General features: G+C 42.5%; 16 protein-coding genes, 3 long non-coding RNA genes and 10 other non-coding genes across 37 annotated transcripts; 19 read left to right on the top strand and 10 right to left on the bottom strand.

Annotated features, from left to right (window-relative positions):
* Positions 1–45,873: 45,873 nt before the first annotated feature.
* Positions 45,874–50,481, bottom strand: LOC115192541 (uncharacterized). Its single transcript, XR_003877956.1, has 2 exons — positions 50,090–50,481; positions 45,874–46,695 (listed from the first exon to the last, which is right to left on the bottom strand). It is a non-coding gene; the product is annotated as an uncharacterized LOC115192541 (long non-coding RNA).
* Positions 50,482–52,709: 2,228 nt separating this feature from the next.
* Positions 52,710–58,348, bottom strand: LOC115192538 (deoxyhypusine hydroxylase). Of its 2 annotated transcripts, none has more exons than XM_029751156.1 (5): positions 58,244–58,348; positions 54,250–54,551; positions 54,055–54,131; positions 53,678–53,930; positions 52,710–53,443 (listed from the first exon to the last, which is right to left on the bottom strand). In XM_029751156.1, the coding sequence occupies exons 2-5, from the start codon at positions 54,521–54,523 to the stop codon at positions 53,127–53,129; spliced, it is 921 nt and encodes a 306-aa protein (XP_029607016.1). In that variant the 5' UTR covers positions 54,524–54,551; positions 58,244–58,348; the 3' UTR covers positions 52,710–53,126. The 2 variants fall into 2 exon arrangements, with proteins under 2 accessions (XP_029607016.1, XP_029607017.1); XM_029751157.1 differs by lacking the exon at positions 58,244–58,348 and adding an exon at positions 55,149–55,286.
* LOC115192539 (uncharacterized) lies at positions 58,325–72,673 on the top strand. Of its 2 annotated transcripts, XM_029751159.1 has the most exons (4): positions 58,325–58,357; positions 58,465–58,543; positions 59,806–60,107; positions 71,855–72,673. In XM_029751159.1, the coding sequence occupies exons 2-4, from the start codon at positions 58,528–58,530 to the stop codon at positions 72,161–72,163; spliced, it is 627 nt and encodes a 208-aa protein (XP_029607019.1). In that variant the 5' UTR covers positions 58,325–58,357; positions 58,465–58,527; the 3' UTR covers positions 72,164–72,673. The 2 variants fall into 2 exon arrangements, with proteins under 2 accessions (XP_029607019.1, XP_029607020.1); XM_029751160.1 differs by lacking the exons at positions 58,325–58,357; positions 58,465–58,543; positions 59,806–60,107 and adding an exon at positions 71,198–71,702.
* LOC115192540 (uncharacterized) lies at positions 70,350–71,183 on the top strand. The gene is made up of 3 exons (XR_003877955.1): positions 70,350–70,546; positions 70,627–70,680; positions 70,872–71,183. It is a non-coding gene; the product is annotated as an uncharacterized LOC115192540 (long non-coding RNA).
* A 1,213-nt stretch (positions 72,674–73,886) lies between the features above and the next one.
* LOC115192537 (oxysterol-binding protein-related protein 1-like) lies at positions 73,887–82,422 on the bottom strand. Its single transcript, XM_029751155.1, has 13 exons — positions 82,202–82,422; positions 80,279–80,354; positions 77,549–77,683; positions 77,256–77,353; positions 76,987–77,169; positions 76,751–76,858; positions 76,549–76,638; positions 76,290–76,413; positions 75,431–75,544; positions 75,136–75,259; positions 74,966–75,056; positions 74,703–74,723; positions 73,887–74,381 (listed from the first exon to the last, which is right to left on the bottom strand). The coding sequence occupies exons 1-13, from the start codon at positions 82,408–82,410 to the stop codon at positions 74,279–74,281; spliced, it is 1,476 nt and encodes a 491-aa protein (XP_029607015.1). The 5' UTR covers positions 82,411–82,422; the 3' UTR covers positions 73,887–74,278.
* Positions 82,423–106,539: 24,117 nt separating this feature from the next.
* LOC115193042 (uncharacterized) lies at positions 106,540–109,765 on the bottom strand. Its single transcript, XM_029752029.1, has 5 exons — positions 109,521–109,765; positions 109,367–109,420; positions 107,580–109,193; positions 106,766–107,392; positions 106,540–106,644 (listed from the first exon to the last, which is right to left on the bottom strand). The coding sequence occupies exons 1-5, from the start codon at positions 109,669–109,671 to the stop codon at positions 106,640–106,642; spliced, it is 2,451 nt and encodes an 816-aa protein (XP_029607889.1). The 5' UTR covers positions 109,672–109,765; the 3' UTR covers positions 106,540–106,639.
* Positions 109,766–110,507: 742 nt separating this feature from the next.
* On the bottom strand, positions 110,508–127,277 carry LOC115192536 (tetratricopeptide repeat protein 39C). The gene is made up of 14 exons (XM_029751154.1): positions 126,544–127,277; positions 121,759–121,807; positions 120,581–120,709; positions 119,989–120,103; positions 119,403–119,763; positions 116,082–116,250; positions 115,213–115,306; positions 114,976–115,083; positions 114,747–114,856; positions 114,506–114,629; positions 114,056–114,153; positions 113,816–113,920; positions 113,081–113,119; positions 110,508–112,958 (listed from the first exon to the last, which is right to left on the bottom strand). The coding sequence occupies exons 1-14, from the start codon at positions 126,684–126,686 to the stop codon at positions 112,869–112,871; spliced, it is 1,734 nt and encodes a 577-aa protein (XP_029607014.1). The 5' UTR covers positions 126,687–127,277; the 3' UTR covers positions 110,508–112,868.
* A 719-nt stretch (positions 127,278–127,996) lies between these two features.
* On the bottom strand, positions 127,997–147,839 carry lama3 (laminin, alpha 3). 2 transcript variants are annotated; one of them, XM_029751152.1, is made up of 38 exons: positions 147,496–147,839; positions 139,908–140,021; positions 139,204–139,316; positions 138,982–139,065; positions 138,769–138,866; positions 138,530–138,574; positions 138,242–138,390; positions 138,023–138,133; positions 137,812–137,923; positions 137,563–137,736; positions 137,189–137,385; positions 136,900–137,016; positions 136,652–136,806; positions 136,367–136,508; positions 136,133–136,232; positions 135,697–135,813; positions 135,391–135,555; positions 135,028–135,179; positions 134,611–134,817; positions 134,306–134,454; positions 134,030–134,189; positions 133,737–133,861; positions 133,386–133,548; positions 132,988–133,092; positions 132,763–132,905; positions 132,537–132,654; positions 132,299–132,439; positions 131,970–132,100; positions 131,699–131,830; positions 131,174–131,318; positions 130,612–130,733; positions 130,281–130,461; positions 129,943–130,098; positions 129,590–129,752; positions 129,334–129,464; positions 129,123–129,216; positions 128,883–129,002; positions 127,997–128,722 (listed from the first exon to the last, which is right to left on the bottom strand). In XM_029751152.1, the coding sequence occupies exons 1-38, from the start codon at positions 147,739–147,741 to the stop codon at positions 128,577–128,579; spliced, it is 5,223 nt and encodes a 1,740-aa protein (XP_029607012.1). In that variant the 5' UTR covers positions 147,742–147,839; the 3' UTR covers positions 127,997–128,576. The 2 variants fall into 2 exon arrangements, with proteins under 2 accessions (XP_029607012.1, XP_029607013.1); XM_029751153.1 differs by having other exon boundaries at positions 147,624–147,839.
* Positions 147,840–148,402: 563 nt separating this feature from the next.
* Positions 148,403–152,429, bottom strand: cts12 (cathepsin 12). Its single transcript, XM_029749343.1, has 8 exons — positions 152,375–152,429; positions 152,017–152,168; positions 151,689–151,811; positions 151,254–151,418; positions 150,937–151,158; positions 150,652–150,820; positions 150,402–150,507; positions 148,403–148,701 (listed from the first exon to the last, which is right to left on the bottom strand). The coding sequence occupies exons 1-8, from the start codon at positions 152,403–152,405 to the stop codon at positions 148,602–148,604; spliced, it is 1,068 nt and encodes a 355-aa protein (XP_029605203.1). The 5' UTR covers positions 152,406–152,429; the 3' UTR covers positions 148,403–148,601.
* A 1,789-nt stretch (positions 152,430–154,218) lies between these two features.
* Positions 154,219–159,332, top strand: LOC115192533 (ankyrin repeat domain-containing protein 29). Of its 3 annotated transcripts, none has more exons than XM_029751150.1 (10): positions 154,219–154,445; positions 155,999–156,109; positions 156,626–156,724; positions 156,984–157,082; positions 157,247–157,345; positions 157,819–157,917; positions 158,062–158,160; positions 158,343–158,438; positions 158,616–158,714; positions 158,829–159,332. In XM_029751150.1, exons 1-10 carry the CDS (start codon positions 154,434–154,436, stop codon positions 158,910–158,912), a joined length of 897 nt encoding a protein of 298 aa, XP_029607010.1. In that variant the 5' UTR covers positions 154,219–154,433; the 3' UTR covers positions 158,913–159,332. The 3 variants fall into 3 exon arrangements, with proteins under 3 accessions (XP_029607010.1, XP_029607011.1, XP_029607009.1); XM_029751151.1 differs by having other exon boundaries at positions 154,220–154,445; positions 155,999–156,168; XM_029751149.1 differs by lacking the exon at positions 154,219–154,445 and adding an exon at positions 154,578–154,679.
* A 577-nt stretch (positions 159,333–159,909) lies between these two features.
* LOC115192532 (vacuolar protein sorting-associated protein 4B-like) lies at positions 159,910–167,088 on the top strand. Its single transcript, XM_029751148.1, has 11 exons — positions 159,910–160,258; positions 160,649–160,760; positions 161,115–161,265; positions 161,428–161,489; positions 162,774–162,893; positions 163,018–163,174; positions 163,343–163,491; positions 163,731–163,812; positions 164,012–164,231; positions 164,421–164,561; positions 166,280–167,088. Exons 1-11 carry the CDS (start codon positions 160,238–160,240, stop codon positions 166,379–166,381), a joined length of 1,317 nt encoding a protein of 438 aa, XP_029607008.1. The 5' UTR covers positions 159,910–160,237; the 3' UTR covers positions 166,382–167,088.
* Positions 167,089–171,959: 4,871 nt separating this feature from the next.
* plekhb2 (pleckstrin homology domain containing, family B (evectins) member 2) lies at positions 171,960–178,650 on the bottom strand. The gene is made up of 8 exons (XM_029751147.1): positions 178,547–178,650; positions 178,204–178,252; positions 177,718–177,870; positions 177,421–177,523; positions 177,282–177,321; positions 175,518–175,604; positions 173,668–173,785; positions 171,960–173,475 (listed from the first exon to the last, which is right to left on the bottom strand). Exons 2-8 carry the CDS (start codon positions 178,238–178,240, stop codon positions 173,330–173,332), a joined length of 684 nt encoding a protein of 227 aa, XP_029607007.1. The 5' UTR covers positions 178,241–178,252; positions 178,547–178,650; the 3' UTR covers positions 171,960–173,329.
* Positions 178,651–190,713: 12,063 nt separating this feature from the next.
* LOC115192530 (inhibitor of growth protein 5) lies at positions 190,714–195,722 on the top strand. The gene is made up of 8 exons (XM_029751146.1): positions 190,714–190,941; positions 192,289–192,360; positions 192,499–192,665; positions 192,770–192,881; positions 192,977–193,076; positions 193,172–193,307; positions 194,301–194,362; positions 194,487–195,722. Exons 1-8 carry the CDS (start codon positions 190,905–190,907, stop codon positions 194,524–194,526), a joined length of 726 nt encoding a protein of 241 aa, XP_029607006.1. The 5' UTR covers positions 190,714–190,904; the 3' UTR covers positions 194,527–195,722.
* Positions 195,723–202,417: 6,695 nt separating this feature from the next.
* On the top strand, positions 202,418–215,978 carry LOC115192529 (serine/threonine-protein kinase PAK 2). Of its 2 annotated transcripts, none has more exons than XM_029751143.1 (15): positions 202,418–202,658; positions 209,593–209,922; positions 211,434–211,540; positions 211,694–211,844; positions 211,941–211,972; positions 212,304–212,417; positions 212,533–212,665; positions 212,783–212,846; positions 212,930–212,978; positions 213,240–213,352; positions 213,524–213,641; positions 213,825–213,924; positions 214,253–214,449; positions 214,607–214,744; positions 214,927–215,978. In XM_029751143.1, exons 2-15 carry the CDS (start codon positions 209,733–209,735, stop codon positions 215,011–215,013), a joined length of 1,593 nt encoding a protein of 530 aa, XP_029607003.1. In that variant the 5' UTR covers positions 202,418–202,658; positions 209,593–209,732; the 3' UTR covers positions 215,014–215,978. The 2 variants fall into 2 exon arrangements, with proteins under 2 accessions (XP_029607003.1, XP_029607004.1); XM_029751144.1 differs by having other exon boundaries at positions 202,452–202,701.
* Positions 215,979–218,011: 2,033 nt separating this feature from the next.
* On the top strand, positions 218,012–218,082 carry trnag-gcc (transfer RNA glycine (anticodon GCC)). Its single transcript has one exon. It is a non-coding gene; the product is annotated as a tRNA-Gly (tRNA).
* A 9,076-nt stretch (positions 218,083–227,158) lies between these two features.
* trnad-guc (transfer RNA aspartic acid (anticodon GUC)) lies at positions 227,159–227,230 on the top strand. The gene has a single exon. It is a non-coding gene; the product is annotated as a tRNA-Asp (tRNA).
* A 1,671-nt stretch (positions 227,231–228,901) lies between these two features.
* Positions 228,902–228,972, top strand: trnag-gcc (transfer RNA glycine (anticodon GCC)). The gene has a single exon. It is a non-coding gene; the product is annotated as a tRNA-Gly (tRNA).
* A 666-nt stretch (positions 228,973–229,638) lies between these two features.
* On the top strand, positions 229,639–229,710 carry trnad-guc (transfer RNA aspartic acid (anticodon GUC)). The gene has a single exon. It is a non-coding gene; the product is annotated as a tRNA-Asp (tRNA).
* Positions 229,711–235,644: 5,934 nt separating this feature from the next.
* Positions 235,645–235,715, top strand: trnag-gcc (transfer RNA glycine (anticodon GCC)). Its single transcript has one exon. It is a non-coding gene; the product is annotated as a tRNA-Gly (tRNA).
* Positions 235,716–236,143: 428 nt separating this feature from the next.
* Positions 236,144–236,215, top strand: trnad-guc (transfer RNA aspartic acid (anticodon GUC)). Its single transcript has one exon. It is a non-coding gene; the product is annotated as a tRNA-Asp (tRNA).
* Positions 236,216–240,861: 4,646 nt separating this feature from the next.
* On the top strand, positions 240,862–240,934 carry trnav-aac (transfer RNA valine (anticodon AAC)). Its single transcript has one exon. It is a non-coding gene; the product is annotated as a tRNA-Val (tRNA).
* A 1,231-nt stretch (positions 240,935–242,165) lies between these two features.
* On the top strand, positions 242,166–242,238 carry trnav-cac (transfer RNA valine (anticodon CAC)). Its single transcript has one exon. It is a non-coding gene; the product is annotated as a tRNA-Val (tRNA).
* A 1,333-nt stretch (positions 242,239–243,571) lies between these two features.
* On the top strand, positions 243,572–243,644 carry trnav-cac (transfer RNA valine (anticodon CAC)). Its single transcript has one exon. It is a non-coding gene; the product is annotated as a tRNA-Val (tRNA).
* Positions 243,645–245,045: 1,401 nt separating this feature from the next.
* On the bottom strand, positions 245,046–251,035 carry LOC115192528 (uncharacterized). Its single transcript, XR_003877954.1, has 3 exons — positions 250,948–251,035; positions 245,861–246,032; positions 245,046–245,717 (listed from the first exon to the last, which is right to left on the bottom strand). It is a non-coding gene; the product is annotated as an uncharacterized LOC115192528 (long non-coding RNA).
* On the top strand, positions 250,983–254,420 carry LOC115192527 (ribonuclease P protein subunit p21). Its single transcript, XM_029751142.1, has 5 exons — positions 250,983–251,313; positions 251,407–251,507; positions 251,701–251,783; positions 253,028–253,162; positions 254,154–254,420. Exons 1-5 carry the CDS (start codon positions 251,257–251,259, stop codon positions 254,288–254,290), a joined length of 513 nt encoding a protein of 170 aa, XP_029607002.1. The 5' UTR covers positions 250,983–251,256; the 3' UTR covers positions 254,291–254,420.
* A 143-nt stretch (positions 254,421–254,563) lies between these two features.
* LOC115192526 (aquaporin-12-like) lies at positions 254,564–256,638 on the bottom strand. Its single transcript, XM_029751141.1, has 3 exons — positions 255,382–256,638; positions 255,093–255,209; positions 254,564–254,932 (listed from the first exon to the last, which is right to left on the bottom strand). The coding sequence occupies exons 1-3, from the start codon at positions 255,974–255,976 to the stop codon at positions 254,808–254,810; spliced, it is 837 nt and encodes a 278-aa protein (XP_029607001.1). The 5' UTR covers positions 255,977–256,638; the 3' UTR covers positions 254,564–254,807.
* Positions 256,639–258,526: 1,888 nt separating this feature from the next.
* trnam-cau (transfer RNA methionine (anticodon CAU)) lies at positions 258,527–258,599 on the top strand. The gene has a single exon. It is a non-coding gene; the product is annotated as a tRNA-Met (tRNA).
* A 435-nt stretch (positions 258,600–259,034) lies between these two features.
* Positions 259,035–395,472, top strand: LOC115192524 (glypican-5). Of its 3 annotated transcripts, XM_029751136.1 has the most exons (9): positions 259,036–259,496; positions 261,273–261,434; positions 304,199–304,902; positions 308,745–308,902; positions 309,227–309,286; positions 314,892–315,014; positions 348,383–348,503; positions 359,436–359,571; positions 395,212–395,472. In XM_029751136.1, the coding sequence occupies exons 1-9, from the start codon at positions 259,331–259,333 to the stop codon at positions 395,412–395,414; spliced, it is 1,833 nt and encodes a 610-aa protein (XP_029606996.1). In that variant the 5' UTR covers positions 259,036–259,330; the 3' UTR covers positions 395,415–395,472. The 3 variants fall into 3 exon arrangements, with proteins under 3 accessions (XP_029606997.1, XP_029606998.1, XP_029606996.1); XM_029751137.1 differs by lacking the exon at positions 309,227–309,286 and having other exon boundaries at positions 259,035–259,496; XM_029751138.1 differs by lacking the exon at positions 359,436–359,571 and having other exon boundaries at positions 259,035–259,496; positions 395,212–395,442.
* Positions 395,473–412,164: 16,692 nt separating this feature from the next.
* On the top strand, positions 412,165–482,811 carry LOC115192525 (glypican-1-like). The gene is made up of 9 exons (XM_029751139.1): positions 412,165–412,798; positions 465,411–465,569; positions 470,701–471,095; positions 474,447–474,612; positions 474,759–474,889; positions 475,015–475,155; positions 475,319–475,452; positions 479,513–479,688; positions 479,912–482,811. The coding sequence occupies exons 1-9, from the start codon at positions 412,642–412,644 to the stop codon at positions 480,115–480,117; spliced, it is 1,665 nt and encodes a 554-aa protein (XP_029606999.1). The 5' UTR covers positions 412,165–412,641; the 3' UTR covers positions 480,118–482,811.
* Positions 482,812–488,966: the final 6,155 nt, after the last annotated feature.

Below are 488,966 nucleotides of genomic sequence, written 5' to 3'. Positions count from 1 at the left end.
TACTTTTCATCAAATTTGATAGACAATCATGTAGTTACTTTGTTTAAAGGGGGGGGAGGATTTTCAAGATTTCCTTTAACACAGTCCATTTTTGGTCATTTTTTTTAATAAACACTGAGCTACAGTGGCTTGCGAAAGTATTCACCCCCTTGGCATTTTTCCTATTTTGTTGCCTTCAAACCTGGAATTAAAATGGATTTTGGGGGGGTTTGTATCATCTGATTTACACATCATGCCTACCACTTTGAAGATGGTAAATATTTTTTATTGTGAAACAAACAAGAAATAAGAAAAAAAAATTAACTTAAGTGTGCATAACTATTTACCCGCCCCCCCCCCCCAAAAAGGTCAATACTTTGTAGAGCCACCGTTTGCAGCAATTACAGCTGCAAGTCTCTTGGGGTATGTCTATAAGTTTGGCACATCTAGCCTCTGGGATTTTTGCCCATTCTTCAAGGCAAAACTGCTCCAACTCCTTCAAGTTGGATGGGTTCCACTGGTATACAGCAATCTTTAAGTCATACCACAGATTTTCAACTGGATTGAGGTCTGGGCTTTGACTAGGCCATTCCAAGACATTTAAATGTTTCCCCTTAAACCACTCAAGTGTTGCTTTAGCAGTATGATTAGGGTCATTGTCCTGCTGGAAGGTGAACCTCCGTCCCAGTCCATAATCTCTGGAAGACTGAAACAGGTTTCTCTCAAGATTATCCCTGTATTTAGCGTCATCCATCATTCCTTCCATTCTGACCAGTTTCCCAGTCCCTGCTGATGAAAAACATCCCCACTGCATGATGATGCCACCACCATGCTTCACTGTGGGGATGGTATTCTCGGGGTGATGAGAGGTGTTGGGTTTGCACCAGACATAGTGTTTTTGTTGATGGCCAAAAAGCTCAATTTTAGTCTTATCTGGCCAGAGTACCTTCTTCCATATGTTTGGGGAGTCTCCCACATGCCTTTTGGCGAACACCAAACGTGTTTGCTTATTTTTTTCTTTAAGCAATGGCTTTTTTTCTGGCCACTCTTCCGTAAAGCCCAGCTCTGTGGAGTGTATGGCTTAAAGTGGTCCTATGGACAGATACTCTAATCTCCGCTGTGGAACTTTGCAGCTCCTTCAGGGTCATCTTTGGTCTCTTTGTTGCCTCTCTGACTAATGACCTCCTTGCCTGGTCTGTAAATTTTGGTGGGCGGCCCTCTCTTGGCAGGTTTGTTGTGGTGCCATATTCTTTCCATTTTTTAATAATGAATTTAATGGTGCTCCGTGGGATGATCAAAGTTTCTGATATGTTTTTATAACCCAACCCTGATCTGTACTTCTCCACAACTTTGTCCCTGACCTGTTTGGAGAGCTACTTGGTCTTCATGGTGCCGCTTGCTTGGTGGTGCCCCTTGCTTCATAGCAAAGGGGGTGAATACACATGCACGCACCTCTTTTCTGTTTTTTATTTTTAGAATTTTTCGAAACAAGTTATTTTTTTCATTTCACTTCACCAATTTGGACTATTTTGTGTATGTCCATTACATGAAATAAAAATCCATATAAATTACAGGTTGTAATGCAACAAAATAAGAAAAACGACAAGGGGGATGAATACTTTTGCAAGGCACTGTAAGTGTCTTTTCTGAGGCACGGATCAGAAGGATCAGGTTTTAGAGCAGTACTGAGCATTGCGAAAGGACAGGTACTGTAACAGGTGTTTGTAAGTCTTCACAATAACTGAGACGCCCTTTTGTGCCTGTCAACTGTTGTGTATTTGTGTTGACATTTGTTTGTGTGTGCATACAATTCAAACATAATGAAACCCCCTCTCCCTATCCTTGCCCCACTCTTGAGATAATATTGCATCAAGTTTTGATTAATGTAGATAACGGGGGTTTATTCTGCATAGTGACAAAGGAGAACAAAAATTGTTTTGTCACTATTGAGAAAGTATTGGGTGTTTTTTGTGTATTCCGTTTAAATTGCATTGGACATTACAGGCATTGCACTACTATAATTAATTAATTTTTCCTTTTTAGCAGCTATCTTTTGGCCTATTCATATTAAAATGCTGCAAGTCAAAGGTAGTTTTAGGATTATGTTGTAGAAACTCCTATGTTGTGTTGTTTAGGTAGCAGGGTACATGAGCTATGAGTGTTTTCTGTCTTGAGCTATCGATTAGAACAATCCAACCCTACTGTGTTTCAGATATTCTGTGCTCTAGTGGAAGTTTCCTTGTGTATGTTGAGGTACAGGGAATCCTGACAGGTTTATGTCATCACGCCGTTCTGGATCTCTCTTTACATTCTGTGTATCTACGTCACATCTTTATTCTTTTACTCATGCTGTTTTTATATAATTGAAAAACAAAAGGAATTTATGATTGTCTTTTGTACAGCAGATCACAGACTTTAGATGAGTCAATGAGATCATTAGAAGCAAGGCTGTAAAGGTAACCATTGATAGTGCCACCATTGGCCCCAGACCTAATGGTTTCTATGCCAACGGCACTGCATGTTTCCATGTGTGCACATGGCAGAATTCTGGCTCAGTGTCCATTACCAGTCTATTTAGTAAGACCTATCTTTAGAGGTTTTGTCCCTGGGTCTCATTTGCTGATGCAATGCAAAGTTTGTGACAACAGACTTTGTTGCAGCATGTTTTGGGATGAATGCAGAATTCATCTTTATAAATAGAAAACAACATCAGGGCTTGAGACTCCTCAATCAAACCCAAACCGTATATACAGCCATGAAAAGTGCCTAAGACATAGCACGAGTTCTTTTCTCCTTTCTTTGTATTTTAGGTTTTGCTTGTTTGAAGTACTGCAAGCCTCAATGACTTCTAGGCAGGCAACAGAAGTGGTGGGAGAGAGAGGTGTGATGCACAGAGGGGGAGAAGGTATGGAGAGCTCACAGCCCTAACCCGTCTCCAGCCAAATGCACCTTCCACGTGTTTTTCTGAGCACAGGCTTCTCATTGGTGGTTAGCTGGGGACAAGCCAAGAAAATACACAACATAAAACCCTGCAATCAGCAATGACATCATGAAACCAACATATCAAAGCGCTATATATATATATATATATATAGAGAGAGAGAGAGAGAGAGAGAGAGAGAGAGAGAGAGAGAGAGAGAGAGAGAGAGAAACTGTATGTATAGTTCAGATATGGCTCATTAAAACAGAAACACTTCTAGGGAATAATGTCATACATGCTGGTTACAAAAAGCTAACCTTTAAATACGGCTTTGCAATGGTGTTCCAATTCACATCTGTTATCTATATACAGAATACCTACAATGACTTGTTTTAAAGGTGCTGATATGAAATGATGCTGATATATATTCATGCATGGTGCTTTCAAAAGAAAATCATGAGATTCTAGCTCTATTGACCACCATAATGCTGACATGGGTGCATGGCAGAAACTCTTACTACCCTTCTGAAGCTTACCCTCCCCCCTAGCCCCTCCTCCCTAGCCCCTCCTCCCTAGCCCCTCCCCCCTAGCCCCTCCTCCCTCTAATCTATGGAACAGAGAGTAAATAATACTGATGGGTTCTTACCTTTTTACCTATTCGTTTGGATTTTTTATTCCCTATTGTTAACTTCTATTTTGCACGATATTTTATATAACACATTATGTGCCTTGCCTTTAGTTAAGAACAATAATACATGATAAAAATTATGTAAATTCATTTCTCTTTTTAGTATAACCGGTAACGCTGCAAAAAAGACAAAAAACATTGCTGCATGTTTGATAGCTTGTCATTATCCAGTTTAGATGAATACAGTAGTAGATTAAAGTAGTGACAGATTGGATTGTCTTTTCACCCTTTTCCCTTTTGTGGGTATTATAGACTAGTATTATAGACTAGTATTATAGACTAGTATTATAGACTAGTATTATAGACTAGTATTATAGACTAGTATTTGTCTTTCCATCACATGGAACCCTTGCTGCATTTGAATCTTGTTCATTTCTTTGTTTTATTGACTCTCGTGGCTTTCCCCTCTCATTATGTCTTCCAGCTTGGTGTAATACAGTATGTGAAATATGCAATTCTCGTTTCCTCTGCTCAGCATTTGCTGAAGTTGTATCTTGCCCCCTTTTTAAAGCTCTTCTTCAATGATAAAGAATGTGTGGCAAGAATGAGTGAAAATGTGCAATTACTCCAATTCAAGGATGGGCAACTTTTCTCCATGCTAGCAAACACAGCTGATTAAACAAATTGCATTTTAATCTGAAGATCATGATTAATTGATTATTGGAGTCAGAGGACTGGAGTTGCTCATCCCAGCTCCAATTCAACATGTTGATTTTTGCCTATTTGATTTTGTTGATTGACTCTGCAGCTGGAGGTCAGGGCTAGAGAGGGTAGAGAGCTGTGAAGGTTGTGTTGTAGGTGACCAGTGATCAGGCTCCTAGCATGGAACAGAGATTTAAAGCACTGAGCTGGGCTCACATTTCCTCCAGCACCATGGCTACTTCTGCCCCTGCAGACATTATTTTTGCCACCAAATGGCCAGAGCTGAATATGGGGTACATTTGGTCCCCCTATGTTCTTACATTACATCCTACTAATCCCCTATACGCAGAAAGGCAAATCCAAGCACTTTAATAACTGTTCAAACGGGAACATCACAAAATAATTAATCTCTATATTAAGACAAGGGAAATTACTCATTTGGAATTGTTTAAGGATAAAGCTGAAGTTTCAGAGACAAATTCTTTACATGGAATGCTAACTGTGTGCTTACATGGAATGCTAACATAATGTGTCAGTGGTGAGCAGTGCACAGTGCTTCACATCTCTCTTTTTGTGTTTGTGTTTTATGTATGAGAGAAAGAGTTTGTGTTTGTGTTTTATGTATGAGAGAAAGAGTTTGTGTTTGTGTTTTATGTATGAGAGAAAGAGTTTGTGTTTGTGTTTTATGTATGAGAGAAAGAGTTTGTGTTTGTGTTTTATGTATGAGAGAAAGTGTGTGTGTGTGTGTGTGTGTGTGTGTGTGTGTGTGTGTGTGTGTGTGTGTGTGTGTGTGTGTGTGTGTGTGTGTGTGTGTGTGTGTGTGTGTGTGTGTGTGTGTGTGTGTGTGTGTGTAAATGTTTATGTGTGTCTAGGTAGCCTCACCTACCATAGTACTTTGTCGGTTCTCAGATTGCACATACATAAATCACCCAATAGCAAAGAGAGAGAGAGATTATTTGGTGTGTTCAAAAACGCTAATTTAGGAAGACTGAAAATCAAAGGAGAGCGAAAAAAATATGTCTTATTTTAGCACCTCTAGATAGAATTGTCTGAGGGGAGTAGAAATGTGTGACAATAAACTAGTGCTGTGAGATGCAATAATGAAAAAATTCCCCTCCCCAATTGTATACCTTGATCAGTAATCTGATGAATGTTTTTGCATCTCACTGCATTTCCATGGGGTTAGGGGGTCAAATTATTTCACTGCGAATATGCACACTACCTGGATTGGTTTGAAATTAAATAATCAAAATCAGTAAAATAAAGTTTCATAACACTGGCTACAATCGAATGTTAAGCTTTATGTACCACGTGTAGATTATTATTTAGATGGTGAGTAAGTCCGTAGTTTAATTTTGAGGTCTTCCACATTTAGGTCCATTGTGTGGAATCTACAAATCCACTTTATGTTGTTTTGAATATTAGCCCTGTACTTCAGAAGTATCGACTGACCAAGTCAGAATCACGGTATAGAGAATGAAAACAACACAAAATCTCTTCATAGCTGACTTGCTGATTTTTTAAAAATATATGTTTTACTGAAAGATGCCAAGATGCTTCATTAGTTTGTTTCTTTTTTTAATTAGAGGGTAGATGATAATGTATCATTTCTTACTACATAGTGTAATGGGAGTATATTGAACAAGAGAGAATATTGTGTATTTTTTCAGCAGGGTCAGAAAAGGCCATGTAAAAGTTTGTTATGCAGTGTACAGTATTGTTTCTGTAATGGATATTGCAATGCTGGTAGCTATTAAAATTTTGCTGCAAGCAATTGAGAATTTAAGAAAAATTCAGAACAAGAGGTATTGTTTACATGCCCGTCTTAAGATCTTGGTGATGACGGTTTATGTGTCCCGGTTCACAGTCCCAGGTTGAAGTGGAGTGCTGTAGCAAAGGCATTCCATCAAATCCATAAGATCCTCAAGCTAAACAAAATGCTGCGATCATTCAGCAAGCAATTTGATATTTGTTAAACAGGTCATGTGTTGAGGCAAGAGTCTGCTCCTGATCAAAGAACGCCCACGTTATGGGTTGTGTGTGTCCCTGGGGTCTTTCATTCATCCAAAAAGGAAAATACCAACTGATGTGTTAACCATACACAACACCGTACAGTCAGTGGTCTATATGGAGCACAAGGCCCACAATCAAGTCACAATATTCTCCTTCTAGTTTTCAGCACAGAGTCCAGTTACTGCTGAAGTATCTGAGGGCTCCAAAGTGCTAATGTTTGGTAGCGCTGAAGAATTCTGAAGCTTACTGTATGTCGACTTATTAGGCATTTCAAAATACTACATTTGTATGCTTTCAATACAATTAGTGGAAATCGAGGAATAATCCTCTGTAAAGTTCCCCTCTGGTTCTAACTGTACAGTAGCAGCAGACGCTGGAGCCTCATGACATGTCCTGTGAAGATTTGCACTGCTCCACACTCACCTCTCCAGTTCAGTTTACCCTCCAGCCTGGGTCTGACTGGGACACATAGGGACAGGGGTCTGACGCCACCGTAGTCTAGCCAGCACACTGGTCCTACAATAGGTGTTCAGCACACAGTCTTCTTATTTCATTTGCTTTTTGTAACTAAATACAGCTATACAGTATATTGTTATGACACCGACAGAGACTTTGGTTTTTAGAGCAGGGTGCCGCCCCCCCAACACTTTTTAAAGTGGACACAGGTGATGGTTGAACTCTGAAAGACGTTAATATGATTTCAATACTGACACATTTAAAATATCATCTTATTTTATTTCAAAACCCTTGCTAATGTTTTTGTAGTAATTATTGTTATCATTGTGATTATTGTAGGATTGTTACATTTTGGACTCATTATCCTATGTATAAATGCTTACAGTATATCAATGAGAATGAAAAAGACAAAATGTATATAAAAAACTTTTTTTCTGTATTGTATAAGAAAGTACATGTTTATGTTGTGTTTTTAAATTTAGTTGTCTTAAGTTGTGGCCAAGCCACAAAATATAATAATTACTTCTTAAGGCTCTGCTATGGTTGGTGTGAGCTCACCACCGATTGCTGCATGCCTTTTTAAAGAAGGTACCTGTATATGATTTTATCAACCCTGAAACCTGGACAGTAATTTCAGCATCACTTGTTGTCATTTTAAACAGAGACAAAACCTTCAGTAAGCCTCAAGGGGATATGCAAATTCCATTGCCATTTCTTTTTGCTTTTTTTCCACAATTCATCTAACAGTTCTGCATTTCTTTTTTTGAACTGTTGTCGTGCAAGCTTCAAAGAACTCACACACTTTCCTTCTATCTGGACGATTGCACTAGATAAACTGGTATTGACTATTTTGTTTAAGGAAACTTTTAAAGATGTACTTCTCTGGAAATCTTTCTGAAGCTCAACCTTTGATGTATAGGAATGCTGATTGTGTGAGAGAGACGGAGCGAGAAAGTGAGAAAACAGCTGCTTGTAACAAGCTAAGAATATTATTCTCCGTGTATTGCCCCTTTTGTCGTTTATAGTTAGAGAACTCACTGAGTGCACCACTTGAAAGTCCACCCAGGTGGTACATTTTTGGTTTGTGGGATTCAGGCTTGAAAAGTTATTGGTTCAGTCCTAGACAATCAACGTCAGGGCCGACAGTCGTAATAGTTTTGCCGTAGTCCATACAAGGTGTGGTCAGTGTGTTTGTGTGTGTTTTTGGTCAGGAACGGTGTGCAGATGAAGCACAGTCCTCTGGGGGTGCAGGTGTGAGGCCCAACACTGCTCCGAGTGCCTTTCTTCTAGCAGGGAGGCGTTGTTGTGAATGTTACTCTAGTTTTACTCAAGGATGCACTGCTCTGCTCCACCCAGAGACTTGCTACTGATTGATGTGAGGCTGAGGGAGGTGTGTATGCTAGCTCATGCTGCAGCTGCAACAGGTATGGGTCCAGAATGGCAAGAGAAGTCTTTACACATGGTGCACCACAACCTTGAAGAATAGAATATGGAAAAATTTGATTTACTATATTGGCCTTTGATTTTCCTTCATGGTTTTTTAACTGATGTAATTTATCGTTATGCAATTGGTACAGTATATAGATTAGAATTATGTAGTTTATAGTGTTCCGTGCCAGAACTCTGAATTTCCCCTATGCAATTAAGGGCTGGTATACCCTGTCAGGGTAAACACCTGGGAATCTGATACCTATTAATATGAATTCATAAGTTCGTAGTTACTCTTAGCAACAATCACTATCCAGACAGACTCTTAAAATGATTTATTTACCTAAAATTAGAATTGGCACTGGATTAAAATGGTCCCGTTCGAGTTTCAAGATTATTTCTTCAGAGAGATGAAATACTTAGCAGCACACCAGTCAAAAGTGTAGAATGACCAGACTTGTATGTTTGTGAGAGTTTTGGGGGATCAGTAGATGGTGAGCCAAGCCATGTTCAGTTAGATAAAGGTAGTGGTTTTACTTTTATTGTATTTTGTTTTTCCTATTCCCCTGAATGATCAGTTAGTGGTGTTTATTTATGCAAACTGAGGTAAAATCTCAAACGAGAAGGTGAGCGGTAAACAGTCTCCATAATCCTCTTGTTACTGTATGAAGAGACATCAAGCACAGAATGGAGGCCACAACTCTCAGAGAGGTGTCACAATATAGTTTTTGTGGTGAAATGTGCTTCTGTTCACACAGTGTATAAAGCTAACTGTTATGTTTGGTCTCTATATTTTACTTTCAACAAACCAGCAGGTAAAGCAACACTTACATGTGAATACTGAATACCAAAAATGATTTCAACAAGCAGTGCCTGTCATTTTACTGCTAATTATTTTTCATTTATTTTCTGCCATTGCCCTTCTCAAGTTGTGATGTACATAGTGTTTGTACTCTAAGCTGCTGGAGGTCATTCTGACTTTGTGTGGGACTGTGTTTAGTGCCTGAGCCCCACTCTCACATTGGCTTCTGCTCATAGCTTTCCACACAAACTGTCCCAATGAGGTCCTACTGTACTCTACTACAAGGTGAAGGGCACCCACTGGCCAATGGCAATGGCCTTTTGCTATGGAGGTGAAAAGCCATAAAAACCAAGTGCAGTTATGGAGATCTGTTAATGTTATTGATAATCCATATCACAGACTGACATGTCAACACCAAGAAGCCCCACCCACAATAGAGAAAAGAACAAGGCGACATTTTAATGAGGGCTCTTTTTACACAAATCAAATATCTCACTCGATCTTCAACTGCTTAATGCCGCGTTCATGTGCTAGTCAGAACTAGAAAAACTCTGAAATGTCTAACTTGATAACTTGGTTGAATGCGGCACGTGTATAACTACAACCAGTTAGCAAATTGGACATTTCAGAGTTTCCTAGTTCCGACTAGCACGTGAATGCTGCATAAGTCCACTTGGTGCCCCAACCTTTTCTTGACAATTGGTTTATTTTCATATTTTTCTGGGCCTGTACTGTATGTTGATTCATTCTTTAAGCATGCTGTTTTTCTCAGTGTGATGAAGTTGGTTGAAGTTGGAGGAGGGAAGAGATCAAGATGTTTCTCAGAGAGCATTCTAATGCAGTGTTAAATTTTAAGATTTTTTTTCTTCTCATTATTCTTTACAAATATTACCATAGTAGTTATTCATTAATCACTTGCTTGCTGCACAGACATACACACTTCACACCAGGAAAGAGCATGTGGACATTTAGTTCTGACACATCCTGTGGAATAGAGCAGAGAACAGATTCATAGCGCACACGGGTCACTTTGAACTGCTTGTGATTTTATTTTCCTTTTTGAAAACTTTATTACAAAAGTATCAGCAAAGGTCGGGAATAACTTGTCTGTTAATTATTTGAAATGACTCATATAGGAAAACTAAATTTGCCATGTGTTTTTGAACTGGTGTGGGGGAAATGTACAGCTTTACCAATATTTCATTATAACATTGTATTCAGCCATCGCTGTTAGCAAATGCTCATAAATACATTACTGGAAGTGAGTGTGTTTCCCTATGCAAAAAAAGTATACAAAATAATAAACAAGCTATGCTACAACTCAGTGATGTGTCCTTGTTATTTTTATATTTCCATTGTTCATTCAATATAAATTACATTTACAGTACTGTATATGCCTTGTAATTCTGTTTTTCTTTTAAATTCAATTGTGATCTTGACAATTATATCGTCATTAAGGGTAATTGCAATGTTACTCATTTTGACAATGAGGAATGACTAATAAGTTATTAACTTGAAGCAGCAGTCAGTGTTTTCCTTCTCAACTCAGAGATGTCTGTTGAATGTGAAATCTCATTCGTTTAGATTTCTCAATTGAAATCAATATCTATTCTGCTGTAAAACTTGTCCCTGGACCAACAAAAGCATTTGCCTTGGAAGGAATGCACTTTGGAAGCAGTCTTTCCCTGGCTGAAGGTCGGGAGTGGAAGAGGAGCTGTGGGGGGCGTCTGGCTGTGTGGAACTGGAAGATACTGTGATAAGAGTTCTAATAGAAGCCAGTGAACTCCAGGGAGTCAGTGATGTGTCTGTGATCTGTGGCCTTGAGGTTTGGAAGCCCAGATAAGGCCAGGGCCGGTTGGCTGACAGAGCAGACACAACCAAGACCTAAAGAGGAGCTAATTATAGCACCTCTGGCTCCTCATAACCCTCCACCCCCCTGGTCTGCCTCACCCATGCCTCCTGGAACACCTGAACACGGGACATAGAGAGAAAATATTGGCATTTCTTGGATGGTAAATCATGTTGCATTTGAAAATGTAATGATGCATAAAATGGTTACTGCCAAATGCACGTTAGCGTAAGCATACACAGTCTGTACACACAACCAGTCCAAGGAACAATATACTTTTGCATTTGAGGGAAAAGTTTATTAGCCGACCTTTCAGTGTTTTTCTCAGTCAACCACAGACCCTCTGTTAATTTGTCCGAAATAGTTCAAATCTGACTTCTACTTATAATCAATTACTTCTATTAGTCAGTTACCTTTATTTACCTTGCAATTTCCCCTAGTTATTATGACCAATTGCATGAGAAATGTGTGACCATTTATCACCACTACTAAATGTTTAATCTATCTCAAAGTTGTGGCTGTTTGGCAGTTTGATGGTATTACCTTGGCCATAAAATGGTACACTGGCTGCTTTGAAATGGTTCCATGTAAAGTTGTTAGCAGGCGTACAGTTTAGTGAGGGTGGCTAGGTGAAACCCCAGACCATTGCTGTATAATAGACACATTAGCAGTCCTGCAGTCTCGTTGTGTTGTTGTTTTATCTACATAAACTGAAGAGTACAAAGCATTGCCCCATCTCTATCCATGCCATCCCCCCTGTCCTTAGAAAAAGGTACTAACAATAGCATGTAAATCACTGGCAACTTATATAGCACTTATCTCAGGAGTCCAGCAGAGCAGACAAAGTACTTTAATTGCAGGAGAATAAAAAGAAAAGCTGAACAGTTGCGGTTAAGGGTATGTCTTCTGTTAGGCTTGGCTGCAGGATTTGACATACCTGACTCTAATCATTCCTCAAGCCATTACCCTCAATATAGGTTTGTTGGAACCGAGCTTGGAAAAATACAATCTCAGCTTTGGAAAGGAAGTGAAGTTTTATTTCATTTTAATGATTCACAATAAAAAAGACCAGCAACACTTTTGTCTAAGGGTGAGTGCAGAAATTCTTTCATTAAAAGGGGTATCGCATACGTTGCATACACACCACAATCAAATAAACAAGGGAATGTTTGTACAGCACTAACTCACTTTAACGTACACTGAGTCCGATTACTTGAAAGATACTTTGTGAATGTAGAGTGCAATTTAGAACAGGGCCCTTAAGAAATATACGTACAACTTCCCTATGGAAACATAGTGAGTAATGGCTCGAGCAATCCTTCCTCTGCTCTAGCTATCAAGAGCTGGAGACAATAAAATAAAAGAGAACCAGAGGAGAACAGCTCGCACAGAGACAGAAAAGAAGTGTGCCAAGTGTGAGTAGTGTTTTGAAACTAAGCCATTGAATGAATGACTAATGGGGTGACTCCCATAGCGACTGAGCCACGAGCTGTAGCTGTTTCATACTGAAACGGCACCATCCACAGATCCAAAGAAAACAAATGCCTCAAAGACCAAGTCAGTTGTTTTTGCAAAGGCCCAACTGCATATAGATGAGGAGAGAAATAATTAAAGCCTGATTCATGAAAACTATAAAAACGTACAAAGGAACGTTTTAATTACACACTGTGCTGCGTAGGACCTGCTACTAAGACAGTTGCCCCAGCCTGTTCACCAAGAATTTACACATCAGCCTGGTGCTTCAGTCCTGCAATTATTCTTGGCCTCTTAACTGTTATGACTTCAATTATCAATATACTGCAGATTTTACAGAGAAATCCCTGGGTGAACTCACTGCTTCTTTGCTGTTGATCCAATGATTTCTAGCAATGATACAAATTATTTTTCTTGTTAGGGTGAAATATAATTTATTGGTGTCTGTTACTGTACTTGCATCAATGTGATGGGGAATTCGTGCTTTAGAGCAGAGATACATACAGAAAGGGTCCAAATTGAAAACTACAGAGGTTTAGATAGGAGTACATATAGAGATTTTTCCATTCTACATTTTTCCTTTTGTCAAAGGATTTCTTTCTGCTTTTATTAAAAAAGAGATATAATCTTATAGTCTGTTTCTCGGATTGAATCGATCTAACAGAGATGACCCCATATTAAAATGGCAAAACTGCTCCTCTGATTCTGAATGTGAGGGGATGAGTGTGTGGCTCTTCTGGCTCCAGAATAAACAAAGCCAACAAAAGCACCAACTACTGCCAGGAAATATGAAGATGACGCCGCAGTTGAGCGATTTAACTTCAGATGCAGCATAAAATGTGAAATTTCCACACGTTGTAAAAACAGCCACGTTGAATTTCAAAAAGGGGTCTTTTATGCACTTTAAGGAAAATGTGTACGAGCCAACAACCAAATCAATCAAACATACATCAGAAAAACTAAACTAGCCAAAAGTTGGCAACATAGAAGTCCCATTTTGATAGTAACTGGTTGGAGTAAGTGGATGATGGTAGTGTGTAGCCGAGTCACAGTTCTGACTTAAGCTAAATATGCCTAAAAACAGGCAACAAAATGGGACTCTGCAAAGGGGGTAGATACTTCCTACATCCAATATGCATCATGTACAGAAGGTATAGAAGATGGTCCCGCTTTAAATGAAGTGCAGCTTATAAGGGCTTCATAAAGCCTTCATAAACACTACATGTGTTACAAATCATCTATAACCGTATGTTGTTTTTTTATCCAAATTTTTTTATTTCACCTTTATTTAACCAGGTAGGCCAGTTGAGAACAAGTTCTCATTTACAATGACGACCTGGCCAAGATAAAGCAAAGCAGTGCAGCACAAATAACAACACAGGGTTACACATGGAATAAACAAACATACAGTCAATAATACAGTAGAAAAAAAGTCTATATACAGTGTGTGAAAATGAGGTAGGATACCGGAGGTATGGCAATAAATAGGCCATAGTGGCGAAATAATTACAATATAGCAATTAAAGACTGGAGTGATAGATGTGAAGAAGATGAGTGTACAAGTAGAGATACTGGGGTGCAAAGGAGCAAAAATAAATAAAATAGATAACAGTATGGGGATGAGGTAGATTGGATGGGCTAATTACAGATGGGCTATGTACAGGTGCAGTGATCTGTGAGCTGCTCTGACAGCTGGTGCTTAAAACTAGTGAGGGAGATATGCTTTATAAAGGGTTCATAAATGTGGCATAACAGTGTGACATAACCACCAATGTCAAATGTGACATAACCCACTATGTCAAATATAACACAAACCTGTGCTTTACAAAGGGTGGAATAAGCACCGCTTGCTTATACATCATATTAAATTGAGGCTTCAAAAAGCATTTATAACCCTGTCATGTATCTTGATATTTAACCTTTATTTAACTAGGCAAGTCAGTTAAAAACAAATTCTTATTATTGAGGTGGCAGGGTAGCCTAGTGGTATGAGCTTTGGGCTGGGAACCATAAGGTTGCAAGTTCAAATCCCTGAGCTGACAAGGTACAAATCTGTTGTTCTGCCCCTGAACAAGGCAGTTAACCCACTGTTCCTAGGCCGTCATTGAAAATAAGAATTTGTTCTTAACCTTTTAAGGTATAGGGGTCAGTATTTTCGATTTCGGATGAAAAGCGTGCCCAGAGTAAACTGCCTAATACTCGGGCCCAGAGTCAAATATTTGCATATTATTAGTAACTGTTTGAATGATGTCTGTGAGTATAACACAACTCATATGGCAGGCAAAAACCTGAGAAAAATCCAACCAGGAAGTGGGAAATCTGATGCTTGTAGTCTTTTCAAGTCATTGCCTATCTAACACACAGTGACTTAGGGTTCATTTTGCACTTCCTAAGGCTTCCACTGGATGTCAACAGTCTTTAGAACCTTGTTTCATGCTTTTGCAGTGAACAGAGAGCGAACAAGAAGGCCGGGAAGTTGGTGACTCAGAAAATGACATGAGTTCATTGGCGCGCATTCACGTGATGAGGTAGCTGTGTTCCATAACGTTTTTCAAGACATTGGAATCGTCCGGTTGGAATATTATTGAAGTTTTATGTTAAAAAGGCCCTAAAGATTGATGCTATACAACGTTTGACATGTTTCTACGAATGTAAATATAACTTTTTTTGACTTTTCGTCGTGAAATTTTCGGTGCACTTCCTACATTTGGAGTAGCTTACTGAACGTGCAAACAACAAGGAGGTATTTGGACATAAATTATGGACTTTATTGAACAAAACAACATTTATTGTGGACCTGGGATACCTGGAAGTGCCTTCTGAGGAAGATCATCAAAGGTAAGTGAATATTTATAATGCTATTTATGATTTTAGATGACTCCAAAATGGCGGGTATCTGTATTGCCTGATGTATTTTTCTGAGCGCCGTACTCAGATTATTGCAAAGTGTGCTTTCCCCGTGAAGCTTTTTTGAAATCTGTCACAGCGGTTGCATTAAAAAGATGTTTATCTATAATTCTTTGAATAACAGTTTAATATTTTATCAACGTTTATGATGATTATTTTTGTAAATTGTTGTGCTGATTCACCGGCAGTTGTGGAGGCAAAATATTTTCTGAACATCACGCGCCAATGTAAAATAGGGTTTTTGGATATAAATATGAACTTTATCGAACAAAACATACATGTATTGTGCAACATTGAGTCCTAGGAGTGTCATCTGATGAAGATCGTCAAAGGTTAGTGCTTAACCTCTCTGGGGTATGTGGGACGAACTCGTCCCACCTACGTAACAGCTACTGAAATTCCAGTGGCGCGATTTTTGAATCGTTAGAAATACTATTACTTCAATTTCTCAAACATATGACTATTTTACAGCTATTTAAAGACAAGAATCTTGTTAATCTAACCCCACTGTCCGATTTCAAAAAGGCTTTACAACGAAAGCAAAACATTAGATTATGTCAGCAGAGTGCCCAGCCAGAAAAAATCAGACACCCATTTTTCAAGCTAGCATATCATGTCACATAAACCCAAACCACAGCTAAATGCAGCACTAACCTTTGATGATCTTCATCAGATGACACACCTAGGACATTGTGTTATACAATACATGCATGTCTGTTCAATCAAGTTCATATTTATATCAAAAAACAGCTTTTTGCATTAGCATGTGACGTTCAGAAAAAGCATAACCCCCGCAAACTTCCGGGGAATTTACTAACAGTTTGCTAAATTACTCACGATAAACGTTCACAAAAAGCATAACAATTATTTTAAGAATTATAGATACATTACTCCTCTATGCACTCGATATGTCCGATTTTAAAATAGCTTTTCGGATGAAGCACATTTTGCAATAATCTAAGTACATAGCCCGGCATTACAGGGCTAGCTATTTAGATACCCACCCAGGTCAGCCTCCACCAAAATCACATTTCCTGTAAGAAAAATGTTCTTACCTTGCTTGTTCTTCATCAGAATACACTGCCAGGACTTCTACTTCAATAACAAATGTTGGTTTGGTCCCAAATAATCCATCGTTATATCCAAACAGCGACGTTTTGTTCGTGAGTTCTAGACACTATCAGAATGCTTCTTCACGGTCCTGCGCATGGCGCATTGGCGTGTCAAAAATGTCTAAATATTCCATTACCGTACTTCGAAGCATGTCAACTGCTGTTTAAAACCAATTTTTATGCCAGTTATCTCGTAGATAAGTGATAATATTCCGACCGGGAGTATGCATTGAGCCTAAACAGCCGAATAAAATTTCTCCCCTGGAGCGACTCGTGCACGCGCCTCATTCAAAGGTCCTCTGAGTCGACACTTACAAAAGGTGATAATGTGTTTCAGCCTGAGACTCCCTCGTAAACCTTCAGTTATTTCCCGGGCTCTGAGAGCCTATCGGAGCCCTGGGAATTGTCACGTTACAGCTAAGATCCTTACTTTTCAATAAAAAGATGTAAGACGCACGACTCCTTGTCAGACAGGGTACTTCCTGCTTGAAACCTTGTCAGGTTTTTGCCTGCCATAGGAGTTCTGTTATACTCACAGACACCATTCAAACAGTTTTAGAAAATTCAGAGTGTTTTCTATCCAAACCTGAACAATAATATGCATATTCTAGCTTCTGAGTTGGTGTAGGAGGCAGTTAAAAATGGGAACATATTTTTTCCAAAATTCTCAATACTGCCCCCTAGCCCAGACAGGTTAATTTGAGCTGTATTTCTGGTTTATGTAACCCCTCTCCTGCTTAGAAAATGGCTGTGTGGTTTTTCTTGTGTTGGCACTGTCCTAACATGATCTAACTTTATGCTTTCGCCGTAAAGCCTTTTTGAAATTGGACAACGTGGTTGGATTAAGGACAAGTGTATCTTTAAAATGGTGTATAATAGTTGTATGTTTGAGAAATTTGAATTATGAGATTTTGTTGTTTTGAATTTGCCGCCCTGATACTTCACTGGCTGTGTCCCGCAGGTGGGACGCTAGCGTCCCACGTAGCCCATAGAAGTTAACTGACTTGCCTAGTTAAATAATGGTAGAATATATATTTTTTACAATGACGGCCTACCCCAGACAACGCTGGGCCAATTGTGCGCCATCCTATGGGACTCCCAATCACGGCCGGTTGTGATACAGCTTGGAATCAAACCAGGGTCTGTAGTGATGCCTCTAGCATTGAGATGCAGTACCTTAGACCGTTGCGCCACTTGGGAGCCCATTGCAACTCCAGAATAGTGGGTTCGATTCCCAGGACCACCCATACGTAAACATTTATTCACGCATGACTGTAAGTCACTTTGGATAAAAGCGTCTTTAAATGTTATGTATTATATTATATTACTCCAAAACATTTCTAGGATGGCCAAACCTCTTTTTCTCTTGGGTGCATAGTCAATATTGGACCTGACCACAACCTTCCCCAAAATGCTGTGCAGCAGGATGACACACACTCTAAAGTGCAGTAATACACAATAAAAAACATTGGTAGGGACTTTTAAAATCCGTTTACATATTTTGCCTACTTATGTTGTTTTTTTCCCCAAAATTCCATTTTCTCGCTTTAACTTTAGTTTTTGAGTGTAGTTACCCTTTAATTCAGTGAGAATGCCCTGAACTGTTGTTTGGTTAGCAGGTTTGCAGTAAGTGCACATATGATGATTATGTATTCCATATAAAGTATTATTCAGAGCCCCATGAAATGGCACCATACAGTATATACATTCTACTGACCCTACGGAGTATTCCCTACAATACTTTTACTGAGGCACCCAGAATAATTATTACTCTAAGCCAATGGTTCCCAAACTTTTCATAGTCCGGTACCCCTTCAAATATTCAACCTCCAGCTGCGAACCCCCTCTAGCATCAGGATCAGCGCACTCTCAAATGTTGTTTTTTTGCCATCATTGTAAGCCTGCCACACACACACTATACGATATGTTTAATAAATGTAAGTATGAGTGTGAGTTTATGTCACAACCCGGCACGTGGGAAGTGACAAAGAGCTCTTATAGGACCAGGGCACAAATAATAATAAACTCAGCAAAAAAAGAAACGTCCCTCTTTCAGGACCCTGACTTTCAAAGATAATTCATAAAAATCCAAATAACTTCACAGCTCTTCATTGTTAAGGGTTTAACACTGTTTCCCATGCTTGTTCAATGAACCATAAACAATTAATGAACATGCATCTGTGGAACGGTTGTTAAGACACTAACAGCTTACAGATTGTTGGCAATTAAGGTCACAGTTATGAAAACTTAGGACACTAAAGAGGCCTTTCTACTGACTCTGAAAAACACCAAAAGAAAGATGCCCAGGGTCCCTGCTCATCTGTGTTAAAGTGCCTTAGGCATGCTACAAGGAGGCATGAGGACTGCAGATGTGGCCAGGGCAATAAATTGCAATGTCAGTACTGTGAAACGCCTAAGACAGCGCTACAAGGAGACAGGATTGACAGCTGATTGTCCTCGCAGTGGCAGACCACGTGTAACAACACCTGCACAGGATCGGCACATCCGAACATCACACCTACGGGACAGGTACAGGATGGCAACAACAACTGCCCGAGTTACACCAGGAACGCACAATCCCTCCATCAGTGCTCAGACTGTCCGCAATAGGCTGAGAGAGGCTGGACTGAGGGCTTGTAGGCCTGTTGTAAGGCAGGTCCTCACCAGACATCACCGGCAACAACGTCGCCTATGGACACAAACCCACCGTCGCTGGACCAGACAGGACTGGCAAAAAGTGCTCTTCACTGACGAGTCGCGGTTTTGTCTCACCAGGGGTGACGGTCGGATTCACGTTTATCGTCGAAGGAATGAGCGTTACACCGAGGCCTGTACTCTGGAGAGGGATCAATTTGGAGGTGGAGGGTCCATCAAGGTCTGGGGCGGTGTGTCACAGCATCATCGGACTGAGCTTGTTGTCATTGCAGGCAATCTCAACGCTGTGCGTTACAGGGAAGACATCCTCCTCCCTCATGTGGTACCCTTCCTTGCAGGCTCATCCTAACATGACCCTCCAGCATGACAATGCCACCAGCAATACTGCTCGTTCTGTGCGTGATTTCCTGCAAGACAGGAATGTCAGTGTTCTGCCATGGCCAGCGAAGAGCCCGGATCTCAATCCCATTGAGCACGTCTGGGACCTGTTGGATCGGAGGGTGAGGGCTAGGGCCATTCCCCCCAGAAATGTCCGAGAACTTGCAGGTGCCTTGGTGGAAGAGTGGGGTAACATCTCACAGCAAGAACTGGAAAATCTGATACAGTCCATGAGGAGGAGATGCACTGCAGTACTTAATGCAGCTGGTGGCCACACCAGATACTGACTGTTACTTTTGATTTTGACCCCTCGTTTGTTCAGGGACACATTATTCAATTTCTGTTAGTCACATGTCTGTGTAACTTGTTCAGTTTATGTCTCAGTTGTTGAATCTTATGTTCATACAAATATTTACACGTTAAGTTTGCTGAAAATAAACGCAGTTGACAGTGAGAGGGCGTTTCTTTTTTTGCTGAGTTTATAATAATAATCAGTAATGTTGCTCTTTATTTAACCGTCTTACATATAAAACCTTATTTGTTTCGAAAATTGTGAATAACTCACCACAGGTTAATGAGAAGGGTGTGCTTAAAAGGATGCACATAACTTTGCAATGTTGGTTTGTATTGGAGAGTCTCAGATCATTTTCCACACACAGTCTGTGCCTGTACGCTAGTGAGGGCTGAGAATCCACTCTCACATAGGTACATGGTTGCAAAGGGCATCATTGTCTTAACAGCCCAATTTGCCAAGGCAGGATACTCTGATACTCCAATTTAGAAATTGGAGGCAGGCCATTAAAGGTATTATTATTTTTACCTTTATTTAACTAGGCAAGTCAGTTAAGAAAAAATTCTTATTTACAATGACGGCCTACTGGGGAACAGTGGGTTAACTGCGTCACGGTTGTCGTAAGAACGGGACCAATGCGCAGCGTGTGTAGAGTTCCACAGTCTGGAAACCTCCTGCGACGAACCACAGTCCGGAACCTCCTGCGACGGTCCACAGTCCTTCCCACAGGGGAAGGCTCCGGCCATGGAGCTGGAGGTTCCAGACCGTTGACCGTCGCTGGAGGTTCCAGACCGTAGACCATCGCAGGAGGTTCCGGACTGTGGACCATCGCAGGAGGTCCCGGACTATGGACCGTCGCAGGAGGTCCCAGACTGTGGACCGTCGCAGGAGGTCCCAGACTGTGGACCGTCGCAGGAGGTCCCAGACTGTGGACCGTCGCAGGAGGTTCCGGACTCTGGACCGTCACAGGAGGTCCCGGACTGTGGACCGTCGCAGGAGGTTCCGGACCGTTGACCGTTGCTGGAGGTTCCAGACCGTAGACCGTCGCAGGAGGTTCCGCACTGAGGACCGTTGCAGGGGGTTCCGGACTGTGGACCGTCGCAGGAGGTCCCGGACTATGGACCGTCGCAGGAGGTTCCGCACTGAGGACCGTTGCAGGGGGTTCCAGACTGTGGACCATCGCAGGAGGTCCCGGACTATGGACCGTCGCAGGAGGTCCCGGACTGTGGACCGTCGCAGGAGGTTCCGGACTGTGGACCGTCGCAGGAGGTCCCGGACTGTGGACCGTCGCAGGAGGTTCCGGACTGTGGACCGTCGCAGGAGGTTCCGGACTGTGGACCGTCGCAGGAGGTTCCGGACTGTGGACCATCGCAGGAGGTTCTGGACTGGGGACTGTCGCCGGAAGCTCTGGACTGGGGACCGTCGCCGGAATTTCTGGACTGGGGACCGTCGCCGGAAGCTCTGGACTGTGAATGCGCACTGGAGGCCGAGGGTGTGGAGCCGGTACAGGTGGCACCGGACTGGTGACACGCACCTCAGGGCGAGTGCGAGGAACAGGCACAGGACGTACCGGACTGGGGAGGCACACTGGAGGCCTGATGCGTGGAGCCGGCACAGGTGGTACTGGACTGGTGACACACACTTCAGGGCAAGTGCGAGGAGCAGGCACAGGACGTACCGGACTGGGGAGGCGCACTGGAGGTCTAGTGTGTGGAGCCAGCACAGGTGGTACCGGACTGGTGACACATACTTCAGGGCGAGTGCGAGGAGCAGGCACAGGATTCACCGGACTGGGGACACGCACCTCAGGGCAAGTGCGAGGAGCAGGCACAGGAAGTACCGGACTTAGAAGGCGCACTGGAGGTCTAGTGCGTGGAGCCAGCACAGGTGGTACCGTACTGGTGACACACACTTCAGGGTGAATGCGAGGAGCAAGCACAGGACGTACCGGACTGGGGACACGCACTTCAGGGCGAGTGCGAGGAGCAGGCAAAGGACGTACTGGACTGGGGAGGCGCACTGAAGGCCTGATGCGTGGGGCTGGCACAGGTTGCACCGGACTGGTGACACGCTCTTCAGGGCGAGTGTTGAGCAGAACACACTTGCACACATCTCTCCCCATGTGGTCTCTGGCTCTTCCCTCTGTTCAGCCGCCAGCTCCATGTGCCCCCCCAAAAAAAATATTATTGGGGTTTCTGTGGCCGTGGTCTGACGACACGCTCCTCCAGAGTTTGCCATTCGGGCTCTGGCACTCTCCTCGGCTCGACCGGCCACCCCAACATTTTCTTGGGGTTGTCCTTGGGCTTTCTGTGGCCGCGAACTCCGGCGACGTCGCCTTCCTCCATCATTACCTTCCGTCTGCCGCCAAGGAAGGGTCTCGCATCCACCCATCACTTCTCCCCTAGTCTAAAACTCCTTCACCTGGTGAACACGCTGCTTGGTCCTGGTTTGGTGGGATATTCTGTCACGGTTGTTGTAAGAATGGGACCAAGGCGCATCGTGTGTAGAGTTCCACATCTTTTTTCCAAAGTGAAACTTCATGCAAAAACAAATAAATCAAATAAACAAACAACTAAACGTGACTACGTGGTGCACAAACACAAAACAATATCCCACAAACACAGGTGGGAAAAATAGCTACTTAAATATGATCCCCAATTAGAGACAATGATTAAAAGCTGCCTCTAATTGGGAATCATACAAAACACCAACCTAGAAAATATAAACTAGAACACAACATAGAAATATAAACTATACTACCCCCTAGTCACGCCCTGACCTACTACACCATAGAGAAACAAGGGCTATCTATGGTCAGGGCGTGACAAACTGCCTCGTTCAGGGGCATAACAACAGATTTTTACCTTGTCAGCTTGCGGATTGGACCCAGCAACCTTACGGTTATTGGCCCAACGCGCTAACCACTAGACTACCTGCTGCCTGGATAACAAACCTGCGTAATTGTGCACCCAACTCACTCAGGTGCTTCGCTATATCACATTTGACATTATCCGTACACTTGAGTTCATTTGCACACAAAAAAATCATACAATGATGGAAAGACCTGTGTGTTGTCCTTGTTAATGCAGACAGAGAAGAGCTCCAACTTCTTAATCATAGCCTTAATTTTGCGGAGAGTCCCTGTAATCCTAGATTCAGATCATTCAGGTGATAAAAAAACATCACACACATTCGTGTGAGAAACTCATCATCATGCAAGCGGTCAGACAAGTGAATATTATAGTCAGTAAAGAAAACTTTAAGCTCGTCTCTCAATTCAAGAAAACGTGTCAATACTTTGCCACTTGATAAAGTGTGCACTTCTTTCTGTATGTTGCAAAAGCGTTACATGGTCGCTGCCCATATCATTGCATAGCTCAAAAAATACATAAGAGTTCAGGGGCCTTGCTTTAACAAAGTTACCCATTTTCACTGTAGTGTCCAAAACATATTCAAGCTGTCAGGCATTCCCTTGGCAACAAGAGCCTCTCGGTGGATGCTGCAGTGTACCCAAGTGGTGTCGGGAGCAACTGCTTGCACGCGACGTTACCACTTCACTATGTCTCCTTGTCATGGCTTTTGCGCCATCAGCACAGATACCAACATGAGCAGCAGCTACGTATTGCTACATACGGACCGTTAGTGGAATTCCCGTGTGTAATGAACACGAGGGGAGACAGAGAGCTGGTTTCAAGCGCAGGGCGCAGCAGGTGTTTATTGCAAAGGACCACAGGAGGAGGCAGGTAGCTGGGTCCAGGGGCAGGCAGAAGGTCATACATAGGGTGTCCAAAAGGGCAACAGTACAGGCAGGGAAAAGGCTAGTGACATAGTCCGGGAGATCAGGCAATAGTTAGATAACAGGAAATCCGATAGGCTAAAGTACAGGCAGGGAATAGGCGTCGTTAGTGAGGCAGGCAAAAACTATCATACACGGGAGGGGTAAATCACAGGGAAAACCAGAGCTCCAAAGACGTGTGTCACAAAACAAACAGTACTTCACAGTGATGGGATGCAAAGAACTGAACTAAATAGTGTGTGATAATGACGTACAGGTGTGTGAACAGGTGATTAGAATTCTGGTGATTGGGATCTGGAGAATGAGCTGCATTCAGGGGATCTACGTGTTTGAGGGTGTGAGTTGGAAGCAGACGTTACACCGCGAGTAACGGTTAATGTGATTGGATATACATTTTTTGACTAGGCTACGTGCATTTGATATTGTGTTGTTATTTCGTTTAAAAGAAGCTGAAAATGTCCCAGTACTTCCATGGCCTGCATACTCACCAGACATGTCACCCATTGAGCATGTTTAGGATGCTCTGGATCAACGTGTACGACAGCATGTTCCAGTTTCCGCCAATATCCAGCAACTTCACACAGCTGTTGAAGAGGAGTGGGACAACATTCCGCAGGCCACAATCAACAGCCTGATCAAGTCTATGCGAAGGAGATGTCGCGCTGCATGAGGCAAATGGTGGCCACATCAGATATTGACTGGTTTTCTGATCCCCACCCATACCTCCTTTGTATCTGTGACCAACAGATGCATATCTGTTTTCCCAGTCATGTGAAATCCATAGATTAGGGCCTAATTTATTTATTTCAATTGACTGATTTCCTTATATGAACTGGAAGTCAGTCAAATCTTTCAAATTGCTGAATGTTGTGTTTATATTTTTGTTCAGTATAATTGCATTGCTGGATTTTTTGAAAATTAATGTATTTGTATTGTTAAAAAAATTTACAAATAAAAGGAAATGTATGGTTTAAACATGTCTTTAACGTTTCTTTGTTTTAGCTGTTAGTGATAATTCACTAAGGACAACAACCTCTCCCTCAACGTGATCAAAACAAAGGAGATGATTGTGGACTACAGGAAAAAGAGGACCGAGCACGCCCCCATTCTCATCGACGGGGCTGCATTGGAGCAGGTTGAGAACTTCAAGTTCCTTGGTGTCCACATCACCAACAAACTAACATGGTCAAAGCCCACCATGACAGTCATGAAGCAGGCACGACAAAACCTATTCCCCCTCAGGAGACTGAAAAGATTTGGCATGGGTCCTCACATCTTCAAAAGGTTCTACAGCTGAACCATCGAGAGCATCCTGACTGGTTGCATCACTGCCTGGTATGACAAGGCACTACAGAGGGTAGTGCGAACGGCCCAGTATATCACTGGGGCCAAGCTTCCTGCCATCCAGGACCTCTATACCAGGCGGTGTCAGAGGATGGCCCTAAAACTTGTCAGACTCCAGCCACCCTAGTCATAGACTGTTCTCTCTGCTACCACACGGCAAGCGGTACCAGAGCGCCAAGTCTAGGTCCAATAGGGCTTCTAAACAGCTTCTACCCCCAAGCCATAAGACTCCTGAACATCTAGTCAAATGGCTACCTAGACTATTTGCAATCCCCCCCCCCTCCACACCACTGCCACCCTCTGTTGTCATCTATGCATAGTCACTTTAATTAACTCTACCTACATGTACATACTACCTCAACTAACCGGTGCCCACGAACATTGACACTGTACCGGCACCCCCCTGTATATATTGTTACTTTTTACTGCTGCTCTTTAATTACTTGTTATATTTATCTCTTATTCTTATCCGTATCTTTTGAAACTGGGGTTAGGGGCTCGTAAGTAAGCATTTCACTGTAAGGCTGTTCTCTCCCCTCTGCACAGGCCATACAAACGCTTCAGCCATAAGAGGTTAACCTGTTATGGATAGGGGGCAGTATTTTCACGGCTGGATAAAAAACGTACCTGATTTAATCTGATTATTACCCCTGCCCAGAAACTACAATATGCATATATAATTATTAGCTTTGGATAGAAAACACTCCAAAGTGTCTAAAACTGTTTGAATGGTGTCTGTGAGTATAACAGAACTCATTTGGCAGGCCAAAACATGAGAAGATTCTGTTCAGGTAGTACCCTGTCTGACCATTTCTTCCCCTTGTTGATTCTCTCTATCCATTACAAAGGATCTTTGCTGTTACGTGACACTTCCTACGGCTTCCATGGGCCCTCAGAGCCCGGGAAAAAGCTGAATGACGTAATTCAAAGCCCTGGCTGAAACACACGAGCGCTTTTGCTAAGTGGTCTATCAGCAGACAAAAGGCTTAGGCACGTGCCCGAGTCGACCCCGTGATGTATTTTCTTTCGGCTGTTTACCTAATTGCAGATTCGGAATATTATCGCTTTTTTACGAGAAAAATGGCATAAAAATTGATTTTAAACAGCGGTTGACATGCTTCGAAGTACGGTAATGAAATATTTAGAAATCTTTTGTCACGAAATGCGCCATGCGCGCGACCCTTATTTACCATTGGGATAGTGTCTAGAACGCACGAACAAAACGTCGCTGATGGAACATAACTATGTATTATTTTGGACCAAACCTACATTTGTTATTGAAGTAGAAGTCCTGGGAGTGCATTCTGACGAAGAACATCAAAGGTAATCAAACTTTTCTAATAGTAAATCTGATTTTGGTGAGTGCTAAACTGGGTGGGTGTCTAAATAGCTAGCCCTGTGATGCCGGGCTATCTACTGAGAATATTGTAAAATGTGCTTTCACCAAAAAGCTATTTTAAAATCGGACATATCGAGTGCATAGAGGAGTTCTGTATCTATAATTCTTAAAATAATTGTTATGTTTTTTGTGAACGTTTATCGTGAGTAATTTAGTAAATTCACCGGAGGTTTGCGGGGGGTATGCTAGTTCTGAACGTCACATGCTAATGTAAAAAAGCTGGTTTTTGATATAAATATGAACTTGATTGAACAAAACATGCATGCATTGTATAACATAATGTCCTAGGGTTGTCATCTGATGAAGATCATCAAAGGTTAGTGCTGCATTTAGCTGTCTTCTGGGTTTTTGTGACATTATATGCTAGCTTGAAAAATGGGTGTCTGATTATTTCTGGCTGGGTACTCTGCTGACATAATCTAATGTTTTGCTTTCGCTGTAAAGCCTTTTTGAAATCGGACAGTGTGGTTAGATTAACGAGAGTCTTGTCTTTAAAATGCTGTAAAATAGTCATATGTTTGAAAAATTGAAGTTTTCGGATTTTAGAGGAATTTGTATTTCGCGCCACGCCCATCATTGGATATTGGAGCAGGTGTTCCGCTAGCGGAACATCTAGATGTAAGAGGTTTTAACCTCCCCACGTCTACCTTTGACTCATTCCTCTCTGCCTCCTTCTTTCCACTCCTCTCCTCTTTTGACCTCACCCTCTCACCTTCCCCCCTACTCACAAGGCAGGCAATACGCTTGACCTCATCTTTACTAGATGCTGTTCTTCCACTAATCTCATTGCAACTCCCCTCCAGGTCTCCGACCACTACCTTGTATCCTTTTCCCTCTCGCTCTCATCCAACACTTCTCACTCTGCCCCTACTCGGATGGTATTGCGCCGTCCCAACCTTCACTCTCTCTCTCCCGCTACTCTCTCCTCTTCCATCCTATCATCTCTTCCCTCTGCTCAAACCTTCTCCAACCTATCCCCTGATTCTGCCTCCTCAACCCTCCTCTTCTCCCTTTCTGCATCCTTTGATTCTCTATGTCCCCTATCCTCCAGGCCGGCTCGGTCCTCCCCTCCTGCTCCGTGGCTCAACGACTCATTGCGAGCTCACAGAACAGGGCTCCGGGCAGCCGAGCGGAAATGGAGGAAAACTCGCCTCCCTGCGGACCTGGCATCCTTTCACTCCCTTCTCTCTACATTTTCCTCTTCTGTCTCTGCTGCTAAAGCCACTTTCTACCACTCTAAATTCCAAGCATCTGCCTCTAACCCTAGGAAGCTCTTTGCCACCTTCTCCTCCCTCCTGAATCCTCCCCCCCTCCTCCCTCTCTGCGGATGACTTCGTCAACCATTTTGAAAAGAAGGTCGACGACATCCGATCCTCGTTTGCTAAGTCAAACGACACCGCTGGTCCTGCTCACACTGCCCTACCCTGTACTTTGACCTCTTTCTCCCCTCTCTCTCCAGATGAAATCTCGCGTCTTGTGACGGCCGGCTGCCCAACAACCTGCCCGCTTGACCCTATCCCCTCCTCTCTTCTCCAGACCATTTCCGGAGACCTTCTCCCTTACCTCACCTCGCTCATCAACTCATCATTGACCGCTGGCTATGTCCCTTCCGTCTTCAAGAGAGCGAGAGTTGCACCCCTTCTGAAAAAACCTACACTCGATCCCTCCGATGTCAACAATTACAGACCAGTATCCCTTCTTTCTTTTCTCTCCAAAACTCTTGAACGTGCCGTCCTTGGCCAGCTCTCCTGCTATCTCGCTCAGAATGACCTTCTTGATCCAAATCAGTCAGGTTTCAAGACTGGTCATTCAACTGAGACTGCTCTTCTCTGTGTCACGGAGGCTCTCCGCACTGCTAAAGCTAACTCTCTCTCCTCTGCTCTCATCCTCCTAGACCTATCTGCTGCCTTTGATACTGTGAACCATCAGATCCTCCTCTCCACCCTCTCCGAGTTGGGCATCTCCGGCGCGGCCCACGCTTGGATTGCGTCCTACCTGACAGGTCGCTCCTACCAGGTGGCGTGGCGAGAATCTGTCTCCGCACCACGTGCTCTCACCACTGGTGTCCCCCAGGGCTCTGTTCTAGGCCCTCTCCTATTCTCGCTATACACCAAGTCACTTGGCTCTGTCATATCCTCACATGGTCTCTCCTATCATTGCTATGCAGACGACACACAATTAATCTTCTCCTTTCCCCCTTCTGATAACCAGGTGGCGAATCGCATCTCTGCATGTCTGGCAGACATATCAGTGTGGATGACGGATCACCACCTCAAGCTGAACCTCGGCAAGACGGAGCTGCTCTTCCTCCCGGGGAAGGACTGCCCGTTCCATGATCTCGCCATCACGGTTGACAACTCCCTTGTGTCCTCCTCCCAGAGTGCTAAGAACCTTGGCGTGACCCTGGACAACACCCTGTCTTTCTCCACTAACATCAAGGCGGTGACCCGATCCTGTAGGTTCGTGCTCTACAACATTCACAGAGTACGACCCTGCCTCACACAGGAAGCGGCGCAGGTCCTAATCCAGGCACTTGTCATCTCCCGTCTGGATTACTGCAACTCGCTGTTGGCTGGGCTCCCTGCCTGTGCCATTAAACCCCTACAACTCATCCAGAACGCCGCAGCCCGTCTGGTGTTCAACCTTCCCAAGTTCTCTCACGTCACCCCGCTCCTCCGCTCTCTCCACTGGCTTCCAGTTGAAGCTCGCATCCGCTACAAGACCATGGTGCTTGCCTACGGAGCTGTGAGGGGAACGGCACCTCCGTACCTTCAGGCTCTGATCAGGCCCTACACCCAAACAAGGGCACTGCGTTCATCCACCTCTGGCCTGCTCGCCTCCCTACCTCTGAGGAAGCACAGTTCCCGCTCAGCCCAGTCAAAACTGTTCGCTGCTCTGGCACCCCAATGGTGGAACAAGCTCCCTCACGACGCCAGGACAGCGGAGTCAATCACCACCTTCCAGAGACACCTGAAACCCCACCTCTTTAAGGAATACCTAGGTTAGGATAAAGTAATCCTTCTAACCCCCCCCCCCCTTAAAAGATTTAGATGCACTATTGTAAAGTGGTTGTTCCACTGGATATCATAAGGTGAATGCACCAATTTGTAAGTCGCTCTGGATAAGAGCGTCTGCTAAATGACTTAAATGTAAATGTAAGGTCTACACCTGTTGTATTCGGCGCATGTGACTAATACAATTTGATTTGATGTACTGTATGCGTTATGAATGACCAAAGGTGTCTTACTTTACAGTAAGCACAGCGTCATACGATACAATGCAGTTATGTATGTGTCAGAAATGACCAAAGGGATCTGACTTTAAATTAAGTACAGTGGTATGCGATATAGAGTCTTTATTGATGTGTTATGAATGACCGAAAGTGTCTCACTTCAAACTAAGTATTACAGGATACTACATAAAGTGTCAATAAATAGGTTTAACGTTCTGCTGATTTATGAAGGTTCTCTCATGATCCACAATTACTGTAGGGTGTGAGAGGTATTTAAATAGGTTGATGGACCTGCAAAGCTTGCGTTTGTGTGTATGTGTCAGAACCAAGATGATTTGGAGTAGTCCAGCCTGAGACTACCGCACCAAGTATTCCTCTTTCGTTCCCATGCTGGAGAACAGGGCTTGATTACAACCTGTTACAGTGGTGCCAACATGTTGTGGCTGATCTTTCAGCAGGGGAGTGGGTGAATGTGTCAAAGACCTGACTGGGCCCAGCACCGCACGGTATGGCTGGTTTTTGTTGTGTGCTTGTTTGTGTACTGAGGAACATGTAACTTGGTTCCAGAAGAAAGCCACTTTCAATGTCTTTAGGTTGCGGGCTTTCATGAAGGTAAGTGTTTCTTGGTGTAACGTCGTCTCCAGGCTATTGCACATATAAGCCTGGGATATCAACCATTCAAAGTTTGCCTTAGTGGGAGTGACCATATAATTCTATATGAGTGACCTTACTAAAGTATTTGTCATCATCACTAGCTAAGACAGTCAACAAGTCATAATTATGGTTAAACCCTGCCCATTTCCACAATTTATCTTCTTAAAATTGTATTTTAAACCTAACCTTAACTAATGAAGGCCAAGTTGGGCAGAAGTGTCTGGGAACGAGATTAGGTGTAATGTGACTAACATGACTTCACTTTAGAGCGTATGCCGTCCTTCAGCATAACAGTTCACCCTTTATAAAGCACATGTTTATATCATATTCAACATGGTGGGTTATGTCACATTTGACATAGGTGATTATGTCACACACTTATGCCACATTTATGAACCCTTTATAAAGCATGACATATGGTTATAGATGCTTTCTAACACATTTATGTAGTCCTTATGAAAGTATTATGAAGGCTTTATGAAGCCTTTATAAGCTGAACGTAATTTAAAGCGACACCAAGATATATGCATACTGTACAGAAAAAACACATTTGAGAATGTCTATAGGAGCTGGACCAGGTTATTCAGTGGCTCCTTTAATTATGGTGGTTTGCGTTTTGTGTGGCTGTCAACTAAAATGTAAAAGGTAATTTTATTTTCCCTTGCTCTAATCTGCTTGTCTATGCTTATGTATTTAATAAGTCCATTTACAGTATGTGATGTGAACGCCTTGTACAAACACTGCACCAACTGCTTCCAGATGTCCAAACAAAGGCCAGTATTCCCCTGGGACTCTACTCTCTGCAATATGATAGCAATTAGGTCACTCAATTATATGGAGGCTTCTGGAGGAATAGCATGTTGTTGCATTAAAAAGCAAACCTCGCTTGTTAACAAGACTCTGGTAGAACGTGCAAAAGGGTGGTGGGGACTCCTTTGAGGTTTGTCCCCTTGACCAGAGTCCTTTCTGGTGCCTGACAGTATTGTAATGAGAGCTATAAAAGTACCAGAGGTTATTAGAAGGTTGATAGTCAGTGTATACAGGGTGGCAAGTAATGTAGCGGTTAAGAGCTTTGGGGCTGTAACCAAAAGGTTGCTGGTTCAATTCCCTGAGCTGACTAGGTGCAGAAACTGTTCATCTGTCCTTGAGCAAGGCATTTAACCCTAATTTCTCCTGTAAATTGCTCTGGATAAGAGTGTCTGCTAAATTACTAAACTGTAAAATATGTATGTCTAGTGTAAAGCAATAGATTGAGCTTTTCAGGACTTTAAAATGCTTCATGGTTGTCATTATCTCATTGCTTCAGAGGTCAAAGCAGAGTGTTTACTATGTTGAAATTCACCCATTCGTACATTGGCACTGTTGAGCCTGACATACGTACATTGGCACTGTTGAGCCTGAATAAAAGGGAAACTTTGCCATGGCCAAATGCAGAAACCTGTCATGCTGCCACTCTGTTTAGTGTCCCAAGGAGGCCCAGCCAAGATTCACAACTCAAACCAGTCAAGGCTGGAAAACATTTAGCAAGGATTCTGTTAGCCTGAGCCATAAAAAGCAGCACTAAAGTTGAAGGCAGAAGAAATGTTCAACTAAAAGTTGATCCTCTTGGACCATTTTTGTAATCGTTTGATTTAGGCCCTGTTTCTTTCCGTTGGACGTACTGGTCTAAATGAGAGCAGACGAGTAACCCCTCTGCTTTACTGATGTTGATAATGCATCCCATCCCAGCCACAAGTTCTGGATCTCAAGGCCTTCCCTTACTGTATCCTCATGCTCTGTGGTTGAGGGCTAGCCCAACGCGTGACAAGTCAAAGTTTGACATGGACTCCTGGCTCAGATGTTGCTCTAAATGGGTCTATTCGTGAACGCTTCTATTTCAAGCTGTCTCCTGTCTTCTCTCTGGCCACTGGAGTGCTGCTAGCTGTCTGGAAAAGGAGGCAAAGCTAGGATTTCTCTTTTTCCTCCTCAGTGGGATCAATTTAATACTGAAGTCAACCAGGAATTAAAAACAAGAATGAAAGAAACTGGAAAATTCCAAGGTTTGGCTAAGACTAAAATAAGACTTAGATGACTTTAGTATGAACTTTAAGAGAGTATCAAGTCTTACCGCCAATCACATGCTTAAAAAAAAAGGTGTGTTCTGAGAAATGTTTTTAATTCTTTACTTTAAATGTTGTGCTGAGCATCCTATAGCTGTTGTGTCTACTGTAGTGGCCTTGTGAATGAAGTATAATTTTCTATCTATCGTCTAACTTTTAAGTTGATCTTTACAGACTGCTGCCATTACACATTTGGAGCAGTGTGATTGACTCACACCTAATGATGAGAAATTGTAACCACTATAACGTCGTTATCTCACCATGCAATCAAGTTTTAAAGTTACTTTTGGTCAGAAGGTTACATAAATACAATTTGCACAAATATACATGAAAAAGTATGTGTGACTGCAATCAAGCTATCTGCAATCACCAACAATATACAAGCCATCATGAAATGAGTTTGTGGCGCGCATTTTCACTGTAGGGTGTAGATGGTCTTGTTACGATGATTATCATGCAATTATAAAATGGATTTAACCCTTAATGTTTCCTAAAATGTCTTATATTTGAAGGGAAAGGCATCATCAAACTATACTCATACCATATACATGCATCTAGGGGGTTTTCACATGCAGTTAACCCCAGGATGAGTAATCAGAGACTGGGAATTGATTGTGTGCCTCAAAGTCAACAGGCTCAATAAACAGAGAATCAGCCTATGGATTGGTTTCCAGGACAAACATCTACTTTCAAAGGTCTTTTTGATCTTACAAAATTACCAAGTTGCAGATTTATGTCGATATCAAGTGAATCAGTTTTATTGTGCCAAAGATCTGTGCATTCCCAGACCGGGTATTTGGATGGTTGGAAACCTGATAACGAATATAAAATGAGAAAAAATCACTCAAAAATAATGTATTACATCACTGTGCTGGAACCATTTAAGCTGTCAGTGCTGCCATTCAAGATGAGTAATCTACCTCTTACTGTAGGGCAGTTTTGCATTTATACATATACATGCAGATTTCAAAGTTGTAATATAATGCAAAGCCCAGTTAATCAATCCATTCTGGCATGGTTCAGACTTGGACGCAAGCCCAGCAAATGTACCAACTAATTTAAACAAGCCATTTCCTACAATACACAGGATCCAGGGGAAAGACTGCCAGTGACCCACTATAAATACCCTCTGCACTGTGGAGGTTCTTTGGGACAAAAAGAGACACTCTGGAACAGAAAGCCTAAATATGCTGAATACCATTTAAGCTACCAGGCAAGAAACTATTTTTTCCCCTGTTCAGCAATTTGAGGGGATGGCTGATTTGACCTCATTTCATTTCCTCCCATGATTTGCCTTCAAAGACACCAATATTGCCATCCTATACTCGGGTACTGCCTTAGCAGTGAGGGAAAGATGGGTATTCTTTCCCTCATTGAGGTCAGGGTTATGCGAATATTAACATTAGGATTATGCCATATTCGGGGTAGGGTTATGTCAAGATTAGGGTTAAGGTTATGCCAAATCAGGGTTAGGGTTAGTGTTATGGTTAGGGTTATGGCTAGCGTGTCTGCTGTAAGTGTAATGTACAACCAATCTAGGGTTAGGGATAGCGGACCGCTCTTCGCCACCATTCAAAATCTGACGGTTGAATGTACACTACCTATTCTTCAAGGCGTTTTGGAATGTAATTGTAACAACTGACAGAGAAAGTATACATGCAAATTACCCATCAATAACATAACGTTAGTTGTAATACATTTATTTATATTCATCCATTCAGGTTTAGCTCCACGATTTACACTTTCTGTATTGTCGATTACAAACACCGCACAAGTGTTTGTAGTGAGCTCTAAATAGAAAAAAAGAATCCAGTTCCATCTAGTGGCAGAGTAAGAAAAGCACTCATTTCTTTTACAGTAACACTAAAAACATTGGTTACTAAATTAAACAAAATCACTATTGTTACCTTTATCAACATGTAATTCATTACAGTTGGGATGTCAGAGGGATGTCTGAGTGTGTCCCCTCCTCGGATGTTGTGGTTGGTGGTCTCTCTATAGGTTGGTCTGTATAACCTCTCCAGTCTTTCCGTCTTCCATTTCTACAGCTTTATTCCCACACCAACCCCCATCTTCCTCTCTGCAAGACAAGGACATGGGCTGTATAATGAGCGTGTGTAGTTGAATAGCCTACGGTCGAGGACTCGGACTGCAGCAGTTGAACTTTTGAATAGGAAACAACACTAGTTGGTGATATCCTGGTGAGTCAGTTGAGGACAAGAGGAACTCACAATATTAAAAGTACAGTGTTTTCAGAAAGTATTCACACCCCTTGTCTTTTCCACTTTTTTTTGTTGTTACAGCCTGAATTTTAAATTGATTACATTAGATTATTTTTTGTCAATGGCTTACACACAATATCTCAATGTCAAAGTAAAATTATGTTTTTGGACATTTTGACAAATTAAATAAAAATGAAAACCTAAAATGTCTTGAGTCAATAAGTATTAATTACACTTTGAATGGTGTATCAATACACCCAGTCACTACAAAGATAAAGGCGTCCTTCCTAACTCAGTTGCAAGAGAGGAAGGAAATCACTCAGGGATTTCACCATGAGGCCAATGGTGATTTTAAAACAGTTACAGAGTTTAATGGCTGTGATAGGAGAAAACTGAGGATGGATCAACAACATTGTAGTTACTCCACAATACTAACATAATTGAAAGAGTAACAAAAAAGAAGGAAGCCTGTACAAAATAAAAAATAGTAAAAAACATTCATCCTGTTTGCAACAAGGCACTAAAGTAATACTGCAAAAAAATGTGACAAAGCAATTCACTTTTTGTCCTCAATACAAAGTGTTATGTTCGGGGCAAACCCAATACATCACATTACTGAGTACCACTCTCCATATCTTCAAGCATAATATTGCTTGCATCATGTTATGGGTATGTTTGTAATCACTAAGGACTGGGTAGTTTTTCAGGACAAACAAAGAAACTGCAAAATCCTAGAAGAAAACCTGGTTCAGTCTGCTTTCCACTATACACTGGGAGATGAATTCACCTTTCAGCAGGACAATAGCCTAAAACACAAGGCCAAATCTACACTGGAGTTACAAGACCATGGTGCTTGCCTACGGAGCTGTGAGGGGAACGACACCTCCATACCTTCAGGCTCTGATCAGGCCCTACACCCAAACAAGGGCACTGCGTTCTTCCACCTCTGGCCTGCTGGCCCCCCTACCTCTGAGGAAGCACGGTTCCCGCTCAGCCCAGTCCAAACTGTTCGCTGCTCTGGCACCCCAATGGTGGAACAAGCTCCCTCACGACGCCAGGACAGCGGAGTCAATCACCACCTTCCGGAGACACCTGAAACCCCACCTCTTTAAGGAATACCTGGGATAGGATAAAGTAATCCTTCTACCCCCCCCCCCCCCTAAAAGATTTAGATGCACTATTGTAAAGTGGTTGTTCCACTGGATATCATAAGGTGAATGCACCAATTTGTAAGTCGCTCTGGATAAGAGCGTCTGCTAAATGACTTAAATGTAAATGTAAGACAATGAGTTTTGACTTAAATCTGCTTGAAAATCTATGGCAAGACCAGAAAATGGTTATCTAGCAATGATCAACAACCAACTTGACAGAGCTTGAAGAATTTTGAAAAGAATAATGCGCAACTGTTGCACAATCTAGGTGTGGAAAGCTCTTAGAGACTTACATAGAAAGACACACAGCTGTAATCGCTGCCAATGGTACTTCTACGAAGTATTGACTCAGGGGTGTGAGATTTCAGTATTTAATTTTCAATACATTCAAAGATTTTAAAACATGTTTTCACTTTGTCATTATGGGGTTTTGTGTGTAGATGGGCGATAAAAAAAATATAGTTCATCCATTGGGAATTCAGGCTGTAACACAACAAAATGTGAAATAAGTCAAAGAGTATGAATACTTTCTGAAGACCCTGTATACAAATATTATGTCAGTGAAGAGTCACGTTGCTGCTGTCTGTTACACAATGCACTTCTGGTCCTCTCTGTAGACTTGTCCCTGTACTCAATGACTGAACATTACATTGGCAGATTAGCAGCCTAGCAGCCTGCACTGATAAGACAATATATCTCTACAACCATAAAATGTATGATGCACATCAACAATTAGCTAGATAATGACTCATGTTTTGGCCATTTTGCGGTTTATGTATTGAATGTATAATTTTTGCTTCGATATTTACCCTTTTTGTCTCACTTTACAACAAATGTAACCAATACCATGTGAGTACATAGTAGTTACAGAATATATGCAGGTGCAGTGCATTTGGGTTACCATATTTTGGGTACTTAACTTTCCTTCTTGAAGAAAAGCCTTCGTATAATGAGGGCAACAAAGATGATGAAGAGAAATCCCACTACAGCAGTTAGACCAACAAGCCAAGGCTGCAGAGCCCCACCCTGTGCAGTAGTGATCCGTAAGCCTCCTATACAGGGAATACAGATTGAGGTATTAAAACCTGTTGGGGCTAGGGGGCAGTATTTGCACGGCCGGATAAAAAACGTACCCGATTTAATCTGGTTACTACTCCTGCCCAGTAACTACAATATGCATATAATTAGTATATTTGGATAGAAAACACTCTAAAGTTTCTAAAACTGTTTGAATGGTGTCTGTGAGTATAACAGAACTCATATGGCAGGCCAAAACCTGAGAAGATTCCATGCAGGAAGTGGAAATTGGATTTGTGGAATCACCTTCAACACTTTGCCTATGAAACACACCGTGAGTTAGGATTCATTTGGCACTTCCTAAGGCTTCCACTAGATGTCAACAGTTTTTACAAAGTGGTTTGAGTCTTCTCCGGTAAAAACTGACTGAACGAGAGGCCTGGAAAGTTGGTCATAGGGGGAGGGCCATTACTACTATGACGTTCCGAAACGTTTAGTAATACAATGCAATCGTCCGCCTTGAATATTATTGAAGCTCTGATTGAAAAAGGCCCTAAAGATTTATGTTATACAACATTTGACATGTTTGAACGAACGTAAATATATATTTTTTGCACATTCATGACGACAAGTCCCGTGCGCCTCGTACATTATGAGTAGCCTTCGGAACGCGCTAACAAGAAGGAGCTATTGGGACATACATTATTAACTTTTTCGAACAAAACTACATTTGTTGTGGACCTGGGATTCCTGGAAGTGCCTTCTGATGGAGATAATCAAAGGTAAGGGAATATTTACAATAGTATATTTGATTTTAGATGGTTCCAAGATGGTGCTAACCTGTATCGCCTAGCCTATTTTTCTGAGCATAGCACCTAGTTTATTGCAAAGTGTGATTTCCCAGTAAAGTTATTTTTAAATCTGGCAATGCGGTTGCATTCACGAGATGTTAATCTATAATTCTTTGAATGACAATATTACATTTTAACAATGTTTTCGAATAGTAATTTTGTAAATTGTAGCGTTGATTCACCGGAAGCATTTGAGGGAAAATATTTTCTGAACGTCACGCGCCGATGTAAAATGCTGTTTTTATATATAAATATGAACTTTATCGAACAAAAAATGCAAGTATTGTGTAACATGATGTCATCTGATGAAGATTGTCAAAGGTTAGTGCTGCATTTAGCTGTGTTTTGGGTATTTGTGATGCATGCTAGTTGCTTTGAAAATGGCAGTGTGATTATTTTTGGCAGAGTACTCTCCTAACATAATCTAATGTTTTGCTTTCGCTGTAAAGCCTTTTTGAAATCGGACAACGTGGTTCGATTCAGGAGAGGTGTATCTATAAAATGGTGTAAAATAGTCTTATGTTTGAGAAATTGAAGTTATAGCATTTATGAGGTATTTGTATTTCGCGCTGCGCGATTCCACTGGCTGTTGACTAGGGTGGGACGCAAACGTCCCAGGTTCCCAGACAGGTTAACCAGAAAACTCTGATTTGATCATTAGTACGACAACATTGACAGCTTTGTTTTATGTGGATTCTTTACTATCATGATAGATAAATAAAGAGAATAAAGAGTTACACATCACTGACTAGTTCTGACTAACAGTGTTTACAACTATAGCATAATGCCACCTCAGAAGGAAGGTGCAAGGTGTGGTTATTATTACACAATTGTTGTTAAATGTCCAATGCAGCCATTTTTTTCTCAATATCAAATAATTTCTGGGTAACAATTAAGTACCTTGCTGTGATTGTTTTCAATTCAAATAGTCAAAATAAACAAAAACAGCTTCTTAACAAAGAGTAATTTCTCAAGCAAGTATTTTGCTAGTAGTCTGAGCCTAAGTGAAGAGGGAAGGGGAGGTGAGGGAATGGGAGGAGAGGGGAAAATCGAAAACTAGCTGTTATTGGCAAGAAAGGTTTGGACAGTGACACATTTTTTAATAAAATTATATATTTTTTTAAACACTTCTACATTCATGTGGATGCTACCATGATTACGAATAGTCCTGAATGAATTGTAAGTAATGATGAGTGAAAAAGTAACAGAAGCTCAAATATCATACCCCCAAGACATGCTAAACTCTCATCATTGCAATAACAGGGGAGGTTAGCATTTTTGGGGGGGGCGAGGTATGATATTTATGCCTCTGTAACTTTCTCACTCATCATTATTCACGATTCATTCAGGACTATCCGTAATCATGGTAGCATCCACATTAATGTACAAGTGTTTAGAAACATATTATATTCTAATTTACAATAAAAGTTACTCCAAAATTACACAATACATTATTTACCATTAATTTCTATTGGGCACTAAATAATCGGAAACACAACCAAAGCAAACAGCAAATGCACAAGCTAAACTTGTGCATTTGTCATTGTGTGCTATGTCATTGTGTGCTAGTCATTGTGTGCTATTAATATGGGAAGAAATACAAAACTTTTTTCTACTTTAATACATATAAGTGAATCTGTCCAAATATGTTTGGTCCCCTAAAATGGGGGGACTATATACAAAAACTGCTATCATGTTGTAACGGTTGTCGTCGGGAATGGAGGACCAAAACGCAGCAGGAATGTGGATGCTCATCTTGTATTTATTTTAAATCAAGATAACACCAAAATAACTAAACGAAGAACTCACGAACAACAAAACAGTCTTGTCAGGCTCACACACGCAAAACAAGAAACAATCTCCCACCATACAAAACAAACATCCCTCTGCCACGTCCTGACCAAAATACTAAACAACTACTCCCTCTGCTGGTCAGGACGTGACAGTACCCCCCCCCCCCCCAAAGGTGCAGACCCCGGATGCACCTCACAAATAAAATAAAAATAAAAAAAAACAACAACAAAAAAAATCCCCCTAAACTAAAGGGAGGGAAGGGAGGGTGGCTGCCGTCACCGACGACACTTGTGCTACACCCCCCCTCCCCAACCCACCTATACAGGAGGTGGTTCTGGCTCCGGCCTACTGTCCTCCAGAATGCAGACAGACTTGCTCAGTTTCGGGCCATAGGCAGACTCCCCTCGTTCCGGATCGTAGGCAGACCTCTTCCGTTCCACACTGTAGGCAGACTCATTTAATACACAGTTAATCCTATTTAGTTCCGGATCGTCAACAGACTTACTTAGTTCCGGGTTGCTGATAGACTCCCTTGGTTCCGGGTCATAGGCAGACTCACCCGGTTCTGGGTCACAGGCAGAGCCCTTCGGTTCCGGGTCGCAGGCAGACCCCCTCGGTTCCGGGTCGCAGGCAGACCCCCTCGGTTCCGGGTCGCAGGCAGACTCCCTCGGTTCCGGGTCGCAGGCAGACTCCCTCGGTTCCGGGTCGCAGGCAGACTCCCTCGGTTCCGGATCACAGGCAGTCTCCCTCGGTTCCGGACTGCACACTGGTGCCGGATACTCTGGACTGCACACTGGTGCCGGATACTCTGGACTGCACACTGGTGCCGGATACTCTGGACTGCACACTGTTGCCGGATACTCTGGACTGCACACTGTTGCCGGATACTCTGGACTGCACACTATTGCCGAACTCACGAGGCTGGGCTGACGCACTGGAAGCCTGATGCGTGGTACTGGTACTGGATGTGCCAGTCTGGGGACACGCACCTCAGGGCTAGTGCGGGGAGCGGGAACAGGACGAGTCAGACTGGGCTGATGCACTGGAAGCCTGATGCGTGGTGCTGGTACTGGAGGTATCAGCCTGGAAACACGCACCTCAGGGCTAGTGCGGGGAGCGGGAACAGGTCGAGTCGGACTGGGTTGACGCACTGGAAGCCTGATGCGTGGTGCTGGTACTGGAGGTATCAGCCTGGGAACACGCACCTCAGGGCTAGTGCGGGGAGCAGGAACAGGACATACCGGACTGGGCTGACGCGCTGGAAGCCAGGTGCGTGGTGCTGGTACTGGACATGCCAGACTAGGGGTTCGCACTTCAGGGCTAGTGCGGGGAGCGGGAACAGGACGAGTTGGACTGGGCTGACGAACTGGAGGCCTGGTGCGTGGTGCTGGTACTATCCTCACCAGACAGCTAGCACGCACCTCAGGACTAGTAATAAACGCTAACTCAGGTGATATCATTAGGACACGCTCTGTAGGGCGAATGTCGTGCCTAATACACCAACACAGTAGCTCTCTCATCCCTTTCTCCTCCAATTTTACCATCAACTCCTTTATAGTCTCTGTTTCTCTCACCTCCAATTTTACCCCGACTAGCTCTGGTTCCATCCTCGGCTCCGCCGATCTGTCCGTGTGCCCCCCCAAAAACAATTCTTGGGGCTGCCTCTCCGGTTTCCTCGCCAGTCGTGTACCCCGGTAGCGTTCCCGGTCCTCACCGAATTCCCCTTGCTCCTTACTCCGCTGCTTGGTCCATTTGTGGTGGGAGATTCTGTAACGGTTGTCGTCGGGAATGGAGGACCAAAACGCAGCAGGAATGTGGATGCTCATCTTGTATTTATTTTAAATAAAGAGAACACCAAAACAACAAAACGAAGAACTCACGAACAACAAAACAGTCTTGTCAGGCTCACACACGCAAAACAAGAAACAATCTCCCACCATACAAAACAAACATCCCTCTGCCACGTCCTGACCAAAATACTAAACAACTACTCCCTCTGCTGGTCAGGACGTGACACATGTCTAAGGGGTTTACCCGATATGGATGGAAATACCCTCAAACTAAAGATGACAGTCTGCTCTTTAACCTCATAGTCATTGTATCAAATCCAAAGGGGTGGAGCACAAAGCCAAAACAATAAAACATTTGTCAATGTCCCAATACTTTTGGAGCTCACTGTATATAAAGTGCCTTCGGAAAGTATTCAGATCCCTTGACTTTTTCCACATTTTGTTACGCTATTGTAAAAGGGAATAAATAAAACATTTTCCTCAGCAATCTACACACAATACCCCATAATGACAAAACGAAAACAGGTTTTCAGACATTGAAGGTTTTAACTCCCGAGTGGCGCAGCGGTCTAAGGCACTGCGTGCAAGAGGCATCACTACAGTCCCTGGAAACTTCCAGAAGGACAACCATCTCTGCAGCACTCCACCAATCAGGCCTTTATGGTAGAGTGGCCAGATGGAAGCCACTCCCCAGTAAAAGCCTCATGACTGCCCACTTGGAGTTTGCCAAAAGGCTTCTAAAGGACTCTCAGACCATGAGAAACAAGATTCTCTGATCTGATGAAACCAAGATTGAATAAATGTAAAATAAATGTACAATAAATAGAACACAGTTAAAAAATCTGAAACCATGATATTTTATTTTATGTATACATGTGTTCAACTACATAGCTCACAGTTGAACGTTTTGAAAGTATTTCCTCTTCATATGGTCAAGAAAAGGTCAAAAGGCCTAGTCTAAATAGTAACAATACAACAAGGACTGGTCACTTATGAAGCTTTTGTCATTCTGACATCATGTGGAGATTATTGTGTAATGCAGTAATGAGTACATGAATACAACACAGTACAGTGAGGGAAAAAAGTATTTGATCCCCTGCTGATTTTGTACGTTTGCCCACTGACAAAGAAATGATCAGTCTATAATTTTAATGGTAGGTCTATTTGAACAGTGAGAGATGGAATAACAACAAAAAAATCCAGAAAAACGCATGTCAAAAATGTAATAAAATGATTTGCATTTTAATGAGGGAAATAAGTATTTGACCCCTCTGCAAAACATGACTTAGTACTTGGTTGCAAAACTCTTGTTGGCAATCACAGAGGTCAGACGTTTCTTGTAGTTGGCCACCAGGTTTGCACACATCTCAGGAGGGATTTTGTCCCACTCCTCTTTGCAGATCTTCTCCAAGTCATTAAGGTTTCGAGGCTGACGTTTGGCAACTCGAACCCTCAGCTCACTCCACAGATTTTCTATGGGATTAAGGTCTGGAGACTGGCTAGGCCACTCCAGGACCTTAATGTGCTTCTTCTTGAGCCACTCCTTTGTTGCCTTGGCCGTGTGTTTTGGGTCATTGTCAGGCTGGAATACCCATCCACGACCCATTTTCAATGCCCTGGCTGAGGAAAGGAGGTTCTCACCCAAGATTTGACGGTACATGGCCCCGTCCATCGTCCCTTTGATGCGGTGAAGTTGTCCTGTCCCCTTAGCAGAAAAACACCCCCAAAGCATAATGTTTCCTCCTCCATCTTTGACGGTGGGGATGATGTTCTTGGGGTCATAGGCAGCATTCCTCCTCCTCCAAACACGGCGAGTTGAGTTGATGCCAAAGAGCTCCATTTTGGTCTCATCTGACCACAACACTTTCACCCAGTTGTCCTCTGAATCATTCAGATGTTCATTGGCAAACTTCAGATGGGCATGTATATGTGCTTTCTTGAGTAGGGGGACCTTGCGGGCGCTGGATTTCAGTCCTTCACGGCGTAGTGTGTTACCAATTGTTTTCTTGGTGACTATGGTCCCAGCTGCCTTGACATCATTGACAAGATCCTCCAGTGTAGTTCTGGGCTGATTCCTCACCGTTCTCATGATCATTGCAACTCCACGAGGTGAGATCTTGCATGGAGCCCCAGGCCGAGCGAGATTGACAGTTCTTTTGTGTTTCTTCCATTTGCGAATAATCGCACCAACTGTTGTCACCTTCTCACCAAGCTGCTTGGCGATGGTCTTGTAGCCCATTCCAGCCTTGTGTAGGTCTACAATGTTGTACCTGACATCCTTGGAGAGCTCTTTGGTCTTGGCCATGGTGGAGAGTTTGGAATCTGATTGATTGCTTCTGTGGACAGGTGTCTTTTATACAGGTAACAAGCTGAGATTAGGAGCACTCCCTTTAAGAGTGTGCTCCTAATCTCAGCTCGTTACCTGTATAAAAGACACCTGGGAGCCAGAAATCTTTGTGATTGAGAGGGGGTCAAATACTTATTTCCCTCATTAAAATGCAAATCAATTTATAACACTATTGACATGCGTTTTTCTGCATTTTTTGTTGTTGTTATTCTGTCTCTCACTGTTCAAATAAACCTACCATTAAAATTATAGACTGATCATTTCTTTGTCAGTGGGCAAACGTACAAAATCAGCACGGGATCAAATACTTTTTTCCCTCACTGTATATCTCATTTGGCATACTGTTTACAGTGCATCTGCCACATGTTACTGTGTACCCTGCCTTGTCCCAAGCAATATGAGTCTGTGTCTGCTCCTTTGTAACTAGCTCATCCAGCCGAAGGCGACCTTGGGGATGGTGCGTGGGGGCCATGGCTCACGTGGATCTCCTCCACCTTGACCATGGCCTCCAGCTCAGAGTTGGTCTCTGGACACCAGTCCACCTGGAACTTGTCCCTACACTCCCAGGGGTTAACCACCTCCTTGTCAGGCTGCAGCCCAAACAGGTAGTCTATACTGTAACGGGGTGAGTGACTGGTTGCTGGGAAGTCAGGCGCAGGAAAGCAGAGATGGGTGATAACAAGAGAACTTGAATATACACCCTGGCCCAAAGGCACAGGCGAGGCAGCACAAAGCATAACCACGATAACATGAACCAGATTAAAGAAAACAAACAAACCTGGGTTTGAAACAAACCTAGCGCAAGCCAGCCTGTAGCGTAACACCCTACAGAAAGAACAATTCCACACACAGACATGGGGGAAACAGAGGGTAATATACATTTAGTCTGATGAGGTAATGTGAACCAGGTGTGCGAGAAAACAAGACAAAGCAAATGGAAAATGAAAGGTGGAGCGGCGATGGCTAGAAGACCGGTGACGTCGACCGCCGAGCACCGCCCGAACAAGGAGAGGGACCGACCTCGGCGGAAGTCGTTACATATACAGGGAGGGTCGGGGACACAATATGGAAAAAATTATGATACTATAAGGCGTTACAATATAAAGGGTTTTGGAAATTTTGTTTTGGAAATTTAGATATTCACTTTAGCGAAGTCCAAATCCAGACTACCAGTACCAGTGTTTTCTTTCTCCGCTTCCTAATTTGACAGGCTGTAGTAATTACCAACAGTAATCTCCAATCTTGAGGAATTTCGGGAACAACTATGCATCAATCAATCGCATTCATCAATCTTCTCTCCACCACTGAGAATCTGTTGTTTTAGATGTACTACATGACAAGCCACTGCAGCCCTTGTGCTGTGTCCCACCCCACAGCAGTGTAAGGTTGCCATGGTTGCAGGAGTGCTCTAGTCCTAGATTGCATTGACTGCAAAGAGAAAAAGAGACTCACGCAAGCTAATGTACTTAGTGACATAAGGGCCAGGTCAAGATCAGTTCTCTGTGCCTGGATTGTATTTAGGATTGTATTGGAAAACAAAGAGAAGTACATTATGCTTGAAGATTCCACACACATCTCCAAAAGAGAGATACGGGATAGTGTCACTGGATATGTTTTTTATCCATATCTCCAAAAGAGAGATAGGGGATAGAGTCACTGGATATGTTTTTTTTTATCCATATCTCCAAAAGAGAGAGTGGAGATAGTGTCACTGGATATATTTTTTATTCATATCTCCAAAAGAGAGATAGGGGATAGTGTCACTGGATATGTTTTTTTTTATCCATATCTCCAAAAGAGAGATAGGGATAGTGTCACTGGATATGTTTTTTTTATCCATATCTCCAAAAGAGAGATAGGGATAGTGTCACTGGATATGTTTTTTAAAATCCATATCTCCAAAAGAGAGATAGGAGATAGTGTCACTGGATATATTTTTTTATCTATATCTCCAAAAGAAAGATAGGGGATAGTGTCACTTGATATGTTTTTCTATCCATATCTCCAAAAGAGAGATAGGGGTAGCATCTTGCTTTACGGTACCTTTATTTGTTCCATTTGTGTATGTTTTGTCAGTAAATATTCATGTTTGAGTGTTAAGGGTTAAGCATGTTCGACAATAATCTCTTTACCAAGTCCCCTCTGTCAACCCACTGTTAAATCTGGGAGCTTTAATCGGCATGTCTTTCATTGGGCAATGGAAGAATTACAATCAAAAAAACTTTCCTAAAGCCAAACAATATCGCTTTGTATCAGATGCCTGTAGAGATTAGAGACCTTATAGCGAGTGACCTTACCATATGCTCAGGTCTTGTGTGACCTTGTGTGTCATTGCTAAATCCCTGAGCCGCCACTGCTGAGGCCTTAGTCCCCCCTGCCCTGTCTCTTAGTAAGACTGGTTTAGCTTAACCCCACATGATAATGAAGGATCGGGATAAGGAGATAAAGAAACAGATATACACATTCAGACAGACAGACAGACAGACAGACAGACAGACAGACAGACAGACAGACAGACAGACAGACAGACAGACAGACAGACAGACAGACAGACAGACAGACAGACAGACAGACAGACAGACAGACAGGTCCAGTCTTTCCTTTATTGGAACAAGGGTCATCCTCTTTGGCCACCTTAGCCACAAGCAAACAGATGTATTTACGTCTACAGCGTTACAGCAGCACATATAGCTCAACACTAGCAAAAGTGATGAGTGTTGTGTGTGTGTTGTCCAGGTACTGCTCAGTCCCATGATATTAATGTGAGCTGACATCTTATAGTAAAGATCCAACTGTTATTTCTACGGGGGTCAAAAGGAAATGGAACCTTTCAGGGAGCACTGCCACAAATGAATGTTTCTGCACCATTTAATTGTTCAAACTGTCTACATTTGTTATCTTATACAGTACAGAAAATGATAAAACAGTAACATTGTTTGTATATACAGTAACTTAGTTTATACTATGCCTCTGATGCTAAAATTACATTGTGTAAATAGATTGGGTTGCAGTTTCACTTAATTTGTATCAAAACAGGATTGGTTTAGAAGTAACAGAAATGGGATTTGGTTGCTTGGGAGCCAACCTGGGAGGAATTGAGGACAGAGCGGAGAGCAGAATAGACTGGACGGTGTATTGCTATCAAGGGAACTTAGTCAATTGGGGTCAGAATAATATTTAGCCTAATAGAGATGTGAGTCTGTTTTCTGGAGAGGAAAGTTGAGTCTTTGTTTTTTTACATGCTGGGAGACTTGACTAATGGAAGGACCCCCTTCCTCTCCTCTTCTATTTTGATGGTCATCCACCTCTTCGCCTCGACGGCAGTCTTCCACCTCTCCTCCTTCTCCACTCCTGTAGGCTCACACGCACCTTCCTCTTCATCTGGGTCTGGGCCTAGGATCCAGTCTATGTGCACAAAATGACAGCTTTAGTGTTTGGCATGTACACATTCCTCATACTGTATAGAAATATAAGGTCAAGCTCATTTCGACACCTCTACGAAAAGTATTCAGACCCCTTGACTTTTTCCACATTTTGTTACATTACAGCCTTATTCTAAAATGGATTCAATACATTTTTTCCCTCATCAATCTCCCTATAATGACAAAGCAAAAACTGAAATACCATATTTACATAAGTATTCAGAACCTTTGCTATGAGACTTGAAATTTAGCTCAGGTGCACCCTGTTTCCATTGATCCTCCTTGATTGAAGTCCACCTGTGGTAAATTCAATTGACTGGACATGATTTGGAAAGGCACACACTTATCTATATAAGGTCCCACAGTTGACAGCGCATTTCAGAGCAAAAACCAAGACATGAGGTCGAAGTAATTATCCGTAGAGCTCTGAGACAGGATTGTGTCGAGGCACAGATCTGGGGAAGAGTACCAAAACATTTCTGCAGCATTGAAGGTCCCCAATAGAAGAAGAATGGAAACACCAAGACTCTTCCTAATAGCTGACCGCCCGGTCAAACTGAGCATTCTGGGGAGAAGAACCAATGGTCACTTTGACAGAGCTCCAGAGGACCTCTGTGAAGATGGGAGGACCTTCCAGAAGGACAACCATCTCTGCAGCACTCCACCAATCAGGCCTTTATGGCCAGACAAAAGCCACTCCTCAGTAAAAGGTACATGACAGCCCGCTTGGAGTCTGCCAAAAGGCACCTAAAGGACTCTCAGACCATGAGAAACAAGATTGAACTCTTTGGCCTGAATGCCAAGCATCCCATCTGGAGGAAACCTGGCACCATACCTACAGTGTAGCTTGGTGGAGGCAGTATCAACCTGTGGGGATGTTTTTCAGCGGCAGGGACTGGGAGACTAGTCGGGATCGAGGGAAAGATGAACCAAGCAAAGTACAGAGCGCTCAGGACCTCAGACTGGGGTGAAGGTTCACCTTCCAACAGGACAATGACCCTAAGCACACAGCCAAGACAATGCAGGAGTGGCTTCTGGACAAATCTCTGAATGTCCTTGAGTGGCCCAGCCAGAGCCCGGACTTGAACCCAATCGAACATCTCTGGAGAGACCTGAAAATAGCTGTGTAGCGACGCTCCCCATCCAACCTGACAGAGCTTGAGAGGATCTGCAGAGAAGAATGGGAGAAACTCCCCAAAAACAGGTGTGCCAAGCTTGCAGCGTCATACCAAAGAAGACTCAAGGCTGTAATCGCTGCCAAAGGTGCTTCAACAAAGTACTGGGTAAAAGGACGGAATACTTATGTAAATGTGGTATTGTGTGTAGATTGATGAGGGGAAAAAACAATTTAATCCATTTTAGAATAAGGCAGTAACGTAACAAAATGTGGAAAAGTCAATGGGTCTGAATACTTTCCAAATGTACTGTATGTGTTTGTTTTGACTGTGAAGTAGCCTTAACTAGCCCTCTTAATCCACAGATCCAGCTGACATGCATGTTCCATGGCTTCTAATTGAGGCTACGAGGTGTGAAGGTCAAAGCTGATCAGTATCAATGGGTGCCACAGTGAAAGGACACTAATCTGATTAGTCTTACCAAAGATGTCTGTCTGTCTACTATCTGGGTCAGCGAACAGATGTTTGTGATTGGGGGGCACGTGGCAGTGTCATGTAATAAAGGGGATTCGAAAAACATTTGGTTCTAACAATGACTATCAAGCTCTACAACCTAAGGCTCATACTCATAGATGGCAACCCTCACGTACTCTCATGATTAACAGCATGCAGAATACCACAGAGGTCAGACATCCGTCAAGATCATTTGAACATGATTAGCAAGAACACACAAAATGATGGAAATCACCACAATAAAAATAAATATGTTTTATTGTCACGTACACCAGATAGGTGCAGTGAAATGTGCTGTTTCACAGGGTCAGCCATAGTAGTACATCACCCCTGGAGCAAATTAGTGTTAAGTGCCTTGCTCAAGAGCACATCGACAGATTTTTCACCTTACCGGCTCAGGCAATTAAAACAGCGACCTTTGCGTTACGGGCCCAACGCTCTAACCGCTAGGCTACCTGCCACCCTAAGATCTATGGTGACATTCTCGATGACCAGGGATGCGTCTTTTGACATGTGATCACCCCACTTTACCTGCCAGGTCATGGTACAGATCATTGATCAGGTGTCCTAGGATGCCGTAGCAGGCCACTACTACCACTATCACTCCCATTATGACATAGAGCACATGAGGAGGCATGTGGAAGGCATCACGGGAGGAGGGGACATAGTCAACAAAGTAGAGATCATCCTCCTTCTCCATGGCCTGTAGAAGCTGCCTTGGGTTATATGTCCTGGGGCGGTTCCACACCTCTCCCCACTCAGCAGTAGGCTGGATCTGGGCCCCTGGAGGCTCCATGGTACAGTTAGCCATAGCGTTCCGGTCTGTGGGGAATCCATCCACAAATTGAATTAGTAGAAAGGGAAAGTTGATTAAGGGTATATGAGAATGAATTGACCTTGTTGGTTAAAAACACCATCATGGAATGATTCTGGAGGAAAGACTCTTTTACAAAGAAAAGAACAGTGAACCAAACCGTCTGTGCGGCTCATGCCCGGTATATTCTTCATATTAAGCGAGCCTTATGGCTGATAAGACAAGATAGAATAAGGGAGTTAGCAGTATCCTTTTGAAGGCAAAAACTCCCAAAATACAGTACATCTGTTGTGAAGGACAACTTCATTCCCCTAATAAACTTCCCTGAAGTCTGTTGTTAAGGGGTAAGGAACAGACATGGGGGTGATCTGACAATTTTCAGAGAATATGTTGCTATTTGTGATGTTGAACTTCAATCAGACTGGATTTTCAGTTTGAAGGAAAGGATTTATTCTGACTTCAGTTATGGACAAAGAGGCTTAAAGTGCTATTAATCAGCTCAACATTTTCATTCACGCTCCAGCCCATCCCACCATTCAGTTGTGCATTCCTCCTTTGTCCAGAAATATCATTGTGTGACACTGTCCTGTCTTTCCAGAGACCAACTCCCCTCCAGATGTGTCTCAATGAGGTGGGAGAGATGGAATGAAGGAATGAAGAAACAGACACAGGAATGAGACAGTTACTGTAAGATGAAATGTGGAGGTGTCTAAGTACATGTAAAAACCCCTTTGAAGTTTGCTCATGCAACCAAAGTGCAGAAAGAATGATCTCAGACAGATGAGACGGAGCAGCTGTATCAGCACTGCCTAGAGTACTACATGAGCCACTCTCCCAGTGGAAAAGCAGAACACTCACAACAAAAGCACTAGCAAAGCGTAGAAATTAACCTAAAGCCTTATTTCTCTAGTCTAGTCATGGAAGAGATTGCTCACTCAGACTGGGACGACCTCCTCAGGGTTGGGTGCATCCTTGATCTTCCTGCAGAAAACTTGAGACAACAGGAAGTTCCAGAGGATGATAGCTAGGGAGGTGTTGGCAGTGACAATGCCAACCATGAAGGGGTGAACCATGCTGTCTGTCTCTGCTGTATGAGGCTGGCCTGACAGGGAGGACTGGAGCCCCTCTAGTCAGCAGCAGGTAAGTAGCTCTACTGCTCCTGAGCTTTGAGTGAAACTGGACTGAAGGTTCAAGAGTCCCTCCTCTGTGTCTAACTCTATATAAGTCTCTGTGTCCATCATAACCTTCAACACCTAGATCTAATTAATCCTCAAGGGTGTTCCCTGTCAGACTAGGATGATGGTTGTGGATGACGCAGGACAGCACGAGTGAATGAGTATGACCATGAGTACACAGGAGGTTGTTGGCAACTTAATTGAGGAAGACAGGCTTGTGGTATTGGCTGGAGCGGGATAGGTGGAATGGTATCGAATTAATCTAACACATGGTTTCCATATGTTTGATGCTATTCCATTCACTCTGAACCGGCCATTATTATCAGTTGTCCTCCCCTCAGCAGCCTCCTGTGCATGAGTAGTCGATGACATCCTTTCTCTCTGACAGATCATTTATGGTGACAACTCTTCTTTGTCCATAGAAGTATGATAGATAATAATCCTGGTTTCTGCCAAATCATGATTAAATTGGAAAGTCTTTTAGATGTGTCAAAAAAGATAGATATCAATTTTGTAGGACCTCCTGCATATATATATAGGCCACACATTCAGTTACTGATTACCAGATCATATAATTGCCAGAGTATAAAGGGTACAATTAGAAATCATTTAAAACATATTGAATGATGTGTAATGAACACAAAAGTACTTTCCTGCATCAAACATATAATCAACAGGCTATGTTGAGTACACAAATGTAGCAACCAGTAAACAAATCACAAATGTTGACACTAGAATGAGGAAAAGAGATCGCAAAATACCTTGCTGGGTTGAGCTGCAAACAAAGAATCCTTTGGTTGAGTTTGCCCTTCAGTCCATTCATTTCCCTGATCTAAGGCTGCATTTGATGTATTTTCCTCTTGTTGTAAGGAATCGGCTGGTGTCCATAAGATGACACATCAAGCAGAACAAAGGGAGGGTTCAGGAGAGAGTTCAATCTGCTAAAACCTGGAATCTGCACACAAGATATCTGATTTTTTTTAACTCAGCAATGTGTGTATGATTTAATCTCTTCCCAATCTGGAGATAAGCTTCAATACTGTAATGCCACAGAGTCAAGACAAGGTCATAGCATTTCCTGTATGAACGTGAGTCAGAAAACCCTTTGTAAAATAACTTATGTTATAAATACAGCTAATCATATACAGAAATATATTTATTGATCAGTTTCAAAGAGATGCACTACCCGTGTGTAAAACTGTGCTCCAATGGCAGGAGCACTGTGCTGAAGCTGTGGACTGAGCAGTTCCACCAGACAAAACAGGACACACAGAAGCACTAAAAGCTATCTACTCTGAGTAGGACAACTCTGTAAGGTTAGTCATTTAGGCAGGGTTATCCTTAGGTTTGTCCTCTTCCTCTATCTTCCTATGGAAGGCCTCTGTGAGGATGAAGATCCAGTAGATGACGGTGATGGAGGTGTTGACGACAACGATGCCGATCATGATGGGGTGCATCATTGTGACGGAGTTGTTGGCAGGTTGAGGGAAGGCTATGTACTGTCTCCACGGCTCTGTGTTAAGATAAGTTTAGTGGGTCCTTCAACCCCATTTACTATAGCTGTCGCCCTCCCTCTCAGCATGCTGCTAATTCTCTATCCCTCCACAGAGCTGACAGGTGCCTTTCTGTCCCCACTCTCTGCAGAGCTCACAACTGAAAATGTAAACACATCACACCACACTTACAAAGTGTTCCCCTGATCAGGGTTACAAAAGGGGTCTGTTTGTACTGTTATGTGGTCCTGTTTAGCTCAGTCGGTAGACTCTTGCAGGAATGTATCCCAGGACCCTTGGCGTTGCAAGCACCATACATTACCGGGTAGAGCAGGGCTAGGCAACCCTGCCCTAGACTTCATGTTTTTGATTTAACAAAACTAGAAGACCAGGTGTGTTGAATTTATCACTGAACTGCTCAATTAGCTCAGTTGGTCAGGTATGGTGCCTAGTTGGATCAAACTCCTGCAGTATCTGTGGAACTTGAGGAAAGGTGTTGCCTACCTCTGCGGTAGAGTATGGTGCTTGCAACGCCTAGGGCCGTGAGTTCAATTCCCGCTGGGGCCACCCATACATAAAAATGTATGCACGCATGACTAAGTTGCCTTGAATAAAAGCATCTGCTGAATGGCATATGTGAAAATGATTTTGTAATTTGTTAAGACAGAGGTTAGCAATGTGTTTCAGTGGGGATGAGAAAGCTGAAAAGACCTTGTAGAGTATTTAGAATTTGATATAACCCTATTACTAATTTCTCTGATGGCAGAGACTGCGTGGATTAGCCATCATGAGCCCACATCTGAGTGGAATAGAATACAGGCAAGCTTACAGAAAGCCTACGTACTACTACCATGATAACGCTAAGTGAGCATTGAGACAATACAGAATCTGTGTTATCTAAGCCTTTATTTTCAACAAGATAAAAATCTATGCGAATATGACACAGCAGAAAAGTGGATTAACAATCTTTGACAATCAGGATTCCTGTTTTCAGACGCTTATGATCAGATCACTCGGAATACAAAATACATGTGAATGGTTCATTGAGCTTGGGGGGGGGGGAGTATTGAACCCTTGACCATTTAATCATATAGATTCCATGAAAACAATAAATAAATTAACCACAACATGGCTTCAGATGTACTGTAATACAATTATTACACTGCCTTGTCTCATAAAGGCTAATAACGACAGGTGAGAGTCAGATACCCATTTTCACTTATTAAAACTATCAGTGATCATGATTTATGACCTCTGTGGAAAGCTCTTCTAGTACTGTATAGCAGTTCTCCTGGTGTCCATGCTTACTGCTCCCCCTGCAGTCGTAGTAGTCCGTCAGCGTACTGGAACTGTGTGCCGTTCTCATACTCCAGCATGTCCAGGGCGACCTCACAGCTCTCCTTCACCACGCGCTCTGTGTCTTTCCTGTAGCGCTCCAGGATCTTCATACACTCCTCCTTGCCGATGGATCCGAGGGCCTCGGCACACTCGTGTCTCACCATGGCGTTCTCCCCGTCCAGCTCCAGGGCTGCCTGCAGCTGGGGGATGCTGGCTGGGTGCTGGATCTGACCCAGGACGTAGCCAATCTCATGGCGGAACAAGGCACTGCTACACTGAAGACCTGGGTGGCAGGACAACAAAGGGTTGAGTGAGTGTTGGTGTTCGGAGGACGCTGATAGTGGAGGGTTATGCAATGATGATGATTCAGGACAAGAAAATTTGCTTATGCGAATAACAATTACATGGCTGGTTGCACGTTTGGCTGAAAATAAGCCCCTCTGCATGTTACTAATTTGATCCTTTATTGCCAACTGCCATATACCGCATAGTTTAAGAATGACTGCCAGTCTCTCACCATCTCCTAGAGCCAGGACAGCCTCCTCGGTGCCCAGGTTGCGGAGGGCGAACATGGCCCTGTAGCGCTCAAACAACGGCAGGCTCTCATCCAGGAGCTGTGTCCTCAGCTCAGGGACAGTCTTCCTCTGGGCTGGGGGAGCAGGGTCCACAGAACAGTAGGGGTTTCCATCGGTGACCTCCTCTCCTTTCTGGTCCCCACCAGATATCAGCCACTCCAGCCGCCTAACAGCCAACTGGCACGTCTCTGCCACCTGGTGGAGGACAGTCATGGCATAACCACTATACAGGCACTGTACAGGCACTGTGTAATGTTTCATTTCCACATATTCTCTACGCTACTTCTATTTCCCTCCAATATGTCTCGTTTTACCATACCTCAATGACTGGGTCCTCTGAGTACTCTTTCAGTAAGTCAAGGACCTTGAGGTTCCCAATAGCTCCTAATGCTTCCCCTAAATAAAAAAATAGTTAACTGTTTAGATAAGCACTATTATCATCATTATCTGTGAACATGTTTATCAATAAGGTATGCATGAACGAGAGTGGACTCTAATGAGCTGGCATACTGACCTGCTTCATGCCTGACCATAGGCTCCTGTGTTGTGTCTTTTAGAACAGTCTCTAGCGTGGGTATGGCCCTCTCATCCTGCATTTGGCCCAGGCAGTATGCCAGCTCATGTTTCAACAGAGCAGAGTCATCAACAAAAGCCTGACTGATCCATTCGATGGCCTCTGGTCCGCCCAGGTTACGCAGGGTGAAGAGAGCTCTGAACCGTGTTGCCAGGTCCTGCTTTGGGTTGACCAGAATCCTGCCGACTGCTGCTACCTCCTGCTCACTTGCCATGCTTAGTATAATGGTGTAGCTACTAGATCTGAAAAGGGAGAGAAGATCAGATACAGTGAGGATGTGAATGAACTGAATATGTAGCTAGCTAGCTAATGGACATATTTGGTAATAAACACTGAATCCAATTCATAAAATATTTTCCTTACAAGGCTAGACAGCTGCGTTGTTGGTTCACATCAGCTAGGAGTCTCAGGCTTACCATTATCATGACTCCAATTCCATACCATTGGGTTCTCGAGAGCTAGTCTCAGGCTAGCAGCCTTGTTAGCATCACAGTTACAAAACTAGCAGAGAAAGGGGTAGCTGCAATCCAATATGGCGACTGGAGTGTGGGCGTGTGGAAAGGAGTGGGTGTGTCGAAGGGAAAGTAGTGGGCATGTGGAAAGGTTGAGCGTTTTTCTTCTGTTTCTTACCAGGCACTGCCGTACATTGAGCTACAATACCACAAGAGTTTGGACTTCTGTTTTTCAGCTAGAGGATGAGTCTGAGTAATTTTTCACTGTTAGTTTTACACAAATAACTGTACATTTTCAGTTATAAAAAACTGATGATTGTTGGTTTTTGATTCAAAGTATTGATGATGGGTATACTGTTGCTTCATGTGATGTATGCATGTGCTTACTGTGACTGTCACCCTGATATTGGCTACTCGGTAGCTATTTCCCACGCCGTTGCCGGACAGTCTTGTCAAGTGGGAGCGAAGGGCACTGTGTCCCAGTGTTGTTGCCTATCATGCCCTCGCCATTGAGTAGTAGACTGTATGTATCAAGGTGACATCTATACTGAATAAAAATATAAAAATGCCACATGCAACAATTTCAAAGACTTTACTGAGTTCAGAGATTTCAATTCACTTTTTTCTTTCTATGGATTTCACAAAACTGGGCAGGGGCACAGCCATGGGTAGGCCTGGGGGGGACATGGGCACACCCACTTGGGAGCCAGGTCTACACACTGGGGAGCCAGGCACAGCCAATCAGAATGAGTTTTTACCCACAAAAGGTTTTTTATTACAGACAGAAATGCCCTCCCAGGCCAACCCATGTCTGCACCCCTGACCAGTCATGTGAAATCCATAGATTAGGGCCTAATGGATTTATTTAAATTGACTGATTCCCTTCTATGAACTGTAACTCTAAAATCTTCAACATTTTGGCATTCATATTTTTTTTTCAGTACATTAATATTATTATAATATTCAACCCAAGGGCACAATGGCCACTGGCCGCAAAAGGCATGGATTTTCTTAGGGGGCATTACGGCTACAAAAGGGGGATGCCACCGGGAAATTTGATGCATTATCAAGTGCTTGTCAAATTGTGAACGAGAGACTGATGAAGTGTGTAGCCTGCACACAAAAAACAAAGCAGAGCTCATGCCTTTCAATGGTACTTTTTTCAAATCATCATTAGAGTTGCATTATGCAGCCTTAGAATGTATTAAAAATCAAAACATATAACCCAACGTTTGTATCACAACTAAAGTTGCATAAATAAATCTAAATTAAGCATATGGGAGGACCTGTTTCTTTAACCGCACCAACACAGAATAGACGCATGTGCGCACTCCCTCAGAAATCGTTTTGGAGAAAATATCCTTTCTATTTTATTTATCTATGTTCAATTGTATCTAAAGATGCAGGAATGACCACATGCAGGAACACGCCAAATTGCAGCGTTCATACAGTAACCAATGGGGTGCTCGAGGGGGGACGTTCATGAAAGAACCAATTTTTTTGCAGAGAGAATGTGCTGGGTGGTATTTTGTCAACATGTACTTAGGCATATTAAAACACTTCCGTTTTTTCCAATCACGAGTATCACCTGTCAATTTACGGATACGATGACGACGACTATGGCCATATCGGTACACCCTTAGGCTTCGGTCCAAACACTTAACCTGTTGGGGCTAGGGGGCAGTATTTGCACGGCCGGATAATTTTTTTTCTTTCAGCCTTTGACTGAATACAACGTCGCCCGGTTGGAATATTATCGCTATTTTACGAGAAAAATAGCATAAAAATTGATTTTAAACAGCGTTTGACATGCTTCGAAGTACGGTAATGGAATATTGTCACGAAATGCGCTCGCACGTCACCCTTCGGATAGTGACTTGAACGCACGAACAAAACGGAGCTATTTGGATATAACTATGGATTATTTGGAACCAAAACAACATTTGTTGTTGAAGTAGAAGTCCTGGGAGTGCATTCTGACGAAGAACAGCAAATCCAATTTTTCTTATAGTAAATCTGAGTTTAGTGAACGCCAAACTTGGTGGGTGTCAAATTAGCTAGCCGTGATGGCCGGGCTATGTACTCAGAATATTGCAAAATGTGCTTTCGCCGAAAAGCTATTTTAAAATCTGACACCGCAATTGCATAAAGGAGTTCTGTATCTATAATTCTTAAAATAATTGTAATGTATTTTGTGAACGTTAATCATGAGTCATTTAGTAAATTCACCGGAAGTATGCTAGTTCTGAACATCACATGCTAATGTAAAAAGCTGTTTTTTGATATAAATATGAACTTGATTGAACAAAACATGCATGTATTGTATAACATAATGTCCTAGGAGTGTCATCTGATGAAGATCATCAAAGGTTAGTGCTGCATTTAGCTGTGGTTTTGGTTTTTGTGACATATATGCTTGCTTTGAAAATGGCTGTGTGATTATTTTTGGCAGGGTACTCTCCTGACATAATCTAATGTTTTGCTTTCGCTGTAAAGCCTTTTTGAAATCGGACAATGTGGTTAGATTAACGAGAGCCTTGTCTTTAAAATGGTGTAAAATAGTCATATGTTTGAGAAATTGAAGTTAGAGCATTCCACTGGCTGTTGACTAGGTAAGCGTCCCACCTAGCCCAGGGAAGTTTTAAGACACAACCTCGCCCAGTCCCTTAGCCCTCGTTTTTAGTCGGCTTTGCAAGTGTACAATTACGTTCACTCAGGGGTCTGAAACTCCCCATATTTCAATTCGCATGATTGTACATCCGCTATGAAAAAAACTTAAAAACAACATCAATAGAGAAGTCAACATACAAGTGTAAGTAAAAACAAATGCAAATAAGTTAGAAATTGTGCTACTAATGCACATGACAGCACAAACGTCTCGTAAAAAGTAAATATGTTTTGGAAATGTTAGAAATTAAACATTGTTCCTTCTTCAGAAGTTCCAGCTAGGCAGGCTAACGTTAGTTAGCTAATTAATTTGCTAGCTATCATACAGTAAGCGTATATTAATAATTATATATTTAAAATAAGTAGACATGCACTCCTATTTGACTGTAGCGCATATAAAGCACCCACAAGCTACCTGTGGCTAAAACACAATCATCGCGGGATGAACGCGTGACGAATTTCCGGCCAAGGGTGGTCTATTTAAAAATCATTCCTTCCTCGCCCTGCAAGTGTATACTCGTCAGACGTCATCAGAAGTGTCCACTTAATTTGAGAGCTGAGGGGATAGGGTGTGTCTTTTAAGTGTTTGGTCCGCTAACCAGTTTTTGGCCTAGACATGGCAACCCTGGCTGCTACCCATACTTGAACTAGCAACCTAACGTTCGCTAACTAGTAAAGATGTGTGATAACATAGCTGGCTAGCTAGCTTGCTAATATAATACCTATCATATCCAAGCTGAACCTTGCCTAGTAAAATACTTAGAATTCATAAACAGCTCAAAGATGGACTGACAATTACAGTAAATCATACTCACTTCGCCTACTTTTCTGTAACAGTTCGCTACGATCATCACTTCATCTTTTCCACATGGACAAGTTCCTCAGTCGCTGTGCGTGACCGAGAAACACTACAACGTTATACTTCCGGGGTACAGTTTAGTTTACCATCTGGGTACTGGAAGAATTTATATAATGTAAAGTAAAAAAGTATAATAATCACTCACATCGGTAATTGTTTTTATTTTCATTTTATTAGAAAATATTGAAGAGTTAATTATCTACTAGGTCTATGTCAGAAGAATAATGCATTGTATCAAGTATGGGTAACTGCATAGGTGAGTGTGTCTGAAAGTCCTTGGTATATTCTTTATATATACATTTGTGTTCCCCCAGGTACTTTTTGTATTGATTTGTTGTTTATTAAAAAATGTAAGTAAAGTGTGTGTCTGAAAGTGGACGTGTCAACAGAAGTGGGAGGATCAACCGTGAAATGCGTTACACTAGCACTGTAATTGGTTAGACATTTTTGATTGAAGCGAGTTGTTTTTCCATTTCTTAACACGTTTTTATTGGTCAGTTCAAGACGGTGTGAAACAACACTGGGAGAGCTAAAAGCCACTCTATTCTTGATAGAGAATCATACTGTGCCATTTGAATGTTAACAAAACACACAACACATATGGAGCCGACAGAGATGATTGCCTCGCTTCGAGTCCTTAGGAATCTATGCAGTACTTTTTTTTAATGTATTATTGAGCAGAGGAGAAAACATTTAAGGAAATAACTGAATAAAGGGTTATTTTATCAAATTGCTGGAGCACAACCATTCCATTGAACCCTGACACACTGACATACAGACGTATCATAGGCCACTAATCAGCAGTGGAAGAAAAGGTATCTCATTTTCATGCTTGAGTGAAAGTAAAGATACCTTAAAAGAAAATGACTCCAGTAAAAGTGAAAGTCATCCAGTAAAATCCCACTTGAGAAAAAGTCTAAAAGTATTTGGTTTAAAATGTACTTAAGTATCAAAAGTAAAAGTATAAATCATTTAAAATGTCTTATATTAAGCAAACCAGACAACACGATTTTCTTGTTTTTTTTATTTATGGATAGCCAGGGGCACAGTTCAACACTCAGACAAAATTCACAAACAAAGCATTTGTGTTTAGTGAGTCTGCCAGATCAGAGGCAGTAGGGATGTCCAGGGATGTTCTCTTGATAAGTGCGTGAATTAGACAATTTTCCTGTCCTGCTAACCATTCAAAATGTAACGAGTACTTTTGGGTGTCAGGGAAAATGTAAGGAGTAATGTAGTGGAGTAAGAGTTAGAGTTGTCAAAAATATAAATAGTAAAGTGCAGATACCCCCAAAAAACAACTTAAGTACTTTACACCACTGCTAATCAGATCTATCTCAGGAAAACCTTTACACAGCCGTCGTGGTGTCTGAAAATTTAATGATGGTATTAGAGTTGTGAGCGGACACGCAGTCATGGGTGAACATGGAGTACAGGAAGGGACTAAGCACGGCTGCTCGAGGTTCGACTGTCTGGAGCCTTGAACCACAAAGTCTCCATCTGCCTCTCCCGCTCCAGGTCCGGAGCCCAATCCAGCGGTGGATTCTTCATCTGCTCCTAGGATGGAGCCACAGCCTGCAGCTACTACAGATGCCAAGTGCAGCCAGGACTTTGGGGCCTCTCCAGCCACGCCTGCCAGCACCGTACTAGTTCCAGCCCAGAAGGTCCTTCTACCTTCAGACCTTTCAGACCTCTACTCAGGGGACCCACCAGACATCACCCTGGGTGACCCACCAGAAGGCACCCCTGATGCCCCCTGTGACCTAGATGTCCATTTCCCTGCCACCACATTAGGGTCAGTTCCCTGCCCCCACCATAGGGTAAGTGTCCCCTTCCTCCCGGATATGAGCAGAGTCAGAGTTTCCTTCCCCCACGGTAGGGTCAGAGTCAGAGTTCCCTTCCTTCCCAGTAAGGTCAGATTTCCTTTCCCTCCTGGTAGGGTCAGAGTTCCCTTTCCCCCTGGTAGGGTCAGAGTTTCAGTTTCCTGTGTACCTGGCATGTGTAAAGTGTCTTGTCCCTCAAGTTGGTCCAGTGTATCCTGCCCAATGGTAGGTCTAGAGTTCCCCGTCTTCTTGGTAGGTCCAGTCTACCATGGCCACCCGGTAGGCTCGCAGTTTCCATTCATACCCAACCCTCAGTCTCTGGCAATAGTTGCAAGTTAAAACTTTTCTGACTTACAGTTGAAGTCGGATGTTTACATACACCTTAGCCAAATACATTTAAACTCAGTTTTTCACAATTCCTGACATTTAATCCTAGTAAAAACTCCCTGTCTTAGTTCAGTTAGGATCACCACTTTATTTTAAGAATGTGAAATGTCACAATAATAGTAGAGAGAATTATTTATTTCAGCTTGTATTTCTTTCATCACATTCCCAGTGGGTCAGAAGTTTACATACACTCAATTAGTATTTGGTAGCATTGCCTTTACATTGTTTAACTTGGGTCAAAAGTTTTGGGTAGCCTTCCACAAGCTTCCCACAACAAGTTGGGTGAATTTTGGCCCATTCCTCCTGACAGAGCTGGTGTAACTGAGTCAGGTTTGTAGGCCTCCTTGATCGCACACGCTTTTTCAGTTCTGCCCACACATTTTCTATAGGATTGAGGTCAGGGCATTGTGATGGCCACTCCAATACCTTGACTTTGTTGTCCTTACGCCATTTTGCCACAATTTTGTAAGTATGCTTGGGGTCATTGTCCATTTGGAAGACCCATTTGCGACCAAGCTTTAAATTCCTGACTGATGTCTTGAGACGTTGCTTCAATATATCCACATAATTTTCCTGCTTTATGATGCCATCTATTTTGTGAAGTGCACCAGTCCCTCCTGCAGCAAAGCACCCGCACAACATGATGCTGCCACCCCCGTGCTTCACGGTTGGGATGGTGTTCTTCGGCTTGCAAGCCTCCCCCTTTTTTCCTCCAAGCATAACGATGGTCATTATGGCCAAACAGTTCTATTTTTGTTTCATCAGACCAGAGGACATTTCTCCAAAAAGTACAATCTTTTTTATGGCGGTTTTGGAGCAGTGGCTTCTTCCTTGCTGAGCGGCCTTTCAGGTTATGTCGATATGGGACTCGTTTTACTGTGGATATAGATACTTTTGTACCTGTTTCCTCCAGCATCTTCACAAGGTCCTTTGCTGTTGTTCTGGGATTGATTTGCACTTTTCGCACCAAAGTGCGTTCATCTCTAGGAGACAGAACGCGTCTCCTTCCTGAGCGGTATGACGGCTGCGTGGTCCCATGGTGTTTATACTTGCGTACAATTGTTTGTACAGATGAACGTGGTACCTTCAGGCGTTTGGAAATTGCTCCCAAGCATGAACCAGACTTTTTTTCTGAGGTCTTGGCTGATTTCTTTTGATTTTTCCATGATGTCAAGCAAAGAGGCACTCAGTTTGAAGGTAGGCCTTGAAATACATCCATAGCTACACCTCCAATTGACTCCAATTATGTCAATTAGCCTATCAGAACCTTCTAAAGCCATGACATAATTTTCTGGAATTTTCCAAGCTGTTTAAAGGCACAGTCAACTTAGTGTATGTAAACTTCTGACCCACTGGAATTTTGATACAGTGAATTATAAGTGAAATAATCTGTCTGTAAACAATTGTTGGAAAAATTACTTGTGTCATGCACACAGCAGATGTCCTAACCGACTTGCCAAAACTATACTTTGTTAACATGAAATTTGTGGAGTGGTTGAAAAATTTGTTTTAATGACTCCAACCTAAGTGTATGTAAACTTCCGACTTCCTCTGCTGTTCTCGGTCCACAGTCTCCTGCACTAGTAGCCACTAAGTTTGTTTTGGGAATGTTATTCTGCCAATAGGGGGTGCAATAGTAGTGAGTTATGGTTACATTATTGTGCAGTGTAACTGTGTAGATAACTTTGCAATTAAGAAGTTGCAATGTTTGCTAGCTCTCGGGTAATGCTAGCTCTACTGTTTGTTTGTACCCCATGAATGCTACTTTGTCTAGTATCATTATTCATTATTCTTCATTATTCAGGTATGTTTATTGAGTATCACTATTCATTATTTTTCATTATTCACATGTGTTTATTGAGTGTGACTAATCTAGCAATGTTTATATTATATGCATGCTACTGCTGCAATATGTTTATATCTGCAATATGTATAGCCTGTTGTGTTACTTGTGTAGTAGCTGGTGCCCTTCTACAGATTCTAAAAGTTTAGAGAATGTTCCAGCACATGCGCGGTAGCCCTAAATTAAGATATCAGCCAGGCCAGAGAGATAGCCATAAAACATCCATGGCCTTAGGCCTTCTATTTCTCTCTCTCTAGCCATGTGTATTCTTTAATTATGTCTAGATGCTGTACTATTGCATTCATACATATTATGCCACAGTTTGCTCATCTACTTATTTTTATATTGCACGTGTATATTTATCTTAGTATCTTCAAATGGATAATGATTGTATTGTTTCAGACCCACACACAAGTGCATATAAACATCTTTAAATGGAAGCAGCTGTGTACACATGTGTGTGTGCTGGTGACTATCAAGAGTATAGCTATGGGCCTCAACATCATATTCTAACCAGATAGCACTGTAGTGGGCAGATCTTAGTGAATCAGTTGAAGTTTACTAGCGGATGAGGGCATTCACAACTGACCTCTCAGGTGAGCTCCAGCTAGTCCTTTTTTCATGGTCCTAGTTTTTGCTGGATATAGTGACCAACAGTTTTTTCAATGAGGCTATTAATGAGTAAGCCAATGACAAAGCTATTTTACATTGTGCCAGTGAATTGAAGTTGAACATCGTCAAATCCGTCCTTTTAATTAGGCTTAATTGCGCCAAATATAGCTTATTTAATTGATGTCCTAGCCAGGCAATAGATCGCAAAGCAGGGCACCCACGATTCCCCACTGAACTAAACGTTTTGGAAATGGCAAATTCCCTTTCTCCTCCATGAACGCTTCTCAAGTGCAAGTACTGTCCAGCAGTTCAAATCAACAGGCATTTTTGTTAATAGGAGGGGTCTACCATAATTATGATCACACTTTCTCAATTTAAATATTATGGGGACACCTATACATTTGGCAGCCAACCACAAGTTATCTGTAGTCTATTTGTATTTTTTAATTTTTTATTATGGATCCTCATTAGCTAAGACAGCAGCTACTCTTCCTGGGGTCCAGAAAAATTAAGGCAATTATACAATTTTAAAAACATTACAATACATTCACAACAGATTTTACAACAAATTAAGTGTGTGCCCTCAGGCCCCTACTCCACTACCTCATATCTACCACACAAAATCCCTGTGTACGTGTGTGTATCTGGGTATGTTATCATTTGTATGTATGCATGTGTCTGTGCCTATGTTTGTGTTGCTTCACAGTCCCCGCTGTTCGATAAGGTGTATTTTTATATGTGTTTTAAATCTGATTCTACTGCTTGCATCAGTTAACTGATGTGGAGTAAAGTTCCATTTAGTCATTGCTCTATGTAGTACTGTGCGCCTCCCATAGTCTGTTCTGGACTTGGGGACTGTGAAGAGACCTCTGGTGGCATGTCTTGTCGGGTATGCATGGGTGTCTGAGCTGTGTGCTAGTCTTGAAACAGACAGCTCTGTGCTTTCAACATGTCAATACCTCTCACGAATACAAGTAGTGATGAAGTCAATCTCATCTCCACTTTGAGCCAGAAGAGATTGACATGCATATTATTAATGTTTGCTCTCTGTGTACATCCAAGGGCCAGCCGTGCTGACTTGTTCTGAGCCAATTGCAATTTTCCTAAGTCCCTCTTTGTTGCACCTGACCACACGACTGAACAGTAGTCCAGGTGTGACAAAAAACTGGAGCCTGTATGATCTGCCCTGTTGATCGTGCTGTTAAGAAGGTAGAGCAGCGCTTTATTATGGATAGACTTCTCCCCATGTTGTATCAATATCAACTGTTGTATCAATACGTTTTGACCATGACAGTTTACAATCCAGGGTTACTCCATGCAGTTTAGTCACCTTGCTCAATTTCCACATTATTTATTACAAGATTTAATTGAGTTTTAGGGTTTAGTGAGTGATTTGTCCCAAATACATTGCTTTTAGTTTTTGAAATATTTAGGATGAACTTATTCCTTGTCACCCATTCTGAAACTACCTGCAGCTCTGTTAAGTGTTGCAGTCATTTCAGTTGCTGTAGTAGCTGACGTGTATAGTGTTGAGTGATCCTCGTACATAGACACACTGGCTGTACTTAAAGCCTGTGGCATGTCATTAGTAAAGATTGAAAAAGTAAGGGGCCTAGACGGCTGCCCTGGGGAATTTCTGATTCTACCTGGATTATGTTTGAGAGGCTACCATTAAAGAACACCCTCTGAGTTATGTTAGACAGGCAACTCTTAATCCACAATGTAGCGGGGGATGTAAAACCATAACACATACGTTTTTACAGCAGCAGACTATGATTGATAATGTCAAAAGCCTCACTGAAGTCTAACAAAACAGCTCCTACAATAATTTTATCATCAATTTATCTCAGGCAATCATCAGTCATTTGTGTAAGTGCTGTGCTTATTGAATGTCCCTCCATATAAGTGTGCTAAAAGTTTGTTGTCAATTTGTTTACGATAAAATAGCATTGTATCTGGTCAAACACAATTTTAAGTTTACTAAGGGTTGGTAACAGGCTGATTGTTTGGCTATTTGAGCCAGTAGAGGGGGCTTTACTATTCTTAGGTAGTGGAATTACTCTTGCTTCCCTCCAGGCCTGAAGGCACACACTTTCTAGTAGGCTTAAGTTGAAGATATGGCAAATAGGAGTGGCAATATTGTCAGCTATTATCCTCAGTAATTTTCCATCCAAGTTGTCAGACCCCCAAGTTGTCAGACCCCTAAGTGCTAATCTTGCCAATAAAAAAAATCATTATAGTTGGCAATATCAGTCGGTTTTGTGATGAATGAGCCATCTGATTCAATGAATGATGGAGCTGAGTTTGCCTTTTTACCCAAATTTTCATTGAAGGTGCTCCAAAGCTTTTTACTATCATTCTTTATGTCATTTATCTTTGTTTCACAGTGTAGTTTCTCCTTCTTTTTATTCAGTTTAGTCACATGATTTCTCAATTTGCAGTACGTTTGCCAATCGGTTGAGCAGCCATTCCTTTTGCCTCAACCCTCTCAACCATACCATTTTTAAGTTCCTCATCAATCCACAGGGATTTAACAGTTTTAACAGTCATTTTCTTAATGGGTGGATGCTTATTAGTAACTGAGATAAGCAATTTTGTCAGTGTGTCAATGTAGCGTCTGGTTGCTCCTCATTACACACCACGGACCATCAAATATTCTTTACATCAACAACATAGGAATCACTACAAAACGTATTGTATGACCTCTTATACACTATATTAGGCGCAGCCTTTGGAATTTTGGTTTTCCTAGCTATGGCTACTATATTGTGGTCACTACATCCGATGGACTTGGATACTGCTTTAAAGCACATTTATGCAGCATTAGTAAAGATGTGATCAATACATGTTGATGATTTCATTCCTGTGCTGTTTGTAACTACCCTGGTAGGTTGACTGATAACCTGAACCAGGTTGCAGGCACTAGTTACAGTTTTAAGCTTTCTCTTGAGTGGACAGCCTGATGAAAGCCTGTAAATATTTAAATCCCCCAGAAAATAAACCTCTCTGTTGATATCACATACATTATCAAGCATTTCACACATGTTATCCAGATGCAGACTGTTAGCGCTTGATGGTCTATAGTAGCTACCCACCTGAATGGGCTTTAGGTGAGGCAGATGAACCTGTAGCCATATTACTACAACAGTATTTAACATGAGATCCTCTCTAAGCTTTACAGGCATGTGGTTCTGAATATAAACGGCAACACCTCCAACTTTGGCATTTCTGTATATTCTATAGATGTTATAACCATGTATTGCTACCACTGTATCATCTAAGTGAGTTTCAGAGATTGTCAGAATGTGAATGTAATCTGTTACTAACAAATTGTTGATTTCATGAACCTTGTTTCTTAAGTTACATGTTTTTTCATTGCTTTACTGGGAAGCTTAGCAGAGGTAGACATGCTCATGTTATTTATGTTAGTACAGGGTGAACTGCACACATTGGACTTCCTACTAGGGCACACTGTCTCAGTGCTAACAATATAACTCTGGTTCATAGGCACATGATTACTGCATACAATAACTGTGGGATCAGCAGAGGCATTCAGGGCAGTAAGAGGGACATAAATTAGGTCTTCCAACGCCCCTGGGATAATGTACATTTGCTGAAGCATTATGACAACTCAGAGATACAATGGTAGGGATTAACTGAGCGACGCGTGGGTCAATGATAAGTCATTGACTCAACGCAGACTTATAATGCTGTGAAAGGATCCAGGAACCCAAATGATTGGGTGGATCCCATCCTCCTTATAAAATGAGCTTTGTTTCCAGAATGTATCGAAATTGTCAAAAAACTTTACACCCACAGAACTGCAGTTGTCTTGTAGACAGTTATGGAGGGCTAAAAGTCTGCTGAACCGTTCAATGCCACGATTTTGGGAGGGCAGAGGGCCAGATATTACGGGCCGTTTGTTGGTGTCAAGGTGTGACCCAATAAGTTATTTAAAATCCATCTTCAGCTGTTCTGAACTGCCCTTCATAATGTCATTGAATCCCACATGAACTATGACAGACTCCATTTTCTGATCCTGGTTTAAAATGTTTGGGAGCAGCTTATTTATGTCCTGTACTCGTGCTCCTTGATAGCACAACGTTTTTGCTCCAGGGACTGAGACATTTCTCACAATTGAACTGCCCAATACAATGGCCTGAGAAGGGAATGGAGAAATTCGCCCATTCCTACCCCTCACACAATTTGTTGAAGCCTTTACGGGCCCACGAGAAGCAGGATAGCGTACTTTCGTTGCTCCCAGTGATAGATCTAGACCTCACACAGTACCCCGTCAGATCCAGAGAGAGGGAAAGGAGCCGGAACTTAATGACAAAGCCGCTGCTGGAGTCAGCGTCGCAGACACAGGCAATCCCAACAAAGGCGCAGACATGACTAGACATGACGTTGACTTGAAATATCTTCAAGTCCAGAATAAAAACCAGGCTTCTATCATAAGTCAATTTAAGGAAAAAAATATAAAGAGTTACATGGGGCAGTTTGGAAAAGCGAATCCCGTATGAATCATCCTCTGGAATAAGGCACATGCTAAGATAGTAATTACATAACAAACATCTATGAATAGGGAAATATAACTCGGCAAAGAATACACTGAGTGTAAAAAACAGTAAGAACACCTTCCTAATATTGAGTTGCACCACCCCCCTCAGAACAGCCTCATTTAGTCGGGGCATGGACTCTACAAGGTGTCGATCGCGTTCCACAGGGATGCTGGCCCATGTTGACGCCAATGCTTCCCACAGTTGTGTCAAGTTGGCTGGATGTCCTTTGGGTGGTGGACCATTCTTGATACACAAGGGAAACTGTTGAGCATGAAAAACCCAGCAGCGTTGCAGTTATTGACACAAACCAGTGCGCCTGATACCTACTACCACACCCTGTTCAAAGGCACTTAAATATTTTGTCTTGCCCATTCACCCTCTGAATGGCACACATACACAATTAACATGTCTCCTCCCCTTCAGCTACACTGACATGGAGTGGATTTAAGAAGTGACATCAATAAGGGGTCATAGTTTTCACCTGGATTCACCTGGTCAGTCTATGCCATGGAAAGAGCAGGTGTTCTTAATGTTTTGTACACTCAGTGTAGGCTTATATGGTTAGAGAGTACATCACATCATCCCATGGGATCTGTCAAGGCTACGCACAGCAGAAATATGACTGAAATATTCTAGTTCCTACACCACCTTCTATATACAAACAATAGGCCTTTTATAACTTGATTAACAAATATGCAACACTTTGCTCATGCCAGTCCTCTCTTGAAGGCAAAATTAGTCTTCCTATTCGGACTCTGCAATAATGTGGTGGTGTGTATGTGTGTGCGCAGCTGTTTCTGCGTGTTGTGGAAGTCGAGCAAGGGTAGACTCCAAAAATCCTGGAGTCGTTCATCCCTATAGCCAGCTAGCTTGCTAGTAATTCTAGCTTTATGTTAGCTATTATTATTTTGTTTGTCTCTGGAACTTGTATGGGAACATCTGAACAGTACGACACACCTGGTTAGTTTGCTAACCTTAAACATGAGCCAGCAACCCATCTAGAACATAGATGGCTAGCTAGCTCACTACCAGAGCTGGCAATTTAATTAACGTTAGTAAAATAGCTAAGTTACGCTGTCCATGGGGCTGAAGCTACTGTGATATAGAACTGGCATCTCTGATGCTGTCCATGGTACTGGAAGTTGACTGGCTGACTTCAATTGCTAGCTATCTAGCTAACCAGCTGACAGCTGTACAGCAACGTGACTGACGGGCCAGTGTGAGAAAAATAACTTGTTTAAACTGATGGAAATGTTAGTTAGAGCAAATTATTAACATAAATACTTCAACAAAATGAATCTCAGTATTCTTATTTACATAAAAAGAGCACCAGTTTTTCTTTCATTTCAAAGAGGTGGACCCGCTTAATGATGGACCAGTAAAGCTAAATCTGTTTCATTCCATAGTAGCCCCAGTCTTTCATCAAGGGGGCAACAGTTCATTGACATCTGTGTCTAAAGGGGAAGTCTGAGATTTAGGCCACACGACCACCAATCACCAAACAGAAAGTAAAAACTAAGGAGGATAAAAATGACATCTCAACTGACACAAAATCTGACAATGAAACCCAGAAGATTGAGATACAGACTACAGGTGACCTTGCCATTTTCAAAGGCATTGAAAAGGCCAAACTGCTTCTGAAATGTAACACTGCTGAAAATCTAGAGTTGGCAGGACTACCTATCAACATGGATAGCGTCCTTAGGGCACCCCAGGAAGCCACAGGAAACCCCTCTGCAATGTAAACCCAGCAATACCCACCCTACCAGGGTACTGTGTTCCAGAACAGCTCATAGATGAGTCATAGCAGGCTCTACAGGCCCCAGAGCACATACCCAGTACAGGCAAATGCCAGCTCCAGACATGGCCACGGGCCGATGTTTACCCCGTTGCCTCAGTGCAAAGAGCCACAATGTTTCCCCAGACCATGTCCCAACAGGCAACAGATGATGTCCAATGGCCATTGACCGGTATGGGGCAGGCTCATGGGGCAGGCTACCCAACTATGTCTTTGTTCCAGGTAAGATTGATTTAGAAATAGTTTATCTTATCATTAACATTTCAACCCAACTAAGCATGGTGCAGTCCTTACATATTTTATTAGAATGGAATATTGTTGTTTTAATCTGTAACATGTAGCAATGGGTAGCACCCATGGAAGATCTAACACCAGTTTAAATTGAGTATGTCACTCATTCAGGAGAAGAGGTTCTTCCACCATGAGGGAACGCTTTACCCATCCTCAAGACGCCTTTTTCTAGACTTTAATCAACTTTTCCTTGACAAATAATGTAGTTTTGACTGGTGTCCATTATAAACTATAAAGAGTAGCTAGGTTACGTCCACAGAACCACAGCGCTGTCGATTTCACAATTATGCTGTCCTTGGTGTTGAAGTTAAATGTGTCCGCCTGTGAGGCGGGTCTTGTTTTCTATTTTTAATTCAAAACTTTAACTATGAAAGATCATTATTTCACCACAATCTAGCCATATGTTGTTTGTAGTAGCGTTGACGACATTGAACTGTGACATGCCCTCAAAATTATATTTCAGAATGGTAGCGTATTATGAAGTTATTATGACATAACTGCAGATCGAACTGTAGAAGTCTGGCGAACTATAGATATGTAGTCTGGCGGTCTCAAAAGTAACGTGTGTTTGATGTCTGCAGAACATAGCAAAATAACATTGAATGCGTCATCTAGCTGGTATTTGCATGTAATTCTTGACTAATCTGTGGCTGGACTATTTTCAGGTGAGCTCAAATTTGGTACTTTAGTTCAGTGATTTTGGCTGTGGAAAATAGGCTATGTCTTCGTGTGTATCTAATAGCAACCCCTAACAATATTTATTCTGAATCTTTGAGGCTTTGGCGACCCGTAAGCATGTCAAGGGGGGAATATGATGGCATCCTTCCTTATGGTCTGACTACCATGCTGGAGGGTTTGTCCCGGGCTGTACTGAAAAAGAGACCCGACAACCTTAAACTCTTCGCCCTTTACTATCTGACAGAGCTGAAGAAATTCAAAAATGGTAGGAACAAATGGACTCCACCATTATGCATTGCATGGATTATGCATTGACAATGATTGAGATTGTTTTCTTGCATCTAGAGAACCCGTCCTTTGGGATAAAGAAGCTTGTGGTAGATTTCCACAAAGATAGGGGTAAGGAACAAGGCAGGAATCACATTTCATTATACCAAGAATGCCTTTGTCACATGATTACATTGACGTGTAGTACAATCACTAGCCTATAACATCAAATACAAAAGTACTTCCATACAATTACATATAGATTTATTGGATCTCTGTGAGTAGACTTCTCTAACGTGTATAGGTTCTTTCTTTCTATTTAGCCGAGAGTTTACACAACGATGGTTTTGAGGAAGAATTGAAAATGATTGGTTTCGAAGGCATACGGCCAGGGCTCTCGAGAAGGGAGGAAACGACATCACCATCACGTTCAATTCCAGATAGGGTCAATAGTATTCCGTCCACAGCGAAGGGGGACGCAGTCCTATCTACACATATAACGGAAAGCAATTTACAGATCAACAGTCGCCAAGATAATTACGCACGACCCAAATCTGCCCTCGTGGTAAGTCAACCGGGTATTTCGCCTGTTACAATTGACTGGAGACTTAAATCAAGCAGTGTAAAACATCAGTCGGTGAACGCAAGAGGCCAAGAAGTTGAAGTCAAACAAGGTGGAGCCCCCAACAAGGCCGCCAATACACGATCAAGCGGAGGTTCGGAAAACGGGACGGTCGGAGACGCACCTGTCCAGGCGGCCAGTAATCCATGCACTGAGAACAAGGTAACTCTAATCACACCAAATTACAAAGAGATAAGAGAGTTAGTCCACGACCTCAGCAAAGCCCCAGAACAACTTGAAACAATACTAGTGACCGAAGGGCTTCCATCTCCAAGAGGAGATGCTTCCACAATTCCACATTCACGCTCTCCCGTTGGACAACGAGCTGCAGCAACGACGACTGGACCTAAGAGGGAAAGCCACGGTGTCAAAACACATGTCATTGCGACCACTAACCGACGAAGAGTTCGGATCGATGCATGGGCGCAAGTGCCAGGGAAATCCTTCATCCGGAGCTCAGCAGCTAGACCTTCAGGGTGCACGGATGAGAGACGCTCACTCAACGCTGCAGCAGTTGTGCATTCTGAACAAGGTTTTTCGAAAAATTTACCTAATTGTCTTCTTGCCATGAATGATCAATTAAACATGTTATTGTTTTTTAAATACATAAATCAGAGCAGCAGTATAAAAAGATGGCATAATAAAATGGGTTGGTGATGTTTCATCTTTGTTTTTGTCTGTCAGGCTATCAAGATACGGAGCACCCAAGAGATTATGAAGTGTCACCAGAAACAAACCATGACTACAGCCATGACGACGAAGCATGGAGAGGTCAACATATCAGTAAGGGCGAGAGTCATGGAAAAGTATTCGTTCCAATACAATATCATGCGCCATGCTGTTGCGCTCAGCGAAGGTATCCTCAAGAGTGCGCCTGCCACTATTCTACATCACAAGACTACGGTTATTGCCCCGGATTACCGACCCACCACCCAGGTCTACTGCACAATCAGTGTGCATACAACTACTCGCCTGTTTGTCAACCTCAAATAAACCTGTGCCACTGCGCTGCAGAGAGCACCGTGCCTCTTGCCATACATGTGCCACGGTGCGTAATGGTTAGGCCTCACACTACTGGTCGTTTGAAGCAGCAGACGCAAATCAAATCCTGTCAGACTTCGACAACAACTAATTGCTGGAATGAGGGCCCTGCAGTGGCCAGGCGACGATGTGCCTACCCTACCCTGATGTCAAGCAGCTACTATCCAACAGACAGTGATTCCTATTGTCTGCCTTTGCAGCCGAGGTCAACGATGAAATACGTTCCTGTCTATGTACCGATGGATGACCACTCCATGCCAAAAGCCCTGAGACCTGCCCACCCCGCCGCCTACGTGCCATTCAGCTACGTGATGGAAGCTGAGGAAGGAAGGAGGGCGCGTCCTAGTGTCCCCTTCAAAAGGGTCGCTTTAAGTAAACCTTGTGGTGGCTTGCACTAACGTGGATCAGCCAACTTGTGATGGCTACATGGATTTTTGTCATCAATAAAACATGTGAACAAAACACTCTTCTTAATGTTCTGTATGGAACATAGATTCATTTAAAAACTGGTGACCACCAGGCCAGAGCCATGCCAAAAGTAAAATGCATTTCATATTGTAGAGACAATTTTTATTTAAAAGTTACATAGTTATAGGGGTATTTTTTTAATTTACTAAATTAAAGCGTCAGATTAATAATTTTATTGTACTACCTTGCCATACATTTTGTCATATTCCATATATTATACACATTCTTGGAGACGTTTTGACCTCAAACTACCAGAAACCCTGTTACCAAGTTTTTTTTCTTCTGTGACCATGACACAATATATCTCTACCATACGCTAGCCCTATTGTTAAACAGTCCATACCTTTGATTACTCTGTATTATGACCCATGGTATAGGTATAGGAACTCTTCAGAGTTGAATAGAGGAATGTAAAAGGAAAGCTGTTGGAGGATAGACAGGGATAAACTTCTGTTTAGCTTGTCCATACAGCGTCCCTTCAGATAGTTGCATAGCTGAGTTCATAGCTTACTGCTCTACAAAATGTAAGGGATTTGTGCAAAATGTAACTACCATAACCAGTGGAGAAGTGGGACCTTGAGTTCATTTTCTCCCGCAATGATTGACATGAGAAGATTTTCAAGTAGTGTAGATCAAATCATCTAAGCAGCATTGTAACATTCAATAGTATGCATTGTACAGGTATTTTTTGATCCTACAATCAATGGCGCAATAGACCCTGATGTTCATACAAATATTAACAATCTTCCATGTTAATGCGCATGGATGGACCAAACAACGAAATAAAATACAAGTAGTCAGAATGATAGATCAGTAACAGTAGGACTGTGGGATAACACATTCAAATATCAGAAATTAAGTGTTATAAACTAACTGATAAATCCCAACCACATGTATATGTGAGTGCAGTTATTTTTTTGTAACAGAAAATGTTTATAAAGTTGTGGGCACAAAACAGCTGTACATTACATTAAGAGCAACAGATTGAATGTGTGGATACTGTGTGTTCCTATAGTATCAAGGGAGCAAGGCTGTGCAAATGGCACACAGTAATGATGGATTACAGCATACACAATTAGAAACTGGGTGGTTCGAGCCCTGAATGCTGATTGGCTGACAGCCATCGTATATCAGACCGTATACCATGGGTATGACAAAAATGTATTTTTACTGCTCTAATTACATTGGTAACCAGTTTATAATAGCAATAAGGCACCTCAGGGATTTGTGACATATGGCCAATATACCATGGCTAAGGACTGTGTCCTTGCACTCCGCGTTGTGTCGTGCAGAGAACAGCCCTTAGCCATATACCACACCCCCTCGTGCCCTATTGCTTAATTAGAACACACAGATCCATTTATGCTAAAAAGTAATAATAAAATGATGGCTGCATGGAACATGTGACCTAATATAAATGCTACATTCATATCAAGCATATTTAACAGCTGAACATTTTGTATCACAAATACATCTATTATTGCTATTTTCATACACAGTGTATTCATTGTAATAAATTAAGGCTTTAATGTATTCATGATAGGTAAGGAAGTTGACGTTGATTCTTATCCATTTTACTATTCAAGGAATGAATGTCCATCAGTAAATATCAGGTAACAGTGGATAGTTGCGGTTCCAGTACCCAGTGGAGAACAACCAGTCCTGGGAGCCGTTGTGGGGATTCTGACCCTGTTGAAACCACCTGGAAACACAGGAGGGATAACGTGAGCATGGGCGGGGTTCAGGCTTTCATCCTGTCATTCTATGGATGAGAGTTAGTATCTACATAACATAAAGTACTGCATGCATGAATAAACATTAAGTCTAAAAAGAAAATCATGTGCAATAAATGGACAGTGGGTATGTATGCAATTATTTTTATTTGGGGCACTAACTGAATTTCAGAGATCAGAACCGATGCATGCACAGTTTGTATTAGCACCAGTAGATAGAGCTACCACACAACAGTGTGACAGTGGAGAGCACATGTAAGGCACACAATAGAAGAGCAAGCAACTAATACCTGGGGCCGAGGGCAGGGTTTCTTCACATCAAAGCGAAGGTGCAACACAGAGAACAAGACAATGGAAGAGAAAAGTAGGACTTTGCATTATTATAAAGCAGTAAACCAAATACAAATAGAGACATGGATTAAATGAAGGGAAACCTTTTTTTTAATGCACTTGCTTTATTTCAAAATATATGGGTGTATTGATATACAATACATAGAGAGTATAACATAACTGAAATTGTCAAAACATAACCGTATTTTTCTCATTGTCTTACTTTGTTTTCCACTCGTCATCAGATTTGGAATAGGTTTTACATGCAGCTCTCTGTTTCTCTTCTAGTCTCTTCTTCTCCTCACTAGCAAGATCTACAGCAAGGAGAAAACATACAGAGTTTTCACTGATCTATCTTAGATCTATCTTAGATAAATTCATTGTGATTCGTACCAATATCTCCGTTCTCCATGGCTCGTATGTCTGGCCTAAGCCTGCAGTCTGTCTTTGGGATGAGCCCATCCATATCTTTATCCAGCTCATTCAGTTGCATGGCAAATGACGTGAAGCTGTACATCTACAAATACACACACAAAAAAAACGTTTCCAGGACTGAATATTTCAATACAAATCTGTGAAGAAGATTATCCATATTATGCTTTATGATCTTGATGTTTCTGAGCCTCTGCATTTCTATGTGCTTGAGTAAACCATACATCTAAATAGGATGGTTTCCTCCGTGACTAACCTCAGTAGAGTTGACTGGTCTGGGGGCTATCCTCCAAAGGAGATAGCTGCCTGGGATCACCTCGACTGTGTCAGCCTCTGGTAGGGGGATCTCCTCCACTTCCTCACGAGAGCCCTGGACAACAGGACACCCAACAAGATCACTTGAGAAGTTTCCACTAGTTACCACAGCCACAAATTCAAAATTGGCTACATGGTAAAAATGTAAGGTTAGGGTTCGAAATGAAGTTAGCAATGTGGTTAATGTTAGGGATAGGTTTAAAATCACATTTTATTAAGAGAAATTGTAGAAATAGGCAGGGTTTATGATTTTGTGGCTGTGGCGACCCACATTTGTGGCTGTGGCGACCCACTGCACTGTAAGCTCTTCTATCTACAACCGTAAGAGCTGTCATCACAGCGACTGGAACACGCGCAGCCAAAATCAACTGACAATCCCAAAGTCGAGAACTGAACAGTATAGAAAAGGTCACACATCCCATACCTCTGCTAATCAATGAATGAGTCACTATAAGATTGCTGGACCTTTTTTGATGTATTATATATATATATATATATATATATATATATATATATATATATATATATATATATATATATATATATATATATATATATAAATGTTGTCGTCCTCTTAACCATCCATATATTGTATGCTCGTGGATTTCAGTTTGTATTGACTGCTATATGAGTGTAATAAAAAACTTGAAATTCAAAATACCACTGTGAAAGTGGTTGGAATTTACACTTCTTGTCACCAGCACATGACATTCTTTGCAGTATAAAACAAGCCTCAGGGATGGAGAACTCAAAGCATGTGTTCACCATGTAACGGACTACATGATTTATGGGGTACATACCGGTTTGCTGCTTTTCTTTTCCGCTGTCCCCTTCCCACTTCTCTTATGTGCCTCCAATGCAGCATAATCCACAATGTACATACACTCTGTCCACTTTCCGTAGAGAGAACAGACCTTCTTTTTGCTGTGCCAAACACACACATACTGTCAGTTAAAGCACTGCAGACATCACTGACTTCCGTCAATATGGCAACATGCTAGATAAATACATTACAAACGTGAGATACATTGATAGGCTGGCTAAATCAAAGCTGCCTACCTTTTGTCCAGAATGTAGCCTTCAACTTTGTGCAATTCCTTTCCAAACAGGCCACAGGGTTTGAAATTCAAACAGCATCTTTCTCCAGTTCTATGAAAAAAACAGAAATACCATCAAATCATTTTTCATTTCTTTTAGTCATGCCCTTTCACACATTGCACTTCCTTCTTAGTCAGAGCATGTGACAGTATTTTTCCCTTACTTGTGGTTGAGCACCTCCACGTTGCCATACTGCTCAATCCACAGCTGCCCCACGATGATGTTGTGGACACAACATGTAGGGTTTGTCCATGTGTAGGCCTCATTGTACCTGGAAGTACAAATAATAACTCTATAACAACATGTCGTGGAAAAATACATTTTGGTTTCACACAGGCAACATAAGAAAACATCACACATGTGGTGTGAAAGTTACAGTGCATGAATGAGTATTCTTACCTGGGAAGCTCCAGTGTGATGATGCCTTTGGGTTCAGCCTCCACGCTCTTGCCCCAGAACTTGAGTTTGGGGTAGATGGAGCCGTGGAACACAAAGTCTTTCTTCAGGCCTTCAGCGTGGAACGCACTGACTGGTGGATGGTGGCTCACCTGCTCTGAGATCAACCTGAACCCCAGGTCCTCTCTGTCAGAGAAAAGGGGTGAGCTCAACACTTGTCTTTTACCAAATCCATCACCAGTGTTAGAGATGTACTCCTCCCTCCCTCTTACCTGACCAGTTCGTAGGTTTCTCCCAGTAGCGGGTTGAAGGGTTTCCCAGTTCTCTCCCACTGGGAAGCCACAGCAGACACAGCAAACGCTGCCACACACTGCCCATGCAAAACAGATAATGACTTGATGTGGAGATGTAATGTACAATTTCTTAGCTCTTTTTTTTCTACATACAGTATTTGTTATACGTTTCTATGCTTGTCTCTCTCAATTCAAGTGGACAAAAAAAAAGACAAAAAAAAAAATCTATAATCAAACCCATTTTCCAGATTATTTCTCAATTGCGTGTGTACCTTCATCCTCTCTATGGAGTCAGAGGAGGCGTTGGCCTGGTGGATGAGATATGTGTGCTCCATGTACTCTGTCAGACGCTGAAGGAAGCTCAGGGGCTCATTAAAAATCACTGGCATGGTAATTTTAGACAGCTCCTAAAAGAGAGAGAACAAGAGAAGTAATGAATGAGAGAAAAAGGAGAGAGCGCAAGTCAGCTCACAAGTAGTTGTACCACGTGATTCCCATCTATTAACCATTAAATAATCAAGTCTCTAGATTTTACAGGAATGAGCAGTTATCGCATGAGAAGTTCTCATAGGCCCATCATGACACGCTGTAGATTGCTTTTTAATGTACATACTATGTGTGTGTGTGTGTTAGAATTCACACACAAATCCATCAAGCATCAATTAGTCCATACAGAACCCCCAAAAAGCTACAGCACTGACATTTAATCGCTTTACTGTACTGGACCATGGCTAAACATGGACCAGGATTAGTTTGCATACTAGGGCCTTTAGAAAGTATTCACACCCCTTGACTTTTTCCATATTTTGTCGTGTTAGAGTCTGAATTTAAAATTGATCAAATGTAGATTTTTTTGGTCACTGGCCTATACACAATACCCCATAATGTCTAAGTAGAATTATGTTTTTAGACATTTTAACAAATTTATTAAAAAAAGAAAAGTCAATAGGTATTCAACCCCTTTGTTGTGGCAAGCCTAAATTCAGGATTTCAGGAGTAAAAATGTGCTAAACGGGCCTCCCGAGTGGCGCAGCGGTCTAGGGCACTGCATCACAGTGCTTGAGGCGTCACTACAGACCCGGTTTCCATCCCAGGCTGTGTCACAGCCGCCTGTGACTGGGAGAACCATGAGGCGGCGCACAATTGGCCCAGCATTGTCCGGGTTAGAGGAGAGTTTGGCCCGGCCGGGATGTCCTTCCTTGTGGCGGGTCGGGCGCATGCACGCTGACTTCGGTAGTTGTACGGTGTTTCCTCCGACACGTTGGTGCGCTGGCGTCCGGGTTAAGCAAACAGTGTGTCAAGAAGCAGTGCGGCTTGGCAGGGTCGTGTTTCGGAGGACGCATGGCTCTCGACCTTCGCCTCTCCTGAGTCCATACGGGAGTTGTGGTGATGGGACAAGACTGTAACTACCAATTGGATATCACATGAAATTGGTAAAAAGTTTTTAAAAAAAGTAAAAACAAGTCACATAATAAGTTGCATAGACTCACTCTGTGTGCAATAATAGTATTTAACATGCTTATTGAATGACTACCCCATCTCTGTACCCCACACATATTATCTGTAAAGTACCCAGATTCAACCACAAAGTCCAGGGAGGTTTTCCAATGCCTCGCAAAGAAGGGCACCTATTGGCAGATTAGTAAAAATAAAATAAAAAGCAAACATTGAATATCCCTTTGAGCATGGTGAAGTTATTAACTGCACTCTGGGTGGTGTCTCAATACACCCAGTCACTACAAAGATACAGGCGTCCTTCCTAGTTCAGTTGCCAGAGAGGAAGGAAACTGCTCAGGGATTTCACCATGAGGCCAATGGTAACTTTAAAATAGTTACAGAGTTTAATGGCTGTGATAGGAGAAAACTGAGGATGGATCAACAACATTGTTGTTACTACACAATACTAACCTAGTTGATAGAGTCAAAATAAGGAAGCCCTTACAGAATAAAAATATTCCAAAACATGCATCCTGTTTGCAACAAGGCACTAAAATAATACTGCAAAAAATGTGGCAAAGCAGGTAACTTTTTGCCCTGAATACAAAGTGTTATGTTTGGGTAAAATCCAATACAACACATTCCTGAGTACCACTCTCCATATCTTCAAGCATAGTAGCGGCTGCATCGTGTTATGGGTATGCTTGAAATCTTTAAGGACTGGGGAGTTTTTCAGGACAGAAAAAAAACTGAATGGCACTAAGCACAGGCAAAATCTACCAAATACTGGGAGATGAATTCACCTTTCACCAGGACAATAACCTAAAAGACAAGGCCAAATCTACACTGGAGTTGCTTACCAAGAAGACAGTGAATGTTCCTGAGAGGCTGAGTTACAGTTTTGACTATGGCAAGACCTGAACATTTTTGTCTAGCAATGATTAACAACCATTTTTTGTCTAGCAATGATTAACAACCAAAAGCAAATTATGCACAATACAGGTGTGGAAACCTCTTAAGAGACATACCCAGAAAGAGAAACAGCTGTAATCGCTACCAAAGTTGATGCTAACATGCATTGACAGAGGGATGAATACTTATCTAATCAAGCTATATTAAAAAAATACATATATATTGTTTTTACAAATGTTAGAATTTTTCTTCTACTTTGATATTACAAAGTATTTTGTGTAGATCATTGACCCAAAAATTCTATGAAATCCATTTTAATCCCACTTTGTAACACCACAAAATGTGGATTAAGTCAAGGGATGTGAATACTTTGTATAGGCATTGTATATTACCACTCCCCGGCTACTGAACCACATTCCACATCAGGATTATGACATGCTAGACCCTTTATATACATGCTTTAAGCTGTAGCTAAAGAAAAGTTCCACACAGAATTGTATAGATGTAGGTTACTTACTGCACAGTACATCAGTATTGGATTGACTGATCTATAATACAGGCACTATTATGGCCAGGAAGGTTCCCATTACTCATCATGTTACGGGGGTTTGGAGAGGAACAATAAAGCTGAGTGCTTCTGGTTGATAGCTCACCATGCCAATGCATTTCCTCAGGATACTCCAGATGCTGAAGTCATTTCTGGAGAACATGGATGCTGGTAAACTTGTTCTGGAGTGAGGGATAAACAGACGCACAAACATAGAATCTGGTAAATGTACAAATGACACAAGTGTCACGCTGTGCTCTGTGGGCTTTGACACTACCCTTATCGTACAGTGATCTGCATTTATTTCGATGAGATGTGCCAGGCATGTAACATATACTTTATATCTAATGCAGGAGTCATATCTTATTCAGGCGAATATAGTCTGCTGATTGCAACAAAAGCCTTCAGTTTAGTTTCAGGCATGTGTAGAGCTGACATATTGGACCAAAGCCCAGGTCTACAATCAACACCTCTACACCACTACTGTCCAGGAGCCATCCATGGAAATATCTGCTCCTTGAGGCCTTCACTTCTTTAAAGCAAGAGTAATCTTACCAACAAATTTACGTTGGCCCCATGAATACCTACGTATATTTAACACAAAATGCTTGCTCACACAAAGATATGTGAAGAAGATAAAAACCTGTGGATACACTAGTTCGCACATCCCATTAATCAAATATGCCATTTGATTCCCTTCCTAACTATGCCATTTGATTCCGTTCCTAACTACCACTGTCAGTCAGTCAGGTTGGGCTTGACCATTTGGACCACCACAGGTTTTTATATTTTTAATGGTTTTTCTTTAAGACAGTGAATGAGACAGATTGGAAAAAGCACAAAAATGTATGGCCATCCCAAAAGCCTGGCCTCCACTTCTACGCCCTGATCAGCGTTCAGCATTCAGATCAGTCAACATAGGGTCCTACTGAGTTCCAGTTATTGCATGAGACTGTGACGTTATCAATGTTTAACTGGTTCTACACAGCGCTCAGCCTTCTCAATGAGAGCCTTTTTCCTGCCTGGACCAGCCTAGCTGCCTCGCTAAATTATTCACACACTGACTCTGAAAACAAACGAAAGATACACCATATGTAGTCTTGGAACACAACAAGAAAACAAACAGTAGGGTAAACAACACGATTCTGATAGTTAGGAGCTGGAAGAAACTCCACCTCTGTATTTAGTTGGTCCTAAGAACCACTCATTTCCAACACTGGTCTAAAGTAGCAGAGTGCATAAAACACAGGATGCTTCTTTGCATTTGCCACTGCTCTGCTATAGGCTTTTTTTACAGAAAGGGTTCTCAAACAGAAAGGGAGAGACAAAAGTTTATTTGACAAACAACAACAAAAATATTACTTTTAAAGGTACAGGTTACTGCCAAAATAAAGAAAAAGTGACATAAAGTGTCTTAACAGGGTGTTGTGCCACCACGAGCCGCCAGAACAGCTTCAATGCGCCTTGGCATAGATTCTACAAGTGTCTGTAACTCTATTGGAGGGATGCAACACCATTCTTCCACGAGAAATTCAATAATTTGGTGCCTTAATTTAAGTGTTCAATTAGGTTGAGATCTGGTGACTGATACACACACCCTTTAAACCCCATATGCTCCTTTGAGACCCCTCTTTCAAAGTCACTGAGATTTCTTCTTCTAGCCATGCTAGCCAAAATAATAGGCAACTGCGCATTCTTATAGATGACACTAAGCATGATGGGATATTTTAATTGCTTAATTAACTCAGGAACCACACATGTGTGGAAGTACCTGCTTTCAATGTACTTTGTATACCTCCTTTACTCGTGTTCCCTTTATTTTTGCAGTTACCTGTAACTTATTGTGCAAAGAGGCAAAGTGGCTTTTCTTTCCAGGTTTAATCCAAATCTGAAGCTTCTACCTTCTAAAACAGCTGTGTACTGTAAACAGGAACGTTCCCTGTGTGTGCTTGGATGTAGGGCGGATGGGAAAGACACTGGGTGGGTAGGAGGGGGGGTGTCGGGGGGGGGGGCACTTTGCTCAGCTCACCTGTGCCTCACAATCCCATTGGGTCGGGACTCCTCCTCATTGCCATGGTGATCCTCCCGAGACATGCTGGTTGGGCTGCTGCGCTTGCTGCTGAACAGGACAGAGCCTTTCTCCTCGTCCTTGTCAAACGAATGACTGGCCACCGCCTCAAAGACGCTCAGAGAGTGCTCCGAGTCCGAATCTTGAGGTGAAAGGGCGTAAACAGTCATGTTGTAAAGCAGGGAATGGATATATGAGTGACAGTGCTATGAATGACTGTGTTGCTATCAACAACTGACACCTTTCCCTGAGCCTCACTAAAGCCCTGACGGGAGAAACCAGATCTGTGGACAGGGTTGCATTCAAAGAGCCCTGAACCGACCTCTGAAGGCTGAAGGCATCAGTCAATCGATCATTACAAAAATCATCATAACCATTATCATAGGCCATCTTGTGACAAAAAAAGCATTTTCAAAGTGAAATAGTACTTTGTAGGTATTGCTCAATTGTGACTAAATTGGTGCACACAATACATTCAAGCAAGCAAGTCATCTTAGCACAACATGTAAACACCTAGACCAGGGGTATTCAACTCTTACCCTATGTGGTTCAGAGCCTGCTGGTTGTCTGTTCTACCTGATAATTAATTGCACCCACCTGGGGGGCCAGGTATAAATCAGTCCCTGATTAGAGGGGAACAATTAAAACAAGCTGTGGAACAGGCTTAGAGGTCCAGAGTTGAGTTTATAAAATGCATGAACAGCTATAGGCATCAAGAAAATAATCATACTGTCAAACAAGACACCAGATTTTTTATCTCAAGCTCTCTCACTTCAATTCCAATCCGATCGTAAATAAAAACAAGCCATACTCACCAGACACAGCATCGTAGAACTCATCATCACTGAGCGCGCTTCGTGGAGAGGAGCCCTTGACAACGGACTGCTCTAGTTCGTGCTGCTCTGTAGCCAGAGTATGAAGTGCTTCAGACAGGATATTATTCTTCTCAACCTCCTGCTCCAATTTCAGACTGCGCACCTGAGCCCCAAACACACACACACACACACACACACACACACACACACACACACACACACACACACACACACACACACACACACACGCAACAAAACAACCACACATGCACAGACACACACAAACACAATTGCGCACACACATGCACGCACGCAGTATAATTAATAATCATACAGTATACGTTTGATGGCACTTCATGGCCTACATAGATTATCTATTTATGCTAAATATCAACACTGAAAAAAGCAAGTTACAGTATACAGTGAATAGAGTATAGATATCAGCAGAGATCTCTGTACGGCTGTGAGGACCTGTGTTGTGTAGGTCTGTGGACTACAAGAGCAGCATACTGACTGATCCCTTCTCGTTACTGTGCTCAGATCAACAGACAGACATCACAGGGCCAGAGTGAAGCTGTGCTGAGAGGAACAATACACGTTTAGCTGTAGTGGAGGACAGATGCCTTAAACCTGCCGTCTCAAATGGCCATCCAGAGAACGATCCTCATGGCGCAGAGGAGATCAGATAACTACAATGGGCAAGGAAATTTCCAATTAGACTACTTGATCTTCTGTAGAAATATATAAAGATATACAGTACCAGTCAAAAGTTTGGACACAACTACTCAAGGGTTTTTCTTTATTTTTACTATTTTCTACATTGTAGAATAATAGTGAAGACATCAACACTATGAAATAACACATATGGAATCATCTAGTGACCAAAAAAGTGTTAAACAAATATTTTATATTTTATATTTGAGATTCTTCAAATTAGCCACCCTTTGAATTGATGACAGCTTTGCACACTCTTGGCATTTTCTCAACCACCTGGAATGCTTTTCCAACCGTCTTGTAGGATTCCCCAAATGCTGAGCACATGTTGGCTGCTTTCCCTTCACTCTGCGGCCCAAACCATCCCAAACCATCTCAACTGGGTTGAGGTCGGGTGATTATGGGGACCAGGTCATCAAATGTAGCACTCCACCAGGCACTCACTCTCCTTCTTGGTCAAATAGCCCTTACACAGCCTGGAGGTGTGTTGGGTCATTGTCTTGTTGAAAGGCTGGAGGCTCCGGGCCATTGATCATCCCTACAGGCGCCGGGCCATGGATCATCCCTACAGGCTTCTTGCCATGGATTATCACTGGAGGCGCCGGGCCATGGATTATCACTGGAGGCTTCGTGCCATGGATCATCACTACAGTCTCCGGGCCATGGTTCATCACTGGAGGCTTCGTGCCATGGATCATCACTGGAGGCTTCATGCCATGGATCATCACTGGAGGCTTCTTGCCATGGATCATCACTGGAGGCTTCGGACCATGGATCATCACTGGAGGCTTCTTACGTGGAGCTGGAACAGGTCTCACCGGACTGGGGAGACGCACTGGAGGCCGGGTGCGCAGAGCAGGCACAGGATATACTGGGCCATGGAGGGGCACTGGAGATCTGGAGCATATGGCTGGCACAACCCGTCCGGGCTGGATGTTCAGTTTAGCCCGGCAATAGCGGGGCGCAGGCACAGGACGAACTGGGCTGTGAAGGCGTACTGGCGACACAGTGAGTAGAGCTGGCGCAGGATATCCTGGACCGAGGAGGCACACTGGAGACCAGGAGCGCTGAGCCGGCACTATCTGTTCTGGCTGAACACCCACTCTAGCACGGCAAATGCGGGGCGCAGGCACAGCGCGCACCGGGCTATGAATGCGCACTGGAGATATAGTGCGCATCACAGCAAAACACGGTGCCTGGCTGTTCACCTGATCCCCACGGTAAGCATGGGGAGATGGCTCAGGTCTCCACCCTGACTCTGCCAATCTACCCCTGTGCCCCCCCACATTTTTGGGCTACCTCTCGTGCTTCCGTCGTTGCTGTGCTAGTTCCTCGTCTCGTCGCCGCTCTGCTCTCGCAGGACAGATTTCCACCGGTCTAATGTCCATTGCTCATGTTTCTTGGCCCAAGCAAGTCTCTTATTATTATTGGTGTCCTTTAGTAGTGGTTTCTTTGCAGCAATTTGACCATGAAGGCCTGATTCAGTCTCCTCTGAACAGTTGATGATGATATGTGTCTGTTACTTGAACTCTGTGAAGCATTTATTTGGGCTGAAATTTCTGAGGCTGGTTACTCTAATGAACTTATCCTCTGCAGCAGAGGTAACTCTGGGTCTTCCTTTCCTGTGGTGGTTCTCATGAGAGCCAGTTTCATCATAGCGCTTGATGGTTTTTGAGACTGCACTTGAAGAAGCTTTCAACGTTAGAACTTTTCCAGATTGACTGACCTTCATGTCTAAAGTAACGATGGACTGTCATTTCTCTTTGCTTATTTGAGCTGTTCTTGCCATAATATGGACTTGATATTTTACCAAATAGGGATATATTCTATATACCACCCCTACCTTGTCACAACACAACTGATTGGCTCGAATGCATTTAGAAGGAAAGAAATTCCACAAATTAACTTTTATCAAGGCACACCTGTTAAGTGGAATTAATTCCAGGTGACTACCTTATGAAGCTGGTTGAGAGAATGCCAAGAGTGTGCAAAGCTGTTATCAAGGCAAAGGGTGGCTACTTTGAAAAATCTCAAATATAAAATGCATTTTGATTTGTTTAACACTTTTTGGTTACTACATGATTCCATACGTGTTGTTTCATAGTTTTGATATCTTCACTATTATTCTGCAATGTATAAAATAGTAAAAATAAAGAAAAATTCTGGAATGAGTAGGTGTGTCCAAACGTTTGACTGGTAATGTACCTCATAACCACACGCCTTCTCCTTTCCAAAAGCTGCATTTCTTTCATCCATTGAAACACTGTGGCTTAGCCAGTACTTCTCTGCATAAAGCCAGATATTTGTGCCCAAAAAGTGCATTCATTTTCAACAGACAGGGTTTCTGGTGAGGGCACTGAAGATACAGTATGCACAGTACAGCTTAACTGTAAGGCTGGGAATAGAGGGAGGGAGCGGAAGAAGACCTGTATTGTGATTCGTTCACCTTTCTTACAGATGACGTAAGGTATCATATAGTATCATATGGTCCATTCACTACGACGTCCGTGACAATGTCAGATCAGTTGGTGTATGGGACATTATATCTGATGATAAGACGACATAAACTGTATCTGGGAAAGTCTGCACATTCTAGTTAGCAGATTCACATGGAATTGTTGTGCAATTTAAATGTTTAAATATGAAACTATTTGTGAAAAGATTAAATGTAATTTTAGCTTCTAAATGAGAGAATTGTTTTCATAAAGTAAATTATGCTCACTCAGTGGCCAAGTGGCCAAGTGAACAGACATTGGTTGAGAACTATGAAACACGACTTTCTCTCCCCCACTACAAAAGCCCGTTGAAAAGTCAACTTTCGATGACATGAGGACTGGTGTCCATACATTGAAAAGGGCTAATATCAACTACAACCAAACAAAATTAACTTTAATTCCCAACAACATGAGGACTGGTGTCCATATGTTTAAAAAGGCTAATTTCAACATGGAGGTGACGAATTTCTACTAGACCAGCCAGAATTCAGTGCGAGCTGATTATGGCAAAATGGTATGAACTTTGAACTCTTATTCACTAAAGAAGAAGTGATACATCCTAGAAGTCGAGTTATCAGCTGCAGCTGTAAACGTACGTGGCCTAGGAAAGGACAGACAATCTCCTAATCAGAACGACAGGGTACAACGTATCCACGCTACAACACTATGACCAGACAGATTCTGCAAAGGACAAGGGCGATCCCTGATGGGCAAACCAGTCTTCCATCTTCGACCCATCTATCGAAGCGCAGCTCAGTGTAAATATATATCTTGTGTTTTCCTTTTCCAAATGGGCAGTTATTAGAATGCATAAGATTCTGTATTCACATTAGCATATCTTTTCAAGGTCCGATAGAGACCCAATCCCCTTTGTACCTCAGTCTTCCCGCTCTTTCATTCAAACCCAACCCCCTTTCTTTGTGTAACCAGCCGTGATATCGGTTTCGCCCGCTAGGGACTTTTTCTTTTATGACATGATTAGTAATCGATGTATGGTCCATCCTGTGTATATGTAATTCTGTGTGATTATTTAGGCATTTTGTAAATAAATAATTAAGCCAATTTTTGTATTGTTGATTCAACTTGTTAGCCAGGGTTCGTGAAGATAACCAAGAATTTTACAATGTTCAGCTGAGACTGATATTAGGTTAAGAAGAATTAATGATTGACTGCTATTGATATAAAAGATCTTCAGATCTTTAAGAGTGGATTCGGGAGACTGCAGCTCTAAATAAACTAATACTTTTGTGGTGCACCGTATTCCTAATGAGTAGTTATTGCCAGATTAATTTAATCCAATAACTAACGTTAGGTAATTGATTTGAAAATAGCATGTCATCTCATTTAACCATACTAGAGACACAACACTAGCTAGCTTTGTTAGCAAAGATACTGGTAACTAACCCAAGAGATCTCTTCGACGTAATGTCCTTTGGGAGAAAATTAAGCATAGTGGGTAGAACAAGCAAGGAGGTGGGCAGAGCCAAGCACGAGTTAGTGAAATCCTATTAGCACATTTAAAAAAAAATTATATATATATTTCCATGTAGAATAACTTAATTTGCCCTTGCACTCCTTCTAAACAGCAGCATTTTTTGAAAGGGTCAAATCTACAAAACTTAGTGCACTCTTTTCTTAACCAATTCTAGTTTTGGGAGCAGAAAACTGTATTGAGACTGAATGTTTCATCGGTGAGAAAATTTGCAGAATGTCGGACAACTTTAATCTAGCTCCATCTTCTCTCACTTCCCACCACTGGACATCCTCATATCATCATATTTCTCCCTGTCACCCATGACTGCGTGACCCACGACTTCATTTGGTATGTTATTAGGATCACCATTAGCTGTTGCAAAAGCAGCAGCTACGCTTCCTGGGGTCCACACAAAACATGAAACCTGACATAATACAGAACAAAAATAGACAAGAACATCTCAAGGACAGAACTATATACTTTTTTAAATAAGACACACAGAGCATATATATCAATACATACACACAAACTATCTAGGTCAAATAGGGGAGAGGCGTTGTGCTGTGAGGTGCTGCTTTATCTGTTTTTTGAAACCAGGTTTGCTGTTAATTTGAGCAATATGAGATGGAACAGAGTTCCATACAATAATGGCTCTATATAATACTGTACGCTTTCTTGAATTTGTTCTGGATTTGGGGACAATTAAACGACCCCTGGTGGCATGTCTGGTGGGGTAAGTGTGTTTTTCAGAGCTGTGTGTAAGTTGACTACGCCAATGATTTGGGATGTTCAACATAGTAATGTTTCTTATAAAAAGAAGAAGTGATGCAGTCAGTCTCTCCTCTGCAGCAGATATTTGGTGAGCAATATGTTTGGAACATCAAATCACAATACATATTGAATCGTGAGAATCGCAATACAGTGCACACGGAAAGTATTCAGACCGCTTCACTTTTAACACGTTTTGTTCGGTTACAGCCTTATTCTTAAATGTATTAAATAAAACATTTTCCTCATCAATCTACACACAATACCCTATAATGACAAAGCGAAAACAGGTTTTTTGATTTTTGTGCAAATGTATTAAAAATAAAAACAGAAACACCATATTTACATAAGTATTCAGACCCTTTGCTATGAGACTCAAAATTGAGCTCAGGTGCATCCTGTTTCCTTTGATCATCCTTGAGATATTTTTACAACTTGATTAGAGTCCACCTGTGGTAAATTCAATTGATTGGACATGATTTGGAAAGGCACACACCTATCTATATAAGGTCTCACAGTTGACAGTGCAAGTCAAAGCAAAAACCAAGCTATGAGGTCAAAGAAATTATCTGTAGAGCTCTGAAACAGGATTGTGTTGAGGCACAGATCTGAGGAAGAGTAACAAAAAATGTCTGCAGCATTGAAGGTCCACAAGAACACAGTGGCCTCCATCATTCTTAAATGGAAGAAGTTTGGAACCACAAAGACTCTTCCTAGAGCTGGCCGCCCGGCAAAACTAAGCAATCGGGGGAGAAGGGCCTTAGTCAGGGAGGTGACCAAGAACCTGATGGTCACTCTGACAGAACTCCAGAGTTCCACTGTGGAGATGGGAGAACCTTCCAGAAGGACAACCCTCTCTGCAGCACTCCACCAATCAGGCCTTTATGGAAAAGTGTCTGAACAGAAGCCCCTCCTCAGTAAAAGGCACGACAACCTGCTTGGAGTTTGCCAAAAGGCACCTAAAGGACTCTCAGACCATGAGAAAAATATTCTCTGGTCTGATGAAACCAAGATTTTTGGCCTGAATGTCAAGCATCACGTCTGGAGGAAACTTGGCACCATCCCTACGATGAAGCATGGTGGTGGCAGCATCATGCTGTGGGGATGTTTTTCAACGGCAGGGACTGGGAGACTAGTCAGAATCCAGGGAAAGATGAATGGAGCAAAGTACAGAGAGATGAAAACCTGCTCCAGAGTGCTCAGAACCTCAGACTGGGGTGAAGGTTCACCTTCCAACATGACAACGAGAGAAATGGGAGAAACTCCACAAATACAAGCTTGTAGAGTCATACCCAATGAGACTCGAGGCTGTAATCGCTGCCAAAGGTGTTTCAACAAAGTACTGAGTAAAGGGTCTGAATATTTATATAAATGTAATATTTCCGTTTCTTATTTTTAATACATTTGCAAAAATATCCCCAAAACTGTTTTTGCTTCGTCATTATGGGATATTGTGTGTCGACTGAGGGAAAAAATGTTTAATCCATTTTAGAATAAGGCTGTAACGTAACAAAATGTGGAAAAGGTCAAGGGGTCCGAATACTTTCTGAATGCACTGTACTTGAGTCTTTCTCTTCAGTGTATCCTCTTTAATCAGGAGACTTTGTATGAGTTACTGTTCGTCTTTACGTGCTTGTGTGTTGGAGAGATTTCCCAGCTGATTGTAAACATCACCATAAAAAACACTTCTCATAGCTCCATCCCTTTTCCGTCCCCTTTGTCTCCCATAAACCCTCTGCATTAATAAACTACCTGCCAACAGCACAGCCTTGCTCAGTATGTGTGTTTGTGTGTATCGGTAGTAAAGACTAAGTCTATGGCGAATTTCCACTGAGGATTTTCCCTGGATTTTTACAAAAAGCCTCAGGCTTCTGTGTTTCCACCGCCAACTCGGTGGACCTGCTCTGATTTGGGGCCAAGGCAAAGCCGCTGGGACTTTCAGGGCAGCATTTGCATAACAATGGCTAACTGTGAACATGGGTTAACACCTTCTGTGGTTAACACTTTCTCACAAAGCAACTCTTTTGATAATGCAGAGGTTGCTGGTTCTGCTCTTCACAAGTCATCAGTGTCAGCCATAGCAATGAAAACACACTTCCCAAAAACTAACGCTAGAGCAACATTAACATAATCACTGGAGACAGAAGTGTTGCTGTGGAAAAAAGGCATCAGTAGACACAGAAGAGAAGTGACAAACCCCATCCTGTCTGGAGAAGAGGCTGAGGCAGTGGTTGAGATTCGAGCAAGTTTCACTGGACAGCTCACACACCTCCCTCATCTTCTGCAGCATCAAGGGCGGTATCTCTGAGGGGACAAACAAGGCCACGGGACATTTTAGCTTTGTTCTGAGAGAACAGTTAAATAGTGTTTGTAACAGTAACATCAAATTTACCACTAAAGCCTTGTGGTCTGAATTTACACTAAATTCAAGGCACTATCAGACCATCCTAGTCTTCCCCTGGAGATACACTGAGTGTACAAAACATTAGGAACACCTACCTATTATTGAGTTGCACCCCCCTTTGCCCTCAGAACAGCCTCAATTTGTCAGGGCATGGACTCTACAAGGTGTCCAAAGCGTTCCACAGGGATGCTGGCCCATGTTGACTCCAATGCTTCCCCCGTTCAAAGGCACTTAAATCTTTTGTTTTGCCCATTCACCCTCTGAATGGCACACAATCCATGTCTCAATTGTCTCAATGCTTAAACATCTTTCTTTAACCTGTCTCCTCCCCTTCTTCTACACTGATTGAAGTGGATTTAACAAGTGACATCAATAAGGGATCATAGCTTTCACCTGTATTAACCTGGTCAGTCTATGTCATGGAAAGAGCAGGTATTCCTAATGTTTTGTACACTCAGTGTAGGTCAAAAGGGTTTAGGCACGAGCTTCTGTTGTAAGTGCAATATATTAAAAAGCACAATTACATTTAACATTTATGTTATGAATGAGAGTATTGTACTACACATCTGTGGAAATGGAGTTCCTATGAAAGAAAAGGCTTTACTCTCTGCAAGTCCATCTTCCTTCATCAAGGAGAGGAATGCTCTAACCTCCTTCTCCAGCTTCTGGTGACAAGCTTCAGCTGACTGCCAGGGAGGAGGGAGAGAGAGAAAACATGACCTCCATACATACACTACAGTTCAAAAGTTTGAGGTCGCTTAGAAATGTCCTTGTTTTTTAAAGAAAAGTAAATTTTTTGTCCATTAAAATAATATCAAATTGATCATAAATACAGGGCAGACATTGTTAATGTTGTAAATGACTATTGTAGCTGGAAACGGCAGATTTTTTATGGAATACATAGGCGTACAGATGTCACATTCTGACCAGTAAAGGGGTTATTTGTTATTGTAGTTTGGTCAGGACGTGGCAGGGAGTGTTTGTTTTATGTGGTTCGGGGTTTGTTGGGTTATGTTATTATGTAAGAGGGGTGTTTGTTTAGAGTGTTCCGGGTTTTTTGGGCTATGTTCTTGTTAGTTTATTTCTATGTTAGTTCTAGTCTTTCTATTTCTATGTTTAGTTAATGGGGTTGACCTTCAATTGGAAGCAGCTGCTCCTTGTTGCTTCTAATTAAAGGTCTTATTTAAGAGGGGCGTTTTTTTTCTATAGGATTTGTGGGTAGTTGTCTCCTGTTTAGTGTCTGAGCACCTGATAGGACTGTTAGTGTCTTTGTTTTGTATTAGTTTTTAACTTCTTTTGAGTAATAAAGAAGATGAGTATACACGTTCCCGCTGCGTTTTGGTCTGATCATTACGACACCCGTTACAACAGAGGCCCATTATCAGCAATCATCACTCCTGTGTTCCAATGGCACGTTGTGTTAGCTAATCCAAGTTTATAATTTTAAAAGGCTAATTGATCCTTAGAAAACCCTTTTGCAATTATGTTAGCACAGCTGACAACTGTTGTCCTGATTAAAGAAGCAATAAACTGGCCTTCTTTAGACTAGTTGAGTATCTGTAGCATCAGTCCCACTCCTCTTTCTATTCTGGTTAGAGCCAGTTTGCGATGTTCTGTGAAGGGCTTAGTACACAGCGTTGTACGAGATCTTCAGTTTCTTGGCAATTTCTCACATGGAATAGCCTTCATTTCTCAGAACAAGAATAGACTGACGAGTTTCAGAAGAAAGTACTTTGTCTCTGGCCATTTTGAGCCTGTAATCGAACCCACAAATGCTGATGCTCCAGATACTCAACTAGTCTATAGAAGGCCAGTTTATTGCTTCTTTAATCAGTACAACAGTTTTCAGCTGTGCTAACATAATTGAAAAATGGTTTTCTAATGATCAATTAACCTTTTAAAATTATAAACTTGGATTAGCTAACACAACGTGCCATTGGAACACAGAGTGATGGTTGCTGATAATGGGCCTCTGTACGCCTATGTAGATATTCCATAAGAAATCAGCCGTTTCCAGCTACAATAGTCATTTACAACATTAACGATGTCTACAATGTATTTCTGATCAATGTTATGTTATTTTAATGGACAAAAAATGTGCTTTTCTTTCAAAAACAAGGATATTTCTAAGTGACCCCAAACTTTTGAATGGTAGTGTAAGTTAACCATGAATTTTAACGATCTTAAAATTCCCTGTTACATGTGAAAGAACAAGAGAGAATACACAGATCTATTGCAGAAGGAGAACATTCAGGGGGATGGGGAAGGTTGAGTAGAACATTCAGGGGGATGGGGAAGGTTGATGAGAACATTCAGGGGGATGGGGAAGGTTGAGGAGAACATTCAGGGGGATGGGGAAGGTTGAGGAGAACATTCAGGGGGATGGGGAAGGTTGAGGAGAACATTCAGGGGGATGGGGAAGGTTGAGGAGAACATTCAGGGGGATGGGGAAGGTTGAGGAGAACATTCAGGGGGATGGGGAAGGTTGAGGAGAACATTCAGGGGGATGGGGAAGGTTGAGGAGAACATTCAGGGGGATGGGGAAGGTTGAGTAGAACATTCAGGGGGATGGGGAAGGTTGATGAGAACATTCAGGGGGATGGGGAAGGTTGATGAGAACATTCAGGGGGATGGGGAAGGTTGAGGAGAACATTCAGGGGGATGGGGAAGGTTGAGTAGAACATTCAGGGGGATGGGGAAGGTTGATGAGAACATTCAGGGGGATGGGGAAGGTTGATGAGAACATTCAGGGGGATGGGGAAGGTTGAGGAGAACATTCAGGGGGATGGGGAAGGTTGATGAGAACATTCAGGGGGATGGGGAAGGTTGATGAGAACATTCAGGGGGATGGGGAAGGTTGAGGAGAACATTCAGGGGGATGGGGAAGGTTGAGATACCAGATGAAGGTAAAGAGGGTTGCAGACTGGTATGTCACCTGTAGTGATTCTGTCAGCTCTCCCACACTCATGACTTCTTCCTCGTCCTCCTTGCTGCCCTGCACCTGAGAGCAGTAGTGTGTGCTGTAGGCAGAGTATTCCTCCATAGCGTCCAGCCACACTCATCTGAGCTGCATGATGTACTGCACTATACTGTGCTGCTTCATATTCTGCTCTTAGGCAAATAACTGGGCTCTCACATGACTCATGACAGTAAGCAAATGAGAAGTTATGAGAATAGCGTTGTTTGTTGTGTGTGTGTGTGTGTGTGTGTGTGTGTGTTAGGAAGAGAGTGTTTGTAGGTTTGTTCAAATGTAGGCTATGTTCATCAACTGGTTGGTGTTTTTTTAACAGAAAACATGTTTTTGTTCTAACAAAAAAGGATGCTCATTAGCTATTGTAAGTATGACCGCTATAGAAAAAACAGAAGCAATGACAAACAGTATTGTTGATATACAACAATACTTCAGAAAAACAAACCACATCTCACTTTTCTTGTAATTCACAGGGGACACTTTGAAATTATGCACTTGAGGGTGAAAAAGCAGCTGTCTCTGACTTTGATCTGAAAAATAAATAGTAAAACACAATTTATCCAGTAGAGGCTGCTGAGGGGAGGATGGCTCATAATAATGGCTGGAATGGAGTCAATGGAGTGGTATCAACCACACGGAAACGACATCTTTGATATGTATGATGCCATTCCATTGACTCCACTCATTATTATGAGTCGTCCTCCCCTCAGCAGCCTCTACTGAATTTGTCGTATTCTACACTAATATTCCAGTAAATACTGCCCCAATGTTAAATCTGATGAGAGAAAAATCATGACCTACCAAACAGTGGGCTTGGGTTAGAGGCTTACAGCCTTGTCTTTGGACATTGGCAGCTGCATCCAACCTTAGTGTGTCTCTCTCTCTCTGCCTCCTAGGTATAATAATCTAGTGTGGGTCTAGGGCAGGGCTTCTCAAATTCTGTTTGTCAATAGGGTTTTTGAGAAGGTCCGGTCATACACGTTGTCACGGCTGTCGAAAGGTGAAGAGGACCAAGGTGCAGCGTGTGTGTCGTTCCACATTTTTATTTACACTGCGAAACTATGCAATACATAAATAAACTGAAAGACAAAACAACAAACTGTGACGCAGAGGTGAAACATACACAACTCAAAAATAACCTCCCACAAACCCAGGTGGAAAAATTCCCTACTTAAGTATGATCTCCAATTAGAGACAACGAGGACCAGCTGCCTCTAATTGGAGAGCATCCCAAACAAAACCAACATAGAAATACAAAACTAGAACATGAACATAGAAATACAAAACATGGAAAAACACCCCTGACCTACTCTACCATAGAAAATAACATCTTACTATGGTCAGGACGTTACACACGTTTCCAAGGTGGCAAAGGTCTGGATGGATATTGTCATTTATCGGCGTAGTAAAGAATCCCCACCTCGCAAACCATGTGACCCCAAACTATTCACACCCCTTTTGTTGGCAGAGAGAACATTCAGCAGCTTTACTTTTTTTTCTGCAATTCTACACGTGTTGCCATGTCTTATGTGTGTTTATAGGATACCAGGGTTCTAGGCCCGACTGAGCCCCACCACCCCAAAAAATATAAGGCAACATTTATTAGATTTTTTGTTGTGACAGTATTGACCGCATTCTGGGTCTGGATCTGGCCTGCAGTCTGCCTATTGAGTATGGGGGATCTAGGGTGTCCTTCATTTTTATTTTGTATTTATTTAACCTTTATTTAACTAGGCAAGTCAGTTAAGAACAAATTCTTATTTACAATGACGGCCTTCCAAAAGGCAAAAGACTTCCTGCGGGGACGGGGGCTGGGATTAAAAATAAAGAATAACATATAAATATAGGACAAAACACACATCACGACAAGAGAGACAACACAACACTACATAAAGAGAGACCTAAGACAACAACATAGCAAGGCAGCAACACATGACAACACAGCATGGTAGCAACACAACATGACAACAACATGGTAGCAACACAACATGGTAGCAGGACAAAACATGGCACAAACATTATTGGACACAGACAACAGCACAAAGGGCAAGAAGGTAGAGACAACAATATATCACGGAAAGCAGCCACAACTGTCAGTAAGAGTGTCCATGATTGAGTCTTTGAATGAAGAGATTGAGATAAAACTGTCCAGTTTGAGTATTTGTTGCAGCTCGTTCCAGTCGCTAGCTGCAGCGAACTGAAAAGACGAGTGACCCAGGGATGTGTGTGCTTTGGGGACCTTTAACAGAATGTGACTGGTAGAATGGGTGTTGTATGTGGAGGTTGAGGGCTGCAGTAGATATCTCAGATAGAGGGGGAGTGAGGCCTAAGAGGGTTTATTAAATAAGCATCAACCAGTGGGTTTTGCGACAGGTATACTGAGATGACCAGTTTACAGAGGAGTATAGAGTGCAGTGATGTGTCCTATAAGAAGCATCGGTGGCAAATCTGAAGGCCGAATGGTAAAGAACATCTAGCCGAGCACCCTTACCTGCTGATCTATAAATGATGTCTCCGTAATCTAGCATGGGTATGATGGTCATCTGAATCAGGGTTAGTTTAGCAGCTGGGGTGGAAGAGGAGCAATTACGATAGAGGAAACAGAGTCTAGATTTAACTTTAGCCTGCAGCTTTGATATGTGCTGAGAGAAGGGTCAGTGTACTGTCTAGCCATACTCCCAAGTACTTGTATGAGGTGACCACCTCAAGCTCTAAACCCTCAGAGGTAGTAATCACACCTGTGGGGAGAGGGGCATTCTTCTTACCAAACCACATGACCTTTGTTTTGGAGGTGTTCAGAACAAGGTTAAGGGTAGAGAAAGCTTGTTGGACACTAAGAAAGCTTTGTTGTAGAGCATTTAACACAAAATCCGGGGAGGGGCCAGCTGAGTATAAGACTGTTGTTTATGTAAATTGAGAAGAGCGTGGGGCCTAGGATTGAGCCTTGGGGTACTCCCTTGGTGACAGGTAGTGGCTGAGACAGCAGATGTTCTGACTTTATACACTGCACTCTTTGAGAGAGGTAGTTAGCAAACCAGGCCAAAGACCCCTCAGAGACACCAATATTCCTTAGCCGGCCCACAAAGATGGAATGGTCTACAGTATCAAAAGCTTAGGCCAAGTCAATAAAAATAGCAGCACAACATTGCTTAGAATCAAGGACAATGGTGACATCATTGAGGACCTTTAAGGTTGCAGTGACACATCCATAACCGGAGCGGAAACCAGATTGCATACTCGAGAGAATACTATAGACATCAAGAAAGCCAGTCAGTTGATTATTGACAAGTTTTTCCAACACTTTTGATAAACAGGGCAAAATAAAAATAGGCCTATAACAGTTAGGATCAGCTTGATCTCCCCCTTTAAATAAAGGACAAACCATAGCTGCCTTCCAAGCAATGGGAACCTCCCCAGAAAGGAGAGACAGGTTAAAAAGGTCGGCGATAGGCTTGGCGATGTTAGGAGCAGCAACCTTAAAGAAGAAAGGGTCTAAACCATCTGACCCAGATGTTTTTTTGGGGTCAAGTTTCAGGAGCTCCTCTAGCACCTCGGACTCAGTGACTGTCTGGAGGGAGAAACTTTGTAGCGGGGCAGAGGAAAAAGAGGGAGAAGCATCAGGGATAGTCACCTTAAAAGGGGTGGGAGATGAGGAAATGTTGGACGGGCATGGAGGCATAGCTGAGTGAAATAGGAATCCTGACTTAATGAAGTGGTGATTAAAGAGCTCAGCCATGTGCTTCTTGTCAGTAACAACCACATCATCAACTTTAAGGGACATGGGCAGCTGTGAGGAGGAGGGTTTATTCTCCAGGTCTTTAACCGTTTTCCAGAACTTCTTGTGGTTAGACCCACAGAGAGAGAACTGCTCCTTTAAGTAACTAACTTGGGCCTTCCAGATAGCCTGAGTGCACTTATTTCTCATTTGCCTGAACAAGAGCTGGTCAGCCTGAGTATGCGTGTGCCAAGCCCTTCGCCAAATGCAATTCTTGAGGTGGAGTAACTCTGCAAGATCACAACCAGGGGCTGAACCTGTTTTTAATTCTCATTTTCTTTATGAAGGAGTGTTTGTTAGCAATACCACTGAAAATATCAAAAAAGAAGGTTCAAGCGTCTTCGACAGAGGGGATCAAGCTGATTCTATACCATTTTACAGAAATGGTACGTTAGAACTTAAGCAGTTGAATCTAACTTAAGATTCACATCTGCTGTTCAAATGATTGTGCAAATCATATAACTTCAGGAAGAGGTGAAAATGGCCATGTTTGTGTCTAAGGACTGGGAGAGAGAGCACATACTGTTTAGAGTACCAGGACAGAACTCCATCTTGAAGGACCACCCAGTAGGAATGCCAGTCTAAAAAGCGGGAACTCTGAAAGAAGGGATAGGTGGGGTTTGTGTTTCATGTACATTCAAGTGTTATCAAGTGAAAGTAAGCTTTTCACTGATTACAATTTGACCTTAGTCAAAATGGTGGAATCATCTGCAAATGACTGTACCTTCCAAAGGGCTCCTTCAAACATCTGGACATACCCTTACAGACCGTTTGGAGACAGCAACCATTACAAATGTTTTCACCAATAACATAATGTTCCAATGCACAGTACAATGCTTCAGGGTTTATCCTTGCAGTGCAGTCAAGTCTTCAATATCTTTCATACGTAACAAATCAATTTAGCACCCACTTTATGAAAATTGCCTTCCAGGATCTGCTTAATCGCTGTGTTGTTGGTGCACAAGTCAGAGAAAAGGAGTCATCATACAGAACACTACACCAGAACATTGATGTTAAAACAAACAGCATGTACTGTAGCTTCTAAGCAACCCATCTCATACACACCCTGTCATTCACTGATTCTGAGCCCATCTTTACCATTCTTGTTCTTGATGTTGGGTCAAGAACCATTATTTAGCAGTTTCAGGGCACATAGCTTTTGACCCCGATAGGCAGAACAGTGCAGTAGGGTGTTACCCAAGAGGTCACAGCAGTCAATGTCTGGAGGCTTTTTCCTGTTAAGCTAAAACGAGAGTGACAAATAGAGCATACTGGGTAAAAATACAAAACCATGAAGGATAAATGTTTTTAATCATACACTGAGAGAAAAGTTATTCTTTCCAAGTGGGTAAAGGAACATATATTGTGTGAAATTAAACTTTGCTCACCAGCTGTGACAGGGTAGAAAGGTCTCCTTCTCTCGCTGTCTCCAAAAGCTCTTCTTCTAGTTCTTCTCCGTCCTCTTCATCGCTGAATGGATTTATTGTGAAACCTTTCATCTCCACCTTTCAATGTCTAATTAGCTTTGAATTGTAATTGTTTATACATATTCAGATGGAGTTATATTTCTAAAATGTGTATAGTATGCCATGGTCCCGTGTGGCTCAGTTGGTAGAGCATGGTGTTTGCAATACCAGGGTTGTGGGTTCAATTCCCACGGGGGACCAGTACGGAGAAAAAAAATGTGTGAAATGTATGCATTCACTACTGTAAGTTGCTCTGGATAAGAGTGTCTGCTAAATGATGTAAATGTAAGTTTTTTAGCTACAGGTATTTCCCACCATAGCATGGAGAAAGTCAAGAGGAAGCAGTGTGAGTTGGACATGTGTGAAGGAGATTAGAGGCTACAAAGGCATTATGATGACCAACCAATGTTTAAAGGTACATCAAGCACGATCCAAAACAAACTTTTGGATTGTATGTATGAAGTGTACAGAGAAGCTACAGCTAAGGAGGTTTCTGAGACTCCTTTTGTGTCTGTACAGGCAGACGAGACAACTGAAGTCTCCTGTAAATCACAGATGGTAATAGTGCTGTGCTACATGTTTCCAGACAACAGTGTGTGTAAGAGGTTTTTGGAGTTTGTAGAGTTGAAGGACCAAACTGGTGTTGGCCTCTCCAACACTATCAAACAAGTCCTAGCGCCACTGAATGTAGAGGAGATCTGGTTGCACAAACCTATGACGGGGCAGCGGTGATGAGTGGTAATGTACGTGGTGTCCAAACGCTACTGAAGGAGACTTACCCAAACGCGCAATTTGTGCACTGTTATGCACACCAACTGAATCTAACACTTCAGCAACTTTGTGCAGGGAGAGTGGGCGTGCTTAAAGTTTTTTTTTGCAGACCTATCCTCCTTTTCCACCTTTTCACGGGCTCACCCAAAAAACTCTCCGCTCTCAATCAACGAACAGACAGGTTCCCAGACCACCGGGTACACGATGGAACTTCAAAAGCAGAGCCAACAATGCTGTGTGGGAGGACCATAAGGCACTGGCCCAGTGCATGGAGGACATCCGCACGCAGCCTGGATGGGATGCCAGAGGTGGATGTTTTGTACAACATAATGTAGAAACAAACCATTGATGCAGCTGGAATCTCCAGAGCAATCAACAACTTCAAGGTGAACATTCACGAGCAAACTAAACCACTGGCCAAAGGACAGTGACACCACTGAACCAAGGCGGAGAAAACTTAGCGCTGCACCCGTAATGAAGGAGGCATGCGACACAATCGCTGCTCATGTGCAAGAAAGGTTTTCTGAAAGTAACCACTTAATTGCAGCAAAGTTGGTGGATAGCTCATTTCCCCCCCAGTATGTACATTCCTTTCCGACCGCAGAACTCCAGTGTGCTACCAAGCTATGGCCTGTGGGCAACCAGGAGAAGCTGAAAACGGAGTTGTCCACTTTCTACCGGCATCCTGAGCTGCACACTGGAAAGACAGCACTTTCTTTATTGAAATCACTCTACAAGAACAACCTGCAGGATGCCTTGTCTGAGACTGTCTCTCTTCTCAAAATCATCATCACCACTCCGATGACAACCGCTGAGTCAGAGAGAAACTTTTCCACCCTTAAAAGGATAAAAACCTTCACACGCAACTCCATGGGACAGAAAAGGCTAAATGCGGCGAGGAGACTGAACCCTCGCCAGGCAAGATGGGCCATGTTTTTCTCCCGTTTTGTGTTTACCCTTTCCTACAGACCAGGCTCCCAGAACGTGAAGGCAGACGCATTGTCTCAGCTGTATGACAAAGAGGAGCGGCCCATGGACGCCACTCCCATACTCCCCACCTCCTGCCTGGTGGCGCCGGTAGTGTGGGAGCTGGACACGGACATTGAGCAGGCGTTAAGTGCAGAGCCTGCTCCCGTCCAGTGTCCCCCTGGGCGTCTGTACGTCCCGTCTGCTGTTTGTGACCGGTTGATCTATTGGGCCCACACGTCACCCTCCTCTGGTCATCCTGGGATCGGTCAGACAGTGTGCTGTTTGAGCGGGAGGTACTGGTGGCCTACCTTGGCTAAGGACATGAGGGTTTATGTTTCCTTCTGCTCGGTGTGCCCAGAGGTAAGCTATGCTCCTTACCCGTTCCACAACGGCCTTGGTCGCACCTGTCGGTAGACTTTCTGACCGACCTTCCACTATCACAGGGTAACACCACGATCCTGGTCGTTTTGGATAGTTTTTCTAAGTCGTGTCGTCTCCTCCCTCTGCCCGGTCTCCCTACGGCCCTACAGACTGCAGAGGCCTTGTTTACGCACGTCTTCCGGCACTACGGGGTGCCTGAGGATATAGTGTCTGATCGAGGTCCCCAGTTCACGTCTAGGGTCTGGAAGGCGTTCATGGAACGTCTGGGGGTCTCGATCAGTCTTACTTCAGGGTTTCACCCCGAGAGTAATGGGCAGGTGGAGAGAGTAAACCAGGATGTGGGCAGGTTTCTGCGGTCCTATTGCCAAGACCGGCCGGGGCAGTGGGCGGTTTTCGTGCCCTGGGCTGAAATGGTACAGAACTCGCTTCGCCACTCCTCCACTAACCTCTCTCCCTTCCAGTGCGTACTGGGGTACCAGCCGGTTCTGGCGCCTTGGCATCAGAGTCAGACCAAGGTTCCTGTGGTGGACGACTGGTTCAGGCGCGCGGAGGAGACATGGGAAGCTGTCCGTGTTCACCTTCAGCAGGCCGTGATGCGCCAAAAGGAGAACGCAGATCGCCACCGCAGTGAGGCCCCGGTGTTTGCACCGGGGAACCGGGTCTGGCTCTCAACCCGAAACCTGCCCCTCCGCCTGCCCTGCCGGAAGCTGGGTCCGTGGTTTGTGGGGCCATTTAAAGTCCTGAGGAGAGTGAACGAGGTTTGTTATAGGTTACAACTTCCACTTCCACGATTAACATATTAACCCCTCGTTCCATGTGTCTCTCCTCAGGCCGGTGGTGGCTGGTCCGCTCCAGGAGTCTGAGGTGCGGGAGGTTCCTCTGCCCCCTCTGGACATTGGGGGGGACCCCGGCGTACTCCGTTCGCTCCGTACTTGATTCGAGGTGCCGGGCGAGGGGCCTTCAGTACCTTGTGGAGTGGGAGGGGTACGGTCCGGAGGAGAGGTGCTGGGTTCCGGTCGAGGACGTGTTGGACCTTTCAATGCTGCAGGAGTTCCGGATCGTTCTGCGCCTCGCCCTCCGGGTCATCCCCGAGGCCAGTGTCGGCGCGCTGCTGGAGCAGCTCGTCAAGGGTGGGGGGGGTACTGTCACAACTTCCGCCGAAGTCGGTCCCTCTCCTAGTTCGGGCGGCGTTCGGCGGTCGACGTCACCAGCCTTCTAGCCATCGCCGATCCACCTTTCATTTTCCATTGGTTTTGTCTTGTCTTCCCTCACACCTGGTTTCAATTCCATCAATTACATGTTGAGTATTTAACCCTCTGTTGCTTTTTGCCCACGCTGGCGCTGCGGACATCTATATCGGTCAGCTAATACAGGACTATTAAAGGCCCAGTACACTACTTTTGTGCATTTTTTTAAGTGTATGCGGATTTTTCAGGGGGTGCTGTAGCACCCTCAGCACCCCGACTTCCCATGTCTATGGGTAGATCTGTTCTATGTGTGCTATTTCTATGCTTCCCGTAAATTTTTTCCTTTACTTTCAGTTTTGTACATCAGCTTCAAACAGCTAAAAATGCCATTATTTTTGGTTATGAAATAGATATTTCACAGATCATACAATGATTCTCTACACTATACTTTCTTGTTTTATCACATAAACTGTGTCACATATACAGTGAGGGAAAAAAGTATTTGATCCCCTGCTGATTTCGTATGTTTGCCCACTGACAAAGAAATGATCAGTCTATAATTTTAATGGTTGGTTTATTTGAACAGTGAGAGACAGAATAACAACAAAAAAATCCAGAAAAAAACGCATGTCAAAAATGTTATAAATTGATTTGCATTTTAATGAGGGAAATAAGTATTTGACCCCCTGTCAATCAGAAAGATTTCTGGCTGCCAGGTGCCTTTTATACAGGTAACGAGCTGAGATTAGGAGCACACTCTTAAAGGGAGTGCTCCTAATCTCAGTTTGTTACCTGTATAAAAGACACCTGTCCACAGAAACAATCAATCAATCAGATTCCAAACTCTCCACCATGGCCAAGACCAAAGAGCTCTCCAAGGATGTCAGGGACAAGATTGTAGACCTACACAAGGCTGGAATGGGCTACAAGACCATCGCCAAGCAGTTTGGTGAGAAGGTGACAACAGTTGGTGCGATTATTCACAAATGGAAGAAACACAAAAGAACTGTCAATCTCCCTCGGCCTGGGGCTCCATGCAAGATCTCACCTCGTGGAGTTGCAATGATCATGAGAACGGTGAGGAATCAGCCCAGAACTACACGGGAGGATCTTGTCAATGATCTCAAGGCAGCTGGGACCATAGTCACCAAGAAAACAATTGGTAACACACTACGCCGTGAAGGACTGAAATCCTGCAGCGCCCGCAAGGTCCCACTGCTCAAGAAAGCACATATACATGCCCGTCTGAAGTTTGCCAATGAACATCTGAATGATTCAGAGGACAACTGGGTGAAAGTGTTGTGGTCAGATGAGACCAAAATGGAGCTCTTTGGCATCAACTCAACTCGCTGTGTTTGGAGGAGGAGGAATGCTGCCTATGACCCCAAGAACATCATCCCCACCGTCAAACATGGAGGTGGAAACATGCTTTGGGGGTGTTTTTCAGCTAAGGGGACAGGACAACTTCACCGCATCAAAGGGACGATGGACGGGGCCATGTACCGTCAAATCTTGGGTGAGAACCTCCTTCCCTCAGCCAGGGCATTGAAAATGGGTCGTGGATGGGTATTCCAGCCTGACAATGACCCAAAACACACGGCCAAGGCAACAATGGAGTGGCTCAAGAAGAAGCACATTAAGGTCCTGGAGTGGCCTAGCCAGTCTCCAGACCTTAATCCCATAGAAAATCTGTGGAGGGAGCTGAAGGTTCGAGTTGCCAAACGTCAGCCTCGAAACCTTAATGACTTGGAGAAGATCTGCAAAGAGGAGTGGGACAAAATCCCTCCCGAGATGTGTGCAAACCTGGTGGCCAACTACAAGAAACGTCTGACCTCTGTGATTTCCAACAAGGGTTTTGCCACCAAGAACTAAGTCATGTTTTGCAGAGGGGTTTATTTTTGACATGCGTTTTTTGTTGTTGTTATTCTGTCTCTCATTGTTCAAATTAACCTACCGTTAAAATTATAGACGGATCATTTCTTTGTCAGTGGGCAAACATACAAAATCAGCAGGGGATCAAATACTTTTTTCCCTCACTGTACTCCCTCTCCGGCCTCTAGGTCACCAGGCTACTGATTATTACGCACACCTGTCACCATCATCACGCGCACCAACGCTTCATGACACACACCTGGACTCCATCACCTCCTTGACTACCTTCCCTATACCTGTCACTCCCCTTGGGTCTTTCCTCAGGTGTTATTGACTCTGTTCCATGTCAGTGCGTTGTTCTTGTTCTGTTTATTTATTAAACACTCACTCCCTGTAATTGCTTCCCGACTGTCAGCGCATTCGTTACAGAATAACACCTCACCAAATGGAAGCATCAGGGAGTGTTTTTTGTTTTTGTATTGGTGATGTCTGGTCTGGGTTCTGCTGCCGGAGCAATCGAAGATGCCTCAGCCGGCTCATCAGGCTTTCCTGCCTCAGCCGGTACCTCGGTGTCAAGACTCGGTTGGCGGGTCAAGCGTCTGTTGCCGAGTCTGCCGAGGATACCTCAGCTTGTTCGTCAGGCTTTCATGCCTTAGCTAGCTCGTCAGGTTCTCAAGACTTGGTGGGCTCGGGAGGCTCCCATGCCACTGCTGGCTTGCCAGGCAGCTCGTCAGGTTCCTGCGCTTCAGCAGAGGTGACCGGTCCGTTCCTGATCTCAGGGATCGTCCCTTTTGTCGGCATCCTGCGGCTGGAGCAGCGCATCAGGGAGAGGTTACTGTGTCATGTATACTCCCTCTCCGGCCTCTAGGTCACCAGGCTGCTGATTATTATGCACACCTGTCACATGCACCAGCGCTTCATGACACTCACCTGGACTCAATCACCTCCTTGACTACCTTCCCTATACCTGTCACTCCACTTGGTTCTTTCCTCAAGTGTTATTGACTCTGTTCCATGTCAGTGCATTGTTCGGGTTTATGTTCTGTTTATTTACTAAACACTCACTCCCTGTACTTGCTTCCCGACTGTCAGCGCATTCGTTACAAACTGAAATTAAGCTAACTATCGGAACTTTAGCAAGCAGGAAATGGCAGAGCAATTTCTGCATAGTGCATCTTTAAGCAGATGTAAACCAATGCATAATGCCAAAGATTATGAATATACTGACAAGATACATCTCTCCGCCCTAACAATGGGAATCATTGTCCACAAAGCAGCACAGCGGGCTGTCTTGCTCCTGCCTATCCATTCTTTGAATTGGTGGATACATCTAATTATTGTAATCTTCTTTTGAATATTCAATGAGGGTTGTTGACGTCAACCGCCTGTATTCAATGGAGAGACGCTATGCTACTAGCCTCACATCATGAATATGCGTAGCGATCTCGACATCTCAGATATAGTTGTCCAGTGTCACGTGTCCTACTTATATCAGTACACCCGTAAGAACTTAAGCATTACAAAACTTCTATTAGATCAAATAAACCTCACGTAGCAATTAAGCCATCCAATTTTTTGGGTTACCAAATTCAACACTCATTGACCTCCATGCAAAAACTCCTTGCTTGCTGGGCAAAACAAAACAAAAAACGCCACCTGCTGGAGGGAGACAGGTTTTCCGCCAAGTTGGGTCTCCCTTTTTCTTCCTCTCTGATAATGCTCACCCCCATGCAGCGTTGCAGTCACACTTGCAGCTCATTTTGGGTTTCAGTTACGAGGTGAAAATACCTGCTGGCACTAAAATCCAGAGTCCTATTCCCGAAGGGGAGATGAATAATGGCCTTCACCCAGTGATATTTAATTTCTACTGCTTGTGTTTCATCATAGATTTACTGAACAAAATCAAACTACCTAGCTAAATTATCTAGCTAGGCTTTCATTACCCTTGTTTTAGTAAAACAAATCCAAAGGGGTTGCCAAGGGAATCCTTTTCAGTTGGCGACAATAATTCATAACACTGTAGCTTGGTAAAGGTAGCTAATATTTTAACAGTTATTTTACCAGGAACATTGATGTTTATTTCAAAATGTTTAGACTATCCTCATGAAATTGCATTTATATGAATAGGCCTACAGAAAATATATTTGAATTCTAGTTCTGGTGATTCAATTCTAGTTCTTCTCATTCTACTAGTTCAATGGGTGCAACTGTAGATCGTGACATCACAACTCAAAATATTTCATAAGATAGCTATGTTTATTGCGGAATGTTGAAGGTGTTCAGTATGTTTTCAGGAACAAATTAAATACGTTGTTCATTCCTGGCGATGTGCTGTCATTAACCTGCAATTAAGACAAGAATGAGCTGAATAAATTAGAGATAAAATGAAAATCTGAACAAAATGTCACACTTATTCCAAGACACATTCTAACAAATGACAGAGAAATAAAAGTTTTTATATACCAGAATAATTCTGCTCATTTGGATTTTCACCCATTGGCATATTACTGGGCTCTCTGCAGTGATTTGTTGTCCCTTGCCGGTCGCCTGCATGGGCCCTCACATTGAAGGTGGATGACATTGCATTTACAGTTCCACTGTGGGGACCACACCTGTGGACAGAATCATAGGCAAAACCCTGGGGCTGCATGGATGATGGGGTAGGGCAAAGATAAGAGGCAACACCGTGAGTTGGGCTGTTGATCAGTGCATAGTGTGGAAGGATCACATCAGGGGCAGCCTGGTAGCAGGGATGGTCTGAGGATTTGACTGGCATGTAGGCACCACTCATGGGGCAGAGGGTTTGAAACAAGTTGGCACCACACATAAGTATGTGATGGGAGCTGAACCGGGGCCCAAAGTCCTGGTGCATTGGCAAGTTGGCCTGGTCAGGGAGGTAGCCTTGCTCTTGCCCACGGCCAATCACAGTCCTAGATCCTCCTGGGCAAGCCACAGCTGTTGGCATCCCGGCCATAAACTCAGGGCGTGCCAGGTGGCAGAGTCTCCAGCTGGTACCACATGCTTCAGGTCTAACATACTGGCACTCTGGCATGGCCGCAGTAGGCGCTGTGTCACATGGCCTTTGTGAATCTACAGGGATGATAATAAGAGGAGATTTGTTAGGGGGGTTAATGTCACACAATATTCATTTTAACTTAAAGAAAAGAAATAACAACATGAAGAGTGATGAACTACAATTGATACATTAGGGTCAGTATGATATAAAAAAAAGAGCATTCTATATTATCCTTTCACAACTATCTGCTATTCAACTTACCTGCTTCTCTGGACCAGCTGTGAATGAACTGGGGTTGTTGTGGTTGGACATACATCTGTGTCACTCCCATAATGCTTTGGGAGACCAATGGAATCATATATGGTGTTCTTCTGCTCTCCTCATTCACATGGAATGCTAGTGCATTCTGACCAGTGCACTGATGCATGTGGGCAACTGGGGCCTGGGGGATTGGCAATGAAGGGGGTCTTGTTTCCTCCTGGGCCAAAAATGGGGGATGAAGCAGAGTGGCTGTTGTTTCCTGTGGAGCTGGTACAGATGGATTTGGTAAACTGGGTGGCACAATAGGAGGGTAAATTGATCGGAGGGCCTCTATTTCCTCTGCCTTGGAGGTCTTTTTTTGCACTGGTTGTGAGATGGATGGGCACATCACACTGGGGACTGTAATGGCTTGTGGCATTGAGATAGATGGTGGGCTAAGCAATGGGAGTGCTCCACTTTCTTGAGCAATGGAAATTGTTGGGAGCCCCAAACAGAGTGTATTAGCCTCCTGTCCAGCTGAAATAGGAGGATACACTAAACTAGAAGCACTTATTTCTTCTGCTGCTGAAACACGTGGTGGCATGAAGGTGGGTGGGCCCATAACATTGAAACCTGTCATCTCATCTGACACCTTGGGTAAAATACCAAAGTTCACCCCATTCATTTGATCCACTATCAATTCATTCATGTAGGGGTTGTAGGCATTTGCATCAGGTAATGCTGTACTTATGTCCATGTGCTTGTAGAAAAAATTGTCTCCAGGTGAAAGTGGATTCCAACCAAGTTTGGTTAAGACAGCCCTATTTCCACCACCAAAAAGCTGAGGGTCCTCAGTCACCACTAAGGGCGTGACCAATTTGGTGGCTGGCTGATCTTTGACCATTTGCGATGGGGCTGTAGGCGGGGTCAAACAGGGTGTGCAGTCAGACTGGGGGTTGCCCGGTGCACCAGTGACAGCACCACCAGCTGCTGCTCGAGCATTCCTCATTTTCTTACCGACTGATGAGTCTCTCTGAAACACTATAGTCTCCGGGACGTTGTCTGACTGCACCACAATCATGTACTCACAGGGCACAGAAGGTGTCCTGATCAGAACAGCATTGGATATGAGATCGATCTCACTCAGTGGGACCCTCTCGAAGAGAGCTGACTCGGTTCGCCGGGTCCGGTCTGAAGCAGCAGAGTTGATGTCACCGTCAGCCGTCATGCAGTCGGTGCTGGATTTCCTGCGGAAGACGACTACATCATCGGTCTGCTCTGCTGAGATGGGGTGAGGGGACACGTTAGAGATAACTGTCTGCAGAAGGCTCTGAAGGCCATTGTCATTGAGGTATTGGCTTGCTAGGGAGGTTACTTCTGAAGCTTCATCGGAGTCTGATAGACCAGGCAATGTTGAGACGGTGTACAGAATGTCCTGGATGTGAATCCAGGGCTGCTCAGCACCCTGCTCCTCCACTCCTGAAATACTGGGAAGGGTTGGGAAAATCCCAACCGGAGGGTAAACTCCACATGGTTGGACATATGGACCACCAGAAGAGACTGCTGTGGCACTTTCATTCTGAACTGCCAGTGGAGCAATCACAGTTCCAATGCCATGACTTGGTAACTTAGGCACTATAAAATTAAACAAAATATGATTGACTTGTCAGGTGTTAAATTGTAATTTCTTAAAAAGCCTGATTTGTAAGTCACATTTATTAATGTCTTTATTACAGTACTCTTCAGGTAAATGTTTTGGTACCTGGTCATGGCCTTATCATTATGGACTATTATCTAGTTAGGCCTACCTTTAGTTGCATTGAATTCTCTCACGAGGGCTTTGATAGCAAGAGTTGGATTTTCTGTCCACAACATAGCAAGAAAATATGTTACTTCAGTTTTCGAAACAGATTTCATCCTATGTTGAAAAAAACGAATGCTATTCTCCACAAACATGTGTACCTGTCCTGAAGCGCAAGAGCTCAGCAAAGTACAATTGAGCAAACTGTGAGATGTAATCTGGCCGCCTTTTCACTACGGCCCGACTGAGGCCTTCCAAAAGCGTCCTCAAGCCCGGAGGCACGTTGACTTTGGCGGGATAGCTGTAGGACATCTCGGCTTTAATGGAGCATCACCTCATAGAGAGAATTCTCCTGATGGGAAATACTATATCAATTAAATCAATCAAATACATCTGCCTATATTAACGTATATAAAGAACCCGTCAGCTTCAGATACTTTTTTATGTAGGTTGACTGTGTTTCAACTTTTGTCTGAAAAGGAAATGAACTTACTCTGCTAAGAAACTGTCCACTTTTCAATTCCCGTATTACAAACGCAAAACAATATGATGTCAAATTAACAATGCAATAAAACGGTTAAACGAATTTCGAAATAAGCAGTTCGTCATAATAACGGGCGTGGTCCACATGGGAAAGGCATTATGCGTCAGCTTTAGATCACAACGCATGGCATCTGAACTTGCCTCCCGCCTCCTCCATATGGTGCCAACTAATCAAAGAAAGTATTATTTTCTTCATATGGGCATAAATTAAACTACAAGACCGATGTTATCGGTATTACAATATACTGAACAAAAATATAAACGCAACATGCAACAATTTCAAACATTTTACTGAGTTACAGTTCATATAAGGAAATCAGTCAATTGAAATAAATTCATTAGGCCCTAATCTATGGATTCCACATGACTGGACAGGCAGGGGTGCAGCCATTGGTGGGTCTGGGAGGGCATAGGCCCACCCACTAGAGAGCCAGGCCCAGGAAATCAGAATTAGTTTTTACCCACAAAAAGGCTTTATTACAGAAATACTCCTCAGAAAATATCAGGGATTTTTTTATTTCAGCTCATGAAACCTGGGACCAACACTTCGCATCTTGTGTTCATATTTTTGTTCAGTGTAGAAACAGCTCATTTGAAATGCTGGATTAATTGACACTCCTTTATTGAACAGTTTGTAGATCTCTTTAGACACCACACAGGACCACCCTGTTACAATTGAACAATCTCCACATCATCCTCTACAACCTCACAACGAAGTGGATAGAGCACATTTCTAAGACAGAAATGTCCCGTTTTTATTTGTTGGTATACATAAAATGACATTTAACTCATATCATTACATGTCATTATAAGATACTTTGCTCTTACAGCTGTGGACTTACTTTATACCAGCACTTTATGGTCACACTCAGTAGCCAACACCTTTACATCACACCAAATCTTACATCCCTTTACACAATCACAGGAGAAGATGGGAGGTCACTGACTGACTTCAGTGTAGATTAAAAAAAAAGTGTTCACACCCATCCTTGAACATGAAAAAGAGCCCCACTTTAAATGAAACACAGCATATTGAAGCTTTCACAAGACATTTACTCTAAGGCCTATCTATATAGATTCTTCAGAAATCATTCATAAGAATATGCCCTTTTTTATGAAGGGTGGAAAAGAGTTATTCTCAATTTAGCACGCACAAGATGTAAAGACTGTTTATATCACCCTTCACATGATTGGGGAGTCCCATTGGGCGGCGCACAATGGCCGTCATTGTAAATAAGAATTTGTTCTTAACTTACTTACTTAACTACTTGAATGTAGTATGAATTAAAGCCCATTTATATCACCCTTCATGTAGTATGAATTAAAGACCGTTTATATCACCCTTCATGTAGTATGAATTAAAGACCGTTTATATCACCCTTCATGTAGTATGAATTAAATACCGTTTAAATCACCCTTCATGTAGTATGAATTTGCTAATGAAAGATTTGTGCTATGTAGTGCTTGTACAAGTAGTTAAGCATTTGTTATTCATTTGAAGTGGGACAAAAAAAAATGTAAAAAAAGTTTGTGACAGCTAATCAAACTTCCAGTGTAAAATGAGCACTCTTCTTGCTTGCTTGTTATTGCTTGGAGACCATACCTCAGAGTGATTATAAAAACAGTGATACAATACCCTGCACTTTCAATTTAGTTTGTGACTGTCTTGAATGTTTCACTCATCATCAGTGTGGCCTGATAAAAAAGCCTGATCAAACTAAAATGACAGAATATCAAGCTTTAATGTCCAGTTTGTACAGTAACCTAAAACCTACCATGATTATTACAATGCCTGTAGTTAATAAGGACCTTGTTGGATTTTGTTAAAAACCAGAGTAAATATTAATATAAATGTCTTCTGTTGTCATCCAAAGTATCTCAGGAAAAAAATGTTCCGATTCATAGTACACAGCTGTAGAAAAGGATCTTTCAGGTCCTTGGGTCACTAATAATACCCCTGCCATTGCATGCATAGTGTGCAGATCAATGCCCACTGCTTGTAAACTAAAATAAATACTCTATAACATTGTTTGGATATTGCATTGTGCAAAAATGTCACAAAACATTTTAGAAGTGCATGTTATTTGTAAGCTAATATGTGAATGTCAGAATGTAAAAGCAATTTCATACTATTCAGAATTCAAGGTACCGACACTAATATTACAAGTTTTCACTGCATGGTATAGTACACTCTGTATGGCACACTGCGTAATACAATACTACAAGGTAGCAGGCCACTAAGTTCTTGTTCCATCATTTAGGGGGTTTTTGTCACCATAAAACTTCACTAATACTTTCTCATTGCAGAAAAATGATCTATGTTTGTTGGCATCAAGACAAGCAAAGTAGGGCCATTTAATCTAGGACACATTTCTGAAAAACCAGAGGCGATAATTGTATGGATATTGGTCAATAAAAGGGTACTACAGCAGCAACAACTAATACAATCAAGAACCTTTGTCTTGCCTTGTCACATGAGGCAAACACAAAGACAAACAATTGGCAAATAACCATTTGACCACTTGATTATGGGTTGTAATCGAACATCTCTTGTACATGTCTTCCCAAGAACATGACAAGAACACAAAAGACAAGGTTACTTACGGTTTAACTGTACTGTTACTACATGTGGTCAAGAAAACCTGACAATGAGAATAAGGTGTGCCTCTTCAAGAAGTTACCTGTATCCTATGTACCATTATGTATGGTCTAAAGAATGGAAGGAAGGTTTGCAGGGCTAAAACCCTCCACTAGATTAAGAAGAAAATGGTACTCACTATGAAATTGTTGGTTTATTGTATTTGGATGTGTAAAACATCAATCAAAAAAAGGGTGAAAAAACAATTTTGTCTGATGAGTGTCATACTGTGGTTTTGAATAGTAAAAGCCATGCTTCCCATATCATCAAATTCACAGCTGGAGACGGAGTCGTTGCCTCATCATTAGTCCTCCAGTGGTGGGCGGGGTCATTGGGGTACCACTTCCTTCAGCGAGGCCATGGCTGAATGGATGCGCACGTGAAGCCTGTTCTCAAAGTCATAGCCTGCATAATCCTCCTGAGAGGCAGAGCACAGAACACATGATGACTTCACAATCAGAATGGACTGTGTTACGTAGTCATTTCAAAGCCAAGCGGAAAACCCTAACCATTTATATACATGTCATCTGATAACTGTACCTTTGCCTGAAGCAGAAATGCTCTCCCTTTTCCCACCGTCTGGATAGAAACACAATGCAAAAAAACAGCTCATTAGTCCATCGAGATTAATACTTTAATACAATTTTGGACACAGACATTTACATTTTTACATTTAAGTCATTTAGCAGACACTCTTATCCAGAGCGACTTACAAATTGACACCCACATACACATACACGCACACCCTGCATCCAACTGCTGGCAGCATACCACCCTGCATCCAACTGCTGGCTTGCTTCTGATGCTAAGCAGGGTTGGTCCTGGTCAGTCCCTGGATGGGGGACCAGATGCTGCTGGAAGTGGTATTGGAGGGCCAGTAGGAGGCACTCTTTCCTCTGGTCTAAAAAATATCCCAATGCCCCAGGGCAGTGATTGGGGACACTGCCCTGTGTAGGGTGCCGTCTTTTGGATGGGACGTTAAACGGGTGTCCTGACTCTCTGAGGTCATTAAAGATCCCATTGCACTTATTGTAAGAGTAGGGGTGTTAACCCCGGTGTCCTGGCTAAATTCCCAATCTGGCACTCATACCATCACGGCTGTCTAATCATCCCCAGCTTACAATTGGCTCATTCATCCCCCTCCTCTCCCCTGAAACTATTCCCCAGGTCGTTGCTGTAAATGAGAATGTGTTCTCAGTCAACTTACCTGGTAAAATAACGGTAAAATAAAAATAAATAAATAAATAAAGATTGTCTGAGTTGAGATATTCTCACCTCTGGCTGGGCAAGCAGGACACATCCAAGCTCATAGCAGGAGTATGGCTGCACATAAGAGTTGGTTTGTCGACCAAACTCATCTCTGGCAGCCAGCTGGAACGACTAGATGGGAGGAGAAAGACCAAAGGAAAATCGAATGACATAATTGAACACAAATACATAGTGAGTTACATAATTGATTGTACTGGCATAAGATAATGTAATCACAGTACAATAATGTGCTCGGGAACAAATGACCTGGATGGCATCTTTATTATTTCCATGACATTTGTGGATGGAACCGAGAAGGAGGTTTTTCAGACCTCTGCACGATGCGTCATCCACACTCTGTAACACTGAAAAGAGAGGAGACAACGGACTCTATTTAATCCGTATTGTGGAAGTTCAGCGCTAAAGCCCAATTGAAATATAAAGGCAGTGTTCCCACGTTGGCCGAGACTGCATTCAGGATGTCAGCGCAATCGGAAATCCCCTTTACATTTCTATCGCTCAATCTGAAAGCGATATTCAGCGATACAGACTGAACAAAGCCCAATGTCTCAAAGACAGAAATGGTCAAATACTTCACAACATTGGTCAGAAATGTTCAAATACTACACAACATTTAGTACAGTGGTTTGCACCCCATTGTGTCAAAGGAAACTCCTTGACTTGGAGATCCCCCTCTGATAAAGCTCCAGCCCTTACACTGATTCATGAGCTGCAGTTTGGAGGAGGAGCAGTTGGGCAGAGCCTTCCACAGGTACAGCACCTCTATGACCCCCAGAATGCACAGCTCTCTGGTGGGAGGCATCTTCCTCAGTCTCTCTGCCTGCAGTAGTGTGGGGGCAGAGAGGCCATGGTAGAGAAAGGGAGAGGGTTCATGGTTATTCGTTTCACAAAGAGTGGATAAAGATATGGTAAACACATCTGGATGAAAATGACCCACCCGCTTGAGGGCAAACTGCTCAATCTGGTTGTTCTTCCTCTTGAACAGTTTCTGGACATCTTTGAAGACATCCTTAGCACCATCTAAATCCCCTGCAGCTCCCTGACATACTTTACAGGGGGGGGGGGGTAGAGTGTGAGATCATGAGAAGATGATGATGACGATGACAAGATGATGAAGACGATGACAATCAATGGTCCACACGTTTCTGGGGCAGTGGCTCTCTCACCTCCAGTCAGGTAGGCATAGTAACACTGTGACCACCGGGACTCATTCTTCAGCCTCTCAAACGACCTAAACGCATCCTCAAAGTTCATCTCGATCATACTGCACCAGCCTGAAGTCAAGACAAATGGGTACAACAGAAGGATTTGGCTCTCAGCAACTGTAAACTGAATGTACATGATGAGTGTCTGCATGTGTGGGTGCTCATTTGAAAGTTGGCATGAATGTCAGGGAAACATACCGATTTCATAGAGACACACGTGCTGGATCTCTCTTTGGTCTGATGCCAGCTCTAGTGCATCATGGAAGGACACCAGAGCACTGTTAATTTGGCACTGGAGATAGATGGGATAGAGATAGAATCACTTTACACAATTACGAGCTAGGGTTCTATAAAATCCGCAACAAGGAGAATGTGGATGGAATCACGGAATCCAGACAATCCAGACATGCATTGAACTTAGTAGGGAATCAACTAAATGTATTGAACGTTGTTTATCATAACACAAACAGAATGCAACTTTCTAAATAGGCAAAGAGAATTCCCCGTCTGTGTATGTGTGGTGCGCGCCACTTTGTGCAGCCGTTAGCGAGTGTTTTGGTAGATGGAAAGGCTTTCCTGAAATCTACAAAGTACCTGTCAGAATTACCTGTCAGAATTATATCATGATTATCTGTGTAAATCCAGTGGGTACTTGTTTTGCAAACTCTACCATCACTCTACCAAACAACAGCCTCTTGCAAGGTGAGTGCTGGAATTAAAGGGGCAACTATCTAAAAATTAAAATAAATTAAAAATACATTTCAAGACCTCAAAAGTAGTCTCCTGATGTGGTTTAAGCATTGTTGTGGACTTAGAAAAACAGCTACATTTGATATTCTATTAAAAAAAGTGTGATTTTGAGAGTGAAAACCAGGGGGAAATGGAAACCCGGAAAAACAAAACGGAGAGAACGAAATTTTGGAAAAAACAAAATGTAATTAGGCAAAAAAATCGAATGGATTTTATAAAACCCTAAGCTACTAAGAGCTACAACAACTTACTGTATTGTACAACGCTAAGCGGCAACAGACTGTTATTTCACAGTCAGATGACCCCATCATGCTCACCTCTAACCTCTGAACCCGTCCTTTAAAGAACATGAAGAGGGAGGAATTGGGGTAGACCACAGCCTTCCTCTGGAGAATGGCCTTGGCCTCCTCCAGGCCTGCCTGAGTGTCAGAACCATCCAGAGCAAAGAAAGGCAGCACTACTGTGTGGTACCACAGGAGGGCCAATCTGGGCAGAGAGAGGAAGCAATCGGGTTTATTTGTGAGACAATTCAAGATGTTTTTATTATATATCAATTACTGTACATTCAAGTTTGCTAGATAGTTAATATGAAACATTGACTTTCTTGACAAAGAAAAGCTTTGTAAAGATGGCATATAGAACAAAATTGTAGCCCACTGCAGTAATTTGGTAAAACACCATCTCACTTTCATAAATAGCAAATGGTAGTTTCTGTCTCAGGGCCTTTTTTCACCACTAGCCATTCTAATAAGCATGAACCTGATTATCGCTATTCTTAGGTATACCTACTTCTTACGTCATGAGTATTCCCCATTCAACTGCCACTGACAGCACGCAATTGTACTCAATGTGTCCTCAATTCTCTATGACTTCAAATATTCCCATTTGACATATTTTACAACAAACACCTGTCCCTGGTTTCATGTATTATACAATGAATAAATACCCTATGATTATAATATGCCATTATGGTACTTAGGAAATATTACAGAACAGATGGCCATGTATGAGACAACAGGAACAAGCACTGTGCCAAGAGCTGAGAAAGAGATGAGCTGGAACACGTCAGCAGAAGCTGATCATGCAGAATAACACAACACCTCACCACCAATCAAATCAACATCAAGACCTGTGCTCTGCTTTTCTATCAAACTATGACATCATATCTACGTATAGCAGCTCATTCAAGCAGTAAAAAGAACTGACAGTGACTTGAACATTATGAACTGTTGGGAACTGACTTTTAAACGTGAAAATATGAAATATCATTATTCATGGCACCGATGCAGAGGGGAATGTATGACGTTTACATTCTACCAGGATATGTTATTGTCAGACATGAGGGATCCTATGGGAGGAGAAGAGACGCAGTCTGGTACGAGTCAACATGACAGCTGTGAGTTGGGGAGGAGTGAGCACTTTGGGGCCGAAGTCAGGTCAGATAAAGTGAGGAAGAACATATATCACTAATCTTCTGGTTAGCAACAGAGGTGTATTGGCTGTTCAGATGTGTAGGAGGAGACTCAGTATAGGAGAAAGGTTAAATATCAGTGCTTGTGTGAATATGTCTTTTGTCTTATGCAGCTGGGTGATTAAACTTGGTTTAAACTTCACTAATCGTCTGTGAGCTTTACTAGGTTCATTTAAAACCTAACAGAACATAATCCCTTTCCTTTCCTCATTAGTTGAAAGTCCTTCCCTTCAGTTATGAGTACGGGCTCGATTCAATCTGTAGCACTTCAGTTCAGCGTTATAACGCGATTGAAATGTAAAGGTCATTTCCAATTGAGCTGAAGCATAAATGAGAGTACCAGCTGTTCTGGATGACTGTGTGATAACGCTTTCGGTAGCCGATGTGAGCAAGACCTTTAAACAGGTCAACATTCACAAAGCCGCAGGGCCAGACGGATTACCAGGATGTGTACTCAAAGCATGGGCGGACCAACTGGCAGGTGTCTTCACTGACATTCTCAACCTCTTCCTGACGAGTCTGTAATACCTACATGTTTCAAGCAAACCACTATAGTCCCTTTGCCCAAGGAAGCGAATGTAATCTGCATAAATGATTACCGCCCCGTAGCAGTCACGTCGGTAGCCATGAAGTGCTTTGATAGGCTGGTCATGGCTCACATCAACAGTATCATCCTGGATACCCTAGACCCACTCCAATTTGTTTACCGCCCCAACAGATCCACAGATGACGCAATCTCAAATCGCACTCCACACTGCCCTTTCCCACCTGGACAAAAGAAGCTCATCACTAAGCTAAGGACCCTGGGACTAAACACCTCCCTCTGCAACTGGATCCTTGTCTTCCTGACTGGCCGTCCCCAGGTGGTAAGGGTAGGCAACAACATGTCTGGAATGCTGATACATTTACATTACATTTTAGTCATTAAGCAGACACTCTTATGCAGAGCGACTTACAGTAGTGAATACATACATTTCTTCCCCCATACTGGTCCCCCGTGGGAATCGAACCCACAACCCTGGCGTTGCAAACACCAGGCTCTACCAACTGAGCCACACGGGATAACAACACAGGGGCCCCCCAGGGGTGTGTGCTCAGGCCCCTCCTGTACTCCCTGTTCACCCATGACTGTGTGGCCAAATATGACTCCAACACCATCATTAAGTTTGCTGACGACACTGATTACCGACAACAATGAGACAACCTATAGGGAGGAGGTCAGAAACCTGGCTGTGTGGTGCCAGAACAACAACCTCTCCTTCAATGTGAGCAAGACAAAGGAGCTGATCGTGGACTACAGGAAAAGTTGGGCCGAACAGGCCACCATCAACATCAACGGGGCTGTAGTGGAGCGGGTCGAGAGTTTCAAGTTCCTTGGTGTCCACATCACCAACAAACTATCATGGTACAAACACACCAAAACAGTCGTGAAGAGGGCACGACAAAACTTTTTCCCCCTCAGGAGACTGAAAAGATTTGGCATGGATCCCCAGATCCTCAAAAACCTATATAATAGGCGGTGTCAGAGGAAAGCCCAAAAAATTGTCAGAGACTCCATTCACCCAAGTCATAGACGCACGGCAAGCGGTACCGGAGCGCCAACTCTAGGACCAAAAGGCTCCTTAACAACTTCTACCCCCAAGCCATAAGGCTGCTGAACAATTAATCAACTGGCCAGCGGACTATTTACATTGACCCCCCCCTCCATGTTTTGTACAATGCTGCTACTCGCTGTTTATTATCTATGCATAGTCACTTCACCCCTACCTACCCCCACCCCTATGTGCAAATTACCTCAACTAACCTGTAGCCCTGCACACTGACTCGGTAACGATACCCCCTGTATATAGCCTCATTATTGTTATGTTACTTTTTATTATTTATTACTTTAGTTTATTTGGTCAATATTTTCTTAACGCTTCTTGAACTGCACTGTTGGTTAAGGGCTTGTAAGTAAGCATTTCACAGTAAGGTCTACACTCGTTGTATTCGGCGCATGTGACAAATAAAGTTTGATTTGATTTGGGAATATTGCCTTTAAATGTCAATCGCACGACAACGCAGATCTTCAGCGCTACGGATTGAATCAAACCCTAAGTCTATCTCTCTCTCTCTTTCTTTCCTTGCACTTCAGCCCTCTAAGAAGTGATTTAATACTCCTACTCACGTAGCTAGCGGCGCCTTCATGTCCTTACTCTCACTGGCATACATGAGGGAGGACAGACCCTGGAGACGATCGCCAGGGAAACCCAGCAGGTTGATGATCTTGAGCAGGTGTGGTGGTACCATGGAGATGCAGAGATGGAAGAGGCCGTAGCCGAAGCTGACGGAGCCCTTGAGTCGGTCCAGGGCCTCTGCAGTCACAGCGCCCTCCACTGGGGTGTTGTGGTTGGCCTGGTCTGAGGACAGGTCCTCCTCATGGGAGGAACAGCGCCTCACACAGGTCTCCTGCAGCTGACTGATGTCACTGTGGCACTTATTGTACATCTTCCAGGCTTTACGGAGGATCCAGCCTCCTTTTATGTACGCTGTTGAGGAGAAGATACTGTAAGAGTCAGTCCAGTCAAATCCACTTAACTCTCATGATTCCTATTTTACTTGCAGATGTTTCCCAAAATTAGTAGACTGGAAATAATCATATTACATATAATTGAATAGAAAATGTATGAAAAAAATACATACTGCATTGCCATCAAGCCAGCTACAGTACATCAGTAATTGAATGATTGTGGATTCAACAAATGATACATTACATGAGAGCTCCTGTTTGATGAAGGAGAGCACAGCGAGGTAGACCTGGCAGTCGGCCACAATGATCTGCCGCTGCAGGCGGTCCACAACCACGACCCCTGACCTCTGGGACTCCAACTGACAGACAGAAACACACAGCAGTCTGGTCATTCTCTGATCAACACTCAGCTAAACCATCATCCAGTCCAGCTATGTAATGAAGAAGCCCCCTGTGTTGATCATAAACAGGTCTCCATTCTATTCCTTCATTCTATTTCAGAGATTTACATGATCTCATAGTTGCCAATATCATTAAGCTCAATATAGAAGATCTTGACTTTGATTGTTGATACTGATACAGCTGGAAACAATGTGATGGTGTATAACCAGCAGAAATCAAGACAGAATGATGCGCGTTACATGACCAATCCCACTGGGCACGTCCCAATGTCTATTCCATATCGGTTCAATGTAATTTCCTTGAAATAACGTGGAAACAGCGTTGATTCAACCAGTGTGTGCCCAGTGGAATGTTGAGATATCCTAAACATAAATGCTCCATGTAAACAAAACCTCTCTGCCTGTCTGTCTGTCTGTAATCAGTCACCCACTCACACTCTTCTTGATCTTGTTCCTGATTGTCTCTATGACCCCAACGTTGTCACTCTCACACAGCTTCTCCGTGGTCCTCAGGTCGTCACACGCCGTCTGCATCTTCTCCTCCTCAAAGGTCATCATGGCATTCTGCAACGTCACACACACACAACAACAACAAACACATTGGAGCTTTTCAGCTAATGCTGGCACAGAGAAAACACTCATGCAAGTAATTAAAGAAATAAGTACCCAATTTTAATTTCATTGGGGTGTATTGTGAACAAATGTACGGTAATCGGATTGAAGGAGGGTTATAACACAGGGGTTACGCAATGGTATCACAAAGCAGGCTCAGGACAAAGAGCTCTTTCTAGGCCATAGCACACGGAGAAACACAGTGACAACCAGAACCTATTGTGTGTATCTGTGTGTTACGTGTCAGAGCCACACTCTGGCTTGGTCAAGAATCTCTTTGTTCAGTTGCCTTTTATCAAACTGTCAGTCAAAGACTTGCAATGTACGCCCTCATCCTTATATAAATATGTGGTTTTAATTTCAGATGAATTGAATGCTTTTTCACTGTGGCCTGTTTGTGTTGTCATTGACCCATCCCCACACACTATCCTTCCAAGCATTTTTTATTGCATGAGAGGGCAGAGGAGGATGACATTATCTCTCGCTTCATGGTGCTCCAACTCTGACATGAGGGGCAGTGACGGGGTCTGTTTCGTGACCATGCTGCAGAAAATCTCTGTCCCCCCCCCCCCCCCCCCGGGAGACAAACACATCACTGCAGCAGAGAGATAGCGAGAATATCCACAGCAAAATGCTTTTGATGAGCTGAAGATGCATCCATTATGGTAATGTATAAATGAGGGGAAATGGACAATAGTGGTCACGATGATGTAATCCATTAGACAAATTGGGTCACGTCAAGTCCTGACACCTCACCTAACTTACGCAGTGCATTGTATGGTTTATGATGGTGTAACGCTGCACACTAACATTGTTAGGAGGAGTGATTACATTTGCCCTGTCTCTCGTAGCTTGCATGCTTGTAGTGATGTCATGAGAGAGAATGTCAGTAGAGGTAGGACGTGAACCACCACCAGGGAAGTAAACTAGAGGTTATGGCAACCAATCGGTCATGACAAAACACCTGTCCTGCAGTCAAGATGCAGTGTGAGGAAACTCACCAGGAAGCTGACAAAACTGGCCCCAAAGCTCATCAGTGGACTGTGAGTCCTGAAGACAAAGGACAACATAGAGTTAATTTTTATTTTTTTGTTTCTTTTATTTCACCTTTATTTAACCAGGTAGGCCAGTTGAGAACAAGTTCTCATTTACAACTGCGACCTGGCCAAGATAAAGCAAAGCAGTGCAACACAAACAACAACACAGAGTTACACATGGAATAAACAAACATACAGTCAATAATACAGTAGAAAAAGTCTATATACAGTGTGTGCAAATGAGGCAATAAATAGGCCATAGTGGCGAAATAATTACAATATAGCAATTAAACACTGGAGTGATAAATGTGCAGAAGATGAGTGTACAAGTAGAGATACTCGGGTGCAAAGGAGCAAAATAAATAAAATAGATAACAGTATGGGGATGAGGTAGTTGGATGGGCTAATTACAGATGGGCTATGTACAGGTGCAGTGATCTGTGAGCTGCTCTGACAGCTGGTGCTTAAAGCTAGTGAGGGAGATATGAGTCTCCAGCTTCAGTGATTTTTGCAGTTTGTTCCAGTCATTGGCAGCAGAGAACTGGAAGTAAAGGCGGTCGAAGAAGGAATTGGCTGTCAAGGTTGTGCGCTACTGGTACGAAGTCAGGTGCAGGAGAGCAGTGAGTTGTGATCAGGAGCACTTTATTTGGCAGAGGCATAAAAAACAGACGCAACTGCGTCCAAAAACCTCCAGCCACAGGTAAAAGTAAACAAGCGCGAAAACACTCACAAATATACAAATGTATGACAAATACATACAACGGGTCAAAATACGATACCCGGGGGAAACCCAGTCTAGCGCATCACACTAAACACGTAACACAATTCCACACAAAGACATGGGGGGGGGGGGGGGGGGGGGACAGAGGAATAAATACATGCAGTGTGATTAGGGAATGTAAACCAGGTGAGCAGGGAACAAGACAAAACAAATGGAACAATGAAAAGGTGGAGCGGCGATGGCTAGAAAGCCGGTGACGTTGACCGCCGAACGCCGCCCGAACAAGGAGAGGAGCCAACTTCGGCGGAAGTCGTGACATTGGCTTTGGGGTTACCAGTGAAATATACATGCTGGAGTGCGTGCTATGGGTGGATGCTGCTATGGAAGGGAGCGATAGACACAGAAGCTGCATTTAGACAGGCAGCCCAATTCTGAAAATGATCTGATGTGAAAAGATCTGTTGACCAATTAGTGGGGGAAAGAAATCTGAATTTGGCTGCCTGTGTAAACGCAGCCAGAGAGACACTTACTTCTGCCTCATACCGAACATAATTCAAGAAAGCAGAGAAAACATAACCAGTGACACTTGAGTATCGACTAGGTAAAGGTTATGTTACTAATGATTAGAGGTCGACCGATTATGCTTTTTCAACGCCGATACCGATACCGGTTATTGGATGACCAAAAGAAGTCGATACCGATTAATCGGCCGATTTTTTTATTTGTAATAATGACAATTACAACAATACTGAATGAACACTTATTTTAACTTAATATAATACATCAATAAAATCAATTTAGCCTCGAATAAATAATGAAACATGTTCAATTTGGTTTAAATATTGCAAAAAAAAGTATTGGAGAAGAAAGTAAAAGTGCAATATGTGCCATGTAAGAAAGCTAACGTTTAAGTTCCTTGCTCAGAACATGAGAACATATGAAAGCTGGTGGTTCCTTTTAACATGAGTCTTCAATATTCCCAGGTAAGAAGTTTTAGGTTGTAGTTATTATAGGAATTATAGGACTATTTCTCTCTATACGATTTGTATTTCATATACCTTTGACTATTGGATGTTCTTATAGGCACTTTAGTATTGCCAGTGTAACAGTATAGCTTCCGTCCCTCTCCTCGCTCCTACCTGGGCTCGAACCAGGATCACATCGACAACAGCCACCCTCGAAGCAGCGTTAACCATGCAGAGCAAGGGGAACAACTACTCCAAGTCTCAGAGCGAGTGACGTTTGAAACGCTATTAGCGCGTACCCCGCTAACTAGCTAGCCATTTCACATCGGTTACACCAGCCTAATCTCGGGAGTTGATAGGCTTGAAGTCATAAACAGCGCAATGCTTAAAGCATTGCGAAGAGCTGCTGGCAAAACGCACGAAAGTGCAGTTTGAATGAATGCTTACGAGCCTGCTGGTGCCTACCACCGTTCAGTCAGACTGCTCTATCAAATATCAAATCATAGACTTAATTATAATATAATAAATACACAGAAATACGAGCCTTAGGTCATTAATATGGTCGAATCCGGAAACTATCATCTCGAAAAAAAAACATTTATTCTTTCAGTGAAATACGGAACCGTTCCGTATTTTATCTAACGGGTGGCATCCCTAAGTCTAAATATTCCTGTTACATTGCACAACCTTCAATGTTATGTCATAATTACGTAAAATTCTGGCAAATTAGTTCGCAACGAGCCAGGTGGCCCAAACTGTTGCATATACCCTGACTCTGCGTGCAACGAACGCAAGAGAAGTGACACAATTTAACCTGGTTAATATTGCCTGCTAACCTGGATTTCTTTTAGCTAAATATGCAGGTTTAAAAATATATACTTCTGTGTATTGATTTTAAGAAAGGCATTGATGTTTATGGTTAGGTTCAGTCGTGTAACGATAGTGCTTTTTTTCGCAAATGTGCTTTTGTTAAATCATCCCCCATTTGGCGAAGTTGGCTGACTTTGTTAGGAAGAAATAGTCTTCACACAGTTGGCAACGAGCCAGGTGGCCCAAACTGCTGCATATACCCTGACTCTGTTGCAAGAGAAGTGACACATTTTCCCTAGTTAAAAGAAATTAATGTTAGCAGGCAATATTAACTATTTTAAGAAAGGTATTGATGTTTATGGTTAGGTACAAGTCGGAGCAAAGACAGTCCTTTTTCGCGAATGCGCACCACATCGATTATGTGCAACGCAGGACATGCTAGATAAACTAGTAATATCATCAACCATGTGTAGTTAACTAGTGATTATGATTGATTGATTGTTTTTTATAAGATAAGTTTAATGCTAGCTAGCAACTTACCTTGGCTTCTTACTGCATTCGCGTAACAGGCAGGCTCCTCGTGGAGTGCAATGTAAAGCAGGTGGTTAGAGCGTTGGACTAGTTAACCGTAAGATTGCAAGATTGAATCCCCGAGCTGACAAGGTAAAAATCTGTCGTTCTGCCCCTGAACAAGGCAGTTAACCCACCATTCCTAGGCCGTCATTAAAAATAAGAATGTGTTCTTAACTGACTTGCCTAGTTAAATAAAGGTGTTAAAAAATAAAAACGGCCAAATCGGTGTCCAAAAATACCAATTTCCGATTGTTATGAAAACTTGAAATCGGCCTTAATTAATCGGCCATTCCGATTAATCGGTCGACCTCTACTAATGATAACTAACTGAAGGTAACAATATCATAATTGATTATCAATAATCATTACTGAAATTGTTATAACAATAACCATGCACATCTTCGCCACTACTAAGAACCAGATCTGTTTCACACATAGTGCTTTACAGAGGGACATTCAGTCCGTTCCTGTGTCTCAGCATCATCAGCGACTCGTGGCGGGAGAAAGGCTTGATTAACCAGAAAGCTAAAACTAGCACAGTAAGTGGCAGTTTCTCCCATTGACACAAACAGAGCTGGATTGCAGTGAGTGCAGTGTACTACCCTTCCATTTCTCTGTCACCATTACCCATTCAACTGTTGTATGGAATGTCAGGGCCAGGCTGGAATGCAGAGACTACTATTTAATTTCCTGTTTTGGGGTTAGGCTATGAATGGGTATAGTTTCAAGAGACAAGGATAGATTTACATTTAGACTCAAATGTAGATTTTCATTATGTTAAACCAACTCAGTAGCATTCATCTGCAGATTTAAGAGGAAATAGCGGGTTAAGCAAATAATACATAATCATAGCCACAGGTGCAAACATAATTTAAAGGACAATTATGCTTAACCATGGTCATACCCTGTTTGGCACCAGTGAGTTCTGCCAAAGAGAACAATAATGGCCTTTGTGTTGGACTTGGACAGTGTGTTTGGAGAATTACTGATGGCCACTGAGACTATAATGCTGTAATGGTACCAAAGCCTTGTATAGGCCTAGAATACAAATCGCCTGTAAGGCTCTGATGGATACCGTCTCTAAGGAAATATGCTGAGCGCTGATGTTTTATCAATATTTCTGTCCAACCTTCAATTTGCCGGGGGTTACATTTGTAGAAACTACCATGTAAATCCTTAATAATGCCTCAAGGTGATCATGCAGAGCTATCTGTCATGATTGCATAGGTAAAGAAATATGATGCACCTATACCTACGTACTGTAGGATCAGTGATCACCTCAAGTTGGGAGGGTTATTACAAGTACTTGAACAGGGCCTTGAAAACAGGTTGGTACAGTTCATCTGATGTTTGAGCACACAAAGGCACACCCTTTAAATGAATCACCTGTGCAATTCAAATAATTATTTAGCCTAATACAGGGTTTCCCAAACTCGGTCCTGGGTGCAAGTTTAGTTTTTTCCCGTAGGACTACTCAGCTGATTCAAATAACCAAAGCTTGATGATGAGTGGTTATTTGAATGAGCGTTGTAGCGCTAGGGCAAAAACCAAAACCAAAAGGGGGGGCGAGTTTGGGAAAGTCCGGCCTAATAGGCCTGCTGTGGGCAATGAGATCTGATGATCGAATGTTACTATAGGCTACATTTTATGAAATTGTGAAGAGCAGGAAAAGTATCTCACCTGTATTTTTTGAAAAGCTCGTCGCTCTCCCTGAATCCGTTGTTGAGAAGCATGTTGATACCTTGAAGAGCGAGTTCAGCGTCGTCTATGTGCTCAGCTTTCTCCTCTACCTGCTGCTGCTTGGACTGCTCTGGGCCCGCCATTGTTTATGCCTATCGTCTGCTGAATATAATGAATCAATTCAACATAGGCCAAAATGTGGTTTCAAATTTATTCTTCCCCGTAGACTATCCCACATTGGTTATTGATGATGGGACTGAGCCGACATATCCTTGCAAATGAGGTAAGAGACGCGTCTTTCCGGGCAAAATTCTGAAGCTGTAACACCGGTAAATTACTAATCGGCGCGCATCCAAGGTTCGTCCAAATGCACCAAAGGCACTATTTACATGCCATTTCTATGATTAAACTAGGTGTACATTCATCCAGACGTTTTGCTGTCTTGTCTGCCGCACGCAATGGTCGTCGTCAGTCGAAAAAATGGTTGTCGTCATAACGTAGGCTATAGCTTTGGGCTAGGTATGTATAGGCTCTGGGAGGTTCCAAAGATGAAACCTGCTGTGGCAAATCAGCATCCTGCCATTGCACCGTCTGCTAGCCCTGCCTGCGACTGCTGCCCATTTCCTCTCATCAGTACCTTTTCCAAATATGTCCTGCTCTGCCTCCAGAGTCCAGTCCTCAGAGAGGATTTGACGACAGCAACAACCTTTCACCTCACAGCCAGCCAATAAGCGCGCACTTGACTGCGAGCTTCAGAACAACAGCAGTGCACTGTCACATTAGAGCAGACGCCCACAAACCTCATCGCTGAAAGGAAAAAATGCCATATTTAGCAAGAAGGCATGCAGCTTGCAAACCTAGGAAAGATATCCTCAGCATAATGTGCAAACGTGCATAACTTCAGTTTATTTCAACTCCCAGGCTTGAGTTTAGAATAAGATATCTAAGAAAAAAATAAATATATATACCATATTCTCCCAGAATTGCAAGCACAGACTGGTGCTGGTGTGATGTGCAGTGAGGTATGTGACAAGGGTGTATCCCCAACTAGGAGAATAATAAACAGACTGAAAGGGATCGAGTATATTGAAGCATTTCATTATGTTTTATATGATGTGCAAGATGTAGATAAAGACAGAGTGGAGAGAGAGAGAGAGTGCGTAAGAGAGAGAGAGAGGATGTTGTCTGGACTCTGCAGTCCATGGTCACAGTATGAGCTAAGCCCAGACGTGCATTAGACACACACTTTTGCACCCTGCATGAATAAAGGATGTGTGCCGTGCCAGGGGGTCCTAGCTTTGTGCAGAACTAACCTCAGTAGACTGTAGCAGTCAGCCTGGGAGGAGAGCCTAGAACCCCATAATAACATCTTCTCACTCCTAATCATGTCTTAATGATGACTACATGGCATGCCAATGGGAGTTTAGTCCAATCATAATATTGGGAACATTGGTCAGGTGTTAAGTTTGGTATTCCTTTTATTGGATTTGACAAGCATTTGGTTAAACCTTAACTTTTAGTATATTGAAACGGATTGTGCAATTGCAATTTCATTTTTACAGCAGCAACCCACTGGACACAAAAATCAATTCACGTCTATTCCACATTGGTAATTTCATTGAAATGAAACTGTAGACTGATCAAGGTGAGACATGGTTTTTGAAATAATATCAATTATATTTTAGCCTCACTAGGGATAACATTTGTGTTCCAGCTCATCTTGAGAGGTATTTCTTCCTGTTAATTCATAGAATACATCAAAATCACTGTCACTGTAATTTTAAAGGTGTGAATGTTCAATTCATGAAACACTGAAAACATTGCCTTAAACCCCAACAGTGTGAATTACCTTGCAAAGCCAACACAGTAATAAGAGCACTGCAGTGCCCTCTAGTGGTATAATTTGCACATGAAGAGGTGAGTGTCTATCTATTACACATATTTGCAGCTGTTAACCGCTGAGTCATAGACAGATAAACTCAGTGGTTCAGCGAATTAGGTAATCTGGGGCAACACTCATTGATTTCATCCCCTTAGTCTGCTGGGCATTCATTGATGTTCACAGGGCCGACCACACTGGAGGCTGTCTTAAAAACAACAGGCTTTTTATTGACCTTTATGTGCCGCAAGCAGCCAACAAACGAAGAAGAGATTGGCACTCCTTTATGCTTTGATGTGCCTGTATAGGGGGGAAAGCATAAAAGTCATATTGATGTGTTTATAGAACTGTCAGAAGCTGTTTATCAAGGTTTGACATGCTCTACCAATTTTTGGAAAGTGTTTCGATTCAGAGGATTTTTTTATGAGATGCAATGGGTAGTGTTGCTGAATGAATTTACCGGACATGCCACCAATGTAGAGGGAATCCTTAGTCATTGTGTAGGAGGAGTGGGAAGGCCCGACCGTTCGCTGAGACTCTGAGTCCACGTTCAGTTGGACTACATTGTTCTGTTTGGACACTGAGGAATACAGTAGATGGACTGGCTATTAGAAGATCCTTCCGAGTCCTTGTAAAAAAATATGCTGGTGTCTGTACTGTATGAGGATAAATCAATGGTTGATGTGAGAGGGATATGTACCTGCAATAACATGGAATGTGCCATCACACAGGTTTTGTTGAGGTGTCACAGATGCACTGTAGTCACCTAACCCATCATTCACGTGGACCTCCACCTGAGATTCAGAGCAAAAATGATATTCCAAAGTTTTCCACACATTTCAATATACTTCAGGCTTACACTGTATCCAACTCCACAGTCCCATATACAAGTTGATGAGGTTTAAAAGAACCTTGTTTTTCCTCATGAAGACACTTAGGCTGCTCCTATGACGACCCCTGGCATGGAAGAGGAGGCCTGTAGTGTTCCGTGGGCGAGCCTCAAAGGTCAGCTCAAAACGGGAGCCCACAGTAAAGAACTTATCTAAAACACAAAGTATCTTTATCAGAGTTATTGGATGAATGAAATGATTAATTAAAGCAATAATGCTCACAACTAAGACACCACAATTGTAGTATTTTTTGTTAATGAATATATAAAGTCCACACCTAAGACCACATGCCCTGTGCCAGCAAAGTATGCCCCCGCCTCTGTTGCCCCATCAAAGCAGGGCGGGGCCCCGTGATTGGCGGCTGGTTCACCAACCAGAACATTGTACACTTTGAAAAGGCGTATACAGCCAATCACACTCTTCTTGGGAAGAGAGTCACCCTGAGAGAGATACAGATGGACATCATTTTAAAACCAAGCACACATTTTCCAGGATGTAAATATAGATGTCATAGTAAATATGGTAATTATGCACCAGATACAAACCTACAGGAGAATCACAATCACACCCTCACATTGTGTTGTGTCTGATTTGTTTAGACGCCGTTACAGTCCGTGTCTGCTTGCTTACCTGAGCCCAAGAGGTTTTGGAGGCAGGGTCACTGCCCAGATAGACCGGGTTCTGCAGGGCTAAGGAGGAACCCTCCTCTGCAGGTAGAATACCATCAGGCACACGGAAACCATCCACGACCAGGTGGAAAGTGTTCTTCTCCACACTGACCATTACCTGCACACAGACAGGCCACTTATCAACTGCTTTACACTTATAAATCTCTCAGCTGTGGCTGTGAGGTACAGTGTACATTTTGCACTATTTAGAATGACCTGAAACTAAAAATGATTATTATGACTTCATTTAATTATCCTAATATTGAGACCTGATATCTCAACAGTTATTAAACAGCTTACTGTATGCCATCTTCCATCGTTGCTCTTATTCTTGTTGTGGATGACTCTGTCCTTCCCCAGTGAGAGTTTGATCTTGCCGTTGGTCATGTACAGAGAGACTTGGGAGATGTCCCCGTTCCCTGAGACATGGAGCAACAGCCCCTCAGATGACCTGGTTCTGATCTCCAGGGAGAAGTGAGGCCTAGCAAGAGAAACAAGCAAGCCACAGATGTACAATCGGATTGTCTGTTTCATAGGTCTTATAACGGTTAAATAATAGAAAAATAAATCTGCAGAGAATGTTTTTTTTAATGGAATGTGGATACGAGGACCAGCATTTGACCTGCTGTACCTGAAATTAAGTTCTTCAGGTGCGATGATGTAACTGAGCCAGCTAGCAGCCCCAGTTAGCTGGTAGGCCTGGGGGTCAGACACTTTGGGCAGTCTGCACTCAGTATGCACAGCACCAGATCTCTTCAGCCAGATAGAGGAGGGTGGGGGAGAGGATACACATTACTAATGTACCAATACAGTAATATTGTACATGAAGTTGCTCTATTCTTGTGTAGTTACTTTGTAATTACTGTATTATACAATTGTATTACATAGTAATACGATGACAAAACTATCAGTACTGACATGAATAATAAAGGACCAGTTCACTGCAGCATTACAAGCCTGTAAAATATTTCGGAGAAAATTTGATTTTGATCATTTGAAGTTATCTCTTGGCTATTTTAGAAGTTGTGCTTCAAGACCAAACCAAAGTTACACCGCTGTCGCTTGAGTGAGAGCCTAAAACTTTACAGGAAAATGAAAAGAGCCAACATATTCCTTACTGCACACTTTTACCATGAATAGCCTGATGGTTAACATATGCTTGAATCAACTTTGGGAAATATTCCCATACTCACTGGTTTGGGTTTCTTGGGCCTGTCTTGAAGGCCTGCTGGCTCCCATATGGCCTGAGGAGGGGGCTGTAGTCTGCACATCCCCAGGATCACATCTCCCTTCTGGGTGAATGAGCTGAAGTCAGCGAGAATAAAGCCTTCTTCAGGCCTGTGTCAGAGCACAAACAGATAGAATGACAAAAAACACATCATCAGTTATTTTTACTTTCCACAACTGACTTAATTAATTAGAGAAAACACTGTAGCTGATAATAATTTAAACACATTTAAATTTCTTTTTTTTAAAGGTTTTAGTCATTTAGCAGACGCTCTTATCCAGAGTGACTTACAGTCTGTGCATTGATCTTAACCTAGCTAGATGAGGCAACCACATATCTCAGTCGTAGTAAGATCAGTTTTCCTCAAATTGTCACAAATTGGAATGACCACAATGTTGAATCATAATATCACCTCATAGAAGTTGAGTTTTTCACATTTTTTACCGTTATAACTATAGTGTGACTATAGTGTTGTATTTTTGAATCAGACCTCCTGATATGAAGGTTAGCCAGGCAGCCCCTGAAGGTCTCTCCTCCCAACACAACCTGCTGTTCATTGGGCTTGTCTTGGGGGGTGGTTTGATGCTGGCCCAAATCACCGTTATCAACCCTCAACTCCAATCTAAGGAAATCACAGAGCTTTTGTTATGTCTGTGTGTGGGTGTGTGGAACAAACCAACAATAACATTGTAGAGTTTATTTCAATTTCAGATGAGAAACATCTCTGCACGGCTTGACCAATGAAAATAAAAATGCCTTACTGTGTGCCATTCCTTAATGCAGTCAAGTAGTGCCATCTTCCATCATTGTATGTCTTGGTAGACTTCAAGGCATTTTCATCAAAGTAAAACATCACATAGCCATCAACCAATGAGAGCTGGTATCCATGACGCTGATCGATAAAGAAATGGTGTGATGATATTGTTTACAAAAAGTGTATAATTCTAAAACAAAACTGTTAAATTCATTTTGATAACTAATTTTGATCCTTTTACTACTGTTTGAGGTTAAAATATGACACACAGAGAGCAGCCTTTGAATGAGGCTCTCTGTGAGAGACTCTTCAACCATTATTGAATAGTGGACTGACCTCTTCGCTGGTCCTGAGGAGGACACCTTTATTCTCCATGGTCCTGAACCCCAAAGAAACCATGGCCACAGGGTTGGTCCAGAAATCCTGTGGGTCCACTGAGAGGGAGCCACCAGGGTGGAAAGTAGCCTCACGAACACCCTGAAAAGAAAACACATTGTACATGAAAATTCTAGAACTAGAACATCCTCCACATTGTGCAGTCTGAAACATATTTACAAAATGAGAGATGGTTTACCAAAAGCGAGGTTGGGCATCCAACACTGACACCAATTGTCGTGTTAAACTCAATCTCCTTAGATTGTAAAATCACATTATCTATACATCCTCTGAATGGTGGGGTTGTGACATTGTCTCTGAAAGAAAAGACATGACATGGATAATTGTATAATTGACATTCCAGGAAAATGCATGTATCTCTTGCAAGAGATTATGACAGAAAGCCTATTCACAGAGTGTTGTACCTTTTTCTTAATGATGCTGGTAGACCCCCAATGTAGAAATGTTTTAAACTTTCCATGATGTTGTCTATTTTGATCATCTCAGTTTGTACTCCAGTCACATGTACTTTAAATGTTGTATCCATGACTATTACAAATTGTTCATTCTAAGAGAGAAAGCAGAACTTTAAAAAACAGGTTTATGCAGATAAAACGAAACCGTACAGTAAGTCCCTGACACTATCTTACATTGAGTGAAACTTTTCTAGTACTCTTGGCATTGAGGACTTGGGTGCCTTGTCTTCCCTGCACCACAACATAACCTCTCTCCACAGTAACACTAGTGTACGAATCCTGTGAAATACAACAAACAAGTGAATGAAGCAACATATTTATGAAGACATTGCTCTACACACACCAACCATAAAATCTCAATAAGGACTACATTTATTAATGTCCAACTGCAATACATTGATGTTCCTGTATCTACTTGATGAAATTGTAAGCTTGATTGATTACACGACTTACATTGCAAACCAGATTTTTAATTAATTTACATGTACTAATTATTCAATCGTTTCTGTGTGTGATTCTGAATGAATATTTTTAACTGACATCAGATATATGAATGGACAAAATATACATACCTCATTTCCTTTATAAAACAGTAATGCATTCTCCACCTGGCTGTTTGTGTGGAACTTGAGCACTCCTCTTTTCGGGGTTTTAATTTCTTTAATGGCCGTAACCAAACCGTAACCAGTGCCGTCAAAATAATAAGGCACTGTTGACTGTAGACTAACACTAACCCTGAAAGAAGGAAGGAATTGCATGATACATTCTGACACTGAAGCAGAAAGATGTTTTTTCATGTATGGTCATGGTACAGAGCATAACAGGCTAAATTAGAAAATGTGGACAGCATTCCCCATTCCGTACAGTATGGCATCTTTTATAGATTTATAATCAAGGTGATGGTCCCTTTTGTTGGTTCTTACTTTATATATGACTGTTTGTCTACGTTGATGGCATTCTTGAAGTTGTACAGACTAAAGAATTGACCATTGATAGTAGACAGTTTAATGGCGCCACGGTATTTGGGGTAGCGCAGCTCCACTGGAGGCTAATGAGAGAAGGGCATAATGAAATAAAACAATACTTGAATAGGGAGAATAAGACTGGTCTGGTCCTGATGATGTCTACAGTGTACTTCTGATTTCAACAATCAACAATGAGCATGATGCAGAAGCACAGAACACCTAGAGGAATGTAATTAGAGGAATGTAATTACAGTGAAGGCATCAGGATAACCGCCTACGTAGAAGACCACACTGTTGGTGTCCAGGTTGAGGAGGCCAACTGTCGTGTTGGGCCGGTTACTCTCCTTAGACACATCGACAGGCTGTGATGGGAACCTGTGTGTGAGACTGAGCTCAGCATCTTGGTAAACTCTAGAGAAATAGGAGACAAACACAGTGGGGATTACAAGGGAGCTGTTTCCATCATGGGCAAACTGTCCCATATCATCAAGTTAGTATCAATCCAGAAGAATTCCTCAGAGGTGTACCTGTTAAAGACGACCTTGTCAAAAACAGTGGAGTTCACTTTGGTTCTGGTTATGTGGTCGGTGTTCAACTCATGTATGACTCCACCCAGCTTGTATACACAGCGGAGAGTGTTATTCTTTACAGCCATTCCAATGAAGTCTTTGGATGACTGGAACGGGGGAAACAAGCCATAAATGAATAGTTTAAAAAATACTGAGCATCTCCAATACAAAATGTATCAAAATAGTTAGGGAATCAATTGAAATTCCAAGATTAACGCTCTAGGATATTATGACTACACTATTTACTCAGATGGCCCACTTACGTCCTTGTTGCCGAGATAGAGCACAAAGAGGTTTCTGTCATCCTGTGTGTTCTGTCTGCGCCTACGGCTGCGGTCCCCCCTAGTGGGCTTGGTCTCCTGGAGGTTGAGAAGAAGTTCAGCAGCTGTAAACGCCTTCAAATCCTCAACATTGGTGGGGGGGCGGAGCTCAATGTGACTCTTCCCATTGAAGGTCATGCCGATAGAGAGCTGGGGAGACACACCAAGAGAGGAATAATGGACATTCAATATGACAGACAGCCAGATACAGCCAGTCTAAAAGACCTAAGAAAAATTGTGTAATGGTTGGAGTGATCATGTTTGGTCAAGAAAGGACAAAATATAAGGACAAAGGTTCACAGGAAAACGATCAAAATAGAATGAAGAATCTATAGTGTTTTAGGTTAGATGTGGTGTCACCCTTTTGACAATGTCTCTGGCCTCCTCTATCACGTCCTTGATTCTCCTGATGCTGTCTGTCATACTGACACTAGGGGAAGCCTGGGAGCACAGGTTTTGCACCCTGCTGAGGGTGTCTTCCAAAGTAGGCCATGTCTCGTTCAATTTCTTCACTGTACCAGTCAGGAGAGAAAGAAAAACAGCTCCAACCAACTACTTTCTTTTAACTTTCCCTTTGTATCATTAATTCAAATTCAATTCAAGAATCTGAAGTGGATTTAAATTTAAAGAGTAAAGAGTTAGAATTTAGATTAGAATTAGAGGAAGGTTAATTTCAATACCATGACAGGATAGATGTACTGTGTGTCTGACATGAGTACTTACATTCATTGCCAACCTCATCGAGCACACTGCCAATGTTTGAACTGACATTAGGAAGCATTATATGTGCCAAGCTGATATCATTTAGTCTGTCTGTTACGTCATTGACTGTGTTATTGGCAGCGTTGACAGTTGCTTTGGCAGAGTCTATGAGCTTCCCAATGTCATCTGAAACACAAACAAATAGTGTACATGAATAACATAAGTATGGTCATGTTGTGGCACAGAATGTGTAAACTGTCATTCTCATCGATTCCATGGCGTTGTTATTAAAACACAAGCATAATCTTTCATCTTGTATACACAAACCTCTTTGAATCTCTTTAAGATTCTCTGTAACTGCGAGAGCATCTTTTCTCAGCATCTTTCTTTTGTTCTTGGTCTGACCAACACGTTGCTTGTGGTTGTCAACTTTGGCTGAGGTCTCTGTGTGTACATTTTTTGGGGGGGATAAGTGGTAATATATGATAAGATAATATCAGAAGGAGATATCAGAAGGAGATATCAGAAGGAGACAACGGAATGTGTTTTATCGAGGGCATACAGTATCCTGCAGTGTGTTTTGGCCTCCAACAAAACTGTTAACAAGTTCAAAGTGCATAGCTTTCTTCAACATCAAATAACAAAGCCTTTGCCTCATATAATGTCCTGGAAGGATTGAGAAGGGTAAATAACATGATACTTTCTTGTTTCTATTGTAGCTTTAGTGTCATTAGAAAAGCAAATATTGGGATGATTACTACACCTCTGAGGTCCTTCTCAGCATTCAGGGCCTCTGTCAGTAAGCTACTTGCATTATGCTTTAGTTCCTCAGACCTGTTGGTCAGACCTTGCTCCTCCACATCCTGAAACATATACAAGTTACTGGAGATATGTGAAATACTTATTGATTGTATGTTAACTGTATTTTCAATGTTGTTGTGAATTTGAAGTTAATGGTTAATGGTGGCTGCAGCATCCAGACCAGTATAATAATCACCTTCAGAGCTTTGTTGGATGCCTCTTTGGATTGGTTGGCCGCCATCTCTGCCTCTTCAATGGCTTTTATGATGCTGCTGTAGGCTCCCGTGCTTTCTGAAGCATGCTGCAGGTCAGAGCTGTTGGTGGCATTATGCACTGCCCTGCAATAACAAGGAATACAGTGCTCACAGTGGCCCATACTAGCCCATACAAACACGAACACACAAAGGTCTCAACATAGGACATGTCTGTGGGGTATAAAGAAGTAGGCCCCCAACCTAATGACCTTACTCTGTCAACCTACATTTGTAATTCCATTGCCAGTCTGTTTAGTTCCTCTGCATGCTCCTCTGCCATGACGACAATGCCCTCCTTCTGTTTGGCTTTAGCGATATCATTCAGCCTCTTGGTTAGATTGGGCTTGGCTCCATCTATCTCGGCTGCAAGGTGCTCGTATTCCTGAAATATTTAAATGATATTTTGAATGCCTCCTTCACAATAAGAGAGATAGGAATTTCCACTGGAAACGATTTGAATTCATCTGCTTCATACCTTTTTCATCTCCTTCATCATTTCCAAAAGGCCTGTGATATTCTTCAGTTTATCTTTGGTCATATTCATTTCAGGAAGGACTGAATCACGTTTCCTCTCCAGCTCACCACTTAGTTGCTAGAAAATGTACATATAGAGAGAAAACAATGATTACCCCTTGTCAAACACAGAAACTTGAGACATGATTTAGTATTTGTCATGTTCAGAAAAAGGCAGAGAACATTTTTTGTATTGTATCTGAGATCTACAACATATTTCACAGATTTTACACTTCAGTGTTTGACATTACCATCAGGATTCTTAGGAAGTCAGTACTGTTGAAGTTGAGGCTCCGTGTCCTGTTAACCGTATTGTCTGCTTCTGCCACAGCCACGGCCAGATCACTCAACACAGAGACCGACGTCATCAGGGACTCTGCCGTCTCATTGGCTACAGCCTGGTTGTCGTCTAATGGAGCTGACATATTGTTCTTGATGAAGTCCAAGACTGAGAGAGACACATGCATTACACTTTGCATTGTGAATCATATCTATCATACACAGTGAGTCAAGAATTTGTGTCACATTGATAATGTATAACCTTTATTATTCAATAGTGTGATAATTTAAGTGCTGCCCTGTACTATAAGTGACTATAGACTAAGCCAAAAGGCCCCTGTCTCACGTTTGTGAGCGCCCTCTTGCTCCCTGGCAGCCTTCTCTGTCTGGTTACTGCAGCCAAGCTGTCTCATCTCCTTCACCATGCGCTGCACCACCTTCATCATCCTGGCTACCTCCTCCACTCCCACAGTGATGTTGTTTACACTAGAATTAGCCTCACTCAGCTGTCGAAGGAGATCTGAGAGGGAAAAAAGAGAGGTGTGGATTATCATGCCAATATTATCATATTGAAACACTTTCAATAACAGTTTACCTTCTATATTCATTAGAAGATCTTGAGCTTCAGGGATAAAATCCTCGGCTCTCTGTTTGGTTTGGATCACTTTCACCAAGACATTCTCAGCATCTGAGAGAGAGTAACTTGCCTAGAGAGAGTAAGATCACACAAGTAAAAAGGATATAGTTTTTCTGGAAAATAACGGATTACATCTGACATCTGATTATGGATAGCAGGCCTCAGGCACCTTGTCTTCCAGTAGGCTTATGTCCTGATCCAGACTCATAACTTCTGCTTCCAGCAGATTGACCTTTGGACCCTGAGCATCCACAATAGTGCTGTACCTTCCAACCAGAGCCTGCAAGAGTATACCAAAGGGGAGTGATCATCTTGTTAAATTGTGTACATTATACACAATTTGGTGTTCAAATATATAGAGCGCCTCAGTAAGACCGTGTTAAATGACCTTTGTTTCATTAATGGCACCTTCCAGCTGGTTAAGGTTGGCTGGTGAGCTGTTGTAAGCAATGCCCTGAAGCTGCTGCCTTAGCAATTCCAGCCCATCATCCATATTTTCCAAATCATTCAGTAAGGCCTGAGTACAGCTGTCACACTCTGACCACAAAGAGAGGAAGAGCAGATCATTTAGTTAGGTCTAATAGGACGAGAGGAAATGCAATATGAATCATGCTGGCAACAACAGACAATAGCTCACTATACATTGAGAATGTGTATTACTGTGTGCTTCACAAACCTATGCATTGGTCATTTGAGCCGGAATCATCAGGCTTCTTACACTCTAGAGACAGAAGACACAGTGAGCAACACTTATACCAAATCTACAATAAGACAAACTATTATCAGCATGACATTTCATGCAGGCATTTCTTCAATATATAGCCTATAGCTTTATCGTTATATAGGAGGCATCCTGTTTTAATTCATAGATCATTTTCTCTATTCTTGTACGGCTGAAGTGGGTCCTGAGCTTACTTCCAGTCAGATGGTCACAGGTACTGGTAACATCACAGTGGCATCGCTGGCACCTGCCTCCATATATCATTGGGTTACCATAGTAATCAGGGGCACACCTGCCAGATTGGAGGAGGAAGAGGAGAGGAAAGTTATAGACTTTTGTTATAAATATATTTACGGTAAGATGACATTGACATTTTTATATGTACTGTAAAAAGCACATAAACACACCTCTCACATCTGGTTCCAGTGTAGCCAGGTTTGCACAAACATTCGATTTCATTTGCACCAATATCCAGACATGCTACTGCAAAACTACACAAAGAGAAAAAAAATGCTTTTGAGTACCAAATGGTAATTATATGTTTTCATCCAATATTTTATCCGGGGAACATAAAACCAAGTGTGCTCACGTAGCTAATTGTACATTAACAGAGTGTAACAGAAACTGACTTGTTGGCTCTGAAGGGACATGGACACCCACGACAGGTCTTTTGGGCAGCATTGCCGTAGTAACCTTCCTTGCAGCGCTCACATCGATCCCCATCAGTATTGTACTGACAGTTCTGGAAAATAAAGTGTCCTCTCTGTTTATGACTGAAGCAGGCTTGTGGAATGTTGGGGGTATGGTTCATGATGTCGTAGCACAGTACTGAGAATTAGTCAAGTCTGGCATAAAAACTCATCTGTGGATATGACTTATATCCATCTGGATCAGCATGGGTTAGAAAAAGTGCATATGTTTACCTAACTGGTGAGTCAGGAGAAACATATCCTGCTATGTGTGTGTGCGTATGTACCCCACTGGGTATAGACATCATTTCAAGGTCTAGTTTTGATTTACATTTAGTTGAGTTGTCAACTAACATGAATTCAATGTGATATCAACAAAAAAATTCACCATGTCATTGGATTTAGGTTAAAAGGTGGGTGAAAAAAAAGACGAAATTTCTTTACGTTGATTGCTTTTTGAAAATCCAATCAGTTTTCGACGTTGATTCAACATCATGACAATGAATTTTGTTGTTGAAATGGCGGGGGAAAAAGGTTGATTTAACCAGTTTTTGCCCAGTGGGACCAATTAAGGCTGCTGAGGGTGCTGCAGCACCCCTGAAAAATCACTTTTTTTATAGACACAGAGAGAGAGAGAAACCCACCAGACATCTCCCTGTTTGCTCGTCACATTCATTAGACAGGCTGTTACAGTTGCAGGGTACACACTGGCCCCTATGAGGCCCTGTCCTCTCTCTGTAGTATCCAGGGCCACACCTCTGTATGGAGGGGAAAAGTCAGATTAGGTAAGGCAGCCTTTTGAATGCAAAAGTGTCTTATCAAAAAAGTTAAAATAGAAAATATAGATCAGTTTTGGTCAATAATAACAGTACTATAGCGCTACGTGTTTTGGCCCATCCTGGACTTTTTATTTAGCGCATTCTTCAAGTGAAGAAGGCTTGGACTGGCAGAATTTTTATTTTTTTAAAGAAAGGTGAAACAAGACCTTAGTCAGGAGGACATACACTTTTTATCTGCTATCTTGCAGTCCATAATAATTAATTAAATGTAAATATGGACCTGCCAAGCAACCCATTTTGTATAAGTCGCTCAGACACATTTGAGTTGTGAAATTCCAGAGATTTCAATACAAAACCATTGCTTGTTTGAGTTGTAAATCAAGGTGTGGTATATTCTACCACTAAATCAACACATGAGCAAAGAACAATGGGGAACATTTGAGGACACAAGACCTGGGTTCAAGTACTATTTCATATACTTCAATTACTTTTCAATTCATTTGAAAACAAGTTTTTGGATAACCTGTATTTGAAAAAACAAGTAGTTGAATATTGGAATGCATTTGGAAATATACTTGGAATGTATTTGGAAATACTCAAATACACTGACTCAAATACACTCCCATACATTTAACTCAGGTATTTTAAAATAATATTTGAAATAAGTATTTGAAAATACTTTCGAATGCAATTTGGTCTATTATTTGTTTTGCTTTCAAATAACCATTCAAATACTAAAATAAAAGTATTATTTTGGGATGTGTATTTGAACATAGTCAAATACACAGAAAAAAGTGTTTACAGTGCCTTGAGAAAGTATTCACACTCCTTGACTTTTTTCCACATTTTGCTGAGTTTAAAATGTATTAAACTGAGATTTTTTGTCATTGGCTTACACTCTGTTGGAAACTCACTAATTGACTTAAACACATTTTAGTATGTTTATAACTATATAAGTGGCCTAGTGATCAATGTGTTCTCGGTTTGATGGAATGATCTATGTGCAATGGTATTTGGCCAGAGGGAAAGTAAACAGGGAGCCTGTCCATAAGGGTTGGATAGGAGACACATGCTAGAGCTGATAGATCATAAATTACTGTCCTATAACACTGTCTTATATCTTAATATGTTTTCTATCATTATATTTTATCAATATTTTTTATATCATTATATTATCTTAGTATGAATAGATGGCTAATTTCATAGAATAGAAAGAAGTGTTGGCTCTGTGTATGAGAACAGCAATTATGTTGTGGACTGACTCCCTAACCTCAAGGCCTCTCCTGACTGATAAGAAGAACGGTGAGCTCCGTGGTGGAGTACCAGGGTTCTGGAGTGATAACACCACCTGCCCAGCAACATCGTAGACACAGAAGGGGGGTCTGTTTGGGAAGGAGGTTATAAATATATGTGCTTGTGACTTCATATGTTGTCTTTGCAGCTGTATGCTTTCTTCTGAGTCTTAGAACGTAACAACACAATACCCCTTAATGTCAAAGTCGAATTATGTTTGTTTTATTTTTTACAAATTAATAAGAAATGTAATGCTGAAATGTCTTGAGTCAATAAGTATTCAAATGAGCTTAACAAGTCGCATAATAAGTTGCATGGACTCACTCTGTTTGCAATAATAGTTTTTAACATGATTTTTAAAATACTAGCTCATCTTTGTACCCCACACATACAATTATCTGTAAGGTCCCTCAGTTGAGCAGTGAATTTCAAACACAGATTCAAGAACAAAGACCAGGGAGGTTTTCCAATGCCTCGCAAAGAAGGGCACCTATTGGTAGATATGTAAAAAAACAAAAAAGCAGACATTAAATATCCATTTGAGCATGGTGAAGTTATTAATTACACTTTGGATGGTGTACCAATACACCCAGTCACTACAAAGATACAGGCGTCCTTCATAACTCAGTTGCCGGAAGGAAACCGCTCAGGGATTTCATTAAAACAGTTACAGAATTGAATGGATCGGAGAAAACTGGGGATGTATCAACAACATTGTAGGTACTCCACAAAACTAACCTAATTGACAGAGTGAAAATATGGAAGCCTGTACAAAATACAAGTATTCCAAAACTTGCAACAAGGCACTAAAGTAATACTGCAAAAAAATGTGGTAAAGCAATTCACTTTTTGACCTGAATAAAAAGTGTTATTGTAACGTCTGCTTCCAACTCACACTCTCAAACACGTAGATCCCTGAACGCAGCACCACTTTCCAGTCCACTTTCCAGCTCACACTCTCAAACACATAGATCCCCTGAACGCAGCTCACTGTCCAGATCCCAATGACCTGAATTCTGATCACCTGTTCACACACCTCTATGTCATTATCACACACTATTTAGTACAGTTCTTTGCACCCCATCATTGTGAGGTGTTGTTTGTTTTGTAACACACTTCTATTCGGAGCGCTGGTTTTCCCGTAATTTACTCCTCCCGCGTATGATAATTTTTGCCTGCCTCACTAACGAAGCTTTTTGCCTATTCCCTGCCTGTACTTTAGCCTTTTTGGTTCCCCTGTGTATGACCTTCTGGACCCAGGACCCAGCTACCTGCCTCCTCCTGTGGTCCTTTACAATAAACACCTGCTGTGCCCTGAGCTTGAAACCAGCTCTCTGTGTCCCATTGTGTTCATTACAGTTATGTTTGGGGCAAATCAAATCCAACACATTACTGAGTACCACTCCCAATATTTTCAAGCATAGTGGTGGCTGCATCATGTTATGGGTATGATTGTAATTGGTTAAGGACTGGAGAGTTTCTCAGGATAAAAAAAGAAATAGAGCTTAGCACAAAACCTGGTTCAGTCTGCCTTCTACCAGACACTGGAAGATTAATTCACCTTTCAGCAGGACAATAACCTAAAACACAAGGTCAAATCTACACTGGAGACATTGAATGTTCCTGGGTAACCGAATTACAGTTGTATACTTAAATCTGCTTGAAAATCTATGGCAAGACCTGAAAATGGTTGTCTAGCAATGATCAACAACCGATTTCACAGAGCTTGAACAACTTTGAAAAGAATAATGAGCAAATGTTGCACAATCCAGGTTTGGAAATCTCTTAGAGACATACCCCGAAAGACTGACAGCTGTAATGTCTGCCAAAGATGTCACGCCCTGACCATAGAGAGCCCACCAGAGCCCGCCTGGGAGTCGATGGAGCAGTGTGAGGAGGGATATCGGAGAATGACTTTGGCGAGGAGTATGCTGCAGCTCAGGCGTGCTGAAGAGCGTGACACCAGTCCTGTGCCATCTGTGCCAGCTCCCCGCACTCGCCCTGAAGAGCCAGAGACCGTCAGGGAGGTGATGGAGAAGTTGGGAAAGAGAGGAGAGAAATGTTATGTAGGTGTGTTCTGCACGGCATTCGACCTGAAGAGCCTGTCAGCAGTCTGATGAGTCCTGTGCCAGCTCCCCGCACCCTTCCTGAAGTGCGTGTCAACAGTCCGGTGCCACCTGTGCCAGCTCCAACCACCAGGCATCCAGTGCGCCTCTGCAGTCCGGTACGTCCTGTGCCAGCTCCCCGCACTCGCCCTGAAGTGTGTGTCACCAGTCCGGTGCCACCTGTGCCGGCTTCATGCACCAGGCCTCCAGTGCGCCTCCCCAGTCCGGTACGTCCTGTCACCAGTCCGGTGCCACCTGTGCCGGCTCCACGCACTAGGCCTCCAGTGCGCGTCTCCAGCCCGGAGCGTCCTGTGCCAGCTCCCCGCACTCGCCCTGAAGTGCGTGTCACCAGTCCGGTGCCACCTGTGCCGGCTCCACGCATCAGTCCTCCAGTGCGCCTCCCCAGTCCAGTACGTCCTGTGCCAGCTCCCCGCACTCGCCCTGAAGTGCGTGTCAACAGTCCGGTGCCACCTGTACCGGCTCCACACACTAGGCCTCCAGTGCGCGTCTCCAGCCCGGAGTGTCCTGTGCCGGCTCCACGCACTCGACCTGAGGAGTGTGTCATCAGTCTGGTGCAACCTGCGCCGATGCCCAGTCCAGGCACGGTGTCCAGTCCCGCTCCCTGGCAGGAGCCTCCCTCTGCGCCGGTGCCCAGTCCAGGCACGGCGTCCAGTCCCGCTTCAAAGCCGGAGCCTTCCTCTGCGCCGGTGCCCAGTCCAGGCACGGTGTCCAGTCCCGCTCCAAGGCAGGAGCCTTCCTCTGCGCCTGTGCCCAGTCCAGGCACGGCGTCCAGTCCCGCTCCAAGGCCGGAGCCTTCCTCTGCGCCGGTGCCCAGTCCAGGCACAGCGTCCAACCCAGCTCCATGGCCGGAGCCCTCCTCTGCGCCGGTGCCCAGTCCAGGCACGGCATCCAGTACCCCTCCAAGGCTGGAGCCTTCCTCTGCGCCAATGCCCAGTCCAGGCACGGCGTTCAGCCCGGCGCCATGGCCGGATCCGGGGTCTGGGCGGGGGCGGCGATGGTGAGGAATCAGTGAGGAATCAGCCCAGACCTACACGGGAGGATTTTGTCAATGATCTCAAGGCAGCTGGGACCATAGTCACCAAGAAAACAATTAGTAACACACTACGCCGTGAAGGACTGAAATCCTGCAGCCCCCGCAACGTCCCCTGCTCAAAAAAGCACATATACATGCCCGTCTGAAGTTTGCCAATGAACATCTGCATGATTCAGAGGACAACTGGGTGAAAGTGTTGTGGTCAGATGAGACCAAAATGGAGCTCTTTGGCATCAACTCGCCATGTTTGGAGGAGGAGGAATGCTGCCTATGACCCCAAGAACACCATCCCCACCGTCAAACATGGAGGTGGAAACATTATGCTTTGGGGGTGTTTTTCTGCTAAGGGGACAGGACAACTTCACCGTATCAAAGGGACGATGGATGGGGCCATGTACCATCAAATCTTGGGTAAGAACCTCCTTCCCTCAGTCAGGGCATTGAAAATGGGTCGTGGATGGGTATTCCAGCATGACAATGACCCAAAGCACACGGCCAAGGCAACAAAGGAGTGGCTCAAGAAGAAGCACATTAAGGTCCTGGAGTGGCCTAGCCAGTCTCTAGACCTTAATCCCATAAAAAATCTGTGGAGGGAGCCGAAGGTTCGAGTTGCCAAACGTCAGCCTTGAAACCATAATGACTTGGAGAAGATCTGCAAAGAGGAGTGTGACAAAATCCCTCCTGAGATGTGAAGGACCTGGTGGCCAACTTCAAGAAACATCGGACCTCTGTGATTGCCAACAAGGGTTTTGCCACCAAGTACTAAGTCATGTTTTGCAGAGGGGTCAAATACTTATTTCCCTCATTAAAATGCAAATCATTTTATAACATTTTTGACATGCGTTTTTCAGGATTTTTTTGTTGTTATTCTGTCTCTCACTGTTCAAATTAACCTACCATTAAAATTATAGACTGATCATTTCTTTGTCGGTGGGCAAACGTACAAAATCAGCAGGGGATCAAATACTTTTTTCCCTCACTGTAGGTCAGGGTGTGACTAAGGGGTGTTCTAGCCTTTTCATTTCTATGTTGGTGCTCTTGGTATGGTTCCCAATTAGAGGCAGCTGATGTTTGTTGTCTCTAATTGGGGATCATACTTAAGGTGTCATTGTTCCCTCCTGCTTTGTGGGATATTGTTTTGTGTATGTGCATGTAGCACCACCACTTTCACGTTTCGTTGTTGGTTTATTGTTTTGTAGAAGTTTCACTGTTTATTAAAAGATGTGGAACTCTAATCACGCTGCGCCTTGGTCCGTTTCTCATCACGTTCGTGACAAAAAGTGATTCTAACATGTATTGGATGAATACTTATCTAATCAAGATATATTAGTGTTTTATTTTTCATATAATTTCTTTCTAATGTTAAAATGTTTCTTCCACTTTGACATTACAGAGTATTTTGTGTACATTGTTGACAAAAAATGACAATTAAATCCATTTCAATCCCACTTTGGGATCAAGGGGGTGAATACTTCCTAAAGGCACTGTAAATAACAAATACTCAAATACAGCTTCCGTGTCTAGACCAGCCTATTATCACCAGACAGAATGTGTTTGATATTATATTGTATGATAATGTAATATTGTGTACAGTATGGATATTTTAAATGCATTATAGTATTGTACTGTGGTGTGATTGAGTGAATGTACACTACCGTTGAAAAGTTTGGGGTCACTTAGAAATGTTCTTGTTTTTGAAAGAAAAGCTAATTTTTTGTCCCTTAAAATAACATCAAATTGATCAGTAATACAATGTAGACGTTGTTAATGTTGTAAATGACTATTGTAGCTGGAAACGGCAGATTTTTTTATGGAATATCTACATAGGCGTACAGAGGCCCATTATCAGCAACCATCACTCCTGTGTTCCAATTGCACATTGTGTTAGCTAATCCAAGTTTATAATTGGCAAATGTATCATTGGAAAACCCTTTTGCAATTATGTTAGCATAGCTGAAAACTGTTGTTCTGATTAAAGAAGCAATAAAACTGTCCTTTAGACTAGTTGAGTATCTGGAGCATCAGCATTTGTGGGTTCAATTACAAGCTCAAAATGGCCAGAAACAAAGACCTTTCTTCTGAAACTTGTCAGTATATTCTTGTTCTGAGAAATGAAGCCTATTCTATGCGAGAAATTGCCAAGAAACTGAAGATCTCATACAATGCTGTGTACTCCTCCCTTCACAGAAGAGCGCAAACTGGCTCTAACCAGAATGGAAAGAGGAGTGGGAGACCCCGGTGCACAACTGAGCAAGAGGACAAATAAATTAGAGTGTCTAGGTTGAGAAACAGACGCCTCACAAGTCCTCAACTGGCAGCTTCATTAAATAGTACCCGCAAAACACCAGTCTCAACGTCAACAGTGAAGAGGCGACTCTGGGATGCTGGCCTTCTACGCAGAGTTCCTCTGTCCAGTGTCTTTTGCCCATCTTAATCTTTTCTTTTTATTGGCCAGTCTGAGATATGGCTTTTTCTTTGCAACCTTTTCTTTGCAACTCTGCCTAGAAGGCCAGCATCCCGGAGTCGCCTGTTGACATTGAGACTAGTGTTTTGACCCCAAACCTTTGAAGGGTAGTGTATGTTTCGATATTTCATGTGTCATAATGATTATATTCCAAAGTACAGTACTGCTGTAACCCTGTGATAAGAACCTATGACATTCTTGTGAGACAACCCAATAAAGTACATATAACTGCATTTTTTTAAATACTCAAATAGACATGTATTTGAACCCAGATCTGGAGGACGCACAACCTTGAAGACTGAAGTATAAAAGTGCTGTCGTCTGGACCTTTTGCTCCCTTTTGAGAGGAATCAATAAATATTTTTTGATTTTTTGAATTCACTCTCCCTTTGTCTATGTACCCTGTGATCTCTGTGTGCATCACATTAATACATTTTTCGATTTTTGTTCGACACAAACTTAAAGCTCCATTAGTAGTTGAAAATAGCAGGCAAATTGGTTTCTTTTGCAAAGCTCTATTATTTAGCCCTGCATTACCTGGGTGATGGCTCCAGCTGACTGGTTGTTGAATGAGGTATCACAGTACTTCCTAGGGATCCTGGGGTGCCCTTTGTGCCAAGGATCCTTACCACTCTGGTGGTTCTGAGACAGATAGTCATACCTACCGTTTGGATGTCTCTGTGGTGCTCTCTGGCCATCTGTGCAGGGGCCAAATAAAGCACACCACAACAATAATCCCCATACTCCTCCAAACCAGCAAACAGTCCCTTGTGTCATTTTCATACGTCTGCAGGACAGCAAAACTATCTCCCTCACTGTTGAGGAGCTTGGCTGTGGGAATTATGAGAGCTAAATACCTAGGAGCTCCTCCCTCTGTAAGCCCAGGGCCAGATCGAATGCCCCTATAAAGATAGACTGGTATACATAAAGGAAGACTGAGCATATCAGTGTGTTTAGTTTGGTGTGAACATGTTGAGGTTCAAAGATCACCTGGGTACCACTCCCTTTTATTCAAATGTGTTTGTGGAGCAGTAAGTTAGCATTTTATAGATAGTATTTGTACTGTGTACCACAGGTCACGTTAAACAATTGTAAAACTATGGAAGGTGTAAACCTATGAACCGGGTGAACTGGATAACAGTATAATACAAGGAACTCAAAGACAATCTACAGTCTAGCCTTGCTTACACACTGATTATGTTCCCACGCCTACGTCGACTCCTGCAGACTGTTTGACATTCTGGCAGATTGAAAGGGCTTTCTCAAGATGCCTCACTGTGCAAGGAAATACCTTCAAATTCAACACAAGCCGTCAGACACCTTGATGCACAATTTCTAGTGCTATATCCAGTCTTGTATTCAATCCAAAACGTTCAAAGGAACATCAAATTCTAGACCAGTCTGACACAGTCGGTCGAAATCTAAAAACAATCGCAGTCAAATGTCAATTCAATTGAACTTTATTCTCTATCACAGTGCAATACAGGCATAGCATTGCTCAGAGTAATACAGTATAGAAGACAGAATACTTGGTACCATCACCCCCACAAATAAACCAAATCAATACTTTTTATTAACCTCTGACAACCTATCCAACACCAAGACGATATGTTCTGTCTCTGACACTTTATCACTTATGTGGTTCATAAAATAGGATACAGAGCGTAGCTTGCGATGCCACAAGTGTTACTGCCATTCCGGATCATTCGCATGTAGCCACCCTCTCCCCATGCAGTACCCCAGCTGGGAAGAAAAGGAAAACATGCATACATTTATGTACCACAAATGTCTTACATATATGTATATGAAAAAGTAACCAAATTATTATACACTGCTCAAAAAAATAACAAACAACACAATGTAACTCCAAGTCAATCACACTTCTGTCCAAACTGTCCACTTAGGAAGCAACACTGATTGACAATACATTTCACATGCTGTTGTGCAAATGGAATAGACAACAGGTGGAAATTATAGGCAATTAGCAAGACACCCCCAATAAAGGAGTGGTTCTGCAGGTGGGGACCACAGACCACTTCTCAGTTCCTATGCTTCCTGGCGGATGTTTTGGTCACTTTTGAATGCTGGCAGTGCTTTCACTCTAGTGGTAGCATGAGACGGAGTCTACAATACACACAAGTGGCTCAGGTAGTGCAGCTCATCCAGGATGGCACATCAATGCGAGCTGTGGCAAGAAGGTTTGCTGTGTCTGTCAGCGTAGTGTCCAGAGCATGGAGGCGCTACCAGGAGACAGGCCAGTACATCAGGAGACGTGGAGGAGGCCGTAGGAGGGCAATAACCCAGCAGCAGGACCGCTACCTCCGCCTTTGTGCAAGGAGGTGCAGGAGGAGCACTGCCAGAGCCCTGCAAAATGACCTCCAGTAGGCCACAAATGTGCATGTGTCTGCTCAAACGGTCAGAAACAGACTCCATGAGGGTGGTATGAGGGCCCGACGTCCACAGGTGGGGGTTGTGCTTACAGCCCAACACCATGCAGGACGTTTCGCATTTGCCAGAGAACACCAAGATTGGCAAATTCACCACTGGCGCCCTGTGCTCTTCACAGATGAAAGCAGGTTCACACTGAGCACGTGACAGACGTGACAGAGTCTGGAGACGCCGTGGAGAACGTTCTGCTGCCTGCAACATCCTCCAGCATGACCGGTTTGGCGGTGGGTCAGTCATGGTGTGGGGTGGCATTTCTTTGGGGGGCCGCACAGCCCTCCATGTGCTCGCCAGAGGTAGCCTGACGGCCATTAGGTACCGAGATGAGATCCTCAGACCCCTTGTGAGACCATATGCTGGTGCGGTTGGCCCTGGGTTCCTCCTAATGCAAGACAATGCTAGACCTCATGTGGCTGGAGTGTGTCAGCAGTTCCTGCAAGAGGAAGGCATTGATGCTATGGACTGGCCCACCCGTTCCCCAGACCTGAATCCAATTGAGCACATCTGGGACATCATGTCTCGCTCCATCCACCAACGCCACGTTGCACCACAGACTGTCCAGGAGTTGGCGGATGCTTTAGTCCAGGTCTGGGAGGAGATCCCTCAGGAGACCATCTGCCACCTCATCAGGAGCATGCCCAGGCATTGTAGGGAGGTCATACAGGCACGTGGAGGCCACACACACTACTGAGCCTCATTTTGACTTGTTTTAAGGACATTACATCAAAGTTGGATCAGCCTGTAGTGTGGTTTTCCACTTTAATTTTGAGTGTGACTCCAAATCCAGACCTCCATGGGTTGATAAATTGGATTTCCATTGATTATTTTTGTGTGATTTTGTTGTCAGCACATTCAACTATGTAAAGAAAAAAGTATTTAATAAGATTATTTATTTCATTCAGATCTATGATGTGTTGTTTAAGTGTTCCCTTTATTTTTTTGAGCAGTATATTTTGTTAGAATGTAAACCATGTTACTCCCACCAGTGATTCACCCACCTGTTTTTGATTATCCAATAGTCTTGCCCCCCTTCAGAGCCATAGCCAACCAGCAGCACCGCATGACTGAGGTTGTTGGGGTTACAGCTTGGCTCCTCATATATTCCTGTTAGATCAATAATAGCACTGGTTACAATGAGGCAAATGCATTTTTAAAAATTGAATAAAAAACCTTTATCAAAGTTAATATGGGAAACAAAAGACTACATTTAGCTGTCCACCACCGTCAAAGAATTCAGTGAAGACCAACCTGAACTGTAGAACATGAAGCTTGGATGATCTGCATCCACAGCGATGGTGATGGGGCCAATGGTTGCCACAGCGTCAGCCAGGGCCTGCTCATCTCCAGAGGGTATGAACCTGTAATCAGTGATGCTGGCAACCGACTGACTGCTGTCGTAGAAACAGGGTTGGGTGTCCTAGAAATACAGAAATGTGTTTTATCCTCAGCCATTGTACTTCTTAAATCATGTTGCTATTAACATTATGTAACATTGGTGTACATGGTCAGGGATGTCCCCAGTCAGATTCTTACCACTGATGTGTAGGGGTAGGTGTCTGTGGACTGAAGCCCATTCTGAACCACATAATTATAGGCATTAGCCATCCAGGCCCCACTGCAGCCATATGTGCCGTAGGGCTTGGAGCAGTCCACAAGGTTCTGCTCACTCAAGGACACCAGTTGACCTGTCCTCTTGAACATTTGTCCCTCGATGGCCCCCGTAGTGCTAAAGGCCCAGCAGGAGCCACAATAGCCCTGTGAGGAGAAATCAATAGACAGCATGGATTTAAAATCACTTCCTAGTTTGCACTGAAATTCTACTTACAGAATTTTCTAAAGCAAAGCCTCACCTGGTCTTTGACCTCGGTGACATAGCCCATGGCTCTGTAGTCAACGGTAACAGACCCTAACTTCTGAGCACTGGCACGGAGCTTTCGAGCTGATGCATTCTTCCCTCTTTTCTTTATTTTGCTATTTATCATGGCACCTTGTAAACGCTTGTATTCGTGCCTTGTCTACGCATTGAAGAGAGAGAAATTCCAAAGTGATTTAGAATGAAATGTATGAAGGAATCAATGAATAATGGGAAAATACTGTTTCAATACACTGCAATAACAACAATCTCTCATAATGTATACAAATGAACAGAAATTAGAACTTAAATGGGAATGTTGCAGCTCTCAGTGAAAATTGCTCAAAGTGGACCATTATAAGTAACTCATAGAAGTACCTTGGACTATAACATCCTGTACTAAAGAGAAGTGAAGATGATGATGGTCACTTACCAGGTCCCCATATTGATTCATGGCCATGGTGAACATCTTTGTCCCTCTGAGAAAACTGTTATTATTCTCATCAATCACTCTCTTGTTGTCCTCCCATATGACCTTCCTCTCAATGTCATCCCGCTTCAGGAAAGAACAGAATGAACAAACAAATAAAATAGTTGATTATTGTTAAGGTGTGTGTCTGGGAGGGAGGGAATGACTTCCTAAATATTTACAATGCGTCTTCATGTAGGCCAATATGCAGATTACTAGCCTACAGTAACTATTGGGATGTGTTTTTTATACAGTCTGTGTGTATGAGTATGTGTATAAAATAACATCTAACCTTCTCGTCGTAGGATACACCGTTGCTCCTCTTCCATGTTTGCCACTCTGATGGCTCTTGCACCTCCTCATCTGAGTCTGACGCCACGTGGAGAGGATCAGACAGGAGGAGAGAGAGCAGCACAGCTCTCCCCATGAGGCTGGCCCATTGGACTGGAAGGATAGATGATCAGAGTAAAGTGTTTCACCAAATGTATTGTGTTCTGTTGTAAATTACTTTGCTGCAATTTATACCATATTAGATAGAGAATTATATGGAAACACTATAAATGCTCTGCGATTCTGAATGTTATGTTATTAAAACAATGCAATCATGATAAGAAATTAGGCTTAATGAATGTCAATAACCTGGCACTCACCTGATGGAAAGTTGGGCTGTCTTGTCTTCATGTTCTGAGACTAACTCTACACTCTGACCATGACTGGTCATCACCCCCTCTTTTATTGCCTGTGATGGAGGGTGTGCTCCCCTTGGGCCTGTCTGAAACCCCATCACCTACACAAAAGAGGGAGGTGGCAACAGGGGGCAGAAACCCTCTTATTAGACAATGTCAGGCCACAGAGTGTAAACACAGCATGTCCCTATTCAAAGTAGCCCATATCAGTTTTTTGGCACTCATCACAAAAACAGCTTAGCAGTGCCAAGAAAATATGATAGCCTACTCTATATACAGCTCATCTCTAAAAACCTGCCAATTACAAGCTTACAGCTAAATAGTAATCAAAACAACTTCTCCTTACACAGGCTACCTGCAATTATGCACCCTGATATTTAAGTGTTACACTCTTAGAAAAAAGGGTTCCAAAAGGGTTCCTTGGCTGTTCCCATAGGAGAACCCTTTTCGATTCCAGGTATAACCATTTTTGGTTCTATGTGCTACCTACAGGTTATGGAAAATGTGCTCTTTTAGTATTTCTCCAGTAGGTATCCTGGAGGAAAACACCTCCACTTCTATGTCAAAGATAATAAAACAAAAACACTATAGTAAATAATAAAGTAATGTCTGCAAAAACATTACAGTAAATACTACAGTATACTATAGACGCAAAAACTCTACAGTAAATTCTACAGTATACAAAAATCTGCAAAAACACTACATTAATTACTATAGCATATACTATAGTTTTGTTTTACTACAGTATTTATACTATAGTTAACTGTGAATACAACAGCATACTATAGTAAATACTGCAGGGAATACTATAGTAAAGTCAGCAAAAACACTACATTGAATACTATAGTATTTATACCAGTCATGTTTCTTCTCCAGTCCCAAATTTTGGCACAAACTAATAATACCTTTGAAACAGCTGCTCAACATCCAAGAATACAGGGTAGCCTGTGTCACAGCACAGACACTACTGTAATATCTACTGTAAGATCCGAGTAGGGAGAGCCAAAGGGGTAAATTGAGCCACCATTGTTTCTAAGAAACCATACACACAATTAACAATTTGACCACATACTTCGGAAGAAGTCTTCATTTGTGAAGGAAGAAACCACATGGACAAAGTGTTAAGCAAGTTAGGTCCAAAAAAACAGATTTTCACCAAGTCAAATGAATTTGTTAGAGGTATCATTATGCTTGCATCTAAACCAAAATAGAAAGATCATTTTAAGATTGTTCTATACATCAGTTGGGGTCTCTATACGCTTCAAAATGAGGTCCTAAACCTAAAGAAATATAACCACAGCTGTGTGGGCTAATACAGTGGTATAGTGGTGCCTGGAGAAATGGGTATACCATCCAAACAGCTCCACAACAATGTCTCCACATCAGGAGACATTTTTTTTGGTCTGGGAAAAATCCCCCCAAAATGTGGAGGGTGTAGTTGCCCTTTTATTCAGAATGTTACCTGGGGTAAATTGTTCTCCCCATACCCAGGGTAAGTTGTGACAAAAATATATGTCGATATCTTTGTTAGAAAAAAATACTATATTTCCCTCGACAGAGTGATGCTGAATGTCTAAAATGCCTCAATTTACCTCACTATCCCCTAATACAGTTGTATGGCTGACTTTCTGGAGTTTAGGGGCATTAGAAGCAAGGACTGGATTATGTGTAACAAAAAAAAAAAGATATAAAATAACAGCCCATTTTTCCTCAGGATAAATAAACTACCAGCTCCAAAATGAAACTGTAACAGAATCGAACTCGTTTCATTTGGTTGAACAAACGACTCCAAGAAATCGAATCAAACATAGCTGCAGCGGTCGTGACTCGTGCGCCTGTCTGTGTGGCTGGAGCGGCACTGCAGAGGATTTGCTGCGTGTTGTTTTTCCAACAGCGCGCCGACACCCTTGGAGCAGTCAGTGTGGCAAAACGAATTACAGCCGTTATTACAGTTAAACCCATCGGGACGTTAGCAACAACAACCCATACGCAAGAAATATGAGTCACGAATGAGGTCCACAGCATGTCGTTCAAGGTAATCTTAACGTTCTCCTGCTTTTCTGCATATGCAGCTGAGTTGACTCAACTCCACTATATATAGATATCCATATTACAGGGATCTAAACTAGAGCTACAGCTACTACTGCATAGGCTACTCTAACCATGCTTGGAATGAAGAGAGAGTAGCCTAATATAATCTACTCACTACGACTGCTTACTTTCTTTGCGTACATGGCTTCTAATCTGTGTTGTCATGAATAGGCCTATGGTGAGTTATGCGCACGTAATAAATGAATACATCGCAGGGGGTTTGCGGGAAATAATAACATCGTAATGGGAATTAGATATGCTGCTTAACCTTCGTGGTCATGGTCTTCCCGGACATATGCCGCGTTCAAAACAACTGGTAACTCGGAAATGAACAAACTCCGACTGGGAAAAATCGATTTGAATGGTCATCCAACTCGAAATTCCAAATCGAGAACTCGGGCCACTTTCTAGAGCTCAGACTTTCAGACCTGAAGATCACTGACATCATGATTTGACCTGCATTTTTCCAAGTTTCCAGTTGTTCTGACTAACATTAGCCACCTAGCCAACGTTAGCAACAACAAATTGGAATTCGTAACATATCATACGTTTTGGTAATTCATAACATATTGTACGTTTTTACGAATTCATAACAAATACGAATTGTAATTTATCATAAGAAATGGATGATGGGCATCCACAAATGAATACATACCATACGAAACTTGGCATGTCTCTGATTAAAAAAAATGGAACCTTCATTTAACTAGGTTAGTCAGTTAAGAACAAATTCTTATTTACAACGAAGGCCGAGAGTGGGTTAACTGCCTTGTTCAGGTGGAGAATGACAGATGTATACCTTGTCAGTTCGGGGATTCGATCCAGCAACCTTTCGGTGAACTGGCCCAACGTTCTAACCACTAGGCTACCTGCCGCATGCAGAATAATACGAAATGCCATGAGACCAGGTGGCAGCGACATGACAGTTTAATCTTAGCTATGCTAGGGGTTAAGGTTAAAGGGTTAATTAAGGTTAGGGGAAGGGTTAGCTAACATGCTAAGTAGTTGCAAAGAAGCTAAAAAAAGTAGTATGTAGTTGAACATTTGCTAAAATGGTACAGTGATGAAAATCTAACACAACTTTTGGGTTGCTAGATGTTTGCGTTTTTTCTTGTCTGTGTTAAATATACCCAGATTCATTTGGACCTACATAAGTGGGTGGGAGCTGGACTCTTAGAGACCACACACAACCAGACCAGAGACCATATAACCACACCATACCCAATGCAAGAGCATAATCAACGTGTGTGCGTGTGCAAAGAACCTCTGTCCATATTGATTCTCATGTTGATTGTGAACAGGAAGAGCCTGACTGCAACTCATTTTAAATGGTTTTCTCTATAACCTCCATTGTCTGACCAATACCAGCAAAGAAATTGGTTGCCAAATTTTGACTTCTGAGATGATACTGTAGATAGTGTCTTTTAGTCTGGTTGCAGGTCTGTTATCTGACACTTGTGTCTATTCGATGTTGTATCGTGTGTGTTTGTCCTACAGAAGGAGACGCCCCTGGCTAACGCTGTGTTTTGGGCAGCTCGGAAGGGGAACTTGGCCCTGCTTCAGTTACTGCTCAACAGTGGCCGTGTGGATGCCGACTGCAGAGACAGTGTACGGACGCTGCATGCCCTGGCGGCTCAGCTGCACGCTTTACCCATAAACCACCTGTGGTAGGAGAGAAAGAGAGAGCTACAACTCTTCTGTGTGTGTGTGGTTGTGTGTGTGGATGTGTGCAGGTGTATGTATGTCTCAATAATGTGTTGTAGGTCCGCTCATGTTCAGGTGCTTGCAGTTTCCATGTGTGTCACATCTAATTGTTTATTGTTGTGTGGTATTTGAAATGTAATGCTATGTCAAGTCTCTGCTGACAAGTTCAAGTATGTTTCAGAAACATTCTCTAGAGATTAGGGAATGTGAATGATTGGGTGGAGCATCAGACAAGGGGTGGTACTTTGGAGGGTTGTGTGTGCAATTATGCTGTCTGGAGGAGAATCAAAACACTTCCAAAACAAAAACAAAAAAATCTAGACCTCCAGGTTTCTTTCATGTGCAGTTTGAATGACATGTAGACAATGATCTGACTGAACTGAGGTGTTGATTGATTGTGATCCCTCGATCTCTTTTCAGTTTCGCACCACAGCCCTGATGGTGGCGTCCTACAATGGCCACAGTGACTGTGCCAGGGAGCTGATCATGCAGGGAGCTGACATTAACCTGCAGAGAGAGGTAAAGTATACTCCCACTTTAGTACACCTTGGTGTCATTAGAAGAAATACCTTGGTTTTAGTGCTGCTCCTTGATAAACTGCAACCATCTGCTTTTCCATAGTACGGCGCCTGAAATTAGCGTTGCATTATTGATGTTGCTTTGAGACTAATGTGGTCAAAGCAGAAACAATAAGCAGTAAAGATGTTTGAAGCATTGAGAAAATGTGTATGTCCTTTTTAAGGTCTTTCTGACATTGAATGCATGTTTCCACCCTCAGACAGGCTCCACTGCCCTCTTCTTCGCTTCCCAGCAGGGACACAATGAAGTAGTAAAGCTCCTCTTTGAATTTGGTGCCTCAACTGAATTCCAGACAAAGGTATGCCGTGTTACCTACTTAGAGAGAGAGAGAACATCACAGGGAGGCAGAAAAAATATGCTGACAGCAGTGATCCAGTGTTGGATGCCTGCTGTGTATAGTCATATTCCATGTGCCAGTCACTGCAGGATATGTTGCTAATCTGTGTTCTCATGGTTTGGCAGGACGGTGGCACAGCCCTCTCTGCAGCCTGTCAGTATGGCCACTCTAAGGTTGTAGACACTCTTTTGAAGAATGGAGCCAATGTTCATGACCAGCTGCATGTGAGCATCCCTAACACCTATCTCATCTCACTATGTCTGTCCTTTTCCCACACTCCTGCAGAGCCCCACAGTGTCCAATGCTGTAGTCCACAACACACCAAAATCCCACTGGAAGACCCTCTCAGGTTACCGCTGAGTCAGACATGAGATGCATTTTGTTTTATGCAACACATAGAAGGGATTGGATTACTCAGTGTAACTATGTTACATGTTTGTATGAAAGCAATACAGTAAGGCTTACATTCATTTCGACACAGTGATTCTCTGCTCACTACTAGTTCTGATATTGGGGATTGACAATAGTGTTTTTTGCATCATCAAAACATCAGCCTCTTTCTCTCCTTTCTATAAGATCCATTGTACCCACAACAGTGCCATTCTATGTTTTACTATTCATGAACAAGCCATACATTGCATAACTTTGTCATGCAGTTGCTTTGCTGATGTGACATGTTTCTAATATCATGTTTCAGGATGGTGCCACCCCACTCTTCCTTGCTTCCCAGGAGGGTCATGTGACTGTCATACGTCAACTGCTGTCATCTGGAGCCAAAGTTAACCACCCCAGGGAGGTGAGGCCACTCCCCCATACAATAATAGAGGACCTCAATAGAGGGACTGACTTCTTCATCTCTCTTCTCACCCTCTTCCTCTTTGTATTTTGTCTCCATTTTCTTTCTCTCACCCCCCTCCCTCACTACCCCCCCCCTCTCCAGGATGGCACAGCCCCCCTGTGGATGGCAGCCCAGATGGGACACAGTGAAGTAGTGAAGGTTTTACTTCTGCGTGGTGCAGATCGGGATGCTGACAGAAAAGTATGTTGTCCTTTAGCAACCCAGTGGGTACACAGTGGGTTGACAAAGACATGATGATTGTCTTCCATCAATATATTCAATCAAGTAATTTATTGAAATGCATTTCTTTGTGTAAGGCATATTATATATTGAATGGGGAATTAAAATGTCAATGTCTCATGTTTCTTTTGATCTTATTGAAGGACGGGTCAACTGCATTATTCAAGGCAGCTTTCAAAGGACACAACAGTGTCATTGAGGAGCTCCTCAAGTTTTCCCCTTCAATGGGCCTTCTCAAGGTAAGATATCTAGGCAGTGATGCTTGCTCTTTGCCGTCTCCTGCCTCTGGCCATGACCCAGAGGAGTAGTTTTTATTCAGAAGTATATTGTGGAACGTTGTATTGTAAAACATTAGCAGTGTTTTAGTGATAAGAACCAGCCTTTAGTTAAGTGGCTTCACCATTCCATTTCTCCAGAATGGTTCCACAGTCCTCCACGCTGCTGTCATGGGTGGCAATCATAAAAGTGTAAACCTTCTGCTCGGGGCCAATGCAGACCCAACACTACCCAACAAGGTAAATCACTGCAGTGTGTACAGGGGAGAAGAAGCAAAGCAGAGGAGAAGGATGCATTTTAGGACGTCGCCATGGTTGATTATTTTTTCATGACTGGTTTTGTTTTCTTTGCAGAACAATGAACTGCCAGCAGATCTTACAAAGAGTGATCGCATCCTGAGTGCTCTGCGACCACAAATCTTAAATGGAAGTAGTTGATGACAATCCTAGTTCCCACCTTAGACCATGGTTGTTTTATGGAGAGAAATGCACTGAGGGCTCCGAACAACAGAGAACAAACAAACAGGATTCAGTCAGGATTCAGTCATACAATACTTATATGGTGCTTGCTTTCAATTGCAGCTTCAGAAAATACAATGCTATTTGGAGTAACCGTAACTGGACATATGTAGCCTACTACCAAAATGCATCTGTTTGTGGCTAGAGTTATTTTGCCATGTACATCCTTTCCTTTGAGGTGTTGTTCTAACTTTGCTGTATAGTTTTAGTTTCTAAAATATTGTATCCCTGGTGCTGTGATATTTCTAAATATTTTGCATTTTTTTATTTCTGCAATTTTAATAAATGCAATACTGTACATTGGGTTAAATAAAAGATGAATGTGGAAGAAAAAAAAAACATTTCTCCTGTGACCAAGTCAATAACATGTGGTATAATAACAAGTCACTAGAGGTCAGTGTACTTACCGTTGGTATCTACGATCTATATAAACTCTGGATACTTAGATGCTCAGTTTGGCCATTGAGAGACTTTGAAGCCACCGGTCGGCCATATTGGCACTCTCCAGTTGGAGCAGTCCTCCATAGCAATGAATGGAATTCTACGGTATTTCAATTAAATGTTTCAAGGACAAAATTACATGTATTTAAGCATTTTTTTTGCTGGAGTGGGGACAGTAACATTAGTCATCTCAAAAAATTATACAACCAATGTTTTTAGATATTTTAAATGTTTATGTTTAGCTCACATAATATAATTTAAAAGTATGCGTTAAGGTGTCTGTAATAGAGTAAATGTGGCAAAAACGAATGTAGACGTTAATTAATGAATGTGTTTATATAGCTTCCCCCAAAAAATTACCACAGTGAGGAGTGCCAAGATGGAGGCACGGCGGCTTCATCACAGCGCCCTTTAATAGTCATCTAGTGTATATATAAATCACCAAGAAACTGAATCCATGCAAATGTGTCTGATACTCTTTGTCTGACCTTATTCATCGCATATGCAATGCACATAGATTTTAAGAATAGGCTATGAAATTGACCGCAGTAAATTGACAACGATAGTTCAGAAAAAGCTCTCGTCTCTTTTTGTGCTGATGTCACATGTAAACCATAGGCGGAAGTGACACTCGACATCTTGATGCGGAAGAGATTCCGAAGAATTAAAGAACTGTCACCAAAATGACAACAAAACACTAACCAGAGCTAATAACGTCGTATTATAGCTATTTCACGTTGATTTACTGAGACGAGTGAAATTCTACGGTGGGTTATTTTGACCATCGTACGTAACCAGCACCCATGGCTAATAACAATTTACAGGTGAGTGAATCTCCAGCTAGAGACAAAATAAATAAGTTAGCTAACTACTGTAGCTAACACAGGATTGTATCGTTAGTCTACTGTGGGTTCAGATTGCGTTATTATATATTTGTCTAGTTAATGTCTCTCTTGACCCAAAGTATTTAATGAATTCGCATCAACTAAGTGTGTATGATTACTGATTTTCCATTTACTAATGCCATTTTGACATACCTTTGTGACATCTTGCGGAACAAGATCTTAACGTCATGCTAATCTTAACGTCATCCTACCTACCCTCTCTTGTTATGGTTCTTTAACATAGCCTCCGCAAGATCGTGACGTCATGCTAATGCTCTACCCTCTCTTGTTATGGTTCTTCTTTAACATAGCCCATGCATTGTGTTACAGAAAGCAATAGATCTTGCAAGCAAGGCTGCAGAGGAGGATAAGGCTAAAAACTACGAGGAAGCTCTCCGGTTGTACCAGCATTCCATTCAATACTTCCTTCATGTTGTTAAATGTGAGTTGTCTCTTATCTCAGTTCAACTTCCTGTTACTTATTTTTTCAAGTTCTTAATTTGCATTTATACTGCAAACACAGAACATCTACATAGGCTACTTTGTTTTTCTGTTCCCTTTCATTTACTGATATATGTGTGACTGAAATGGTTATGAACTGTGCACCTTTGACCTCAGAGTTTGGAATTAACTTTGAATGACCCCATTAGGAGCTATGGATCAACATAAGCAATTTCTTCAGGAAACAGCTTTAACAGTTTTGCTTCACTTTCACATTGAATGACCCACGTGTGAAGATTACCCAGCCTGGGACATAATGTGATGCCAACCTGTGTTACATTTCCTCTTCCTGCAGATGAGGCCCAGGGAGACAAGGCCAAGCAGAGCATCAGGGCAAAGTGTGCAGAGTACCTGGACCGAGCAGAGAAGCTGAAGGAATACTTGAAGAAGAAGGATAAGGCCCCTCCAGCCAAGCCTGTCAAGGAGTCCGGCTCTGATGACAAAGGGTGAGTGAGCATAAGAAATCCTGAGGATGTTATAATCCTCACCAATCCTTCATTCTGATCTAATTCTTGGTTCTTTTGAACTGTTTATACTTTTTGTGTGGCCTGAGGTGGGCCTCCTTATCAGTACAGTGATCTCAAACTACTTTTCTTTTTCTTTTGCAGGAATGACAGTGATGAAGGTGAAGGTGACCCAGAGAAAAAGAAGTTTAAAAATCAACTCTCAGGTGAGTTATATCATCAACTACTTAACTTTTCAGCATTGTTTGTGTGGCTCATACAAAGCTTTGATGCAGTCTTGTGACACTGAATCTGTATTTTATTTGAATGATAAAAAGAGATATTTGTCGTTAGGGGTGTGAACGTTTAAACTAAATTGGGATCGTTAACGTTTACAAAAATCCTAAACCGAAAAAACGATGTTCACAGTGCAGTTATCACAAAACTACCACTAACAGGTCCCGATCATCATCATTAAGGGAAAAATACAAATTAAACGAATACTTAACCCAACAATGCTGTAAAGTTAGGAGGAGGAGAAATGCTTCTTTCAAATTATTTCCCACAGATATAAAGGGCTCCACACATCATCATTGTTAACAGTTGGAAAAAATGTCAGAGAGTGAGACAGGGAAGCGACAGCAGCGAAGTCCTTTATGGCAATACTTTAAGAAGTTAATTGAGAAGGTGGTGAATTAAGCTAGTGCATAGCCAGAACAGGTGCAATGCTAAAACATCTGAAAGGGAGACACCATGACCGTAAGCCCCAACCCATTGCTGGCAACAGCGCAGGCCCCCAACAACAGACATTAAACAGGCTCTTCACACGAAAGAAGTGCAATAAGGGATGGAGTGAGAAACCCACAGCACTGATTACACAAATCATTGCAGCTGATATGCAGCCATTGTTAAGGGTAGAGAATGTCGGCTTCAATGTCCTAATGGCATATCTAGAACCAGACTACAAGATTGTACAAATTGTACAGTGAAATTGTAAAAACAAAAGAATTGTACAGAAATTGTAAAAAAAAAAAAAAAAAAGAATTGTACAATGATTGCTCTGGAAGTACAATGGTCGAGATCTCAAACACCATACGTGGCGTTAACAACAGATTGTTGGATTTCTATGAACACGCTGTCATACATTACCGCAACGAGCCATCACATTGATGAGAAGTGGGACATGAAGTCCCATGTACTAACCACTGAGGACATGGAGGAGAGGCACACCCCAGAGAACCTAAAGATGGCTTTAACTACCTTCGTTGCTGAGTGGGTGGGGGACAGCAGTAAAGTGAGCGCCATCTGGTAGCCATGACTGCGGTAGATTGAACTGCATTGCCCCCTAGCGGTCAGACGCAGGACCATGTGAATTCACGTCTTTTTTTTGTGTATTTTTCTCTCTCAGTTGAAGCAGAAAAAAATGGCACTTTAAACGTTAAGAACATTTTAACATTTGTTACATCCCTATTTGCCATACTACATTTCACCGACTTCTATCTATGTTACAGGGGCCATCGTCATGGAAAAGCCAAACATCAAGTGGAATGATGTAGCTGGGCTTGAGGGTGCAAAGGAGGCCCTTAAAGAAGCTGTCATCTTGCCCATCAAATTCCCTCACCTCTTCACCGGTATGGATTATGGAATTCAAGAAACACAACATTCTAGATATTAACAGATGTATTGTGACTTGCATCTGAAGAGTAAATCGTTTTCAATAAAGAATACCTAAGTATATTTGTCTTTGGTGTCCAGGAAAGCGAACTCCATGGAGAGGGATCCTGCTGTTTGGCCCTCCTGGTACAGGGAAGTCTTATCTGGCCAAGGCTGTGGCCACAGAAGCCAACAACTCTACCTTCTTCTCTATCTCCTCCTCTGACCTGGTGTCCAAGTGGCTGGGGGAGAGTGAAAAGTGAGTGATGGGGCAAGGAGGGTTGGCAGGTTGCTATGCAATCAAATCAATATAATATTTAAAAGGATATTGCTCATACATACCTATCTCTCTCCTTCTCCTCTGTATTCTTCTCCCACACTGTCCTTTGGTCTCATATTCACTCTCCACAACTCTTTCTCTCTTCAGGTTGGTGAAGAACCTGTTCAGCCTGGCCAGGGAGAACAGGCCCTCCATCATCTTCATCGACGAGATAGACTCTCTGTGTGGCTCCAGGAGTGAGAACGAGAGTGAAGCAGCCCGCCGCATCAAGACTGAGTTTCTCGTCCAGATGCAGGGTGAGAGAGCCAGCCACTGGGCTGACTGACTGTACAGTTTACACAAAGCCTGGCCTCAGATCCTGATTACCTTGATTGAGTATTGACACAACTGCTTTGGCCACTATGTTGTTTGGCACTGAACCTTTTTGTTGGTACGGTGTCACCAGAACAACTAAACAACATTTTTTTTGCTAGATTTTGGCTTTCCTTTTAACCGAATCAGCTGTATATTTAAATAATTATCTCTCTTCTCTGAGGTGTTGGAAATGACAATGAGGGAGTCCTGGTTCTAGGAGCCACAAACATCCCCTGGACACTGGACTCTGCTATTAGGAGAAGGTCAGTGTTTATTTATCTTCTGATGATCTCAAGTCCTTTATCTTATTGTGAAGATGTAATATTCACCATTTTTGGACCAAGTGACTCTTATTAAACAGATTGTTAAACATTAGAGATAAATAATGGGATGACCCTTGCTGCATCTCCATATAAACATTCCCATATCAGATATCACAACTGTCGTGTTTCTGTGCCTCAGGTTTGAGAAGCGGATCTACATCCCTCTGCCAGAGGGGCCCGCCCGCTCCTTCATGTTCAAGCTGCATCTGGGCTCCACCCCCAATGAGCTCACTGAATCAGACTATGTGACCCTGGGTAAGAAGACGGAAGGCTACTCTGGAGCAGACATCAGCGTCATCGTAAGGGACGCCCTCATGCAGCCAGTCAGGAAGGTGCAGTCGGCCACTCACTTCAAACGGGTATGTGACAGTCTGACATTCAACAGGGACAGGGCTCATCTAGGTGCAGTGAATCTTAATTCATTGAATTTTCCTCATCTGATAGTTGTGAAGGAAGCATTGAGTCATATGAATACTCTGTCAATGAAACATCAGCTTTCACAAATCCATGTCCCATTTCTGCCCATGCGTTCTTCTTCATACACCCAGGTCCAAGGGTCATCATGGAACCATCCCAACCTTGTGGTAGACGATCTCTTGACCCCATGCTCACCAGGAGATCCAGACGCCATAGAGATGACCTGGATGGATGTTAATGGGGAGAAACTCATGGAGCCCATTGTTTGCATGGTGAGAAGAACCCCAAAAACATATACAGTGATGGAAAAAAGTATTTGATCCCCTGCTGATTTTGTACATTTGCCCACTGACAAAGAAATGATCAGTCTATAATTTTAATGGTAGGTTTATTTGAACAGTGAGAGACAGAATACATTTAAAAAATCCAGAAAAACCCATGTAAAAAATTTTATAAATTGATTTGCATTTTAATGAGGGAAATAAGTATTTGACCCCCTCTCAATCAGAAAGATTTCTGGCTCCCAGGTGTCTTTCGTATACAGGTAATGAGCTGAGATTAGGAGCACACTCTTAAAGGGAGTGCTCCTAATCTCAGTGTTTTACCTGTATAAAAGACACCTGTCCACAGAAGCAATCAATCAATCAGATTCCAAACTCTCCACCATGGCCAAGACCAAAGAGCTCTCCAAGGATGTCAGGGACAAGATTGTAGACCTACACAAGGCTGGAATGGGCTACAAGACCATCGCCAAGCAGCTTGGTGAGAAGGTGACAACAGTTGGTGTGATTATTCGCAAATGGAAGAAACACAAAAGAGCTGTCAATCTCCCTCGGCCTGGGGCTCCATGCAAGATCTCACCTCGTGGAGTTGCAATGATCATGAGAACGGTGAGGAATCAGCCCAGAACTACACAGGAGGATCTTGTCAATGATCTCAAGGCAGCTGGGACCATAGTCACCAAGAAAACAATTGGTAACACACTACGCCGTGAAGGACTGAAATCCTGCAGCGCCCGTAAGGTCCCCCTGCTCAAGAAAGCACATATACATGCCCGTCTGAAGTTTGCCAATGAACATTTGAATGATTCAGAGGACAACTGGGTGAAAATGTTGTGGTCAGATGAGACCAAAATGGAGCTCTTTGGCATCAACTCAACTCGCTGTGTTTTGAGGAGGAGGAATGATGCCTATGACCCCAAGAATACCATCCCCACCGTCAAACATGGAGGTGGAAACATTATGCTTTGGGGGTGTTTTTCTGCTAAGGGGACAGGACAACTTCACCACATCAAAGGGATGATGTACAGGGCCATGTATCGTCAAATCTCGGGTGAGAACCTCCTTCCCTCAGCCAGGGCATTGAAAATGGGTCGTGGATGGGTATTCCAGCATGACAATGACCCAAAACACACGGCCAAGGCAACAAAGGAGTGGCTCAAGAAGAAGCACATTAAGGTCCTGGAGTGGCCTAGCCAGTCTCCAGACCTTAATCCCATAGAAAATCTGTGGAGGGAGCTGAAGGTTCGAGTTGCCAAACATCAGCCTCGAAACCTTAATGTGCTTCTTCTTGTGCGACTTGGAGAAGATCTGCAAAGAGGAGTGGGACAAAATCCCTCCTGAGATGTGTGCAAACCTGGTGGCCAACTACGAGAAACGTCTGACCTCTGATTGCCAACAAGGGTTTTGCCACCAAGTACTAAGTCATGTTTTGCAGAGGGGTCAAATACTTATTTCCCTCATTAAGATGCAAATCAATTTATAATATTTTTGACATGTGTTTTTCTGGATTTTTTTGTTGTTATTCTGTCTCTCACTGTTCAAATAAACCCACCATTAAAATTATAAACTGATCATTTCTTTGTCAGTGGGCAAATGTACAAAATCAGCAGGGGATCAAATACTTTTTTCCCTCACTGTATATTTTTGATTTTGAACATGAGGGAGCAAGTATGTGATGCTAACTGACCCTTGTGATGTGCTGTTCACAGGCTGATATGCTGAGGTCACTGCACAACACCAAGCCAACTGTGAACGAGCAGGACTTGGACAAACTCAAGAAGTTCACAGAGGACTTTGGTCAGGAAGGCTAATACTCAACCAAATAATGCAAACACAACTTTCCTTTCTCATATCCTTTTTCTTCACTGGTTCTCAGGCCTGCATTTGCTACTCTCTCTCCACAAGTAGAAAAGGGGCTTCATGTTTCATGTATGTTAATTTGTTGATTTACTTTGTTAGTTGCCAATACATACCCATAATAGTGTACCCATAGTATACAACTTTTCTTTTTACAAAGATAGATTGGTTGAAGATGGTGATGGTCTCAAATAATATGGATTCATGAAAAGTATTTATAATTTATGCTTTAAAACACTAAAGTGTCTGTTTTGGCCTTGATGGCATCAAACAAGCAATGCATGCAATTGTGCATTACAATAACTCCTCCAAAAGTCCTTTACTCCTTGAAGTGCATCTATGGTTTGACAAGATAGATGAGGATTGCCTGTTTTGTTGTACTGTAATGTGTTTGGACATTGTTTACCAATGTTTTTTTCTTTGTATTCATTTTTCTTACCAAGAAGGGCAACGTCTGTAATTTTGACTCTGCGTTGATGGAGCAGCACTCATTAAAGAGGATCATATCATGATTAACTACCAGCAACTTTAATGATTACAATTTTCTTTCAGCAGTTTTTATGTAGAGTATTTTCATATTATTTTTCTGTACGCTGTTTTTGAAAGAACATGTTAGTCTGAGTGCCTTGCTGGTCAAAATAAAGTAAAAGTACTTTGGAATGGGTTGGTGGGGGTATGTTATAATGTAATATAACCCAATGATTATTCATCTTCAAGGGAAATCAGTAATTGAGTGAGCAATAATCCTTGGTAAAGTGTTTTTGACCTCTTAAATTGTAGTTCCCACATCTTTTCAGACTTCAAATGTTTTGTACAAGTTGTGCCTTGAAGAAGAATCAATGTGCAGTGCATTCAGAAAGTATTCAGACCCCTTGATTTTGTTAGCCTTATTTTAAAATTGATAAAATATTTTTTGCTCTCATCAATCTACACACAATACTCCATAATGACAAAGTGAAAACTGGTTTTTAGAAATGTTTGCAAATTTATTACAAATAAAAAACAGATACCTTATTTACATAAAGACCCTTTGCTATGAGACTCGAAATTGAGCTCGGGTGCATCCTGTTTCCATTAATCATCCTTGAGATGTTTTTACAACTTGATTGGAGTCCACCTGTGGTAAAGTCAATTGATTGGACATGATTTTGAAAGGCACATTTTGAAAAGGCACCTGTCTATATAAGGTCCCACAGTTGACAGTGTATGTCAGAACAAAAACCAAGCCATGAGGTCAAAGGAATAGTCCGTAGAGCTACGAGACAGGATTGTGTTGAGGCACAGATCTGGGCAAGGGTACCAAAAAATGTCTGCAGCATTGAAGGTCCCCAAAAACACAGCGGCCTGCATCATTCTTAAATAGAAGAAGTTTGGAACCACCAAGACTCTTCCTAGAGCTGGCCGCCCGGCCAAACTGAGCAATCGAGAGAGAAGGGTCTTGGTCAGGGAGGTGACCAACTACACGAAAGTCACTCTGACAGAGCTCCAGAGTTCTCTGTGGAGATGGGAGAAGCTTACAGAAGGACAACCATCTCTGCAGCACTCCACCAATCAGGCCTTTATGGTAGATTGACCAGATGGAAGCCACTCCTCAGTAAAAGCCACATGACAGCCTGCTTGGAGTTTGCCAAATGGCACCTAAAAACTGTCAGACCAATAGAAACAAGATTCTTTGGTCTGATGAAAACAAAATTGAACACTTTGGCCTGAATGCCAAGTGTCACGTCTGGAGGAAACCTGGCACCATCCCTACGGTGAAGCATGGTGGTGGCAGCATCATGCTGTGGGGAAGTTTTTCAGCGGCAGGGACTGGGAGACTAGTCAGGATCGAGGGAAAGATGAACGGAGCAAAGTACAGAGAGATCCTTGATGAAAACCTGCTCCAGAGTGCTTAGGACCTCAGACTGGGGCAAAGGTTTTCCTTCCAACAGGACAACGACCCTAAGCACACAGCCAAGACAACGCAGCAGTGGCTTCGGGACAAGTCTCTGAATGTCCTTGAGTGGCCCAGCCAGAGCCCAGACTTGAACCCAATCGAACATCTCTGGAGACCTGAAAATAGCTGTGCTGCAACGCTCAACATCCAACCTGATAGAACTTGAGATCTGCAGAGAAGAATGAGAGAAACTTTCCAAATACAGGTGCGCCAAGCTTGTAGCGTCATACCCAAGAAGACTTGAGGCTGTAATCACTGCCAAAGGTGCTTCAACAAAGTAATGAGTAAAGAATATGAATACTTATGTAAATTAGATATTTTCGTTTTTTTATTTTTTATAAATTTGCAAACATTTCTAAAAACCTGTTTTTTCTTTGTCATTATGGGGTATTGTGTGTAGATTGAAAAAGTCAAGGGGTCTGAATACTTTCCAAATGCACTGTATATCCTCTCTCACTTTCCACTCTAGCTAATGAAACTTAAGATACCCTATTAAAAAAATACGCATATTCAGATCGTTCCTTACTTGGTAATGATTATATACAGCTGTGTTTCTATAACTTCTGACTTTTCTTTCATAGAAAAAAAGTATAAACCACAATGTACAGTAGTCTTTTATTTTCTCATTTGAGCAGTTTACATATTGTCTGGTCACTGGGGTGAGGTGAATAGCATTGAACAATGCTAAGAAGGGAGGAGTGTGTCTTCATAAAAGAAGAACGATCATTATGTATTCTTTTGGCAATACTGTTAACATGTATGACTGTGGGTTTTCCTATAATTATGTATTCAGGATTATTTTCTGGGATTTTCCAGAGGTATCCAGTTTGTTGTGTTCTGATCTTGAACATATATGTACATAAAACTATTACTTACTGAAATTACTGATGTTTGGTTTTACTTTACTTATCTTTGGATGCATGTATATTTCTATATATACACTACTGGTCAAAGTTTTAGAACACCTACTCATTCAAGGGCTTTTCTTTATTTTACTATTTTCTACATTGTAGAATAATAGTGAAGACATCAACACAATGAAATAAAACACATGGAATCATGTAGTAACCAAAAAAGTGATAAACAAATCAAAATATATTTTAGATTCTTTAAAGTAACCACCTTTTGCTTTGATGACAGGTTTGCACACTCTTGACATTCTCTCAACCAACTTCATGAGGAGTGCTTTTCCAACAGTCTTTAAGGAGTTCCCACATATGCTGAGCACTTGTTGGCTGCTTTTCCTTCACAATGCAGTCCAACTCATCCCAAACCATCTCAATTGGGTTGTGGTCGGGTGATTGTGTAGGCCAGGTCATCTGATGCAGCACTCCATCACTCTCCTTGGTCAGAGAGCCCTTACACAGCCTGGAGGTGTGTTTTGGGTCATTGTCCTGTTGAAAAACAAATGATAGTCCCACTTAGCGCAAACCAGATGGGATGGCGTATCGCTGCAGAATGCTGTGGTAGCCATGCTGATTAAGTGTGCCTTGAATTCTAAATAAATCACAGTGTCACCAGTAAAGCACCCCCACACATCACACCTCCTCCATGCTTCACAGTGGGAACCACACATGCGGAGATCATTCGTTCACCGACTCTGCGTCTCACAAAGACACGGTGGTTGGAACCAAAAATCTCCAATTTGGACTTATCAGACCAAAGGACAGATTTCCACCGGTCAAATTTCCATTGCTCGTGTTTCTTGGCCCAAGCAAATCTCTTCTTATTTGTGTACTTTAGTAGTGGTTTCTTTGCGGCAATTCGACCATGAAGGCCTGATTCACGCAGTCTCCCTCTGAACAGTTGATGTTGAGATGTGTCTGTTACTTGATATCTGTGAAGCATTTATTTTGGCTACAATCTGAGGTGCAGTTAACTCTAATGAACTTATCCTCTGCAGCAGAGGTAACTCTGGGTCTTTGATAAGGGAATAATATGTTTAAAGGTAAATGATTAAAGAATCCAACCCTGTCATGTAACCAATTAGTAATTAGTAGTTATGTAGCATGTATAATGAATAATTAAAGTACTGAACGAAAGACCCATAAGGTCTAGTAGAGGCCCGGGAGGAAGAGAAATGTGTGTGTGTATTAGCGGGCCTAAGAAAATAGCGACAACAAGTAGACTGTGATTGACCCGCCAGAGGAACTTTGAGTAACTTAGAGAAGGGAGTAACCCTCAAGGTCCCTCTAATCTCGGGGGAAAGGAACAGCCAGCGCTGGGTGGTGATTAACAGTGGTGAGAACTCCGGGGAGGGATACAACTCACCTACTGTTTGTGTGGAGGTATGTGCATAAGTGGGGAGTGAGCATAAAATGAATGTCTTTGTGTAATGGACTTCAGAACGTTCTCTGAATAAACTGTACAGACCTTTTGCAGAAAGCTGAGTCTTTGCCTAATTATTCTTAACCCAGTGTCTTACAAACCTTGGGGATTAGTCAAGGCTTATTGATTGTTAATTAATATCATTGGGACACAAAATTCCACTGACAGTCTTCCTTTCCTGTGGTGGTCCTCATGAGAGCCAGTTTCATCATAGCGCTTGATGGTTTCTGTGACTGCACTTGAAGAAACTTTCAAAGTTCTTGAAATGTTCCTGATTGACTGACTTAAAGTAATGATGGACTGTCGTTTCTCTTTGCTTATTTGAGCTGTTCTTGCCATAATATGGACTTGGTCTTTTGCCAAATAGGGCTATATTCTATATACCACCCCAACCTTGTCACAACACAACCGATTGGCTCAAATGCATTAAGAAGGAAATAAATTACACTAATTAACATTTAACAAGGCACACCTGTTAATTGAAACACATTCCAGGTGACTACCTCATTCAGCTGGTTGAGAGAATGCCAAGTGTGCAAACCTGTCATCAAGGCAAAGGGTGGCTACTTTGAAGAATATCAAATATAAAATATATTTTGATTTGTTAAACACTTTTTTGGTTACTACATGATTCCATGTGTTATTTCATAGTTGTGATGTCTTCACTTATTCTACAATGTAGAAAATAGTAAAAATAAAGAAAAACCCTTGAATGAGTAGGTGTGTCCAAACTTTTGATTGGTACTGTATATATATCCAACTGCAATTATAAGCTTATCATTCACAAGAAACTGGGATGTGAACACAATGCATAGGAGAGTAATATTGTGATACTAACAGTGGTGTGAAATATAGGGAACGGTTTTAAGAGACAAGCGTTTTGTCCCCAGACCCAACACACACAGCACTGTCGTGCCAAATGTGTAAATAATCTATAGAATGTGCGTGTAGTCTACATTTCATACTAACTAAGCACTATTATTTATTTGCTCTCGACTGTCATATCAAAGTTAATTGTTTTTCAAACACCATGGCTGCATTTACACAGGCAGCCCAATTCTGATATTTATTTTCAGTAATTGGTATTTTGACCAATCAGATCTGAAAAAGATCTGTGATTGGTCAAATGACCAGTCAAAAGACCAATTACTGGAAAAGAGATCAGAATTGGGCTGTCTGTGTAAACGCAGCCCAGGTGACATCAAGCATCTTCCCTTGAGCCAAGGTGGAACTCAGAAGTTGCTAGGATTTACATATAGTTTCAAAAGTGAATTCATGTGAATTTAATGATAATTTAATACAATGGTTAAAATGTCATACATCACTGAAGAGCAATAAACAATGCATTCATTCTGCATAACAAAGCATGTTTCCCATTTGAAATTTAAGGTATAACGATTACTTCATTTGATATCAAATAAATATCCTATATCATAAATTAATGTATACAACTTTCATGTCAAAAGAGGAAACATAACCTAGTATTCCAAATGTCTATACAAGGTGGCATAACTTTGAATGAAATGTAAGACTTTGAAATTGAATATAAAAGGTTAATAGGTGAGAAACCAGTCTCTATGACGTGTTCAGTGAGGCCACTCAATTATTTAACTAGTAACTTATCCACTTAACCAAAGAGCATAATGTAATTAGTCAAATATACTATTAATATCAGTAACAGGGAAAAGTTAAATATAAAAAAAAAAAAAACATTTTGGGAGTGTGAGTAAAGTCAAAACAATTCAAATGTCAAGGAGTATCTTTCAGTTCTGTTGTAACAGCGTCTAAACTTAAGATGAACCTGATGACGCTTGTGCATACCCTTACAAACACATGCATCTCCTGAATATCCATTCAAACGTGAGATAAAATAAAATACATGGTTTAACAGCTGACAATAAAGTAATAGGAAAACATAACAATAAGGACTGTTGTAAAGAAGAAAACAAATCCCATGTTCACTTCCCCTTAACAAATATCTAATATCCTACCATGTTAAAGGAATGACGATAACCAAGTAACAACATATGAAGGTGAGTAAAATGACAAAGATGAAGTAGAAAACCCCCACAAAAGCACATTGGATGTAAGACAGGTTTTAGGTGAAGAATCAGGAAGCACAACCCTCAAAGGAACAAAGAAATGTAGCCTGCACTCAGGCAGGTGCCACTACACTCTCTTCCACATTCTTATTGACCACTCTACTACATGGGACATCAGAACACTTAATTTGCTAGACCTGAAAATATATATATTTAATGTCTCTCAAAACCTTTCCTTCAAATGCGCGTTAGAATATCCAATTATCATTTGCGTTTATTTAAAAGTACATTCGTGTTTCAAACAAAAGGACAGACAGTACAAACAAAAGAAGAGGCAAGCTGCATAATAGCTACTGTGCCTAATAGAAAGTGCTAGAGTATTAATACATCAAACGTTTTGGTAAGGACACAAATGGAGTAATTTACTGGCACATCACAATCATGCGTCATAGGTGAACAAAGCCCAACCATCACATACATTTAACTCCTCCATCTGTCACATGGCTACAGAGATGAAGTTGCAGTGCTACCAACATGTGGGAACAGTGTGTGTCAGTTGGGGGTGGGTATCGTTGTAAGCTGTTCCTATGAAGACACTAGAAGACAGAGAAGAGAGAGCCAAGAGCCAATCCAGTCGCAGCTCCAGCGAGCATGCTGAGAGCCACGTCTCCTCCATCGTCACGTTGACGCTCGTGAACAATAACCTGATTCATCTCTTGGGGATTCCTCATAGGATATGCTCCTACAAATCATGGTGGGAAACATTAACTGCAGTTAGAATGGTGGAAAAAGCTATATTGCAAAATAGCAAATGAAAGATTACATCCATTAAAAGAACAAAGAAACATTTAATTAAATGTGATTATCAACATAACTTTGACATTCCTTCGGGAGCATGCAAACTAAAAAAAGTGTGAATTGACCCTGTGCGTACCTTGGTACTGATAGGGGTATGCAACAGCATAGGGCTGCCCATCAGCTGAGTAAATGATCTGTGTGCCATAGACAGGAGGAGCTGGGGAATACCCTCCATAAGCATCTGGAACATAAACCTGTTGGAAAGGCAGAAATCACTTGTGTCTATTGGGGAGACTACCACTACTGCCCTGGTATCTAGAGAACTGATGCAAGCCATATACATTTATCCAAAATCACAATATATAGCATAAACACCATGTTACAGTGCCTTCAGAAAGTTCTCACACCCCTTTACTTTTTTCCATATTTTGCTGTGTTACAGCTTGGAGGTAAAATTGATTACATATAGATTTGTTGTCACGGGCCAACACACAATGTCAAAGTGGAATTATGTTTGTTTTTTTACATTTTATAAATTAATTACATGTGAAAAGCTGAAATGTCTCAAGTCAATAAGTATTCAACCCCTTTGTTATGGCAATTTGCTTAACAAGTCACATAATAAGTTGCATGGACTCACTGTGTGCAATAATAGTGTTTACATGATTTTTGAATGACTACCTCATCTCTGTAACCAACACATACAGATAATTGTAAGGTCCTTCAGTCGAGCAGTGAATTTCAAACACAGATTCAACCACAAAGACCAGGGACGTTTTCCAATGTCTCACAATGAAGGGCACCTATTGGTAGATGGGTAAGAAAAAATGTACATGTAAATAAAAAAATAAAAAAGGCAGACATTGAATAACCCCTTGATAGTGAAGTTATTAATTACACTTTGGATGTTGTCTCAATACACCCAGTCACTACAAAGATACAGGCGTCCTTCCTAATTTAGTTGCCGGAGAGGAAGAAAACCGCTCAGGGATTTCACCATGAGGCCAATGGTGATTTTAAAAAAAAGTTATAGTTTAATGGCTGTGATTGGAGAAAACTGAAGATGGATCAACAACATTATAGTTACTCCACAATACTAACCTAATTGACAGAATGAAAAGGAAGCCTGCACAGAATAAAAAATACTCCAAAACATGCATCACGTTTGCAACAAGGCACTAACTAAAGTAATACTGCAAAAGAAAAATGTGGCAAAGCAATTAACTATTTGTCCTGAATACAAAGTGTTATGTTTGGGGCAAATCCAATACATTACTGAGTACCATTCTATATTTTCAAGCATAGTGTTGGCTGCATCATGTTATGGGTATGCATGTAATTGTTAAGGACTGGGGAGTTTTTTTTAGGATTAAGAAGAAAGAAAGAAATGGAGCACAAGCAAAATCCTGGAGAAAAATCTGGTTCAGTCTGCCTTCTACCAGACACTGGGAGATGAATTCACCTTCCAGCAAGACAATACCCTAAAACACACGGCCAAATCTTCACCGGACTTGCTTACAAAGAAGGCAGTCAATGTTCCTGAGTGGCCGAGTTACAGTTTGACTTAAATCTACTAGAAAATCTATGGCAAGACCTGAAAATGGTTGTCTAGCAACCAATTTGGTAGAGCTTGAATAATTTTTTAAATAATAAAATGGGCAAATGTTGCACAATCCAGGTGTGGAAACCTCAGACTTACCTAGAAAGACTCACGGCTATAATCGCTGCCAAAGGTGCTTCTACAAAGTATTGACTTGGGTATGAATACTTATGAGATATTTCTGTATTTTATTTTCAATAAATGTGCAAAAATATCTAAAAACCAACTGTTCACTGTCATTAAGGGGTATTGCGTGTAGATTGAATTCAGGCTGTAACAACAAAATGTGGGTGTAAGTAAAGCGGTATTAATACTTTCTGAAGGCACTAGACTGCTCAAAGCATATTTACAAACGTAAAGTCTAGGCAGCAGGCTCACATACGTACCGGAGGTGGAGGACCATATTCAGCATATGGAGGAGGGGCAGAAGCAACAATTTGCTGCGCAAAGCCAATCTGAGGAGGAGCGACCACCTAAAAATAGAGAGATATACACACACAGTACCAGTCAAAGGTTTGCAGACACCTACTCAAAAATAAATATCAGAATTGGGCTGCCTGTGTAAATGCAGCCATGGTGTTTGAAAAACAATGAATATTGATATGACAGTCGAGAGCAAATAAATAATAGTGCTTAGTTAGTATGACATGTAGACTACACGCACATTCTATAGATTATTTACACATTTGGCACGACAGTGCTGTGTGTGTTGGGTCTGGGGACAGAACGCTTGTCTCTTAACACCGTTCCCTATATTTCACACCACTGTCAGTATCACAATATTACGCTCCTATGCATTATGTTCACATCCCAGTTTCTTGTGAATAATAAGCTATATGTTAGTTTATAATTGCAGTTGGATATATATACAGTACCAATCAAAAGTTTGGACACACCTACTCATTCAAGGGTTTTTCTTTATTTTTACTATTTTCTACATTGTAGAATAATAGTGAAAACATCAAAACTATGAAATAACACATATGGAATCATGTAGTTTTTGCTTGTTCTTATCTGTAATTATATATATTTTTAAACTGCATTGTTGGTTAGGGCCTTGTAAGTAAGCATTTTACTGTAAGTTCTACACCTGTTGTAGTCGGCGCATGTGACTAATACAATTTGATTTAGTAACCAAAAAGTGTTAATTCAAAATATATTTTATATTTGAGATTCTTCAAAGTAGCCACCCTTTGCCTTGATGACAGCTTTGCACTCTTGACATTCTCGCAACCAGCTTCACCTGGAATGCTTTTCCAACAGTCTTTATGGAGTTCTCACATATGCTGAGCACTCTTCTTATTTGTGTACTTTAGTAGTGGTTTCTATGCAGCAATTCGACCATGAAGGCCTGATTCACACAGTCTCCTCTGAACAGTTGATGTTGAGATGTGTCTGTTACTTGAACTCTGTGAAGCATTTATTTGGGCTGCAATCTGAGGTGCAGTTAACTCTAATGAAATTATGCTCTGCTGCAGAGGTAAGACTGGGTCTTCCTTTCCTGTGGCGGTCCTCATGAGAGCCAGTTTCATCATAGCGCTTGATAGTTTTTGCGACTGCACTTGAAGAAACTTTCAAAGTTCTTGAAATGTTCCTGATTGACTGACTTTCATGGCTTACAAGTAATGATGGACTGTCGATTCTCTTTGCTTATTTGAGCTGTTCTTGCCATAACATGGACTTGGTCTTTTACCAAATAGGGCAATCTTCTGTATACCACCCCTACCTTGTCACAACAACTGATTGGCTCAAGCGCATTAAAGGAAAGAAATTCCACAAATTAACAAGGCACACCTGTTAAATGAAACACATTCCAGGTGATAACCTCATGAAGCTGGTTGAGAGAATGCCAAGAGTGTGAAAACCTGTCAAGGTAAAGGGTGGCTACTTTGAAGAATATCAAATATATTTTGATTGGTTTAACACTTTTTTGGTTACTACATTATTCCATGTGTTACTTCATAGTTTTGACATCTTCTTGCTACTATTCTACAATGTAGAAAATAGTAAAAATAAAGAAAAACCCTGGAATGAGTAGGTGTGTCCAAACTTTTGACTGGTACTGTATATTAAGACCTGAGCTATAATACTGTCCATAAGTACACTAGGATATGCAGGCAGAGGTTCTTTGCAGACCAGCAGAAACTCACAGAGCTGATTCTGGCATCCTGGAGAGCCATGGTCCATGCCCTGAAACAACGATGGGAAAACAAGAATAAACATGAGTTTTCAACAGGCTAACCCATATACACACAACTAATCACAGTCATATAGGGAGAGATGTCTTACAGTGCATCATCTGCACTGTCTCCACAAATGCTGATAACCTGTCCATCCCTGCAGACTATCTGGAGCAGGGCATCTCGACTTCTGCCCTCTGGAGGGTTTAGATCTGTGGACAGTGAAAAGGTGGATGGAACTGTTGGTTGATGGGTTGGTGTGGATACATTTTCGTCATTAAGCAGATGCTCTTATGCAGGGTGACTTACAGTTAGGGGGGGGGGGGGGGTAGTAGTTCACATTTTATCCTATTGCGAGTTGAGAGCTTTTGATAGAAAAGTATAGCAGATGTAGGTAGTCAAGTACCTTGACATGCAGTTGCACTGCGAATGTTAATGCAGTCCACTCTCATGTGGATCTCATCCTCCATATCTCGCCGGTGCTGGTCATCATAGAAAACCAGCCGCCCATCAGACCACAGATCAAACCAGTTCCTCTTCCACCGCCGAAGAATAGTGCCTGTATCATATAATTATATTTTATTTAAATACTCTTAGCACTTTGTGCAAACAAAGGTCTAAGCCCCAAAGAGCAATGAGCCCATTGCGGTATGTAAAAACTACACGACGAAATGCTGTGAAGTGTCAGTTAGAAAACATTTCTGCAATGAAAACTAGCACTTCTATTGAACATGTTCATTAAACTGGGAGGAACCTACATGAATCTGTCCAATAGAAACGCTAGTTTTCGTTGCAAAACGTTTGGAGTAAAGATTACACTCCAGGTTTGTGACAGACTTGCGTACTGCACTAGTGACAGTGTACAGCTAACGTTAGCTACAGCTCCACTCACTCTGCCGATGGAGGAAGCCACTTTTCACAATCGACATCGTTAGGTTACTCTGAAAATAAACAATTAAAAACATTTGGAAACAACAAAAAATGCTTACTGGATATAGCGAAATCTATTTAGCTATCTACAAGGTCATTTTCATATCTAATAGCTAGTTTAGCTAAACCATCGTAACACTCACTGCCTACACTAGTGCCTGGTATGCTAACTAACGTTAGCTGACCGAATCTATTTACGTTGGCATTTGACCCTTTGGTAAACTATGCTTTGAAGCTTATTCGGACAATATTGCTGTCGATTATAATATGACTAGCTACACATGCCATATCTGGAATTAAATTACCTCTTGTGGAACGTCCTTTTCAAAGCCCTGAGAGGACAAAAGTTAACTGTCTTGTTTTGAATGACATCATCAATATCAGCTGACTGGTCCTTAATTAGAATGCTGGGAATTGAAGCCACGACAAACAATCATATTATTAGTTCCCTGTAATGTTACAATAATAATGTCGTTATTGTCTTTACTTTTTTACTTTTAAAATATAAAGGAGCCAAACCCTAAAGTTATCCAATCAAATCTATCTTTTGAGCCAAAGAAAATGAAGGATGTCATGAATTATGAATGTCTGTAGTTACTGTTCAGCTAATGAATGCTATGTTCATAACCAAGTGGGAAGGTGGTATTTACCACATATGACAGGGAAAAATCCACTTAAAAGGCCCTCCAACTCTTATTTACTAGTGGGGAAATCATCAATAGATGACGTGCGTGCTTGTGCGAAATGGGAAACTGAGAAGTCGGAAATCTGACATGATTGTGTTCAAGTGTTTTTGAAGTTGAAACAATTCTTATATTAGTAAGATTTTAGCTTGATAAGTTAGCCAACATTGCTAATAATATAGTTAGCTAGCTTGCTTAACTACATGGTCCGGAACTTCGGTGACTACTAAGTATCTTTTTGAACTCCCGCTTTGGGATGGATGTGTTAATGTGTAGTTCATACGTGCAGAATTACTGTTTTAACACAATTTGCCACAAAATCCTAGTTTGAAAGCGACTGCTTTTCTGGAAGCTGTGCTCCGCCATTTCCCTTACATTTTCCTACACGTGAGCTAGCACTTTGAGTTCTAGGCAATGAGCTTCAGCCCCTAGCCATTTGAGTAACAGCTAGCAAGATGCACACACAGCAGTGCGAGAGAGCAATGACTTGGTGCACATAAACTCAGCAAAAAAAAAAGAAACGTCCTCTCACTGTGTTTATTTTCAGCAAACTTAACTTGTGTAAATATTTGTATGAACATAACAAGATTCAACAACTGATATAAAAACTGAACAAGTTCCACAGATGTGACTAACAGAAATTTAATAATGTGTCCCTGAACAAAGGGGGTGTGGCCACCAGCTGCATTAAGTACTGCAGTGCATCTCCTCATGGACTGCACCAGATTTGCCAGTTCTTGATGTGAGATGTTACCCCACTCTTCCACCAAGGCACCTGCAAGTTCCCGGACATTTCTGGGGGGAATGGCCCTAGCCCTCACCCTCCGATCCAACAGGTCCCAGACGTGCTCAATGGGATTGAGATCCGGGCTATTTGCTGGCCATGGCAGAACACTGACATTTCTGTCTTGCAGGAAATCACGCACAGAACGAGCAGTATGGCTTCTGGCATTGTCATGCTGGAGGGTCATGTCAGGATGAGCAAGCAGGAAGGATACCACATGAGGGAGGTGGATGTCTTCCCTGTAATGCACAGCGTTGAGATTGCCTTCAATGACAACAAGCTCAGTCCGATGATGCTGACACACTGCCCCAGGCCTTGACGGACCCTTTTACAAATTATATTTGAAAGACAGGGTCCTGAAAAAGGGACGTTTCTTTTTTTGCTGATTTTATGTGATGTAGCAACCAAAGTTATTTTCCAACCGTTTAGTTCTGAACAAAACCATTATTTATTTATTTGTTCTGACCAGCAAATTAAAGTTCTGAACCGGTTCCAACCAAAAAAAAGTAGCGGTTTATATCGTTACTTTCTAATCTTTTTTAAACCTCTGAAATATACTTTTACATTTTTTTAAAAAACATTTAACTCGACATTGAATTACTTTACCAATCAGTGCAGCTAGAACAGTTTGCTGTGGAGTGGGTAATCGATTTAATCTGCATAGATAAGTAATTAAGAGCAAATTCTATTTTGCTGTAACAGCATGGTTTAATTGTAATGAAAGACAAACACTATGCTGCCAGTCACGTAGGGCGTGAGATGCAACTGAAATTGAGGGTGAGGATAGAAGAAGCTCGACTTGAAGTGCTGGGCATCTTGTTATGATATGCATTACTAGAAATAGGCCCACAGAATTATACTTACGGAGGATGATGAAGGAACTTTTATGAAGGAACTTTGAATGTCTTTGAATTTCCTAGTTGGGCTAACAAGCATGTTCTGTGCAGAGCAGCACTATAATTACAAACACGTCTTACCTTTTTGTAGTTAATAAATCTGATGTGAAACTTGATAACTATAGTATTCCTTAACTAGCATTGAAAAAGTAAATCCATTCTCTAATTAAACATCTCTCCCTAATTTCAGAATTACACTTGTAACGTCATCAGTAGACTACAGTAACGTGTGCTTCAGATGGGAGTCGCAGGTAGCCTATACATCAGGGATTGTAACATGTTCAAGGAACAGAACAGAAAACCCGAAAATAACATTTTTTTTTTAGAGGAACAGAACCGAGAACGAAAGTGATCTATACGAACCGGTTAAAAACGTTATTTTACGTTCCGGGAATTTTTTTCCAGTCTCACAAAAAAAACGCAATAAAGCACCTATGCAAAACCCTCACTGTCACTCACAAACTTATTCCATTGTCTGCCTGCCTGCCTGCCAGCTAAAATCAGTGTTGCCAACTCCTCAGTAAGGAAAGTAGCTGTTGGCTGTCCTAAAAGTAGCTAGAAGTCGCTGAATGACGTCATCGCCTAATTTGCATAATTGGCCATGTGCATGTAACTGTGATGGACGCTGTAGGAGAGAGGAATAACGTTGTGGGAGAGACAAAAAGTGAGTAAAAAACACCCTAAATATGTTTACAACTACAAATTAACTTTCTTCTGTCGATTCTTTTTTTTTTTTTTATGTCACAATTCCAACCCTCCTCCTTTATCCGGGCTTGGGACCGGCAAAAGTGACCCAAAAGAGACTCTGGCGGAGTTACTTAGTTTTTTATTTTATTTTTTTGTTTTTTTGTTTAGTTTTCTTAATTTGGTTTGGTTTTTAACCTTATGGTCCACTTAGGAGCCTACAACAAGTCACAGTAAAACATGAAAATCTTTAGCCATAACATTTAAAAAATAAAAATGTATACAATCTACATTAACAATCTAAATGGACCAAAAAGAGACAATAGAAAAAACTGTCAATGGCAATGTGAGAAAATTATGGTAACTAGTCTGGCCCTAATTCAGGTTAATTGTTTTTTTCCCCAGACATTTACATTTTTACATTTAAGTCATTTAGCAGACGCTCTTATCTAGAGCGACTTACAAATTGGTGCATTCACCTTATGATATCCAGTGGAACAACCACTTTACAATAGTGCATCTAAATCTTTTTTTGGGGGGGGGGGTTAGAAGGATTACTTTATCCTATCCCAGGTATTCCTTAAAGAGGTGGGGTTTCAGGTGTCTCCGGAAGGTGGTGATTGACTCCGCTGTCCTGGCGTCGTGAGGGAGCTTGTTCCACCATAGGGGTGCCAGAGCAGCGAACAGACCCCCCCTCCACACACACACAGGCTGTGCTGGCTCACAGAAAGAGTGGGTCATCGTCATTTTGGTCAAGGCTCTCTATGGCAGGTTCAGTAACTGAGGGAGCTGACTTAAATGAGTAAGCAGCTGATGTGCCAAAAAGCTGCAAAACATTATCAGGCAGCTGTTGCTCATAGCAAGCCTCACCAGACAGCTTCAGTCCATATCGAATGTACAGGATGGAGTTAAGGGTCTGCAAGGACATCCGATTTCATCTGGCTGAATACTCTCTCGACTTCAGCATTCGAGTGTGGCAAGGACAACACAGACACAGCAGCCATGGCAAGTTCTTGAAATGGGTTGATATCAGCTGCATCCCTGAACTTTCAAATCTCACTCCAGAAGCCTAGTGTGTTTTTGTCTCATTCAATTTACTAAGATGGATGGCATGCCATTGCTGGACAATCTTGTCTATCTGCAGGGGAGTAGCCAAGGAGCTTGGCTATTTTTTCTATTACTCCAGGGCTCTTATTGTGCTTTAGACTTTCCTCCACATTGAAAACTGACATGTACTGCAATGCTTCGATGTTGTCCAGCAGTCTCACCCTCAACTCATTAGTGAGGGAGATGGTGAAGGCTACACACCGCTTTCGGACATTGTTTTCATCCTCAGGCGCAAGGTGGAGGAGCTCAGCTGCCTTTGACTCAAAAAGGTAACCAAGGTACGGTTTGGGACTGATGTATCCATCTATTGGCCCTTTGAGTACATCAACATTTGCCAGTGGATTCAGCACCCTGCTGCTCACAGACTTGATCAGGCTAACCAAGCTGTCAAGTAGCTTAAGAGGATCTACTTGACCTCCCTCAAAAGCCTTGATGGCCAACTGTACCTCACCAAGCACTGACTTCAAAAAAGTCAGATACAATATGTTTTGAGGATCACTGTACATGGAGTACAAAACCTCAGCCATGTAGCAGTGTTCACTGAACTTGGTGACTGCGAAATGCAGCCTAAGCTCCTCCCACTGGTCCAAAATGCGTGAAACCGCAGGTTCAATGGAGAGTCAACGTGTGGCACACACCTTGGTTATCTGTAAAGGTTTCTCCCCACAGTTGATGGTCTCATATATGGCCTTGTAGGCCTCCCTGCGCTTTGGAGACACTGAAAACCAGTTATAAGTCTCTCGTACCAAGTACTCCACACTACGGGGGATGGTGTCATTGGAAGCATGACTTACAGCAAGCTGCAGAGTGGCACACACAGCGAATAAGAACCAGATATTTGAGGCCATACTCCTCCTTCAGCACTTTATGGACCCCATTGTTAATCCCCGTTATAACAGAGGCATTGTCAGTCCCTATCCCCAGGAGTTTCTTTTTTTTAAGACAACATTTCTCGAGGAAAGCCACAACAGCACAGGCTATAGATTTGTCATCTCCTCCCTCCAACTCAACAAGCCCCAGAAATGTTGATACAATTGTCTGCTTGGTGTCACTAAAGTACCTTATCACAACCCCCAGGTACTTAGAAACACTTACATCCGTGGACTCATCGAGGAGGAGGCTGAAACGCTGGTCACCCACATCTGCGACCAACTTTTTCAGAAAGTATGGTGCTAGAACACCATTAATCATTTCTGTGTACTTTGTCCTGTGCATTTTGAAGTGGGTAGCAGCAGTGGAGTCTGAGAAAGCAGCTCTACATGCTTCTCCAATGTGATCACATGCCAGCATGGAACAGTGTTCAGCGATAGCTAATGCCATGGTGGCCTCAGCCTTTTTTGCAGAGTAAATTTTTTTAACCATAAATGACAGCTTGTTTTGGGTGGAACTGTTATAAGGCTTTGCCTTTTGAGTATGTTTTTGAGTTTTCATGTGTTTTTTTTACATCACTAAATTTGGCGTAGTAATCAGCCTTACAATACAGGCAGTATGCCCGTGTATCATCTCCAATAAACGGCTTCAACCAGCCTTTGAATTCAGGGTTTGATTCCCACTTCTTTCTGTATTTTTGAGTGTACAGTTTAGACAGACATGATGAGCTAGCCAGCTAGATGTTTAGCTTATGTCACAGAGGCACACACACAGTGGACAAGGTGAGTAAGTGACTGAGGCATTGTGAGTCAAATGCAGTGATTTATTTTTGTGCAGTGATATATTTTAGACAAAGAACATTTTACATTTACATCCCACCCTGAATGTAAGCCAGGGCGGGATCAGCCAGTGGCGGCTTCCCGCATGCGCGATTCATTTGCAGTCTGGACGCGAAGAGGTGAACATCTCCTGCTCTGACTGCAGCTGGGAGGGACTGCTGTGCGCGGACTGGGCCGCCTGTGAGTGCTTTGGGACGGGGTGGGGCCCACGGCAGCACCCGCAGCTCGTTGAGAAGAGCAAGAACGATACGTGTTTTCACATCAGAGTCTCCAAAAGTCTCCAATAACACCAGAAAAAGTCGCTAGATTTGTCGCTAGACGATTTTTAAAAAATGTGTCGCTAGAGGGGTCTGAATACTCGCTAAATATAGCGACAAAGTCGCTAAGTTGGCAACACTGGCTGAAATCTTTGCCAGTGTGTTTGTGTAGGCTAACTGCCCCTCCCCCTGGAGCATGCAGTCTACCGTAGCTACTGACAGAGAGATGTTTTTATTAGAGAACAATGGATTAACTTTTTCAATGCTACACGAAACACAAATATAAACGCAACATGCAACAAATTCAAAGATTTTACTGAGTTACAGTTCATAAAAGGAAATCAGCCAATTTAAATAATTTCATTAGGCCCTAATATATGAATTTCACATGACTGGGCAGGAGTGCAGCCTTGGGTGGGCCTGGAAGGGCATAGGCCTATCCACTTGGAAATTCGTTTTTCCCCACAAAAGGGCTTTAGTACAGATATAAATGCTCCTCAGCACCCTGTATCCCCCCTCAGACAATCCTGCAGGTAAAGAAGCCGGATGTGGAGGTCCTGGGGGTGGTGTGATTACATGTGGTCTGCGGTTGTGAGGCCGGTTGGACGTACTGCCAAATTCTCTAAAACGATGTTGGTAGAGAAATGAACATTCAATTCTCTTGTAACAGCTCTACTGGACATTCCTGCAGTCAGCATGCCAATTACACACTCCCTCAAAACTTGAGACATCTGTGGCATTGTGTTGTGTGACAAAACTGCACATTTTAGAGTGGCCTTTTATTGTCCCCAGCACAAGGTGCACCTGTGTAATGACCATGCTGGTTAATCAGCTTATTGCTATGCCACACCTCTCAGGTGGATGGATTATCTTGGCAAAGGAGAAATGCTCACTAACAAGGATGTAAACAAATTTGTGCACAAAGTTTGAGAGAAATAAGCTTTTTGTGCATATGGAACATTTCTGGGATCTTTTATTTCAGCTCATGAAACATGGGACCAACACTTTACATGTTGCGTTTATATTTCAGTATAGTTAAGGATACTATAGTTATCACGTTTCACATTGGATTCATTAACTACAAGAAGGTAAGATGTGTTTTTATTTTAATTCTGGTGCTAGCTCTGGTCTAGCTCTCAAAATCTAGGCGGCATTATGCGTAATGTAATGGAACTGAGTCATGATCAAGGGCTAGCTCTGGTCCAATGTTTGTTAAGCCAACTATAACTCTCTGAAGTTCCACGTCATTCAAAGGTCCTTTATAAAAGCCGCACTTCCGTAGATATAAATCTGTGGGCCAAATTCAGATAATGCATGTCATAACTTTCGACTCTGTCAATCACCGCATTCTTATCGTCAGACTCATTAGCCTTGGCTTCTCAAATGACTGCCTCGCCTGGTTCACCAACTACTTCCCAGATAGAGTTCAGTGTGTCAAATCGGAGGGCCTGTTGTCCGGACCTCTGCCAGTCTCTATGGGGGTGCCACAGAGTTCCATTCTCGGGCCGACTATTTTCTCTGTATGTATATATCAATAATGTCGCTCTTGCTGCTGGTGATTCTCTGATCCACCTCTACACAGACGACACCATTCTGTATACATCTGGCCCTTCTTTGGACACTGTGCTAACAAACCTCCAGACGAGCTTCAACGCCATACAACTCTCCTTCCGTGGCCTCCAACTGCTTTCAAATGCTAGTAAAACTAAGTGCATGCTCTTCAACCGATTGCTGCCCGCACCCTGCCGCCCGACAAGCATCACTACTCTGGACGGTTCTGACCTAGAATATGTGGACAACTACAAACACCTATGTGTCTGGTTAGACTGTAAACTCTCCTTCCAGACTCACATTAAGCATCTCCAATCCAAAATTAAATCTAGAATCGGCTTCCTATTTTGGAACAAAGCCTCCTTCACTCATGCCGCCAAACATACCCTCGTAAAACTGACTATCCTACCAATCCTTGACTTCGGCGATGTCATTTACAAAATAGCCCCCAACACTCTACTCAGCAAACTGGATGTAGTCGATCACAGTGCCATCCGTTTTATCACCAAAGCCCCATATACTACCCACCACTGCGAACTGTATGCTCTCGTTGGCTGGCCCTCACTACATATCCGTCGCCAAACCCACTAGCTCCAGGTCATCTATAAGTCTTTGCTAGGTAAAGCCCCGTCTTATCTCAGCTCACTGGTCACCATAGCAACACCCACCCGTAGCACCCGCTCCAGCAGGTATATTGCACTGGTCATCCCCAAAGCCAACACGTCCTTTGACCGCCTTTCCTTCCAGTTCTCTGCTGCCAATGACTGGAACGAATTGCAAAAATCTCTGAAGCTGGAGTCTTATAGCTCCCTCTCGAACTTTAAGCATCAGCTGTCTGAGCAGCTTACCGATCACTGTACCTGTACACAGCCAATCTGTAAATAGCACACCCGACTACCTCATCCCCATATTATTACTTACCCTCTTGCACCCCAGTATCTCAACTTGAACATCATCTGCACATCTATCACTCCAGTATTAATGCTAAATTGTAATTATTTTCGCCTCTAGGGCCTATTTATTGCCTACCTCCCTACTCTTCAGCATTTGCACACACTGTACATAGATTTTTCTTTTTTTCTTTTCTTTTGTGTTATTGACTGTACGTTTGTTTATGTGTAACTCTGTGTTGTTGTTTTTGTTGCACTGCTTTGCTTTATCTTGGCCAGGTCGCAGTTGTAAATGAGAACTTGTTCTCAACTGGCCTACCTGGTTAAATAAAAGTGAAATAAAATAAAATAAATAACAACAAGATGCCCAGTGCTTCATGCCCAGCGCTCTCCTCACTCGCATGTCACACTCTACACTACACTTGTCTGTGCAATGCATGTACATAGTTTGCCCGCTCCATAGCAAGCTGCTCTATCCATCGGTGAAGTAATTTAATGTTGAGTTAAATGTAAAAAAACAATTTCAGAGGTTTAAAAAGGATAGCTGGCAGGCAGATGCTGGAATATGTTTTTGGGTGACAGAATGAGGGCTTTGCATAGGTGCTTTGTACAATTTTTGTGGGACAAGGAATAAATGCCCAGAACATAAAATAACATTATTAACCGGTTACTATGCTTTTAAATAACCATTCTGTTCCGGAACAGTACAGATCACCTTTGTTTTCGGTTCTGGTTCTGTTCCACAAATAATTTAGTTATTTTCTTGTTTTCAGTTCTGTTCCTTGAACCGGTTCCAACCATTGCAGGCAATTTTCGGGGAACACTTTTGGCTCAGTGAGTGCTACTTTCAGAACTACTGGCTAAAAAGTATACAAAAGTACTGGAGAATTTCTTTAACATTGACAATATGGTCAAACTAGCTACATTATCAATATTGATATAAGGTTGTAATTGTAAAAAATTGATATTGTCATCTTTTGGTTCAAAAGGTAAAAGAAGTTTCCCACTTGGAGTTGTTGAAGTGAAAATGTCCCACTGGGAACTAGGAGTTTCTGATAACTTCAAATATGCGTGTTTTTAACGCAGCATCATCCCTGAGCTCTGATTTCTCCCAGAGAGGAAGAGGTGAAGCAAGGGTCGACTCCACCCAAAATCTGTCTGCACGAATATAAACGTGAGGAGTTTTTGTATGGGTCAAGATAAAAGTGAGTTGCTAATTTGATACATGAGGCTTATTTGATCAATTAGAAGTTTCATAATACTCAGGTTATTACAAGTGTACTGATATAAGTGTAATACACGTGACATTCCGGCGACTTTAAGAAAACCTCTTTTATATCTGAGTTGTTTGTGCCTCTTAGTCACACATATATCTGCCCTCTCATTGGCTAGAACAGTGGCGTTAAGGATCCGGTCAGCGAGGGGTCCGGTCTGCGAGGGGTCCTGTCTAGTCTGCAGGTGGTATGAGTAAAAAATAAATATGTTTGAAATACAGTACCAGTCAAAAGTTTGGACACCTACTCATTGAATTTTTTTACAATTAAAAAAAAAAACTATTTTCTACATTGTAGAATAATAGTGAAGACAAACTATGAAATAACATATATGGAATCACGTAGTAACCAAAAAAGTGTTAAACAAATCAAAATATTTTGTATATTTCAGATTCTTCAAAGTAGCCACCCTTTGCCTTGATAACAGCTTTGCACACTTTTGGCATTATCTCAACCAGCTTCATGAGGTAGTCACCTGGAATGCATTTCAATAAACAGGTGTGCCTTGTTAAAAGTTAATTTGTGAAATTTAGTGAACTTAATGCATTTGAGCCAATCAGTTGTGTTGTGACAAGGTAGGGGTGGTATATAGAAGATAGCCCTATTTGGTAAAAGACCAAGTCCATATTATAGCAAGAACAGCTCAAATAAGCAAAGAGAAACAACAGTCCATCATTAGTTTAAGACATGAAGGTCAATCAAATCCGGAAAATTTCAAGAACTTTTAAAGTTTCTTCAAGTGCAGTCGCAAAAACTATCAAGCGCTATGATGAAACTGGCTCTCATGAGGACCGCCACAGGAAAGGAAGACCCAGAGTTACCTCTGCAGCAGAGGATAAATTCATGAGAGTTACCAGCCTCAAAAACGGCAGGCCAAATAAATACTTCAGAGTTCAAGTAACAGACACATCTCAACATCAACTGTTCAGAGGAGACTGCGTGAATCAGGCCTTCATGGTCAAATTGCTGCAAAGAAACCACTACCAAAGGACACCAATAAGAAGAAGAGACTTGCATAGGCCAAGAAACACGAGCAATGGACATAAGACCGGTGGAAATCTGTCCTTTGGTCTGATGAGTCCAAATTTGCGATTTTTGGTTCCAACCACTGTGTCTTTGTGAGACCCAGAGTAGATGAACGGATGATCTCTGCATGTGTGATTCCCACTGTGTAGCATGGAGGAGGTGGTGTTACGGTGTGGGGATGCTTTGCTGGTGACACTGTGATTTATTTAGAATTCAAGGCACACTTAATCAGCATGGCTACCACAGCATTCTGCAGCGATACACCATCCCATCGGGTTTGCGCTTAGTGGGACTTTCATTTTTTTTTTCAACAGGACAATGACCCAATACACCTCCAGGCTGTGTAAGGGCTATTTGACCAAGGAGAGTAATGGGAGTGCTGCATCAAATCACCAAATTTCAGCCCAATTTGAGATTGTTTGGGATGAGTTGGACCGCAGAGTGAAAGAAAAGCAGCCAATGAGTGCTCAGCATATGTGGGAATTCCTTCAAAACTGTTGGGAAAGCATTCCAGGTGAAGCTCGTTGAGAGAATGCCAAGTGTGTGCAAAGCTGTCATCAAGGCAAAGGGTGGCTACTTTGAAGAATCTCAAATATAAAATATATTTTGATTTGTTAAACACTTTTTTGGTTACTACATGATTCCATCTGTTATTTCATAGTTTTAATGTCTTCACTATTATTCTACAATGTAGAAAATAGTACAAATAAAGAAAAACGCTTGAATGAGTAGGTGTGTCCAAACTTTTGACTGGTACTGTATATATTTTTTGACTGAAACCAAATCGAAACTGTGTAGAAATGATAATGGACCTACATTCATGCAGTTTCTTGACTGTGTCGAGCTGGCCAATAATCACTGATATGAAAGCTATACAATTTTCCCCCTAATTTTGACAGCAAGGAAATATAACATATTTTCTGTGTGATCCTTCAGACATCATTGAAGACCGAATGGGGCAAAATTAGTTTGACACCACTGGGCTAGAATGTTCCCACCTGATCTCGCTTCCTCCTGCCTGCCTTTCGCCTTTGTGGACATGTATTTCCATTGTTAGACAGATCTTACATCTTACGACGCCTGGATAGGTATCAGCTAACCACATCCAGAATATATATATATATATATATATATATATATATATATATATATATATATATATAATAAATTCTCCCCAATTTCGTGGTTTGTCAATCGATGACACAGTCGCGTCACCTCGCCTTAGCTGTGGGACGTGCCCTAATGCTGCGTTCAAAGCAACTGGTAACTCTGAAATCTCCGACTTCCGAGCATTAAAGACAACTGGGAACTCTTTAAAAAACAACAAAAAACAAGCTCCGACTGGGAAAAATCAATTTGAACGGTCATCCAAGTCGGAAACTCGGCCATCTTTCTAGAGCTACGACTTTCCGACCGGGAGATCACTGATGTCATGAAAGCACCATGAACTTCTCCCACAATTTGACCTCTGATGTCATATACTAAGAAATGACCCCAGTATTAGCGTTTTACATTTTTGTATTAACAAAACATTATTTATAAAAAAAGCTATCTATTAATATGGGTTTTGAACACTAATTTGTTTACAAGCATGATAGCTAGCTGTACTTGTAGTTTACGGTTGACACAGCTTGTTTTTCAAAGCACGTGAATGTATCCAACTTGTTTTTACACTACATTAGTCATTATCACCTTCCTACTTGTTATGAACGCAGCATATGCTAGCTAACTGTAGGTAGGAAAAAATTGCTTAAATGTTTGGCTAACGTTGCTTGCTAGCCCTGTAAACTAACAGTGAAAAGATGGCGACGGCAATATACCTGGAACATTACCTTGACAGTGAGTATCTACCGTTAATTTACACAACTAATCAAATTAAGTTAGCTATCTTCATACATTTCCAATCTTGAGTTTTTCGGTCTCGAATGTCTTAGCTAGCAACGTTATAGCCAAGCAAGTTGTCTAGTATTGATATTAACGTTACGTTTAAGGCATGACAAACGTTAAAACTAGCTAGCAAACTGGCTTTGTTTTTGTTAGCAGTCTAGTAACTCGCTAGGTCATTGGAGTTGTAGGTTCGATTAAATGCTTTAAATTGTTGTCCTTATCTAACGTTGAGTTAACGTTACAAGGATGGGACAAGACTAACTAGCAATTGTAGAGAAAAGGGGTTAAAAAAACGAACACAAGGAGGGCTGTTTTCAGCTTATTTAGCTAGTAGTAACGTTAGCAGCAAGCCAACAATAAGGTGGTGTTCTAGTTAGCTAAACGGCTACGTGTAATTTATTTAGGGTCTCAGTTGGCAATGATCATAAAATGTACTTTGCTCTAGTTAGATGGCGGTGACGCGACCTCGTTTTCTGCCCGGAGGGAAGTATACACGGGCCGCGATGTTTGATTTAAAAGTGCGTCACAAGCACAGTTTCACTAACTTGGTCTCATTTCCGCCAACCTTTAAACATTATCTTGTTTTCCAGGAAAACATTTAGGTTGAAGTTATTTGGTAGTACAGATGTCATGATCCAGCTAACTTGCTAACATTATCCTTTTTGATGTGGCCACCTGTTATTTGGTAACGCTCAGACTGCATTCAGTGTAGAAAATAAGTACAAGAACCATTTGCCTAATAAATAACAGTGGATACCAATTATTGGTAAAGTCTGAAACAAAGCACTGCAAAAACTTGGAAAGTTTCTTAACAAGAGAGGATGTTGAATTTACTATACTGGTTGTCTGTGGTTGGTCGAAATGTTATATTCACAGACTTTTTAGAGTACATGTACTGCCTTGACATTTATATTCCCTGCCACATGCGCAACACCATGTAAACACCTGCAAGACGTTGGTTTGGTCACGAGCAAACAAATATTTATTGCCACAGACGGACCTGTGTTTTTTGAAGTCCTTTTAATAATACTTTCCTGTGGCTATTTTGTCAAAAATTTCAACCAGCTGAAGGACTGAAGTAATTATTCTACATTCGTGACATACAAGGGACGTTGAGGGTTTTTTCCCTATGTAAAGGTGCGTGGCTATGCAGTACAGGCAATGGAAAGCATCGCCAAAATGCAGCAAAGAGCCATGAGCTGTCAGCTGTGTGTTACCATCAAATCGTGTCTTGTTCTCATGATGAACTATTGTAGTTACTGAATGACTGCTTTTAACAATCATGATACATTCCCCCAGGTATTGAGAATCTGCCTTGTGAACTACAGAGAAACTTTACACTGATGCAGGACCTGGACAATAGAACTGAAGGTACAATACTGCACAATAAATAAATGTAAAATATTATGTTTTGATCACTTGATTTACTACATGGTTTCATGCCCCATCAGTATTGTATAGTTTAGCAACTTTCATTATCCAGTTTAAAATGTTTCTGCAATTGTGTAGAGAAAAAAGGAGAGATCGACAAGCTGGCAGAGGAGTACATCTCAAGTGTAAGGAACTTGGCTTCGGAACAGAGGGTTGAGCACCTGCAGAAGATCCAGAGTGCTTACAGCAAGTGCAAAGAGTTCAGCGATGACAAAGTGCAGCTTGCAATGCAGACATATGAAATGGTCAGTGCTCCAAACCTGGCATATGAGTACATAAAGATGTGTCAATACTTTCACTATTGGTCAATAGATAATGCAAAACCAATCTAATTGTCTGCATGTCATAGGTGGACAAGCATATCCGCAGGCTGGATGCAGACCTGGCCCGATTTGAAAATGACCTGAAGGAGAAGCTGGAAGTGAGCGGCTATGAAAGTCCAGAAGGAAGAGGGTTAAAGAGTAAGCAGGGAGACTGTTGGTGGGAAATACTAATACAGCACATTTATGACAGGTAAACTAACTTCCATGTCCATTGCTGTGAATATCTGCTTCAGAGGGTGAAGGTCAGGGACTAAGAGAGAAGCGAGGACCCAAGGGGAGAGGCAGGAAATCATCGGATGATGATTCTCCCAGGAAGAAAAAGCTTAAAAATAGGTATTGAAAAGGTTGTACAAGCAAGTACTATTTACGTGCATCTGCCTGGTTCTCACTCTCCCTTAATATAATTTACCATCTGTTAACGTCTGTAGCCCAGGATTGAGTTCTGCTCTCCTGCCAATGCAACCGTCAGATGTTTTGGACATGCCAGTTGATCCCAATGAGCCAACATACTGCTTGTGCCATCAAGTGTCATATGGAGAGATGATTGGATGTGATAACCCTGATGTAAGTTTTTATTGGGTATTGGTTGTCTTGTTATTCAAAGAATGCTTTGAAATTAGTGGTATTCTCAGGGCTCTGAATTAAAAAATGTAATTCCTTAGTTAGGAGCACAACATAAAATGTAGGAGCACCAGAAAATATTTGTTTAATTGCTTGAGCTGTAGCCTAAATTGGGTATATATGAATTTCTAGCTACTTTTATGCCCTATAAAACTAATGTTCTAACCCTGTAAAGACATTTGTATATCATAAAAGTTAAAATATTGATTAGGTTTCTACTTTTTAAGGTTGTCTTCATACCAATGCTGTACTTTTTCTGTGTCCAATTGAGTAGTTTCACTTGTTGATCTTACTACTAAGCCAAAAGGAATTTTAGGTTTCTACATTGTGTAAAAGCACTCCTTATTGAGGTGCATTATATAGAAAATTGTACACAGTCTCTTTAAGAGTGTCAAGTTTATTGCTATATGATCATTGATTTCCTGAAAGAGCTATCACTTTTCCAGCCAATCATCATTCAGGGCTCACACCACCCAGTTAAAAATGCTAATTAAGTAACCAGGCTGTTAGATAGCTAGCTAATGAGGTTACATGACTGAACAAGGTGTAAACAAATACCTGCAAGTGGTTTTGGAACAGCCAGCAAAATGGTTTTTGAATGTCTAGCCAATTCACGATAGGAGGAATAAAACATTGCGCCGGTAATATCGTTTTACCTGTTTGTGCTAGAACAATCGGTTTTCGCTGTAGTAATGGTGTAACCATGAAAGTAACGAATATGCACACCCTTTTTTCCATGGGGCACTCAAACAATGGTACAACAATTATCTGTGTGATTGATTTTCTAGGTGTACAGTGCTCCCAAAATAAAATCTCAGGTTGCACATTAAAATGTTCACGCTGTAGAGCCCTGGGTATTCTATATAGAATCTGCAAGTTAATCAAAAGAATACTATAATGTTGTCTTTTTTACCAATGTTTTTATTTTTCAAACAGTGTCCAATTGAGTGGTTTCACTTTGCTTGTGTTGATCTTGCTACAAAACCCAAAGGAAAATGGTAGGTGAATATTTTACAATTTGTTAATGACGTGTATTATACATGTAATTAAAAGCTAATTAATTTGGGAATGTTAATTACATGCATTACCTTTTTGTACCTTTTATTTTGTCTTCTCTTTTAGGTTTTGTCCACGGTGCACCCAGGATAAGAAGAAAAAATAAGATTTCTTTAAAGTACTTTTCTATAAATATGTATTTTGTCTATGTAGTAAAGTAGTGTAATATATTTACAAAATTATTTCCCTTTCTATGATGTCCGTGCATACATATTATGGTCTAAATACAAAGCTTTTATTCAAAGTACTTGAAATATGTAAACATTTAAGTTTTTGTATTTTACAAACAAATTCAACAGCTGTTGATAATACATCTTTTTTTTCATGGTTTAGTTTCCATCTTTTATTCTGTCCTCACTTAAATATTAGGGCCAGTGTTAAGATCTCATTTTTGTCTGCATTTTAGTTACCTAGCTACCTCTCGGGTTCAAGCACATGCATATACTGCAATCTTGAATCCTGCCTAAAAAAATATCTTAAACCAAGCAACCACACAAAAGTTCACTCCATCCAGTCTTGGAGTAATAAGCTATCTGGTAAAAGGTGCACTATATTGACTATCAAAAGCATTTGCCCACTCTTGAATGCGTTATGGTGATAATGATCAGACATTTAGGAAGGGACCGGTATCTCTTTGCCAACATACCCAGCAAGCGTTAAAAAAGCACTTTGAATAAAAAAAATCAGCTGTTCACCACTAATGATAAACCATTTAACAATCACTACTCCCTAGATAAAGTGGACATAGTGCAAGCCCTATTTTTTTTTTTTTTTTTTTTGTGGGGAATGGCTTTCCAAAGATCTTTATTCACGCTGCTGTAAAGTACAAATGAAAGACAAACATTGTAAGAAATTGAACAATAATGAAACAGGTTAATGATTCTGAGCTACTCACTGGAACCAAAGTCCACTGCTATTGCTTTTGAATATTTTGTTTACCTAAAATATAGAATATGGATAATTTTTTTTTATTATATTAAAGTTATCGTATGTTTTTAAAGTTGACCATAAGCAATTATGCCACTTAATTTTATTCTAACCATACACAAAATACTATTGTCCTTTGATATACAATATTGACATGTGACAATTGTGACTTCCTTTCCAAAGATCTTTTAGTTTTTATTCATTGTTTGGGATTTTTAGGGTTTTAGCATAAATGTGTCTTTATTCAACTGTGAATATATCAATCTTGTACAAGAATAATGCTGTTTAAAATGGAGAAAGGGTTAAGGAGCCAAAGTATTTGTATTTTGTACACGTCAGTGTTTCATATCAATAAACATTTACAACTGTTCATTATTTCAATAGTATGTCTAGTTGAATAACAAGTGTCTTCACTGACATTTTCAACCTCTCCCTGACGGAGTCAAATCAAATTTTATTAGTCACATGCAGATGTTATTGAGAGTGTAGCGTAATGCTTGTGCTTCCAGTCCCGACAGTGCAGCAATATCTATCAAGTAATATCTAACAATTCCACAACAAATACCTAATACACACATCTAAGTAAGGAATGGAAATAATCTATGAATATATGGATGCGCAATGTCAGAGCGGCATAGGCTAAGATGCAATAGATAGTATAGAATGCAGTATATACAGTTGAAGTCGAAAGTTTACATACACTTAGGTTGGAGTCATTAAAACTTGATTTTCAACCACTCCACAAATTTCTTGTTTAACAAACTAGTTTTGGCAAGTCGGTTAGGACGTCTACTTTGTGCATGACACAAGTCATTTTTCCAACAATTGTTTACAGATTATTTCACGTATAATTCACTGTATCACAATTCCAGTGGGTCAGAAGTTTACATACACTAAGTTGACTGTGCCTTTAAACAGCTTGGAAAATTCCAGAAAATGATGTCATGGCTTTAGAAGCTTCTGATAGGCTAATTGACATCATTTGAGTCAATTGGAGGTATACCTGTGGATGTATTTCAAGGCCTACCTTCAAACTCAGTGCCTCTTTGCTTGACATCATGGGAAAATCAAAAGAAATAAGCCAAGACCTTAGAAAATAAATTGTAGACCTCCACAAGTCTGGTTCATCCTTGGGAGCAATTTTCAAACGCATGAAGGTATACCACGTTCATCTGTACAAACAATAGTACGCAAGTATAAACACCATGGGACCACGGAGCCGTCATACCGCTCAGGAAGGAGACGTGTTCTGTCTGCTAGAGATGAATGTACTTTGGTGCGAAAAGTGCAAATCAATCCCAGAACAACAGCAAAGGACTTTGTGAAGTTGCTGGAGGAAACAGGTCCAAAAGTATCTATATCCACAGTAAAACTAGTCTTTTTTCGACATAACCTGAAAGGCTGCTCCGCAAGGAAGAAGCCACTGCTCCAAAACTGCCATAAAAAAGCCAGACTACGGTTTGCAACTGCACATGGGGACAAAGGTCGTACTTTTTGGAGAAATATCCTCTGGTCTGATGAAACAAAAATAGAACTGTTTGGCCATAATGACCATTGTTATGTTTGGAGCAAAAAGGGTGACGCTTGCAAGCTGAAGAACACCATCCCAACCGTGAAGCACAGGGGTGGCAACATCATTTTTATTTTATTTCACCTTTATTTAACCAGGTAGGCTAGTTGAGAACAAGTACTCATTTACAACAGCGACCTGACCAAGATAAAGCAAAGCAGTGCGACACAAACAACAACACAGAGTTACACATGGAATGAACAAACATACAGCCAATAAAACAATAGGGAAAAAAGTCTATATACAGTGTGTGCAAATGAGGTAAGATAATAGTAAGGCAATAAATAGGCCATAGTGGCGAAATAATTACAATGTAGCAATTAAACACTGGAGTGATAGATGTGCAGAAGATGAATGTGCAAGTAGAGATACTGGGGTGCAAAGGAGCAAAAATAACAATATGGGGATGAGGTAGTTGGATTGGCTATTTACAGATGGGCTATGTACAGGTGCAGTGATCTGTGAGCTGCTCTGACAGCTGGTGCTTAAAGTTAGTGAGGGAGATATGGGTCATGTTGTGGGGGTGCTTTTCTGCAGGAGGGACTGGTGCACTTCACAAAATAGATGGCATCACAAGGGAGGAAAATTATGTGGATTATGGAAGCAACATCTCAAGACATCAGTCAGGAAGTTGAAGCTTGGTCGCAAATGGGTCTTCCAAATGGACAATGACCCCAAGCATACTTCCAAAGTTGTGGCAAAATGGCTTAAGGACAACAAAGTCAAGGTATTGGAGTGGCCATCACAAAGCCCTGACCTCAATCCCATAGAAAATGTGTAGTCAGAACTGAAAAAGCGTGTACGAGCAAGGAGGCCTACACACCTGACTCAGTTACACCAGCTCTAACAGGAGGAATGGGCCAAAATTCTTGTGGAAGGCTACCTGAAACATTTGATCCAAGTTAAACAATTTATAGTCAATGCCACCAAATACTAATTGAGTGTATGTAAACTTCTGACCCACTGGGAATGTGATGAAATATATAAAAGCTGAAATAAATCATTCTCTCTACTATTATTCTGATTCTACTATTACTCTCTACTATTATTTCACATTCTTAAAATAAAGTGGGGATCCTAACTGACCTAAGAAAGGGCATTTTTACTAAGATTAAATGTCAGGAATTGTGAATGTATTTGGCTAAGGTGTATGTAAACTTCCGACTTCGACTGTATGTTTGGATCTCGACATAACCAGGGAATAATATTTTGATTCATCAGTCCTCTCTAGACTTCTGTAGATTTCTGAGGAGTAATGAAGTGGGGAAATTAGTGATTTCTGTGGTAGCATCAAGTGTGCAGGTGGAGCAATTGAGGTTGAGGATTCCTGGTGTTTGTGGTGCCCGCCGTTTGGTGCGACGCAGACCCGGTAGTGAGAGTGGTGAAACAGAGGAGTCACTGTCAGTCCTTTTGAGTTTTGAATCTCAGTTTTTACCTGACAAAGTCATGTTAGGATATATAAATTATCCTGTTAGATCTTGTGTGCCGAAGCCACTGCAACATTTATGGTCATGTCGTGTGTAGGAGGGTGATTCCAAGATGTAGGAAGTGTGCAGGAGGGCTTGTGTAATTTCGGTGGATAAAGTTGTATGTGTCAACTGTAGGGGTGCCCATGTTGCTGGGGATCAGAAATGTCCGGTGCGAGAGAGGCAGGTAGAGGTGGCCAGAGTCAGAGTAGTGCAGAAGGTATCGATAAGCTGAGGCAGTGAATAAAGTAGAGGAAGATGGGTTGAGGGTGAGGGATCCCTGTGAGTAGTGTATCTGTGACACAGACAGATAGGCCAATGAGTGATATACACTACCGGTCAAAAGTTTTATAACACCTACTCATGACAGCTAGGCACACTCTTGGTATTCTCTCAACCAGCTTCATGAGGTAGTCAACTGGAATGCATTTTAATTAACAGGTGTGCCTTGTTAAAAGGTAGTTTGTGGAATTGCTTTTCTTCTTAATGCGTTTGAGCCAATCAGTTGTGTTGTGATGGGGGGGTGGGGGTGTCAGGTCATCTGATGCAGCACTCCATCACTCTCCTTCTTGGTCAAATAGACCTTGCACAGCCTAGAGGTGTGTTTTGGATCATTGTCCTGTTGAAAAACAGAAGATAGCCCTATTTGGCAAAAGTCCAAGTCCATATTACGGCATGAACAGCTCAAATAAGCAAAGGGAAATGACAATCTATCTTTACTTTGAGACATGATGGTCAGTCAATACGTAAAATTTCAAGAAAGTTTCTTCAAGTGCAGTCGCAAAAACCATGAAGCACTATGATGAAACTGGATCTCATGAGGACCACCACAGGACTGGAAAACTCAGAGTTACCTCTGCTGCAGAGAATAAGTTCATTAGAGTTACCAGCTTCAGAAATTGCAGCCCAAATAAATGCTTCAAAGAGTTCAAGTAACAGACATCTCAACATCAACTGTTCAGAGAAGACTGCGTGAATCAGGCCTTCATGGTTGAATTGCTGCAAAGAAACCACTACTCAAGGACACCAATAAGAAGAAGAGACTTGCTTGGACCAAGAAACACGAGCAATGGACATTAGACCGGTGGAAATTTGTCCTTTGGTCTGGAGTCCAAATTTGAGATTTTTGGTTGCAAACTCTTTGTCTTTGTGAAACGCGGTGTGGATGAACGGATGATCTCCGCATGTGTATTTCCCACCGTAAAGCATGGTGTTATGATGTGGGGTTGCTTTGCTGGTGAAACTGTCTGTGATTTATTTAGAATTCAATGCACACTTAACCAGCATGGCTACCACAGCATTCTGCAGCGATATGCCATCCTATCTGGTTTGGGCTTAGTGGGACTATCATTTGTTTTTCAAAAGGACAATGACCCAACACACCCCCAGGCTGTGTAAGGGCTATTTCACCAAGAATGAGAGTGATGGAGTGATGCATTAGATGACCTGGCCTCCACAATCCTCGACCTCAACCAAATTGAGATGGTGTGTGATGAGTCGGACCGCAGAGTGAAGGAAAAGCAGCCAACAAGTGCTCAGTATATTTTTTTTAACCTTTATTTAACTAGGCAAGTCAGTTAAGAACAAATTCTTATTTTCAATGACGGAATGTGAATCACAGAAAATATATGTTGTGGTGGCAGCTGCAGAGAAGTATTTGGGTATACAAGATTTGACTTCAGAAGAGTTACAGGGTGTGTTGAGTGGTGGTGTCCTGTCCTCCCAGGTCGGTGGCATGGTGCAGAAGCAGATAGGGTCAAAGTAGTGGAAGTAGGTGGTGTTTATTTTTTTTAATGATATAATGGTATATAGGTGTTTTTTATTTTTTATGATATAATGGTATATATGTGTAGGGTTAGTTGGTCGTGCGATTTTGTTTCCTTTTCCCCCTACTTTTTGTATCACGTTAACGTGGTTGAGCACATACTGCGCTGAGACCAGGAAACACTGTCACCACCAATAAATCCACTATAATTGAGAATTTCAATAAGCATTTTTCTACGGCTGGCCATACTTTCCACCTGGCTACCCCTACCCCGGTAAACTGCCCTGCACCCCCCACAGCAACTCGCCCAAGCCTCCCCCATTTCTCCTTTACCCAAATCCAGATAGCTGATGTTCTGAAAGAGCTGCAAAATCTGGACCCCTACAAATCAGCCAGGCTAGACAATCTGGACCCTCTCTTTCTAAAATTATCTGCCGAAATTGTTGCAACCCCTATTACTAGCCTGTTCAACCTCTCTTTCATATCATCTGAGATTCCCAAAGATTGGAAAGCTGCCGCGATCATCCCCCTCTTGAAAGGGGAGACACTCTTGACCCAAACTGCTACAGACCTATATCTATCCTACCCTGCCTTTCTAAGGTCTTCGAAAGTCAGGTTAACAAACAGATTACCGACCATTTCGAAACCCACCGTACCTTCTCCGCTATGCAATCGGGTTTCAGAGCTGGTCATGGGTGCACCTCAGCCACGCTCAAGGTCCTAAACGATATCATAACCGCCATCGATAAGAGACATTACTGTGCAGCCGTATTCATTGACCTGGCCAAGGCTTTCAACTCTGTCAATCACCACATTCTTATCGGCAGACTCAACAGCCTTGGTTTCTCAAATGACTGCCTCGCCTGGTTCACCAACTACTTCTCTGATAGAGTTCAGTGTGTCAAATCGGAGGGCCTGTTGTCCGAACCTCTGGCAGTCTCTATGGGGGTGCCACAGGGTTCAATTCTTGGGCCGACTCTCTTCTCTGTATACATCAATGATGTTGCTCTTGCTGGGGGTGATTCTCTGATCCACCTCTACGCAGATGACACCATTCTGTATACTTCTGGCCCTTCTTTGAACACTGTGTTAACTAACCTCCAGACGAGCTTCAATGCCATACAACTCTCCTTCCGTGGCCTCCAAAGTAAAACTAAATGCATGCTCTTCAACCGATCGCTGCCCGCACCTGCCCGCCCGTCCAGCATCACTACTCTGGACGGTTCTGACTTAGAATATGTGGACAACTACAAATACCTAGGTGTCTGGCTAGACTGTAAACTCTCCTTCCAGACTTACATTAAGCGTCTCCAATCCAAAATTAAATCTAGAATCGTCTTCTTATTTTGCAACAAAGCATCCTTCACTCATGCTGCCAAATATACCCTCGTAAAACTGACCATCCTACCATCCTCGACTTCGGCGATGTCATTTACAAAATAGCCTCCAACACTCTACTCAACAAATTGGATGCAGTCTATCACAGTGCCATCCGTTTTGTCACCAAAGCCCCATATACTACCCACCACTGCGACCTGTACACTCTCGTTGGATGGCCCTCGCTTCATACTCGTCGCCAAACCCACTGGCTCCAGGTCATCTACAAGTCTTTGCTAGGTAAAGCCCCGCCTTATCTCAGCTCACTGGTCACCATAGCAGCACCCACCTGTTGCACGCGCTCCAGCAGGTATATCTCACTGGTCACCCCCAAAGCCAATTCCCCCTTTGGCCGCCTTTCCTTCCAGTTCTCTGCTGCCAATGACTGGAACGAACTGCAAAAATCACTGAAGCTGGAGACTCATATCTCCCTCACTAGCTTTAAGCACCAGCTATCAGAGCAGCTCACAGATCACTGCACCTGTACATAGCCCATCTGTAAATAGCCAATCCAACTACCTCATCCCCATACTGTATTTATTTATTTATCTTGCTCCTTTGCACCCCAGTATCTCAACTTGCACATTCATCTTCTGCACATCTATCACTTCAGTGTTTAATTCGTATATTGTAATTACTTCACCACCGTGGCCTATTTGTTGCCTTACCTCCCTTATCTTACCTCATTTGCACACGCTGTATATAGACTTTTTCTACTGTATTATTGACTGTATGTTTGTTTATTCCATGTGTAACTCTGTGTTGTTGTATGTGTTGAACTGCTTTGCTTTATCTTGGCCAGGTCGCAGTTGTAAATGAGAACTTGTTCTCAACTAGTTTACCTGGTTAAATAAAGGTGAAATAAAATAAAAAATAAAAATACTACCGCACAGTAGGTGGCAGCATGCACAAACAAAATGCCATGATACCAAAGAAGAAGAATCCTCCCGGTCGACAAAGAATGACGAAAAAGTTATATAGGAACTGTTGAAATCATACATTGTTTTACTCTGTATAATTCTGTAAACTCTACATCATATCATAACTTTTTTTTTAAACGTATGTACAAATTAAAGCTTTCACAGCGTCGAGGATTTGGACCCAAGTTTTCTGTGGTGTATGGAGTCTGCCTGGTGAGTTGCGAGTCGACATCATTGGCTAGCAAATAAAATACCCGTAAGTTATTACCGGCACCGAGCAAACGCGCTATATTATCTAGCTAATGTCGTTCTGTTGCTTACCAAATGTACATTGGTATTGTCAAGCAGGGTTCGTTATTGTCTGGCTTTCGTCCTTGGAGATAAACTAGTTTGTTAATCTAGCGCTAGAAATAACAGCGCAAGCTAGCTAATTCTGATGTTGTTAGCTAGCTAACTATATGCAATTAACGTTAGCTAGCTGGCTGACTGAACTTCGGACAACTGTTAGCCTAGCTTGCTTTAGGTATCTTAGTTGAATAGGTAAAATAATTAGCTAACTAGCCTAGACTTAATATCTTCGTGTAATCAGGCCTAACTATTTAGCTAGGTTCACCTGCAAGTATTACGTTTGATCTTTCACAGAGGAGCATCTGATCTTACACAGTGTCTCTAGAATGCATTTTCCATCTTGGAAATACACGTTTGGAAGTCATAGGGGGTGATCTAGTTCCCTACTGTGTTGAACATTTCAGAAACCTTGACCTAACATTAGGTCAATGGTATATTTAAAACTTTTTTTGTACCTTTATTTAACTAGGCAAGTCAGTTAAGAACAAATTCTTATTTACAATGATGGCCGAGTGAGAGAATTTATATGTATTCCTCTACTTTCTTCTCTCCTTCCTGACTAGCTGGTTAATGATCTGAAAGGTGATTATGATGATGGTCATGATCATACCCAGTTGATTTATTGTTTCTCGATAGTCTGACATGGATTCCGCTCTAGTGGACATCCTTTTGTAATGAATTGGCTTTCACCTGGTCACTTTTACATCAGATGGAGATGACAAAGGATACAATGAAAGAGAGACAGTTACATGCTAGTAATGTGGCTGCTTTTTATGATGCTGCTTCTCCACCCAACCCTCCCTGTTGTTGATCTCTACTACAAAAATGATTAACCCTCTAAAAACCCACCACAGTCTGCACTTCTACTGCCTTTCTTAGCTCTGTATCCAACACCTTTCTGAAAAATGACAGTAATTACTGTTGAGGTGCATATAATCAATTCTAGACCTACCTATTTTCTTGCCCAGTCCCTTCCGATTGCCTCTGCAACACACCCATCCAGTGTTGTTCTTCCCAGAATTGCAGTACCAGTCAAATGTTTGGACACACCTTCTTAATTTGTTTTACTTTTTTCTACATTGTAGAATAATAGTGAAGACATTAAAACTATGAAATAACACATGGAATCATGTAGTAACCAAAAAAGTGTTAAACAAATTAAAATATATTTTATATTTGAGATTCTTCAAAGTAGCCACCCTTTGCCTTGATGACAGCTTTGCACACACTTGGCATTTTCTCAACCAGCTTCATGAGGAATGCTTTTCCAACATTCTTGAAGGAGTTCCCACATGCTGAGCACTTGTTGGCTGCTTTTCCTTCACTCTGCAGTCCAACTCATCCCAAACCATTTCAATTTGGTTGAGTTCGGGTGATTGTGGAGGCTAGGTCATCTGATGCAGCACTCCATCACTCTCCTTCTTGGTCAAATAGACCTTGCACAGTCTAGAGGTGTGTTTTGGATCATTGTCCTGTTGAAAAACAAATGATAGTCCCACTAAGCACAAACCAGATTGGATGGTGTATTGCTGCAGAATGCTCTGGAAGCCATGCCGGTTAAGCTGTCTTATCGGCTGCCATCTGAATAGGTCTATCGGACAATTTTCTTGGGCCACTATATAATTATTTTTCCAATTGGATTGGTCTCCTCTAACACACGGAACCCCACTAATCTACTGACGGAAACGCACGAGGTGGCTAAAAACAGACCATCTTCTGCCAGCTTGCTACCCATGGCCCGGCTAGCTGTCTGAATCGCCGTGACCCCAACCAACCTCACTACTCACTGGACCCTTATGATCACTCGGCTAAGCATGCCTCTCCTTAATGTCAATATGCCTTGTCCATTGCTGTTCTGGTTAGTGTTTATTGGCATATTTCACTGTAGCGCCTCTAGCCCTGATCATTATACCTTATCCAACCTTTCAGTTCCACCACCCACACATGCGATGACATCACCTGGTTTCAATGATGTTTCTAGAGACAATATCTCTCTCATCACTCAATGCCTAGGTTTACCTCCACTGTATTCACATCCTACCATACCTTTGTCTGTACATTATACCTTGAAGCTATTTTATCGCCCCCAGAAACCTGCTCCTTTTACTCTCTGTTCCGGACGTCCTAGACGACCAATTCTCATAGCTTTTAGCCGTACCCTTATCCTACTCCCCCTCTGTTCCTCTGGCGATGTAGAGGTGAATCCAGGCCCTGAAGTGCCTAGCTTCACTCCTATTCCCCAGGCGCTCTCTTTTGATGACTTCTGTAACCGTAATAGCCTTAGTTTCATGCATGTTAACATTAGAAGCCTCCTCCCTAAGTTTGTTTTATTCACTGCTTTAGCACACTCTGCCAACCTGGATGTCCTAACCGTGTCTGAATCCTGGCTTAGGAAGACCACCAAAAACTCTGAAATCTCCATCCCTAACTACAACATTTTCAGACAAGATAGAACGGCCAAAGGGGGCGGTGTTGCACTCTACTGCAGAGAGAGCCTGCAGAGTTCTGTCCTACTATCCAGGTCTGTACCCAAACAATTTGAACTTCTACTTTTAAAAATCCACCTCTCTAAAAACAAGTCTCTCACCGTTGCCGCCTGCTATAGACCACCCTCTGCCCCCAGCTGTGCTCTGGACACCATATGTGAACTGATTGCCCCCATCTATCTTCAGAGCTCGTGCTGCTAGGTGACCTAAACTGGGACATGCTTAACACCCCAGCCATCCTACAATCTAAGCTTGATGCCCTCAATCTCACACAAATTATCAATGAACCTACCAGGTACCACCCCAAAGCCGTAAACACGGGCACCCTCATAGATATCATCCTAACCAACTTGCCCTCTAAATGCACCTCTGCTCTTTTCAACCAAGATCTCAGCGATCACTGCCTCATTACCTGCATCCGTAATGGGTCAGCGGTCAAACGACCTCCACTCATCACTGTCAAACGCTCCCTGAAACACTTCAGCGAGCAGGCCTTTCTAATCGACCTGGCCCAGGTATCCTGGAAGGATATTGACCTCATCCCGTCAGTAGAGGATGCCTGGTTATTTTTTTAAATGCCTTCCTCACCATCTTAAATAAGCATGCCCCATTCAAGACATTTAGAACCAGGAACAGATATAGCCCTTGGTTCTCTCCAGACCTGACTGCCCTTAACCAACACAAAACATCCTGTGGCGTTCTGCATTAGCATCAAACAGCCCCCGTGATATGCAACTTTTCAGGGAAGTTAGAAACCAGTATACACAGGCAATTAGAAAAGCCAAGGCTAGCTTTTTCAAGCAGAAATTTGCTTCCTGCAACACAAACTCCAAAAAAGTTCTGGGACACTGTAAAGTCCATGGAGAATAAGAGCACCTCCTCCCAGCTGCCCACTGCACTGAGGATAGGAAACTCTGTCACCACTGATAAATCCACTATAATTGAGAATTTCAATAAGCATTTTTCTACTGCTGGCCATGCTTTCCACCTGGCTACCCCTACCCCGGTCAACAGCACTGCAACCCCCCACAGCAACTCGCCCAAGCCTTCCCCATTTCTCCTTCTCCCAAATCCAGTCCGCTGATGTTCTGAAAGAGCGGCAAAATCTGGACCCCTACAAATCAGCCGGGCTAGACAATCTGGACCCTTTCTTTCTAAAAAATATCTACCGAAATTGTTGCAACCCCTATTACTAGCCTGTTCAACCTCTCTTTCGTGTCGTCTGAGATTCTCAAAGATTGGAAAGCAGCTGCGGTCATCCCCATCTTCAAAGGGGGGGGACACTCTTGACCCAAACTGCTACAGACATATCTATCCTACCCTGCCTTTCTAAGGTCTTCGAAAGCCAAGTCAACAAACAGATTACCGACTGTTTCGAATCCCACCGCACCTTCTCCGCCATGCAATCTGGTTTCAGAGCTGGTCATGGGTGCACCTCAGCCACGCTCAAGGCCCTAAACGATATCTTAACCGCCATCGATAAGAAGCAATACTGTGCAGCCGTATTCATTGACCTGGCCAAGGCTATCGACTCTGTCAATTACCACATCCTCATCGGCAGACTCAATAGTCTTGGTTCTCAAATGATTGCCTCGCCTGGTTCACCAACTACTTCTCTGATAGAGTTCAGTGTGTCAAATCGGAGGGCCTGTTGTCCGGACCTCTGGCAGTCTCTATGGGGGTGCCACAGGGTTCAATTCTTGGGCTGACTCTTTTCTCTGTATACATCAATGATGTCGCTCTTGCTGCTGGTGAGTCTCTGATCCACCTCTACGCAGACGACACCATTCTGTATACTTCTGGCCCTTTGGACACTGTGTTAACAACCCTCCAGACGAGCTTCAATGCCATACAACTCTCCTTCCGTGGCCTCCAACTGCTCGTAAATGCAAGTAAAACTAAATGCATGCTCTTCAACCGATCGCTGCCTGCACCTGCCCGCCCGTCCAGCATCACTACTCTGGACGGTTCTGACTTAGAATATGTGGACAACTACAAATACCTAGGTGTCTGGTTAGACTGTAAACTCTCCTTCCAGACTCGCATCAAACATCTCCAATCCAAAGTTAAATCTAGAATTGGCTTCCTATTTCGCAACAAAGCATCCTTCACTCATGCTGCCAAACATACCCTCGTAAAACTGCCCATCCTACCGATCCTTGACTTCGGCGATGTCATTTACATAATAGCCTCCAACACTCTACTCAATAAATTGGATGCAGTCTATCACAGTGCTATCCGTTTTGTCACCAAAGCCCCATATACTACCCACCACTGCGACCTGTACGCTCTCGTTGGCTGGCCCTCGCTTCATACTCGTCGCCAAACCCACTGGCTCCAGGTCATCTACAAGACCCTGCTATGTAAAGTCCCCCCTTATCTCAGCTCGCTGGTCACCATAGCAGCACCCACCTGTAGCACGTGCTCCAGCAGGTATATCTCTCTGGTCACTCCCAAAGCCAATTCCTCCTTCGGCCGCCTCTCCTTCCAGTTCTCTGCCGCTAATGACTGGAACGAACTACAAAAATCTCTGAAACTGGAAACACTTATCTCCCTCACTAGCTTTAAGCACCAGCTGTCAGAGCAGCTCACAGATTACAGCACCTGTACATAGCCCATCTATAGTTTAGCCCAAACAACTACCTCTTCCCCTACTGTATTTATTTATTTATTTTGCTCCTTTGCACACCATTATTTCTACTTTGCACTTTCTTCCACTGCAAATCTACCATTCCAGTGTTTTATTTGCCATATTGTATGTACTTCGCCACCATGGCCTTTTTTTGCCTTTACCTCCCTTACCTCACCTCATTTGCTCACATTGTATATAGACTTATTTTTCTACTGTATTATTGACTGTATGTTTGTTTTACTCCATGTGTAACTCTGTGTTGTTGTATGTGTCAAACTGCTTTGCTTTATCTTGGCCAGGTCGCAATTGTAAATGAGAACTTGTTCTCAACTTGCCTACCTGGTTAAATAAAGGTGAAAAAAAAAAAGTGTGCCTTGAATTCTAAATAAATCACTGTCACCAGCAAAGCACCCCCACACCATAATACCACCTCCTACATGCTTCACAGTGGGAACCACACATGCAGAGATCATCCGTTAACCTACTCTGGGTCTCACAAAGACACAGCTGTTGGAAACAAAAATCTCACATTTGGGCTCATCAGACCAAAGGACAGATTTCCACCGGTCTATTGTCCATTGTTCGTGTTTCTTGGCCTAAGCAAGTTTCTTCTTATTGGTGTCCTTTAGTAGTGGTTTCTTTGCAGCAATTTGACCAGGAAGGCCTGATTTATGCAGTCTCAGAACAGTTGTTTAGATGTCTGTTACTTGAACTTTGTGAAGCATTTATTTGGGCTGCAATCTGAGGTGCCGTTAACTCTAATGAACTTATCCACTGCAGCAGAGGTAACTCTGGGTCTTCCTTTCCTGTGGCGGTCCTCATGAGAGCCAGTTTCATCATAGCGCGTGATGGTTTTTGCAACTGCACTTGAACAACTGCACTTTCCGTATTGACTGATCTGTAATGACTGTCGTTTCTCTTTGCTTATTTGAGTTGTTCTTGCCATAATATGGACTTGGTCTTTTACCAAATAGGGCTATCTTCTGTATACCCCAACCTTGTCACAACACAACTGTTTAGCTCAAATGCATTAAGAAGGAAAGAAATTCCACAAATTAACTTTTAACAAGGCACACCTGTTAATTGAAATGCATTCCAGGTGACAACCTCATGAATCTGGTTGAGAGAATGCCAAGAGTGTGCAAATCTGTCAAGGCTAAGGGTGGCTACTTTGAAGAATCTCATATAAAATATATTTTGATTTGTTTAACTCTTGTTTGGTTACTAAATGATTCCATATGTGTTCATAATTTTGATGTCTTCACTATTATTCTACAATGTAGAAAATAGTAAAACAAAGGAAAACCCTTGAATGAGTGAATGAGTATCCAAACTTGACTGCTACTGTATGCCTATGTTTCGAGGGTGAATGACAATGTGTGCTATGATAATATAGGAAATCTGATCTAAGTTCATATCTCTGCATAGTCATAGTGGAATGCTGAAAACATGCCAGAGAGAAAATGAGTTCTGACAGCAATCTTCCTGTCTAGATAAAGGTGTTCCTCTGCGGCGTAAAGTCAGTTTCACCTCAAGATAAAAATGAACAGGTTTACAACCATAAAATTGGTCTGGCCTCTTCAAAAGCAAATACCACCTAATATGTTATGCAATGTGCATGTGTTCTTGTTCACCTGTCATTTGTGTAGTTAAACTGATCATGTCTCTGTTTGTCTTGCAGATATCACCCCATGCTCTCCTTCTATTCTGATTCCCATTCCTGATCTCTCTGCACCCACCTCTGTCTATTGTGCACATTAGCGCTTTCTTTCCTCCTGTCTCTTTGTTACCCTCTTTTTGTCCTTCCCGCTCCCTGCGGCCATGTGTGATAACGGGGATCCCGAGGACAAGCCCCCGGCCCCCCCAGTCAGGATGAGCAGCACCATCTTCAGCACAGGCTCCAGCAAGGACCCGCTCTCAGCCAATCACAGCTCCAAGCCCCTGCCCTCAGTTCCAGAAGAAAGGAAACCCCGCAACAAGATAATCTCAATTTTCTCAGGAGCAGAGAAAGGTGAGACACGAGTCTATAGAGGTGGTGCACTGGCAGGGGATCTAAAGCAGTGGTTCCCAACCTTTTTCGGTTACTGTACCACCAACTGAATTATATTCTGCCCAGAGTACCCCTGAAGTACCCCCTCGTGCATTTTACCAGTAGGCCTATGGTCTCATGAGTCTTCTCAAGTACCCCTGGTGGATAGGCCCAGTACCCCCTGGGGTCCTAGTGTCCCTGTTTGGGAACCACTGCTTTTAAGCATGGGTCAACTGTCCTATTTTTGTGACGGAGTGGCTGTGGATCCAACTTTTCTGGACCATCTTACAGACAGCTAAAGCGTCCCGAAGCTTCTGCGCATATTAGATTCTGCTCATGTTAGATCAAAGCTGAATAAATGTCTGCAAGATCACACGGTAATGATATCATTCTACATAACAGTACCAAATATAATAGCATAGTATTACGCAGGGATGGGGAACTGGTGGCCTGCGGGCTTTGAAGTCACTTGGATCAATTCCTTCAGTCGGAGTCTCAACTTACTGTTGCAAGTTAGAATAGTAGAACACACAAGGTGCAATTTTGAAATTTGGTTGTGCATCAGCAGTTTTTTTTCTTATGTCAGTCAATTTGCCCATGTCTACTAAAATGTGTAAGCTGGCAGTTAGTTTAACTTAGAAAACGATCTAAACTTGTTATCATGGTTAAGTTACCAGCCGGGGGGCCCCCATTGATTTGTATTAGTCAGTCTCACTCAGATTCAAAACTGCGAACATTTCACGCCACCCTATGGCAAAATGTGTAGAATTGCAGGATTACAGTTTTTTGTGGCCCCCACCCCCTTCAAAGTTGCTCATCCCTGGTATAACGTTACTGGAATACAAAAAAACACCTAATTTCTTATAAGATTTTAGGATGATTGTGCGAATGGTCGCATTTTTCTGTCATGCCCGCGCCACTAGACAAAATAAGTGCTTTGATTGAAACTAAACACGGACTATGCTACAGTTAACATCATCTGCTCTAAAATTTGCCCTCTGTACATAATTCCAAACAACACTGTATAACTCAAGAAGATCTAACCTAAATGCTTATCTCTGAACCTAGTTGAGATCAAATGGTTGGTATGCAGATGCTGCATGGATGTTTCACCGCTAGAACTTGAAAAATTCTTATTCACAATTGACAGTGAGAAATGTGAAAGTAGAGAAACGCATGTGCAGAACGTGATTCGGATCTTCAGCTCTGGGGGAAAAAAAGATCCAGGGGGCTGGATGGGACAGTTACCTATGGAGCCACAGCCTCAGCCATTTTTTAAAGGTGTATTAAGAGGCTACATTTCATTCAGTGTATCTTAGTTCAGAACCAATCCATTTTATGTTAGTTTCCATCTGTATGCATCAGACTATCCAGTGATGGGAGCGGTTGAATTTCGCTCTTTTCAATTTCAGTCTATCCGTTGTTGGATCTGATTACATTTCAGCACATTTATTAACAGAGAATGTAATGATGGTTTATTTGATGACTTTCAGGTGGTAGAAAGAAAGACCGGGACAAAGAACGACCAGAGATCTCTCCGCCTTCAGACTTTGAACACACCATCCACGTTGGCTTTGATGCTGTCACTGGGGAGTTCACTGTAAGTAGGGTCACTTTCTTCCGACTTTTCAGCTCTTATTCCAGGGATACTCAAATCCCAGTCTGGTGGACCATAGTACTGCTTGTTTTGGATTCTTCCCGAGTTAGTTGATTGACCCCTGACCCCATCTCTTTGTATCCTCCTCTCTGATAGGGCATGCCAGAGCAATGGGCACGGCTCCTCCAGACGTCAAACATCACCAAATCAGAGCAGAAGAAGAACCCACAGGCTGTTCTCGACGTGCTCAAATTCTATGATTCTACGGGCAACGGCCGCCAGAAATACCTCAGTTTCTCCTCCTCTGGTGAGCTTTCTCAATCAATGACACTTTGCTGTTTTCTAAGATTGTTATAGACTCTTTCAAGACTGCAATTATTTCCCTCTCCCTTTTCATTTTTAGAAAAGGAGGGTTTCCCTGCAGGACCCCACTCTGTAAGTACTGACTTCTTTCTAGTGATTACTTAAAAATCTGTCGTTCTGCCCCTGTTCTCCGGGTGTGAAAGATGTGGATGTCGATTAAGGCAGCCCCCCGCACCTCTCTGATTCAGAGATGTTGGGGTAAATGTGGAAGACACGTTTCAGTTGAAGGCATTCAGTTGTACAACTGACTAGGTATCCCCCTTTCCCTTACTAGCTACCTGAATACTATGGGGCTGGGATTTCTTGGTCCTTGACCTCATTCATAGCAGCCCTGAAAATGTGTGAATGAAATATGTGTGGGCTATATATGTAATGTCTATTGTTATCTTCTTTTCTGCAATAGCTGGTCAAAAAGGGCACGGAACCCTCATCGATCAGTATCAAGGACATTGATGACGACGATGATGATGAAACTCCCCCACCCATTGTGGCACCACGTCCAGAATACACTAAGAGTGTGAGTCATTTTGACGGGAGCTCACCTCAGTTTTCTTTTGCTCTTTCTCAGTCGCTCATATTCTCTTTCTTATTTATTTATTTATTTATTTATTGTGTGTGTGTTTCTCCTGCAGGTTTACACTCGCTCCGTCATTGACCCCATCCCTGCTCCAGCCACGTGTCCAGATGGAGACGCAGCCTCCAAGGCTCTAGACAGACAGAAGAAGAAGGGCAAGATGTCAGACGAGGAGATCATGGACAAACTGAGTAAACACACTACATTTCTTACAATAGCAACGTGACAATTTTACTGGTAGTTATTAATATAACCCTCTTGTCAGGATAATTTAGTGTTGGTCTTTATAACTTTATCTTTGCCCACAGGAACTATTGTCAGCATTGGAGATCCCAGAAAGAAGTACACAAGATATGAAAAAATTGGACAGGGGTAAGTTTATTTGAAGGTGGTAATTGGGGTGTGTGTGTGTGTGTCCAAGTTATTAAAAATATGTAACCATCGTCTCCACACAGGGCTTCAGGGACAGTGTTCACAGCCATTGACGTCGCCACCGGACAGGAGGTAAAGGGGAATTAAGGGTTGTCATTGGTCGACTGACCGGGAATGGGTGGATTGAGGAGAATAAGTAAAGGGAAGGAGACCTTGAGAGTTGTGGAAAGATGTGCAAAGTGCGGCAGAGACTAGATACAAAGAGACAGAAATGGGGAAAGCGTTTGAAAACTGTAAGCCTGGCAGGAGTTGAGAGATTGCAGGATAACTAATCACACACCCATTTTAGATGATCAATTTGAACCTTTCCTTATTTCTGTCTGTTTCTCACAGGTGGCCATTAAACAGATCAACCTACAGAAGCAGCCCAAGAAGGAGCTGATCATCAATGAGATTATGGTGATGAAAGAGTTAAAGAATCCGAACATTGTCAACTATGTAGACAGGTAATAGAATGATCAAATATATAATTAAGCTTAACAGCACTAACTTTGGTGTAAGTTGGGTGTGCCAAACCTAACTTTCTGGTGATGGTGGAACACTACTGGGTGTACGATATTGTACAATACAATATACCCTAACAACCTCTCCGGCTTTGGTGTCTGTGTGTTTGTTAGTTTCCTGGTGGGAGAGGAGCTCTATGTGGTGATGGAGTATTTGGCTGGTGGTTCGCTGACTGATGTGGTGACAGAGACCTGCATGGACGAGGCTCAGATAGCTGCTGTTTGCAGAGAGGTGACCAGCTCTTATATGGCACACTGCATTAACCTTGACCTGTTTACCCTTTAACAGTGGCTGGGTGGGTAACTTGGGTGTTCACATTTAGAGCCTTTATTTTATGTGGAAATATTAACCGTTGTTTCTTCATCCCCTCTCGCTCCATTGCTCTCTCTCTGCCGTTGGTTTCCCCATCTGAAGTGTTTACAAGCACTGGAGTTCCTTCATGCGAACCAGGTCATCCATCGTGACATCAAGAGTGACAACGTGCTACTGGGAATGGATGGCTCTGTCAAGCTCAGTGAGTCTCCCTCTCCCACTAAACAACCCCAGGCTAGCCATGGCCTATGTAGAGGAAGTAACAGCCCTAATAGTTGGGGGTGGATATTTACCTTATTGAAAGTCTGCGGGTGTATGGATTCGCTTTGATGTTGTAAAACTGTTCTATATTCATATTTATAGCTGGAATTTGCCATCTGCATCCTATGAAAGATAAGTACCAATTTGGCAAGGATAGTTAACAAATGACTATTAGAAGCTGGTGCTACTGTTTGTATGCTACCCTTCAGTCCCTCACTAACATATGTCTCCATCTCTCTCTGAATTCCACCTCCCTTCTCTCTGTGCAGCCGATTTTGGTTTCTGCGCCCAGATCACTCCAGAGCAGAGCAAGCGCAGCACCATGGTGGGTACGCCTTACTGGATGGCACCTGAGGTGGTGACCCGGAAAGCCTATGGGCCTAAGGTTGATATCTGGTCCCTGGGCATCATGGCCATTGAGATGGTTGAGGGGGAGCCTCCATACCTCAATGAGAACCCGCTAAGAGTAAGTGAACCATAGAGCAGCACCCTCCTAAATGCCATTTATTTCTTTTACTATATCACAGTACATCAAAAGCTAGTTCCATAGTGATACTGACATGGATGTAAGATACTTTTCCAGAACCTCACAGTTCTCTTCTTCCCACTCTCCTCTCCCCCAGGCACTGTACCTGATTGCCACAAATGGGACTCCAGAACTGCAGAACCCAGAGAAACTGTCTCCCATATTCAGAGACTTCCTTAACCTCTGCCTGGAAATGGATGTGGAGAAGAGAGGTGGGGGCAAAGAGCTGCTGCAGGTGATGACCCATCCTATCTATGGCTTCTTTTGTGATTTGCTCTTCTACTCTTGTGTCAACTTGACTGGTTGGATTTGGCTGTATATACTCCATAATTACCCTGTCTGCATGTACTACAATAGAGATGAGCTTCAATGTTAACCCTTTACTCTCTTTCTCCTCCTTCTCTTCTTTTTGTCTAGCATCCCTTCCTGAAGCTGGCAAAACCCCTCTCCAGTCTTACACCTCTAATCTTGGCTGCTAAGGAGGCCATGAAAGGCAACCGTTAACTGAACAAATAGAACAAACAAACAACGCTGTGCCAGATCTGTGCCAACTGTTTAGGTTTTGTGCCAGACAATAGCCTGAGTGACACCACCATGCTCCAGTCTGATAAGCCCTGACAACCCTCACTGTGAAGAAGACCAAAAACATCCAGAACACTACCCACCGCTGGCCATATGAACTCTGATTCTCACTCAAATGTTTCAAGACTTTATTTTGTACAAGAAAACATTGGCGGGGGGTCACGTTGGGGCTTAATTTGTATTTAACATGGAATGAGCATAGCTATCTAGTTACTACTTTTTGGAAGAAATATCACTGCCTTAAATGCAAAACATTGCCCAATGCAGGGGTAGGCAACCCCCTGTTCCAGGAGTGCCTCAGGTACTTTGGGATTTTGTTCCAACTAGGCACCACACATGACCAACTGAGCTAAGTTCAGCGATAGCCTAAGTTCAACACACCTGGTCTTCAGGTCGGTTAAATCAAAAACATGAAGTGTCTGTGGCACTCCAGGACTCGGGTTGCCTACCCCTGGCCTATGTATTGTTGATTGTGTCATGTTTTTTTTCTCCATAATTCTTACTGTCGTTGTAGTTTCCTCTACAGCTAGTTAGTGTCCTCTTAATCATTTTGATACTTGAATTTCATGTGTCCTGACTGATCATGTTATGGGCCTATCATTTAATGAAAACTGTTATTCCACCTGGTGCCTGATGTAATCTTTGGATTATTCTCACATTTGTTATAGGAAAGACATTTCAAAACATTTCCATTATTACAGTGAATGTGGTGATATTGATGATGATATAGGGTTGCCTCATTTGGCAGTCCAACCAGTGATTTCCTCCTGTATCATAAGCCTCTTGGTAGTGGAGGTGCAATTTATGGGCAAATTCAATTGTAGAGTGACGGTTTATTCTTGCTTGTGCCGACTTTCTTTGTTCTTATTAAAAATGGAACTATTGTACTTGTCGAATTCTGTACTTTTTGTCTAATTCAGTGCTGTAGCTAAGAAGATATGGATGTCAGGCCAGGTAGCTTTATAGGCTAGAGAAGGCAATGTATATTTACTGTTTCTTTTTTTCTATTTGAATAACTAACAATCTGACAATTGTCTGCAGATTCTAGTAAATGCAGCTGTTAATTTTGTCCTTATTCTTGATTTATTATCTGTTTACCGTGACTCTTAAATGGAATGGAGATGTGTGAAAGTCACACTGTTAGATGCTATCCAAGAGTGGGCTCAAGGAATGATACTCCATGAGAACATCATTTTGTAGCTATTAAATTTGGATCAAAAGACAGACATTTGTTTTTCATAAAACACCTTATGATTTTGGTTGTCTTAACTCATGCCTGTATATACACTCCCCTCCATATGTATTTGGACAGTGAAGCTAACATTTTTGTCTCTATACTCCAGCGTTTGGGATTTGAGTTCAAATGTTTAATATGGGGCGACAGTAAAAGGTGACATTCTGTATTTGAGGGTTTTACCTTAGAAATGAAAGCACTTTATGTATCTAGTCGTTTACACGCCCCCCCACATGAAGAAGTCAAATAAGTATTTGGACAAATTGATTTCTAAGGTAGTCAAAAGTTTAATATTTGGTCCCATATTCCTTGCACACAATGACTACAAAGTCGTTGGATGCATTTGCAGTTTGTTTTAGTTGTGTTTTGGGTTATAAAATAAAAGCTGACATTCTGTACTGTCACCTAATCAAGGATCTTCAAAATCTAGGGTTATTAGATTTATCCCCGGGCACACAAAGCACTATTGATTAGTCCTACTTTTTAGAAAACTATTTTACCTGGGCTACAACACAGTGCAATGAGGAATGTATTATTATCAAGTGAATACACAGTTATTATACACTGCAGTGATGTAGGCTAATTTGAATAACCACTCACACTTCCTGTTTTGTTTCATGCCAAAGTAACTGCATAGGCCTGATTATCCAACCGTTTGGGTCTATTCTCCACAGCTTAGAAGGTCCAGAAAGGTACATTAGCAGGCCACTCATATGGTGTTGGCCTATTTTTTTCAGGATGTAGCTGGTGTTAAAATAGTAGGCTTCCTATCAGAAAATATGGCTTCTCCTTCCAACTTCCCTCCTGTTAATACTGTAGCCTATCTTCAATTCAGCAAGCTTCAGCTCTCCTCCAATAGTCTAATAGTAGTAGGAGGAGAAGAAGGACGAGGTCGAAATAAGTGTCCAACAAGCTTTAAAAGGAATAGCCATGGCAGCGGAGAGGCCAGGTGCATAATTGCGCAACAGAACAATGAAGACAGACATGCTCGAAGTAGCCTATAGCCTAAGTTAGAAGCGTATGCATATTAGCCCATAATTCATAAGCTTAATGTTAGGCTTAATACTGCGGTGAATATATCCAGTCAATTTACACAGCGAAATAAAAACAAGTTTATCAGATAATGAAATCATAGGTAGTAGCTGCCTATACTGTGCACTCCCAAGACTGCGCTGAGTGCCCTCCCTCCCAGTGCTCAGGTATACAGCTCGAAATGCTACCCAATTGTTGTGTTTTTTTTATGAACAATAAATGTATCCTACCTAGGCTAAAACAACACAATGTAATGAAGAATGTTATTATTGCTGTAAACTGCAGTCAATAGCCTAAGGCATTTGAATGACTGCTCAAAAACATGCATATTAATTTCAAAATAACTGCATCTAGCCTGCTTAATTGGACAACCATTCGGGTCAGTCATGGGTTTTCCCTCTGCAGTTTAGCCTACAAGGTCCAGGCACATTAGCAGGACAGTAATATGGTGTATTTTGTCATGAAGTATCAGCTAACAGAAACATGTTAATGCAGGGATTTGTAGTTTCTGCGTTTGGCTTCCGTGTTTTAATAAAAGTGATTTGAGAATGAGGTGGATAACATGTATTCCTACTACAACAGGTATTACTATACATTCGTCAAATACCGTTTTATGTGTATAGACCTTGCTTTTTTTACAAGTTGTATAAGTAAGCATTGGTGGTTCAGTGGTAGAATTCTCGCCTGCCACGCGGGAGGCCCGGGTTCGATTCCCGGCCAATGCATTGACATGTTTTGCTTCCCTCATCCACTTTATTTTCTTGATTTCCTTATCTCTTTTTGTTGCATGTTTACCCACGCCATTCCCCACTTTTTAAAAATATGTATCATGATTTGAACAACTAAGTTGTTATAGCTAGTAGCTATAGCTATAGTAGCTATATCTAGCTAGTATTGTTGATAATATTATAAAACTCGACAACTTCTTTTTTTTTATTAACAAATATCAACAAACAAAAGAAGAATAGTCACATGCAAACAAGCATACATACAAACTATTTACATTGCCAGGAATCCTAAACAAACAAATCATATTCATTAATAATACAACAAGTTTTAATTGCCTTTTTGTTTTTCATTTTAGTTAAAGTAGTGCCATATTGTTTAAATTAATTTATAAAGCGAAAAAAGATAGGTTTTGAATTAGACCATTTGCATTTGTGAATATGAAATTTACCTAGTATTATTAGCAGTTGAATTAAATATAAATATACTACATCTTTATCCATGTCAGAATTTCTTAAATAAATCATTATATCAAAACCATTAAATAGTACAAGTGGTCCCATTTTTTTTTTGTAACAAAATTCTGTATGTCAATCCAAAAAACAAATGCAAAATGGTCTCCTCCATTCCACAGAAATCACATTTATAGTCAATATTCAGCTTGAATCTTTCCTAAACATGTTTCACAGGATAAATTCTATGTAATATTTTAAATTAAACTTCCTTTACCTTGTTACTGATACAATATTTGTTCTCAATTTTCCATGCTTTCCCCTCATTGTATATCACCATAGATATTTGACCAAAAGAACCTTGCTGAGGGAATTGTATCACAAACAATATTCCTAATCTGTTTGTTACTACATTTATCTTTGATGTTAATATTGCCAATGAATATATTTTCATGTAAATCTATGTTACTTACATCAACCACAGAGGAATTTAAAAGAGATACAACCCCCCTTGGAATCGCATCAAAAACAATTGCATATTCTTTTGGGGTTATTGGAATTTTAAATTTATCAAGAAATTCCCCATATGAGAGTAGATATCCATCCTCATTCAGTAACTGACCAACCAAAAGAATCTTATTCTTAAACCAGTTATGAAAAAAAATGATACTTATTTTTAAATCGTATATCTTTGTTGTTCTATATAAAGTATCTGTGAGGAGAGAAATTGTGTTTATACGCTAACATCCAAGCTAAAATTGCCTGCTTATGGAATTTGGCCACCTTTACTGGGATTTTATCAACATCAAAATTACATTGAAGCAAAAATTCTAAACCACCAACAGAGTCAAATAAATACTTAGGGAAGACATTCCAAATACTGTTCTTAACATACTTTAGAATCCAATTTATTTTAAAAGTATTATTTAGATTATTGAAATCTAAAACCTCAAGACCTTGTTCTTGGGTATTAGTGAGAATATATTTTCGTAGATAGTGAGGCTTGTTCCTCCAAATAAAATGATAAAGAAGCTTTTCTAAGTCCTTTACAATTTTAGGGGGTAAGTTAAGCGATAACGAGACATAAAACGATCTGGATAATCCTTCAGCTTTGGACAATAAAACCCGACCGTATAATGAAATATCTCTCATCAAACAGAGGTTCAATTTCTTCTTTGTTTTCTCAATAATGGGGTTAAAGTTCAATTCACTCCTTTGTTTTTCATCCTTGCATATAACAATTCCAAGATAAGTAACCTTATCGTTAATTGGGATACCATATACTTCCTGTAAAACACAATCCTTGAGTGGAAATAAGACTGACTTACTGATATACATTTTCAAACCCGAAACGAAGGAAAAGTCTTCAATACAGGAAACTGCTTTAGAAACCTCATTCCTGTCTCTTAAAAATATGGTGGTATCATCAGCCAGTTGACATAGTTTAAATTCATTGCCAAGTGCTGAAACATCTTGAAAATTCCCTTTCTTGATATGAAGAGCCATAATTTGAGTAACCAATAAAAATAAAAAATGGACTAATTGGGCAGCCCTGCCTAATGCCACGGCCAATATCAAATCTTTGGGATGTCCCGTGAGCTAATTTTATAGAGCTAGTACAACCATAATATAAAGTTTGGATTGCTTTTAAAAAAAAAAGGTCAGCAAACCCCAACAAACGTATTGCGTTGAACATAAACTCATGTTCTACAGTGTCAAAAGCTTTATAAAAATCAACAAACATAAGAAAACTATCATCAAGGATGTGGTCATTCTAGCCAATCATATTTAAGATCAACCTGATGTTATTACTAATGTGCCGACCATGCATAAAACCAGATTGTTCTTCATCAACTATATGATGCAAGCCTTGTTTCAACCTCTTATCAAATACAAGGGCAGATAATTTCCCATCATTATTCAACAGGCTAATGGGTCTCCAGTTGTCTATATAAAGAGTATCCTTATTAGGTTTGGGAATCAAAGTAATTACACCTTGCTTTAAGGAAGCCGGTAACTCCCCTTTTTCTATTGATTCTTGAAACATAGCAAGAATGAAAGGAATCAATTTATCATTGAATGCTTTATAAAACTCGGTTATTAAACCATAATTTCCAGGGGACCTATTGTCCTTAAGGCTTTTAATACAGTCTTTTATCTCAATTTCAGATAACTCATCATCACAAAAATCACTGAAATCACTATCTATCTTCTTAGCAATGTTTTCTACATTGTCTAAGAAAAGATCCATATTGGAAATTGACTGGACTGATGTATACAGATTCTGATAAAACTGGGCAACATGCTGATAGATTTCTTTTGGATTTTCATTGGGAGTATTATTAATCATTAATTTACATATGGAAGTCTTTTTGCCTGCCCTTTTTTCTAAATTAAAGAAATATTTTGTATTTTTCTCTCCCTCTTCCATCCATTTTCGTCTTGATCTTACAAACGCTCCCCGGGCCTTTTCCTCGTAGATACAGTCTAACTGCATTTGCAATGATGATAGCTCTAGTAATTCCTGATGATTTAGTTCATTTTTTTTAGTATAATCCATTATTTCCTTTATGATGTCATATTCTTTCTCTCTCTTGGCATGAGCAATTTCTTTCCCCATTGAAATAGCCAAAAGCCTTATATCAAATTTCATTAGCTCCCAGTAACTTCCAAACGTATTCATAACACAGGCACAATTCCAGTATTTATCAATAATTCCTGCTACTTCCTTCTTAAATACTTCATTCTCTAGTAAAGTCTTGTTAATTTTCCAGTAACCTTAACTAACTTTTTTGTTGACAAACCATGCATATTTATCTTTATTGAGATCCCTTTGAGTACTGTTAAAAATCGATGGTTCAATTGAGACTGTATCAACCTTGTCAGCGATATCTTCAGATATCAGCCAGAAATCAAAACGGGATTGTATAGATAAATCTTTGGTACTCCATGTAAACATAATCTTATCTGGGTTCTTATGTCTCCAAATATCCAGAACACCTAACCTTAGACATATATTCCTTATCTCACAAACAGAATTGCTATCCTTAGGAGGCCATCTATCTAGATTATCATGTAATACTGTATTAGAATCTCCACCCCATATTACTTTGGCCAATGGAAATGTAGACATCATTTTACTTATTTTCCTCTCAATGTCTCTAAATAAAATGCAGTTACTTGACTTGTTATTGCAAGCATAAATATTTACAACAATGAATTGAACGTGGTTGACATCTACCAATAGTATAATCCATCTCCCTGTATTATCTGCTTCATGACTCAATATATGAAGAATATTACATTTGTATACGTTCACATGGATCGGGTTCTCACAAAAATAAAAGTTCTTACAAGTTGCAAAAAAACAGTCCTTTGCACCACGCAAGTTCAATTGCAAAAGACTTTGAGAGTTATGATCCATGCAGTGATGCCGAAAAAAATGACTCGGTATCCCCCTTACCCCCGTCACTGTCCATTTCTTGTTTTTAAACGATGAGAGAAGTGCTACACCTGGTGGAGAGAGATTGTAAGACAGAAATAGTTGCTTTATGCGTGCTGCACATTACATTTACATTTAAGTCATTTAGCAGACGCTCTTATCCAGCGCGACTTACAAATTGGTGCATTCACCTTATGATATCCAGTGGAACAACCACTTTACAATAGTGCATCTAAATCTTTTAGGGGGGGGGGGATTAGAAGGATTACTTTATCCTATCCTAGGTATTCCTTAAAGAGGTGGGGTTTCAGGTGTCTCCGGAAGGTACGTTACGGCATGACACGTCATGATGTAACGGAGGGTCAGTTTTTTCAACTTTTCTCCAATACTATAGAGCCATTACCATGTCGATCAACGCTTGAATAGAAACGTAGTTCACACCCCAGATTCGACGAGCCAAACCCAATGAATATCGTTGGTCACGAATGTTTGTTTGATCTTGAACAGAACTTACAACATCAATCAACATGCCTCAATCAAAAATTTACAGAAAAGAGTGGGAGTCTGTACCTGAACAAATGTCAAATCATTTTTTGCCGAGATGGCCAGTCAATTTGAGCAACGTTTATTGTGTATTCTACGTAATGACACAGTTTTACGTTATGACATCACAGCGTCATTTAGCAACTTTTAGCAACAAATCAACCTGCCTCGAGCAATTTACCCTGAAAATGAGTTGGTAACACTGCCATTAGTTTTCTTTGCAGCCTCGTTTGAATGTCGCGGTTGCGCACATTTGTACGGAATGTGGTGAGTTTACGTTATATATATATATACATACAATTGCAAATAACATTGTACCATAGATTGGTAAAACGAATAGCTATCAAGCAAACAGTAAGTGTTAGAGCGAGTTTCCCTGCCATAAAAAAATATATATAAAAAAGTTCTCACACAAACAATGCTCTTTCCTCAAGAAATATAACGTTTTATCAGATGCAAATAAAACTCTGACCTGCACAACTCACTTGATAAATCCAACAGTCCACAAGCTAGGCTTCAGCGTGAATTTCCCTTCCACAAAAGCCTTGGCTCCCGCAAAGTATGCACTTTTCCCTTCCTTCCTTCCTTCCTTGCTCTCTCAATCATCGGCCACAGACGATTCCGAGCTTCTTTGTCAAATACTGTCAGATCCTCCTTGAACCTCAGGTTGTTGTTCTTTAAATAGTAATTTTTCTTAGCACTTTTCCATGTCATATCCCTCGCTGTCCTGGAGATTAATCTCATGATCACTGGACGTGGTGGCTGGTTGTTTCCCCCCATCTCTCAGCCTACACAGGCGGTGCACTACATCCAGAGAACCTGCAACATTTCACTCCTGCAAATGTCCTTCACTCTTGCTTTGATGTTCTCGTCAGATTTTTCTGCTATTCCATAAATTCGAAGATTCCATCTCCGACCATACCGGTCATTCTCGTTTACCTTGGACTCCATTTCAGCGAGTTTCCTCTCCTGCTTTGCAACCTGAATTTTCAATGTTGCGTTCTGCTGCTTCAGTTTTTACTTTATCAGCACTGAAATCAATCGATTTCTTCAGGTTAACGATACTGACAGTGTTCTTTTTCACCAAATCCATGATGTCATCTGCGCTCTCTGATTTTTATCCGTGAGGATGCGGGCGATGTTGTCCTGTAGCTGGCTTTGGATGGTTCTTCACAGCTTCTTTGGAAGTTGCTCCTTGGTTGGGGTATTCAGGTATTTATTTATTTATTTATTTTTCACCTTTATTTAACCAGGTAAACGAGTTGAGAACAAGTTCTCATTTACAATTGGGACCTGGCCAAGATAAAGCAAAGCAGTTTGACACATACAACAACACAGAGTTACACATGGAGTAAAACAAACATAGTCAATAATACAGTAGAAAAATAAGTCTATATACAATGTGAGCAAATGAGGTGAGATAAGGGAGGTAAAGGCAAAAAAAAGGCCATGGTGGCGAAGTACATACAATATAGCAAGAAAAATACTGGAATGGTAGATTTGCAGTGTAGGAAAGTGCAAAGTAGAAATAGAAATAATGGGGTGCAAAGGAGCTAAATAAATAAATAAATACAGTAGGGGAAGAGGTAGTAGTTTGGGCTAAATTATAGATGGGCTATGTACAGGTGCAGTAATCTGTGAGCTGCTCTGACAGCTGGTGCTTAAAGCTAGTGAGGGAGATAAGTGTTTCCAGTTTCAGAGATTTTTGTAGTTCGTTCCAGTCATTGGCAGCAGAGAACTGGAAGGAGAGGCGGCCGAAGGAGGAATTGGCTTTGGGGGTGACCAGTTGAGATATACCTGCTGGAGCGCGTGCTACATGTGGGTGCTGCTATGGTGACCAGCGAGCTGAGATAAGGGGGGACTTTACATAGCAGGGTCTTGTAGATGACCTGGAGCCAGTGGGTTTGGCGACGAGTATGAAGCGAGGGCCAGCCAACGAGAGCATACAGGTCGCAGTGGTGGGTAGTATATGGGGCTTTGGTGACAAAACGGATGGCACTGTGATAGACTGCATTCAATTTTTTGAGTAGGGTATTGGAGGCTATTTTGTAAATGACATCACCGAAGTCGAGAATCGGTAGGATGGTCAGTTTTACGAGGGTATGTTTGGCAGCATGAGTGAAGGATGCTTTGTTGCGCAATAGGAAGCCAATTCTAGATTTAACTTTGGATTGGAGATGTTAGATGTGAGTCTGGAAGGAGAGTTTACAGTCTAACCAGACACCTAGAATATGTGGATAACTACAAATACCTAAGTCAGAACCATCCAGAGTAGGGATGCTGGACGGGCGGGCAGGTGCAGGCAGCGATCGGTTGAAGAGCATGCATTTCGTTTTACTTGTATTTAAGAGCAGTTGGAGGCCACGGAAGGAGAGTTGTATGTCATTGAAGCTCATCTGGAGGGTTGTTAACACAGTGTCCAAAGTAGGGCCAGAAGTATACAGAATGGTGTCGTCTGCGTAGAGGTGGATCAGAGACTCACCAGCAGCAAGATCAACATCATTGATGTATACAGAGAAGAGAGTCAGCCCAAGAATCGAACCCTGTGGCACCCCCATAGAGACTACCGGAGGTTCGGACAACAGGCCCTCCGATTTGACACACTGAACTCTATCAGAGAAGTAGTTGGTGAATCAGGCGAGGCAATCATTTGAGAAACCAAGACTATTGAGTCTGCCGATGATGATGTGGTGATTGACAGAGTCGAAAGCCTTGGCCAGGTCAATGAATACGGCTGAACAGTATTGTTTCTTATCGATGGCGGTTAAGATATCGTTTAGGACCTTGAGCGTGGCTGAGGTGCACCCATGACCAGCTCTGAAACCAGATTGCATAGCGGCGAAGGTGCGGTGGGATTCGAAATGGTTGGTAATCTGTTTGTTGACTTGGCTTTTGATGATCTTAGAAAGGCAGGGTAGGATAGATATAGGTCTGTAGCAGTTTGGGTCAAGAGTGTCCCCCCCTTTGAAGATGGGGATGACCGCAGCTGCTTTCCAATCTTTGGGAATCTCAGACGACACGAAAGAGAGGTTGAACAGGCTAGTAATAGGGGTTGCAACAATTTCGGCAGATAATTTGAGAAAGAAAGGGTTTGTCTAGCCCGGCTGATTGGGAGGGGTCCAGATTTTGCAGCTCTTTCAAAACATCAGCTGACTGGATTTGGGAGAAGGAGAAATGGGGAAGGCTTGGGCGAGTTGCTGTGGGGGGTGCAGTGCTGTTGACCGGGGTAGGGGTAGCCAGGTGGAAAGCATGGCCAGCCGAAGAAAAATACTTATTGAAATTCTCAATTATAGGGGATTTATCGGTGGTGACAGAGTTTCCTATCCTCAGTGCAGTGGGCAGCTGGGAGGAGGTGCTCTTATTCTCCATGGACTTTACATTGTCCCAGAACTTTTTTGAGTTTGTGTTGCAGGAAGCAAATTTCTGCTTGAAAAAGCTAGCCTTGGCTTTTCTAACTGCCTGTGTATATTGGTTTCTAACTTCCCTGAAAAGTTGCATATCACGGGGGCTGTTCGATGCTAATGCAGTACGCCACAGGGTGTTTTTGTGCTGGTCAAGGGAAGTCAAGTCTGGAGTGAACCAAGGGCTATATCTGTTCTTAGTTTAAAAAAATTTGAAAGGGGCATGCTTATTTAAGATGGTGAGGAGAGCACTTTTAAAGAACAACCAGGCATCCTGAGTCGTGTTGTACAAAAACTGGCGATAGCTTTTCAAGCTAAAGGATAGCTGAACTGGCTAACCTCTGGCTAGCTTCTGTTGTGGATTTCAGATTTGAGGTGAATAATAGTTTTTTTTTAAAACAATTGGTGAGGCGGGTTGCAGGAGAGTGTTTTGAAGTTGAGTTTTTAGAAGAAGAAAAAAATATATACATAAAAAGATATGCGAAGAAAATATGTAAATATATATATATATATATATACACGGGACACGACAAGACGAGGACAAAGGACGTCTGAGTGCTATGCCATCTTGGATGGACAAATGTAAGAATCACATTCACCCCCTTTTTTACACTGCAAGCATATGAGTGAGTTTCAACAATGCCTCTTTTCTCCTTGGAAGTTTCAACATCCATTATCTCAGCAACAGTTTGGTCATGTCCAGATTCCATGCTACTAGCTATGAAGACGTTAGCCTGCTAACTTAAACACGCTGAAACTTTTCGATAGCTAGCTTGTTCGTTGGAAATCGTCAACTATATTTCAATGGTTTGATTAATTAGAAAATTATTCAAAATAGCTATATTGCATGGTTATATATCATTAAAAAAACTGCAGTTGCAATTAGTCTAAAACTATAAACTTTGTGAGAAAACCCTAAAATTGTTCCTCAGCTAGAAATGTAACACCCTCTCATTCCGCCATCTTGAGTGCCCCCCTAAAACTCAACAACTGATAAAGCCAGTTCTTTCCCTTCTGACTTAAACAAAAATATGGCGTGCTGAAACACAGTTAGCTATGTCCTACAACTTGTTGGCAATATGTTAGCTAACCTAGCTAAAAATCACATTTTGTAATCTCTTTGCTAAAATGTTCAGACAGTGCCAGTAGAAAGCTACTTTAGTTCAAGTTGTAAACTATCACCTGCAGACAATTTCGGGACAGTTTTATAAAACACATTGTGTTTGCAAATCTTCAGTCCTCGTTAGTATAGTGGTCAGTATCCCCGCCTGTCACGCGGGAGACCGGGGTTCAATTCCCCGACGGGGAGGAAAATATTTTAATTAACTCCATTCACCTTTGTAACTGAGATACCTGAAACGTCACCATTTTACTGGGATAGACATATTGGTTATAATGGGCAAGATAATATTGGGTATGGGAATTCATTATCGTTCTTCTGACAAAGGTAGGTAGAATAGGACCATAAATGATCATGCATGATATGCTGTCACACACACACACACACACACACACAGGCTGAAATAAATCATTCTTTCTACTATTTATTCTGACATTTCACGTTCTTAAAATAAAGTGGTGATCCTAAGTGACCTAAGACAGGGAATTTTTACTAGGATTAAATGTCAGGAATTGTGAAAAACTGAGTTTAAATGTGTTTGGCAAATGTGTATGTAAACTTCCGACTTCAACTGTATTTGGACAGTGAAGCTAACATTTTTGTCTCTATACTCCAGCATTTGGAATTTGAGTTCAAATGTTTTAAATGGGGCGACAGTACAGAATGTCACCCTTTATTTGAGTGTTTTACCTTAGAAATGAAAGCACTTTATGTATCTAGTTGTCCCCATGCCTCCCACGTGAGGAAGTCATAAGTATTTGGACAAATTCATTCATAGTGTATCAAGGTATTCAAAAATGTAGTGTTTGGTCCCATAGTCCTTGCACACAATGACTACATCAAGCTCTACAAACTCGTTGGATGCATTTTCAGTTTGTTGTTATAAAATAAACTCTGACTTTCTGTACTGTCACCTAATCAAGGGTCTTCAAAATCTAGGGTTATTTACTCGATTGAAAATCTTACAGAATGAATTATAGTGCGTGTGTACAGAGCTCTTCTACCAGCAGGAGCTTGGCACAGCTACAGGACCTGTAGTGAGCGGGTAAGGTCTGCCACAACCTGGCACACACACACACACTCTTGATCTATAAAACCTTAAAATGAGAATGTCCTGACCTTACCAAGTACATAGAGAAATATCTTTGATTTGTTTAGAAAATGAACGACGAGCTACTATATTTTTTTTTTTTTTGGCTGTGCAAAATCCAATTGTCCAATTAGAAGCATTGATCATATGATGTCATAGACAATAGGTCAAGTTGACCTACTCACCAAAATGGTCATGACTGCAGTGTTTAAAATATATGCATGGAAATTACAGTTCTTTGAATTTCTAATAAGAAAATAATTTGAAACGCAATCGATTCCTGCAGCATGCGGTTTTCAGGAACATTATCAAGAAGAGGCACATGCACCTTCACCAGAAATATGGCGTACCGTCATTTGACCCTTGGTGAGTTGCAAATAAATTACATCTATAATTGATACAGAAATTATATCTTTACTCCAAGCAAAGTCCATGTACGTTTTTGAAATGTTTGGTTTTAGAAAATGTCCATCCATCCATCCATCCGTCATTGACTTTGTGTGGACATTGCTCGTGTTCTGAGGCCTAGTGTGGCCAGGTGCATACTCACTTAGGCCTGAGATATAGCCTACGAATGGGCACATTGATTTTGACTGTGTTTTATAACAATGTAGCTACTGATGGTCTCGGATAATGGATTAGGTCAACAAGATATCAATAGATTAATACGTATTATCATTTGACCGATACATTATTTTATAACATTTGCTACTATACATACATACATGGAAAACCGTATCATAGATCTTGCTTTTTCTATGAAGAAATAAGCATTGGTGGTTCAGTGGTAGAATTCTCGCCTGCCACGCGGGAGGCCCGGGTTCGATTCCCGGCCAATGCATTGATATGTTTTGCTTCCCTCATCCACTTTATTTTCTTCATTTCCTTATCTGTTCTTCACTCTTTTTGTAGCGGAAGCATTCATATATAAATTATCCCCATAGTCTAGTAAAGGCATAAATGTAGCTGATACTAGCCTCCTTCTGGCTTCAAAAGAAAAACAAGCCTTATTCCTAAAATAAAATCCTAATTTCAGCTTCAATTTTTTTGTAAGTTGTTGAATATGCATTTTAAAAGAGAGGCCATCATCAATCAAAATTCCAAGATATTTATATGAGGTTACAACCTCAATCTCCTTGCCCTGACAGGTAGTAATAGGTGAAAGGTTCAGAGGTCTATTTCTTGCTTTAGAGCAGAGGGGGGTCTATAACAGCCAATCACAGTTATAGAAAGACCCTTTGAAACCTCAATATTCAAAGCAAGAAATTCCAACTGTTTACAAATAGTTTCAGACTTTGCCACACTTACAGGGAATTTCGTTTTTACATATATAGCCACACCCCCAATATGTTAGCTAACCTAGCTAAAAATCACATTTTGTAATCTCTTTGCTAAAATGTTCAGACTGTGCCAGTAAAAAGCTACTTTAATTGAAGTTGTAAACTGTAGCACATGCAAACAATTTCGGGCCAGTTTTATAAAACACATTGTGTTTGCAAATCTTCAGTCCTCGTTAGTATAGTGGTCAGTATCCCCGCCTGTCACGCGGGAGACCGGGGTTCAATTCCCCGACGGGGAGGAAAATATTTTAATTAACTCTTTTCACCGTTGATTTGTAACTGAGATACCTGAAACGTCACCATTTTGCTAGGATAGACATATTGGTTATCATGGGGAAGATAATATTGGGTAGGGGAATTCATTATCGTTTTTCTGACAAAGGTAGGTAGAATATGATCATAAAAGATCATGCATGATATGCTGTCAAACAGTGTATGCGTGTGTATACACACACACACACACACACACACACACACACACACACACACACACACACACACACACACACAGCAAAAAAAGAAATGCCCTTTTTCAGGACCCTTTCTTTCAAAGATAATTAGTAAAAATCCAAATAACTTCACTTGTAAATTGTTTAAACACTGTTTCCCATGCTTGTTCAACGAACCATAAACAATTAATTAACATGCACCTAGCTTTCTCATCATGCAATTGCTACCAAGATTCATTCCTTAAAATGTTCAATCCAACAAAACAAGGGATGGATAGCTACAGTTGCGCCTACCCCAAGATACTTTGTGGCCATTTAGTGTCACTGTCAAAAGCGGATTGTTGATTTTACTGGCTAGGCCAAGTTGTTTCTTCATGCCACACAATGAGACTTATGTTTTAGTCTCGATGGCAACACAATCTTTGGTCCAGTTTGCTTTGAGAAAGTGTGTATAGGTGGTCATTTTCCTGTTAATTTGATATGCAAGAAATTATATTTCTAGAATCAGCTCTGCACGTGTCGGCCGTCTGTGCCCACGTGTTTTGTGGCCTAGACCGAGGTTGTGTGCCAGCTGGAATCACCAGGCAGGCTCATATTTCGGACTAAAATAATGTATAGTTCAAATGATAATACATATTAATCTATTGATATCTTGTTGACCTAATCCATTATCTGAGACCATCAGTAGCTACACTGTTATAAAACACACAGTCAAAATCAATGTGCCCATTCGTAGGCTATATCTCAGGCCTAAGTGAGTATGCACCTGGCCACACTAGGCCTCAGAACACGAGCAATGTCCACACAAAGTCAATGACGGATGGATGGATGGACATTTTCTAAAACCAAACATTTCAAAAACGTACATGGACTTTGCTTGGAGTAAAGATATCATTCCTGTATCAATTATAGATATAATATATTTGCAACTCACCAAGGGTCAAATAATAAAAAATAAAAAAAAATTGTCCAAGACTCCAGTCACCCAAGTCATAGACTGTTCTCTCTGCTACCGCACGGCAAGTGGTCACGCTTACTGACAAGTTGTGCCTGCTTTGCGTGGTGTATTGTTGTCTCTGCATTCTTGCCCTTTGTGCTGTTGTAACATGTTTTGTGCTGCTACCATTTGTTGTCATGTTGTGTTGCTATCAAGGTGTGTTGTAATGTGTTTTTTTTTTTTTTATCCCAGCCCCGTCCCCACAGGAGTCCTTTTGCCTTTTGGTAGGCCCTCATTGTAAATAAGAATTTGCTCTTAAATGAGTTGCCTTGTTAAATAAAGGTTAAATAAATAAAAATAAAAGTGGTACTGGAGCACCAAGTCTAGGACCAAATGGCTCCTTCACAGCTTCTACCCCCAAGTCATAAGACTGCTGAACAATTAATCAAATGGCCACACAGACTATTTACATTGACACCCCCCTCCCCATCTATAAATAGTCACTTTCCCCCTACTTTCATGTACAAATGACCTCGACTAACCTGTACCCCCGCACGCTGAATCGGTACCGGTACCCCCTGTATATAGCCTCATTATTATTGTTTTATTTTGTTACTTTCTATTATTTTTTACTTTAGTTTATTTGGTAAATATTTTCTTAACTCTTTCTTGAGAGTTGGTTGGTTAAGGGCTTGTAAGTAAGCATTTCACAGTAAGGTCTACACCAAACACTTCAGATGGTGAAACCAATGGCAGACAGAGAGACAGAGCAATGAGAGAGCGAGGGGATGAAGGAACAACAGTCAACATTTCCACATAAAATAAAGGCTCTAAATGTGAACAACACACAAGTTACACAGGCTTACAGTTTTCAAACACTTTCCTCATTTCTGTATCTAGTCTCTGCCGCACTTTGCACATCTTTCCACAACTCTCAAGGTCTCTTTCCTTTTACTTATTCTCCTCAATCCATCCATCCCCGGTCAGTCGACCAATGACAACCCTTAATTCCCCTTTACCTTCTGTCCGGTGGCGACGTCAATGGCTGTGAACACTGTCCCTGAAGCCCTGTGTGGAGACGATGGTTACATATTTTTAATAACTTGGACACACACACACACATACACACACCCTCTTCTCATGCACAAATACACCCCAATTACCACCTTCAAATGAACTTACCCCGTCCAATGTTTTCATATGTTGTGTACTTCTTTTTGGGATCTCCAATGCTGACAATAGTTCCTGTGGGCAAAGATAAAGTTATACAGACAGATAAATTATCCTAACAAGAGGGTTATATTAATAACTACCAGTAAAATTGTCACGTTGCTATTGTAAGAAATGTAGTGTGTTTACTCAGTTTGTCCATGATCTCGTCGTCTGATATCTTGCCCTTCTTCTGTCTGTCTAGAGCCTTGGAGGCTGGGTCTCCATCTGCACGCGTGGCAGGAGCAGGGATGGGTTTTGAAGTAATCACAAAAAAAACAGGCCTTATTTTAGGGTATTTTTCACCCTGCCAGCTCCTATTAGTTCTATTGAGCACCGTGGCACCAACTCGCCTTCCGAACATTCTATTCCCAGCTTGTTGTTCGACGTCACAATGCCTGCTTTGTTATTGTTGGCAATGGAGACCTGCCCACGTTGTTTGTAGTTAAAATGTAAACAAAAACATTTCTCATGGAACTCAGAGGTCGTCCCATTGTTTCCTATTGGGAAATATAGGTATGTCTGTCTATTTGGCCAAATATCTCGCAATGTGTATGTAGATTTTTTTTTACATTTGATACCATTTTAAATCATGAGAATCTCCTCTAATTATGTAAGGCTGGGCAGTGTATTCCGTTGTCATCAAGCTCTAGACCAGAGATGGTCCAAAGCTGAAATTTTTTTCCTACTTCCTCGTTATGCAGACGTAGGCACACTTGGCATCATCAAGGTGTGGATGTTTACTTTCTACACAAGTTGTTATTTTTCAGTTTCGTCCTAAGAACAGATTGTAGAGGTAAAACAAAAAGGGATTCATTTTTTGGTGCCATTTAAGCTAAATGGAATTCTAAGCGTTACTCTAGTCAAAACAGGCTCTGCGAATGTTCGATTCCATTAATTTGCTATGGGCTCACGCTAGTGTTCCAGCTTAGCCAACGTTCTTTTGCCATTTTCAGCCTTGGGTGAATTTTGACTCGTTCTATTGTCCAGCCTAGTATTATATTATTTTAATTTGCAACAGTAAGTTGAGACCCTGACTGAGGGAATTGATCTGAGTGCATTCAAAGCCCACCAGTTGCCTATCTCTGCGTTATACTATGCTATTATATTCCATATTGTTATGTAGAATACAACCATAACCATGTGATCTTGCAGTCATTGATTCAGCTTTGATCTAACATGCGCAGAAGCGTCAGGGCCTTTAGCTGTCGGTAAGATGGTCCAGAAATTTGGATCCACAGCCACTCCGTCATAAAAATAGGACAGCTGACCCATGCTTAAGAGCAGTGGTTCCCAACCAGAGGTACTAGGACCCCAGGTACTATCCACCAGGGGTACTTGAGAAGACTCATGAAACCATAGGCCTATTGGTAAAATGCACGAGGGGGTACTTCAGGGGTACTCCGGGCAGAATAAAATTCAGTTGGTGGTACAGTAACCAAAAAAGGTTGGGAACCACTGTTTTAGAGCCCCTGCCAGTGCACCATCTCTATGGACTCGTGTCTCACCTTTCTCTGCTCCTGAGAAAATCTAGATGATCTTGTTACAGGGTTTCCTTTCCTCTGGAACCGAGGGCAGGGGCTTGGAGCTGTGATTGGCTGAAAGCGGGTCCTTGCTGGAGCCTGTGCTGAAGATGGTGCTGCTCATTCTAAACGGGGAGGCCGTGGGCTTGTCCTCAGGATCCCCGTTATCACACATGGCCACAGGGAGCGGGAAGGTTAGAAAGAGGTTAACAAAGGGACAGACAGGAGGAAAGAGAGCGCTAATGTGGAGAATAGAGGTGTGTGCCGAGAGATCAGGAATGGCAATCAGAATAGGAGAGCACGGAGTGATATCTGCGAGAAATAGAGACATGATCAGCTTAACCACACAAATGACAGGTGAACAAGAGCACATGCACATTGCAAAACATATTAGGTGGTATTTGCTTTTGAAGAGGCCAGTCCAGTTTTATGGTTGTAAACCTGTTCATTTTTATCTTGAGGTGAAACTGACTTTACACAGCAGAGGAGCACCTTTATCTAGACAGGAAGATTTCTGTCAGAACTCATTTTCTCTCTGGCATGTATTCAGCATTCCACTATGACTATGCAGAGATATGAACTTAGATCAGATTTCCTATATTATCATAGCACACATTGTCATTCATCCTCGAAACATAGGCATACAGTAGCAGTAAAGTTTGGACACTCATTCACTCATTCAAGGGTTTTCCTTTATTTTACTATTTTCTACATTGTAGAATAATAGTGAAGACCAAAATTATGAACACATATGGAATCATGATGTAACCAAACAAAGTGATAAACAAATCAAAATATGTTTTATATTTGAGATTCTTCAAAGTAGCCACCCTTTGCCTTGATGACAGCTTTGCATACTCTTGGCATTCTCTCAACCAGCTTCATGAGGAATGCTTTTCCAACAGTCTTGAAGGAGTTCCCACATATGCTGAGCACTTGTTGGAAAAGCAGCCAACTCATCCCATACCATCTCGATTGGGTTGAGGTCGGGTGATTGTGGAGGCCAGGTCATCTGATGCAGCACTCCATCACTTGAATGAGTAGGTGTGTACAAACTTTTGAATGGTAAATACATTTTTTTTATATATAAGTATATAAACTCAGCAAAAAAAGAAATGTCCTCACTGTCAAATGTGTTTATTTTCAGCAAACTTAACATGTGTAAATATGTTACATTTGTGGGGGTTGTGCTTACGTTAAATTTGTGGGGGTTGTGCTTACGTTCTGCTGCCTGCAACATCCTCCAGCATGACCGGTTTGGTGGGTCAGTCATGGTGTGGGGTGGCATTTCTTTGGGGGGCCGCACAGCCCTCTATGTGCTCGCCAGAGGTAGCCTGACAGCCATTAGGTACCGAGATGAGATCCTCAGACCCCTTGTGAGACCATATGCTGGTGCGGTTGGCCCTGGGTTCCTCCTAATGCAAGACAATGCTAGACCTCATGTGGCTGGAGTGTGTCAGCAGTTCCTGCAAGAGGAAGGCATTGATGCTATGGACTGGCCCGCCCGTTCCCCAGACCTAAATCCAATTGAGCACATCTGGGACATCATGTCTCGCTCCATCCACCAACGCCACGTTGCACCACAGACTGTCCAGGAGTTGGCGGATGCTTTAGTCCAGGTCTGGGAGGAGATCCCTCAGGAGACCATCCGCCACCTCATCAGGAGCATGCCCAGGCGTTGTAGGGAGGTCATACAGGCACGTGGAGGCCACACACACTACTGAGCCTCATTTTGACTTGTTTTAAGGACATTACATCAAAGTTGGATCAGCCTGTAGTGTGGTTTTCCACTTTAATTTTGAGTGTGACTCCAAATCCAGACCTCCATGGGTTGATAAATTGGATTTCCATTGATTATTTTTGTGTGATTTTGTTGTCAGCACATTCAACTATGTAAAGAAAAAAGTATTTAATAAGATTATTTATTTCATTCAGATCTAGGATGTGTTGTTTAAGTGTTCCCTTTATTTTTTTGAGCAGTATGTATATATATATATATGTATATATATATATTTTTATATGTGTATATATATATATATGTGTGTGTATGTATAAGCATTGGTGGTTCAGTGGTAGAATTCTCGCCTGCCACGCGGGAGGCCCGGGTTCGATTCCCGGCCAATGCAATAACATGTTTTGTTTTATCGGTTCTTCACTCTTTTGTAGAATGTTTACCCACTCCAATCCCCGCTTTTTAAAACATGTATCATGATTTGTCCAACTAAGGGTAGCTAGTATTGTTGATACTACTATGAAACTCGACAACTGATAAAGCCAGGTCTTTCCCTTCTGACCTAAACAAAAATATGGCGTGTTGAACTTTCCCTTCTGACCTAAACAAAAATATGGCGTGTTGAAACATAGTTAGCTATGTCTTCCCACTTGTAGGCAATATGTTAGCTAACCTAGCTAAAAATCACATTTCGCAACCTCTTTGCTAAAATTTTCAGACTGTGCTAGGAAAAAGTTACTTGAGATACAATGAAAGACTGTATCGCATGCAGACAATATTTTCAGGCCAGTTTTATAAAAAACATGGTTTAAATTATTTTAGTCCTCGTTAGTATAGTGGTCAGTATCCCCGCCTGTCACGCGGGAGACCGGGGTTCAATTCCCCGACGGGGAGGAAGATGTTTTCTTTACTCCTTTCACTGTTGATTTGTAACTGAGACCTGAAATATCATCATTTAACTGGGATAGACATTTGTGTACATTATCCTCTTAAGGATCGTACCATTTATTTACAATTTTCACCTAAAATGACATCTAACCGACTAGCTCAGGACCTGAAGCAAGGATATGCATATTATTGATATCATTTGAAAGGAAACACTTTGAAGTTTGTGGCAATGTGAAATTAATGTAGGATAATAAAACACTTCAGATCTGGTAAAAGACAAAAAAATGCATGTCTTTGTATTATCTTCTTCCCATCTTTGAAATGCAAAAGAGGCCATACTTTCAGATTGGAGTCTAGTTGTAATTTAGATGTTGGCCACCAGATGGCAGCAGTGTGTGCACATTTTCAGACTGGGCCAGTGAAGATTTACATTATTGCACAAATCTGCCAGGATTTTCCCCAAATGTGCCGCTTTGGTCAATTGATACATTTTAAAGTACATAACTATAGAGAACATACAGAAATGCCATGGTAATTACATTTACATTTAAGTCATTTAGCAGACGCTCTTATCCAGAGCGACTTACAAATTGGTGCATTCACCTTATGATATCCAGTGGAACAACCACTTTACACGCGGGGTGGCGTGAGAGAATTTGGGAAGGTTGAACACCAGACGGGCTGCGGCGTTCTGGATGAGTTGTAGGGGTTTAATGGCACAGGCAGGGAGCCCAGCCTGTGGATTGAGATTAAGAGTGAAGAGTGATAGTTGAGCACTTTTTGGAACATTATTCAATTCAAATTTGTGTCAGGAAAAAATGTGAATGTGATCAAATGTAGATTATATTCAAAATTGGGCTGGCTAGGCTGCCTATACCTTTTTAATCCAAAAGTACTACCTGGAATTAATCAATCGACATAATAGTGATGGCAGATGAGTATTTTTTTTATAAGGCCTATATAAGTTACATTGTGGTAACTGACACTTTAAGAAAATATATATTTTTTACAATGAAATCATAAACAGGAAATTATGTCACTTTCTTGGCGGAAAAACAACTGTGATGAATTTGGAAGTATCTAGATTTCATACTATTACATTTTCATCATTATATGTTGATGATTAGATGTGGGAAAGCATAACATGTCCACCCTGTTAAGCAAAAATACAAAAGACGTTAATCGAATTTCATACGAATTTCATAATTTCAAAATATATTTGTCAAACAATGCAAATTATTTTTCAAGTGGCAGCCATTATCCTAGCTTCATCACGATCACTTGGAGCATAGCTGCTCATTTTAGCTCAGAATGTCCACCCTGTTATTGTCCACCCTGTTATCCATGTACATGTAACAGGGTGGACATGCACTCAACAGAGTGGACTGTCTTGTTTTGTACGCTTTGTACAAATAATAAAACGCAGAACTACAGGATGTTTCTTAACATAACTCTTTATTAACTAGCTACAACTACATGTTCGCCTATCTCCAACCACGATCAACTGACTATGCCCTAACCGTCTGGGTGGTCTTAACCAATCACTGCACAGTAGGATACGGCGGTAAAATGCATCCAATTATAATTCAGTATGTATTCACATATGAATATTACATCCCCCTTCTTTTAAAACAAAATACAAATGTTTACATATTCTAAGCTTTTCTTTTGAATACATGCTCTGTAGTTTGAACTCAAGGTAAGTAACCATTTATATTGCATAACACACCAACTGAATCAACAGACTCTGAAACAATGATCCAACATACTGTTACTTTTAGAACAAGGGATTCTCAGCAACTCAGCTTTCACTGTAGAAATGACATCTTAACATTTCAAACAAATACAATACCAAAGCATTTCAAGTGAACTTTCAATAACAAGTTTACAGTCTGGAACTCTTTTAGGGCAGCGATCCGCCTACACCCTTTGACATTTCACAGGTCGAGGACAGCTCTGGGCTTGACCTCTCTTCCTGACCTTGTGCGATATGATGTTGAGCATGCTTCTGTGTCAGTCAACAGCTCTTGTGGTGTTACAGGTAAGTGTGGTGTATGTTGTGCTGTGTGTGTGTTTAGTCCATCACGTTCTCTTTCAGGGGAACAGTTCATCTCATCAGTGTGTTGTTCTTTTGTGTTCAGTAAGTGACGACGATTGCGGCGGTACACTGCTCCTTCTGCTGTGCGGACGTGATATGAACGTTCAGTGTCAGCTGGCTGGATGACGACTGCTGGTTTCCAGAGGCCATGCTCCTGGATTCTGACTGACTCTCCGTCGATCAGTGGTGACAGTGGTCTAGCTGACCTGTCGTAGTATCGCTTTTGTTGTTGTTGTCTCTGTGCACGTTTTCCATGCATTTCATTGTAGCTGACGACCTCAGGTTGCAGCTGCTGGTTGGTGCTGGGAAGGGTTGAGCGAAGTCTGCGGCTCATCAACAGCTGGGCTGGTGATTTGAAGTTGTCAACTGGAGTGTTGCGGTATTCAAGGAGACTGAGGTAGGGGTCTCTCTTGTCTGCTTTTGCTTTGTCCATGAGTGATTTAGCAATCTGCACAGATTTTTCAGCAAGGCCATTACTTTGAGGGTAATGTGGGCTTGTGGTGACATGTGTGAACTCCCATGCTTTTGTGAAGGATTCAAACTCATTTGATTTGTAACAGGGCCCATTGTCAGATATTAAAGTCTCTACAATGCCATGCCTGGCAAAGGCTGCTTTTAGCTTGTGTATCACAGCTGCAGATGTGGTGCTGTGAAGCTTGTCGAGTTTGAAGTATCTGCTGTAGTAGTCCACTGTTATGATGTAGTCCTCGTTGTTCCAGGTGAACAGATCGGTTGCCACGACCTGCCAGGGTCAGTCTGGGATCCAGTGAGTTAACATTGGCTCTTTGGTGTTTGAGGGGCGTCTTTCAAGACAGATGGTGCATCTACCAACAATGTCCTCTATTTGTTTGCACATTCCAGGCCAAAACATAATGTCCCGTGCTCTCTGTTTGCACTTTTCCATGCCCATGTGTCCAGCATGGATCTTTCTCAAAATCTCTTCTCTGAGACTGGTAGGAATAATTATTTTCTCTCCTTTGAAAATGATTCCGTTGATCTGTGATACTTCATCACGATGGTTCCAGAATTCTGAGACGCTCTGAGGGCATTTTCTCCTCTCCTCAGGCCATCCTGACTGTATGACTTCCCTCAGCTGTGTGAGTTGAGAGTCCTTTCCTGTTTCTGCTTGGATCTCCTTCAGTTTTGTGTCACTAACTGGTAAGTTGCTGTACACAGTGTGTACTTGCATGTCCATGCCTTCACTGAGGCTGCTGTCCTTGTAGGTAAGAAACTTCCTGGAGAGTGTGTCTGCGACAGGGATGTCTTTGCCTGGACGGTGAGTGATTGTGAAGTCGTATGCTTCAAAACGATCGTAGTATGTTTTCAGTACCTTTGATTCAGCCTCGGTAAGTGTCCATGTGTTGCAAATATCTCTCCCTTTTTCACCGATCCAGAGGAGCAGGTAGCTACATTTTTCCTCTTCTCTTTCCTTCAGAGGACCCGTGAACATTAGCTCCACATGCTGTTTGTACTTACGCCATGCATCGGGTAAGTTTGTAGACTCCCAGTCCATTCGAGGTGAAGGAACTCCATAAAAATCCATCTTTTAAGACCATTTACTCTGACACCATGTCTTGTTTTGTACGCTTTGTACAAATAATAAAACGCAGAACTACAGGATGTTTCTTAACATAACTCTTTATTAACTAGCTACAACTGCATGTTCGCCTATCTCCAACCACGATCAACTGACTATGCCCTAACCGTCTGGGTGGTCTTAACCAATCACTGCACAGTAGGATACGGCGGTAAAATGCATCCAATTATAATTCAGTATGTATTCACATATGAATATTACATGGACAAATTGATATCTTGCAGTAGTGTTGCAAAATGTGTTTTTGCCCTGTGTGTGTCCTGGCGAACAAAGTCGGACGCTAGGTTAATTATCTGTGAAAATCAGGCCCTCAACTCTACTCTAGCTAGCAGTAAATGCAGGCATCAGTAAGGAGCTCACGCAGGTGGCCAACGCCTAGGCAGGCGGGGCACAGCTAAAGACCATCTTCTACTTGTAGTTCAGCTCCACAAGAGGAGCAGTTATGCATGCCCAGCATCATGGTGATGTGCTCTCTCAGCTCAGAATGTGAATAAATAAAATATAAAATAATTTATGCAATATTGATTAAGTCAAATTAACTAATATAATAGCAACCGGAGACTGGTATTACAACAGCTACCACAATACACAGTAAAGGTAGAGAGTTACAATAATCTGGCGGGAGTTGTACAGCACCCGCCAAGCAAATTTTGTTTACCCTACCTGGACCTGGGAAGATGCGGAGCAGTCAATTTGCGTGATACGTCTAAACTAACTTTGTGAGTAGAAATAAGAGACAGTGCGGTATGACATACGGTTTTATATGAACCGTGGGGCAGGTCCCACGCTGTCATGTCACCCATCGACGTGACTTTGTTGTTATTAATCCATACTTTCAACAGTACTGAAGGTCTAAAGGGTATGAAGTAAAACTTGATACAGGTGAACTATTGTATGATACTGATTAGGCTATTTGAGCAGTAGGGTTATTTCGAGTATTTATATTTGAGACATACAGTTTCCGTAGTGTAGTGGTTATCACGTTCGCCTAACACGCGAAAGGTCCCCGGTTCGAGACCGGGCGGAAACATTTTTTTCAGAAAGTAAATGGTAGGCTAGAGTCTTGGTGGTTCCAAATGTCTTCCATTTAAGAATGATGGAGGCCACTGTGTTCTTGGGGACCTTCAATACAGCAGATTTTTTTTTGTACTCTTTCCCAGATTTGTTCCTCGACACAATCCTGTCTCGGAGCTCTACTGACAATTCCTTTGTCTTCATGGCTTGGCTTTTGCTTTGACATGCACTGTCAACTGTGGGACCTTATATAGACAGGTGTGTGCCTTTCCAAATCCTGTCCAATCAATTGAATTTACCACAGGTGGACTCCAATCAAGTTGTAGAAACATTTCAAGGATGATCAATGGAAAAAGGATGCACCTGAGCTCAATTTCGAGTCTCGTAGCAAAGGGTCTGAATACTTATGTAAATAAGTCATTTCTATTTTTTATTTTTAATACATTTGCAAAAATTTCTAAACCTGTTTTCACTTTGTCATTATGTGGTATTGTGTGTAGATTGAGAAAAATAAATAATTTAATCAATTTTAGAATTGGACAAGTAGGGCGCAATGGATTATGGTCATTGTAGTTCCCATGTTTTCGATGCTAAACTATGTAGAATATTGGCCTGTTTAAAAAAACAAAAAATAACTAATGTTAATTGCTCAGCACTTAATTGTTCAGCACCTACTTCTGTTTACCACAGAGAGCGTTTGATTCTCTGCCCTCCTCAACCGTTTATGGCTGGCAAAGTACCAGGATGTTGTCTTTTGTTTTGAATCCGAATTTAGAACTGAATTTAAACTGAATTTGAATATATCTGAGAAGTTCAATATATTAAACTTTTGTGAAATTTAAGTGATAGTTTGTAAACTTGATACACAGAAAATTAATGCTATATATATATTTAAACTCAATATATAAATATTATTACATTGAAATTACATTGCCGTTTAATTCAGTTTCAAATCATGATATCAAAGTTCAATTTATGAATTCAATGATTCAATTTGGGCATTACAAATTAAAAAAGATTTAATTCAAATACAATTTCTGTTGGCACTGAAATCACTCCATTCAAATACTACAATTGGGAAGCGAATTGTCTGATTTGTCAAAAAGTAATTTACATTTAACATGAATCCCTAGTCTACATATATAAATATTCATTATAAAGAGTAACAGATTCTTCAAATATGTGATATGCATACAGTCAAATGACGTGGTGAGATTCTTTAACTCTATTTCTAGCATTATGTTTAAGTTTCCGTAGTGTAGTGGTTATCACGTTCGCCTCACACGCGAAAGGTCCCCGGTTCGAGACCGGGCGGAAACATATTTTGTCAAACTGGACCAATGAATGAAAATTAACAACGGAGTGCCTGCGGATCCGAATTTTCTGTGACCTATTTTTCTCTGCAGTAAAGATCCCAAAGCTTCTGTGCATGTGCGGATCACGTTATTTGCATGCTCTACTTTAAGCACAGTCTCTGTTCTACTCTTAGAGAACTGGCTACTCTGGCTTGTTTTAGAAAGTTAGATCAAAGCTGAGTCAATGTCTGCAAGATCACATAATGATAGTATTCTACATAACATAACCGAATATAATAGCATATTATATTACAGTATTACGTTACTGTAAGACAAAAACACACCTACATTTTTCTCTCATGTGGCCAAAACTCAACCGTTCACACCACTAGGCAAAATACATAGTTTAGCCCACCTATCTGCTCAAAAAATATTAATATGGTGGCTAAATAGCTTTTTTTTTGGTCGCAATCCCTTCTAACGTGTCCTGCACAGCCTTTGTGCATCCATAGAGGGGAACAAAGTTCATGTTCCAGAGTTTTAGCGACCGCCTGCCCGCTAATTAGACAGGAGCAGCCTATGACGGGAGATTGACGATGGAGGTATTTTCTGAGCGAAACTGACCATGATGCACCTCTAACAACAAGACATAAAACCTCACATAATTCTGCCCCAAAACAATGACAATTTCACTCAACCAGTGACATATTTGGCTTTTTAGTTGAGCGCTGATGCTGCTCTGTGATAAACAGTGCCCACTTTGACAAAGGCAGGGGCACAAAATATGTTGATTGTCCATTCCCAGCGCGCCTCTCCAGGGTGCTGTTGGAGAGAAGCATAGCTGCGGTACTCCACCAACGTTCGGTTGAAAAAATCTTCGAACAATCGTAGACGTCTATGTTTGGTTCAGATTTTGTCCGGTCTGGACCAGCTTTGATTTGGCCCAAACATAGACGTCTATAAATGAAGTATTTTTTCAAATTTAATTCAGAACCAAACATGAGCCTGTTTTCAACATCAGGAAAATACGTATTTTTCAACGTCTGGAAAATATGCTTTTTCGACGTCCTGTAAAATATCTATTTTAAACATACGGAAAATACATATTTTCACCTTTCATTCAGAATCTAAAATGAGCCACATTGGCTTCAGAAACTTCTCCATTGGTACCGATAGCTTCTGTTTACCACAGAGCATTCATTTCATTGTATTTTTTCCCCTCTACCTTTTCTGGCTGGCAAAGTACCAGGATGTTGTCTTTTGGTTTGGAATCTAAATTTACAGAACTGAAATTGAATATGCATGCTCTCAAATAATTTGGAAAGGTTTTTAGGCTCTTTTTCTGCCCATTGATTGCAGTTTCCGTAGTGTAGTGGTTATCACGTTCGCCTCACACGCGAAAGGTCCCCGGTTCGAAACCGGGCGGAAACAAGTTTTGTCAAAATAGGACCAGTGACTGAAAATTAATAACGGAGTGGTTGCGGATCCTAATTTTCTGTGACCTATTTTTCTCTGCAGTAAAGATCCCAAAGCAGCTGTGCATGTGCGGATCACGTTATTTGCATGCTCTACTTTAAGCACAGTCTCTGTTCTACTCTTAGAGAACTGGCTACTCTGGCGAATGATGCTTGTTTAATAACGTTAGATCAAAGCTGAGTCAACGTCTGCAATATCACACAATGATAGTATTCACATAACTGAATATAATAGCATATAGTATTACGTTACTGTAAGACAAACCCCCCACACATTTTTCTCTCGTGGCGAAACTTAACCGTGCATGCCACTAGGAAAAATACATAGGTAGGCTGCACCATCTGGTGTAAAATGATTCTTATGGGGGCCAAAATTACGTTTGTTTTGTCACACTCGATTCTAACGTGTCGTGTGTGGCCTTTGAGAATCATAGAGGGGAACAGAAAGTACATGTCCCAGAGAGTCTTAGCTTTCTTGAATTGGGTTACAATCGCTCACAGCCAAAACGGTTCCAAAAGTCCAACATTTGCAGGAAGAAAGTTCATGAAATAGCCCACATTGGCTTCCCACATTTTTTACCACAGAGAGCGTTTGATTCTATCTGTTCTCCTCTACCTTTTCTGGCTGGCAAAGTATCAGGATGTTGTCTTTGGTTTTGAATTTAGAGAACTCAATTTGAAAACTGAATCTGAATATATTTGAGAAGTTGAATCTATGGAACTTAAGTCAACTTGAAATTATAGTTTGTAAACTTGATATACATAAAATGAATGCTATATATATAACCATATATATTTAAACTCCATATATAAATATTATTACATAGAAATTATATTTCCATTTAATTCAGTAAAATCATGATATAAAAGTTACATTTATGAATTAAATTACAAATTTAAAAAAATATTGAATTCAAATTCAATGTCTTATAATACGAATACAAATTATGGAATTCCAATACAATTTCTGTTGGCACTGAAATCACACCATTCAACTACTGCAATGGCAAATTCACATTTAACAGTAATCCCTAGTATACATACAGTATTAGTCAAAAGTTTGGACACACCTACTCATTCCAGGGTTTGTCTTTATTTTCACAATTTTCTACATTGTAGAATAATAGTGAAGACATCAAAAATATAAAATAACACATATGGAATCATCTAGTAACCAAAAAAGTGTTAAACAAATCAAAATATATTTGATATTCTTCAAAGTAGCCACCCTTTGCACACTCTTGGCATTCTCTCAACCAGCTTCATGAGGTAGTCATCTGGAATGGAGGATGTTTTGCATTTGGAGAACGTTGCATTTGACATTTTAATGCATAAAAGACAACATAAAAAACTATTGAAGATTACGTTGTGGTTTAATTGAATGAAATCAGGCACATTTATGAGTGTTATAGCACGATTTGAAATGCATGTATGTTATTAATAAAGAAAACATTAAAGCAACTCATAGAGAAAATTACTTTGAGGTTGACTTTAATGAAATCAAAGCCATAGTTATGATAATGTTGGAGCACAATCCTTTGTACAACAAACTTATTCACACAATAACTATAGAAATTGGTTTATAATACAAGACATTTTCTTTCCTCAGTTTGCTCCTTCCTCACTGCCTACCACTACTTCGAGGCCTCCAGCCCCCATTGAAAGAAGGCAGCGGCAGCAAAATCCTCAAATGGAATCCTTGAATTGATGAGGCTTTCTGCTGTGTAAGTGCAGGTGGCAGGGGACGTGACTGTGACACTAACTGTTTCACTCTGCAGTAACATAATGCCATAGCTGTGTGTCTCTAGGAGCTTCTCTGGGCTGGTGTTAAGAGCAAAGCAGATCCACCCACTTCAGGATCTCTTCCTCCCTGTGGTGCTTGGCCAGTAGGACATCACTGGCAGCTCTAATGGGCTCTGTCCATCAGCCATGATCCAAGATGAAGAGGCAACCTCATCTCTTGTTGGACCCAGTGGAGAAGCTGTCAAGGGCAGTGGTGGTGTGGCTGGCAGAGGTGTGCTTGGCCAATCTGAAAGAGAGGCACAATATTATTTTAATGACAAAGCCTTTACTATAGACTAACCTAAATCAAGTGTGTGTTTGTGTGTGAGACAAAACAAGTTACTGCCTGCACACATAAGTATGTGTGTGATACAGTATAATTTGAATTACCTGTATCCAGCAGGTACTCTTCAGAGCAATCCTATTTTGTTGTGGCAGGAGCTGGTGTCAAAGGGGAGTGAGACAGGACAGCCTGTAGGGAGGACCACTGTTAGTGCTGGGCCTGCGCTGCTGGGGCTGGATCGGTCTCAGCAGAGAAGAGAGCATGCATGTCGTTCCTCTCCTGAAATAGATGCCCAATTACCTTAGTTTAGCCTTATGATTATTTTAATTTATGTGAGTGAGTGTGTGTGTGTGTGATTGAGAGGCGGAGCGTGAACTGTGAACTGTGATCATGTCGCTGTGCTGTTTCTTTTTTGTTGTATTCTAAATGCACAATATTAGCTTTTCCCGACTGCTCAGTTTACTCGCCCTTGCAATCACTGATGTGTGTGTGTGTGTGTGTTCATATGACACAGAAGTTTGTCAAGCTGACCGAGTCCTTGTAGTAGGAAATTCAGCGATAAGCTTTGGCATCAACTACTATCAACAGTGTAGAGTAAAAAGGGTATCAATCATTCAGATCTGTATTAACCTCTCTAGGGCAGGCGGGACGAAATCGTCCCACCTACGTAACAGCCAGTTGAATCCTGTGGCGCGATTTTCAAATACCTTAGAAATGCTATTACTTCAATTTCTCAAACATATGACTATTTTACAGCTATTTAAAGACAAGACTCTCGTTAATCTAACCACACTGTCCGATTTCAAAAAGGCTTTACAACGAAAGCAAAACATTAGATTATGTCAGCAGAGTACCCAGCCAGAAATAATCAGACACCCATTTTTCAAGCTAGCATATAATGTCACAAAAACCCAGAAGACAGCTAAATGCAGCACTAACCTTTGATGATCTTCATCAGATGACACACCTAGGACATTATGTTATACAATACATGCATGTTTTGTTCAATCAAGTTCATATTTATATCAAAAACCAGCTTTTTACATTAGCATGTGACGTTCAGAACTAGCATACCCCCCGCAAACTTCCGATGAATTTACTAACAATTTACTAAATTACTCACAATAAACGTTCACAAAAAGCATAACAATTATTTTAAGAATTATAGATACAGAACTCCTCTATGCACTCGATATGTCCGATTTGAAAATAGCTTTTCGGTGAAAGCACATTTTGCAATATTCTAAGTAGATAGCCCGGCATCACAGGGCTAGCTATTTAGACACCCAGCAAGTTTAGCACTCACCAAAGTCAGATTTACTATTAGAAAAGTTTGATTACCTTTCCTGTTCTTCGTCAGAATGCACTCCCAGGACTTCTACTTCAATAACAAATGTAGGTTTGGTCCAAAATAATCCATAGTTATGTTCCAACAGCGACGTTTTGTTCGTGCGTTCAAGACACTATCCCAATGGTAAATAAAGGTCACGCGCACGCCGCATTTCGTGACAAAAGATTTCTAAATATTTCATTACCGTACTTCGAAGCATGTCAACCGCTGTTTAAAATCAAAAAGCGATAATATTCCGACTGGGAATCTGCAATTAGGTAAACAGCCGAAAGAAAATACAGCACTGGTTCGAATCGGGCACGCGCCTAATTCTTTTGTCCTCTGATCGGCCACTTGGCAAAGGCGATAATGTGTTTCAGCCAGAGGCTGCCTCGTCATCGTTCAACTTTTTCCCGGGCTCTGAGAGCCTATGGAAGCCGTAGGAAGTGTCACGTTACAGCTAAGATCCCCACTCTTCAATAAACAGAGACAAGAAGAACGACTCCTTGTCAGACAGGCCACTTCCTGCATGGAACCTTCTTAGGTTTTTGCCTGCCATATGAGTTCTGTTATACTCACAGACACCATTCAAACAGTTTTAGAAACTTTAGGGTGTTTTCTATCCAAAGCCAATAATTATATGCATATTCTAGTTACTGGGCAGGAGTAGTAACCAGATTAAATCGGGTACGTTTTTTATCCGGCCGTGTAAATACTGCCCCCTACCCCCAACAGGTTAACATAGGCTTAAACATGTGAAGTTACAAAACCTCAAGGACTTAGTCATCGCTTGAGTTTAACAACAGATGTAGGTTACATTGCAAGTACAGTGCCTAAGAAAAGTGTTGAGACCCCTTGACTTTTTCCATATTTTGTTAGGTTACAGCCTTATTCTAAAATTGATTATCAATCTACACACACTACTCCAAAATGACAAAGCAAAAACAGGTTTTTAGAAAATGTTACAATTACATAAGTGTTCAGAGCCTTTACTCTGTACTTTGTTGAAGCACCTTTGACAGCGATTACAGCCTAGAGTCTTCTTGGGAATGACGCTACAAGCTTGGCACACCTGTATTTGGGGCGTTTCTCCCATTCTTCTCTGCAGATCATCTCAAGCTCTGTCAGGTTGGATGGGGAGCGTTTTTTCAGGTCTCTCCAGCAATGTTCGATCAGGTTTGAGTCCAGGCTCTGGCTGGGCCACTCAAGGACATTCAAGCTTTAACTTCCTGACTGATGTCTTGAGATGTTGCTTCAATATATCCACATAATTTTCCATCCTCATGATGCCATCTATTTTGTGAAGTGCACCAGTCCCTCCTGCAGCAAAGCACCCCCACAACATGATGCTGCCACCACCGTGCTTCACGGTTGGGATGGTGTTCTTCAGCTTGCAAGCCTCCCCCTTTTTCCTCCAAACATAACGATGGTCATTAAGGCCTAACAGTTCTATTTTTTTTTCAGACCAGAGGACATTCCTCCAAAAAGTACAATCTTTGTCCCCATGCGCAGTTGCAAACCGTAGTCTGGCTTTTTTATGGCGGTTTTGGAGCAGTGGCTTCTTCCTTGCTGAGCGGCCTTTCAGGTTATGTCAATATAGGACTCGTTTTACTGTGGATATAGATACTTTTGTACCTGTTTCCTCCAGCATCTTCACAAGGTCCTTTGCTGTGGTTCTGGGATTGATTGGCACTTTTCGCACCAAAGCACATTCATCTCTAGGAGACAGAACGCGTCTCCTTGCTGAGCGGTATGACGGCTGCGTGGTCCCATGGTGTTTATACTTGCATAATATTGTTTGTAGAGATGAACGTGGTACCTTCAGGCATTTGGAAATTGCTCCCAAGGATGAACCAGAATTGTGGAGGTCTACAATTTTTTTCTGAGGTCTTAGCTGATTTCTTTTGATTTTCCCATGATGTCAAGCAAAGAGGCACTGAGTTTGAAGGTAGGCCTTGAAATACATCCACAGGTACACCTCCAAATGACTCAAATTATGTCAAATAGCCTATCAGAAGCTTCTAAAGCCATGACATGATTTTCTGGAATTTTCCAAGCTGTTTAAAGGCACAGTCAACTTAGTGTATGTAAACTTCTGACCCACTGGAATTGTGATACAGTTAATTATAAGTGAAATAATCTGTCTGTAAACAATTGTTGGAAAGATTACTTGTGTCATGCATAAAGTAAACGTCCTAACCGACTTGCCAAAACTATAGTTTGTTAACAAGAAATTTGTGGAGTTGTTGAAAAAGGAGTTTTAATGACTCCAACCTAAGTGTATGTAAACTTCCGACTTCAAATGTATGTGAGAATGCTATTCATTGACTACAGCTCAGCGTTCAACACCATAGTGCCCTCAAAGCTAATCACTAAGCTAAGGACCCTGGGACTAAACACCTCCCTCTGCTACTGCATCCTGGACTTCCTGACAGGCCGCCCCCCAGGTGGTAAGGGTAGGTAACAACACATCCACCATGCTGATCCTCAACACGGGAACCCCTCAGGGGTGCGTGCTCAGTCCCATCCTGTACTCCCTGTTCACTCATGACTGCATGGCCAGGCATGACTCCAACACCATCATCAAGTTTACCGATGACACAACAGTGGTAGGCCTGATCACCGACAACGATGAGACAGCCTATAGGGCGGAGGTCAGAGACCTGGCCGTATGGTGCCAGGACAACAACCTCTCCCTCCACGTGACCAAGACAAAGGAGATGATTGTGGACTACAGGAAAAGGAGGACTGAGCATGCCCTCATTCTCATCAACGGGGCTGTAGTGGAGCAGGTTGAGAGCTTCAAGTTCCTTGATGTCCACGTCACCAACAAACTATCATGGTCTAAGCACACCATGACAGTCATGAAGCGGGCACGACAAAATCTATTCCCCCTCAAGAGACTGAAAAGATTTGGCATGGGTCCTCAGATCTTCAAAAGGTTCTACAGCTGAACCATCGAGAACATCCTGACTGGTTGCATCACTGCCTGGTAAGGCAACTGCTCGGCCTCCGATCGCAAGGCACTACAGAGGGTAGTGCGTATGGCCCAGTACATCACTGGGGCCAAGCTTCCTGTCATCCAGGACCTCTATACCAGGCGATGTCAGAGGAAGGCCCTAAAATTTGTCAAAGATTCCAGCCACCCTAGTCATATACTGTTCTCTCTGCTACCGCACGGGAAGTGGTACCTGAGCGCCAAGTCTAGGTCCAAAATGAGTTGGCAAACAAACTGAAAGGATGCATACTGCCAGTGTGTGCATACTGCCAGTTAGAGTGTGTTGTTTGAACAGGTATAAAGCCAAGGTTGATGATTTACCACCACCTACAGTTATGGAATGTTTGCTCAAGAGTATAATTAATTGGCTTATCCCTCCTGATGACCTGGATGGAATCATGTGATCCTTCCTTCATAGGAAGGCCCATCTAGTTGACTACTTTAAAATGGTGAAAGAGCTATGTCCGACAAGCACGTGAATGTGTTAATAGATGACGGATTCTCACTATGAAAGTGCAGTGTAATTTATGAATTAAAAAAAAACTTTCACTATTGATTTGTCACCATTTACCGGGATGGATGTTTTGCAAATGTGTAATTGGTTATTATCATGGCCATGAGAGTATCGGGTATAGTAAAACATGAAGATTACCCAGTTGGTTAGAGAGTGTGCTAATAAGGCCAAGGTCGTGAGTTAGATCCCTGTACTGGCCAACATGGTTTTATTTTATATAAGAGTATGTTAGTAATTGTCAATCTTTTAAAAAAGTATATTGTCTGGTGTTAAATGGATCACACGAAATTAATTACTTATTAATATGCGAGGTATTTTGCTTAAAATTGTGATTTCAAAGGACATGTCCTACCTGCTAAGTCTGTGCCATTCAGGACTCCATAGTGTCAGATCTATCATGCCAGATTTCGTTCAGAGGCTGATCAGTAAGTAATCAGAGGATTTAGCAACCGCTTAGATTTAGCAAACTAATGTTAGTAGCTAGGGAAGCTAGACGAATTTGAGGGCACATCTTTTGCTTGCGTAGAACATTCTTAGTAGGGTAGTAATTTAGCAATCGGGTGATACATATAACGTTAGCTAAGATAGCTAGCCTAACGTTGACGTTACATAGTTAGTAACGTTAGCTGGCTAACTTAGCATAGCAATCCACATCCATGCAATGGCAGGAAACGTGAAAGACAAGGAGGCTTATCAAAGACTGAACTTCCTGTATCAGGTACGTTTTCTTGATTTCTAGTAATCAAGCTATACCTTTGGCTAGATAACTGATATTCTCAGAATGCTTTAACATGACATTGATTTCTTGCAGGCTGCACACTGTGTTTTGTCTCAAACCCCTGAGAATGTGGAGTTAGCTCGTTTTTACTGCTTCACTCAGAAGACAATCGCAAAACGTTTGGTACTGAGACAGTGAGTAACATACACTAACAATATTATATAACGTTAAACTCTTGTCATAAAACATATGGTGTTGCATTTGCATCAATAAAGGTTGTAACTTTCATGTCATGTTAAGAATACATGACAGAAACAAGTTTGAAACATGTCTGCTAAAATGATGACAACTAGGGCATGACTAGAAATGTTATTAATGTCTTTATAGAGACCCCTCCGTGAAAAGAACATTATGTAAGAACTGCTGCTCTTTGCTAGTCCCAGGAGTAACTGCCACAGCCAGACAGAGAAGTAAGTTTATTCATGCAAGACTAAGTCACTTTGTATATGCTACATGGTATATATATATCTCTAGCTAGCTAGCTAAATAGACAGCCACCTAATCAAAGCCAACACTTTGTTGCAGGCTATTTAATTGTCATTCTAGTCCTTTTCAATACAAACACAGATGAAAACAGATGAGTAGAGGTTGTATCCGTAATGACTACCGACCCGTAGCACTCACGTCTGTAGCCATGAAGTGCTTTGAAAGGCTGGTCATGGCTCGCATCAACACCATTATCCCAGAAACCCTAGACCCGCTCCAATTTGCATACAGCCCTAACAGATCCACAGATGGTGCAATTTCTATTGCACTCCACACTGCCCTTTCCCACTTGCACAAAAGGAACACTTATGTGAGAATGCTATTCATTGACTATAGCTCAGCGTTCAACACCATAGTGCCCTCAAAGCTCATTACTAAGCTAAGGATCCTGGGACTAAACACCTCCCTCTGCAACTGGATCCTGGACTTCCTGACTGGCTGTCCCAGGTGGTGAGGGTAGGTAACAACACATCTGCCACGCAGATCCTCAACATGGGGGCCCCTCGGGGGTGTGTGCTCAGTCCCCTCCTGTACTTCCTGTTCACTCATGACTGCACGGCCAGGCACGACTCCAACACCATCATTACGTTTGTCGATGACACAACAGCCTGATCACCGACAACGATGAGACAGCCTATAGGGTTGGAGGTCAGAGAACTATGAGTGTGGTGCCAGGCCAACAACCTCTCGATCAATGTGAGCAAGACAAAGAAACTGATCACTCCTGAACAGCTAATCAAATGGCTACCCATACATTTTCATGCCCCCCCCTCCCTTTATGCCGCTGCTACTCTATTATCTATGCATAGTCACTTTATTAACTCTACCTACATGTACATAATACCTTGACTAACCGGTGACTCTGTACTGGTACCCCCTGTATATAGTCTCGCTATTGTTATTTTATTGCTGCTCTTTAATTACTAGTTAATTTTATATCTTATTCATATTTTTAAACTGCATTGTTGGTTAGGGGCTTGTAAGTAAGTATTTAAATGTAAGGTCTACACCTGTTGTATTCGGCACATGTGACTAATACAATTTGATTTGATCTAGCACTTGGAGACATATGTATCATCCTCATGAGATTTTGAAAGTACTGAGTGGAAGTCCAATGTCTATACATAAGTGACATATTGTGGAGTAACTCAAGCTTTTTTCTCTCAAGGGACTAAGCACAGAAACCGTATGACTGTGCTGCGATGTCTTCGCTGTGGGCAGAACAAGAGGTTCCTAAACAATCCGGAGCATCGTCTGTGGGTGGATCAGCCTGAGGCTCAGCTGGAGAACCAATCACAGCCAGGTGATTTTTACCCTGGAACAACTCCACTACATTGCAGTTATGTATCATTTTGGGGGGACAACTAAGTACCGTCATGTACAATCTCCTACATATTCATTTGGACAGTGAAGCTAAAACTTTTAATTTTGCGCTATACTTTGAGATCAAATGTGTTACGAGGTGACAGCACAGAATGTCACTTTTATTTGAGGGTATTTTCATACAGATCTGCTTTACTGTTTAGAAAGCACCATTTCTCTAGTCCCCCCATTTGAAAGTGTCATAAGTATTTGGACAAATTCACTTAGTGTATTAAATGTAGTATTTGGTCCCATTTTCATAGCATGCAATGGCTACATCAAGCTTGTGACTACAAACGTGTTGGATGCATTTGTAGTTTGTTTTGGTTGTGTTTCAGATTATGTTGTGCCCAATAGAAATGTAAGATAAATAATGTATTGTCACTTTGATTCTAAATAAGCTGTATTATGTTTCTGAACACCTCTACATTAATGTGGATGCTACCATGATTATGCATAATCATGAATGAATCGTGAATAATGATGAGCGAGAAAGTTTGAGGCATAAGTTTGATAAGTTTGAGGCCATGTGTAACTCTGTGTTGTTGTATGTTGTCGAACTGCTTTGCTTTATCTTGGCCAGGTCGCAATTGTAAATGAGAACTTGTTCTCAACTTGCCTACCTGGTTAAATAAAGGTGAAATAAATAAATGAAATAAGTATCATACCCCCCCAAAAATGCTAACCTCCCCTGTTATTGTGAGAGGTTAGCATGTTTTGGGGGCATGATCTTTGTGCATCTGTAACTTTAGCTATGTGGGGAAAGACTGGAGGAATCGGGAGCTTAGGCTGTCATTTCAGACGCTGGTGTATTAAAATTCAGCCTCACATGTAACATTTTAATCTGAAACGTTTTCTGTTTCTTTATGCCACTTTTCATCCATCTCAGAGGGAGGCCATGGTGTTTAACCTTTGTCCTTTCTGTTTTGCAGAACAAGGTCCCTCCACTAAAGAGTTGAAGGAGAAAGCAGATGGACCCATATCGCAGAAATCCTCCACAAGGCCTTCCTCTACCCAGCACCAGGTGCCTCCATCCAAGCCCAAAACCGGAGCCCTGTGGCCTCAGTAGCCCATTCACAACTGGACATAGCTGCTTTGTGTGGCATTGACACATATTTTCAACTATATCATAAATGTTTGAATATGAGAATGTATTTCTTTGCCAGTGACAACCCGTTACATCAGTGGTATGATGTAACAGGTTGTCATTGTAATGGGAGAGGTTCAGGTTGGTTAAAAATACATTTGATGTTAAGTCTACCTCAACTTGCTCACAATGTACAGGAAGTTCAGGAACGACAACCAATGTTATTTTCTTTCATAAACATTTATTTTTAATTGATTTATTACTTCTGTAAGAACACAGGCGATACATGAGTTGTAACTTACTTGTTCTATCATAAATGTACAGATGTTCTACAGCCCACACCTTTTTTGTCAGTAACTTAAGGAGAGAATTGGCTGTTGAATATAATGCTCAGTGCATAATGAAATATCTTCTCCCAATAGGAACAAAATTGAGTAGTGTTTCCTAATACACTCATATGTCCTATATTGCCTCAGCTGAGGTGGATGATGTCTTTCTTTCACTTTTTCTTTTTATCTCCGTCCCCCTTTGGCACCTGTACGTGGGTCTTCTGGGAATACAGCAGATTCTTTGCAAAAATCCTGGGGATGTGACCCATGTACAGGAGAAGGGCCAGGGTCATTCCTGTTAAGAGGATATCGGCATTACCAGCTTGATAAGCAGTTATGCCTCATTGTTATGCATAAAGCCTGTTTCACACATTACCTTTGGCTGTTACATTTTGTCTATTGGTATACTTTTATTAGGGGTTTGTATATAATGAACAATTTCTGATTTGACTTACCAATAATGGGCCCAAGGCAGTAGACCACTGAGTACTCCGTAAAGGTAAACCCAGGACAGTAGAAGGTAAGGCCATAAGCCAGGGAAGGGTTCAGGAAAGCTGAGGTATAACCACTGGCTGACATGCATAGAAAGATGAGTTATCGGAACGTGATGCAGAAATAGATTTTGCTCTGACTATCAAATATAACATAAAGAAAACAGCATATAGGCCTATGCAACTTTAATGATTATCTCTACTGAAATATCTCTCTATGTTTGAGGCAGGATGGTTGTCATGGGCTACTTACCTGCATGGGAGAGAAGGGTGAGCACAGCTGCAAAGAAAGGCACCCGAATCAACGCAGAGCGACATCTCAGGCTGAGGTATATCAGATAAAAGATGAATGCACACACACACTCAGAATAGACCCCCTGCACCAGGGAGACACGCAGGGCTGTGCTGCACTCCCTTAATATCAGGTTCTTAATTATGTGCATGTCATTGAGCTCCATTGCCCAGTAGTAGCCAGCTACAATCAGGGCCAGGTGTGCCCCCAGGAACTGAGCAGCCAAAGCCAGCAGAGTGTGCAGAGTAGGGGTCTCCAGCAGCAGGAAATTCATCAGAGTCAGGGAGGGGTTTCCAGTGGCTCCAGCACATATCACACCATGGGTCAGCAGCACCACAAACCGTATGGTTAGAGTAACGTCTGTTCCCAGTCCCCCTGCCCACTCGCCAATCTCTATAATGGTCTGCACCTCCAGCCAGCATGCCACCAGCACAAATGAGGTTGTGAACTCTGCTGCAAAGCTCAAACAAGGCCATTTTCTGAAAAGGACTCTAAAGGCTGCACCAAACGCCACAACAGCAAGAAAGTAACCAAGGGAGACATCAAGTTCAGACATAGTTAGGTTCACAGATACTAGCTACTACACCTCGCTGGTTCTTCTCACACAGTGTATGACTTGTTGCGCAGTTTGCTGTCTGTGTGACTGTGACAACGTGGAGAAGTGTTTTTCTCAACACAGAAACACTGGCTTTTCATCCCACACCACCTGCCAAAATACACACTGCCCTTTTCGAGGTCAATTCAGGAAAGTTGCTTTGCCCCAGGGATAAGGGCAAATGACTTCTGTAACTTACAACAAAGATATAGTTTATTGACACTGAGGGAAATGTCTGTTAAACCTTAATAATGCTTGTGTACTAAGATATCCTTCAAGCCTAGACATTGGGCTTGAGATTGTTAAAGAGTAACTCATATAACATAGGTGTGTGTGTGCATTGATATAGGCCTGTTCTAACTGTTCTGTGTGTGTAGAATGAACCCATGATGTCTGGGCACTCAGCCGTGAATATGACAGAAACTGACTGGTTCCTCTTGATCCTGGACAGAGTAAAGGTTATATCCTGCACACCAGTAACAGAGCTATTGTTCTGTTTTGGAGCCTGTTTCTGGGGAAAGATTGTGGTGGAGAAATCAGAATTAGCTAAGGAACACAGATAATTAAGATGTCTTATCTGCAGAATATGCTTACATGCTTGAGCTGTTGAAACTGTTGTTATTAGAATGTCTCCTTTCGGACTCTGGTATTGGCAGCTGCACTTGCTCCCTCATGGGCCTCAGTCACCTTGGGTCCAGAGAGGGGAGAAGTCAGCCTTATCTATCACGTCCCTGTTGCTATACAGAATATCAGCAAAGAGTATGGCAAAGGAGGTCAGAAGGAAACATTGTTTCCATATGTGAACTGTGTGTCTTTATTGCATACCATGTGAAGGGATGGCGTGAGTAATGGGGAACCAATCACTTGTCTCCACAGTGTCTGTGTCAGTCACCTCCAAGGGGGAGATAGTTTCCAAATTGAACTAGGGGAGAGAACAAAGTAACAACACATTTCCTAAGTTCTTAGTACTGAACAAAACAAGTTATTTGTATTTGGGGCCCAAGGTCTGGCATGGGATGTGTGGGGTTAGTGTTTGGAACCATTGTACGTCATATCTGAAGTTGCACCTATCCTGAGATAGTATTTAACCCAGAAGCTAACTCCACTCTGTGGGCTCTCACTCCACCACCTGCGGCGGTGGGGCGACCAGTCTCCTTGTTGTAACAAGTCTTTTAATAAAAGTAATACCTTGAATGATTATTCATTTTGCCTCTCCTCATTATTGATTAACGGTAGAATTTCCACCACAACACCAAGAAAAAAAGTAATATTACCTGGTCTGATCTCTCTGAAGAACATACACTGAACAAAAATATGAATGCAACATGTAAGTAAAGTGTTGGTCCTTGTTTCATGTGCTGAAATAAAAGATCCCAGAAACTTCCCATATGCAATTTCTCTCAAATTTTGTGCAGAAATTTGTTTACATCCCTGTTAGTGAGCATTTCTCCTTTGCCAAGATAATCCATCCACCTGACAGGTGTGGCATATCAAGAAGCTGATTTAACAGCATGATCATTACACAGGTGCACCTTGTGCTGAGGACAATAAAAAGCCATTCTAAAATGTGCCGTTTTGTCACAACACAATGCCACGGATGTCTCAAGTTTTGAGGGAGTGTGAAATTGGCATGCTGAGTGCAGGAATATCCACAAGAGCTGTTGCCAGAGAATTGAATGTTTATTTCTCTACCATAAGCCACTTCCAATGTTGTTTTAGAGAGTTTGGCAGTACATCCAAATCAGCCTTAGACCATGTGTATGATGTCGTGTGGGTGAACGGTTTGCCCCATGGTGGCGGTGGGATTATGGTATGGGCAGGAATAAACAAAGGACAACGAACAGAATTGCATTTATCGATGTGAATTTGAATGCACAAAAATACTCTGACGAGATCCTGAGGGCCATTGTGAGGCCCATTTTTTTTTTAAGTTATCTGTGACATATCTGTATTCCCTTGCATGTAAAATGCATAGAGTAGGACCTAATTACTATTTCCTCATATGAACTGTAACTCAGTAAAATCATAGAAATTGTTGTATGTTGCATTTTTATATTTTTTCAGTATACCTTACTGTGATTCCGTTTTTCTCCTCTTAGCTATGTGTATTGGCATATAGGTTGACTGATGAATGTACAGTACTTTATTTTCTTGGACCACTGAAGCAGCATTCTCACATATGAAATTGTCTTCTTGGCTATTTCTTAAAAATGTGTAATTTTTATTTATATAGGCTTTTAGCTACTTAGTTCTATTTCTGCCATATTCCAATTTGTTTAGCCTGATCGGATTCGTAATCCTGATTTTATCTAGCTACGTTAACCCTGTATTTACAGGAATAACTACATTGTAATAAGGGCACAGTAACCCTAAGTGTAACCAATGGTTTACTTATTCAGAAACACTTTTTACCACATATTCTTGGAGAATGAAATTGTCCAAAATATGTGGAATTGTTATTGAGTCAGACTATACAATCTTTATAAGGGGGATGAACGGCTAACTACACGAGCCTCGTTGGCGCAGTAGGCAGCGCGTCAGTCTCATAATCTGAAGGTCGTGAGTTCGAGCCTCACACGGGGCAGATGTTTTGCATTTATTAGCAACATTTGAGATCTCAATTTATTTTTGACCTATAAATGCGAACACAAGTTAATACATAGATAAATATGATATCAATCCGAGGCTACGGCATGGTAGAACTGCTTTTACAACACTATTTCCACGACTGACCACACGGTGGACGCGGTGTTCTGTTTGAGATTAATCTCTGCAGGCTAGAGAAGCATATACAGCATAAATCAATCATTAGGACTATACATTGTGTTATTAGAAGAAAAGCAATATGTTATTAGAGCTCCAATTGCTGTGGTATTGTTTTAAATGATCGCACAAGGAATAGCCAACATCTATGAACAAAGGACCCACTATGTAATTTTGCACTTTAGGAACGTTTTTCTGTTAGTCTATCTTGTGTGATGTTTCAAACCAAGAATTTCAAAGATAGTGTAGGCTGGTTTGCGCGGTGTGTGTGAGAGAGAGCGAGAGAGAGAGAGAGCGCTCAGCTGTATCCAAAAAACAGCGTTTCACTTTCTGAAGCGCATGGATTTTAACTGGAAAGCCCACTGAGAGAGGGAACGTCGTGCGCTATATTGAACAGACCCAATATGTGATATTCTAACAGATCGATCCAGTTGATAAGGACTGCGAATTTGTTTTGGGATTGTATTACTTAAATAGCCTATTCGGCTACTTTTACAAACGGCCATACTACTGCTAGGATACCTTAATAGTCTATCTGATTGAAATGGTGCAATGTTCCAAACAATACTCCAACGCGTTGACTTTTGGTTGATTTACCTGGCAGTTGTACTATGTGGAGCTTCAGGTGGAGGAGTGCACAGTTGCCATGAGGTTAAAACGGCTTTCCAATTGCGCCAGATCGGTCCGTTGAAATGGGTCCCCGAGGCACCTGGAACAGGTTAGTGCGCACTTGACTTGTAGGTCCTAACACAATTTCTTAGCAGAATGTCCAGGAGCCACTTTGCACTTGTGCGTGCTGTGCACCCGTTTCTTTTCCACAGGGAATTGATAAACCACAATCATAATAATGTAACTACAGTAGCCTAGGTCTAGAGAAAGATTCAAGCAAACATGCCTAGTAAGTAGTAGTTAATGCTTTATCTTTGTTTAACGACCATCCTAAGAATTGGAAGTAAATCCCTGTGAAGGGAGGCCATCTCTTGTTTCTTTTCTTTTCAAATACTGAGTTTATTATATGGATGTACTGGCAGTAACAGTCACAATCAATAACATTGCAGTTATATATCAGCTTATTATTTGGCAAGCACCAAAAAGCAATCAAAACATTTAAATCAAATGAATCTTGTTTCCTTCACAAATGCACCCCAAAAATCTCCCCTCTCTCAATCCATGTCCTCAATGGACAGGTCAAGTGGCGGTGACCTGAGCCCCATGGGGCCACAATAACTGAGCTGCATGTTGTGTGTGATCGTCTTTTCTACAGTGTATATATACAGTGCATTCGGAAAGTATTCAGACCCCTTCACTTTTTCCACATTTTGTTACATTACAGCCTTATTCTAAAATTGATTAAATAATTTTTTCCCCCTCATCAATCTACACACAATACCCAATAATGACAAAGCGAAAACAGTTTTTTTAGGAATGTGTAAATGTATTAAAAAGAAAAAACAGGAATACCAAGACAACACAGGAGTGGCTTCGGGACAAGTCTCTGAATGTCCTTGAGTGGCCCAGCCAGAGCCAGGACTTGAACCTGATCGAACATCTCTGGCGAGACCTGAAAATAGCTGTGCAGCGACGCTCCCCATCCAACCTGACAGAGCTTGAGATGATCTGCAGAGAAGAATGGGAGAAACTCCCCAAATACAGGTGTGCCATGCTTGTAGCGTCATACCCAAGAAGACTTGAGGCTGCCAAAGGTGCTTCAAAAAAGTACCGAGTAAGGCTCTGAATACTTATGTAAATGTGATATTTCAGTTTTACATTTTTAATACATTTGCAAACATTTTTAAAAAATCTGTTTTTGCTTTGTCGTTATGGGGTATTGTGTGTAGATTGCTGAGGATTTATTTTTATTTAATCCATTTTAGTATAAGGCTGTAACGTAACAAAATGTGGAAAAAGTCAAGGGGTCTTTCCGAATGCACTGTAAGTCTGTCACCTGTCATCAGTTACATGATAGATTTGTTTACACAATCCTTTCACGATTGACACATGCAATGACTTAGGCCTAGTTGAGTTTGTAAGTAAGCATGTTGTTATTAACTCTGGTGAGCATCACTCCCTCTGCATCCTCTCTACACCCTTGGAGATTTTGTATCTGGACTTTGATTCAGCTACGTCCAGCCAACCGGATAACCAAAGTCTATTTCTGAGCTCTTTCTCACTCTCATTCCTGGCTCCACTATCCCAGCTCGGTGTATTAGTTTCATATGGGAGATAAAGCAGTATAATCACCCTGGACCTCATCCAAATGCGATTGGAGCAGAGGAAGCTTTGCTAACTCAAAGGGAACTTGAATACAGGGGATGGGTATATATGAGAACTAGTAGAAGTGTAGAGAAACAATGTCTTTGAACCATTTATTTACACAACTATTTGAGTAAGTATTATTAATCACATTTGGTCAAAGCTTCCAACACACTTAATTTATGTTTTTCACATTTGAGGTCTGTGTCATGCTCAGGTTTGCTTTCCTCTTCTTTCCCAGATGGCGAGCTGCAGATCTGCAAGCACTCAGGCCCGTCGTGTTGCACACGCAAGATGGAGGAGAGTTACCAGGCAGCAGTGCGCAGAGAGACTCTCCAGAATATCCGTTCCTACAGCTTTGAGCTCAAGTACCTCATCGTGGGCCACGCCTCTGCCTTCCAGGGTAAGGATAGGGACAGGATGGAGGGGTAAGGGAGATAGATATGTGGGACAGGAGAATGAGATGATAGGACAGATTCACTGTGTAAAGCCTAGGGACCACTTTGGCCCTCTATGCCCCTCAGTGAGGGGTCAATTCTGAAGTCCATGAACAATGTTTCATGTCATTTGTCAGTGTGACTGCCACATGTTGGTTTTATTACATCTTTTGATTTACTTAAAAATCAGTCTCACCTCATTGAATGGAATGGGCTCTGAACCGACACGCAGACAAAAGTATTTCGTTCTGATAAAGGCAAAATTGTTACATTATTATGGCTGCAGGTAGCCTAGTGGTTGGAGTGTTGGGCCAGTAACCAAACGTTTGATGGATCGAATCCCTGAGCTGACAAGGTAAAAATCTGTCGTTCTGCCCCTGAACAAAGCAGCTAACCCACTGTTCCCCGATAGGCCGTCATTGTAAATAAGAATATGTTCTTAACTGTCACGAGTGCTATCTTCAAATTCCCTGTCATAGATCAGCCAAGGCACAGCGTGCCGGTAGTTCCACATCTTTATTTAGAGAACCCGAACAAAAACAAGAAACAGGTGAAAACTGAAACAAACGTAACGTTCTGGGGCTGCACACACACAGCTGCACAAAAACAAGATCCCACGAAAACAAAGGGAAAAACAGGCTGCCTAAGTATGGCTTCCAATCAGAGACAACAATAGACAGCTGCCTCTGATTGGAAACCATACCCGGCTAAAACATAGAAAACAAAGCCTAGAATGCCCACCCACTTATCACACCCTGACCTAACTAAACAGAGAAAACACAGCTCTCCGAGGTCAGAGCGTGACATTAACTGTCTTGCCAAGTTAAATAAAAATAACAAGTAAATTACACTCAGTAGTAACACGATGTTTGACCATCATATCACATGAGAAAAAAATATGTTATTTTGTTGAGAGAATCCGAGAACCACTTCAGTGGTATTGGATATTGGCTTTGTACTGTTCAATATTGGCTTTTAAAGCAAATATTTAGTCAGGGCTCACATTAAGCAAATAATCTCTCAGAGAAAGAGAACTTGACCTCTGCTCTATCTCTTTGTCTCTCTTTTTCGATGTCTGCCTCCGCGTCGCTCTCTCTCTATCTCTCTCTCTCTCTCTCTCTCTCACTCTCTCTCTCTCTTTCACTCGCTCTCTCTCTCTCCCATTTAGAATAGAGAATACACAGTATGTCTTGTTTTGAACCAATGAATGAAAGGGAGTGAAAAATGTTTACATTCACTGAGTATCCCTGGAGATGTGTTACCATTTGAAATCAATCTGTCTCTAACGAGGTGTCTTGAATGGGAGTGAAGAATAGTGGGTTTGTCCTGCTCTGCTTTTCACAGAGAGAATGGCTGGTCTCTGGCTTCTCAGAAAGGGAGGCTTTCTTGGGGTTTTATCCTTGCAGAAAAGAGACAGATGATGTCAGTGAGTGATGTGGACAGTGTCCTCTGAGCAGGCTCGGTCCTGGCCGATATGCTGCCCTAGACAAGACAAAAAAATTGCTGCCCCCCTCCTATCCCTGCAAAGTACAATAGTAGCCTAGGTCAATGTTGGCCTGCAATGCACTATCCATGTGGTAGCCTACCGTTTGTAAAACAGGCAGTTGCATTGGCTTTATAGGCCTGATAACTGAAAAAAAGACTTAAGACTAATAATTTTGGCTATTCAAACTCTGAATGTCAGCTACCATAGGCGGCGTGTCTTAAAGTAAATTGAAATACATTTGCCAAAATTATACAATTACACCTGTCTTTTCAAAAATATTTCACCGGAGAGCCTGACTTAACCACAGAGGGTCATTAGCTTCTTTAAAAAAAAATACATGTGCATTGTTTAAAATCACAAGAGTGTAGGCCTATGGCTTTTTGGGAAGTCCACAATTTGGGCAGCACGCTTGACAATAGGCCTAGCTGATTATTGAGTTGAGGCTGTCAGTGAAAAGCATCTAAAATACGTGTGAAGATAATGTGTCTTGAATATTACTTTAAATGTTGAGACAAGAAGGGGAGAGGTGGGTGGCGAGAATATTGGCACATCTCTCTCCAGTATGCACTCAGCTGTCTCCCGACAATTCTTGCACATGAATTGTTTCATTTGTGTGAATTGTTTGTCCTTTGATTGTGTATTTTCATCAATTCCCCCATTACATACAGTCACGTCCTGACCCTAGTAAGATGTCATTTTCTATAGTAGAGTAGGTCAGGGTGTGAAAGGGGGTGTTTTGGGGTTTTCTATGTTTTCTATTTCTATGTTTTAGTTCTAGTTTTTCTATTTCTATGTTGGGGTTGTTTGGGTTGATCTCCAATTGGAGGCAGCTGATCCTCGTTGCCTCTGATTGGAGATCATATTTAAGTAGGGGTTTTTCTTCCTGGGTTTTGTGTTTAGTTGTTTTCTGTTTAGTGTATGTCACCTGACGGAACTGTTGTCGGTTGTTTTGTTAAAGTGTATTCATTAAAAGTAAATATGAGCACTATACACGCTGCGCCTTGGTCCCCTTTATACGACCCACGTTACACATACGGTATGTCACCAGTAATACATTTACCGTTAATCCCTGTCATTTGGTTTAATTAATTTCTGTTAATCCATGTATTAATTACAGTCATTTACCGTTCTCATTCTCGGAGTGGAAACATTGTTTGCATAGTTTACAACCTACTACACTTGTGAGAAACAAGTTTTGGTTTATTTCATACCATCATTTACAAGTTTTGTAATTTTTTCAATTGTCTTTTGTTTGGACTGGTTGAATCAACGTTCTTTCAACGTCATTTGTCAACGTATTGTGACGTGGAATCTATGTGAAAAATACATTGGATTTGAAAAAACTTATCAAGGTAAACTGTTGTTTTGAGGGAGAAATTTCAACGACAGGATTATGTCATCATGGTAGCCAAATTTAAACATAGACAAACTTTGTATAAAATATGTTGAATTTGTACCTTTAAAGCATTGTCAGATATTCAATGTTATATCTACTATCAGAAAATAATTATAGACTGGGCAGTACCTCCTACTGGAGAATTGATCTGTCTACAGCTACCCATTGGTCTCCCATCCAAGGTTTTTAACTATGATATTTGTCACTGACTATTACCGATGTGTTATCCTGAAAATATTTGTTGAGAGATCTCCACTTAAAAATTAAATAGATACACTGCTGCTATCAAAGTCATTCTGAACGGTAGGTTTAACAGAGCAAATGAAATTTAACCATACTTTATCAATCATCAATGATGCTATGTAGGCCTATTTACTGTAGCATTTGCAAAGTCATCAACAGCAATTGTTTGAATTCAACCCAGAATTCAACAAAAAAATTAGACAATACAATAGGCCTAGGATTTCAAGCTCTGGTTGATTGCAGATTTCATATTTAGTGACATTGAATTGTGTTTGGTTGTCAACACAATCAAATATAGACATTTAAAGTAGATGTATCTTCTGCTTGGATAGTTCCATCTGTGTTAAAGGTCGTCTCGGGTCCAAAGAGTTGAACCCGTTCCAAAATGGAGCCTACCCGAATTGTTTTAAGAATTGCTTTAAGATGGTCATACCATGGATCATTTAGATATTTGAATTTGAGGATCCCTTTATGTATGAAAATAATAATATTTAAATGGAAAAAAGACAATGAATTATGAATTTATCATAAGGAATAAAGTTTTGAAGTGTCTGTCCTATATCTAGGAAGTATAAGAGTGACTGCACTTGAAGAAACTTTCAAAGTTCTTGAAATTTTCCGCATTGACTGACCTTCATGTCTTAAAGTAATGATGGACTGTTGTTTCTCTTTGCTTATTTGAGCTGTTCTTGCCAGAATATGGACTTGGTCTTTTACCAAATAGGGCTATCTTCTGTACACCACCCCTACCTTGTCACAACACAACTGATTGGCTCAAATGCATTAAGTAGGAAAGAAATTCCACAAATGTACTTTTAACAAGACACACCTATTAATTGAGATGCATTCCAGGTGACTACCTCATGAAGATGGTTGAGAGAATGCCAAGAGTGTGCAAAGCTGTCATCAAGGCAAAGGGTGGCTACTTTGAAGAATATAAACATAAACTAGATTTTGGTTACTGCATGATTCCATATGTGGTATTTCATAGTGTTGACGTCTTTACTATTATTCTACAATGTAGAAAATAATACAAAATAAAGAAAAACCCTTGAATGAGTAGGTGTGTCCAAACTTTTGACTGGTACTGTATATTTAACCCCTTATTTTTGTTGGCTCAAAACTGCCTGAGTACTTCCATTCATTTGTATGGGTTACCTTCAGACGAGTCCCGTGACACTTGTGGGGGTCGTAGAGCAAAATGTTTGTAGGCCAAATTGTTCGGACGCTACAGACGTTTTTGTGAGAAGACCGCTTTTCGGGACTTCTCATGGTCTGACAAACACCGCTGTTGCTCGGCCACCTTCCACCGCAGACGCTGGTGGTATGGGGGTACAGGCAGGGAATGTGGGGTCAGCACTGCAGAGACCTAGGCCGTCCCCTTCAATCTGTCCCATTAAGGAGCCTGTAGCATGGCTGGACGATGGCTGGACGATATGGCCAGGACAGGAGACAGGATAGCAGTCTTGGGAGTCAGCAGTCAGTTATTTGCTTGATGACCTGTATGCCCTCTTGTCCAGGCTGCTAGTGTGACCCTATCACATCCAATCAAATCAAACTTTGTCACATGCGCCGAATGCAACAAGTGTAGACCTTACCGTGAAATGTTTATTTACAAGCCCTTAACCAACAGTGCAGTTCAAGAAGAGGTAAGAAAATATTTAACAAATAATAAACTAAAGTAAAAAATTATAAAAAGTACTAAAATAACACATTAAAATAACAATAACGAGGCTATATACAGGGGGTACCGGTACCGAGTCAGTGTGTGGGGGTACAGGTTAGTTGAGGTCATTTGTACATGTAGGTAGGGATGAAGTGACTATGCATAGATAATAAACAGCGAGTAGCAGCAGTGTACAAAACAACTGGAGGCGGGGGGTGTCAATGTAAATAGTCCGGTGGCCATTTGATTAATTGTTCACCAGTCTTATGGCTTGGGGGTGAAGCTGTTAAGGAGCCTTTTGGTCCTAGAGTTGGCGTTCCGGTACCAGTTGCCGTGCAGTAGCAGAGAAAAGTCTATGACTTGGGTGACTGGAGTCTCTGACAATTTTATGGGCTTTCCACTGACACCGCCTTTTATATAGGTCCTGGATGGCAGGAAGCTTGGCCCCAATGATGTACTGGGCCGTACACACTACCCTCTGTAGCGCCTTACGGTCAGATGCCATTCCAGGCGGTGATGCAACCGGTCAGGATCCTCTCCATGGTGCAGCTGTAAACCTTTTGAGGATCTGGCCACCCATGCCAAATCTTTTCATTCTCCTGAGGAGGAAAAGGTTTTGTCGTGCCCTCTTCACGACTGTCTTGATGTGTTTGTACCATGACAGTTTGTTCATCTGGACACCAAGGAACTTGAAACTCTTGACCCGCTCCACTACAGCCCTGTCAATGTTAATTAGGGCCTGTTCGGCCCACCTTTTCCTGTAGTCCACGATCAGTTTCTTTGTCTTGCTCACATTGATCGAGAGGTTGTTGTCCTGGCACCACACTGACAGTTCTCTGACCTCCAACCCTATAGGCTGTCTCATCGTTGTCGGTGATCAGGCCTACCACTGTTGTGTCGTCAGCAAACTTAATGATGGTGATGGAGTAGTGATTGGCCACACAGTCGTGGGTGAACAGGGAGTACAGGAGGGGACTAAGTACACAACCCTGAGGGGCCCCCGTGTTGAGAATCAGCGTGGCAGGCGTGTTGTTGCCTACCCTTGCCACCTGGGGGCGGCCTGTCAGGAAGTCCAGGATCCAGTTGCAGAGGGAGGGGTTTAGTCCCAGGGTCCTTAGCTTAGTGATGAGCTTTGTGGGCGCTATGGTGTTGAGCTGTAGTCAATGAACAGCATTTTCACATAGGTGTTCCTTTTGTCCAGGTGGAAAAGGGCAGTGTGGAGTGCGATTGGGATTGTGTCATATGTGGATCTGTTAGGGCGGTATGCGAATTGGAGTGGGTCTAGGGTATCCGGGAGGATGCTGTTCAAAGCACTTTATGGCTACCGATGTGAGTGCTACTAGGCAGGTTACCTTCGCTTCCTTGGGCACAGGGACTATGGTGGTCTGCTTGAAACAAGTTGGTATTACAGACTCTGTCAGGGAGAGGGTGAAAATGTCAGTGAAGACACATGCCAGTTGGTCCGTGCATGCTTTGAGTACATGTCCTGGTAATCCGTCTGGCCCCGCGGCTTTGTGAATGTTGACCTGTTTAAAGGTCTTAATCACATCGGCTACTGAGAGCATTATCACACAGTCATCCAGAACAGCTGGTGCTCTTGTGCATGCTTCAGTGTTGCTTGCCTCAAAGCGAGCATAAAAGGCATTTAGCTCATCTGGTAGGCTCGCGTCACTGGGCAGCTTGCATCTGGGTTTCCCTTTGTGGTCCGTGATAGTTTTCATGTCATGCCACATCCGACGAGCGTCAGAGCCGGTGTAGTAGGATTCAATCGTAATCCTGTATTGATGCTTTGCTTGTTTGATGGTTCGTCTGAGGGCATAGCGGGATTTCTTATAAGTGTCCGGATTAATGTCCCGCTCCTTGAAAGCGGCAGCTCGAGCCTTTAGCTCGATGCGGATGTTGCTTGTAATCCATGGCTTCTGGTTGGGATATGCACATACGGTAACTGTGGGGACTACGTCGTCGATGTACTTATTGATGAAATTGATGACTGAGGTGGTATACTCCTCATTGCCATTGGATGAATCCCGGAACATCTTCAGGTCTGTGCTTGCAAAACAGTCCTGTAGCGTAGCATCCACGTCATCTGACCACCTATCCGTATTGAGCGAGTCACTGGTACTTCCTGCTTTAGTTTTTGCTTGTAAGCAGGAATCAGGAGGATATAATTATGATCAGATTTGCCAAATACAGAGCAGGGGGAGAGCTTTGTATGCATCTCTGTGTGTGGAGTAAAGGTGGTCTAGAGTTTTTTTCCCCCTCTGGTTGCATTGGTAAAACTGATTTAAGTTTGCCTGCATTAAAGTCTCCGGCCACTAGGAGTGCCGCTTCTGAATTAGCATTTTCTTGTTTGCTTATGGCCTTATAGAGTTGGTTGAGTGCGGTCTTAGTGCCAGCATCGGTCTGTGGTGGTAAATAGACGGCTACGAATAATATAGATGAGAACTCTCTTGGTAGATAGTGTGGTCTACAGCTTGTCATAAGGTACTCTACCTCAGGCGAGCAATACCTTGAGACTTCTTTAATATTAGACATCGTGCACCAGCTGTTATAGACAATAGGCACAACCCCAACCCTTGTCTTACCAGACGTAGCTTCTCTGTTCTGCCGGTGCATGGAAAATGCCACCAGCTCTATATTATCCATGTCGTCGTTCAGCAATGACTAGGTGAAACATAAGATATTACAGTTTTTAATGTCCCGTTGGTAGGATCATCTTAATTGTAGGTCATACATTTTATTTTCCAATGATTGCACAATAGCCAATAGAACGGATGACAGTGGGAGTTTACTTGCTTGCCTACGGATTCTCAGACAGCAGCCCGACCTGCGTCCCCTTTTCTTCCGTCTTTTCTTCACGCAAATGACAGGGATTTGGGCCTGTTCCCGGGAAAGCAGTATATCCTTCTCGTCGGACTTGTTAAAGGAAAAAGCTTCTTCCAGTATGAGGGGAGTTATCTCTGTTCTGATGTCCAGAAGAGACGGTAGCAGCAACATTATGTACAAAATAAGTAAAAAAATAAGTTACAAACAACGCTAAAAAAGGACAAAATAGCACAGTTGGTTAGGAGCATGTAAAACGTCAGCGTCCTCTTCGGCGACATCTTAATAATATCACAGATGAGCATGATCCCTGAGTAATCCCTGCCCTTTCAGCTTGCTGCCAGCTCTTAGAAAACTGTTGGAAAAAATGCTGTTTGACCAAATCCAATTATATTTCTCTGTAAACAAATTAACATCAGACTTTCAGCATGTTTTAGAGAAGGCCACTCAACATGTACTGCACTGACACAAATGACTGATGATTGGTTGAAAGAAATTGATAATAAGAAGATTGTGGCACCTGTACTGTTAGATTTCAGTGCAGCCTTTGCTATTATTGACCATAACCTGTTGAGAAAACTTGTGTTATGGCTTTTCAACCTCTGCCATATCGTGGATTCAAAGCTATCTATCTATCTAAAATAACTCAAAGGGCATTCTTTAATGGAAGCTTCTCTAATGTCAAACATGTAAAGTGTGGTGTACCGCAGGGCAGCTTTCAAGCCCTCTACTCTTTTCTATTTTTACCAGTGACCTGCCACTGGCATTAAACAAAGCATGTGTGTCCATATATGTTGGTCATTCAACCATATACCTATCAGCAACCACAGCATATGAAGTCACTGACACACAAAACAAATAGTTGTCAGTTTTGGAATGTGTGGCCAGTAATAAACTTGTCCTGAACATATCTAAAACTAAGAGCATTGTATTTGGTACAAATCATTACCTATGTTCTAGAACTCAGCTGAATCTGGTAATGAATGGTGTGGCTGTTGAACAAATTGAAGAGACTAAATTACTTGGCGTTACCTTAGATTGTAAACTGTCATGGTCAAAACATACAGATTCAATGGTTGTAAAGATGAGGAGAGGTCTGTCCGTAATAAAGAGATTCTCTGATTTTTTGACACCACACTCCAAAAAGCAGGTTCTGCAGGCTCTAGTTTTATCTTATCTTGATTATTGTCCAGTCATATGGTCAAGTGCTGCAAAGAAATACCAAGTTAAGCTGCAGCTGGCCCAGAACAGAGCGGCACGTCTTGCTCTTCATTGTAATCAGAGGGATAATATTAATAGTATGCATGCCAGTCTCTCTTGGCTAAGAGAGACTGCGTCACTTCTTATATTTCTAAGAAACATATTTTGGGGGGAATTTCCAAATTGTTTGCATAGTCAACTTACACACAGCACTGACACACACACTTACCCCACCAGACATGCCACTAGGGGTCTTTCCACAGTCCCCAGGTCCAGAACAAATTCAAGGAAACGTACAGTATTATACAGAGCCATGCGTGCATGGAACTCCCTTCCATCTTACATAGTGCAAGTGAACAGCAAACCTAGTTTCAAAAAACAAATAAAGCAACAACTCACGGCACAACGCCTCTCCCCATGTGACCTACTTGTTGTGTGAATGTACTGACATGTACAGTGAGGGAAAAAAGTATTTGATCCCCTGCTGATTTTGTACGTTTGCCCACTGACAAAGAAATGATCAGTCTATCATTTTAATGGTAGGTTTATTTGAACAGTGAGAGACAGAATAACAACCAAAAAATCCAGAAAAAAGCATGTAAAATTTTTTATAAATTGATTTGCATTTTAATGAGGGAAATAAGTATTTGACCACTCTGCAAAACATGACTTTGTACTTGGTGGCAGTCACAGAGGTCAGACGTTTCTTGAAGTTGGCCACCAGGTTTGCACACATCTCAGGAGGGATTTTGTTCCACTCCTCTTTGCAGATCTTCTCCAAGTCATTAAGGCTTCGAGGCTGATGTTTGGCAACTCGAACCTTCAGCTCCCTCCACAGATTTTCTATGAGATTAAGGTCTGGAGACTGGCTAGGTGTAACAGTGTAGGTTCCATCCCTCTCTTCGCCCCAACATGGGCTTGAACCAGGGACCCTTGCACACATCAACAACTGACACCCACGGAGCATCGTTACCCATCGCGCCACCAAAGCCGTGGCCCTTGCAACGCAAGGGGAAACCCTACTTCAAGTCTCAGAGCGAGTGACGTCACTGATCGAAACACTATTAGCGCGCACCATCGCTAACTAACTAGCCATTTCACATCAGTTACACTCACCCCCCTTTTCCACAGCAACCAATGACACGGGTCAACAGCATCAATGTAACAGTGTAGGTTCCGTCCCTCTCTTTACCCCAACCTGGGCTCAAACCAGGGACCCTTGCACACATCAACAACTGACACCCACGGAGCATCGTTACCCATCGCGCCACCAAAGCCGCGGCCCTTGCAACGCAAGGGGAAACCCTACTTCAAGTCTCAGAGCGAGTGACGTCACTGATTGAAATGCTATTAGCGCACACCACCGCTAACTAACTAGCCATTTCACATCGGTTACATAGGCCACTCCAGGACCTTAATGTGCTTCTTCTTGAGCGACTCCTTGGTTGCCTTGGCCGTGTGTTTTGGGTCATTGTCATGCTGGAATACCCATCCACAACCCATTTTCAATGCCCAGGCTGAGGGAAGGAGGCTCTCACCCAAGATTTGACGGTACATGGCCCCGTCCATCGTCTCTTTGATGCGGTGAAGTTGTCCTGTCCCCTTAGCAGAAAAACACCCCCAAAGCATAATGTTTCCACCTCCATGTTTGACGGTGGGGATGGTAGTCTTGGGGTCATAGGCAGCATTCCTCCTCCTCCAAACACAGCGAGTTGACTTGATGCCAAAGAGTTCCATTTTGATCTCATCTGACCACAACACTTTCACCCAGTTGTCCTCTGAATCATTCAGATGTTCATTGGCAAACTTCAGACGGGCATGTATATGTGCTTTCTTGAGCAGGGGGGACCTTGCGGGCGCTGCAGGATTTCAGTCCTTCACGGCGTAGTGTGTTACCAATTGTTTTCTTGGTGACTATGGTACCAGCTGCCTTGAGATCATTGACAAGATCCTCCCGTGTAGTTCTGGGCTGATTCCTCACCGTTCTCATGATCATTGCAACTCCACGAGGTGAGATCTTGCATGGAGCCCCAGGCCGAGGGAGATTGACAGTTCTTGACAGTTCAGCACTCCCTTTAAGAGTGTGCTCCTAATCTCAGCTCGTTACCTGTATAAAAGACACCTGGGAGCCAGAAATCTTTCTGATTGACAGGGGGTCAAATACTTATTTCCCTCATTAAAATGCAAATCAATTTATACATTTTTTGACATGCTTTTTTCTGGATTTTTTTGTTGTTATTCTGTCTTTCACTGTTGAAATAAACCTACCATTAAAATGATAGACTGATCATTTATTTGTCAGTGGGCAAACGTACAAAATCAGCAGGGGATCAAATACTTTTTTCCCTCACTGTATGTGTAACTGATAGATATACACACACTACATGTTAATGTTTTTAAATGTATGTAAATTGTAAAGCATTTTGTCTGTAATGTCTTTTTTAGTATGTGTCGGAACCCAGTAAGAATAGCTGTCGCCATTAGCGTCGGCTATTGTGGATTTTCATAAATCAAATCAAATGCCCTTTTGTTTGGAACATCGTTGCTAGGATACGTCCACATAAGGGGGAAGAGGCGGAGAGTCCTGATTCAGTGCCCCTGAATTTGAAAAGAGAGTATCGCACCCCTTCCCATCACCCCTCTGCTCCCACGCCCACCCCTCTGTCTATGGCTCACACAGGTTTAAGATCTCCAGCTTCCGTCCACAAACCTGGAGGTGCGGACCAGTATCACATTTACAGTGCTGTCCTTCCCACGTCCCATGTGCTGCGCTCTGTGTGTGAGTGTCCGTGTGTGTGTGTGTGTGTGTGTGTGTGTGTGTGTGTGTGTGTGTGTGTGTGTGTGTGTGTGTGTGTGTGTGTGTGTGTGTGTGTGTGTGTGTGTGTGTGTGTGTGTGTGTGTGTGTGTGATCAGAGTATGTATGTTCCTGCGTTGGTGTGCCACTCTGTCTCTGTAACTCTATGCTGGTAGTTGCAGCACGGCTTGACCTTCACGATAGGTTCTTGTGGAACTGACTTGCACACATAATTGGAAATTAATTTGTGTGAACCTGAGGTGGTTGAGGACGAGTCCTTTCTGAAATGTGACTACAGTTGTAGGTTGTAGTCTGTCTGTGTAAAGGGCACCCAGAGGCTGCCCATGGGAATGGTCTGTGTCCCACACACAGGAATGTCTTAACCAACCCTTTTGTTGGAAACCAGAATGCATATAGAGCATGGTCAAATTATTTATCATAGTACATTTCCAATCCTGTTTTTGTGTGTCTGCAAATCAGGTGAAAAACATAACCACAATTTCACAACCTTTAAACTATCATATGTCTGTGATGATCAGTATATTTTTTTCTTGAATTTAGAATGATGTGAGTAACACCTCCGTTCCTACCTCTGTCTCCAGTTTGCCTCATATCCAGGTGTCCCGGTGTCAGAGTATGGGGTGTGGCCGTGAGTCCATGCTGGTCACGCTGGGATAAATTTGGCCCCGGAAGCTGTAGACAGCCTGTTCTGCCTGGTCCCTTTGATCCCACTCAGCGCCAAGGTTACATCAGCCAGCAGTAGACAGATTCGAGTGAGAGGCCCTGCAGAGCAACTCGGCAGTGCCCTTGCTACACCCTGGAACCATGTTCCATAACCTCTATTTCAGTTGTAGACTGTGTACTAATCCCATTGAACCACATTATTCAAAGTTGGGTTGTTGAGATGTTGGAAATGAAGAAAAAAAACTATCAAATTCACAAACAAGGTCTGGGTTTTGAATGGCCAGTTGTACAGTACTATAGTACAGTGGTCAGTCAGGTTATGTCTATGAGCTGTACATTGTAAAAGGCCAGGGCTAATTAGTGTCCCTGCTGGTCTTCCTCTGTATGTATGTTTTCATTAGGTTCTCATCTCAGTCCTCAGCCTGCAGCTGCTGTCCACCTCTGCATTTTCCCACAATTTGAGCAAATACCTCCTATCAACCAGGGAAACATTACAGCCCACTTAACCTGGGCTATGCTCATGGACTGTGTCCTCTCACAGTGGCTGGCTGCGTGCATGGAGAATTAGCCTATACCAGCGGTCACCAACCTTTTCTGAGTCAAGATCACTTTCTGGGTCAATAAGGAAGCTGAGATCTATCACTCAGATTTGTTAAAAACCTGACTTAAAAAACATAAGCCTATGCAACATAAACCAATAGTTCTGTAGCAATGAGGTTTGTGCAGTCGGCTCTACATCTTAGAAGGGAGTGAAAGTCTCTTTAAGTTATTTCTATTGATGGTAGAAAATGAATTTTCACTGAACTCTAGTAGTTGTATGCTTTCCAAGATATGATACTCCTTTGTGTTGCTCAATCAACTGTTCTGTCATTGGAGGCTCAGATGCAGTGGCCCCTGTCCCTGAGGTGTAAATACTTGGACATTCACACGTTCCCAAAAGCTGTTGACTTCCTCTGACCAGAAGGACCCAGGGTTTCCATTAATAACCTCATCACCACACTGTCCTGGAGAGATGGCTGTGTGGCTCCCGCTGTGATGATGTGTGTGTGTTAGTGTGTGTGTGTGTGTGTGGAGGGGGGGGGGGGGCTGCCGCCTGCTTGGATGTATTTGCAATATGCGTCTTTGTTTAATAGATTGCACATATGGGTTTTTCTATACATTGGGATCAACATTTAAAAATGGTTTGAAATGAAAAGAAAAAGTATTTGTATGCAGTTCCACATGTGTACTTAGAGGAATATATGCAAATTGGCTGATAACTCCACCTATACAACAACATGGGCCGAGGACTATACATCCTTTATGCAGGGTTCATACAGACATTGGCAAGTCAAATTCAAGGGCTTTTTCAAGCACTTCATTGTAATTTTCAAGGACCTCAATGTTATATAAGTATATCATTTATATAATTGTACATACAGGGCCTAATATAGACCCCCCAAAATAAAAGCACACTAATTTGTTTTTTAAAAAGTAGGCCATTACCACTTTTTAGGCCTTGCCAATGCATTGATATTCAAATGTATATTACATTCTAAAATATGTGAGAATAATGTGGACTTGCCTGACTAAATAAATTGGATTCATACATGGCAATTTTTCTGTAGCATATGTGGCCGACACAGGCACACAAAATAAAGCCATGAATAGCGGTAGCATTAATCTTGGTAAAACTTTACTAGACACGCAGCTGACATAACTTGTCATAACCTGTCATAATGTGGTCCTAACATTGTCATTTCCAGTGGTGGAAAAAATACCCCATTGTCATTCTTGAGTAAAAGTAAAGATACCTTAATAGAAAATTACTCAAGTAAAAGTGAAAGTCACCCAGTAAAATCCTACTTGAGAAAAAGTCTAAACGTTTTTGGTTTTAAAAATACTTGCTGTAAGTATCAAAGGTAAACGTATAAATCATTTCAAATTCCTTATATTAAGCAAACCAGACGGCACCATTTTCTTGTTTTTTTATTTACTGATAAAGCCAGGGGCACGCTCCAACACTTAGACATCATTTACAAACGAGCATGTGTTTAGTGAGTCTGCCAGATCAGAGGCAGAGGGATGACCAGGATGTTCTCTTGATAAGTGTGTGAATTAGACCATTTTCCTATCATGCTAAGCATTCTAAATGTAATGAGTACTTTTGGGTGTCAGGGAAAATGTATGGAGGAAAAAGTACATTATTTTCTTTAGGAATGTAGCGAAGTAAAAGTTTTCCATAATATAAATAGTACAAATACCTGTAAAGTACAAATACCCCCAAAATACCCCCCAAAACTACATAGGTAGTACTTTCAAGTATTTTTACTTAAGTACTTTACACCACTGGTCATGACCCGTATATTTACACCTGTTGTAACATATATTGCATTATTTTATGGCTGGATATGACACCTACATAAGAGTGTCAAAACCCACATTTATTCAAAAGTGTTGTTTCCCTGCCAAGATGTTTCCATTCATTTTAAAGTTTGTTTCTTAAGTCCTTTTTTTGTTGTTGTAATTAATTCTTTATAGTCATGTTGTTTTCCATCATTTTAAATAACTGGTTGAAATGACACTTTTTGACACTATGACATATGACCATCCTGTATCACTTTACTTGGACTAAGGATGTGTTCGTAAATTCAATCTGGAGTGCCAGAGTGCGCTCTGGGCTTTCGTAAATTCAGAGCTTTGTCAGATTGTCATTTCGTAAATTCAGAGCATTTCGCTCTCGTAGTGTTCAGAGCGTGCACTGGACGCTCTGGCCGAGGAGTAGGGTTGATCTGAGCGTTCTGACCTCACAACAGCAGTCAAGCAACCAAGCTAACTGGCTAACATTGGCTAGCTTGCTAGCTACTTCCAGACACATATGAGAGAACACCTCACTCTGACCATTTTACTCACCTTAGCAGAGCAGGTTAGGCTGTTTTCATGTTATCCAGAGCGTTGGTGACTGTAACTGTGCTGCTGGCATCAATTTAATTACACTTTTTTGCTGACATTTACTGATAATGGCCATATTCAACGGGTGTTGAGCGTTTGTAAATTCATCAGTTATTCTGCGCTCTGGCACACTCAGACGAGAGCGTTCTGAAATTGGAGTAGATAGCCAGAGTGAATTTACGAACGCACCCTATGATAATGCACTTTTTGACACTGTCAAGAAGCATTATGACCATCCTGTGCACTTTACAAGGGCTAAGAAAATACACTTTATGACAGTGTCAAGTAGCATTATGACCATCATAATCATAAATGCCAGATAGGCATGTTACGTACATGCCCTTATATCAGTCATCAGTCAAAAAGAGGGTGTCTTGTCCTGCTCCTGCATTCATCCCAGTCATCAGAAACAGAGCATTAGGGTAGGTACATGTCTGACATCAATGTGTGCGCAATTACAATGATAATTGGATATGGTACATTTCAGAAAATGTTATATAGCATAAACATACTGTTGACAATTAGGCTATGGTGTAATGGAATGTTTTGCCTTGTGTGGTAGGTTTTGTGGCTTTTGACACTCTTATATACACTACTGTTCAAAAGTTTGAGGTTACTTAGAAATGTCCTTGTTTTTTAAAGAAAAGCACATTTTTGTCCATTGAACTAACATCAAATCGATCAGAAATACAGTGTAGACATTGTTAATGTTGTAAATGACTATTCTAGCTGGAAACGGCTGATTTTTTAAAAGGAATATCTACACAGGCGTACAGAGGCCCATTATCAGCAACCATCACTCCTGTGTTCCAATGGCACGTTGTGGTAGCTAATCCAAGTTTATAATTTTAAAAGGCTAATTGATCATTAGAAAACCCTTTTGCAATTATGTTAGCAAAGCTGAAAACTGTTGTGGGTTGTGGGTTCAATTACAGGCTCAAAATGGCCAGAAACAAAGAACTTTCTTCTGAAACTCGTCAGTCTATTCTTGTTCTGTTCCACAAAACACCAGTCTCAACGTCAACAGTGAAGAGGTGACCCCGGGATGCTGGCCTTCTAGGCAGAGTTCCTCTGTCCAGTGTCTGTGTTCTTTTGCCCATCTTAATCTTTTATTTTTATTGGCCAGTCTGAGATATGGCTTTTTCTTTGCAACTCTGCCTAGAAGGCCAGCATCCCGGAGTCGCCTCTTCACTGTTGACGTTGAGAATGGTGTTTTGCAAGTACTATTTAGTGAAGCTGCCAGTTGAGGACTTGTGAGGCTTCTGTTTCTCAAACATTACACTCTAATGTACTTGTCCTCTTGCTCAGTTGTGCACCGGGGCCTCCCACTCCTCTTTCCATTCTGGTTAGAGCCAGTTTGCGCTGTTCTGTGAAGGGAGTAGAACACAGTGTTGTACGAGATCTTCAGTTTCTTGGCAATTTCTCACATGGAATAGCCTTCATTTCTCAGAACAAGAATAGACTGACGAGTTTCAGAAGAAAGTTCTTTGTTTCTGGCCATTTTGAGCCCGTAATTGAACCCACAAATACTGATGCTCCAGATACTCAACTAGTCTAAAGAAGGCCAGTTTTATTCCTTCTTTAATTAGCATAACAGTTTTCAGCTCTGCTAACATAATTGCAAAAGGGTTTTCTAATGATCAATTAGCATTTTTAAATGATAAACTTGGATTAGCTAACCCAACGTGCCATTGCAACACAGGAGTGATTGTTGCTGATAATGGTCCTCTGTACGCCTATGTAGATATTCCATAATGTTTCCAACTACAATAGTCATTTACAACATTAACAATGTCTACACTGTATTTCTGATCAATTTTATGTTATTTTAATGGACCAAAAATGTGCTTTTCTTTCAAAAACAAGGACATTTCTAAGTGACCCCATACTTTTGAACGGTAGTGTATGTGTCAGGTTTTGTGGGTTTTGACACTCTTATGTAGGTGCCATAACCAGCCATAAAACAATGTAATATATGTCACAACAAGTCTAACTAAATATATGTGTCCGGACAGTGTTATGACCATATTATGACATGTTATGTCAGCTGTTTTGACATATTATGATATGGTGGGTATCAAGTAAAGTGTTATCTAAATCTCACCATTTGAATCTCACCATCATTGTTTTTATAATGAGAAAGCGACTAAAAACCAGGTTCCTTTTGTAATGGAAGGATTTGTATGGAAATCCAATTTGAAGCCAGTATTAGATGTTGTCATCCTCATAATAATCTTCACATGGTTTTACCGCAACAGAGTAGCACAACACTTTATTTTACGTGGCGGGAAACAAACGGAAGTGGCCACATCTCATGTCATGTTATTTCATTACCATATCATATTGTGAAGAAGCACACTAGGCTAAGGCCTTTGTCATTATATCCAGAATCATTCCTAGGAATATGGTTGGGTGTTGTGCAATAGTCTATCCTACACAATTGTGCACAGTAGACTCAGTGTCCAATCTGAGACACCAAAACATATACAGTACCAGTCAAAAGTTTGGACACATCTACTCATTTGTCATAAATGTCGTAAGGATTGGACCAAGGCGTAAGGATTGGACCAAAGTGCTCATCTTCTTAATTTATTTAAAGAAAACACTTAAACAAAATAAACAAACGACGAAAACTGTTCCATAAGGCTTCCAGGCTATACAGAAAATAACCACCCACAAAACACAAGTGAAAACAAACCCAACTAAATATGGCCTCCAATTAGAGATGACGACAACCAGCTGTCTCTAATTTGAGGTCATTGCCAAAAACCCAACATAGAAATAGAAAACTAGATATACACATAGAAATAGAAAATATAGAACATAAACCAAAAACACCGAACCACACAAAACAAACACCCCCCTGCCACGCCCTGGCCAAACTACAATGACAAATAACCCCTTTTACTGGTCAGGACGTGACATCATTCAAGCATTTTTCTTTATTTTTATTATTTTCTACATTGTAGAATAATAGTGAAGACATCAAAACTATGAATTTTTATTTTATTTAACTAGGCAAGTCAATTAAGAACAAATTCTTATTTACAATAACGCCCTAGGAACCGTAGGTTAACTGCCTTGTTCAGGGGCAGAACGACAGCTCGGGGATGTAATCTAGCAACCTTTCGGTTACTGGCCCAAAGCTCTAACCACTAGGCTACCGGCCACTGAAATAACACATTTACATTTACATTTACGTCATTTAGCAGACACTCTTATCCAGAACGACTTACAAATTGGTGCATTCACCTTATGATATCCAGTGGAACAACCACTTTACAATAGTACATCTATATCTTTTTAAAATGTATTTTATTTTATTTTTATTTTTTGGGGGGGGAGGTTAGGGGGGGTGGGTTAGAAGGATTAGTTTATCCTATCCCAGGTATTCCTTAAAGAAGTGGTGTTTCAGGTGTCTCCGGAAGGTAGTGATTGACTCCGCTGTCCTGGTGTCGTGAGGGAGCTTGTTCCACCATTGGGGTGCCAGAGCAGCGAACAGTTTTGACTGGGCTGAGCGGGAACTGTGCTTCCGCAGAGGTAGGGGGGCCAGCAGGCCAGAGGTGGATGAACGCAGTGCTCTTGTTTGGGTGTAGGGACTGATCAGAGCCTGAAGTTACGGAGGGGCCGTTCCCCTCACAGCTCCGTAGGCAAGCACCATGGTCTTGTAGCAGATGCGAGCTTCAACTGGAAGCCAGTGGAGTGTGCGGAGGAGCGGGGTGACCTGAGAGAACTTGGGAAGGTTGAACACCAGATGGGCTGCGGCGTTCTGGATGAGTTGTAGGGGTTTAATGGCACAGGCAGGGAGCCCAGCCAACAGCGAGTTGCAGTAATCCAGACGGGAGATTACAAGTGCCTGGATTAGCACCTACACCGCTTCCTGTGTAAGGCAGGGTCGTACTCTGCAAATGTTGTAGAGCATGAACCTACAGGATCGGGTCACCGCCTTGATGTTAGCGGAGAACGACAGGGTGTTGTTCAGGGTCACGCCAAGGCTCTTAGCACTCTGGGAGGAGGACACAATGGAGTTGTCAACCGTGATGGCGAGATCATAGAACGGGCAGTCCTTCCCCGGGAGGAAGAGCAGCTCCGTCTTGCCGAGGTTCAGCTTGAGGTGGTGATCCGTCATCCACACTGATATGTCTGCCAGACATGCAGAGATGCGATTCACCACCTGGTTATCAGAAGGGGGAAAGGAGAAGATTAATTGTGTGTTGTCTGCGTAGCAATGATAGGAGAGACCATGTGAGGATATGACAGAGCCAAGTGACATGGTGTATAGCGAGAATAGGAGAGGGCCTAGAACTGAGCCCTGGGGGACACCAGTGGTGAGAGCACGTGGTGCGGAGACAGATTCTCGCCACGCCACCTGGTAGGAGCGACCTGTCAGGTAGGACGCAATCCAAGAGTGAGCCGCGCCGGAGATGCCCAATTCGGAGAGGGTGGAGAGGAGGATCTGATGGTTCACAGTATCAAAGGCAGCAGATAGGTCTAGAAGGATGAGAGCAGAGGAGAGAGAGTTAGCTTTAGCAGTGCGGAGAGCCTCTGTGACACAGAGAAGAGCAGTCTCAGTTGAATGACCAGTCTTGAAACCTGACTGATTTGGATCAAGAAGGTAATTATGAGAGAGATATCAAGAGACCTGGCCAAGGATGGCACGCGCAAGAGTTTTGGAGAGAAAAGAAAGAAGGGATACTGGTCTGGAGGGAGGGATTGAGTGTAGGTTTTTTGAGAAGGGGTGCAACTCTCGCTCTCTTGAAGACGGAAGGGACATAGCCAGCGGTCAAGGATGAGTTGATGAGCGAGGTGAGGTAAGGGAGAAAGTCTCCGGAAATGGTCTGGAGAAGAGAGGAGAGGGTAGGTTCAAGCGGGTTGTTGGGCGGCCGGCCGTCACAAGTTGCAAGATTTCATCTGGAGAGAGAGGGGAGAAAGAGGTCAAAGCATAGGGTAGGGCAATGTGAACAGGACCAGCGGTGTCGTTTGACTTAACAAACGACGATCGGATGTCGTCAACCTTCTTTTCAAAATGGTTGACGAAGTCATCCGCAGAGAGGGGGGGGGGGAGTGGGAGGAGGATTCAGGAGGGAGGAGAAGGTGGCAAAGAGCTTCCTAGGGTTAGAGGCAGATGCTTGGAATTTAGAGTGGTAGAAAGTGGCTTTAGCAGCAGAAACCAAGGAAGAAAATGTAGAGAGGAGGGAGTGAAAAGATGCCAGGTCCGCAGGGAGGCTAGTTTTCCTCCCTTTCTGCTCGGCTGGCCGGGAGGCCTGTTCTGTGAGCTCGCAATGAGTCGTCAGGCCACGGAGCAGGAGGGAAAGACCAAGCCGGCCGGGAGGATAGGGGACATAGAGAGTCGAAGGATGCAGAAAGGGAGGAGAGGAGGGTTGAGGAGGCAGAATCAGGAGATTGGTTGGAGAAGGTTTGAGCAGAGTGAAGAGATGATAGGATGGAATAGGAGAGAGTAGCGGGAGAGAGAGATCGATGGTTGCGACGGCGCAATACTATCTGAGTAGGGGCAGAGTGAGTAGTGTTGGAGGAGAGCGAGAGGGAAAAGGATACAAGGTAGTGGTCGGAGACTTGGAGGGGAGTTACAGTGAGATTAGTAGAAGAACATCATCAAGTAAAGATGAGGTCAAGCGTATTGCCTGCCTTGTGAGTAGGGGTGGACGGTGAGAGGGTGAGGTCAAAAGAGGAGAGGAGTGGAAAGAAGGTAGATGTAGGGAGGTTAAAACCTGTTAGGGACAGACGTTTTGCTAGCGGAACGCCTCACCAATATCCAATGGTATAGCGTGGCGCGAAATAGAAATACCTCAAAAATGCAAAAACTTCAATTTCTCAAACATTTGACTATTTTACACCATTTTAAAGACAATACTCTCCTTTATCTAACCACATTGTCCGATTTCAAAAAGGCTTTACAGCGAAAGCAAAACATTAGATTATGTCAGAAGAGTACCCAGCAAAAAATATTCACACAGCCATTTTCAAAGCAAGCATATATGTCACAAAAACCCAAACCACAGCTAAATGCAGCACTAACCTTTGATGATCTTCATCAGATGACACTCCTAGGACATTATGTTATACAATACATGCATGTTTTGTTCAATCAAGTTCATATTTATATCAAAAAACAGCTTTTTACATTAGCATGTGATGTTCAGAACTAGCATACCCCCCGCAAACTTCCGGTGAATTTACTAAATTACCTATGATAAACGTTCACAAAATACATAACAATTATTTTAAGAATTATAGATACAGAACTCCTTTATGCAATCGCGGTGTCAGATTTTAAAATAGCTTTTCGGTGAAAGCACATTTTGCAATATTCTGAGTACATAGCCCGGCCATCGTGGCTAGCTAATTTGACACCCACCAAGTTTGGCCCTCACCAAACTCAGATTTACTATAAGAAAAATTGGATTACCTTTGCTGTTCTTCGTCAGAATGCACTCCCAGGACTTCTACTTCAACAACAAATGTTGTTTTGGTTCGAAATAATCCATAGTTATATCCAAATAGCTCCGTTTTGTTCGTGCGTTCAAGTCACTATCCGAAGGGTGACACGCCGGCGCATTTCGTGACAAAAAAATTCGAAATATTCCATTACCGTACTTCGAAGCATGTCAAACGCTGTTTAAAATCAATTTTTATGCTATTTTTCTCATAAAATAGTGATAATATTCCAACCGGGCGACGTTGTATTCATTCAAACACTGAAAGAAAAACATGGAGTCGTCTCGTGCATGCGCGTTCCAGTGTCATGTTTTCTCAGCAGGACCACTCACAAAAACTCCTACTGTTTTTCGCCCAGAGACTGGAGAGCTCTCATTCCACTTTCTGGCACCTTCTGAGAGCCAATGAAAGCCTTAGAAAATGTCACGTTACAGCAGAGATGCTGTATTTTTGATAGAGATGCCCTAGAAGGAGAACAAATTGTCAGACAGGGCACTTCCTGTATAGAATCTTCTCAGGTTTTGGCCTGTCATATGAGTTCTGTTATACTCACAGACACCATTCAAACAGTTTTAGAAACTTTAGAGTGTTTTCTATCCAAATCTACTAATTATATGCATATTCTAGTTTCTGGGCAGGAGTAGTAACCAGATTAAATCGGGTACGTTTTTTATCCGGCCGTGAAAATACTGCCCCCTATCCCAAACAGGTTAAAGTCACCCAGAACTGTGAGGGGTGAGCCATCCTCAGGAAAGGAACTTATCAAGGCATCAAGCTCATTGATGAACTCTCCAAGGGAACCTGGAGGGCGATAGATGATAAGGATGTTAAGCTTGAATGGGCTAGTGACTGTGACAGCATGGAATTCAAAGGAGGAGATAGCCAGATGGGTCAGGGGAGAAAGAGAGAATGTCCACTTGGGAGAGATGAGGATTCCAGTGACACCACCCCGCTGACCAGATGCTTGCTTTCGGGGTATGCGAGAACACGTGGTCAGACGAGGGGAGAGCAGTAGGAGTAGCAGTGTTTTCTGTGGTAATCCATGTTTCCGGCAGCGCCAAGAAGTCGAGGGACTGGAGGGTAGCATAGGCTGAGATGAACTCTGCCTTGTTGGCCACAGAACGTCAGTTCCAGAGGCTGCCGGAGACCTGGAACTCCACGTGGGTCGTGCGCGCTGGGACCACCAGGTTAGACCACTCAGAACGACCTTCTTGATCCTAATCAGTCAGGTTTCAAGACTGGGCATTCAACTGAGACTGCTCTTCTCTGTGTCACGGAGGCTCTCCGCACTGCTAAAGCTAACTCTCTCTCCTCTGCTCTCATCCTTCTAGACCTATCTGCTGCCTTTGATACTGTGAACCATCAGATCCTCCTCTCCACCCTCTCCGAGCTGGGCATCTCCGGCGCGGCCCACGCTTGGATTGCGTCCTACCTGACAGGTCGCTCCTACCAGGTGGCGTGGCGAGAATCTGTCTCCGCACCACGTGCTCTCACCACTGGCGTCCCCCAGGGCTCTGTTCTAGGCCCTCTCCTATTCTCGCTATACACCAAGTCACTTGGCTCTGTCATATCCTCACACGGTCTCTCCTATCATTGCTATGCAGACGACACACAATTAATCTTCTCCTTTCCCCCTTCTGACAACCAGGTGGCGAATCGCATCTCTGCATGTCTGGCAGACATATCAGTGTGGATGACGGATCACCACCTCAAGCTGAACCTCGGCAAGACGGAGCTGCTCTTCCTCCCGGGGAAGGACTGCCCGTTCCATGATCTCGCCATCACGGTTGACAACTCCCTTGTATCCTCCTCCCAGAGTGCTAAGAACCTTGGCGTGATCCTGGACAACACCCTGTCGTTCTCCACTAACATCAAGGCGGTGACCCGATCCTGTAGGTTCATGCTCTACAACATTCGCAGAGTACGACCCTGCCTCACACAGGAAGCGGCGCAGGTCCTAATCCAGGCACTTGTCATCTCCCGTCTGGATTACTGCAACTCGCTGTTGGCTGGGCTCCCTGCCTGTGCCATCAAACCCCTACAACTCATCCAGAACGCCGCAGCCCGTCTGGTGTTCAACCTTCCCAAGTTCTCTCACGTCACCCCGCTCCTCCGCTCTCTCCACTGGCTTCCAGTTGAAGCTCGCATCCGCTACAAGACCATGGTGCTTGCCTACGGAGCTGTGAGGGGAACGGCACCTCCGTACCTTCAGGCTCTGATCAGGCCCTACACCCAAACAAGGGCACTGCGTTCATCCACCTCTGGCCTGCTCGCCTCCCTACCTCTGAGGAAGCACAGTTCCCGCTCAGCCCAGTCAAAACTGTTCGCTGCTCTGGCACCCCAATGGTGGAACAAGCTCCCTCACGATGCCAGGACAGCGGAGTCAATCACCACCTTCCGGAGACACCTGAAACCCCACCTCTTTAAGGAATACCTGGGATAGGATAAAGTAATCCTTCTAACCCCCCCCCCCTTTAAAAGATTTAGATGCACTATTGTAAAGTGGTTGTTCTACTGGATATTATAGGTGAATGCACCAATTTGTAAGTCGCTCTGGATAAGAGCGTCTGCAAAATGACTTAAATGTAATGTAAATGCAGCAGCCACGCGGTGTGAAGCGTTTGTATAGCCTGTGTAGAGAGGAGAGAACAGGGATAGACAGACACATAGTTGACAGGCTACAGAAGAGGCTACGCTAATGCAAAGGAGATTGGAATGAAAATGAACTAAACAACTGGGGAAGCGAGAGAGCAGGGCCTGCCTCACTAACCTTTCACTGAAACACTCAAATATAACTCTTCCAACTTGCACTTTAGAAATTATAATTGATGTAAACTACAGTGGTTCAATGTTTCCAGGAATAGGCTCAAACTTAGTTTATTCAGCTAGATAACTTGGTACAGTATTCTTCCGCGAAACTCACCCAGTGCACCGTATCCTATGACACCATAGCTAACTAGCATGCTAGCATCCAATAACACACGGTTAGCACCAATACTTGGTTAAAACAAACTACCAATGGATCATTCGTGTCCGTGTCTAGTTCCTTTCATAATGTAGAAGTAATTAAACGTTGGCTAGCTAACACAAAGTCAGTCCTGCTAGCTACACAAGAGGACTACACATCTCGAATGTTCAGAAAGTTAAGCTTATGTTGCAAAAATCTTATTGACTAAAATGATACGGTACTGCTAGCTGGTAGAGTTGGCTAGCTAGCAGTGGCTGTGTTGTTGACTTTGTTTGAAAATGTAGCTGGCTAGCTAACCTCGAGCATATGTGGGAACTCCTATATGGAATCATGTAGTAACCAACAAGTGTTAAACAAATCAAAATATATTTTAGATTTTAGATTCTTCAAAGTAGCCACACTTTGCCTTGATGACAGCTTTGCACACTTTTGGAATTTTCTCAACCAGCTTCACCTGGAATCTTTTTCCAACAATCTTGAAGGAGTTCCCACATATGCTGAGCACTTGTTGGCTGCTTTTCCTTCACTCTGCGGTCCAACTCATCCCAAACCATCTCATTTGGGTTGAGGTCAGGTGATTGTGGAGGCCAGATCAACTGATGCAGCACTCCACCACTCTCCTTCTTGGTCAAATAGCCCTTACACAGCCTGGAGGTGTATTAGGTCATTGTCCTGTTGAAAAACAAATGATAGTCCCACTAAGTGCAAACCAGATGGGATGGTGTATTGCTGCAGAATGCTGTGGTAGCCATGCTGGTTGTGTGCCTTGAATTCTAAATAAATCACTGACAGTGTCATCAGCAAAGCACCCCCACACCATCACACCCCCTCCATGATTCATGGTGGGAACCACACATGCAGAGATCATCTGTTCACCTGCTCTGCGTTTCACAAAAAAACGGTGGTTGGAACCAAAAATCTAACATTTGGACTCATCAGACCAAAGGACAGATTTCCACTGACCTAATGTCCATTGCTCGTCTTTCTTGGCCAAAGCATGTCTCTTCTTCTTGTTGGTATCCTTTGGTAGTGGTTTCTTTGCAGCAATTCGACCATGATGGCCTGATTCTCGCAGTCTCCTCTGAACAGTTGATGTTGAGATGTGTCTGTTATTTGAACTCTGAAGAATTTATTTGGGCTGCAATTTCTGAGGCTGGTAACTCTAATTATCTTATCCTCTGCAGCAGAGGTAACTCTGGGTCTTCCTTTCCTGTGGCGGTCCTCATGAGAGCTAGTTTCATCCTAGTGCTTGAGGGTTTTTACGACTGCACTTGAAGAAACTTTCAAAGTTCTTGACATTTTCCGGATTGACTGACCTTCATGTCTTAAAGTGATGATGGACTGTCGTTTCTCTTTCCTTATTTGAGTTGTTCTTGCCATAATATGGACTTGGTCTTTTACCAAATAGGGCTGTCTTCTGTATAGCACCCCTGCCTTGTCACAACACAACTGATTGGCTCAAACACATTAAGAAGGAAATAAATTCCACAATTTAACTTTTAACAAGGCACACCTGAACCTGTTGAGGATCTTATCCCGATCTTATCCCGGTATTGGGATTCATTGTCATGTGACCATGGCGGGGAATTCAAAACTGCAAGAGTAATCATTTCAAATAATCAAATAATCAACTATTTTCCTCCATTTGAAAGATATATCTCCTAAATCTAACCACGCTGTCCGATTTTCAGAGGCTTTACGGAGAATTCATAAAGTTAGGTTATGTTAGGAGAGTACATTGACAATAGCTGTGTGTAATGTTTAGCCATTTCAAAGAAGGGCATCAACAGACAGAAAACTAGCTAGAATTATGCACTTACCTTTGACAATCTGCATCAGATGACACTCATAGGACATTATGTTATACAATACATGCATTTTTAGTTCCATCAAGTTCATATTTATATCCAAAAACAGCATTTACAGTCGCGGTGAAATTCAGAATTTTTTTCGGCTCGAATGCTCCCAGTGAATCCAGCATTACAAATCACGGAATTACTATTCGAAAACATTGGTAAATTATAATATTGTCATTCAAAGAATAATATATTATCATCTCGTAATTGCTACCGAATGGCCAGATCTCAAAATAACTTTACTGGGAAATCACATTTTGCAATAAACTGGGTACTATGCTAACAACAGCAAGCTAAGCTATAAGCTAAGCTAAGCTATACAGTTAGCATTAGCATCATCTAATATCGATAATAACATTCTAAATATCCCCTTACCTTTGATTATCTCCATCAGAAGGCGCTGCCAGCGATCCCAGGTCCAGAACAAATGTGGTTTCTTTTGACAAAGTTCATAATTTATGTCCAAATAGTTAGCGTTCAGTAGGCTCCCACAAAATGAGGTGGGCAGTGTAAAGTCACGCCGAAAAGCTAAAGAAAACCTAGTAAATAATCTATTTACGTTTGTTTAAACATGTCAAACGTTGTTTAGCATTAATCTTTTGGTCCATTTTTAACGTGAAACATCAGTAAACATCAGTAATATTTTCACACAACCTATCAAGTGTCTAGAATAAACGATTATGACAAAGACACTTCTCAGATTTATGCGCAGGCGCAAAAAATGAAGTGATGACGTGTCAACTTGTAAGCATTCTAATTCGGTCTGTATTCATCACAGATGCGTCAAACAACTTTATAAAGATCGTTGACATCTAGTGGAAGCCTTAGGAGTTGCGAACTGAATCCTTTCTCACTATGGTATCTATAAAACAATGACACTAAATAGTACAGTCACAAAATTCAATTTTTTTTAAATCTATTTTTCACAGGTTTTTGCCTGCAATATGAGTTTTGTTATACTTACAGACACCATTCAAACTGTTTTAGAAAATTCAGAGTGTTTTCTATCCAAACCTGAACAATAATATGCATATTCTAGCTTCTGAGTTGGTGTAGGAGGCAGTTAAAAATGGGCACATATTTTTTTCCAAAATTCTCAATACTGCCCCCTAGATTAAACAGGTTAATTGAAACGCATTCCAGGTTACTACCTCATGAAGCTGGTTGAGAGAATACCAATAGTGTGCAAAGCTGTCATCAAGGCAACGGGTGGCTACTTTAAGGAATATAAAATACAGTTAAAGTCGGAAGTTTACATACACTTAGGTTGGTGTCATTAAAACTCGTTTTACAACCACTCCACACATTTCTTGTTAACAAACAATGGTTTTGGCAAGTCGGTTAGGACATCTACTTTGTGCATGACACAAGTAATTTTTGCAACAATTGTTTACAGATAGATTATTTCACTTGTTTTATTTATTTTTTATTTATTTTTTATTTCACCTTTATTTAACCAGGTAGGCAAGTTGAGAACAAGTTCTCATTTACAATTGCGACCTGGCCAAGATAAAGCAAAGCAGTTCGACAACATACAAAAACACAGAGTTACACATGGAGTAAAACAACATACAATCAATGATGCAGTAGAAAAAAATAAGACTATATACAATGTGAGCAAATGATGTGAGATAATGGAGGTAAAGGCAAAAAAATGCCATGGTGGCAAAGTAAATAAAGTATGGCAAGAAAAACACTGGAATGGTAGATTTGTAGTTTGAAGAAAGTTAAAAGTTAAAATATAAATAATATGGTGCAAAGGAGCAAAATAAATAAAATAAATAAATACAGTAGGGGAAAAGGTAGTAGTTTGGGCTCAATTAAAGATGGGCTATGTACAAGTGCAGAGATCTGTGAGCTGCTCTGACAGCTGGTGCTTAAAGCTAGTGAGGGAGATAAGTGTTTCCAGTTTTAGAGATTTTTGTAGTTCGTTCCAGTCATTGGCAGCTGAGAACTGGAAGGAGAGACGACCAAAGGAGGAGTTGGCTTTAGGGGTGACCAGAGAGATATACCTGCTGGAGCGCGTGCTACAGGTGGGTGCTGCTATGGTGACCAGTGAGCGGAGATAAGGGGGGACTTTACCTAGCAGGGTCTTGTAGATGACCTGGAGCCAATGTGTTTGGCGACGATTATGAAGTGAAGGCCAGCCAACGAGAGCATACAGGTCGCAGTGGTGGGTTGTATATGGGGCTTTGGTGACAAAACGGATGGCACTGTGATAGACTGCATCCAGCTTGTTGAGTAGGGTATTGGAGGCTATTTTGTAAATGACATCGCCGAAGTCGAGGATTGGTAGGATGGTCAGTTTTACGAGGGTATGTTTGGCAGCATGAGTGAAGGATGCTTTGTTGCGAAATAGGAAGCCAATTCTAGATTTCACTTTGGATTGGAGATGATTGATGTGAGTCTGGAAGGAGAGTTTACAGTCTAACCAGACACCTAGGTATTTGTAGTTGTCCACAAATTCTAAGTTAGAACCGTCCAGAGAAGTTATGCTGGATGGGCGGGCAGGTGCAGGCAGCGATCGGTTGAAGAGCATGCATTTAGTTTTACTTGTGTTTAGGAGCAGTTGGAGACCACGGAAGGAGAGTTGAATGGCATTGAAGCTCGTCTGGAGGGTTGTTAACACAGTGTCCAAAGAAGGGCCAGAAGTATACAGAATGGTGTCGTCTGCGTAGAGGTGGATCAGAGATTCACCAGCAGCAAGAGCGACATCATTTATGTATACAGAGAAAAGAGTTGGCCCAAGAATTGAACCCTGTGGTACCCCCATAGAGACTGCCAGAGGTCCAGACAGTAGGCCCTCCGATTTGACACACTGAACTCTGTCAGAGAAGTAGTTGGTGAACCAGGCGACGCAATCGTTTGAGAAACCAAGGCTACTAAGTCTGCCGATGAGGATGTGGTGATTAACAGAGTCAAAAGCTTTGGCCAGGTCAATGAATACGGCAGCACAGTAATGTTTCTTATCGATGGCGGTTACGATGTCGTTTAGGACCTTGAGCGTGGCTGAGGTGCACCCATGACCAGCTCTGAAACCAGATTGCATAGCGGAGAGGGTGCGGTGGGATTCAAAATAGTCGGTAATCTGTTTGTTGACTTGGCTTTCGAAGACCTTAGAAAGGCAGGGTAGGATGGATATAGGTCTGTAGCAATTTGGGTCAAGAGTGTCACCTCCTTTGAAGAGGGGGATGACAGCAGCTGCTTTCCAATCTATGGGAATCTCAGACGACACGAAAGAGAGGTTGAACAGGCTAGTAATAGGGGTTGCAATAATTTCGGCAGATAATTTTAGAAAGAAAGGGTCCAGATTGTCAAGCCCAGCTGATTTGTAGGGGTCCAGATTTTGCAGCTCTTTCAGAACATCAGCTGAATGGATTTGGGAGAAGGAGAAATGGGGGAAGCTTGGGCGAGTAGCTGTGGGGGGTGCAGTGCTGTTGAATGCAGTAGGGGTAGTTAGGTGGAAAGCATGGCCAGCCGTAGAAAAATGCTTATTGAAATTCTCAATTATAGTGGGCTTATCGGTGGTGACAGAGTTTCCTATCCTCAGTGCAGTGGGCAGTTGGGAGGAGGTGTTCTTATTCTCCATGGACTTTACAATGTCCCAGAACTTTTTAGAGTTGGAGTTGCACGAAGCAAATTTCTGTTTGAAAAAGCTAGCCTTGGCGTTTCTAACTGCCTGTGTGTATTGGTTTCTAACTTCCCTAAAAAGTTGCATATCGCGGGGGCAGTTCGATGCTAATGCAGAACGCCACAGGATATTTTTGTGTTGGTTAAGGGCAGTCAGGTCTGGGGAGAACCAAGGGCTATATCTGTTCCTGGTTCTAAATTTCTTGAAAGGGGCATGCTTATTTAAGATGGAGAGGAAGGCATTTTAAAAAAATAACCAGGCATCCTCTACTGACGGGATGAGGTCAATATCCTTCCAGGATACCAGGGCCAGGTCGATTAGAAAGGCTTGCTCGTTGAAATGTTTCAGGGAGCGTTTGACAGTGATGAGTGGAGGTCGTTTGACCGCTGACCCATTACGGGTGCAGGCAATGAGGCAGTGATCGCTGAGATCTTGGTTGAAAACAGCAGAGGTGTAATTAGAGGGCACATTGGTTAGGATGATATCTATGAGGGTGCCAGTGTTTGCGGCTTTGGGGTTGTACCTGGTGGGTTCATTAATAATTTGTGTGAGATTGAGGGCATCAAGCTTGGATTGTAGAATGGCTGGGGTGTTAAGCATGTCCCAGTTTAGGTCGCCTAGTAGCACGAGCTCTGAAGATAGATGGGGGGCAATCAGTTCACATATGGTGTCCAGAGCACAGCTAGGGGCCGAGGGGGGTCTATAGCAGGCGGCAACGGTGAGAGACTTGTTTTTGGAGAGGTGGATTTTTAAAAGTAGAAATTGTTTGGGTACAGACCTGGATAGCAGGACAGAACTCTGCAAGCTATCTCTGCAGTAGATTGCAACACCGCCCCCTTTGGTCGTTCTATCTTGTCTGAAAACGTTGTAGTTAGGGATGAAGATTTCACAGTTTTTGGTGGACTTCCTAAGCCAAGATTCAGACACAGCTAGGACATCCGGGTTGGCAGAGTGTGCTAAAGCAGTGAATAAAACAAACTTAGGGAGGAGGCTTCTAATGTTAACATGCATGAAACCAAGGCTATTACGGTTACAGAAGTCATCAAAAGAGAGCGCCTGGGGAGTAGGTGTGGAGCCAGGCACTGCAGGGCCTGGATTCACCTCTACATCCCCAGCGGAGCAGAGAAGAATAAGTATGAGGGTACGGCTAAAAGCTATAAGAATTGGTCGTCTGTGACATCCAGAAAAGAGAGAAAAAGGAGCAGGTTTCTGGGGGCGATAAAATAGCTTCAAGGTATAATGTACAGACAAAGGTATGGTGGGATGTGAGTACAGAGGAGATAAACCTAGGCATTTAGTAATTGTGAGAGAGATATTGTCTCTAGAAACATCATTGAAACCAGAAGATGTCATAGCATGTGTGGGTGGAGGAACTGAGAGGTTGGATAAGGTATAATGAGCAGGGCTAGAGGCTCTACAGTGAAATAAGCCAATAAACACTAACCAGAACAGCAATGGACAAGGCATATTGACATTAAGGAGAGGCATGCTTAGCCGAGTGATCAGAGGGTCCAGTGAGATTCAGACAGCTAGCCGGGCCATAGGTAGCAAGCTGGTGGAAGATGGGAGGGAGGTCTGTTTTTAGCCGCCTCGTGCGTTTCCGTCTGTGGGTTAGTGGGGTTCCGTGTGGAAGGGGGGACCTGTCCAAGTTGGCAAAATAGTTAGTTATAGTGGCCCAAGAAAAGTGTCCGACAGACCTATTCAGATCGCAGCCGAAAAGACAGCTAACGATTAGCTGGCCGCAGATGGGCGATCAGGTTACGTCGCGACGGAGGGGCCAGTTGGACAACTCCCTCGGGCAGATAACGTCGGTGATCCAGTCGTGAAGACCCAATGGGGCTCCGCATCGGCAGTAAAACGGGTCAGGATAGGTGAGTTGTAGCCCAGGAGACACTTCAGCTGGCTAGCTCAGGAATAGCCCACGAGTGGCTGACGGAACTCTTCAGCTGGCTAGCTAGCTAGCTCCGTAATAGTGTGTGTTAATTCCGAGACCGACGTTGCCAATAGTCAGTCAGGTAGCAGCTAGTTAGCTGCAAGATCCAGGTGTAAATGTCCAGAGCCTGCGGTAGAAATCGAGGAAAGGAGAGAGAATAGGTCCGATATGCTCTGGTCTGAGTCGCGCTGTACAAAAACTGGCGATAGCTTTTCGAGCTAATGGATAGCTGAGGACAGCTAACCGTAGCTAGCTGAACTTCAACGTTAGCCAGTGAAAATGGCTAACCTCTGGCTAGCTTCTGTCGTGGAATTCAGATGAGGTAAATAATACTTTCTTTTTTTTTTAAATTGATGAGGCGGGTTGCAGGAGAGTGCTTTGAGGTTGAGTATTTAGAATAAAAAAAAATGTAAAAAGATAAGTGAAGAAAAAATATGTAAATATATATATATATATATATACACGGGACACGACAGGACGTCTGAACTGCTACGCCATCTTGGAATCATTATCATAGTAACTTGTAACTCACTGTATCACAATTCCAGTGGGTCAGAAGTTTACATACACTAAGTTGACTGTGCCTTTAAACAGCTTGGAAAATTCCAGAAAACAGTGTCATGGCTTTAGAAGCTTCCGATAGGCTAATTGACATCATTTGAGTCAATTGGAGGTGTACCTGCGGAGGTATTTCAAGGCTTACCTTCAGACTCACTGCCTCTTTGCTTGACATCATGGGAAAATCAAAAGAAATCAGCCAAGACCTCAGAAAAAAATTTGTTGACCTCCACAAGTCTGGTTCATCCTTGGGAGCAATTTATAAATGCCTGAAGGTACCATGTTCATCTGTACAAACAATAGTATGCAAGTATAAACACCATGGGATCACACAGCCATCATACCGCTCAGGAAGGAGACGCGTTCTGTCTCCTATTGATGAACGTACTTTGGTGCGAAAAGTGCAAATCAATCCAAGGACCACAGCAAAGGACCTTGTGAAGATGCCTTGTGAGGAAACAGGTACAACAGTAAAACGAGTCCTATATTGACATAACCTGAAAGGCCGCTCAGCAAGGAAGAAGCCACTGCTCCAAAACCGCCATAAAAAAGCCAGACTACGGTTTGCAGCTGCACATGGAGAGAAAGATCATAGTTTTTTGGAGAAATGTCCTCTGGTCTGATGAAACAAAATTAGAACTGTTTGGCCATAATGACCATCGTTATGTTTGGAGGAAAAAGGGGGATGCTTGCAAGCCGAAGAACACCATCCCAACCGTGAAGCATGGGGGTGGCAGCATCATGTTGTGGGGTGCTTTGCTGCAGGATGGACTGGTGCACTTCACAAAATAGATGGCATCATGAGGATGAAAGATTATGTGGATATATTGAAGCAACATCTCAAGACATCAGTCAGGAAGTTAAAGCTTGGTCGCAAATGGGTCTTCCAAATGGACAATGACCCCAAGCATACTTCCAAAGTTGTGGCAAAATGGCTTAAGGACAACAAAGTCAAGGTTTTGGAGTGGCCATCACCAAGCCCTGACCTCAATCCTACAGAACATTTGTGGGCAGAACTGAGAAACTGAAAAAGCGTGAGCCTACAAACCTGACTCAGTTACACCAGCTCTGTCAGGAGGAATGGGCCAAAATTCACCCGACTTATTGTGGGAAGCTTGTGGAAGACTACCCGAAACGTTTGACCCAAGTTAAACAATTTAAAGGCAATGCTACCAAATACTAATTGAGTGTATGTAAACTTCTGACCCACTGGGAATGTGATGAAAGAAATAAAAGCTGAAATAAATAATTCTCTCTACTATCATTATGACATTTCACATTCTTAAAATAAAGTGGCGATCCTAACTGACCTAAAACAGCAAATTTTTACTAGGATTAAATGTCAGGAATCGTTAAAAACGGAGTTTAAATGTATTTGGCTAAGCTGTATGTAAACTTCCGACTTCAACTGTATATTTTTTGGTTACTAAATCATATCAAATCAAATTTTATTGGTCACATACACATGGTTAGCAGAATGCTTGTGCTTCTAGTTCCGACAGTGCAGTAATATCTAACAAGTAATCTAACAATTTCACAACAACTACCTTATACACACAAGTGTAAAGGGATGAATAAGTATATGTACATATAAATATATGGATGAGCTATGGCCGTGCGGCATAGGCAAGATGCAGTAGATGATATAGAGTACCGTATATATATATATGAGATGAGTAATGTAGGGTATGTAAACATTATATAAAGTGGCATTGTTTATAGTGACTAGTGATACATTTATAACATCCAATTATGAATTATTAAAGTGGCTAGAGATTTGAGTCTGTATTTTTGCAGCAGCCACTCAATGTTAGTGATGGCCTTGAGATAGAAGCTGTTTTTCAGTCTCTCGGTTCCAGCTTTGATGCACCTGTTCTGACCTCGCCTTCTGGATGATAGCAGGGTGAACAGGCATTGGCTCAGGTGGTTGTTGTCCTTGATGATCTTTTTGGCATTCCTGTGACATTGGGTGGTGTAGGTGTCCTGGAGGGCAGGTAGTTTGCGTTGTGCAGACCGCACTACCCTCTGGAGAGAGGTTGTGGGCTGAGCAGTTGCCGTACCAGGCTGTGATACAGCCCGACAGGTTGCTATCGATTGTGCATCTGTAAAAGTTTGTGAGTGTTTTCGGGGACAAGACACATTTCTTCAGCCTCCTGAGGTTCAAGAGGCGCTGTTGTGTGTTCTTCACCACGCTGTCTGTGTGGGTGGACCATTTCCGTTTGTCTGTGATGTGTACGCCGAGGAACTTAAAACTTTCCACCTTCTCCACTACTGTCACGTTGATGTGGATAGGGGGCTTCTCCCTCTGCTGTTTCCTAAAGTCCACGATCATCTTCTTTGTTTTGTTGACGTTGAGTGTGAGGTTATTTTCCTAACACCACACTCCGAGGGCCCTCACCTCCTCCCTGTAGGCCGTCTCGTCGTTGTTGGTAATCAAGCCTACCACTGTAGTGTCGTCTGCAAACTTGATGATTGAGTTGGAGGCATGCATGGCCATGCAGTCATGGGTAAACAAGGAGTACAGGAGAGGGCTGAGAACACACCCTTGTGGGGCCCCAGTGTTGAGGATCAGTGGGGTGGAGATGTTGTTTCCTACCCTCACCACCTGCGGGTGGCCCGTCAGAAAGTCCAGGACCCAGTTGCACAGGGCTGGGTTGAGACCCAGGGTCTCCAGCTTAATGACCAGTTTGGAGGGTGCTATGGTGTTAAATGCTGAGCTGTAATCGATGTACAGCATTCTTACATAGGTTTTCCTCGTCCAGATGGGTTAGGGCAGTGTGCAGTACTACATGATTCTATATGTGTTATTTCATAGTTTTGATGTCTTCACTATTATTCTGCAATGTAGAAAATAGTAAAAATAAGAACAACCTTGGAATTAGTAGGTGTGTCCAAACTGTTGACTGGTTCTGTATATGATAACACAAACTCATTACCTTGATGCTTTCTCTGTTAAATCTAATGACACCGTAAATCAAGCAGACAACAACAGATGATCAACATCAATTCGCTAGGGATATTAGATCCATCATGGATCCAGGCACAACTGTCTTCACTTGCGTAACGAATGAGAACAACATATTCTGGACATTCCTTGCGAATTGCTTTTTTCCAGCACTTGAGCTGTTGTTGCATCGCATGCGCTATCACAACAGCTGTTCATCACTTGACTGTCAATCAGAAAATTCCTTCCTGGATCAGATGATGGGTGAAAATATCACAGCTTAATTAAACAGCTCAATACCAAATGCGCAAGTATTATGCATAATTATTGAAGAGCCACATTAATGACAGTATTGATTTAGTTTTTAAGTATCAAGGTAAGGTGACTCTCATTTTGCAATGGTATTATTTTGGGGGGATTTGTGTGGCAATGAAAACTGTTTCCACCCTGTGGCACAGGGGTGCCGAACTAAATCAGGGCGTGGGCCATATTGAAAAAACACAACAAATTTGTTGGCCAGACAAAGCCTATTATGTTTGTTTGCGATCAAACTGGCCATTGTTTTATTTGAAAGAATAATGTCCAATCATAATGTCCAGTTACAGTATGTACATAGCAGTGTTACAGTACTCAAGACCACATTTTGAGTGTCTCGGTCATGTCTCGGTGTCGGATACATTTGTACTCGGTCTTGACTAGGTCTTGGACAGTGAGGACTCATAATTTCTTTCTGAGACCAGCCGAGACCAGCGTAGTAAAACACGAATAATTATCAGCTTCCAGTAATTAAGTGCATAAAACCTCTTCACCAGGCCAAACATACACACTCCTTGAAACATTAATACCTGAACAGTCTTTATATCTATTATAGACATGTTTGAGCAGTGACAAACCTATTGGACCTAGGCCTTCAGTGTGTGACAGGTTCGTGATGCTGAAAGGACAGCAACGGTAATACCTGCACACTCATGTAGGAGCAGTAGCGACCCGTCATTCAGGGCAGGTTTTGACCCCCACGTTTTTTTTTCAAAAAAGGAAAGGGTTAATCTTTCCTAATCAACAAAAACCGAAGAGATTAAATCAGAATGTCATTGAAAACAATAATTGCAATTATTATTGTTATTATTATTTTTATAAATCCTTAGCCCTTCTCTGAAGGCATAGAAGGCCCTCATTGTTCCCCACTGTGTTCGGGTTAGTAATAATTCGTAGAGTGGCTCTATTTTCCCTCAGCATAATTTTTTTTCTCACCATTCTGAATGTCTAAAGAATCCGTATGTTCTTCTGAAATATGAACACAGAAATACAGGACATTTTGAACTCTTATTATGCTGGTGATTTGACCAAATTACAATCATGGTCTTGAATTGGATTGGCATTTTTCTGACCTGGTCTCGGACCCCTTATCCCCCTCCCGGTCTCGGTCTTAAAACTCTGTCTCGCCCCCCCGCTGGTCTTGTTCTTGACTCAGACTCGATTTTCTCCGGTCTTGATCTTGAATGGTCTCGCTTTATTTGGTCTCGAACACAACACTGGTAGGATGCTGTACTTATTAAAACAAAAGAGAGAAATAATGTTTGTCCAGCCTTTGCTGCTGTGCTTGCAGATGTGCATTACATGCTGCGACCCTAATCAACTTTTAAACTCCAAATAACAAAAACGTAGCTAGACTGTTGTCACATTTAAACGTAAATGATATATATTTTTTGCATTGCATCGATCACCATTGCGGTTAAACGCAGCATTGCTGTATGGTGCACGCAAAATGTATTGTTGTTGAGTAACCAGCCTAGGCTACTGCTCAAATGTTGCTGTAATAGGCTATATGTTTTCCTTTACATTGCTTTTAGTTGCAGGTTTAGTTTTTTGGTTATTCATTCACTGCCAAGCTTTAAAAACCCAAACTGCAACATTTTAGTAGCCTAGCTAGGACTGTGGTATGTCTGTACACTTTCCCTCCGCAGCGTGCTGTAAGCAACACAAATTACTTTGAATTCACCCATGCAAGCGCATCAGGCTGTAATTTCATGAAGTAGATGACTCAACTGTTGACTCTTTTATACTGGCTTGTGTGTCCTTTAGTAGTAATTTATACCCACGTGTGAATCCTGTATTGTATAACTTTTTGACAACCAGGATGACATTTTCTGTAGGCTAGAGCAATGACCCATTGAAACTGAAACTTGGCATGTGCATTTAACCTACAACATGTTTCAACTTTTGATCCCGTAGAAGATTTGGTCAGTACCATTAGTGATGATATGACAGGGCACTGGCTGGCTTGTGTGTGGGTCGGAGGAGGGGTGCGTGTGTGGCAATGCACAGCATGTTGGCAGTGCTTGCTGTGACTTGAAGTGCAGCGCATGGCGGGTGGTATGGAAGCGGGCCAAAATGAATTGAATTGACACATCTGGCCAGCGCAACTCATTGCGCTGGCCAGATGTGTCACGGACCGGAATCGTCCCGCAGGCAGTGGCGATTTTAGCATGTAAATCTTGGTGGGGCAAACAAAACATATATAAAAAATTATACATGTCAGCAAAGCCACCACACAACACAACACTAAACAATGCACTATAACGGTGACAAACAGTGCCCAAAAACTGTTAGGGCCTACATAAAGCTGTCCCAACAGCAGAGTCCCAACAGCAGTCCCAACACCTTACCACTGCTACACCTGGCCATCAGCGGAGGCTTGTCTGGCAGCGAAACAGTTAATTCAGCCTTATTTACTGCCTTTTTAAAAACCATTGCTGATATGGCTGACTTGTTTAAACAAACGTGGTTTCTACTGACAATTGAAATGGACAAACTATGCCATAAGGGAACGATGAGCGGATAAGAGGCAATCCGTAATTCCGATTAAGACATTAATGAGCGAGCATGGGCCGTTCTTACAGTATTCTCCCTGTACACCAAGTCAGAACTGTAGGATAAATAACGGGGGCATATAAGCAGACAATGAAAGCTCTTACAATATTCAATGATTAACATTACATTTCTCTAAAACAGGCTATAGGCTACATGTGCACCACCAAGTCGGAACAGTTGGCAAAATTAATAGGGGAAAAGGGACCAAATTATTAGTGTGAGGCACATGGGCTACTAACAGCTTACTACACAACATATACTTAGTATTACTTTCTTAGCTACAGTATACATATCTCCCTGGCATATTACAGAATTTATGCAGCAGCATACAATACATTTTTCGACTCACCTTGTTGTGCTATTCTCACTTCCTTCCAAACCACTCATTGTTGAATTTGCGATTTCCAACTTGTTGTGTAATGTTTATGTCTGATGGCCGATGAGCACCGATACGTTGTATCTATAATTTCTCTTCATTATTTCTCTTCATATGACAAGGATGAAAAGGATTTGCCAGGAGATTGTTGACTTGATTATTGATGATGACTGCTAGCTAAGATTTTGAAAGTATGATGTTGACATGATCAGTCCAATCAAAGCTACTGTACATATAACGTGATTTGATGTCATTTTATCTGTGGCCAATGACCTTGAGCCTTCTTGGATGGGCACTTCTAATGTAACTCTATGTCAGCACCCAAAGAGCTAGAATTTTCAAGGTCTCCCCTTAAACTTCACGGTGACGTAGTTTCCCCATGAATGACAGAACACTGAGCCAGTCACGGCGCAATGCTCCGTATTTTCTGCTGGCTTGCCCCAGCACCACAGACAGCACTGAGCTGGGCTGAAACACATGCATTTTGGACCTGCCTTACTCAACAAAACAAAAATGAGACCATGTTTGTATGCAGCTTTATTAACTCAATTATATATATTTGTTTACATTGTTTGCAAACTGATATGTGACTCGTATTAATGCCAAAATAACATGCAAAAGAGGAAAGCCTATTTTTTGCTAAATGACTGGTCGCCACTGCCAACAGGCCTTGTGTTTTGACACGTGCTGTAGCATAAGGAGACACAAAATGTTACTTATGTACACTGCATTTCTGAGATCTCTATACAAAAAAACTGTCCCGGCAGCTAGATCTAGGATTCTTCAAGGGTCAAGTTCAATGTCTAATTTAACTGATTCATGCTTAATATATGATTATAACGACAACTTACACTCCCATAAATGCAAGGCCAGAAAAGTAATGTTTTATGTCTAACATGATTTTGCACAAATTCGTCAAGACTCCAACTATGAGAAAGTGTTAAACATAAGTTTTAAATCAACTCTTGAATGTGATTGAATATAGCTACACTATATATACAAAAGTATGTAGACACCCTTTCAAATTAGTGGATTCGGCTATTTCAGCCACACCCGTTGCTGACAGGTGTATAAAATTGAGCACACAGCCATGCAATCTCCATATAAAGAATGACAGAGCCCTGACCTCAACCCCATCGAACACCTTTGGGATGAATTGGAACGCCAACATCAGTGCCCGACCTCACTAATGCTCTTGTGGCTGAATGGAAGCAAGTCCCTGCAACATCTAGTGGAAAGCCTTCCCAGAAGAGTGGACGCTGTTATAGCAGCAAAGGGGGGGATGTTCGACGTGCAGGTGTCCACATACCTTTGTATGTGTGTTCCGTGTTATATTTTAATTACATAATTTTTTTTTGCAGATTATTATCAGTGACAGCTGTATCAAGTTTTCCAGCGTAGGGAATCCTCATTGGTATCCTAGTATATAGAAAGAGCCATATACAAGTGTGCAGATGCCTAATGTCTGAGTATGCTTCAGTAATGTGTCATTCTCTCAAATGAATATGTGTGTGGGAGGGTAAAAGTCCATCAGTGAATTTAGTTTTCTCTGTGGAGCTTTTGAACAGTAAAAACCATTTTGCCTGGTTTCCCATCTGCATTCCAATTGCTCATTACTCAATGGGAAATATCTGGCAACTGCAACATCATAGAAGCTTTCAATGTGGTCATCCCGTTCCCCACAAGCTAACTCCATTAGTGGTAATGTATTGCATTGACAATGTTTTCTGGTAGGCCTACTTCACCTATGTCATTTAATATGTTGAACTTGAATACTTTGATTACACATTTGTGAATTCTAAGTAGTTGAATGACAGTGATGATGATGTCACCAAACGAACACTCCTTGCAGCTCCACCTGTTGGTCTCCCTCCTCCACCCCCTCATCCCCCTCCCTTTTACTAAACCCCACATCCTGGGAAGACGGATTAGGGGTTAGGGGTTTGAGAGAGAGAGCAGAGACAGATTGTCCTAGAGGACATTGGTCATGAATTACCAAGACCTTATGTCATGCTGTCTTTATAAATGCATTACACACTTATGACCCATGGTTCAAGTAAGGTGTTACAGAGCATTATTACAGACACCTATTACTCAGCATGGGGTCCAGGAATAGTACCAGGGTTTCTCAATTTCAAGGAAAATTATTCCTCAAAATTATCTTTGGTATTTGTTTCATTAGACCATTGTTGACATAGTCCCAAAATGATTTGCTTGTCAGCAATCAAGTTTTCAAGATATGTGACATTCAAAATACAGAAATCATCCCGTATGATGTATTTAGTCAACAATGGACTAATGAAACAAATACCAAAGATAGTTTTTGAGTGGAGTTTTCCTTTAACCCTGACAGATTCTCCAGCCAGGGAATGCCCAGTCAAGCAGTTCACCAGGGCCTAGGTTCTTTCTAAACTGTAGATGAATAAAGGTGAAAAAAAAAATAAAAAAATAAAAGTGTTTGCCTAAGCACAGAAATCCACCATCATCTCCTTAATCAGACTTTATAATGATTCATTTGAATGATGTTCATTTTGTTAATTGTGAAATTCTCTCATTTATGGGTCTGTTTCAAATGAAAGCTGCAAAGTCTATTATAGACTGCTGTAATTCAAGGCGTGGACTAGGCTTCTGCTGAGTCGCCTACAGTAAGGTTGTTTTAGAGCGACCAAGTGCTTTTATGATATCCTAACTTCATATACACCGAGTGTACAAAACATTAAGAATACTTTCCTAATATTGAGTTGCACCCCAACCCACATACCTTTTGCCCTCAGAACAGCCTCAACTTGTTGGGCATGGGCTCTACAAGTTGTCAAAAGCATTCCACCCTGGCCACCCTTCAGAGCCTGGTTCCTCTCTAGGTTTCTTCCTAGGGTCCTGACTTCCTAGGGAGTTTTTCCTAGCCACCGTGCTTCTACATCTGCATTGCTTGCTCTTTGGGGTTTTATGCCTGGTTTCTGTATAAGCACTTTGTGACATCTCCTACTATCATAACCTGTTCAAAGGCACGTAAATCTTTTGTCTTGACCATTCCCCCTCTGAATGGCACAGATACACAATCCATGTCTCAATTGTCTCAAGGCTTAAAAGTCCTTCTTTAACCGTCTCCTCCCCTTCTTCTACACTGATTGAAGTGGATTGAACAAGTGACATCAGTAAGGGATCATAGCTTTCACCTGGATTCACCTGGTCAGTCTATGTCATGGAATATTTTGTCCTTAATGTTTTGTATATTCAGTATGTTTCTCCATGATGTATATAAACAAAATATATATCTGTAGGCAAATCCATTTTTATGTTTGAGCACTTTCAATAGGCCAAGCCTATGTACTGATGGCAGTATTAGCTAATGCTCCAGTTAAAATGTCTCAGTCTCTGTATTGATGGGGGGACTTTCACCCAGTGAAAGCTATACTAGGCAGTATACTGTACTGTATATCTAACCCATCATAGGCTTTAATGCCTGTCTTCCATGCTGGCGGTGGCCAGTAGCAGCTATCAGCCAAATGGAAGTGCATGACAGACAGGTTCCCAGCCAAGGCTGAGTGATTGGTCTGCTTTAATTGGAACCACCAAGTGTCTGGTCACCTGTCCATTTCCTTTATCACTAAGCAATGACAAGATGTCTGGTTTATGGGTCGGTATGTAGAGGGCTAGAAGTTCTCATTCACCTCTCAGTGTGTAGATAATCCCTCTATATACTGTATCTGCCAAACACACACACACACACACACACACACACACACACACACACACACACACACGAGCATACCTTTCACAGGAACATGCACACAAGAAGAAAAGCTTTATTTTTTTATCCCTTTCATAACATAAAAGACTAGAACATTTATTTTTATAATGTGTTTTCACCATCCCTTCTGTCTCTCGTTTTCTCTCTCTCTCTGTTTGTACAGACGCGTTCCAGTCTCTGCTATCCTTCACTCTAAACCTGACCACTGGTCTGTTTGACAGTGCCTATGAGCCACTCTCCCAGGACGCTCGCCCCTTGGTGGCAGACCTCTTCTCCGACCTCTCTCTCTTCCTGGGAGGAGACGGCAACACCTCCATGGAGCGCTCTGTGCACCGCTTCTACGACAACCTCTTCCCGCTGGTTTACCGGCGTCTGGTCAACCCTGGGCTGGCCTCGGCCCCACCCTCCTCTGAGCACAGCGAGTGTCTGCGCATGACACGCCAGGATGTCAACCCATTTGGGTCCCACCCTCGTGTCCTGGTCGAGGGGCTGACCCGGGCTCTGAGCGCAGGACGGGCACTGAGCCAGGCGCTGGTGATAGGGGCAGAGGTGCTGAATGCCACAGAGCGGGCGGGGCTTGCCAGGGAGTGTGGGCGGGCTCTGGTGAGGATGCAGTACTGCCCCCATTGCAGGGGCCTGACCCTGATCCAGCCGTGTGGAGGACTGTGTCTGAACGTGATGCGGGGCTGCTTGGTAGGGCTCTCGGAGCTGGACGGGCCCTGGAGGCGCTACGTGGCCCTGCTGCAGGAACTGACAGGGGCCCTGGCTGAAGGCCACGACCTGGAGCTGGCTCTGCAGGGCATCAGGAACCACGTCAATGACGCTATCCTGCACGCACAGCTGCACGGGCCACGCATCAGCGCCATCGTGAGTCAGTGCCTCACCCACCACTCATACTTCACCTGTCATAGGACTGTACTAATATGACACACCTCTTAAGGCCCATGATGACACCACTTGGGCACATGACCATCCCTCACACCATTCATTTACATCACAGGACACATGCAACAAAAATAATCTTGGTAGGTCTCATCTGTCATATAAAACCTGTTCTCTTAGGTCTTTGGGTTCTCTATTAATGACACCCACAAAAGAACTCTCAAGACTCTTCTGTGCAGCTCTGTGGTTGGCTTCTGTGGCTGAGTGGATGCCTGGCTGGGGGGCATGAGGCTGGCATGGACCTTCTCTCTTGGCTTTGGACTCAAGGGGCTGGGAGATGGGAGGCTGGCAGGTTTATTGGTACTTGTAAAGCAGGGGACAAGAGAAGAGAGGAGGAAGAATTTGCTAAATTCCACCAAAGCTCAATGTATCCCAGTGGGCCAAGCAAACAATACACTTTTTTACTTAGAATGACAGATAGGATATTATCTCTTTGCTGACACAAAAGAGAACCTGTGGTGTAGAAAGACATAGATTCATATCTGATTCTAGCTGTTTTTCCTGAGTGATTTAGTTTAACAGGCTTGAATATTAAGTTCTAGCTCCGATGATAGGTAGGATTATGGTAATGATGACAACTGTGGGCCTGATTAGATTGTGGTTATGAATATGATTATAATTGACTTTAAGATAATGAGACATGAAAGATTACACTATATAACACATACCTGTTTATGTTGTACAGAGATGTTAGGGGGACAGGAGTGGGGGTCTGTGAGGGCCAGAGATGTTAGGGGGACAGGAGTGGGGGTCTGTGAGGGCCAGAGATGTTAGGGGGACAGGAGTGGGGGTCTGTGAGGTCCAGAGATGCTAGGGGGACAGGAGTGGCAGGTCTGTGGGGGCCAGAGTGGTTAGGGGGACAGGAGTGGGGGTCTGTGGGGGCCAGAGATTTTAGGGGGACAGGAGTGGGGGTCTGTGGGGGCCAGCATCCCTCCCCATCCCATCAGCACTCCTCTCTGTTACTGACATTGTCATTGTAGTAGTGTATTTACAGTCTGCCTGCCACCCCCAGGATCAAGTGTTGCTCATTCGCTGGTTCAACATGGCTAGGATGGCTGGGTCTCAGGTTACCCCCAGGGCTGGCATTTGTGGTCTGGACCCAGAGATGGGAAGGGAAGGAGTAGGCAACGATGACTCATTCGGTCATATGACTCATTCAGTCACCTTCACAAACCTCTTCCTTTTCAACTCCTCTTCCTCCTCCTCTTCCTCTTCCTCCTCTTCTTCCTCCTCCTCCTGCTCCTCCTCAACTGTTTTCCATCTCCACACAGAGGCATGTGTACAGGTGTGTTTATAAGTGTTTATAATTTATGGGGATTATCTTTCTAGATGTCCTGCTGCATGTCTTTCCTGTGGCGTTAAACCTCCTCCTACAGTAAGATGGAAGACAGCCGAGTATCTTATTACCTTATGCATGATGAAAGTACCAGACTACCAGATTGACGAGATGTGGGCCTAGCTCTCTCTTTTCCTCTCTCCTCTCCTTGTCTTCCTCCTGTGACATCGTTTGTTGGACCAGGTTTCCAGTTGGCATGGGGAGAATTGCCTCCTCAGCACATCCATACAAACAATCCATTAGCCTATCTAGTTAAGTGTATCTAGGTGCCTGACGCAGCAGGAGCTGCAGCAGGCCAGAGCAGATGCACCTTACCTCCCTCTTCCCCCCCCTCCTCCCACCACAGCCTGCCAATCACTCCCTCTCTGCCAAAATGCAACAAGGTGGAGAGGAGAGTAGGTGTCCAAAACACTTAGCAAGGAGAGATACTGGAATGACGATAGACTTCAGAAAAGCCCACCTAACACAGATAGTGACTAACATTCTTTCACATTTCAGCAATATTTTCAACTCTTGCACCAGGTATTGCTGTAGCGTTGCAATTACTATTGTAATTAAGAATCTCAGAATTGTAATGAATACATCCAGTTGATTTAAGTGAAAATGCTCTGCAATTAGTGATTTATAAAGGATTTATCAATCCTTAGAATCCATACTGAAAGCTTTGGAGGAACTAAGCCAGAGTTTGGCTGGGGCACGGGGTGGCAGGGGCTCTAAAGAGATCTTGATTGACGGGACGCAGGGGCGCTTTGGTGATGTCACTCAAGCTCCGGCAGTCTTTTGATGAGTTAGAGTTCACTTTATTAGCATGAGCATACTCTTTGTCCTGCAGAATTGTGGGTTTTAAACTGTGTGTTTGTGTTCTGGTCTGGCATTGAGTTGTTTTGAGGCTTCCTAAAGGATCTGCCAGCTATTCAGTGGGTTGCCTCTGGTCCTGTCCAGCCGTCTAGAGCCCCAGTGAATCCCCCTCAGAAAGTGTCTGTAGGCGGACCACAGCCTGCCCTCCAGAATGCAAATCCAACTCTGGACAAAGACTCCTCATGCTGACTGGACAACCCTATCCCACAATGCTTTGAAACTCAGGGCCTGGGACAGAGTGATGAGAACATTTCTGTGGCTAATCTCTGGACAAATAAACTTCTATAGGAACACACACACACCGAGGAGGCTGGTGGGAGGAGCTATAGAAGGACAGGCTCATTGTAATGACTGAAATGGAATGAATAGATCAGAGTCAAATATGTGGTTTACATATGTTTGATGTGTTTGATGCTGTTCCATTTTTTTCCATTCCAGCCATTACAATGAGCCTGACACACACACACACACACACACACACACACACACACACACACACACACACACACACACACACACACACACACACACACACACACACACACACACACACACACACACACACACTTGAGTACATCTTCCCTCCAGCTTTCCGACAACAGTTGCAATTAGGGGTGACAGTGGCAAGCAGATACCCTTGGTCTTTGGCTTCCCTCTTATAAAAAGAGAACATTTCCCAGATGTATGCAAACACATTCTCACAAGTGATACACATGAATACACACACATACCCTTAATGTCAGTGAGCTGGATTGCTGTCTAATCTCTGGGGAAGGCAGTGTGTGTCTCTGTTGGTCTCACTGGTTTTGTCCCAGCTTTATGTGGGCATGCTGCCTAACTCAGAGCTTAGGCAGAGCTTTCTGAAAACGTCCATATTTCACTGTTTCACAGCACCCTACTTACTGTCCAGGGGCCAAATGAGCTAATTCCATTAGAGGGCCTTTAAAGCCTGTCCACAGCTGTGTGGGTGGGAGTGGTAAATGGGATCCATGTCACATCGGCCTATAACTCACTCCCAGCTACTCTACACAGAAGGCTGGATATGAGAGAGGGAGAGAGAGAGAGAGGGGGAGGGAGAGAGAGAATACATTATCTCAGCTTTTCGCTTTGGGCAGGCCACCGGTTGCTGACGTCTTTAACGTCAGCTCATACTCTTCCTCTCTCTCTCTCTCTCTCTCTCTCTCTCTCTCTCTCTCTCTCTTTCCATTGCCCCCGCCAGCATCCGGACAATAAGTCATAAGAGGGAAGGAAAGAAAAATGCAACACCATAGCAGCATCTGCATATCCACTGGCCCCTGGTGATATCAGTTGTCTAGCGACTGGATCATTCTTCTCTGTGCAGTATCATAGTTCTGTGTTCGTTCTGGTTTTAGGCAAGAATAATCTCCGTTGTGTCACTGATGATTTCCACAGCATGAGCCCTGCACATCTGCAAAAGCTTCTGATCATTGTGTTCTCACAAACTGTAGAGTGACTCTGTTAGGGATGTAATGGGTGCCCTCTTTTTTCACACACTGTCTAATTTCCTTCTCTACCCCTCTCTCCACCCCTCTCTCCTATCCCTCTCTCTTAGGTTGATAAAGTATGTGGGCCTCTCACAGACACTCCGTCAGTGACAAGCATACGTTCCACCCTGAAGGTCATGACCTCTGTGAGTACCTCCCCGACCTCGATGGCGATGACATCCTCCCCAGCTGAGGTCACACTGGACCACTTGTCGCATACCAGGAGGTGAGAGAGAGAGGCGGCCATAGTGTCTGGTCAGCTGCCTTAGAGTGGTTGGTGTTGTAGCTGGTTGGCATGCTGTGTTCCACTCTGTCCCCCAACATGTATTTGCACATTGCAGTATGAGTTACTTATAAGCACACTTTGCCACATATATTTTTTAACAAACAAGCTTTCTTTATCATTATGTTTCATTACATTTTGAAGTTCTGTCTTCCCTCTCCTTCGCATTGACTTGTGTTTGCTTTGCATTGGATCCCTGCTACTCCCACACCATCTCTCTGATCCTCTCTCCTCCTCCTCTCCCTGACCATGATCACATCCTACCAGGTCCTTTCCTCTGAAACCATCTAAGAATAATACGCCTAGGAGTCTGAAAAAGATCTCTAGGTAAGCATGAAGCCCAGCATCTCCCCCTCGCTTGTTAATGTGGCCATCTGGTATGGAGTACAGGGGTTGACCACCAGCGACACGTTATGTCACCTTAATAAATATACATACAGTGCCTTCAGAAAGTATTCACACCCCTTGACTTTTTCCACATTGTGCTGTGTTACAACCTGAATTTAAAATGGATTCAATTGACATTTTGTGTCACTGATCTACACACAATACCCCATAATGTCAAAGTGGAATTATGTTTTTAGAAATTTGTACAAATTAAAAATGAAAAGCTGAAATGTCAATCAGTATTCAACCCTTTTGTTATGGTAAGCCTAAATAATTTCAGGACTAAAAATGTGCTTAACAAGTCACACAATAAGTTGCATGCACACACTCTGTGTGCAATAATAGTGTTTAACATGATTTTTTTCATGACTACCTCATCTCTGTACCCACACATACAATTATCTGTAAGCTCCCTCAATCGAGCAGTGAATTTCAAGCACAGATTCAACCACAAAGACGAATTAGGTTTTCCAGTGGTTCGCAAAAGGCACCTATTGGTAGATGGGTATAAAAACAACAGACATTGAATATCCCTTTGAGCATGGTGCAGTTGTTAATTACACTTTGGATGGTGTATCAATACCCCTAGTCACTACAAAGATATAGGCATCCTTCCTACAGTGCATTTGGAAAGTATTCAGACCCCTTGACTTTTTCCACATTCTGTTATGTTACAGCCTTATTATAAAATGTATTAAATTGTTTTTTTCTACACACAATACCCCATAATGATAGGGCAAAAAACATTTTTTTTACATTTTAGAAAATGTATTACAAATACAAAATGGAAATATCACATTTACGTAAGTATTCAGACCCTTTATTCAGTACTTTGATGAAGCACCTTTAGCAGCGATTACATCCTTGAGTCTTCTTGGGTACAAGCTTGGCACACCTGTATTTGGGGAGTTTCTCCCATTCTTCTCTGCAGATCCTCTCAAGCTCTGTCAGGTTGGATGGGGAGCGTCGCTGCACAGCTATTTTCAGGTCTCTCCAGAGATGTTCGATCGGGTTCAAGTCCGGGCTCTGGCTGAGCCACTGAAGGACATTAAGAGACTTGTCCTGAAGCCACTCCTGCATTGTCTTGGCTGTATGCTTAGGCTCCTTGTCCTGTTGGAAAGTGAACCTTCGCCACAATCTGAGGTGCTGAGTGCTCTCGAGCAGGTTTTCATCAAGGATCTCTCTGTACTTTGTTCCGTTCATCTTTCCCTCGATCCTGACTAGTCTCCCAGTCTTTGCCGCAGAAAAACACCCCCACAGCAAGATGCTATGGGATGTTTTTCAGCGGCAAGGCCAAAGAGTTCAATATTGGTTTCACCAGACCAGAGAATCTTATTTCTCATGGTCTGTGAATCCTTTAGGTGCCTTTTGACAAACTCCAAGAGGGCTGTCATGTGCCTTTTTACTGAGGAGTGGCTCCCGTCTGGCCACTCTACCATAAAGGCTTGATTGGTGGAGTGCTGCAGCAATGGTTGTCCTTCTGGAAGGTTCTTCCATCTCCACAGAGGAACTCTATAGCTCTGTCAGAGTGACCATCAGGTTCTTGGTCACCTCCCTGACCAAGGCCCTTCTCCCCCGATTGCTCAGTTTGACCGGGCGACCAGCTCTAGGAAGTGTCTTGGTGGTTCCAAACTTCTTCCATTTAAGAGTGATGGATGCCACTGTGTTCTTGGGGACCTTCAATGCTGCAGAATTGTTTTGGTATCCTTCTCCAGATCTGTGCCTCGACACACCTGTCTTGGAGCTCTACGGATAATTCCTTCGGCCTCATGGCTTGGTTTTTGCTCTGACATGCACTGTCAACTGTGGGACCTTATATAGACAAATAATGTCTAATCAATTGATTTTACCATAGGTGGACTCCAATCAAGTTGTTGAAACATCTCGAGGATGATCAATGGAAACAGGATGCACCTGAGCTGAATTTCAAGTCTCATAGCAAAGGGTCTGAATACCTATGTAAATAAGGTATTTCTGTTTTTTTTTTGTGTTTATAATTTGCAAAAATTTCTAAAAACCAGTTTTCGCTTCGTCATTATGGGGTATTGTGTGTAGATTGCAGCACTCCACCAATCGGGCCTTGGTAGAGTGGCCAGACAGAAGCCACTCCTCAGTAAAAGGCACTTGACAGCCCGCTTGGAGTTTTCCAAAAGTCACCTAAAGGACTCTCAGACCATGAGAAACAAGATTCTCTGGACTGATGAAACCAAGATTGAACTCTTTGACCTGAATGCCAAGCGTCACGACTGGAGGAAACCTGGCATCATTCCTACAGTGAAGCATGGTGGTGGCAGCATCATGCTGTAGCGTCACTCCCCCCTCCAACCTGACAGAGCTTGAGAGGATCTGCAGAGAAGAATGGGATAAACTCCCCAAATACAGGTGTGCCAAGCTTGTAGCTTCATATCCAAGAAGACTCGAGACTGTAATCGCTGCCAAAGGTGCTTCAACAAAGTACTGAGGAAAGAGTGTGAATTTGTATCTAAATGTGATATTTCAGTTGTTTTTTTTAATTATAAATGTGCAAAGAAATCTAAAAACCTGTTTTGCTTTGGGGTATTGTTTTTCATTATGGGGTATTGTGTGTAGATTGAGGGGGGAAAAAATAATTGAATACATTTTAGAATAAGACTGTAACTGAGGATGTATCAACAACATTGTAGTTACTCACAATACTAACATAAATGACAGAGTGAAAAGAAGGAAGCCTATACAGAATAAAAATATGTCGAAACATGCATCCTGTTTGCATTAAAGTAAAGTAAAACTGCAAAAAAATGTTGCAAATAAATGTACTTTTTGTTCTGAACACAAAGCGTTATATTTGTGGCAAATCCAACACATCAAATCAAATGTATTTATATAGCCCTTCTTACATCAGCTGATATCTCAAAGTGCTGTACAGAAACCCAGCCTAAAACCCCAAACAGCAAGTAATGCAGGTGTAGAAGCACGGTGGCTAGGAAAAACTCCCTAGAAAGGCTAAAACCTAGGAAGAAACCTAGAGAGGAACCAGGCTATGAGGGGTGGCCAATCCTCTTCTGGCTGTGCCGGGTGGAGATTATAACAGAACATAGCCAAGATGTTCAAATGTTCATAAATGACCAGCATGGTCAAATAATAATTAACACAGTAGTTGTCGAGGGTGCAACAAGTCAGCACCTCAAGAGTAAATGTCAGTTGGCTTTTCATAGCTGATCATTGAGAGTATCTCTACCACTCCTGCTGTCTCTAGAGAGTTGAAAACAGCAGGTCTGAGACAGGTAGCACGTCCGGTGAACAGGTCAGGGTTCCATAGCCGCAGGCAGAACAGTTAAAACTGGAGCAGCAGCATGGCCAGGTGAACTGGGGACAGCAAGGAGTCATCATGCCAGGTAGTCCTGAGGCATGGTCCTAGGGCTCAGGTCCTCCGAGAGAGAGAAAGAAAGAAAGAGAGAAAGAAAGAGAATTAGAGAGAGCATACTTAAATTCACACAGGACACCGGATAAGACAGGAGAAATACTCCAGATATAACAGACTGACCCTAGCCCCCCGACACATAAACCACTGCAGCATAAATACTGGAGGCTGAGACAGGAGGGGTCAGGAGACACTGTGACCCCATCCGATGATACCCCTGGACAGGGCCAAACAGGCAGGATATAACCCCACCCACTTTGCCAAAGCACAGCCCACACCACTAGAGAGATATCTCCAACCACCAACTTACCATCCTGAGACAAGGCCGAGTATAGCCCATAAATATCTCCGCCATGGCACAACCCAAGGGGGGGCACCAACCCAGACAGGAAGACCACGTCAGTGACTCAACCCACTCAAGTGACGCACCCCTCCTAGGGACGGCATGGAAGAACACCAGTAAGCCAGTGACTCAGCCCCTGTAATAGGGTTAGAGGCAGAGAATCCCAGTGGAGAGAGGGGAACCAGCCAGGCAGAGACAGCAAGGGCGGTTCGTTGCCCCAGAGCCTTTCCGTTCACCTTCACACTCCTGGGCCAGACTACACTCAATCATAGGACCTACTGAAGAGATGAGTCTTCAGTAAAGACTTAAAGTTTGAGACCGAGTCTGCGTCTCTAACATGGGTAGGCAGACCATTCCATAAAAATGGAGCTCTATAGGAGAAAGCCCTGCCTCCAGCTGTTTGCTTAGAAATTCTAGGGACAATTAGGAGGCCTGAGTCTTGTGACCGTAGCGTACGTGTAGGTATGTACGGCAGGACCAAATCGGAAAGATAGGTAGGAGCAAGCCCATGTAATGCTTTGTAGGTTAGCAGTAAAAACTTGAAATCAGCCTTTGCCTTAACAGGAAGCCAGTGTAGGGAGGCTAGCACTGGAGTAATATGATAAAAATGTTGGTTCTAGTCAGGATTGTAACAGCCGTATTTAGCACTAACTAGGGTTTATTTAGTGCTTTATCCGGGTAGCCGGAAAGTAGAGCATTGCAGTAGTCCAACCTAGAAGTAACAAAAGTATGGATTAATTTTTCTGCATCATTTTTGGACAGAAGGTTTCTGATTTTTGCAATGTTACGTAGATGGAAAAAAGCTGTACTTGAAACAGTCTTGATATGTTCTTCAAAAGAGAGATCAGGGTCCAGAGTAACGCCGAGGTTCTTCACAGTTTTATTTGAGACGACTGTACAACCATCAAGATTAATTGTCAGATTCAACAGAAGATCTCTTTGTTTCTTGGGACCTAGAACAAGCATCTCTGTTTTGTCCGAGTTTAAAAATAGAATGTTTGCAGCCATCCATTTCCTTATGTCATCACTGAGACCACTTCATATTTTAAAGCATGGTGATGGCTGCATCATGTTATGGGTATGCTTGTCATCGGCAAGGACAGGGACGTTTTTTAGGATAAAAATAAACAGAATAGAGCTAAGCACAGGCAAAATCCTTGGGAAAACTTGATTCAGTCTGCTTTCCAACATTCACTGGGAGACAAATTCACCTTTCAGCAGGACAATTACCTAAAACACAAGGCCAAATATACACTGGAGTTGCTTACCAAGATGACATTGAATATTCCTGAGTGACCTAGTTACAATTTTGACTTAAATCAGCTTTAAAGTCTATGGTAAGACTTGGAAATGGCTGTCTAGAAATGATCAACAACGAGCTTGAAGAATTTTTTAAAGAATAATAGGCAAGTATTTGACAATCCAGGTATGCAAAGCTCTTAGAGACTTAACCAGAAAAACTCAAAGCTGTAATTGCTGCCAAAGGTGATTCTAACATGTATTGACTCAGGGGGTGGGAAACTTATCAAATCAAGTTATATTAGTGTTTTTTTTTTACTTTGACATTACATAGTATTTTGTGTAGATTGTTGACAAACAAAATTACAATGAAATCTATTTTATTCCCCCTTTGTAACACAACAAAATGTGGAAAAAGTCAAGGGCTGTGAATACTTTCTGAAGGCACCTCAATGCATATACATTCGATTCCATGATATTGTGGTTATGATCAGCACCCCCCACCCTCTCTCATTCTTCCCTCTTCTCTCTCTCCCTCTTCCTCGCTCTCTCCTCTACTTCAGAGAGTTTATGGGCTATATCCAACGCTACAGGTCCTTCTTTTCTGCCTTGCCAGAGATGCTTTGTGAGAGTGAGATGGTGGTGGATGACTTCACCTGCTGGAGCGGGGAGGATGTGGTGGAGAGGTAGGAATGGACCCTTTCTATTGTTCTACATCTGTGTCTGTCACACTTAATTGAATAAAAAAAAATTGATATTGTGTTATTGACAGTACTTTTGTTTATGTGTAACTCCGTGTTGTTTTTGTCACACTGCTTTACTTTATCTTGGCCAGGTCACAGCTGTAAATGAGAACTTGTTCTCAATTGGCCTACCTGGTTAAATAAAGGTGAAATAAAAAATAAATAAATAATGGGCTTAGCCTTTCTGTTACATTCTCTATACAGGTCTTATTGCCCATTAAAAGAGAGAGGTACTTTTGAATCTTTAACATGTGATCTCAATACACATTAAGGCAAGTCACATTTTTTTTTCTATCCCATTAAGAGAAGTTCAAGTAGTTGATGCTAACATAAAAACACATTCAACCAGGTTAAAAAGCAATCAGATATCCTGGTCAAGCCCTTATTGACATCTGAGGGCATGGATTCTGGTTTTGAGGACCTAGAAGGGTCCACAAATGTCTGGTGTAAGATGTTTCAAACCAGCGAGGGTGCATGGGGATAATGAGTTAAACCAGGGGGCCTGTAGACATTTGGATGCCATGGATATTGGGAGCATGGCCCTAGACCTTTGGAGTATAGTGTGTTCATTCATAACATTCTAGAGGCCATTCTAATGAAAATTACATTGGAAACTTTGGAGAAGCACCTTCCTAAAAACACACATGTAGAAACAAGCGTTCAAGCACACCCAGGCACGGACGCTCGCGCACAGAGACACAGAGACACAGAGACACAGAGACACAGAGACACAGAGACACAGAGACACAGAGACACAGACAGACAGACAGACAGACAGACAGACAGACAGACAGACAGACAGACAGACAGACAGACAGACAGACAGACACTGCCACATATTCTGCCACTCTGTCCTATAATAACGTTGGTCGTCCTGGTTACTGTTGAGTCGGATAAAAAGCCCATACAGCATGGACCACAGTGTAAACAGTTTGGTGTACTTATCTGACCTCCCATTCTGACCAGCTCTCCTTGATTGTTTTGGGCTGGTCCCCCCCTCTGGCCCTGGTGCAGAACAGCTTCCCCTCCTCTGTTGTGGAGTAGGCAGAGAGACCCCATTCACCTAGGACTCCTGGGCTGGAACTGTGCTCCCCCACTATCACATTTAGGCCTCTGTTTTGTCCCCCTTTCAGCCTTGCTGAATTCACTGGCCATGAAGGGGTGTTGGAGCCAGTGGAGAGTGTTTTTTTGAATCGCTTTGGGCTGGGAGTGCTGGTGGGGGTTGGTGTGGTCTCCCCTAAAGAACCACGGAAACCACGTTTTGTATAATACCAATAGCATTCAATCGACTCCAGTATTGTGTGTGCTAATTTGTTTCTTTAGTGGTTGTCTATAACTAATACTGTATCAACACACATAGGCCCTCCCACCGGATGTCGATTAAGGCAGCCCCCTGCACCTCTCTGATTCAGAGGGGTTGGTTAAAATGCAGAAGACACATTTCAGTTGAATGCATTCAGTTGTACAACTGTCTAGGTATTCCCCTTTCCTTTCCTTCCCTATGGGAGGCCTGCTCCCCTCAGCCCACTCCAAGCTCTTCTCTATCCTGGTACTCCAATGGTGGAACCAGCTTCCCCCTGAGGCTAGGACAGAAAAGTCCCTGCCTATCTACCGAAAGCACCTGAAACCCTACCTCTTTAAAGAGTATCTTAAATAATCCCCCTCCTCACCTCGACCCCCCCCCCCCCAAAAAAAGAAATAAAAACAAATACAACTTTCCTGAATCATCACTTGTACTTTACCCCCCCTTTGCTGATAACTACTTTATTGGGGAAAAGTGTACTTACTATGCCTGTGATGTGTGGTTGCCCCATCTAGCTATCTTAAGATGAATGCACTAACTGTAAGTCACTGGCTAAATGATTCAAATGTAAACAGCAGGATTGGGCTCGATTCAGTTAAAATTCCAGTCAATTCAGGAAGTTAACCAAAATTCCAATTCTCTTCAATGCTTTTCAATGAGGAAAATGTGGAATTGGAATTTGGTTTACTTTCTGAATTGACTGGAAATTAAATGGATTGACCCCAACTCTGATCAACAGACATCCACATGGATGTACATAGAATGTGCTCTTTCTCATAGGAGAATAGAATGGGGGATATATTTTGATAGAATGGTTGAATAAGTAGATCTTATCTGAACCAACATCCATGAAGCAGAAGCACCATTAATAAAAGATTATTACGTTTCTATGACAGTGGGTCATTAGACATGAGAAATGCACGTCTGGAACATTTGTGTCCGTCTGAGCTTTGCCATGTTGGTTTGTTGTTGGCTAGGGAGAGACGAAGGGGGTTCACTGGGGCTCCTATAGGCCCCAGGCCTGGTGGCCATTCAGGCTTTGTGAACCTTGCAGAAGAGCCGAGGGGGGCCTCCTCCTCCCCTCCTAATGTACCTGCTGCCCCCCCCCCCCCCAGGGACCACTGAGAGAAGGGTCTGTTCTCTGGCCCTCTGGGGCTGCAGCCTGGAGCCACTTACTGACAAATGCCTTAGCTTGTGTGGTTGCTTATGTGTTACCAGAAAAAGAAAAGTATCTTTCCTGACACAGTTCTGACATTGTCTCTGTATTAAATTTGATTTAACTAGGCAAGTCAGTTAAGAACAAATTCTTATTTACAATGACGGCCTACCCCGGCCAAACCCGGACAACGCTGGGCCAATTATGCGCCACACTATGGGACTCCCATTCACAGCCAGATGTGATACAGCCTGGATTCAAACCAGGGGCTGTAGTGACGCCTCTTGCACTGAGATGCAGTGCCTTAGACCGCTGCGCCACTCAGGAGCCCCATTAGGTGTTCTTATAGATTGGTTTAACCCTCTCATGGTATGTAGGCAGGCATCATATATCACTTAACCAGAGTTCTCTGCATCTAAGAGTCAAAACAATAATTGCAAGGCTTTAAATTCAAGCATCACATGAGTTTGGATAGGTGCCGTGAATAACCTCTTCTCATACTGTACTACTGCTGTCTTTGCTACCCACCCCACATTATGGAGAAACACTGCCACCTAGAGGATGTATCTAAATCAAATCAAATTTTATTGGTCACATACACGTGTTCAGCAGATGTTATTGCGGTATTAGCGAAATGCTTGTGCTTCTAGTTCTGAGAGTGCAGCAATATCTAACAAGTAATATCTAACAATTTCACAACAAATACCTAATACACACAAATCTAAGTAAAGGAATGGAATTAAGAATATATAAATATATGAACGAGCAATGTCAGAGCGGCATAGACTAACATACAGTAGATAGTATAGAATACAGTATATACATAAGAGATGAGTAATGCAAGATATGTAAACATTATTAAAGTGGCCAATGTTGTCAAGTCTGTGTATGTAGGCAGCAGCCTCTCTGTGCTAGGGGTGGCTATTTAACAGTGATGGCCTTGAGATAGAAGCTGTTTTTCAGACTCTCGGTCCCAGCTTTGATGCACCTGTACTGACCTCGCCTTCTGGATGATAACGGGGTGAACAAGCAGTGGCTTGGGTAGTTGTTGTCCTTGATGATCTTTTTGGCCTTCCTGTGACATTGGGTGCTGTAGGTGTCCTGGAGTGCAGGTAGTTTTTCCAAGATGGCCTGGACCTACACCACCGGATTCTTGCCATAAGCTCTGGACCTTTGCATCGGATCATCGCTGCTAGCTAGCTGCTATCGAGTGGCTATAGTGGCTAACACCCTTGTCCTGAAGCTAGCACTAGTTAGCCGCGAGCCAGGCGCATCTCCCGGCTAGCAAACAAAATTACTCCAGCTACAATACCTCTTTTGCCAGCTGGCCTGGACCTTTTGTCAACACGGAGCCCCGCCGTTCCATCACGACTGGTCTGCCGACATAATTCCATCCGTTGTGCCCTCAACCGGCCTTGGCCGGACGTCGGAGCAGACGCTTCTACTAGCTCCAGCCTGCTAACTTTTTTGAACGCCCTGTCTGTATATTATGCCCTGAATCTATCCTACCACGCCCAGAAATCTGCTCCTTTTATTCTCTGTCCCCAACGCACTAGACGACCAGTTTTGATAGCCTTTAGCCATACCCTCATCCAGGCCCTGCTTGTCCCCAGGCGCTCTCATTTGTTGACTTCTGTAACCGTAAAAGCCTTGGTTTCATGCATGTTAACATCAGAAGTCTCCTCCCTAAGTTTGTTTTACTCACTGCTTTAGCACACTCTGCCAACCCTGATGTCCTTGCTGTGTCTGAATCCTGTCTTAGGTAGGCCACCAAAACTTCTGAGATTTCCATCCCCAACTACAACATTTTCCGTCAAGATAGAACTACCAAAGGGGAGGAGTTGCAATTTACTGCAGAGATAGCCTGCAAAGTTCTGTCATACTTTCCAGGTCTATGCCCAAACAGTTCGAGCTACTAATTTTAAGAAATAAATCTCTCCAGAAATAAGTCTCTCACTGTTGCTGCCTGTTATCGACCCCCCTCAGCTCACAGCTGTGCCCTGGACACCATATGTGAATTGATTGCCCCCCATCTATCTTCAGAGTTTGTTTTGTTAGATGACCTAAACTGGGATATGCTTAACACCCAGGCAGTCCTACAATCTATGCTAGATGCCCTCAATCTCACACAAATTATCAAGAAACCCACCAGGTACAACCCTAAATCCGTAAACATGGGCACCCTCATAGATATTATCCTGACCAACTTGCCCTCCAAATAGACCTCTGCTGTTTTCAATCAGGATCTCAGCGATCACTGCCTCATTGACTGCATCCGCTATGGGTCCGCAGTCAAACAACCACCTCTCATCACTGTCAAACGCTCCCTAAAACACTTCTGCGAGCAGGCCTTTCTAATCGACCTAGCCCGGGTATCCTGGAAGGATATTGACCTCATCCCGTCAGTAGAGGATGCCTGGTCGTTCTTTAAAGTAATTTCCTCGCCATCTTAAAAAATGTAGAACTAAGAACAGATATAGCCCTATGTTCTCTCCAGACCTGACTGCCCTCGACCAGCACAAAAACATCCTGTGGCGGACTGCACTAGCATTGAATAGTCCCCGCTATATGCAACTTTTCAGGGAAGTCAGGAACCAATACACGCAGTCAGTTAGGAAAGCAAAGGCTAGCTTTTTCAAACAGAAATTTGCATCCTGACTGGAACGAACTACAAAAATCTCTGAAACTGGAAACACTCATCTCCCTCACTAGCTTTAAGCACCAGCTGTCAGAGCAGCTCACAGATTACTGCACCTGTACATAGCCCATCTATAATTTAGCCCAAACAACTACCTCTTCCCCTACTGTATTTATTTATTTATTTTGCTCCTTTGCACCCCATTATTTCTATTTCTTCCACTGCAAATCTACCATTCCAGTGTTTTATTTGCTATATTGTATGTACATCGTCACCATGGCCTTTTTTTGCCTTTACCTCCCTTATCTCACCTCATTTGCTCACATTGTATATAGACTTATTTTTGTACTATATTATTTACTGTATGTTTGTTTTACTCCATGTGTAACTCTGTGTTGTTGTATGTGTCAAACTGCTTTGCTTTATCTTGGCCAGGTTGCTATTGTAAATGAGAACTTGTTCGCAACTTGCCTACCTGGTCTAATAAAGGTGAACTAAAACATTTAAAAAATCCTGTAGCTCTAACTCCAAAAGGTTTTGGAACACTGTAAAGTCCATGGAGAATAAGAACACCTCCTCCCAGTTGTCCACTGCACTGAGGCTAGGAAACACTGTCACCACTGATAAATCCACGAAAATTGAGAATTTCAATAAGCATTTCTCTACGGCTGGCCATGCTTTCCTCCTGGCTACCCCAACCCCGGCCAACAGCTCTGCACCCCCCGTAGCTACTTGCCCAAGCCTCCCCAGCTTCTTCTTCACCTAAATCCAGATAGCAGATGTTCTGAAAGAGCTGCAAAACCTGGACCCATACACATCAGCTGGGCTAGACAATCTGGACCCTGTCTTTCTAAAATGATCCGCCGCCATTGTTGCAACCCCTATTAGTTGTCTGTTCAAACTCTCTTTCGTATAGTCCAAGATCCCCAAAGATTGGAAAGCTGCTGCGGTCATCCCCCTCTTCAAAGGGGGTGACACTCTAGACCCAAACTGTTACAGACCTATATCCATCTTGCCCTGCCTTTCTAAAGTCTTCGAAAGCCAAGTTAACAAACAGATCACTGACCATTTCAAATCCCACTGTACCTTCTCCGCTGTGCAATCCGGTTTCCGAGCTGGTCACGGGTGCACCTCAGCCACGCTCAAGGTACTAAACGATATCTTAACCGCCATCGATAAAAGACAGTACTGTGCAGCCGTCTTCATCGGACCAGCCAAGGCTTTCGACTCTGTCAATCACCGTTTTCTTATCGCCAGACTCAACAGCCTTGGTTTCTCAAATGACTGACTCACCTGGTTCACCAACTACTTCTCAGACAGAGGTCAGTGTGTCAAATCGGAGGGCCTGTTGTCCGGACCTCTGGCATTCTCTATGGGGGTACCACTCTTTTCTCTGTATATATCAACGATGTCGCTCTTGCTGCGGGTGATTCCCTGATCCACCTCTATGCAGACGACACCATTCTGTATACATCTGGCCCCTCTTTGGACACTGTGTTAACAAACCTCCAAACGAGCTTCAATGCCATACAACACTCCTTCCGTGGCCGTCAACTGCTCTTAAACGCTAGTAAAACTAAATGCATGCTTTTCAAAAAAATCGCTGCCCGTACCCGCCCACCCGACTAACATCACTACTCTGGACGGTTCTGACAACTGGACAACTACAAATACCTACGTGTCTGGCTAGACTGTAATCTCTCCTTCCAGACTCATATTAAACATCTCCAATCCAAAATGAAATCTATACTCGGCTTCCTATTTCGCAACAACGCCTCCTTCACTCACATTGCTAAACATACCCTCGTAAAACTGACTATCCTACCGATCCTCGACTTCGGTGATGTCATTTACAAAATAGCCTCCAACGCTCTACTCAGCAAACTGGATGCAGTCTATCACAGTGCCGTCCGTTTTGTCACCAAAGCCCCATATACCACCCACCACTGCAACCTGTATGCTATCGTTGGCTGACCCTTGCTACATATTCATCGCCAGACCCACTGGCTCCAGCAGGTATATCTCACTGGTCATCCCCAAAGCCAACACCCCCTTTGGCTGCCTTTCCTTCCAGTTCTCTGCTGCCAATGACTGGAACAAATTGCAAAAATCGCTGAAGTTGTCACTAACTTTAAGCATCAGCTATCTGAGCAGCTACCGATCGCTGCAGCTGTACACAGCGCAGCTGTACACAGCCCATCTGTAAATAGTCCATCCAATCTACCTACCTCATCCCTATATTGTTTTTATTTACCTTTTGGCTCTTTTGCATACCAATATTTCTACTTGCACATCATCATCTGCACATCTATCACTCCAGTGTTAATTTGCTAAATTGTAATTACTTTGCTACTATGACCTATTTATTGCCTTACCTCCTCACGCCATTTGCACACACTGTATATAGACTTTTTCTATTGTGTTATTGACTGTACGTTTGTTTATTCCATGTGTAACTCTGTGTTGTTGTTTGTGTCGCACTGCTTTGCTTTATCTTGGCCAGGTCGCAGTTGTAAATGAGAACTTGTTCTCAACTGGCCTACCTGGTTAAATAAAGGTGAAATAAAAAAATACGTTTGCCCCCTGTGATGCGTTGTGCAGACCGCACCACCCTCTGGAGAGCCCTGCGGTTGTGGGTGGTGCAGTTGCCATACCAGGCGGTGATACAGTCCGACAGGATGCTCTCAATTGTGCATCTGTAAAAGTTTGAGGGTTTTAGGTGCCAAGCCAAATTTCTTCAGCCTCCTCAGGTTGAAGAGGTACTGTTGCGTCTTCTTCACCACACTGTCTGTGTGGGTGGACCATTTCAGTTTGTTTGTCATATGTACGCCGAGGAACTTAAAACATTCCACTTTCTCCACTGCTGTCCCATCGATGTGGATAGGGGGGTGCTTCCTCTGCTGTTTCCTGAAGTCCATGATCATCTCCTTTGTTTTGCTGACATTGAGTGAGAAGTTAATTTTCCTGACACCACACTCCCAGAGCCCTCACTTCCTCCCTGTAGGCAGTTTTGTCGTTGTTGGTAATTAAGCCTACTACTGTTCAGTCGTCTGCAAACTTAATGATTGAGTTGGAGGCATGTATGGCCACGCAGCCATGGGTGAACAGGGAGTACAGGAGGGGGCTGAGCACGCACCCTTGTGGGGCTCCAGTGTTGAGGATCAGTGAAGTGGAGGTGTTTTTTCCTACCTTCCCATCAGGAAGTCCAGGACCCAATTGCACAGGGCGGGGTTCAGTCCCAGGGCCTCGAGCTTAATGATGAGTTTGGAGGGTACTATGGTGTTGAATGCTGAGCTATAGTCAATGAACAGCATTCTTACAGTACATAGGTATTCCTCTTGTCCAGATGGGATAGGGCAGTGTGCAGTGTGATGGCGATTGTATTGTCTGTGGACCTATTGGGGCGGTAAGCAAGTTGAAGTGAGTCTAGGGTGGCAGGTAAGGTGGAGGTGATATGATCCTTGACTAGTCTAACAAAGTACTTCATGATGACAGAAGTGAGTGCTACGGGGTGATAGTCATTTAGTTCAGTTACCTTTGCATTCTTAGGTACAGGAACAATGGTGGCCATCTTGAAAGCATGTGGGGACAGCAGACTGGGATAGGGAGAGATTATATATGTCCGTAAACACACCAGCCAGCTGGTCTGCGCATGCTCTGAGGACGCAGCCAGGGATGCCGTCTGGGCCGGCAGCCCTGCAAGGGTTGACACATTTAAATGTCTTACTCACGTTGGCCACAGAGAGGGAGAGCCCACAATCATTGGTAGCTGGCACTGTGTTATCCTCAAAGCGGGCAAAGAACGTGTTTAGCTTGTCCGCGAAGTGGCTGGTTTTCCTTTTGTAGTCTGTGATTGTCTGTAGACCCTGCCACATACGTCTCTTGTCTCAGCCGTTGAATTGCGACTACACTTTGTCTCTATACTGACGTTTTGCCTATTTGATTGCCTTGCGGAGGGAATGATTACTCTGTTTGTATTCTGCCATATTCCCAGTCACCTTGCCATGGTTAAATGCGATGGTTCGCGCTTTCAGTTCGAATGCTGCCATCTTTCCACAGTTTCTGGTGAGGGTAGGTTTTAATAGTCAGAGTGGTTACAACATCTCCTATACACTTCTTGATAAACTCAGTGACCGTCTCAGTGTATACGTCAATATTATTCTCGGAAGCTACCTGGAACATATCCCAGCCTGCGTGATGAAAAGAGTTTTGAAGCGTGGATTCTGATTGGTCAGACCAGCGTTGAATAGTCCTTAGCACGGGTACTTCCTGTTTGAATTTCTGCCTATAGGAAGGGAGGAGCAAAATGGAGTCATGGTCAGATTTGCCGAAAGGAGGGCAGGGGAGGGCCTTGTATGCATCCCAGAAGTTGGAGTAACAATGGTTGAGTGTTTTTCCAGCGCGAGTACTACAGTCGATATGCTGATAGAATTTAGGTAGCCTTTTCCTCAAATTTGCTTTGTTAAAATCCCCAGCTACAATAAATGCAGCCTCAGGATATATGGTTTCCAGTTTGCATAAAGTCCATTGAAGTTCCTTGAGGGCTGTCGTGGTATCGGCTTGAGGGGGGATATACACGGCTGTGACAATAATCAAAGAGAATCCTCTTGGGAGATAATACGGTCTGCATTTGATTGTGAGGTATTCTAGGTCCGGTGAACAAAAGGACTTGAGTTCCTGTATGTTCTTGCAAATACACCATGAGTCATTAATCATGAAACATACACCCCCGCCCTTCTTCCCGGAGAGATGTTTATTCCTGTCGGCGCGATGAACTGAGAATCCAGATGGCTGGACCGAGTCCGACAGTATATCCCGAGAGAACCATGTTTCTGTGAAACAGAGTATGTTACAATCCCTGATGTCTCTCTGGAAATAAACCCTTGCCCTGATCTCATCAACCTTGTTATCCAGGGACTGAACATTAGTGAGTAATATACTCGGAAGCAATGGGTGGTGTCCGCGCCTCCTAAGTCTGACTAGAAGACTGCTCCGAATTCCTCTTCTCCGCCAGCATTGTTTTGGAGCGGCCTCTGGAATCAGTTCTATTGCCCTGGGTGGTGAGAACAAAGGATCCGCTTCGGGAAAGTCGTATTTCTGGGCATAATGCTGGTAGTGCTGGTGAGTTACAGCTGCTCTGATATCTAATAGTTCTTCCCGGCTGTATGTAATAACACATACCATTTTCTGGGTTAACAATGTAAGCAATAATACATAAGATAACAAAATACTGCAAAGTTTCCTAAGAACTAGAAGCGAGGCAGCCTTCTCTGTCGGCTCCATCTTGAACCATCTTGTATCCATGTGAAAAAAGACCAAACATTCCTTCAGGACAGCATCCATTACACCAAACTTTCCCATACTATATTGTTACGCAGTTGCACTATGGATAAACCCAAAGAAACATTGTGTGCATCCACAGGTATTTTCTCTACAGAGGTCTTCCTCTAGGACTCACATATTAATATATGACATTTAGCAGCCACTTTTATCCAAAGTAACTTACAGACATGTTTTTTTGCATGTGGGTGGTCCCAGGAATCAAACCCACTATCCTGGTATTGCAAGAGCCATGCTCTACCAACTGAGCTACATAGGACTACACAGCTACAGAGGACCACATAGCTACAGAGGACCCCATTATCACAGGACCACATTACCTGAGAATGAGGCATCACTTTCCTGTTTTACTTTGACATGTGGTATCTAAATTACTAATATTCGCATCGCTATGGAATAGGGTATAAATAGTGTTGGTAATCATTTTATTTAATACTGTATTAAGATCAACTCTATACTCAACAGCAGTGAGCACAGCTTACTAGTAGTCTGTGACTACCATATTAAGGGACATGGACCACTAGAGAGCAGTGTTGTAGCGGCCAAGCCTAAACGTGTCCTCTGTTATTGTCCCAGCCAGCCAGGCAGGTATGATGACAGCAGCAGAGTTCAAACTGGGTTAAGAATGTCCAATGAGGTCAAGTGTCTCAGTATGGGTTTCACAGGGAACAGTTTTTGTCTGATGAACCCAAAAGGAAGTGAATGAGGTGGCTGTTCAGAGGATATATTGAATTATTTGCTTCCAGGCTCTCTGTAGTCATAGTGTGTGCTGTGGCAGACATTTCACTGTAATTGAGTCCCCAATCACTTCTGATCATGTTCCCACAGGGAGGCTGGGGCCAGGGTGCCTTCTGACAGAATCTGGGCTGAGCTGACTTACTGCTCACTACCTCTGTTGTTGTTGTTCTCATCTCTGCTGCTTCACTGGAAGCTGACTGCCATCAAATGGGCTTCTCATGGCAGAGTCCTCTTGCGTTGTGTCTGTGTTAGTGTGTTTGGATTGGGAGGATGAAAGCACAGAGACGGACATAACAGTTATCAACTGAAAGCTTCAGAGTACTGTACAGTGTCTCTTACATAGGTCTGTTATTCTAGACCACACAGGTCATTGGTCAGATTCCAGGTTAGCGGTAATTGTGAAATAGTTTGCGCGCTCACATGCTCAAACATCTGAAACCCTGTTCCTCACCTCCTCACTTTCTCTATTACTCCCATCAGGTGCATGACTGTCACCTTTGACCTTGATCCTGGGGATGTCAGGATCAGTTTCCTGTCGGTTCCCCTTGTTTCCTTCTCCCTTATTCAGCCCACAGAGCAGCACCCTAGCAGAAAATCTGGAATAACAGAGGCTTAGGGAGCACATAGAGGAAAAACAGTGGTAACCTAGTAACGCCACCATGGAAAGCGGAGTTCTCACAGACACCAAAGCCTGACAAAAGACTATTCTATGTCTCAGGTTTCAGGGTCATTTATCCTATTGACATGTTAGAGACTCGTCTCACATGCATAAATTAGTCTACAGTTCGACACTGCCCACTGGGCACACCACCTCATTTCAACGTGGAAATGTGGGTAATATTTGGTTGATGAGAATGAGAATTCAACCTTTATTCATCCTCTCCAAAAAAAGCCAGGAGTTTATTGAATTATAACTATGCTGCCTCCCGAGTGGCTTTACTTGTCTCATGGCGTTGTAGCGACTCCTCGTGGTGGGCCGGGCACCTACAGGCTGACTTCGGTCGTCAGTTGAATGGTGTTTCCTCTGACACATTGGTGTGACTGGCTTCTGGGTTAAGCGGGCGAGTGTTAAGGAGCGCGATTTGGCGGGTCATGTTTTGTAGGACACATGACTCGACCTTTGCCTCTTCTGAGTTGCAGCGATGAGACAAGATCGTAATTGGATATGATGAAATTGGGGAGAAAAAGGGGGGTAAAAAAATATAAATTTGTTGTGCTTTTAAATGCTTGATAGCATAGTGATACATTGTATTTATTTATCACTACACTATCAACCATCTAAAAGCACAACCAAATTCCAAACAATGTCTAATTTTTGGTTTAGTTGTAATCTAAGTATGATATCACTGCGCTTTCAAGCATTTAAAAGCACAACAAAGTTCAAATGGGAATACAGTGTCAGATATTTTATATTTGTACAACAACTTAATGTGTTATCACTGTGCTTCATCTAATAGCACAATCAAATGACCTGGATTGTAGTTGAGATTTTCATAAAAATACTTAGCTCATGTGATCAATGCTGGTCGAGATTCTGCACTGATTATTATAGCAATTGTGAAGATCTCCACAGATCTACGACCTTTGCATGCTATATTGAAAATTCACGCTTTCTATAATTACATACGAAGACATTAATAGTTACAGTAACCTCAAATGTTGCCATGGATGTGTTACTCACTTTAGGTTGAATAAATACTGTTACATTCGTTTGTAACATAGCCTTAACGTTAGGCTATTTACTGTATTACTAAAGTAATATTGAATTTGGTTGACAACGCAACCAAACATCAACATTTAAGGACATGTAGGCCTAAATTTGGCTTGGATAGCTTCATTTGAGCCACTGGCTTAATCCTATTCTTTAACTTTTATTTGCTGTTTAGTTGGAGACGTGAATCCAACATAGAATTTGTTAACTTGACTGTACTGCAAAGGTGATATTGAATTGTGTTTGGTTGTCAACGCAACCAAATATCAACATTTTAAGGAGATGTATATTTTGTGCCACTGACTAAGTCTGGCCTTAATTTCACTTCGTCTACAAAATAATAATTTATATGTTGGATTCATGTCTCCATCTCAACCAAACATCAAAGTTAAAGAATAGGACTGAATCAAATCAAACTTTAAATAAAGTGCATTTAAAGTTTGATTTGATTTAGTCCTATTCTTTAACTTTTTGGTAGAGATGGAGATGTGACATATTAATTATTCATTTGTAGACAAACTGGAATTAAACCCAGACTAAATCAGAGGAACTGATGGAACTATACAAGCAGAAGATCTCCTTGAAATGTTTATATTTGGTTGCGTTGACGACCAAACAAAATTCAACATCCAGTTTTTCTACAAAATACAATTGATATGTTGGATTCACATCTCCATCATAACCAAATATCAAAGTTAAAGAATAGGACTGAATCAAATCAAACTTTAAATGCTGTCACGTTCTTCGTAGGAAGGAGACCAAACAAAACACAAACCGTGGCAAAAGAGGTGCCGGGACAGGTGGCTCCAGACTGGTGACACGCACTTCAGGGCGAGTGTGAGGAGCAGGCACAGGACGTACTGGACTGAGGACACGCACTTCAGGGAGAGCGCGAAGAGGAGGCACAGGACGTACTGGACTGTGGAGGCGCACTGGAGGTCTGGAGCGTAGAGCTGGCACAACCCGTCCTGGCTGAACGCTCACTTTAGCCCTGCAAATGCGGGGTGCTGGCACAGGACGAACTGGGCTGTGAATGCACACTGGCGACACAGTGCGTAGAGCTGGCACAGGATATCCTGGACCGAGGAGGCGTACTGAAGAACAGGAGCGCTGAGCCGGCACAACCCGTCCTGGCTGAATGCTCACTTTAGCCCGGCAAATATGGGGCGCAGGCACAGTGCACACCGGGCTATGAATGCGCACTGGAGATACAGTGCGCATCACCGCATAACACGGTGCCTGACTGGTCATAACGCCAGCTCTGCAGCGCTCTCATCTTTCGTTGAGTTCCTCACTCGACTCCCTGACTGGCTCTGGTTCACCCCTCGGCTCCGCCGACCACTCCGTGTGCCCCCCAAAGGTTTTTGGGAGCTGCCTCTCGGGCTTCTGTTGTTGCCGTGCTAATTCCTCGTAGCGTCGCCATTCTTCTTTTGCTGCCTCTATCTCCTCCCTTGGACGGCGATACTCCCCAATCTGCGTCCAGGGTCCCTTGCCGTCCAGGATCTCCTCCCATGTCCACTCCTGGCCACGCTGCTTGGTCCTTTGGTGGTGGGAGATTCTGTCACGTTTGTTGTAGGAAGGAGACCAAAGCGCAGCGTGGGTGTCGTTCCACATCTTTTATTTAAATGTGAAACTTTGCAAAAACAAACAATAAACATCAAACAAAACACAAACCGTGACGAAAGAGGTGCAACATGCACTAACTCAAAATAATCTCCCACAAACACAGGTGGGAAAAACAACTACTTAAATATGATCCCCAATTAGAGACAATGATGACCAGCTGCCTCTAATTGGGGATCATACAAAAATCCCAACATAGAAAAAAGAAACTATAACCAAAACAACATAGAACTAAATAAACTAGACAAAACCCCCCAGTCACGCCCTGACCTACTCTACCATAGAAAAATACGAGCTCTCTATGGTCAGGATGTGACAAATGCAGTTTAAACCTCTCTAGGGTAGGGGGCAGTATTTTCACTGCCGGATAAAAATCGTACCCGATTTAATCTGGTTATTACTCCTGCCCAGAAACTAGAATATGCATATAATTGTTTGATTTGGATAGAAAACAACCTACAGTTTCTAAAACTGTTTGAATGGTGTCTGTGAGTATAACAGAACTCATATGGCAGGCCAAAACCTGAGAAGATTCTCTGACCTCTCTGACCATTTCTTGGCCTTCTATAGCCTCTTTATGGAAAATAGAGGATCTCTGCTGTAACGTGCCATTTTCTAAGGCTCCCATAGGCTCTCAGAAGGCGCCAGAATGGGGAATGATGACTCTGCAGTCCCTGGCTGAAAAACAGTAGCGCATTTGGATAGTGGTCGATCTGAGAACAATGAAACGGGGGCGCGCATGCACGTGAAGAGTCCATTTTCTTCTTTGAGTCTTTGAACGAAAACAAGTCTCCCGGTCGGAATATAATCGCTATTTTACGAGAAAAATTGCATAAAAATTCATTTTAAACAGCGTTTGACATGCTTCAAAGTATGGTAATGGAATATTTAGACATTTTTTGTCACGACATGCGTCCGCGTGTCACCGTTCGGATAGGGACCTGAACGCACGGACAAAACAGAGGATATTTGAACATAACTATGGATTATTTTGAACCAAAACAACATTTGTGGGTGAAGTAGAAGTCCTGGGAGTGCATTCTGATGAAGAACAGCAAAGGTAATCCAATTTTTCTTATAGTAATTCTGAGTTTAGTGAACGCCAAACTTGGTGGGTGTCAAAATAGCTAGCCCGTGATGGCGAGCTATCTACTCAGAATATTGCAAAATGTGCTTTTGCCTAAAAGCTATTTTAAAATCTGACACCGCGATTGCATAAAGGAGTTCTGTATCTATAATTCTTAAAATAATTGTTATGTTTTTTGTGAACGTTTATCGTGAGTAATTTAGTAAATTCACCGGAAGTTTTCGGTATGTTTGCTAGTTCTGAACGTCACATGCTAATGTAAAAAGATGTTTTTTGATATAAATATGAACTTGATTGAACAAAACATGCATGTATTGTATAACATAATGTCCTAGGAGTGTCATCTGATGAAGATCATCAAAGGTTAGTGCTGCATTTAGCTGTGGTTTTGGTTTTTGTGACATTATATGCTAGCTTGAAAAATGGGTGTGTGATTATTTCTGGCTGGGTACTCTCCTGACATAATCTAATGTTTTGCTTTCGTTGTAAAGCCTTTTTGAAATCGGACAATGTGGTTAGATTAACGAGAATCTTGTCTTTAAAATGGTGTAAAATAGTCATATGTTTGAGAAATTGAAGTTATAGCATTTAAGGTTTTTGAATATCGCGCCACTTGATTCCACTGGCTGTTGACTAGGTGGGACGATTTCGATCCACATACCCGAGAGAGGTTAAATAAAGTTTGATTTGATTTAGTCCTATTCTTTAACTTCGATTTTTGGTTGAGATGGAGACGTGAATCCAACATATGAATTATTAACTTGAAGAATACATTTGAAATCAACCAAAGCTTGAAACAATAGGCCTATATTTATTGTCTACTTTTAGTTGAACCTTGGGTTGATTGAAACAATAGCAGTTGATGACTTCACAAATGCTATAATATTATAGGCCTAAATAGTATAATTGATTATATGTGACTTATAGAGTATGGTTACGTTTTATTTGCTCTGTTAAACCTACAGTTTGGAATGACTTTAGTAGCAACAGTGAGAGCTCTCAATAATAATTATTACGATAGCACATTGGTAGTAGTTTTAACCAAGGCCAGGGCTGCTGGGCTTGGTTAAAACCATGGATGGGAGGCCAAGGGGTAGCTGTAGATAGATCAACTCTCCAGTCAGAGATGCTGCCCTTCCTATTGTTATTTTTTTGATAGTGGATATAACATTGAAGATCTGCCGTTGTTTCAAAAGTACAAATTCAACATATTTTATACAAGGTTTGTCTGTTGAAAATTGGTTACTATGACGACATAATCATGTGGTTTGAAATTTCACCTTTTTGCAAATCCAATGTATTTTCCACATAGATTCCACGTCACAATATGTTGACAAATTACGTTGAAAAAACGTTGATTCAACCAGTTTGTGCCAGGTGGGTGGTTATTTGAAATAAATGTGAGAGTATGCTGTTTAGTAGTAGAAATGTTCTTGTTCTTGCTGTAGTCCATAAAAAGAGACAGTTCCCTTTAGATCACCCAGTCAGTCATACAGACTGAAACTTCGCCATGACGCTCCATTGGATCAGAGAACAAAAGAGTACTTGGTTAATTACAGTGGAGAAAAGAAATGCCCTCAATTGTGTTTTCTTAGTGTGCTAAAGGAAGCTCCAGTACTAATGACCAAAATGAGCTGTGAGGCTCAGGTCGTTAGTGACATCTGAGGATGAGTGATGTTAATTAGTGAGAGAAGCTATAGTGTTAACCTCCCTTTTTCCCCACCCACATACACATTCAGTCCCTCAGGGACAAGCAGTTTTCCTGATGGCAAAGTGAGGGGTTATTTGTCAGATGGTTGGTCTCTTTTGATTGATAACAGTCAGATAGGAGCATTCTGAACCTGGTATATGCCAGCTTCTTGCTCCCCGCTGCACATGCAGGGGTTTCCCTGCCGCCAGTCATCAGGGATATCAGGTACTGTCCTGAACTATGACCCCCAGGCCCCCTCTGGCCTCAGGCTCCTCTGGCACCACAGTGTCTTCTGTTACCTAACAACCTTGTAAAACAGGAATGAGAGGAGTAATTCAGCGGCGGCTTTTTCATCTTACTTTCCTCTTTGACCGTAAAGAGTAGGAGTAGCATTAAAAAGGGGGAAACTCAGGGGCTCTTGGAGGTTAGAGCTTTAAGATGATTAGTGGTTACATAGAGGGATCTGGCCCCTCCAATCAGGTACTTAACAGGATATAATGTGTCTGTGCTATGTTGTCTATTCCAGTGATGGATATCTTGATGTGGGGCAGTGACACTTTCTGGTGATTCCTTCCTCTGAAGAGTGGTCTCCAATGACCTCTCACCAGGAAGCTGCCAGCCATATGGCCAATCAGAAGCTGCAGCAGGCCACAGAAGCTGCAGCTGGCCCTGTGCCTGGCTGCCCCACTGGCCTGAGGTCTAGACCCAGGTTATTTCCAGATTCATCGTAGCACTGGTTTCAAGTGTAAGTTGTTGGCTCTGTCTATATTCAGCAGGTCCAAGTATTGTGATGCTGTCCAATCCAGCACTATCGAAGCAAAAACCGCACTGGTGACCTGATTGATGTTTCTCAGAACAGGTAATTTCATTAACTAGCTACACTAACCAGGTGAAGTCACTGGGTATGTGGTGTAGCAACATGCCATACTGTGCCATGCCCTGTCTCTGCTTTTCATTCCTGCCAGGGAAACTGGAGCATGGTGTTCAGCAGCAAAAAAGCTGTTTTTACCCTGGAGACCAGACCCCAGTCTCAGAGCTCCAGAGGTTACAGACACTATCGATATGAGATGCAAGCTATTGAAAAACATGACTAAAACACTGAACAAAAGCGCTTCATGAACTCAATGACAATAGCAACACAAAGCCCCACAGGCCAGAGGCAACACAGACAACACAGAGGTCATAGCTGTGCTTCCTGTTGGCTAGTTCTTTTTTCAATCTCCTTTTTTCTATGTTGCAGCATGCCTGCGTTGCCACAAATACCCCCAGAGGGCTGTGTTGGGTTGAGCGAGATGCAATACAATGTATTTGTGTATGATCGCTAGGAGCCTGGAGCAGACAAAGAGACAGGATGAAAGTAAAATGGTCTGTGGATTTATGTCCTTCAGGGGAAAGCATAAAATAATCTGCTTTGGAAGCAACAGTATAAGTGTGTTCTCAGACAGACCTTTCTGTAGACCTTTCAGTTATATCATACATTACACCTCAGATTATTATCTCTGAATTATTGCTGCTGTCTGTGACTGTTTGTTATTCCACATTTGACTGGCCTAAATCATGACAAAAGGCATACATTACTACTGGTAGTTGTCATAGGAATGAGGGAGTGAGTGTGGTGGACCGTTAGACATCACAGCAGTGTACTCAGCCAAGCCTCCTTCTCAGGCTCCCATGATCTTCGGCGGTGGAAGGGCTATTGGGATGTGTCCCGTTACCTTGGCCACAGTGTATTTGTTGGTGTTTGGGGAGAGCACACAGTTGAATGACATATAGTGCTGGGCACACTTTGGTTTTGGGGTTGCTGGTTTGCGTTTCAAGTCAGAGGAATGTACCTAAAGAGCATGAGCTGAGTCTCTGTCTGCCCACTCCTGACCGCTGCGCCAGGCCGCATCAGCTGGGCTACCAGACCAGAGCAGACCGGAGGCTCCATGCCTTGGAGCTGGAGCAGAACCGTGTGGCCAGCGTTGAGTGCTGAGTCACATACACCCCATATACAACGGTATAATTTTATATGCTGTGTGGTAAATAGGCTAATCGTTTCCAACCAGTCCCGCTTAGCTGTACGGTTTTTGTCCATGGAGCTTTGAACTATAATATCTTGTTTTTTAGGGCGTGAGGGTCGTTTTGAACTACCACAGCATGACAGCCTCTGTTTTTGTGGTCTGGGTTTGCCCAGTCCCCCATTATGGCTCTGTTAGATTATGTGTTTCCTCATCAGAGCAGGCGTGCAGCCCTCTCTCTTTCTCTCGCACAGGCTCACTCACTGAGCAAGCGCTCTGCTCTACTTCATAGCCTTGAGGCTGGAGTTGGACTCTACACAGCAGAAAGCCAAGTGGTCACAGTGTAACCATCTGTTCCGATCTATCCTGTACAGGGAGGCATCACCTGATCTAATACGTCTGGTCTGGACTGAACTGATTTGCTCTCTATTCCCAGTTCAGGAGTTGAGATAATCAGTCCAATCAAGTGATTTGGACCATGACCAAAAGCCAAGGTTGCCTAGTGATTGGATTCCACTAGTGCAGTGGAATTCAAACTTTTTCTGCGGGGACCCCATTTTTTTCAGCCAGAATTTATGGGGACCCCATTTTTTTCAGCCAGGTGGGAAAGGGCAGTGTGGAGTGCGATTTGAGATTGCGTCATCTGTGGATCTGTTGGGGCGGTAAATAAATTGGAGTGGGTCTAGGGTATCCAGCATGATACTGTTGATGTGAGCCATGACCAGCCTTTCAAAGCACTTCATGGCTACTGACGTGACTGCTACGGGGCGATAATCATTTATGCAGATTACATTCGCTTCATTGGGCACAGGGACTATGGTGGTCTGCTTGAAACATGTAGCTATTACAGACTCGGTCAGGGAGAGGATGAACATGTCAGTAAAGACACTTGCCAGTTGGTCCGCACATGCTTTGAGTACACGGCCTGGTAATCCATCTGGCCCCGCAGCCTTGTGAATGTTGACCTGTAATGTTGACCTTGGTCACATTGGCTACCGAGAGCGTTATCACACAGTCGTCCGGAACAGCTGGTGCTCTTATGCATGCTCGTCTGTTAGGCTTGCTTCATTGGGCAGCTCGTAGCTGGGTTTCCCTTTGTAGTCCGTAATAGTTTTCAAGCCCTGCCACATCCGACGAGCGTCAGAGTCAGTGTAGTAGGATTCAATCTTAATCTGTATTGACGCTTTGCCTGAAGGCGATGACTAAGGTGGTATACCCCTCAATGCCATTGGATGAATCCCGGAACATATTCTAGTCTATGCTAGCAAAACATTCCTGTAGCGTAGCATTTGCGTCATCTGACCACTTCTGTATTGAGCGAGTCACTGGTACCTCCTGCTTTAGTTTGTGCTTGTAAGCAGGAATCAGGAGGACAGAATTCCCTCTGGTTGCACATGTGACATGCTGGTAGAAATGAGGTAAAACGTATTTAAGTTTGCCTGCATTATACCCCCTGGCCATTAGGAGCGCCGCTTATGGATGAGCATTTTCTTGTTTGCTTATGGCCTTATACAGCTCATTGAGTGCAGTCTTAGTACCAGCATCGGTTTCTGGTGGTAAGTAGACGGCTACGAATAATATAGATGAGAACTCTCTTGGTAGATAGTGTGGTCTACAGCTTATCATGAGGTACTCTACCTCAGGCGAGCAATACCTTGAGCCTTCTTTAATATTAGACATCGCGCACCAGGTGTTATTGACAAATAGACACACACCTCCGCCCTCTGTCTTACCAGACGTAGCTTCTCAGTCCTGCTGATGCATGGAAAATCCTGCCAGCTCTATATTATCAGTGTCGTTGTTCAGCCACGACTCGGTGAAATGTAAGATATTACAGTTTTTATTGTCCCGTTGGTAGGACAGTCTTGATCGTATATCATTCATTTTGTTTTCCAGTGATTTCACGTTGGCCAATAGAACAGATGGTAGTGGAGGTTTACCTACTTAGGTTTGCCTACGAATTCTCAGAAGGCAGCCCGACCTCCGCCCCCTTTTTCTCTGTCTTTTCTTCATGCACATGACAGGGATTCGGACACGTTCCTGAGAAAGCCGTACATCCTTGGTGTCGGACTTGTTAAAGAAAAAATCTTTGTCCAGTTTGAGGTGAGTAATCGCTGTTCTGATGTCCAGAAGTTACTTTCGGTCATAAGAGACGGTAGCAGCAACATTATGTACAAAATAAGTTACAAACAACGTGAAATAACTAACAAAATAATACAATTGGTTAGAAGCCCATGAAACGGCAGCCGTCCCCTCCGGCGCCATCTTTGAATAACGCTGGCCTAGTGTATAATCCAGGAAAGAGGAAACTATATTAGAAATTATATCTGGAGCTATAGAGAATGTATTTAGGCTGGGTTTCTTGCTGATGTGAAAAGGGCTTTATAAATCAATTGATTAATTGATTGTTTGATTGATATATGTGTAGTTTTCAGATGAGAGAGAAGAGATGTGTGGGAACCTCTTGGGAAGCCCTTGGCTTTTAAGGGTGAACATGTGTCTCTTCACGGGCTGACTCATTTGATTGGTTAACAACCCAGAGGCAAACAGACCCGAGCTGATTGACTCAACCACTAATTACTGTGAGAAAGCAGCCTGTCTCTCTGTCTTCCCTAAGCTTTGTTCAGTATTCTCATTTTCACTACCATGTACTCTGTGTTTAGCATAGTCATTGTGCTCAGTGTATGGTATCAATACTTCAGTATAGTCAATATACACTTTAATGAGCAGACAATACAATTTTACTGTAAGCATTTTCATGATCATATTTACTCTGACTGTTTGGTTGGTTTTTATTGAGTACATATACAGGCACATGCATCATGTTCAGGATCACCCCAATGTTATTTAGTGAGTGTGCATCACACACGGCGATCCCATAAATTGCTATGGTGTGCATGAGAACAATAAGCAGGATGTGTTGGAATAGAGTTGAACCAGTCAGAGAGTCTGATTAAGTCACATGTCCCCTTAATGGGTTCCTAGTGTTGTTGGTACCCATCGTCAGACCTATGGGTCCGTCATCAGGACCCAACCACCCACAGCAACCACAACAGGGCACATCTTCCCATCAACTCCCCCCAGCTTTTGGGAACTAGTTAATGGAGGCCCTTTGTGGTCGTCTTTGTAGTTGATTGACCATTTGATGAGTCTCAATGAGTGTCTATGAATAATCTCAGTCCCTTTACAGATATAAGTAGAAATTACAGGCTTACATGTTATAAAAGTCAGTGACAGTGTAATGGTGAAACATCATGATAAGTATAGAGTACAACAGTATGAGTCATAATACCCATAAAACCTAGTGGTCAAACAGGGAAATGGTTTCAATAGTTTTTCTACCATTCATTTTTCCCATAGGGGATTTTAGAAACACTTAAAATAAGGGCTGTTTCATGTAGGTTTACCCTGGCATGACCTTTTGATAACCGTGTAAATCTCTCTAGGATAATGGAACTTTTATCAATATACAGTCGTATGAAAAAGTTTGGGCACCCCTGACAATTTCCATGATTTCCATTTATAAATAATTGGGTGTTTGGATCAGCAATTTCATTTTGATCTATCAAATAACTGATGGACACAGTAATATTTCAGTAGTGAAATGAGGTTTATTGGATTAACAGAAAATGTGTAATATGCATCAAAACAAAATTAGACTGGTGCATACATTTGGGCACCCCAATAGAAAAATCACATCAATATTTAGTAGAGCCTCCTTTTGCTAAAATAACAGCCTCTAGACGCTTCCTATAGCCTCTAATGAGTGTCTGGATTCTGGATGAAGGTATTTTGGACCATTCCTCCTTACAAAACATCTCCAGTTCAGTTAGGTTTGATGGTTGCCGAGCATGGACAGCCCGCTTCAAATCATCCCACAGATTCTCAATGATATTCAGGTCTGGGGACTGGGATGGCCATTCCAGAACATTGTACTTGTTCCTCTGCATAAATGCCCGGGTAGATTTTGAGCAGTGTTTTGGGTCGTTGTCTTGTTGAAATATCCAGCCCCGGCGCAACTTCAACTTTGTGACCGATTCTTCAACATTATTCCCAAGAATCTGCTGATTTTGAGTGGAATCCATGTGACCCTCAACTTCAACAAGATTCCCAGCACCGGCACTGGCCACACAGCCCCACAGCATGATGGAACCCCCACCAAATGTTACTGTGGGTTCTTGGAACGCTGTGTTCTTTTGCCACCATGCATAACGTCCCTTGTTATGACCAAATAACCTAAACTTTGTTTCATCAGTCCACAGCACCTTATTCCAAAATGAAGCTGGCTTGTCCAAATGTGCGTTTGCATACCTCAAGCGACTCTGTTTGTGTGTGTGTGCAGGCTTCTTCTGCATCACTCTCCCATACAGCTTCTCCTTGTGCAAAGTGCGCTGAATTGTTGAACGATGCACAGTGACACCATCTGCAGCAAGATGATGTTGTAGGTCTTTGGAGGTGGTCTGTGGGCTGTTTTTGACCGTTCTCACCATCCTTCGCCTTTGCCTCTCCGATATTTTACTTGGCCTGCCACTTCTGGCCTTAACAAGAACTGTGCCTGTGGTCTTCCATTTCCTCACTATGTTCCTCACAGTGGACACTGACAGCTTAAATCTCTGCGATAGATTTTTGTAGCCTTCCTCTAAACCATAATGTTGAACAATCTTTGTTTTCAGGTCATTTGAGAGTTGTTTTGAGGCCCCCATGTTGCCACTCTTCAGAGGAGAGTCAAAGAGAACAACAACTTGCAATTGGCCACCTTAAATACCTTTTCTCATGATTGGATGCACTTGTCCATGAAGTTTAAGGCTTAATGAGCTCACCAAACCAATTGTGTGTTCCAATTAATCAGTGCTAAGTAGTTACAGGTATTCAAATCAACAGAATGACAAGTGTGCCCAAATTTTGCATAGCCTGTTTTTCACATCTGATTTAATTTCATATAACTTAATATTGCTACACTAAAAGACTTTGTCTGGACAATACCCCAGTACTCAGCTTTTATTAGAAAATGAATGGCATGCCACTGTGATCATTTTCTGTGACGACAGAGTAAATTATGCAGCCTCAGAGGGGTGCCCAAACTTTTTCATACGACTGTATTTGCCTGCATTTACCCCCCCAAAATGAAACGCTAATTAGCTGCTAATGTGGCTATCATAAAGAACTACAAATACCAAGATGATCTGGACTAGACTCGAGGCAAAGTATCTCTGGATTAACTAGATAATGTTAGCTAAATACAGTAATCAATAAATTGGCTACATTTCTTTAAATGGACAAATGGATGTCTACTGTCTTGTGCAAGTTTTAAATTGACACAATACCTGGTAGCAAAGGGGTTGTCACGGGCGTCGTAAGGAGTGGACCAAAATGCAGTGGGTATATTGATCATCTTCTTATTTAATGAAGGAAAAAACACAAAACAAACGACGAAAACAGTCCCGTAAGGTGCACAGACTATACAGGAAACAACCACCCACAAACACAAGTGAAAAACAAACACACTTAAATATGGCCTCCAATTAGAGACAACGATAACCAGTTGCCTCTAATTGGAGGTCATTGACAAAACTAACATAGAAATAGAAAAACTAGATAAACACATAGAAATATAAAATATAGAACATAAATCAAAAAACCCGGAACACACAAAACAAACACCCCCTGTCATGCCCTGACCAAACTACAATAACAAATAACCCCTTTTACTGGTCAGGACGTGACAGGGGTCAGCTAGAGATGACGTGCAGGAGCTTGCAGGGATTTGTAGTTTTGCATGTCTACTTTGATGTTAATTAGCATTTTCAAATCTGAGAGTAAATAGAGCTGAATATATTGATAAAAGTCACCTTGTCAAAAAGTCACGCCAAGACTACACGAAACACAGCCCTCATTTTAAGTGTTTCTAAAATCCCCTATTGTAAAAATGCAAGGTGGAAAAACGACTGGAACCATTTCCCTGTTTGACCGCTTGGTTTTATGGGTATTATGACACCTCCACTGTGGGGCTCTATAGTGGCCATGTTAAGCATCGTGTGTGAGTGTGTTCATACTGTCTTGGATATAGAATTCATTGTACCTCCAAAGCAAATGAATTAGGGCTGACCCCATTTAGTCCACTGGTCGATTGTTTGGTCAATAGGCTGTTGGTTGACTGAGATTTCTTTAGTTGAGCAGTTGCAAATTTAAATTGTCTCATTGGACTAATCCTTGCAGAGGCCATGGGGATGGCACTGTCCATCACTCTAAGACATACTGAAATTGTATATGGTTATATTATGTAAAAATAATGGTGCAACGCTAATAAGTCTAATATTATTTTATAACCAATGCCCTTTATCCAGCGTTGGATATGTTCCCTGTCCGCGGTCCTGAAACATAATTTTCAGTGCGCCGTAGAATTGGCATTTTTCCCTATGTTGCTATTTGCATAATGGCAAAGTTAACCAGCATTTTGGGATTGAGAACAATGCGGCAGAGGCAGCAGCAGAGATGAGGAAACAGCCCTGGCCTTAAAACTTATTTGGACGGGATTAGTTTTACTGGGGGAGGTCGGGTAATGTAATTATGTGCACAAGCACAAAACACCAGATCTGTCATTTTACCGCCGTCCGAATCTGCCATGTCAGTCATTTGTACACGGCATGAGAGTAACAATTCCAGCCAGAATAACCAGCTGTTTTTGGCGGACTCTGATAATACTTGTGCAAATTGACATCAAATCAACGTTTATTTGTCACCTTTTCCTGTAGTCCACAATCATCTCCTTAGTCTTGGTTATGTTGAGGGATAGGTTGTTGTCCTGGCACCATACGGCCAGGTCTCTGACCTCCTCCCTATAGGCTGTCTCGTCGTTGTTGGTGATCAGGCGTACCATTGTTGTGTCGTCTGCAAACTTAATGATGGTGTTGGAGTCGTGCCTGAGTTTGCCAGGTGTTGCTCACGGTTTGAGCAAGAAAACAATAACTGATTCGATAAGTTAAACAAAGTGCTGTGCATAATCAATATATGAAGGATCTACATGTATGAACTTTCACAGTGAATGTTTTTGTTCATATGTTTTTGCGCCTATTTAATGTAACCCTAGCTGTTAATGGATCACAAAGAAGCATACAACTGACCTAAACGTTTGGAAATGATGAGTTCACTTTCACATAGCCTTAAAACGTATCTCTAGTGCAAGTGCACTGTTTAGCTCACATCTGAAGGCTGGGGGGCATTTAGAACATCTACTGCGGATCGCTAAAATATCCTAATGATTATGATCACACTTTCTCAATGTAATTATTATGGCGACACTATACCAAAGATGGTTTGGTATGGTTTAAAAACTTGGGTACAAAACTCGAGCTATCGGTGTAGCCCTGTTATCGCCTGGACGATATTCACGCCTAGAAAAAAAACTCCAGGCTTCCGTCATAACTGTCAATTTATTGGAAAGAAAATTAAGAATCACAGGGAGCAGTTTGGAAAAAACGAATCCCATTGGAATTACAGACATTCTGGGTAATAATTACATAACCAACATTCTCTAGTAATACTAGTCCCATGCAAATAGGGCTTTGCCTAATTGTCTAAGAAAATTGCGGAGAGAGCAAACCCCAACTTAATCAATAGCCTAACTGTTAAATGTGCCTGACTTTATAAATCATACATATATATCTACAGAAATAAGACAGATCTTGCTTCTGTTGCCTGTTTGAGTGTTTGTTTAACAGCCTACTGATTCCATGAGCACCAAGACTCATGCAACCGCAAAATATAAGATCAAGCAATTTCACAGATTTACCTGTTTTTAATCTTTGCTATGCTGTAATAACGGCTTTACAACTTTTTTTTCATTAGAACAGACTGGTGTTACTTATAATTTATTTATTGTTGTTAATACTGTTACAAACAGGCAAAACAATTATAATGTAATCTAACAGCACCTGTTTGTCACACATAATATGCACACAGCTCTCGCTCCTATGCCCTTCTTTTTCTCCTTCTTATTGTTATTATTACAATTATGATCATTATTAAAATAATAAGTAATGTTGTTGTCATGGCTTTCGGAAGGATCGGACCAATACGCAGCGTGATCGTAGTTCCACATCTTTTATTCAGTCGTGAAACTCATGCAATAAACCATAAACTTGAAATACAAAAAACAAGAAAGCCGTGACGCAGAGCAGGCATACACTACTCACAAAATAATCACCCACAAAACACCAGTGGGACAAACATCAACTTAAATATGGCCTCCAATTAGAGACAACGACAACCGGTTGCCTCTAATTGGAGATCATGCCAAACAAAAACTAACCTAGAAATACAAAACTAGAAACTAAACATAGAAATACAAAAATGGACAAACACCCCCTGTCACGCCCTGACCTACTCTACCATAGAAAATAACAACTTACTATGGTCAGGACGTGACAGTTGTTATCGTTAGTAGGCTTTATATAGCAGCCTTGTATAACCAGCATTGAGCGGTAGGCTTAAGAGAGTGTCCTGTTTAGTCTTAATACCGTAACTTAGGCCTGTATTTCAATATATAGGCTACTGTATCAATCATTCATTCATTCATGCCATCACACAGCATACGAGATATTCATGCTTTGAAATGCAATCAACCATTTTAGTTTTAAAATTAAATAACAAAGGGAGCTTTGAATGATTAGCCTTAACAAGAAATAAACCGCAATTCACGAATGCATGCAACTGTTTCTGTCTGCTGTAATAAAGGCTTTATACAGTACATCTTCTTTTCCCGTTAGAACAGGCTCTCTGGTACACTTATTTATTGAGTGTTGTTTACTCTGTTTCAAATGGTCAGAATTTTTATTTTATTTTATCTTAATAGCAACTGTTTGGCACACATAATATTTACGCAACACTTTCTTCTATACCCTCCATTTTCTTGATCTCCAGAAGTTTCCACAACGAAGTCAAATGTCTTCCACAGATCTGACTTCCCTTTTCCCTCCTGAGTAACCAGTAAACATTTGCCCGTTTTGAGTTTCTTTTTTATGTCCTCCGCATCCATTATTGGTCACATGCATGCTATGCTTACATGTTTAATGTAAAGAGAGCAAGGGTTGAGGGAATAGGGAATGTTTTTCCTAAACAAATGAGGGATTTCAGTAACAGAACTTCTCAGTCAGAAACAATTAAGAAACTAAATGGAGGAAATTGTTGCATTTGTGTGTCTTAATTATTTAATCAAACTGTGTGCTTAAATCATCAGACAAGCTCAGTGCACATGTAGTTGGTTTTATTCAAACACATACGGTGTGTCTGTCTATGGAAAAATATGTTTAAACATGTTGACCAATCAATTGGTCGAAAGAACAGGACGACTCTCGGTCGACCAAGAACAGGACGACTCCCGGTCGACCAAGATTGTGGCTGCCTGCCTGTAGGCAGATAGACCCAGTGAGCCAGGGGTTAGAGTTCATCGTCGATATTGTGTGGAGGCTGGCTCAGATTATTATTCATTTATTTACATTCGCATGACACACAGCTCCTTTGTCTTCACTTCCCTGGAAACACAAGTGTAATGTTAACCATGCGATCGCTTTGTTTTCTACAGTGGTTGAGGTGAATTGACCTCACAATAGTGGTTTTAATGTAACCCATTCAAATTAGATTATCAACTATTCAATGGATCTCTCTGGAACGTTCATGTGTCTGCATCATGTCATAGGTGATCCAGGGGTTGTTGTGGTCTGGGGGATGCAGCTGCAACAGAGGGCATATGGGTGCCGCCTCTGGAGCCCCATGATGCTATTGGTTGGATTCGTTAGCCTTGAAGCACCTGCGCTCTGACATCTCTTACTCCTGCAGGAGGAATCTCTGTAACATCCTCAATGCTCTCTAGCCCCATAGTTCTCTCCAGTAATGAAATCCCATGTGTGGCTTCAGGGTTTCTGTGTGTGTGAGTGTGTGAGTGAGTGTGTGAAGGTGAGTGTGTGTGTGTGTGTGCGTGCTCGCGTGTACGTCTGTACCCGCATGATTGTGTGCTAGTGTATTTTGTGTGTGTGTGTGTGTGTGTATGTGTTTGTATGTATGTGTGTGTGTGTCATGTGTTATATATTATGGGATTCTCCTTCAGACTTTGTGGAGTAGCTCAGGGAGTTAGGGACCAGTGTCTGCTCTATCAGAGCGGCTTCTTCCTACTTATCCATCCACCCACATCTCTCTCTGCAGAGGCTCTAATCTGTTCTGTGGAAAAAGCTTGTCTGTGCGTCAGACCTTTACAGTCTGCCTCTGAACTTAGTAGGTTAGTCTATCTCTCTCTCCCCCCCTCTCTTTTTGTCTCTGTCTTTCTCTGTCAGGGTTTCTTCAATTCATGAACTAGCTAGGTCTTGTGTTTTGACAGAAAGATATTCCTAAACTTCTCAATATATTTTTGAGATTGACCCTAGATGACCTTCAATAGAACTCCAATAGGCCATTTAGGATCAGTCTAGTTCAATATCTTAATCAATTTAACATTTCAGATTTCACTTGGCGTATTGATCAACTGAATTGCTGAGACAAGCAGATACAAAGGACTTTACTCTAACTACTGATCACAATACCCTGTGATAACCTCAATTACTGATCCTCATCTACTTCGATGAAGAGGTGGCAAGAAAAAAAGAGATGATCAATAAGAGAGAAATGGATAAGACATGAAAAGAGAGAGCGAGATAAAGTAAGGGATCCTAAGCTCTTCAATCACAATGGTTGACACCGTGTCCTTTATTGTGTCTCATCTCATCCCCTCCTCATCATAATTAATGGATTCATAAAAATGCAAAGGCATCACCGCTGCGGTGTCTCTGCCTCTGACATCTGACGTGTTTACCCTGACACTGAGCTGTAATGAGGAGGCTACTGGTCTCCTCTTTTCCCCCGTTCCTCCACTACTCTTGTTATTCCTGATAAACAGCCTTCCACCCTCTCATCTCTCCTCTCCCATACCTGGACCTGCAGTCATGCCTCCTCGCAAGGTTATTATAGTTTTTCGATTTAATTTTAGTTTTTATTTCTATTTTTATTTGAAATTCAGTTTAGTTTCTGTTTGTTTTCAGACTTGATTTAGTCGTTTTTATTTAGTTTCAGTTTAATAAAAAATACATATATTTTGTTTTTATATTATTTAGTTTCAGTTTTAATCTAGTAGCCTATGCGTGGAAGTCTAGGAGCCATTTATATGATGTAGGCCTGTAGTTTTTTTGGGGGGGGATGTCACTTCTTGCCACTGGGGGACAGTAATACATAAGGTTATGGGCCAGGACCATAGACTTGGATAGACATATCATCTCTGTATCTGTGTCATGATGGCGTCTGTGAGAGCATGGGCAGCGCCATTGAGGCCATCTCCATCATGAAATAGTTAATTTTCTTCTTCACAAGTAAAATTCATTGGCTGATCCGTCCTGATGACCCGACTGTCACGACTCTAACTGGGTCATCAGGTCATGCTGACCGGATCATCAGGAGGGATCAGCAAATGAAGTTGGAAGTCCCGCCCAGTTGACTAAATCAAAATGGCGAAAGTCCTCAATGGCGCTGCCCATGCTAACACATTCTATTTGCCACTAAAGGACTCCATACAACTCTATGGCCAGGGCATAGGTTTGGTTAGGTTTAAATTATAAATCAATCCTAATGTGACTTGGATTTAAAGGATAAGCGCCTAGACTGGTGCAAGAAATATGGTGGAAGGAAACTCTCTTGCCCATGTTTACACCAATCCAATGCTTTTTTAAATTGAGTAGTAGATATAAGAGGAATCAAGTACCTTTATCTGACAGAGGAAAAACAACACATGAAGTCATGGCACATTTGACATGTTATGTTAATGTAATATTAAACATGTATCACTGACTAACCCCTTCAGTGTTAACAAAAAACAACTGCAACAACAGCAAAAACATAAGCATTACAACACTTCTTCACAAATCTATCAGTTCACAGCCAGCCAGGTTGTGTGTGTGTGTTTCTGTTCAACCTAACAAGATTTTCTGATTTATCTTCAAGAAGACTTTGCGTTCCAGATAGGTGGTCGTTCTGTTTCTCAAACACATTGATTTTCTCCACGAACGCTTGGGATACAGAGACAGAAACCAGATCCAGTGCCACAGGACACATCTTTAGATAAACAGCCATGCTGTCTTAACAGAACTGGGGAGGTGACTTACCCCTTCCATGTATCTCTGCTTCTGCAGCTCACACAGGGCACTTATTGTCCTGCCGGGTTGACCTTCCAGCTGGACAGTGACCTCAGACACAATCTTCGATGCGAGGAAACTACATTTCTGAAGCACTATGGTCGAGATGCTTGCTGGATTCATCGTGCTGGCATCTTCCTGGGGTCCTGCTGCTCCACTGCTGTACTCTCTGGTTTGCTGAAGTACAAAATATTCTTCTTCCCTCATCAGTGGCTCCATCTCTGTTGAGTGATGTGCCAGAGACACACTTGGGTCATCAGATAAGCTGCTGCAGGGGTTGGATTGAAGTTGGCTCCCAGAGGATTCAGTGTGCATGCGAAGTGCTCACGTACTGACTTCAGGAGGACCTGTGCCAACTGTTTTGCAATAGTAGTTGATGGCAAGTGTGCCTCAAGATTGAGAAGGCACAACACCACATCAGACAGCGACTGGCTGTCAGATTGAAATTGTTCGGTGTGGATTGCGAACTGCATCAGAGAGGTTAAGGTAGAGTGGCCAGACAGAAGCCACTCCTCAGTAAAAGGCACATGATGGCCTGCTTGGAGTTTGCCAAAAGGGACCTAAAGGACTCTGACCATGAGAGACAAGATTCTCTAGTCTGATGAAACCAAGATTGAATTCTTTGGCCTGAATGCCAAGCATCACTTCTGAAGGAAACCTTGCACTAACCCTACGGTGATGCATGGTGGTGGCAGCATCATGCTGTGGGGATGTTTTTCAGCGGAAGGGACTGGGAGACTAGTCAGGATCAAGGGAAAGATTAACGGAGCAAAGTACAGGGAGATCCTTGATGAAAACCTGCTCCAGAGCGCTCAGGACCTCAGACTAGGGTGAAGGTTCACCTTCCAACAGGACAACGACCCTAAGCACACAGCCAAGACAACGCAGGAGTGGCTTCGGGACAAGTCTCTGAATGTCCTTGAGTGTCCTAGCCAGAGCCCGGACTTGATCCCGATCGAAACATCTCTGGAGAGAGCTGAAAATTGCTGCACAGCAATGCTCCCCATCCAACCTAACAGAGCTTGAGAGGATCTGCAGAGAAGAATGGGAGAAACTCCCCAAATACAGGTGTGCCAAGCTTGTAGCGTCATACCCAAGAAGACTCAAGGCTGTAATCACTGCCAAAGGTACTTTAACAAAGTACTGAGTAAAGGATCTGAATACTTATGTAAATGTGATATTTCAGCTTTTTATTTTTTATACATTTGCAAAAAAATATACAATAACTGTTTTTGCTTTGTCATTATAGGGTATTGTGCGTAGATTGCTGAGAAAAACTATTAAATCAATTTTAGAATAAGGCTGTAATGTAATAAAATGTGAAAAAAGTCAGAATGCGCTGGATGTCAGTGAAGAACGCCGTCTAAACTCCATGGATCCCTGTGGGATTCCTGGGTCAGACAGCACAACTCACCACTCCAGGCCAGCTTCACGGCAGAGCTGGGCTCTGAGGCTGAATCACACAGCTCATTGTGCTCCGCAGTTCTTTTGATGAGATAATTTTTTTAAAAGGGCATAGTTAATCACTTTAAATCAGGCTGGAGGAATGGCTGTCTGTGTAAGCAGGTTCAGAGGTGGGTGGGTGGACGGATCTCACGACATGCAGACCACAGTGCTGAGCAGAATTTTTTGCCATTGTTTTAAATGGTCAGTGAGCTAGGCCATTCAAACGCGAAAGTCATTACCTGTGCACTCTCTCACACAAATACTTTCATGTGTTACTTTCATCAACAATACATCAATATTTCAAGTCATTGTGCTACATAATTGTTTGTATTACACTCTCCATTCTCTCTCCCATCTCTTCCCTCCTCAGTTATGTGGGCCGTGTTGTGGGTAACAGCCTTCAGGCCCAGAAAAACAACCCAGAGATCAAGGTCCGCAGCATCGACCCCATCCTGGTGGGAGCTAGAGACAGACTAGAACATTTCAAACCGGTATGTCTCACTACCACTGTTTCTCCTTCCCTTTGACATGTGACTATGTGACTGTGAACTTGACCGCTGATGACACCAACATCAGTTACCATCCTGATACTTCTTCTGCAAACTTAATCATATTCCTATTTCAAGTTTGTACAGAAATGTTGTATGAGGACAAATGTTGGAGTTGTATTCAGGGCAATTATCTGCAGGCATATGGATCTATCGCACATCTCTAGTATGCAAACAGCTGTGTGTTTCAGGGCCATGCCTGTTGCACTATATTATCAAAGATACTGGTACCTAACCCAAGATATCACATCGGCATTGTTTCCAATGGGAGCAAATGAAGCATAGTGGGCAGAACAAGCAAGGAGGTGGGCAAAGCATGTGTTTCCATATTTACGTTGGGGAACACCTTTCTGTAAATTGTGTGTGTGAAATAACTAAATTCGTCACAGCACTCCTTCTAAACGACAAAGGGTCAAGTCTATAAAGTGCACTCTGTTCATAACAGATTCTAGTTTGGGGAAAAGATTGAATTGAGATCAACTTATTCATCGAAGAAAATTAGCAGAATGTCAGCCAAGTTTAATCTAGCTCCATTTTCTCACACTTCCGCCACTGGACTTCCTCACATTGCAATATTTGGTGGTGAGTGGAAGTTCCATACAGATGCTTCAGATTTATACATCCTGTGAGACATCTGGCTCCTTCTTCTGTCTGTGATATAATGTTGGTTGATGTCTCTGAGTTAACATTGGACCTGGGCCTACTGTACTGTTTTGGGTTCTGATGAGTCAGTGGAGTGGACAGGACCTTTCTGTCTGGTCACACGCTCTCATCTGGGCCCATGGCACTGGGATGAACCAGGTCAGAGGTCACAGATGGCGTGTCGTCACTGAAATGGTGACTGTAATGCCTCCAAGGATAGCTGCTCCCCATCATGTGAAAGAGGGATTAAGAGGTGATGGATAGGCGGACCGATGTATGCAGAGCGACACACCCATGGTAAAGGGAATAGGGGAGTTCACATCCTTTCCACATAGATGCTGTTCAGACCAGTCATGGTAAATAGATTTGTGTGTTATTAGACATTTTTTTATGCCTTTTTTATTGCTCAGTGCTCGGTACAAATCACGCCATTGGAGGGGATTCAGACGTGCGTCTCTGGAGGACTGAGAGAGAGGAACAGGCATCCAACTAGCTCAAAGGCCTGAGGACATGCCAGACAAATCTGACCAAACTGTCCTTGTGGACCCATCACAGATACTTAGATAGATATTAAATCAGCCAGTTACACCCCTCAACCGCTCAGGCATTCACTGGGACATTCACTATGAGAATGGAACAAAATAACCCAGCAATGCATCGTAGATAAAGGACCTCAATGCAAAGCATCATGGATCATGGAGGAGGAGGCTGTGGGGTCAGCGTGGCAGGAAGGAGGGGTCACACAGTGTTCTGTATGTTTTATTCAGCCAGTTATTCTAACCCTGTCTGGCTGCGACCTCCTCCCTCCTCCCCCTTCCTCTGCTGTGTTTGTCTCTGAGGTAATTGGTGGTGTCTCAGGGGCCTGACCTTGTGCAAATAGCCCTGTCCCTCTGATAGATGCAGTGTGAACCCAGTGCTTTTAATGGCTGGATGCCCACGGAAGCGCCAGCGATTTCACAGCTGGGAAAATCTGGCCCTCAGCGACGTGAGGATAGACATTGCATAGGAGTTGCATTATGTCTGTTTCATAATATGTTTTCCGCTTATGTCATTACCTACACCTCGAAGTCTAAGAGTTCAAATAATGTTTTAGCTGTTGACCAAGGTGAGTGCTTAGAGCTGGAGGTGGGTCCTTCAATCTGCTGCATCATTCCACATATACCCAGTAGATACACTTACAGACTAACACGTCAGCAGATACAGAAGAGACACAAGGAGCATTGAAGCCAGATTCTTGTTATGTAAATGTCCTTTAACCTAAATGTTCCTTGAGCTAGAAGCCAAAACAAATGTTCCCCTCCGCCTCTCTAGAGAGGCTTTATGCAGACTGCAGAGTCAGAGGTGCTCAGAGAATAGTCCCTCCTTGCCTGGCTGGTCTGCCATGAGCTCTGTTCTGACCTTTGTGGGGCTGAAAAGTTACCAGTCGGGCTGTGACGATACCAGTATCGCAAAAAACATTTCATGGGAAAAATTTAAACACGAGGCTGACCAAACTTTTTAGTCCTTTAAATACATGCTGTATGTAAAATATTGTGTGCTATAGCTTGGAAAATAAATGCCACTCTGGATGACAACATAATGATGCTTGTTTCCAACATTAGGGTTGTTTTCCTTAAGAAGTTATATCCGCTTCGTGCTTTGTTTCCTTGCCACGATACTAACGAGTATCGCGATACTGGTATCGTCCCGGCTCTAGCTACCAGACCCGTTGAGTCCTGTTGTGCTGTGTTTGTGTCTCTCCCCCAAACTCCACCCACTGTCTCTCTCTGGTACTATATTTTTCTGTATACTTTCTTTTCATTGCACATTCGTTTTCCTTTCTCTCTTTAACCGTTGTCTGGTCTAATACTCAGAGTTATGGTATTGTCTCGCTTTGTTAGAAGTGTCCTAACAGGGCTCTGTGTGCCCAAAATCTTTATCTAAAGTTGGTCACACAGTGTTATACAGATAAAGGTTTTAATCTTTAGCCAACATTATTCACAATTACTATATTCTGGTTGAGTCAATTCTTAATAAATTAGGTTATCTGGAGCCAGTTTGAAGCAGAGTATACCCTGTGAAGCCATCAGATCACCTCCCATGCTTGGTGTGAGAGCAAGGATTCCCCTGTTTTCACCCCAGACTAATGCGATAAGCAATGACCATGTCGGCTGTTAGCGTGGAGTTCTAAAAAGAGGGATACTTGGTGTCCAGCCCATTGTTCCAGCTGTTTTTGGGAGGGGATCGGGGAGAGAGAGAGGAGAGGCACACAGCTCATCTGGCCCTCTGGGAGCCATTTAACTTCTGTCTCTTATTACTTCATTAAAAGCAGACGTGACTGGGTTTGTTTCTGTGGGCCGGCCCAGCCTGGCCCAAACAGAGCAGTCTGTCTCTTCAAAGCAGCCAGAGGCTGGGAACATCTATCAGAGAGGTGGGGAGGGGAGTGGAAACCTAAGGAGTCAATGTAAGCACTTTGAGGTGGCTAAGAGCTCAATGTGAGAGAGAAAAGTGATTTACAGGATTACATGTGTTTTATGGCCACTGTACCTGAGGGGAGAGAGAACGTTTATAACGTTCACAGCCAGTGCCAGTGTGCTTGTTTTTCTAACCCTGACTGGGACCCTGCTCGCCTCTATAACTAACAAATCACACGCAAGAGATTAGATTAAGACTGTTAGATTTTCCCCATGTGTACCAAGGTTAATTTGAAAGGGAGGAATCTTCAACCCCAAAGAAGGATCTCATTTGATTTCCTGCAGAAGGCATTAACCTTCCTTTTTGGAGTTTATTTCAAATGTCTACTTTGAAATAATAAAGAATCCTCCATGGATTTCAGAAAGCCTGGATTTATTTGCTGTGATAGCTGCTCTGGTGATAGCTGCTCTGCTGCTCTGGTGAGGTCGAAGTCGAGGCCTGATCTGGCTGACATTGCTTTGGTTCCTTTTGACCCGGTCGGGACCAGAATCATGTTCTGAATAATACAGGAAATACACTGTGGGTTTTCACAACATTGCAGTGTCTGTCTTAAAACATTAGCTATGTTGGCCTTAGCCAAGTGTCTATCATAGTACAGCGTAAGATCCTGAGATAACAACGTGTAGAAAGAAAGAGAGAAGAGAGAGAGAGAAAGAAAGAGCTTCGCAAAACAAATACGAGAAAATTCTGCATTTGAAATCAGTTCTTGACTGTTTATCCCAGTTGGTGGGTCAATTAATCATGTGGAATTAGCATCATGGAAAAGCACACTCAGCAAATTAAGGTTGAGGCTCACTACTTTTACACAGTTCTCTTTTTTCTATGATAATTTATGCATGAGATTTATCTTCTACGATCAAGTAATATGCACGCTCCCCGTGCCCTGTGGGTTTTCTCATTAAAAATGATTTATGTATCATCTTTTAGTTATTAAGATTTATAAGATATATGTATTTTTGTGCATGACAATATTTCCTTTTTTGTCTGTTTAAATATTACTGACTAGCCATGAGACTGGGGGTGTAACGGTTCACCAAACCCACGTTTCTGTATGTACAGTATCAGACCTCAGGAAAAGACCCAGATGCAGACAGTTCGAATCACAGATGTTTATTAACAAAACAGGGGGCAGGCAGACGACAGGTCAAGGGGCAGGCAGAGGTCAGTAATCCAGGGCAGAGTCAGACAGGTACAGAATGGCAGGCAGGCTCAGGGTCAGGGCAGGTGAAACAGGTCAGGGTGTGACATACATTGTCTTCAGAAAGTGTTCCTTGACTTTTTCCACATTATGTTGTGTTACAGCCTGAATTTCAAATGGAATTCATTCCAATTTTTTTGTTACTGGCCTACCCCCATAATGTCAAAGTGAAATTATGTTTTTCAAAATGTTTACAAATGAATTTAAAATGAAATGCTGAAATGTCTTGAGTCAATAAGTTCAGGAGTAAAAATGTGCTTAACAACTCGCATAATAAGTTGCATGGATTCACTCTGTGTGCAATATTAGTGTTTAACACTAATATTTTTGAATGACTACCTTAATTTTTGAATGACTATTTTAATTTTTGAATGACTGTAAGATCCTTCAGTCAAACAGTGAATTTCAAACACAGATTCACACCACAAAGACCAGAGAGGTTTTCCAATGCTTTGCAAAGAAGGGCATCTATGGGGTATTGTGTGTAGATGGGTGAGAAAATATATATATTTAATCCATTTTGAATTCACGCTGTAACACAACAAAATGTGGAATAAGTCAAGAAGTATTAATACTTGCCGCTTTTTGGGGTCACAGTTCAGTTCGGTTTTGGTACAGCACGAAAATTAAATGCCATTCACAATGCTCTTGGCATTGTCTGATGCTGCGTTTTGAACCATGTAGGAGGTGGGAATTTACCAGTTGTGAAGTCGGAAATACTTGGATGGATGCATTCATGGGATTTGAACTCATTGAGAAACGCTGATTGGCTAATGGCCAACAAGCTGCCTCAACCATAAATTAAATGTACAGCTATCATGCTTGTAAACAAATTCTAGAGTTCAGAAACCACATTAATAGATTACTTTTTATAATGTTTTGTTGTTGCATTTAACTACCGGAAATGACATTTCCTTAGTAGGTGACATCAGAGGTTACCATGTGGGAGAAGTGGGTGCTAAGGATGATAGACGAGTTTCCCAGTAGTAATTACCAGTTGGAGGGCCGTTCAAGTGGATTCCCACTTCTACCTTGGTTACGACTGCACCATGACACTGCCTCCTTCAGTGCCAGATGTGCACTTGTTACTCTAAAAGGGGGCGTGTCTGTAGCACGGTACATCTCCCACTCCGTGGTAATGTGATGGGCTGTCACTATTAAGTAAGCACAACACAGGGTGCATTGGCCAATTCACTGAACATTTTGGCTTTGGCTTGCTTATATAGAGTGGGTACTACCTGTTTGCTGAAATAGGTGCAAGAGGGAAGTTTGAAAAGTGGCTCGAGAACTTTCACGAGGGGCTGCCTGAAACCCCCTATTCTCAATCACCGAGAATGGGCACATATACATGACTATAAACCAAAGACCGTAAAAAATATAAACATAGCCTTATTATCCCGCTTGTAATTTATTTGGCCTGGTCAGAATCAGCTGCTTAAATGCAGAGGGGTAGACAATGTGCTGTTGTTTCTTTGTGTTTCCGTCTTGCTCCGGTATACTGGGGTGATGTTGGCGTAAATCGTACAGAACTAGTTCCCGGCTTCGCCTCCCAAAAGCACAGTTTGAAATGCTCCAGTTAAGATTTGAATTTTGATTAACATGTGCATAGGCTTTAGTTGTTTTAACGGAATAACCTGAAATGTTTTTTCAGCTCAGATTTATTCAAGAGGTATAGATCAGCATAGTCATAACCTATAGGCCTAGTGCTTTTTTTATATTAATTCGGGTTCACAGTGAGGACCATTTGGTAAGAATACGTGTACCGTTACACTCCTACATGTGACCCATGAGTCTTAAATACATACATATGTGAGTCTGCCAACACACACACGCACACACATGCATTAAGTTAGAATAAAAGCCCCCACCGATAGTTTTGTTGAGTCCCTCTAGGATGGTTGACGAGAGAGCTTTTTCAGTAATTCTTCATGAACAGACTAGCAGAGGTTTTAATGAGCTAACACTGTTGTTATGAAGAGCATCCATCCTCCAAAAAAGCATATTAAGAAGCAATCACAGACACAGGAAGCCAATTAATGGTACTGTAAAGACTTAATGTTCTCCAGACACACACATATAGATGGGAATAATCACCATATAGATGTGTACAATCACACACACACACACACACACACACACACACACACACACACACACACACACACACACACACACACACACACACACACACACACACACACACACACACACACACACACACACACACACACACACACACACACACAATGTGGGATGCTGTCATGCAATTAGAACATTTGATGCTGATGTGATTCTATGTGAACACACAGCGCAGTGTAAAATACATGCCTGCCTGCTCATGTGTTATTACAAGGCCTAGTACTAGTACCAATTGTCCCAGTGGGTATCATACAATATTCATTTGAAAGGAGACATTAAACATGTAATTATAATAAAACCAGAATATTATGGAGAAAGGCAGCGATTATGGAGAGAGGTAAAGTTTGAGCAAGAAAATATGAAACTAGAGAAAAGGCAAAAGCATGAAAAGATAGGTATAGAGCGATTGAATAAGGAATTTGTAGGCCTATACGATTGCAATGACACCTCAGTCAGTGTTCAGACTGCCCGAGAAGATCCAGGTCTTTTGTGTTTTCCAGACCTTTTCAATGACACTACAAGACAATACAATATGCTCACATTCAGATTTTCAGAGTGATTTCCAACAGGGCAGTACAAATGAATATACTATTCGAAAAAGACAATCACTTGTTAGTCAGTGTAAAATATGAATGTAGCCACATACAGTACCAGTCAAAAGTTTGGACACACCTACTCATTCTACAATGTACAATAATAGTGAAGACATCAAAACTATGAAACAACACATATGGAATCATGTAGTAAACAAAGAAGTGTTAAATAAATCAATATATTTTGTATATTTGAGATTCTTCAAAGTAGCCAACCTTTGCCTTGATGGAAGCTTTGCAAACTCTTGGCATTCTCTCAACCAGATTCACCTGGAATGCTTTTCTTACAGTCTTGAAGGAGTTTCCACATATGTAGAGCACTTGTTGGCTGCTTTTCCTTCACTCTGCGGTCCAACTCATCCCAAACCATCTCAATTGGGTTGAGGTCGGGTGATTGTGGAGGCCATGTCATCTGATGCAGCACTCCATCACTCTCCTTCTTGGTCAAATAGCCCTTACACAGCCTAGAGGTGTGTTGGGTCATTGTCTTGTTGAAAAACAAATTATAGTCCCACTAAGGGCAAACCAGATGGAATGGCGTATTACTGCAGAATGCTGTGGTAGCCATGCTGGTTAAGTGTGCCTTGAATTCTAAATAAATCACTAACAGTGTCACCAGCAAAACACCCCCACACCATCACACCTCCTCCTCCATGATTCACAGTGGGCACTATACATGCAGAGATCATCCGTTCACCTACTCTGCATCTCACAAAGACACAGCGGTTGAAACCAAAAATCTCACATTTCCACCCGTCTAATGTCCATTACTCATGTTTATTCGACCAAGCATGTATTTTCTTCTTATTGGTGTCCTTTAGTAGTGGTTTCTTTGCAGCAATTTGACAATGAAGGCCTGATTCACGCAATCTCCTCTGAACAGTTAATGTTGAGATGTGTCTGTTACTTGAACTGAGTGAAGCTGTCACGCATGCTCCCGCTCTCCCTGCATGGCGCTCTAGGGTGCCAGGCTGCCCAGCATTACGCACTCCTGCCACCATCATTACGCAGACCTGCTTCCCTCGTCCCGCGCATCAGCGATTCATTGCACTTACCTGGACTCAATCACCTGTGTTATTTCCTCCCCTATATCTGTCTGTTCCCCAGCTCTGTTCCCTGCTTCAGCATTAATTGTCATATGTCGTTGTGTTTCCCGGTTCTGACACTGTTCCTGTCCTGTTCCATGTCTGTGCTATATTAAATGTTCACTCTCCGTATCTGCTTGTCTACTCCAGTGTCGGTTCTTACAGAAGCATTTATTTGGGCTGAAATTTCTGATGCTGGTAACTCTAATGAACTTATCCTCTGCAGCAGAGGTAACTCTGGGTCTTCCTTTCCTGTGGCGGTCCTCATGAGAGCCAGTTTCATCATAGCACTTAATGGTTTTTGCGACTGCACTTGAAGAAACTTTCAAAGTTCTTGAAATTTTCCCGCATTGGCTGATGTCTTAAAGTAATGATGGACTGTCGTTTCTCTTTCCTTATTTGAGCTGTTCTTGCCATAATATGGGCTTGGTCTTTTACCAAAAGGGCTATCTTCTGTATACCACCCCTACTTTGTCACAACACAACTGATTGGCTCAAACGCATTAAGAAGGAAAGAAATTCCACAAATTCACTTTTAACAAGGCACATCTGTTAATTGAAATGCATTCCAGGTCACCACAGTACCTCATGAAGTTGGTTGAGAGAGTGGCTCCCGAGTGGCGCAGCGGTCTAAGGCACTGCATCTCAGTGCTAGAGGCATCACTACAGACTCTGGTTTGATTCCAGGTTGTATCAGAACCGGCTGTGATTGGGAGTCCCATAGGGCGGCGCACAATTGGAACGGCGTTGTTTGGGTTAGGGTTTGGCCGGCGTAGGCCGTCATTGTAACTAAGACTTTGTTCTTAATTGACTTTTCTAGTTAAATAAAGTTTAAATAAATAAAAAGGAGAATGCCAAGAGTGTGCAAAGCTGTCATCAAGGGTGGCTACTTAGAAGAATATAAAATATATTTTGATTTGTTTAACTCTTTTTTGGTTACTACATGATTCCATGTCTTATTTCATAGTTTTGACGTCTTCACTATTATTCTACAATGTAGAAAATAGTAAAAATAAAGAAAAACCTTGGAATGAGTAGGCGTGTTCAAACTTTTGACTGGTACTGTAGGTAGAGGTCAATCAGTTGCAGCTACGTTGCCGTGATTCCTCTCTTACACAACATGTAATTGATTTAAAGCCATATATAGTTAACGAGCCTTCTGAGTTGATTAGGCCATAGACACAGCCGGGGACATTTAATTGTCTTTTTTCAACTCCTTCACTTCTAGCCCTTATGCTCCACAATCTAGCTACAGTATCTCTCCACACAACGTTTAACCGCAGCCAATCGTTTTTCTCCCTGAACTCACGAATATGGCTATTAAATTAGACTTTTCATTTGTGGAAATGTAATTATATTATACAAGGTTTAATGTGCTTATCACACCTCACAGGGTCTCAATGTAGTGGGACTCTGAGAGGCTGAAGTGGGGGCAGGGAGGGGGCAGAGGTGGGCCAGGGTTTAGTTTAGTACACGATGAAGGAAAAATAATTGTATCTTGTTGAATACTTTGGGGTACATGAACTGACACCTAATCACTTAACCTGTGCGGTATCAGCAATCAGTAAGATTGGACCTTGTGCTTAATGAGTAAGTGGACTGTAGACCATGATCAGTTACCTCATCTCAATGGGAAATGCAAAGCACTTTTATAAAATGTGTCTACTGTACAGTATGTGAATCCAAACAATTATTTCTACTGAACCAGCAGCATTAGTTTTAAATCATATCAAATTGGAATTCCTAGTCTGTGGGTGATATTTAGGCAGTGCAAAAAAGTGTTGCATTGTCTCCAGTAGGGCAGCAACATAATCTGCCTTTCTGCTGTAGTAACTGCCCCAGAGGCAGCAACATCACTAGTGTGCCCTGTGCTATAGAATATAGCTGTTACAGCCTCTTCATCCAATAAATCCTTGCATGTTGAGGGTATGGAAGATCAGATAAATCTTGCGTTTTCACCCTAACCCAAAACATCACTGGTCGTTGTATGAGTTATGACCCGTGGTCATTTGAAACAGCCCACACACCGTCCATTCCTCTGTGGCTCTGTTCTTATAATACTTGGAGATGCCATTCCCATTCCCTTTGAATGGGCCTCATCAGGTTTTCACATAGTTTCCTTTCTGGTGGTTGTGCAGTAGTTGCTGATGTTTGTTTTCCTCATTTTGTTTCACTTGTCAGATGAACCAACATTTGGAACAACACACATGAGTCTATAGTTGTTTATTGCTACCTTTTGTTTAACAAGAATGCCCTCATTTGTTTTTGTGATATTGATCTGTGCAAAAGCAAATATTCCCATTCACAGAGGACAAGTGTTTTATTTCACCATTATTTAACTAGGCAAGTCAGTTAAGAACAAGTTCTTATTTTCAATGACAGCCTAGGAACAGTGGGTTAACTGCCTTGTTCAGGGGCAGAATGACAGATTTTTACCTTTTCGGCTCAGGATTCGATCTTGCAACCTTTCGGTTACTAGTCCAACACTCTAACCACTAGGCTACCTGCTGGAGACCCCCAGTACTCACAGTACTACACTTCCTGACACAGGGCTATTTTTATTACTGATGAATATGCACGTGTTATGTCCTATGTCAATATTAACTTGTTTACAACAGTGTGAGTATCCAAATATGTATTGTGTGCTATTGCATTCATCTGTCTATTTATTGTGTTTTGCTTGAAAAGTGGAACAGTGCAGAATTGGGTGTGGCTTATTTTCAGATAGGATGACCCCATTTGACCTCTGACCTGTGTGTTGCAGGAAATGCAGGGTCAGATGGGCTGGGCGACAGACTGGGGGGGGTGGGTGGAGACGGGCAGTGGGACGAGAGAAGAGGCCAGCGGAGAGTGTGACGATGAGGACGGATGTCAAGGATCTGGAGATGAAGACTTTACCAGTGAGTCAGAACCCCCCTCTTTAATTCCTTTTTTCTTTTTTTTTTACTCCTCTCTCCCCTCCTTTTCCTCAGCTGCCTATAATTCCTCCCCTCCCTCCCCATATTCTCTCCAACCTCAATCAGACTCCCTGTAGATGAGAGTGCTGCTAGTGTCAGATGTCAGAGACTCATGTTGAAAGCTGTCTGTGCCACGAGTCAGACGGTTATTCACTACAATACAGTATGTGGTTGCGTCAGCAACCTTTTCCTCTCTCGCAGATGGAGCCATGTCTATACCTTCCCCTCGTGACATTATATGCTGCTATACGCAAATTGAAATTAGAACAGGCTGTCAAAAGCCGTCAGTGTGATGACATGCCAATGAGATGACATCAGTAAACATATCTGCCTCTTGTGTGGGTTTAACCTCAGTGTGGAATACTGCTTGATTTGTTTTGTTGTTGTAGAATATTTAAATTACTTCAAGTCGAATTGTAATTGAATGCTTTGTGGTATAACTGGCTCATGTCATGGCTGTACACCAACACTACTGCAATACAAATGATAAATTCTTGTATACATAGACTCATAAACACTCTCACTCTGTCTTTGTAAGAGCTGTCTTTGTGAAAGCAACTTGACCTGAATAGATGTGAAAATGTTTGAAGTTGATTGCAGATTGCTCGTTTATCCAGTCTCTTATTCAGATCATGAGAGAGAGAACAAGAAGAGAGAGAGAGAAGCAATGAAGTGAGAAGAGTGAGAGAGAAGAGGAGAGAAGGATTGATCCATGGTTTAGACAGTGGCTCTAAGATCTGTGGAGCATGTACAGTACAGTGCCTTTGGAAAGTATTCAGACGCCTTGACTTTTTTCACATTTTGTTACGTTACAACCTTATTCTAAAATGGATTAAATTGTCCCCCCCCCCATCAATCTATACACAATACCCCATAATGACAAAGCAAAAACAGGTTTTTAGACATTTTTGCAAATGTTATAAAAATCTATCCGATTTCTTTAAAGATTCCCAATGTTCTTGTAACATCAGGTGAATGTTTTTTGCACCCTAAAAGAAACATTGTAGAATCATCCACACAACTGGACAGTTTTTGTGTTTGGGAACATATATTTGTGATGTCTGCACAATGCTCTCACCAGACTGTTCCCACAACCCAATAAAACCTGGAAACCTTTAAAGAACAGGATAAATGTGTTCTAGGAACGTTTCTTGCAAAATCAGGCGTATGTTTTATACAAACATTCTATAATTATCAGTACGACTGGACAGTTTTTGTGTTATGAGAACATTTGCCGGAACCTTACGAATATTCTGTGAACTTTCACAGAACTTGTGATGCACCGATATGACATTTTTTGCCGATACCGATATCCGATATTTTCCTTGGCCGATATTTAAAATTGTAGTACCGTTTTTAAGCATTCTAGTACAGTTAAATAGTTAACCCCCACACATGGACGCAGTGGTCTAAGGCACTGCATCTCAGTGCAAGAGGCGTCACTACAGTCCCTGGTTCGAATCCAAGCTGGATCACATCCGGCTGTGATTGGGAGTACCATAGGGCGGCGCACAGTTGGCCCAGCGTCGTCTGGGCCGTCATTGTAAATAAGAATTTGTTCTTAACTGACTTGCCTAGTTATATAAAGGTTACACACACACACACACACACACACACACACACACACACACACACACACACACACACACACACACACACACACCATACTGACCCAAAAGTTATTTTGTTGGCATTTACGAATGTCCCCATTACCAGTAAAACATAATCAAATCTTATTTCTTTCACATACTTGCTGTGCTGTTTTGTTGATAATTTGTTCAGTCGTTTCATTCTCAAACAGGATTTCTATGGAACGCCATTTGGGTCTTTGCATGTCAAAAAAGATACACATCAAATAACACTATTTGACATGTCAAATAACACTATTTGACGTGTCAAATAAGCTTGTTGACCAATCAGGACCTGAATATGACTGCATATCACATAATAATTTAACTTGTTCATAATTTTTTTACATAGTTATTACACATTGATTACACTATCACTCGCATTTCATGTGTCACAACGATTCATCGATACGTATGCTATGATGCTGGTAAAGTTGCCTCGCGCACCTACAGTGGGGGTCATAAAAGAAAGCTAGCTAACTATATAGCAAATTCCACTATTGTGCCTAATCCTTATTGTGGCTAGCTTCACAACACATAACCTGGTCCGGAGGAGCCTCACTAGCCAGATGAAGCTAGCTGGCTGCTTATAACGTTAGCTTTGAGCAACAGGGTTTTCATGAATTGAAGTCCAATTTCAATAGGCGAATAACAAGTGGCAACCAAGCTAATATTTACTCACAAGGATTCCTAAATTATTGCTAAGAATAATGAAAATTACTGCAGTTTCTACTGTTTTCAGGCTGGTTGTATTCATGCTAGCTAGGTACCAAGCTAAAGCTAGCTAACCCAGGAGTTGAGGTCGAACAAATGATGCGGTATTGTAAACACATCGTTCGTGGCCGGTGTTTGCTTGTTTGCAGACTTTTTTGTACAGCTTTGACAGTGCTACTGTATCTTTTTTGACATGCAAAGACCCAAACAGTGTTCCATAGTATGTATGTCATGAAGCTAATAGCAGTGACGCTATTACTGTCTAACTCAGGTAGGGCAACATCTGAAAAATAGCACACTTGTTAGTGTGTACCGGTGCTCGACCAGTCAGCGAAAGCCAACAGCACCAACAAGAGAGAACGGTTGATTGTCAAGGGCAATGAATGCCATTATCTTGGCTTTAATGGATTTCGCCTTTGAGTTGTCTCGCTGAAATGTTCTTACTCTTTCAAATGACGGCTTGACTTGTTGACTGCTCGATCCACACAGCAGACATTGTGAGCTAGGTTAGGGAATGCTGTGTTGCAAATTTTACGTGGCATCATTACGTAATTTACCTACGGTAACATCGCCGTTAAACTAGACATCTGGCTGATACCGATGTTGGCATTTTTAGCTATTATCGTCCGATTCCGATATGTTCATTGATATATTGTGCATCCCTACACAGAACCAATGTTGTTTTACTGGGAAAACATTACTGGCACATTGTATTATTACATTACCTGGAAACCTAATGAGAACCTTTGGGGAATGTTCTGTGGTGTTTGTTGCAGATGTTGTGAACAACATTTTAGTGAATGTTAGAAGAACATTCCTAAGATATTTCATAAAATTCTATATATATTTAAATGTTTTTGGGATGTTATCATCCTAATGTTAAATAAAACCCTAAATAAAAATTATTGGGAATCTTAGCTAATGTTCTGGGAATGTTCCCAGTTTGCGGGGCATGCTCTCTCAATGATTACATTTTGTGCTGATAATTTCCCGTAGTATTATCAACGGCTTAACCTATCAAAATGTTTCCGTCCTTTCCTCTCTCCTGGTCGCAGATTTATTTTAAAAAATGGGCCTCACAATGGGCCTCAGGGACTCGTCATGGTATTTTTCTGCATTAAAATTGCCAATCTATAAAATGCAATTGTGTTCGTTGTCAGTAGCTTATGCCTGCCCATACCATAACTCCACCGCCACCATGGTGCACTCTGTTCACAATGTTGACATCAGCAAACCGCTCGCCCACACGATGCCATACACATGGTCTGCGGTTGTGAGGCCGGTTGGATGTACTGCCAAATTCTCTAAAACGACATTTGAGGCAGCTTATGGTAGAGAAATTAACATTCCATTATCTGGCAACAGCTCTGGTGCACATTCCTGCAGTCAGCATGCCAATTGCATGCTCCCTCAAAATCTGAGACATCTGTGGCATTGTTTTATGCATATTGTAGAGTGGCCTTTTATTGTTCCCAGCACAAGGTGCACCTGTGTAATGATCATGCTGTTTAGTCAGCTTCTTGATATGCCACACCTGTCAGGTGGATGGATTATCTTGGCAAATGAGAAATGCTCACTAACAGGAATGTAAAGAAATTAGGCCACACAATTTGAGGGAAATAAGCTTTTAGTGCGTAGTGAACATTTCTGGTATCTTAAATTTCAGCTCATGAAACATGGGACCAACACTTTACATGTTGCGTTTATATTTTTGTTCATTGTAGTTGAACTGTGACAATTATAGTTGAAGGAGAATTAAATGATAATTCATGAGAATGGATTGTGGCCTAGTGTGACTCATACAACACTCAGCGAGCACTGATCACACTCCTTTCCCATAGCTTAGTCCCTGGAAACTAATTTCCCATAGCTTAGTCCCTGGAAGCTGATTTTCCTAATGAGGTTTATCTCAGTGACTGCTGATAAGCAAGAGTCGTGTGTTTCACTACTTTGCTCTGCTGCACTCAATCAAAGCCAAAGGTTAGATTTTAATACAGCTGGTACGTGCTGTAGACAGATTCTCATAAATTGTTGTCACATTCTGAATGTGTGTGTGAGCATACAATGTCAGCACTCCTACATTTCATGTACAGAAGCATAATAACCCCCCCCCCCCCCTCCCATACACACACACAAAATGGAGCCGGTTCCAAGTAAATTCCTGATGGTTTTGGAAGCACATCTGGCTCATCCTGTTTTGTGCCAGGGAAGTAGCTGCAGGGAACGGTCATCCTGAGAGAGCTCAGGAGGATTTACCCATTTTCCTCTCTCTTCTCTCTCATCTCCTCTCTCTCCTCATCTCCATCTGCTGAGGGAAGAGTAGGGTAGAGACTAATGGTTAGACAGAGAGAACAGGGGAATATGGTAGGAACAGATGTACAGGTAGGACTAGACTGGTAGTCCAATACGGTGGGGAGTACAAATAGTAGACTGAGAGATGGAGAAGGGGTTTCGAGGTTTGCGTCCATCCTGTTTTGAACTAATTCTACCCCAACATACGTGTGTATGCATACGTAAAGCTGTATCATGAGTAAGTAACAGGATGGAAAAGGGGATATGCTGATTATTTCACGTTATAAAATGTTTTTGGGATCCTGGATGCTGATTGGACGAGCAGCGTTCCGAGCCGTATTGTATTTGCCAACACTGGCACACCTATACCTGCTAACAGTTCCATATGAATTATCACTGCGCCTCCATAAGAGATCAGCTTGTTCATGTTGCTGTCCAAATCATCTATTCTATTTATCTCAACTTGCACATAATTTCCCCTTGGTTCTAAGTCATGGCTAGAAGGGATCCAGCTTTTGTAAAATGTTAGCTTTTTAACTTTAACCCCAACCCTTTTCCTAACCTTAACCTAATTATCCTAACCTGCTACGCTAATTTTCCTAACCTTCTGCGTAAATTCACCTAACCTGTTACGAAAAATCTCAACTGACATTCATTTGACCAAAACTGGATCCCTTCTAGCCATGACCTTGCTTTCTAGGCTAAGATTTGGTTTGTAACAGCAGGGGTTAATATAAAACCTGCTGTCTGCCTTTCAGACCTTAGAAACAATGTTTCACTTTTGCAATCTCCCCTGTAGGCTACCATAGATAGAGTGAATGGTGTACAGACAATACTTTTTCTTAGCCAGGCGAAATCACGCATCAATGTCATTATTAAGGATCTATCCAAGTAAATGACAATTGAAAAAAAAAGCTCAAAAAAACTAAAACAAGACCAAAAGAACTAACGACCAGATTTATGACCGGACTACAGTATATCTTCTGGTGGAAGAATTCAATTTTATGAATTTACTTGGTAACCATTTTATAAAGACGATAAGGCACACGAGTCAGTACTATATAATGAATACAGTCACAGGTAAATGGGTTGACTGGCTCACTGCTTCACGTCAGGTCAAACAACACCATTTACCTGTGACTGTATTCATTGTATAGCCCTGTCTCTGGTGCCTTATTGCTTAAGTAAAGCTTCCATTGTGCACTATGCCTATGTCATTTAGTTACTTTCAATGATCCGCACAGTAACAGGATTGCTGATGACATGTGTCAGTGATCTGTCAGGACAGGGCAGTGCTGCTACACTCTGGGTCAGGATATTAGATGATATTGAATCACAGAGTACTGCTCTCCCTCTCTCTCTCTCTCTCTCTCTCTCTCTCTCATTTTCTCTCTGTCGTCTACTGTGTATCTGTCTTTATTTTCTGAGCAAGATTGACAGTTTTCTCGTAATCCAACAATGATACCTTCTATGTCTCAGATTGGCCAGATTGGCCTGGCCCATGATGTCCTGATAGTTGTGCTATGATGAATTATTGCTTGGTTGTGTTGAATTTGTACTGTAGGTCACTCTTCAGCTGTGGTGCAGTGGTGTTTTCTTTCAAGAAGGGCAGGTGAGGCCATTATTCGGTGGGACTTTGGCCACTGTCATCTCTCCGAGACACTGACCTCTTTGATCTGTGATGGAGGATGCAGGCTGATGCAGGCTGATGCAGGCTGCTTGGTGGTGAGATCTGATCTAATGTGTTATGCATTCACTAGATCTGTCTGAGGCAGATCGGGAGCACTCTGCTGCTTTCATAATGTGTTTCTCAATATCAAAGGAATGTTTTCTTTACTTCTAAAATGATTGAAGTCCAGATGGAAGGCCAGCCCCTGGTCTGTTTGGACAAGGTTTTCCCTCAGAGAGGCAGGGATTTCATATTTATCTTCTCCTTCTGAAATTTGTTAGGATTCTAAATTGATTTTCTCATCTCAAATAAGTCCCTTTGCTGAGGCAGATCTGCTCTTCACACTGTCAATCATGCTAATGTAATTATGAACGTCCCAGAGAAATGGAACATTTCCTCCCCTCCATAATTCCCAAAATGCACTGCTCCAGGAGAGGAATGATCCGAGTTTTCCCAGGGACAATCTCTGTTGCCATGGATACCAGGTGGTCTGCGGTCCCCGGGGTCTTGTTCAAGGACGAGACAACAAAGAGAATGCAAACTGAAGCAAATAGTCAAACAGCCCAAACAGTCAAAACTCTTATTACCTACACTACCTGACCCAATGTCTTCACTAGCTATGTTTTAGAAAACATATTTCCTTTACAGAGGGACATCATTCGCCTCAGTGACACTGGAACATATCATTTTGTTATTTTTCATGTAGGCGTGCGTGTGAGCAATTTTTTTAAACTCAATAGTAAATATTGATGTGTACATTTGTAATTTGTTAAGAGTTTTGATGGATTGAGAAATGATTGATGACCTTTTGACCAGTAGGCTAAATGGTTGTTTCATTGTGTAAAGAAGATATTTTACATTGCCTTAATCTATCCTCTACTCTGTTTCTCTGTCTCCTTGATGCAAGGTCAATATTCTACACTGAACTAGCGCTTTCTGATGTTGTCTCGGTACCACCAGATCCCTTTCATGCAACTCCCTCTTTCTCTCAAAGCTTCAATTTCAGAGATGTAAATGTCTGCTTATGAAGGCAGCGGAGGAAATTAACTCATTTTATGGCATATCAGTCTCCCACGGTGATGTGAGGCTGAGGCTGACGGTTTTGTTAATGTGGCGGCCGTAAAAAGCAACAGACCAGCCAAATGTGCAATCCCTGCCAAATTAGATTCTTCACCACGCTAAAGATGCTGATGTGCATGTCCATTTTGATTGGTTGTTATTTGATACCATTCACAGAGAAGTTGATGATTTAATAAACATGGAATAAAAATGCACATACACTGAGTATACCAAGCATAAGGTACCCTGCCCCATTTGCAACGGGAGGAGGAAATGGGAAGTCAGCACTCTGCTTGACTAAACCCATCAGAGCAGTCAGACATAAGCCTCACCTTGTGTGTTTGCAAAGCATGGTCGTTGACATATTTGAACCCCTTCCTCAGGAATGCAGCACATTAGAGCAGAGGTTCCTTATAACAAAGCTCCTTGTGTACAATTATGTTAATGGTGAACAGTGCACACAGCACTTTTGGCAAAGCAGATCAATCAATCAACTGTAGTTTAGAATAAACAGTAGCAGTATCTCATGTACAACTGAAGGTTGTGTTTGGTCCTGCGTTGTTCTGGTTTGAAAGTCTGTTTCTGTTTCTCTCAGTGTGTTCCCATGCACACATCTGCTAGCTTCTACACCCTTCTACCCCCAAGCCATAAGACTACTGAACAGTTCATGAAATGGCTACCCGGACTATTTGACCCCCCCTTGCACTCACTGGACTCTACCCACACACTTTCACATACTGTACTACGCACGCACGCACGCACGCACGCACACACACACACACACACACACACACACACACACACACACACACACACACACACACACACACACACACACACACACTACATACGCTCACACACACACACACACATGCATATTGACACCACACACTCCCACATAGACACACTTTCACACTCTTCACATTCGTTGCTGCTAGTCTGCTTATTATCTATCCTGATTGCCTAGTCACCTTTCCCTACCTACATGTACATATTACCTCAATTACCTCAACTACCTCGTACCCCTGCACATTGACTCAGTACTGGTACTCCACGTATATAGCCTTGTTATTGTAATTTTATTGTGTTACTATTTCCTTTCTTGTTCTTATTTGCAAATGTTTTCTTACTTTTTAACTCTGCACTGTTGGTTATGGGCTCGTAGGTAAGTATTTCATGGTAAAAGTCTAAACCTGTTGTATTCGGCGCATGTGATATATAACATTTGATTTGATAAGCGCGCAGAAGCAGCCATGTTGTGCTCCCTCTCCGTCCCTGTTCATCCACTGGTCTTCCAGGCAAATCCCATGGATAAAGGGGTAGGCCAGGGGAAATGAAAGTGCTTGGCTGGTAATATCCGTTGCTGTGTTGGCCAGCTAGCCCCAGGAGAGAGAGGGAGAGCAGCTGAGCTGGGCAGAGCAGAACAGAGCAGACCCCTGGCCCAATGCTGTGTGCTCACTGTTCACATTCAGGGTCAATGGCACTGGGTCTGTTTGTCACTGCCAACACCAGTGTTCCTCTGGCCCGAGTGGTTTAATCCTGTTTTTATACAGCGTAAATGTGCTATCCGGACAGTGACTGCAGCTGTGGTTCTGTTGTCTTCTATTGAAATCTGCATTGGATTTTAGTGTTTAGGAACATTAGTTATACTATGATTGTTACTGTGATCTAAACGCCCCTGAAGCTTCACTTTGATTGGATTTAATAATCTTCATGTATTGTGAACAAGCCTATTGTACTTTTCAATCAGTCCTTCCTTCAACCAGTTGCTCTCTACCTCTATTCACTATGATGTGTCTTCCATCCATCCTTGGGCTGATCCTTGTTTGTGACATGGTGACTGAGAGCAGCCATCACTGCCTGTCGCGGAGCTAATAAGGTTGAAAGGAGGATTGACGAGCTGGGCCGTTATCATTGCAATTAAGGGGCATCGTTTAGCAGGGCATTTCCTTATATTAGATGGATCCTTATGCCATGTTTACGCCATCTATTTTCCTCTCAGTAACTATGACACTGGTGCTTCTGACATACATAGGCTACAGTAGATGAGCTTGGAGATTTCCTTCATCACTGGATGAAGCTTTAACATTCATACCTGGGGCGAAGTGTAGCCTAAACCCCAAGCCTTTTTCCAACAGATACATTGTTTGCATTTATTGGAAGTTGAGCATGTGAACATTTTCTACATGTCATATAAAATTAACAGATCACAAAGTTGTAAGTGATAGGAATAAAAATGTATATGGGATGAATTTGTATCATAGTAATTATGCTACAGAATGGCAATTTGCCATATACAGCAGTAGGGTTGATGTTTATTGTCATGAATCTTGCCCTGGAGGCAGAACTGAGTGATTTCCACTAGATGGGCCAGCTGCAATGTAAAAATTCATAAAAACTAAAATTAGCTTTTTAATGAATTGTCTATTGTAGAGTTTCCCAACCCTGTGCCCAAGAATGCCAAGGTAACCTGTCTAAATGACTATTGCCCGTAGCACTCACATCTGTAGTCATGAAATGCTTTCAAAGGTTGGACATGGCACACATGAACACTATCATCCCAGACACCCTGGACCCACTCCAATTCGCATACCGTGAAATTCGCAATCTCTATTGCACTCCACATTGCCCTTTACCACTTGGACAAAAGGAACACCTATGCGAGAATGCTGTTCATTGACTACAGCTCAGCGTTCAACACCATAGTGCTCTCCAAGCTCATCACTAAGCTAAGGACCCTGGGACTGAACACCTTACTCTGCAACTGGATCCTAGACTTCCTGACGGGCCGCCCCCAGGTGGTGAGGTTAGGTAACAACACATCTGCCGCACTGACCCTCAACATGGGGGCCCCTCAGGGGTGCGTGCTTAGTCCGGTCCTGTACTCCATGTTCACCCACGACTGCTTGGCCGCGCATGACAACACCATCATTAAGTTTGCCGACGATACAACAGTGCAAGGCCTGATCACCGACGATAATGAGAAATCCTATAGGGAGAAGGTCAGAGACCTGGCAAAAAATTTGGCATGAGCCCTCAGATCCTCATAGTTATTCACCTGCACCATTGAGAGCATCTAGACTGGCTGCATCACCGCTTGGTATGGCAAATGCTTGGCATCCGACCGTAATGCACTAGAGAGGCTCCCTGCCACCCAGGACCTCTATATATGAGGCAGTGAAAAAGGGAGGCCCTAGAAATTGGCAGACTCCAGCCACCCAAGTCATAGACTGTTTTCTCTGCTACCGCACGGCAAGCAGTACCGGAGCGCCAAGTCTTTGACCAAAAGGCTCATGAACAGCTTCTTCCCCCAAGCCATAAGACTGCTGAACAGTTAATCAAATGGCTACTCTGACTATTTGCATTGACCCCCTTTTTATTTGCACTAACTCTATTCACACTCACTGGAGTCTACCCACACACTCACACATATGACACTGACACTGTAAAATACATATACACACACACAGACTACATACACCTGATTCAATTAGTCAAGTAATCATCAAGCCTTTGATTAATTTAATCAGTTGTGCCAGTTCAGGGTTAAAACAAAAATGTGAAATGTCTGGGAGGGCCCAAGGAGAGGGTTGGGAAACCCTGTTCTATGGCACCCCAGGGGATGGGAAATAACCCTCATTAAAGAATGGTTCACTGTGCTCTCTCTAACTGGTACTACTCATCTATAATGGAGCCTTCTGCCCACACACTGATTAGATGCATATGCTCCAACTCACAAGATACACAGACTCAAACATCTCAAAAGGATTTGATTTAGGGGTGTGAACGTATAAACATTCAAATGTATAAACTAAGTTGGGATTCTTAATGTTAAGAAAAATCCCTAATCGAAAAACAATGTTTTCCCCACATAATTAAAATCACAGTTATTACTAAACATATTATTTTCCGTGTTATAGCCTAACTAGATGGTAGACTATAAAGGCCTGGGGAAAGTTATGCAGTTTAAATAAAACCAGAGAGGAAGAGGCACATTTTAGGCTACTTTGGTGAATTTGTTAGGCATTGTTAGACATTGCGAGATGCCGATTACAAAGACATATGCACACGGTTCTGCCTGCCCCTCCTCTACCTCCCTCATGCTGGCCTTCCTGGCTAATGGTGCCAGTGTGTTCAGTCTTCGGTCTGTTGCCTGTAAAATATCCTAGTTTATTCATGGGATACATGGCGCAGGCATAAAGAGGTATCTTCGGACCAGTCTTCTTGCTGAGTGGGTGGGGGTGTTTTTGTCTCATAAAATGAAATTACAGTAGGCTACCGGTAACCTGTATCGATTACCCTTTTCAGATATAATGGAATGTTGCCCCTTGAAAGCACCTCGGCTACGGCATGTTTGTTTTTCTGTTAGGGTAGGCTACACTACGGCTTTTTAAATGCCCACACAAAACTTTCTCTGGAGATATGAATGGCATTTTACTTGTCTGTAATGTAATGTTGCTTCTGAAGCGGGACTAATTTCCATCACTAGGTGACCAGAGCTGTAAATCAAATAATCTTGAGGTTCTGTGTGCAGCCTGTTCTATGTCTGTAAAGGGTTGTGGTAGATAGAGTGTAACTTCATTTCCCGGACATAAGCTACTCAATAGGACCATTATTTTGCATTGTAAATTGATGTGGTATTTTATGTTTTTTTTCTTGCCGTTTAAACGTTAAACCAAATTGTCCATTTGTCACATCCCTAATTTGTATCAATTGATGTACAAATCAATTGGTTGTTTGTGCAACATATGAATGGTAGATCTGTTTGTGGTTGGTGGTGAGGATTTTAGCTGAGATTTATGTTGGAGTTTTTAGAGACGCAAGAATGGGTGAGGATGGCCTTTCTTAATTGGGAATGATCTTCATTTTATACGGTAGTAGTTCAGATGTTCCATTACTCTATGGTAAATAGAGCATTGAATGTGTTTATACAACAGCTAGTGGATGATTGTATAAATTAAGCCAGTGGCCAGTGTTTCACCTTGATGAAGGTGAATCATCAGGAGAGAAATGAATATCATTTGTTGATAAAGAGTGATGTGTGGTTAGAGGCTAGAATAATAAACCCTATAATGCTGGTAATGCATATATGAGTCTTTCTCCTGGCTCCTTCCTCTGATTCCATACTCAATCTGTAACTCTATGCGATTGTTCAGCTCCAGAGCCTGATAAGTAGTTGCTGAGGGTGTGATCTGCATCTCAGTGTAACAAAACCCTTCCCTGCACTGCCAGTGTTTGTGTGTGTGTGTATGCGTGTGTGTGTGTGTGTGCGTGCCAGATGGGGTGTGAGAGACAGAAACAGTTTGATTCTGACCGTGCACTATATGTTCAGGTCCATACAGTATGTATGGATGTGTGTGGTTGTAGGATATGTCCTTTGTCTGTTGTTTGGTTCTATTTCATTGCTGGGCTGTGTGAATGTTCATTGTTATTCAGCCAAGTATAGGCCATACAGGGGAAGGTCAACTGGCTTGTTTTAAGGTCAAACACCTCTCTGTGTTCACCTAGTGGGGAGCGAGGACACACACACACACACACACACACACACACACACACACACACACACACACACACTCCGTGGAGCCTTGTTTCGATATATGTTTGTCTGGAAATAGGTGTTGAAGTGAAGGTGTGATGGAGGATGTAATTGATATTGATTGGTGTATTAGAGGTCGATCTCTGTGATATTTATAACCCTACTGACAGGACAGTGAGGGAAGATGGGTACTGTTTGCCTCAACGTTAAACATAGTGGATGAACATGCCCGGTCTCTTAGATTTAAAAATATATTTATTTCCATGTACCTTTACAACACACAACACTATTTCATTCTGCCACATTGTCTTTACAACAGCATTGTGTGTGTGTGTCTACATTTGGACAGTTACAGTACGGTTAAATTGCGAAGGTCTATCCAGTGCCGTGGGCTAATATGGATTTCCTGTTCCCTGAGTTTCTCTTTTGTCAGTCTGTGGATCATCAGCATCATCATCATCATCATCATTACATCATTATCAGCACTACTGTAGCAGGTTTTCTATGGCCAGTGGAATACTACTTTCCCAGCCCCCTACTTTCCCAGCTGCAAGTCATCTAAAGTACATGAACATTCAACCAAGTCAATATTCAAGTAAATATGTTGCCCTCATCCAAAACCATGTGCTATCACTCAAGAGTAAGATTTAGCACAACACGAGAGAGAGAGAGAGAGAGAGAGAGAGAGAGAGAGAGAGTTTTAAATAATCTTTATTGGGTCTGGGAGCCCACCACACAATAAATACTCATACAAAACCACAGTTACACATCAATTAAAAACACAACTCCAATTCCTCCTCCACAGTAACTAAACACAACAGACTCTAAATACCCCATATACTCATAAACAGATCAATATTGTTGACCAGTTTATAATAGGCAAACTCAACCCTCAGTCTCGCTGCCAACATTCCCTCCAGCATTCCCACCACATCCACAGACCCCTGTCCCCGAATACTGTTCTTTCGGGTCTTCCATATTGCTAATTTTGCTGCCCCTAACACAAAATTAAGCAACACAACTACACCCTTTCGACTGAACCTGTACTTTGGCCCAAATATATACAGTTGGGAAGAAAAAACCTCTCCCAACGTTGAGAACAAATTTGTGATCAGGTCAATCATCGTCAATCTCAGACCAACCTGGGACACTGTAAAAACAGATGTGCCAGAGTTTCAGACTCCGCACAAAATGGACACCCCTCCCCAACAGTAGGGTCCAGGTGTACCAGATGCATGTTAGTGGCTATAGCTCCATGTATTATCCTCCATTGGAGGTCAGCTGTCCTCTTATCAATAGGCAGTTTGTATAATGATTGCCAACAGACTTTTGGAGAGACAACTGGACCAAGCACACCCGCCCACCTCGTCGATTTTACCCCTTCCATGGAAGAGGCATGGGACACCTTTACACATACTCTGTACATGGCCTTCTTTCCCACCTCCTTGAACTCCCCCAGCTCCGGGCTATCGAAGGAAAGCAGCATCCCCACATCCTCCTCGAATGCCCCCGCTGCAGCACTAACAATCAGTGCAGGGAACACATAATCCAGACCCTCCTTCCACCGATCAGAATTGGAAATGTCAGTCACATACTGCAGATGAAGCACTGGCAGGGAGTCACAGACCTCAGCGACGACCTTCCTCAGTAGGCAAGATGATCGGATCCCCGCTCTTTCTCCCAGCTCCTCCAACGATCTATTCCTGTTCCGCATCAGATGACCCAGTTTAGTACACCCCACGCCTAACAGGCATGGACGTAGGCTAGCTGAACCCAGAACACGGGACTGGATGGCAGTGTTGTGAAAAAGAGGCTCTTCAAAAACCCACATCCCTGGTGGCGTGCAGGCCTTACGGGACTTAAAAAAAACTCTCCAAGCCTGCATAACAGACTCATAAAATGGAGTCAGGCCAGGCAATTCACCCCCCTCCAGCTTTAAGAGGAAAAGGTGCTTATCTAAGCCCAAACAGCCCGCTCTCCTCATCAATGTATAGGCTGTGTCGACTCAGCTAGAACCGTCTCTGTACAACAGTCTCTGTGCTGCTTGAAGCCGGAAAGCCATGATCCTAGAGGAAATATCCACCAGGCCTTGCCCACCCTCGTGTAGTGGCAGGTACAGGGCTGCAGCTTTAATCCAGTGTTGTCCAGACAAGAAGACATTTACAAGGGTCCTCTGAAGCTCTTGTATCAGACCCTTTGGTAACTGTAAAATCATTAGTCTGTGCCACAGGGTAGAGGCAGCAAGATTATTAGCTACCAATACCCTTCCCCTATAAGACAGCTTGGGCAGCACCCATTTCCATCTTGACAGTCTGGCACACACTTTCTCCACTACACCCTCCCAGTTCTTTTTCTGAAAGACATCAGAGCCTAGAAAACCCCCCAAAGTCTTCATCCCATCTCTGCCCCACTGAAGCCCCCCTGGTAACCGTGGAGCAGACCCCATCTGAAGCTGACCTGCCCACAGTGATTCATTCTTTCCCCAATTAACTCTAGCTGAGGAGGCCCCCTCATACACCTTTAAAGCGTTTGAGAGAACCTTAACATCCTCACTCCCTGTAATAAAAACTGTCACGTCATCTGCATACGCAGACAGTGCTATCGTGGGACCCTTCATTACACCTGGCACAGAGAAACCAGTAAGCTTCGCTCTTAAAAAACAAAGCATTGGTTCAATCGCCAGACTATATAACTGCCCTGAAATTGGGCATCCCTGCCTGATGCCCCTTTGGACGGGGATGGGGCAGCTCAAACCACCCCCCACCTTCACCATTCACGAGGCCCCAGCATACAGTAAATTCATCCAAGACAAAAAAACATCCCCAAACCCAAAGGCTTTCATTGTTTTAAACAAGTACTGGTGGTCCACACGATCAAAAGCCTTCTCCTGATCCAAAGAAAGTAAACCCACATTTACATCAGACAGTTTACAAATGTCTAAAACATCTCTTATCAGAAACAAGTTGTCAACAATAGAGCGGTCAGGTACACAGTAAGACTGGTCCTTGTGGACCAACCATCCCAGATACTCTTTCAACCTGTTTGAGAGACATTTAGAAACAATTTTATATTCTGCGCACAGCAAAGCAACAGGTCTTCAATTTTTTATGAGAGCCAAATCCCCCTTTTTTGGCAATAATGAAAGCACCGCACGTTGACAGGATACAGGAAGAGAACCCTCATGAAAATATTCACATACCACTTCATAAAAATCCTCTCCAATAGACCCCCAAAAGTGCTTATAAAAGTCAGATGGTAAACCATCAATGCCAGGGGCTCGGCCTGTTGAGAGCTGCATAACTGCTGTGGACAGCTCTTGCAGTGTAATGTCAGAGTCCAATGCGACTCTCTGCTCAGGTCCCAATTGAGGAAGACCGTGTAGCAACTGTTCAGTACACAGAGAGTCACAATCCTCCACCTTATAGAGGGCAGAGTAGAAATCTATGGCATGTTGACGCATTTCACTGTCATCCGTGGTCACCTTCCCATCAGGGAGACGAAGGCAAACCATCTGTTTACGTTGCAGTGTCAATTGTCCTAGGTTAAAAAAGAAAGTGCTAAGAGCATCCATATCCTTGAGGGAAGCGAAACGAGACCTAATCAAGGCACCCTTCACTCTTTCATGCAGAAACAATCTCAGTTCATGTCTCTTGTCCTGTAAGTTCATGACTATTCCAGGGTCGTTCTGAGTGAGCAGCTTCAATTCAATAGATTTGATGTCCTGTTCAAGTGCCTTGATAGTCTCTTTGACTTCAATTCGAGACAGAGCAGTATACTGTTGACAAAATAAACGTGTTTGGGCCTTCCCAACCTCCCACCATTGTCTCAAGGACTCAAAATGTCCTTTTGTAACCCTCCATTTTTCCCAAAACAACAAAAACCTTTCACAAAACATGACATCATGTAACAATTTAACATTAAAATACCAGTAAGATGATGACCTTCGTGGACAGGACAAATGAATATCAACAGTAACAAAATGGTGATCAGAGAAACCCACAGGAGTAATGTCACACCTTCCAACCCTACTACAGTAGTGATCAGATACATACAACCTGTCTAGCCTTGCTGCACTGACACGACCTTCATTAACTTTTAGCCATGTGTACTGCCTAACTTTTGCATTCCTTACTCTCCACACATCAGAAAGCTCAAACTCAGTTAGTAGACCAGACAGGCAAGTGGCTGACCGCAGGTGAGGTTCTTCAGCGGTGCGATCAACAGTAAAATCCACTGTACAGTTCCAGTCCCCCCCTAAAACCATACACCCCTCTTGGTCACACTGTCTTAAGGTTTCCTTTATTTTATCAAAACCAACAATACGCTCTGTACCCTCATTAGGAGCATAAACATTAAAAAAAATAAAAATAAAACCCGACCCTTGACAATCTCTGTTGTAGATACCACAGTCACCCCTAAGCCTGAAGAAAACAAGATTGCCACCCCAGCACTGAAATTAGTACCATGACTGAGTATATGCTGCCCCTCCCACAACATACCCCAGTCAACCTCATCACTGTGTCTTCTGTAGAAAAACTACACTAAGCCTTTTCTGTTTTATTACTTCTAATACCCAAGCCCTCTTATTCCTGTCCCTTCCACCATTAATATTGAGAGAACCTACCCTTAGTACCTCCATATAGAAAAGAGAACCTACCCTTAGTACCTCCATATAGAAAAGAGAAAGGAAAAGCAGAAGAAACCACAGAGAAACCAAAGAGAAAAAAGAAGACACCCTATGAAGCATAATCATCATAATTTTCTCTTACCCTGACCACGTTTCCACCACCTTTTGCTTCTGTGACAGCAGTAACAAATTTCCTCAAGCGAAACCGCTTCTTCTCACTTAACTGGTCTAACCCCACCGTCTTCTGTAACATCACAGCTGACCTCACAAACTTATCAATATCAAAATATTCTGCCAATTTGAAAGATTTCCCAAAAGTCTGATCCAGAAACCTATTTACCTCCTCTAGATCATAAATTGAGTCGTCACCAGCTGCTATCATATCAAAAGAGATATCCATATCCTGCTCCTCCTCAACTGAGGCCACAGACCCCTGACTCGCTTCTAACACATCCCTTTCAGCCCATCACTCGTACCAGGCATCTCCTCCACTACCTGGGAGACTAGCCCCACCTGAACCCTATTACTCGTAGTGGGCATCTCCTCCACTACCTTGGAGACTAGCCCCACCTGAACCCTATTACTCGTAGTGGGCATCTCTTCCACTACCTGGGAGCCTAGCTCCACATGAACCCCCTCCTGTACCCTATTACTCGTAGTGGGCATCTCCTCCACTACCTGGGAGCCTAGCTCCACATGAACCCCCTCCTGTACTCCGTTACTCATAGTGGGCATCTCCTCCACTACCTGGGAGATTAGCGCCACATGAACCCCCTCCTGTACCCCAGCACTCGTACTGGGCACCTCCTCACCAGTCTGAGGAACTGGCTCTTCAGATCCATCCTTACCTTCTACAACAACATTTTTCTTCTGCATAACATTTCCCTCCAACATAAGTTGCAACTCCATTCCTCAGCAGCAGGTGCTTGTGGCTGCTCAACCACTGTCGGCCCACCTTTCCCTACATCAGTGGGCCCAGGCGTTACGAGGACCACCTGCACCCCTCCCTCTGCCTTTTCCCTTTTCGGGCAAGCATGTCGCTTATGACTAACATCCCCACACTCAAAACACCGTTGACTACCCGTACTAGCATAAGCCATATACAGTCTATTGTCATACTTGACTTTAAACGGTAACTCCAAAGTCTGCTCCGGTGAGTCCAAAAACATAAACACCTGTCGCCGAAACGACATAACCTGTTTCAACGGTGGGTGTTTGCAACCCAACGGGACAACCTTAATTGAACTTGCAAACTTCCCAAAGCACAATTACTCGTGCTCCAATAGCTCATTTGGAATAAACGGCGGTACATTTGAAATCGTTACCCTTGTTGACGGAGAAAAAAGCGGCGTAACTTGAATAAACATTCCTTTAAGAAGTACACCTTGCTCAACCATACGATTAACAAGGCGCTCTTCTTTGAGAAAAACCACCACCACTTTATTCATCCGTGACGCATAAGCAACATTCTCATATCCTACCTTCTCTCCCACGGCGACCAGAAACTCCTCCACCGTGACAGTAGCTTCAGTAACACACCTAAAGCCGTGCTGAAGTGACAGGGACGGCATCCCCATTCGGGCTGCCATCCCCGCCAAAATCAGGGTAATTTCGATACGAAAACAAAATACTTAATTCTACCACAACAAAAAAATACAAATAATAAACTTAATCATGCACAGAAGAAAACTAAGAATGCCACCAAGAAAGAGAAAACCTAAAGAAAGTTCTGAATATCTAACTCTACACAACACACGCACTCCCTTACTCAAACAATTCCCAGCATGCACCAAACACTCCCAGCATAGAGAGAGAGAGAGAGAGAGAGAAAGAGAGAGAAAGAGAAAGAGAGAACCAAATTATAGTATGACAGACCACTTATTCACCCTGCACACTCTAATTGACAAACAAACAAACCAAAACAAAGGCAAAGTCTTCTCATGCTAAGTTGAGTTCAAAAACACTTTTTACCCAACTTAGCATGTGTTCCGCTGGACAAATTGATGGAAAGTGGTGTTGGGGGGGAAAACACACAACATTATAAAAATCCATGTACACAAACAACACGTGTGCGGTTAAATTTGGCAAAAAACACACATATTTCTTTCCACAGGGCCGTGAAGTGAGACAGGGATGCACCTTAAGCCCCACCCTCTTCAACATGCAGTATATATCAACGAATTGGCAAGGGCACTAGAACAGTCTGCAACACCCTGCCTCACCCTACTAGAATCTGAAGTCAAATGTTGACTGTTTGCTGATGATCTGGTGCTTCTGTCCCCAACCAAGGAGGGCCTACAGCAGCACCTACTGTAGATCTTCTGCACAGCATCTGTCAGACCTGGGCCCTGACAGTAAATCTCAGTACGTCAAAAATAATGGTGTTCCAAAAAAGGTCCAGTTGCTAGGACTACAAATACAAATTCCATCTAGACACCATTGCCCTAGAGCAGTGGTTCCCAAACTTTTTATAGTCCCGTACCCCTTCAAACATCCAACCTCCAGCTGCATAACCCCTCTAGCACCAGGGTCAGCGCACTCTCAAATGTTGTTTTTTGCCATCATTGTAAGCATGCCACACACGCACTATACGATACATTTTATTAAACATAAGAATGAGTGTGAGTTTTTGTCACAACCCGGCTTGTGGGAAGTGACAGAGAGCTCTTATAGGACCAGGGCACAAATAATAATATAATCAATAATTGTGCTCTTTATTTAGCCCTCTTACATATATAACTTTATTTGTTAATCGAAAAATGTGAATAACTCACCACAGGTTAATGAGAAGGGTGTGCTTGAAATGTTATTTTTTCACCTTTATTTAACCAGGTAGGCTAGCTGAGAACAAGTTCTCATTTGCAACTGCGACCTGGCCAAGATTAAGCATAGCAATTCGACACATACAACAACACAGAAGAGAGAATACAGTAGACGGCACGCGTCAAACGTTTGATTTATGACCCAATGTCCGGATGACGTGTGTATGCCCATATTTGGGCATCCGATCAGGACATCCTGGCGGGAAGTTATCACGTGGTTATGCCCATATAAGGGCATCCTGTTCCTCTTGCCACGTGTTAGAGTGTGTGTTAATTTATGCATATATTGCATCTATTCCTTTGAAGTTGTCATGTTGATTGATGTGTAGGGACCTCGTTGAACTGGGGGGTATGTGTTTGAACATTTCAAAGAGGATGGCCCCACACACCCTATTTTATTGCCCTTAGGGCTGTTGTCTATGAAGCAGGAATGTCCAGGGGTATTGTGGGGCGACACAAGACCCATAGACTCCAGGGCTCTGACCTGGAGTCTATGAAGGTATAAAATGGCTGGGTAATCAAACTGATAATCCCATTGCTGTCCATTAGACATCATCACTTGATCTTTCAGCGCAGTTGCGGGCGGTATTTGGGTTCTACACACATTTAGAAACCGCTTTCTTTGGCGCATTGAATATTGCTGCTTTATACTCTGACATTTCTCTATGTTTCAACCGAGGTCCTGCTTCCATTGTTACAGTCATCACTGCTGTATCACTGATCACAAAATCCATGTTAAATTTCTTTAGTGGTTTATCATGGCCACATGTTTTGTTCTGGGTCTTATTTATAATGCGTCTGCTCCCCACAATACCCCTGGACATTCCTGCTTCATAGACAACAGCCCTAAGGGCAATAAAATAGGGGGTTGGGGGGCCATCCTCTTTGAAATGTTCAAACACATACCCCACAGTTCAACGAGGTCCCTACACATCAATCAGCATGACAACTTCAAAGGAATAGATGCAATATTTGCATAAATTAACACACACTCTAACACGTGACAACAGGAACAGGATGCCCTTATATGGGCATAACCACGTGATAACTTCCCACCAGGATGTCCTGACCGGATGCCCAAATATGGGCAGGCACACGTCATCCGGACATAGGGTCATAAATCAAACGTTTGACGCATGCCGTCTACTGTATTCTCTCTCTCACAGAGTTACACATGGAATAAACAAAACATACAGTCAAAAATACGGTAGAAAAAAAAAAAAAAAAAAGTCTATATTCAGTGAGTGCAAATGAGGTAAGATAAGTGAGATAAGGCAATAAATAGGCCATGGTGGCGAAGTAATTACAATATAGCAATTAAACACTGGAATGGTAGATGTGCAGAAGATGAATGTGCAAGTAGAGATACTGGGGTGCAAAGGAGCAAGATAAATAAAATAAATACAGTAAGGGGATGAGGTAGATAGATGGGCTGTTTACACATGGGCTAGGTACAGGTGCAGTGATCTGTGAGCTGCTCTGACAGCTGGTGCTTAAAGCTAGTGAGGGAGATATGAGTCTCCAGCTTCAGTGATTTTTGCAGTTCATTCCAGAACTGGAAGGAAAGGCGAACAAAGGAGGAATTGGCTTTGGGGGTGACCAGTGAGATATACCTGCTGGAGCGCGTGCTACAAGTGGGTGCTGCTATGGTGACCAGTGAGCTGAGATAAGGCGGGGCTTTACCTAGCAGAGACTTGTAGATAACCTGTAGCCAGTGGGTTTGGCTACGAGTATGAAGCGAGGGCCAACCAACGAGAGTGTACAGGTCGCAGCGAAGGGGAGTGTATGGGGCTTTGGTGACAAAATGGATGGCACTGTGATAGACTGCATCCAATTTGTTGAGTGTTGGAGGCTATTTTATAGATGACATCGCCGAATTCGAGGATCGGTAGGATGGTCAGTTTTACTAGGGTATGTTTGGCAGCATGAGTGAAGGATGCTTTGTTTTGCGCTATAGGAAGCCAATTCTAGATTTAATTTTGGATTGGAGATGCTTAATGTGAGTCTGGATGGAGAGTTTACAGTCTAACCAGACACCTAGGTATTTGTAGTTGCTGATAATTGGCCTCTGTACGCCTATGTAGATATTCGATCAAAAATCTGCCGTTTCCAGATACAATAGTCATTTATAACATTAACAATGTCTACACTGTATTTCTGATCAATTTGATTTTATTTTATGTGTTTTTCTTTCAGAAACAAGGACATTTCTAAGTGGCCCCAAACTTTTGAACAGTAGTGTTACAGGCTGACTACACTTGCAAAATACATTTTGAAATCTATATTATTCAATCATTGCACCCACACTGCTCGGGTGCGCCAACGAGCGTTTGCGTTGCCAAGGGCTAAAATAGAAGTCAGTTCTATTTGTGACGCAGATCGCGCTGCAAGTCCTGCCTCTCCCATCTCCTCATTGGTTTATAGAAGCAGGTACCCACGTGCCATCTCCTCATTGGTTATACCCACATGGGTGACTGAAAGACAAACGAGGTCAGTGGCGGTAACATTGCCAATCGCAATATAAAGTCAAGAGAAGAAAAAGCCTGGAAGGAAGAGAGATGACTAGAAACGATTCGGTTGACCGTTTTATGTGTGGATTAATTGGCGGAGTAGAGGACCTTGTGCATTTCAGGTAAAATAACAACTCAATGTTTATATCCCAGGTCAAATTAGCTAGCAACAGCAAGCTAGCTAAATAGGACAAATTAGCTAGCAAGTGCAAGCTAACTAGCTAAATTGCCATAAATGTTTAATGCTTTTCGACCTTTCCCAAAATTAATATAATTGTTTCAGAGTTTGTTTTGATATTATAACCTGCGTGTCGTGATCGTGTTTGGTGTGGGGGGACAAAATACATTTATGCACGATGGCACACGATGGCGCACGTGTGCAGCCGGTTTGGGTTCCGTGGAAGTGAACCCCAAATCAATGTAGTTTTCATCATATTTGCGCCTCTTCGATGATCCAACTTCCCGGTCTGTTGTTCGGTGCTTTCCCGGGTAAGGGGGCAGTAGCTCGTCGGCTGCATCAGATTCACAACTGTCAGTGTCCATGCTAGCTGGGCTAACAACAAATGTAGAATTACTGATGCTAGTATTGGATGTGCTCGTGGAAGCAGAACAACTTGTGTCGTCGACAGGTGCAGGTGTAGTACTGCTGGTAGTAGCAGTGCTACCAGTAGAGCTGGTATGTGTCTCTATTTTTGAGCAAATGGAATGAGCATCAGCTACGTTTGGCTACATACGGATCGTTAGTGGAATTCCTGCGAGAGAATAACGGTTAATGTGATTGGATGTTAATTATTTGTCTAGGCTAACTGTATTTGACATTGTGTTGTTATTTCGCTGAACACTAGATGGTTTAGTTTTATTTTTGGCAGTGAAACGAGGCTACTCAGGCGAGAAAAAAGCCTCACCCAAATGTATAGCCCCGTTGGAAAATATAAATGGACTGTTTGAAAATGTGATTTTTTTAATTAATTTTTAAGTTAAATAATATATATATATATATATATACTGTATATGTGAATAACATTTTTATTTGGCGTACCCCCGACGGCATTGTGCGTACCCCAGTTTGGGAATACTTGCCCTAGAGCACACAAAAAACTATACATACCTTGGCCTAAACATCAGCGCTACAGGTAACTTCCACAAAGCTGTGAACGATCTGAGAGAATCAGTTATAGAACCCATTGTCCTTTATGGTTGTGAGGTCTGAGGTCCGCTCACCAACCAAGAATTCACTAAATGGGACAAACACCAAATTGAGACTCTGCATGCAGAATTCTGCACAAATATCTTCTGTGTACAACATAAAACACCAAATAATGCATGCAGAGCAGAATTAGGCCCATACCAGTTAATGATCAAAATCCAGAAAAGAGCTGTTAAATTCTACAACAACCTAAAAGGAAGTGATTCCCAAACCTTCCTGGAGAAGAGTCCCCTAAGCAAGCTGGTCCTGGGGCTCTTTTTACAAACACAAACAAAGCCCACAGAGTCCCAGGACAGCAACACAATTAGACTTAACCAAATCATGAGAAAACAAAAAGATAATTACTTGACACATTGGAAAGAATTAACAAAAGAACTGAGCAATCTAGAATGCTATTTGGCCCTAAACAGAGTACACAGTGGCAGAATACCTGACCACTATGACTGAAGCACAAATAACTAAAGATTTGACTATGTACAGACTCAGTGAGCATAGCCTTGCTATTGAGACAGGTGGAAACGGAGCTGCACTTCCTAACTTCCTGCCCTATGTATGACCATATTTGAGACACATATTTCCCTTAGATTACACAGACCCACAAAGAATTCGAAAACGAATCACATTTTGACACCCATATCTGACCTGTTGCCACAAGAAAAGGGTAACCAGTGTAGAACAAACACCCTTGGAAATACAACCCATATTTATGTTTATTTATTTTCCCTTTAGTGAGTAAGGTTTACTGTTATTTTTTATTGTTTATTTCACTTTTGTTTACTATCTATTTCACTTGCTTTGGCAGTGTAAACATATGTTTCCCATGCCAAGAAAGCCCCATGAATTTGAGAGAGAGAGAGAGAGAGCGCTCTGTTGTGTCTGCCAGTCTAGCCTAGCTGTGTACAATCAGGACAGTTTCTGCCTCAGGTCTTTGTTGTTGAAGCCAGTCCTCTCTAGGGGATATTGGCCAAGGTAATGAAATGCTCATTACTGATTCAACTGGAAATACAGGGATACTTTTACACCCCCGCCCCCCTCCAGCCCCACTCAAGGTCGCATCACATCAGTGGGTAAATGTTGGTGTACAGTGTGTGCGTTTTTTCTGTTCTCCTGTGGTACAGCCTCAACTATGTATACTGAACAAAAATATAAACGCAACATGCAACAATTTCAAAGATTTCACTGAGTTACGGTTCATATAAGGAAATCAGTCAATTGAAATACATTTATTAGGCCCTAATCTATGGATTTCACATAACAGGGAATACAGATAAGCATATGTTGGTCACAGATACCTTCAAAAAAAGGAAGGGCATGGATCAGAAAACCAGTCTCTATCTTGTGTGACCACCATTTGCCTCATGCAGCGCGACACATCTCCTTTGCATAGAGTTGATCAGGCTGTTGATTGTGGCCTGTGGAATGTTGTCCCACTCCACTTCAATGGTTGTGCAAAGTTGCTGTATATTGGAGGAAACTGGAACACGCTGTCGTACGTGTCAATCCAGAGCATCCCAAACATGCTCAATGGGTGACATTTTGCCACGGTATCTCTCTGTGCATTCAAATTGCCATTGATAAAATGCAATTGTGTTTGTTGCCTGTAGCTTATGCCTGCCCATACCATAACTGCACCACCACCATGGGGCACTCTGTTGATAACATTGACATCAGCAAACCACTCGCCCACACGTTGCCATACACGTGGTCTGCGGTTATGAGGCCGATTAGACGTACGGTAAAAATCTAAAACGACGTTGGAGGCTGCTTATGGTAGAGAAATTAACATCAATTCTCTGGCATTAGCTCTGGTGGAAATTCCTGCAGTCCTCATGTCAAATGCACACACATTTTAGAGTGACCTTTCATTGTCCCCATCACAAGGTGCACCTGTGTAATGATCATGTTGTTTAATCAGCTTCTTGATATGCTACACCTGTCAGGTGGATGGATTATCTTGGCAAAGGAGAAATGCTCACTAACACAGATGTAAGCAAATTTGTGCACAAAATCTGAGAGAAATACGCTTTTTGTGTGTATGGAACATTTCTGGGATCTTTTATTTCAGCTCATGAAACATGGGACCAACACTTTACATGTAGAGGATGTAATGAGAGAATCTCTAGGACTGTACACTATGTGCAATCTGAGTATTAGTACTGCATCCAAGAATCTCAGGAATGCCATATCTGAATTTTCCATGTGTTGAGTGCTTGACAAGTTATGTCTGTCTATGTCTAACAAGCCTATGGAAAACCCCTTGCTTCTCTCACTGTATCTTTCATCCCTTCACAGTCCACACCTCAATCCACCCTCCTCATATACTGTATCTATTAGCAGTCTTAAACAGACACAGAACAAAGGAGGCTGCGGTACCAGACAGGTCTCTGGCAGGAGCTCAGACCACTGTTTGCATGTGTCACACAGTGAAACCCCAGCCCATATCTTATTTCCTGGTATGTGTACGTACTGTAAGGATAATTATAAGACTGGAGTTTTCCTGGTTTTCCACATCAAAGGGGTGCATCAGCATGGTAAACTATAATTAAGGTGACCTCCCCTCAGCCATTCTGAATCCTGACATGCTGCATCCCCTGTTTGTTGTCACAGGGCATCTCCCAGACATACCTGCATGCAGTCACACAGCACAGTGCTGAGTGAATTCTCCCACTAGCTGTCACTAAAGGTGAGAAAATGAGCCGTCCTTAGGCTCTTGATATGGGGATGATTGACAGAGCAGACAGGGTTGGAGGGTGGAGGGTGGGGGCTGTGGTAGTCATCTGTCGGCATTTGAGCTCATTTGTTAGTTTCCACTCTTTCTCCCCCTCTCGATCTCTCTCGTCCTCAATCTCTGTCCAGCTCCATCTGTCTTCTCGGTCCCTTTCTCACTTCCTGTTTTCCTCCTTCTCTTCCTCTTTAAATGCATGGTTACAGTTTGCTACTTTGACCATTGGCCAGGCACTGTGTCACTTCATGGTCCAGACTTCTTATACAGTATGTACCTTTTCCCATTCTCAGATCCCCATTTCTGATCTCACTTCTTAATAATGTCCCACCCACAGACAGAACGTTGTCTTGTGTTCCTTGCTCAATGGTGGCTGTGGCCTTGGTATAGCGTGACACTGAAGCATGATTCACTCTCTCATATGCTTAAGAGTGGCACACACTACGACTTTTCTTTGTCTTAACGGCATCAAAGCATGTTCAACATTCCTGCCCTGCCAAAGCCGTTGTTTTTGGGCAAACAGATGCACAATGCAGTATTGTGTTCCCCTATTTACCATACTTAGGATTCTTGCTTTGTCAAAGAGCTGTGTGTTACACGACTGTTACTGTATCCACTGAAGGGCAGTCCAGATGAAACGGGACACCACCTGATTATAATACTGTAAAATATACACTGAGTGTACAAAACATTAGGAACATCTTCCTAATATTGAGTTGCACCCCCTTTTGCCCTCAGAACAGCCTCAATTCGTCAGGGCATGGACTCTACAAGGTGCCAAAAGCATTCCATAGGGATGCTGGCCCATGTTGACTCCAATGTTTCCCACAGTTGTGTCAAGTTGACTGGATGTCCTTTGGGTGGTGGACCATTCTTGATACACACAGGAAACTGTTGAGCATGAAAAACCCAGCAGCGTTATAGTTCTTGACACACTCAAACCGTTGCGCCTGGCACCTACTACCATACCCCGTTCAAAGGCACTTAAATCTTTTGTCTTGCCCATTCACCCTCTGAATGGCACACATACACAATCCATGACTCAGTTGTCTCAAGGCTTAAAAATCATTCTTTAACCTGTCTCTTCCCCTTCATCTACACTGATTGAAGTGGATTTAACAAGTGACATGAAGGGATCAGAGCTTTCACCTGGATTCACCTGGTCAGTCTATGTCATGGAAAGAGCATACAGTGTATTTCCATTCAGCCAGAGACCATGAGGAATGGCCTGTAGTTATGACAGGAGCTCAGCAGTCAGGAGAATATTGTGACAAACAGCAACCCTGATGTAGAGTGGTGTTCCTCTTTTCATCAACATGTCTATGTGAGAGATGAAGCGACACGCTCTGTTGAAGCCAGGCAGAGAGGCAGGTAGGGAGAGACGGAGGGAGGTAGGCAGACAGGGAGGGAGGGAGGCAAAGAGACACTCCTGGGAGCAGGGAGCAGGGAGAGGTTTTGGCAGGCAGGGAGGGAGGCAAAGAGGCACGCAGGGAGGCAGCCATCTGCAGCTGGCCCTGAGATCTCCTCCATATTTCACCCTGTCAGGCTCCGCTCGCTGGGCGAATTCCTCTGGGTTGTCACGGCGATGTCTACCGGCTGGGTGATTTATTTCCCGTCACTATGCTCGAGGGCCACCGGAGGACCCCATAGAACCCCCCCCCCACTGCCACCATGACCCCCCCCCCCCCACTGCCACCATGACCAAGCTGAAAGCAGGCAGAGGTGAGGGACTCACTATCCTCAGACCAGATCTGTAGGAGCTTACGTCTCTATCAGACATGCAGTCTGGCCACCATACAGGATGCAAACATCAAACCTGACAGTGTCCCTGACTGTGTCTCACTACTACCACTTCACAATGTAGTGGAGCAGCCTGTTGTAGTAACTGGGCCATACTAATTCCTACAGTATACTCTGTAACTACACACATTAACATCAAATATTCATAGCATGTCACATTCACATATGTATAAACACACTCATTTACACTTCACATATAAAGCCACATCTCAGTCACTGTATATACTTGCACATAGACACAGATGTGGCCACGTAGGCAGACGATTTTAGAGTAATTACGGATATTATCCTGATGGAGCTTGGTACTGAAGATTCCTGGAAATGGCAACGTCACACAAACATACACACATGCAAAAACACACACACACACACACACACACACACACACACACACACACACACACACACACACACACACACACACACACATTAACCTCTTCCTGAGAAAAAAGGCTCCATTAGCATGGGGACTCTCTCTGGGTGTTGCTCATCACTCACCAAAGGGCTGTGTGTCTCCACTCTATCAACAGTGACATGTTCTGAGGCTGTTGCTAGGAGACAGCAGTGCTGCAGGGCATGTAAACAGGGTAGGCACAAGGCTTAGTGCCCCGTTACCACCAGCTCTACCACTATCCTCTGTCATATCCTCCTCCCTAAACCCTCTCAATTACCGCTGACCTCTAAACACACACACACACACACACACACACACACACACACACACACACACACACACACACACACACACACACACACACACACACACACACACACACACACACACACAGACTGGTGTGTTTGTGCTGCTAGTCCCAGTGCCCCAGATTGAATGAGAATGAGCCTGACTCTCCAGAGAATAGAAGTTTCCTGCGATAGTATGAAATCCAGGACAGATGCAGAGAGACAGTAAACATTCTGGCGCTATTAAATCATCTGTTGTGGACTTACACTGATTTTCTCATGCACAGATTCACATTCACCAATACATCTGTAAATATCCTAGCAAACACATATCGATGCTCACATCCTGCCAACACAGTCGATATAGTCAATAGGCCTATGGGGGGGGATAGTTCATCTCCGATATTAATCTGTTTCTTTTTATAGTGAGCATAAACAGCTCACCTCATTGCGTTGGGAGATAAAGTGCTCCTTTGTCTATTGTACTGTGAGCACAATGGCCATTGTAACTGGGGAATTGAGTTTCAGGCTCAGCAGGTGTGTCTGTTTCTCCCCTCGGCCTGTACTGTCTTAATCCACTAATATAGCTCAGCCAACACTCCTGGGAGCAGGGAGAGGTTTTGTCAGGGAGTGAAATGCATGCCAGCAGACGCCAGCACAGGCGCGCACACAGATGGGTGGGAGGGCAGGCACGCACAGACAGACAGACACGCATGGACACATTCTCTCTCTCTGCCTCTCCCTCGCTCCTCTTTCACTGTCTCGCTACTCTTTCTCTCTCACATACACACACACATACAAACACACACGCATAGTGCCATTGAGCAGGAGAGGAGAACCTGGAGTGTGTTTTCCAGACATCTGCTGTGTATCTGCTGGGACCACGTAACAACTCTCCCTGAGGACAAACCAAGCCAGCCAGCTCCTACTGAGTGCCTCGCCTGGACAAGGAGATAAACTATCTACACACTGAAGAAAACTTACCTCATGCTCGCTCGCACGCACATGTGTGTGTGTATGTACACTCCCCTCTGTATTTATTTGGACAGTGAAGCTAAAATGTTTTAATTTCTCTCTAAACTCCAGCATTTTGTATTTGAGATAAAACAAATTATATGAGGTGACAACAGAATGTCACCTTTTATTGGATGGTATTTTCATACATATCTGTTTTACCTTTTAGAAATGAAATCACTTTATGTATCTAGTCCCCCCATTTGAAGAAGTCATAAGTATTTGGACAAATGCACTTATAGTGTATTACCAATAACGGGAGGTTAGCATGTTTTGGGGGGTATGATCTTTGTGCCTCTAACTTTCTCACTCATCATTATTCATGATTAATTCATGATTATCCATTATAATGGTAGCATCCACATTAATGTGGAAGTGTTAAACATATTCTATTGTTATTTACAATAAAAGTGACTTCAAAATGACACAAAACATTATTCACCTTTCTTATTGGGCAAAATAAATCTGAAACACATCCAAACCAAATTGCAAATGCATCCAACAAGTTTGTAGAGTCACAAGCTTGATGTAGTCATTGTGTGCTAGGAATACGGGACCAAATACTAACATTTTTACTACTACACTACAGGTTAATTAGTCCAAATATTTATGACTTCTTCAAATGGGAGGACTAACTATATAAAGTGCATTCATTTCTAAACGGTAATACAAATACTGTATGAAAATATCCTCAAATAAAAGGTGAAATTCTATACCGTCATCTCATGAAACATTTAATCTCAAATCCAAAATCCCGGATAAACAGAACATTTATTTTTTAGCTTAACTGTCCAAATAAATACAGAGGGGAGTTAATGACAGTGTGGACGGCCATCCGACCAAAAGCAGTAGGCATATGCAAATGTTTATCTAATTACTATGTATGTATGTATGTGTGTTCTTGCTTACTATACATACACACACAGGAGCTTGTGTGTCTGTGAATCTGTGTTTAATTCATCCTATGAGGCCATCAGCTGTTAGTGACGTCAGGTTTATGTTGTTACTTGCCATTACATTCACTACATACCGCTATCATTCCCCCTCCTGTCTCAGTGATTTACTCACCACAGCTTGTTATTGATTCATAGCTAAGCCTCCCCAGCTCTCTGGGGTGAAAAACCCACAGAATGGATGAAACCCAGTTAAGTCAAATCAAATGAAACTTTATTTCTCACATGTGCAGAATACAACAAGTGTAGACCACTGTGAAATGCTTACTTACAAGACCTTATATATTATATATTAAATATTTACCAAATAAAGTAAAAAATAATAAAAAGTAACACAATAAAATAACAATAATGAGGCTATATACAGGAGGTACCGGTACCGAGTCAATGTGCGTGGGTACAGGTTACAGTTGAAGTCGGACGTTTACATACACCTAGCCAAATACATTAAAATTCCTGACATGTAATCCTCTGTCTTAGGTCATTTAGGATCACCACTTTATTTTAAGAATGTGAAATATCAGAATAATAGTAGAGAAAATTAATTATTTCAGCTTTTGTTTCTTTCATCACATTCCCAGTGGGTCAGAAGTTCGCATACACTTAATTAGTAAATTGTTTAACTTGGGTCAAACGTTTCAGGTAGCCTTCCACAAGCTTCCCACAATAAGTTGGGTGAATTTTGGCCCATTCCTCCTGACAGAGCTTGTGTAACTGAGTCAGGTTTGTAGGCCTCCTTGCTCACACACGCTTTTTCAGTTCTGCCCACACATTTTCTATGGGATTGAGGTCAGGGCTTTGTGATGGCCACTCCAATACCTTGACTTTGTTGTCCTTAAGCCATTTTGCCACAACTTTGGAAGTATGCTTAAGGTCACTGTCCATTTGGAAGACCCATTTGCGACCAAGCTTTAACTTCCTGACTGATGTATTGAGATGTTGCTTCAATATATCCACATAATTTTCCATCCTCATGATGACATCTATTTTGTGAAGTGCACCAGTCCCTCCTGCAGCAAAGCACCCCCACAACATGATGCTGCCACCCCGGTGCTTCACGGTTGGGATGGTGTTCTTCGGCTTCCAAAAAGTACGATCTTTGTCCCCATGTGCAATTGCAAACCATAGTCTTGCTTTTTTATGGTGGTTTTGGAACAGTGGCTTCTTCCTTGCTGAGCGGCATTTCAGGTTATGTCGATATAGGACTCGTTTTACTGTGGATATAGATACTTTTGTACCTGTTTCCTCCAGCATCTTCACAAGGTCCTTTGCTGTTGTTCTGGGATTGATTTGCACTTTTCGCACTAAAGTACGTTCATCTCTAAGAGACAAAACAAGCCTTCTTCATCATTTGAGTCATTTGGAGGTGTACCTGTGGATGTATAAACACCATGGGTGTACCTGTGGATGTATAAACACCATGGGATCACGCAGCCGGTATGACGGCTGCGTGGTCCCATGGTGTTTATACTTGCGTACTATTGTTTATACAGATGAACGTGGTACCTTCAGGCATTTGGAAATTGCTCCCAAGGATGAACCAGACTTGTGGAGGTCTACAATTGTTTTTCTGAGGTCTTAGCTGATTTCTTTTGATTTTCCCATGATGTCAAGCAAAGAGGCACTGAGTTTGAAGATAGGCCTTGAAATACATCCACAGGTACACCTCCAATTGACTCAAATTATGTCAATTAGCCTATCAGAAGCTTCTAAAGCCATCACATCGTTTTCTGGAATTTTCCAATCTGTTTAAAGGCACAGTCAACTTAGTGTATGTAAACTTCTGACCCACTGGAATTGTGATAACGTGAATTATAAGGGAAATAATCTGTCTGTAAACAATTGTTGGAAAAATGACTTGTGTCATGCACAAAGTAGATGTCCTAACTGACTTGCCAAAACTATAGTTTGTTAACAAGAAATGTGTGGAGTGGTTGAAAAACGGGTTTTAACGACTCCAACCTAAGTGTATGTAAACTTCCGACTTCAACTGTAGGTGTGAAGTGACTGCATAGATAATAAACAGCGAGTAGCAACAGTGTACAATACAAATGGATTGGGGGAGGGTGTCAATGTAAATAGTCCGGTGGCCATTTTATTAATTGTTCAGCAGTCTTATGGCTTGGGGGTAGAAGCTGTTAAGGAGCCGTTTGGTCCTAGACATTCTGGTACTGCTTGCTGTGCGATAGCAGAGGAAACAGTATATGACTTGGGTGACTGGAGTCTGACAATTTTATGGGCTTTCCTCTGACACCGTCTATTATATAGGTCCTGGATGGCAGGAAGCTTGGCCCCAGTGATGTACTGAGCCATATGCATTACCCTCTGTAGCGCCTTATGGTCAGCTGCCGAGCAGTTGCCATACCAGGCAGTGATGCAACCGGTCAGGATGCTCTCGATGGTGCAGCTGTAAATCTTTGAGGATCTGGGGACCCATGCCAAATCTTTTCAGTCTCTTGAAGGGAAAAAGGTGTTGTCATGCTTCACGACTGTCTTGGTGTGTGATAGTTCGTTGGTGATGTGGACACCAAGGAACGTGAAACTCTCGACCCGCTCCACTACAGCTCCGTCGATGTTATTGAGGGCCTTTTCCTGTAGTCCACAATCAGCTCCTTTGTCTTGCTCACATTGAGGGAGAGGTTGTTGACCTGGCACCACACTGTCAGGTGTCTGACCTCCTCCCTATAGGCTGTCTCATTGTTGTCGGTTATCAGGCCTACCACTGTTGTGTCGTCAGCACACTTAATGATGCTGTTAGAGTCGTGTTTGGCCATGCAGTCGTGGGTGAACAGGGAGTACAGGAGGGGACTAAGTACACACCTCTGAGGGGGCCCAGTGTTGAGGTTCAGCGTGGCAGACGTGTTGTTGCCTACCCTTACCACTTGGGGGCGGCCCGTCAGGAAGTCCAGGATCCAGTTGCAGAGGGAGGTGTTTAGTCCCAGGGTCCTTAGCATAGTGATGAGCTTTGTGGGCACTATGGTATTAAACGCTGAGCTGTAGTCAATGAACAGCATTCTCACATAGATGTTCATTTTGTCCAGGTGGGAAAGGGTAGTGTGGAGTGCGATTGAGATTGCGTCATCTGTGGATCTGTAGGGGCGGTATGCGAATTGGAGTGGGTCTAGGGTATCCGGAGGATGCTGTTGATTTGAGCTATGACCAGCCTTTCAAAGCACTTCATGGCTACCGACGTGAGTGCTACGGGGCGGTAATCATTTAGGCAGGTTACCTTTGCTTTCTTGGGCACAGGGACTATGGTGGTCTGCTTGAAATATGTAGGTATCGCAGACTCGGTCAGGGAGAGGTTGAAAATGTCAGTGAAGACACTTGCCAGTTGGTCCGCACATGCTTTGAGTACACGTCCTGGTAATCCGTCTGGCCCTGTGGCTTTGTGAATGTTTACCTGCTTAAAGGTCTTGCTCAAATCGGCTACCGAGAGCGTTCTCATGCATGCTTCCATGTTGCTTGCCTCAAAGCGAGCATAAAAGGCTGGCTTCCGGGTTAAGCGGCATTGTGTCTTGAAGCAGTGTTGCTCGGCTGGGTTGTGTTTCAGAGGACGTACGGCTCTTGATCTCCTCTCAAGTGTCCGTACAGGAGTTTCAGTGATGGGACAAGACTATAACTACCAGTTGGATACCACGAAATTTGGGAGAAAATAAATAAATAAATAATCAACAACAAAAAAATCCATGGCTTCTGGTTGAGATATGTACTTACGCTCACTGTGGGGACGACGTTGTAGATGCACTTATTGATAAAGCCGATGACTGAGGTGGTATACTCCTCAATGCCCTTGGATGAAAACATTGAAAAAGTTACCCTTTCTAGATGAAACTATACTAAATATATCTGTCTGTCCATGTGTTATTGTCTGTAATCTCAAATTTCTCTCTCGACCTGTGTGCACTTACGTTGTAAACTTTCTTTCATAGGCTAGGTTGTAGCAACCTCATGATGGGTATAGGGAAATTTGAGTATCATGTAGTACCCTAAACCTATTGATGTTACATTGAACTGGGTGAATGGAATATGAATGACAGTCATCCAAAATGCTGTAATAGAATTAAGGCCATGCTCATGAAAAAAAATATATATCTTCCTCCCTCATCATAAACGGCACTGACCGCCAGTGGTCAGTAGCAAGTGCAAGGTTTTGTAGATCTCCTGGAACAGAGCTGTGTGTTTGTGTGTGTGTTTGCGCACCAAAGGCTGTGTGTGTCTGTCTTTGTGTTTTAGGATACCTCACTCCCTCTGTCTTTATCTCTACATCTTCTCGTTCTTTCCCTCTCTACCTCTTTGTCTTGACAGCAGCAGCTCTATCTGGTTTCTCTCTCTGTCTCCCTCTGCAGATGAGAGAGTGGACGTGGCCAGCACTCATGTTCCTTTTGGGAAGAGCCCAGCAGTCAGGGAGCCCCCATGGCACGTCCCCACTGCCCAACCCCCACCACAGGTAGCTGTGAGAGCTGCGGGTCACACCCCAACACCCCACCCAGCTATCACCATCACCCTCATCCTCCTGTCTGCCCTGGCGTTACCATGGCACCCACTCTGAAACCCCCTCCGCTAACCACCCCGACTCAGCACACATGAGAGGTGGGGAGCATTCACAAGAAGGAAAAGCAGGAAGAGGAGGATGAGAAAAAGGACAAGAGGAGGAGCTCGCCAGTGAACCTGTTGCTTTCCCTCAGCTGCTCCCTGTTTGTTAGTGGGAGCTGGGCTGCATGGCTGTGTTTGTAGGATGTGTCTAATAAAATCTCTCTCTATCTCTCTCTCCCTTGCTGCCTTCTCCACTGCTGCCTTCTCCAATGCTTTTTCCTCACTGCCTCCTCCTTTCTGGTTCTCTGGACTGCCTGGTCTGTTGACCATCAGATGTGGCCAGCTACACATCCCACTGCTCTCTAGTAGGGACAACCATGGTTCTGGTGGTTCTCCTGTGGTCCTTAGATTTAGGAACAGTAAAGTTCAAACAGTGCTGAACTGAAGAATGTAATCAGGCCCTAAACAGACATCATCTCTCCTCACCTCTCTACACGCAAAGTCAACCGTCATGTTCTCTGGGGTCTCTCCATTTGTTACTTAGTTTGCATTTGATTACGCCACCTGTTAATAGTCACCGAGCATACTATACATGTTTATATGGACCCATGTGGGACTTAGATTGTGTATTCATGTGTGTGTATTTGTTTGTGTGTGTTTAATTACCTATATTTACGTCTACATGTACAGAGTCGTGAAAAAGTATTTGCCCTTTTCTGATTTTCTCTATTTTTGCACATTTTTGATACTGAATGTTATCTGATCTTCAACCAAAACCTAATGTTAGATATGGGAACCTGAGTTTACAAATAACAAAAAAATGTATACTTATTTTATTTATTTATTGAACAAAGTTATGCAACACCCAATTTCCCTGTGTGAAAGGTAATTGCCCCCTTACACTCAATAACTGGTTCTGCCACCTTTAGCTGCAATGACTGCAACCAGATTCTTCCTGTAGTTGTTGATCAGTCTCTCACATCGCTGTGGAAGAATGTTAGCCCACTATTGCATGCAGAACTGCTTTAACGCAGCGACATTGTGAGTTTTCAAGCATGAACTGCTCGGTCCAAGTCCTGCCACAACATCTCAATAGGGATTAGCTCTGGACTTTGACTAGGCCATTCCAAAACTTCAAATTTGTTGCATTTTAATCATTTTCATGTAGACTTGATTGTGTGTTTTGGATCATTGTCTTACTGAATGACCCAGCTGCACTTCAGCTTCAGCTCACAGATGGATAGCCTAACATTCTCCTGTAGAATTCTCTGATACAGAGCAGAATTCATGGTTCCGTCTATTAAGGCAAGTCGTCCAAGTCCTGAGGCAGCAAAGCATCCCCAAACCATCACACTACCACCACCATGCTTGACCGTTGGTATGAGGTTCTTACTGTAGAATGCAGTGTTTGGTTTTTGCCAGGCATAACAGGACCCATGTCGTCCAAAAAGTTGACTCAAGTAAAAAGCACCTGGAAGCACCTGGATGAATATCAAGACTCTTGGAAGAATGTTCTATGGATAGATGATTTAAAATTATAACTTTTTGGATGACATGGTTCCCATTATGCCTGGCAAAAAACAAATACTGCATTCCACAGTTAGAACCTCATTCCCATGGTCAAGCATAGAGGTGGTAGTGTGATGGTTTGGGGATGACGTGCCTTACTTTTTCACAAAGGGGCATTGGGTGTTGCATAACTTTGTTTATGAAATAAATGAAATAAGTATGTAATTGTTGTGTTATTTGTTCACTCAGGTTCCCTTGATCTAATATTACGTTTTAGTTGAAGATTTGATAACATTCATTATAAAAAATATGCAAAAGTAGAGACAAATAGAAAGGGGGAAAATACTTTTTCACCGCACTGTATGTTTCTTTACCTATCATTTTCTTTAGTTTTAAAACTTGTAATAATGGCTTGTACAGTACTAGAACTGACCTATTAGACAAATGTAAATACACATATTTATGTAAATATACAGTTTGTACTGTATACGGATAGGATGACAAGGGCTTAATTGGAGTTGTTGCTGTGGAAATATAAACTTCAGCATATTATCTTGCCCGTGTATTTTGATTGGCCCAAGCCCGAAAATATGTTCCCACACACTGACATCCTAGTTAACCTGCATCCATTGCATCGAGATCACCTCTATAATTAGGGCAAGTGTATACATGTATGTATTTGAAGTCGCACACAATGCTTATTCATCTGTGTTACATTTTTTATTACAGAAGTTGCTCACTTTAAAGGGATGCTGCAAACACCTCCACCCTGCATGACATTTCAGGTTTACCGATAAGCAAGTGTGTTTAACCTAGCCTAGTAAGGAAATAATAGCGGCATAAACAAATTGCCTACAACTCAATAAAGACCCCACATGAAAAAATACAACAGTTCACTATAGAATACTACACTATAGAATTCTATATTAAATTGTATTATACTGTAGAATACTATACTACACACTAGATATTGTCACGTTAGCCGATGTGATATGTATTGCGATTTTTACGATTCTCACAATTCTATATGTATTGCAATTCGATACTGTGATTTTATTGCAATTCGATGTTCCAAACATACTGCTTACCATATATCTGCTGCAGATGGACAAGAGAGAGCCATGAGAAAATGAGTTTCATCAGTCATGGAAATAAAAGTGCTGAATACAAATTGGCTCCCTATTTAAAAAGAAGATGGAGAACAAGCTATGAAGGAAAAACACTGGAGTTTTGGTGTAGATACAGCCAACTAGTGCATAAATAATACTGCAATATTGTGAAAACGATACTATATATATCATCAAAAATAATATCCCGATATGTAACAGTATCGATTTTGTTCCCCATCACTACTACACACTGTAGTATCCCTCGATTATGTGTAGTACTTACTATAGAATGTTGTAGTACACTATAAAATACTAAAGTAAATACTACAGTATCCACAAAAAAACACTGTAGTAAATACTACATTAATGTCCGCAAAAACACTACCCCTTTTTAAACTATAGTAAATACTACAGTATCTTATTTGCATATACCCTGCCCATTCCCCTCCCCCATATCTGCAAATTCCCCTCCACCATATCGCAATTTTTGCCACCCATAAATGAGAAACCTACATTGCATTTATAGACCATACAGTATATTGTGTTCCCTACAGGTTATTGTTCCATACTATCCATTCAGACCCCAGTCCTACCTACCTACAGGTTATGGGAAATGTGCTCTTTTAGTATTTCTCCAGTATGTTTCCTGAAGGAGAAAGCCTCCACTTCTATGTTAAAGATAATTAAACAAAAACACTATAGTAAATACTACAGTAATGTCCGCAAAAACACTACAGTAAATACTACAGTATAGTACAGTCCGCAAAAAACGACATTAATTACTACAGTATATGCTACAGTTATTTTAATATACCATAGTTTACTGTAAATACTACAGTGAATACTACAATAAAGTCTGCAAAAACACTACAGTGAATACTATAGTATTTATACCATAGTATACTTAAGCAATAAGTATACTTATGGTATATGACCAATATACCATGGCTAAGGGCCGACAACGCGGTACCTAGATACTGCCTGTAGCCGTGGTATATTGGCCATATACCACAAACCCCTGAGGTGCCTTATTGCTATTATAAACTGGTTACCAACATAATTAGAGCAGTAAAATTAAGTGTTTTGTCATACCCGCGGTATACCATGGCTCTCAGCCAATCAGCATTCAGGGCTTGAACCACCCAGTTTATAATATAGTCTTTTTTAGGTGCAACCCCATGAACTCCATGTCTATCCATGTGGCATTGAGTTGTTACTGGGAGACAGATTGTCCAATATTCTGCTATACTGGACAGCCATGCACCCTGTTGTTCTGAATACCAGGTCCAGTGGTACATAATGTACCTCATCACTTCTTCTACACTGCTTCTATACTCCTTTCAATGTCAATGATATGATGTGATCTTGCTTTGCAACCCCTTTAAAATGCTGTAAATGTTCAGAGCCATGTGAGTGGCGACAGGACTGATATACTAGACTGGCCCTTTATCTTAAACGGATGGAGCCTTTGTCTGTAGACTCGCATGGACATTTAATAAACATATAACAGTCAACCTGACCATGATGTGCCAGTCTCTCTTTGCTCTCTTTGACTGAGATCGTGTGAGATTGCATGAAAGACTCTGATTTGTTTTCCTCAAACTGATCAACGTGTTTGTCAAGGTACTTAGCCAAGCTGTTCCTGAGATAGTGTGGTGAGTAAGCACATATTTAATTTCCGTCATAGTCATGCCTAGCCAAATCGTCAATCTGTGAACAATATCATTATTTTCCCACCAACTATGACAGTGTTTAATTTCCTCCAGTACAGTACCCCCAACAGTACATGTTTGTTGTAGCCACAGACAAGCACACCCGATTCAACAAATGTTTTATATTTCTTTATTTCACCTTTATTTAACCAGGTAGGCTAGTTGAGAACAAGTTCTCATTTGCAACTGCGACCTGGCCAAGATAAAGCATAGCAGTTAACACATACAACACAGAGTTACACATGGAATGAACAAAACATACAGTCAATAATACAGTCGAAAAAAAGAAAACAAAAAGTCTATATACAGTGAGTGCAAATTAGGTAAAATAAGGGAATTAAGACAATAAATAGGCCATGGTGGCAAAGTAATTACAATATGGCAATTAAACACTGGAATGGTAGATGTGCAAAAGATGGATGTGCAAGTAGAGATACTGGGGTGCAAAAGGAGCAGAATAAATAAATAAATACAGTATGGGGATGAGGTAGATAGATGGGCTGTATACAGATGGGCTATGAACAGGTGCAGTGATATGTGAGCTGCTCTGACAGCTGGTGCTTAAAGCTAGTGAGGGAGATGGGAATCTCCAGCTTCAAACCCTGGTTCTGTTGGTTTTACTAGAGGACTGGAGTTAGGAAACACTGCACTATGAGACAGTTCCCTTGCAGTATTGATATGAATATTGATAAAGGAAGTTGAATCTTGTAGGACGAGACTATCAGGGAAAATTCCCTTCTCAAACAAAGGGATTTTCTACAGTATATTTCCAGTACTGTCCTGGTGATTCTGCATTGATTTGCCAAACAGTGCATGTCTGTGTTGTTTCTGCCACTTTGTCCCTCTTGAGCTAAGCTGGGCTAGGCTGGGCAGGGCAGGACTGGGCTGGGCAGGCTGCCGCTGCTCATTGCCCTCTGGCCCTTCACCGGATTACTGTGATTGGATTGGCAACGGCTGCTGCCAAGCCCCACAAGCTGGAGCCAATCACTGCCAGGCCCTGCTGGATAATAAATACATCTCTCACTGAATACCAAGTAACCGGTGAGGCAGAACCCACACCACAAGGAGAGACAGACAGAATGCTGGTTTCGTGTGTGTGAGCGTCCAAGTGCGCCATCGCGCGCATGTAGATTTTGTCCACCCACACCAGACACGATCAGGACACCCAGGTTGAAATATCAAAACAAACTCTGAACCAACTATATTAATTTGGGGACAGGTCGAAAAGCATTAAACATTTAAGGCAATTTGCTGTTGCTAGCTAATTTGTCCTGGGATATAAACATTGGGTTGGTATTTTACCTGAAATAAACAAGGTCCTCTACTCCGACAATTAATCTACAGATAAAAGGGTAAACCGAGTTTGTTTATAGTCATCTCTCCTCCTTCAGGCTTCGTCTTTGGACTTTATATGGCGGTTGGCAACCAACTTAAAGGTGCATTACCACCACCAACTGGATTGGAGTGTGGACCTCAGTTCATCATTCAATCACCCACTTGGGTATATACTCCTAAAAAACAATGAGGAGATGGGAGAGGCCGGACTTACAGCGTGTCAAGCGTCACAAATAAAACCGAGTTCTATTTTAGCGCCTAGCTACACAGACGTTCGGAGTGCAATGATTGAATAACATGTATGTGTACATTCATTTTGTAACGCTCGCGCACGCGACACGAGTGGTGTGGTCAGCATGTTAGAGTAGGTCAAAGTGCAACTGTGCGTGGTCTGACAAGTATATAACTTACCCAAGTTTGATCAAGTTCACAAATGCTACAAAAACCTTGAATCTCGAAGGTGAAATCCGATTCTGACTTATGAAACACGTAAAGGCAGAAAAAAAGTGAATTGATTTATGCCAATGCTTCAACTCAAGAGGTTATCTTAACATCTGATATCTGTGACACCATGGCTGGACCTGGAGCTTGCCCAAAACCACCAACTGTCCTATCCAGGCCAGGTCACATACAGTTGAAGTCGGAAGTTACACTTAGGTTGGAGTCATTAAAACCCGTCGGAAGTTACACTTAGGTTGGAGTCATTAAAATCTGTTTTTCAACCACTCCACACATTTCTTGTTAACAAACTATAGTTTTGGCAAGTCGGTTAGGACATCTACTTTGTGCATGACACAAGTCATTTTTCCAACAATTGTTGATAGACACATTATTTAACTTATAATGAATTCACTGCATCACAATTCCAGTGGGTCAGAAGTTACACTAAGCTGACTGAGCCTTTAAACAGCTTGGAAAATTCCAGAAAATTATGTCATGGCTTTAGAAGCTTCTGATAGGCTAATTGATACCATTTGAGTCAATTGGAGGTGTACCTGTGGATGTATTTCAAGGCCTACCTTCAAACTCAGTGCCTCTTTGCTTGACATCATGGGAAAATCAAAATAAATCATCCAAGACCTCCGAAAACAATTGTAGACCTCCACAAGTCTGGTTCATCCTTGGGAGCAATTTCCAAACGCCTGAAGGTACCACGTTCATCTGTACAAACAATAGTACGCAAGTATAAACACCATGGGACCACGCAGCCGTCATACCACTCAGGAAGGAGACGCGTTCTGTCTCCTAGAGATGAACGTACTTTGGTGCGAAAAGTGCAAATCAATCCCAGAACAACAGCAAAGGACCTTGTGAAGATGCTGGAGGAAACAGGTACAAAAGTATCTATATCCACAGTAAAACGAGTCCTATATCGACATAACCTTAAAGGCCGCTCAGCAAGGAAGAAGCCACTGCTCCAAAACCACCATAAAAAAGCCAGACTACAGTTTGCAATTGCACATGGGGACAAAGATCGTACTTTTTGGAGAAATGTCCTCTGGTCTGATGAAACAAAAATAGAACTGTTTGGCCATAATGACCACCGTTATGTTTGGAGGAAAAAGGGGGAGTCTTGCAAGCCTAAGAACACCATTCCAACCGTGAAGCACGGGGCTGGCAGCATCATGTTGTGGGGGTGCTTTGCTGCAGGAGGGACTGGTGCACTTCACAAAATAGATGGCATCATGAGGATGAAAGATTATGTGGATATATTGAAGCAACATCTCAAGACATCAGTCAGGACCTGGCCAAAGCTTTCGACTCTGTCAATCACCACATCCTCATCGGCAGACTCAATAGCCTTGGTTTCTCAAATGATTGCATCGCCTGGTTCACCAACTACTTCTCTGATAGAGTTCAGTGTGTCAAATCGGAGGGCCTGTCGTCCGGACCTCTGGCAGTCTCTATGGGGGTGCCACAGGGTTCAATTCTTGGGCCAACTCTTTTCTCTGTATACATCAATGATGTCGCTCTTGCTGCTGGTGAGTCTCTGATCCACCTTTACGCAGACGACACCATTCTGTATACTTCTGGCCCTTCGTTGGACACTGTGTTAACAACCCTCCAGACGAGCTTCAATGCCATACAACTCTCCTTCCGTGGCCTCCAACTGCTCCTAAATACAAGTAAAACTAAGTGCATGCTCTTCAACCGATCCCTGCCTGCACCTGCCCGCCTGTCCAGCATGACGACTCTGGACAGTTCTGACTTAGAATATGTGGACAACTACAAATACCTAGGTGTCTGGTTAGACTGTAAACTCTCCTTCCAGACTCACATCAAACATCTCCAATCCAAAGTTAAATCTAGAATTCGCTTCCTATTTCGCAACAAAGCATCGTTCACTCATGCTGCCAAACATACCCTCGTAAAACTGACCATCCTACCGATCCTCGACTTCGGCGATGTCATTTACAAAATAGCCTCCAATACCCTATTCAACAAACTGGATGCAGTCTATCACAGTGCCATCCGTTTTGTCACCAAAGCCCCATATACTACCCACCACTGCGACCTGTACGCTCTCGATGGCTGGCCTTCGCTTCATAATCGTCGCCAAACCCACTGGCTCCAGGTCATCTACAAGACCCTGCTAGGTAAAGTCCCCCCTTATCTCCGCTCACTGGTCACCATAGCAGCACCCACCTGTAGCACGCGCTCCAGCAGGCATATCTCTCTGGTCACCCCCAAAGCCAATTCCTCCTTTGGCCGTCTCTCCTTCCAGTTCTCTGCTGCCAATGACTGGAACGAACTACAAAAATCTCTGAAACTGGAAACACTTATCTCCCTCACTAGCTTTAAGCACCAGCTGTCAGAGCAGCTCACAGATCACTGCACCTGTACATAGCCCATCTATAATTTAGCCCAAACAACTACCTCTTCCCCTACTGTATTTATTTATTTTATTTATTTTGCTCCTTTGCACTCCATTATTTATTTTCTACTTTGCACTTTCTTCTACTACAAATCTACCATTCCAGTGTTTTACTTGCTATATTGTATTTACTTTGCCACCATGGCCTTTTTGCCTTTACCTCCCTTATCTTACCTCATTTGCTCACATTGCATATAGACTTATTTTTCTACTGTATTATTGACTGTATGTTTGTTTTACTCCATGTGTAAATCTGTGTTGTTGTATGTTGTCGAACTGCTTTGCTTTATCTTGGCCAGGTCGCAATTGTAAATGAGAACTTGTTCTCAACTTGCCTACCTGGTTAAATAAAGGTGAAATAAATGAATAAAAAGGAAGATAAAGCTTGGTCGCAAATGGGTCTTCCAAATGGACAGTGACCCCAAGCATACTTCCAAAGTTGAGGCAAAATGGCTTAAGGACAACAAAGTCAAGGTATTGGAGTGGCCATCACAAAGCCCTGACCTCAATCCCATAGAAAATGTGTGGGCAGAACTGAAAAAGCGTGTGTGAGCAAGGAGGCCTACAAACCTGACTCAGTTACACAAGCTCCGTCAGGAGGAATGGGCCAAAATTCACCCAACTTATTGTGGGAAGCTTGTGGAAGGCTACCCAAAACGTGTGACCCAAGTTAACCAATTTAAAAGCAATCCTACCAAATACTAATTCAGTGTATGCAAACGTCTGACCCAATGGGAATGTGATGAAAGAAACAAAAGCTGAATTAAATCATTCTCTCTACTATTATTCTAACATTTCACATTCTTAAAATAAAGTGGTGATCCTAACTGACCTAAGACAGGGAATTTTTACAAGGATTAAATATCAGGAATTGTGAAAAACTGAGTTTAAAGGTATTTGGCAAAGGTGTATGTAAACTTCAGAATGTAGTTCAGACTGTAGTTCATGTTGGCTCAGCTTCATTAGCCTATTGAATTCAGTTTTCTGTAATAAAGATTGAATAGGATTTAGCTTGCAGTTGCCCATAACGGGTTCACACTTTCTAATGCTGATATAGTCTCATGGTGCTCTCTAATAACGCTCCATTAATAGCAGGGATTCCTCCAGTCAGGGAGAGGTCGGGATCAGCGGAACTAACGGTCGAGCTGCCTCTCTCTACCAGGCCTGCAGCACAGAGCTATTCCTGGACCTCTCTCTGCCAGATAGAGGCAGAGCAGAGCGCCGTCCGGAGAGCCAGACCCAAAGGTCTGTAGCCCCCACTACCCCCAGCCCAGCCCCCTCTGACCTGAGCCCCGTCCTCCAGCCCCAAGACTGTCATCACCACTCTGCAGGAATGCACCACACACAGAGCTACAGAAACACACAAACGCATAGCCTATACAGTATGTAGATGTGTTGATTCCATATCTACAGTGAGGGAAAAAAGTATTTGACCCCCTGCTGATTTTGTACGTGTGCCCACTGACAGAGAAATGATCAGTCTATAATTTATTTTAATGGTAGGTTTATCTGAATAGTGAGAGACAGAATAACAAAAAAAGAAATCCAGAAAAACGCATGTCAAAAATGTTATAAATTGATTTGCATTTTAATGAGGGAAATGAGTATTAAAAATTGAACATGACGTGCGAGATGTGCATGTGTTAGAATATTGGTCAACCACAAGAACCAGTCTGACGGAATAGTACACTCTGTGCAGCAGAATGTGTGAAATGAATCTGAGTTCCTTTTGCTTTTGGTTTGAAAGCTGCTTGTTAATGCTGCAATGCACTTAACCACTATATCCCATTGCAAAAAACATGTTGAATCAATGTTGTTTCCACGCCATTTCAACAAAAAAATTCAATGTGATGATGTTGAATCAACCCAACTTTTAACCTAAATCCAATGACATATTGAAATTTTTTGTTGCTTCAACTCAACCAAATATAAATAAAAACTTGACATCCTTCCCACTGGACGTCTGCTCATGATAATTTAAAAAAAACTTGAACGGCATCATGAATAGAAGCTGACAACAGAGAAAAACAACTTTTGGTGTTATGCAGCATAAATGAATGGATCCATGCATGTGAGGCATGTGCAGTGATTGGATTATTCTGGTCCATTAAGCTCAGAAATGAGACTATGGGGCTGATCAAAATCAAATAAAATAATGTAATTGTATTTGTCACATGCACTGAATACAACGGGTGTAGACTTTCTTGTGAAATGCTTACTTACTAGCCCTTCCCAACGATGCAGAGTTAAAAAAACAAAAAAACGTAATAGTAACACAAGAGTAATAAAATACACAAGAATGGAGTTACATACAGGGAGTACCAGTACCAGATCAATGTGGAGCTCTATACAGGGAGTACCAGTACCAGATCAATGTGGAGCTCTATACAGGGAGTACCAGTACCAGATCAATGTGGAGCTATATACAGGGAGTACCAGTACCAGATCAATGTGGAGCTATATACAGGGAGTACCAGTACCAGATCAATGTGGAGCTATATACAGGGAGTACCAGTACCAGATCAATGTGCAGGGGCAGGGTAAAGTGACTAGGGATCAGGATAGATAATAATATGAGTACCGTAATTTCCAGACTATTAAGTGCACCTGAATATAAGCCGCACCCACTGAATTTAAAAATATATATTATTTTGAACATAAATAAGCCGCACATGTCTATAAGCCGCAGGTGCCTACCGGTACATTGAAACAAATGAACTTTACACAGGCTTTAACGAAACACGGCTTGTAACAAAAATAAATAGGCTTTAACGAAACACGGCTTGTAACAAAAAATAAAAAATTAGCAGTAAGCTTTAGTTGTCTTTTTGCACTGAGTCAATTCCTCCCGCTGCTGTTTCCAACGTCTTATCATCGACTCATTAAGACCAAGCTCCCGTGCAGCAGCTCTATTTCCTTTTCCAACAGCCAGATCAATCGCCTTAAACTTGAAAGCTGCATCATATGCATTTCTCCGTGTCTTTGCCATGATGAGGGTGACAAAATGACTACCGTAATCAGAATGATGGGAAGTTTGAGAGCGCTCGATTTAATCTAAACAGTAAACAAAAAAGTTGTTTGACCTTAACCCGTTCGGCAATTTCATTGGTCTAATGAAAGCTTCATGCCGCCAAAAAACTGAGCACGTCACAGAATGTGTTTTTTTGGAGAAAAAAATTTGAAAGCGGGAAAAATCCATATATTAGCCACGTCATTGTTTAAGCCGCAAGGTTCAAAGCGTGGGAAAACAGTTGCGGCTTATAGTCCGGAATTTACGGTAAAATAAAGAACAGAGTAGCAACAGCAAATTATGAGTGTAAAAGTGTGTATGTGTGTGTGCGTTAAGTGTGTATGTGTGTGTGTTGTGTCGGTATGTGTGTGTGTGTTGTGTGTGTGGGCGCATGTGTGTATGTGTATGCGTGTGTGTGTAAGTGTGTATGTGCGTGTGTTGTGTCGGTATGTGTGTGTGTGTGTGTTGTGTGTGTGGGCGTATGTAGTGTATGTGAAGGTGTGTGGGTTTTGCAAGAGAGTCTCAGTGTGTGTGTGTGAGTGAGTGTGTGTATAGTGTGTATATACACTGAGAATACAAAACATTAAGAACACCTACACTTTCTATGACATAGACTGACCAAGTGTACGCAGGTGAAAGCTATGATCCTTTATTGATGCCACTTATTAAATCCACTTCAATCAGTGTAGATGAAGGTGAGGAAACCGGTTAAAGGAGGATTTTTAACCCTTGAGACAATTGAGACAATGATTGTGTACGTGTGCCACAAGGTGCCAGGCACAACGTTTTGTGTCAAGAACTGCAACGCTACTAGATTTTTCGCACTCTACAGTTTTTCGTGTGTATCAAGAATGGTCCACCACCCAAAGGACATCCAGCCAACTTGGCACAACTGTGGGAAGTATTGGAGTCAACATGGGCCAGCATCCCTGTGGAGCGCTTTTGACACCTTGTAGAGTCCATGCCCCAACAAACTGAGGCTGTTCTGAGGGCAAAAGGTGGAGGGGGGGGGGCTCTTAATGTTTGGTATACTCACTGTATAGTGTACAGGATGGGACTAAGCACGCACCCCTGAGGGGCCCCCGTGTTGAGAGTCAGCATGGCGGAGGTGTTGTTGTCTACCAACACCACCTGGAGTTGACCCATCAGGAAGTCCAGGATCCAGTTGCAGAGGGAGGTGTTCAGTCCCAGGGTGCCGAGTTTGGGGATGAGCTTTAGAAGACACTTGCCAGCTGGTCTGCACATGCTCTGAGAACGTGCCCTGGTATTCCGTCTGGCCTTTGCAAGTGTTAAGCTGTTTAGAAGTTTTATTCACATCGGCCACGGAGAGCAAGATCACACAGTCATCTGGAACAACAGTTGCTTTCAAGCAGGACTCCGTGTTGTTTTCCTTGATGCGAGCATAAAAGGCATTCAGCTTGTTTTGGAGTTCTGTGTCACTGGGCTTTTCCCTTTGTAATCCGTTTTAGTCTGCAAGCCCTGCCACATCCGACAATTACACTTTCCTCCTATATATCAACCCATAGAAACAGAATGAATAAAAACGGGCTTGGAAGCTCTAACCCTGTCAATTTGACTGGTAAACGTATGGGTACACTCGCAATGGCTGCCTGGTATTGTGATGCAATCATTTCCATGGTATTTTGGAATGTTATTTCAACTGATGCTGGATTGCCAAGGAAATGTATGATGTTCATTCAAATGATGCAATCTGACGTGACTCATGCAAGCGAATATACAGTACCAATCAAAAGTTTGGACACAGACACTCATTCAAGGGTTTTTCTTTATTTTTACTATTTTTTATATTGTAGAATAATAGTGAAGACATCACAACTCTGAAATAACACATATGGAATCATGTAGTAACTAACAAAGTGTTAAACAAATCAAAATATATATTATATTTGAGATTCTGCAAAGTTACCACCCTTTGCCTTGATGACAGCTTTGCACACTCTTGGCATTCTCTCAACCAGCTTCATGAGGAAGCCACCTGGAATGCATTTCAATTAACAGGTGTGCCTTGTTAAAAGTTAATTTGTGGAATTTCTTTCCTTAATGCGTTTGAGCCAATCAGTTGTGTTGTGACAAGGTAGGGGTGGTATACAGAAGATATCCCTATTTGGTAAATACCAAGTCCATATTATGGCAAGAACAACTCAAATAAGCAAAGAGAAATGACAGTCCATCATTAGTTTAAGACATGAAGATCAGTCAGAACATTTAAAGAACTTTGAACTTTTCTTCAAGTGCAGTCCCAAAAACCATCAAGCGCTATTATGAAACTGGCTCTCATGAGGGCCGCGACAGGAAAAGAAGACCCAGAGTTACCTCTGCTCAGAGGATAAGTTCATTATAGTTACCAGCCTCAGAAATTGCAGCCCAAATAAATGCTTCACAGAGTTCAAGTAAAAGACACATCTCAACATTAACTGTTCAGAGGAGACTACGTGAATCAGGCCTTCATGGTCAAATTGCTTCAATGAAACCACTATGGAGGAGGAGGTGTGATGGCGTGGGGGTGCTTTGCTGGTGACACTGTCAGTGATTACTTTAGAATTCCACGGCACACTTAACCAGCATGGCTACCGCAGCATTCTGCAGCGATACGCCATCCCATCTGGTTTGCGCTTAGTGGGACTATCATCTGTTTTTCAACAGGACAATGACCCAACACACCTCCAGGCTGTGTAATGGCTATTTGACCAAGAAGGAGAGTGATGGAGTCCTGGCCTCCACAATCACCCAACCTCAACCCAATTGAGATGGTTTGAATTAGCTGGACCGCAGAGTGAAGGAAAAGCTGCCAAAAGTGTTCAACATATATGGGAACTCCTTCAAGACTGTTGGAAAAGCATTCCAGGTGAAGCTGGTTGAGAGAATACCAAGAGTGTACAAAGCTGTCATCTAGGCAAAGGGTGGCTACTTTGAAGAATATCAAATCTAAAATATATTTAGATTTTATTTTTGTAATGTCAGTTAATTTGACTCAACAAATCACAGCGCAGATTGAAGGGTACACTTCCTGCTTTTACTTCCTGGCATGTTCGTCAGTATTTACCACAGGCACAAAGTCATAATTATGGCTAAACCTTGCCTATTTATATAATTTATCTTCTTAAAATCTGATTTTAAATCTAACCTTAACCGTAACCTTAACCACACTGCTAACCTTATGCCTAACCCTGAGCTTTAATTAGACCAAAAAGCAAATGTTTGTTATCTTGAATTTCTTTAATTTCGCCAATTTTCCTTTTGTGGCTATAGTAACTAGTAACAACCTCCTGGCATGGGTACACTCAAAATGTGGCTGCCACTCTCAGTCAGAGAGAGAGAGAGAGAGAGAGAGAGAAGAGCGAGGGAGGGAACTCTGCCAAGAGCCTTTCACTGACAAATATCAGTGCCTTGCCCTTTCTGTCTTCTAACTGTCTCGCTTTGTAGGGCTATGCAACCTGGATGGGTGTAACAGAGTAATAGACTAGACGTAACACTGTCCGGGACACTCAAATTAGTAAGGTATGTTGTGTTTGGTATGGTTATATAAAAGACAGAAGGTTACTTAAGGCAAAAATGAAATTAAGGTTGTTGGTCGGGATGGATAGGTGGGCATTAAACGCGAACGTCAAGCAACCCAAAGGTTGCATGTTCGAATCTCATCCTGGACAAATTTAGCATTTTAGCTAATTAGAAACTTTGCAACAACTAAACACTTTTTAACTACTTTGCAACTACTTAGCATGTTAGTTAAGCCTAACCCTAACCTGGACATCCACAAATTAATACATACCATAAGAAACGTAATACATCATTCTAATTGGAGTGTCAAGGATTTACATTTACTATGTTACATCTCTCCCTGAGTCCAGGTTGGCCTAAGGAATAAATTTCACACTTCTATCACACATGCATACAGACTATACACACAACCATGCAATCATGCACCCTCACACGCACACCCAAGCATTCACACACACACGTACACACACACACTCTCCCTCTCACTCTCCCATAGCCTTTCCTGAAGCAATCAGGATGGAGAGCACCACAGGTCTCCTCAGAGGGAACTTCAATAGATTTATTTTTTCTTCCCCCTAATTGTCATCCGACCACACACACACACACACACACACACACACACACACACACACACACACACACACATACACAAAGGGCTGTGTCCCAATCCACGACAACACCACGTTAATCCAGTACACACCCTGGCAGGCTTCACTGTAACAGGGATTACAGTGTGGTTAGTGAGAGACTAAATGTGTTCCCTGTACATGTACTTACACTGTCATTTCACACATACAGCTTAGTGGCTGGTCAGACCTCCCACCCACCAACTCCCACCTCTCAGGCTTCGGTAGCCATCTTTGTGCCATGCAGGGAGATACGGCTGACAATCGGATTATATGCTTGGAAATTAGTGTGTACAGTACAGTAGGCCTATGTCAATGGGAATGTGTGTAGAGAATTAATGGAGACACTTCGTTCGGTGCAATTATGTGAGTTTTGTCATTGTGTTTTGTGCACACCTGTGCGTAATTTTTTTATTATGCACGGAACTCAAACAGATGAACAGAGAGTATTGTCCTATTGTGGTCATGGTACACATGTAGGATCTAGATTTGAGACAGTATGCTACAACAGGAAAATAATTATTCTGCAACAGAAAATCTGAATTACTACGTGGATTATAATGAATGGACATTTTTGTAGGGGTTGATACAATTTTTTGTACGGGAAAGTCTGAAATTATAAAGTGAAAATTACAAACTTCAGAGGCCTTTTTAAACCTCAAATACAAGTTTTACATTTCCTGCATTGTATGAAAGTTATACTGCAGGGTATACAAATAAAGAGCCTACATCTTTATCCCATCCAGTAGCCTAGAGATGATGTGGACTTTCAAGAGCCAACAGTAAATGCATTTGAGCACATGTCCATAACGCGAAATCTCGAGTGATTTTTCTAGAATTATACACTTATTTTTTTACCAAACAAATAAATGTTGATTGGCTCTGGAAGAAAGATAAATCGTAATATTAAAGGGCTGCACATTCGAAGTTGTTGATTTTGTATTATGAATAAAAATGTATTTAAAATAAACAACAACAAAAAAAGAAAAAAAAGAAACAGAAGCGCACTGACCTGCAGGTGGTGCCATCCTCTGTTCTCCGCGGGGCGGCACCAAAACAGCAGCTCCGCGTGAGTATCCCAGCGCGATTCCAATCCTATACCGGCTGTGCTACGTGCTCAGCTCACAACACTCGGGCTATTCTCCCTTACACATCTCCGATATTTGTAGAGTTCACTTGTTCCATAGTTTCATCCAAGACTACTGTGACTGTTCACTGACAGTAGCAGAGCCTTTATTCCGTTTATTGGTGGATTTTGATAACAAGTATTACAGTAATTAATTTTCGTATTTTTTTTAGAGCCGTTCTGCCTAGTAGACTCATCACTGCGAGGACTTGCTCATCTTGACAGTCACAGCGTCGTCACAGGACTCCGGGGAGCGCTGACAGATTGCTCAGCTGGTGTTTCCAGCTGTATCCTCCGCGCCAAAGCGAGATACACCGCCAAGGGAGGCTTTATCTACCGGTTGAATGTCATACGAGGCTTTGTAGGACTTATTTTAATTGCCTCGTTCTCTTTGATCTACACCTTGCTATTTGGTTGTCAGTATGGATTTTCTCCAGGCTCTCCTATTCCTTTGTCTATCCGCTATCCCGTTGTCCGCGGACAATGCGAGCAGTAAAGCTCGGAGCTGTTCGGATGTCCGACAGTTCTACAGCGGTAAAGGCTTCACTCTCAACGGGGTGCCACAGACAGAGATATCTGGTAAGTAACGGCACATTTTCTAGACATAATATTATATTTTTCAAGCAACTATTTATTTAAATAATTATATAAAATGTTATCATTTTGGTTTCCAGTGTAAAACATTTAAATTGTGAGCATAAGACACGATTGAGGGCAATAAGGAGGTGAGTGGTCGGCTGTTGTAGGCTGCTTTATCTACGGACAGCCTACTAGCACAATCTCCATGTGCAGCTAACTTGATGAAGCCTCGAAGTTGGACACTTCATTTGAAAATAGCTTCTCAAAGTGCTCTGGTGTCTTCACATAGGCCAGGGCCTGATATCAACGTATGACTTTTAGATGTGGTACACTCTTAAAAAAGGTTTCCAAAAAGGTTATATGGCTGTCCCCATAAGATAACCCTTTTCGGTTCTTTTGGGTTCCAGGTAGAACCCTTTTGGGTTCCAGGTAGAACCCTTTTGGGTTTCAGGTAGAATCCGTCTGGGTTCCAGGTAGAACCCTATACAAAAAGGGTTCTACCTGGAACCAAAAGGGTTCTACCTGGAACCAAAAGGGTTCTACCTGGAACCAAAAATAGTTATTTAAAGGTTTCTCCTATGGGACAGCCGAAGAAGCATTTGAGGTTCTAGATAGCACCTTTTTGTGTACAGAAAGATAATAAAAAAAACATAATTATCAGTAGGCCTACTACAGGGGTGTCAAACTCATTTCCATGAAGGGCGTAGTGCCTGCATGTTTTTGTTTTTTCCTTTCAATTAAGACCTAGACAACCAGGTGAGGGGAGTTCTTTACCAATTAGTGACCTTAATTCATCAATCAAGTACAAGGGATGAGCGAAAACCCCCAGACGCTCGGCCCTCTGGAGAATGAGTTTGACACGTGGCCTTTTACCTGCGAGTGCATCACTTGTTTTCAGTCACGTGGATAAAAGAAAGCATGGTATAACTAAGAGGCAAAGCATGGTAGGACATATATTCTATTTCAGGCTCAATATTCAATACAGTATTTGTTTTACTATTAACCATTTGTATGCTAATTGTATTTAGGTACACTCCTAATTGTCCTGCCTGTTCCTTTAACCTTTGGACTTCTGTTCCCAGTGCTCTTCTCTATTAGACAAAGCCTCCCTCTTAACCGCCTCATCTGAACAAACAGTCCATCAGAAAAGATGATGTCATCACATAATCATATTGAATAGTGTCATGGTGTGATGTCATGGCTTGAACACAGCATGCTAAATTACTGAAATGTATGTTATATCTATATTCTGACATTCAATCTGACATTAAGTGAGTAGTAAACAGTTAATATTTCAGGATGGGTTATCAAAACAGCCACGGAGATGAAGATGCATCAAAATAACAGTTTTCTCATCCAGCATCTGTTTTAGCCTGTTCCCTATGCAATGCATCATGTTCTGTCACAGTGATTAGTGGCCAATGTCAGCCTTTGATGCATCCATCCTTTATAGTGGACTCTTTGTTGTATTATCCATAACTCATGCATAAGTACGCACATACACATGCATATGGGTGCACATACACTCACACACACACACACACACACACACACACACACACACACACACACACACACACACACACACCTTTGCATTATTGCGGAGTTGTAATGGGTTTCTGAGTCTCCTGTTGACTGTGGATTATGTACACAGAGCTAAGGTTGTAGGGGGATTGCCAGTGGGCTCTACAGGGAATTTGAAGGTCACTTCATTCAGTCTCAATGATATTGTTAAGCAAGGGGAAAACATTGAATATTCCCAGTGAGAATCATTCAAGGTCTGTCATTTTTTTTAAATCTGCAAAATAAAACATTGGTTGCAGTTCAAGATTGGATAAAGATTGTCAGAAGGTGAGTGTAGCTGGTGCATGAAGTCAGGCGCAGGAGAGCAAAATGAGTGAGCAACGTACTTTACTCAAACAATAAAGGCACAAGGTGAAACAAATACACTTGACCAAAAACCAACGGTAATATTTACGCATGGGTGAACACAGCACCCGTCGAAAAAAACAGGCATCATGAACCGAACTGAACATAGAAATAATCACGCACAACAAACATGGGGGAAACAGAGGGTTAAATACATTAACATGTAATTGGACAATGAAAACCAGGTGTGCAGAAAATAAAGACAAAACCAATGGAAAATGAAAGATGGATCAGCGATGGCTAGAAGACCGGTGACATCGAACGCCGCCCGTACCAGGAGAGGGACCGACCTCGGTGGAAGTCGTGACAGTACCCCCCCCTTGATGCGCTGCTCCAGCAGCGCGCCAACACTGGCCTCGGGGGCGACCCGGAGGGCGAGGTGCAGGGTGATCCGGATGGAGACGGTGGAACTCCCACAGTATCGATGGGTCCAACACGTCCTCCACCGGCACACAGCATCTCCCCTCCGGACCATACCCCTCCCACTCCACGAGGTACTGAAGGCCCCTCGCCCGACGCCTCGAATCCAGTATGGATCGAACTGCATACGCCGGGGCCCCCTCGATGTCCAGAGGGGGCGGAGGAACCTCCTGCACCTCAGACTCCTGGAGAGGACCAGCCACCACCGGCCTGAGGAAAGACACATGGAACAAGGGGTTAATACGATAATCGGGGGGAAGCTGTAACCTGGAACACACCTCGTTTATTCTCCTCAGGACTTTGAATGGCCCCACAAACCGTGGGCCCAGCTTCCGGCAGGGCAGGCGGAGGGGCCGGTTTCGGGTCGAGAGCCAGACCCGGTCCCCCGGTGCGAACACCGGGGCCTCACTACGGTGGCGATCTGCGCAGGTTTTCTGGCGCCTCACGGCCTGCTGAAGGTGCACATGAGCGGCGTCCCAGGTCTCCTCAGCGCGCCTAAACCAGTCATCCACCGCAGGAGCCTCGATCTGGCTCTGATGCCAAGGCGCCATGAACGGCTGGTACTCCAGTACGCACTGGAAGGGGGAGAGGTTAGTGTAGGAGTGGCGGAGCGAGTTCTGGGCCATCTCTGCCCAGGGCACGAACACTGCCCACTCCCCCGGCCGGTCCTGGCAATAGGACCGCAGAAACCTACCCACATCCTGGTTCACTTTCTCCACCTGCCCATTACTCTCGGGGTGAAAACCCGGTAAGGCTGACCGAGACCCCCAGACGTTCCATGAACGCCCTCCACACCCTTGACATGAACTGGGGACCTCGATCAGATACTATGTCCTCAGGCACCCCGTAGTGCCGGAAGACGTGTGTAAACAGGGCCTCCGCAGTCTGTAGGGCCGTAGGGAGACTGGGCAAAGGGAGGAGACAACAGGAATTAGAAAACCGATCCACAATGATCGTGGTGTTACCCTGTGATGGAGGAAGATCCGTTAGGAAATCCACCGACAGGTGCGACCACGGCCGTTGTGGAACGGGTAAGGGTTGTAACTTCTCTCTGGGCAAGTGCCTAGGGGCCTTGCACTGGGCGCACACCGAGCAGGAGGAGACATAAACCCTCATGTCCTTAGCTAAAGTGGACCACCAGTACTTCCCACTAAGACAGCATACTGTCTGACCGATACCCGGATGACCAGAGGAGGGTGATGTATGGGCCCAATAGATCAAACGGTTGCGGACAGCAGACGGAACGTACAGACGCCCAGCTGGACATTGGGGGGGGGGGAGTGGGCTCTGTACATAACGCCCGCTCGATGTCCGAGGCCGGGAGTATGGGAGTGGGATCCATGGGCTGCTCCTTTGTGTCATACATCCGGGACAGTGCGTCTGCCTTCGCGTTCTGGGAACCTGGTCTGTGGGATAGGGTGAAAACAAAACGGGTAAAAAACATGGCCCACCTTGCCTGGCGAGGATTCAGTCTCCTCACCGCCCGGATGTACTCCAGATTGCGGTGGTCAGTCTAGATGAGAAAAGGGTCTTTAGCCCCCTCAAGCCAATGTCTCCATGCCTTCAAAGCCTTGACGACAGCCAACAACTCCCGGTTCCCCACGTCATAATTTCGCTCCGCCGGGCTGAGCTTCTTTGAAAAGAAGGCACAGGGGCGGAGCTTTGGTGGCGTGCCCGAGCACTGACAGAGCACGGGTCCTATCTCATCCCTCGGACGCGTCCACCTCCACTATGAACGCCAAAGAGGGATCCAGATGAGCCAGCACGGGAGCAGAGCAGGTAAACAGAGCCCTCTGCAAACGCACCGGTCCTCCCTTCAGCAGTGAGGTAATGGGAGCCGCTACCTGACCAAAGCCCCGGATAAACCTCCGGTAGTAGTTGGCACACCCTAGAAAATGCTGCACTTCCTTTACCGTGGTGGGAGTCGGCCAATTATGCACGGCTGTAATGCGGTCACTCTCCATCTCCACCCCTGAATTGGAAATGCGGTACCCTAGGAAGGAGACGGGCTGTTGGAAAAACATTCATCAACCCATACAGCATGATGAGGTACTCATAGTGCCCTGAGGTGGTACTAAATGCCGTCTTCCACAGCGCTCCTGAGATCCAATTTTGTGAAGAAGCGCGCCCCGTGCATTGACTCAATCGCACTGGCTATGATAGGTAGGGGGTAACTATACCTCACCGTGATCTGGTTGATGCCTCGATAGTCAATACACGGCCTCAGACCTCCATCCTTCTTCTTCACAAAAAAGAAACTTAAGGAGGCAGGTGAAGTGGAGGGCTGAATGTACCCCTGATCCAGGGATTCAGAGACATATGTTTCCATAGCTGCCGTCATCTCCTCTTGTGACAGGGGATACACGTGACTCCTGGGAAGTGCGGCGTCTACCAGGAGATTTAATCGCACAATCCTCCCGTCGATGGGGTGGTAATTGAGTCGCCTTCTGCCAAATTGGATGGAAACCCCTAAACACCTCCCCGAGCACTCTCGTGACCACCCCGTGATGGCCCTCTGTTGCCACAAAAGAGTGGGGTCATGACAGGCCAACCAGGGTATACCCAGCACCACGGGAAACGCAGGAGAATCAATACGGAAAAAACAGATTTTCTCCTTGTGATCCTCTCGCGTCACCATGCCCAGTGGAGCGGTGGCCTCCCTAATTAGCCCCGACCCCAATGGTCGACTATCTAGGGCGTGAACTGGGAAGGGCATATCCACTGGAACAATAGGGATCCCTAAACTATGGGCAAATGATCTGTCAATAATATTCCCAGCTGGTAATATTTACGCATGGGTGAACACAGCACAGCATGAACCGAACTGAACATAGAAATAATCACGCACAACAAACATGAGGGAAACAGAGGGTTAAATACATGAACATGTAATTGGACAATGAAAACCAGGTGTGCAGAAAATAAAGACAAAACCAATGGAAAATGAAAGATGGATCAGCGATGGCTAGAAGACCGGTGACGTCGAACGCCGAACGCCACCTGTACCAGGAGAGGGACCGACCTCGGCGGAAGTCGTGATAAAGATTGTAGTTTTTCATAACGTCCAGGAGAAAAGATCCTTTATATCTTCTATATCGCTAATTTTCTTTACACCTTACTTCCCTGTATGTGACCGTGGACTGGATAAAAAGCAAATATGTTCTGCAGATACTGATCTATGTTGTGCAAAATGTAAATTAAGTTTGCTGTGTGTAATTTTGCCTGATCTATGTATTTATTCTTACTAACATCTGTGATGACTGTAGCAAAACCCAGCTGACAATGGTCCCTCATTGTTCACTATTCAATGGATACTTCAATAATGTAATCCGTTTAATTTCCTAAGGTATCCTTAACAAAGAAAGGATTTTATTTCCTCCATTCAGGTGGAAGCTATACACTGAGTATACAAAACATTAAGAAGACCTTCCTAATATTGAGTTGCAGGTTTTGTACACTCAGTGTATATACACTCAGTTTGTGTGCGTGCATTTTTTAATTTTTTTTATTTAACCTTTATTTAACTAGACAAGTCAGTTAAGAACAAATTATTATTTAAAGCCTACTGAAATGTAACACCTCTCCCAGGGAGGGTATTTCATTCATGAACATGGATTGCCCATCTCATTTTCTGTGGACACACCCATGTACTCATATGACAGACATCGGGTTGAACGGGAGTGGGTTCATGACTCCATGACCGGATTTCTCCGTACCTCACCTGCGTTAGGGCATATTGTGTGTTGTGCCAGTGAGGTGAAAACAAACTCCTAAAACATGAATAACATAAGGTTGGGTCTAATCCTGAATGCTGATTGGTTAAAACCGCATTCCAGCTGGTGTCTATTTCATAAGTTACCACAGGCTAAATCTATGATGTTAAAATGCCTATTTTCTATCTGACTTTGCAATCCACTCTCCCATAAGCCCAGCCAGGCAATTTCTAAAGTTGATCTCCACTATAAAAAGCATCTAGACATTATCTCACATTTCTTTTAGACTAACATTTAGTTTTCAACAGTGGAGATTTGTATAAACCTTGCTGTCTGTCTCTCCGACATTTGCAACATTGTTTCAATATTCAAATTTGATCTCCAGCTGTCCCATAGTAATTAGCGTGTCGGGATAAGACAGACAGGTAGGTAGCTTTTCTCAACCACTCGAAATCATGAATTAGCATAATTTCTATCAATAGAAAACAGGTTAAAAGGAAACAAAGTGCAGCTAGTTTGAAGTCTTTCCATCTTCAGTTTGAAGTGATTGTGTTAGCTGTGTTGTTGGCTAGCTCCTCTGAACAACAGTGTTTGACAAGAGAGCACATTTTCTATGCCAGCTGAAATCGCACACCATTAGATCATTGTTATGGATGTATCCAAATAAATGTCACTAGAAAACAGTTTAAACAAATGCAGCTACTTCACTGTTATTCTGTCGTCACTGTTTGACATGCCGGTAAGTTAGCCGTAGTTGGCTAGCTAGCAAACACGGGATAAAAACGTTGCCAGCCAATATGGCAATGGAACATTTGGAATGAACGATTGGGTCGTGTCCTTAGACACAAAACAAAAAGACTGAACGACTCGGTCACGTCTCTGTGTTCAACAACCAAACCGATAGAACGAACGACCAGCTGGCTTGGATAGCAACCATAGATTTATGTCTGGACTATATCTTGTGGAAGGATGAAATAGTAGGAATAAATTCATCAAAATAATGTTTTTAATGAAAATATGTCAATCTTTATTTGAATATGTTGGTAACCCATTGTATAAAAGTGATAATGTCCTCAAAGCTGGTGTTTGAAGGATATATTTCCCAATATATTTGTCTCGGGCCTAACAACACGCGTGCTAATATATCCTCCAAACACCAGCTTCTCGGGCATGATCACTTAAATAAACTACATAAAATATGGAAGTGTTGCAGCGTGGGCCTTCAGATTGCTGCTTCCCTACCAGAGACCACAATGAATAATCAGACGACCATTGAAGTCAGACTCCAGATACAACCCTGATATTATAATGAATGGGTCGGACAGTCCCACATGTTTTTAGATGTTCCTTTACATTGTTTACTTTCATCTACTTCAGTTGCATTCACTGAGGAAGACATCTGAAAGTTATTCTTGTTACAGTAGCACTGTGTTCAGCAAGTCAATGTGAGTTCCCTCTTACCCAACTGCTACACAGTGAGACTCAACATCAGCCTTGTAGCCTGGCCCCGACTCCGAGCAGCTACTTTCCCCTGCAGAAATCAATAGACTTAATCACTGGTGTGATAAAGAGAGGAGTTTCTCAGGCCCCTGAGCTCTCTGCTGGGTAATGAATCTCTCTCTGACGAGGAACCATGAAAGCTGCTTTTCACCTGAGCCACATAGAAATATACTGGCTCTGCTTTTCACTGCTACTGAGAATAACTACTGGCCAGAAATTAAATAATAAACGCATAATCATCTCATATCTGTGGTTCCCATTAGTTGGTCCTCAACTCCTATGCATTATGTGCAGAGCGTTAAATAAACATTATAAGAGTGTTGTGTTGTCCGTGCTGATGAGCTGGTGCTGGCTTGGCTTCAGGCCAGGTTTCGTTTGTTCTTCTAGGTTCAGTTGAGGTTTGACAGTTACTCTTGTTTGGCTTCGCCCGCTTATCAGTATTCACTGTAGGCCTACCCTGTGTGTGTTCATCACAGTCAATTGATGCACTGAGATTTAGCAAAGTTTTTGAATAATTTACAGGGAAACCTGACCGCAGCTCTTTCATTTTGAGTTTTCCCCTCCTCACCCAATTAGCTTAGCACTGAGAGTGAAGCCTGGGGAAGTGATCTGAAGGGGAAGGAAGTGACAGGGTTCGACAGGGCGATCGTTATCTTGTACTCTGTCAGTGCCATGATGGCACACTCTACTCATCACAATGCTCCCAGAGCCACTGCCTGCCTTCACATCCACTGTGAGAAACATGAGAGAGCTGAACGCCTTGCGCTGAATGTTAATGGGTTTCGTTTGGCAAATTACCCTTAATGAAACATTCTCCTCCAACACTCGGGATGTCTTTTGAGTTTCTCAGTTGCCTAACACTCCAGACACAGCCAGGAGAAATATTACAGTGATAAGTAGAAGATCTATGGAAACTAATGTGTCCAATGGTTGACTTTGTTTTTGTCTCCTCTTTACTCTCTTGCACACTCTTCTTTATTGAAGTCAACAGTTTCACTCTCTTTAACACACCCTCCTCTCCCCTCTAGAGCATTGATATTTTCCTTTGGTCTGCAGTTTTTCTGCAGCTTTTCTCCCTGTGTGTCTGTATACTGAGAAAGTGAGTGCCCTTTCACGTTTCTGAAATTGTCATTGAGGGTTTAAATATAGGGCCTTAGTCTAGGCCAGGGGTGGCAAACTCATTTTGCCCCGGGAATCACATTTGTCCTCAACGAGTTCCAGAGGGCTGCACTGAAAATGTATAATATTTCCTAATCGTCAAAATTAGCAAAAAATAGTCCTCTATCCACCAATTTTGGGGTCGATGTTTGACATCCGTGGTCTAGGCTTTCCCAACTCTAACGTTCCATTGAACTGACTTAAACAGGATCACTCCCCACCTTCACATGGAAATAATATTTATTCAGAACAAAATAACAAAACCTGATACAAGATACTATAAGGAAAACAATCTGAAAGAGCATCGTATTCACACTTTTAGGGAATAACACTACGATTACAGCTTTACTGAACACAAATATTAATGCAACATGCAAGAATTTCATAGGTTTTACTGAGTTACAGTTCATAGAAGGAAATCAGTGAATTGAAATAAATTCCTTAGGCCCTAATCTATGGATTTCACATGACTGGGAGTACAGATGTACCTCTGTTGGTCACAGATACCTTTAAAACAAATGGGCCTCAAAATGGTTCTCAGTGTCTTGTCACAGTATTTCTGTGCATTCACATTGCGATGAAATGCAATTGTTTTCGTTGTCCGTAGTGTATGCCTGCCCATACCATAACCCCACTGCCACCATAGGGCACTCTGTTCACAATGTTGACATCAGCAAACCGCTTGCCCACACAATGTCATACACGTGGTCTGTGGTTGTGAGGCCGGTTGTACGTACTGCCAAATTCTCTAAAACTATGTTGGAGGTGGCTTATGGTAGAAAAATGAACATTCAATCATCTGGCAACAGCTCTCATGGACATTTCAGCAGTCAGCATGCCAATTGCACGCTCCCTCAAAACTTGAGATGTCTGTGGCATTGTGTTGTGTGACAACTGCACAATGTATTGCTTTTTATTGCCCCCAACACAAGGTGCACCTGTGTAATGATCATGCTGTTTACTCAGCTTCTTGATATGCCGCACCTGTCATGTGAATGGATTATCCTGGCAAAGGAGAAATGCTCACTAACAGGGATGTAATCAAATTTGTGCAAAACATTTTAGAGAAATAAGCTTTTTGTGAGTATGGAACATTTCTGAGATATTTTATTTTAGCTCATTAAACATGGGAACAACACTTTACATGTTGTGTTTATAAACTCAGCAAAAAAATAAACGTCCCTTTTTCAGGACCCTGTCTTTCAAAGATAATTCGTAAAAATCCAAATAACTTCACAGATCTTCAATGTAAAGGGTCGTTAAGACACTAACAGCTTACAGACACTAACAGCTTACAGACGGTAGGCAATTAAGGTCACAGTTATGAAAACTTAGGACACTAAAGAGGCCTTTCTACTGACTCTGAAAACACCAAAAGAAAGATGCCCAGGGTCCCTGCTCATCTGTGTGAACGTGCCTTAGGAAATCTGCAAGGAGGCATGAGGACTGCAGATGTGGCCAGGCCAATAAATTGCAATGTCCGTACTGTGAGACGCCTAAGACAGCGCTACAGGACTGACAGCTGATCATCCTCGCAGTGGCAGACCACGTGTAACAACACCTGCACAGGATCGGTACATCCGAACATCACATCAGCGGGACAGGTACAGGATGGCAACAACAACTGCCCGAGTTACACCAGGAATGCACAATCCCTCCATCAGTGCTCAGACTGTCCATAATAGGCTGAGAGAGGCTGGACTGATGGCTTGTAGGCCTGTTGTAAGGCAGGTCCTCACCAGACATTACCGGCAACAACGTCGCCTATGGACATAAACCCACCGTCGCTGGACCAGACAGGACTGGCAAAAACTGCTCTTCACTGACGAGTTGCGGTTTGGTCACACCAGGGGTAATGATCAGATTTGCGTTTATCGTCGAAGGAATGAGCGTTACACCGAGGCCTGTGCTCTGGCGGTGTCACAGCATCATCGGACTGAGCGTGTTGTCATTGCAGGCAATCTCAATGCTGTGCGTTACAGGGAAGACATCCTCCTCCCTCATGTGGTACCCTTCCTGCAGACTCATCCTGACATGACCCACCAGCAATACTGCTCGTTCTGTGCGGGATTTCCTGCAAGACAAGAATGTCAGTGTTCTGCCATGGCCAGCGAAGAGCCTGGATCTCAATCCCATTGAGCACGTCTGGGACCTGTTGGATCAGAGGGTGAGGGCTAGGACCATTCCCCCCAGAAATGTCCGGGAACTTGCAGATGCCTTGGTGGAAGAGTGGGGTAACATCTCACAGCAAGAACTGGAAAATCTGATACAGTCCATGAGGAGATGCACTGCAGTACTTAATGCAGCTGGTGGCCACACCAGATACTGACTGTTACTTTTGATTTTGACCGCCTCTTTGTTCAGGGACACATTATTCCATTTCTGTTAGTCACATGTCTGTGTAACTTGTTCAGTTTATGTCTCAGTTGTTGAATCTTGTTATGTTCATACAAATATTTACACATGTTAAGTTTTCTGAAAATAAATGCAGTTGACAGTGAGAGGACGTTTCTTTTTTAATATTAATTAATTATTTTTTCAGTATAGATACTGTCATTGATACATTCCTAACAAAGAAGTGAGCAGTCCTAGAGCAGCGTCTGTGTACACTTTCAGCACACATAAAGTAGTGTTTCCTTGGTATGGTGGAGGATCTTCCATGTGTCTGGGAGGAAATCAATGCTATCCATCGTCTCTAGCAGAAGAACACCCATCCGAGATCAGCTACTCACTCAACCATTCACACTGTGCAGCAGCGCATAGAAAACCTTATCGCACTGTTGTTGTTTCTCGCTGCTTTTAAAAATATCTGTGCCGTGCAGTTGGTTCGCCAGCTGGATGGATGCCTGTGAGAGCACTGTCCCATGCAGGTGAATTATAACCTGAGCTCACCTGCCATAGTGAGAGACCACATGTGCTACAATGCCTTCAAAGTATTCACACCCCTTGACTTTTTCAACATTTTGTGGTGTTACAGCCTGAATTTAAAATGTATTTAAATTGAGGTTTTGTGTCACTGGCCTACACACAATAACCCATAATGTCAAAGTGGAAATATGTTTTTAGACATTTGTACAAATTAATAAAAAATGAAAAGCTGAAATAAGTCAATAAGTATTCAACCCCTTTGTTATGATAAGCCTAAATAAGTTCAAGAAGCTAAATGTATTAGTTATTAATTACACTTTGGATGGTGTATCAATACACCCAGTCACTACAAAGATACAGGTGTCCTTCCTAACTCAGTTGCCGGAGTGGAGGGAAACTACTCAGGGATTTCACCATGAGTCGAATTGTGACTTTAAAACAGTAACAGAGTTTAATGGCTGTGATAGGAGAAAACTGTAGTTACTCCACAACATTGTAGTTACTCCACAATATTAACCTACTGTAAATGACAGAGTGAAAAGAAAGAAAGAAATATTCCAAAACATGAATCCTGTTTGTAAAGAAATTAACTTTATGTCCTGAATATAAAGTGTTATGTTTGGGGCAAATCCAACACAACACATTACTGACAACCACTCATCACATTTTCAAGCATGGTGGTGGCTGAATCATGTTATTGGTATGTGTGTCATCGGCAAGGACTAGGGACTTCTTTTATGATAAAAATAAATGGAATAGAGCTAAGCATAGGCAAAATCCTCAAGGAAATCCTGGTTCAGTCTGCTTTCCAACAGACACTGGGAGACAAATTCACCTTTCAGCAGCATAATAACCTGAAACACAAGGCCAAATATACACTGGAGTTGCTTACTAAGATGACACTGAATGTTACTGAGTGGCCTGGTTACAGTTCTGACTTAAATCGGCTTGAAAATCTATGGCTGTCTAGCAATGATCAACAACCAACTTGACAGAGCTTGAAGAATTTTAAAAAGGATAGTGTGCAAAGCTCTTAGATCAGGGGTCATCAACTAGATTCAGCCACAGGCAGATTTTTTTTCTTCAGCGGATAGTTGGGGGGCCGGAACATAATTACAAATAATTCGTAGACTGCTTGCTTACATTTGTATATGATCACGTCTCTCTATTATGGATGGGAATACTTGGGAACAGATGTCTTAAATTAAAATCACTTGGAGCTGATTTCCTGGTGGGTTTTTTTGTCTTTTATGTCCAACAATAAAAATAAAATATATATATATATATTTTGCTCAGAAAACTTGGGGGGCCAAATAAAACCACACCCGGGCCGACGATAGGAGAACTCTGTTTTAGAGACTTACCCAGAAACACTCACGGCTGTAATCACTGCCAAACATGTATTGAATACTTATGTATTCAAAATACAGCATATTAGTGTTTTGTCTTTCATAAATGTCTTACAAATTTTAGGATTTTTCTTACACTTTGACATTACAGAGTATTTTGTGTAGATCGTTGACAAAAAAATGATAATTCAATTCATTTTTAATCCCAATTTTTAACACAATAAAATGTGGAAAAAGTCAAGGGGTGTGAATACTTTCTGAAGGCACTGTATATATTCGGCATTTGCTGCACAGTTTTTGAATTCGTATGCCTCTTATGGGCGGATTCACGTGACTATTTTGTTTATGTTTAGTTTTTTTGTTATTCTCTTGGTTCTGGTTCCAAGGTTAGTGAGTTTACAGTAGATTGTACTTTATGGGTTAAGCATGCCGTTGTGTGTGTGTGTTTGGGACTGGGAGTGGCTGTGTTGTGCGTTTTGAGGTGTGTGTGTATTTGATAGGTGCTTAGGGCAGGCTTGTTAAAAGCCTTTGGCTGTACATTTTTCATGATGTTTGAATTCTTCCTCCGGTGGGAGGAGACGCTAATCTAGATTTGAAAGGTAGCAGGACAGAGGACGACAATCTCCAGCTCTCCTTGACAGCCTTTGCAATTTGCCCTCTCTCTTTTCCTCCCATATCTTATCTCCATTTTCTTATTCTTCTTGGATCCCATCCCTGTCTCCTCCTCACTTCCCCTCTCTTGGTTGCCTGTAGTCTTTCTTCTGGCCATTCTCTCTCTTTGTTCCTGCTACTCTCACCCTCTCGTTATCTTTTCCTTTCCTGTCCAAATCCTCCCCACTGTGCACAAACTGGTTGAATCAACGTTGTTTCAACGTAATTTGTCAACGTATTGTGACGTGGAATCTACCTGGAAAATACATTGGATTCGCAAAAAGTCATCAAGGTGAACTGTGTTGTTTTGAGGTTGAAATTTAAACCACAGAATTATGTCATCATGTTAACCAATTTTCAACATAGACAACCCTCATATAAAATATGTTGAATTTGTACCTTTGAAACAATGTCAGAGCTTCAACTGTTGCTATCGAAGTCATTCCAAACGGTAGGTTTAACAGAGCAAATGAAAGGTAACCATACTCTATACGTCATATATCATCAATTATACTATTTAGGCCTATAATATTATAGCATTTGCAAAGTCATCAACAGCTATTGTTTCAATCAACCCAAGGTTCAACTAAAAGTAGACAATAAATATAGGCCTAGGATTTCAATCTTTGGTTGATGTCAAATGTAATCTTCAAGTTAATAAGGAATATGTTGCATTAATGTCGCTATTTCAACCAACAATCTAAGTTAAAGAATAGGACAAAATCAAATCAAACTTTATTTAAAGCGCATTTGAAGATTTTATTTAATTTTGTCATATTGTGTAACTTTTATTTTTGGTTGAGACAGAGACGTGAATATCAATTATTCATTTGTAGACAAACTGGAATTAAATTCAGCCTAAGTCAGTGGCACAAAATATAAAGCTCTTTCAAATGTTGATATTTGGTTGCATTGACAACCAAACACAATTCAATATCATTTTTGCAATACCGTCGACAAGTTAACAAATTACATATTGGAATCACGTCTCCAACTAAACCCCAAATAAAAGTTAAAGAATAGTTGTAATAAATTTTTTTATTTTATTTATTTTTATTTATTTCACCTTTATTTAACTAGGCAACTAACTAATCTTTATTTAAGCTAGTGGCTCAGTTGAAACCATCCAAGCATTAGATACGGTATATCTCCTTTAAATGTTGAAATTTGGTTGCGTTGTCAACCTAACACAATTTAATATGCCTTTTGTAATACAGTAAATAGCCTAAAGTTTATGTTGTTGGGGATAGAGCCATTCACACAAAGAATGGGTACTTCAGTATTCTGATGCTAAACCCTGCTCCCTGTGTGGGTTTAAGGTGCCACAGGTTCACATGAACAACAGGATTTAACATTTACCCCATGCCAGGTGCCACACATGGTGTGCAACGCACCTAAAAGAGTCAATGAGACCTGAAGACGGGGCTTGGACCAACCCAGGAGTGTCTGAGACGAGCTAATTCTTCCAATATGAACCCAGTAAAGGGATCTAATCAAGTTTATGAAGAGGAGACTGAGTTAAGCAGTCACTCTTACTGATTACATCTGTGGCTCATGACCTCGTTGTGAGGGGTCTTCCTGAGGCGTAAATATAAATGATTTACATTTTTGTTGCAGTGGCGGCAACGAGTTTGGTGCGCGGCTACTAAATTAATATAGGGGAAACACTGTAAAGGCATGACTGTCCTACTGTGTTAACTGTTATGAACCATAAATTACATTCATAGATCTTGCCTGATTTCTGAGCATGGGAGCTGCATGAAATTCTTTATTAAATACTTTTATAGACCTACGACATTTGCCATAGCTCACCGCCTCTTCAATACAACCGCAAAGGAAAGCATGTGTACTTTATTAAGTCCCTAGCATGAAGCACAGATCATGCGGCTTCATTCATAAAACAGACTAGCACTAATCAAGAGGCCCACATCAAACACTAGCAGATTAACATATTTTAGATTCATTTGGAGAGCAGATGGATCGTTGGACATGCAGAGACAGTGAAGGAGGAAGAGACAATGACTACGAATAGCATCCAACATTACAGATGAAGAGAGAGGTAGGGATGGAAAGCAGTGGCGATCAGTGCCGTTTTTGCATGAGCATGGCCTTATTTTTGTTACAGCATATTGGATGACTCTCATTCATATTCCATTCACCCAGTTCAATGTAAAAGCGAAAGGTTTATTCTACTACATGATACTAAAATTTTCCCTAAACCCAGCCTATGAATGAAAGTTTACAACGTAGGTGCACAAATGTCGAGAGAAAAATTTGAGATGACAGACAGTGACACATTCAATACCGCCTTGCACACTCTTGCCTGAATCTAGCTTATCAAGGGTGTAATGATTAGTCCAACAGTTGCATATTAGAGTTTCTATTGAAAACATTTAGGTGTGTTTATCCCCATTTGTTCCGTTTGCTTCTGTTCAAGAAACGTTTTTCAACAGAATTGTCGGAATTAATTCATCCATGATCACGCGTAAACACAGTTCACTTTCATAGCAGCCACGTTGTATTCCTTCTCGCACCTATGCACTCTCCTCCTCTCTCCTTGTCCCTTAGCTTGTGGAGTTCAATGCACAACACATCAGCTGTATGTGACCAGGCGAAAAAAAAACATTCCAAGCTTAACCGCTACACACAGCCTAGATCGTTGCCACCATATTAGCTAAAGTAACGTCATAGCATAGCTAGTCGAACTAACGCGTTAGTAAACTCGCTACAATCATGTAGTAACGTTAGTGTACAGTCAGTAAGCAGTTACACCGGCAGGCCCCAGTGGCAATAAATTAGTAATACCAAAAGCTTACCTTGATTTGGAAGAGTTCCAGTGTTGTGTTGGATAGTCATAGCCAGCTAGCTAACATAGCATCCCTCTGTTTGAGCAGGGTGTGTCGGTAGGCTAAACTAGCTAGCTGCATTTGCTAGCTAAGTAAGTGAAACTGAAAATTAAAAAAATGACAATCTCTCTCTCTCCATTTCTCTCTTGCTTCTCCTACATTTTTGGAAGAGATTCATTTGTGCAAAACTGTTCAAAAATGTATTTGTTCAACTATTGTCTTTCTATGTCTTTGAGTCAACCACTCACCAAATTGTATACACTGCTATGCTAGCTAGCTGTAGCTTATGCTTTCAGTACTAGATTCATTCTCTGATCCTTTGATTGGGTGCACAACATGTCCAACATGTCATAATTACTGTGTAAGTCTATGGAAGGGGGTGAAAACCATGAGCCTCCTAAGTTTTGTATTGAAGTCAATGTACCCAGAGGAGGACGGAAGCTAGCTGTCCTCCGGCTACACAATGGTGTTACCCTACAGAGTGTTGTTGAGGCTACTATAAACCTTTAAAAAATAATGTGTTTTAATCAATTGTTTGGTGACGTGATTACATTTAGTATAGTTTTATAAAAAAAAACGTTCATGTTTTACAATTTACATTTTTATGAAATTCACTGAGGAGTATGGTCCCCCCCTTTCTCCTCTGAGGAGCCTCCACTGATGGAACGCAGGTGCAAGAGGGGAGCATGAAACTGGGAAGTGAGATTACAGGAGGGACAAACCCACTGGGCACACCACATAATTTCAATGTGGAAATGTGGGTAATTTTTGGTAGATTTCAACCTTTATTCACCCACTCAAAAAGACAGTCTGAAGTTTGTTGAATTCCCAATGTGTTATCACTATGCTTTAACCCATCTTAAAGCACAACCAAATTCCAATGGAAAAACAATGTCTGATTTTAAATGTGTTATCACTGCATTTTCAACCATTTAAAAGCACAACAAATTTCAAATGGGAATACAATGTCAGATGTTTTGTATTTATACAACAACTTAATGTGCTATCACTGTGCTTCATCCAATAGCACAACCAAATTACCTGGATTGTAGTTGAGATCACAATAAAAGTACATAGTTCAAGTGATCAAACTGAGATTCCGCACAGATACTTATATTTGTAAGACAGCCTTAAATTTAGAGTAAAGAAACTTTCACATAGTGAAACGAACACACATAACTCATACGTTTTCCTTGTAATGCACAGCTGGTTAAGGGAAGTTCTTATTTACATGTCTTGGGTTTGAACTCAAAGATTTATTCTGAGAGAGACCTATAATTATCCATGTTTCAGTAGAAATATTTTCCAGAGAGTATATTCAAGTCTGGCTGGTCGGCTAGTTCATGCAACTTCAGTGAGAGCTGTTTTGCTGAGACAAGCATGTGCCAGTGTGTGTTATGGGATTTAATACCTGCTACTTTCAGTCACTCATTTTAATACTTCTTACTCATCTATTTTTTTCTCTTCTCATAACCACTTCTCCTCTCCTCCATCACTCACATGTGTACTACACACATGCTCAACTCTATTTCACTCTCTCTTGCTCTCTCCCTCTCTCGCCCCTCTCGCTCTTTCTCCAAAATGTGCCCTCAACCAACCACACTTGGGCCCTGATTTCCTACCGAGGCATTTCCTCCTCTGCTTTATTACACAGGGATTAGGATGTTTTAAAAACATGAATAATCTTGCCACAATCCCAGAGCTGTAATCCAGCATTTAAGAGCATGGAGCATGGCAGTTTAAGACTGTCTCCATGGCCTTGTGACAGTATGGGATGTTATCTCGCTCTTTCTCTTCGTCTCTCATGCATGCTTACATACAGCACACACACGTTTAAAACCAGATTATTCCCACTGCAATGTACTGTATTATATTCAGGAATTATTTATTCCATGCCCTGATGCCTAGTGTTTGTTGTGACAGAGTTTATGTAACCATCCACTTGTTTATAGAATCACATTTTGTATCAATTTAATCATAATACATGTATAGGGATAAATACCTCTTGAATAGTTTTTTTTCTGCTCACTGTAAATCGGACATCTCACGTTACCTGCCAATTATCATGGTTATTTCTGTATAGGCAATAATATTTTGCATTGAGACTAGTGACACTGCATCAGATCATCAGTGAAATGTGCAGATGTCATTCTGCCCAGATAATATATGTTTTGAATGCTGGGCAGTTGTGATGCCCTCAAATAAGCATCTTGGTCTTGTGATAAGGGAGGGAACATCTCCAGAGCCTTGGCATCTCATCCTTCTTTCTCCCCCGCTATTCTGTCATGGACATGTGGAACTAATAGTTTGTTAACCGTTTTAACATCCACACATCATTTGAAGGGGATGATCCAAATAAAGTGTTACATTTCTCTCCTGCCGTTTCGACCAACAGTTTGTTGGGGTTATATACTGTAGCTGGACATCTGTATTCACCTCTGCTATATAGGGTCACCATCTATCAATCCCAAGTTAAAGCTAGAATCCTTAATTGAAACAAGAACAACCCACTGTGCAAAAACTGGTCGAATTAACGTTGTTTCCATGTCATTTCAACCAAAAAAATCTATTTGATGATATTGAATCAATGTGGAAAACTGATTGGATTTGTAAAATTAATCAACGAAAGGGCGTTTGGTATTTTTTTCACCCAACTTTTTACCTAAATCCAATGACATGGTGAAATGTTTTGTTGATTTCATGTTGAACTCAAGTTAGTTGACAACTCCACCAAATGTAAATCAAAACTAGATGTTGAACTGACGTCTGTGCCCAGTGGGAAGCGGTCACCTCGCCTCAGTTTTGGAAAAAAACTCAGGGATGAGACTGAACAAATGTAACCACTCTCAAATTCATAGACAGAGATATGGATGCAAGGACTGAACATCCAGGATATCAAAATGATAGTTTTAACCATGTTTTGAGGCTATACAGTGGTTGTTTACATTTAAATTGTTTACAAACAATGGAGTCAAACAAGCTTATATTTTCGGATCTAATGGGAGCTCCCGAGTGGTGCAGCGGTCTAAGACACTGCATCTCAGTGCTAGAGGTGTCACTACAGACCCTGGTTTGATTCCTGGCTGTATCACAACCGACCGTGATTGGGTGTCCCATAGGGCGGTGCACAGTTGGCCCAGCGTCGTACGGGTTAGGGTTTGGTCGGAGTAGGCCATCATTGTAAATAAGAATTTGTTCTTAACTGACTTGCCTAGTTAAATGAATGTAAAACTTTTTTTTTTAAAACAACAGTTGGACTAAGCTCATGAGGCATTTATACATTATATTCTTCAAGGTATACATAATTAATAGGTATACATAATTAATTCAAAAGTCAAAAAATGGATGTAGTAACTAAGGATCTAGCTTTAACTGTCACTGTTTCATAGCATGAAGTCGCCTGCCATATAGTGTGACATTAGGTAAACAGCATTTTTATAAAGCCTTGGCAAACTCTTTCTTCTCTCTGGTATATGTTCCTAGCACCAGTATGTAACTGCTTTTTGAGAAACCAACAGCAGTAATTGACTGAATAAAGCACCCTGAAGAAGAATGATATAAAAAGCTGCTGAAAGGACACCCATATACACACAGCATGGCACACGTTGCACACATGTACAGCCTCTGAGAGCAATGAGGAATAAAATACTAGCTTGTGTAAGAAATGGCTTTTAAATACTTGATAAAACTACATACACTATTACACTATTACACCCTTACCTTGCTGTACACACACACACACACACACACACACACACACACACACACACACACACACACACACACACACACACACACACACACACACACACACACACACACACACACACGCTTGGTGTGCAGACAGGCCAGGGTTGAGGCCAAGCACTGCAGTGATGTATTTTTAGACTCTTATAAACCCAGGAATGTTTCACCCAAGTGCTGTTTTACCTTCTTTCCTATGTGTCCCATTAAGCAAGCAAGACATCTATATTACATGGAAGTTGGCCAATTAAATCTCCTTATAGAATTTGAATCTTCAACCTCACCCAAATCCTGATGAATTACAGTAAGCCTTCACAGGTCCGTTCAACCATTTATACAAGCTCTTGGTTTGCTATGTTTCTTCTCTTCTATTAAAGTCAGAGGGACCATTTCGGGAGGCTTAAAAAGACACGATAGAAAACCACAGTGCTCTCAGGAGTCCTTACTTAATGTGAAGTGATTTAGAGGGGAAAACCACTCCCATCTGCCACCACTGATTCTCCAGCCCTGATAGGATCATGAGGCCTCATTAGACACCACCATTACAGGTCAATCATTATTTCCTCCCTCTTTGCTCCTTCTCCTAAGGTAATAAAAATGTATTCGGAGGCTGGCAATGTGTATACTTAATCAGCTACAGGTGCTTTTCTAAGAAAATGGTAGAGTCAGACCTCAGAGTGTGCCGTACAGCTGGAAACTCACATACACAGAATCACACCCAACAACACATACACAGAATCACACCCAACAACACATACACAGAATAACACCCAACAACACTTACACAGAATCACACCCAACAACAATTACACAGAATCACACTCAACAACACATACACAGAATCACACTCAACAACACATACACAGAATCACACCCAACAACACATACACACACCCACCGAAGCACACATACACACACCCACCCAAGCACACATACACAGTCCCTCCACCCCTTCATTTAGGCGTCTGAAACAAGCATCATCTAAAAAACCTGCTCATGACTAACATGCTCATTTACAAAGGAAGGGAAGGAATAAAAAAACTACTGAAGAAATAAATGACATGGCACTTTTTGGCAGTTTATAGAGCGTGCCAGACCTGCTTTGATGTTGTCTCTTGTGGCACACAAAGAGGCGAGCCACAGGGCAGTCGTCAATCCCGTTTTATTGCGCGAGTGCGATGGCTTTATGAGCCCACGGGTCAAAGTGCACTAGCGCTTAAAATAAGACGGTGAGGTGCTACAGACGTAAAATACTTCCTGTGTCGTACTTTCAACTCCAGCAGACTCTGCAGGGGCAACCAACCTGTAGGCATGAGGCGGATGTCACAACTGGCAAATAGGGAAGGGAGTTGGAGCAGAGAGAAGTGGGTGGGGTGGGGGGTGATAATGAACAGGGGCAGAAATAGAGGAATGGTTAGAGAGGATGTGGAGGTTGAGAGATAAGGAGAAGAGATGATGTGAGGAAAGGTGCTGTGAATTGGGTATTTTTTTGTGAGTGCTTCTTTCCGTTAATACCATCACAGAAATGACAAATGACCCAACACAACGGATAGGGTTGAGACAGTAGTGGGATCCGAATAGACTGAATAGAGAATGCAAGCTAAAGGAGTTTCTAGCTGTTGTCAACATGAGGAACTTTTGCATGTTACCTTCTTTTACACCGTTATTGACTCTCGGCGGGCTTAACCTCATTGTCTATGCACTGTGGCTCATAATGCTGATATTATGTCTGTGTTTCTGTTTGTTAAACACACTGATCTGCTTAATTGAGACCATTGTTTCTGTAAAGCTCAGATTGCCTGTGACCCCAAATCTGAAAACAAGGTCAGACTTAACAAAGGAGCTTATCTCTGTGTGTCTATGACCATGAGACACCCATCTGGAAAGGTCTGTGTTTCAACACTAGCATTTCACATGGCCTTATGTGGATATAGCCTAGCCTACTTGCATCAAGTATTTATCCCATCACTTTGATCAACTTCAGCCATCGCAGAATGGCCTGCATTTAACCTGCAGTATTATCACCTTAGTTCATGCCTTTTTGGAAGGCAAATGACTATTTGTGCCTGTTTAGGCCCGAGTTGATGAACTAAGTTGTTAGGATCTACAGTAAGATAGGCTATTTCACCTTCAATCTCAGTCTAACATCACTTTTTTGCTTGTTATTAGCTTTAAATAGCTTGTTTGGCTGCCAGTCAGACACATCCATTTATCTTTGAAGATTTGGCTGAAGGCTGAATGGAGCTCAAACAACTTCAATTTTTCCGGTAATGCTTCTGAATGCCTCTCTTTCACAAAATTACATGGGCTAGCATCGATTATGGAATCGAGGGCTGAGCACGACGATGTGGTTTTCCCGCTTTTACCAAGGGGGATTTGGGACCACGCCCCTCGCACCTGTTCAGGCTCGAACTGTGTTCAGGCTCGCTGTGGTATTTACTCCGGGCCCCAGGGATACACAGAGGGCTTTGAAAGAACATAGGGAGGATAATTCATTTTGGTTGGTCTGGTTAACAGAGGGATCTGTAGTCTGGAGAAGGATTGGACATTCACGCTAGATTCTGATATTCATTATGTAAATGTTTAACAAGGGGTTAAAAAGTGTTTCTGTCTGAGAAAAATGGTTCAATACTGTTTTGAAATGTTTCTACTGTCCAATGTCCAATGTGTTCTCTATTCTCACAACACAGAAGCTGGTGTTTTTTCAAGTTTTAATTATAGTCCCCTCAAAGTCTTTAGTTTTCTAGTGTGGATTTAATGTTTCACTGACTGGTGGGTTTGTGCCCACTGGAGGCGTGTGTCATGTCCTGACCAGTATAAGGGTTATTTGTTATTGTAGTTTGGTCAGGACGTGGCAGAGGGTATTTGTTTTATGTGGTTCGGGGTGGTGGTTTATTTAGTAGGGCGTTTGATTTATTATTTCTGGGTTTTTGGGTAATGTTCTATGTTTGTATTTCTATGTGGTCTCTGGTCTTTTGTATTTCTATGTCTGGTTTATTGGGGTTGGACTCTCAATTGGAGGCAGGTGTTTTCTCGTTGCCTCTGATTGGGAGTCCTATATATGGGTATGTGTTTGGTTTAGTGTTTGTGGGAGATTGTTTCTTGTTTTGCCTGTGTAAGCCTGACAAGACTGTTTTGTTGTTCGTTCGTTCTCGTTTTGTTGTTCGTTCGTTCTCGTTTTGTTATTTTGGTGTTCACTTTATTTAAAATAAAATACAAAATGAGCATCCACATTCCTGCTGCGTTTTGGTCCTCCATTCCCGACGACAACCGTTACAGCGTGAACATGGTTCGATACAATAGATGGCGCCGAAGAACATGGCTGACGTTTTACATTCTTCCAACCAATTGTGCTATTTTATTTTATTTTTTTGCGTTTTGTGTAACTTCTTTTTTTTTCAACTTATTGTTGCTGTTTGCTTATAATGTTGCTGATACCGTATCTTATGACCGAAAAGAACTTCTGGACATTAGAAAAGCGATTACTCACCGCGGACTGGAAGAAACTTTTTCCTTTAACGAGTCCGACGAGAAGAATATTCTGCTTTCATTGGAACAGGCCCAGATTCACGCCTCTTGCGTGAAGAAAAGATGCCGCAAAAGAGGCCGCAGATCGTGCACCCTTCTGAGAATCCGGAGGTGAGCGAGTAAACTCCCATTGCCTTCCATTCTTCTTGCTAACATGCAATCATTGGAAAATAAAATTGATGACCTACGACTAAGATTATCCTACCAACGGGACATTAAAAACTGTAACATCTTATGTTTCACCGAGACGTGGCTGAACGAAGACACATACAATATAGAGGTAGCGAGATTTTCCATGCACCAGCAGAACAGAGACGCTACCTCTGGTAAGACGAGGGGTGGGGGTGTGTGTCTTTTTATCAATAACAGCTGGTACGCAATGTCTAATATTAAAGAAGTCTTGCGGTATTGCTCACCTGAGGTAGAGAACCTTATGATAAGCTGTAGACCACACTATCTACCAAGAGAGTTCTCATCTGTATTATTCGTAGCTGTCAATTTACCACCACAAAGGAAGCTGGCACTAAGACCGCTCTCAAACAACTCTATAAGGCCATAAACAAAGAACAAAATGCTCACCCAGAAGCAGCGCTCCTAGTGGCTGGGGACTTTAATGCAGGCAAACTTAAATCAGTTTTACCAATTTTTTACCAGCATGTCACATGTGCAACCAGAGGCAAAAAAATACTAGACCACCTTTACTCTTATTTTTTTGTTTCACCTTTATTTAACCAGGTAGGCCAGTTGAGAATAAGTTCTCATTTACAACTACGACCTGGCCAAGATAAAGCAAAGCAGTGCGACAAAAACAACGACACAGAGTTACACATGGGATAAACAAACGTACAGTCAATAACACAATAGAAAAATCTATATACAGTGTGTGCAAATGAAGTAAGGAGGTAAGGCAAAAAATAGGCCAATAGTGGCGAAGTAATTACAATTTAGCAATTTACACTGGAGTGATATATGTGCAGATGAGGATGTGCAATACTGGTGTGCAAAAGAGTAGAAGAACAAAAACAAATACGGGGATGAGGTAGGTAGTTTGTTGGATGGGCTATTTACAGATGGGCTGTATATAGCTGCAGCGATCGGTAAGCTGCTCTGACAGCTGACGCTCAAAGTTAACGAGGGAGATATGTCTCCAACTTCAGTGATTTTTGGAATTCGTTCCAGTCATTGGCAGGAAAGGAAAGGCGGCCAAAGTAGGTGTTGGCTTTGGGGATGACCAGTGAAGTATACCTGCGGAGCGCGTTACCTAGTTATTTATGTACTTCCGGCGTCGACAGAGATGGCCGCCTCGCTTCACGTTCCTAGGAAACTATGCAGTATTTTCTTTTTTTGTGTGTTATTTCTTACATTGTTACCCCAGGAAATCTTAGGTTTTATTACATACAGTCGGGAGGAACTATTGGATATAAGAGCAACGTTAACCCACCAACATTACGACCAGGAATACGACTTTCCCGAAGCAGATCCTCTGGTTGGCACACCACCAAGGACAATGGATCGGATCCCAGCCGGCAACCCAGAACAATGGCGCCGTAGAAGGGGCAGACGGAGCGGTGTTCTGGTCAGGCTCCGTAGACGGGCACATCGCTCACCGCTCTCGAGTATACTACTCGCCAATGTCCAGTCTCTTGACAACAAGGTAGACGAAATCCAAGCAAGTGTTGCCTTCCAGAGAGTCATCAGAGACTGTAACGTTCTTTGTTTCATGGAAACATGGCTCACTCGAGACACGCTATTGGAGTCGGTACAGACACCTGGTTTCTTCACGCATCGCGCTGACAGAAACAAGCATCTCTCTGGTAAGAAGAAGGGCGGGGGTGTATGCCTTATGATTAACAAGACGTGGTGTGATCACAACAACATACAGGAACTCAAGTCCTTTTGTTCACCTGACTTAGAATTCCTCACAATCAAATGCCGACCACATTATGTACCAAGAGAATTCTCTTCAATCATAATCACAGTCGTGTATATTCCCCCCCAAGCAGACACATCGACGGCCCTGAAAGAACTTCATTCGACTCTATGTAAACTGGAAACCACATATCCTGAGGCTGCATTTATTGTAGCTGTGGATTTTAACAAGGCTAATCTGAAAACAAGGCTTCCTAAATTCTATCAGCATATCGATTGTGCAATCCGGGCTGGCAAAACCCTGGATCATTGTTATTCTAACTTCCACAACGCATATAAGGCCCTTCTCCGCCCTCCTTTTGGAAAAGCTGACCACGACTCCATTTTGTTGCTCACAGCCTATAGACAGAAACTAAAACAGGAAGCACCCGTGCTCAGGTCTGTTCAACGCTGGTCCGACCAATCGGATTCCACACTTCAAGATTGCTTCGATCACGTGGACTGGGATATGTTCCGCATAGCGTCGAACAACAACATTGATGAATATGCTGAGTGAGTTTATTAGCAAGTGCATCGGTGATGTCGTACCCACAGTGTCTATTAAAATATTCCCCAACCAGAAACCGTGGATTGATGGCAGCATTCACGCAAAACTGAAAGCGCGAACCACTGCTTTTAATCAGGGCAAGGTGACCGGAAACATGACCGAATACAAACAGTGTAGCTATTCCCTCCGCAAGGTAGTCAAACAAGCTAAGCGTCAGTATAGAGACAAAGTAGAGTCGCAATTCAGAGGCTCAGACACGAGAGGTATGTGGCAGGGTCTACAGTCAATCACGGACTACAAAAGAAAAACCAGCCCCGTCGCGGACCACGATGTCTTGCTCCCAGACAGACTAAACAAATTCGTTGCTCGCTTTGAGGACAATACAGTGCCACTGACATGTCCCGCTACCAAAACCTGCGGGCTCTCCTTCACTGCAGCCAACGTGAGTAAAACATTTAAACATGTTAACCCTCGCAAGGCTGCAGGCCCAGACAGCATCCCCAGCCGCTTCCTCAGAGCATGCGCAGACCAGCTCTCTGGTGTGTTTACGGATATATTCAATCAACCCTTATCTCAGTCTGCTGTTCCCACATGCTTCAAGAGGGCCACCATTGTTCCTGTTCCCAAAAAAGCTAAGGTAACCGAGACCCTGGGTCTCGACCCCGCCCTGTGCAACTGGGTCCTGGACCTTCCCGAAAGGCCGCCCCCAGGTGGTGAGGGTAGGTAACAACAACTCCACCCCGCTGATCCTCAACACTGGGGCCCCACAAGGGTGCGTTCTCAGCCCTCTCCTGTACTCCCTGTTCACCCACGACTGCGTGGCCACGCACGCCTCCAACTCAATCATCAAGTTTGCAGACGACACTACAGTGGTAGACTTGATAATCAACAACGACGAGACGGCCTACAGGGAGGAGGTGAGGGCCTTCGGAGTGTGGTGCCAAGAAAATAACCTCACACTCAATGTCAACAAAACAAAGGAGATGATCGTGGACTTCAGGAAACAGCAGAAGGAGCAGCCCCCTATCCACATCAACGGCACAGTAGCGGAGAGGGTGGAAAGTTTTAAATTTAAAAAGGGGGAGGCTTGCAAGCCTAAGAATACCATCCCAACCGTGAAGAACGGGGATGGCAGCATCATGTTGTGGGGTTACTTTTCTGCAGGAGGGACTGCTGTACTTCACAAAATAGATGGCATCATGAGGCAGGAAAATGATGTGCATATATTGAAGCAACATCTCAAGACATCAGTCAGACAGTTAAAGCTTGGTCGCAAGTGGGTCTTCCAAATGGACAATGACCCCAAGCATACTTACAAAGTTGTGGCAAAATGGCTTAAGAACAAGTCAAGGTATTGGAGTGGCCATCACAAAGCCCTGACCTCAATCCTCTAGAAAATATGTGGGCAGAACTGAAAACGCGTGTGCGAGCGAAGAGACCTACAAACCTGACTCAGTTACACAAGCTCTGTCAGGAGGAATGGGCCAAAATTCACCCAACTTATTGTGGGAAGCTTGTGGAAGGCTACCTGAAACGTTTGACCCAAGTTAAACAATTTAAAGGCAATGCTACCAAATACTAATTGAGTGTATGTAAACTTCTGACCCACTGGGAATGTGATGAAAGAAATAGAAGCTGAAAGAAATCATTCCCTCTACTATTATTCTGACATTTCACATTCTTAAAATAAAGTGGTGATCCTAACTGACCTAAAACAGGGAATTTTACTAGGATTAAATGTCCGGAATTGTGAAAACTGAGTTTAAATGTATTTGGCTAAGGTGTATGTAAACTTTCGACTTCAACTGCATACAGAATGGTGTCGTCTGCGTAGAGGTGGATCAAAGAATCACCCGCAGCAAGAGCGACATCATTGATTCATACAGAGAAAAGAGTCAGCCCGAGAATTGAACGCTGTGGCACCTCCATAGAGACTGCCAGAGGTCCGGATAACAGGCCCTCCGATTTGACACACTGAACTCTATCTGAGAAGTAGTTGGTCAACCAGGCGATGCAGTCATTAGAGAAACCAAGGCTGTTGAGTCTGCCGATAAGAATACGGTGATTGACAGAGTCAAAAGTGTTGGCCAGGTGGATGACGACGGCTTTACAGTACTGTCTTTTATCGATGGCAGTTATGATATCGTTTAGCTTTGTATGCGAAGATGCATACCAAGCTCTCCCCGCCCTCTATTTGGCAAATCTGACCATAATTATATCCTCCTGATCCCTGCTTACAAGCAAAAACTAAAGCAGGAAGTACCAGTGATTCACTCAATACCGAAGTGGTCAGATGACATGGATGCTACGCTACAGGACTGTTTTGCTAGCACAGACTGGAATATGTTCTGGGATTCATCCAATGGCATTGAGGAATACAACACTTCAGTCATCGGCTTCATCAATAAGTGCATTGATGACGTCATCCCCACAGTGACTCTACGTACATATCCCAACCAGAAGCCATGGATTACAGGCAACATCTACATCGAGCTAAAGGCTAGAGCTGCCGCTTTCAAGGAGCGGGAGACTAATCCGGACGCTTATAAGAAATCCCGCTATGCCGTCAGATGAACCATCAAACAAGCAAAGCATCAATACAGGATTAAGACTGAATCCTACTACACCGGCTCTGACGCTCATCGGATGTGGCAGGGCTTGAAAACTATTACGGACTACAAAGGGAAACCCAGAGGCGAGCTGCCCAGTGACGTGAGCCTACCAGACGAGCTAAATGCCTTTTATGCAAGCAACTCTGAAGCATGCACGAGAGCACCAGCTGTTTTGGATGACTGTGTGATAACGCTGTCGGTAGCCGGTATGAACAAAACCTTTAAACAGGTCAACATTCACAAAGCCGCTGAGCCAGACGGATTACCAGGACGTGTACTCAAAGCATGCGCGGACCAACTGGCAGGTGTCTCACTGACATTTTCAACCTCTCCCTGACCGAGTCTGTAATACCTACATGTTTCAAGCAGACCACCATAGTCCCTGTGCCCAAGGCAGCGAAGGTTACCTGCCTAAATGATTACCGCCCCGTCGCACTCACGTCGGTAGCCATGAAGTGCTTTGAAAGGCTGGTCATGTCTCACATCATCAGCATCCTTCCGGACACCCTAGACCCACTCCAATTCTCATTCCGCCCCAACAGATCCACAGAAGATGCAATCTCAATCGCACTCCACACTGCCCTTTCTCACCTGGACAAAAGGAACACCTATGAGAGAATGCTGATAATTTGCTACAGCTCAGCGTTCAACACTATAGTGCCCACGGAGCTCATCACTAAGTTAAGGACTCTAAACACCTCCCTCTGCAACTGGATCCTGGACTTCCTGACGGGCCGCTCCCAGGTGGTAAAAGTAGGCCACAACACGTCTGCCACGCTGATCCTTATCACTGGGGCCCCTCAGGGGTGTGTACTTAGTCCCCTCCTGTATTCCCTGTTCACTCATGACTGCGTGGCCAACCACGACTCCAACACCATCAATAAGTTTGCTGACGACACAACAGTGGTAGGCCGGATCACCGACAACGATGAGACGGCCTATAGGGAGGAGGTCAGAGAACTGGCAGTGTGGTGCCAGAACAACAACCTCTCCCTCAATGTGAGCAAGACTAAGGAGCTGATTGTAGACTACAGTAAAAGGCGGGCCGAACAGGCCCTCATTAACATCTATGGGGCTGTAGTGGAGCGGGTCGAGAGTTTCAAGTTCCTTGGTGTCCACATCACCAATGAACTATCTTGGTCCAAACATACCAAGACAGTCGTGAACAGGGCACGACAAAACCTTTTCCTCCTCAGGAGACTGAAAAGATTTGGCATGGGTCTCCAGATCCTCAAAAGGTTCTGCAGCTTACCATCGAGAGCATCCTGACCGGTTGCATCCCTGCCTGGTATGGCAACTGCTCGGCATCTGACTGTAAGGCACTACACAGGGTAGTGCAAATGGCCCAGTACATCACTGGGGCCAAGCTTCCTGCCATCCAGGACCTATATAATAAGCGGTGTCAGAGGAAAGCCCATAAAATTGTCAGACACTCCAGTCACCCAAGTAATAGACTGTTTTCTCTGCTACCGCACGGCAAGCGGTACCAGAGCGCCAAGTCTAGGACCAAAAGGCTCCTCAACAGCTTCTACCCCCAACCCATAAGACCGCTGAACAATTCATGAAATCGCCACCGGACAATTTACAATGACCCCCCCCTTTGTACACTGCTGCTACTCGCTGTTTGTTTTTTACCTCCCACCTACATGTACAAATTACCTCAACTAGCCTGTACCCCCGCACACTGACTCGGTATCGGTGCCCCTTGTATATAGCCTCGTTATTCTTATTCTTATTGTGTTACTTTTTTTGTCTACTTGGTAAATATTTTCTTCTTGAGCTGCACTGTTGGTTAAGGGCTTTTCACGGTAAAGTCTACACTTGTATTCGGCACATGTGACAAATACAGTTTGATTTGAACATGCAGAACTGAATTCGAATGAGCTTAACAGCAATCTGCAGAGCTAACCAATTGCTGTGTTTTACCCAGAAGCCTGCAAGACACAAATTCTATTTTGTTTTTCTTAACAGTCTATCATTTATTTAGGGTATTTCTCACTGCAGTGCTCACCTCTCACTGTGCCTGCCTGAAGGAGAAAATCCTATCAGAGTTAACTCCTGGGTAAAATGTATGTGTATTAACCCTTGGGATGTGTGAGGAACTCAATTTATGCCTAGGCCTAGAGGCAATTGGCAAATAAGAGGAACCACTTCAGTTGAAATTGTCTTTTTATTTTCCCCAGACAATGAGTTAGGGAGAGAATAGGGTCAAAGGTCATGGGCAGGCCCTCTTCACAAATTTCTCTCTTAGTTACCTACTGTATGGAGGTCCTAAAGTCTATATGTGATCTGTGGTGTGTGTGTGCGTTTGTGCGCATCTGAGTCATGATCAATGATATATACTGTACACTAGATGACTTATGGGGGGTGCTGTGTTGAAGCTACCTTATCTCCATCTTGGCCCTCCCCACCGTTGTAAAAAAAATATTTTGGAAGGTATAGAAATGCATTTATTAGGGCCTCCCGAGTGGCGCAGAAGTCTAAGGCACTGCATCGCAGTGCTAGCTGCTTCATTACAGATCCTGGTTTGATACTGACTGTGTCACAGCCGACTGGGACACCCATGAGGCGGCGTACAATTGGCCCAGTGTCATTCGGGTTAGGGCAGGTTTTGTCCCATCGCGCTCTAGCGACACCTGTAGCGGGGATCCTAATACATAGTAAATAGTAAATGTCTGATTGTTAGGCTACTGTTAACCATTTTGTCTACTCTGTCTAACTATAATAATTCTAGTTAATTGATCATTTACTGTGTCTGAGAACGTATGGCAAAACAAGGACAGATTTAATTGGGTGACTATGGACAATAGATTAGTTTACCAGCCAAGTGTCTGCACATTGGAGTGTTATGAAAGAGCCTAGAAGCCCAATATGCAAGGCTATGGAGATTATAGATTATTTCAGATGGAGACATAGGATAAATATACTGAACAAAAATATAAGCGCAACATGGAACGATTTCAAATATTTTACTGAGTTACTCTTCATACAAGGGAATCAGCCAATTGAAATACATTTATTAGGCCCTAATCTATGACTGCGAATACAGATATGCATCTGTTGCTCACAGATACAGTACTTAAAAAAAGGTAGGGGCATGGATCAGAAAACCAGTCGGTACCTGGTGTGACCACCATTTGCCTGGCGCGACACATCTCCTTCGTATAGAGTTGATCAGGCTGTTGATTTTGGCCTGTGGTATGTTGTCCCACTCCTCTTCAATGGCTGTGCGAAGTTGCTGGATACTGGCGGGAACTGGAACACGCTGACAGGAACTGGAACACGCTGTCGCACATGTCGATCCATAGCATCCCAAACATGCTCAATGGGTGACATGTCTGGTGAGTTTGCAGGCTATGGAAGAACTGGGACATTTTCAGCTTCCAGTAATTGTGTACAGATCCTTGCGACATGGGGCTGTGCATTATCATGTTGCAACATGAGGTGATGGTGGCGGATTAATGGCACGACAATGGGCCTCAGGATCTTGTCATGGTATCTCTGTGCATTCAAATTGCCATCGATAAAATTGTGTTCGTTGTCTGTAGCTAATGCCTGCCCATACCATAACCCCACCGCCACCATGGGGCACTCTGTTGACAACATTGACATCAGCAAACCACTCGCCCACACAATGCCATACACATGGTCTGCGGTTGTGAGGCCAGTTGGATGTACTGCCAAATTCTCTAAAACAACATTGGAGGGGGCTTATGGTAGAGAAATTAACATTAAATTCTCTAGCAACGGCTATGGTGGACATTGTTGCAGTCAGCATGTCAATTGCACGCTCCCTCAAAACTTGAGGCATTTGTGTCATTGTGTTGTGTGACAAAACTGCACATTTTAGAGTGGCCTTTTATTGTCCCTAGGACAAGGCGCAGCTGTGTAATTATCATGCTGTTTAATCAGCTTTTTGATATGCCACATTGGTCAGGTGAATGTATTATCTTGGCAAAGGAGAAATGCTCACTAACAGGGATGTAAACAAATTTGTGCACAACATTTGAGAAAAATGGGATCTTTTATTTCACCTCATGACAGATGGGACCAATATTTTACATGTTGCTTTTATCTTTTTGTTCAGTGTACATAGAGCATTAAAACCACCGAAGATGTGGATGTCGATTAATGCAGCCCCCCGCACCTCTCTGATTCAGAGGGGTTGGGTTAAATGCGGAAGACACAATTCAGTTGAAGGCATTCAGTTGTACAATTGACTAGGTTCCCCCTTTCTCCCTTAAAATGTGAATATTCAAATTGCCTAAGAGATTGAATAATTGATGTATAAAGAACATTGAATGTAGATCACTGAGGAATCAGTGGAAAACTGCAGACTGGTACTGTATAATAGTGTAATACATCCAGACCGTAATAACTAGGTGAACTGTTCATGAATGGTCGACCAGAGAGGGATTAAGCACTCAACGGCCATGGTTTTAGTCCATAGATTAGTCTCTCTGGCTGTGTTTACACAGGCAGTCTAATTCTGAAAAGTTTTTCATTAATTGGTCTTTTTACCAATCACATCAGATCTTTTCACATCACATCTTTTTCAGAGCTGATCTGATTGGTTAAAAGTCTAATTAATGAAAAATAGGTCAGAATTGTGCTGCCTGTATAAATGCAGCCTACTAGTTACGGTTGCTCAACTGATTAGGTTTTTTTTCCCTGCAGAAATCATTGGCCTTGCTGATGCACTTAGAGAGAATTACAATAAAGTTCAAAGAGGTTCATGCAATTTCTAAGAAGTTTATAAGAGGCCACCAGTGTTTAATTCTGCGCATTTCCTAATTATTCCAATTCCACCATATCTGTCAGACACTTTACATATTTAATCTCAGACAAATATGATCTCAATCTTATCCCTATTTCATTGTCAGTCTAAATTAACTCTTCTCTCTGTCTCAACATTATGGCATAGTTGACATCAGATTTACGCAGATGACACCATTCTGTATACATCTGGCCCTTCTTTGGACACTTTGCTAACAAACCTCCAAACGAGCTTCAACGCCATACAACATTCCTTCCGTGGCCTCTAACTGCTTTTAAATGCTAGTAAAACTAAGTGCATGCTCTTCAACCGATTGCGGCCCGCACCGTCCCGCCTGACTAGCATCACTACTCTGGACGGTTCTGACCTAGAATATGTGGACAACTACAAATACCTAGGTGTCTGGTTAGACTGTAAACTCTCCTTCCAGACTCACATTAAGCATCTCCAATCCAAAATTAAATCTAGAATCGCCTTCTTATTTCGCAACAAAGCCTCCTTCACTCATGCCGCCAAACATACCCTCGTAAACTGACTATCCTACCGATCCTTGACTTCGGCGATGTCATTTACAAAATAGCCCCCAACACTCTACTCAGCAAACTAGATGTAGTCTATCACAGTGCCATCCGTTTTTTCACCAAAGCCCCATATACTACCCCCCTCTGCGACCTGTATGCTCTCGTTGGCTGGCCCTCACTACATATCCGTCGCCAAACCCACTGGCTCCAGGTCATCTATAAGTCTTTGCTAGGTAAACCCCCGCCTTATCTCAGCTCACTGGTCACCATAGCAACACCCACCCGTAGCACGTGCTCCAGCAGGTACATTGCACTGGTCATCCCCAAAGCCAACTCTTCCTTTGGCCGTCTTTCCTTCCAGTTCTCTGCTGCCAATGACTGGAACTAATTGCAAAAATCTCTGAAGCTGGAGTCTTATATCTCCCTCTCTAACTTACCGAACACTGTACCTGTACACAGCCAATCTGTAAATAGCACACCCAACTACCTCATCCCCATATTATTACTTACCCTCTTGCTCTTTTGCACCCCAGTATCTCTACTTGCACATCATCATCTGCACATCTATCACTCCAGTATTAATGCTAATTTGTAATTATTTTTGCCTCTAGGGCCTATTTATTTCCTACCTCCCTAAATCAAATCAAATCAAATCAAATGTATTTATAAAGCCCTTCTTACATCAGCTGATATCTCAAAGTGCTGTACAGAAACCCAGCCTAAAACCCCAAACAGCAAGCAATGCAGGTGTAGAAACACGGTAGAAGCACGGCAGTTGGTCCCTACTTTTCTACATTTGCACACACTGTACATGGATTTTTAAATTTTTCTTTTATTCTGTGTTATTGACTGTACGTTTGTTTATGTGTAACTCTGTGTTGTTGTTTTTGTCGCGCTGCTTTGCTTTATCTTGGCCAGGTTGCAGTTGTAAATGAGAACTTATTCTCAACTGGCCTACCTGGTTAAATAAAGGTGAAATCAAATTAAAATAAATAAAATTGCTACACATGGGCATCAGATCAGTCTCCAGTCCACTTGGCAGTTGGTCCTCTGTCAGAGACCAGAGGGCAGGCAGGCAGGGATGCATGGATGTTCCCAGCCAGCGTCACAGCAGATGCGTGTGGCGGCCATTCGATTAAAGCATGGGATGGCTGTGGTGGGATTATGCCAGGTGGGCCAGAGAAGACGCAGTGCTCTGCTGAAGATGCACAGCAATTCAATTATGATCAACTGGCATGACAAGAGTTGTATGTGGGTGTGCATGTGTGTGTGTGCTGTTTTCAGTTTTCAGGAGAGGGTGGGAAAGAGTTGATTATTGTACAGGTCACTCATGCTCTGTCTATGTTTGTCATGCCCTGAAACAAAAGCTCAAGCTCCTATTCAGCACGAACACCATATGTCTGATAATAGGATCCATAGATCCTTAGTTACCATGCCAAAAAACACTGAACAAAAATATAAACGCAACATGTAAATGTTGGTCCCATGTTTCATGAGATGAAATAAGAGATCCCAGAAATTTTCCATACAAAAAGCTTATTTTTCTTAAATTAGCTGAGGAATATTTCTGTCTGTAATAAACCCCTTTTGTGGGGAAAACTCACTCTGAATGGCAGAGCCTGGTTCCCCAGTGGGTGGGCTGTGGGTGGGCTATGCCCTCCCAGGCCCACCCATGGTGCCCCTGCCCAGTCATGTGAAATCCATAGATTAGGGCCTCATTTATTTATTTATTTATTTAAATTGACTGATTTCCTTATATGACCTGTAACTGTAAAATCTTAGAAATTGTTGAATGTTGTGTTTATATTTTTGTTCAGTGTGGATTAGTGATTCGTTGCTCTCTTCCTCTGTGCTGTAGCATATAAATAATTCATGACCAGTTGCTTTGCATTCTCTATCCTTCTCTAACCCTTGGGTGCTGGCCTACAGGCGTTGTGTGTAAACCTCCTGTGTGTGTGTGTGTGTCTGCGTGCATGTCTGCGTGTGCACGCATCTATGTGTCTCTGTGCACTGTGCACATGGCTGAGAAAAGAGATGGAGGAGGTGTCTAATGTCAGGTGATGGCTCAGCCTTCTCTGTATACAGACGGCTGGCGTTAGTGCACTGCGGTCGTCTGGCGACCTTTCACTGAGTCGGCCCGGCGTCTACCCTGTCAACACCTGGTTGAGGAGCGGTGTCCCCCCACCACCCCCTCTGCACCCCATCTGTCACGTTCCTCTCCACCGTCGGACACTGCGCCCCGGTGGTGATGTCACACTTTCCAAAAATGGACACACCATCACTGAATGGCCCTTCCCAGAGCCAAGGTGCCCGTAAAATTATACAGCGTTTAAAAATGACTCCCATGTCCTTCCCAGATTAAATTGTAGGCAGGGAGTAATTGGAGTGGTGGTGTGGCTGTTAGGTGGAGGGGAGGGGAGGGGAGGGAGGGAGAGCGGGGTTGCCATGTTTAAACACTGGCCCACATTCCAGATACGTGCTCAACAATCTCATTGAAATGATATCAGATGAGTTCCATCAGATGGATTGGAAAATGCCGTTTTTTAAATTGAATTATTATTGCTGTGTTAGATCCAATGTAATTTCTATGTGTGGGCTGTTGAATGAGATGCATGTACCGGTATAGGCTATATAGTCTGGCTGACACCAAACTGCAAGTCTTCCTGACTTCTGTCTGGATATAGACTTCAGTCTGATGCAGGCACAAAGTGTTGATATTGAAGGGGGCTGTGCTTTTTTTACTGATTGGTTCTCCTTGTGTCTTTTTCACTGAAACACCCACATGGACAGCCACACACAACCCGTGAACGCCGCCCCATTCCAATACAACTGTTCGATTTTCAAATCCAAACAACGAGAGGTCTCAACCCCCCAGGAAATAAAATGTTTGAGAGAACAAATCAAAGCTCGAGCCAACTTAAGCAGGAATATTGCACCAACAACAGACTCCTGTCCAGACCGGTGTCCCAGATCTCCCTCGCTGTGCACCACATGAGTCAGCCAGGCTACGGGGTATATGGATCTAGCTCCGCTGTTCTGAGATGGATTTTACACTTTCAATTTTGGTCTTGTGAATAATGTTCATTGAATGGAAAGTAGGTGCAGGATTGTAAACTGGATCCGCTGTCATGTAAATGCCTTTTACATCACAGTGCACAGAGAGCAATATATGGAAAGAAAGATGGTGGACAACAAAGAAAGGCATAGGTAAACTGAAAGAAAATAGATACAGTACATTGGTATGTGGATAGGGCGAGAAGGAGCAGCCCGAGACAGATGCAGAGTGATTGAGTATCATTCATTATCTCTGCTACAGAATGAGTGTTCAGAGAAGCCAATATGATTGTGTTCATTGTAATATGTCAGAGTTAATCCACTGCATCCATATGGAACAAACAGCCCATACAAGAATGTGATCCACCGCTGACTGACCTGCAGTATACAGTTGAAGTCGGAAGTTTACATACACTTAAGTTGGAGTCATTTAAACTCGTTTTTCAACCACTCCACAAATTATTATTATTATTATTATTATTTTTAATTTTAAGGGATGGATCAGCTTAATATTGCGGAAAGATTGTTGCTTCCATCAATGTAATTGTCTGCATCATTTCCAATCCCCCATATATTTTGGGGGTAAATATATATGTATATCCATATACATACACTTATACATATACACATATATACATACATACATACACATACCTATATACAGTGAGGGAAAAAAGTATTTGATCCCCTGCTGATTTTGTAAGTTTGCCCGTTTTGTACGTTTGATTTTGTACGTTTACGTGATTTTGTACGTTTTTTAGAATATACATTTATTATTCCCCGCAAACCCAACATCCTTCCCCCAATTGGAGTAAACTAATAAACACTTAGACTTCTACCTTCAGTTTATACATCTTATACACATTTTACAGACACAATCTATTTTCCAATAGTTATATTTTCTTTGTTTTTAGTCCTTCCTCTATTTCTGATGTCCATCCAGTTTGATTTCTATTTGTAACTGTGCTATTTCACAAAATATCTGAACCTATATACATTTTACAGACCCCGTATGTTTTACATTGGTTATCTTGTTATTAGTCCCACCCTTCAGCTTCATTCAACCCCTCCCATCTATCTCTAAACATCATCCATTTTGGATTTCTATTTGCCATATATTTTTCAACTGTGCTGTGATGCTTCACAAAGTACTGAACCTTTCTATTCTCATTGCTTCTACAGATTGTAAATTTAAAAAAAACATTTTTGCTAAAATAATTATTAGATTATTGATTGATTGACTATGGCTTTTCAAATCACCCAGTATTGCTATCTGCAGCGTTAGTTCTACGCAAATGTTGCAATTCTTCAGCCATTCCTGGACCTGTGACCAAAAACGAGCTACATATGGACAATACCAAAATAAATGATCTAATGACACATTTCTTGTTAACAAACTTTAGTTTTGGCAAGTCGGTTAGGACATCTACCTTGTGCATGACACATAATTTTTCCAACAATTGTTTACAGACAGATTATTTCACTTATAATGCACTCTATCATAATTCCGGTGGATCAGAAGTTTACATACTGTGCCTTTAAACAGCTTGGAAAATGGCTTTAGAAGCTTCTGATAGGCTAATTGACATCATTTGAGTCAATTGTAGGTGTACCTGTGGATGTATTTCAAGGCCTACCTTCAAACTCAGTGCCTCTTTGCTTGACATCATGTGAAATCAAAGTAAATCAGCCAAGACCTCAGAAAAAAATGGTAGACCTCCACAAGTCTGATTCATCCTTGGGAGAAATGTCCAAACACCTGAAGGTACCACGTTCATCTGTACAAACAATAGTTTGCAAGTATAAACACCATGGGACCACGCAGCCGTCATACTGCTCAAGAGGGAGACGCGTTCTGTCTCCTAGAGATGAATGTACTTTGGTGTGAAAAGTGCAAATCAATCCCAGAACAACGGCAAAGGACCTTGTGAAGATGCTGGAGGAAACGGGTACAAAAGTATCTATATCCACAGTAAAACGAGTCCTATATTGACATAACCTGAAAGGCTTCTCAGCAAGGAAGAAGCCACTGCTCCAAAACCGCCATAAAAAGCCAGACTATGGTTTGCAACTGCACATAGGGACAAAGATTGTACTTTTTGGAGAAATGTCCTCTGGTCTGATGAAACAAAAATAGAACTGTTTGGCCATAATGACCATCGTTATGTTTGGAGGAAAAAGGGGGAGGCTTGCAAGCCGAAGAACACCATCCCAACCGTGAAGCACAGGGGTGGCAGCATCATGTTGTGGGGGTGCTTTGCTGCAGGAGGGACTGGTGTACTTTACAAAGTAGATGGCATCATGAAGCAGGAAAATTACGTGGATATATTGAAGCAACATCTCAAGACATCAGTCAGGAAGTTAAACCTTGGTCGCAAATGGGTCTTCCAAATGGACAATGACCCCAAGCGTACTTCCAAAGTTGTGGCAAAATGGCTTAAGGACAACAAAGTCAAGGTATTGGAGTGGCGTTCACAAAGCCCTGACCTCAATCCTCTAAAACATATGTGGGCAGAACTGAAAAGCGTGTGCAAGCAAGGATGCCTACAAACCTGACTCAGCTCTATCAGGAGGAATGGGCCAAAATTCACCCAATTTATTGTGGAAGCTTGTGGAAGGCTACCCGAAACTTTTGACCCAAGTTAAACAATTTAAAGGCAATGCTACCAATTACTAATTGAGTGTATGTAAACTTGTGACCCACTGGGAATGTGATGAAAGAAATTAAAGCTGAAATAAATCATTCTCTCTACTATTATTCTGACATTTCACATTCGTAAAATAAAGTGGTGTTCCTAACTGACCTAAGACAGGAAATTTCTACTAGGATTAAATGTCTGGAATTGTGAAAAACTGAGTTTAAATGTATTTGGCTAAGGTGTATGTAAACATCCGACTTCAACTGTATGTGTTTGTCACTGTAAGTTAATTAACTTTATGGCTCATGCACAGTTTCCATGACTAAGCAACGCTGTAATGTTTTTAAGCCCCTTTACTGTAGTAAACATACTTCAGTCTAGTGACAACAAACATCTATGTCTGAGGTGGAAATGTCTTTCCTCCAGCCACAGATCAGTGGTTAAACCAAAAACAATTAAATATATTAAAGTGGAATGGCAACCCCTCTTTGGATGGCTTTGTTGCTTAAACCAAAGTTTCCATTTAGTTTTAAAAGTTACATTTAGACATTATGAAAGTCTTTGCAAGCCTTCTATTTCCCCTTCCAAGCATCTGACATGGTTTTCTTTTCTTTTTCTCTCTTTTGCATAGAGAGACATTTGTACACTCTTATAAAAAAGGGTTATTCAGCTGTCCCCATAGGAGAACCCTTTTTGCTTCCTTGTAGAACCCTTTTTGGTTCCAGGTAAAACTACTTTGGGTTCCATGTAGAACCCTCTGAGGAAAAGGTTCTACATGGAACCCAAACGGGTTCTACCTGGAACCAAAAAGGGTTATTTAAAGGGTTATCCTACTGTATGTGGACAGCCAAAGAACCCTTTTAGGTTCTAGATAGAGTGTAGGCTGGTCACAATTGTCTGTCCAGACATTCATTTCTGGTTGCAGAAGTGACAGCCATAGATATAAATGGCATGGAGAGTGCAGGTTCATGGACAAATAGTCAAAGTCAACATTTTCTTTCAACGGCTGTCCAATCTAGATTTGCTAGCTACATTTTCTGTGGAAGTCTTGCATATTGTATTAGTCTGTATTAAATGTGTGGGTTGTGCCTTTGACTGTGGCTGGCAGTGCTATGACTTTGATTCGATTAGTGTGACACAGGAGCGAGGTTGGACACCCCTCATCTCCCTCAGCAGTAATCTGCCTCTTGAATAAACGTTGTAAATGGGCTAGACTTTCTTCCCGCACCTGCTCCCTCACATAGCCAGCCAGCCAGAGACAGACAGACCAGACCAGACCAGACCAGACCAGACCAGACCAGACCAGACCAGGTCTGTCTGTCTGTCTGTCTGTCTGTCTGTCTGTCTGTCTGTCTGTCTGTCTGTCTGTCTGTCTGTCTGTCTGTCTGTCTGTCTGTCTGTCTGTCTGTCTGTCTGTCTGTCTGTCTGTCTGTCTGTCTGTCTGTCTGTCTGTCTGTCTGTCTGTCTGTCTGTTGCAGGGACGAACACCAAGCAGCCAACAGGATATGGATAGGATATAGCCAACCAGCCTCTATAGCAAGATGTAGCTGCCCATTTTCAATCATACCCATTACAGATATTTTTTATTAAAAAAAAAATATTATTTTGTATTTTTTACCCCCTTTTTGTGATATCCAATTGGTAGTTACAGTCTTGTCCCATCGCTGCAACTCCCGTACGGACTTGGGAAAGGCGAAGATCGAGAGCATGCGTCCTCCGAAACACGACCCTGCCAAGCCACGCTGCTTCTTGACACGCTACTCGCTTAACCCGGATGCCAGCCGCACAGCTGGCGACCGAGGTCAGCTTCCAGGTGCCCGGCCCTCCACAAGGAGTCGCTAGAGCACAATGGGACAAGGAAATCCCGGCCCGCCAAACCTTCCCCTTACCCGGACGATGTTGGGCCAATTGTGCACCGCCTCATGGGTCTCACGGTCACGGCAGGCTGTGACACAGGGCTGTAGTGACACTTCAAGCGCTGCGATTCAGTGCCTTGGACCGCTGCGCCACTCAGGAGGCAGATATTACAGAGTGTAGATACTGTAGGTCTAGAGCATCTCAATATGGAGTGGCAAATGTTACATACAGTATATACTGTTGGAAGGGATCTACATAATATAGGTCTAAGTCTCAGGAACCTTGCTGTCTTACTGGTCCAATGAGAGATGTGATCCTATCTGCATACTGATGATGACTTGCTATTTATAATTCTGTGTGTTTGTCTTTGCATGTCTATGGATTGGGGAGGGAGGTGTGTGGGTGGGTGCTCAAACGTGTGTCTCCTGTGTCCCTGGCTTGTATGAATGTGGGTGCACATGACAGATTATCAGTCTTGTCTTTCGTTGTTCACTGTCAGCAGTAATTGAAATGCATGCCACACATCTTCCCCCTGCTCGCTGACTAAAATGGACGCATGCTCATGAACAGGCCACAAGATGAGCTGTTTAATGAGATTTTAGCCTTTTCAGCTCCGTAATATTCTAGGCCTACGAGTGAGACACGCAATATGATCTCTACTAGAATCCATCCATTGAGTTTTTACTGGTTCACACTTTGCTCCACATATCAAATCACCTCATCACAACCTGTTTGAAGTCTCGCTTCAGAAGCTAAGCGCTGCTTCAAAGTAAAGACATAACTAAAATAAAGATTACAAAAAGAGATGTTCGGGAGGAAGGAGTTTATATTTGCCTAGTTAAATAAAGCTAAATATTGTTTTTATTATTATACACAATAGGAAAATGCACAATAACAATGGCTGTCAAGTTCATTGAGTGATACCCTTCTCATCTCTATACAGCGTGATCACGATCAGCATCAATCATCCCTTTCCATGTCCTCTCAAAGTTGTTTGATTTGATATAAAGGTTTGCAATACTCCCCATGACAATGTCACAATACTGTACCACATGCTGTTTACAACACTAAAGGAAAATAGACAAACTACTGCCTGACTACCACACAACTAGTGAGCTTCCTGGTAGGCAGATATCTATGTTCTTTCTCTGGAATTTTAAGATAAAAGTGAGGAAATAAATAAGTTAATAGAAACTTCTCTGAACTTTTCCCAACTGCTGTAGTCAGGAGTCATAAAAGATGCATGGATGCGATAACATCTCTTGCTCCAGTTTGCGGTAAAGACTTCCAGGGCCAGGCCGAGGGAAGGGCTTTAACAGGGAACCTGTTTGCGAAATGTGAGAGAGGGCAGGCAGATCACTCACCCCACATACCCCCTGTGTCTGCTTAACCCCCTCCTCAGGTTCACCCCCACCTGCCTGGGGACTGGGACTGCAGACTGTACTCTAAGCTGTCTGGCCCTCTTTTTTCCGCATGTGTGTTTGTTTGTGTGTGTGCTCCATTGCTCTGCTATCACTTCTAGCAATGTTCACATGCTGCACTGCAGAGATTTCGACATGTTTATCATCTTTGTGCTGTTCTGTATTTGTGTTTGTTGAGGTTAATCCCAGCTAGCACATTTGGTTTCTTGGAAGTTGTGGGAATGTAAATTTGTTGTTTCCCATTGATTCTGGGAATGAAGCCATATGTTTCCTTACCGGTAAAACTGAATGTTTTTTAAACGTTCTGAGAATGGAAGTGAACATTTTGCCTGTTCTGCGAACGTTAAAGGGAAATTTCTAAAAATGTCAACATCATATTAATCATTTCCAGCACCAGCCCAACATCAACATATGGGAAAATTGAGCTTTCTATGTTTGTAGTAAAAAAGATAGAGAAAGATAAAAAAAATGTTATGCCATTTTCACTTATGTTGATGTTGGGGTTTTGCTAGAGATGATGAATTTAGAAATGCCCCTTTAAGTTTTAGGTTGCAGGGCGTTTCTGAGAATGTTTTACTAGGGTTCCCTGAACATTTTCCTGGGAGGTAATTTTTAACCTTCTGAGAATGGAAATTATAGGTGATTTGAAGGTAATTAAATAACATTCTAAGAACATGTTTCAATAAGACTTAATAACACTGCTATCTTAGTTTGGGTTAACTGTTTTGAACTCCAAGCACAGATAGGACACATGGAAATGTAATTGCTTAGGCATTAGTCATGCAAACACATTTATTTTTTATTGTGGCACGGTGTCAGTGAGATTCAAACCTATGCTCTTCTGTTTTCTATCCATGGAATAAGTCCACTGCATCACCAGGATGGAGCTAGCATGCCATGTTTTTTTTTTTACTCATAAAAAGCTTTTCATTTAAGGCTATTCAAACAGAACGCATTTCAAAGGAAACAATCAAATCAGATGTGGCCAATTAGTAGGCGCGGCCGACACACCTGAACACACTTAAAAAATGTTTTAAATGTAATTGAGCAGATGCTTTTATCCAGAGCGACTTACTTTCCGTTCTTAACAAGATAGAGGATAGAGAAAGTTTTGTTGATGCTGAGAATGTAATGTATATCTTTTTAAATAACATTCTTAGAACATTCTCTGAATGTTACTAAAGTTTTCTTGTGGTTTTTATGGAAAGTTTTCTTAACGTTCTTGGGACAATTTGAGAACATTACTTAAAAAGAATCATGAGGAAACCTGTAGGAAATGTTATGCTGAAATACCGAAATTCCCACAGAAGAACGTTGTTTCTGAATGTTCTCTGAACTATTTGAGAACATTCCCAAAGTCAAACCAGTTGGAGAACACTCCTAGAACATTACCAAAATTGAAATGAAATATAACCATGTTTGAACTTTTTGGAAACATTATGTTAAAGTATTGAAATACCAAGATTTTTTTTGTGAAGTTCCTTCAATGTGCTGAGAATGTTCCAAAGCCAGAACACTATCCTGCACCGTTCCCAGAAAGTTGTGGGAAGGTTGTATGCAAAATAACCATAGGGCAACCACGCTCTCACCAAGCTCTAAGAAACATATGGTTCTCAGAACGTTATGTGCTAGCTGGGACGTCTTTTACAGTCGCTGCAGAAAGTTTTCACACCCCTTGACTTATTCCACATTTTGTTGTGTTACAGAATTTTTTTCTTACCCATCTACACACAATACCACATAATGACAAAGTGAAAACATGTTTTTAGAAATGTTTGCAAATGTTTTGAAAATGAAATACAGAATATCTTAATTACAGAAGTATTCCCACCCCTGAGACAATACATGTTAGAATCACCTTTGGTAGCAATTACAGAGTCTTACAGTTGGATTATACAATATTTGCCCATTATTCTTTTCAAAATTCTTCAAGCTCTGTCAAATTGGTTGTTGATCATTGCTAGACAACCATTTTCAGGTCTTGCCATAGATTTTCAAGCTGATTTAAGTCAAAAATGTAACCTGGTCTCTCAGTAATATTCATTGACTTCTTGGTAAGCAACTCCAGTGTAGATTTGGTCTTGTTTTTTAGGTTATTGTCCTGCTGAAAGGTGAATTCATCTCCCAGTGTCTAGTGGAAAGCAGATTGAACCATGTTTTCCTCTAGGATTTTGCCTGTGCTTAGCGCCATTCCATAAATGTTTTTATCCTGAAAAACTCCCCAGTCCTTAACAATTACAAGCATACCCATAACATGATGCAGCCACCACTATGCTTGAAAATATGGAGAGTGGTACTCAGTAATGTGTTGTATTGGATTTGCCCCAAACATAACACTTTGTATTCAGGACAAAAAGTGAATTGCTTTGCAATATATTTTGCCGTTTTACTTTTGTGCCTTGTTGCATACAGGATGCATCTTTTGGAATATTTTTATTATTCCTTCTTTTCACTCTGTCAACTAGGTTAGTATTGTGAAGTAACTAAAATGTTGTTAATCCATCCTCACTTTTCTCCTATCACAGCTATTAAACTCTGTAACTGTTTTAAAGTCACAATTGGCCTCATGGTGAAATTCCTGAGCGGTTTCCTTCCTCTCCGGCAACTGAGTTAGTAAAGACAGCTCTATTTTTGTAGTGACAGGGTGTATTGGTACACCATCCAAAGTGTAATTAATAACTTCACCATGCACAAAGGGATATTTAATGTCTGCTTTTTAGATGTTTTAGCCATCTACAAATCGGTGCCCTTCTTTGCGAGGCATTGGAAAACCTCTCCTGGTCTTTGTGGTTGAATCTGTGTTTGAAATTCACTGCTCTGATGGACCTTACAGATAATTGTATGTGTAGGGTACAGTGATGAGGTAGTCATTTAAAAATCTTGCTAAACACTATTTGATTTAATTTATTGCACGAAGAGTGAGTCTATGCAACGTACTGTATTATGTGACTTGTTAAAGCACCTTTTTATTCCTGAACTCATTTAGGCTTGCCATAACAAAGGGGTTGAATACTCAAATCATTTCAGCTTTTAATTTTTTATTAATTTGTAAAAATGCTGACATTATGGGGTATTGTGCGTAGGCCAGTGACCAAAAAAATCTCAATTTAATCCATTTTAAAGTTTCAGGCTGTAACACAACAAAGTGAGGAAAACGTCAAGTGGTGTGAATACTTTCTGAAGACACAGTACTGTATATGCGGGTATCAAATCAAATGTATTTGTCACATGCGCCGAATACAGGTGTAGATATTAGCTTGAAATACTTACTTACAAGCCCTTAACCAACAATGCAGTTTTAAGAAAATAATGTTCTGAAAATATTTACTAAACTATAGTAAAAAAAAAAAAACTAAAACATAAAGTAACACAATAAAATAACAATAATGAGGCTATATACAGGGGGAGTCAAAGTGCGGGGCTACAGGTTAGTCGAGGTAATGTAGGTAGGAGTAAAGTGACTATGCATACTGTAGATATTAAACGGCAAGTAGCAGCAGTGTAAAAACAAAGGGGGATGGGGGGGGTCAATGCAAATAATCTGGGTGGCCACTTGATTAATTGTTCAGCAGTCTTATGGCTTGGGGGTAGAAGCTGTTAAGGAGCTTTTTGGACCTAAACGTGGCGGTCTGGTACCGCTTGCCGTGTGGTAGCAGAGAGAACAGTCTATGACTTGGGTGACTGGATTCTTTGACAATTTTTTGGGCCTTCCTCTGACACTGTCTAGTACATAGGTCCTGGTTGGCCCCAGTGTTGTACTGGGCCGTACTCACTACCCTCGATAGCGCCTTACAGTCAGATGCAGAGCAGTTGCCATACCAGCCGGTGATGCAACCGATCGGGATTCTCTCGATGGTGCAGCTGTAGAACTTTTTGAGGATCTGGGGACCCATGCCTTTCTTTTAAGTCTCCTGAGGGGAAAAGGCATTGTCGTGCCCTCTTCATGACTTTCTTGGTGTGTTTGTACCATGATAGTTTGTTATTGATGTGGATACCAAGGAACTTGAAACTCTCGACACTCTCCACTACAGCCCCGTCGATGTTAATGAGGGCGTGTTCAGCCCTCCTTTTTCTGTAGACCACAATCATCTCCTTTGTCTTGGTCACGTTGAGGGAGAGGTTGTTGGCACCACACTGCCAGGTCTCTGACCTCCTCCCTATAGGCTGTCTAATCGTTGTCGGTGATCAGGCCTACCACTGTTGTGTCATCAGCAAACTTAATGATGATGGTGTTGGAGTCGTGCTTGCCATGCAGTCGTGGGTGAACAGGGAGTACAGGACGGGACTAAGCACACACCCCTGAGGGCCCCCGTGTTGAGGATCAGTATGGCAGATGTGTTGTTCCCTACCCTCACCACCTAGGGGCGGCCCGTCGGGAAGTCCAAGATCCAGTTAAAGAGTTAGGTGGTCAGTCTCAGGGTACTTAGCTTAGTGATGAGCTTTGTGGGTGCTATGGTGTTGAACGCTGAGCTGTAGTCAATGAACAGCATTCTCACATAGGTGTTCCTTTTGTCCAAGTGAAAAAAGGGGAAGGGCAGTGTGGAGTACGACTGAGATTGCGTCATCTGTGGATCTGTTAGGGTTTCCGGCATGATGGTGTTGATGGGAGCCATGACCAGCCTTTCAAAGCACTTCATGGCTACCGATGTGAGTGCTACAGGGCGGTAGTCATTTAGGAAGGTTACCTTCACTTTCTTGGGCACAGGGACTATGGTGGTCTGCTTGAAACATGTAGGTATTACAGACTCGGTCAGGGGGAGGTTGAAAATGTCAGTGAAGACACTTGCCAGTTGGTCCGCGCATGCTCTGAGAACGTCCTGGTAATCCGTCTGGCCTTGTGAATGTTGACCTGTTTAAAGGTCTTGCTCATATCGGCTATGGAGAGTGTGATCACGCAGTCGTGCGGAAAAGCTGGTGCTCACATGCATGCTTCAGTGTTGCTTGCCTCGAAGCGAGCATAAGGGAAAGGGGGATACCTAGTCAGTTGTACCACTGAATGCATTCAACTGAAATGTGCATTCTGCATTTAACCCAACCCCTCTGAATCAGAGAGGTGCGGGGGTGCTGCCACAATCTACATCCACATCTTCAGCACCCGGGGAACAGTGGGTTAACTGCCTCGCTCAGGGGTAGAACGATTTTCACCTTGTCAGCGCAGGGATTCGATCCAGCATCCTTTCAGTTACTAGCCCAACGCTCTAACCACTAGGCTACCTGCATTTAGCCCGTCTAGTAGGCTTGCGTCACTGGGCAGCTCGTGGCTGGGTTTCTCTTTGTAGTCCGGAGTAGTTTGCAAGCCCTGTGTCCTGCTCCTTGAAAGCGATTCCTTGCTCAGAACATGAGAACATATGAAAGCTGGTGGTTCCTTTAAACATGAGTCTTCAATATTCCCAGTTAAGAAGTTTTAGGTTGTAGTTATTATAGGAATTATAGGACTATTTCTCTCTATACCATTTGTATTTCATATAACTTTGACTATTGGATGTTCTTATAGGCACTATAGTATTGCCAGCCTAATCTCGGGAGTTGATAGGCTTGAAGTCATAAACAGCGCTGTGCTCCAGGCGGCCCAAACTGCTGCATATACACTGACTCTGCTTGCACTGAACGCTAGAGAAGTGACACAATTTCCCTAGTTAATATTGCCTACTAACATTAATTTATTTTAACTAAATATGCAGGTTTAAAAATATATAGTTGTGTATTTATTTAAAAAAAGGCTTTAATGTTTATGGTTTGGTACATTGGTGCAAGGATTGTGTTTTTTTGCGAATGCGCTTTTGTTAAATCATCACCCGTTTGGCGAAGTTAAAGTAGGCTGTGATTTGATGATAAATTAACAGGCACCGCATTGATTATATGCAACTCAGGACAAGCTAGTTAGACCAGTAATATCATCAACCATGTGTAGTTAACTAGTGATTATGTTAAGATTGATTGTTTTTTAGGAGATAAGTTTAATGCTAGCTAGCAACTTACCTTGGCTTTTTGCAGCCACAAGGTTCTTTTGATGCTGCACTCGCGTAACAGGTGGTCAGCCTGCCACGCAGTCTCCTCATGGGTTGCAATGTAATCGGCCATAATCGGCGTCCAAAAATGCCGAATACCGATTGTTATGAAAACTTGAAATCGGCCCTAATTAATCGGCCATGCTGATTAATCGGTCGACCTCTAGTACGTACAGTCACTGTAGGGACGATGTTGTCGATGCACTTATTGATGAAGGCAGTGACTGAGGTGGTATACTCCTCAATGCCATTGGATGAATCCCGGAACATATTCCAGTCTGTGCTAGCTAAACAGTCCTGTAGAGTAGCATCCGCGTCATCTGACCCCTTCCGTATTGAGCGAGTCACTTGTACTCCCTGCTTTAGTTGTTGCTTGTAAACAGGATTCAGCTGGAGCTTTATACGCATCTCTGTGTGTGGTGTTAAGGTGGTCTAGAGGTTTTTTTTCCCTCTGTATGCATATTTGACATGCTGGTAGAAATGAGGTAAAACAGATTCAAGTTTGCCTGCATTAAAGTCCCCGGCCACTAGGAGCGCCGCTTTTGGATGAGCATTTTCTTGTTTGCTAATGGCCTTATACAGCTGGTTGAGTGCAGTCTTAGTGCCAGCATCGGTTTGTGGTGGTAAATAGATGGCTACGAAAAATATAAATACAATTTTTCTGGGTAGATGGTGTGGTCTACAGCTTATCATGAGGTACTCTACCTCAGGTGAGCAATACCTCGAGACTACCTTAATATTAGACATTGCGCACCAGCTGTTATTGACGAATAGACACACACCCCCACCCCTCGTCTTACCGGACGTAGTTGTTCTGTCCTGTCGATGCACAGAAAACCCAGCCAACTGTATATCATCTGTCGTCGTTCAGCCACATATTATTACACATATTACATATAACATCTAGACGTTCCGCTAGCGGAACACCTGCTCCAATATCCAATGAAGGGCGTGGCGCGAAATACAAACTCCTCTAAAATCCGAAAACTTCCATTTTTCAAACATATGACTTTTTTACAGCATTTTAAAGACAAGACTCTCGTTAATCTAACCACACTGTCCGATTTCAAAAAGGCTTTACAGCAAAAGCAAAACATTAGATTATGTCAGCAGAGTACCCAGCCAGAAATAATCAGACACCCATTTTTCAAGCTAGCATATATTGTCACAAAAAACAAAACCACAGCTAAATGCAGCACTAACCTTTGATGATCTTCATCAGGTGACAACCCTAGGACATTATGTTATACAATGCATGCATGTTTTGTTCAATCAAGTTCATATTTATATCAAAAAACAGCTTTTTTACATTAGCATGTGACGTTCAGAACTAGCATACCCCCCGCAAACTTCCGGTGAATTTACTAAATTACTCACGATAAACGTTCACAAAAAACATAACAATTATTTTAAGAATTATAGATACAGAACTCCTCTATGCACTCGATATGTCCGATTTTAAAATAGCTTTTCGGTGAAAGCACATTTTGCAATATTCTCAGTAGATAGCCCAGCCATCACGGCTAGCCATTTAGACACCAACCAAGTTTAGCCCTGACCAAAGTCAGATTTACTATAAGAAAAATGTTATTACCTTTGGTGTTCTTCGTCAGAATGCACTCCCAGGACTTCTACTTCAATAACAAATGTTGGTTTGGTCCCAAATAATCCATTGTTATATCCAAACAGCGGCGTTTTGTTCGTGCGTTCAAGACACTATCCGAATGGTAAAGAAAGGTTACGAGCATGACGCATTTCGTGACAAAAAAATTCTAAATATTCCATTACCGTACTTCGAAGCATGTCAACCGCTGTTTAAAATCAGCGATAAAAAAGCGATAATATTCCGACCGGGAGTCGTTTTATCCGTTCAAAGACGATAGAATAAAAACATGGTGTCGTCTCGTGCACGAGCATGAGTCCCATCGTCCGCTGATAGACCACTTGCCAAACGCGCAAATGTGTTTCAGCCTGGGGCTGCCTCGATATCATTCAGCTTTTCCCGGGCTCTGAGAGCCTATGGGAGCCGTAGGAAGTGTCACGTTACAGCAAAGATCCTCAGTCTTCAATAAACAGAGACAAGAAGAACAAGATCTTGTCAGAGAGGGCACTTCCTATAAGGAATCTTCTCAGGTTTTTGCCTGCCAAATGAGTTCTGTTATACTCACAGACACCATTCAAACAGTTTTAGAAACTTTGGAGTGTTTTCTATCCAAAGCTAATAATTATATGCATATTCTAGTTTCTGGGCAGGAGTAATAATCAGATTAAATCGGGTACGTTTTTTATCCGGCCGTGAAAATACTGCCCCCTATCCATATTAATGTCCCATTGGTACGTAGGATAGTCTCAAACGGAGCTCATCCAGTTTACTCTCCAGTGATTGCACATTGGCCAATAGAACGGATGGTGGAGGCGGGTCACCGTCGAATTCTCACAAGGCACCCTGATCTGTGTCTACTGTATTTCCTTCTTTTCTTCATGCGAATAACAGGGATTTGGGCCTTGTCCATGAAACAACATTATATCCTTTGTGTCAGACTCATTAAAGAAAAAATCTTTGTCCAGTTCGAGGTGAGTAATTGCTTTTCAGATATCCAGAAGCTCATGTCGGTCATAAGAGACGGTAGCATCAACGTTATGTACAAAATAAGTTACAAATATGCAAAAAAACACACAAAATAACACAATTGATTAGGAGTCTGTTAAACGGCAGCCATCCCTCCGGCGCCATTCTTCTATTAGTAACTGCCAAAATAAAGGTAACACCAACATAAAGTGTCTTAGTAGGGCGTTAGGCCACCACGAGTGAGAACAGCTTCAATGCACCTTGGCATAGATTTTACAAGTGTCTGGAACTCTATTGGAGGGATGCGACACCATTCTTTCACTAGAAATTCCATGATTTGGTGTTTTGTTGATGGTGGTGGAGAACGCTGTCTCAGGCGTTTTTGGCAATTACCTGTATATGTCATCTGGTTGTTTTTATAAATGAGTCTTTGGAATGGCCCATTCTCCAGTGTAGTTTTCAGCTGTGCACCTCCATGCTCTTTAAGTTGATCCCACTGTGTCCTCTAACATAATCAATATCTCTGTTCTATGACTGAGCTCATCTCTATTCTCTCCGGTTAAGCTCTTCTCTGGCTGTAGTCTGACAGACACTGGTCTGATGTGTTGCTCAGAGACAGTCAGAGAGAGGGGGAGAGGTGATATGTGATAACCAGTGGGCTGCCTCCTCCACCTCTGGGGTCCTGAGGGCCCGAGGCCATGTGATGGCATGTCGGTCAGTGTAATGAATTGGTGGTAATAATGAGATATCATCCTCTCTCTTTCTTATTACTGTGGGTTCTAGGGAAGCAGAGGAGCCTGCACAGCTATTTTTAGATCCTTAAGAGATTGATTACTCCACAGGTTACTGAGACCAGTAGCAATCCATTATGGACCATTTTCAGTTTATCAAATACAATGCCCATCACAGTTGTGCTGTTTTGCTGTATGAACAAAATACAGACAGAACAAAATAAATGTATGGAAATATAGTTTGTATGTACTGTGGATAAAACCCTAAACATGTCCTCTCCTCTGTCTTGCGTCTGTGTAGGTGAGCACCTTCGGATCTGTCCCCAGGGGTACACCTGCTGTACCAGTGCCATGGAGGAGACCCTGTCCAACCTGAGTCGCAGGGAGTTTGAGGGCCTGGTCAGAGAGGCTGGACGCTCGCTACAGGCCTCTCTCAACGCACAGTACAGGAGCTTCGACAGTGAGTAGCAGCCTCCCAGAATGCATACACTCCTCTATACTGACAATACAAACACGCACGCACACACACACGTATTTGCGTGCGATCTTTGAGTTCAAGAACTGGATGCCCTTGATGATGTCCTTGACTTGTTCTGAGAATTTTAAAGACTGCAATCTTTAACACATCACTGATAAACTCTATTTATAAACGAATCAATATAGTCCTGAGGCTCCAGCTACAGGACCACTGTGGCCCAAAGGATATGGTGCCCCGATGACAGCAGCTGATAACGCCTGAAACACGGTTGTTTGCTCAGGGAAATAAATCCCCCACAAAGTAATCTGGACCTCCATCAATCCATCTGATTAACATAAGATTAGAACAGGAACTTGGGATGATGGCATGGAGTCATATTTCCTGCTTTGATGGGCCCTAGCTGTCATCAGAGTGGCATAGACAGAGAGCAGTAGACACAGAGACAGGGAGGAGATTGCGGGCGGCTGGGAGAGTGAGTTATGAATGGTTGTGGTAATGAGTCATGGAACCTAGCAGACACCGTCTGACAGGTTGGTGGGGATGGGGGGAGCAGGGAGCCCTCCCTCCATCTCTCCTCCTCCTATCCACTGCCACAGGCTGGGATGCTGGCAATGCTAATGGACATTGGAAAGAATAAAAAAAGGAAGGAAAGAGGAGAGGGTATGGTGGTATGAGTCAGGCAGTGTGTGTAAGATGGGGATTTCCATTTCCTTTTTCTCCTGCTTTCTGCACTTTCTGGACTGCTGGGCTGCTCTGCTTTACGGAGCGAGATGAAATAAGTGTGACTGATGTGGCAGAGTTAGCCTAGCAACAGGAGGAAGGTTTGGGCCACACAAGAACACTATCACACACACAGGGGCTGGGCTGGCAGAACAGTATAGAGCTAGTCCAGCTGCATACAGTACAGCTCCCTCACCCCAAAACCCACAACCCCTTTTCATCCCCCTCAACATCAGGAGGTTACAACCACAGAGACAGCGGAAAGTCAGATGTTGATGAGGATGAAGCAATGCAACAAAGAGGAATGAGCAGGAGAGCTATAGCTACATGAAGCAGCAATAGAGAGAGGAGGAAATGGAAGTGTGCAGGTGAAGTTTCAAGCCCATTTGATATGTGTAGTAGCAGTAGGAGCAGTAGAAACAGAAGGAACAGAAGGACGCGGAGAGCAGTGACGGTAAGAGCTACATGGCCATCTGGTTGTGTTCAGGGTTGTCGGGCGTGGGCCCTGGACTTACTCAACTAAATGCAGGTTTTTACTGCTTCTCCACAGCAGCAGCACTCCCAGGCCCCACCCAGGCCCTCCCCTCTCCTCCAGCATGAAAACCTCAGATTAGAGGGAGAGTCAGCCCATCTTAACCCTCTTTCTATGGGGGTCAGCTCCAGCAGCAGGCAGCAGCCCAGTCAGTGTGTCAGCAGAATGGGAGGATACAGAGATGTATTACATTTCCCACTGACACTGTAACTCTCAATATATGCTGCTTTATTGCTAGGCTCAATAAGGAGGTATATGGGGAAATGACATTGTCCCTTGTTGATTTTGTTGTTTTGTTTTTCTCTTCTCTCGCTATACACTCTTTGGAAAATGGTGCTATCTAAAACCTGAAAGGGAACTAAAAGAGTTCTACCTGAAACCAAGAAGGGTTCTTCAAAGGGTTTTCCTATGTGGACAGCCTATGTGGAACCCTTTTTGGTTCCAGGTAGAACCTTTTTTTGTTCCAGGTAGATCCCTTTTTTGGTTCCGGGTAGAACTCGTTTGGTTTCCATGTAGAACCCATTCCACAGAGGGTTCTACATGAAACCTAAAAGGGTTCTACCTGGAACCAAAAAGGGTTCTCCTATGGGGACAGCCGAATAACCCTTTTGGAACCCTTTTTCCTAAGAGTGTACCCGCACAGTGCTGTGAACTGAACTGCAGCTGAAAAAGTGCTCTACAGTTCTACAGATATATTCACAGGTTCTCACAGTGTCTATAGCTCATTTGTCAGGACAGCTAGAGCACTCCTCCTTGTATGTCACAATCAGTGCCCTAGTCTTTTGGGGGCCTCAAGCAAAACCTTGCAGGCAAACCATTTTAGTGGCCCCCCTTTTGAAGGCGGAGAGGAAAAATTTTTTGAGTAAATTTCCTGCAAATCTACACATTTTGTCATGGGGCTCAGAGAAAATGTTGCAGTTTTAAAACAAGTTTGCTGCTATTCTACATATTATGCCATGGGGTGGAGAGACACTTTTGCCGTTTTCAAGCAAATTTCCTGCAATTCTACACATTTTGCCCTGACTTATGCCAAGTTAGTTTGATATCTGAGTAAGAGTGACAAACAAAATCAATGGGTGCCCCCTGGAGGTCAGGGCCCCTGGGCACGTGCCCTTTGTGCCCGGTCGATATTCGACCATGATTACTACCACGATTACCACAAGTTACTACAAGATAGCTGGCTAGATTAATTTACCTATCTAAAAAATGGTAGCTGAAAATGGTGGCTTCCCTGTAGCTCAGTTGGTAGAGCATGGTGTTTGCAATGCCAGGGTTGTGGGTTTGATTCCCACGGGGGGCCAGTACAGGAAAAAAAAATGTATGAACTTGTATGAAATGTATGCATTCACTACTGTAAGTCGCTCTGGATAAGAGCGTCTGCTAAATGACGTAAACAAAAAAAAACATGGGCTAATTGATTGACTGTCAGTGACTACCATAACAAGAGAAATACTGCTGATGCTATATTATTCTCAACAGTAAGTTGAGACCCTGACTGAGTTCATAAAATATACAGTAACAGTCAGAAGTTTGGACACACCTACTCATTCAAAGGTTTTTCTTTATTTTGACAATTTTCTACATTGTAGAATAATAATGAAGACATCAAAACTTTGAAATAACACATATGGAATCATGTAGTAACCAAAAAAGTGTTAAACAAATCAAAATATATTTTATATTTGAGATTCTTCAAAGTAGCCACCCTTTGCCTTGATGACAGCTTTGCACACTCTTGGCATTCTCTCAACCAGCTTCACTAGCAGCCACCATTAACTGGCCAGCTTCCCCTGGAATGCTTTTCCAATAGACTTGAAAGAGTTCACACATATTGTTGGCTGCTTTTCCTTCACTCTGCAGTCCAACTCATCCCAAACCATCTCAATTGGGTTGAGGTCTGGTGATTGTGGAGGTCAAGTCATCTGATGCAGCACTCCATCACTCTCCTTCTTGGTCAAATAGCCCTTACACAGCCTGAAGGTGTGTTGGGTCATTGTCCTGTTGAAAAACAAATGATAGTCCCACTAAGAGCAAACCAGATGGGATGGCGTATCGCTGCAGAATGCGATGGTAGCCATGCTGGTTAAGTGTGCCTTGAATTCTAAATAAATCACAGACAGTGTCACCAGCAAAGCACCCCCACACCATCACACCTCCTCCTCCATGCTTCACGGTGGGAACCACACATGCGGAGATCATCCATTCACCTACTCTGCGTCTCACAAAGACACGGTGGTTTGAAACAAAAAATCTCAAATTTGGACTCATCAGACCAAAGGACCGATTTCCATCGGCCTAATGTCCATTGCTTGTCTTTCTTGGCCCAAGCAAGTCTCTTCTTCTGATTGGTGTCCTTTAGTAGTGTTTTTTTTGCAGCAATTCAACCATGAAGGCCTGATTCATGCAGTCTCCTCTGAACAGTTTATGTTGAGATGTGTCTGTTACTTGAACTCTGTGAAGCATGTATTTGGCCTGAAATTCCTGAGGCTGGTAACTCTAATGAATGTATCCTCTGCAGCAGACGTAACTCTGGGTCTTCCTTTCCTGGGGCAGTCCTCATGAGAGACAGTTTCATCATAGCACTTGATGGTTTTTGTGACTGCACTTGACATTTTCCGTATTGACTGACCTTCATGTCTTAAAGTAATGGTGAATGTTGATTCTCGTTGCTTATTTGAGCTGTTCTTGCCATAATATGGACTTGGTCTTTTACCAAATAGGGATATCTTCTGTATACCACCCATACCTTGTCACAACACAACTGCTTGGCTCAAACGCATTAAGAAGGAAAGCAATTCCACCAATTAACTTTTAACAAAGCACACCTGTTAATTGAAATGCATTCCAGGTGACTACCTCATGAAGCTGGTTGAGAGAATATCAAGAGTGTGCAAAGCTGTCATTCAAGGCAAAGGGCTACTTTGAAGAATCAAAAATATATTTTGATGTGTTTAACACTTTTTTGGGTTACTACATGATTCCATATGTGTTATTTCATAGTTTTGATGTCTTCACTATTATTCTACAATGTAGAAAATAGTAAAAATAAAGAAATACCTTGAATGAGTAGATGTGTCCAAACGTTTGACTGATACTATGCATATATATATTATGTCTCTTATGCCCTGGTCACAATGATGGGCCAAATCAATCTGCTCATTTCCACACTCCCATTTATTGAAATGTTTTACGTAGCACAAAGAACTTACCCTCTGGGCACAGACATCAATTCAATGTCTATTCCATGTTGCTTCAATGTAATTTCATTGAAATGATGTGGAAACAACGTTGATTCAACCAGTGTGTGCCCAGTGGGTAGTGCTTTGAATCTCTAATACAGTAGACCTGTACAGTAGACCTGACAGGTGCCGAAGGCCAGTAAGTGCTATTTCTCTTGACAGACAGGTGGTGATGGAGATAATGTTGTTATGGCTGGAAGCTGGAGACCAACCAGGTGTGTGTGTGTGTGTGTGTGTGTGTGTGAGAGAGAGAGGGAGAGATTGATTTTTGGTCTTGGTCAACTGGGCACGTTAGACTCAACCGAGAGGATGTCCTGCAGTTTTAATGAAACACACACCTGCATCTCCAGGTAGGCACAGGTGACCATGCGTGTGAATGAGCCTGATCACCCTTTTGTAGACTAGACCAAAGAGCTTTGGAGGCCTGTCTCTTTCATAGTCTCTTCCGTGTTTGATTGGTCGGTTGCCTCAAGTTCCTCAAGTAAAGAAATGTATCTCACTCTACGCTCCCTGGGCCCTGTTTGTGGTCTGGCAAAGGCATTGATAGGTGCTGCTCCTGTCCTATAAATACAACTGACTAGTCCAGTATTTGACTCCTCGTCCCTCTCTCCTCTCTCCTCAGCATACTTCACAGACCTCCTGAATAGCTCAGAGCGCTCCCTCCAGGAGTCCTTCCTGGCCAAACTGAGCTCCCTCTACTCCAAGAACGCCCCTGTGTTCCAGGACCTGTACACTGACCTGCGTCGCTACTACCGTGGCTCCGCTGTCAACCTGGAGGAGACGCTCAACGACTTCTGGGCACGTCTGCTGGAGCGCCTGTTCAAGGCCTCAGCCCTCCCACAGTACACCCTCACTGATGACTACCTGGAGTGTGTGGCCAAGCAGACGGAGACCCTGCGGCCCTTTGGAGACGTTCCCCGCGACCTCAAGTCCAAGGTCACCAGGGCCTTGGTGGCGGCGCGGTCATTCGTCCAGGGTCTGACCGTCAGTGGAGAGGTGGTCCGCAAAGTCTCCCAGGTACTGTTGTTGTAGAGACCTGTGCTGTTTCACGTGCTGTTGCCTCTGATAAACATGGCTGTGTTTTTTATACCTGAGATTACCACCTCACATCTGCTACACCGTTAACCATTAACCACCATACACACACATTACTCACATCCTACAGCACACACTGAAACCCTCTCAACCAGTTCAAATTGGGATTTTTATGAGTTAGTGTCTTGTGTAAATGTGTCACAAAAAAGTAAAGTGCCTGGATGAGACTATGTAATTTTCACCCACAGGCAATATTTAACCTTGGTTACCCTGGTGAAAACATATGAATACTGTGGATAGATAAAGCACACTAGGGGCTTGTCTCAGTAGGGGCGTGTCTCAGTAGGGGCGTGTCTCAGTAGGGACGTGTCTCAGTAGGGGCGTGTCTCAGCAGGGGCGTGTCTCAGTAGGGGCATGTCTCAGTAGTGGCGTGTCTCAGTAAGGGTGTGTAAAAAGCTGCTGTGCATTGCCTGTAGCACTCCCTTCTATAGCCATGAAATGCTTTGAAAGGCTGGTCATGGCTCACATCAACACCATCATCCCAGACACTCTGGACCCACTCCAATTTGCATACCGCCCCAACTCATCCACAGAGGAGGCAATCTCTATTGCACTCCACACTGCCCTCACCCTCCTGGACAAAATTAATACCTATGTAAGAATGCTGTTCATTGACTACTGTAGCGGGGTGCGTAATTGGCGGCAGAGAAGTCAGGCGCAGGAGAGCAGAACTGGGTAATAACCGGAGATTTATTAAGCAAAACCAACGGCATCCAGAACAACAAGATAAATGGGCACAAAAATAACCCGTTGTGAGCTCACAGGGAAAGTGCACAAGCACTACAATAAACAATCCCACACAAAGACATGGGGGGAACAGAGGGTTAAATACACAACAAGTATATGAGGGAATTGAAACCAGGTGTGTGGAAAAACAAGACAAAACAAATGGAAAATGAAAAGTGGATCGACGATAGCTAGAAGACCGGCAACGCCGACTGCCGAGCGCCGCCCGAACAAGGAGAGGACCCGACCTCGGCGGAAGTCGTGACAATTACAGCTCAGCTACCTCAATTACCTCGTACCCCTGTACATCGACTCGGTACTGGTACTCCTTATATAAATGGGAAAAAAAGAGATAAATATGCACATTGAACTTATCAGGTGCAGGACAAAAGAACGACTAAGATCCAACTCGGATCAAAACTTTGTGTTTATTGTGCGTCTGATTAAATCCCCATGGGAGCATACCAGAGTTGCGGACATTCCTCTTTTCTACTCCCTATATATATGGCCATTTTATTTTTATTCCATATTGTTATTCGTTATTCACTGGATATTTATTCCTCGTACCACGATTTTGTAAAAAAAAAAAATATCTTTATCTTTAACTCTGCATAGTTGGAAAAGGACCCCTAAGTAAGCATTTCACTGTTAGTCTATACCTGTTGTTTACAAGGCATGTGAAAAATACAATATGATTTTATTTGTCTGAGGGGCAGATGAATAATGTAGCTAGGCTAGATTAACATCTGTTCCCCATCAGAAGTGAATTACAGAGAGGTCTGGCCTTCCTGTCCCTGTTCCTACAGCCACTGTCTACTTGCTGAATACTTGCCCATTCTACTTTTTCTCTTCAAACATGGCTTTAAGTAGGGTAACAGTGGGACACTTCTCTGTCTCAGCAGTGGATGTATGCCAACTTTTTGATGCTCTTAGTGGTATAAAGAGTTTCAAAAGGTGATTCCTGGCACAGTCTTGGAGAGAGGAAGGAGCCTTTGAAAAACATTAAGGTTTTAAGTTAATGTGAATGTTACATTATTATGAAAGTACTTTAAGTCTACACATGTAATGTCATGTCTAATGTGTAATCTGTTGTGTTTTTTTAAAGTGGATTGACGTGTATTTGTACGTTACATATCGAACATACACAAGCTGTTTACACAAACACCACAGAGGCCAATAGCCACTTGCAGGAATCCAGTAGACTCTCACTCCCTTCTTGCTTAAAATAACCACCATTTCAAACCACTCTTTATGTTGGCACAAAGAGGCCGGAGTCTGGCCCATTTTAAATACAGACTGTGTTTCCAGTACATGACACCACAAGCTTTACCACCTTTAAATAGAACACAGGGAGAGGGAGATATATAAGAGGAGGTATAGAGAGATCGATGAACGTGAGTGTATGAGAGAGAGAGAGTTTGAGTAAAGTGAGAGGATCTGAGTGAGAGAGTCTGAGAGAGAGAGAGAGAGAGAGAGGGAGAGAGAATGCAGATGGAAGAATTCCTTTGAGCTATGGTTGATTATTGTCATTACTGCCAGTGATGGTGACTGCTGTAACAGTGAGGCATCATAGGCGTCTGTCCCATCATTGATCTTAATTTAGCAGCCACCAATAACTGGCCTCTGCTCTGCTCCACTCCCCCTCCTGTTGTGTCACACTGTAGGAGATCTCACACTGGGATGTCACAATCAATCGGTGACTGTCGGACGTGTTAGGAAGCCGGCTGTCTGTTTACATTAAGCCCTGTTGATGTGTCCCTGTGAAGTCTGGTAATACAAGGACCGGTTGTAATGATGCCTCTTTAATCTTGTTATCTGATCAGTTTGCTTGTAAAGTTCTTAATGGTGTCAAACTCTAGACATCCACATTAAAGAGCTAAATTTGAAACTGCAATCTGGGAAAATTACATGGTCCTCCTCTGAATGCGAGATTGTCCTTGGAAATGATGGCCGACTCTTTTGACCACAAACATCTACACAACATAGGCCAAGAAATCAATTTCTTTATCCACTATCTAACCACTATCATGTATTAGCTGCATGGTAGTGTTGCCGTTCCATATCGCACAATACTCTTAATCATAATCAATACATGATAATCAAGATTATAATACATATTATAACCACACATGCAATGAGGGTGAACTTCTGTCTCTGTATTGGAGATGGTGTACGCATTCAGAGACCTGTGTACAAAATGTCAGTGCTGGAGGGAACCAGTCAGAACATCAGGGGAGGAAAGATGTCTCTAAGTGAGCTTTACTGTGCTTTTCATCGGTCTTCGCACTGACAAGTGTAACGGCCCCTATCGCTGGAGCACAGCTATGCACAGTTGACTTGATACAAGGAACAACTCTCTACTCTACACAGGCGCCAGTCATCATGCCTGAGTGAAAATAGAATTTAGAATAGCAGTTCTTTTACAAAAAATAACCTTCCCATTCCAACTCGCTGTATTACTCATAACTCCTCAAGGTTGTAGTCAAAATTGAAAAGATGCAAAGCTCATTGATGATGATGATGATGATGATTGGTCTTTTCCTCCAGGTACCTCTCAGCCCAGAGTGTACCCGTGCCATGATGAAGCTGGTGTACTGTCCTCACTGTAGAGGCCTGGCCTCAGTCAAGCCCTGTGCCAACTACTGCAGAAACGTCATGAAGGGATGCCTCGCCAACCAGGCCGACCTCGACACCGAGTGGCAGAACCTCATCGGTGAGAGACACATGTCCGCCCGACTGCACGGACACGTACGCACACATACACACACACGCGCGAACACACACGCACACACACACATAGCAAATATAAGCACACACTCAGTCTTTCCCCTTGTTTATCTCCTGTCTCTGTTTGTCCAGACACCATGCTGCAGGTGGCATCTAGTTTCAGTTCGGACCCCAGTGTGGACGTGGTCATCTACTCCATCCCCCTCCGTATCTTAGGCGCCATCCTCTACATGCAGGAGAACACAGAGGTCTTCACCAGCAAGGTCCGTTCAACCAGCACCAAATGCTGACTAAACCTTTACTCCCACGCTCTATGCTATTTTACATGTGTTTGAGTCTCAGATGTGTATGTCTAAAGGTGTGTGTTTTACTGTGTGTTTGGTGGTAGGTGTTTCAGGCCTGTGGAACCCCTAGGGTGGCAGGCACACAAAGTTCAGGGTCTGAGGAGAGAAAGAAGAGAGTTAACCCCGCCGGCACCACAATGGAGTACAAACCCAGCCCCACTGCAGGGGCCCAGCTGGAGATGCAGGTGTGTGTTTCATTAAAACTGCAGGACATCCCCTCTGTTGAGTCTAATGTGCCCAGTAGACCAAGAATAGCTCTCTCTCTCTCTCTCTCTCTCTCTCTCGCTCGCTCTCTGTGTGTGTGTACATGCGTGTTTTGTGTTGACTAGTTTGTCATTTCTCTCCTAGATATCTGATGTGTCCAGTAAGCTGAGGGAGATGCAGCAGTACTGGGTCCAGCTGCCAGCTGCTCTGTGCAGTAGTAAAGTGGCAGCAGGAGCAGCTAGTGATGACAAGTGCTGGAATGGCATGACCAAGGCCAGGTATAGTGAGCACCTGTCCTGTAGTTTAGCTGTCTGGCATAGACAGACTGTTGACACATTGTCAACAGGAATATGCAGCATACCATCCCATGGTATACTATCCAGCTTCAAATGTCTGAGAACATCTGTACTGTGTTGGATGTGGATTGCTCAGGTAACCCTGAGATGCCCTTTAGTATGAGGGTGAACATGCTAACCATTCACAGAGCTATAGACACAACACTGCCTATTTGTCATGCAACGCTCTCTCTGGTTAGAGTGAATCCCAAAGACCCTCTGTAAACTAAATACATTATTGAGCAGTTTACCTCCCCCTCTGCAGAGCCACAACTCCTCCCTTATTGGATTGAGATTGGGCAATTTGATTTATGGAGGACTGTTTACTCTGAATAATGTCAGACTGTGTCATAAAAAATGTATGTACTTGTGGGTTCATGGGCGTGTTTGTGTTAGCGTTAAAGCAGCATTGGACGCTGATATAAAAGTGTATGTGCGTGTGTGTGTGATGCTGAAATATTGAAATATGTGACAGGCCATGTCATAAAAATGCAACTCCAAGGCAATGGGCCCATTAGTAATGCATGTAGCTTGGGCTGTGGCGGTCATGAAATTCTGTCAGCCGGTGATTGTCAAGCAAATAACTGCCAGTCTCACGGTAACTGACTGTTAATTAACATAAACACATTTAGCATCTCCTGGCTTCCATGCATAGCCTACAAGCCACTGACGCAGACCTTTGGGACATCTACATTTTAGTCTAAGTCTAATAAATCCATGTAATATAGCCCACACCATCACAATAAATGCATTGTTTATTTTAGACAGTTCTAAAGAAACATGATTTCAAGAGAATGTAGTCTATTTTAGAAGAACAGAGTAGCATACTCTGAGTTGTCCTTATGTTAGGCCCAATACGTATATGCCCTATACCTTTACACTGTCTCGGTGAGTGAGTTTATTAGGAAGTGCATTGGAGATGTTGTACCCACTGTGACTATTAAAACCTTACCTAACCAGAAACTGTGGATTGATGGCAGCATTCGCGCAAAACTGAAAGCACGAACCACCGCATTTAATCATGGCAAGGCAACTGGAAACATGACCGAATACAAACAGTGTAGCTATTCCCGCCGCAAGGTAATCAAACAAGCAAAGTGTCAGTACAGAGACAAGTAGAGTCGCAATTCAACGGCTCAAACACGAGACGTATGTGGCAGGGTCTACAGTCAATCACGGATTACAAAAATAACTTATTTGCGTGCTTTGAGGACAATACAGTACCACCGACACGGCCCTCTACCAAAGACTGCGGGCTCTCCTTCAACGTGGCCGACATGAGTAAAACATTTAAACGTGTTAACCTTCGCAAGACTGCCGGCCCAGACTGCATCCCTAGCCGCGTCCTCAGAGCATGCGCAGACCAGCTGGCTGGTGTGTTTATGGACATATTCAATCAATCCCTATCCTAGTCATCACACTGCACACTGCCCTATCCCGCCTGGACAAGAGGAATATCTATGCAAGAATGCTGTTCATTGACTACAGCTCAGTATTCAACACCATAGTACCCTCCAAACTCATCATTAAGCTTGAGACACTGGGTCTCGACTCCGCACTGTGCAACTGGGTCCTGGACTTTCTGACCGTTAAACAGCCATCACTAACATAGGGAGGCTGCTGCCAACATACAGACTCAAATCTCTAGCCACTTTAATAAATGGATTTAATAATGGTATCACTAGTCACTTTAAATAATGCCACTTTAATAATATTTACATATCCATCCTCTTACATTGTGTGTATAAGGTAGTCGTTGTGAATTTGTTAGATTACTTGTTAGATATTACTGCACTGTCGGAACTTGAAGCACAAGCATTTCGCTACACTCGCATTAACATCTGCTAACCATGTGTATGTGACAAATGAAATTTGATTTGTTCTGGCTATGCCATATGGCTGTGGGCTACACTAGTTAATTTAGCAGACGAGATTTTCTTAGAACTCAAACCCGGAAGCTTATAATAACTCCTGCTATGCCCTCCGATGAACCATCAAACAGGCAAAGTGCCAATACAGGACTAAGATTGAATTGTACTACACCGGCTCCAACGCTTGTCGGCTGTGGCAGGGCCTACAAACTGACTACAATGGGAAGCACAGCCGCGAACTGCCCAGTGACACGAGTCTACCAGACGAGCTAAATCACTTCTATGCTCAGCTGTTCCGGACAACTGTGTGATCACGTTCTCCGTAGCCGACGTGAGTAAGACCTTTAAACAGGTCAACATTCACAAGGCTGCTGGGCCACGGATTACCAGGACGTGTGCTCCAGGCATGTGCTGACCAACTGGCAGGTGTCTTCACTGGCATTTTCAACATGTCCCTGATTGAGTCTGTAATACCAACATGTTTCAAGCAGACCACCATAGTCCCTGTGCCAAAGAACACTAAGGTAACCTGCCTAAATAACTACAGACCCGTAGCACTCACGCCCGTATCCATGAGGTGCTTTGAAAGGCTGGTAATGGCTCACATTAACACCATTATCCCAGAAACCCTAGACCCTCTCCAATTTGCATACTGCTCAAACAGATCCACAGATGATGCAATCTCTATTGCATTCCACACTGCCATTTCCCACCTGGACAAAAGGAACACCTACATGAGAATGCTATTCATTGACTACAGCTCAGCGTTCAACACCATAGTGTCCTCAAAGCTCATCACTAAGCTAAGGATCCTGGGACTAAACACCTCCCTCTGCAACTGGATCCTGGACTTCCTGATGGGCTGCCCCAGGTGGTGAGGGTAGGTAGCAACACATCTGCCATGCTGATCCTCAACACTGGAGCCCCTCAGGGGTGCGTGCTCAGTCCCCTCCTGTACTCCCTGTTCACCCACGACTGCATGGCCAGGCACAACTCCAACACCATCATTAAGTTTGCAGATGACACAACAGTGGTAGGCCTGATCACCGACAACAACAAGACAGCCTATAGGGAGGTCAGAGACCTGGCCCGGGGGGTGCCAGAATAACAACCTCTCCCTCAACGTAATCAAGACAAAGGAGATGATTGTGGACTACAGGAAAAGGAGGACCGAGCACGCCCCCATTCTCATCGATGGGGCTGTAGTGGAGCAGGTTGAGAGCTTCAAGTTCCTTGGTGTCTACATCACCAACAAACTAGAATGGTCCAAACACACCAAGACAGTCGTGAAGAGGGCACGACAAAACCTATTCCCCCTCAGGAAACTAAAAAGATTTGGAATGGGTCCTCAGATCCTCAAAAGGTTATACAGCTGCACCATCGAGAGCATCCTGACTGGTTGCATCACTGCTTGGTACGGCAACTGCTCGGCCTCCGACTGCAAGGCATTTCAGAGGGTAATGCGTACGGCCTAGTACATCACTGGGGCTAAGCTGCCTGCCATCCAGGACCTCTACACCAGGCGGTGTCAGAGGAAGGCCCTAAAAATTGTCAAAGACCCTAGCCACCCTAGTCATAGACTGTTCTCTCTGCTACCACATGGCAAGCGGTACCGGAGCGTCAAGTCTAGGACCAAAAGCCTTCTCAACAGCTTTTACCCCTAAGCTATAAGACTCCTCAACAGGTAATCAAATGGCTACCCGGACTATTTGCATGAGTGTGTGGTTTTTCCATCCAGTACTGTGACCACAGCAATATAGTCCAGTGGATGAGAAGAGACCCAAGAGGAAGACGGGATAGAGATGATAAGGAGAGACTAAGATAGATGGACAGACACATATAAAGGCTGAAAAATCAATAACTGGTGAAATCGATAGACTAAATCCCTGAAAGAAAATTGATTTTGTCCAAACATAAATACCTACAGATTAGAACAGAAAAAGACAACATAACCCACAAAAACCTACTTGCCATACAACTCCATCATGGTCCAAATTCACATTACAATAATGTACAGCAGGAGGCCTAGTCCAAAATTTTTGTAATCCTAATGCAATGTAGTACCACAGAAATCCACAGTAGTACCAAATGTGTTGTCTGCGAAGTGACGTGTTGATGTGTACTGTGTCCAGGTATCTTCTTGAGGTGATGGGCGACGGCCTGGCCAGCCAGATCAACAACCCAGAAGTGGACATCGACATCACCAAGCCAGACATGACTATCCGCCAGCAGATCATGCAGCTGAAGATCATGACCAACCGGCTGAGGAACGCCCTCAACGGCAATGATGTGGACTTCCAGGATGCCAGTGAGTGGCGGGCGGGAGAGGAGAGGGGGAGGAGGGTTGAGAGAGGAGGGAGGAAGGGCCGAGAGTATAGTAGACAGGGTGAGAGAGTATGAGGTATTGGGTTTGGGGATGGGGGGTATTGGATGTGCAGGTTAGAGTTGGGAGTGTATCAGAAACATGTTGAACTGCTTGGTCTCACTGGTATCCTAATTTCAATTAACCAATGCCTTTCCCTTGTCTCCAGGTGATGACGTCAGTGGTTCAGGAAGTGGAATGTGTACAGGCGAGTCGTGTGCCCATAATGGACCTCGTGTCATTGTGCCCAAAGCAGACAGCACCAGATACTACAATCATCCTGAGAACAAGAAGGTGAAGGGCACAGGAACCCAAACCCACCCCTCCATCCTCCTCCTCCTGCTCTCATTGGCCACACTGCTGCGCAGGCGATAATGGACCGGTGGTGCATCCAGTCGAGACTGTGTTTTGGAGTAGGGCTCTGAGATGGAATAGAAGAGAGAAAAAAGGGGGATGGGTGGGTAACTTTGCCAAATAGGAAAGGATTGTTATTGAATGAATGGACTACCTTTCATTTTAATGAGAGAAACACAAAGAAATTTCCTATTCATTTTTTCTTGTTTTGATTTTTTTTAATGTGGCAAGTAGAGCTGGTCTTTGGCTTCTTTTTATTGTTTCTATGCTTGGGTGGTGAACAAGGATGGTTCACATGCTAGATGCAATGTTTGGATGGCACAAGCTTCTTAGCGATCATGCCATTCTAATGTAAAGTCAATGTGACCTTGTTGCAATGTTCTAACAATGCCAATAACTTGACAGTGATGTTGTGAGAGCACTGTGAGAGACGGTTTGGTGTGAATCTTCAGTGTGCTAATCCAATGCATTTGTTTTTCATATCAATCACAGTGACAGGGAATTTGGATCTCTCAAGTATATTAAATCAAAAAGAATGGTTTCTTGTACTTGTAATATACTTGCATCAATAGCACATTAACACAGCACCATTGACAAACTTCACTTGAGAGGGCATCTGTGAAAGCAGTATAACTATATACCTGACCTCTACTGAAGGACTGTAGAAAACCACTTTTGTCAGACTAGGCCTATAAGCCTCTCGCTGTGCCTGATATTTTCATTTATCCATCTGGTCTTAAAACTTGTAAAAGACACCATTCTGTTAGCAGTCAGGTGATAATGCGCAGTTCACTTAGCCAGAAACACACAGCATTTACACATGCCGAACGGAGTCCAACACACACAACAGAACAATTTCAATCATAGTGTACCAGTTGTGACATGATGACGGAGACCTTGGTTAGTATTGTTCACTCAACACATCCTAGCGACCTGTCCACAAAAAAAAAGACGGGTCCACCTTTTTGTACATATTTTCTATGTCTTATAATATAATGTAATCTATGGTCATTAACCCAAGCTTAGGGGTCTGAACCTTCCCCACCTGCCATCTACACAGTTGACTACAGCTGGATGTGGAGTGGGAATGCCTTGACTAAAACGCAGTCACACGTTCTCCAAACATTGCTGGAATGTGAGATTGTAATGAGATTGTAATAAGGTGCAGTCAGTGATGTAAGTGCATTGTTGGAGCTGGCTCATGTTCCCTCCGTCACACACAGGAGGACCATTTCAAAGTGTCTGTGTGTGTACAGTTACAAGTCTCATAGCAGAGAATAAATCTGATGCAGTGACAAATTGTGTATGTATGGCCAATGGTGATTAAATGTTCATATGTTGGGGTTGAGTAATTTAAGACATCCAGACAGTACGTGGATGTTAGAATGGGGAAGATCTGGTGACACAGTTTCCGTTAATGTAACGCAGTGTAGGTGTCAATGTACTGGTGTACGGTATGTAAGTGTGTGAATGCTTGTCTTTGACTTTGTGTAAAACTGTGTGTGTGACTGTTTGACTGACTGCATATAGGCACAGTATGAATGGATGCATGTAAAATGCATGCTTTAAGACTGTGTGAATACAGCGTCTGATTTCCCAGGAAAGAAGCATTGAAAACAGAGCTAAATGAAACGGAAACAATGGACTGAGAGCATGAATACTGCTTTCCAGTCTTGTTTACCATCCCCTAAATTTGCACCGCACCTTGTTTGTCCTTCAACACAGGCCCATGAGACTGCATGTTTCTTCCTTAACCTGCTTTTCATATGGTACCCAGGCACATTCAGTAGAGAGATATTGTGTTCTTAATTTCCCTTACTTTAATTGAGGTGGGAAGAAGATTAACACAACACAGGCCCATTCCCTGTTACCTGCAGATTCTTATAGTTCTTAATTTAAACTCTTTGTGCTGTAAACCTAACACTGGGCTCCTCAGTGCAGATCCCGGGGCCAACGAATGCTGAGCAATCGATGAGCAGGCCCTGTCTCAATGCACAATCAGAATCAGCACAATGCAAAATCAATGGGTGAGAAGCGCCATGTTGAAGTGCTGATTGATTTGGATACAGATACAGACTGGCTGATTACCATAAGTGTGTGGTGCAGATCTGGGTACAAATACGTGTATTTGAGTAATTGTTATTTAAATACTTTTTCTGTGTATTTGAGTATTTTCAAATACACAGCCCAAAACAATTGCTTTTGAGTATTTGAATGGTTATTTGTAAAAAACAAATAATTGACCAAATTGCATTTGAAAGTATTTTCCAAATGCCTTTTAACATAGGTATATCAAATATTATTTTAAATACCTATGATAAAGGCATGGGAGTGTATTCGAGTCATGTATTTGAGTATTTTCAAATACTTTCCAAGTATATTTCTAAATACATTCCAATAATCAAATACTGTTTTTTTTATATATATATAATTTTGTCTGAATACTTTTTTGGAAAAGTATTGAAAAGTAATCAAATACCTGAAGTAGTATTTGAACCCAGGTCTGGTGTGAATGTGTTTTTATGTGTCAGGGTGTGAATGAGTTTATGTATTTGGAATAAATGGATGAAAAGAAAAACAGGGTCCCCAAGTATTTTGTGAATACGCTTAATTGTCCAACTACAGTGGGAGGCATAAGTACAATGTGACAATTTGAAAAAGTGTCCAAGTGATAAAAAAAATAAAAATACATTTGCAACAATGCCGAGGTGAAAATATGTCGACGCGCTGTCGTTTTTCCCCCTAGATTGTGTCAGTTATTATAAACGTGATGACAAAGATGCCTGACTGACTGTTCTTTTTAACTGCTACTTGAGATAATAGAGTCAAGAGTCAACAGTACTAGGATGCTGTCCATACAATGTTTAATTATCATTAGTTTATCTTCCTGCACATTATCATGTCTCTCAAATCATCTGGCACACAATTTCACATGAAATCAAGTCATCACACTCCATGTTTCTAGAGAAATTCTACTCCCAAAGTGCTTTAATATAGCAGAATCTGTCTCTGTGTAGCTGTCAGATGATGCTGTAGTTCTTTTTCAGGTTTTCAAAGTGTCTCTGAGAGTTTCTGGGCCAGGCTGAACTGGCCCGTCATGGTTTTGACCCCGGCTCGTAAGTATCGTCTTTGAGCGTCCGGATCCTGAGGGCACTTGTTGCTTTTGGCTTTCATCACAGAGCTGTTTGGGTCATTGGGCTAAGCCGCGGACACAAACACAGAGCCATGCTTATTCCCAATCTCTCTAGCATCTAATGGGTCGTGACTGGCAGACTATCTTATCACATCAGAAAGACTTTCACTTTCTATTCAGTACTTTGAGATAATGTCCTGCAGTGAAGATGGTTCCTTGTCCTACTCTGATCCTACCCTATACTAACCCTCTTGCCAGCTTCTCCTTGAACCTCTCAAGATTCTGATGTTACCTCTGGTTTGTTCAGCCATTCCTAAGGGAAAAATCAATGGGGAAAGAATAGGGTTTTGGAAGAAACACAGAAAATAAGGTCTGAGGTTCACACAGGCTTAGGAGATCTTGTATGTTTTGTTCATTGAGATAAATTGACGTTAACTGATGAACATTTAGTGAATTCTGGAGAATTTGTTATTAAAAAAAGCACATAAATCACAAATGCTTCATAATTCATAAAGGTCATGTTAACGGACTGCTACTATCTCTTGGAACAAAACATATAAGATCTCCTAAGCCTGTGATAACCTCAGACCTTATTTTCTGTCTTTCTTCAAAACTCTATTCTCATGTACATGCAATAACAATGCCTTTGCTTCCATCTAGTGACTAAAACTTGTATAGCTTTAAATGTGTCATTTACTAGTCTGAACTCGTACAGTAGCCTACTACAAGGGGTCACACACTTGTTGTAGTCTAGTAGGTCAGGGTTTCCCAAACTGGGCCTGGGGCCCCCCCTGGGTGCACGTTTGGGTTTTTGCACTATCACTACACAGCTGATTCAAATAATAAAAGCTTGATAATGAGTTGGTTATTTTAATTGGCTGTGCAGTGCTAGGGCAAAACCAAAACGTGCACCCACCCATGTGGGGGGGGCAAGACCAAGTTTGGGAGAACCTGGCCTACTGGCCCACACGCTCATCCAAGTCAATTCATCCCAGCCTGACTGTGTGTGATGTCCCAAATAGCTCCTCTCAAGGATGTGCTCCCTATCTGGAACCTTCCATGCCCCCCAGCATTACTTCCAGCTCCTCTCCCTCCCACCTTTCAAAGCTACAGACGTGAGTGCTACGGGGTGGTAGTCATTTAGGCAGGTTACCTTGGCGTTCTTGGGCACAGGGACTACGATGGTCTGCATGAAACATGTAGGTACAGTGGCTTGCGAAAGTTTTCAACATCCTTTGCATTTTTTTTTATTTTGTTGCCCTACAACCTGGAATTAAAATGGATTTTCGGGGGGTTTGTATCAATTGACTTACACAACATGCCTACTACTTTTGTCACGTCCTGACCAGTATAAGGGGTTATTTGTTATTGTAGTTTGGTCAGGACGTGGCAGGGGTGTGTTTGTTTTGTGTTGTCGGGGTTTTTGGGTTGTGTTCTATGTTTTGTATTTCTATGTTCTATTTTCTATTTTTTCTATTTCTATGTCTAGTTTATTGTTTTGACCTTCAATTGGAGGCAGCTGTTCCTCGTTGCCTCTAATTGAAGGTCCTATTTAGTAGGGGTGTTTTTCATGGGGTTTTTGTGGGTAGTTGTTCTTTGTATAGCCTAATAGCCTTACAGGACTGTTTCGTCGTTGTTTTTGTATACGTGTTTATTTTTGTTTTCCTTCAATAAAAAAAATATGAGTATACATATTCCCGCTGCGTTTTGGTCCAATCCCTACGACACCGTGACAACTTTGAAGTTGCAAAATATTTTTGATTGTGAAACAAACAAGAAATGTGACAAAAAAACAGAACTTGAGCGTGCATAACTATTCACCCCCCCCCCAAAGTCAATACTTTGTAGTGCCACCTTTTGCAGCAATTACAGCTTCAAGTCTCTTGGGGTATGGCTCTATAAGCTTGGCACATCTAGCCACTGGGATTTTTGACCATTCTTCAAGGCAAAGCTGCTCCAGCTCCTTCAAGTTGGATGGGTTCCGCTGGTGTGCAGCAATCTTTAAGTCATACCACAGATTCTCAATTGGATTGAGGTCTGTGCTTTGACTAGGCCATTCCAAGACATTTAAATGTTTCCCCTTTAACCACTTGAGTGTTGCTTTAGCAGTATGCTTAGGGTCATTGTCCTGCTGGAAGGTGAACCTTCGTCCCAGTCTCAAATCTCTGGAAGACTGAAACAAGTTTCCCACAAGAATTTCCCTGTATTTAGCGCCATCCATCATTCCTTCAATTCTCACCAGTTCCAAAGTGAATGAAATGAAAAACATCCCCACAGCACGATGCTACCACCCCCATGCTTCCCTGTGGGGATGGTATTCTTGGGGTGATGAGATGTGTTGGGTTTGCACCAGACATAGCGTATTCCTTGATGGCCAAAAAGCTACATTTGACCAGAGTACCTTCTTCCATGTGATTGGGGAGTCTCCCACATGTCTTTTGGTGATCACCAAACGTGTTTGATAATTATTTTCTTTAAGCAATGGCTTTTTTTCTTGCCACTCTTCCATAAAGCCCAGCTCTGTGGAGTGTACGGCTTAAAGTGGTCCTATGGACAGATACTCCAATCTCCACTGTGGAGCTTTGCAGCTCCTTCAGGGTTATCTTTGGTCTCTTTGTTGCCTATGAATAATGCCCTTCTTTCCTGGTCCGTGAGTTTTGGTGGGCGGCTCTCTCTTGGCAGGTTTGTTGTGGAGCCATATTCTTTCAATTGTTTTATAATGGATTTAATGACGCTCCGTGGGATGTTTCAAAGTTTCTGAAATGTATTTATAACCCAACCCTGATCTGTACTTCTCCACAACTTTGTCCCTGACCTGTTTGGAGAGCTCCTTGGTCTTCATGGTTCCGCTTGCCTGGTGGTGCCCCTTGCTTAGTGGTGTTGCAGACTCTGGGGCCTTTCAGAACAGGTGTATATATACACTGAGATCATGTGACAGATCATGTGACACTTAGATTGCACACAGGTGGACTTTATTTAACTAATTATGTGATTTCTGAAGGTATTTGGTTGCAGCAGATCTTATTTAGGGGCTTCATAGCAAAGGGGGTGAATACATATGCACGCACCACTTTTCCGTTTTAAAGTTTTAGTAATTTTTTGAAACAAGTAATTTTTTTATTTCACTTCACCAATTTGGACTATTTTGTGTATGTCCATTACATGAAATCCAAATAAAAATCAATTTAAATTACAGGTTGTAATGCAACAAAATAGGAAAAACGCCAAGGGGGATGAGTACTTTTGCAAGGCACTGTAGTTAGAGGATGCAGCGCTCCAGGGAATGTTTCCAATACTCCTTGAAAACCGAGGTGGTTTCTTTTATTGGGCCACTGCTCCCAGGAGTGTTGCTGTTTACCCTTTATATCCTGGATCATGCAAACTTTTAGACCTGCTACTTTTCCAATAAAGTGTTTTTCTATGAATTACAGCTGCCAACACATTTGAAAATATAATGTGACATTGAGAGAATAATTATGTATCTGCTTTTATCTTGTTTGTAGGTCCAGCCTGAATAATGGAGAGTAACAAGGATTCTACTTTTTGTGTGTGTGTGTGTGTGTGTGTGTGTGTGTGTGTGTGTGTGTGTGTGTGTGTGTGTGTGTGTGTGTGTGTGTGTGCTCTTTTTCATGCTCATCTGACACATTTTTCATGCACATCTGTAAGGATATACTTTACCTAAGCCCCATCTTCACTTGAGCCCAGATTCAATACAACATGTAGGTTGGCTTGAATTAGTGCATAGTGTCTCAGGTATACATGTAAACTGAACTGCAACGTGGAACACATGTCAGTGCAGTGGTGCTGGCCTGTTTCTTGTTGTCCAATGTCATCAGATGACTTATTTTTTCAAATGGCGCTCTACACTTCACAGTATGTTCTTTTTGAGTTGGTCCATGAACTCCAAAAGGGTCAACAAATATTTACTTTCACAGGACAATGTCCTCCACGGACTTGCTGTTCAAATACACAACCAGTGTAATTTAGTTTCATCATTATATTACGGATGCTGAGATGAGAGTGAAATCACCAGAAAGTAGGTGATATAGAGAGTAATAGTAAGATAGTTACTGAAAGAGAATAATGCTGCTCAGAAGCATCACTTCTTGCCTCCCATCTTCAGCAACTATAGACAACCTGTTCTCAGTGGCCAGGGCAGGCAGCTTGGTTCCTGATATCTCTCTGGATGACACACTGCAAAGCTTCCTATCCCTGGACTCAAGTGCTGCTCTCGAACAACATTATGCAGGCATTCAGCAACACTTGTCTGCTGAACAACTCACTGTTTTCAACCAGGACCTGACGTCTTTATTGGGAGGGAGCACAAATGTGGCCTTGGGGGGTGTGGGTGTTGTGGCACTAGCCCTGTCTTTACTCTTTGATGTCTTAGCCCACAAGGCAAAAAGGCATGGGGACAGCAAGAATGCTATGGACCCTACCAAAATGATCTTTGGAATCAGCAATTCCTCAAGAATTGGGTCCCTCATCAGTGAATACCTGAAGCTGGTCCCTGAGATAGCCAATGATATGAACAAGATGGCGGAGGTGACAGAGCTCTATGACCAGTACCTGAAGTATGAGCTGATTGACCATTTTGAGAGGATGACGAACAAGAAACGCATGGGGTCAGTGGCCATGAAACAGTGGCTGTGTGGGGCATCTTTCCACCTGCACATGAGGATCCACGAGATCCGCTTGGGCTCCGTTCCACGAGGCTCAGCAGAAGCACTGCGTCTCTCCTACAAGACTGCGTTCACAAGCCTGGTCAAGCTCTATACAGCCCACCTACGCAAAAATATCCAGGAGACACCACCAGAGCCAGGAGCCAACAGCATGCCAGGGCTCCTTGTCATTGAGCCCCACAAGAACGTCACACACAGAGTTCAACACAGTCCCTGTGAGTCCAAGGTCATTGGAGACGCTCTGCTGACCCGGATCATTGCTGCTCAGGAGATTGAAGAGAGCAAAGACTTCTTTCTGCAGTCTGAACATGACTTTTATAAACTGATCAACCAACGGGAAGGTTTTGAATTGCAGAAAAGTAATTCATAGTCAAAAAGAATAGTCAATCATGACTGTAATTAAGGTGATTTAATGTTAGCTGCAATCTGAAAAGTAATGGAATAAAAGTTAATTTAAAGGGTGTAGTGGTAGTATCAACGGTAGCGGTTAATTTTATATTTTGGGATGGCTAGATTAAGAATGCATTGTGTAACCAGACGCTGAGTCTGTGTCAGCGTAAATGTATGTACTGTTTGTGTCTGCACTGAAGTCAGCATCAGTCAATGACCTGATTTTTCATTGGCTGAAAGATTTGCCGACATCTAATAACCCTAGATTCCGCTATTTGGTTATTAGATGTTTGTCCTAGCAGGGACAATGTCCTTCAGACTCTGAGCCCATCATGTATTTAAATAAACAGGTAGTATTTGACAAAGTCTTAGGAAAGAGGAGCGTGTGAGACAGACAGCACAGCCCAAACATGGGTAACAAAGCATGCAGTCCATCTTCAGAAACTATAAACTGTCTGTTTGAGGTAGCCAGCCATGCAGGCATCGTTCCTGACATCTCCCTGGACAGAACCCTCACCAACTTCCTATCCCGCAACTCCACTGCTGCTCTGGAACATCAATATGCAGCCATCCAGCAGAGCATGTCGGCTGAGCAACTAACAGCCTTTAACCAGGATCTGACGTCTGCATTTGGAGGGAGCACCAAGGTGAGCCTGGGAGGTCTG

This window comes from Salmo trutta, chromosome 4 (genome assembly GCF_901001165.1).
Source record: "Salmo trutta chromosome 4, fSalTru1.1, whole genome shotgun sequence".
Classification (NCBI taxonomy): domain Eukaryota; kingdom Metazoa; phylum Chordata; class Actinopteri; order Salmoniformes; family Salmonidae; genus Salmo; species Salmo trutta.
The sequence above is the reverse complement of the archived record's forward strand: the minus strand, read 5'-3'. Positions and strand labels throughout refer to the sequence as shown.

Excerpts from the sequence above, each read along its gene's own strand:
- plekhb2 (XM_029751147.1), bottom strand. The coding sequence starts at position 178,240 with ATGTCGATTGTGAAAAGTGGCTTCCTCCATCGGCAGA. Across the intron at positions 177,871-178,203 it reads TGGCTTCCTCCATCGGCAGA|GCACTATTCTTCGGCGGTGG; the intron begins GTGAGTGGAGCT and ends TATATGATACAG. Across the intron at positions 175,605-177,281 it reads AGGATGCCAGAATCAGCTCT|GTGGTCGCTCCTCCTCAGAT; the intron begins GTGAGTTTCTGC and ends CTCTATTTTTAG.
- LOC115192529 (XM_029751143.1), top strand. The coding sequence starts at position 209,733 with ATGTGTGATAACGGGGATCCCGAGGACAAGCCCCCGGCCCCCCCAGTC. Across the intron at positions 209,923-211,433 it reads TTTCTCAGGAGCAGAGAAAG|GTGGTAGAAAGAAAGACCGG; the intron begins GTGAGACACGAG and ends GATGACTTTCAG. Across the intron at positions 211,541-211,693 it reads CTGTCACTGGGGAGTTCACT|GGCATGCCAGAGCAATGGGC; the intron begins GTAAGTAGGGTC and ends CCTCTCTGATAG.
- LOC115193042 (XM_029752029.1), bottom strand. The coding sequence starts at position 109,671 with ATGTCCTACAGCTATCCCGCCAAAGTCAACGTGCCTCCGGGCTTGAGG. Across the intron at positions 109,421-109,520 it reads GCTCTTGCGCTTCAGGACAG|AAAATCCAACTCTTGCTATC; the intron begins GTACACATGTTT and ends TGTTGTGGACAG. Across the intron at positions 109,194-109,366 it reads AGAATTCAATGCAACTAAAG|TGCCTAAGTTACCAAGTCAT; the intron begins GTAGGCCTAACT and ends TTAATTTTATAG.
- LOC115192526 (XM_029751141.1), bottom strand. The coding sequence starts at position 255,976 with ATGTCTGAACTTGATGTCTCCCTTGGTTACTTTCTTGCTGTTGTGGCG. Across the intron at positions 255,210-255,381 it reads CACCCTTCTCTCCCATGCAG|CCAGTGGTTATACCTCAGCT; the intron begins GTAAGTAGCCCA and ends TATGCATGTCAG. Across the intron at positions 254,933-255,092 it reads CTGCCTTGGGCCCATTATTG|GAATGACCCTGGCCCTTCTC; the intron begins GTAAGTCAAATC and ends TCCTCTTAACAG.
- LOC115192537 (XM_029751155.1), bottom strand. The coding sequence starts at position 82,410 with ATGACTGTTTACGCCCTTTCACCTCAAGATTCGGACTCGGAGCACTCT. Across the intron at positions 76,639-76,750 it reads GTGGAGGTGCTCAACCACAA|AACTGGAGAAAGATGCTGTT; the intron begins GTAAGGGAAAAA and ends TTTTTTTCATAG. Across the intron at positions 75,260-75,430 it reads GACCAGTCAACTCTACTGAG|ATGTACAGCTTCACGTCATT; the intron begins GTTAGTCACGGA and ends GTGTATTTGTAG.
- lama3 (XM_029751152.1), bottom strand. The coding sequence starts at position 147,741 with ATGAAAATGACACAAGGGACTGTTTGCTGGTTTGGAGGAGTATGGGGA. Across the intron at positions 129,465-129,589 it reads CACAGGGCATGTGGTCTTAG|ATAAGTTCTTTACTGTGGGC; the intron begins GTGTGGACTTTA and ends TTTGTGTTTTAG. Across the intron at positions 129,217-129,333 it reads TCTTCATGAGGAAAAACAAG|GTGGAGGTCCACGTGAATGA; the intron begins GTTCTTTTAAAC and ends TCTGAATCTCAG.
- LOC115192530 (XM_029751146.1), top strand. The coding sequence starts at position 190,905 with ATGGCGACGGCAATATACCTGGAACATTACCTTGACA. Across the intron at positions 190,942-192,288 it reads CCTGGAACATTACCTTGACA|GTATTGAGAATCTGCCTTGT; the intron begins GTGAGTATCTAC and ends ACATTCCCCCAG. Across the intron at positions 192,361-192,498 it reads CCTGGACAATAGAACTGAAG|AGAAAAAAGGAGAGATCGAC; the intron begins GTACAATACTGC and ends GCAATTGTGTAG.
- LOC115192525 (XM_029751139.1), top strand. The coding sequence starts at position 412,642 with ATGGATTTTCTCCAGGCTCTCCTATTCCTTTGTCTATCCGCTATCCCG. Across the intron at positions 412,799-465,410 it reads GCCACAGACAGAGATATCTG|GTGAGCACCTTCGGATCTGT; the intron begins GTAAGTAACGGC and ends GCGTCTGTGTAG. Across the intron at positions 471,096-474,446 it reads TGGTCCGCAAAGTCTCCCAG|GTACCTCTCAGCCCAGAGTG; the intron begins GTACTGTTGTTG and ends CTTTTCCTCCAG.
- cts12 (XM_029749343.1), bottom strand. The coding sequence starts at position 152,405 with ATGAAGACAAGACAGCCCAACTTTCCATCAG. Across the intron at positions 151,159-151,253 it reads TCACCGAGGTCAAAGACCAG|GGCTATTGTGGCTCCTGCTG; the intron begins GTGAGGCTTTGC and ends TTCTCCTCACAG. Across the intron at positions 150,508-150,651 it reads CTTCATGTTCTACAGTTCAG|GAATATATGAGGAGCCAAGC; the intron begins GTTGGTCTTCAC and ends TTGATCTAACAG.
- LOC115192533 (XM_029751149.1), top strand. Across the intron at positions 157,346-157,818 it reads ATGTTCATGACCAGCTGCAT|GATGGTGCCACCCCACTCTT; the intron begins GTGAGCATCCCT and ends ATCATGTTTCAG. Across the intron at positions 158,439-158,615 it reads CTTCAATGGGCCTTCTCAAG|AATGGTTCCACAGTCCTCCA; the intron begins GTAAGATATCTA and ends CCATTTCTCCAG.
- LOC115192536 (XM_029751154.1), bottom strand. The coding sequence starts at position 126,686 with ATGGCGGGCCCAGAGCAGTCCAAGCAGCAGCAGGTAGAGGAGAAAGCT. Across the intron at positions 114,630-114,746 it reads AGCAGTTTGCCCTCAAGCGG|GCAGAGAGACTGAGGAAGAT; the intron begins GTGGGTCATTTT and ends ACACTACTGCAG. Across the intron at positions 113,921-114,055 it reads ATAATAAAGATGCCATCCAG|TCGTTCCAGCTGGCTGCCAG; the intron begins GTCATTTGTTCC and ends CCTCCCATCTAG.
- LOC115192539 (XM_029751159.1), top strand. Across the intron at positions 60,108-71,854 it reads TTCCCTGCCCCCACCATAGG|GCTATCAAGATACGGAGCAC; the intron begins GTAAGTGTCCCC and ends TTTGTCTGTCAG.
- LOC115192532 (XM_029751148.1), top strand. The coding sequence starts at position 160,238 with ATGGCTAATAACAATTTACAG. Across the intron at positions 160,761-161,114 it reads CTTCCTTCATGTTGTTAAAT|ATGAGGCCCAGGGAGACAAG; the intron begins GTGAGTTGTCTC and ends CTCTTCCTGCAG. Across the intron at positions 161,266-161,427 it reads TCCGGCTCTGATGACAAAGG|GAATGACAGTGATGAAGGTG; the intron begins GTGAGTGAGCAT and ends TTTCTTTTGCAG.
- LOC115192524 (XM_029751136.1), top strand. The coding sequence starts at position 259,331 with ATGTTCCAAACAATACTCCAACGCGTTGACTTTTGGTTGATTTACCTG. Across the intron at positions 348,504-359,435 it reads GACTAGAACATTTCAAACCG|GAAATGCAGGGTCAGATGGG; the intron begins GTATGTCTCACT and ends TGTGTGTTGCAG. Across the intron at positions 359,572-395,211 it reads TGGAGATGAAGACTTTACCA|ATGAGAGAGTGGACGTGGCC; the intron begins GTGAGTCAGAAC and ends CTCCCTCTGCAG.
- LOC115192527 (XM_029751142.1), top strand. The coding sequence starts at position 251,257 with ATGGCAGGAAACGTGAAAGACAAGGAGGCTTATCAAAGACTGAACTTC. Across the intron at positions 251,314-251,406 it reads GACTGAACTTCCTGTATCAG|GCTGCACACTGTGTTTTGTC; the intron begins GTACGTTTTCTT and ends GATTTCTTGCAG. Across the intron at positions 251,508-251,700 it reads AAACGTTTGGTACTGAGACA|AGACCCCTCCGTGAAAAGAA; the intron begins GTGAGTAACATA and ends ATGTCTTTATAG.
- LOC115192538 (XM_029751156.1), bottom strand. The coding sequence starts at position 54,523 with ATGGCAAGTGAGCAGGAGGTAGCAGCAGTCGGCAGGATTCTGGTCAAC. Across the intron at positions 54,132-54,249 it reads TATGGTCAGGCATGAAGCAG|GGGAAGCATTAGGAGCTATT; the intron begins GTCAGTATGCCA and ends TTTTTTATTTAG. Across the intron at positions 53,444-53,677 it reads TGTCCTGGCTCTAGGAGATG|GTCTTCAGTGTAGCAGTGCC; the intron begins GTGAGAGACTGG and ends CCTGCCACCCAG.